The following is a 499,060-nucleotide window of genomic DNA, read 5'->3' on the forward strand; positions in this document are numbered from 1 at the left end:
CCCCTTCCTCTCCACCATACAAATGCTCCAGTATCTGCACCAGCATGATGCTGGCAATCCCTATTGCAGCAGAATAAAGTAGGCGGACACAGTAGGGGTCTATTGTACAGGCCCATGACAGGGAGTATGTACAATAAACCCTCCCCGACATGCGAGCATGTCAGGGAGGGTTTCATTTCAATTGTGAGCGCAGCTTGCCATGCGGCCCACACAAACAAAAGTAAATGCTGTCTGACATGCCAGCATGCCAGACAGCGTTTACTTACTTTGCACGGCCGAGTGCAAATGTTATGTCCAAAAGGTTTGTACGCCACCCTTTACATTTGCACCCTACAGTACAAATGAAGAACGTTTGGCGCCGAGGAGACGTTTATGTTTCAGTGTAAACATAAACACTCTCTGCTGCCAAATTACTCATTTGGCCAACATGAGCCCCCTAATAATTTTTTTGGAACAGATTTTCCATTTGTGCTAGATCGATGAGACTAGAGAGGGCCCATGCCTCACAGCCGTATAGTGCCCGAGCAATGACTTTGGCCGAGAAACCAATAATGCAGATTTATCTGAGGAATAACATCAGTTTCTATGAAAAAGAACGCATGCTTCCCGTGGTCAGTTGCATAAGTGTAATGGTCTCTCTTTTGCGCGTTGCCCATTTGATGTTATCGGTTTGGCGAAAGTGCTATATAAATTAATAAAAACAAACACATACTTGTTCGAGGTGCTAGTGAGGCGACGAGTGGGAGGAGATATGAGAGGAGTTTAGATATGGTGTCGGGGTCCTACGGACGGCAAAAACAACTTCCGCCGGAGGGGTGGGGTATGGGTGGGGCTAACGGGGTGATCATTGGGAGGGAGATGTTGGGCAGACACGGTGACCTGGGGGGACACAGGCACGGCAGATTGGTAAGCGAAAGCCAGAACCCGCCGCCATAGGGGGCAGCACACCAGTGACCCAGCCTCTTTCCCCCCGAAGCGAACACATGGTGGCTTACTCACCCTCTCCATTTTAAAAATATTTTTCCAGGGGAGCGCATGGACGTCCAGTGAAGAAGGGAGAGGGAAGAAGGTGTGAGCATTTTGAGTCAAGGCAGGTTCGTACTGTAACAGCGTTTATGTTGCTGTTGTATTTCATTGTCACAGAAGCAGGTTCTGGAGGAAAACCGTGTCAAAGTTAATAACCGTTCGACAACAAAATGTTAAATGTTACGGACAGTTGGGGCAAAAAGGGGAAGAAGAAGGCTACCCGGTCCTTGAGCAAGCAGGTACATTTGAAAAGAAAAAGAGGAAAGTAAAGAAGTGTGGTTAGAAGGGAACGAAGCTGGAAGAAACCAGCAGGAAAAGGGGAGGATACAACGTACTTAGGTGGGAGAACAGGGGAGGAAGGAGCAGATAAATAATTACCTATTTGGAAAATGGGAAACAGAGGTCACAAGGGTAAAGTGAGGAATGCTATATAATTTTTTTTTTATTTGTATATTAATCTTTAGGATGTTTACAAAAGTAGTTCGTCGCTATGAGAAAGAAAGTCTGAAGAAAGCATTTCTTGTAGATCTAAAGCTGGCAATGCGAGTTATTAAATGGCGGGTATTGACGAAAAGCAGGACGCCTAATCTGATGGAGTTGGAAAGGCCTCTAGTATATGTTATATTGTAAACAGACCTGCGCTAAAATAAAGACGTCTTTTGTTGAACAAGAATCAAGTGTCATGGAGTATTATTTATGCCATGCCTCCCAGTGGAAGGGTAGAGAACATATCATTGAAATAACGCTTTATAGTGGCATTCCTGGTGGCCCAGGGCTTCAGGTGTCAATCCCGAGACATTATGGCGGGGGGCGACTGCAGGGCCTTTAGTTTAGTGTCTTTCAGGCAGATAACAGTCTCACACTGTCTCAGGATACATTCCCTGGAATACACGAAGACAGTGAGATCAAAAGCAGACCGGAGAAACAGAGGGTGCAGCCAGTGATCTTTCTAAAGATGCCAGAATTTCTTCCACATTTGCAACTTGCCGGAGCTCCATATGTGGACAGATGTACCGGGGAACAGCCAACTGGACCGTTTGTCCCAGAGGAAAGAAGAGTATGTCAAGCATGTATTTTAATTAGACCTGAGGAGAGTCTCTGCAGTCTGTCCTGCTTTGGGATCACTTGTGAAATTACTCTGTGACCCGTGTGCAAGAGGCGGAAGGTGCTGCGGCTCCCTGGCCAGTGGCCACTCAGGTGAAGCTGCAAGCTCTCTGGAGCGAATAGATGTGGCTAGATTCAGTCTTGCAAAGTCTACTGCACGATGATTAAATATCCTATGAGGAGTGCGGGGTTTATACCATCAGGGTTCAAGGCTGTGGCGAGTGTTTGCACGGGTATCACACATCTGGTGCTAAGCCCTTATACACATTCACATATTTGTAAACTGTATAGTTAAGGTTGTCACACACACGCTCAAACACAACACAACAAGCTATCTTCTTTACATAGTGGTAAAGTTGCAGATCTCTATTTCAACTGCATCTACAGTCTGTCAGACAGATTGTTATAAAGTAGAGCAAGTAAAAAAGCGCACACGATGCGCTTCTTTTACTTGCGGCCCTTTACAGAAAAGCGCGGGTCATCTTTTATTCACATAGGTGAGCTGTATTTCTAGAGGGGTGGGTGTCAGCGCACACGATGCGCTTCTTTTACTTGCGGCCCTTTACAGAAAAGCGCGGGTCATCTTTTATTCACATAGGTGAGCTGTATTTCTAGAGGGGTGGGTGTCAGCGCACACGATGCGCTTCTTTTACTTGCGGCCCTTTACAGAAAAGCGCGGGTCATCTTTTATTCACATAGGTGAGCTGTATTTCTAGAGGGGTGGGTGTCAGCGCACACGATGCGCTTCTTTTACTTGCGGCCCTTTACAGAAAAGCGCGGGTCATCTTTTATTCACATAGGTGAGCTGTATTTCTAGAGGGGTGGGTGTCAGCGCACACGATGCGCTTCTTTTACTTGCGGCCCTTTACAGAAAAGCGCGGGTCATCTTTTATTCACATAGGTGAGCTGTATTTCTAGAGGGGTGGGTGTCAGCGCACACGATGCGCTTCTTTTACTTGCGGCCCTTTACAGAAAAGCGCGGGTCATCTTTTATTCACATAGGTGAGCTGTATTTCTAGAGGGGTGGGTGTCAGCGCACACGATGCGCTTCTTTTACTTGCGGCCCTTTACAGAAAAGCGCGGGTCATCTTTTATTCACATAGGTGAGCTGTATTTCTAGAGGGGTGGGTGTCAGCGCACACGATGCGCTTCTTTTACTTGCGGCCCTTTACAGAAAAGCGCGGGTCATCTTTTATTCACATAGGTGAGCTGTATTTCTAGAGGGGTGGGTGTCAGCGCACACGATGCGCTTCTTTTACTTGCGGCCCTTTACAGAAAAGCGCGGGTCATCTTTTATTCACATAGGTGAGCTGTATTTCTAGAGGGGTGGGTGTCAGCGCACACGATGCGCTTCTTTTACTTGCGGCCCTTTACAGAAAAGCGCGGGTCATCTTTTATTCACATAGGTGAGCTGTATTTCTAGAGGGGTGGGTGTCAGCGCACACGATGCGCTTCTTTTACTTGCGGCCCTTTACAGAAAAGCGCGGGTCATCTTTTATTCACATAGGTGAGCTGTATTTCTAGAGGGGTGGGTGTCAGCGCACACGATGCGCTTCTTTTACTTGCGGCCCTTTACAGAAAAGCGCGGGTCATCTTTTATTCACATAGGTGAGCTGTATTTCTAGAGGGGTGGGTGTCAGCGCACACGATGCGCTTCTTTTACTTGCGGCCCTTTACAGAAAAGCGCGGGTCATCTTTTATTCACATAGGTGAGCTGTATTTCTAGAGGGGTGGGTGTCAGCGCACACGATGCGCTTCTTTTACTTGCGGCCCTTTACAGAAAAGCGCGGGTCATCTTTTATTCACATAGGTGAGCTGTATTTCTAGAGGGGTGGGTGTCAGCGCACACGATGCGCTTCTTTTACTTGCGGCCCTTTACAGAAAAGCGCGGGTCATCTTTTATTCACATAGGTGAGCTGTATTTCTAGAGGGGTGGGTGTCAGCGCACACGATGCGCTTCTTTTACTTGCGGCCCTTTACAGAAAAGCGCGGGTCATCTTTTATTCACATAGGTGAGCTGTATTTCTAGAGGGGTGGGTGTCAGCGCACACGATGCGCTTCTTTTACTTGCGGCCCTTTACAGAAAAGCGCGGGTCATCTTTTATTCACATAGGTGAGCTGTATTTCTAGAGGGGTGGGTGTCAGCGCACACGATGCGCTTCTTTTACTTGCGGCCCTTTACAGAAAAGCGCGGGTCATCTTTTATTCACATTGGTGAGCTGTATTTCTAGAGGGGTGGGTGTCAGCGCACACGATGCGCTTCTTTTACTTGCGGCCCTTTACAGAAAAGCGCGGGTCATCTTTTATTCACATTGGTGAGCTGTATTTCTAGAGGGGTGGGTGTCAGCGCAAGCGATGCGCTGGCCAACCCCATTGCATACATTAGTTTCAGGAACACCATGTAAGTGCTGGAAGCAAATTTCACAGTAACAAGTACTTGAAGGGTCCCTTATTATGAAAAATAAAAAAAAAAAGTATTTCCAGGTTTGGTTTTGGAAAGTGTGAGGGCAGTTTTACATAGCAATGCTGTCACACTTAAACAAAGGAACACCAGGGTCCGACATGACCCTGTCATGCACGGTATAGCCTTCTGTGCATTGCTCCAAACATGCACAGCTGGAATGTACTTTTTTCTGTGCATTTCAACGTGCATCCCATTTGTGAATTTGGAATGCGCAATGAAATGCACTGGAATGCTACCCATCCGTGCACATTTGCAAATAGGGTGAAAAGGGACACTTGAACATCTGCATTTGTTTACGATTAAACGTTCAAATGCACTTTTTGGGCTCGATTGATGAGATTTGCTAGCGCACTGCAGCATTTGGGACAAATAAAAGATTCGGGAATCTGACCTTGTATCTGTTTCCTGTAAAGTCACTAAACTCAGACCTCTTTAAATGCTATTAGGACAATGGCAAAATGAGAGTCTGCATAATGGGAACGGGAACACCTGAGAGACAATGTCCAATGGACCAACTTGGCTTAGATGGCTTCATTTATATGGACTTAGATAAGGCCTGGAGCTGCAGAGAAGTCACTATCACAGACTCTCAGAATATGAAGAACGACAGAATACGTGTTCCATCGAGGGAGGTCCATAATACCGGAAAAACATTGTGACTAGGCCAACACTTCATTGTACCCACTCCCTACAAATGTCGGGGGGAAGAACCCACACCAACCTTCAAGATGCCAAGATATGGTTTTTCCAAACCTCAGAAACTGAATGCAATTTTGTGGAGAGCTGTGCGGGGAAAATAGCCAAATTACTGTGTACACGGAAGGACAGCGAAAAGTTGACCAATCACCATTCTAAAACACCACTCCCTCAGTATTGTCCACTTATGAGTTGTTTCAACAGTATCTAGGCCCCAGGAATAGCAGTAAAGAATGATATCAGAGCAAAAGCCAAGAGAGGAATACAAACATCAAACCCATTCTGGAACAAAAGAGTCTGAGGGGAGGAACTATGGGAAAGACTATCGGAGTCAACCGCCAGGCCACAGGATGTCTAAAATTCAAAAGCCCAGGCACAAAACCAGAAATTAAATGCCAACCGCTCAATAAAATTAGAGAGAAGTCTTTGGAAGCAAAGTGGTTGTGAACTAAACAAAGCACAAGCCATACCTTAAATCATAGAGAGAGTTATGCTATTCGCATCAAGTGCAGGGTACCCTAAATGTACCCCAACAATTAGAAAAAGAGTGCCTCACAATTGACCCAGAATTCCGGTTGCCAGTTTTTCTGTAGAAGTCGCCCCAATTTACTGAAGGGTATAGTGCTGAATTACTGACTTTCAAACCGTAAAAACCTGCTGTGTCCCATGACTGCAAATAGTCTTAGCACAGCTGCATGTATGTGCTGAAAACATTGCATCGCTAGCAAACTCAAGAGTGTGTTTTAGTGAGTTAGGGCTTGACACATCATAATTTGAGAGAGTTACGTAGAATCGAGTATAAATCACTACCATAACCTTTAACACGGTTAAGCCATATTGTCTATGGAGTTTCAGAAAATAACTTTTCTTAATAAATCGCAAACCCTTTCATGAAAAAATCTGAAAAAAATCCACAGTAAAATTTTGAGGCAGCCGCCCCTGCATGAAAGTTTCAGAATTTTTCATGGATGGTTTCATATTTTTAAAAAAATGCCTCCATCACGTTTTTAAAAGCTTTTAACATCGGGTTTTCTCAAATGGAAAAAAATAAATTTCTCGGCTCAAATATCCTAAAATTGGCTGCTTTGATTTTCAAGATTTTTGGCATGCACCTAGATCTCACCAGGAATTGGTGTAGTGAAAAAAATGACGAAAACCGATGTGGTAACCTTAAAGTTATAGACGTTTTAAGGTTTATCTATATTTTAGGCATTCACAGAAAGAATGTGCATCTTTTATACAAACTGTAAACGTACATACATTTCCTACATGCACGCTGATATATGTATGAAAACACATTAAAGTCATAACTGATTTTGATGCCAGTTTTCATATTTATATGCGACGTAGAAGAATGTAAATTGTGTACATGTACAAAATGTAAAGATGCCAGTTTTCATATTTATATACGACGTAGAAGAATGTAAATTGTGTACATGTACAAAATGTAAAACGCCTATTTGTCTCTTATAAGTATTGGAAACTCACAGCAAAGTTAGACCTTGCATTAGTGTAAGCTTTTATATGTACAGTTGGTGTATAATACATGAGCAGAATGAATGTACATCTAATATACACATTTTACATGTATGCGTAGGAGATGTATATTTCGTACATGCACACCAATATTTGTGTGAAAACTCACATCAAAATCAGGACTGACCTTGATATCAGTTTTCAGGAGATGTAAATTGTATGAACTGTACAATTCTTAAATGCTTCCCATATGTTTCATATGTATATACGACGTACATGAGATGCAAATTTCACACATTTATGAAATATAAACCGTATGGCTTATACTACATATGCTCTTACGCTGATGCACTCATACAACAAACAGTCATAGTGTATACGTGTATGCAACATACAGTCATCAAGAGTTATGGTTAATCTCAAAAAACAAAATTCTACGCAGTGTGTGTGCAGTGTGTTTTGGTGTTACTGGTGATTGATGGAAACGCTGTTGGGCTGCTCAACGTTTCCCAAGCAAAGTCTGTTCGCTCTTTCTACTACCTGGAGGAGGAGTCATAAACTGCAACACATGTGGAGCGTGCGGTGTGCGCAGTGTGTTTTGGTGTTTGGGACTCGGGACTCCTGCTAATCTCCCCGTCAGCGGACATGCCCAGATGGGGCAGCAGGTGTTGAAGACGGGCAAACCACCCCACCTATTTAGGCTCTGGTAAGAGACAAAGCTGTACTATTGTTGTATCTTGCTATTTTCATTTAAAAAATTGACTGGGCAATCAACTCTTTTAAACTCCCCATATGGTTGACTGGAGTGAGGAAACCAAGTGCTTGCTGCTCGGAGTGTCGGGTTGTCAGCTGCCCTCTTACCCCTTTTTTTCTGGTGTTTACAAGACAATCCTTTATGATCATTCATATATAGTCACTGTGCTTTTACCTGCATCAGCCCGTTGTTCACACTGCTATCGTCATTCATTGAGAAGTGCCCATTACTGGGAAATGCCTGGCAAAGCAGCCTCAAACATGAAGAATGTAAAACCACGTTCAAGGAAACCTTACTGCAAAGTAACTACCAGAGCCGAACCACAGAAAAAAATCCAGTCGGCTAAGTTGGGACCCTCAACTGAACAAAATGAAGTGATGTCTGTGGACACACATATTCCACCCCCTGGTGAGGGGAAATCACAGACTACTATCAGCTAGCCGGAGGAGATCAGTCAAACCAATGTGTTCGGAACGCAAATATGGATATTCAACCTTTCAACTATAACAATTCTGACTATGGGGATATAGACAACATCTTGCTGCAGGGGCTACGCTACACACTACAGAGTGCCATCGAGAATAGGGAGTCTCCTGAGCCATCAACGGATATTGAGAGTCGGTTTTAAACCATGGTGTCTCTCCTGCCCCCATCACCACTCTACTAATCCTCCTCCCCCAGCCTCAAACCCACGGCTTTCAGCTTCTCGAAATTTGTTTGCAAATACGTCAAATGAGGAATTTTGTGAAAGTACCTCATAAAACAGCGGCCGTGGTGAGCCATTACGGAGTAATAAAGCGCATACTGATGCAATTCATTTTGCCACTAAGATCCTCCTAAAACAATGGGCTTCATTACACGGACGTGGTAAGGGTTAACGGTCACAGTTAATGGTACCAGTGACCGTTAACCCTTACCGCCTTACTACGAGGTCCCTTTAGGGTTGGAGACTTTAACGCCTGCTTTTTGCAGGCGTTAAAAACCAACCCGCAAAGGGACCAGGGAGCTAATTACGGTACCGCAATTTGCGGTGCCATAATTAGCACCTTCCCTATTCCCATTATGCCCTATGGGGCAAAAATGGGAATGGGGAAGGTCAATGGGGGAAGGGGGAATTACCGCCCCACCAATTTGGAATAGGGCGGTAATTCCCCTTTCCTCTAAGGCGGTGCCGGTATTTTACCGGCATGGACCAAGATGCTAATAGCACCCTGGTCCACCGCCGTCCGTGTAATGATGCCCTATGTGTCCTTGCCCTGAATGAAGTGCAAAGACTGGGTAAATTGGTCTCCTCATTGGATATTACCTTCTCAACTCTGGCCTCTCATATGGTATTGCCCAATGAGCAACAGAGGCTCCCTCCTATTTTAGGGGAAAATAGGCCTCTCTCAAGCACATTGTGCACGTCTAACAAGTCTAGAACAAGTATATTAGATCCAACTCTTTGACCTGGAAAGAAAGGAGTCTGGTTAAGCAGGCCAAAGCCCGTCAGTAGGCTGCATCTGCTTCAGTCCAGCTAATCGCAACAAAATCTCAAACAACAGATCCATTGAACTCGACTATTAGACCGATTTTGCACAGGGCAAAATCTAAAAGGAAAAGAAGAAGGCTATGTGAAAAAATAGGCAAAAATCGGTGTGTATCCTTGCCAGTTGGTTCATAGGAGATGCAGTCCAACTAGAGACCCAAACATCACAAGTGGATTTAACCTCATCACCATCGGATTTGCTAGGCTGTTCACCACGGGCTATGGTCCCCCTACAAGCCGATAACCTGCCGGGTCCATCCACAGATGCCCAAACAAAACAAAATATACTCCCTGTGACCACAATCTGAAAACAGAGGTCACACGCCAAACAGCCCTCTAACTGGTATTTGTAAAAAAAAGAGACAACACAGAGTGATTGTGGTATGCCAAATGCAAGATAACCCAGCTTTATTGCAAAAGACTGGGGGAAAAACAAGATTTAAAGCCAAGCTTTCACTAAAGAATTCTTCCCACATTAACAGGAAACAGCAGGTTTTATAGGCTATGTGATATCACAGTTATAAAAACCTATCGCTCCTGGTCATTGGCTCTCTCTACTAAGCTACATATAAAATTCTATATGTCCATAATTAGTGATTGGTCAACCTTATCTAAGATCCCACCCATAAACCTTCCCATAAAAAAGTGTGTTATTCATCATACTTGAATATTATTGGTAGGCCCTCAATTACTTCTGTGTGAAAAAAGACATGAGCTCATCAGTTAACAGGCAGTCACACTTTCCATGAACTTGCTGCATGCTGACATGTTTTATGTAGATGAGAGAAGAGGACAAGCGTATCGCCTTTGTTTTTTAATTAAATTAAACAGCCGATGCTATTTCTCCTGCCATGATGTCGCCAATCCCAAGGACTTGTTCTCGCAACAGTGATCGCCCCATCCTGTTCTTGACACATTTATGAATAACTATTTTGTGAGTCATTCTGCTTTCACCACGTTTAAGATTTCACGGCAGCAATTAGTTGTCTTCTTAGTCGCATTTGCGTTCCTCTGTCACCGTAATGCGCCGCGTGGGCTGGCGCATGTGGGACAACTGGCGTACCCGTGGCCTTTGAAGGTTCCACTACGTTCCCATTCCGTTTTGATTAGCGGTCTAGTGGATTTCACCATGGCGGCTGCCGGGAGGTTATCTTCCCCCTCCTCCGGCGGTCGCCACGTTGCAACCCACTTCAATGGTAGCACTCGTTGGGTTTACACGCTAGTGTTTTTCCGCTTTCTGTGCACACCGTACGGCGTGCCTTTTTCTCTATTCCCTCAGCTGCGTCTCACTGCGGTTCTTCTCCTGCCTCTCCCCTGCGTCCTCTAGCGGCTCCTCACATTGTTTCCCTCTCTCTCTCTCTCTCTCTTTCTCTTAGTCTTCTCTGCTCTCCTGTCTCCCTTTGGCTGGCTTGCTTGGCTTTGCGCTTTCCTTCCGCGCGTGCCGGTTCTCCTCTCATTGGCTTGCTCTCTATCTCTTGCTCCCCCTCTGGGTTTCCCGTACTCTTACCTTATCGCTATTTCTTCCGCCTCTGTACTCTGCTGGAGCCCGGTTCTCCCCTTGGTCTCTCCGTGGCTTTCCCTTCAGACTTACCTTTACTGGATACCTTCATTCCGGCCATTTATGTTCCAGAACCCATATTCCACCATACTGGTACTGCAGGTAGCCTGTCAGATACTTACCGTCCTCTCATTCATCTGCTAACATTGGAACTTGAGAGAAGCTGGATACATGGAGTGCTTAGATCCGGTTTAGGTTTTTTTTTTGTGCCTTCTGGCTTTTTCCCCTCACCTGGGCCGTCCCTGGGGGTGGGCCAGTTGGCCGCTACAACTCTAAGCAGTCACAGTGGCTTGCAGCCATGGCAGGTCATATCTACATTAAAAATGTTCCCCTCATCTGCGCCATCTCGCGGGTGGGCAAGCTGACTGCCACATCTCTAAGCAGTCATGGTGGCTTACTCCCGTGGCAGGCCATAAATACATTTAAAAAAAAGGAAGTCTTTGGATGAAGAAGATGGCACCGCTAGAAGCCACCAACTCAGGTGAGGAGGAGGAGGATCTTGGGGAATCAGAGGAAGAAGACTACCCAAAGACAGTCACACCTAGCCGATCGCAGAGGCATTAATCTGCTAACTACTTCTGACTCCCTGGTATGTTCCGTATGCCCATTGGACTTGAAACGGTCTGCCGTGTTATCGTAACTTAATTTATCTCAACAGCTGGACGCACACAATGGTATCTTGTTTCCGCCACGTAACCCTCCCCTACAGAATCTTTTGGGCCTTCACATTCCTTGGGGGCAGCTACCATATAGCTGGCTATAGCAATTTCCTGACTTAAGTGTATTTGTTCAAGTGTGCTTAGCTGGGGTTTCTTCTTAAAGCTGCAGAACTAATTTCTCTGCTATGCTGGTGCAATTTAAAATGGCAGCTTGTTATGTTATCTTTCTCTGCAGGACACATTTGCTCTGCATTTGTTTTGCTATCTACCGAGTTCTGGTGCATGCCTGGCACATGATATTTCTACCTTTAGGTAAACTGCAACATGATCCTACCTATAGCCATACTGCCCTACTTGTGTAGTGAGTCCCTATCCTGGGTACACACCTCCCTGCCACCTAGTCTATTCTATTTAAAAAGACACTAATTGTGCAGCTAATCCCTCATCTGTCCCCTACGTTTGGCAGAGGGGCACAGACCTTTTTGGACAAATTCACTAATAGATCAGACGTGGTATTTGCTTGTACAAGAGTATTGGCCCTACGTGTTTTAACTTCATCCGACTTCAGTTTTGTAAAGCCTGTGAAAACACGGGGCAATTTTGTGTGGGTCCATTGTATAACCCCGGAAGTCTCCGCCCTTGTGAGAGCTCACCAGGCTGAAATGGAGAATGTGGGTTACTTGGTATAGCCCAACACATGTTACTCTCAAACAACAAGCAGATGCCCTGGTGGCCACCCAATTGGCACGCAGGGCACAAACACCTACTACAATTGGCGATTTGGGTACAGGCCATCCTCCCCTATCATTGCCTGAAGACGCTATGGGTTGGGAATGGTTTAGAACATTCCTGTTGAGACACTTAATGCAACCAAATGTATTGCTGAAAATTGCATCTTGCAGGACTGTGAGTTCATCTTATTACAAGAAACTTGGTTGACTAGAAAAATATATATAAAGGGGTACACCTTGTTCCAGTCTCTGGCCACAAAGGGGCTTCACAGTTGCCCTATGGGTGGCCTCATTATAGGGGTCAGGCAGACCCTTCCAGTCCACAGTTTGAAAACAATCCTGAACACAACTAATGTCTTGACAATTAAGGTTGGTCTGGATATTGGTGGCAGACAGTTTATGAACATTTTACTAATTAATTTGTATGTACCAGGTACCCTGACTAGCTCAGATGATATACACAAATGTATTGACAAGATATGTGCTGACTGGCTAATGACAGAGAGTCACGATTTTTCCTCCTGGGAGGAGATTTGAATGTCAGCTGCATAGACAATGAAATAGGCTATACATACGGGTTTGTGACCCCAGCCAGTGTTATGTTGAAGAGACAGGGAAACTCCAAGGGAGCTAAGTGGGTCTCCTTCTTAAAAGATTGGGGCCTCATAAATTTAAATGGACATACCCCGGGCAATATACCTGGCCAATATACCTGGCAGATGGCAAACAAACTCTCCACCCTTGATTATTTCTTTGCCACTAATACATGTGCAGAAATGGTAGAATATTTGGTGATCCAGGGAACAGATTATAGTGGTCACCTATTGCTGGTCTTATCACTGTGCCTGTCAAAAATGAATGAATATCTGGTTGAAGCTGTGCGTGTCAACATGGATGCCCAGAAACATAGATAAAGCCTCTATAGCGGTATAAGCCTCAATTGGGTTTCAATTATTGAATGTAAATGAAATGGCTGAACGCATACAATTAATGGTGCTTGGAACTGGGACCATGACCAATAGACCTACAGTTACACATGGCTCTCAACATAAACATGCCTTTGATATTGATATCAGAAATGCCAATGCCATATAAGAAAAGCTTTACACATGGGGGTTAAAATGTGAGGTTGAAGCCGGCATACAGAGGATTAAGAACAAATATAGGAACTGGCTCAGAAGAAGGAGGGCAACCCACACCACCCTGGGGTGGCAACGGATGTTTGCCACGCTGTGTAGTAAAAACCGAAGGCAATTTGGCAAATGCTATCAAAGACAAAAGGAGATACAAAACATCAGATTGTCAATCCTATCTCCGCCAATAAATGGACGAGCTTCCTCAGAGAAAAATGTGCTCAAGCCTGCATGATACCAGGAGATGAAGTAGGGTGTGGATTGTGCCCCCTGAAAATTGGCTCTGACAACATTTTTAAGTCCATTATCAAACAAAAGAGTTCTAGAGCACGGGGCCCGACGGCCTGTCAAACTCGGTCCTAAAGGGTTACCCAGGTTTCTGGGCTAAGATTCTTGAGACACTATTTGAGAACATCTGTAATGAAGGTACGATTCCAGAATTATGGCGACAGGCAATTTTGCTCCCTATGTACAAAAAAGGGGACAGAAAGATACCCGAAAATGATAGGCTCCTCTCTCTACTTGATGTCACTGGGAAGCTGTTTGCCACATTTGTCTTAGCCACTATACAAAATTGGGTTGTGAGCCACAATATAGTGTACCCTACTCAGACAGGCTTTAGGCTGAGGTCCGGAACCACCCACAATATCAGGGTTATAGATAAATTGATTCAAGAAGTGGCAACGAGAGGTAATCCAGTATTATATTTTATATTTGATGACCTTAATGCAGCCTTTGATTCTGTTAATCGTGAAATATTGTGGCATAACTTGAGAACCCTGGGTTGCCCTACTTGGATAGTGAACATACTCATTATGTTGCATACCGATACAGGTGTTCAAGTTCATTTGGACGATACCAGAACAGACTTTCTCCAGAGGTAATCATTTTTAGGGGGTCAAACAGGGCTGTGCTTTGGCTCCCCTGCTGTTTAACCTGTATCTGGCTGATCTTCCTCCTACACTGGTTTCGGATAAGGCCTTTTCCGCAAAATGGCATCTGAGTAGATGCCGTTGAAGATCTCCAACATTATTTATTACTCTGTCCTGGGACTAAGCCACTGAGGAAACGCTTCCTGAAGCCGCTATTTATGAACCGTGGCTGTAGGACAATCGGTGAAGCCATGGCTAAATGTTCGGATACCACAGATGTTTTAGCTGTTTTTTCGACAAGTAACTATTTGAGCTGGGCATGGAGAGTCCACTTGAAGAAGTCTAAAGAGCCAGCTCAAGCACCCCTGGCAATCATTGTTTGATTTATTGCCGGGATGCTGTGTAAAACCCCTGCCATTTTAATTCTTTTATCTATGATGTATTGATGAATTTTGTTAGGATCATATTGTGCTGTTTGATGTATTTATGTAGTATTGCTTTTATGACTTTTACTGTCGAAATAAAGCATATGAATGAATGAATGAATGACTAAGACAGCCTGATTACGCACAAGAGCTTCACCCAGAGTGGCCAGTTGCCACCTCTATGGGGATGGGGTCACAAATGGCCAGGTGATGGTGGTCCTGCTGGGGGGTAAGGCACTGGTCAGGCCAGGTCTTTGTGTGAAGTCTCTTGAAGGCAGAATGTGAGAATTGCTCTGAAGTCCAGGTTGGCCCATGAGCCCTCCCTCAACGTGGGAGCCGGAGTGAATGATGGAGACAAGAGGGGGAAAATCAAGGTTGTCATCTTCAAGCTAAGGAAAAACACTTATTTAAGATCCTCCAACTAGTATGTGAGAAGATCGTCATCCCAGAGATAGAAGAAGGTGAGGACCGAGAAGATACAAAGAGATGAAGCTGGGGTCGGAGGGATGACCGAAGACCAAAGAGGGAGCCAACATCAGCTGTTGTGCCGGGACTGGTATACTTAGGATTTGAAGCCCAATGGACAGACCCCTTGCTACGGCATACATTGAAGACATTAGTATCTGTAGAGGAGAGGCAGACACTGAGTTCCCCACACTTCATAGATCGAAGAGGACACCTGTACAGAGTACAGGCAAACCCAAAGGGAGATGAGATCAATCAATACCAAGTATTGGTTCCAAAACCCTTCCAGCGGGCAGTTATGGAGCTGGCCCACTCAAATCGTACTGCAGAACATTGTGGTGAACCAGAAGAAGGACCCAGACTAATGTGTGCCATGTTAGTTGGATCTTTTATTTAAATTAAAAAATCACCTATCTCGTCCTACTGCTATCAGGTAAGTTCCCTACCTAATAAAACTATGGCCTCTGTCTTCGGCTTCTGCATGGTCCATTCCCTTAGATCTCTTTTCCTTATGTAAAAAGCTCATCAATGCATCAAAACACAGTTCGCAACCTCTCTGTAGGTTGGGTTGTCAAACAATGTCCTTCATACGGTTTCCTCTTCCTCAGGAAAACTAAGGCTTATCTCTTACTATTTACCCTGATTCGACGAGGTGCTTGAAACGCTCCAGGTTCTTTTTCTCTACAATTTTCTTTATTAAACTTCATTGCTCTTGGACTCTCCGAAGTCTCCATGTCCTCTGACTGGCTCACTCTTTCTCTGTCTCGATGGGGCCTCAGCCTCTCGGATTTGCTTGGTTTCAGGAACCCTGATGACTCTCCCGGCCTTGAATGTTACAATCTGTTTGGTTCTCAGGACTTTCCCAAAGTCCTCTGGCCTTCTATTAGACTTGTTTCAACTTGGTTTAAATAGGGCATCTGCTCACTCAGTTTTATCAGGATCCTGAACCGTGCTGGCTTCCGCAGCCTTGATAGTCTCTTAGTTTCTCACAGCTCTCTGAAGTCCTATAGCCCTCTCATAGGCTTTCTTAACCTCGTCGGCTTCCCCAGCCTTTCCAGTCTCATAGTTTCTTGGGGCTCTCTGGAGCCCTGTGGCCCTCTGATAGGCTTGCTTTCATTCTGCTTGAGTTTATCAGGCTTCCGTTACCCTGTCGGCTTCCCCAGCCTTGACTGTCAGTGTTCGTACCTCTCAATTGTGTTCACTCCTCAGGAGCATTCGCTTCCCTTTGGTCGCTCGTCTCAGCAGCAAATGCACCTCTCGTGTGGAGCTCTGGGATCTGGGCTCCACTCTGCAGTCTAGTCTCTGCATCGGTTACCAGGCACCAGCACAGCTATCTTGTGGTCATGCCACCAGATAAGAAGGTTACTTTCCCATCTCAGTCTCTTTCCTGACCTTCGCTTCCGGGTCGGCCCGGACTTCAGCCTTCTGGCATCCGGCTAGCAATTCTCTCGCTCTCCAGGCCACTATTGGGGAAGAAAGAGTCTTCCGACCCCCGCCCTAGGCGATGCTGAATAGGAAATAAATGCCTGAGAGCACATGCAAACAGTAGGGGGTGCATGCAGAGAAGGGTGCACAATCGCATTAGGGCACGCATTAGGAGCCTTATAGTAGATGTGAATGTAAACGCTATTTTAGCTGATGACGGCCAAATTATAGCCCAAAGTGATGGTAGAGGACCTTGGGAGTTGCTGATCTGCCTGTGAACTAGTGAAATGCATGAATTAGTGTGACCTCAGCCTGTATCTGCCAGGCGTAATACTGCCATGATAAAGCAACATTGTTTGTGTTAGTGGCTGATTGATTGTCAGGCCAACTTTGCCACAGATGTCGAGCTTTCCAGCACCCATGTGGACGAAGATGGACAGATGAAGATGGGCCAATGGCCTGGAATCCCATATGGAGCAGGCCCTATGTTTACAGGGACTGTTCAAGTGGGACTGTAGAATTGTGTTACCTATAATTGAGTCACTTGTTATCCTTGCAAGAGTGACTTGGGCCTTTTTACCTAGCGGGTTGTATTTTTTCTGGTGTGAGCGAGCAGGGGCATACCTTCATTTGGTGACCCTGTCTTGATCCCAGCCACCCTTGCACTGATGGAGGCTTCCACGCCGCTTCTCCAGAGAAGTCACGCCCACCTGCAGCGACCAGTCCCTAAAACGCGTAATTTCCAGAAGTTTGCAGGAGCTGTCTTTGCAAAAGTCCTGTCTGCTCTTTGAAGCGGGGCGCGGCTCTGAGGAGAGTGCAGGCCATTGTTGGTCCCTCATGACAGAGGAGTTTGGGTGAACACAAATATGTGAGTATAATCTTGCAAGTTATAACAAATAGGGGAATGATATATGGTGAACAGAGTGGCGTGTGAGTGAGTGGAAGATGAGGGTGCTTGTATGGTGTGGGTGTGATTTTTTATTTGTATTATAGTTTTTTTAGGACAGAAAGGAAAAACAGGAGTGTAGGGAGCCTTCCCGAGTGAGGGGAGATGGTGGTACCACTTGTTTGTGTAACGGAGGAAAAAGTAATAAATAGAACCCGTGCATAATTAGTGGGCTTGGATATAGTAGTGGTTGTTATTGTAGTTTGTTGATTTAGCTTGTTTTAGTGTTGAATCATTTATTGATGGATGTGGAAGCCCAATAGGGGGCGGTGTGTATGGTGTGAACATTGAGTGAGTGCAGTGAAATATTGGGTGCATGCGAAAGGGTGGGAAGTGGAATTTGCGTGGGCTGATGGGTGGAGGAGACAGGAAATTTAGTTATTCACATTGATGTTTGCAGCATGAGCAGCGTGTGATTAGGAGCATAGGGATGCGCTAGAGCACGCAAAATTGCGGCGATGGGAGGGGAGACTCCTTTAGAGTAAATATACAGTGTTTTGCCCCTGTACAAAGACAAAATTGAGAGGTATCACAAACAATGGATAACTGTAACGCTCACCTTAGCTCTTCAGGGGCACCTGGAAGACCTCGTCTGCTGGGAATCTCCACCCTGGATTCACTGGAGGAGCGGGTTTCTGGGTCTTATCCTAAAGAGAATGCACAAGAATGCGTAAGTAAGGGGATTGTTAAGTGGAACCTACTACCTTCCTGCACCTCCCAACCTACCAGCCCCTAAAACCTCTTCTCACCTGTGTTAATGGGAAAAGAAGCAATCCATCCTGTTGTATTCTTAACAGGGGTGCGTTCTTGGCTGAGGCCAGTTACGTCACTGGCTGTGGAGGGTTCCGCCCAGACCTGCTGCAGTGTTTATAAGTTCTTTTAAAGTCTTGTGAGTTTTTATGAGTTCTTATGAGTGCCTTGTCCGTGCACACGTAACAATGGCTTCTTGTGCACATGCTTTTAGTTAGTCCTGACATCTTTTCTGTGTTTGGTGATGGTAGCGTTTGCTGGAGTGCCGCGAGGCAAAACCTGCCCTGGCGCTGTAAGGCTCTTTTGTGTCTTTACTGTCTTTACCCTTAATGGGCTGCTCTATAGCCCCCTGTATTCTTTACTGCCTAGTGTAGATTGCGCCTTGTGTAGAATGTGCCGTATAATGGCTTAAGTGGCGCAAACACTAACCTCTTCTTGTTCTTCTTTCAGGTGGCAGCATGGGAAAACAGGCAAGTTGCCGTTCGTTGTAGCGGAGAGGCGGCGTTGAAGAATTCTGCAGTGCCTGCTCGTTGAAGCGGTGGTATGCTGCCGGAGCAGCGGAATGCCCCGAACAGATGCCTGGAGTCAGCTGTCGCCCCAGGTGAAGTTGCGTGGAGATAAAGATTCCGGTAAGCCGCCATCGTGAAGAAGTGAACGCTGCACGCGGAGATCAGGTAAGTGCTGCTGGGGATGGTAGGGTCCGTGATTCGTGCACCTTCTAACAGCTGTTCTCTTCTTCTTCCAAGAGCAATGCCGGGAGCGTCACGCTGCTAGTGCAGAACGCCGTGAAGCAAAGAGCTGGGCTTGGGTGTGGCTTTAAATAGTCAGCCACACCCAGCCACGCCCCAAAAAACTGGCCTGCAGACTAGACTGCATTGGATGCCTCCATATTAGGGGAACCAAAGGATGGTAGGAAGGATGGCTACAATTAAGTGTGCAAAGGAGCCTCTCATTAACCCCTGACTGCCTGTCTCCCGTTAACCCATGAAACTCATGCTAAACCACGAGTACCTGCTTCCATTAACTTATGAATGTGCATGGCACCAATCACGCCATGCCTGCACCCACCTTGCCCCTGCTTGTGACTTAGTGCAGGGCCCCCTGTGGTATTTGAGAACCCCTTTGAAGTGGGAGAATGGAAGAACAGGCTCCCGCCCTTCCCCTCTCGCGCTTGGCCTAGAGGATCACGGCCCAGACACCCGCCACGAGAGGAGTTTGCCTATCTACCGGACGACCAAATACCCTGGTACAGGAACATACGGATGTGCCCATCTACCTGCCCAGCAGCCCGCCTTGTCCATGCCGACACCTGCGGCACGGACCAACTCGACTAAACCTACACGTCGTTAGAGATGCCATGACGACCTAGCCAACGGTCAGCACACCTGTGCAAATATACACACCGGACACTCCTGCACCAATCTACACGAAGAATATACTCAGTGCTATGACGTAGGCGACAGACATACTCACGGACGTACATCTTTATTATTTTCCACATAGGCTCTCAAAATGCAGAAACGCAAGACGCATCATGAACTTATATAAAAAAGGCTTGCTCACGCTTCTTCTAAAGAGCCATGTACCATAATGAAGAATATAACGGGGACACGATACTGAGGATAAAGCAATATGATACCGTAACCTAAAGCACCCTGCATCAAACGGTTCCACCTATGCACCAGGCCCAAGTAGGCCGCAGGCAAAAGCTTCCATGAACATTGAATGAGCAAGAACTGGGTTGCTGACCCTGCAAATTGAGCCCGACGAAGGCACACCGCCAAGGGCACGATGTTGCAATCTCGCACGCTGCAAGCCAACGCCAAGGTCACACCTGCAAGATAAACCAGGCACACAGTAGGAAAAACAATATTAATTGTGTTGAATTTTGCCTCAAACACGGTCCCACCTCACGTGACAAAGTCAAACCTGACAAGATGCCAAGCCCAGGAGGAAGGAGACGCCTGAATCCCACGTTTCAAGACACAGGCAGATACAATTAAAAGACTCATTGGACATCTGCAGCAGTGGGAGTAGTCGACCTCCCAACATATGAATAAATCCTCACATTGTTTACACCTACCCATATTAAAACATTGTTGCAAATGACAGGTGCACCGCGAGCTGGGAACAGCGATAGTCCCAGACTGGGAGGCTCGCGAGCGGACCAATTAGAACATGGGGTTCTTATCACTGACGCCATTCACATTGACCAATCCTCAGAGGTCTTCATGTAACAATTTTCATGTATCAAATTGAAGGGACAGCCCAGGTATACCACCTGACTAACCCTCAGCCACTAACACCGTTCTCTATATGTGCGCTATACTAACCCTACCACTCGAGTAACCAATCCAGAGTGGAGATAGGTTTTTTGCTAAACTTTCCAAGTGACGCAAGTAGCGCGTCATACTAAGGTAAAAAGGGCCTGCGAGCCCCACGATTGTGTGTGTGTCAGGACAGACGCGTACGCTCCTTGACCCATCCCTGCCGTTTTGTCTAATAAACAGCAGAGTCACCTTGCTTCTTGCGTGTGTCTCATACTCTATCTCTTTTGGGTTATACGGGAGGAGTTGGGGCCTCCCTGCCCGGAGGTCTGCGGACGGTCCGGCCGACCCCGGCAGAACTTCCCCCCGACAAGTTGGAGGCACTGCTGAGATCTGTTTAAGATCTGCTTTTTATTTTTTACTTTTTCCAGGTAATCGCGTTGCGAGGAGGCCCAGCGGCGCGGCCCCCTCTGCCGTTGCCCCCTTCTGAGGACTACAGGACCATCGCGGAGCTGCGAGAAGACCGGACAGCGCAATCCGGATATTGGCCCTCGGGAGCTGGTTGAGAAGTATCCCGCCCGCGGTTGGCGAGTGTCCAGACGTGGTCCAGACGAGGGAGGTGGCGAGCCGCTTGGAGGGGTGCACGCAGTCGAGCGGCCCCGCATCAAGAGAACTTGGTGAGCATGCCACGCACAACAAGCAATGTGAAATTGTGAGGGAGGGGGGAGGAATTAAGTGCGGGAGGTGGGAGGTGTTGCACAGGTGCGCGGCGAAGGTTTGGCAATTTAGTGTTGGCAGTGGAATGAATGGTAGCCGAACGAGTGCGAGAGCAGTCGGCTACGTTGCGCGAGAGAGGGGGGTGCAGCACGAAAACATCACGTGCGGCCGCTCGTAGGGACTGATTGGCCTAGGTCGCGACTACGTGTAAGGGTGTGTGTGTGTGTGGTTTCCTACGATTTGGCATTTATTGATCAATGAGTAGATGAGGATCCCTATTGTTCGAGCAAGAAACTCGATAGGTAGATGACGTTTCCCTGTAGGCGGTAGCTAGTTAGTTGCCCAATACGGAAGATAATTGGCTGGTTAAGCCCTCCTGTCGAGGGGCGTATCACACGCGAGGCGACGCAGCGTGCGCAGTCCGATTATATTATTGATTACCTTGTTCCAGGAGTGACAGGAAGACAGCTGTGAGGTTAACGGGGGTAGGTTGCAAGTGTATTTTGAACTTAAAGAATATATGAAGAACTTACAAGTAGCTCGAAGAGATCGGTGACGTCACCAGTAGGGCTTTCATAGGATATCCCGAGCACAAGGCATCTTTCTTTCTGAGAGTGGTGGGGAAGAGAACTGTGGTAAGGGAGTGGAAACGGAGATAAACGGTAATGAGTTGATTGGGGAAAGGTGAAACGGGGGACGTGGCTGCGCACGGAGAACGCCGGCCACGGCAAGTGTAGAAGAAGGAGGAGGAGCAAGTGAAAATAGGACGACTGTATAAGAACGTCATAAGGGGTACGCAGCCGCAGGGGGCTACTTGCGCCTCGGCTGCAGGGGTCCGTAAGGGTGTCGTGTAAAGGAAGAAAGACAGAAGAAAATATACAAATGTAAATACTATATTTTTATAATTTTCCTTAGCGGACTATCGCAAGTCCCCAAACTTACGGGGCCAGGTAACGATATAAGGCTGTATATTGTAAACTGCTAGTGAGATAACCGCTACCGAATACGGGAAGGGTAACAAGTGGAGCGCTACTATGTCATACGGGACAGGATCGGGAGGGTGGGGGAACACCCTCACTACCCCACTACAACACATATGTACAACACTGTCACCCCATAGCGAGAAACTGATTAAGTATAGCATAGAATGGACCCAGGGGACGGACAACAAAATGATAACACCGTGGCCGCCTAATGGTAGCTTCGATCCATATGCCCAACATTCACTACTAAACCATCTGCATAATACATACAAGGGGAAGAAGTTGGCAAACCACGTGGAGGTGTTTAACTTATGGAGGATGTTCCAAGGGTCCCGACCAGGACCAAATGGAATGTTCACTGTGGGGGAAATACCGGAAGAAAAAGAAATTAAGGAGGAAGGAGAGGATGGGAAAAAGGGGAGTGAAGACCCAAAGAACACGGGGAACGGACAAGAGGGAGGAGAAAAGAATAATACATCGAATGAAATAAAAAAGGAACCGAGCAACGATATACCCCTAGCAAAGGGAGTGAAAACAGAGGGAGGGGGGTTGTACCCTTTAAGGGAGTTAGGAGAAATAGAAAGAGGTCAGTTAAGGGCGGCTGAGGGGTACTCGAACCCGGCATACAGCCCTCCACCATATGTGGCTCATAGGAAGATGCCAGCAGGAGAGGGGAGGACTGGAGAAGAACAAACTGTGGACATAGGAAATGATGAGTGGGTAGCTGCACAGATACTATTAAAATTACGAGGTTCATTAACAGGCGAAGAGAAGGAGGTAGTAAGGAAAACAGACGAGGATAATACCAGGGAGAGTGGAATGAGAGGGGAAGAGCTGTTACGGCAAAAGGAAGAGATTTTGGAGGAACGACTAGCAGAATTAAGGGATGAGCAGAATGAATTGATCAAACAGCTCGAGAGGGAGAAAAGAGAGAGAGCGAGGAAAAGGAAAGAAGGTAAGAACGAATTGGAAAAAATAAGGGAACGAACTGAGGAGCAAAGGAGAGAAGCTGAAAGGGTAAAAGCAGCAGCAGAAAGGGTATCAAGAGCAGTGCTGCGAGAAAAGAAAAGGGAAGAAGAAGAGAAAGAAAAAGAAGAGGAGATTACTATCAGAAACGACTAAGAAATACGAAGAAGGGAGGGTGATAGAGAGCATATTGGAAAGGGAAAGGGTGAAATGGGAAAGGAAGAAAGAGGATGAAAGAATACTGGAACAAATGAGTAGTGAAGTAATGGAGGAATTAAAAAGGAAAAGGGAGGAAAATGGTAAGGAGATGGAGGAGAGAAATGAAGGAGAAAGAGAAGATAGGAGAAGGGAGAGTGAAGTATGGGGGGATGTATATAGAGACACAAAAGTAGCAACAACATCAGCGCAAAGGGGAGCGGTTGATAAAGGAGAAAAAGGAGAACTGGACATAATAGACTTACAAACAGTAACAATAAAGGGGAAAAAGACCGAGTGGGGGGTGCCGTTTATGACTGACTTTTGTAGTGAGGAAGAAGAAGGAGTGGAGAAGGAAGGAAGAAACAGTGAAAGGGAAAGCCTAGATAAACTATACATCACCCGGACCAACACAGACTCACCATGGATCCGTAGGAGAAAGGATGAGCTGGAGAGAAGTGAGGAGGGAGAGCAAGGAATAGCGGAAAGACAGACACATGAGGCCGCACGGTCCCCATCACGCCCTCTCCCATCGCACTCTACATGTTCAACCACCTCACGCTCGTTACGCACAATAAAACTTGCGCCCTTCACAGACGAACTGACAACCTATGCATGTCGGCTTAGGGACCTCCCTAGACGCAGGCAGGAAAGACGAATACACATGCCCACATTAAATACAGGAAATGATGGAAGAAGGGGAAAAGATGGAGAAGAAGGAGTTACGAGCAGGGGAAATACGGATGAAATTGACGATGTAGAAGAAAGGGAAGAAGAGGAAGGGTGTGAGGACTCGATTTTATGGAGCACAAAGGGTAAAACGAGACATAACTTAATGCCACTTCTGGAGAGGGGAGGGGTTAGGCCACAGTATGTCCCTTGGAAGCATACAGACATAGAAAATATAAAATGCAGGCTCCCATCATTAAGTGGTGGTGCGGGTAAGTGGATATATGAAATGGAAAAACACACCGCAGGACAGAAACTGGCAGTAGGAGATGTGAAGGGCCTTCTAATATCAATATTAGGGGATGCAGCGGATGACATTTGGAAGAGAGCGGGATTCCCTGGGGTAACAATAACAAACACATCGCATGATGGGGCACCATTCGCAAACTGCAGACATGCACTATGGCAGGCACTGAGGGTACAGTACCCAGACACATCAGACATAGGAGCAATTACCTCCCGCAAGATGCGTGAGAACGAAGACCCTGTTGATTATATCCAGGAAATCCAAGAGAAGTGGCGCATGGAAACTAGAGAACAATGGGACAAAACACCAGCAATATTTTATTATATACTAGTTCAAGGGCTCCCAGAAGGAGTTCAGAAACAACTAAAGAAAGTGGTGGGAATTGAAGCAAAAGCATGGCCAGAAATACAACTGACTATAGTGCACCATTGCAGGACATGGCAAGGAAAAATGAAACAAAAGGAAGAGGACAGGAAAACGGAAGAGGCTAAACTAGTACAGAAAAAGCTTACTAAATACACAATGGAAGGGGCACTAATAACTACGCCTACAACAATGACCCAAAGCCCCACACAAGTAGTGGCTGCACAAGATCCCTCCCAAATACCACCTCCACAGACTGTAACACAACAGGTGCCGCCACTCCAACCATACACGACCAACATGGGAGTAGGATACCCAATGCCAGGAGCTGGGTATTATAATTACAACAGGGGGAGAGGAGGAATTATGAGAGAGAGAGGATACGGATATAATACCCAACAGCAGGTGGGAGGACTTAGAAATTCCTACCCCACAGGGCACCCAGTATACCAGGACAACACAGGGAGCTTTCCATGGCAGAGTAGGGAACCACCGGTGTGTTGGAGTTGTGGATTATTAGGGCACATGTCACGCACGTGTAGAGTAAGACCAGGAACACCATCATGGAGTGAACAGGGACAACCAAGGCCCACACAGGAACAGCAGGGCATACAGCAACAGCAGACGTTGCAACAGGGAAATGAACAGCAACAACTAATAACACAACAACAGCCACAGACACATTCACTGCCACAACAACAGGTAGCAATAACACAACAACCCCAAGTACAACAAACACAACTGGGTAGGGTGACGGTCCTGGGACACAACCCTTACACAGGAAATGGTCAATCGTTGTACCCTCAATAGGACAGCCCACAGACGGCCTTGGTGTGTCCCATCCTGTCAGTAACACCTAATAGTGCGGAGAAACCACGCATAGAGGTAACGATAGGTGACAAAAAGTTATCATTCCTTGTTGACACCGGGGTGACCCGGTCTTGCATAAGGGAAGGTAAATTTAAGATGTTAGGCGAAGCCATGAACACCCAAGGATTCTCTGGGGCTAAAGGGTTGGTTCCTTTTACTGATAACATTCCCTTATCTATAGGAGATTATGACTTGTCAGTCCCACTTCTATATTATAGTGCCTCACCAGTAAATATACTGGGGAGAGACATAATGAACAGGTTGAATATGACGATCTCATTTACTGAGGACGGAATAATTTGCTCCACTCCAGGGATTAACATGCTCACAGCACGACAGATTATGCAAGCATACTGCGGACAAACAGCAATTAGGGCGGAGCCAGTAGATGGCGAGCTCTTCCAGTACGGGACAGACATGGCATTTGCATGGATGCCAGGGATAGAGGGAAAATGTGGAGGAGGCCAGCAGCCTATCTGTTCAGACCAGAAACACCAGTAAATGAACCAGAAGGAAAGGTGGTTCCAGTGGACATTGAGAGCATTATAGCAACAGCTGATTACATTGCTGTACATGCCCAAGACAGAGAAGGAAAGGCATGGAGGGCAGTGATAGCACTAGCGGAAGGATGTAGACTCACCCAGGTGTCAGATGAGGAGCTGTTCTCAGACGAAAAGGAGGAAGGTGAAATGGTGTTTATGATGAGTGTGGAAATATGGCTAAGAGTGGCGTACAAACAAGTAGCACAGAAAATTGCAATGGCACTTGAGGCACCCGCATGCACCCCAGTCCCCTTCTTTAAGGAGGACATGACAAAGGTACCCACATCACTGTGGACTACTAGCCCCTATGACGTGGGGTGCATAAAAAGTATAGGGGGAGTAAGGATAAAATTGAAAAAAGGTGCAATACTCCCCAGAGTGAAACAGTACCCACTATCAAAAGAGGCAGATGAGGGCATATATGAAACTATAACTGCCCTTATAAATAATGGCATATTGGTCCCCTCAGAATCACCATGTAACACAGCTGTATACCCAGTGCGCAAGGCTAAAGGGGGTTCTTGGCGCTTCATACAGGATCTCCGGCCCTTGAACAACATAGTAGAAGCAGAATACCCCATAGCAGCAAACCCGGCCACAATATTGTGTGGCATTCCAGCAGAAGCATCACGATTTACAGTGATCGACCTTAAAAATGCATTCTTCTCAATACCATTGCACCCAGACTCACAAGATCTGACTAGCTTCACTTACAGAAACACAAAGTGGAAACACACCAGATTGCCACAAGGGTATTGTGAATCACCCTCAATTTTCAACAGAGTAATACAGATGGATTTGGGAAACATTGAAGTGGAGAGCACAGTGTTGCAGTATGTCGACGACATAATAATTTGCAGTACAAATGAAAGGACATGCAGAGAGGACTCATTAAAGATGTTGACAATATTGGCTGAGAAAGGCTACAAGGTAGACATGGAAAAGTTACAGTACTGTCAAGAACAGGTACTTTACATTGGTCAGCTCATATCCCAACATGGAAGAAAGATTGCACCACAAAGAGCACAGGCCATTTCAAACACTCCAGTACCACAAATAGTGAGGGAACTGCAGCAGTTCCTGGGGCTGTGCAACTACTGTAGAGCATGGGTATTTGATTATAGTTCATACATAGGACCCCTGCTTGAGGGGTTAAAGGAAGCTAATAAAGGGGAGAAAAAGCTGGGATGGACAATGGAAATGAAAGAGGCTTTTGATGAGTTGAAAGATGCGATATCAACTGCTCCGGTACTGGCATCCCCAGACTATGAGCGACAATTTTTTATATTTTCACATTGCGACTCAGCAGTAATGAAAGCAGTGTTGGCACAAAAAACAAGCATGGGCTACAAACCAGTAGCATTTTACAGCGGCCACTTAGATCCTGTGATGCTAGGTCATTTCCCTTGCGAACAAGGTCTCGCCGCAGCTGCTTTTGCGGTAGAGAAAGCATCAGAAATAACCATGGGGTGCCCAACTACACTGTTTGTGGAACATGCACTATTTGCCATATTGAATAAACCTAAGTCCACCCTAACCACGCAAAGGGCATCAGGTTATGAGATCATCCTATCCAGAGCTGAACTATCAATTGTTATATTTAGCACGGTCAACCCTGCAAGGTTCCTAGCAGAAGTAATTGAGGAAGGAGATTATGCCCACGATTGTACGCAAATAACTGAAATGCACTCATGTACTAGAAAGGTTGAAGAAAACGCGCTAGAGGGAGGTGAGCTCTTGTTCATTGATGGGTCATCAACTATCGACCAAAGGGATGGTGAAAGGAGGACTGGGGCAGCAGTGGTAAAAATGATGGAGGTACCGGTGTGTGTGGCCATGAAATGTGTACAATTACCACAGCATTACTCCGCTCAAGCAGGGGAATTAGTTGCACTGATCTTGGCGTTGAAGGAAAGCTTTGACAAACGAGTGACCATATACTCCGACAGCGCGTATGTTACATCCACTGTCCACTCAGGGCTGTCGAAATGGAGAAGAAGAGGGTTTAGGAGAGCTGATGGCACTCCAGTGCAACATGCCCTCCTATTGGCTGAACTAATTGAAGCAATAAATGACCCCCAAGAATTAGCTTTAGTGAAATGCACCGCACACACCAATGGTGAAGATCACATCTCAAAAGGGAATGCAGCAGCAGACGCACATGCGAAGTATGCTGCATACTTTGGTGAGATATGGAACCCCCCCAGAGTCACAGAGAGGGAGAGGGAGGGGAATAGCTAAGGAGATGTTGATAAGATAAGGGTACACCCATCTCCCAGCCACACAGATTATGGAGCTACAAGTGGCTGCACCAATGGCCGAAAAAGAAATATGGGTAAAAAGAGGATGCACAATGTCACCAACTGACGCACTATGGCGCCAGGGTGACACTGGAAAGGGTGTAATATCATTGGCACTTTTGAACACCGCCCTGAGCCAACTACATTACCCAGCCCACACAGGCAAGGAAGTAATTGCAGCACGAATTAGGGAAGACTGGTTCTGCCCCGAGTTAAATTCTCATGTGTCAAATTTCATCAGCAATTGTCTCACATGTCAACAGTTTACGGCCGGCCACACTCTAAAGGTGATAAGAGGTACTATACCCCGGCCAGAGGGACCATTCCGACATCTCCATATTGACTATGTTGATATGATCAACGTATGTCAAGGAAATAGGTATATGATTGTAGTAGTATGCCCATTCTCGAGGTGGATTGAAGCAGGGCCCTGTTCACACCCAGATGCATTTAGAGCAGCTAAATTCCTAGTGAGGGAGGTTTTCCCTAGGTGGGGAGTGTGTGAGGTATTAAGGTCAGACAATGGCCCACATTTTGCAAACGAAATGTTCCAGCACATTACATCCTTGCTGAACATCAAGCATAAATTTGCATGTGCATACCACCCACAGGCCAACGGTGTATGTGAACGCCTGAACGGCCTATTAAAGGAGGCAATATCAAAGATACAGCAAACAACAAAGAAGAGTTGGTTATATTGCCTTCCATTAGCCCTATTTGAGCTAAGGAATAGACCAGGGTCCGACCACCACCTCACCCCTCACGAGGTGGTTACCAGACGACAAATGCGCCTTCCCCTAACGCCAACATCAAGAGCGTTTATTGACCACGAAAGCACTGCGAATGTTCTTGGTGATGAAATGTACCAATATGTGTCTTCTTTGATTACTAGTGTAGTGTTTGTGTCTCAACAGCTCGAGCGCACGCGGGGCGGGTCTAACAGCAACCAACAAGAAGACGTGGATAAAGAATTGGAAAAGGAAAGACTGTGCAAAGTTGCTAAAGGTGACCACGTACTACTTAGCAATTTCAACAGAAAGTGGAACAGTCCACGATTCACTGGCCCCCACCTGGTAGAGGAGGTATCAACGAGAGCAGTAAAGTTACAGGACAAACGTGCTTGGAACCACCTACACGACGTAAAGATCTACAAACTCCAGACCCGCCCCAGCTCCACTGATAGGGCCACAGGAAAAACAACAACAGCGTCACCAACGGAGGAAGAGACTTCTCCCACAATTAACAGCTTAAGTGTCCCCATACCCTGCCACCCCCCAGATTCCCCAGAGACAACTATTAGAAAAGAAAGGGGTGATCCCCATACCGCCCACCCCATGGTTACACGATCAAAGGGTAAAGAGACTCCCGCCAGCTGAGCCCCAAACCCTCTGCCCATTGACCCCTACCCACTGTAGTAATAACTGAACTGAAGGACATTGTTTTTGCACATATACACATGTAAACACCTGAATGTTCTCATTCTTTCCTCTCGCACATGCAGGTAAAGCGTATTATTGTACTGTTAAGAAAGTAGATAACTAACTAATTCACTGCCCAGGAGTAGATGGTACCCTCAGACAATAATTACCTGGAAGAACTGTCACACCAATTTGTATATGAAATAAAACGGCCAACGTACTTGAAAGGAAGGAGGGTACGTGTCTACTACACAGCATTCCTCTTGGCCATAGAACATTCAATGCCCCACCTCCAACCATACTTGCCTGCCCTAAGAGATAGATCGCTTAGATTGGCGTGGGAACAGCTCTTCGCCTGGGCACTGAATGACTACTTGATAGGGAGAGCTTAAAAACAACAAATAACATTAATAACGAGCATATTAAGAATTTTCAGGCGGGCAACTGCAACGTCGCAAGAATAAGCTGCCGGACTGCAGCAAGGTAAGAGCAAAATGCCGGTGAAATTAGCATTTGTAATAAAATTGATAGGGATTTTAATGATCACCGGGTTCTTGGCTGCCTCTGTATGGCAGTACAGCTATGCTATTGATATTATTGCTGTACCCAAACTTAATATACCCCCACCCCCAGCTGCAACAGGTGTTACGTCAGGTGGTACTAGTAAAACCCCACACCAGGAAAATAGAGTTAAACGCAGCACATACTCAGATAATAAAGGCATTGACAACTATGTACAAGATTCAGCACACGTCTCTAACAACATGTGGTACCAACACATGACCAAAATAGACAAGCAGACAACGGAAGACAGCTGCTACGTTTGCTTATTGATCCCATACGCCATGAGCGCTTCTCGAACATTTGTTGCTACGGAGATAGATGGAAAAATAGCACGATGTATAATATACCTGGCACTGTTCCAGACGAAAGGAAGATTTCAAGAGACAGTGGTGCATCTGGTGTGGAAAACACGAGATACATATCCATATGAAAACAACTTCCTTAAGACTTATTTGAGTTACCACAAGAGCAGTCTACATGCTGAAGGATTCAGATACATAACAAGTGGTCCTGAAAAAGGAGAAACAAAGAAGGTAACTCTGCAGTACCTACCATGTGATTGGTACGCTGCTGAAGTCCCTGGTAAAAACGGATGTTGGGAAAGACCACTGATGATAATAACAGGGAAGGTGTACATGGACAACAAATGGGACATAGGAGTGGTTGGCAGCAACATGGTAACAAGAGAAAATATTTCAACTATTGATGGACATAACCATAGATGTTGGATGACTTGGATCAAGTACGTACCCATGCTTACGTGGATGGAGAAGGATGAAGACCCAATAACAATATTGCCGCTAACTGCGCCTAAGGTATGCTACCAACATAAAGGAGAGGTGGATGTAGGATACAACACCAACTGTGAAAGCGTGATGGAGTTACCTGAGGGGGGAGCAGGAACAGCAGTAGTAATGGACCATTACTGGGCCTGCGGAGACAAGGCGTATCACACACTGCCCCCTTTGTGGAATGGTGTATGCACTATAGTACACGTTAATGTACCATCACTAGTGGTACCCCAGAAGCATGTGAATATGGCGAATTTCCCCAAGATGGATGAGGGAAACAAAAGGAAGAAGAGATCTGCACAGCCTCGGAAAGGGCCAGAGAACAGACGCAACGGTAACAACACTGTTCTCAACAGAAGGAAAAGACAAGGAGAACCCCTGACAGGAAATTACCTGTGGGGAAGGTCGGAAACAGCACTCACCTCAATTCCACCGGAACACAGACTATTCAGCAGAGCAGCCATGTTCTTCTCCTCAATAATACATCCTGGACTGTAGGCCTACGCAAACGCGAAATGGCTCCAGATAACTAGGTGGGAACTAATGATGACAATTAACTCTACAGTAAATGGATTCAACGCAATAAAAGAGGAATTGCGAGCAGTAAGAATGGTTGCACTACAGAACAGATATGTACTGGACCTCCTCACAGCAATGGAAGGAGGAGTTTGCGCAAAGATAGGACAATCATGCTGTACATTCATTCCTGCTAACGATGCTGACAATGGTACCCTCACGGAAGCTGTGTCACAATTGGCCCAGATGCACTCAAAAATGATGGATGAAAGTAAAGGTGTGAAAAAGGATGAGAGCTGGTTTTCAATATTATGGTCATGGATGCCATCTTGGCTGTCAGATGGACTGAAGATTATAGTTGGATGCACTATTTTGGCTGGAGCTGCACTGATCATAATAATATTTTGGAAGGCCCGGAAGGCACGCACCACAGACGAGATGATCGAAATGGTTGGTATACACCTCTTGATGCCCAACAGATGACGGCCAACACACAGGCACAATAATAAAGGAGAGAGAGAAGTTGCGCAACCAGATCATCACCAACCACCTGGATCCACCATCTGTGAAGCTCGAAAACCCAAGAAACCCAAGGAGCTACATAGGGAAATGGGTATACTGCACTCCTGGAGGAACATGTGAATATATGTATTGGTCATTTGAAGACCATGTTAACCACTATGGACATTTGGGAGGAATAACTTAAATATGGAGAGTAAGAGGAGATAAAGAAAAGGATATGTTTGTGGTCGACAAGTCGACCAGAGGGGGGACTGAAGTGGGAGAATGGAAGAACAGGCTCCCGCCCTTCCCCTCTCGCACTTGGCCTAGAGGATCACGGCCCAGACACCCGCCACAAGAGGAGTTTGCCTATCTACCGGACGACCAAATACCCTGGTACAGTAACATACGGATGTGCCCATCTACCTGCGCAGCAGCCCGCCCTGTCCATGCCGACACCTGCGGCACGGACCAACTCGACTAAACCTACACGTCGTTAGAGATGCCATGACGACCTAGCCAACGGTCAGCACACCTGTGCAAATATACACACCGGACACTCCTGCACCAATCTACACGAAGAATATACTCAGTGCTATGACGTAGGCGACAGACATACTCACGGACGTACATCTTTATTATTTTCCACATAGGCTCTCAAAATGCAGAAACGCAAGACGCATCATGAACTTATATAAAAAAGGCTTGCTCACGCTTCTTCTAAAGAGCCATGTACCATAATGAAGAATATAACGGGGACACGATACTGAGGATAAAGCAATATGATACCGTAACCTAAAGCGCCCTGCATCAAACGGTTCCACCTATGCACCAGGCCCAAGTAGGCCGCAGGCAAAAGCTTCCATGAACATTGAATGAGCAAGAACTGGGTTGCTGACCCTGCAAATTGAGCCTGACGAAGGCACACCGCCAAGGGCACGATGTTGCAATCTCGCACGCTGCAAGCCAACGCCAAGGTCACACCTGCAAGATAAACCAGGCACACAGTAGGAAAAACAATATTAATTGTGTTGAATTTTGCCTCAAACACGGTCCCACCTCACGTGACAAAGTCAAACCTGACAAGATGCCAAGCCCAGGAGGAAGGAGACGCCTGAATCCCACGTTTCAAGACACAGGCAGATACAATTAAAAGACTCATTGGACATCTGCAGCAGTGGGAGTAGTCGACCTCCCAACATATGAATAAATCCTCACATTGTTTACACCTACCCATATTAAAACATTGTTGCAAATGACAGGTGCACCGCGAGCTGGGAACAGCGATAGTCCCAGACTGGGAGGCTCGCGAGCGGACCAATTAGAACATGGGGTTCTTATCACTGACGCCATTTACATTGACCAATCCTCAGAGGTCTTCATGTAACAATTTTCATGTATCAAATTGAAGGGACAGCCCAGGTATACCACCTGACTAACCCTCAGCCACTAACACCGTTCTCTATATGTGTGCTATACTAACCCTACCACTCGAGTAACCAATCCAGAGTGGAGATAGGTTTTTTGCTAAACTTTCCAAGTGACGCAAGTAGCGCGTCATACTAAGGTAAAAAGGGCCTGCAAGCCCCACGATTGTGTGTGTGTCAGGACGGACGCGTACGCTCCTTGACCCATCCCTGCCGTTTTGTCTAATAAACAGCAGAGTCACCTTGCTTCTTGCGTGTGTCTCATACTCTATCTCTTTTGGGTTATATGGGAGGAGTTGGGGCCTCCCTGCCCGGAGGTCTGCGGATGGTCTGGCCGACCCCGGCAGAATTTCCCCCCCGACACCTTGAATGTGTGTCTGCTTTGGTACTAGTGCAGTAGGGTTGGGGCGGGAAAATGTGGTTGTGACAGCACTCCCCCCTAAGGCCCCTCTTAAGGATGAACCTGGTACTCCAGGACCGGGCTTGGTCGGGTAGTTGTTATGGAACCTTTTGACCAACCGGGGTGCATGAACATGATCGGTGGGTTCCCATGATCTATCTTGCGGGCCATAACCTTACCATTCGATGAGGTAATACAGCTTGGATCGTATCATATTTAAATCCAATATCTCCTTCACTTCGTACTCAGGTTCTCCATCTATGAGTACTGGAACCGGAGGGTCCGTTAGATGGGTCTCTGGTCGAACAGGTTTCAAGAGAGAGACGTGGAATACAGGGTGAATGTGCATGTTAAGAGTTCGGTTCAGTTTCATGGCGACTGGATTTACAATTGCCTTGATGGTAAATGGGCCTAGGTATCTAGGGTGGAATGCTTTTGGTCCTTTTGTGGGTACATGTTTGGAGGCAAGCCACACAGCATCTCCAACTTTGTACGTAGGGGCTTCTTGACGACATTGGTCCGCAAACTTCTTCTGTCTTTCCTTTGCAAGCGTAAGATGCTCAGAGGCTTCTTTGAGAGCCTTACTAATTCTGGTATGCAAGGCCTTCACGGCAGGCATTTCCAATTCTTCTGAGGCATCAAAGTCGGAGGTTCAGGGATGTGGACCATACATGATGTAAAACAGGGTTTGTCCAGTTGCTGCGTGCTGTGAATTATTATATGCGTATTCTGCAATCCATAACATCTCCTTCCATGTCCCTTCGGATTGGTGAAGCAGACATCTTAAGTACTGTTTGAGTGTCTGATTCGTCCGCTCAGTCTGACCATCTGTTTGGGGATGGTAACTGGTGGATAGTCATACATCTATTTGCAACAAGGCACAACACGTCTTTCAAAACTTGGAAATAAACTGACTGCCACGATCGGATTACCAGAACTGATGGTAATCCGTGTTGCCGAATGATTTGTTCCAAGAAAACCTTTGCCAGAGTGGAGGCCGTAGGCAGACCTTTCAGAGCGATGAAGTGCGCCATCTTCGAGAATGCATCCACAACTACCAGAATGGTGTTGTGACCATTGCAGGGAGGTAACTCTGTGATGAAGTCTAGACTCAACGTATGCCAAGGACCAGCGAGTACTGTTAGTGGATGTAGCAGCCCCGCTGGTTTCTGCTTCCTGTTTTTGTTTTGTGCGCAAATTCTGCATCCTAATAGATATTGGGTAACGTCCTTTCGCCAAGTCGGCCACCAGTAGTTTTGTTTAATCTTAGTCATTGTCTTGGTTAACCCTGGATGCCCTTCCAATAACGAGTCATGGTAATTTGCAATTATTTGTTCCTTTTGGGATTTCAGCGGCAGATAGAGATGTCCCATATAGAACGCCAACCCATCCGTGACTGTGTGCTTGCTGCTAGTCGAGACCCATACCTGTAAATCCTTAGCACTTAGTTGATTTTGTATTCCATTATTTAACTCATCCGATGGTGATGTGGTTGTTGCACCCAAAACCTTGTTGTTGGGTATAATGGTGATCGGTTCCAGCACTATATATGCGTCATCTCCCTCTCCCAGATGAGACAGTGCGTCTGCTTTACCATTGCGTACGCCTGGCCTAAAGGTGATAACATAATTGTATTCTGCGAAGAACAGTGCCCATCGTAACTGGCATGATGACTAAGCCTTAGCAGATCGTAGGTATTGCAGGTTACGATGGTCTGTGATTACTGTGACCGTGTGTCTGGCCCCTAAGAGATAATGCCTCCATTCCTTGAAGGCCGCCTTGATTGCGAGGAGTTCTTTATCCGTAATGGCATAGTTTCTCTTGGCAGGGGAAAGTTTTTTTGACCAGAATGCAACAGGATGCAGGTGTCCGGTTTCGGGATTTCTCTGTGAGAGAACAGCTCCCATGGCAATATTGGAGGCGTCAGTCTCAACAATATATGGGAGATCTGGTTTCGGGTGCTGTAAGATTGGTGCGGAAGTAAACAGGTGCTTTAAATCTTGAAAGTCTTCTTCGGCTTCATTGGACCAAACAAAACGTTCGTTTTTTCGCAGCAAGGTCATAATGGGATGTACTATTCGTGAAAAACCAGGGATGAAGCGACGGTAAAAATTTGCAAAGCCTAAGAAGCTTTGGACCCCTTTGACTGATGTTGGTGAGGACCAGTTGAGTATTGTATCAACCTTGCGAGTGTCCATCCGGATGCCCTAGGGGGAAAGGACAAACTCCAGAAACTCCACTTTGTTGACGTGGAAGGAGCATTTTTCCAGCTTGGCGTATAACCGATGCTTCCGTAGTCTTTCTAGGACCGCCTAGACATGTCCAATGTGTTCTAGTTCTGTGGTGGAATAGACCAGAATATCATCGATGTAGACATAGGTCTCTTAGAACATCGTTCATAAAGCTTTGGAATGCAGCAGGGGCAATACAAAGCCCAAAGGGCATCACCTGATACTTGTAGAGGCCGTACTTTGTTCTGAATGCTGTTTTCCATTTGTCTCCGCTCTTAACTTGTACAAGGTGGTAGACCCCCCTGAGGTCCAGCTTGGTGTAAATTTGGGAATTTTTTACCTGGTCCAGTAGTTCTGGTATCAGAGGCAAGGGGTACCTATTTTTACTGTTATCTGGTTCAAGGATCTATAATCAATGCAGGCTCTAAGGTCCCCCTCCTTCTTCGGGACGAAGAAGAGGGGCGAGGCAGCTGGAGACTTAGATGGCCGAATGAACCCGTTTGACAAATATTGATCGAGATACTTTTTCAGGTGCTGATTTTCCTGTTCAGTTAATGCGTAAATACGGCAAAAGGGAACTTGAGCATTTGGAATGAGACCATATGATTTGATAATCATATGGTCTGTGCGGAGGTAGTGTTTCCACCATTTCCTTCTGAAAGAAGTCTTGATAGGCTAAGTAAGCAGAGGGTAACACCCCTATTAGCCCTAATGTTGAACCACTATTTTGGACCACTTGAACAAATTCCACTGGAGAATATGGTTCCTCCGAGTAGCAGGAATGGATACAATCCTTGGAGAAGGACAGTTCTCTAGAGCGCCAGTCAATGCGTGGATTGTGAGCCTCCAACCAAGGAATCCCCAGAATCAACTGAAACTGCAGCGTGCTTATTAAATTAAAGGAGATGTCTTCCCTATGGCCATTTTGGCAAAGAAGTGTCACAACGCTGGTGGTGCGAGTTACCGGTCCAGAAGACAGTTGAGTACCATCGACGGTTGTGATATTCTCAGTTGCAGCTTTTGGACAAATGGGAAGGCCAATCCGAAGTACCAGGTTCTGATCTATGTAATTACCCACTGCTCCACTGTCTACGAAGGCCCTTAAAGCGTGCATCTTCAACGGCTGTTGCTGGTTGATCAGTACTACTGGCATGGCGAAGTGTGAGGTCTGTGATTCCTTCTCCTCGCTCGACAAACGGACCCCTATGCTTGTCGGGCATTGGAGTTTTCCGAATCAAGATTGGAATCTGCTCTTTCCAAGGCTCCCACGGTCTTCCGAGGAGGTTTCACAGGACAGTCACGCAGAAAATGGCCCGCCATTCCGCAGTACAGACAGAGTTGTTGCTGCCTTCTTTTTTCTCTCTCTGTTCTGGTAAGAGAGCCCCGAATCCCTCCAATCTGCATAGGCTCCAGTTGGGTCTCAGGTGGACGGGGTGATTTTCTCTGGGGCGTAGGTAAGTTGTTCTTCCATCTGTCTGTGCCCGATCAGCTCTTCGGTCCTGCAGCCTATGATCTAATTGTACCGCAAGGTCTATGTATTCCACACAGGCATCGGGCAGGTTCACCACTTGGGCTAGTACGTCTTTCAGTTCTCCCTGTAAACCCCAGTAGAACAGAGTGGTTCTTGTTTCCTCTGCCCAATTGGCCTCTGTGACCAGTCTGTTGAACGAAGCTATATAAGTAAGCAGGTCCTGGCTACCTTGACGGAGTGACATTAACTCGTTGTCTAAAGCTTGCCCTCTAGTGTGCCGAGCAAACAGTTTCTCTAGTTCGCTCTGAAATCCTGCGAAATCTCATAGCAAGGGGTCATCCCAGTTTACGAAGGGAATGGACCAGTCGGCGGCACTTCCACCCAGATACGATAGGACAAAGGCAACCTTGGACTGATCATTAGGAAACATCCCAGGCCTACACAGGAAGTGTCGGCGACATTTGGTTTATAAAGATAGCAAACTTCTTTGGGTCCCCTAGGAACCGTTCAGGCGGAGCTAAGGGAACAGCACCAGGTAGTACGACTTGTACAGGGGGCTGAGGATGACTCCCTGGCAGGGGGGCCTGGCTTGCTTGGTTCAGGAGAAGCTGTCTAGCCAGTTCATCAGTACGGTCCTTATTCACCCCCAGTTCCCTCCGTAGGGCACTAGTTTCTTGCCGGGCAGCCTGTACTTCCACCCGGAGTTCCCCTAATAAATGCGCTAATTGGTCTGTGTCCGAGGTTTCCATGGTGCCCAGGCAGAGGTTCATTAAGTGTCTTGGCGTCCTGTAACGCTCACCTTAGCTCTGTAGGGGCACCTAGAAGACCTTGTCTGCTGGGAATCACCACCCTGGATTCACTTGAGGAGCGGGTTTCTGGGTGTTATCCTAAAGAGAATGCACAAGAATGCGTAAGGGGATTGTTAAGTGGAACCTACCACCTTCCCGCACCTCCCAACCTACCAGCCCCTAGGACATCTTCTCACCTGTGTTAATGGGAAAAGAAGCAATCCATCCTGTTGTATTCTTTACAGGGGTGCGTTCTTGGCTGAGGTCAGTTACATCACTGGCTGTGGAGGGTTCCGGCCAGACCTGCTGCAGCGTTTATACGTTCTTTTAAAGTCTTGTGAGTTTTTATGAGTTCTTATGAGTGCCTTGTCTGTGCACACGTAACAATGGCTTCTTGTGCGCGTGCTTTTAGTTAGTCCTGGCACCTTTTTCTGTGTTTGGTGATGGTAGCGTTCGCTGGAGCGCCGCAAGGCAAAACCTGCCTTGGCGCTGTAAGGCTCTTTTGTGTCTTTACTCTCTCTAGCCTTAATGGGCTGGTCTATAGCCCCTTGTATTCTTTACTGCCTTGTGTAGATGGCGCCTTGTGTAGACTGCGCCTTATAATGTCTTGAGTGGTGCAAACACTAACCTCTTCTTGTTCTTCTTTCAGGTAGCAGCATGGGAAACAGACGAGTTGTCGTAGGTTGTAGCAGAGAGGCGGCGTTGAAGAATTCTGCAGTCCCTGCTCGTTGAAGCGGTGGTATGCGGCCGGAGAGGAGGAATGCCCCGAACAGATGCCTGGAGTCAGCTGTCGCCCGAGGTGAAGTTGTGCGGAGATAAAGATTCCGGGAATCCGCCATCGTGAAGAAGTGAACGCTGCATGTGGAGATCAGGTAAGTGCTGCTGCGGATCGTGGGGTCCGTGGTTCGTGCACCTTTTAATAGCTGTTCTCTTCTTCTTCCAGGAGTGATGCCGAGAGCGTCACGCTGCGAGTGCAGAACAAAGCGAAGCAAAGAGCTGGGCTTGGGTGGGGCTTTAAATAGTCAGCCACACCCAGCCACGCCCCAAACGACTGGCCTGCAGCCTAGACTGCATTGGATGCCTCCATATTAGGGGAACCAAGGGATGGTAGCAAGGATGGCTACCATTAAGTGTGCAAAGGAGCCTCTCATTAACCCCTGACTGCCTGTCTCCCGTTAACCCATGAAACTCCTGCTAACCATGAGTACCTGCTTCCATTAACTCATGAATGTGCATGGCACCAATCACGCCATGCCTGCACCCACCTTGCTCTTGCTTGTGACTTAGCGCAGGGCCCCCTGTGGTATTTGAGAACCCCTTAAATGTGTGTCTTCTTTGGTACTAGTGCAGTATGGTTGGGGTAGGAAACCATGGTCGTGACAATAACAGAGAAGAAAGGGGGGATGCCCCGCTCATGGCCAGAGCAGGGCATCCACAATAAGGGAATTCTGGAACACATGAATACATTTCTAGCTGCTACGCATAAGGGCAAACAGCTACAGAAGCGAAAGGAGATCCTAGATTCATGGAAGATGATTGAGGACATGGGAGACACCAGTGAGAGGGGGGCACAGAACATCCATGAGGAAGACAAGCGAGCAGAAGTGGGTGGGACACAAACAACGCATAAGGGAATATATCTATTGGCAGCGCTCCCAGCGACAGGGTACTCTAACCCAACATATGTATCCATGCGGGCCACTGTCCCACCACCCCCATATATACTGTGAGAAACCAAAGGGTTTCTCACCTGCTAGTCCTCAGAGACTTGTCATCTAGGCGGCCAGGACATGCCCATCGCATTTGGATACAGTTCCTGGGGGTGGCCCAGTGTGGGAGGATCACCTGGGAGAGGGATCTTTGGAGAGTGGGGGCGAGTCAGCCAATGGTGAGACACAGTATTCCCCTCCTTTCCCGTTCACATGACCCATCCTATTTTTTAGGATTCTCCACTGTTCCAACTCCCTCCCCTTTCCACACAAACACTGGGCCAAGGAAGAGTGCGACTGAGATTAACAATGCTAACTCTTACACATCCCATCGGACATGTCCTGCTAATCGGGTCAGGCAAAGTCAGGCACTTGACTCTAAGGGCATACATCTGATACCAATTAGCTCTCCTCACATGGATAAAAGGCGGAACATAGAGACACACTCTGAGCAAGGTGGAACATGAGTAAGAGCAGAACTTCGGGGGTGAAGGCAAACCTACTGGAGCAGAGGAACGGACCGAGGGACAAGAGCCATGGGTGGAGAATCCCAGAAGTTCCCTGCAGGAGTTTGTTGCTTCCAAAAGTCTGCAAATGACATGTGGAAAAGGCTAAATCCTAAACAAGAAGGCTGCATTGTGTTTAAAGGGCACCAGCGACCACTCCTGGGTGAATGGCAGAGATGGGGAGGCGGGGAAAAGCATGTGGTACTAACCCTGATTTATAAACCAGAAGACAGTAAAGACAAATAAGAAATGCACACAGCTGGTGTGTTGGCAAGGCACATAAGAGACCGGTATGTGCTAAAGAAACATTGAAGTGGCAATATTATATTGCACAATTGAAGGCTGCAAATGTATGGGTGAGACACAAAGAAAAGCAGACCTGCGAATGAACCTTGAAGTAATGATAGCTGTAAAGCCAGCGATACTGAGTAACGGAGTGGTTCGGCGAAAGGAAGTAGCCCGATCGAAGGTCTCTGTGAAAAGTGAAAAGTCTGTAGCGATAAAGTGAATGAACTGTAAAAGTGAGGTGATCAAAATTAACCCAGAGAGAAGGGGAAAGTAAAAAGGTGAACGTTGAACTTTGATGCATAAAACAGTGAACTACCCAAAACAGGAAGCACTGGGGCATATAACATAAGAGTGTGAGTTGAAAGCTTGAAGGTCGTAGTGGTCTTGCGGAGGTCTGTAGAAAAAGCCACTCTCATTCGAAAGTCTTCGACATCAGGAAACAGTCCGAGCATGACTGAGGGAGACCGGAAGTGTAATAAGTTAGGGAAGGGAACCCCTAAAGGAGGTGAATTAGGCTTGAGGAAGGGAACACCTGCAAGTGTTTTGTTTTGCTTTAAGAGGTCTGAGCCCGACTGAGGGAGACCGATGTGAACTTTTGCTTTAAGAGGTCTGAGCCCGACAGAGGGGGACCGATGTGAACCTCATGGTGAACTATGTTTTGGAAATTGGAAAGTAATACTTTAACGTCGAAGGCCAGGCGGGCCTCGATCAATGTTTTGAGTTAAGAATCTGAGCCAGAGTGTGTCATTGTACCTACAGGAACAGCCTTACTATGTGTTGTCCAACGTGGGGAGGAGAGCTGACTCAGCCACATGTATTCTTTCTACTTGAACTCTGACTTTCCTTTACATATATATTATATATTCTCCCTTTCACACTTTTTTGTGCAAGATATAGGGCAGGCATTCGTTTTTTAATTTTTTTTTTAGCATAGGCCATTTTGATTTGATGGACTGTTTTATTTATTATTTGATGGTCGAGACTACTCCCATCCTAGCTATAGGGCAGATAGGAATTTCCCCAACCCCATGGAAACTTCAATAAAGGTTTTACAAATGTTCCCATGCCTTCCTTACAATACCCACTCCGGGAACCGCTGCCCCCTCGGAGTGTGCCGGGCAGAAGGAATTATGAGGAGCACTAGAATCAGCACAAGCAGAGCTAGTGTGATTGCGAGCAGCATAACGTGAAGTGAAGGGGAATAGTCTAGATGAGTGGAGAGCAGGGGACATTTTGTTTAGATTGGACAGTACGGCAATAAAGGATGTGCATATAAAGAAGAAAGAGGAAGGGCGAACAGGAAGCATAGGGTATGAAAACATAAGGTCTGATAGAGGCATAGGTGGAGACCCGGGAGAAGAGGGGTGGAGTACCGTGGATGAGTTTGAAGATGACGTTAATAGGATGAGAGGGTAAGGAGGTTTAGCCAGATGCCGGTAGCAAAGAAAAAGGGAAAGGCGCAGGTTGGGCAGAGTATGTGCCCTGGGTGCAGATGGACAAGAACAATTTCATCAAGGCGCTCCCACCGTTAACAGCGGGAGCAGGGAAGTGGAAATACACCTTTGAAAAACAGACTGCGTATTGGGACCGATCAGTTCCACCTTTCTATTTTGTCATCAAAAGGGGTTTGCTGAAGGAAGTGCAGAAGGCAGTAGACAAAATTGTGGACATTGAAGCAATGGGGTGGCCGGAAATTCAGAGCATAATAGTACACCACTTTTAGCGAATAAAGGAAAGTGAAAAGGAGACAGCACAACAATTACAGGCAAATGTGGCGAAACTCATACAGAGGAAGTTAGCTAAGATAGCTGTCGAAGGGGCGGTGTGTCTGCAGCTACACAGACAAAGGCGACAGGGAACCACAGATGTCAGAATAGCGGCATTTTGGTCAGGAGGAGGACAAGGGCAGTGGGGAGGCAGACAACAGTACCCATCCAGGAGTGGCAACCAAAAGGTCAGCAGTGCAGGAGGGGTGGGTTTAGGGGGCTAGAGAGGGCTTTGGCAGTATGGGACCAAGAGGGGCAGGTATGGGGCCTTCACAGTGTTGGAATTGCAGGAATTGGTAACATTTTTTGTGAGAATGTGGATGCAGGCCAGGGCTTGGATATAACGCATACAATAATTATCACCCACCATCAAAAAATATGCAGCAAATGCCTACACCAAGGATGAACTCCATACCTTATGAAATATGCCAGGCTCACACGCAGCTTCCACCCGGCCCGACGGGCGCCAGCACCTACCCAGCATCACCAACAACAGCCATACCCGCAACAAACAATGCCCCAATATGAAAATACTAACATACACACACGCAATGAAGTGCCGAGCATGATGAGGAACAACTCTTTCACTTTCCCCGGGACGAACACATACCCTAACTAGGACAGCCCATAGAGAGCGCTTGCATGTCCAGTTCTATCTATGACCGTCCTACCCGGATGAGGAACCCTTGGTAGGCGCAGACACAGGAAACACTTTATTTTCATGGTCGACATGGGTGCCACAAAATCATGCATCAGTGAGGAAGGCTTCCCACTATCAGGCCAAACTCTCGACATGGAGGGCTTCTCCGGGGCTGTCTCCACGGTTCCATACACTAAGGAGGTTGACATTAAAATAGGGGGGAAGGTGGTGTGAGCCCCTTTACTTTACTCTGAAAGCTCCCCAGTGAACTTGTTGGGTAGGGATCTGCTCAGCAAGTTGAATATGACAATCTCCTTTACAGATAGGACATAGTATGCGCCACGCAAGGGATGTGCACCATAAGGGCAATGCTGATAATTCATGCAATGGAAGGTGAGGCAGTGGTTTCTGGGATTACCACAGACCAAGACATGTTCATGTATGCAATAACGGTGCTTGTGGAGGTGGTGCCTCAGATTGGCAAAGGTTGTTGGTGTGAGCCCACAGACTTCATATTTCGCCCTGTTGTGTCCCCTGAGTTGGCGCCAGGTACCATGCTATCCTTGGAATTGCAGGGTTTAGTCATTTTTGCTAAAGGAATTGTCGTAATTAGAACTGACCAAGATGGGTGCAAGTGGCGCTCACTACTTTTTATTGATCCCACAATACCCCTAAGAAAGGTGACTGACGCAGATTTATTTGAAGACAGGCCTGATGATGGAGAAATAGTGCTGGCAATCTGCATACCCTGTGAAATAATGGTGCAGTACAGAAACGTTCAGTGTCCCCTGATGATCCATGCAGACCCATCCCAGTTTGTCCAGGAGGATTTGGAGCAGGTACCTGAAAGATTGCCGACTACTAGCCCCCATGATGTAGGGCTCCTGCACGGTCTGATCCTAGTACAAATAACACCAAAGCCCGGAGCAGTGCTACCCCGAGTGAGACAGTACCCACTTTTCAGAGATGCAGAGGAGGGGATTAAGGACACAATAAGTGCCCTGATCAACCAAGGCAAAATAGTACCATCTACCGCTCCTCATAACACGGCTATCTATCCTGTCAAAAAGGCAACTGGGGGCATTTGGAGAATTACCCAGGATGCGTGGCCCTTAAATGAAGTGGTCCAGCAAGAGTTTCCTGTGTTCCCTAACCCTTCCACGATCCTGTGTAGCATCCCCAAGAAGGCGACCCACTTTACTGTAGTGGACCTCAAAAATGCCTTCTTTTCAATACCATTAGACACAGACTTCCAGTAGCTCACAGCGTTTACACATGTGGGGGAGTTTCGAGCACACGAAGCTGCCCCAAGGGTACTGTGAGAGCCCTGGCATCTTTAACAGAATGCTCCACGCAGATTTAGGGAATATCCAAGTGTCCAGCACAACCATCCAGTACGTTGATGCCTTGCTGGTATGCAGTGACGATGAACAACAGTGCAGACAAGATTGTATCATTCTGTTACAGCTCCTGGCCCACAAGGGGTACAAGGTTGACAAAGCTAAACTACAGTATTGCTTACAAGAAGTGTTGTACTTAGGGCAGTTAATTTCAGCAAATTGCAAAAGAATTATACCAGACAGTGCAGCATCTGTGTGTGCCACCCCTCAACCCAGGACTGTGAAAGAAATGCAAAGGTTTCTAGGGTTGTGTAATTAATGCAGGGCTTGGATTCTTGACTATGCAGCATACACCACACCGCTCTTACAGAGCCTCAATGAAGGCACAAATCACTGAAAATAAGATTGTTTTGACAGAATAAATGACACAAAGCTTCAAAGAAGTAATATCCATTTCCCCTGTGTGAGCCACCCCAGATTACACCCAGGAATTCTACTTGTTCTCACACTCGATCGGTCAGCTGATGACTGCTGTGTTGACACAAAAGAGAACTATGGGCCACAAGCCATTGGCCTATTACAGGGGCATGCTAGACTCACTGATGCAGGGACAATTTGCATGTGGGCAAGCACTTGCAATTGAGAAGAGTTCCACCACTGTGCTGGGCTGCTCCGTCACACTGTACATGGAACATCCTATCTTTGCCATTCTGGAAAGATCAAAATCTACCCTTACGACCCAAAGAGCATAAACATACAAGGTCGTTCTCTCCAGCCCAAACATACACATTGTGTGATGCAAGACTGTAAATCCCGCCACATTCATAACAGAAATGTGCACTGACAAAGATCTGGCCAGATATGACTGTGTGACGTATGAGGGGGAGTAGGACAACATACCCAGGCAAAAGACTGTGCACTCGAGGGAGGGGGTCCTCTTCGTTGACTGGTCAGGAACAATTGACCAGGAGACAGGTCTCAGGCACACTGGCGCAGCAGTGGTGCATCTAGCGGAGGCTGACTACGAAATATGAATACAGAAAAGACTACCCATGTACTACTCAGCTAAAGTGGCAGAGCTTATAGTGCTCATTGAGGGGCTGCAAGCTTCGCAGAGGTGCCACATGACCATTTATTCAGACTCGGTGTACGTCACTACAACAGTGCACACCAGTCTCTCACGATAGAAGAGGACAGCTTCAGGAGGGCAGACTGGTCCCCAGTGCAGCATGCCCTGCTTTTGGACAGAATGATTTTTGCATTATCGCAAACTTCTGTAGTGGCGGTCGTTAAGTGCGCTGCCTATACTAACAACAATGATGAGGTGAAACTCAGGAACACTGCCACAGATGCAGCAGCCAAAACTGCAGCATATCTTCCCATGCCCACGCCAGCAGAATACATGGTTACTACACCTACCGCTGAACAACAGCCCGCACCATATAATGCCTTACCCACGGCACAACTGAGTTACAAAGAAGGGCCTCAGAGGAAGAAAAGGAATTGTGAGTAAAGCGACGATGCAAGTAATCCCAACTGATCTATTGTGGGGACAAGAATACTCTGGGAAGACAGTAATGCTACACAAGTTGCTAACAGTTGTGTTTGACCAGTTGCAGCACCCCTCACACAGTTCTAAGCACCACATTACTGCTGACATCCACGAGGATTGATTTGTTCCAAACCTCCAGGAACGTTTAGCAAGTATTGTTATTCGATGCACCACATGTCAAAGTTTAAGTACAGGAATGACACTTATCACACTGAGAGGTACATTGCCCCTTCGCTCTGGGCCATTCCACGAGTTACACATTGACTACGTGGGCAAGGGCAAGAGATGCAATGGGTCCCAATGCTTGATCGTTGTCATCTGGCCCTTCTCACGGAGGGTGGAGGTGGGCCCTTGTGCGCACCTGGATGCCAAAGGTGCGGCCAAGATTCTGGTCCGCAAAGGTTTCCCTTCCAAGGGGAGTGTGTGACGTATTAACATCGGATAATGGCACACACTTTTTAAGGAGTTATTTAAGGAGATCACTAAATTACTTAGCATTAAACACCAAATGTGTACTATTTACTACCCCACGCCAATGCAGTTGTGGAAAGAATCAACTGCCTCCTCAAAGGTAAATTGTCCAAACTTTGCACCACACTGAAAAACAATTGGGTGCACTGTTTGTCCCTGTCACTTTTCAGTTAACGAACGCAGCCCAGCAAAGACCACCATTTATCGCCCCTCAAGGTGGTAACTGGTCGATGCATGCATACACCCCGTCCCCATTAAGGCGAGTGTCAAACGCTCATAGGGCAGCAACTGTTTGAAGAGACGAGTTTAGAGAATATCTTACCACCCTAACGAGTGGGATTAAATGTGTTTCCCAACAGATTGCACCACCCCGATCAGAAGAGGTGACAGACGCCACAGCTGTCTCCACGACTGACTCCACAACCACTCAACGGCTGCTGCCAGGAGAACATGTCTATGTGAAGTCCTTTGTCCGCAGGTGGGACAGCCCCAGATTTAACTGACCCTTTGAGGTTGTCTACTCCTCTGGCTGTTGAAGGAAAGCAGCTCCAATACTGGATTCACCTATCTGATGTTCAGTGAGCACCCCCGGACACTGCCCAAACACCCTGAAGGACTGCTTGTGTTACCCTCACACTCCATAGTTCGCCGCCAGCCCTTCATAGTCCGCAGAATTTCATTTACTTTGTGCACAGACACAGCTCCTAAATAATGCCAGGAGGTATTCTCTTGCGCCTCCCCAGACTCTGACTCTCTCTCTCTCTCATCTTTCTCCTCATTTTGTCTCTCTCTGTCTCTTTCTTTCTCTCTCCTTCTATCTCTCTTTCTCTCTGTCCTTCTCCTTTGTTTGTGCGCATTATTTTTTCCTTTTCAGGACAGTAAAGACCATGGAACCAGCGCTCTCAAGTCACTCATTAGAAATTTAAAAGTATCCAAGTTGTAGTAGTGTATATAGATATTCGTATTCTTACATGTGTGCAATACATTTTATAGCAGGTATATTCGCTATGTCAATGTTTGGTTTAGGGATATATTTAGGAGCTTCTTTTATATTAGGAGGATATATAAAAGAGGGGACTTGGGGGTGTGGGGACATTTTTCAATAATACTGTATATAATAGGGCAAATGCACACCCCAATTGAACTGATTATTAACACCCCCTAATGCCTGGCAATGCCTCCCTTTTTAATAACAAATCTGCACAAGATAACAACACCTGCACTGGATTTTTAGAATATATTACAAGGTCCCTATTGTTTTTAACATTTCCCAATGCCTTTCATAACACCAACATGGATAGTGTACATAATGTTAGTCCTGTTATTAATGCATACATAGGTAGAACAAAACGTACAAAGAGACAATCATGAAGGGCGAAATACGACACCTATCACAGGCTTGGTCTTGACGCCATAGAAGATGTGCATCACTCAGAACTGTCTAGTTGGTATAGGGACATGAGCTCAGTGAGAGGTAAAGTGAATGGCAGTTGCTATGTGTGTTTGTTGATACCACATGCACCAGGGGCCCCAAGGTTCTAGTGCAACAACAAGTACCAATTCTAGAAGCACAGTTTTTAGTACATCTTGCGCTATGTAGGCTCAAAGGCACCTTCCAGGCCCACAATGTAAGAGTCAAAGTTATTGACCCAGACCAACTACAATGCAAAAAGAACCCAAAAATCTTCCAGTGCCTACAAAGCCCATACTTGGTAATATAAGGACTTAAGTATGTGAACAAGTGGCAAGAAACTACAATCAGCTGCATGGCAGAGGGCCTCATCGGGTATGAAGAAGTTCTGGGTCGAGTGAAAGCACCATGTGCACCATTCTGGACTGCGCATATCACAAAGCTAACATGGATTGAGGCAATGGAGAAACCAGTGAAGGTGCATAGAGAAGAAAGATACGAACTTTGTTTTTACAGCGCTGGAACAATATGTGTAGGGGCCAACGAACATTGGAATAAGACTTTACTCCTTCCTGACCTCAAGAAAGCTACACAGCAGTAATGGATTATTACTGGGTGTGTGGCCAACAAGCGTACTTACACAGCCGACCATTGTGGAGGGGCTATTGTTTGCTGGCAATGCTGCACTCAGCCCTTCTAGTAATCCCAGAACTTTTGCGAGGGGGCCCCCCAACTGCTTTTGTCCCAAACTCCGTCTCAACGACTGAAGATCCAACAAGAAACCCTTTGCCAGCACCAGAGTTGCAAACCTTTCCTGGAAAAGAGAAACAAGAACCTCTGAGAAGGACGAAACAATCTAACTATCTGTCCAAAGACTCATCAAACGTGTTCAATGAGACACCAAATGAGTACAGGCTTTTCAGCCAAGCAGAAACCTTCTTCGCCTCAATACTACTACCAGGGGTGCAGGCAGCAACTAATGCCAAATGGGAACTGACCTAACTGGCAAACGACATGGAGCAGGAGTTCGTCATAAAGGTGGAATTACGTGTCCAGAAGGCAGATGACCATGCAGAACCGGTATGTCCTCGACCTTCTGACGGCAATGGAAGGTGGCATCTGTAAAAAAATAAGGCACTCATGTTGCACATTCGTGCCTCCCGGTGATGCAGGAAATAGCTCCCTCTCACACAGAATAGGAGCTGTACGCAACCTAGGAGTGCGCATGAAGAAAAAAGCTGGAATACAAAATGATGACTGGGTTGCCACAATCTTTTCCTGGGCACCATCCAGGCTGGGGGTGATAGTGAAGATGCTGGTGCCTGTTATCGTCTTTGTGTCGGTAATTTTTTGCACATGCCAAATGGGTCTCTGATGTTGTGCCAAAGCATTGCCTAATAGCGCAATGATGATGGCTTCAATTGGGGTAGCAGCCAAAGCACTTTGTGGTACTACAGAGAGCGGTACCCAAACTGATGACCCAAACGAAACCCTGTATGATAGAGATTTACCATCCCTTACACCATCGGGGCACAACCACCATACCACCGCAGATCCTGAAAATTACACAGAGCACTGGGTTGACCTAGTGTTGGGACTTGATGGTCATGTAGATGATGAAACCTCCGTCCTCAAGTACCACACGAGCAAAATAGAAATATTACTGCTCGTGCAATCTTTGAGGCCACAGGTGTAGAGTACCGTGAGCCTGGAACCAGGAACGCCGGAAAGACCCCCCTGACCACTGTAAGGCAAGAAACCAGGTTAGACAATGGAATCAATCCCAATCAGAGCAACACAATATCACTACAGAAGGCTTACCCAATGCAGGTGACATGGTACCCAGGATAAGGTGAATGGGTAGGGGTCTGTAGTAGTCGACGGCGGTAGGTGACAGTTGTTACACAGGATGGCACTCTAGTTGGGTGGTAATAACACCTGATGCAGGAGAAAAAACATGAGCCAAAGGCGGAGCCAGGAGAGTCGAAAATCAGTCCGGTAAACAAGCAGAGGTCAGAGCACCAAAAGATAATGTCAAATGCAGAGGAAAATCCAACAACAATCCCAATGGAAGGCCGAGGTCAAAAATCCGAGTAAGTCACCAGAACAAATGCAGAAGTACCAAAGGAAGAGGAATCTGGGAAGCGGTCCATGATTGAGATAATCAAGAGCAACAAAATCTGTGAACGGCAAACAGTACTAACGAAGTCAGCCATGAAGCGCTGAATGTGAGTCAGTACGTTCCTTTTGAATACGAAGGTGATCACATGATTCAGTCACGTGACCATGCTATGTGCACCATGGATTGTTTCTTTACGTGCAGCTCCTTGACACGTGATGCATGCTCCGCGTCTCACTGCTCCGACCAGGTCCCTTCCTGGTCACGTGGCGAATTGCGTGACGAGCCCAGTGGTACCGGGGCCTCGGGCGCCCGGTGGCAAGCCGCCATGGCATTCGCCAATGTAGGAAAGAGGACCGCACCAGGCGCACTATACGCAGGTCCTACCGAGAGTGCCAAGTGCCGTCGCCCACTCGCCGTCAGCAGACCTGCATAGGTAAGTGGGACCTAGTCTTTCTGGGAACCTGAAGTGTTTGTTGTTTCACTAACGGGGCCGCTAACAGGGGCATGACACCTAGCAGCGGATGGGGGCTGTATTTACATGACATATACCCCAGAAGAATATGTTCAGTCTGTAGCTAGTTTGCAAGATGTTTGCAGGGCAAGGGTTCCAAAGGACGGGTCGCCACCATACGTCGAAGCTGAAGATACAAAAGGGGAGGAGAAAATATATTGAAATTTAGTTGCTAATGACACTGCAGGGGAGTTCGTTAATATGAGATTAACGAAAGGGGGGAATGTTGGGAAGGAGAGAGGGTCTTCCCACCCCCCTAGGCAATACCAAATGAGAAATAAAAGCTAGGGAGCACAAGCAGGGAGTACGGGGATGCATGCAGAGAAGGGTGCATGATCGCGTTAGGGCATGATATGATATATGGCATTTGTAGTGCACCTATACACAAGTGTTTCAAGGCGCGACAAGGCAAGGAAGGGGGAACAGAGGGAAGACAGAGACAACGATCTTACTAGGTCAAGTGATATTGAGATCACGCAAAAGTGCCAGGGGAAAGGGGAGGGGGCAGTGCTGTACATGGGATCAATACAATAACAAGAAGTGCAGCCAACAGGTGGCAGGTGCAAGGGTACGTACAGACAGCAGGTGTCCAAAAGTGCAGGTAGGGTGACTGTAGGGTTACAGTACAGACCCAAGTGCAAGGGTTGCCGTGAGGCAGCGTGGGTGTGCAACTGGGTGGGCAGGGACCTGGCCCCGAAATCAGAGGGTAGCCAGGTGATCAGTGCAGTATCAGACAGGAAATCAGCAGGGGAGAGGAAGAGAGAAGGCAGAATCAAAGAGGAAGGTCTTGAGGTGCTTCCAGAACCAGAGATATTCTCCTCAAGTTTCAGAGAGGCAGGGAGGCTGTTCCAGAGGGAGGAAAGAGATCTACCACCAACTCGTTGCTTGGAGAAGCGACTGACCCTGAGGGAGTTGGAGGTGGAGGAGCGTAGAGCTGGAATAGGAAGGTATATACGAAGTGAGAGTTTGGGGTATTGAGGTCCCAGGCCCCAGAATGCCCTGTGGACAATGCAGAGGGTCTTGAGCTTAATCCTTGGAGCCACTGGGAGCCAATGCAGAGATTTCAGTGCTGAGAGATACGATCCCTGGGCTTGGGGCCAAGGACAAGTCTCGTAGTCCTATTCTGGATGAGTTGCTGAGGAAAGAGAGTATAAGCAGGCAGATTTAAAAAGAGGCTGTTGCAGTAGTCCAGCCTGGAGAGAACCAGAGCTCTAGAGACAGTGAGCTTCTGGGGGAAGGAGAGGAAAGGAAGAATACCTCTGAGGAGGTGCAGTTGGTAGTTTGACTTCTTAGAGACATCAGAGATGTGAGGAGAAAAGAAGAGTGTGGAGTTGAAGATCACCCTGAGGTTCTTAGCCTCACAGGTGGGAGCAAGAAGAGGGCCAAGGGAAGCCGGCCAGAGAGTGACAGGAAAGAAGGGTGCCGGTGTGCCAATGACTGGCATTAAGGCAGAGATTGTTGGCGGCACATCACTCCTGGATAGAAGACAGTCAGAGATGAGAGAAGGAGGAGAGATGGCAGAGGGGAGCCTGAAAGCGAGCGGAGCATAGCATAGCACTAAAAGTTGGAGCAGAGAGCAGCAATGTGGTGAGAGAGAGGTGCCAGGTATTGGTTGAATAGCCAGGAAGAGCGGTTAGACCCCTGGGGAACACAACAGGTAGCGAGTGAGATAGAGGAAAGGAAGGACCCAAGTTGGACCTGAGAGGGTCGATCAGAGAGGAAGGAGGTCAGCCAGGCCAGGGCCTGATCCGTGATACCCATGTTATCATGGAGACGACTGAGCAGGATGGCATGGTTAACCGTGCCAAAGGCAGAAGAGATATCGAGTAAGATGAAGACATAGGGGAGATTACAATCAAGGTTGGAGAGCTGGTCTTCACGGATGTTCAGGAGAGCAGTTTCCGTGCTTCTGGCTGCTCTGAAGCCAGACTGATGGTCATGGAGACAGCCAGCAGATTCAGTGTGAAGATTAAGTTGGGAGATGGCCAGCTTTTCCAGGAGTTTGCCCAGGAAAGGCGTGATGGAGATGGGGCAATAGTTAGCCGGGCAGGAAGGGTCGGCTGAGGGTTTCTTTAGAAGAGGGTGCACAAGAGAGTGCTTCAGGAGGGAAGGGAAGGATGCAGTGGCAAATGAGGAGTTGCAGAAGTCAGCCAGGGCTGGAGCAAGGGTGTCAATATGGTCCTTGATGGTTTGGAAGAACAGGGATCAGACTTGTCTAGAAATCTCATCAGGGGAGAACAGGGGAACAGAGGAGAACAGAGGAAAGGAAGAGAAAGAGGTAGGAGAGGTGGCCACGGGGGGCCAGAGGCAGAGGAGAGAATCGAGGGAGGAGGAGAAGAGGACGAGGGGCGGACAGGATGTCCTGGGTTTTAGAAATTAAATGAGAAGCCAGGGTCGTGCACAGGGCCTGGGAGGGGACAGGAGAGGTATAGACTGCAGCAGGATTGGTCATCTCCTTGCAGATTTTAAAGAGTTTGGCCGAGTTGTTGAATGCTGCAGAGACACAGGCTTGGATGTGGGCTCTCTTCTTAGTGCAGACAGAGAGCCGGTATTGCCTTTGAAGCCTTTGGAGCAGGGGGCAGGACAGTTTGTCAGAGGATGCACAAGAAGCTAGCCATTTCCTCTCAGCCATCCTGCACTTGCGTTTAAGGGTGACAAGGTCAGAGTCATACCAGGAGTTGCACTTGGCTTTGGGCTTCAAGCAGATCCTCATGACAAGGGCAAGAGATAAAAGAGTGGAGCACGGAAAGGGCTGTGTCAGGATGTGAGTCAGCCAGAGGAGGCAGAGGGGGATAGAAAGTGGCGGCGAAAGCCTCAACTGACACAGGATTCATGGGTCGGATGACCGAGAAGGTAGGTGGCAGTGCTGGAGTTGGCTTGGCCTAGGGGTAGAGAGGGAGAGATGGGAGAAAAGGAGAAAGTGATCACTCCAGAAGAGAGAAGTGGTGAGGGGGATAGAGAAGGGGAGCTCTAAGGAGATCAGAACATCCAGAGTGTGCCCTGCAGAGTGAGTGGGGCCAGAGGGGAGAATAGAAAGTCCAGAGGAGGGACAAGAAGCATCCAAATGGATGTTAAAGTCTCCAAGAAGGATGAGTTAAGTGGTCGAGGCCAGGAGGGGGAGGAGAGGTCCCTCCACTCAGAGAGGAAGAAGGTGATCTGACCAGGTGGTCGATAGATAGTAGCCACAGTAAGAAAGTGGCCAGGAGATAGAGTCTGCAAACAAGGCATTTGAAAGAGGAGTAGACCCACCAAAGCATTTGATTCAGTCCGATGGAAATGGCTGCATGCCACCATGACCAAGATGGGGATAGGCACGGCTTTCCTAAATTGGACTAAACTTGTTTACACTGACCTCAGGGCTAGGGTGCGCACAAACAACACATACTCGGCAAAATGGAGCCTCTACAGGGGCACCCGTCAGGGATGCCCACTCTCCCCCATGCTATACATTATTACAATAGAACCTGTGGCGGCATACATAAGGCAGGAATATGCGGACGGGGGCATCACGATTGATGGAGTGACCCACCTGGTCTCCATGTACGCGGATGACACACTCCTCTACTTAAACAACCCTGAACACTTATTGCCCTACATATTGGAGACACTAGACGGGTTTAGCAGATACACAGGAATACTAATTAACCACGACAAATCTTGCCTCTTCCCCCTTGCATCGCTAAGCGAAACCAGAGCAGATGGACTCCCAGCCATGGCCTTTAGATGGGAGACTACCTCCTTCAAGTACCTAGGGATAGACATACATCGAGACCCTAAAACAGAGCACACCCTCAACACGGAGAGAGCCAGAGATAACCTGGAAAAATCTATGACTTTCTGGGGCAAACTCCCACTTTCTGTCGCTGGAAGGGCAGGCTTGTTAAAGATGGTGGCGCTACCCCGCCTACTCCATTTTTTCACCAACGGTCCCTACAACATCCCCCAGAGGTTCTTTAAGGACTTGAACAAACTGTGCAGGAGATTCCTGTGGCAGAAGGGGCGACACAGAGTGGCACTGGAGGTGATGCAAAGACCCTACAACAAAGGCGGTCTAAATATTCCCAACTTTTAGGTATACTACTTAGCCGGCCAACTAAAGCATGTGATTCAGTGGATGGCGGACGAGGCCACCACCGACACTCGCCTTTTACAACCAGCCATCCCCCACATGCTACTCAGAGACATATTCTGGGCCCCAGATGGAGGACAAAGAATGGGATTCAATAGCCCACTACCATAAGAAAGTGTCCAGGAATGCCCGGCTCCAACTAATACAGTTTTATATCACCAACAGGGGGTACCTCACACCTGAAGTTATCGCCAAATTCAAAGGAGCTAGATCATCGGAGTGCCCCAAATGCAACGAGCCCCATGCGGGAATGACCCACATGTTCTGGGACTGCCAAGTCATACGAACATTCTGGTCACAGATAGCGGCGAAGGTCGCTAACTCGGACATTATCGTAGACGTAACGTCACCGGGTGCGTGCATTCTGGGTAGATACAAAAGGAACAACAAGAAGAACAGGCCCCTGTGTAGGCGCAAAGATTTGATATATATCCTAGCAAAACGACGCATAGCCATGGGGTGGAAGTCTCCCAAAACCCCCAGCATAGCATCATGGTGGGAAGATCTCTGCAAGTGGACAATTGCTGAAACAGGAGCGTGGGAAAACATGCAGAAGGAACAGAGACTCGACATCAGTGAGGACTTTCAACAATGGGTGGCGTTCACAGTGTCATTATTTCATCCACCAGCACCTGCTGCTACCTCCGAAGATAGCGGCAGCCCTTAAGGCAACCCGAACTTGAAGTGTCACTATGGAACATTTGTGGTCTTGGAAAGTTGGGATGGGAAGGAAAGGGAAGGGGGGTTATCTGAGGTTTCATTTGATACAACAGAGATGTTAACTGTTTATTTGTCCAAAAACCAATAAAAACATGTTAAAATAAAGGAATGACAAAGGCAGGAATCCACTCTGGGAAGATCAAGGCTACACCCCCTCCGGAACAGTTGGATCTGGGCGTGAAGAGGATCTTATAGCCATCGGGGAGGAGAGTGTCAAAGCTCGTGACAGAGCTGGCTGTAAACCATGTTCTTCCAGGAGGCGGCAGATGTCAGAAGAGTGCTTGACAGCTAAGCAAGAGTTGAGAGTGGCAATATGGAGAAGGTTGCCAACCTTGAAAGACTTCCGGGGAGGGGTACAAATTAGAGGTACGCCCTGCAGAGGTGTAGAAGGAGCCTGAAGCGGGCGGCAGAGGAATGAGGAGAGGGCAAGGTAGCCAAGGAGGTGGCAGAGGGGGGGAGGCAAGGAAGCCGAAGAAGGGAGAGAAGGGATAGCAGGAGAAGAAAGGAAATTGAGGAGGCGCAGGAAGCGTCTATTAAAAAGGGAAAGGTTGGCCTGCGGACCTTGCACCAAGACAGTGCCATTCAGGTAAACATTAATGATGAGCTTAGGAATGGAAGGGGGCCTGGAGGGCCTCCCACCGTGTGCCACCGTTAATGGGAGAAGAAGGGCAAGGAGAGAGCACAGAGACCATATGAAGAGTCCATAGGTCTGGCAAGGGAATGACAAAGAGGATGTCAGTGAGGGTCTGTCTGGAGGAAGCACTGGTACAGGTGTCACCGATAGGGAGGCCTGGGTTGGAGACCAGGATATACTTTTTAAACTTCTTCCTACCAGACTGGAGGAGAGCAAGATAATCAATAGAGAAGCAGTTTGAAAAGATAGGAGAAAAAGAAAGCACCATAGAGTAGGTGGGGAAGAGGAGAGAGGAAGAGGGGTGGAGAGGAAAGGTGGGGGAGACACTAGGGGAGGACTCAAGGAGGGATGCAAGCAGATGAGACAGAAAGGGTCAAGACAATAGTGGACGATTGACTAATTAGACAAGAGCTCAGATGGAAGAGCAGGCAGAAAACAAGGCAGCACGGCAAGCAAATCAGGATACCAGGGCATCAGGAACAGAGCAGTCATTAAAAAGAGAACCTAGAGACTGCTAGGGGGCGCATAACAGGATGGTCAGATGAAGACACTGCTCTGCTCTGCTCTAAGCTGTTGGGCATGTGAAATCTGTTCTCCGCCTGGTGGAGTGCAAGTTGCCTGGCACCAGTCTAGAACATCCATAGACCAGGAGGGGTCGGTGGGTGTGATTTGGCCCTGCCAAAGGCAGAATTGGAGGGGCATAGGATTGCGGCGACCCGTAGGGCCCAAGCACTGCGAGGAGCAAAGACCCAGCGGGCGAGGCACAGAGTGTTCTGGCACCCCTTTCCCCTTCGGACATCAGACAGGAGAGCGAGACCGGGGCAGAGGGTCAGAACGGGGACCCGGGACTGCTAAGAGTCTGTGTGAGACTCTGTGCAGTCTCACGCTGAGAGACCGGCACGCGGAGCCTGGACCCCAGTGAACAGTGGGAGTCACGGAAATACCTGGCAGTGGTCGGACCGCGCGCCGCATCCCGTGTGTGTGTGTGGAAGAGTCCTACCCATTGTGGAAGAGGAGAGCTGCGGACCGGGACCAGCTGGCCCCATTGCCCGTTTCCGCGCGGTGTCCAGATGCACCTGCCCTGTGACGGAAGCGAGAACACTGTTGTCTCCCCGTGGAGAAGCCATTGGAGTGGACGAAGTCGGAGCACCTTCAGAAGTTGTAGGGACCCAGAAGTCCTGAATGGTGCATTGACCAGAGGAGGACGAGCGGAGATCTGGGAGCCGGAGGAACACATGCTGAAAAGTGAGGAAGCTGGGAGAGGAGCGTCCCGCGTGCACCAGCGTGGCGCCAGTAGGTGAGAGACCCCCAGGAGTCTCATTAAGCCAGGGCAAGGCCCTGGGCGGGGACTAGAGGGAGAAACAAGCCCCAGAGCTACCGCAATGCGGGCCCATAGGGTGAAAGCTGTACTTTGAAGCACTTGGAGGAGCAATATCACACACTGCACCACATGGTGGGAGACCCCCAGGGCTTGCACTGTAGCATGGAAAGGCCCATGAGGCATGTAAAGCATAAAAAGCCCCAGAACCAACAGAACCCGGGCTGTAGAGGTGAAATCCACTTCAGAAGGCGGATTTGAAGTAGACAAGAGTGACCGGGTCCCGGTTCATTGCTGGAATCACACCCTAGTGGGGAAACAAGGTGGAAATTCCCCTGCAGAGGGAGGAAGGAGGCAGCTCAAGCAGTTCAGGACATTGGGGAGGCGGGAGGGCCTAGGAACATTAGCCCTTAGGAGGAGGCGCCACCAAGGGAAGGCAATTGGCCCTGACCAGAGAGTACAATTGGAAGGAATGGGCCTGTGTGGGCTGGGTGCTGGCCCGCCTGCCATAGTTGAAGCAATCCGAGCAGTCAACTGCGGCCCGGAGGCCGGGAAGGCGGTGAGAAGACCTAGAGAGGCATTACACTTCCCGAACTTGAGGGCAGGTTGCTCGACCCTCAAACAGAAGCCAGTGCTGGGCCACTCTCAGTAGACGGGCCTGGCAGTCACCCTGTAGGGACCACAGGAGAAGTTTGGACATACAAGGGGGGGTCCCCGCAGGGGTCCAGTTGCTACAACGCTTCCGGAGAGAATCAGGGAGTGCCCCAAAAGAAACCTACTCCGACCAATGCAAGATGGCGGCCGGGGAAGGTACACTTGCACCAATCTTGACTAGAGAGGACCTGAGATCCATATTTCAGGAGATCAAAGCGATTAGGACAGACATTCAGGTACCAATTTGTAACCTCAGGGGCAGGGTCGACAAACTCGAGGACAAAATGGAGAACAATCATCTACAGGTGGACCCCCTCGACATGAAATATGAAGCACGTCTAGCAGACCTGGAAATGCAGAAAGAAGAAACCTTGCTGAAGCTGGATGATTTAGAAAACAGAGAGCAGCGCAATAATCTATGCATCCTTAGAGTCAGAGAGCAGAAGGGAGAATCTGCAACGGAGGTGGGACTGAAGGTACAGGGGCTGATCAACCAGCTGTTTGCTCTGGAGGGTGGTAAGGAAGTACAATTGGAAAGAGCCCATAGAGGCTGGGGTGGCGGTGGTAAAGGCCCACGGTCCATAGTGGTCCGCTTCCAGTGTGACGGCGACACAATCAATGTATTCCAGGACCTCTCTGAACTGACTTTGACACACTACAGGGATTGTCGCCCCCTCACGCAGTGGTTGACCGACAAGGGCATTCGGTATTGCTGGTCCTTCCCCTTTGCCCTGTCATTTGAACGTGGAGAAGTGGACTACCGTGTGACCAGTGGTAAAAAGGCACAGCAAGTGCTCCAGGTTCTCAAAGGCAAAGATATGACGGAAGGCCAGGAGGAAGGGGGCGTTCTGCCCCTGGAATCGCGAGGACCGGTCGGCCCGCAGAGCTTGAAAAAGAAGATGTTGGGTGGCAGGAAATTTATGAAGCTAAATACCCCTCCGCAGAAGGGGACTGGAAATCAGTTATGAAGGAAAGAGGAGTAGAAGCTTCCACAAGGACAGGGGATGTTACCTGGGCAGGGATAGCACCGGGGAGATGTGAGGGGATAATGGAAACCACAGGAGAGGCGGACGATCATCCCTAGTGGCACACCTCACGGTGGGGGTCTCGCATGCAACACCGTTCACAGTGAGGGTTAAGGGAAGTGGTGAGGGGGTGGAGTGGGGATTTGAATTAACAGATGGGAAGGCATACTTAAAGTATGTATGGAGAGTTCTGTGTTAAGTGTGATCGAATGTTCAGGGAAGGTGAGTCATGTTTCATAATGGTGCACGTTGAGAAAGGGGGCTTGGCTGAGGTGCTCAAGATGGGATCTTTGAACATTAAGGGTCTGAACTCTCCCACCAAACGTTTGTTGCTGGTGAGGGAAATGCAAAACTGTGATCTAGACGTGCTGTTGGTGCAGGAGACGCGGATGGTACGAGGGGAGGAAAGACGTATCCCAGGTGCCCATATTGGGCATGTTTTCTGGGCGGTGTGGGGATCATCTTTAACTGGAGAATGAGGATTGCGGACCCAGTGGTTTGGAAAAGAACAGACGGGAGGGCTCTGGTGGTTTCAGGGGCTCACAGCTGACCGTTGCATCTATATATTGCCCAAATGTGGGACAACTGCAGTTCCTGCAGGAAGCCATGGGGAGATACTCAACAGGTCTGAGGGCTTACTCCTTGTAGGGGGGACTTCAATATGTGGGCAGACAGGGAATTGGACAACAGCGGTGGGCAGGCTCCCCCAGGGGGTAGGGAAAGACATTCAGAATGCAGGTTTATGGACTATATGTCAGATCAGAGATTGGTTGTATGTGGCAGGTCTGTCACCCAGCGGAGAGGGGTTTTACCTTTTTTCAATCGTCCACGGATCCAGAACAAGGATCGACTATTGGTTCATGCACTAGGCCAGTAGGGTTATTAGGTGCAACCACCTCCCGATTAGTTGGTCGCATCACGATATGGTTGAAATGGGCATAACCCTGGCAGGTCTGAAACCCTGGGAATCCTTATGGCGGTGCAACAATGTCCTTCTGAAGGAAGCCTTTTTTGCGAAGGAAATGAAAGCTGCAATTGAGGAGTTCTTCCGACTGAATGACACGGGGGAGGTCGAAAAGGGTATGGTGTGGGACGCGGTGAAAGCACCTTGGAGGGCCCCCCTCATCCGAGAGGGCGCCTCCAAAAAGAGAATTAAGATACTGTTAGCTGGAACACTAAGGAGGGGAGATTCACCACTTAGAAAGGACGGAAGGCAAGGAGGAAAGAGAGAGGGAGGAAGATCTTAAATTGGCGAGGGAAAGGCATCGGGAACAGAGAGATTTAGAAATGGGCAATGTGTTGGCAAGTTTACAGTTCCTGAATCACAGGTATTACGAGAAGAGAGACAAGGGGGACGTATTGCTGGCAGCCAGGCTGTGGGTTTAAAGGGCTGAGTGTTGGGTGGCAGGGGTTAGACAGCAAGAGGGCAAATACACTCGTTAGCAGGGGAGGTGACGCATGAATTTGCTATTTTATGAACATCTCTATGGGAAAGAGGGAGTGGCAGAAATGGAGGATTTGGACAACTACTTGGTGGGGGTGCCCTTGCCGAACCTCAGGAGTACAGAGAGTACTGAATTGTAAAACACATTTCTCAAGAGGAAGAGTTGAAAGCAATAGCAGAGCTCAAACTGGGGAAGGCTCCGGGGGAGGATGTGTATACGCCCGGGTTTTATAAGACCTTCGCTGGGTCCCTAGCTGGGCATCTGGCAGGCCTATTTAATAACATCATGGCCATGGGGAGAGCCCCTCCCTCCTTTGGGGGGTATGAATTACAGTTATACCAAAAGCGGGCAAAGATCCGGAGAGTTGTAAGTCATAACGGCCCATCTCCCTATTTAATGTCGGCACGAAAAATGTTCACCAGAATCCTCACCACACGAATGGAGGGCCTCATGCTGAAACTGAGCCACTCGGATCAGGTGGGATTCATACAAGGTCGTCACGGGTCTGACACCTTGCGCAAAACCCTACACCTAATGGGGGCTGCAGCAAACAGAGAGGGGGACCTGGTGTTAGCTGCCTTGGATGCTGAGAAGGCTTTCGACCGAGTCAACTGGAACTTCCTCTATGGAGTACTGAAGAAATGTAGGTTTGGTGAGGGGATGCAGATAGTGATCCACGCCCTTTACTCTGCCCCGCCGGCCAGGGTCACAGTCAATGGGAGATTGTCACGACCCTTCGCATTACAAAGGAGGACGAAGCAAGGTTGCCCCTCTTGCCCCTCCTGTTTGCTCTAGCGATGGAGGCTCTGGCAGAGTACCTGTGGAGGACCCTACGGGTGGAGGGTATTAGGGTAGGTGGTAGAGAGTTTAAATTAGGTCTCTATGCACATGATGTCATCTTACACCTGGTGAACCCCTGTGAGTCTGTTCCAGCGGCCCTGGTAATAATTGAGGAGTACAGGAGATTCTCTGGTTTCAGGGTGACTAGAGGAAAGTCAGTATTGTTTCCCTTCGCTTCAGAGGGCTTTAGGGAAGTAGAGGCGCTTAGATCCCTGGGATTGAAAATTCAGCTGGAATGTCTGAAATACCTAGTTGTCAATATTGTTAGACCGGGGGAGGATCTGGGCCTCACTAACTATCCCCATCTGTTCGATAAATTGTTCTCAGAGATGAGTACCTGGGGAAAGGGGCAGCTGTCATGGATGGGGAGGCTCAACGCTATAAAGATGAACCTCCTCCCAAGAGTATTATATTTGTTCCAAATGTTGCCAATTTGCGCCCCAGAAGCACTTTTGAAGGAAGCCAAGTTGAGCACCTTGAAGTTCTTCTGGCAGGGGCAGAAACCCAGAGTGGAATACGGTACGCTAATATTGCCAAAAAACCTGGTAGGTGTAGGACATCCAGACCTGTTGATATACTACAGAGCTATGTAACTCAGGGCATTGGTCCCACACCCGAGGGAGGACTCGGGGAGGCAGTGGGTGTACCTGGAAAATCAACATTTGCTCCTGCAATGGTGGGCGAATGGCTCTGGGCCCAGAGGGGTAGACTGCTGAAGCGAATTCACAATCATCCAATTCTGGGGGTTCATTTGGAGGTTCTAAGTATGGGGGGTAAAAGGGAAGGGATTACCACCTGGCCTTCCCTGATGAGCCATATCTGGGCCTCACCGATCTGTGATAACATACCTGAGGTTGAACGGTACCAGTCATGGTTCGAAGGAGGGTTAGCCAGGGTGGGTCAATTGTGGAAAAAAGAAGAGTTTATAGGCATTCAGCACCTGGAAGAGACACTATGGGTGGGCACAATATCAGTGTTTTTGCACCTTAAGTTTAAAGGAATACTCACAGCAGAGAAACGGAAGGAGCTTGTTCAAAGGGACCTTAAACCCGTTGAGAGGGTTCTTGATGGACATACAGAAATGAAAGTGCTCATCTCACATCTCTATGGGGCCCTGCTGGAACCCAAAGACAGCGCTACACGGGCCATCGGGCACAGTGGGAAAGGGACTTGGAGATGGAACTGGGGGGGAACCTTTGGCAGTTGATGTGTACAAGGGCCTTCAAGACATCTATATCGTGCCAATACAAGCTACATGCCATGAAGTTGTTACATTGATGGCAATAAGATTTGATGCGTTTATCCAATATGTTCCCTACTGTGGACCCCCACTGTTGGCATGGTTGTGATACTAGGGCCGATGCAGGAGGAGGGGAGTGCAGGTTGGACCCCATGTTGGTATTGTTTTGACTAGAGAGGCGGGAGGACCAGTGGCACAATCTCTCAGCATTGGTGCATTTCCTTCTTCTGGCGGCGCATGCATGTCGCGCCAGACACTGGAAAAGGATGACCCTCCCCACAGTAAAAGAGTGATCTGACATGGCAAAAGATATACACTTAATGGATCACTGCAGCGATCCATGGAGGGAGTGTCTCTGTGGAATCTGACTGGTTACAGTTTTGCAAAGCATTTGGGTGAGGGAGGGCAGGTGATTTACAACGAGAGGACCGGCCTAGCCCGGACGGACTCTAAGTGCTAGAGGTGCACTATGGAAGATTACATGCAGAGAATTGAAAGCTCAGAGACCACTCGGATCTTTACTGAAATATATGGACACAGTTCTTTAACACCAATTTGCCTAAGAAGTAGTTTGACTGATGGGAAGGGGGTTTGAGGGAGGGCTGGGAGTTAAAAGGGGAGCAAGTCAGCTTATTTGGAGCACTTGTAGAGGGTTCATCTCTCATGTTGTTCTGTTTTATCCAATACTTGTCTGTGTTTAAAACCAATAAAATTCAATCTACAAAATAAAAAAGAACCTAGAGGAGGGTGGAGCACAGCAGAACGCAGTACAATATACAAAAGAACAAAGCAGTCGACAAATGTAAAGAAGAAGGAAGAATGCAGCACAACACAAAGCAACACAATGCAGGGAGGGGGGAGCGGGCACACACACACTGCGGCGCTAGAATACAACTTTTACAAATGCACAATTTACAGTGCCACGGAGCACCTGTCCACACCCCAGCACCGGAGAAGTTGATGTTGGCATTTGCTGATGATGGTGGGGATGACCTGTGGGGACAGAGGGAGTCAACACATGTTGGTGCATTGTATGTACTCTTGTACTCCTTTTGAGAAGCTAGTCTGTCAGGCGACACTTAATTTCTTTAGTCCTACTGCTTTTGAGTTGTTATTAATCCATACATACTGTCGCATCTTATCTGAGTTAGGTGGAAAAGAGTCTGCTCAACCACCTTACAAATAATATTTTATCCACATACTCAGAATGCAAGAAATGCGCCAGACTTATGATGTTGCGTTACTCAAGTTTTAATTTATGCCCATAATGATGACACGTGTTTCAGCTACTGAAAGCCCTCCTCAAATCAGGGCTAATAGTATTTTCATAACTAATCACATGACAGTCAATACAATGAGTAAATTGAAATAACAAAATTAGAAATCAAAACAAAGAAACACAGAGATTCGGGGTTGGAGAAAGGGAGGATTGAAGGGTGTTTTTTGGAGATTGAGAATAACGGAACAAAAGACAAAAAAACAAAATGTAAGGATCAGATTTCCAAAGTGTGCACAATAAAAAATAACAATCCATATTACTCTCATATGGATATGTGAACTACTGATGTTCCACGTTACCTTTGTAGCGTTGTTAAAGTAGCAAAAGTTGTTAGGTATAAAACCAATTGCAAGGATCTGTGGGTAAATATCATAATACTGTATTCAGTATTATGCTTAGTTGTTGCCAAAAAGTTCAAGTAATTACAACATTACAGTTTTAAGCACCCTTTATAAAGCAATCCATTTGATCTTGTTTGAATTTCATTCATAGCAAATGTACGTTCTGTCTTCTCATAATTATCTTTTATTTAGTTTGTATCTAATATGGTTCAAGTATTCTAAATAATTGCATGCATACTTGTACTGTTCGGGTTCCTACTCTGTATTCCAGACATCCCGTGCTCTGTTTACATCATTTGCACTAGAAATCTAAAAACATTCATATATTAGTTTCCTATCTGGATTAGGATGTGCTCGTAATGTATTGTTAGTATGAGGCTGTTGAACCTCACATAGCAGTGTCTGCGCCTTTGTGCTATCTTAATTGTTACATCGGGTAGCTTGTACGAAGCTTCCCCGCTTTTAAAACCATATATTTACTTTTTGTATTTACACGCGATTAGTTCCTGGACCATGCCGTTACACATATCTATTGTCAAGTTGTCCATTGCGCTGATCGTAATACGCTTTCATTATAGAATGCTGATGTTGCTATACGTATTCTGAACTGATTCCATTAAATTGACAGTCTCTTACCTGCTAATTGTGCCCTCCGGCGTCCCTCGCGTTGGCTTTGTGTTCCACCTTTCATTCTAGTGATGCTAAGATTGACTTTGCTTCCAGCGTTGGTCGGGCAACAGTGGATGCCTGCGTCCTACCTTTGTGTCTATTGTTGATTACGGCATATTATGGCCGCCATCTTTTGGGGATGCATTCACCTTGCATTCAATAGAAACTAATTGCATATTGCCCATTCCTGAATAGTTATGTGTCTAATACCATTGTATGGTTGTGTTAATGGTTTGCCCCATATTTACATTCGTAGAGCACGTTTATTAATAAAAATAGATTAAAGTGCATATTTTTGGTGCTGCACCTAATTATAGAATGCTAGTGTTATTAACGTCATAAATTGTACCATTGCATTATTGCACCGCATATTGGTATTTGCAAAGCACATTTAGTGAATTAAAGTCTAATAAGGTGTGTATATATGTCTGAACCTAGTCGTAGTATGCTAGTGTTCTTCGCGCCATGGGGTGGCTCTTTTAGTCTTCATTGTGTATGTCATAAAAATACATTGCAATTGTTGGCTTTTCTTACTTCACAAATCTCAAAACTATACATTCAGATATCAATTGTGCGCATTTTAAATACATTTGGTAGAGAAATGACACCATCTCATTATCAGAGTTCAGTCCAGTTACAGTGCTGTTAGGTCTACAGATAATTCTAGCTTCTGCTTGGCGCAGTGCTTTCTCTCTGTCTCCTCCTCTTTTGCCCAATTGGACATACTTTAATCCAATGAATTTAAGGTCACTCTTCTTCTCCATTTGATGGCATTTCTGCAAGTGGACTGCTAAGGGCAAACGAACATCATGGCTCCCAATTTTAGCCAGGTGTTCCCTTATTCGGCTCCGAAACTCTCGAATTGTGCTCCCTATGTATACAATATTGCATACACATAGTATACCATATACTACATACTTAGTATGTTGGTGCAGGCTCACCTGCTGTCTGGGCAAGGGTTTGTTTGGGCCCTGGGTGCTCCTGATCCACACAGGCCCAAACAGGAATTGCCATTTTCTTTGACTGCCCTTTGCTTTGGACGCCCGGGCGAGAGACACCCTTGATCTTACATTTTTTTTTAACTCTGTTTATTAGTGGTCACAAAGATACAGAGCACCTTTTCAGATTGCACCTCATACAATCAAAAAAACATACAATTTGTGGTCATTGTATTCAAAGAAAATTACAGAGATTCATCATCATCGGAAATCATATTACATAAATACACTCTAAATGGGCCCCATATGTCTTTGGGCCTACAAGTCGGAGGTCGAGTCAGGACATATTGCTCTTCCGTTTCATTTACATGCGTTAGGTCACAAAGAAATTGGTTCATGCTGGGTGGAACAGTACTTTTCCATTTTTGTAGGATGCATTTTTTGGCCACCACACATGCAATATTAAACAGTCTTCTAGTTTTCTCGGAGCGTTTGCCGATGTCCCCAAATAGATATTTTTGAGGTGTTAAATCAGGGGTTACCTGTGTTATTTCTTCCAGCATCACTGCCACATTTTTCCAAAAGCCTGCCACCATCTGACATTCCCAGTACATATGTAAGCCTCCTGCCTGCGGCATAATGCACTTGGGTCATGCATCAGAGACCCCCGGAGAAAATGTTGCTACTTTAGCCGGTGTGTAATGTAGCCTATTTAATATTTTGAATTGGATTTGTCGTAAACCAGAACTTAGAGACACCTTCTTAGTGAGTGAGCAGTATCTAGTCCATTTCTCTTCTTCAATGGGCTTCTGTAAGTCCCTCTCCCATTTCTCTTTAATTGGATTGGCTGTGGGGGTATGGGCCTGCACTGCTAAATATAGTCTGGAAATTCCCAGGCCTCCTGTGGCAGTTACCAACTGTACACATGGGTGTGGCTGAGGTTCATCTGGGAATAGCGGCCATTTTTTCTGGAATGCCGATCTCATATGGTAATACTGGAGTGTCCTAAGTGGCCCGCTTCCCAGTGCTCTCAGCAGTTCCCCCAGGGTTGCAAATTTGCCATTAATGAACATATCACCTATTTTCATTTCGTTATTAGGATCCCTGTATAGTGCTATCATATGTGGGGGGTATAACCGGGAAATTCCATAAGGGTATTTCAGGGTTATAGGGTGTCTCCAACTTCAGTCTCTTATATATAGCCTTCCATGCCCTGACTGTACAGTTTACCGGGTTGTATTCGCATGTGTCTTTGTTTTGTGTATCAAAAATGACTGCTTGTATGTTCGTGGGGTGTGTGGTGTGTTCCTCTATCCATGTGTGGGGTGCCTCATTTATAGCATTGTACCAATATTTTGCAAATTGTGCTTGAGCAACAAAATAGTAGAGCTCAAAGTGGGGGGCTGCTATACCACCAGTGGAGTATGATTCTGTCATCCTTTCCCAGCTTATCCTAGCTGTCTTCCTATTCCAAAGGAATGCCACCATCATGGATCGGAGTTTGATGAAAAAAGTCCTGCCCAGCCATATTGGGATATTAACAAAGAAGTAGAGCAGTTTGGGCAGGATTACCATTTTAAGGACGGCGACCCTGCCTTATAACTATATCGGAAGGCGCCCCCAGATTTCAAGCTTTCTATTAATGGTCTGTAGCGTGGTTTCATAATTATCTGACTTTAATGTGAGTCTATTCCTAGACACAAGGATTCCCAAATATCTAATATGCTGTTCTGACTACTTGAGTCCGTTCAGCATGTCGGGGCGTTTGGTGGCCGGTGTGAGCGGAAATATTTCCGACTTGACCCTGTTCATCGTATACCCTGAATAAATTGCAAATTCTTGTATTTCCGCCATTATGGGTGCTATATTTGTCTCGGGTTCCCAGATATATAATAACGTATCATTGGGATATAGAGAGATCAGTTGAGTGGAACCTTTCATCTTTATCCCCTTGTCAGCATGCCTCAGTCTTACCGCAGCTGCCATTTGCTCTATGGTTAGCGCAAATAGCACGGGCGAAAACGGGCCTCCTGTCTGGTGCCCCTGCCTAACAGAAATAGTTCGGAGATGGATCTATTGGTCAACACCCGAGCTCCCGGTTCGGTGCACAGCAGTTTTACGTATCTAATGAAATTGGGACCCACCCCAAATGCCTCTAGTACAGCTAGGAGATAAACCCACGAAACCGAATCGAAGGCTTTCTCAGCGTCAAGAGATATGGCCACTGCGCTTCTCTTCGGATCTATTTGTGCCATTGTGCCAAAAAGCCTACGGAGGTTCAGGGCTGTGGACCTCGTAGGGGTAAACCCATTTTGATCAGGATGGACAAGCCCGGGAACCGTCGGCAAAAGTCGATTGGCCATCACCTTTGCGAATATTTTAGTGTCAGTGTTTATGAGTGACAGGGGCCTGTAGGACGATAAATCTTGTGGCAGTCGCCGTGGTTTGGGGAGCACCCTAATCACTACCTCTCTCATAGATGGGGGTAATATGTTGCACTCAAGGGATTCCTCCCATACCAGCATAAGTATCGGAACAAGCTCTTCTCTGAACTCTTTATAAAATTCAGCCCCTATCCCATCTGACCCCAGTGCCTTGCCTGATGAAAATGCTTTGATTGCTTCCGCAATTTCCTCAGCGGTTACCGGCTGATCCATCGCCAATCGATCCTCATCCGGCAGTTTTGGAAGGGCGAGAGCCGCGAGGTATGCCTTGATGTCCGCGTGTGATTTCTTATCTTTGTTGGCGTATAGTTTTTTTAATAAAATTTAACAAATTCCATATTTATCTCCTCCTCCCTCAAGAGTACCTCCCCCTGGGGTGTTTGTATGCTAGTGATCTGGTTAGATTGCGTATCCTGTTTGAGTAGGTTGGATAGAGTACTGGCAGCTTTGTTGCCCTCCCCGTATCTGTGTGCACGCATGGGGGCTGCTACATAGCGTACTTCTCTGGTGGCCAACTTATCAAATTCCTGTAGGTGTGTGTGTATGTCAGCTAATATTTCTCAGTCCTGTGTACGAGTGTAGGTTTCCTCTAGTTTTGTCTAATTTGTTTTCGATGTCCATTAGCTCGGCATGTACGCTCTTCAGCATACCTACAGACATAGACAGCAACACTCCTCTAATCCACACCTTGAAGGATTCCCACACTGTGGAGTATCTACCCACCGTTCCCACATTATTGGCGAAAAATTCTGCTATCTCGACATGTAATGCTTCCACCACCCCGGGGTCTCCCAACATCCCACTTGGCATTCTTCATCTTCTCGCGGGACAGGGGGCATTTTGGAGCTTTAACTCTAACATCACTGGGGAGTGATTTGAGAACGTGCGGGGCAAGATTTCACATTTCTGCAGTGCAGTAGACATGACCGAAGAAACAAACCAATAGTCAATTCTGGATTCAGAGTCATGAACTGAAAAATAGTATGTGTATCTCCTGCTCCCTGGGTGCATTTCACGCCAGGAATCCACCAATGACAGTTGTGAGAGAATGTTACTCAGGGTGAGGGCTGTCCTACTCAGAGCTCTAGTAGTTTTCGAGGACCTATCCAGTGCAGAGTTTAACACCACATTGAAGTCTCCGCCCCAGATCACATTGGACACCCCATAGGCAGCGATCATCTGGTACATGTTCACATAGAAAGTAGGATCGTCTATATTAGGCCCGTATGTATTAACCACTAGTAAATGTTGGCCAGCGACGCTCCCCCATACAACAACATACATGCCCTGTTGATTCACCTTGTGGCCCTCTAGCCCAAATGCCAAGCTTGGATGAATAAGAGTGGTAACCCCTCTGGTCTGAGTAGAATAGTCAGTGTGGAACCATAGATTCCCCGATTTAGGCATTATGTGCATGTTGCTGCCTCCCATTGTGTGTGTTTCTTGCAACATCAGGACCTGGGGGGCCATGTCTAGCGATGTAATTACCAATTTTCTTGACTTTCATCTGATTATTTAGTCCCCTTACATTACACGTAAGGAATTTTATCCACAACCTGTCACCAGTACTTTATAGGAAAATATTTTGCCATTGTTATGACCATTAGGGTCATACCTTAGGTGCAAGCCGGTCAGCGCTAGTCTCAATGCGACCACGATTTTAACAGTCAACCAACATTTAACCTCAGTCAAGCTACCATCTGGCTCAAACACCTTCCAGTGGCACCAACTTCCCCTCTTAACCCACAATGAGTCTCTTTCCAAACAGGATTAAGCAATTCCAGTCCCACATCCCTCCCCCCCCACCCTCATCACCCCCAACTTGACGATGTTCACATCTGAACTTATGGAGCATTCCAGGGGTAGCCATGTTGCTTCACATGGCCACCGACTAGGGTCCAGCTACACTTGACCACAGTGCACGGTCCGCCTTACCATTAATAAGTCGAGGCCACAGCCCCTAGGGTATAGTAACCAGCATGTACTCGTTCATTCATGAATTCTTAGTCTGCCGGTCGAGGCCTGTTGTTCTGTGCCGGTCTGCCCCCCCTGGGAGGAGTGGTATGGAGGTTTCAATATATTGGGCCTCATTACACGGAATGCGGTAAGGGTTTACCGGTACCAGTAAGGGCACTGGTACCGGTAAACCCTTACCGACTTACTACGAGGTCCCTTTGCGGGACCCGACCTCAACGGCTGGTTTTACCAGCCATTAAGGAATGGGCCCGCAAAGGGACCTTGGTGCTAATTACGGTACCGCAATTTGCGGTATCGTAATTAGCTCCTTCCCCATTCCCATTGAGCCCTATGGGGGCAAAAATGGGAATGGGGAAGTGCCTTGGTGAATGGGGAATTACCGCCCCCACTCACCTTGGAGTAGGGCGGTAATTCCGCCATCCACCAAGGCGGACACGGTAAAATACCGGCAGTAACCATGGCGCTAATAGCGCCATGGTTACTGCATACCGTGTAATGAGGCCCATTGTATGGCCTCGGCCGGGGTCTCGAAAAAAATGTGCCATTCCTGCATGCTGAATCCTCATCTTGGCCGGGAACATCAGGGTGTATGGGACTAGGGATGTAACGGTATTACGGTATACCGTTAAAGATACTGTGAACCACTGAATTGAACAATAATAACCGTCACATTGTTTATACCGGTATACCGTTCATACCGTAAAGTGTGCTTTTCAATCTGATTTGGAAAGGCTGCAGTAAGCAAGTGCTGCGCAGTCTTGGTTTTGCACTGTTGGATGTGCCGTCTGCCAAGTAGTTTCAGTTTGAGCAGTTTTTAATGCCATTCCATAAACCACACATGCCTGACCCAAAATCAGTATGTTAGCAATAGGAAGAATAAATACAGTGCCAAGAAGGAAAAGGGTTTACTTTTTTTTTATTTACATTTTTCTTTTAAAGCGCTCACACAGCCCGCAGGCATCGAGGCGCTGTTAAAGAAATTGTTTTTGTCTTAGTTGCGTATTTATAACGCGCTTAAACATCCAGAGGTTTCTAAGCGCGGACCCGGGGATCGAACCTGTGTTGCTTCGTGTCATCTTGCTTCCAATGCGCGCACGTTGCCACTGAGCTATCCTCCCGGTTCTTTGGGTTGGCGGCTTTGGGGTTTATATATTTATAATGGATAATGGATAATGTTTTCTAAACATATGACAATGGGGGATTTCCCTGGTTCTATCATTGAATTTACATATAATAAGTCACACTGCGAAATTTACTCATCTCTGTGGGTATTCCCTGCTGCCATACCAAAGGGTAAACTAAAGGCTGCAACGGAGAGAGAGAGAGAGAGAGAGAGAGAGAGAGAGAGAGAGAGAGAGAGAGAGAGAGAGAGAGAGAGAGAGAGAGAGAGAGAGAGAGAGAGAGAGAGAGCGCGCGCGCGCACACAAGCGTATACTACCATCAGACTCCATTTATCTGTGGCATGCAGGTTATCAAGATGGCAACATGTTCATCTCCACCAGTAGCCAGTGGGGGAGCTAAAAGCCTAAATGACAACCTAAGAAAAGCTATTCAGTTCGCTTTGCCAGTCGCAGCAGGGCTCTCCCCCCCCTCCCCTCTCTACACACGTGTGTTTGTGTTTGGTGGAAGCAAGGGGTGGCAATTCAGTGGAAAGTATGTTGAAAAGACCAATTCTGGCCCTGGGTGCCTGGTTTTGTTTGTAATGATAAATCTGACAATTTATGACCTTTTAGAAAATATTTGTTAAGATTAGTTAACTCCACTTGCTATACCACGATAACCATGATATACCGTCATTTGGCAAGAAGGTTATTGTACCGTCATAAAACTAATACCGTGACACCCCTATATGGGACCTGACGTTCTTTCAGTCTTTTGACAGGTTCGTAGGATCTTCTGCTCGCTTGAACCCCGGTGGAGAAATCCGGGTAAATGTGAATTCAGATTCCTTCATATTGGAGCGTTCCAGCCACCCTTGCCAGTCGTAGGATTGCATCCCTGTCCCTGTAGTTAAGAAGTCTAGCAATTATTGTCCGTGGCGGAGCGCCCGGTTTAGGAGCTGGCGCCAGTGTACAGTGTGCTCTTTCGACTAAGAAGTGTTCGGAGAATGCCTCCGGCCCAAAAAAGGATTTGAGTTGCTTCTCCATCTGTCCTTTTCCAAAGGATTCCGCCACGCCCACCACACGGATATTATTTCTCCTTGATCTGTATTCGAGATCCTCACATTTATTCTGCAGTTTGGACACGGTTGTCTTTAAGTTGGGTGATGTTGCGGCCGTGGTGCGCAATGGTATCTTCATTAGTGCTTATTCTGCTTTCAGTTTCTGTGACTAGTGCGCTCTATTTGTCAACTCTGGCCTTGAGGGAGCCAATAGTGTATACTATGTCATCTAGCTTCGTATTTACTGCACAAAATCCATTCTGCACTATCATTGTCAACCTGTCTTCTTGGTCTTCAATTCCTGGTTCCAGGATCTCAATAGTGCTGGTGTGGCCGTCAATGGCAGGATTCTGATTTTGGCTGTCAGTGAAGGCATCCATTGGGCCTTTCTTCCTGCCGCTAGGGGTCTTGGTTCCCTTGCCTGCCTTGTGTGGTTCGCCCATTTTGTTTTTGTAATATCTGCTGTTTTCTCTCCTCAGCATCTTGCTATCAGGCTTGTCACCCTGGCGCGTGGTCACAGTGCTATATCTTATATAATTTTACTGCAGGGAGCGATGACTCAAGCTATCCCAGGGTATGGTCTGCCGGTACCGGTGTACCATGAGTGGCCTCTGTCTTCCAACATATTTTAGTGTTCAAATTTGAAATTTGTGGTAATGTGTGTCTTGCTGACCTCATCAATGTCTTGGATCACCAATATTTGCCCGGTGATTTTATATAGGTTCAGCTCCGGCCCGCCTCTCGGGGCAATATATATTCATATGTAGTGGGGCAACTACAAGACCATCACCATCCGAGAGTCCCCCCGCGCTGTTGCGTGCTCTCATGCATATGAGTATAAGGGGTTGCGCCCCGGGATCAGGTTGCCTGCCGTGGCCCGCCGGGGGCCGCGTGTAGCGAGGGTCCCCCAGGCAGCACACAACCAGCTCCTCCGTGTATCCCACGGAGAATGGGGACCAGCCCCCGCAAGCGCCGCTGATCCATTGAGGCACGCCGCGGATCCATTGAGGCGCGCTGCACCTATGTTATATTTAAAAAAGTTATCAGCCATCACAACGGAACCCTTAGACGGCAAGGGCCCGACAGTGCGCACCGTATAATTGTGCTCGCCGGGGAACGTTCATCCCAGTGCCTCTCCGACCCTCTTACTTGCTTGTTTCAGGGCGTTTGCTGTGCCCGCCTCGGGCCTCCTCTCCCCGCAGCGCCACAGCGCAGCTGCCCGCTCCACTCTGTGGGGTGCAGCAGAGCCATAGGCTTGCCCGGGGGCCCATTGGCAGGAAAGCGTTGAAGTCCGGGTCGTTCACAGCGGTCCGGCAGCCCACCAATGCCTCGGACACCTCCACAGCCCCCATGCACCCGCGCTGCAGCGAGGATTCAGGCTGGGCGTAGGGCGCAGGGACAGGCTCCTCCTCCTGCGGCCTTCCAACCGTCCGCCTCCACGACTTTCAAGTTGTTGTGTCTGGTTCTCATCGCCAGGTCCCTTGAGGCATGTGGGTTGGACAGTTTCCAACCGCTGTAACTCTGGTGTTTTTGCACGTTTTTCGTTCGGATTTTCCCCAAGCACCCGCGGACACCAGGGCTGTCCACACTGCTGGCTTTGGCTTGTCAGGCGACCTCGAAAAGAATCTCGTAGCGCAGGATTTTGCAGTGGAGCGGGAGCTCTGAGATTAGGCGGCCATTTCCACAGTGCGCAACAGCGCCCCCGCCCTTGATCTTAGATTTAAGAGCAGAAAGGAAGGGGCAGGGCTAAGAAGGTGGTCGGGGCTTAGCCCAGGTGACCTAGATCCACTTGCACCTGCTCCCCATTTGCAAAGGAAAAGAGGATGGAGGGCTTGCATTAGGGGATTTATAGTAGATGTAAATGTAAATGCCATTTTAGCTGACGACAGCCATTTTGGAACTTAGGCCCAAGTGCGCCAACAGCATTATATATTTTAGCGTTAGATCCCTTGCATGTGCGCGAACATCACCCCCACCCCGGCCCGGTCTCACAGAGTCCATGAAATCCTTCATTGTTCTACAAGTTGCAGGCCCTCGCTCCCTGGGAGGAATGCGCCCGGCAAGGTCATTAGAAGGGAGCAGCGTGGTGGTACCATTCCACAGAACAGATAGCAGGGCCCTCCTGCCCCCAACAAGCCCCACATGAAAAATACTTTCATCCTGAGACCCCTGCATGGCACCGGAGCATTGAAGCCCAGACCACTACCATAAAACTTTTACACCCCTCAATCAATCACTAAGATCAAAAGGCAAGGCTATCGCGCCTCCACAAGTGGGTCACATGATTTGTGCAGCGAGGTGCAGGGTGGCATCCAATTTATAGCCCAAAGTGAAGGTGGAGAACCTTTGGAGTTGCTGATATGCCTGGGAACGAGTGAAATGTATGAGTTAGTGTGAACTCAGCCCTCCCTGAAGCTCATCGCTGTATCTTCTAGGTGTTATACTGCCATGATAAAGTAACATTGTTTGTGTTAATGGATAATTTGATTCTGTAATTTATTTATTTGCATTTTTAAAGCTCTCACACAGCCCGCAGGCATTGAGGCACAAATTGATTGTTAGGCTTACTTCGCCGTGGATGACGAGTTTACGAGCACTCACGTGGACGAAGATGGACGGATGAAGATGGACCAAGGGCCTGGCAGATAAGTGTTAGAGATAATGCAGAGCAAGGGGGGATCGGGGCATGTATGGTGGAGTTGCCCTGGTTTAACTAAATACTAGAAAGAAGTGAATACACACAATACAAATATTTTGCCTACAAAAGCCTAGGTCTCTCAGATCGCACCTTTTGCTGGTCATTGAAGCAGATTTATGACAGAGCTCTAAACAAATTTGCAAGGCCTACGTCATACAGCAGTTAGCGGCTCTATTGGCGATCAACCAAACATGGAAATCGAAAGATCCACCACACACCAATGAATGGTTTTCCAAGGTTTGGAACTTTTTGGCTCTCAAATGGATAACCTACTCCATACAGGGGGAACAATCCAAATGTACTGAGGGCTGGGACATAATGATATGATATGATAGTTTATTTATATAGCGCCTATACACAATGTGTTTTCAAAGAGCTTCAAGGCAAGGGAGGGAAAATACAATGCCATTCTTACAGGCCATGAACAGTAAGGATGTGAAATTAACTATCGTACTCGGCCTGACATTTCAGATAGTGCAAGAACTAAGACATAGATAAGGAAGGGAGGGGGTGAGTGGGAAGGAAATGGGAACAGACAGGTGACTAACGTACTAGGCCTGATGACATTTCTGGTAGAGCCGGATGAAAAACAAAAGGGGAGGTAGACAGGTGCAGAAAGGGAGGGGAGGAACAAAACAAGCAACTATTGTACTAGGCCTGATGACATTTCAGATAGTGCTGGAGGGGGGAATGGTGTTAGAAAACAAGTAAGGGGAGGGGGAGGAGACAGACAAGGCTGCTATCATACTAGGTCCAGAGACAATTCTAATAGAGTAAGTGCATAGAAGAAAGTAAGGTGAGGAGGGGAGGAGATAGGAAAAGGGAGAAAGGCAGCGGAGGAGAGAACAGAGTAAACAGTCAAGAAGAGTGAAGAAGCAAGAGGGGAGAGCGAATACAATTGCAGAAGTCATTAGTAACACATAATGTTGCAAGCCAGGATACAAGATGAAGATGGGAAACGCATGATTCAGGCCACCATGAGTACAAGACGCAAAGGAAGTCCAGCATGAGAGTTCAGAAAGGGTTACGCACTGTGAATCAATGAATTCCGTAAATGTCAAATCCAGCATTGGCCACAAGACAGTGACGGTGAAACCAGAATGTATCAGGGAAGACTCCTGCAGAAGTAGGCTGGATGAGGGGGGCAGGGAGCAGGGTAGAAGAATCAAGCAAAACAGGCACACCTGTGTGCGAGAAGGGTGGGGGGCACAAGGGTACATCACAGGGGGAATAGAGGGGGAGGGGATGGCTTGTGTGGACAGAGGGAGTAAGAGCAAGAACGAAGAGGCAGGGCTAAGAAGGTGGGTGGTGCTTAGGTCAGGTGACCAAGACCCACTTGCACCTGCTCCCCATCTGCAAAGAAAAAGAGGCTGGAGGGCTCCTTAAGTGGGGAAAAAGAGCGACAACCAGGAAGGCACCAGGTGGGTGAGACTTGCTAAGTGGGGAAAAAGAGCAGCAACCAGGAAGGCACCAGGTGGGTGGGGCTTAGGCCAGGTGACCTAGACCCACTTGCACCTGCTCCCCATCTGCAAAGGAAAAAAGGCTGGAGGGCTCCTTAAGTAGGGAAAAAGAGCAGCAACCAGCAAGGCACCAGGTGTGCAGGGCTTGTTAAGTGGGGAAAAAGAGGGGCAACAAGGAAGGCACCAAGAGGGTGGGACTTGCTAAGTGGGGAAAAAGAGCGGAAACCAGGAAGGCACAAGGTGGGTGGAGCTTACTAAGTGGGAAAAAGAGCGGCAACCAGGAAGGCACCAGGTGGACGGGGCTTGCTAAGTGGGGAAAAAGAGCAGCAACCAGGAAGGCACCAGGTGGGCGGGGCTTAGACCAGGTGACCTAGACCCACTTGCACCTGCTCCCCATCTACAAAGGAAAAGAGGCTAGAGGGCTCCTTAAGTAGGGAAAAAGAGCGGCAACCAGGAAGGCACCAAGTGGGCGGGGCTTGCTAAGCGGGGGAAAAGAGCGGCAACCAGGAAGGCACCAGGTGGCCGGGGTTTAAGCCAGGTGACCTAGACCCACTTACACCTGCTCCCCATCTGCATAGGAAAAGAGGCTGAACTTTCTTCAAACTGTCTCTAATGTTTTTGATGTTTTATTTGTTTATTTGTTTTTGGTTTGTTATAAACCTTTACAAAATAGAGCAAAGAGAAAATAATTTAAAACATATACATCTTAAAAGAATAATTAATTGCAATAAGATCCAAACTACAAACTCTTAAGTACAGAATAGAAAGCATAATTAACATTCACCAATAAATAAGAACACTCAAATAAATCACCAGGACATTAATAATAACTTAACCCGAACTGCAAGCTCATGAATGTAAAATAAAAAGTCCAGTTAGGATACATCCTTAATTAAGCATGATTAGATAAATCAATCACTATTAACTTAATTCACAAACTAATTTTCAAAATGTAATTAGGCGTATAATCAAAATAGGAGAGTTTCCATGCCTCATTTTATACCAAATATACTGACGATCAATACATACATTTGAGGAAAACAATTAAAAAAAGTAATCAGTTCTCTGCTTAGTCAACATTGGCCATATTAACAGGATGTGAAATAAAGTCTCAACCACCCCCACCTGATTACAAAATCGACACCATTTCTTATCCCCAAATGGGTTTCTCAAATTTAAAATGAAATTTGTGTGCATAACATTGAACCTGAATCTCATAAAAGAATTTCTGATAAATCTGGATGGATATTTCATCAAATAATTTACCATACTCGGGAAAAACTTCCAAAATGAGTGCGCTTGATTGTAAAGTTTAGACTTGACCACTTTACTCATTGTATGAGACCAATCGGTCCCACAAATGATTAATTTACACTTATTAGGCTTATTCAGAAGAGTACTCTTTGCAATACCCAATTCTTCCAACGCCAATTCAACATCCTTGTTCAGTCTTATAATAAACGGACAAGTAAGGTCCCTTCCCGCATCATGCATTTTCTCCACAATTGGAGCCTCTTACCTATTACCAATGAGTAGAGAGATTGCAACCCAAATTCATAACATATAGGCCCTCATTACAACCTTGGCGGTAAGTTTTCAACTTTACCGCCAAGGCGTAATTTACGTTAACGCCATGGTGGATGGAGGATTTACCGCCCCATTCCAAGCTTGGTGGGGCGGTAAATCCCCATTCACCATGGGCCCTTCCCCATTCCCATTTTTGCCCCATAGGGCATAATGGGAGTGGGGAAGGCGCTAATTACGGCACCGTAAATTTCGGTGCCGTAATTAGCACCAAGGCGGCTTAGCGCCTTGCATTTTAACGCCTGCTGAAAGCAGGCGTTAAAATGGGAATCAGGCGTTAAGGGTTAACGGCGCCGATGGCGCCGTTAAACCCTTAACGCCTGGGTTGTAATGACCACCATAGTCTTGATTGGAATGCATTTGGGTAAAAAGAACAGAATGCCCCTCCAGATTATACCTTCAAGGACCTTCAAAAAGTCCATAAAGTTGGTAGCAAACAATTCCAGACCATAGATTAACCTTGGTACCACTTTTCACAAATAGAATTCCAAAATTGGTTTCATAGTGAGTCTCCCAAATTTTCTCTCTATCAATCTCATCTGTCTTACGGCAATTTCTGCTTTAGCCTTGAGTTGATTTTTAATCAAAGGAGCAGAATCAGTACCCGAAAAACAATACCCCAAACACTTGAAGGCTTTTTGCGGCTTGATGTGTTTACCTTCGCAAAACCGGGTGTAAGACTCCTGTTTCCTATTAGGATTACCCATACAGATAATGATTGTTTTCGTTGGATTTATTGACAAGTGAAGTGGCTTATGAATAGTTCGAACTCTTTTATAAGGCACTGCAGACCCGCTTTGGTATTGTCTAACAAAAGAAAATCATCTGCATACGCAAGCCACGAAATGCACAAAACATTCAGTTTGTGGGAAACCAAACCCTTATTGAAGAACACTGTTTGGGCTCCACTGACATATAAGTTGAAAATAGTCAGAGCCAGCAGGCATCCTTGGCGCAAACCATTAGAAGTTTCCATCTACGAAGATAGCCCGCCTTCAGAATTAAGTCGTATCACCAGCTTGGTGTCAGTATACAAGGTAATCACTATTTCCAGCAAGTGGTTCGGGATACCCAAAGATTTTAGTTTGTTCCATAAAGTGGGCCTGTCAACTAAATCGAAGGCCATACTAAGGTCCATAGATGCCACAAAGGTAGATCTTGCACCCTTTACCATGGCTTTAATCTGTAAGCATTTAAGGACCAGACCTCCACAATCAGTGCCACACTTTTTTTTAAAGCCCATTTGATTCAAACTCAAGATTTGATTGGCATCCATCCATTTGTGTATGTCAACCAGCACCAGAGAGGCAAACAATTTATATTCAGAATCTGCTATCGCTATCAGGCGATAGCTAGCTGGCATCATATGTGATCCCTTTTTGAACACGGGAATAACTACTGAAACCCTCCAAGACTGGGGAATGGTTTTAGTTAGGCACACATCTTTAAAAAGAATACACAAAATCTTTGCCCAATACAGAGGATTAGATATTAGGACTTTGTTAGTAAGATTATTTAGGGCTGGCGCACCAGTATTTTTTTATTTGATTATCAGGCCTTTAGCATCTTCAACCAGGCATAACATGGGCCAAGATGGAGCCTTCACCCCCACATATTGGAAAACTTGGTTACTTGATTTATATAAGTTTGAAAAATGACCCGCCGATACCACTTCTGAAATTGGATTCAGCATACAGTGTCATGAACCGTCACCTACATCCTTTCTGGACTTCGTGGTCCCTGACCCATAGGGGATTGAATGCAGTAATCCTTCCAACATGGCCACCTGATACGGAACGCTGCTTGCGAGTCCTTGCGCTCCACGCTCTGCGTTCTACTAAACAGACATGCCCCTGCGGCTCTGCACGTCTCAACGCTACCACTTGCTGTAGTTAGACGTGTGTTGCCGGAGTTCGCTCGGGGCTTTCTTCTGAATCCTGTTTCCCGGTTCCTTGAATCCCCCTTCCTTCCTTCCCTCAAAATGTACCTTCAAACTTCCTGGATTTTCACCTGCGCCCAGGTCACAGAGTTCCGTGTCTCCGAGCTCAGACATTGTTCCTTCCTGGCCTCCGTCCTGGACATCTGAACGTATCCTGGAGTTGGATTGCCATCCTCACGCTAGAATCCGAAGACCAGCACACGGGTTTATACAAATCCCGGACCGTGCAAAAGAAGTCACCAAAGAAGGTCTCAAGCTAACAACAAAAACAGGTGAGAAGTGGAGAGACTTGTGACATACAGTCAGCCCCTGAACAATCAACTTTGTTCATCAATTTCCAGAAATTGGATGATAATACACCCCTCATTGCACCTATCATCTTTTTACCATCACGTTGGGCAATATTAGACCCATGATTAATCAACCAGTTTGTATACGATTGTTTCAACCTTTTTACTAAGCCCATTGATACTTGATCTAACAACCCCAATTTATGAATTCTACGCACCTCCCTTTGAAGAGCCACCTTTTTTACGTACACCTCATGATCCATAAAGGGCTTGTGACGAGTCTTTGGGCGACCCCTATGAGAAGTTAGATAATACAATCTCTGGATTCTATTACCAATATTAGATTCAAAGCAGTTCACAGAAAACATAAGCATGCGCTGATCTAACGGGGTTTCTTCATATTCACGGATCATTGTTGATGTACATTTTTGAGTTAGAGTATAGGACCATTTGATCGTGTTCTTAGAATAGTTTAAGAAGAGTTCCTTGTTATAGGTCTTATGGTCTCTCTGCTGAACCTTAAACAAGAACTCAACCTTTAACATACAATGATCACTCTCGGGCACCTCAATCACTTTATCCAGGGAATTACTCAGTTTTGCTGACAAAAAAATATAATCAATTATGGAAGAACAACCCTTAGCCTTCCAGGTGAAATGCTCATTAGCAACCAGTTCGAGACACCAAAGGTCCCCAAATAATAACCACAGAGCACCTCTTAACTTTGAGTTTCTAGAGGAAACATTGGCTCTATTAATATAAAGTTTGTCACCAACCAACCTGTCAACTGAGCAATCTGAATTTAAATCCCCAGCAATGATTATTTGACCCCCTATGTTTTCATTACACCAGGAATCAATAATTGTTCCTAGGTCAATTAACTCTTTTCCAAGTGCAGGTCTGATAGTTCATACAAGTTCCAATAAACATTTATTAGCAGTAAAGGAAAAGCATCAGCCCCCCCCTTAAATGATGTTAGTAAAAAGGATTGACCGTTGTTCCAGCCACCTGTTTTTATGAGGCCGGGAGAATCTTTAAAGGCTGTAATCAGGCCACCCTTAGGTCTGCCCCTCAAACCCCTGACTGCACATATTTCATTAACCTCAAACCCCTCCCATCCCACAGGAGAAGTTAACCATGTTTCCTGGTGTCAGGATAAGCCAAAGGGAGAAGGACACACAAGAAGCTGAACTATAAGGAGTCCTGTAGACAAGAAAGGATAGGCAACAGAAGCTGTGAACAAAAAAGGGGCAGGGAATACAAAGATACAAACAAGCTGGGTTCCCTCTTGGGGTGTACGCAGTAATGGGAAAGAGTGTTCCACTGACCTTTGGAAACTCCAGCCTTCTGCACAGATTGCTATAACAGGGGCCCACTCTGAATGCTCATGGTTGGGAACAACAGCAGTGGGTGTCTGTACCTGAACCCTAAGGCACGAACAAGGTAACAGTACTCACAAGACTGAAGCCTGTACGGGTCCAGCAGGAACCAAACAATGACACGAAGTCCAACACTGAAACGCGACAAGGGAAGGGGCAGAGTTTGCCTGCCGGAATCCAACAGAGAAGCTGTGTACAAAGGATTCACATAAAACACAAGTGAAGACAAGAACAGAAATATCCAGGGAAAGGAAGTTTAAGAGAACAAGGTTCAGAACAGAATCCGGAAGAAAGGAAGGGCAGAAACCTAGTATCTGAATGTAGGGAATGGCGACCGGAAACTGTACACGGAATAATAGAACAGTAACTCAGGGCTGGAAAGACAAGAGAAAGCTAGCAGAAGGAAATGAAGGAAACAGTATAACTGAAATGGATAACCTAATGGGAGGACTGAAGACTCAAGGAAGAGAAGGACAGGGATCAAAAACAGAGGGCTGCAGACAAGGAAGAGAGCAAGTGAGCAGTAGCCAGGAAACTGAGGGCTTAATAAAGAAAGGGAGCAAGGGGGCTGTAGCCAGGGAACAGGGGGCTCCAAACAAGGAAGTAGGGCTGCAGTATGGAAGGCACAAGGGAGCAGGCAAAAGGCAGGGGAGAGATGGCGCAGGGCAGCAAGGCAGGAAGCACAGGGCTCTGGAACAAGAGCAGGAACTGGAAGCCACAGGACACAGCAAATATCCAAGGAACAGGGCAACAAAGGGCAGGTAGAAGGCTCACTGCAAGAGACCTGTGCTCCTGCAGGCAGCTGCTTAAATACTGAGCTGCCCTGTGCTGAAGTAGGCTAATTAGCAGCACCTGGAGCAGCACAGCTGAATGTAAGTGGCCTCCGCCCTCTCTTGTCCTGGGAAAGCGAAAGCTGCACTGTTCTCTAAGGCTTCTGGGGATTGTAGTGCCAGAACTGATGTATTGGAATTGCCAGGAAATGGGAATTGCCACAGGGTGCATTATGGGACATGTAGTTTGTAAAAGTAAATACGGAAGTTCCAAAGCCTTGCGAATTGAAAGTAAATAGAATAATATGAATAGATGTTGTCCAGGGAGTATTACGGAAGCAATTGAGTCCCAAATAGTCCACGATGGGTGCCGATTGGTGCGCCAGTAGCACGATCGTGACAGTATACCCCTCTCCAGGCCCCATGTAGTTAGACCAAAAAGAAGGTTGAGTCCAAGGCCTGTCTCACTGTAAAAGGGTCTTATACTGTGATAGCACATAACGATGAACCAAACCCTGTCTAAGGCTTCAAGGTGAGAGTCTTTAAAGGAGGACACTTTTACATCCAGTAGAACCTTGGTGTTTAAATCCTGGAAAGGCAAGTTTTCAGAGGGACAAAATTCTGCAATGCGTCCCTGGACTGAGGACCTGTGAAGCTCTGCTGCATGCTCCATTGCTTCTTTATTGAAGGAAGACATTTTCAGTAGGGCTGGCAATGGTGCAACATTGATAGGTGGAACCAGGGCTGTGGCTGGATTGGTTGCCTTAGGGGGTTCTTCCAATTCATCTAGTGTATTGATAGTCAATGTGATTTTCTTATTGGAAGGCACATCAGGCAAGGCAGGAAACTCATTGCAATGAACAGACAAGGGTGCATCCTTGTTCGGATTTGATTCTTCACTGTCATTCATGTACCTGGAAGGTTTCTTCAACGGAACAGTATCCTCTAGAACAGTATCTGTCTCAACAAAAGGGTAAATTAAGGGATGTAGATCAGGATTTCCTTGGAGATTCATATAATCTTTGTGAACGGAAGGAAAAGCTTCAAGAAGCATGACACCAATGACTGTGCTTATCAATAGGTCTTGGACCACTTTGTTCAAGTTCATGTCTTCACTGTTGGTTAGGGTAGTATCAGGCAAGGGCTGGCTTTCAGGTGGCTGGCCTTCAAAGTCTTGTATGCTCCGGTTGACTGATGGATCTGGGGTATTGACTGAAGACAGAACTGGACTCCATACAGGTGCTGCGTTAAGTTCAGGATGGTTCTCAATATCTGACTCATGGTCTGGTACTGGAATGTCCATAGAAGCAGAGTATACATCTGACTCAGTTGCTTTAGTAGAGGCTGTAAGTGTGAGTAAAGGACTGACATCAATGGCAAGAACTGGCAAGTCCTTCAACTCAGCTGAAACTTCACTCAGAAGGTTACACTTGGCTTGTGGTGAAATGGCAGCTTGCGCTGTTTGTCCAACTGGAGGAGTGAATTCTTCACTTGTTTTGTAACATCCGAGTTACTCTGGCTGGCAAGGGTATGAGCTGTGTTAAGCTGTAGTTGGCATTCATATGCCAATGTCAGGTCTTCCATCTGGTCTGTGTAGGTCTGTATCAGTTTCTGTGTTACCATTTGCCATGCCTTGCAATGTTGATATTCAAAGACAGAATGTTGGGTGTTTTACATAGTGCCTCATAGTCTGGTATATTGTGGCCCCTTGCTAGATTCCTGTTAAGCAAGTAGACAAACTCATCATAAAGGTCTTCAGTTTGTCGTCTAAGGCACACAAGCTGTTTCTCCAAGTGATATGTTCTTGTGGCATCTTCCAGACCTACAATGTCAGACTCTGGTGTAGCTGAAGAGCAAGGTGTTAAAATGTGAAGACTAACCTTTGTGTTGCTGTGGTTAGTAGTTATCGGGTATGTATTAAGAAATCCTATGACCTGTATTGGTCTTTTGGACACAGGACCAGCAGCACTAATCTCAGAACACAGAGTGTCATGTCCTATTGAATCACTGCTTATAGCATCCTGGAGTGACTGTGCAGCTAGCCATGCTGATCTAGAGCAAATTACCTTGGCAACAGGGATCCCATTAATGTATTGCTGTGGTATGCTTTCTGAGTTAAGAGAAGCGCCTGGAGAAGGAGATTCAAGTATATTCAAATGGGGAGTACTGTGCTCTGGGAGAGGCTCAGTGGAACGCAGGTTCTGTGAGGTAAGTACGGAATTGGCAAAAGGTTCTGACTTGACATGTGCATTGGCAGCACTAAACCTATCATGGGAATTTCTCATGGGCTGTGCTATTAATGTCTGCAAAAAGTGGTTTTTATCTTGCAATTCCTCTATAGATAGTAGCTCAGGGTCGTCATCACATATGTCATTGTAGGCTAACATTGTTTGATCACTCGGCCAGTGTGTGTAATAAGTATCAAGCAAAAAGTAATTCTTTTGATGATATGTCTCCATAATATTAGCAGTTCTCTTAGCAAAGGTGCGTGAACCTACAGTTTTAGGCATGGGTTTCTTTTGCAGGGATTCAGATACCTTAGACTTAAATGTGCCTACCCTTATTGGGAAAGCAGAATAATGTTGCTCTTGCATTCTGTCAGAATTGGCCTAAGGGTAAGGGCGTGCTCACTAAGCCAAAGGGAGAAGGACACACAAGAAGCTGAACTATAAGGAGTCCTGTAGACAAGAAAGGATAGGCAACAGAAGCTGTGAACAAAAAAGGGGCAGGGAATACAAAGATACAAACAAGCTGGGTTCCCTCTTGGGGTGCACGTAGTAAAGGGAAAGAGTGTTCCACGGACCTTTGGAAACTCCAGCCTTCTGCACAGATTGCTATAACAGGGGCACACTCTGAATGCTCATGGCTGGGAACAACAGCAGTGGGCGTCTGTACCCGAACCCTAAGGCACGAACAAGGTAACAGTACTCACAAGACTGAAGCCTGTATGGGTCCAGCAGGAACCAAACAATGACAGGAAGTACATCACTGAAACCCGACAAGGGAAGGGGCAGAGGTTGCCTGCCGGAATCCAACAGACAAGCTCTGTACAAAGGATTTACATAAGACAAGAACAGAAATATCCAGGGAAAGGAAGTTTAAGAGAACAAGGTTCAGAACAGAATCCGAAAGAAAGGAAGGACAGAAACCTAGTATCTGAATGTAGGGAATGGCGACCGGAAACTGTACACGGAATAATAGAACAGTAACTCAGGGCTGGAAAGACAAGAGAAAGCTAGCAGAAGGAAATGAAGGAAACAGTATAACTGAAATGGATAACCTAATGGGAGGACTGAAGACTCAAGGAAGAGAAGGACAGGGATCAAAAACAGAGGGCTGCAGACAAGGAAGAGAGCAAGTGAGCAGTAGCCAGGAAACTGAGGGCTTAATAAAGAAAGGGAGCAAGGGGGCTGTAGCCAGGGAACAGGGGGCTCCAAACAAGGAAGTAGGGCTGCAGTATGGAAGGCACAAGGGAGCAGGCAATAGGCAGGGGAGAGATGGCGCAGGGCAGCAAGGCAGGAAGCACAGGGCTCTGGAACAAGAGCAGGAACTGGAAGCCACAGGACACAGCAAATATCCAAGGAACAGGGCAACAAAGGGCAGGTAGAAGGCTCACTCCAAGAGACCTGTGCTCCTGCAGGCAGCTGCTTAAATACTGAGCTGCCCTGGTCTAAAGTAGGCTAATTAGCAGCACCTGGAGCAGCACAGCTGAATGTAATTGGCCTTCCCCCTCTCTAGCCCTGGGAAAGCGAAAGCTGCACTGTTCTCTAAGGCTTTTGGGGATTGTAGTGCCAGAACTGCTGTATATGAATAGCCAGGAAATGGGAACTGCCACAGGGTGCATTATGGGACATGTAGTTTGTAAAAGTAAATACAGAAGTTCCAAAGCCTTGCGAATTGAGAGTAAAGACAAAAATATGAATAGATGTTGTCCAGGGAGTATTACGGAAGCAATTGAGTCCTGAATAGTCCGCGATGGGTGCCAATTGGTGCGCCAGCGGCACGATCGTGACACCTGGATGAGAATAAGATCGAAAGTGAACAGATCTTTCATGAGTTTCTCATTGTTAAGAAGGTGGTAACAACCTCTGGAGTTCCAACTAATCAATTTCAAATTATGGCTTCGTACTAAAGTGGTTCCCTAACTGTTTTAGATTACTGATCGCATCACGTAAGGAAATGGCCAGCCATCTCCAATCCTGTTTGTCTAGCCCATCTTCCAATCTGGGATAAGACTGAGTTTCCTTCTTTTCATATACACGACCATTGGCTCTGAGTCCTCCACCATCAAATTATTATTATTATTATTAAATGCTTGCATAGGAACAGTCTGATCTTTGAATGGAAAAAGATCAAACCCCATGCGGTGAAGGGCTTCTGCCTCTTTCAGCAACATAGATCTCGCCAAAGGTGACGGGATTACCAACCTAACGAAGTCAAATCGCTCTTTGTGAACAAAATCAACCAATCTAATATCAGCTGTGGTAATAAGGCTCAATTCTGGAATCGATGCAAAAAGGGAAAGAATATAAGGCCTATTTAAAGGTTGGAACCTACCATCATTAAACAAGGAGCAAAGTATCAGACCTGGTTGATTAGCAAATGAGGAGGTCTGAGATCATGTTCGTAACATATTTCTATATTCTCCCTCTGGGATCCCAACTTCCACACTTGTTCGCATTAAAACACTGGTTTGGTTTATTGGTTTCCTCGCCTCTTAAATCATTTTTAGTATTTGATAATTCCTCCCTTCTCCCTTTTTCCTTCAAAAGTTTGTTTTCGTTCAAGATATCTTGAACATTCCTCAATAGATCATCCACTCTTATATGTGGATTAGCAGGGGACACATTAGCATTTTATTCCAGAACTTGACTATGTACTGGCAGAGTGACAGACTCCCCCCTACCATTCTCAGACCCTCTTACCATAGTAAGATTGGTAAAAGGCAGAATGTTACAAGCCGTTGGGTCCTTATGAAAAAGGCCCTTATTCACAGTCTGCACAATGGCTCTTTTACCTGGGTTTGAAAGGGGTTCAGTGTCTCTAGGGAACAAATTATTATTACCCACGTCCTTGTCATTCAATTTACTAGAGACCAAAACATGATTGTTCCGACTTAAGTCTTCAAGATCTTGAGTTATTTACAGCATTTTTAAAAATGTCAAAGATATCACTTAAGCCACTTTCAAGACTGTTTTATTGGTAATAAGAGGGATCCTTTTTTTCATGGTTTCATACATCCCTTCAGCCCCGTCCTGGAATTCACTCTGCATGGATTGATCAGAAGAATGTTTATCATCCGGGATATTAATTGGGTTTTTTTTATTGTTGGTAACATCACACTGGGAGCTTACATAAACTGTTGAATCAACCCCTTCACTTTCAATCTGATGTTTAAAGTCCAGATCCCTCAGGAACTTTCTGGACGATTTATTTTTCAGATTACTTTTTTTTATTTGTTATTATTTTTCTTAGCCTGTTTTTTGCCTGCTTTAGAGTGTTACGCTCACCTGGCTCCCACAGGGGCGTCGATCGGATCCGGACAGCTGCAGTCTCCTTCAACGTGAAGCGTAGTGCAGAGATGACAGACTGGACTGGCCCACCTAATCTCGTCTGCTTGACCCGTAGAAGTATTCTCCTGCAAGTGGAGAAAGGGATTTAGCCACCCATGGGTTCTAGTAATGCCACCCCACTGTTCTCCCCACTAATCACCTCCGATATTCCCTTTCAGTAATCTTACCTTATGTTTTTGAAGGATGAGCTCTCCATCCTGCGTGGAATGCAGGGGCACGTAGATATCAGTTACTTCACTGGTTCGAAGGCGTTGGAAGAGTTCCGGATGAATATTGACTCCGAGGTTCCTGGCGAGAACCCGTAAGTATAAAGTCCAAAGAGTTCAATATGTCCGATGTTCACTCGTGTCCCATTCCCTTCTTGTGTTGCAGCCGGTTCCAAGAGAAGATTGTCTTGTGGCAGCTGATGGCGTTCAGGTAAGAGTCTGTATTACCCAACACTGTCCGGTAAAAGATGCATGTATTTAACTAGTAGTTTCCTCTCTCCTTACAGGTGTGGTGTAAGAAGTTGCGGGATGTTAAAGAATAATGCCTCCGGTGGTAAATCAGGTAAGTCTATGGTGGTAAAAAGAGATTGTATTTGTTGGATCTCTCGGCTCACCTTATATTTCTTTTGTCCCCTAGATGCTGGAGTTCGGCGAGGAAAATGATGGAGGCAACGCCGAATCAAAAAATGCTGTGAGGACTGGTGAGTATGGCGCGGCGCTGCAGCTGGCGATACGATGCATGCAGAAATAATGATCCGTGATGGATCCGGAATCAGGTAAGAAATTAAAATAAAGTCTGTGTTCTATCCTTTCCTTCTTCTTTCCTCTTTTGCTAGGAGCTCTGGATTCTAGGCGGGCTTGGCAGAAGACTGGATGCTGACTGCAGGCACGGTGAGCGTTACGCTGCTGGATGCAGAATAACGCAAAGCATGTGCTGCTGTTCGGGCGTGGTTTAAATAGCCTTCAAAGTAGTCCCAGGTAAGAAGTTCCCCCAGAACCACACCCAAGTAAAAAATAGTCCCTGAAGTAAAGTAGTCCCATTCGGGCCTCACGTTGTCTTGACTTCATTGCAGCATGGTCTGCATGAGGTAAGAAATGTACATGAGCCTGGTGCCTATGGCGACAGGACTGATTTCCTCTATGAGCCTGGTGCCAATGGCGCCAGGACTGTACCCAGACAGCCCCTAGCCGGGGCTGCTGGGCTTTTAGTAAGCACCTGGATGCCTGCTCCCGGGGTTGATGGGCTTGGTCCCCATGCCCGGGGTAGACATCATGGCAGCACTCCCCTCCAAGGCACCTCCTAAAGGTGTTTTTCCCCTTGTTCCTGGTTTGTCTGGGAAGTTCCGATGGAATTTTTTCAGCAACCGAGGTGCATGAACGTGGTCACTAGGCTCCCATGACCTTTCTTGTGGTCCGTAACCCTTCAAGTCGATTAAATAAAAAAGTCTTGATTTAACCATTTTAGAGTCCAGGATATTTTTAACTTCGAATTCGGGTTCCCCATCTATTAGGATGGGGTCGGGTGGTTTGGCTAGTCTTGTCCCGGGTTGAACTGGTTTCAGGAGTGAAACTTGAAAGACAGGATGAATCCGCATATTAGAGGGTAATTCCAATTTGACAGCCACAGGGTTGATAATGGCCTTAATAGTGTAAGGTCCTAAATATCTAGGATGAAAAGTCTGAGTTCCTTTTAGAGGTATGTGTTTTGTAGCCAGCCAAACTTGATCCCCAATCTGGTATTGTGGAGCATCACTTCTATGTTGATCAGCATTTTTCTTGTATTAATCTTTCGCTTGTTTCAAGTGTTCTGTTGCTTCCTTAAAGGCTTGTGTAATAGTAGAGTGCAGATGATTCACTGCGGGCATTTCTAAGTGTTGAGGCTAATCGAGTTCTGAGGTTCGAAGATGATGTCCATATATGGTATAAAAGGGGCTTTGTCCAGTTCCTGAATGTACAGAGTTATTGTATGCATATTCGGAAATCCATAAAATATCCTTCCAATTGCTTTCGGTTTGGTATAGCATGCAAAGTAGGTACTGTTCAAGAGTCTGGTTGGTCCTCTCCGTCTGACCATCAGTCTGGGTATGGTGACTGGTTGATAACCTCACGTCGATTTGATTTGCGCTAATTGACAACATCTCTTCCAAAATTGCGAAATGAATTGACTACCTCGGTCAGAGACCAATACAGAAGGAAATCCATGTATTCGAACAATGTTTTCGAGAAATTCCTTGGCCAAAATTGAAGCAGAAGGTAATCCCTCTAAAGGAATAAAGTGGGCCATCTTGGAAAAAAGATCCACAATAACTAGAATAGTGTTAAATCCATTACATGGAGGTAGATCCGTAATAAAGTCTAAAGACAAAGTATGCCATGGTGTAGGTGGAATATCCAAAGGTTGTAAAAGACCAGCTGGTTTTTTCTTCTGACTTTTGTTTTGGGCGCAGATACCACAAGATAGCACAAATCACTTTACGTCTTTTCGCCAGGTGGGCCATCAGAATTGTCTTTTAATTTTAGCTTCAGTTTTTGCGATACCTGGGTGTCCTTCCATCAGAGCATCATGATAATTGGAGATAACTAGTTCTTGTAGTTAGTTCCTTGTGTGGTAAAAATAGACGCCCTTGATAGTAAGGTAGGTCATTGCTGACTGAATAATCTTTGCCTTTCTTTACCCAGTCCTGCAGGGCTGCAGGATCGAAAAGTTGTTGGATTTTTAAATGAATGTCTTCTAAAGTCTGTAGAGTAGTTATGCCAAGAATTCTTTGTTCTGAAATTATAGGCACTGGTTCCGGATTCAAATATGCTTCTCCCATCCCTATTCGGGATAAGGCATCTGCCTTGCCGTTTTTACAACCAGGTCGATAAGTGATCACGAAATCGAATTCGGCAAAGAATAATGCCTATCGAAGTTGATGCGATGATTGGGCCTTGGCTGTTTTCAAATACTGCAAATTCCTGTGATCGGTGATTACAGTGATGGTATGCCTGGCACCGAGAAGATAATGCCACCAAGCCTTGAAGGCAGATTTGATGGCTAATAACTCTTTATCAGTAACTGCATAGTTTAACTCGGGTGCTGAGAACTTTCTTGACCAGAATGCTACTGGATGAAATTGACCGGTTTCAGGATCCTTCTGGGACAGTACAGCTCCCATGGCTAAACTGGATGCATTGGTTTCAACTATGTATGGAAGCTCAGGGCGTGGATGCTTTAAGACAGGTGCAGACGTGAATTTCAATTTTAGCTCTTGGAAGGCTCTTTCAGCCTCTTCGGTCCACAAGAAGCGTTTGTTTTTTCGCAAAAGTGCTGTGATGGGGTCTACAATATGTGAGAATTCAGGAATAAATCTGCGATAGAAGTTAGCAAATCCAAGCATGCTTTGTACCCCTTTAACTGAACTGGGAGATGGCCACTTGAGGATTGCGTCCACCTTTCGAGAGTCCATTCAAACTCCTTTAGGAGTCAGGATAAATCCAAGGAATTCAACTTCTGTAGAATGAAAAACACATTTCTCCAATTTTGCGTATAACTTGTGCTGGCATAGTTTCTCAAGGACTGTAGGAACATGCTTAACATGGTCTGATTCTGAGGAGGAGTACACTAGGATATCGTCTATGTATACGACAACACAGACGTCAATGAGTTCACGAAAGACATCGTTCATAAAATACTGGAAGGCTGCTGGAGCATTGCACAACCCGAAGGGCATCACCTGGTATTCGAATAACCCGTACTTGGTGCGAAAGGCAGTCTTCCATTCATCGCCTTTCTTTACACGTGCCAGATGATATGCCCCTCAGAGATCTAACTTAGTGTAGATACAAGCATCCTTTACTTGGTCTAGTAATTTGGGGATCAGAAGCAATGGGTATCAGTTTTTTACCGTAATCTGATTTAATGCGCGGTAATCTATGCACATTCTAAGGTCACCTTCCTTTTTAGGCACAAAGAATAAAGCTGAGGATGCAGGAGACTTGGATGGACGAATTAAGCCATTAGCAAGGTATTTGTTCAAGTATTGTCGTAGGTGAAGATTTTCAGGTTCCGGAAGGGCGTAGATCCTACTGCATGGAGGTTGTGCACAGGGTACGAGGTCGATTTGACAATCGTATGATCTGTGAGGTGGTAAGGTGTTTGCCTGTTCTTTTTGAAAAACATCCTGAAATTCTTGATATTCCTGAGGTAACTGCATGACTGGATTAGTGACTGTGGACAGGCCTTTGTTCAAGGTTTTTTCCGGGTAACAGGTGTGTGCACAATCCAGGAAGGTCACTCTCTTCTCTCGCCATTCAATACAAGGATTATGTGTTTCCAACCATGGCATTCCCAGAATTATTTGGAATTGCGGGGCCTTGATTAAATCAAACACAATAGTTTCTCGATGCCCATCTTGACCAAACAGTATCATCTCAGTAGTGGAATGAGTTACGGGCCCAGAGGCAATTTCAGTTAGATCGACGGTGGTGATGACATCCGAAGCAGTCTTTTTGCAAAGGGGTAGATTCATCCTTGAGGCCAATTTGTGGTCCATGTAGTTTCATACGGCCCCACTATCAATGTATGCCCTTACTGTGTGCATACGTGATGGCTGCTTTGGATCAATAAGGACCATTGGTATGATTAGGTGCGTGATCTGAGTGTCCTTCTTTAAACTCGGCAAGCGGACCTCTACACTTGTCGGGCGTGGTCGTTTCCTGAATCAGGCTCTATTCGGCTTTTGTCAGCAACTTCTACTACTTTCTTGGGTGGTTTTATAGGGCAATCCCGTAGAAAATGTCCTGCGGTTCCACAGTACAGACACAATTGCATCTGCCGTCTCTGTTCTCTTTCCTTTTGAGTTATGGGTCCTTTAACCCCCCCCGATCTGCATAGGTTCTGATGCATCTGTTCCTTTGAGGGTAACGTTGGGTTTAACCCATACCCGATTCTCGAACTTAGCTCGATCAGCCTTTCTATTCTGAAGTCGGTGGTCTAACTGGACCACTAATCCTATATATTCTGCGCAATCCTGAGGTGGGTTCACAACTTGAGCCAAAACATCTTTGAGTTCTCCCCGAAGTCCACGATGAAATAATGTCATTCGTTTCTCCTCAGGCCATCCGGTTTCCACCGCCAACCTATTGAAGGTTGCGATATAGGTTAGCAGATCCTGGTTACCCTGTCGTAGGGATAAAAGTTTGTTATCCAGGGCCTGTCCCTGTGAATGTCTGGCGAATAGTCTTTCTATGCTCCTTTGAAAACCCTGAAAATCCCAAAGAAGAGGGTCATCCTGGTTGACTAGTGGAATTGACCAATCAGCTGCGCTGCCACTAAGATATGCTAGTACAAAGGCTACTTTGGCTTGGTCATTTGGAAAAGCTCCAGGTCTGCATAAAAAGTGCAAGCGGCATTGGTTCATAAACACTGCAAACCTTTTTGGGTCCCCAGCAAAGCGTTCGGGTGGAGCTAAAGGAATAGTCCCTGGTAGAATTATTTGCACAGGATTGCTCGATGAAACAGGGGTTGGGAATCCCCCGAGTCCAGGTAGGGGTGTTTGCCCAGCTTGGTTTTGCAGCAGTTGTGTAGCAAGATCATCAGTGCGTTCCTTTGACACAATCAATTCTCTCCTGAGGGCATTAGTTTCTTGGCACGCGGAGTGCACTTCCGCCCTAAGTTCCCCTAATAATTGGGCTAGCTGGTCGGATTCTGAGGTTTCCATAACGCCCGGGTGGGGATTTGTAGATAGTCTTCGCGTTCTGTTGCGCTCACCTGGCTCCCACAGGGGTGTCGATCAGACCCAGACAGCTGCGGTCTCCTTCACCGTGAAGTGTAGTGCAGAGATGACAGACTGGACTGGCCCGCCTAATCTCGTCTGCTTGACCCATAGAAGTATTCTCCTGCAAGTGGAGAAAGGGATTTAGCCACCCGTGGATTCTAGTAATAGCACCCCACTGTTCTCCCCACTAATCACCTCCGATATTCCCTTTCAGTAATCTCACCTTATGTTTTTGAAGGATGAGCTCTCCATCCTGCGTGGAATGCAGGGGGGCGTAGATACCAGTTACTTCATTGGTTCGAAGGCTTTGGAAGTGTTCCGGATGAATATTGACTCCAAGGTTCCTGGTGAGAACCCGTAAGTATAAAGTCCAAAGAGTTCAATATGTCCGATGTTCACTCTTGTCCCATTCCCTTCTTGTGTTGCAGCCGGTTCCAAGAGAAGATTGTCTTGTGGCAGCTGATGGAGTTCAGGTAAGAGTCTGTATTACCCAACACTGTCCGGTAAAAGATGCGTGTATTTAACTTGTTATTTTCTTTCTCCTTACAGGTGCGGCGTAAGAAGTTGCGGGATGTTAAAGAATAATGCCTCCGGTGGTAAATCAGGTAAGTCTATGGTGGTAAAAAGAGATTATATTTGTTGGCTCTCTCGGCTCACCTTATATTTCTTTTGTCCCCTAGATGCTGGAGTTCGGCGAGGAAAATGATGGAGGCAACGCCGAATCAAAAAATGCTGTGAGGACTGGTGAGTATGGCGCGGCGCTGCAGCTGGAGATACGACGCGTGCAGAAATAATGATCCGTGATGGATCCGGAATCAGGTAAGGAATTAAAATAAAGTCCGTGTTCTATCATTTCCTTCTTCTTTCCTCTTTTTCTAGGAGCTCTGGATTCGAGACGGGCGTGGCAGAAGACTGGATGCTGACTGCAGGCACGGTGAGCATTACGCTGCTGGATGCAGAATAACGCGAAGCATGTGCTGCTGTTCGGGCGTGGTTTAAATAGCCTTCAAAGTAGTCCCAGGTAAGAAGTTCCCCCAGAACCACACCTGAGTAAAAAATGGTCCCTGAAGTAAAGTAGTCCCATTCAGGCCTCACGTTGGCTTGACTTCATTGCCGCATGGTCTGCATGAGGTAAGTAATTTACATGAGCCTGGCGCCTATGGCAACAGGACTGATTTCCTCTATGAGCCTGGTGCCAATGGCGCCAGACTGTACCCAGACAGCCCCTAGCCGGGGCTGCTGGGCTTTTAGTAAGCACCTGGATGCCTGCTCCCGGGGTTGATGGGCTTGGTCCGCATGCCCCGGGTAGACATCATGGCAGCACTCCCCTCCAAGGCACCTCCTAAAGGTGTTTTTCCCCTTGTTCCTGGTTTGTCTGGGAAGTTCCGATGGAATTTTTTCAGCAACCGAGGTGCATGAACGTGGTCACTAGGCTCCCATGACCTTTCTTGTGGTCCGTAACCCTTCAAGTCGATTAAATAAAAAAGTCTTGATTTAGCCGGGGCTGCTGGGCTTTTAGTAAGCACCTGGATGCCTGCTCCCAGGGCTGATGGGCTTGGTCCGGATGCCCGGGGGTAAGCATCATGACATAGAGTTGGGAATACATGGAGGCACAATAGAAGGAGGCACAATGGAAGGAGGAACCACTCCACCCGTACATTTAGTGTTTGATGAATAATTCGCCCCAAGGTTAGCTGACATTGCTCTACCCTTTTGCACCTTTTTAGCAACCACCTTGGAAAATATTTGAGCAGAAATGTTCACATTTAGTACTTTCACATTTTGAGGATCCGGAAAGTTGGATTGAACCTTCTCAAAACTGCTCCCCTCAGTTGAGTCAATCACTTCCGTTCCAGTCCCAAACCCACAAAACCCTCCTTAAGTATAGGAACAAGAAAATCTGCCAAACTATTGGGCACCACTTTTAGCTCCATACCCAAACCCGCAAAACCCCCCTTTAGTATAGGAACAAGTAACTCAGACATTCTATTAAGCAGCTCGTCTGTAACCTTGACAATCCTGGTAAGAGCCTCCGTTTGTTTCCTGAGTTCCACCAGGATGGACCGATTAAAGATGCCCAACATTGTAGACATCTCATCACCGAATGAAGACTCATCCCTACCCCCCAACTGAATATCATAAACAGGATCATCAAAAGTGTCATCAGAAATGAAAATAGCTGGGGTGATTGTATCAAGATCATCATGGACACTACATTTCCCCACTAAAGGATCGACTGTGGGGACAGCACATTCAAATCATCACTAAATAGAGGTTGAGAGGAATCCATATTAATATCCGTGATTTTCAAAACCACAGAATAGTCCTGGGCACACTGCAGAATTTCTTCCTCATCCGCGCAAGGCACAGGAAGGGGAAGCGCCGCTGCACGCGCCAGACTGGCTCTTCTCGTACTGACCGCATTAAATAAAAATCGGCCCCATGATCCTGCTGAATAGCGGGCATTTTTAATTTCCTCATCGCAAAATCAGTAAACCAATCAATGCCCACAGTTCGTATAGATTGCTCACTGCAATTGGACTAACAGAATCAAAAGTTCAAGTAGAGTATATAGAAAGGAAAAGCAATAAGAGGAATATGAATTGCTCACCCCACACCCCCGACACCCGAACAGCCAAACAGCCACTTTCAAAGTGCACTTCCACTGTCTCTAATGTTCCATTCTGTCCTCCAAACTCAGTATTATGGGTATTGGGTGACCCGATAGACTGTGTATTGTACCTTGCACCACAGGAAAGGGAATGGGGTTGGGGAAAGGGGCTATTTTGGGGGCATTGGGGGAGGGGGGTTATGTTTGTTATTAACCAAAATGCCAATAAAAACAATTTACAAACAAAAGTATTGCCCCCTCTTGTTGCTGGGTTTCCAAATAAACTTGCATGCTTAAAGTAACAGTAAATGGGCTTTGAAAAATAATCTTTTCTTTGGTTTCTGATACCACGTTAGTGTACATTTTTGCATCCAAATATATTAAAGCTGGAAGGTATGACCCACAGCTACTCTGATTTCTACCGGGTTTAGGAAATAGTATAATTTTAGCTTCTTCCATGGTGATACAATCCGAATGCATGAAAGAATTATATAAATGGGTCAATGCAGAGATTAATACTTTATAATAGGTGTTGTAGAATAAAGCTGGATACCAATCCGGACCAGGTGATTTATTCAACGGAAGTGTGCGTATAACCCTGAGAATTTCTTCTGGAGTGATAACAAGTTCCAGCTGATGCCTATCTGTCAACTCCAATTGGGGAAGAGTGAGTGCCTTGAGGTAAATATTTTGAGACTCTCGGTCAGGAGAATCCGTTTGATATAAACTTGAGTAGAATGCATGAAATTGAAGATAATGTGGGGGGTTTTGCTCTTTGGTAGAGTTGTCTGGCTAGTAATCTGTCGGCCTTGTTGGCTTTGACATAATATTTTTGTTTAAGATATAGCAGAGATTTTTCTGCTTTTTTTGTTTGAAATAGATTTAATCTGCCTGCCGCCGTTCTAAAGGCTTTTTGTGTGGAAGGCCCCACCCTTGTTTCCATGTTTGTCGTTGCACGTCTCAAGTCCTCCTCCAACTGTATTCAAGTGCCAATTTTTGTTTGAATCTAATGGCCACTTCAGCTATCAAAATTCCACATAGGGTAGCCTTAAAGGCATCACATGTCACATTTGCAGAAATCTCCCCACTAGTGTTAAGGTCAAAGAACTGCCCTATCTTCAATTCAATTTTATCCCCGACGACTTGGTCGCCAAGTTATTCAGATGGGAATCTCCACGCACACAGCCTGTTTCCCCCGAGGTATATTCAGGTCTATGGAAATTGGCACATGATCTGAAAGTCATAATGTATGAGATGTAATTTGGGTGACAGTGTTAGGACACCACCTTCTCCTACCTGTGGGCGGTCCTTGAGGGGTCCCTCTGGTTCTGGGCGACACTGGAGATTGTAACCCCGTTACGGTGGTGGGGTCCGCAGGGATATGGGGCACCGTCTCCTCGCGCGGGCGCTTCTCGCCGGCTCCCGACTTCCGTGCATGCGCAGTCGGGCGACGGCATAAGGCTTGTGTTGCAAGCCTTGCTTTCACGCCGGGGGCTCGCGCGAGGAGGCATTGCTTGTTTGGCCTCGTTCTCGCGAGGACTTCCTTATTAGCGGTCGGGTCTGGAGTCAGTCGCGTCTCAACGCGGCTTGGTTCCCGACCCACCGCTTCGCCCCTGAAAGTCCTGTTCGCTAGTACCTTGTTCTTCCTGTAAGCCTGACTGTGCCCTTGCCCTGCGCCCCTCCTTTGGTTATCTGGGGAAGGGCCTTGTTCCTGCTCTTGGAAACTCCGGTACTGACCCTTCTCGTTCCTGCCTTCCCCTCTAGTCCTAGTTTCTTTTTTTTATTGTCTGTCCTTGCCTTTGCCCTGCCTTCTGACTGCTCCTGCCATCTGTTGGCCTCTTGCCTTGGGGTCCCTCTGTAGTCTCTGCCTGATCCCGTCTGCTCCTTCCCTGGCTTGGACCTCATCTGATTTGTTACCAGCGTCCTTCCTGTGACCAGCAATTGTCTTCCTTCTGTTACGGTATCTGGAGCTGGACCTGCATCTACCTGCTCTAGTGAACTGCTGGACGGCCTTCCCTGTCAGTGCTTGCACTGTTCTGGCGCCACATTAAAATCCAGGGAAGTGCTTCGACTGTGGCGTCAGGAGTTAGTTCCCCTTCAACCCTGTGCCACTAGGGCGGGAGTGGGGCTGGCTTCTGGCGTCACCTATCTCCGGACCACCAACCAATTGACAGCCTGGCATCTCCTCAACGCGCATCCTCTGGAAGATCAGGTATGCCACTTCCCAGGGACATATATCTTGATAGATTGAGATGCCTTACTACCTGCCCCGAACTCGAGATGGACGATGTTCAGGAACTTCGAGTGAAATGAGGACCTTGATACTGGAGATGACTGCGCTACGCCAAGAGAACGTGACTTTGCGACAAATGGTCGCTCATGGAGCCGGCAGTTCACCCCAGGCAGAGGCTGCCATGGCCCATACTATGCCACTGAAATTTGACGCCGATCCTAGGTGTGTGGCAGAATTCTGTAATCACTGTAAGATACATTTCCTGTTTCGCTCCTCCCAATTCAGTCAAGACAAGGCAAAGATCGGCTACATCCTTGGAAACCTGACTGGAAATGCCTTGGCCTGGGAGACACCTTTGGTTGCGGCTAACAGCCCTATCCTCAGTGATTTTGGTGCCTTTGAGCAGGCGTTCTTGGAGGTTTTTCAGTCACCTAATTTGGCAGCCACAGCACAAAACCAGTTGGTGGACCTGAGACAAGGATCAAGCGACATCATTACTTCCATTAGTCGTTTTCGCCAGATAGCTGCTGATTCGCTATGGCCAGAAATAACCCAGAAGACACTATTTCGACGAGGATTGAGGGAAGTGTATAAAGATGAGTTACTGCACATACCGGAACCCGATACCTTACAAGCTCTTCTGGACCAGGTGCTTCGGATTGACCATCGACTGACGGAACGCAAGGGTGAGAGGCGGCGATACGAAAGAACAATCCCAAGACCTCTGCCGATGCCTGTAGGTATACCAGGAACCACTGAAACCGGTCCGGAACCTATGCAACTAGGCGCTATGAGAGGGCCATTGACCGAAGCTGAGAAGAAACGTAGAAGAGATCTACTCTTGTGTTTGTATTGTGGGGGTGAAGGACACTTTCGAGGCACCTGTCCTCGGCGACCCTTGAGAAAGTCGGAAAACTGAAGGGCCTGTCGTGTATAGGGAAGGTTACGACGGGCCTTACATCTGCAACAGTCCTTCCCGGCTCTGAGGCAATCCTGCAACCGATGCAGCCCGCGATCTTGATGGTGTTGAAGCTCGAAGTGGCCTGGTAGAACAAGTCTGTTGATACATTCGGTCTTTTGGATTGTGGTACCTCTGGTAATTACCTGGATTTGGATTTTGCTGTGAGGAACAGCATACCCCTTCACACCAAAGAATACGCTTCACTAGTGGAAGCAATAGACGGGACTCCACTGGCTTTGGGACCCATTCGTCAACACTCTGGGCCTTTACAGCTCCGGATCGATGGACATCAAGAAAACATATCATTGGATGTTATTAAGTCCCCTGCATATCCCATTATTCTTGGGTTGCCTTGGTTGCTGCAGCATAATCCCAAGATCGACTGGGGAACAGGGACTCTGACGTTTAATTCCACTCATTGTGCTCAAGATTGCGCTATAACCAGGACTGTTCCAAGATCCCAGACAGCCACAGCAAGCATGGAAGGGAACAGAACACCTAGGGTTTGCTTACTGGAATCTATTCCATCGGAATATGTGGCATTTCGAGACGTGTTCTCGGAACCTGGGGATATACCACTACCTCCTTATAGGGCTTGTGACTGTTCCATCGAATTATTACCAGACACGGTCATTCCACATGGAAAAGTGTATTCATTAACCCCCAATAAGAGAGGTATTACATATATATCTGGAAGAATGTCTATGTAAGGGATACATAACTCCCTCCAAGTCCCCAGCAGGGTTCCCGTTGTTTTTTGTTAAGAAGAAAGAAGGTTCTTTACGTCCCTGTGTGGACTACAGACAGCTGAACGACATCACACGGAAGGACAGGTACCCCCTTCCTTTGATCCGAGACATCATAGAATCCCTCCGCTCAGCTCGTATCTTTTCCAAATTGGATCTTCGAGGGGCCTACCATTTGGTTCGGATTAAACCCGTGGACGAATGGAAGATGGCTTTTAAGACACCATCTGGGCATTAGTTTAGTTTCGTTTAGTTTAGTTTCTTTATTTATACCGCGCGCCGAACCCTGGGGTAACTGGGCGCCGGAGACTTAGATGCAGTTACAACATGGCAAGACTTAGATGCAGTTACAACATGTCAGGAATATACAATATACAATAATACAAGACTGTGAAATAACAACAATAAGTGTGGAAGACCAGGTTATGGAAGACCAGGTTACAGGCTGGTTGACAGGGACATGCAGAGAGGAAGTACATTAGGCAGAGTTTCTGTTGGAAAGCCAAGTTTTAGTTTTGGCTCTAAAAGTCCAAAAGGAGGGTTCTGTTCTGAGGATTAGCGGCATAGCGTTCCATAGTTTGGCAGCTAGGACCGGGAAGCTGGCGCCGGCGGCTTTTTTTAGGGCAAATTTGGGAACGGAGAGGCAGTGTGGTTATGGCGTTCTGGTTGGTCTAGTTGAGGTGTAGTTGTGGAACTTGTCTGCCAGGTATTTGGGTGCATCATTGGAGCGGCATTTATGGACAATGACGAGGGATCTGAGGGTGATTCTGTCTCGTACCGGAAGCCAGTGAGCATCTTGCCTGATACTGGAGATGTGGGCGTGTCGTGGGATACTGAGGGTGGCTCTGAGGGCATTATTTTGAAGCACCTGTAGTTTGTTCAGGTTGCGTTCTGACATGCCGAGAAAGAGTGTATTGCAGTAGTACATTTTTGAGAGCTCTAGTGCTCTGGCTAGCGTAATGCAGCTGGAGGCAGAGAGGAAGGGTTTGCAGGCGTTGATAAGCTTATTTGTGTAAGCTGTGGATGAGGCTGTGGCATTTACCTGTCTTTTGAGCGAGAGAGTGGAGTCTAGATAAACCCCAAGGGTTTTAATTTCTTTAGCAACTGTGATTTGGTTACCGTCTATGTTGATGGACGCGTAACAGGGGTCTAGTTTGTTTAGCCGTGGTTGGGAGCCGACAAGAAGGAGCTCAGTTTTCTCATTGTTGAGGCATAGCCCGTGCTCTGCCATCCATGCTTGGCTCTCCAAGTATAGATTGTTGATTCTGGTGGTGTCCTCGTCATAGCACCCTGATAGGGTGATGAGAACCTGGGTGTCGTCAGCATAGTTTGTGTATGTGACACCCAGGTTGTCTAGGCGGTCAAACAATAGCTTAGTGAAGATATTGTATAGGGTCGGCGAGACGCACGAGCCTTGAGGGACGCCGCAGGTGATGGGGACAGGGAGTGCTGAGGCCCCCGGGGAGAAGACCCGGGTGGTTCGGTTGGTTAGGAAGGACTGGATCCAGGCAGTCGCCTGATTAGAGAAGGCCGCTGACGTCATCAGATGTTCCGTGAGGATCTGATGGTCGACGAGGTCGAAGGCTGCTGATAGATCTAGTAACAAGAGAATGGCTAGATTACCCTTGTCCTTTGCCTCGTCCATCTGGATTTTTAGGTCCAGTAGGGCTGACTCTGTTCCGTGCCTTGGCCTGAAACCGGATTGTCTGAGACCCAGGAGGTTATTGTCTTCCAGGTGCTTCTGTATTTGCAGGTAGGCCACTCTGTCTAAGATCTTTAGGATGTAGGGAACGGTGGTGATTGGCCTGAAGTTGGTTGGGTTATTGGGGTCTAGACTAGGTTTTTTTAGCAGTGGAAAGACCCTGGCCTCCTTGAGGGTGCTAGGCACTGATCTTGATTTGAAGGATGCGTTCATAAGGGCTGTTATGAAGGGGGCCAGCATGTTGGCGCCTTCCTGGATGATGGGAGCTGGGCATGAGTCCCCTTGGCATCTAGAGGGTTTGAGGCCCTTAATGATGCTTTCTACTTCTTTAGTGGATACTGGTGAGAAGGAGAAGGGGGGGCAGGTAGGTGTTTTGGGAGTAGTGGACGGTAGATGGTTTGTTTTTTTGGTTAGGTTAAGCTTTTTCTGTTCAATTTTGGATCGTAACATGGTAATTTTGTCTGCTAGTGTTTTTTGAATCCTCTCACACCAGTCTGCATCTTTCACGCAGGTTTCTGCCAGAGTGGGGGGGGATTCGAGTTCTCTGAGGATATTGAAAAGCTCTTTTGTTTTGGATTTGGTGCTCTCAATTCTGTAGTCATATGTCTCTTTTTTGGCCTTGAGGATGGCAGTTTTGTAGGTGGTGGCTGCTATTGAGAGTTGTGTTTTGTTGGAGGTGTTGGGCGTTTTCTCCAGGTGGCTTCTGCGGCTCGTTTGGAGTTTCGGAGGATTTTTAGCTCTGGTGTGAACCATTTGTTCATGTGGGCTGCCGGTTTGGCTTTGGTGAGTTTGAGTGGGGTGATGGTGTCAACTGCTGATTCTAGTGTTTTGTTGTATAGGTCAGCAAGTTTCTATGCATCCAGGTTGACATAGTTTGTGGGGGTAAGGATGTTGTCTAAGAGTGGGCTGAGGTTTTGTAAGGTAATGTTGCGGTTATTTCTGCTAAGGGCTTGGGGGATGATGGGGGTAGGAGTTTTTGGTTGTGGTTTCCCTTGGATGGAGAAGGAGATGGCGTGGTGGTCAGACCATGCAGTTTGCTCGTTTTTTGTGATGGTCATAGAGCAGTTGAGATCCGCTAGCCAGTCCAGGGTCCTGCCTTTGTTGTGGGTGGGGTCTGAGATTCTGAGCTTGAACCCTAGTTGGGAGATGGTGCTTTCTAGGGAGAGTGCATTGGCATCATTTGGGTCACCGAGGCCGAGGTCGCCAAGGAGGATGATTTGCGATCCTGTTTTGGTGTTGGTGGTCAGGAGGTCAGATATCTTTTCCTCGAATGTGGTGATGGGGCCTGGGGGTCTGTAGAGGAGGTGTAATAGTACGGTTTGAGTAGCTGAGAGTTGAAGCTTGTCTGACAGAAGTTCTGCAGACCGGAAGCCAGGCGGTGGGGTTAATCTGAAGCCGAGGGATGTTTTGGCGATGAAGGCTACTCCTCCTCCTTTGCCTATGTCCCAGTCTTTCCTCAGTATTGAGTAGCCTTCTGGGATGGCGAGGGAAAGCGCTGTGCCTGCTGCTTGGTGGAGCCAGGTTTCAGTGATAGCCAGGAAGTGCAGGTTGTTGGCAGAGATGAAGTCTGCGATATCTAGCGCATGGGCGACCAGGGAGCGGGCATTGATGAGGGCGCCCTTGATCAGCGGCTGTTTGGATGTGCTCAGGGGGGCTGTTTGGTAGATGTTCAAGATTTGGGCGGCGTTAGCTTGATTGTGCGTGGGAAGAGGGGAGTGTTTTTTGGTGAGTGTCATAGGGGTTATGAGCCGAGAGCCGAGTCTCAGGTTTCTGTCTTTCAATGTGCATGGGTTCCAGGGAGAGGGTGGAGCAGCAAATCGGCGGATCCATTCTATGGGGCTGAGGGTGCCGTTAGGCTGGTCAGTGTGTTGGGTCTCAAAGAAACCCATAGTCGAGGTGTATGGAGGAAGTTGGGTTGGGTGTGATTGTGGTCGAGGTTTGTGGCGGGTGATGTTGTTGTGCTAGAGCAGGGCGAGTGTGGCCGTTAGGGTGAGAGTGGCTAAGAGGAGGTTTGCCATGGGTGGTCAGTGTGCGACCTGGATATGGTGTGGTGAGGTGGACTAGATGGCAATAGAGTGGGTTGCGGTGGATTGGGAGCCGCCTGGGTCGGGTTGGGCGGGGAGGCAAGTAGTCGGAGTAGCAGGGTAATGGGCAGGCACAGTGACACAATAGATTAAGGCACAATGGCTAGCAAGTAGACTGTCCTTAAATGCACCTAGGATTGTCTGTCCCAAAACACACTAAAATGCATATGTGCCAGAGGGCACCTAGAAATGACAGGTATAGGTTATATGAAAATTGCCAGAAAATCGTCAGATACAGGCATGCAAAGTGGCCCCTAGATTTAGAGTAGCGCAGATGTGCAGATTAGCAATTAGGATCAAAAATAGCAAGCATTTGAAATTAGCACAGCAGTAGATCGGAGTAGCGCATGAGTTCAGAGTGGCACAAAGATTTGGGATAGCGCCTAGATTGGGAATAACATCTAGGTTCAGGGTAACACTTAGTTCAAAATAACACCTAGATTCAGCCTAGCACCTACATTCCGAATAGCACTTAGAATAAGCGTGACATGCGTTTGGAGATTAAGTACAGCATTGAGTTTAGAGGCTATGGTGATATGTTGCACAAGGACACATTGGGCTACAGGTCAACAGATCTGGGGGTAGTTGGTGAGCAGATCAGCAGAACAAAGGCAAATGATCACAATGCAGTTAGAAGTGGTAACTAGATTTGCATTAGGCTAACAGAGCATCAATGAGGCACATTGCAGTTTTATTAACCACTAAATTCAGAAAAGCGAATGGGCAGATCAGCAGAGCAAAGGCAGAGAGTTTTATATATATAAATCAGAGAGTCATAAAGTAGTTTGGCGTAGAATCTTGTCATAGCATCTAGATTCGAAATTACGAATATTGGGTTATGCCATTCGGCCTGTGCAATGCTCCTGCCGTCTTCCAGCGATTCACGGATGAGATATTTGCGGACCTGATCGGAGTTACCGTCTGGGTTTACCTGGATGACATTTTGGTTTTTTCCTTATGTCAAGAGGACCACATCTCCCATGTGAAAGAGGTTCTCAGTCGACTGTCCTCAAATCATCTTTATGCCAAAGCCGAGAAATGCCTTTTTCATCAGGACAGTATCTCGTTCCTCGGTTACGTAATCAGTGACCCCGGCATTAAGATGGATCCCGCTAAAGTACGAGCTATTCTGGAATGGTGGCAACCTCATGACGTGAAATCCTTGCAACGTTTTTTGGGATTCGTCAATTTTTATCGACGGTTCATCCCTCATTTTTCCCAGTTGTCAGCTCCCTTAACACGCTTAACAAGCAGCAAGGCGCCATTCGTTTGGGAATCTGAGGCCACGGCAGCATTCAGAAGCCTTAAGAAAGCATTTAGTACTTCTCCTATTTTGCACCATCCAGACGATCTGAAACCATTCATTGTGGAGGCTGATGCGTCCAATTTCGCCATAGGATCCGTGTTATTACAAAGGGATCAAGGATCTGGGATGGAATTCCCAGTGGCGTACTACTCTCGCCGGTTAAGTGCCAGCTAACGAAACTATGCGGTTGTCGAGAAGGTGCTCCTGGCTATTAAGGTGGCATTCGAAGAATGGCGACATCATTTATTGGGCGGAAGGTATCCAGTAGAGGTCCGTACAGATCACCGCAACCTGCAGTATCTCTGTTCCTTACAGTGTCGGACTTCCGCCAGGCTAGGTGGGCCTTCTTCTTTTCACACTACGATTTCACCATTACTTATATACCCAGTTCCCAAAATCAGAAAGCGGATGTGCTTTCCCGTTCGCTCGAGGATAACATCGAACAAGACTATTTGGATCAGTCACTTCTTGCCTCAAAGCATTTCCTGTTGTACATCTCTCCTTTTCTGGATTCCATAGCTCGAGGCACCTTGGCCAGTCCTGAACGGAGAACTTTGCTGAAACAACCGCATATTAGTGAAAAGGACGGAATGCTTTACTATGATAACCGGTTGTTCATTCCCACCGCTCCGTTACGGACTGCTATCTTACAAGGATTCCATGATTCCAAGATCGGAGGACATTGGGGCATTCGATCCACCCAGGAATTAATAGCAAGACAATTCTGGTGGCCAGGGTGGACCAACCAGACCAGACAGTACGTGGGGAGCTGCCCAGTCTGTGCCCAGACTAAGATACCACGAAGAAGACCTTTGGGACTTTTGAAACCCCTAGAAACGCCACCTTATCCCTGGCATACCATTGCCACAGACTTTATTGTCGATCTCCCTCCATCTGAAGCCAATACTTGCATCATGGTCGTCATTAATTGTTTCACCAAGATGGCCTATTTCATTCCATTTCCAGGGATTCCTACTGCGGTTCAGATGGCGCATGCGTTCCTTCACAATATCTATCATTTGCATGGACTTCCAGAGAAGATCATTACCGACCGTGGATCGCAGTATATTTCATCCTTTTGGAGCCAATTATGTCACTGCCTCAATGTTCAGCGGGCCCTTTGTTCTGGCTACCACCCACAGACCAACGGCCAGACAGAGTGTACTAACCAAACACTAGAACAGTACTTACGCTGTTATGCCAATGCCACTCAAACCAATTGGTCGGCCCACCTGGATCTAGCCGAGGTGGCATATAACAACGCAGTACATTCGGCTACTGGGATGAGTCCTTACCAATGTACTTATGGATTACACCCCAAGCTTTTTCTGTTTGGTCCAGTCCAGTTCGGTACTGTGCCTTCCGCTGATGTACTCGTGTCCAGGATCCAGGAATCACATGCCCTGGCTACAAAGGTTCTTGCCGAGGCTCGCGAGCGCATGAGGGATCAGGCAGACAGACAACGGAGTCCTGCACCAGCGTTTCAGGTGGGGAATCTGGTTTGGCTTTCTTCTAAAAACCTACCAGTCCGTCACTTGCCCACTAAACTTGCTCCCCGCTACCTTGGGCCTTTTCGGATCATGAAACGGATTTCGTCTGTGGCATTTCGATTACAGTTGCCGTCGTCTTGGCGGATCCATCCCGTTTTCCAAGTTTCCCTACTGAAACCTTACCTACCGGATCCCTATGGTCGTTCTGGTTCTCGTCCTTCCGCTATTGATGTGGACGGCGTACCAGAATTTGAGGTTCAGGAGATTTGTGATTCGTGGATCCAGCGCGGAGTGCTTCAGTTTTTGGTGGACTGGAAGGGTTACCCTGCTTCTGATCGAACCTGGGAGCCTCGGGGGAATGTGCACGCCCCCCGTCTGGTTTGCGAATTATTTCTTCGCCATCCCTGGGCTCCTGGTCTTTCTGGGAGGGGGCATAGTGTTAGGACTTCTCCTACCTGTGGGCGGTCCTTGAGGGGTCCCTCTGGTTCTGGGCTACACTGGAGATTGTACCCCCGTTACCGGTGGTGGGGTCCGCGGGGATATGGGGCACCGTCTCCTCACGCGGGCGCTTCTCGCCGGCTCCCAACTTCAGCGCATGCGCAGTCAGGCGTTGCAAGCCTCGCTTTCACGCCGGGGGCTCGCCCGAGGAGGCGTTGTTTTTTTGGCTTCGTTCTCACAAGGACTTCCTTATTAGCGGTCGGGTCAGGAGTCAGTCGCGTCTCAACGTGGCTTGGGTCCCGACCCACCGCTTTGCCCCTGAAAGTCCTGTTTGCTAGTACCTTGTTCTTCCTGTCAGCCTGACTGTGCCCTTGCCCTGCCCCCCTCCTTTGGTTATCTGGGGAAGGGCCTTGTTCCTGCTCTTGGAAACTCTTGTACTGACCCTTCTCGTTCCTGCCTTCCCCTCTAGTCCTAGTTCCTTTTTTTATTGTCTGTCCTTGCCTTTGCCCTGCCTTCTGACTGCTCCTGCCATCTGTTGGCCTCTTGCCCTGGGGTCCCTCTGTAATCTCTGCCTGATCCCGTCTGCTACTTTCCCTGGCTTGGACCTCATCTGATTTCTTACCAGCGTCCTTCCTGTGACCAGCAATTGTCTTCCTTCTGTTACGTTATCTGGAGCTGGACCTGCATCTACCTGCTCTTGTGAACTGCTGGACGGCCTTCCCTGTCAGTGCTTGCACGGTTCTGGTGCCACATTAAAATCCAGGGAAGTGCTTCGACTGTGGCGTCAGGAGTTAGTTCCCCTTCAACCCTATGCCAGTAGGGCGGGAGTGGGGCTGGCTTCTGGCATCACCTATCTCTGGACCACCAGCCAATTGACAGCCTGGCATCTTCTCAATGTGCATCCTCTGGAAGCTCAGGTACGCCATCTTGATAGATAGTGCCTAAAAGTGGGATTGAGGGCCAGACATAATCTATGCGTGAGAAGGAGCAATGAACAAGTGAGTACAACATATATCCATTCTCATCTCCCCAGAGAGCTGGCCAAACATGTACTAAAGACAGATGTGCACATTTTTGCTTTTTTTAAATTGTATTTTTTAAACTTTATTTATATGTGGTTGCCATTACAGTAGGAACATAGGTGAACAGTTATTTGCGAGTTGCTCTTAAATAATGGTAAAGTGTTAGGGAGAATTCTCTGTTTAGGCTGAATTTCCTAACCTAGTGAGTCCCACAGCAGCTTTGCTGGATTTCTGGAGTTTGTTTTTTTCTCCTGCCAAGAGTGAGACTCTTTTCCTCACACTCTTGGACATGATTTATGGTGTTCCTTTGAATGTTAATGTGTTTCATGGGCTATGGGGTCTTTTACTCCATAGGGTCTCATATGTTTTCTTATGTGTGTTACACAGCGCCCTCCGTGCAGTAACACAGGGGTGTCATAGTGACCCCCCACCATAGACTCCATACCCTGAGAATGACTACTATCTCCCAGGGCATGTAAAGTCACCATTGGCTTTACTAGTCCCAAATTACTAACAGAACCAGTACAAACCATCATATTGTGGACGTACTGGTAGGGGCAATTCGATTGCCCCTGGGTCTGTTAGTCGAGGGGGCACTGTCCCGTCCCCCCTCGTCGAGTTTTGGCTGGTGGCAGTGGATACTACTTTTTATATTCAACCGCGAATATATCTCTATGGGATTTTCCCATTGTTCGAGGCTAATACTTTTTAACATAGCCTCTAACATACCGCCGGTTTATTAAATTAATATTAATTCACCGGTTGGTATTTTCTGCCAGAACTCGGTTTTAAAATGGCGTTTGTGTTCGCCTCTGTAACTCCAAACCAAAGGTCGAGCCCTTTGTTCCACTTTTTGGTGGGCTTCTCCACAGAAGCCTCCAAAAGTGGTGCCACTATGTCTGGGTGCCACAGGGGCTGTGGGAGGGGGTTTAGGCACCCTGGACTGAGTTACCTTGGTAACTCAAGTCGCACTCTGGTGTGATTGGCCCAAGTGGTGAGCCGGCCGGCTCACCACTTAGCATGTTTGATTGACAGCTAGGCTGAGTGAATGGGGGTGTGCTGCATAAAAGCAGGGCTTTTGGGACTGGAACTTCAGAAGTCGCCACAGGACCTGAAAACCCGACAAGGGAGAAGCTGAGCCGACCTGCTACGACGACACCACCGGTGGAGCCCTGCTGAACCGACTCACCACTTCCCAACGACAGAGGAGATCTCCCAGCTGGAGAGTCTTCTTCCCCTGATTGGTGGGCACAACCAGTTTACCTTCTTTTCTCGCATCCCAGGACGTCTTGTGGTCGAATAGCCCGTGCCAAGCACCCCGGCAAACGGATAGTCACTTACCACTGGACCGCGAAGAAAAGGACCGCTCCTTTTAATTGAGAACTCTGCGGCTGGTTTCTTCCCTGGCAGTGCAACAGACTCCTGCTTTCTTCCCCGACGAGATCCTCTCTTCCCCCGGACGAATCATCGACTTGCACCCGCTGCCAGGAACAACTGCCCCCGCTGGAGCGTTCTCACCATTTTAAGGTACCGTGTCCGCCAGGCCTCCCTTTCTAAAGATTGCTACAAGGTAACAATAATCCCTTAACCTTCTGGACTGGCCACCTTCACCATCGAACTGGTCTCTTTCTTTTTGGTCCAACTCTTTCTGAACTTATTGCGAGACTTTTTGGTACTTTGAACCGTGTGACCTTGGACACATTTCGACCGGAGCCTCTTAAAGTGGGTCCGGCCTTGTTAACTTTGACTTTACGGTTTTAACCTGCCTTCTTCTCCTACTGTGTTCTTCCGAAAGTGTTGGGATCTGTTTCTATCTTTGCTCTGCCTTTCTCTCCCTTTTTAACAGATTGATTAGAGTGCCATCTTCGTTAAGCACTCACTGCTGTCTGAAAATAAGTGTTGCTTTACTTAAGACTTGTCTAACTAATCGTTGAAGGGAGTGTACATCTTTTAGTGACCGTGTTTTTGAACTGCTTGATATTAGTGCCAGTGTGTTTTACTAGATGTGTTTTTAAATAAATAATTATATCTCTTTTACACCAAGCTCTGGTCAGTGTTTGCTTGTTCTACTGTGTTCTTTTGACCTATTATGAATACACTGTATACTGCCTAACTCTTCTTGAGAGAAGTCTGACTGCTCAGCCACAGCTACCAGGTAAATCTGGGTGGTAAAGACTGCTACCAATTGGGTTTACTGCCAACCACCTGTAGTCTTAGATCTTTTTCAGTGGTCCCAGAGGGAACTACACAGGTTTCTGCCTAACACAAAGCACACGTGCATTTGCACCGATAACATGCACAGCGTCAAAATATACAGTTTACAAGGAAGGGGCCGCCTCAGGACTGTGAGGGCAAATGTAAAAGCCTGGATAGTCTGATGCATCAATCATCCTTCATAGACTCCTCGTTCAACTCATGCAGGTATATCTGTGGGTTTGCAGGAGACAGGTTGCATGGCGGCCCATCGCTCCTCCGTGTCGGAGGCCGAAGTAAGAGCATGAAGTTTCTGATCAGCAGTGAAACTAGTGGGTTGTAGCCATAACAGCAGTATACAGGGCACAGCAAGTAACATGCATAACCCAACCAATTTCCTATTACTATGCTCGAGCAGCTCAAACTCATGAAACAGGCATGACATCGGGATTGGCTCTAAAGTGCAGTCCAGCATTTCTGACACAGCCTCACAGACCCCCTTCCAGAGTGTGGCAAGTTTCGGGCACGCCCACAGCATATCAAAGTACCCTGCATCATCAGCACGACATCTCAGGCACAATGGGAAGCGTTCTTGTGACATAGGGTGCAATCTAGCAGGGGTGTAGTGATACCTGTGTAATAGCTTAAATTGAATTAATCACAACATAGAGTTGAAAGATATCGCGTATGTTTGTAAGCACATGGTTTCCCAGGCCTCATCAGTGACATCAACCCAGGCTCCCTGCTCCAGGCTCTGCAAAGCTTCTGTAACGGTCTCCATGCCCGATTTTGCAATAGGTCATACATTCTTGACAGCTTCCCACACGCTGATGTGCCTTCCATTACTATGGTTAGCATTGTATCGTCTGGGGGCAGTGAGGGGAACTCTACCCATCGTCGTTAAGTGCATGACGCAGGCTGGCATAGTGCAGCCATCGGGAGGGCTGCACTCCCAGGGATCTGGGCAAGTCTTGCCACTCAAGAAAGGAGCTCATCTTGTAGACATCCCGTAAGAGAGTATACCCGTCCGCAGACCAGCTGTGCGCTGCAGCCCTGTGTATCATGGGTGTCCCTGATAGGCAGTTCCACAAGGGGAGATCTACATAAAACAGACTGGGCTTATCCACCAATTTACACATTTTACCCCATGTAGAAACCGTGGTAGCAATTGGGTCTATGGCCCCCAGAGTACGCACCAGTGGAGGCAACACCAGGGATCGCACATCTCGAATCCCTGCCGCCTGTCGTTCCAGTTTGACGTGGGGAAGCAAGTTGTCACCATCAAACCAATATGCTGCATATGGCGCCTCGGCCGCAATCCAGTACCTTTCAAAGGTTGGGGCAGCCAGCCCTCCATGTTTGTATGGTCTAGTTAACGTATCCAATTTCAGCTGGACAGCTCCAGCATGCCACTGAAAACTGTCGGGTCGCACTCTTAAGTCTATCAAATAACACTGCACCAGGCCAGAGCTTGACATTTAAAAAGCAAACAATAACTGTGGAAGCACCATCATTTTGAGAAGTGTGATGCGTCCAGCCATCGTGAGCGGCAGCCTTGCCCAGTTACACAGCTTCCGCAGAAATTACGACAGGTAAGCCCTATAATTTGAGTCATCGACCGAGATCTGGTGCAGTGTGACAGTAATGCCCAGATATTTAATCTCTGTCGGGGACCATGTGAACCCCACAAGGTCCTGTGGGGCCACTGTGGCATCAGTCAACGGAAACAGTTCGGACTTAGCGCAATTGACTTTGAGCCAGGACAACTCCCCTAAAAGAAGGACATCACGCATGATCGGAGCAAGATTCACTTCAGGGTTGCAAACATATAGTATATACAAGAATTCACTGGGCGAAAAATTCTCAGAGGCAGCCCCGATTATGTTTCGATTCCCTCAGGTAGCCAGTCTATCCCCGTTATTATTTAATCTATACATGAGAAGTCTTTGTGACTTACTAGAAAACATCGGCATATTTTTTACAAATTACGCGGATGACACACAGCTAATTTTTTAATTGAAAGGAAACTATGACACTGACAGCGCCAAAATAGCAGTCAAGAGAATAAAAAACAGAGAGCACATATCGTCAGGGAGAAAGGATCTTCACTGGCTCAGAATAGAAGATAGAGTTAAGTTCAAGGCCATGACGATAGTCCACAGATGCCTTTTTGGAGAGGCACCAAGCTATTTTAAAAAACAATTCTCATTTTATGTTCCCCGGAGATGCTTAAGATCAGCAGACACAGGTCTATTGAATATACCCTGCGCAAAGCTGGCCTCAGGGTGCTGCAGATCTTTTCTGGTCAAGGCGCAAATCATTGGAATAAGTTACCTGCTGCTCTACGACAAGATGGAAACTATCTTAGTTTCAGGAAAGCACTAAAAACCTTTCTATTTCAATAAACCTTTAAGATCCAAGGTAAATACTTGTTGCCTAGCCAGGTTATCTAGATCTTAGACAGGTTTTCAATTTGTGAATTTTGTATTGCCGGTTTCCCCCGCGCCATGATGCCCGTGGGCTTTCGGCGCATTAAAAGCACATACATTACATTACATTACAGTGAGTCATCTGCATACAGTGATATAATTTCCAGAGCACCTGTGAGTCTGACTCCTCTGTAAGCTTGTTTCTGGCGAATACAGTCGGCCAGGGGTTCCATAACTACTGCAAATATCAAGGGCGAAAATGGGCAGCCCTGCTGGTCCCTCTAGCAATGTCGAAGGGCGCGGACAACAGGCCATTCGTGTAGACCTTGGCTACTGGGAGCGCATAAAGCTACTTCACCCACGAGATCAAGTGAGGACCGAACTTGCCTTTCTCAAGCACAGCCCACAGAAACCTCCAGGACACTGAGTCAAAGGCCTTCTGGACGTCAAGTGCTTCTGCCACCGCCCGTGCCTACAGGTCTATCTGGGCTAGAATATCAAAAAGACGCTGCAGGTGAAGTGCAGTAGACCATCCCTGTACAAACCCTGACTGATCCGGGTGTATGATATCTGTCATATACGGGGCAAGACGGAGGGCCAGCACTTTAGCAAAAATGTTTACATCGCTGTTTATCAATGAGAGGGGGCGGTAGGGGCCGCATTGTGTGGCAGGCTTATCAGGTTTTAACAACACAGTGATGACCGCTTCTCTCAGCATGGGAGGCAGGATTTCCAATGTACAGGGCTCATCCCATATAGCGGATAGCCGCGGCACCAGTCGGACTCCCAACACTTATAAAAGTCCATCGTTATGCCAAAAATCCCTCTAGCTTTCTGTTTTACTGGTGTATTGAGGCCCCTAATATTCATAGTTAGGCACTTGAATTAACGTGATATTGATGAGACTCTAATGAAGCCAGCGAATGTATTCAACCCTCTCCAACTTGTATATGTAATGAATAACCAAGCACCACAATGTACCCTTCCACCGTTCCCCCCAACCCACACTCCAACTTTCTAAGGTGCATAGGAAGGGGAAGGCTGTTCTATAGGAGGGAGCCAGCTGAGGAAAGTGATCGACCACCAGCCCTCTGTTTAGAGAAATGCTTTATAAACAAAGAGTTGGTGCCAGAGGAACTTAGTGGTCTAGAGGGAGAGTATTTAGTAAGATAAAGTTGAAGATGGTGAGGTCCCCGGGCCCAGACAGCCTTGTGGATGATGCATAGGGATTTGAATTTAATCCATGCAGCAACTGGGAACCAGTGAAGACTTTTTAAGGCAGGAGAGATGCGGTCCCTGGGCTTAAGGCCAAGGATAAGTCTTGCTGCCCTATTCTGGATTTGCTGGAGGGGTCGCAGAGTGGAAGAAGGTAGATTCAGAAGGAGGCTATTGCAATAGTTAAGCCTAGAGAGAACCAGCGCTCGGGTAACATTGACCCTCTGGGGGAAAGTGTGAAAAGGGAGAATTCCTTTGTGAAGGAAGTGCTGAAAGTGGGACTTCTTGGCAATGTCCTGAGTGTGAGGGAAGAAGAAGAGAGAGGAGTCGAAGACGACTCCAAGGTTTCTGGCTTCAGAAGAAGGAGCCGCGGGAGAGCCCAAGGAGGACAGCCAGAGTGAAGGTAAGAAGGATGGAGCAGGGTTCCCGATGGGAAGCATCTCAGTTTTACAGGCGTTGAGGCAGAGATCACTGGGAGGTACACCAGGACTGGATGGCAGATAGACAGTCAGGGATGATGCAGGGTGCAAGGGTCAGCAGGAAGTTTGAAAAGCATTGTGTGTCATCTGCATAACACTGGAAGTTGGAGGAAAAGGAGGAGATGAGGCATGCAAGCTGAGCAAGGTAGATGTTAAAGAGCCAAGGGGAGAGGATACAACCCTGGGGGACACCACAGGTGGCGAAGGAAGTAGGAGAGGAGAAGGTGCCCAGGATGACTTGGGAAGAGCGGTCAGTTAGGATGTCAGCCAGCCCAGTGCCCGTTCCGAGATCCTAAGGGTATTGTGGAGCCTTTGTACGAGGATAGAATGGTTGACCGTATCAAAGGCAGAGGATAGATCGAGAAGGATGAGGACAGCTGGGGAGTTGGAGTCCAGAGATGCAAGCAGTTCTTCACAGGTTTTCAGAAGAGCAGTTTCCGTGCCTCAGAATTCTCAGACTACAGGTTGATGGTCGTGGAGACCACCAACCAGTTTAGTGTGCGAGTTGAGTTGGGGCAATGCCAGCTTCTCCAGCAGTTTCTGCAGGAGGGAGGTGATGGAAATAGGGCAGTAGTTGGCAGGAAAGATAGGGTCTGCTGAAGGTTTTTTTTAGGAGGGTGTGCACAAGGGAGTGCTTAAGGGAGGAGGGGAAACAACCAGTGGAAAAAGAATGAATGCAGAAATCAGCGAGTGCGGGGGCAAGAGAGCCAATGTTATCCTTGAAGATTCTGGATGAGCCAGGGAAAACCTGTTTTGAAGAGACCTTCATAGAGCGGACAACTCTGGTAACTTCTTCAGGTGTGACAAGGGAGAAGGAGAAAGGAGGAGAGGTATGGGCCAATGGATGCAAAGGGGTGTGGGATGTGTTGGGAGGGTGGGTAACAAGGGTGTTCAGGATGTCCTATGTTTTGGTGGTGAAGTGAGTGGCCAGTGCATTGCAGAGGGCCTTGGAATGTGAAGGGGAGGAAGGGTTGGGTAGTTCCGTGCAGATTATGAAAAGTTCAGCCGTGTTGTTGGATGCACTGGAAATCTGTGCCTGTATGTGGGCTCTTTTCTTGGCAAGGGTGGAGAGTGTATTTCCTTTGGAGCAGGCGGCAGGCCAGTTTGTCAGAGGATGAGCCTGTTGTATGCCACTTCCGTTCATCCGCTCTGCACTTTTGTTTCAGGGCTGCAAGTTCGGAGTTGTACCAGGTGTTAGCTTAGAGGCAAGTTTCAGGTGGATCCTCATAACTGGGGCACGAATGTCAAGAATATTGGTGATGGACAAGTGGAGGTTGCTGAGAGTAGAGTCAGCGGTAGAAACTGAGGTAGGGGGGAGGAAGATGAAGGTGAAAGAGAAGGCAGCAGCTGACACTTGTTTTATCGGGCAGATGTTAGTGAACGAGGTTGGCAGGGATTTTGGGGGGTGAGGTCAGAGGGCCAAAGGAACCCAGGTGGGAGGAGAGGATAGATTGGTCTGACCAGGACAGAGAGGGCTTACTAGTGGGAGGGAGAGAGAGAGTTCAGAGTGTATGAGGGCGTCCAGAGTGTGCCCAGCCGAGTGGCTTGGGCCAGAAGGGAGAATGTAGAGGGAAAGAGAGGTGCTGAGGTTAATGAAGAGAGTGGATGCTGAGCAATAGGAGTCCAGTTGGATGTTGAAATCACACAGGAGGAGGAGGTTGGAGGTGGATGAAAGTAAGGAAGAACAGAAATCTGCCCATTCAGAGAGGAACAGGGTGGTGACGCCAGCAGGCCGGTAGCAACAATCAGGGTGGAGATGGGAGAGATGACCAACTTGCGGATCAGACTCTCAAAGGAAGAGTAGAGCTGAGTGGGTTAGATGGAAGTAGAAACCCACTTAGGGAAGACTAAGGCAACCCCCGGACACCTGCCATTACAGGGAGGTTGAGGCTTGGAGATGATCTTGAAGCCGTCAGGGAGGAGGGAGTCAAAAGCAGTGACTGAGCTGGCATTGAACCTTGTCTCGGTAAGAGCGCGAATGTCAAGGCCAATGTCTTCAAGAAGGAGGAAGATGGCAGCGGAGTGCTTGTTGGGGGAGCGGGCGTTAAGAGTCGCCAGGTGGAGGAGGTCTCTCCCTTTGAAGGTTTTCTGAGGTGGGGTTCAGGGGCGTGGTACACCAGTCAGAGGATGGAAAGAGAGAGTAGTAGGGGAAGATGCAGGAGAAGGAAGGAAGTTAATGAGAGAAGGTAGGATGCGGGTCAAGAGAAGGTTAGGTTGAGGACCCTGAACCAAGATAGTGCCTGGTAATAGACATTAACTAAGCAATTTGAAGATGAGAAACCGGCCAAGAGGACTTCCCACTTGGTGCCACCGTTAATGGGAGAGGATGTGGAAGAAAAGGGAGAAGAGATGAGGTGGGGGGTCCATAGATCTGGAGAGGGGACAGAGTAGAGGATATCAGTGAAGACCTTTCTGGAGGAAGCGCTGACATAGGTGTCTGCGATGGGAAGGCCAAGGTTTGCACTCAAGATGTCTCTTTTGTGTTTTTTTTACCAGACTTTGTGAGAGACGGGGGGTAGGTGATCGTGTAGCAGTTAGAGAAAATGGGTGAGATGGAGAGAGCAATAGTCGAGGCAGAGGTTAGTCGAGGAGTCAAAGAAGAATGCCTGCACAGCACAGTTCTAGGTAAACTCACAAGGAGTGGAAGTGGTCACAAAGGCGTAAATGCAATCCCGAAGTAAATAGAATAAAATGAGACAAGAGTTGCACAGATGAAAAAGTACACACACCCAAGTTCGATTTTTACAAAAGGAGCCACAAATGCAATTCTAGAGGTGCACAGATGAAAAAGTGTACACACCTATGGTCGATTTTAAAAAAAGGAGGCACAAATGCAATGCTAGAGGTGCACAGATGAAAAAGTGCACACACCTAAATTCTATTTTTACAAAAGGAGGCACAAATGCAATGCTGGAGGTGCACAGATGAAAAAGTACATACTTAAATTTGATTGCGTTAGTGTCTTTTAAATCGGAGTCTGTCACTGTTGCAGGGAGATTTTTTATTCGAATGTTAGATCGCCTAGATCTATTTTCCAGGTCTTCACAATGGATTTCAATGTTGTGTGCAGCCTTTAAGAGATCTTCCAAAGCCAAATCCGATTGCCGGCATTGCTGCGTGAGCTCCTGGATTGCTCGCTCGTTGGCATCAACCCGTTCTCCTAGTGAAGATATTTATTCCTAAACTTGGATACCGAGTGCCTGATTTCCAATGTAAAAGAAGAGAATTGTAGCTGAAAGGAGGCTGAACATTTTTCTTGAAAGTCTTGAAATCTTTTTGCAAAGTCCTATTCAGAAGTGGCCATGTTTGGTTCCACGTTATTTGGTTGAGGGTATCACCAGGTCTGTTGCCCACAGTCTTTGTAATGGATTTGGTTGTGTTTGGTGGGCCTGCTCAGCCGGGAAATGCTTTTTTCTACCTCTCGGATTATGCAAAGTTCCTTATCCGGGGTGGGATTTGTTGACAAGGGCAGTTTTTACCCTGGGTATCATGTTATCACAAATGGCCAAGGATCTAGAGTTTGTGCTCTGCTCTCTTGACTCCAGCTTACCCAGAGGAAATCAAGATGTGCCTCGTGTTAAATTGTGAAGTCCCCAGCAAGCATATATTTTACCCTGAGTAACCAGCGAAAATACCCCTTTCAGAAAGCAACAGCCCGTTGTTTACCCCTCCTTCAATGTGTCCTAGACAGAGTTTACCCTGAGTTAAACCTGTTTAGAGCCCCCGAGTAAATAATCTGGATCCGTTATTGCTTAGGGGGGTTTGCGAGTGTGTAGCCCAATTCCAGAGAGAATTGTGGAACAGGTCCAGATCGGAGTTAGTCCCACTAGCTTGCATGCTGCAGGGAACAACCACAGTCCACCGACAGCCTAGAGTATTCAGGTGTAACCAAGATGCGTAAACCTGAAAGGCACCTGGAGGCCTTTGTTAGATGCTAGATGGTAGATGGCGGTGGGAGGATCGCGGCTCATAGCCCGCCTCAGGATATTTCTGGAGCTCTCAAGGCCCCCTGGTCGCACCCCACTGGGTGCGGCAGGCAGCAACAGTAAAACTAGGGCGAGGGTCAACAGGCCCTGTTTTCGCTCTCCTATCTCCCTGGATTTCCCCCAGAGCCACTTGGTGACACGTAACAGATGGAGCCTCCCCCAGCACAGATGTCCAGCCAAAGTAAGCTAACCTTCCGGCCTCGCTATGGTGATCAAAACTGACACACCCCTGGAAATCCACCACGGATCCCCACCGAGATCGATGTTCTTCTGCAGCTACAAAAGCAGTATCCCCACTCCCACCCCGAGTCAAGATGCCGTGGGGTCTTGTCCGCTCCGAGTTCTGTGCTTATGCTTCTATTAAGGAGATCCGAGCATTTGTTGAATCTTAATCTAGATGGAGCACTCGCACACACACATGTCTTCACTGTGCCATCTTGGAACCTACCAGGGCAATATTTTTAAAACCTAATGCAGACAGCCATTTCCCAAGCCTACAGAAAGTAAAAGCAAGGCAATTTAAAACCAACAAATATTGTCAAAGGCAGGTGGGGACTAATGAAAGTTCCAAAGGTTGTAAAGCTTATTGCCCATATTAAGAACAAGCATATAACAAAGTCTGGTATAAACCCACATTGCCAAAGCCAAGGAAGAAGCAGAAAAAAAATCATATCCTTGTCAGTGCTGGGTTGATATCGCAGTGGGGAAACAAGAGTGGCAAGAAGGCTGCCGTTCTGGAAAACGTTGTTCAGAAGGAGAGGTTTTGGAAAGTAGAAAAGAGTACGAAAGAGCACCAATGTGAATCTTGCCTTCTCTGAATAATTGCTTAAACCGATACCAGTACCATAAAGCCATAATGCTGGATCTATTGCACCTATATATCTGGATGCATCTTGCATTGTGTGGTATAGTCTTGAATAGCAACTGCCCGTTGCTGCTAATACCTATACATATTGTGCATTGCAAAGTCCTGCATATCAACGATCTAGGACAGCACCTACACAGCATCAGACTCATTGATATTACGAGAGCTCTTCCCATCCCCCATTGTCCAGTATAATCTTGCATATTACTAGCATACCGCCTTTGACTACACCTACATTAAACTTGATACACGAGTTCCCATCATCTTGAACAGTATATGCACTATCAGCACCTATTGTGCCTTCAACTGTATTGTATTTTACTACCTACTGTGCCTTGCTTTTGAAATCAGATTTTAGCCTGCTGTGCCTTAAACGGTATCGTGTTCTACTGCCCTTTGTGCGCCACTCTTGAAACTCCAGCCTAGCCTACCGTACCTTAAACTGTATCACACCCTACTGCCTTTTCTGCCCTACTTTTGGAACTCGATTTTAGCCTGTTGTGCCTTTAACTGTATCACACTCTACTGCCTTTTGTACCCTACTTTTGAAACGCCAAAACTACACAGTGTACGGAAACATGTCTATGAGGACTATCCTCCAAATCCTACCAGTAATTATTGCTGTAACAAGTATCCAACAGACTACAGCTAATGACCCCTGACCATGGCTAGCATCAGGTTCTTACCGTGCCCGCTTTCAGAAAGAAATAATAAACTTTGCGCTAGACTACCTTGTCTCCATGAACCGCGAACGAGCCTCTTACAAAATCATGACAACTACCTCAACAATAACCACTATAAAGTTAAACTACCCCATTACCTTGATAAATCAGTCTCATCTACAACACAGAAATTTACCAAAACTAAATCTACCCTACCTAAACACAAAAATACCCACAACCGAGACAACTTCTCCAAAATCAAAACAGCCCTAATAAATGCCAGATCTTTAGTAGCACACGCCGTAGATATAGCAGACCTAATCACCACAAACAACCTTCACATCCTAACAGTCACCGAATCATGGCTACATGCCACAGCAGGCCAAGCCCTGGTATTAGCGATCCCAGAAAACTAGGAGGAGGTATCGCCATCATCGCTAAAACACAGCTAGCTGTCACACTCACCTGGTCTCCACGGGGGCGTAGCACGAAGCTGCACGAATGATATCTGCACTGACGTTGCACAGCCTGAGTGATGATGCTTGCACACATCTTCTCCCTCACTATCACTTCCCAGGAAGCGTTTGCCTAAAATGTCGAAACAAGATATTAGCCAACCGAGAAGAGCGGGTCTGGTTCCCACCTCCCTTGACCTTCTGATGCCCTTCTCCTTTTCTGCCTCACCTTGGGTTTTTTAATGGTGGGCTCTCCGTCCTGCGATCTCTAGCAGGGGTGCGGTATGCTCAGTCTTTCCCTGGATCAAGTTACTTCACTGATCCTGCGGGGCTGTAGCGGAGTCTTGAATAGCTGGACTCAGCAGTCAAGTCTCTATGCCAATAGATGCTTAATGTCCTTATTGCCCAAGTTTTAACCTTTGTTTCTCTTTTCTTTCAGGCGTGGCCTTGGGTGGCTTTCAGATGAAGATTTGCCTCTTCTTGAGATGCTGAGCAGATTTCCTGCAGGTGAGTATTAGAGCGAGTGCATGGTGGCGAATGTCTTTATAGATGGTTCTTTTCCGTGCGCGACTAATCTGCTGTTCTTTTCCTTTTCTGCTATTCAGGTGCGGCGCGGCTCAGGAGCGGCGATTGGATGAACCGCTTCAATGAAATACCAGATGAATGCTGACCCTGGGTGAGTATTGGCTGTTCATGCATATGCCTTCTTCTCTGCAGGTGCGGCGAACCGGAGAGCAGCTGAAGGCGCGGCCTTTTGGATGGAATGCTTCAGGTAAGGCCTCGATTGCTGTACTAATTCCTGTTCTCTTCTTTTCCTTCTTCTCAGGTGCCGATGGATTGTGATCTCAGGACGGGTGTGGCTGTGAAGTTCGGGTACCAAGCAGACACAGTGAGCATTACGCTGCAGGAGTGCAGAATACCGCGAAGTGTGCTCTGTCTGTAGGGTGTGGTTTAAATAGCCTTGCAAGTAGTTCCAGGTAAAGCAGTCCGTCAAGCACACCCTGCGATCTCAGGTAAAGTAGTCCCTCAGCCACACCCAGGGTAGACAGAAAGGCTCAGCCCCACTAGGCTGTGCATATAGTCCCATGCAATTTAGCACATATTATGAGCCTGGCACCAATGGTGCCAGGACTGAGTCCAGGAAGTTCTAGGACAGCCTTTTGGGGCTTGATAAACCCTTATGGGTGCCAGTGACTGGGGTAGGCCCATCAGCTCCAGAGGTTTGGGAGTTTGCACCATGACACTAGCAATTAGACTAGTACCATCACCATCAATCGCATCCTGTGAAATTCTTACAGCTAAAATACTTACATCTAACTCTAGTACACTCACAATTTATCTAGTATACTGACCACCAGGACCCATCGGCTCCTTCGAGGTTGATATCTCAATCATCCTTACCAATAACACAAAAATAAACTCACAGGTACTCCTACTGGGGGACTTCACCTTGGTTTTAAAGACCCAACTGACAAAGACGCTAATACTATTGCTAATATGCTTCTAGAACAACGATTCATCCAAAAAGTGACCCAGCCAACCCATGTTTAAGGCAGAACCCTCGATTGGGTAGCAGACTTAGATTGTGAATTATCCATCAATTCATCAACTGCATTACCTTGGACAAACCACCATATGATTGCCTTTACGATTGCAATAAATAAAAAGCCACAAACTAACTTGGTCATAGCACCTCCTCAATCGACCAGGAACAAAAAATAAATCACAGTTGATAGACTACTGCCACACATACTCCCTTCCTGGAACCTACTCTTGTCCTCCTCTGACCCTAACATACTAGTTGACACCTATAATAAGACCATGTCTGAAGCCTTGGATTCCATCGCACCCCTCAAATTAAGTAAAAGCAAACAACGAGTACATCTGAACGCCTGGTTCACCCCATATCTAAAAACACTCAGGCAAGAAAAAAGGAAATTGGAAGCCATATGGCGCCACTCCCCCTCAGAAGAAAACAAAACAAACTTGACCAAATTTGCAGATGACTATAAAAATCAAATAATAAACACAAAGAAAAACCTATATAATGATAGGATCACTAAAGCCAGCTCTAACACAAAGGAGCTATTCACAATACTTCGAGAAATGGAGGCCCCTATCCCTCCAGCTGACAACATCGCCAAAGACAAAACCTGGTGCACTAACATACAGGACGCTTTAGCCAATAAAATAGTACTCCTGCAAGAAAAGATTGCCAACAAGAAATCCTCACTACCTAATCAGGATACCCACATTCCTACCCCTAAGACATTGACTGAAAAACCAGACCAATTCAAATTTTCGAAAGTCTCCATCCTCAAAGTGGAGAAAATAATCTCCTCATTGAAACCATCCAAATGCCAGGGTGATAATTGTCCAGCACAATTAAGCAAAGACGCAGCCAGAGACCTGGCACCATTTATTTCCAAACTCATTAACGCGTCATTCTATACTAACACTGCCCTAAGCAACTTGAAAGAATCCTGGGTCTTACCCCTACTTAAAAAAGAAACCTTAGACCCTGCCATTCCAACTAACTACAAGTCCATAACAACAGTACCATTCCGTCTGAAGATACTCGACAGTACCTTCAGATACAACAATCCCTTGAAACAAATCACCTGCTAGGCACCCGCCAATCAGGTTTCAGGCCACAACATGGCACTGAAACTACTCTAACTGACTTAAAACATAAGTTGAGGAACTTACAGACAAAGGGAAAACAGCTTTGCTACTCCTCCTTGACCTGTCAGCTGCCTGTGACTTGGTGGACCATGAAGTTCTATATAAACACCTTGCATCGGCAGCTCACTTCTCTAAGGACGCAATAGCATGTGTACAATCATTCCTTAACAATAGAACCATGCAAGTCTTCTCCCCTTCAGACTCAGCAGACCCAATCCCGATTACATGCTGCGTTCCACAAGGCTCATGTGTCTCGCCTACCATGTTCAATATCTTCACAAAGCCGCTGTTTGATAAATTGGATAATCTGGGTGTCACCCACACTAACTATGCAGATGACACCCAGATCCTCATACCCCTTTCAGGCAACTACCTCGGCGACACGGCTCTCTTGAACAAAATCTACCTCCTCATTCAGGCATGGATGGCACTCATGGCCTCTGCCTGAATGACGACAAGACTGAACTTCTAATACTAGGAACCATGGCCAACCTCAAAAAACTCAATAATGATTACTCATCCTTCAACATTGATGGCAACACCATCAAGGTTGTAAAGGAAGACGCTGGGATTTTACCTCGACTCCACACTAAACAGGAGCAAACAAGTCAACTCTCTAGCGTCCACATCAGCATATACGTGTAAACTAATCAGGGCCAATTAACACTATTATCACTATTCTTAGAGAGGCACAGCTCCACCCTACTGATGAGGTCCAACCAGACCAAAACACGTGTCTGGGGTTGCTGTTGGTATTCTTGTTCTGGGGAGAATTGCCTACCATTTCGGTGCTGGACTGCTCCTGGGCAGGACAAAGACTGATATGTTTGAGATATTTCTCCTCTGTGAAAGATAGTGAGCAAAAAAATATGGGTAAGGCTCTCGCAACCAGGACTAATGTCTGGCAGAGAGACTCCGAGGGCCCCCTTTATATTTAACTAATCATTGCCTGCAGGCCATACTTATCCTCATCCAGATGCATCACTTTAGCAAATGCCCTCATACTTTCAAGAGTGGACTTCTGTGATGCCCTTTACCTGGAAGCCAATAAGTACATCTTAAATAAGATCCAAACGCTACAGAATAATGCCTTAAGAACGGCACTAAACATCCCAAACAAAGATCACATATCGGAGATTAGAAGACAAAACCACTGGCTGACAGTCAAGGGAAGAATCTTGTTCAAAACAACCTCCCTGACCAATAAATGCCTGAACAATGCTGCCCCACGTTACCTTTCCAACCGGATAACCAGGAAAACAACCATTTGCCTGACTAGGACTGCTAATTCATACTGCCTTAGTGTTCCGCGTTTCAACTTATCCAAATCTGGAGGCAGAAGCTTCCCAGTTATGGCAGCCCAAACATGGAATTCACTTCCCCCCGCACTCCGTGCTGATCAAACATACCCTAGTTTCAGGCGCAACATTCAGAAATGGATCAGAACTAATGACGTTTCACCATAGGACTCAATACTAAAATAGCGGGCTAATCCAAGCACATCTATAGTATTCTATCCTAAACGCCCACTTACACTGATGACTTTATGTACTTATCTTACTGATTACTACATCTACTTCGCCTGTTACCTACTTATATTGTAAATGTTATGACTGAAAACACTGTACCTAACACTGTACCTGCAAACATTGTGACTGTTAACGCTTGCTCACTCACTGTAAATACTGTAATTTTATATAGCTTCTACACACAATACTATGAACTGTAAATATCCTAAACATTGTACCTGCAATACTGTGACTGTTAACCTGCTGTAACCTAAGCCTAAAGCCTACTACTTCCTGCGCCCAGTTACCTTTGGGTTTGCTGCGCCATACAAATAAATAAATACAAATACCGTCATTTCCTGCTCGACCCTACAAATGCAGGCGCCTTACCGCCAGCATGATTTTTCATGTTGGTGGTAATAGAATGGAAACTGACGAATCCCGAAATGTTGTCACTTCTTCTCGAGGGGGGGGCCTTCCCATGAGGCCAGGGAGGAGAGGCTGATACCAGATAGTGCCTCTGGGGTGATACTCAGTGGGATGATCTAATGGGGAGTAACTCCCCATCTGGGGATCAGGGAGGACATCTCGGGGAGACACAGTATTCCAGACCTCCACCCAACTCCTTCTCACACCCTTGTCCCATCCCACACACCTCCATGTATGTATGTGAGGTTGGTGAGGCAGGAGTCACTGAGAAGAGGAAGAGTAGGGTTGACTTGACTAGGACTTCAGTAAAAGGTACTGAGACAAGGAGGAGGTGTGGAGCCATTATGAATTGGAACCTGAATGAGCTTTCTAGACGCCATTGCCCATTCAAAATAAAGACAGAGGATGGACTTACTTTGCTGTCAGACCCTCCCAGGAGGAATGGGGAGCTGGGAGGACGTCCGGTGCAAAGAGGAGATGATGCAGTCCAGGGTGCAGGAAGTAGGGGAGCCGAGGCATTCCTACCTGGTCCGCTAGCACAGGCCGACTGGAGAGCTGGGGAAACGGGAGTCCTGCTGCGGGAAGCAGCCGGATCACACAGTTGTGGAGAGACACGCAGTCCGCCCATTACAAAATGCTGCAAAACCGCCAGGGGTGCCGGGGAACAAGCGGGAAAACAAGAGAACCCAGGGTATCAGAAGTACCCGAGACCACCGAATGAGGAACAACAAAGACCCAGATGTTACATGGGCTGGTGGGGTCAGAACACGGAACAAGAGAAACCTCAAACAAAGGGTCTAGGATGCATATATAACACAGAGGAATACCTTAAACAATAGTACCTGCAGGAGAGTAAACCTGGTCTATTAAGAATAAAATATAGAGAAGAAAGCAGGAGAGCATCACTAGTCCTCTTCTTCATGGTAGAAACACTTGTGTACAGGTGCGTTATAAATGACATAGCATATCATACCTGGAAGGGTAGTGAACCAGATCTGCCAAAACAAATCACCAAAGTCCCAACAGCTGTTGTGAACTGTGAACCTAAAGCCAAGAGAGACAGAGGTGAAGGGAGTCATTCTCCTGGCAGTGGAAACTCACAAGGAGGATCAAACCAGTGTCCCAGGGGAAGAGAGTCATTTCCCCTGGGGTAGAACAAGATACTTGAAGAAGGGAGACATTCTCCAGGAACCCAATAGAGAAGAAGCAACTATGGGCAATAAGGAATGTTGATTTTGAATTGGAACTTTACCTTTTGAGTTGAATTGAGAAATTAGCTACTTGTACCTTTTGAGTTGAACTGAGAACTTTGCTACTTGCTAGCATTACAACATGGAACTTTGTTTTGTGCCTTGAAAAGAGATGGAGACCTGGGGAAGGGAGTCATTCCCTCAGGAAAAGATCCCAACTAACAGTTGCAACTGTGATCCATTGTCCAGAAGAAGGGAGATATTCTTCTGGACCAAGAAGAACCTCTACCGCTTTAGTTTAGTTATAAGTGTGAGGGACAGAAGTAGGCTTTTTGACACAGGCCAGGAAACTTATGATTGATACAGACGTAGAGTTGGGGGACAAGGCCAGGGCGGAAGACCAATGTAGAGCCCGATCTGTGAGGGTCCTGCCGCCCCAAGAAGAAATCTGACATTTTTCTCCTGGTTGCAGTGACGCCCGTCAGATCCGAGACCAGATGTGGCCAGAGGAAGATGTGCAGAATCGAAGGCCAACTAGAAGTTGAAACGGGGACAGCATTTCCCCAGGGAAAATTGCAGCGAAAAGAAGGTGCGCAGAGTACTAGCGACATTCTAAGATGGCCGCTGCTCAACGCCGACAGCGCTGCTGCCATCGGCGAGACGAGCACAGGGAGATCCTGCACCGTCTGCATGTGCGTGTCTCCTACTTTGGGTCCACTTTTAGCTCCGCTTTCTCAGCAGCTCTCCTCTCCTTCCTTCAATTGCAGATGATCTTCAGGTTTAAATGTCCTGCGCAGCACTTTGTGACCCTGACAACTAGGCCGCATGTTGAACTTGATGTTACTTTCACTAAATATTGACTCCTTATCCCTCTTCTTCGTCTCAGTACTTAAGGTTTTCTGGGACTAGGAGTCCATCGGAATTTCAAACCGTTTTCAGTTGGATAGCTTGATACATTTGCTTAAATAACAACCCTCCTAAACAGTCAAGTTTAAATGTGTTGTAAGGGCGTTATGTACACATGAAGAGTGATCAGTATATTGTCTGGAATATTTGACAAAAGGGGTTGTCAGGGTTTTAACACTGAAGGGTTCTGAATAATGACAACATGCCATCAGGGACTCTGGAATTAAAGAGTCTTCTTCACATGATAGAGAAGAATACTGCGTCCCTCCTGTTGGAGTCACCAGTTCTCCCTGACAGCCATCTCCTCCCATGTGATCCACCCCCAGAATACCACCACCAGGGTCCGAATCAGGTAGACTTTAGGGTGGGGATCAGTAATGAAGCCACAGGATTCCCTACATAGCGCTCCTCCAAGAAATGCATCTAAATGGAACGGATCTGGAGAAGGTGAAATCTAGCTGGGGAGGTGAAGTGCATGGCACAACCTATTCCTTCTATTGCAAGGGGGCCCTGACCTGGATAGCGGTTGGGGTTCTCTTCCAGACAACCAAAGTTATGCGCAACGAGGATGGGAGAATGCTCATTCTTTTGGGGATGCTAGACGGAAGGGAGATGTGTTTAAGAAACACCCCTAACATTGACAATGATAGTTAATTCCCTGGGGTAGTTAACATGATGGGGAACACAGGTACAGGAAACAAGTGTGGGGAGGGGATAGCAATTGTCTACTCCAACCTTAGTTGGATAGATCGAAGCAAGCCGCTGGCCTCCAAATCCTTGAGGTGCTCTCTGGTAGATCTTGACCTAATAGAGCTTTGGGGAGAGAGCAAGGGTGATGAGAAGGCCTACTCCTTTTACTCCCATCCACATGGCACATACTCATGCTTAGACTACATCGTGGTAGGCAGGGAACATTTCCCCCAGTTTCGTGAGGGTCGAATATCTGGAGAGAACATTATCAGACCACGCCCTTCTAAAAGCTACAATGACCTGGGTGAGGAAGATATGTGCATTTCCCACCTGGATGCTGCGGGCTGGAGCTCTGAGAGATGGGGCATATTCGGTGCAGATTAAACTGGCCATCATAGATTATTTTGAATTTAATGACGGCTCTGTGGATGATTACGGGGTACTGTGAGAGGCATTTAAAGTGACGATCAGGGGTAAATGCATAGTCACCTCTCATGGCATTCGCTCTAAGTTACTCTCCACAACAAGCACAGGAGCACCTGGGGAAGCATGATTATGCATACCACACAAGGAGGGTTCACGGGGAGGGGGACAAGGCGGGATGACTCTTGTTCTGCCTCCTTAGAGGATGGGGACGGGAACCTAATTATGACACCGAAGGGCATAAATACAGTCTTTCAGAGGTACTACAAGCAGCTATATGAGAGTGGGGATCCAGTGAACACTATTGACACGGAGGACGTGTTGGACCAAGAGCCCCTGATGGAGGATGAAATTAAGCTAGCAATGGAGTCCCTTGGAAATGGCAAGACACCAGGAGGCTTTTAAAAAGATCTTTTCACCGAAAGATCAATTTAGAAAGACTGCTCTGTGACCGCACAGAGCAGTCTTTCTAAATGGAACTGTCATGCCCCTGCCGCACACGAGTGTGCGCCGGGCTCACAGGCACGTCGGGCCCCGGAAGCGCAGGACGAGAAGTGTGTGGGTGCACGTGTGTTGGTGTGTGTTTTGGTTTGGGTGGAGGATGGGGGAGGGGGCTTGGGCTGAAATCCTGTGGGAGAGTGTGGGGGCAGGGAGGAACAATGGGTGGCTCTCGGGGTGAAACCCCCAAAATATATAACCAAAAAGACCTTTATAATGCTGTTTTTACGATCAAAAGAAAATCAGGCATTGTAAATCGGTCTTTTCTCTTGAGACCTTTAAAATGAGGTCTTTTCACATAGAACCAAGACGATGGCCTCCCGGCAGAATTTACTAAACTATATTCTGATTTGCTAATCCCCTGACTCCAGCAGCTTTACAAGATAGCTTTTCATGGGAGGAACCTCCTGGCATCTATGAGTGAGGCAATTATTATAGTGTTGTTGAAACCAGGGAGGGAACTATGACACAGTGGGTGCTACTGCCCCATCTCATTACTCAATATACACACCAAAATATTGGGGAAAGTGATGGCAACCAGGCTCCTGAAAGAGGCATCCTGACTGATTCATTGAGATCAGTGCGGCTTTGTATGGGGCAGGAATGCAGCGATGAACCTTAGAAGTCTCCATTACATTATACAGAATGTACAGGGGGTGGAGGAGGAACTGGCAGTGGTCTCACTGGATGTGGTAAAGGCCTTCGACTTAGTACACTGGGATTGGCTTTTCTTTGTCTTTGAGAAAAAATTGGTCTAGACTGAAACATGTTGAGTTGGATCCGACTGCTGTACCGGGAACCAATGGCGAGGGTAAGGACAGGCAAAGTGGGTTCAGGCAGTTGGCAATTGGGAAGAGGCACACGCCAAGGCTGCCCATTGTCCCAAATCATTTTTGGTCTAGCACTGGAGCCTGTGGCCAGAATTTGTAGGACACATTGCCATAAATAGTGGTAGTGGGTCAGCATCATGTCAGCTCCATGTGTGCGGACAATGGACTACTCTATGTACACAACCCCAGCGTGCATGTCCTGAACATGATGGAAGTGCTAAATCACTTGGAGGTGCTCACAGGCATCCAGGTGAAAGGGGATGAATCATTGGCGTTTCCGTTGGGCTCGGTAAAGGATAGGGCTCTGTAGGACCTGCCGAGGGTTGCACTGCGTTGGAAGGTGGACTACCTCTGTTACTTGCAGACACGTTCCAATACAATGTAGGGAGGGCACTGTGAAAAACTTAAAGGTGTCTCCCTGACTAGTCCCCGGGGTCTGTCTCCAGGTGGCCAGGACATGGCCATTGCTATTGGATCCAGTTCCTGTGAGTGGACCAGTGTGTGAGGATCACCTGGATGAGGAGCCCTCAGAGAGTGGAAGTGGGATGCTGACAGGTGAGACACTGTGATGCTGGAAATGTATCGGAGGGACAGGGCCTCCATATCCTTGTCCTTTATTGCCTTATCATGAATGTTCTGTCTTGTTTTCCACGCAGGAGTTCATGTGGGACTCCTGGCGGTGCAGCTCTTCCTCTTTTTGGTTTGGTGGACAGACCCTTGGGATACCCCTATGGCACCCATGGGTGGGGGTACAACCCTGTACCCCTAGTGTATGTTTTTGGGCACCTGTGTGTGGCCCACAGAGCAGGGTATGGGCTGGTGGCAGCTCCATGCTGAATTTGACAGGTGCTCTGAGTATCCTCCATTTTGGGATACCCAGGCCCTGCCTTTGGAATCAGTTGATTCCTGATGCGAAACAAGATGGCCTCTGTGGCCTCTTGCTTTCTATTGCCTGTTACCTTGTATTCCCGAAGTCCTGTGGAAGCCCTGACTGTGTCCCTTCCCCCTGACTGGCTGTTGGCTGGAAGTTACATATAAGGTAGTGTGGGGAAGTGGGGAAGATAGGCTGGAACGTTCCCAATGACTGTATGTTGTGGGTACGCCCATGGGGTAGGACCTGTGTGACGAATATGCATTTCATGTTATGGGTGTCTAGTATTTGGTGGTTGACACAATGGCCCTCATTCCGAGTTTGGGGGTAAGGTAAAAACGATGCCGGTAAAGGATTACCGGCATCGTCTACTGCCACGGGCTATTCTGACTAACCTGACCGCTATTAACGGCATCGTAAAGTACGATGCCGTTAATAGCGATCAGGGCGCGCGCACGCAACACACCATGCCGGCATTAGCGGCATGCTGTAAACCAGAGAAGATCACAAGTGAGGCGGACATGCAAATAGCAGCCTCATGAAGGCAGAAAAAGTGCATACCAGCATGGTGTAAATACCAGGCGTAAAGAAACCTGAGCAGTGTTTCCAAGTGCCACAGGTGCACACAATCAGCACAGGTGGAGGCAATGGAGTCAGGGCCAGTACAAAAGGAGCACACCCACACACCACACCCCCTCCCACACCAAGACGATACCAATAGTAGTAGCATTACTGGATCTGGAGGCCCTGCTTGCAATGCCTTAACATCACCAACAACAGCCGCCACCACAGAGGAGGCGCAGGAGAAGACGGAGGGTGAGACAGGCCCAGCATGCCCCACCAGTGCAGCCACCGTTACTACCCCGGCAGCCCACAATCCCACGCATCAGAGCCAGTCCATTCAATCTAACCCCTGAGCAGATCCACACCGTGTACCGGCTTGACCAGGACACCATCACGATGACATAGTGAGCCTCATAGAAATACGTACCGCCATCCCCCCTCTACTGAAGGTAGTGTCTGTGCTCCACTTCCTTGCCACAGGCACCTACCAGCACACAGTGGGGCACATGCATGGCATATCACAACCCTTATTTTCCCGGATTCTGAACCAAGTGCCGGATGCTCTCCTCAAGCACACAAGGGACTACATATCCCTGCCATGGACTCCCCAGGAGACATTCGATACAAAAGTTGCCTTCCATGCACTGGCAGGCATGCCAAATTGTGTAGGTGCCCTTGACTAACCCACGTGGAGTTGGTGGTCCCGCATGCCATGGAGGTGTTGTATCACAACCGCAAGCAATACCACTCCATCAATGTGCAGATGGTATGCAACGCCAGCAAGATCATCACACATTGCTCTGCCCGATATCCCAGATCAACTCATGACTCTTTGGTCCTGCGGAACTCCACGCTACCACGCTTCATGGAGCAACATGCTGGACGACTTGCCTGGCTGCTTGGTGAGTTGCCTGACTGGGCCATGGCAGTGCATCGGGGTTGTGAGGTGGGTGGATGCATACTCCACCTGGGTGGGTAGGGGGGATGCATACTCCACCTGGGTGGGAAGGGGGGATGCATACACCTGGGTGGGAAGGGGGGAGGGATGTATACTCCACCTGGGTGGGAAGGGGGGAGGATGCATACTCCACCAGGGTGGGAATGTTGATGTCTGTGCACGATGTGCACATCACCGAACACTGTGCCCCAAAGCATCAGAAACGCTACATGACATCCAAATCCCATAGTGATGAAGTAAGGCCGACACCTATCACTACATGACTAACAGGTAACCAGCCCACATCCCACAACACATGCGTCACTCATCAGCGGCCCTCGCACACCGTAAGGCCACCCGGCACCATGCAGTGCATATGCACTTTGTTGCTGTCTCCAGCATATCACCACACAGGACAATCATCCCTGGGAGTGCATTGAACTGAGCTAACCAGGGATTCCACAGTGTATCACTGGTTCGGCACACCCATATGAGTGCTGCATGTCACCATGGAAATGATCAGTGCAGAATGCCCAATATTGTACAGACTACAGCCAACGCTCCCTACTACTAACTCTCACAGAACACAACACATCACTAATTTTACTCCAACACTGCTGTATGCATATACGATGCACGTGCAACAAGATGTCAGTGCACACCATGAATCATCTTGAAGATACAACCCACACCATTAGTCCATTGCACAGGACACATAGCGGGACCTGAAATGGGGTCAATGCATCCAGGGACATGTGCATGTGGGCACAAATTACCTGCAGCCACGTGAGACAAGTACAGTTGTCCAACATGAATGTGCGAACATTTACCTTCATTCCCCTCTCATGCAGGTGATGGTGGCTATCCCTTGAAGCCGTGGCTCCTGACCCCTGTCTGAAACCCACAGAACAGGCACGAGGAGGACTACAATCGTTCCCATACCCGTACACGTGTGGTAATTGAGCACACCTTTGGCCTGTTGAAGGCACGATTTCGCTGCCTCAGCCGGTCGGGTGGGGCACTCCTCTACAGCCATGAGAAGGTGGCCAAGATCACCATGGCATGTGTAATGCTGCACAATATGTGCATCCGCCGGAACGTGCCCCTTCCCCCTGACATGGAACTGCTACCACCTGATGATGATGAAGGGGAGGAGGAAATGTGGCAGGACATCATCACGGTGCAGATGCACAGGAGGGACGTGCTGTGCGGTAGTCAGTGATCGCGCAATATTTCTGACACACAAGTCAACGGAGGGTGACATAATGTTAGGGCACTGGGTGTGGGGATACATGTACACTATGCACTGTGCAAGATTAAATAACACATGCGCAATGATGAATGTCCACTCTGGTTCTTTTTTTGTAACACAACCGGTGTATTGAAAGTAATAATCAACCACCCTCACCCCCCTGCTCCTCCCCCCACAACTACCCCACACACCCTCACCCCCCTGCCCCTCCCTCCACAACTACCCACACACCCTCACCCCTTCCTCCACCTCCCCCCACAACTACCCCACACAAGTCCAATAGGGTCCACAGAGCCCACATGAGGCTGCCAGTACAGTCACTCAGCGCTCCCGGAGCCAGGGGGAGGCATGTCCCATCGGCGCAGCGCACGTAGCGACCGGCAGAGCGGGCTGGTCTCTGTAGAGTTGCGTGTGGACGGTGTGTCCTCATGCTGTGGCTGTTAGCCAGGAAGAGCTGCCTCCAAAGCATCGGCTATGCGGCCGAGCACCTCGCAGAGGCGGCTTGTGTTTTCAGTGATGAACTGGCCCAGTGCCCTCAAATCCGTGCGCCACTCCTCCCTGACCTGTCGATTGTCCTGCACAAATTCTGATATTAGGGCAGAGAGCTGGTCAGCCCGCTGTGCTCCTGTAGCTGCACAAGTGGCCATGCTGGGGATCTGGCTGGCATGCCCAGCCTGCTCATCCTCACCGGGACTGTTTATGGGACTGAAATGTCCCTGGGTCTGTTCTTGCCCAGACTGCTCCGGTGTGTTGGTATCTACAGTGTCACTCATGGATACCTGGGGGGATTACAATTGTGCTGGGGTGTGTACAACATCCACTGAGTCGTCCTCAATGGTGCCCCAGATTTCACCGTGGCTGTCGTCGACTGCGAGGGGGGCCATGGCTGCCACCTCCCCAGCCACACTGGACTCCTCTGACCGTGGCGTTGGACAGGTGTCTGCAGGCAGTGCAGTGAGGGGTGGGGGTGGTGTGCCCTCCACATGCCTTGTTGTTGCTGGTGGCATGTGTCCCTGTGTTGGCTTTCTTGCTGTGACCCGGCGCCCCCTGGCTTGGCCCCTGGATGTGGAGGGACGGTTGCTGTGCTGTGCAGGGGTGGTGTCCTCCTCCTCACTGTCATGCTCACTGCCTGTGGGGGTGAAAGAGAGGGACGGCATGAGTGATGTTTGGATAGGCATCATACATACATTGCTACGATTGCACATCCACACAATTGTGGGTAATAGGCATTTGGGTTGGGAACGGCATATCATTCCATACATGTGTGGTAAATGCAGCCATATGTCGCTGTCACTCATGTTGGCCAGGTACTGTGCTGTCTGACATGCTCACAATGTAGGTCATACACGGTGTGTGCCTCATGGGATTTCCTAGTTTGTGTGGTATGTGTCATGTGTGTTACGGCCTTGCACCAGGCATCGGCATGTGTCTGACTTGCTTCGAAATACTTTACAGGGAGTGTGTGTGTGTGGCCGACCATGGCATCACTCTTAGGACAGACATTGGCATTGACTTACATCACATTTGGCTTAGTAGTTTTTACTTTGGACACTCACCTCCATCAGCAGAAGTAGTGGCGCCACACTCCATCTCACCGATGCCTTCTATGAATTCTGGGCCTATCATGCTCGCACATGTTTCCTCCCATGTTGTGAGCTTAATTGGAGAACTTGGCCCTCCTCTGGTTTCCAAGGCCTGGGCACGGTTTGCAGAAAGAATGTTCTGCACCCTCAGCCGCAGGTCATCCCACCTTTTGCGGCAATCCTTGACCGTGTGGGGGTGTTGCCCAGTGCACTGACCTTCTGCCCGACTAGTGCCCAAATTTCCTTTTTCCGCAACACTGCCTCCCTCCTCATGTTGCTATTGAACACTATCCCTGCATGCTCATGCAGGGTGTCTAGGAGCATTTGTAGTTAATCCGGGCTGAGGCGCTCCTTTCGGAGGCGGGCAGATCCCTTCTTGGGTGCTTTGGGCATTGTTGGCAGGTAGGATGTGCTTTTCGGAAGTTAACCAGAGTCCCAGGGGTCCTGTGTGGTGAGGATGCCAATGGATTGTGTTTTTGAAGATGGCCACCGTGCTCCTTCCCGTTCCTCTGTGATGACGCTATTTCCGGTTCCGCTATTTAACGGTGACCATAAATAGCAGTGACCACTAATTACGGTCACCGCTATTTACGGTCACTGCTAATGCCACTTTGGACTATGGCGGTAGTGTTATCTACGGTGCGCTTCATGCCGGTAAGGGCTTTTTGGGGCCCTTTCGCGGCATGGCGCTAGGTACCTTACCGGCATGGCGCAAAGCTTGTGCCCGCGAAATCGGAATAGTCTGCTATTAGCGGGCTGTTGCCAGCTCGGACACGCTATTTGCGCCATGCCGGTAAGGGACGGTACCTACCTCCAAACTCGGAATGAGGGCCAATGACTGAGACAGCCCTGCCCAAAACTGGTATGAATGCAGTGTGGAGTGCTGAATGGCAGAGTACTTGTCCGAATCCGCATTCCGTGTTGTGAGTGTCTGGATGGGGAAGAATGTCCTGAATGCACTGTGGGCCTGACTGGCTGCCTGACTGCCTGAATGCCCTTCTGAATGATTGGTTGCCTGAGTGTGACCCAGCAGAATGAATGGGAGATCATCTGTATATCTGGGGGCCTCTCACTGCTAGAAATCATTCAGAAGTTGAAGTTGATAGTTGATGCTTACTCTCGAAGCCGAGCTAGAAGAAGGTGAACCGCTGTTCCCTTCGTTGCAATTTGAAAGCTGCTGTGCCTTCAAGAACTGATCCAAGAGAGGACCTGGCTAGGAGACCTCTTCCTGAGATATGAGGGACCATCATGCACCAGCTGATCTTGGCCAAAGCTCCCTGGTAGACAGACCTACAAAAGGTTGCCAACCGGAGAAGGGGACCACCGAGGAGAAATAAGAGAAGCACCGGACAGCCGTACACCATCGCCGATCGGAGCCGCGGTGCTCCCTTTGCCTAAGAACATTCGGATCCAAGGACTCCCTTGTTCATCACTGTCGACCGCTTTTGTCCTGCAGGAGAAAGTCAAGGGCGCCGACGACCGAGAAGAATCCGCCAGTGGGTTTTCCGCCACCCGGAGACCTCAGAGATGCTGACGAAGCTACTGAAGCCAGCCGTGGTCATGTCCCACTCGCCGACGACAGACGCCGACGACCCGACACCCTTGCTGGGCCAAAGTTCTTCATTGACTCTTTGCAGCAACAAACACTCTTTGTCGAGGTGCACCGCACGCCTCAGCTTGCAGGACGTTTTAGGCCGATCCTCAACGAGCACCGCAAGAACCGAAGCTGCTACTGCAACGACAGTGTTCACCCATTTCTTCACTGAATCTCGACAACCAACAGCTCCTGCCTTAAAGGGAGTGCGCTCAAGAAGGGCCTTTCGATGACTCACCGAAGAACTATACGAAACCAGGTACTTTGGGGCAGTAGAACTTTTACAGAAGGAGATAAGACTCTAATAGACAATATATGGACTTATTTACAGGTTTCCCGGCTGGGGGATCCTCATACACAACTGTGCCTAGAGGTAGGGGCCCAGTATTCTGCCAATTGTCTAACCAACTTGTTTTCCTCCTAAATCTATGGTTGATATCGTTTTGCTGTGTTGATTCGCATGCTATTTGAACTGAGTACAGTTCATGCATTTTAATGGAATCAGAGTAATCGTGGTACCACCTAGAACTGTATATATTCACCATTTTAGAATTGAGGAAGCACAAAGTGATTTATTGTGATTGTGCACATAACGTGAACCTTATTTATATAAAGACTGCGTTTTCACTAACGTAGTGTGTGGACATTCCTTTGTGGGTGTTTGGGGACTACACTATACTTAAGAACCAGCCCGCATCACCTCCTGAGAGCTTAAGCCTTGATTGCTCGCCATAGCTACCGAACAGAGAATCTTGTCTGGGGTCCTCTGTGCCTCTCCTCTACCATATAGAGAGCAGGTATACAGACACCCCTCCAGTCTTTACAGACACGGTACCCCCTTCCTTCTAACACCTTTTCCCCATCCTACCCTGTAGGATATTTTGAAGATCTAACCCCCCCCACTATTCTGACACAAACACTTTCTTACACTGTAGCAGACAACGGATTAACACCAGAGCTGTTTACCTGATATGTCCCGACACAAGGGTCAGGCATAGTCAAGCAATTGACAATAATCTCACATACCTGACGGCCCTTTACCTTCCACACAGAGATAAAAAGTGGAGCACAAGAGCACACTACGAGCAAAGGCGAACGCACGAGGAGACAGCAACACCAAACCGGCAGTTCAAAAGGAGGAGAAAAGCGGCGAGATCTGGAAGGATGAAGAATGGGGAACTGCCCTTACCCTTTTCAACTCAGACCCGCAAAGCCTCCGAAAAGGGAATTACAAGACCGGGAAATACAACTGATGTGTGCAGTGACTGATGTTAATGGTGCAGAGGGGCCTCCTGCATTGATAACGCAGGTGGGGAGGCACGCTGGCTACCGTGGTACCGTCCTTGACTCCAGAAGCAAGCCAGCGGTGCCGACACAATTAGTGAGTCGGAGGAAGCTGATAGGAAGCCGAATAATATTGCACCCAAGTTTGCAAGCAGCAACATTAGATGAATGCAAGAACTTGAGAATAAAGAACTTGTGTGTGTTTGTACTTTTGGGGTAATCCCAGAGATGGGCCAGCTGCAGAGTTGTCAGGTGCCAGAGGGGTGCTCATTCGAAGAATTCTCGCTGGCCCCTTTTGCGTTGTGACTGCAAGTACCAGAAGGCCCTAGGAAAGGGCAGCGTGATGTGTCGGAGTGATGCTACAAGGGTCACATCAAATCCCTTGTACACTTGAATGTCTCTGACCCATTGCCAGGAGGAGCTAAGGGAAGTGAATCCTGCATCGTGAGAATGTAAAGAGAACTGTATATTTGGCAAACGTGAACCTGATTTGAGGGATGTGAGTTGGGGTGAAGAGTAATACACCCGTGAACACTGTGAAGAGTGAACCCAGTCAAGGGTTGTCCGCAGTGGGCAGTTGCAAGTTGCATTTGAAAGGCCGTAGTGAACCCGACGGAGGGAAGCCCAAGGTGCAAGAAGGATTCAAGCCCGGCAGAGGGAGATCCAAGGGTCAGAGAGCAATTGCCCAAGATGCAAGATTACCAAAGGAACTTTTGTTTGTTTGTTGTTTTGATATATCAGGCCCTCTAAGGCAAGAGGCTTTGCAAGGAAGAGATTTGACCCTTGAAGGTTCTTCTATCGTTAAACTGGAACTGTGAACCTCATGCTGGAGAGGCCCAGGAGTGTGCTGTGCTCAGTCCCGCCTTGTACCGTTCCAAAAACGTGGGGTAGGGAGACATAGTCATACCATCCTGACTTATCTTTTTGTGAACACTTCTGTCTTTTCTGGTGAATATTATTCCAAACTCTTTTTTGTAACTTAGTGGTAATGATTGGCAATAGGTTTTTTAGTATAGGCCCTTTTTATTAGACAAGACTCCACTAGGACTGCCTTATTATTTGATGGTCATAGCTTGCGCTGATCTTAGATTTAGGTTTAGATTAGGCGTTTATCTCACGCATTATAAAGTTTAATAAACACCCTTGAACAGTGATCACTTGTGTCTGTCTTTATTGCTGGCACCATAGGTTTCTTACAGCACTCATCACTGGGATAGAAGACAGGATTGCATTTTGGAATAGGTTACCTCTGTCCTTAATGGGTAGAAAATCGCTTTGTACAATGCTGATCCTCCCCAGGCTGCTTTATCTATTTGCGAACATTCCATATATGGCTACGGTCCCCTTCTTCAAATTATTCATCAACAGGGTTGCAGACTTACTGCGGGGAGTGTGATGAATCTAGTTAGAATATGACTGAAACTTTGTTATGGTGAGATGCTTGTTGTACTGAATCTTGTTATCTATAATGTTAAATAAAGAGTTAAAAAAAAAAAAGAATATGACTGAAACCCTGATATGGGCCTCCCCTTATGTGGCCAGGGGAAGGCAGACGCTACATGATCCTGCCCCTGGGGGCGGTATTATGTGGGACTAGACTCATATAAGGGGGAATTGGTGACCCCTCCATCTCATGGTTCCCCTATTCTTCCAGGAACATTAATGGCATATTGTAAAATAGAGCCTGTTATGCAATCCATTATGGACTTCAAGACCCATAATACCTGTGGTACTGGGATGAGGAAGAAGGGCTCAGAGTTAGTAAGGGTCAAAGGTGCTATTGACACGAATGTGCGGCCTAGTTGTTGTAGAGCTAGATACCTGAGCGGGTCATTTAAACTCATGAATGAGTTGCTGAAGAGCAGGAGAGATTCATGAGGAGTAACAGAGGCAGTCCGTAGTGTTGTGGTTGCTGCAGAAGGACAAAGGCCAGCTGACGCGAGCTGTGAAAGCATGCAACATTGTAGAGTCGCACAGCAGGAAGCAGCATCAGGAAGAGAAAACCAGCCAAGGGGAGATATGCTTCCACCCTACCATGTGACACTTCGGTGTGTAAGAGGTCACGGAAGATCTACTGTGAAGAATCCTGCAGATTCCCCACTAAAGCCCTGCTTAAAGTCTTCTCCCAGGTGTCCAGGGGAGGGCAGATGCTTCCTGATCCAAACGCTGGAGGTGATGTACTGCGGGAAGATCACCTGGGTGGAGACAGGGCACAGGGTAGTGAGGCAATTCCGTGGGATGAGACATGGTACTTTTCCTCTGAAAGGGATACTCTTCCCACCATGCCAGAAAAGGTTATGACTTAGGGGGTCATTACAAGGTAGGAAGTAGCCATGCCGGTATTAGCGGCATGGCTTCCCCCTTACCGTGTACCGGGTCTGGGTTCCTCGAATGAGGAATTACTGGGCCATTCCGACCTTGAAGGGCCTGGTATTTCCTCATTCGAGGAACCATTCTCCATTCCCATTCGATCCCCCATAGGGCCCGTTGTTAGCACCCTGGTCTGCTTGCGGGACCCGCTAAGGGCGCCTAGTAAACCCAGGCGCCCTTAGTGGGTCCCGCGAGCAGAATCGTAATGAGGCCGTAAGGGGTTGACAGCTCTGGCACCATTACCGGCGCAGTTAACCCCTTACCGCCTCACTCATAATTATCCCCTAATTGTCATTTTAATATCTCTCAACCTCCAGGTATAACTGAGATGGTAAATCCAAAGTGTGTAACCCCTATTATATCAGAAGAACAAATCCTTTTCATCCCTAAGAACAAATGCACTCCTCAATACCAAATGTACACTACAAGAAATGGCGGAAATGTTGCCTTCTCTACACCATCTTCCTTTAATAACTGTGAAACCTACAATCCATCTGTTAAAATGACTAAGGGAATGAAATCTACCCTTAAAACTATATTAGAAGTGGAAAAACCTAGTTTCACTAAAGTGAACTAAATTTCCCAGAATCTCATAGGGACTCAGACGAAGAAGAGGGCTCAAGAGGCATGTAGCAGTGGATGAGAGGCAAGTAGGACTAACAGCCTTTGCCACGATCAGGCAATTAGAAACCTCTGGGTATTAAGCGCGTTATAAATAACCTATCATATCATATCAATTAACAGTAAGGCCTGCACCTGAACTCAATTGCCCGACCTGAGAGGCATAAAAGGCTGTAGCAGGAGAGGGAAGCAGGAAGGGGCTGGAGAAGGAGCTGGAAGGCTGGCAGTAGAAGCAGAAGAGCATGAGGCTGGCAGTCTATGAGGAAGTGTGATCACTTAAGGACGCCGGGACGCGAGGAAAGCAAATTTCACCGGCAAGTTCTGAGAGGGTCCTGAGTTCACAAACCCTGCCTTGCCGTGGCTGCACTGAGAGAGACGTGCTGAGATTGAAGGTCTTCCCAGGTGCACCTGGTGGCTGTAATTGCAGAGCTGTGATCGTGCTGCAACCCAATACCTATATAAAGAAGGAAGCCAAGAGACAGAGCAGTGAAGGAGACTCCCCGTTGATAAGGCCGTATCGGAGACACCCGTGCTGCATAGGGGTGTGGGTCCCAAGTATGCCTAAAGTGGTAGCAGAAGAAGTCGGGAAGTGGAAGCAGCCCGCAACCACAGTGTTCCTGGAGCCAGTGAGTGAGACTTGGCGTTCAGGATCACTTGAAAACCCTTGCTGGTAACTGTTACCAGCTCTAAAGAGGCATGTGTAAGAACAGCAGTGGGTATAAATTAATCGTCATTGTGAAAGCTTTTCTTTTCAATGGAAATGTATCAAGACACACTTCTAGTAAAAGGTATAGTGCTCACGTATAAAGAAAAGCATTTCATTTCCATTGTTGAAGTCCTAATGTTATCGGAGTGGTTGCATGTCTCTAATAGAAGGGAGAACGCTTTTTAAATCACTCTGAAAACCCTAACGCAGACTTTGACAATTGTTACAAGATCTTAAGGCATCAAAGAAAGGTCACGTGTGAACAATTGTGATTCCCGATCGGAGTGTGAAAGTGTCTCCTTGCTAATAAGTGGGAATACAAACATTTACAGGCACTTAAGGTTAAAGATCTACCTTAAGGTGTGGTTGTGTGTGCCTGAATCTGTTTCTCCTTTGAAGATAGAACTTAGTAACATTAAGAACAAGCATTCTTTGAACTCAGAAGTTGTCGTGTTAACAAGAAGAACAAGCATCACCCAAGCCAAGAGGCAAACCATTTCTATAGTGAAGAAAAGCCTGTTGAAACATATTCACCTTGCTGATGAAGTTGTTAAAGGTCTAGTATCCTCTGATACAAGTGTGATATTGTTATATGAAGTTGGAAATGTGGCAATACAGCTTCAAGGTAGCGTGTCTCTAATAGAAGGGAGAGTGCTTTTTAAATTGCTCTGAAAAACCTAACGCAGACTTTCACAATTGTTACAAGATCTTATGGCATCAAAGGAAGGTCGCGTGTGAACAATTTTGATTCCCGATCGGAGTGTGAAAGTGTCTCCTTGCTAATACGTGGTAATACAAACATTTACAGACACTTAAGGTTAAAGATCTACCTTAAAGTGTGGTCACGTGTGCCTGAATCAGTTTCTCCTTTGAAGATAGAACTTTGTAATATTAAGAACAAGCATTCTTTGAACTCAGACGTTGTCGTATTAACGAGAAGAACAAGTAGTACCCAAGCCAAGGGGTAGACCCTTTCTATAGTGAAGAAAAGCCTGTTTAAAAGCATCCACCTTGCTGATGAAGAGGTTAAAGGTCTAGTGTCCTCTGATACAAGTGTGACATTGTTATATGAAGTTGGAAATGTGGCAATACAGCTTCAAGGTAGCAAGTGGAACCAAGAAGGTGTGAACAAAGCTGAGGAAGGAAGCGGGGTGCTTGTAGAAAGATTGGACAAGTAATCTGTAATGCTGAGACTGTTGAAGTGAAGAGAAAGCTAGTCTTGAAGCAGAGGCAGGTTATCCTAGTGGCAGTAAGGCAGACAGAAGAGGCAAAGGGGCTGCCCTTCTCTTGGAGCTTAGGAAAGGAAGAGTGCCTTGCCTACCTGTAGAGGTCGAAGTGCCTTGTCTTTAAAATGCCTATTCATCCTGAAGTAGAATATTGAAGCAGAAGTACCAGAATGTAATGCTAGAAAAATGGAGGACTGAGTACAGCAAAGGATACATGACTAACCTGGAAGATGCAGTCTGAGGTGTGTAGAGAAATCTCCTGGTTGCCCTGTACTTTCCAGCTAAGAATAGCAAAGAAGGCACAGGGATCCCAGGGAAACCCTCTGGGGAATAAAACCTGGTGCGTCTCTGTTGCCGGGATCTGGAGGTCTTCAAGTCAAAGGCGGTGCCGGCTTGTCTTGTCTAAGTCGACGAATGTAGCTATGGAATGTTCACTCTAAGTCTGGGAAGCTGCAACAAGAAGGAACCAGAAATACTAAGGCGAAACCCCTTATTCTAGATGGGGGTTGAATTGTGTATGTCTTACCCAGTGGTCCTGCTAGAAACAGTAAGGGTCTTGATGGTTTCCCTTTCAGTGCCAGATGCTGAGAGTGAGCAGAGGTGGGTATGTAGAAAATCTATGGCCCTATGGGCGAGGAAGAAGAGAGAAAACAGTGTCAGAGAGAGTAGATGACTAAGAAGAGAGAGTCTATTCGTGCTTGGACTCCTAATCCTACCCGTTGACATGGGGCGTCGGGACTGTAGAGGAGAAAGTCCTGCAGTAACGAGGAATCGGTGGGGCTGTAATAGAATCGTCTGCCGGGTAGCGAATAGACAGGAGTGTTCCGCAAGATGGGCTAAAAAATGCTGTTGGATTTCTGTAAAGCGAAGGTGAAAGAAGAAAGATTAAATAGCTTCTCTCAAGAGTCGGGTTACCTAGGTAACGGTAAGTGAAATCCCTACCAGGACACGCTAAAACAGAACGGAGGCATTGGAAGGTGCGCGAGTCGCACGTCTGCACAGGAAAGATCTGAAGCACAGGATTGAAGGTTAGCAGGATAGAATTTACAGGTACAAGTATGGAATACAGGAAGGTAAGGTTAGCGAACTCACAATGCACCTGCTATGCTGAGTAGCTACGTGCCGATCTCCGGGACGAGGCTCGGTTTGAGTCTTTGCTGTGTCAGGGGGCGGGACCCAATGCACAGCATGCAACTGGGAAACTGAAACAGGCTAAGTGTTTCTAGCCACCATCTTGGGGAAAACACGAGTCACTAATGAAATACCTCTCCAGTGCTGCCACAGAGACCAACACTTCATGACACAGAACTGTGGTTGTGTATAATACTGTCAGTGGATGTCATATTGAAGTTGATTAAAGTAGTGGAATATTGTGGAGTCAAGGAGTTTATTTCCACTGCAACAGTAGTAGAAGCGTGGTTGTCAAGCAGAAAGTAACAGCCCTAAAGAAGTATCCTGACAATTATACCAAATGTAATACAGAGGTTAACAACACTTGAAGAGTTGTAGAAGGAGAAGTTGCACATTTATTCTTTTGAACTGTGGCAAAACAATCTTGGAAGGAAGACATCCAGGATTACCATTGGTGCTATTTTCTTGGCTGGAATAGGAAGGGGAACTTTTCAACAGAAAACTGAAGAACTGTTAACAGTCGATTTTTGTTTGGTGAACTTTTCGTTGATTTGGAACTTACAAAAACCGGTTCAAGGCTTTACTTTTCTTGAACACTTAGCCGAATTTGACTTTGAACAATCCCGAGGAAGGGATTTACCCAGGGCAGGTGAAGGTCATCCAAATTACTGGTTGTTTGGTATTCACTCATTTTATGTTGTTTATGATTTACTTTGAATGTTTTGTTGTTTAGTGTGAGGGCCAGTTTTGTTTACGTTAGGCGTGATCACCTTAGCTCTTAGACTAGGTAGAAACCCCCTGATAGAGTAGGTTTAGCAATGATTTATTTGCCCTTTTTATCTTTAATAAAATGTTTAATTCTGAGAAAAACACAAGCAGTTGTCCGCTCACATTACTGACCCCTCACACTAAAGAGCTGTCAGAGCTCCAGGGAAGAACCGTGCAGTCCGCTAGAGGTATGCAGGAGTTGGAAACAGAGAGGGCAGGACACAGGAGGTCCACCACAGCAGCAAGAAAGGAAGCGTAGACACCAAAGAACACCAGTGAGTTGACATGAAGCCAAGGGTGACACTGGGGCACTCAGAGTAGGACAATTGAGAACAAATAATAATTTTGAATGCCAAACTTATAAAGTACTGAGGCACCAAGGACACAATTACCCTTCTATGGGACACTGATTGGGGGGGGGGGACTTGTAACCTGCATTGCAGAGAGGCTCCAAAGAAGCAGTTAAGAAACAACTTGGTGCAATTCTTCATATTTTGGCTTCCAGTTTGGGGGAAACCTGGAACCCATATTGTCCCGAGTCAAGAGACTATAACTGGGATACTGGTGTGGAGAATATTGGAGCAAATATTACCACTAAGATATACTGTAATTGTAGGAGTTTTCTTCCTGGCAGGCGAGTACACCAGGAAAGGGATCATAGTAGTTAGTCCTGGCAGGCGAGTATAGCAGGAAAGAAGAAGATGATTTGAAGAGGTTTGTTTGTGGCAAAAAGGTGTGGTAAAAGAACTTGTTAAACCATTTGATGAACTGTTGCATCACAAAGGTAGTTGCTGTGCTATCCTGACAAAAGCATTCTATCGGAAGAATAAGTATGATATGCTGATAATTGCTTTACATCCTGGGGAGAACAATTGCCTTGGTATAGGAACTTGTGTTTTGCACAAGAGACAATTGCCTTACCAAGAAGGATACTGTGGAGAACAACAACTACTTTTAACAAGTGTTTGTGAAAGAGATGTTTTACTTCATCAAGTGGAAGGACACAGTGGATGGAAAAGACCTTTAATGTTACACTGAACAGAACTTAGTTGAATCAGAACTTTACCCAGGGTATTCCTGAATTGATCCAGGGGAAAGAAGCCCAGCCCTGGTCACAAGGAGTACTTACTGAAACCTATACGTTTGAACTATTTTATTGTTTTGTTGAACTGAAGACAACCAAATATTCCTTGTATAATTTTGTTGTATGTATTAGTGTGAGGGTCAGAGACTTTTTGGACACTAGGGCCCTCATTATAGCTTTGCCGGTCGGGAAACAACGGTGCCGGTAGTCATACCGGCACCGTTGTTTCTGGACCGGCAAAGTACAAGTCTGCGGGCGGGTGCCGTTCCGCCCACCAGGTCTGCCCTGGCGGGCAGAACGGCACCCGCCGCAGACTTTCACGGAAGCACTGGCACTGTAATTAACGGCGCCTGTACTTCCGTGCTCCCCATTGCCATTGAGTCCTATGGGACTCAAATGGGAATGGGGATTAACAACTACTGCCGCCTGATTTACCAGACCGCTGGGGCTGTAATGCCCTGGTGTTTCTGGCAAGTCGGGCAACTGTAAATCATTACGGGTCCGGCGGTTACCTGCCTGGTTTACCGGCACGATTGCTGCCGGACCCTTAAAGAGGGCCTAGGTCAGTTTTCTTTAGTTTTTAGTTTGCTAGGCAGGGATATCCTTGTTAGGATAGGAAAAGATAGGCGTTTATCTCACCCCTTTTCTTTTAATGAATGACAAACATTGAGAAAACTATACCTTTGTGTCAGTCTCACATTTCTGACCCCTCACAGGAGGGAAGTGGCACAGGGCATCACTGACCATGCTACGCAGCATACCAGGAAGGGGGCTAGCTCTCTCAGACTCTGAGTTATACTTCCTGGCGTCGCAATTGCAAAATGCCACCAAATGGAAAATCGGGGAGGAGGGCATAGACCGGCAGCTGATGGGGGCACCCAAGAGGCACCATACAGGGATGGAACTGCTCAAGAGAGAAACAAGGGGGGAAGAAGCATCCTGTCTGAGCAAAGTAGTCAGGCAGGCATGGAAGGGGGCACACACTAAGTTACACCTAGGTGAGGGCTATAGCCCCGATATGCCTGATTGCACACGCTAGAGTGGCGCAGATCATGAGGGAAATGAGATACTCGCAGGTGTGCTGATGAGGGGTGTTGAATGTTGGCAAACCTCTCTTTCAATGACTGGGTGGAGAGATATCAGGTGCCCAAAGATCAGTTTCTAAACTATGCAAGGCTAACCAGTACTTTGGCAACTAAGTGGGATACAATACCAGAGGAACCCCTGACTACCCCCATTCTACACATTATCCTTGCCACACGGAATGGAGAGCATGCCATATCCCGGTTATACTCTGCATTACAGGACAGCAGAACTCAGCCCCCACTTAAGATAAAGGATAAGTGGGAATGGGATATGGAGATGACCTTTGTGGAGTTGAAATAAAACAAAATATGCATGTGGTGTGCGGGGTAATAAATGTGAGGGGAACAACTTTGTAAAGAGTTTTCAAAGTCTGCCATTTTAGTAAATAAAAAGGTTGGATACACGTCTTACTATCCCTTCCCTGAAGAGAATTTCCTTGCCTAAAATAAACTAAAGGAAACACTCTAACAAAGGATATCTGTCCCTCATACTTATACATTCAACAAACCAATAAGGAAATGTATGGCAGTTGAGTTTGTGATATGAACACAGTTCCTTCTTATGATCTGGGTGAATTCCCCCTTCCTCATATTCAAGCAGGCTTCTACTCCACAGTTCAAAAAGAAACAAGGAAATCTGGCAGCCTTTTTGCCACTTATGTTTTCCTACTGCACACTTAAACCAAAATGTTGATAAGGACACAGTCTTACTCTGCTTCTTTCTTGGCTTTGGCAATGTGTGCTTATATCAGCTGTTATATGTTTCACAAAGTATGAATAACAAGTCTCACAACCCTTGAGCCTTCCATTACTCCCCTTTCATCTTTGGTAATATCAGTTAGGCTAAAATTGCTTAGGTTTTGGTCTCCTTAGCTTGGGTAATGGTTGTATGGATTAGCTTTTAACAATGTTGCCCCTTCGGATTATTGACCTCTCCATAAACTCACATGCTTAACTTTATAGTCATTTGGCTTTAACATATACAGGTTTCACTGCATTCTGATAGTTTGGTATTCAAAATTAATGCGAACACCTTTTTCACTCAAATGCAAATGAAACTGCCTTCCCTGAACACACAAACAGTCTAGGAGTGCTCCAGGGTCACTTTTCACTCGAGGAACTCATCGGGTAAATTGACTGCTCCCAGTACTGCCAGCGTTCACTGGTCTTCTGCTGAAGTGGCTCCCCACAATCCAAAGAACACCTTTTCCTGTTCTGCCTTCACCCGCGCCACACGTTAATGGAACTTGCATTGCTCTTGATGCTTTCCAATGCATATCAGACACTGGAGACAGCCTCTCGAGAGGGAAAGCTTCCCTCTCTGCCCCATTCTGCCGAGCAGCCTTTGCCCACAGGTTCCCAACAGGCAAGCAGTCCTTTTGCACGCTTCCTGCTGCACAACCTCTGCAATTGGGACAACTGGAGGCAAAGACCATGTCCGGACCAGCCACCATCTCTGGCTTCACAATGGTCTCGGCATCTTTCATCTCCTCTAGTCTCGACCTCAGCTAGATTCACAGTCTGCACGGCTCCTTCTACTCACTCTGCTCTAATGCCTGCACCTCAGGGGGCTTATAAAGTCGCTCAGTCTCCCTCAGATGTGGGTCATTTACACCAATTAGCTGACCACTCCTACAGCATTGCTCCTCTCCAGCCCTCTTCCTCTTCGCAGTACTTATGGAACTTGATGTCCTGAGTGACAAACATAGTTTTTCCTACTTCTTTGATTCAGCATTAAGCCATTAGAGGATTAGGGTTTTGTGGAAAGTTAAACAAGGGGGTTTCCCATTCCTCCTGATTTGCTCCTCCCAACCCCCATGTGATCCTTCTGCAGAACACCTCCCCCAGGGTCACAATCAGAAAGTGTCTGCCTTTCCCTGGTCACATGAGAAGGGTCCCATTCCAGGTTTTCTGGGGAATCATTGCTTATTCATCACTGTCAAGCTGTGGACTCCTGAGTGGACCAAATACCTCCAGCCCCAAACATCAGTCAGGGAAGTCAAAGCAACTTGCTAACCAGTTATTGGGGCCACAGGTGGACTGGAAATGCAGCACTGGATTCAAGGCAGCTGAAAAGGAAGGATAATGTTAGGGCACAATAAGTTGTAGAATAACAAAGTACGAAAGACAGGTAAATAACCTACCTAACAGGGCACCAGGGGTGGAACAAAGGAAGGGAGGGAAAAAACCCAAGAGCAGGAAAAACCTGCCTCCAGGAGATGAAAAGCACAGGATGGTAAAGTACAGTCATATGTTCCAGCAGCAAGTTCCAGGGAAGTAATCCAGATAGAAAAATGATAAGTCCAAAGTTCATTCGAAGACAGAAGGGAGTCCAGGTTGCCAGAACACAAGGGAAGTCCAGTAGCAATCCAAGAGGAAAAATCGAGGGTCAAAAACCAGAAGAAAAGAACACACAAGCAACCAAAAATCAAGAAATATCCAAAATGCAATCCAGTAGACAGAGACAAGGTCAAAAGCCACAAAAATAGGAATCAAGAGAACAAAAATACCAAAAGCCACTCACAGGAACAGCTGAGAAGCAATGAACAACTGTGGTTTGGGCCTTTTATAGCCACTTCCTGGTTAATCGGTCACGTGACATTTTGCTGGTCACGTGACCGGGAGAACAAGTTTGCCGGGCATCCAGGAGGCACCACGGCAACCTCCAATCATGCGTTAGTATGCTCTGTGATTGCGCAACCCCAGGCGAGCTGCTGAAAACACCACTGCGCCGGAAGGGCGAGCGGGTAAACCGTGATGCTCCAAGGACCCCCGTGGGCATGGTGGCGAGGCCACAAGATGTCCCTGGAGTCGGTGCAGAAGCAGGAGCGTGGGAGGAACCTGACTCTGGGGCCGCAGACAAGGTAAGTTCCTGACAGAGTCCCCCTCAAAGGCCCACAACCCTGTGGGCGCGAGGGATGATGCAGATGGAAGCGGGCAAGCAGGACAGGGGCATGGACGTTGGCAGTGGGCTCCCAGGACCGTTCTTCAGGTCCAAAACCCACCCAATGGATAAGATACTTGAGATGACCTCTAATATAGCTGGAGTCAAGAACATCGTGGCTCTCATACTCATCCGAAGAGCCTTGGGCCAGAGGCAAAGAAGGCGCCACTTTGCGGGTAGAAGGAGGACATGGTATCAAGAGGGAGGGGTAAATCACTGGGTGTATATGCTAAGAGACAGGCACTGCCAGGCGAAAAGAGACTGGGTTGAAGACCTTGGTAATCCGATACGGACCCACAAAATGAGGAAGAAGTTTGCAGCAACCCGGAATACAGAGATGCCACATAGGCAACCAGACCCTGTCGCCAGTCTCATAGAGTGGTGCCGGGTGTCGTCACTCGTCTGCTGAGCGACACATGGCAGCCTGAGCATCTTGAAGATGGGAGACCGTCTGCTTGTGTATTATCGCGAGGTCTCTCAAGGAGGAATCCACGACAGGGGTAGATGTGGGTGGCAGATCAGATACAGGTAGAGAGCGGGTGTGTTGACCATACAAGGAAAATAAAGGAGAGAACCCAGTAGAAGAAAGGTGGTGCATTGTTATAAGCAAACTCCGCGGTACATAGGATGTGGAGCCAGGATTCTTAATGTTACAAACACAGACCAGGCAGGTACTATTCTAGAGTCTGGTTGACGCGTTCCGTTTGACCATTGGTCTCTGGATGGTAAGCTGAGGAGAAAAGTGCATCGATACCTAAGAGTGCCGTGAGTGCTCTCCAGAATCGGTACGTAAACTGAGAACCCCTATCCGAGATGAGGATGGGCGGGAGACCAAACAAACAGAAGGCATGATGAAAAAAGAGTTCAGCTAGTACGGGAGCCAAAGGGATGCCAAAAGAAGGAACAAAGTGAGCCCTTTTGGTGAAGCAATCAACCACAACCCAGATGGTGTCGAACTTCTGAAGTATGGGTAAGTCGGTAATGAAGTCCATTGAGACCATGTGCCAGGGTTTGTCGGGAATCTGCATGGGTTGGCATAGGCCAAGTGGTTTGCCCCTTCAGTTCTTACTTTGAGCACAGATGCAACACCTGTCAACATAATCGATGAGGTCCCGACGCATGGAGGGCCACCAGCACCAACGATGGAGGAGAGCTAAAGTCTGTCTCTGACCAGGGTGTCCATTGATCAAAGCATCATGAGAGCATTCCAGGGCCTGGAGTCTAGTGCAGTGTGTCAGCAAGAATAGACAGTCTTGGACGGAGGCCAGGCCCTCAAGGTATGTGGCGTTCCACTCCTGCAGACTAGCCGGATGTTGGGAGACCCATTCACAGATCTTAGTGATCAGTTTGGGGGTGGAGTAAATAGACACACAAAATGGGCTTTCTCAAGGATTGTATCAGGGAAACGGAAGTGCATACCCCCCTGCAAGACGAGACAAAGCATCGCCTTGCCATGGACTGAACCGGGGCGATGGTTAATACAGAAATCAAAGGCAGCAAAGAACAAATGCCAGCGAACCTGTCGGCTGTTGATACATTCATGGAAGCCAGATCCTGGCTGTTGCGGTGGTCAAAGTACACCGTCACAGTCCATTTAGCTCCTCCATCGCTGATAAGGCATCTTTACCTGTCAGTAGCTCTTTCTTAGTGACTGTTTAATGCAATTCAGATGCAGAAAACCTGCGAGAGTGGTAAGCCACTGGATGTAATGAACTGGAGTTCGGACAGGCCGGGGACAGGACTGCACCTAAGGCAAAATAGGAGACGTCGGCTTCTACCGCAAAAGGAAAATCCACATTAGAATGTTGTAATATTGGGGCAGTCGTAAACGCTACTTTCATCGTGTTGAATGCTTCTTGTTGAAGCGTGGCCCAAACGAAGGGCACTTTGGGACACGTGAGTTTGGTCAATAGAGAGACAATAGAAGAGAAACCAGAGATGAACCGTCGGTAGAAATTAGCAAAACCTAGGAAAGATTGCAAGGCTTTTACCGTAGTGGGAAGGGGCCAGTCTATTATGGTTTGATACCGTAGTGGGAAGGGGCCAGTCTATTATGGTTTGAATCTTGGCGGTATTCATGGACAACCCCTTGGTTGTAATGTGTAATGTGTAAACCAAGGAAGTCCATTTCGGTCACGTGAAAACATGCACTTTTCGGCCTTGTGGTAAAGAGGATTCTTCTTCTTTTACATGGTTTAAATGGGACTGGTAAGATGGTGAGAAAATCAGTATATCGTCTAAGTAAACCATGACGTAACAATCTATGATATTGTGGAAGATGTTGTTCATAAACCGCTGAAAGGTGGCGGATGCATTGCACAGACCAAATGGCATTAGAGTGTATTCATAGAGACCGTGTCGAGTGCTGAAGGTGGTCTTCCATTCGTCGCCTTCCCTTATGCGGACCAGATTGTAAACCACTCAGAGGTCTAGTTTGGAAAAAAACGGTTGCCTGTCTTAATTGTTCCAGCAACACTGAGATCAAAGGAATGGGGTATTGCTTCTTTATGGTGATCTGGTTGAACCGTCTATAGTCGACACAAGGACAGAGATCCCCTTCCCTCTTGGGCACGAAAAAGATCGGACTGGCAGCAGGAGACTGTGAGGGTCTAATGTGTTTGAGATGAAGAACAGTGGCTATGTACTCCTTCAAAGTCTTCGGTGGGGGATAAGGAGTATATACGCCCACATGGTATCTCTGCATCCAGGCAATCATCTTGGCGATGTGGGGGCAAGACCTCTGCACTGCCTTTGTCAAAGACGTCAGAGAAATGTTGGTATTCCTGTGGAATGGTGGAAGTAACTGGACCCACCAGATGGACGGCTGCAACCAGGGCTTGGCAAGGGGAATGGAACGACACAGCAGCCAAGAGGCAATATTCCTGACAATAGGGGGATACAAAGTCTATGGAGCCCTGGGTCCAATCGCAGACAGGTTGTGTTCCTTCAACCAAGGAATCCCCAAGATGATTCTGAATTGGGGGTTGTTATAAGATCGAATGATAACTTTTCCTCGTATATGTCTTGGATCGTAAGAACGAGAGGAAAGATCTGTTGTCTTATGGGACCAGAAATCAAGAGAGAGCCGTCAACCGCTTGTACTGGTTCAGGTTTTATTTTGTTCTGCAGGGGCAGATAAGGGATGTAGCCAAAGCGATGTCAATATAATTGCCTGTAGCCCTGGAATCCAGCACCAGGCGGACGGCATGTTTGACGGAATTAGGCAACAAGAGGACAGCATTGATCACGAAGGGGGCAGCAGACCCGGGTGGCTGGATGGGCAAAGAGGGCGTTGAATCTGGGTTCATACGTGCCTCCTTCTCTATGGATGAGCCTTCTGAAAACCTGAGGTTCTCTTCGGTCATTTGGGGCAGTCTTTCCCAAAATTCCCAATTGACCGCAGTAAAAACAGGCATTGGTCAAGCAATGCCGTTCGCGCTCAGTGGGAGTGATTGGACCACGTACCCCCCCAATCTGCATGGGTTCCCCAGGGGTTTCAGAAGATGGTGGGGATCCGGAAAAAGGAATAACTAAGAGTCTTGGTAGTTTCTGATTTTCATTCTGCCCTTCGGGCAACCACCTGTAGTGCCAACTCCACTAGATCAGGATACTGAATGGGTAAAGCAGGGACTAAAGCCAGGGCGTCTTTCATCGAGTCACTGAGACCCCTATAAAACACCACAGCCTTCTTGTCCTCGGGCCAGGAGGTCTTGCCGGCTAGTTGGTTGAATCTAGTAATATAGTCCAGCAGACTGGCCTTGCCCTGAACTAAATCGAGTAGTTCAAGGTCTCAAGCACGAGCCTTGAAACACATTTTAAACACTCTAGTAATTTCTGCCATCAGTAGATCGAAGTCATAAAGAATGGGCCTAGTACCCTCTAACAGTGGGTTTTTCCAGGTGGCAGCCATCCAGCTTAAATGAGAGAGAGTAAAAGCTGCCTTCGTGGTGGAGTCAGGGAAGGTTTGAGGCCTACATAAGAAATGTAGTATGCACTGGTTAAGTAAGGTATGAAATTTCTGTTGGTCACTGTGAAATTTCTCTGGCGGGGCCAAAGCAAACAGGGTAGGTACATAAACTGGGCCCTGTGGTGGATGGGTACCAGGTAGTGGCTGCTGAATGGCTGAGTCCCCAAATTTCTCATTCGGTGGAAGGGGATGGCGCTTGCTTTGTAAACCGTATACACGTTGGAGGATAGCTGCAGTGGTGGCTGACATGTCAGCCTGCAGCACAGTGATAGCCTGCACTAAAGCGGCTACCGGGTCTCCGGCGGCTGGGCCCATAGTCCACATGGAAGGGAGGAAGGCTTCTCAGTCTGTCAAGATGTGGACTCCCGAGTGGACTAAAGACCTCCATCTCCAAGCATCAGTCAGGGAAGTTAAAGCAACTCGGTAACCAGTTATTGGGATCACAGGTGGACTGGAACTGCAGCACTGGATTCCCAGGCAGCTGCAAAGGAAGGACAATGTTAGGACACAATAATTCGTAGAACAACAGAGTACAAAGACAGGTAAATTACCTACCCAACTGGGCACAAGGGGTAGAACGAAGGAAGGGAGGGAAAAAGCCCAGGAGCAGGAAAAACCTCCCTCCCGGAGGTGAAAGGCACAGGATGGTAAAGTATAGTCAAATGTTAAAGCAGAAAGTTGCAGTGAAGTAATACAGACAGAAAAATACAAAGTTCCTTTGAAGACAGAAGTGAGTCCAGGTCGCCAGAACACAAGGGAAGTCCAGTAGCAATCGAAGAGGAAACATCCAGGGCCAAAAACCAGAAGAAAAGAACACACAGGCAGCCAAAAATCAAGGAATATCCAAATTTCAATCCACTGGACAGAGCCGAGGTCAAAAGCCACAAAAACCAGAATCAAGAGAACGGAAAAACCAAAGGCCACTCACAGGAACAGCTGAGAAGCAATGAACAACTGCTGAGGTGTATTATCTGGCCAGTCAATTACAATATGTGGCTAAATGGTTGTCGGAAGACTCAACATCAGAGTCCAGATTGTTGAGGTCCGAATGTGCTCCGTTCTTTCTGAAAGAATGGATATAGCTGCCAAAACCAGAGCTAAAAGTGTGCACATGGATGTTAGAACTGGTATGGAAGATGTGGCGTAAGGCTTGCCAGGCCATGGAGAGCCCGACTCCGTGTTCCCGCAAGTGCCGCTAGTGGCATTGACCGGAGGGGATGAGCAACTAAGGAAGATGATTTGTACGCATTGGGAACCGGTGGGCATTGCAACGCTGGGAGATGTATGGCGAGATGGGAAGGTAATGGAATTTAACGTACTGGTAGAAGTAACGGGTCTACACTTAGGGCAGTACATTACCTACACTAGATTGGTATGACGGGTGAAAGAGATATGGGGCCTCATTCCGAGTATGGCGGTAAGGGATAGCGGCCACCGCTAACGAGAGCGGTGGCGGTAATCCCTTACCGCCATACTCCGAGTTCCCTTAGCGCCATGGTGCTTTTAACACCTGCTTTTAGCAGGTGTTAAATACCATGGCGCTAAGGGACCTTGATGTTAATTACGCCACCGTAATTTACGGTGGCGTAATTGACGCCTTCCCCACTCCCATTATGCCCTATGGGGCAAGAATGGGAATGGGGAAGGGTAAATGGGGATTGGGGAATTACCGCCCCGCCAACCTTGGAATGGGGCGGTAATTCCGCCAACCACCAAGGCGCTGCCGGTCCGGGTACGGCGTCAACCAAGGCGTTAATAGCGCCATTGGTTAGCGCCGTACTCGGAATGAGGCCCATGGTCCGAAATAGTGCTGGAAGACCAACCCGACATGCTCATAGAAACAATTTATGATAAGTCAGAGGGGGGGCACGAGGTCTCTTGAATCTATGAACTGCTGGTGTCCAGGGTGGGAAAGGAAGTGACCCAGCTGAGACGGGACTGGGAAGAGGAAGCCTGGGAACCCATGAATGATGGGTTGTGGGAGAGGGTCCAGAGATACCATAAAAAAGTGTCTAGGAATGCGAGGTTGCAACAGATCTAGCTACATGTTACCCACAGAGCGTACATGACCCCCCAGAGGATTGCTCGATTTAAAAGCGCAGAAATACAAACATGTCCCAAATGTGGGAAAGTGAACGCAGGAATGATACATATGTTCTGGGCATGCCCGGAAATTGGGAAATTCTGGTGAGAAGTAGCCCACTGCTTAACCGAGAAGGGGATCACGCTTGATGTGGAATCTGTGTGGGCATGCATGGTGGGGGGCTTTTCTAGACTGTACAAACTGAGACATGTGAGTAAACTCAAGGACCTGACCTACATACTTGCCAAGCGCAGAATTGCCATGGGTTGGAAAGCAAACAACAGGCCAAGGGTGGAAGTCTGTTGGCATGATCTCCAGAAATGGGCAGAGGCAGAAACGGCGGTATGGAATGAGGCGGCCAATAAGGGGGGGATGAGGAAGCGGAAACTCTGATGGCCAGGAGACACTTAGTGGCCACACTTTCTGGGGCTACCCACGCCTACCTAAGTGAACACGATTCCGTCGGGAATATAGAGGGGGAGGAACCCCTAGAGGGAACATCGGCGGAGGGTGAAGTGGAGCAGGCTTGAGTTAAGGGGGAGGGAAATGGGGAGGCAGTGGATGTTACACGATACTGTACATGATGTTTGAAGTAATATGACATGCACTGTTGGGTTTGTGTTGTAAAAACGAATTAAAATTGTTTTAAAAAAACAAATAAAAACCAATGAACAACTGCTGTTTGGGCCTTTTTATAGCCACTTCCTGGTTAATCGGTCATGTGACATTGTGCTGTTGACGAGTTTGCCGCGCATCCAGGAGGCGCCATGGCAACCTCCAATCATGTCATAGTATGCGCTGTGATCGGGCAACCTCAGGTGAGCCACCGAAAACACCATTGTGCCGGGGGGACGAGCGGGTAAACTGTGATGGCCCAAGGACCCCCAAGGGCATGGCGGTGATGCCATAAGACGGCCCCGGAGTCGGCGCAGAAGCGGGAGCGTAGAAGGAACCCGATTCCGGGGCTGCGGACAAGGTAAGTTCTTGAAAATCACATCAGGATGGCAAAGTTTCTAGAAATGCCTGGTTTAGGTTGATCCAGTTTAATATTCTGCCCCGGTCTATATGACTCCCCAACAATTGCATATGATGCACCCAGATCACCCACACCAATGGTCCAGATGTGGGCAAAGCTCGCCAGGCGTTTGGCACATGGTGTGGATGTGCCTGATAATACATGATTACTGGCACAGGGTGATGTTGTGAATAAATTCCCTACTGGGGGGCCAAATGGATTGTTCCCCCAAAGATATGTTTACTGGCGGTTGTACCAGGGAAGAGAATGGCAGCCTTCTTGTTATTGTTAGCAAAGCTCAGAAGGGCAATTTTTTGGGAAATTCCCAAAAGTGGTAGCAGCGGAGCAGCTGATTGTGCAAGAACTGTGGAGAGAGGAGGGGAATGAGAAGAAGGAACTCGCTTGGAACATTTTCCTGCACTATTTTCAGGCCTCCCCAGAAGACCTGCCTCCCCGAGGCACGATAGCACCCGACTGCAGGAGGGTTTAGGATGGACACCATTGGAAGGGGATTGCCAACTAATGGTGCAGCAAATGCTAAAGGACTACACCAAGATGTGGGGGTGGAGAAGGACACCAAGATTGGACATGCAAGTACTGGGATGGCATGGGGTGGTGTTGAGGGTAGTTTGTTTGTTGTTGGTTTTGCCATTTCTTGAAAACCTTAATAAACAGATTTTTTTAAATTTGTTTATTCATAAACAGCGCACAGGAGAAACTATACAGTAACATTGCTTTTAACCTCGCAGAGCGTATCAGACAAAATGTCCTGTCCCCCCACCCCTGTGTCCCAAGTGTACATTGATCCGGGCCTCATTCAGCCTGACCAGACGGCGAGCTGTCGCCCATAGAGTGGAGGGCTCTCGCGATCAGGCGTGGCTTGTAGGTTAGAGCCGGGTAGCTCTGGTCATAGTTTAAGACTGGTGCCCAAATATCGGAGAATCGGTGGAGCAGTCCCGCTTTGGCTGCCGTGACCTTTTCGGCTATCAAGATGTCCCAAAGCTTAACCCACCAGAGGATCATCAGGGGTCCTTCCGCGGACTTCCAGGTGCGGGCCACTGTGATTTTGGCTGCTAACAAAAATTGGGAAATCAGCATTTCCCTCCTCCCAGTTCTCGGGTAAGAGTCCGGGAGTGGTATCCCCAGGAGGACTTGCTCGGGCGTTAGCGGAATTTCCACCTGTGTGATGTCCTTTATGGTGGCCAGGCATTGGGTCCAGAACTCCCTTATCTTGGGGCAGGTCACCACATGTGAAAGTAGGAGCCTGGGTGGCCGCAGCGACGCCAACAGTGGAGATCCAGGGCCTGCTGAAAGTGATGGAGGCACAGGGGAGGGGGGGGTAGTACCAGCGCAAGAGCAGTTTGTGGGCGCATTCCCGGTTAGTGATGCAACGAGATGCTGTGCGCGTTCTTGTCCAGACATCCATCCATGTGTGATCCTCAATAGAATGACCCAGGTCCGCCTCCCATTGGGGCATATAGGAGGGCCTAGTATGGAGGGGGTCTTCCTGCAATAGTTTGTAGAGAGCTGAGATCTTTCCCCGGGCTGGCAGGTCCTTCACTGTGAGCTCTACCCGGGCGAGGGGTCGTGTTGCAGCCGCCCTAGTCAGGGGATGGGAGCACCAGTGCCTCAGTTGCACATAGGTAAATCTGTCTGTCTCTTCTAGCTGAAAACTCGCTTTACAGAGTTCGAAGGTGAGGGGGGAGTCCCCTGCGAAGAGCTGCCCAGAGTTCCAAGGCCTCCTGCTACCCAGTTCCTAAAGTTATTGGGGTGTGCTCCCGGGGAAAAGATGGGGTTGAGGAAGATTGGGGAGGATGCGCTTCAGCTCCTCGGAGTCTGTGGGCCCACTCCCATGCCTTTATCGACTGCTTCGTGGCGGTCAACACTCCTGGCCAACTCCGGCGTAGTGCAGTAGGGATAAACGGGAGAAAGCGAAGGGGGAGGCGGGATTGTTCGATCTCTACCCACTTCGGGCGCTCAGTGGCGAGTCCCCATGCTTGAAAGTGGGCCAGTTGTGTGGCTATTTGGTATTTTCGGAGGTCCGGCATGCCCAGTCCTCCCAGTCTCGTGCTGGCCATCATCGTTCTCAGAGGGATCCGCGGTTTCTTGCCTTTCAAAATAAAGCCGATGATTTTCCTTTGGAGCTGTTGTAAAGGGGGAAGAGGGATTGAGGTTGGGAGGGAAGCGCAGGCGTAAAGGAAGCGGGGGAAGAGGTTCATTTTGCATGTTGTTATGCAACCCAGCAATGAGATCTCCTGCGTCTGCCAACGGGCAAGGTCCTTTTCCAACTCCACAAAGAGTGGGGGGAAGTTGGCCTGGTAAACTTTCACTGGGTGAGCGGGGATCAGAAACACCAGATATGGGATCGCCTGGGTGCCCCATTGAAACGGGCTATGCTTCTCAAGGGCCTCGCTCTTGCCTAAGAGCAGGCCCACTCTGAGAGCTGTTGATTTTTGGAAGTTGATAGCGAATCCCGATACCCTCCTGAAGTCCTGGATTTCGGTCAAGGCTGCCCTCATGGAAGCTTTGATGTTCGTAATGGTTAGCAACACATCATCCGCATAGAGCGCAATTTTGTGTTGGGCTGAGCTGATCCTCGGGCCACTAATCAGGGAGTTCTGGCGAACTCTCTGGGATAATGGTTCCATGGCTAAAGCGAAGATCAGGGGGGATAGTGGACATGTCTGTCGCGCACCGCATGTGAGATGGATTGGGTCCGACAAGCGGCCGTTGACTCTCAGACGGGTCTTAGGGACTTGATAGTTCGCTAAAATCATCCTCCTGAAGGTCGAGCCGAAGCCCAAGGCCTCAAGGGTGAGGGGCAGATAGGGCCAGTCCACCTTGTCGAAGGCTTTGGTTGCGTCCAGCGCCAGCAGGGCCAGTTGTTGAGAGTCCTGGCCGGCGACCTCTATTAGATCCATTGCCCTGCGAATGTTGTCTTTCGTCGATCTGTGGTATATAAACCCCGTCTGATCCGGGTCTATGATGCTCGGAAGAATAGGTGCGAGGCGATTGGCCAGGATCTTGGAGTATATATTGGCGTCCAAGTTCAACAGAGAGATGGGCCTATACAAGCTGTTCTCATCAGGGTCCTTTCCAGGCTTGAGAATCAGGACCGTGATGGACTCCTGCATCGTTGTGGTCACCGTTCCAGTGGATGCAAACGAGTTGAAGAGGCGGGTCAGGGGGGCCACTAATTGGGGGCGGAAGAGTTTATAGAAGCGTGTGGAGAATCCGTCTGGGCCTGGGGCCCAGGCCTTTAGACTTTTAATGGCTTCTTCCACTTCCTCACTTGTGATAAGCGTTTCAAGTTCTTCCCTCGCCTCCGGGTTCAGGGGTGGAAGCGCCGCCTCTTGGATGTAGGAGCGATGCTCATCTAGGTCCCTCGGGACAGCGGTCATTATTTCCGACTGATGGGCGGCTGCCAATCGCAGTTTCTCGTGATCCGCGTAGTGGATCGTCCCCTGTGCGTCGCAGAGACCCAGGATGGTGTTTCTGCTCTTCTCCTTAGCCAGTTTACTGACCAGCAGTTTGTTAGCTTTATTGTTATGGACGTAGTACCATTGTTTGGTTCTGGTTAGCAGGTTTGCTGTGGCGTCGGCGTAGTGCGCCTCGAGCCTCTTTCTTGCCATTTGTAGGACCCTATAAGATTTCGGGGACCAGCCCTTACGTTTGTGGATGGCCTCGGCCTCATGGACATCGGCTTCCAGGGCAGGGCGGGCCGCCTGCTTCTGTTTGTGAAACGCGGCGCCTTGGGCGATCAGCTCCCCTCCCAGCACTGCCTTCATAGCGTCCCAGGTGTTAGATGGGGAGGTGTCCTCGTCACGGTTTTCAGCGAAGAGGTTTTTAATTGTTCTGGCGATTGTATCTCTCACTGCCATGTCCCCCAAAATAGGGTCATATAGGCTCCACTGGCGGCGGGGAGGAGGATCTGGGTCATGGGACCGCAGGGTGAGCGAGACCGGAGCATGGTCCGAGAGGATCCGGTGCCCAATCGTAACATCGTTCGTGAAGGTCAGGATCTGGGGGGAGGCCAGTAGTAGGTCGATTCTAGAGAAGGTACAGTGCACGTACTAGTAGAAGGTGAAGTCTTTCTCTTCCGCGGATAGCACCCTCCATGTGTCAACAATGTTCAGCGTGCGAAACAGGTGTAGCAGGGCTGTTGCCAACTTCAGGTCCCTGGATGTTGGGGGGTGAGATCTATCCCTAAGGAGGTCCGGGACCCTGTTAAAGTCTCCTCCGATGATTACTTGCCCTTTGATGAATGGAAGGAGGGAATCTTCTAGATCTTGATAGAATCCTTCCTGGAGCTCTTTCGGAGTGTAGGCTGAGATGAGGGTATAAAGCTGGCCGAGGATGATGCATTTGATTGCCATAAAGCGACCCTCCTGGCATCTTAGCGAGTCCAGGATCCGGGGCTTCAGGTCCTTAGCGAAGAGGATGGCGGTGCCTCCCTTCTTAGTTCCGTTGGATGTCAAAAATTGTAGGGCAAAGAGTTTACTTTGCAGGCGAGAAAAGTCTGCTGGGATTAGGTGCGTTTCTTGTAGGAAAGCGATTGAGGTCCCTTCGTTATGTAGCCTTTGCAAAAATGGATTTTCTCTTCGGGGGGAATTCAAGCCCCTAACGTTCAAATAGTGAGCTTTAGTTTTGGGTGCGGGGGCTGGCGCTCAGAGTCCGTTTTCTGCAGGGGGGGGTCGGGGCGAGTTAAATCAGGCATAGCTGCGAGGGAACAACTGCTTTGGTGCCTCCTGTGGCTGAAGGGTTTTTAGAAATAGTCTCCAACGGGAGATCTGAACTTCCAACATCGGCCTCCAACGGGAGGTCCAAACTGTGACCGGGGGGACCGATTTTGAACTGTCGGTGGCTCCCCCGGCCACCCAGGCTGTCAACAGGTGACATAGCCAACATGGTTGGGATTCTCTCCAGGGGTAACATGGTGACATCCACCCTGGAGGAGGGTCTGGACTGCATGGGGTCCGCGGCGAGCTTAAGAGAGATTTAATGGTTCCTGTCTTCTTCAGGCGAGTCCGCTTTCGACATTTGGGTTTGCGGCTTCTCTGTACTCTGGACCAGGGGGCCCGTTTCGGTTTCGGGGAGGCTGCGTCCTGAGCAAGGCCTGTTTGGCTTGAGAAGGGCCGCTATGTGCCCCCGGGGGAGTCCGGGCGCAGGATTGATGCTGCGTCATCGAGGTGGCTGAGTGCGGATGGAGCCCTTGTAGGAGAACTGTAGTGCCGTGGGAAACAGCCACCGGTAGCGGATCTGCTGATCTCGCAGGAAAAACGAGAGTGGACGAAGCAGTCTGCGCTTTTGGAGGGTTAGAGGGGAGAGATCCTGAAGATCTGCAGTGGGGAGCCCTGGAAGGAGAGTTCGTCCCTTGAGCGACCTATCGCTGAGATGGCCTCCTTGGTGGTGTAAAAATGAACTCTTGTGATTACGTCCGGAGGGGGGTCTGTGTCGGTTCCTCGGCGGGGGCGAAGCCTGTGGGTGCAGTCAAGTAGGGGCTGCGTCTCATTCAGATCCGGCAGCAGAGACTGGAAGAAGTTACTTATGAATCCGAGGAGCTCCTTGTCAGAAATGGCTGAGGGCGCCGCACGAATTCGAGGTTGTTGCGCTGGGAGCGGTTCTCCATGGCCTCGTGCTTGAATTCGAGGATTTCGGTTCTGTCCATTAGTGTCTGGATGATGCGTTGGATCTCCGTTAGTGAGTTAGAATGGTCTTCAGCCAATTCCTCGGTATCCCCCATCCTCTGTTCAATATTGCTGACCCATTGCTCTGTTTGCTCTAATTTGGCGGTGATTTCAGACATGAAGGATCTAAACTCCAATTTAATATCGGACATGAAGGCCTGGAGGTCCTCTTTGGTTGCGAGCGTCCCTTTATCTTTGGTGGTTTTCTGAGGAGTGAGTTTAGGGAGATCGGTTTTCTTCCCTTTCTCCGGGGCCAGCAGCATAGTGGAGATGTCAGCAGATTTAGGGGTTTTCAATGTTCTAAAGTGAGGGACGACTCCATGGGTCTCGGCCTGGTGTCTGCGTACGGAGATCTCGGCCAATAACTGCAGGATCCGGGAATGGCGGTGGCCAGGGAGGTGGAGTGCGCCGGGGCGCCCCAGGAGGTTGCGCAGGCGGGAAGTGCTTTAACTCCCTCAAAGGCCGACAAAGTACCTTAATGGACCAGGCCTGCGGGGTTAGATGGCTGCGGGTCTATGACTCACTCTCTGCTGTCTGGTTCAGGTTGCAGGGGTCGCAGGCAGGCTCCCTCCGGCTGGTAAAGATGAGGGGTGGGCAGGGGCGCCCCAGGAAGTCGGTGGCGTAGATTAGTCAGCAGGAGGGGCAGCCCCCGTGGGCCTCGGAAGACCAGCACACTCCCAGCAGCAGGGCCCCCAGATGGAGGTTGGTGGCGGGAAGGGCCGCCACAGAGAGCAGGGGGACCCTGCGCCAGGGTAAGAAGGAGGCAGAACCCCAAGGCGTTGTAATAGGGGGTGGCCGGGGCTCACCTGAGTAAAGTGCGTTTCCCCTCACAGGCGCTGGTGCCATGTTGATGATAGTGGCTGTGTCCAGGAGCCCCCCCACCAGGAGGGTGCCCAGCGGCAATTGCAGAGTTGCCCTCAGCTCCAATGGGGAGATGTGGTGGTCCTGCTGGCAGGGCCCAACGGGGCTAAGGCTCTGGCGAGGTGCCTGGCTTCAGAGGAGGGGGGCGGGAGCAGCCACCGCGGGATCCCCCGGGCCAAGAGGCCCCAACTGAGAGAAGAGCCGGAGCGCCGGTGTCACGGCCGTGGGATGAGCAGGGCCAGCTCTTCACCATTGGATGGGCAGGGCCAGCTGGAGGTGCTGGCGGCCCCTGCGCAAATGCTGGGCGAAGCTGTCGGGGGGAAGCAGCCGGCGGGACCAGTGCATCACCAGTGTACCTGGGATCCCTCGGGCTGGGGGCCGCAGCAGGAGGAGGAGCCGGAGCATCTCGGCTCATGCAGGCAAGCACTCCTGCGTAGAGGGCCGCCGTGGATCAGGGCTCTTCCGGCCGATCAACCCAGTAAGCGAAGTGCGTGAGGAGCATCAGCGTAGTCGGAGCCCCTCCAGTAATACCTGTGGGCAAGCCGGTCCAGGCGAGAGCGCTGCTGGTGAAGAGCTGAGGGATCAGGGCCAGCTGGGAGTGCAGGTGGCCCCACACCGGAGCTGGCCGATGCTGAGGGGCGGGAGGGAGCTTGTAGCGTCCACGCACTGTAAGTGCGAGCCGGAGGTGATCCGATCCCCAAAGCTGGACCCTGGCAGGCGAGGTAAGGCTGATGAGCCGCGGGGGCAGGGACTCATAATTGCGGCCACCATCTTGGAATTTGCAGTGCAGGCATCGGAGACTGATTCCCTTGCCGCGTTTTCTGTGAATCTGGGGCCGTTAAGCACCCAGGTTGCAGCCGGTGATGCAGGGGAGGCTCTGGTGTCTTATCCTATGTCGTGCAGGCGGTTAGCATGGCAGGAACCGGCAACATTATGATAATGACCGCAGACCCATGTGGAGGTCATCAATGGAGCTGCCACATTGCTGGCGCTCCAGGCCACGCCCCCAACAGATTTTTTTTTAATGATTTGTTCGGACATCGAGACCGAAGCCTTAGTATTTTAGTTGTAGTAGGGAAAACCCTCTTAGAGTTATGGAAGTTAGGTTTTAACTTTATTTTCATTACTAATAAATGTTTATGTAAACAACCATGCCACCTGTGTGTCAGTCTCCTTCTGCACTCTTACAATACCTATGTTTTCCATCTGAAATTACATCCTGGTACAAGACGGAAGATTCCATAGGAATCCATTGTGAATGCCTTCAGCAATTGCTAATTCCAAAAGAAGTTAACACTATTCTCGTGTACATTTTTCCACCAACATCTTGGAAAAGTGAAGAGTAAAGGCGATTTTGCCTATTTTTACTCTTTTACACTACTTTACAATGGAGAAAGAACAAGCGATGTCACTAGTTTGTAGCATTCAAATTAAATGTTGCAAATATAAGAAAAAACATTGAAAACATGGATTTGAATAAGAGCTATTCTCATGATCAGTCCAGTATCGCAATGTCATGTTGCTCTTTATTGGTCAACGTCCCCAATATTAAGGGATTTTCACGTGTGCACACAGTTACTGCATCCATTTTTCCAGCAGGTTGTTTGCTTGCTCTATAATCTAATTGGCTAGTCTATCCATAAACTCCAGCAGTGTTTTTCAACTTCAGACATGCCAGTATAAAAAATATTTTAATTACAAAAAAAAAAGAATTTCATTCAGTGTGATTCAGTTAAATACAAACTTTTCACACATTAACATTTCAATAAAAAATCCTTTAAATTACATATTAAATTCTTCTATCAATATAAATGGAAACATGCTCTTACACTATTTCATCAAATTAAGCTAATATTCCATATACGACTATAAGATTTATTGATACATTTCTTTTAAATCTTCAAAATAAGACCACATTAATCGCTCTCCATCTTAGAGGCCTACATACATTTCAAATTCATAATTATTCACAATCTATATTTAAACTCATTGTTATGTCACAACAAAAAGGGTCACTCCATCCTAGCGGCGTACATGTTTAAAATGTACCATCTCTCAAGGAACAATACTGTTATCCATTTCCTTAAAATCAAGTAAAGTGCAATAATATGTTAATAATTGTTCAGTGTTAAGGAGTAGAAGTCTTTTAGATTCTCTTCCACCTTGTATCAAAGGATCACAATGGCTAGAGTCAGCAATGTATTGGAGCCAAAGAGACACCAATACAAAAAGGCTACACTAGATATGAAATCTAGGTTATGAACATATTTCCCCAGATAAGTGCTATACACATTAATTAGAAGGAGGTTCACAATAGGTTTCCACGGTGTCCTGAGATTTACATATCCTGCAGCTATGGTTGGTTTTATTCATTCCGCTCCACCAACTGTATACACTTAGGGTGGGTAACTTCTCCAGTCGAAGAAGCGGGAAGGTGCGCCTAATCTTAGGGGAGGGAAACTGCAATAGGTATTTCTCTGTCTTTAGTAATGGGTGCTCCAGTATGGTAAATGCATTTATGTTTTAACTCAGCTAGGCGTTGAAAGCTGCGCAGTGTGAGGGGTCAGAAATGTGAGGCGGACAACTTTGTAAAGAGATTTCGGTTTATAGTCATAATGTCGACAAAAAAATGTCGACAGACAAAAATATCGAAAAAATAATGTCGAAAATAATAATGTCGACATTCTATACTTTTAATGTAAAAAGTCATAATGTCGAAAAAAAAATGTCGACATTTTTTTTTCGACAATATGACTATAAACCCTTAACACTATCAACACCTCACCCAACACCCTCCTGCAACCCCCCCACACCCCACACCACCACCCTCCCACCCCTCATATGCAACACATTCTAATTATTTATATATTTATTTATTTATTTTTTCAATAAATAAATAACCAACAAAAAGTATCATTTACTATGGGGGGGTCCCCCCCCAACCCCCCCTCACCCAACACCCCCCTGCCACCCCACCACACCCCCTAACCACCCTCTCACCCCTCATACTCAACACAATCTAATTATTTATTTATTTATTTATTTTTTCAATAAATAAATAACCAAAAAGAGTCTAATTTACTATGGGGGGGTCCCCCCCCCAACCCCCCCTCACCCAACACCCCCCTGACACCCCCCCACACCCCCCCCAACCACCCTCTCACCCTCATTCCCAACACATAGTAATTATATATTTATTTATTTATTTATTATTCAATAAATAAATAAACAAATAAATAAAAAGAATATCATTTACTATGGGGATGTCCCCCCCAACCCCTCTCACCCAATACCCCCTGCCACCCCCCACCCCTCATACTCAACACATACAACACAACAATAAATATATATTTATTTATTTATACAACATTTCGAAAAAATGTCGACATTAATGTAAAATGTCGACATTTTTGTATGTCGACATTATTGATTTTCGACATTAATTTGTCGACATTTTGACTGTCGACATTATTGATGTCGACATTATGACTGCACACCGAGATTTCATCTTTAGCCATTTTATTAAATAAAAAGGTTGGATAAACGCCCCATTATGCCTTCCCTGACAAGTATTTCCCTGCCTTAAATAAACTAAAGGAAACACTCTAATAAAAGGACATCTGTGCCTCACAGTTGTACATTCAATAGAACAATAAGGAAATGTGTGGCCGTTCAATTCAGCAAATACATATAACACATGATTGAATTCACAATATCAATGCCTCTCTCATAACCTGGATGAATTCCCTTCCCCAGATGTGGGCATGGTGCTGCTTCACCGTAAAAGAAAAATCAAGAAAATCCTGATTTGCCACAAAAGTTCCATAACAGTTCTTAAGGATTTGAACTTGATAACAAAAGGTTCTGTTGTCTCAATAACGTACCAAAAGCAATAATATGTTCCAACTCCTCCTGGAGTAAGAACAGTTTCACGTTTGTCTTCTCCAAATAAACAATTGTCTTTGTTAGGATAACTTGCCACAACTTTAACTTCGGAGAAATAGTAGGGTCCAACTCCTCCTGGAGTCTGGAGCAAGAACATGTTTCACCTTTGTGTTCGTCAAGTTAACACCAATAATTGTCTTTGTCAGGATGATTTGCCACAACTTTAGTTTCTGTAGAATTGTAACTCCTCAACAGTTTAACAAAATTCTTCTTTAAATGTCACAATTTAACAGGAGTTGTCTCTGTTTGAACCACAGTTCAGCACGTTTATCTACTACTTCAGCTCAGTTCAGCACGTTTATCTACGAATAGTTTATTCCTGTACCAGGCCTTTTAAAGCAACAACTTCTTGCCATACAGGTATACTCGCAAACATAGTAGTTCTCCAAACTAACAGAAAAGTGCTTCAGTGGTAACTTGCACTTTTGAACAACTACAACTTCACAAGACCTTTGGCATCAAACTTTAAACCAGTTTCGGGGAAACAACGAATCACATTAGTGCTTTTTATAACTCCTTTGCAAATATGCGCCTCTCCCTGTTTGACACCTTTCTTTCCCCTTTACACCAACAACCAAATAGTTACCAAACTATGGTCTCTATCTTGGCTTTGGCAATGTATGTTTCCATCACCTGATGGTCTTTGTTTCATAGCACATAAGCAGCAAGTCTTACAACTGTTGTCCGTCCCAATATTCCCCTCTTGCCTTGAGCACTGTGTATTATATTGGTATAGCTGGATTTTTACATACTCTTGGCTTGGGTATGGCTTGTAATCTTTTGAGTTTTTCAAAGCTTCCCCACTGAGTTTCTGGGCCTTCCACAATCTCACACGCTTATTTGCACAGTTTGACTCAACAGGTATAACTTTTGTTGGTTTTGTATAGTTCAGTATTCAAAATTATAGTCACCACTGCTTTCACTCACACGCAAGTGAAATTAACTGCCGTGAATACGCGGACAGCATCGGTGCGCTCCAGAGTCACTTGCAAGCTGTGAACTCACTGGGTAAGTCGCTTGATCACGCTCCGCTTGATGTTCGCAGGTCTTCGGTGCTTGTGGCTCCTCACGGTACGGCGGACAGCCTCCTCTGGTCCTCCTCCACTCACGCCACTAAGAAATCGAGCTTCCTCTGCTCCGAAGAGGGTCAGGTGCAACCCAGTCACAAGGAACCTCTAAAGAGGGCACACTTCCATCGCTATGGCTGCTTTCTGCTGCGCAAACTATACACAACAAATCTTCACCGGACAAGCGTCTTTTCCTCCAGCTTCCCGATGCGCAATCTCTGCAAAAGGGGGAGCTCAAGGCAAAACACTCTCAGGACCTGCCACTGTTTCAGGCGTTACAGTGGTCCTGGCGTCTTCTCTCACCTCCAGCTTCACTTTCAGCTGCATACACGGCTTGTGCTGCTTTCTCCTCTTCTGTTGCTCCTGCTTTCCTACTGACTGCAACTGAGGGGGCTTTTTAAGCCTCTGAGTCTCCCTCAGTTGTAGGTCATCTACACTAATTAGCTGACCGCTACCACAGTAGTGTTCCTCTGCATCCCTCTTCCTCATCCCAGTACTGAGGGAATTATTGAAGCCCCTGCTAACAGTTAGTTTCTCTAACTCTGCTTAGCAATAAGCCAATAAAAGACTAGGGTTTTGGGGGGAAGTTAAACAGGGAAATGTCCCCTTCCTCCTGACCCGTTTCCTCCCCCAAGTGATCCTCCTGCAGAACACTACCCCCAGGGTCGGGATCAGAAAGCGTCTGACTTCCCAGGCCACTTGAGGAAGGTCCCGGGTCGAAGTTTTGGGGGGAATCACTACTGATTCATCACAGCAGCCTGTCGTGTTGTTTGGCTTTAAGAATGAATTCTTCTTTGAGCTGATGTGCATCTTTACCTGAATCTGGAGTCCAACCTATTTCTATAAAATATTTTGTGTTGGTATCACTAAAAATCGTTGCTGCATTACATCTCCAATCCCTGATGGCCCCTTCCATTAATTATAACAGAGGACATTCAGGGCTAGTCATGATTTGTATAAACAGTAATCCTCTTTTAATGCAAACACTAGTATAGATGGAAGTGAGGCCCAATTGCAATCTTAGCGCTTCAACAGGGATACTTTGCGCTCCACCCAATATGCGCCAGATTCTATGGCAAGACAGGAGGCTCATATTATGCATTACAATCTTTACTCTGAAACCACAGAAGCAAAGAAAAACACTTTTACAAACAAATAAGTTGTAAAGAACAGAACTAGAGTTCAATGTCAATGTAGGGGAGCTCCCTAATCCATCATGGAGGACAGGTCATGCCCTGCAGGCGACCAATGAACAGGGGCCCTTCCTTATATAAATCCATTACTCTAATCCCAATTCCTCTTTCTTTGCTGCTGACACCACAGAGCTAAGTCACCCATTTCAGTTGAATCTCGCATCGTTTGTCAGTAGTAGGCTTTATTAGTTTAAATATGGTATATATTGTAAATATGTGTTAATTACCTTTATTATAAAGGAATTTGTATGTTTGATACATTGTATCTAGATAGCCGCGTGCGGCCGTTGGTTTCATTTTGGTGTCTTTCAGAACGTTAGCAAGAAATTATGTATTACGTTTATACCCCACGTTTCAGCTAAAGAGTGGTGCAATGGTTGAACTTCGGACTACAGTCCTTGAGGAAGTGAGTTCAAGAGAGCTATCTAATTCATTTCTTCTTTAAAAATCTCTCGCGTGTAAACTCGGGTGTTTCTAGGGACAACAGAGGTGTTTATTTCAGATGAGTTTGTCCTAACCTATTAGTATAGGAGAACTTTGTTCAATATTTTCCCCTCTTTTAACCAGTTGGTTTTGGTGGCCTGTAAGGAACGCTGGAATTGGCACATTTTCCTGTTTTCTTGCAGTGGATTTGACTATGCCTTATAAGACAGTTTTCGGGCAACCTAGTCTTGGGCAATTCTCTTGCGGTCAGCTGATTATTTAATGAAAGCATTTTTAAATGTTTCCTTTTCCTATTATTTTATTTTATTATTTATTATATTGGCTCTATTGTTTGGATCATGTTGTACTAATGAGATGCAAGGGCTTTGAACTTGCATAATATGAGCCTCTTGTCTTGCCATAGAATGAGTAATCCCCCACACTAATGTGAGATGGGGGTTTAGATTCTATTAAAGACAAGGAGGCGATTATTATACCTCCCTCCCACCCTGGATATGATATGATATAATATGTCAATTGTGATACGCATGTACACAGGTGGTTCGAGTGAGAACATTCTTTGGTTTGTTGTTCTTCCCAACCACCCACCCTTCTTGCTTGTTGCTCTTACAGCTTCGAGTTGAGGTTCTGATCAGGAGTGTGGCTCGCAGTTACAAGTTATGGAGTGCGTGGTACGAGAGCTTCGCTGGATTTGCCTTCATCATTTATCGTCTGATCTGTGCAGTGGACGTCTGGTTCAAGACAGCTACAGAAAGAGGAATTGGGATTAGAGTAATGGACTTATATAAGGAAGGGTCCCTGCTCATTGGTCGCCTGCAGGGCATGACCTGTCCTCCATGATGGATTGGGGAGCTCCCCTACATTGACATTGAACTCTATTTAGTTCTGTTCTTTACAACTTTTTTGTTTATAAAAGTTTTTTTCTTTGCTGCTGTGGTTTCAGAGTAAAGATTGTAATGCATAATAATCGCCTCCTTGTCTTTAATAGAATCTAAACCCCCATCTGACGTTAGTGTGGGGGATTAGTCATTTTGCCTTCGAGTGTATGTAGCCATTTCCTCAGTAAATCAAAACAGGCTTCTGCACCGTATACGACAGTTGTTGTGAAACATTGTTTGTAGGCCTGAATAATGCCTTTGAGACTGTATCCTGCCGTCTTAGTGGCAAAGTTCTTAAGCGTAATCATTAGGTTGTTTACCTTCCTGTTTGTTGAATCAATGAGCTCTTGACAACCTCTTTTAACAGACGCTTCAATCCCCAAATATACACTTATTCAATTCTTCCCCGTTAGGAAGTAATCCAAATTATACCTCTCAGTTTCGTTGGTTGCTCATTTTCACATCCAGAGATTCATGGCTACAGTTCTCCACATTCCACAAAATCATACCCTTCATCCCACTGCTTTACGTCTGCACGGTGGTCCAATCCCTCAAGATCTCACACAATAAAGGGGAAACGCCCACTTACTGGGCTTCCAGAAGCACAACAGGACTCTCTAAGGCAGCCTACCATACCGCAGCCTGACTCATTACATGTGCCTGCAAATTAGACTTCATCTCTCCAACACAGTGTCAGCTTCACTGGCTTCGCCTCCCCACAAGGATCAAATCCAAAACTGCATGTATCGCCTACAAACCAGTCTGGAACGGAACACCAACATATCTGGCGGCCAAATGCCACACCACTGGAGGATCCCTCATCTCATGTAGCAAAACTAAGAAAAGGTTAGCGTCTAAGCTAGCCTGTGAAGAGGGGACTTGTAAGCAGTCCTTCTCTTGCCATACCCCAAACATCTGGAAAGCAGCCCAGCAGAGGCTAGAAATGCAGACCATCCGCCAGTGCCGCAAAACAAATAAACGTGCCTCTTTCAACAGTACCTGTCTGACAAATCAAAATCCCTCCCACACAACTCTGCTACTGTATAAAATGCCAAGCCGAATGTTGGCACCCTCCTGTTGTAAAACACACTTCTGATCTTAAGATAGGTTCACTCTATGAGCAATACAATAATAATAAAACATAAATGTTTTACATATATTGCAGAAAAGTCTGGGTTACCTTGCAATCAAAGTAATGTTTGTGACCCTTAGAAATCAGGGTCTCACACACATTGCTGTGTTTATGATGTGATTTTATTGGTCTTGAAGTAGGCACATTGTCAAGCAAAGGTGTGGTCCACCGACACGTGTTTCAACCCCTGGGGGTCTTTCTCAATGCAGGTAAGGTTAGGTCAAGAGGGAATAATATCCTGAAAATTCAATTGAGCCGGTTGGCAGAAGTTTCCAGCATGTTCTGTGGGAATGCAGGTGCTGTTGAACGACCGCCAGTTCCGCAAAACAAAAAAGTGCCTCTTTCAACAGTAACTGCCTGACAAAGCAAAATCCCTCCCTCCACCAACACAACTCCGATACTGTATAAAATGCCAAGCCGAATGTTGGCACCCTCCTGTTGTAAAACATACTTCTGATCTTAAACTAGGTTCACTCTATGTGCAATACAATAATAATTAACATAAATGTTTTATATATATTGTTTTTATAAACACAAACAGGTGTGTCATTGCCCACCATAGATACCTCCCTACTTTTTTTTCCTGTGGTCTCCCCTACCTTAATTTGATTCCTGGAGACCAGTTACCATACCCACATTCTACAAATCCCCATGAAATTCCTGGTTTGCTGGAAATCGGCGTTGTCAATTGCTATTGAACCAGCTAGAAATCTTCCTAATGACGTGGTAGCAATCCCAATGTGCAGCGGGTGTGTCCCACCATGTACCAGCTCTCAGGCACGGGGCACTTACCCTTCCCGCTTAGAACAAGATGAAGACGACTAAGGCGGCGAGGTACGTAACGTGACAATCACGTGATGAAGACATATTGTAGGACCGTTCCTCTAATAGGAAGTAGCTGTTACTGCTGTGCATGGACGGAAACTAGACACTCCACTCCCTTTACTAAAAGCTTCTTTTCAGTTTGCAGACAGCATCAGGTGAGTGATGCGATCCAGCTCTTGTAATGAATTGTATATGCATTTCTTTTAGCGTCCAATAACTCAGTTCGATCTCGCCCCCTTGTTGTTATATTGGTAAGAGGATCCCTTCTGCAACCTGTGGAAATGCACGTTGTAAGAGGCTCCAACTGAAGCTGCAATTCGTCGTATTGTACTCATCACGTTGAAATTAAAAATTGTAAGTACGTGACTTTCTAAACATCTGGTCTTGAAATTACACAGGGCAGCATGTTGTTGGCATTATAGACACAGTAGCTGCTCTGAAGCTCATGGTCGCAGACGCAGTAACTGCTGTGCAGCTACTACACAGACCGTGGTCTGGTGTAAGTGATTTTATTTATATATATATGTATATATATATAATCTGGCTGCTCCAGCTAATGATTGCAGACGTGCTACTGTCTCCAGTTCCAGTGCCTACTCTGAAAGTAATGATTCCCCAGGGCTAATAGTTGCAAATCCAGTACTTTTTTAAAAACAAATTCTTTTAAAATGTTGTAGTTTAATTGTAAACTTTTCCATTTATAGAGAGACTTTAGAAGATTTCGAAGGTTATGAGGACTCATTGCCTCCATTTGTTAAGTTCAAGAATTGATTGAAGAAATAAAGCGATTGTGTAAGTGTATTTGTTCTTTTGACCGCTCAGTAGCGTGGACCATCTTTCCTCTGTTCCCATTTGCTGCGCTGAGAGTTTGAAGAAGCCCCCATATTGTTCCCGTTGAGCAAAAAGTGACTGGCATTCCATTTCAAGGTGATATAGGGTTTCAGGTATGGTTTGAACCTTGCAGAATCGGCAGTATTGATCCACGAAAGGTATCTGTCTGGCAATGGTGAGATTTGATCTTGTGGGTATCATGTTTAGTCGAATTCTCAGGAACGTTGATATGATGTTGGGATCTGGAAAGATTGAGAGATATTTTGGTAGTTCGTGAACTGGTCGAATATCTGTGATACATTGAAGATTGTGTTGATAGGTGTTTTTGGTTTGAATTTTTCTTATCCAGTCGTTGTGCACGATATTGGTTTTTGCATGTTGTGGGCGAAGCGTTAAAAGTTCCTCCGAGCTGTCCTCGTTGGCCATGTCTTGTTGGAGCTTCTGTTTCCAATCTTGGAGCACTGTGTTGTTAAATGAGTTTGGTTGGAGCCTCAGGATTTGTGTGGCTGGGGTTTTATGATCAGTTATTCTTTTCCGGAATATGTCCAGTCGCTTCCAGAGTACAATCGATTCTAATGATTGGGTTGCCATCTTATATCTTATTCTTGGCATTGAGTATGACGATTGTAGGTGTAACATTTTGCGCCAAATGATTGCCTCATATTTTGTCCAATTGATGGTACTTGCATTGAGCATTGCCTCTGTCCCATAGGTGATGATGGGGATGATTTTTTGCCTGTAGTACGCAATGATAGGCTTGAAAGAGAATTTCCTGTATTTGTGGTGTATAAGACACCCCTGTCTCGATAATGCTTGTAATTTCTGTTCGATTTTATCTAGCCATTGTTCTTCTGTTTTGGACTGATTTATTGGGATACCAAGATATTTAAAGGTGGTGACAGTTTCTAGGTGTGTCCCATCCAGGATAAAAGTAGCTTGTTTTTCTTTTTTGAATGGAATCTTGGTTAAGGCCATTGATTTGGTTTTTGCAATGTTAATGGACAATTTGTTTGTGTTCATGTATCTGCTTAATGAAGTCAAACTTGTTTGCAGTCCTGACGGGGTCTTATCGAGAAGGATAATATCATCAGCGTATAACCTGATGGGAACTGGGATGGAGTTTTATCTTTGGTGGGTTCGTTGCAGTGCTGAATATGTGTTCCTCGATGTCAGCCGTGAAAAGATTGTATAGGGTTGCAGCAAGTGGGCATCCTTGTTTTGAGGCCATTATGGGTGTCGATGGATTCTGTATTTGCAACTTCTTTCGATAGTCTGACCTTGATTGATGTTTTAGAATATAATAGTTTAATAGGTTTTAGGATGTCTGTTGGGCATTTCCATGCTTTCGGTTTGATCCAGAGTTTTTCTCTTGATATGGCATCAAATGCCATGTGTAAGTCAATAAAGGCCGTGTGTACGTTGGTATGGTTTTTGATGGCCCAATGTTTGATTAAATTGAGCAGTATCACATTGATGTTGGTTCCGACATTTGAAGTGAAGCCCGTTTGTCTGGCAGAAAATCTTCCAGTGTCTGTTGCCCAGGTGGTCAAGTACTTTAGGAGGATTGATGCAAACAGTTTTCCAAGAGGATCAAGTAGAGCGATGGGGAGAAAATTTGCTGGGTCATCTCGAGCTCCTTGCTTGTGTATAGGAATGATTATCGCGGTCCTCCGGGAAGTTGGAATCTGGTTGAGGGTATTAATCAGACATAGAAGATTGCACATAAACGTTGCCCACGTGAAAGGGTCTTCTTTGATGACTGCATTGGAGGTGCCATCAGGCCCGGGTGCTCTTGAGGCGTTTAATTTTTTAATCATCAACATGAAGTCCTCGTGATCTGCATTTACTTGCCAGTTTGTTTTAATGAGAGAACTTTTGTCAGCTGCTTGCACTGGCCGAGCTTTGTACATGTTTGAAAAGTGAAGAGTCCAGGTTTTTTGAGAGACATTGGACGTCAATTTATGTTGAATTTGAGAGTTGTCATTTAGTAGATTCCACAGTTCTCTCGTATTGTGGGACTTGTATGTCTTCATGATGTTTTCAGCGTCCAGCTGTTGTAGGATTTTTTGTTGGGATTTTCTCCAGTTCGAGTACTGTTGCTTCAGTTTCTTTGCTGTTTCTCTGTGTTCTGCTGTTCAGTTGGCATAGTGACTTTCTTAAAAGTTTTTTTCCTTTTGGCTGTTTCTTCGTTATATGTGTGCCGATGTTGTTTCAGGGATGTTGTGAGACTCGACTTTTTGGAAGGGTATCAGGTTCTGTTGGTAGTTAAGTTTGCCCACTTCTTTTAGAGCAGATTTTTGAAAGGCCTTTGGGAATGCAGACATCGCTTGCTGAGGAATGAGTAATCTGGTTGTTGTATTGGTTACAAGCGAATATTGCGTTCTTGTATTGAGTTGTTGAGATAGGCCGCATCCATGTATAGTTAATTGATTATGGTTGCTTTTATCTGATAGCAACGTTTGTACTTTCGAGATTAATTCGTGCAAATGTGCCGATAGAAAGATGTAATCAATTATAGCACTTGATTTTCCTCTAGACCAAGTTGGGATGATTTTGTTCGAATTGTCTGTAGCATGCTCTAGTAAAATGAGGTTGCGAGTAGTAATTTCTTTCATCCACCTTCTGGCTTGTATGGACAAATTTGCTCGGATTAAATCTAAACCTTCTTGGGTTTACAGGTGAATATTTAAGTCTCCACAGATATTGCCGGATGATTGGCGATTAGTATATCAATTGATAAGAATACTCCATCAATAAACGTTTTGTTGGCAATGGCCGCCAAGTTTCCAGTAGAGGTTTAGTATTGCAATCACGCTCCCGTCTTTGTTGGAAGATGGTTTATCCTGGGCCATCACCGGAATTCTTATTGTTGTGATTTTTGTCCAAGAGTTGATGTTTTGAGTATTAAGTACAGTCCAATGTTGGTTGATTTTGATCAGGGTAAGGAGTCCCGATGCAGGTCTACCTTGGGTTTTCCCTATTGCTGGATTAAGGAAGGCGAGGAATCCCTCACAGCAAGGCGTTGTGGTGAGCCAAGTTTCTTGCAAACAAATAATTTGATGGTTATCAAGTTCGGGTGAGGGGTGGGTGAACAGATGAGAATTTGCTCTGGTGTTCCACGAACATAATGACCATGTGACACCTGGTTTAATTGATGGTTATAAATCGATAGTTAGGGAATTGTCTGTGTATGAGGATTCGGTGTCATAGTCCCTTCTGAATGGTCGCTGGTAGCTGTTGGACCAGTACGTTATCCTGGTCTAATCACCCTTCTGTGGATAAAAACTGCAGGTACGGTGGCTGTTTAATGGCTGCAGACACAGAAACAACACCCTGATGAAAAGCAGCAGACACTACATGTTCTCTAGCACTAATCGTAAAGTCCCATCACATCCTCTGGCTGGAACGAATGAGTGCGGACTCAATACCTGCTCTGAAGCTACGCTATGTACGCTATGCTACAAAATGTTTTCCCCACTAACTCACCTCCTACATAAATCATAAAAAAATTCCACCAATAGCAGCATTGAGCGTATCGCACCAAGCGAACGCAACTTTCCAAAAGATCACTGTCTGCACAGCTGTACTTCTGTCTAGGCTGCACTTTTGCAACAGGTTCTTTTTAAATCTGCCCCCTTCTACTCTTTGCCCTCTGGAACGCATCCAGACGAGGAGTGTGCGACTTGGGATGGTATCTCTCCTGCACTGAAATGTCACCAATAGCTTGCAGTGGCTGCGAGGAATAAAGTGAGAAGACTCTGCATTATGCAGATGGCCTCCTGGGCCCTGGGACCTCAATACCTTCAACTCTAACTCCCTATATATCTGCGTGGGCAAGCTCTTCTCTCATCCGCCTCCAACTCCTTCAGGGTCAGGCGCTTCTGTAAAAAAACAGTTGGTGGTAGATTTGCTTTTTCGCCGGGGCCTCCCTCTGCAACAGCCTCTCTGCCTCTGTGACACTTGACGGGAACAATTGCCGGTTCCGGTAGCACCTCAAAGCCTTTATCTTAGCGTTTGCTGTTTCTGCTCCTCTCCCCGGCTAACTGCCTGACGTAAACTGATTCTGCACTGTTTACCTGGCCACTCTATGATGTCGGGCCCATGTCGCCTCCCCCTGTCAGGCGAACCCCTGCACTGGCTTTCTAGCAAACCCCTCACTCGAGCACTATTTTCTGTATGCCTAACAGTGCATCCACCACCTGTTGTGTGCACTTATCCATGCACTTGGCACAATTGGCCCGTATTTTTACTTATTGTCATTTGTTCTTCTTCCCATGTACTGTACTTTCCCTCCACCCATGCACTTGGCCGATCTAAGTCACACCTGGCCTAGTAGGGTTGTCTTCTCTGTCTCCCCTCTGTTTCCCCTCCCTTGCCACATTGCGCTTTGCTAGACGTGTGTGTAGGTGCATTACGAATGCCATAGCATACAATTGCGCATCATATGATATCATACACACAATGCATGCACAAGAGTAGGATGCCTGCCACTTACTGTGTACACTGCAAAGTTGTTTTTTGTTTTCCGCAGTACCCCACTTCCTGCACACTTTTCAAAAAATATCAGGCACACGCATCACAGCTTTCATGTTACTAACTGCAAATAAATGCATACAGTTCTTGCATGCACGCAGGATGATTGCCCCTTACCCTGCACATGCACACTTCCACCACAGCCTTCTGCACTTCTTGGTGCAAAGAGACCTTCTGGCACAGTGTTTGCGTACACACCAGACCCACCAACCTTATAGAGCAGTGTCTTTCGCTCTACATTTTCCATTCCATGGCTCCCATACAGAAAATGGCTGGATGTGGCACATGGAAGCGTGAAAGTACCACGTAATCCGCTGAGTTTTTGTGCTAGGGAGGGAGATGAAGGGGGCATTGGGGGGTAAGTGTAAAACATGGTAGTGGTTTGGGTCTGTAGTACTGTCTCAGAAAACAAAAGGTTTTATTTATTTGTCCTGTTTTTGTTATGTACGTGCTTGCATACATTTTTTTTTTTTAATTATCTTTTTGGATGAGTTTCTATTTTTCTCCTCCCGACATTTGTACGGACTGAATGTCAACGCCTCTCTTATAGTTCTACAGGATTGTCTGCAACACTGCGTGCAGAGTGGCAAACAAAACAGCATTGCCAATGGAGGTCAAACAAATGCCATTTCCTTGGAACCACTGCAAATCCTGCTTGTTAATGCTGTCATAGTCAGTGCAGAACATCCCAGCACTGCACATAAAGTCACACATGCTTCTGTTTATGAAACACCTCCCGGCCTCTGGCTGTGGGCAAATTACACTGGCGTGGTCCCATGCACCTCTTGGTGGTATGGAGGAGAAAATCCACCTTGGCAGTGGGAAAAATCTGCATCACTGCTGTCATCAACTTCTTGCGGTGACGGAGCAAACGTGATCATGACATGTACCTCAAATGAAGTGCTCCATAATGCACGACCACAACATCCACAGTACCGACAGAGGCCACACATGTACAAAGGAGACCCATGGCACCGAAACCCCACTCGTACACTGTGCCCCAAAAAGCCTCCACTCCTTCCAACTGAAAGTTAGTATCAAAGCCTCTTTCCATGGCATACCTGTGCAGATCTTGCAGAAAGGTATCACCCACAACATGTTTTCTGCGTATGTCCCATCTGTCAACCTCACTGCATCGGTACCATGCTCAGAAGGGCACATTGTAGTGCGTGCGCCTTCCCAGCTACAGTGAGGGCCACACCCCAGTAAAGCACAGGCACTCCTTCTTCCATTTCCACTATTGTATATGCAACACTCCCGCATTAGGTAGTATTCAATAGTCGTACACATATGTAGCATTCACATCCAAGACCTCTGCATCGAACACTATTATTTCTGCACTGCACTGCAGACGTACCTTTACACACTCACAGTACTTGTCTTGTGTCATGTGAAAGCACCTCCAGGTAACAGCTCTCCAAACCGATGCACGCTTTCAGCATCCACATTCACCCAGAGCGGTACCCAGCACCACGAACTGCAGGTAGCCATCGTTTTCTTTCCTCCCAGCACTCCACCAACTCAACTTCAAAGTGCAGTACAGTAGATAGTAATCTGCGCAATGCACACTACTCAAGCGCATATACTATGCAGTTGAACCCTATGCACTGGTACACACACACTTTCTCACCACAGCACTCATTAGACACACTGCAGAACTGTCACTCCATAAGCTCCTGCCATCCACTGGAAAATGTACCATGTGCGAACAATGAGCACACCCATGGAATCAACAATGCAGGTACAACTCGCAAACCACACACGAAATGCAACAATCTGAGGAGAAGTTGCAAGCAACCCACACAGCTGTTCGGTAAGGCTTCCAGCCATGCATCCAAGACGCTAGGCCTCCACCACACACAGCACACCCTAGTGCACCCCACGTTGTGCTCCTCATGTCATGTGTAATGCATTCCCCATCTGCAATTGCGCCTGCCACCTTTCACCCTGGCCACATCTTTGCATGCATGGCTCCATGATGTTGCGTTGGCTGTACTGAATTGTATGTCAGTGGCTCTGTACATTGTCCATATTGCAAATTTCTGATGCTGATGACTTCCTTTCATGGTGCAATATGTTAACACACTACCTCAAGCAAAGGTCTTGTAAAGGCCATCCCATAGCAAACCGAAATGCTAACATATGGCTCCCTAATGTGCAACACGTCCAATGACCTACAGCATGTGCTTGTGAATGCATAGCACCTCACTTTGTTGTTCCACCAAGTGTAAAATGCTCTCCGCACCCATTATTCAAAGGTCACCATCCTTGGAGAGATGCAGAGGCAACTGTGCATGGCTGCAGTATGGTGTGCTGGATGTCGTCAAGGGATAGGCTCTTGGGTGTATGGCCAACGGCCTATGGCCTTTGGCCATATACCCAATAGTCTAGGCCTTACCCACACCCAGCACAACATAATGGCCTCATGAAGGGGAACATTTGCCACATACCACATTACGCAAAAGTAACATAGGATGGTTGGTGCAAAGGGCAGCTCATGCAAAACGCAAAAAGCGCCATGTGCCTCCCTAATGTCCAAGGTGGTGGCATAATGTACACCATATGGTACTGGACACATATCGAGTCACTTGTGCGCTGTTCTACCACGTCTACAAGGTCCTGCAGAACCATTTTTTGAATATTTCCACCATCAGAGACATGCATACTTAAAACTGGATGTCTGTGTTATGGTGGCGTGCTATGGTGCAGGCCTAGGCTCTTCAGTGCCTGGCCTATGGTCTTTTTCCATACACCCAACAGTGTAGGCCTTGGCCACACCCAGCGCAACATAAGTCATGCAGGTGAACAAGTGGCCTGGTACATGCAGGTCACCCCTAGCCACTTCTAAGGATCCACTACTTCACCACTGTACCTACAGGACACACTAGAGGAGTCGTCACTCCATCACGTCCAGGCATGTACTACACAGTGTAAGAATTGCAACCAATCCCCACCACAACCATGAAAGCAACATTTTATGCAATGATCACAAACCGCACACTGAAGGCAACAATGTAAAACCTACTTCACCCCAGGGCACATATCTGGTGGTGCAAGGTGGCCACCCATTCATCGAAAGGGCTATGGGCTTAACACATGCAACACACCGTACTGCAGTGTACCTTTCAAGTTTCATGTGGTCTTCACTGTACGCACTTTCTGCCATTGCTCTACCATCACTGACGACTAGGGCCTCACCACACACTGCACACCCTAGTACAACCCATGTTTTACTCCTCATGTCATGTGTAATGCACTCCCCATCTGCAATTGTGCCTGCCAACTTTCACCCTGGCCACTTCTTTACATGCATGGCTCCATGACATTGTGTTGCCTGTGCTGAACGGTATGTGAGTGGATGTGTACGTTGTCCATATTGCAACTTTCTGATGCTAATTTCATGGCGCAATGTGTTCAAACACTTTCTCAAGCAAGGGTCTTACAAGTGCTTAACCATAGCAAACGCAAACGGTGGCATGTGGCTCCCTATTGTGCAACAGGGGCAATGATGAACACCATATGCTAATGAACGCATAGCAGCTCACTTCTGTTCTACCAAGTGCACAATGTCCTCCACAACCATTGTGTGCTTCTCACCAACTTCAAATGCATGCAGAGTGACAACTGCATCGCTGCATTATGTTGTGGTGGCTGTGATGAAGGCCTAGGCTGTTGGGTGCATGGCCGAAGGCCATAGGCCATGCTCCCAACAGTCTAGGCCTTGGCCAAACTCACCACAACATAACAGAGCCATGCAGGCGACCATGTAGACATGTGCCAGAAATCACAAAGGCAACATACGCAGAGACGTCTTTATGGGGGGGCAAAAGGGGCACTTGCCCCGGGCCCCCACCATCGAGGGGCCCCAAGAAGCCTTATTTTTTTTTAAAAAACAGTTTCCCCAGGTCAACAAAATTAAGTATTACACATTACACATCAGGATTTTCTATGGTGTGCTGCTATGGCTAAACCTATTTTCTGTCTGTTGTTGACGAGCACATTTTTTTTCTGATCTTTTCTTCCTGTAATGCTATGTTCACTGTGGTATACATAGTTTGCGTAGCACAACACCTGTAGCATTCTCACCTTTCTGTGGGGATTAAATTGATCATGTGCAATAGCCAAAGTTGAAATACATATTGATAAATGTGAGTGCCCTGATGGTTCAGAGGATCGCTCAGTGTTACGCACTCATTGCAGAGATCTGCATACATATGCAAGATTACAATACCACATTCCAGCAAGGCCGACTCAGCGTTTCGAATGTATGAAGTTGTTAAGCCTGCATGTATATGTACTTTGTTATATAGCACTCCAGGTGTTGTCATCACCAATGTACCTGTACTAGATAGCAGTTGCTATATAACCTAACATAGTGTCAGTATGGTGAAGGTCTAGAAATTGGTTTGTTTAGATGAGGAGTTGTAAAACCTGGGTAGGCACCTCCATTGATTACAATAAAGTGTTAGAGGTGTTTATGTATCCAAATTCCAGACTGTGAAACCAAAGCGCTCATGCTTGGATCCTGGCTTTACCAGCAGACGATACAGTGATCCTGGACAAATCTTATATCACGTACTGTACTGCCTTTTATGAAAAGGTTTGGTTCTCATATACTGGTGGCATTGTTTGGCCAATTACCTGATCTTTCCTATCATATAGGCCATTTGAGTGGAAGGAGTTCTAGACAGAAGAGAGCAGACCAGATAGTGCAGGCTTCTTACAAGCATATTTTAAGGTCTGCTTATGTGAAAAGAAAACGGTTTGCTTTTTTGTACAATTCAAAGGTTTGTCTGCCCGTTTTTAAATACACATGCCTGTGTTTGGGGTGTATTTAAAGCTTTACAATACAAAAGAGAAACCTATCTGAAATCTTCTAAGATCTCATCCATTAGTATGCTGGTATTTATATACTTTCTATGATGATGGAGACAATGAAGCTAGAATCATTCCCATTTTGCATAATATGTTTCTATAACGTTTGGTTTTGTAAATTGTTTATATTGGGTTATGTGATTTTCATATTTTCCAAGTCCTTTCTGTAAAATGGGTTTATTTTAGTTTAAGGTAAAAACTAGAAAATAAATTGGGAAAGAGCAGAAATTACAGAGTAGGTACGAATCCCAGCTTCAGCTCTTAATGAATGTGTGATCCTGGGTATCTCATTTAATCTTGTATTTCCTCACCTGTCAAAATTGCAAGTCCCTAAACCTTTCAAAATTGTCAGCTCTTCAGAGTGATTTCCTTATCAGGGTATGATCTTTAAAAAAGACTCACCCATGGTTTCACTGGCTATATATGTAGTTGCTTTCGCTATAATAGTGCGCATTGATATGTTACACGCCACAGCCACCTGTTTCTTTGTTCTCGGATGGCAACACTGCTTGAAAAACAAGTCCCACTTCTATTTTCAGTCTGTCTGAATACAGGCACCTTCCTGGTATCTTCAAATCGTCATCCACACTCTATGCTATGGTATGTGTAGTTTTATCCTTGCTTCCCTTGGTCGCCTGCATCCATGCTTGAGCACTTTTGCTGTCTCTGAGGCAGCTAATCTGAGTCGTTTGGCTATTCTGGATTATGTGTACTTTTGTCATAAGATCTGTGTCCTGCAGTTACCTTCCAAGTGGCTGCTATTGATGAAATGTTTTCTGTACCTATGCTTGAAAGCAAGTACCCTCGTTGTAGACTGCTAATGTTACCCTTGACATGCTACTTGTGTATCACTCTGATTACAACAAGAATGAAGAGGGTAAGGTATCTGAATGGGAGTTTACCATGCTTATTTTGATCTCTGTGATGCAGCATATCAAGCTATGGGTTGTTGTTGTGATATGGGGTGCGGCACACTAGATATTCTATATCCATGAATACCTGTCTGTTGTAAGGGGGCCCCAGAGGTGTCCGTGCGCCGGGCCCCCAAAGTTCTTAAGATGGCCCTGAGCATATGCACCAGCACTTCCACCCAACCCCTGCACCATAAAGCAGGGAGGCAAGGACACGTGTTCCACTTGCTGTAATGCAGAAACACATCACAAACAAGACAATCTTCACAACATTGAGCCTGCTCCCAACACTCTTGTACATGCATAGAACCAATGGTGCGTAGTGCACTGCAACACTTACTATTCTGAGCAATGTACACTACGCAAGCACATTTAAGAACCAGTTGCACCGTGACCTCTTCCATATGTACACTATTCCGTTAGTGCACCCAGTGGACACACTGCACGACTGGTCACTGTACCATCTCCACCAATACACTGACAACTGTACGTTGTTCTACCAATCACCACACCCATGCAACCAACATTGTGTGCACTGCAGCCAAACCACACACAATAAGCAACAATGTGGCACCACTTTTCAACCAGTGGACATACCTTTTCAACCAGTGGACATACTTTTCTGTGCTAGGGTTGCAGCCATGCATCGAAGGGGCTACGGACTTACCTCACACACCACACCATAGTATACGCTATGTTTAAATCCTCATGTCTCGTGGAATGCATTCCCCTTCTGCAAATGTGCCTGCCACCACTCATCACAGAAAGACATCGCTGCTGCAGCTCGCATGCCATAACGAAGGCTGCCTGCAATGACCACACAATATTGTTGCCTGTTGAGGTATCAGCGCATTGGCGGAACATGCACGATACCGCTGGCACACCACCGTCTTCTTCTAATGAGATATATCACATGAAGCATTTCTCACTTCTGCACACTTTCCATCCCTTTTTCCCACCACCAGATTCCGTACACTATGTTTTTCAGTCCCTTTCACTGGCGCATTGTCCTCCGATACAACATACCACCGTCATAGAACACTTTTCACACACATCCCATCACTGCACACTGAAGTGCAATCAATATTTTGACCGCGCAGCGAACAAGGAAATGGGATGCCGGAGCGGAGCCAGATATTAATAATTTTAGTGCGCACACTGCTATGTACAAGAGGCCCAGCCATGCACACAATGGCTTTGAGCCTTGCCACACACACCACAACACTATCCTCCGATAAACAATGGTGCAATTTCCAAAAACCTTTGACGCACAGCATGCTTCCCCCCAGCCAACCACCGGCCGTGTCCAATGTTCGCCGTCATCATGGCGTACTGCAGGCCAATGAGACTTTTTTTTAGCATATTCATTGGTTCGGTGGGAAAAAAAATCCATGCAGGATTAAAAAAAAAACAAAAAAAACCCATGTACGTTTAATTGTTATTACATTGCATAGTTTGGTTTAGTGACATGACCACTATTTATAGGAATAGTTGAGGTGATTTTCATTTTGGAATTGCTATTTGTATGGTTGAAGTTAGATACCAGTTGAGTATTCTAACTGTTTTATCTGTTTGTTCTTGTTAGCAGAATTCCTTTGTTTTTGGTTGTTGATGCAATTTTCTAAGTAATATTGCAGAATTGTGGGGGCAGTTAGATACCTGTTGGCGTATTCTAACTGTTTCCAGTTTTCCAGTTTTGCAGGTTATGTTTTCAAGCACATTCGTTTTTGATGGTACATTTACATTTTTCAGTAGTGTCCGCCTTTCTTTTTTTTTTTTTTTTGAACAACTTTATTTATTTCGGTTACAGCGTTAACTATGCATTCCATGAGTCATTGTGACTCCCTTTATAGTTAGTATGCATGCAGCTTGCCCCCCCCCTCCCATTGGTCCCACCTCCGCCATCCCTTTAGACTGTGGTGCTCTGATGGGCAGGTGACCCGCCAGGGTTTTGGGGGCCCAAAAAAGTTTGCTACCAATCGGGATTGAAATGTTAGCGTCAGGAATCGCGAGTGGTCGTCCAATACTGGTGCCCAGCAGTCGGTGAAGCGATGGAGAGCCCCTTCCTTCGCCGCTGTGACTTTGTCCGCCACCAGGATCTCCCAAACTTTATCCACCAGAGTGCCAGAAGAGGACCCTCCTGAGCTTTCCACTTCCGTGCCACTGTAATTTTAGCTGCTAGCAGTAGGTGTGTGAGCAGTTTGGCAGATCGGCCTGTTTTGGGGTAGCAGTCTGGGCTCGCCACTCCACCTTCGGGTCCATCGGCAGTTTGCGTTGGGTGATGTCTTCCGCGATCTGCAGGATTTCCCTCCATAAGGTCTGTACTATCGGGCATCCCCACCACATGTGGAAAAAGGATCCCCGCTCGATGCAGTGTCTCGTGCAATGGTGCATGCAAACTGGGGAATAATACCAGCGGTGAAGGAGCTTCAGGGTGCATTCCTTGTTTGTAACGCATCTGGACGTCGAGTTGATCCTGGACCATATCTCAACCCATGTCCGATCTTCTATGGTGTGTCTCAGGTCCGCTTCCCAACCAGACACGTATGGCGGTCTAACTCTTAGCATGTACTCCTCCTGGAGGAGGCGGTACAGTTTGGTAATCTGACCTCGGCCTGTGCTTTCCTCTGTTGCCAGTTGAAGAGGGTGGAGGTCCCGGGTGGCTCCCCGACAGACCGCGGGCTGCGAGATCCATGTGGCGGAGTTGGATGTATGTGAACCTCTCTCCTTCTGTCAGCTGAAAGCGGGCTTTGCATTCCTCAAAGCGGAGTGTGTTGTTGTCCTCGTAGAGTTGGGAGAGGGTTCGGAGGCCTCCTTTGGTCCATCGGCTGAAGCGAGCTGCCTACATTCCTGTCCTGAAGTCGGGGTTCCATATGACCAGGGAGAGCGGGCTCTGGTCCCTGGGCACCTTCCTCCTCCGACATGCCCATGCCTCAAGAGTTGCTTTGGTGGCTGATAGCATCTGCGGTCCATGGCTTTGGTAAGGCCCTGGGATACATAGCAGGGTGTGTGGTTGCGGCTGGAATCTGAATTGCTCTATGCGGGACCATTTTACATGCTGTGACCCGTCCCAGTAGCGAGATCTCTTGGTTGTCCCAACATCGGAGGTCTTCCTCCAATTCCTTGAGGAGTGGGGGAAAGTTGGCAGTGTAGAGCTGTTTTGGATCTGCTGTGAGGGGTACTCCCAGGTAGGCAGTTGAGGAGGTGCTCCATGCTAGCGGGCAGAGTGCCTGGAGGCTGGCTACGAGGGAAGCGCTCGGGTTGACGCTCAGTGCCTCTGATTTGGAGTAGTTCACCTGGAATCCAGCCACTCTTTCAAACGCCTCTAGCTCAGTTAGGGTAGCGGGCCAGGAGGATTGACAGTTGGTGATGGAGATCAGCACACCGTCGGCATATAGGGAGATCTTGAATTGTTCGCCGTTTATCTCTAGCCCAGTGATGTTCTCGTTGGCTCGCGTCCTTTGGGCGAAGGGCTCCATGACCATAGCAAAGATCAGCGGGGAGAGCGGGCAGCCTTGTCTCGTCCCGCACGAAAGCCGGATCGGGGGGTAAGGTCTTCTGATTTAGGCGGAGTGATCTTCTTGGGGCTTTGTAGTTTGCTATCACCATTTTCTGGAATATCGGGCCAAACCGGAACGCCTCCATGGTGAGGCGCATGAAGTTCCAGTTCACCCTGTTGAATGCCTTGGTGGTGTCCAAAGTCCAAGACCTCCAAGCCCTGATGCTCTTGGGTCGCGATTTCGATTAGATTAAGCGCCCGGCGGATGTTGTCCATGGTTCTTCTCCCTCTGATAAACCCTGCCTGGTCCTGTTCTATGATAGTTGGAAGGATTTGCCCCAACCTGTTCCCCAGTACCTTTGAGTATGTGTTAGCGTCCACATTGAGCAGAGATATCGGCCAATACGAAGGGCACTCCTTTGGGTCCTTGCCGGGTTTCAATAGCAGGATTGTGGTGGACTCTTGCATAGAGGGCGCGATAGTGCCAGAGTTCCAAAAAGAGTTAAATGGCTCCGTCATTGGGTGTAGCAACATGGGCGGAAGAGTTTGTAGAACCTGGATGGGAAGCCGTCTGGGCCTGGGGCCCTGGGTTTCAGATTTTTGAGTACTTCCTCCACCTCTTTGGATATAATTGGGGCTTCCAGGGCGGCTCTGTTCGCTTCTGAGATGTGTGGGAGCCGGGGGTCTGCTATGTACTGCTCCTGGAGGGTCTGTGGGCGGGGGGCTGAGGTCTTGGTGTCGGTTAGATGGGCTGCTGCCACCTGTAGTTTCGCCCCTTCACGATGGGGTTCTACCTTTCGGGTCCCTCAGTGCGGTAATGTGGTTCTGTCGGTGGGTTTTGGCTAGTTTGTTCACCAGGTATTTATTAGCTTTGTTGCCATTCACGTAGTAGCTCTGTTTGGTCTGGAGCAAGGTCTGGGCTGTGTCCTCGGCGTAATGGGCTTCCAGCTTCGTTCGAGCTAGTCTGACCATCTTGGTGGCTTTGGGTGACCACGTCTTTTTTAGGGCCGTGTCTGCCTTCCTCATGTCCTTCTCTAGTTGGTTTCTGTTCATGGTTCGCCTCCTCGTATATGCGGCAGCCTGAGCTTTCAGTTCCCCTCTGATTACGGCCTTCATGGCTTCCCATCTTGTTGCTGTAGAGGTGAGGTCGGTGGTGTTTTCTTTAAAGTAATTGCTGACCACCTTGGCTATGGCATCGCACACCGCCATGTCATGCAGCATTGGTTCATGTAGGGACCATCTACGTCGCTCTGGAGGATCCGGGTCAAAGACCCTTGCAGTAAGGAGGATTGGGGTGTGGTCTGACGGTACCCTTGCACCGATTTCCACATCGTCTGTGAACTGCAGACACTGCGGGCTAGCCAAAATAAGATCAATTCGGGATGAGGAGCGGTGGACGTGGGAGAAGAAAGAGTAGTCCACGGTGTCTGGGTGAAGGACCCTCCAGGTGGTACCACGCCCAGTGTCCTGAACAAGTGACAGAGGCCCAAAGCCAACCTGAATTCCTTGTTGGACGGGGGGCCCGATCTGTCCAGTGAGGGGTTGGGTACCCCATTGAATTCCCCGCCCAGGACCACCTGTCCTTCGAGGAAGGTGAGAAGAGTGGATTCCAGGGTAGTGTAGAAGGCCGCCTGGCCGTCGTTTCGTGCGTAGACCGCGTTCAGCGTGTGGAGCTGCCCATAGAGATCTCCTTTAATCGCCACAAATCTGCCATCTGAGCTGCGCAGGGTCTCTGTCTCTTTTTAAAGGGGATACCTTTTGCTAACAGAATCGCTGTGCCGCCTTTTTTGCTGTGGCCAGCGGCAAGGTATTGTGTTGGTTATGCTCGGCATCGCAGTCTGGTGAAGTCCTCTGCTAAGGGTTGGGTCTCCTGAAGGAACCCTACTGAGGCCTGAAGGTCCTGCAGGCGTTGGAGGATGGACTTAAGTTTTGTGGGAGAGTTCAGGCCCCCGACGTTTAGTGAAATGTAGCAGAGTTTGGTATGCGCCGGAGGTGAGGCCGGCGGGGCGCCACTAGGGTTCAAGTGGGTAGTGAGTAATCCTGTGCTCAGGGAGGTCCCCTGGGGGACTGATGTCGGCACGAATCAGCTGCAACCGAGTTTTAACTTTGTCCAATTTAGGGCCAACCGGGCCCCAGTAACCAGTAACCAAGGGGGCTGAGGGAGAACCCAGCCCAACTAAAAGAAAGGAAGGAACTAAGATTAACCAATCTGGCCCATACGGGCCTCGGGCCGGAGTGACTGTCCATCCACTCGGCTGGGCATTGCATGGGACGCCCGGGTGCCAAGAGTGCAGGTTCCAGCATGGAGAGCTGAAGGTTTAGTTACTGGTCGTGTGCGGCGGGAGTTTTCCCTCCTTTTGGAACTTTAATCCAGCGGCTATGCTGGGGCTTTGGTGTTGAGCTGCGTGGTTTATCTGTCGGGGAGGTAGATGTGTCTTCCTCGGGTGTCGAGGGCTCGCACCCCATAATGCTGCCTGCCTCCTCCAGGGCATGGATTACCCTCATTTGGCCCTCAAGAGAACCCGAAGCGAGGCCGGGTAGAGCCACCGATATTTGATTTTCCGTTCCTGCAAAAAGGTTGTTGGAGGTCGAAGGGCTCTCCACCGCTGGACTGTGGGAGCGGCCAGGTCCTGGAACAGCTGTAGGGCGGCTCCCTGGTATGTCAGGTTGCCTTCCGATTGGCTCGCTGTCATGATCTCCTGTTTTGTCGAGAAAAAATGGACTCTGGTGATTACTTCAGGGCTAGCCGCCGATGGGGCGTTCCTGCGGCCTCGCAATCTGAGTGCGATCGAGTAGGAGTAGCGACTTATCGCAGTCCGGGAGTCTGGAAGAGATCTCCGATGGAGGCAGGAAGGGCCTGGTCCGGGATCGAGGCGGGGACCCCTTTGTTGCAGATGTTTCTGCGGGTCCTGTTTTCCAGGTCCTCCTGTTTGCGCTGCATAGATTCCCCATTATCCTCTAGAGTCAGAATTTTCTGTTGCAGCTCCACAATCTGATCTGAGTGTTCCAGGACCTGGTCTTCTGTGTCCCTGACCCTATGTTCCACCTCCTCAACGCGGTTGTCCAGTCCGTCTATTTGTGACTTCTGCCATGCAGTTGCGGAATTTGACTTTGATGTCGGCGAGGAGGCACTGAATGTCATCTTTTGTAACCCATTGTCCTGGGGTCCTTGTGGGTGAGGGAGGCTGGGTCGGGGGGGGGGGTCCGGCTGTTTAGATTTCTCCCTCAGGTGGAGCAAGTTGTCTGTCTGCCATCTTCGGGCCCTTCTGCTTATCTGGTGCCTCGGTCGCTGTCAGCCTGGGTGAGTTATGACCACAGTCTATCGTTGAGAGGAGAGGGCAGTTTCAGGTGAGGCCCCCTTTGTGCTCCAGCTGGCTGTGTAGATCCTCCCAGAGCATCTCGGGGGAGGCCCTGCCTAGACAGTGCCGCCTGTCGAATTATCGCTGGTAGGGGCTCTTGGCCAGCTACGCAGCCCTCCTCAGCGCTCCACAGGCTAGTGTTTGCTGCGGTTCACTACAAAGGGTGGGGTCTGTGCCGCAGTTCTGCCGAACCTGTTCGGGCTGCCGGTTCTTTGCTGATCTTCAGGCTTCCCAATTAGTGCCGGGAGCGCTACTCAGGCGGGTCCTTCAGCATTGCCTGTGGTGGCAGGGGTCCGCTGGTTTCAGAAGAATGGTCGAGATAGCTAGATAGGACTGGCGCGGTGGCCCTCTGGCCCTCTGCTGTGTATATATAGGTGGGAGCCCCCAGGGCGGTCCGTTGGGTCTCCGGGGACCGAGGCGAAGGGGCGTTCAATGGGCAGATGGAGGTCGGGGGGGCAGCCCTGGATCTCTCCAGGCCAATGTTCGGATCCGCGGGACTACCCCAGGCCAAGAGGTGTGATGTTGCGCTGACAATGAAAGTGCCCCAGCTGGGCCTGTGTTGGTAGGCGTATGGGCTACCGGTCTCCTCACCCTCCCCAGGGCCAGCCCGGAAGGATCTGCTGGTGGGGTTGTGCTGTTGGTGAGGGGGGCCGACACTGCCTGTGGGTTCATGGCGGAGTGTTGTTGGGGCTGAAGGCGGGTGGCTGGAGGCATCCCCGTGGCTTCCCGCTGCTGCAGAGCCTGGGGGTGAGTACCACCTTGTTAGCCCCTCACTGGCGTCGCCCCAGAGACTTCCACAGTGGGGTGGAGTGGACATCGGGGCCACCCCTCTGCTGGTGTCCTGAGGGGGAAGCGGTGCTGAGCGGGGCCGCAGAGTGGAACTCAGAGGCCCAGGCACCTCCCACACAGCTCCCCCAGCCTGGCGGCCACCTTTCGCACCTCCAAGGACCAGCTGTTGCGGGGGCCTGCAGCTCCCTTGGTGTGTCCTGGGGCCCCCCCACCACTCAACCCCTCTGCTCCAGACTCATTTGGGGGGGCCTAGATCGAGCTGGTGTAGTGGGGGCCTCCTGCCTTTCTGAGGCCCCTGCTCTGGATCCGCTGTTGCCGCACTCCTCTGTGCTTCGGGATTCTGCGGTACTGCCCAGGCCGATTACCTGGCGGGCCTGCAGTCGCTTGTCCCTGGAGGGTCTTTCCGGCAGCCGGCGAGTGGGCGCAGGCACAGGGGCTGCACGCTGCTGGGGTCGGGGGTGGGGGGGGAATGCTCGTGCAAGGGCGCAATGCAGGGATCAGTTCCTCCACCCCCGGCCCAACGCTGTCAGGAGGCCGCCATTTTGGCTCTGGGGACTCGGCCCCCGGCGCTGTCTACAGAGTTACGTTTTTCAGGTGGGAAGCCTCTCCGATTTCGTTCTGCTTTTAGATGGCTGCACCAGGGGAGGTTCCGCTTCCCGTCGGGATGTTTCTGTTCCGGAATCGGGCGTATAATGCAGGCATTTAAAGGCTGAAACCCGGGCGTCCCACGGAGCTCCTAACGAGGCGTCTGCATTGCCAGCGCCTCAAGCCACGCCCCCCATGTCCTCCTTTTTTAATATTTTTTTTATTTTTTATTTTTTTTAAGCACTATGGGTGTAGTTCATTTATTTGCCCATTTTGGATGTTGGCATGGGTATTGTTTGACAGCTGTTGCCTTAGTCTATCTGTGGTTGGTCTCATAGGACTTCTCTTTTTAATTAGTATGTGGGTATTCAGCAGTAAGTTATTCTACTTTTGTAGATTAGTGAGTACATTTTAGTTTCAGGAATATTAAGTAGGCATTGCAAGATTTGCTATTAATCTTTGTTTCAGAGTAATGGACGTATCATTGCATTCAAACCATGCACATTTCTTTTTAATGTATGCAGAATAGTGACCTGCACTGGTTGTGGTGCCTGTGTGGTAGATTATGCCTACTGTTGTAAAGGGTTTCTTGCCAAGTGATACTTGTCCTTGTGTGAAGCTAGTAAGCTTGCAGTTGTTTTTGGTTCCATCTGCATTGTATCGTAAAAGCATTATTATTACGTGTTGGCTATGTGATTGTATTTATAAAGTGGAACGTTTATCGGAACTGCAAGTAGTACATAATATGCCATGGTTTGCATTTTGTACCAGCTGTTGAAATGGAATGGATTCACAGTTAGGTATGGATACATACACAAAGCGCTTTTTAGGGACTTGGTCTCCTGCACTGCATGTTTGCAGAGAGTGCATTTATGTTTCCACTTGTATGAAATCTAGATCATGTTTTTGCTTTCCAGAACTTGAAGTAAGTACTTTAGAAATGCTTGTGGATCTTCTTGGGTGTTTAGAGTGAATCTCGCCATTCCTGCAGAGTAGTCCAATTCCTGTCTTATTCCAGAAACACTGTCGGGATTGTTTGTTGCATTTCTGTGAAGGACTAACATTTGCAAACACAACTGGTCTGCGCTGTTTAAGAAAATGTTTTCAAGAGTTGGTGGCAATTGGAATAGAACATTGTTTGCTACGTTTGCATAGCAATTTACACCAGTTGTATTGGAAAATTCGAATGGACCAGACAGTTATGTGTCTGAGTCATTTGATGGAAGTCCATGAGGTTTGTTTGTAGGGATAGTGGCCTTTGTTTGAGGAGGTGGGTATGCATTTGACTTTTCAGTACATCCTTTTTCTTTTTGGTAGTTATGAGCTGATTTCAGTTTTTGTTGGTGGTACTATTGGGATATTCTGTGTGTTCTGCTGGCATGAGTTTTCGTTTACAAAGGTTGTGTTTTTGAGGAACAGGATACATTTCCAGATGGGGTGTGTAGAGTGCACATAGTATTTTGTATTCTACAATGCAAGGAATGTCAGCATTGACTCTACATAGACATGATAGTGCTAGGTAACTCATGACTTCATTAAAAACTGTGCTGCTAATATCAATCAATGCTTGATCTAGGGTTACACCTTGCGATATATGAATGGCGACTGCGTATGCTAGAGATGGAGCAAACTGTTCTCTCCCTTCATACATGTCTTTGAAAAGAAGGACTCGGCTGTTGAGCGTCCTATCCTTTTTTTGTAAGTGCCATTTGATGTTAGGAGATAGAAAAGAGATAGAAAAGAAAATCCTATTGGAATCATTTCTAAAGCAAGTGACAGGTTCTATGTAAAATGCCCAGAATGCACACTGACAAAGGAGATTGCATGTACATCCTATGCACAATTAACAGACTGCACTATTACTGGAAAAAACAAACAAATGCATGTCCATATTGAGAACAGTACATAACCACTTGAACTCCTTTTGAGAGGCTAGTCTGTCAGGCGACACTTGGTGTTATTGATCCTATTGCTTTTGTATCCAAACAAGTCCATATATTCTGTTGCGTCTAAACTGAGTTAGGTGGGAAGGAGTCAGCTCAACCACCTTGCAAATAACATTTAATCCACAAACTCAGAGTATAGGAACTGCGCCAGACTCTTGTGATTGCGTTACTCAAGTTTTTATTCCATACCCTATAGTGATGACACGTGTTTCGGCCACTGGAAGCCTTTCTCAAATCAGGGCTAGTGTTACTATCATAGTATCATATGTACAACATTGGGATAAATAAGTAAAAATAATAGTATTCAAAAAAATTGAAAGGAAAAAAATACCACAAAAAGCAAGCATTGGAGATTGCAGAATTCACAAAATCAAAGCCAAAAAGCACCAAAATAATAAGACACCAAAATAATAAAACACAGAGATTCGGGGTTGGAGAAGGGTCAGATTGTCGGGTAATTTGGAGAGTTTTTGAGAAAGATGGCACAATGGACAAAAGACAAACAACAAATAAACAAGGTCAGGTTACCACAATGTAAATAATAAAAGAACAGTGAACCATATTATTCTTATATGGTAGTGTATAAAGTTAGTGTTCCACGTTACCTTTGCTGCGTTGTCACAATAATAATCGTCGTCGTCGTATGTGTACCAATTTAAAGGGTCCGATCCCTGCGGGTAAGTATCGAATATTGCATTCAATTTCTCATATTTGATGTTACCGGATTGTTCAATTAGATTCTACATTCATCTTGTATTCTTTTTTAATTAGAAAAGTCTTCTTTTCTCAATTGGGTTCCATTAATAATATATGCACATAATATATTCCCATCATTACTTTTAGTCTATTGCCATATCTTTCATGGTACCATTACTTCAGTTCATTTTTTGTTTATGCTGTTCGTTTTATAGAATATCCGCTGTGGATGTGCCCATCCTTTGTTCCCTTTATTTATGTTTCTGGGAATCGCCCATTTTAAAGCCCTTATCTTTCCTCTTTGATTCAAGTACAACACATTTCACACATGTGCCATTGCATGTCCCTATGGCTATATATAGTCATTGTGGCGAGTGCGGTGGGTTTATAATTTAGATTCCTAGTTTCGCTCTACGTGATCTAAGTTGATCTGATTACATCTACAGTCCCTTACCTGTGTGTCGCACGCTTCGGCGTCCCTCACGTTGGCTCAATGTTGCAGCTCGCGTTTCAGCAAGGTTAGTACTAAAGAGCATTCAGATGTTGCTCGGGCAACGGTAGCTGCTTAAGTCCTTCCTTTGAGTTAACTGGTGCGATTAGTGCAAATACAGCGGCCATCTTTTAGGGAAGTTCTTCCCTTTGATTCTATTAAAAACTCTAGGTACTATTTACATATTTACCGATAATGCTTAGTTATATTTTAGATTCCCATATATGTTTTGAAATGATAGTTAATGGGGTGTTACGGCCCATATTTAGGGTTGTGCAAAACGTATAATCTCAAAGCCTAAGACCAGGTTGGGGCACGCGCCGTTGCGCTTAATTCTCGAATGCTAGTACCTCTTGCAAATTATATTATAACATTGTGTAAATGAATAGATCATTAATGTATTTTTGGTACGATCTATAATTATGCCGCATTGCGGTGTGTAAGGTTGCTTGAATCTAGTCATCTTCACATATATTCATTGCAGCATGGGATAGTTTTGTCTAAGTTCACATTGTGCACACACAATAGTTAATTTACAATTGACACCTTTCTTACATCATGATAATCAAAACAGTTAGTTCAAACAACATTTAATACATTTAGGATATATTATTCAAAGGAATTACACCATTTCGTTGTCAGAGTTTAGTCCAGTTATAGTACTATTAAGTACACAAATGGTTCTAGCTTCTGCTTGACGTAATGCTTTTTCTCTGTCTCCTCCTCTTTTTCCCATTTGCACATGCTGTAGGCCAATGAATTTAAGGTCACTTTTATTCTCCATTTGATGGCATTTTTGCCAGTGTGCTGCTAAAGGCAAACAAATGTCTTGGCTTCTGATTTTTGAAAGATGTTAGAAACCAATAGTAACAAGTAACAACAGATCTGATATTGAATCTGTCTGACGGAGTAATTGCAGAAAAAGAAAGGAAACTACTTAACAAAGGCCTACCCTTTGCTCCAACTGCAACATGCAACTATATTGACCTACGCATTGACTTGCACAAATTTATCCGTAAATTGAAACTGAAAAAATACTTTGCGACTCGGGCCCCTGAGACGTTTGTAAGAAAGGATGAAGAACAACCGAGTGAGACTAGCATACAGGAGATAGAAGACGTACACCTTCTCAGATCATTAGGAGAAGTGGAATCCTTCAGCATAGAAGATGTCCTAAAGGAACTGAATATCCAACAAGGAAACATGCCTATGAAAGAGTTGAAACTTCGATCCAAATTTGTTCCTCAACTTGCCCCTGACAATGTTATAGACACCTTTTTATAAAGCTGTATCAGAGGACTTCTACAAATTATCAGAACAGAAAGACAAACATCCGTGGAAGTACAATTTAACATTTAAGGAATATAAATCCATTCAGAATTTGATGGAAGATACATCTGTGGTGATTAATGAGGCGGACAAAGGAGGAAACAGTGATCATGGAAAGAACAGACTACCTACAAATGGCTAAAAATCACTTAGATAGTCCTGATTACTATAAAAAAAATACCAGCCAACCAAAAAAAGAAATTGTATCCGAACTAGGGAAAATTATCACAAAGTGGCATGAGGATGGACTCCTAACAGACGATGAAAGAAACTTCCTAACGATAAAAGAACCTGTCACACCCATCATGTATTTTTTGCCTAAAATTCATAAAACATTTGAAAGCATACCAGAAGGCAGACCCATCCTCAATGGTATAGGTTGGGCCACAGTAAATATTTCAGAATACTTCGATCATATACTAAGACCCAGAGCAAGCCAACTGAAATCATACATCAAGGACACCACGAACATCATTATCAAACTAAAGAACTTTCAGTGGAATGATGAATTCAAACTGGCCAGTTTGGATGTTAAAGCCCTATACGCATCTATACATCATCATTGAGCAATTAGAACTATTGAATACTCATTCAAAGAAGAATCTGCATCAATGTTCCTAGAAATTGAGTTGATCAAGAATATGTTGAAAGCAACATTAGACTACAATATTTTCAATTTTGACAATAACTTCTATCAACAGCTAAAGGGTGTAGCAATGGGCACTAAATATGCCCTTGCACTGGCCAATCTATTTATGGGGCTAGTTGAGGACAAAGTGGTCTATGAAGACACAGCTTTTCCCAGACCAATTAATCCAATAGATGCAATATATAGACGATGTGCTGCTAATTTGGAAAGGCACTGTGGCAGAATTCAAGGTATTTACCAATAAACTTAACAACAACCAATTTGGCATTCAATTCACAGGTACCTGTGATTCAAGAACAATCAACTTCTTAGACCTTACAATTTATGTGGACAACGATCCTCTTAAAACAAGAACTTTTTAGGAAAGACACAGAAGTTAATTCAAACTTGCATGCAAGCAGCTGCCACCGACAATCTACAATACTCAATATCCCCATGGGGGAATATGTAAGAGCGAGGAGGAACTGTTATGACCAGAGCACCTTTGAAGAAGAATGTACCCTACTAAAGACCAGATTCTGGGAACGTGGCTATCCGGACAAGTGTGTGACGAGTGCCTACAATAGAACTAAAACCTGGACCCAGGAACAAACACTCGCCCCGAGAAACACAGCTAAGAACTTTGAGACACATTGGCAAGTTGGATTCTTAACTAAATACAACAAGGAAAGCCGCAGGATCCATAGAATACTCCACAAACACTGGCATCTTTTGAGATTAGATGAACATATTAGACCGCAAGTGGGAGACAAACCAGGTATAATCTTCAAGAAAGCAGACACTTTAAAGACCAAATTGAGCCCATCACTTTTACCAGATGTCAAAAAGAGCAATACCGGGACATGGATACCAATGACCATCAAGGGCTTCAGAAAATGTGGAAACTGTACAATGTGCAAGATACATTCAAGGATCAAACTGGCAAAGAAATCAAAATTAAACAAGCTATCAACTGCCTCACTAAATATGAAGTTCATGGCATACTATGTGTATGCAGTATGGTGTGTGTATATATAGGGAGCACAATTCGAGAGTTGAGAATCCAAATAAGGGAACATCTTTCAAAAATTGGAAGCCAAGTGTTACACTTCGGCAGAGAAAAACATCCCTGCGGCGTACGTCCCATTCACAGGCTCCTTTGTGGAGCAGATACAGGTTGCCACGGCGTCTGTACAAGCTACGGCGGAACCCGTGTCCGCTGATACGTCTCGTACGTGAAGGACGTACAACAAGGCACGCCCCTCTTACGGGTTTAAAACTGCCGTCTTCCAGCGGGCTTTTTGCCGCTAATTAGTGTTAGTTACTATTTGCGGTTACGTCTGTTTTCCTTCGTGAAATCTTGTCACGAAATTCCAACTTGATCTCCTGGTTCCGACCCTCGCCCGAACTTTTGGATTGTTACGTCTCCTATTCCATTGGCACTTCTTAGACCACTACGGTATCGACCCGGACTGTCCCTGGCCTGCCTTCTCTACGCCCTTATCATTGTCGTGATCATCTTGTATTTGACACAGAACGTTACTTGGATTGTTCTTCCCTGCTCCTGCTGTCTTTGCAACTCAGTCGTCAGCAGTTACTCGGAACACTTCAATTGCTCCAACCCTCGTTTGGGAAGCGTGTGTTTCAGGTAACCAACTGTGTTAATTTTCTTCTATTTCGGCCAGCGCCATCTTTGACTATTTACCTATTGCTCTGTTGGTATTCCTCTCTACTGGATTTGGGACATTCATTGAACTACAACACTCAACAAACTTAATTTCAAAGTGCATATTGACGCTCTCTTGATCCTGCACCAACCCGGCTCTAGCGCGACCCTCGTGCCGCCTGGGTTTACTTCCCTGTACTAACTTCCCTGTTTATTATTTTTTCCTGTCGTTTTCTCCAATCCTGGAAATCGTTAACCCTTGAGAGTCCCACAATTCAGGTCTGTAGTTTTGGCTAAAACTCTCTATAGGAAGAATCCATTAGATTAATTCACTCATTTGGGTTTACTTCTTTACTTGTAGGTCCATTCCGGGGAAAGTTCCACTCCAATCCCTGCCTAGGTATTTCCTGTCCCATACTGTGCTTGATTGCTTACTTGTTTTCTCAGCACTGTCTAATATCTTTGTATTCCTTTGCAGCTTTGGTATTGGCGGTGTGTGTTCTCCCCGCTCTTTTATTCATCTGACATCTCTGCCTGTTCCAATAGAAACGGCAGAGAGGTACGTTGTAAAGAAGAGTCCCTCTCTTGAGGAAGCCTGAGTCTTGAACTCAGGGGAGCTGGAATTGGAGGCTGAATATTGATTCCTGTGTACATATTGTCTCCAAGGACAACTATCTACCTTCCTGACCTGTTCATGGAGCAGTGAGTAACACCAAGACGTTTGTTTGCCTTTAGCAGCACACTGGCAAAAATGCCATTAAATGGAGAATAAAAGTGACCTTAAATTCATTGGCCTACAGCACGTGCAAATGAGGAAAAAAGAGGAGGAGACAGAGAAAAAGCATTATGTCAAGCAGAAGCTAGAACCATTTGTGTACTTAATAGTGCTATAACTGGACTAAACTCTGACAATGAAATGGTGTCATTCCTTTGAATAATATATCCTAAATGTATTAAATGTTGTTTGAACTAACTGTTTTGATTATCATGATGTAAGAAATGTGTCGATTGTAAATTAATATTGTGTGTGCACAATGTGAACTTAGACAAAACAATCCCATGCTGCAATGAATATATGTCAAGATGACTAGATTCAGGCAACCTTACACACCACAATGGGGCATAATTATAGATCGTACCAAAAATACATTAATGATCTATTCATTTACACAATATTCTAATCTGGTTTGCAAGAGGTACTAGCATTTGAGAATTAAGCGCAACGGCGCGTGCCCCAACCTGGTGTTAGGCTTTGAGATTATAAGTTTTGCACAACCCTAAATATGGGCTGTAACACCCCATTAACTATTATTTCAAAACATATATGGGAATCTAAAATGTAACTAAACATTATCGATAAATATGTAAATAGTACCTAGAGTTTTTAATAGAATCAAATGGAAGAACTTCCCTAAAAGATGGCCGCTGTATTTGCACTAATCGCACCAGTTAACACAAAGGAAGGATTTAAGAAGCTACTGTTGCCCGAGCAACATCTGAATGCTCTTTAGTACTACCCTCGCTGAAACGCGAGCTGCAACATTGAGCCAACGCGAGGGACGCCGAAGCGCACAACACACAGGTAAGAGACTGTAGATGTAATCAGATCAACTTAGATCACGTAGAGCGACTAGGAATCTAAATTATAAATGCACCACGCTCGGCACAATGACTATATATAGCCATAGGGACGTGCAATGGCACATGTGTGAAATGTGTTGTACTTGAATCAAAGAGGAAAGATAAGGGCTTTAAAACGGGCGATTCCCGGAAACGTAAATAAAGGGAACAAAGGATGGGCACATCCACATCCACATCGGATATTCTATAAAACGAACAGCATAAACAAACAATTAACTGAAGTAACGGTACCATGAAAGATATGGGAATAGACTAAAAGTAATGATGGGAATATATTATGTGCATATATTATTAATGGGAACCCAATTGAGAAAAGAAGACTTTTTCTGATTAAAAAAGAATACAAGATGAATGTAGAATCTAATCGAACGATCCAGTAGCATCAAATATGAGAAATTGAATGCAATATTCAATACTTGCCCGCAGGGATCGGACCCTTTAAATTGGTACACATACAACGACGATTATTATTGTGATAACGCAGCAAAGGTAACGTGGAGCACTAACTTTATACACTACCATATGAGAATAATATGGTTCACTGTTCTTTTATTATTTACATTGTGATAACCTGACCTTGATTATTTGTTTTTTGTTTTTTGTCTTTTGTCCATTGTGCTATCTTTCTCAAAAACTCTCCAAATTACCTGACAATCCGACCCTTCTCCAACCCCGAATCTCTGTTTTATTATTTGGGTGTCTTATTATTTTGGTGCTTTTTGACTTTGCAATCTCCAATGCTTGCTTTTTGTGGTATTTTTTTTTTCCTTTCAATTTTTGTGAATACTATTATTTTTACTTATTTATCCCAATTTTGTACATATGATTACTTATGATAGTAACACTAGCCCTGATTTGAGAAAGGCCTCCAGTGGCCGAAACACGTGTCATCACTATAGGGCATGGAATAAATACTTGAGTAACGCAATCACAAGAGTCTGCCACAGTTCCTATACTCTGAGTTTGTGGATTAAACATATTGAGAACAGTGCCATTTGAAATGTGGATAAATAGGTGTGTTAAGGGGGCAGTGGTTTTAAAAATGACAGAATGAATGAATGAAGAGAATAGCAGTTTGCACATTACAATGAGTGATATGGGTAAATGAACACTTGGACAGCACAGAGGTTTGCAAGCCACTCTTCATCATAGTAGATGGGAGAAATTACAGTATGTTTTTTTGCACGTTATACAGGGTTAGTAGTAGGTACCCTGTTCATATACATTTATAAAAGAGTTGTAAATGTACTGTGCACAAAATATTCATAACTGTAGTTTGTGTTGATGCATGTGGATGTGGATGAATCTGGAAGCAGAAACCTTGGAGAGTTTTACAGTAGTTTTTGCTGTAGGTGCTTTGCAATCACAGGAGACTTGTACTCAGAGTGATGAACAGTACATCTAAAGTGCTGAACTGTGATGACGGAGTTAGATGTAGAGTTCTTGGATGTGATTGGTGGATGGTTGTGTGACGGTTTAAAAGTACCAATGAGGGAGTGGTGCAAAGAGTGAAGTAAAGGGAAGAAGGGCTATCCCTTTGTTACGGGTTCCGTGGACACATCGGTTGTCCAGGGACAGGGCGTGCCACATCTGGGGCTTCTGAGCATGCATGCCATGGACATGGGACTGGCAGGATTAGCCAACTAGGTGTTGAGGGTGTCATTCATAGGGAGAGAAGGAAATCATTTTTTTCATAGCTGTGTGCAGTGGAGATGGCTGTGGTTCCAGAGATGGAGAGAGTTAGTGTGTGGATAGTGGGAGATGGTTTTATCACTGCAGTGGTATGCAAAGATGTGTGGCATTTCTGCCAATGTTCGATTGCAGGGAGTGGAGGCTATGTGGTGTGATGTGCCAGAGAGAAATTTGGATGGTGTGTTTACACTTTGTAAAGATATCTTGGCGGTTAATTGTGGTGGAATGTATTTGGGGTATCTTAGTGCAATAAGTTTGCAGGGTGCTAAAAGAACTGATATACCTATTTCCATCTGCAAAGACATTTTTTCCCAAATACCACCTGGGACTGCATGGATGTCTTGTGGTTCTTTAATACTCAACAAGACATAGCAAGATGTCTTGTTAATGAAGGAATATCTTCTTTTATGTATTCTGTAGGCATGTCCTTATTCCAAAATGAGAACCTTTTGGAAGATGGTGCAATTTTGTTTTGTGATGGAATGACTTTCACAGATTGTGGTAATGCAATATTTCCTAGTAATATTTAGAGCTCAATCAGAAGGTTGTTGTGAAGTCATTTAGCAGCCAAAATCTGAAAAAAGGAAAAAAAGGCTCTTTTCAGAACCACAATCATAGAGGAAATGTGCTACTTTGGTTGTAATTTCTGTATCCTCCCTCGCCATTTGCATGATATGTCTGCGGACACCGTGGTAGTCCGCGAACATATCGTGCCACATCCGGGGCTTTTAAGGCTAGCAGGTATGGGAATGGGACTATGCAGGCTAGGGGATTGCTTAATAAGGTTTTCTGGGTGTGGTGTGTAAGGAGAGACAGTGCCACAAGATCTGATTGCTGAGAGGAGAGCAGATGGCTATGGCTATGACTACGACTATGGCTAGGTCTTTTAGGAGGCAGAGTGTCTGGCTTTTGGGAGACTTGTGGATACATTGGTTGGACGTGCATGCACAGAAATATGGAGTGACTGCAGATCTCATGTGGCTGTGCACTGGTATGCAGTGCGCGGAATGAAGTGGCTGGATTTGGTTCCTCTTTGTACCACTTTGGTGACATAACCGTCATCCAGACATTATTATTAATTGTGGAGGGAACAGTTTAGGGCATGTTACTGGAATCTCGTTGCAGTTTGCGATGAAAAAGGCACTTGGGGAAAGTCATGGACATGTTTCCAAACTCCAGAGTAATTTTTTCTCGTATTGCACAGAGACAAGTAGCTGCACTCTTCTTTATATGGTCCGCAAATGGAGAAAGCGAGACGCAATGTCAACAAGGCTGTTTGCGCCTTTTTGAGAGATGTTGGCATGTTCTCTTTCCACAATGAAAATATTGTAGTACAAACATGTTTCGCAGAGATGGAGTCCATCTTACTGATGCTGGCAATTAGCTTTTTCTGCAAAATGCATTGCAGCCCTTTTTGCAAGTATAGCAAGCTTTTTTCCAGTTTGTGTTGGCCACTTTTAAAGCCTATGCAAATTAAAAAGGGGGGTCCTGGGAGTCCCTCTGCCAGACATTAGTCCTGGTTGCGAGAGACTTACCCAGAGTCTTTAGCTCACTATCTTTCACAGAGAAGAACTATCCTAAACATATTAGTCTTTGTCCTGCCCTGGGGCAGTCCAGCACCGAAATGCTAGGCAATTCTCCTCTGAACAAGAGTACCAACAGCATCCCCAGACACGTGTTTCGGTCTGGTTGGACCTCATCAGTAGGGAGGAGCTGTGCCTCTCTAAGAATAGTGAGCAAGGGGTCCACGTCTGGATTCCCCTAGTAACTTAGGGTGAGACCCAAAGTTACTTGCATATGCAAATTAACAAGGGGGGTCCTGGGAGTCTTTAGCTCACCAATGCCTGGCAGAAGGACTCCCAGGACCCCCTTGTTAATTTGCATATTTAAGTAACTTTGGGTCTCACCCTAAGTTACTAGGGGAATCCAGACGTGGACCCCTTGCTCACTATTATTAGAGAGGCACAGATCCACCCTACTGATGAGGTCCAACCAGACCGAAACACGTGTCTGGGGTTTCTGTTGGTACTCTTATTCAGAGGAGAATTGCCTAGCATTTTGGTGCTGGACTCCCCCAGGGCAGGACAAAGACTGATATGTTTGGGATATTTCTTCTCTGTGGAAGATAGTGAGCTAAAGACTCTGGGTAAGTCTCTTGTAACCAGGACTAATGCCTGGCAGAGGGACTCCCAGGACCCCCTTGTTAATTTGCACTTTTAAAGCCTTCCAAAATCAAACAAACACTACAAAAAGGCTCTTTTAATAGCCACCACTTTCTCCTGGAGAACAGTGCAATGTTTTTGATAGTGCTGCCGTCCACATTTTTTATAAGTCAGCGAACTGTCCGCTCACTTTACAATTTGGGCAGGGGCCTGCACCATTTCATTGGCAATTCTATTTTTAAACTGTGAAAGGTGGCTCTGAAAAGAGTCTTTTTTGGGGGGGGGGTTTGTTCTGTATTTTTTTTTTGGTTTTTATACACGACACACTAGGAAGGGAAGGGAGGGTAGGGAAGGGGCACCAACCACAGGGATAAGAAAGGGCAGGTGGAGAGAGGAAGATGTTGGGTGGGCCTTACTTCGGTAGGTGGCAGACTTTCTCATGCTCTCGGACACTAGCCTCGAAAGCACTTCAAAGTGTCCCCCCCCCCGCAAAGTACTGCGTCGCAGTACATACACAATATAGTGACTTTCGAAAGGTAAGAGTCTTCTGCGTTGCGTATGGCCTGTGAGGCTGCTTCAGGGATGTGCTGTCCCACAGGAGTATCTCTTGTGGTAACAGGAGCAGATTCGGAGCATGTTGTAAAGGAACTCAACCTACTACTTTGATCGCAGGGGACGACCCTCCGAATTGCCGCCATGTGAAATGATCTTAGGTGTCGCTGCATGGAAGTGGTCCTGTAGCTATACAGACCCGGTTTGCCACCACTGAGCACCATTTTGCACTTGCCTTGGGTACCTTTCCAACGGTGGCAAAGAGCCTCCACACCCAAGACTCACGCTGGCTGGCAGTAGTGGGGACTTCCACTACCTCATTCTCGTCTTCCTCTTCATCACTCTCTGCATCTCCACACCGGTTGCCCTCTCCAAGCCCTTGGGGAGGTGGTGGAGGGGTTGAGGGTGATGCTGAAGCCGAGGCAGCTTTAGAGGTGGAAGCCATGGTTGCCATCTGGGATGTAGCACAGCAGGCAGAGGACTATTGTTTTCCAAATGTGGCACAGCAGACACAGCACAGCAGGCAGAGGTCAGCAGCCAATGCAATAAAGCACACCAATATCGAGCAATGCTCTCTGGTAGCCAAAAACCGAATGAAGAGCAGCTCTTGTGTGTGACCTTTTATAGGGGTGCTGGGGAGTGCTTTGCAGACAGCCGCACCATCCGCAGATACTTTGGACACCAAAAAAGGGCTGAAAAAGTTCCAAAAAGTATCCAGATAGGCAGGTGCATGGTCTGGGACATGTTCAAGGGTGAGGCTTTACAGTAAAACACCTTGGATTGCTTACAAAAACACTTTTTGGGTGTCCGGGGGCCCGGACAGTGTCCGCGCACAAGGGCCCATGCTCTGCGTGGGTGCAGTCACATGATGACGTCGCGGAAACGTTCGCGAATGGGTCGACTGTCCGTAGGACACCTATTACCCAGGATCGGTTGTACGCATGCACAGGGGTGTTCTACGGACAGGGGTTGGGTCCCTGAACTAATTAAAAGTGCGACGCACGTGCGGCGGACAGTTATGGACAAGCGTGATGTTCGTAGGCCCCAGAGGGTGGGATGCACATCCGCAAGAGTGTCGCTGGACCGGATTGGGGTCCCCGAACTAATTAAAGGTACATCACAACATTGCGGACAGGTTATGTGTTCTACGGACACCTCCATTTTGATTGCAGACTATACGAACAGGCATAGTGTCCTTGGGATACCCCTATTTTGGATAATTGCGGACATTCAGGACAGTCGCACCGTCCGCCGGCTTCCAAACAGCCTTTAAAAAAAAAAGCTACATATAGGAAAAGTAGACATAATAATGTATTAATATACACAAATATAGAAATTATGAAAGGGAGGGGGGAAGCAGAAATGAAGACATATACAGCGAATTGGGGTTTTCTACATGTAGGGTGGTAGGGGCGGAAGGGATTGAGGTCTCATCATAACATTTTTGGTGATGGGGAAATTTTGGGGATGGTTGACTGGGACATGGAGAAGGGGTACAGGTGCATGTGGGACAGTGATATTGATTTATTTTCCATGATATGGTTTTCTACAAAGTTCTTCAAAATAATGAAATTGGTCATTTATTGATCCATTTTTTGTTCTAAATGCTGTAGATGATTTTCCACAGTGTCTGTTTCTTGTTCCATTACTACATGATGTACTGTTTGAGTATTATTCTTATTTTCTGTATGTACTGTTAAAGATAACAAAAATGTGTTCGGTACATGTAAAATAATGAGTATTACTTGGCTTACTTTGAAAACTGCAGTGTATACCATATATCACTGTTTTCACTCATTGCATCTCGGGAAACATGTTCTTCAAGCCACTCCAGAGTGCTAGCCATTTCTGTGTAAAAAAAAAAAAAAATTAAAAAATTTAAAAAAAAGGTTTTTTTTTTATTTTTTTTGGCCTACTAAAGAATGTTTATAACTACAGGAATTAATATAGTGTACTTACCAGTTTGTTTTTCAGTTTTGCTGTTACTGCTTTGTAGGTGTACTGTTGATAATTGGTTTGCAGTTTATGTATAAAGAATCAGTGAGGTAATTCCGCTGGAGGCAAGTTATTGTTGCTGAGTTTACCATAACTGGCGAATTTCAGGGGTTTTTCTTGTAACCATAACGTCCCTTTAACAACGTTTTTTTTCACTGAATTTCATAGGTTTTTAGTAGCCCAATTTAACCATAACATCCCTTTAACAAAGTGTTTTCACTGATGGATATATATATATATATATATGTGTATATATATATATATATATCTATATCCAAGATTTAAACGACGAACATAATGCCATTCCCGCGAGCAGCACTCCCAGTTTGCAGATCCTTCGAGTTTCAAAAAGACGCCGCGAACAAGAACCAGCCAAAAAAACTGCAGAGGGTGAGCAATTTTACAACCTTAATTAAAAAAATTGCAATTTAGAAAATCCCGGTTTCCCAGTAACAATAAGTGCCAGCAGGCAGCTTGACGCGTTTCGCCACAAACTAGTGGCTTGAACACAGTAACTCCAACCTTGTGAACACAAGCTTTAAAACACCCAAATGGTGAACCCTGAGAAGGTGACTTAGTGGCATGTTGCACATTATACAGCCATTTTGGTTAGGGCTAGCCAGAATGTATAGGATATATGATCTTTGTTAAAACCTCATGTAGAACCAGTTACACTTTTGCAGTTATTAATCATAATGTTCTGTGAATCAAATGTTTAGTACATAATCTGTTTTGAGTAATGGTACGATCTGTGTGTAAAAATACTTAATTCAATTGATCGTTCTTTCATAATGAGCTGGTATCGCTTTTCATTGCTCTTTACTATTGTCACTGCATACATATTGTAAGGTGCGTTGTGCATTTCTGTAAGGATGATTGCCATATACATTTAATTGTTGCATCGTGCGATCAATAAAGTGCGTACTGCACTCCTATAAGAATTTGTTTAGTACATAAAAAACAAAGTGCATTCCTATACGTTTATGTAAGCAATACCACTCTATATGGCCAGTTCCACCATGTCTAGTGTGTCTTCATGATACATATTGTATTTTATCCATCATTTATGGAATGCTTGGAACATATAATGAAAGTATGTCCGATAGAGGTGTCTCATACATCGTATATCAGTTCAGACATCGAGGCATGGTCTGGTCTCATATGAGATTCGTATGAGTGTTACAATAGCTTCCACGAACTTGCAATTGCTCTGGCACAAATTAACATATGACAAACATCAAAAGTAATAAAGTGCATAATGCGTTCCTATGAAAGTTTACACTGCATATAAATGATAAACAATAAGGTCCATAGGGCATTCCTATGGTACTACGTAAACAGTTCTACGCCATATTACTGATGCTGCTACATGTGCAGTACACCTTGTATACTCCATCCATTATTGACAAGATACAAATTGCCTACTGTGATGTTATATTTGATAAAGTGCCTTGTGCATCACGTTTCAGAATCTTTCAGTGGAGCATGTGTGGTTCTCATATGGACATTTGCCCTGCTGGTACAAACTCATAATTTGCCCAGAACAGATTAGCCTGTGGCAATCATAAAAGAAAACAAGCGCAAGATGCCATCAATCTGTCATGATTCCTGCCCCTCATGTCCCCAGCCCTCCAAGATGTCAGGCTGGAGCCAGGCCACAATCACCTACATGGCCCTCAAGGGCCTCTCCATCCCTCCAAAGACCCACTTGGAGTCAGACTTGGCACTTGTGGCACCAGACTCACTCATTCCCATAGGATAACATTGGGTATTGGACTTGTAGTGCATTGATGGGGAAAAGATGGATGCCCCCACATCGTTTGGTTCCCAGAACTGCATGTGCTGTCTATTCTTTTGGGTGTAGTTCAGCCCAGAGACACCTGGCATGCCCACAGACTATTTAAGCCACACCCAGGCTGAGAAACATGCTTTGCGTTTTCTGCACCTGCAGCATGACACTCGCCGTATTCGGATCGGTCTCCAGTAGGCCTGCATCTTTCTCCTGCACTCAGCTCCTGCAAGAACAAGAACACCATTAGGAAAAGCCTTACCTTTCTGCGCTTCTGCCCATCATTCATCGCTCCTTCTGTTCTGCGGGCATCTTCGGCGGTGTCATTCCCATCCCGTCACGCCGCTTCCTAGGGAAAAGAACAGAAAAAAGGCATTAGTAAGCATTCTGCAAATCTTCGCTTATTTTTAAATACTGTTTGAGCATCAAACGCTTACCTGAATCCCAGCCACTCTGGGGGAACTCTGTCTCTGGAACTTCTCATCCACCTGCAAGAGGGAAAAGACACTCCAGGTTAGCATGGAAACATCTAGAGGCACCGCATACCACGCTTCCCCACCGCATTTGTTCTTCATAACCGGCATCCACGCTGAAAACCTCGCGGCACCTAAAAGACACAGAAAAAGAACTCCGTTCAATGCAAATACGAAAGGGGTGCATCGCGCTCTCACTCACCATCAGCGCTACTCCTCTCCGCAGCACGCCGCCATCCCCGGACGCGGGCCATCATCTAAGGAAGGAAAGGAACGAAGTTAGAGAACTGTTCAAAAGACGCATTATACTTGCCTGTCGGACTCTTGCCAGTGAAGTTACTAGGCAGCAACAAGCTCGCATCAATGCGCCCCTGCGCTGAAAGCAGGACGGAGAGCACACTATCCAAGAAAACAAGGCCCAGTCTCCAGTCGAATAGCCTCCAGGGAAGGGTTCAAGGTCGTAAGAGGTCAGAACAGGCTGAGTGACGTCCCCGTGGATACCAGGTGAGCGTTACAGAATCTGTGTGATGGTTAAAAATAAGAAGGGACCCAAAAGGGAAAAGGAAGAAGAGAAAAGGAAACATAAAATACAGTCAAATATGTGATCAGATATACAATCTCCATAGCACTTCTTTATATCAATTATTTCATAATTTGGAAGAAAATGTCTTCCCCCAACACTATAGGATTCACATGTCCTTTTGCATATTGTCAACAATAATGTTTTATACCCCCAAGAATGTGTATAATTCTTCGACATTATGGCCGACAGGATTCTTACTCTCAAAATCAATAATGAATCTTGTTTCTTGCTGTCAGAGTAGTTGTTCTGGATCTCCACCTCTAGGGCCAACAGTAACTTTGTATAGACCAAAATATGGCAAACCTTTTAGAATCTGCCTCATGAAATTCCGAAAAATGTTTGGCCATAGGATACGCACCATCCTTGTTAATAATTGCTCTCACATGTTGTGAGATGTGCATCTTGAGTTTACATTTAGTACTTCCAACATACCACTTAAGGCATGGGCAGGTGAAGATGTAGACAATAAATTCCAATACACATGTAATGTTGCCCTTGATGTGAAGGGAATGTCCCAGAATTGGATGAGTATAACTATTACAATTCTGAGCATATTTACAGATTTTACATCTGGTACACTTGAAAAAGCCATTTTCCCCCTGTAGAAAGCCAGTTGGAGCTCCAATATTTTCAGGAACCATATAGCTGTTCACTACTGTATCCTTGATGGAAGTACTCTTTCGAAAGGTAACATCGGGACTATCATTGCCTAGATCTTTGTCGGCCTTTAGTACTTTCCAATATTTATTTATGATTCGCTTAATGGTTTGGGAATGGCTTCCAAATGTTAATATCAATCTGGTAGTATTGTCCTCTTCCACACATATTGAATCGGATTTCTGTGTTGTCAATAGTTTTTGTCTGTCCATTTCTCGTATCTTTTTAAGTATGATCTTTCAATCACTTTTCTTGGGTATTGTTGCTGTAAGAAGTTTTGGGCCGTGACTTGGCTAGCTAGGTCAAAGTCGGCAATATCGCTGCAATTCCGTCTTTTTCGAATAAATTCCACATATGGAATGCTCCATAGGAGATTTTTTTGGATGTGCCCCATTGGCATGTAGTGGGATGTTGGCCTCTGTGAGTTTTCTGTGCAATTCACACCCTATTTTTTTTGTGCAACGATTTTGACTTGCACATCCAAAAATACGATGGAATCTCGGCTGTGATCTTCCGTGAACTTGAGATTATAGTTGTTGATATTCCGAGTGTTCTAGAGTTTTCTAGAGTGGGTTCCCCATTAGTTGTATATCTTTGCTCCAACTGGAAAAACAAAAAAACAAAAAAGTTGTTTATAAACAAACCTCACAATGAACATGTACTTTGGTAATGTTGAACTTTAGGTCCATATGTTGGCACCGTCGGCATCATGTCACCCATCATGCGGCTCAGGAATCTTCATGTTGTTCTCACGTACTGTAATGGGTAGGAAGGATAGCTCAGGGGCACTGCATTTGTCTTGGAAGCAAGACAACGCAGCGCAAAGCAGGCTTGAACCCGAGCCCGCGCTTAGAAACCCCTTGCTGGTATTCAGTATGTTTATAAAAGAACAATTATAATTATGCATCCCTCATTAAATCCTTGCCTACAATCTCCTCGCGATGTGAGAGGAGCCAATGCAGTTAGACAAGGTATTTCCCTTCCTCCAAGGAAGAGATATCCCAAATTCCAAAACTCATAATCACCTGTTGCCACAATAATCTAACTGTGCCATCTGTTGAACATCTTAATATGGATACAATCAGCCAGGACTCCTGTGGTATAAAAGTAAATAAAAGCTTGTCTCAAGCTCATAGAGCTAGACACTTCCCTAACTCCAAAGGGGGTAATGGAAGAAAGCTTAAGAATAACTGCCAAAAACCTAGACCGTCTTATTTCTCTTTCCAAACAAGACTGGTGCATGATTTTTATGATACTCCTTCAATGAAGGTTGTAGAGAGCAATCAAATCATTTAAACATAAAGAGGTAGAAAAGCTAACTTTGCTGGCAGGGACTTCAAGTCCAATAATTCCCTCAGTACTGGGATGAGGAGGAGGGATGCAGAGGAGCACTGCTGTGGGAGCGGTCTGCTAATTGGTGTAGATGACATACTGAGACTGAGATGCTTAAAAAGCCCCTTCAGATGCAGGGGATATGAAAAAAAGGAGCAGCAGAAGAGGAGGAAGCAGCACATGCCGTTTTTGCAGCTGAAAGTGAAGCTGGAGGCGAGAGAAGACGTTGGGACCACTGTAACGCCAGAAGTGGTGGCGGGTCGCGACAGAGTCTTTGCCTCAAACTCTCCCTGTTGCAAAGTCGTGCTTCGGGAAGCAAGCATAAGGAAAAGACTCTTGCCCAGTGAAGATTCGTTGTGCAGAGTTCGCTCAACGGAAAGCAGCAGTAGCGAGGAAAGTAAGCTACCTTTAAAGGTTCCAGATGGCTGGGCTGCACCTGTCACTTTGGAGCAGGGGAAACTCCATTTCTCAGTGGCGTGAGCGGAGGAGGACCAGAGAAGGCTGTCCGCCATACCGCGAGGAGCCACAAGCACAGAAGACATGCGCAAACCAAGCTGAGCGTGATCGAGTGACTTACCCAGTGAGTTCACAGCTTGTAAGTGACTTCGGAGCGCTCCAACGCTCTCTGCGTGTTCACGGCAGGCATTTTCATTTGCGTGTGAGTGAAAGCAGCAGAGACTATAATTTTGAATACCAAACTATACGAAACCAGCCAAAGTTATACCTGTTGAGTCAAAGTGACTGTGCAAATACGCATGTGAGATTTTGGAATGCCCAGTAACCCAGTGGGGAAGCTTTGAGAAACCCAAAAGCTTACAAGCAATTCCCAAGCCAAAAGTATGTTAAAATCCAGCAATACCAATATAATAAACAGTGCTCAAGCCAATAGGGGACTGTTGGGAAGCAAAACAGTTGTAAGACTTGCTGCTTATGTGCTATGAAACACAGATCATCAGGTGATAGAAACGTACATTGCCAAAGCCGAGATCAAAGAAAAGTGATACCATCTTTTGGTCACTATTTTGTTGTTGGTGTAGAGAGGAAAGAAAGGTGACAAACCGGCTGCCCCGCTGGAGAAGGTTATCCAGAGGGGGAGGAGCATGTTTGGGGGCGGAGCTAGCCAAGGCCCGCGAAGTATGCTCCCTTGGTGAGCTCTGTCATCCCTGCCCTTTTAACTCCCGTGCAGCAGGTATCCGAACGACACCAAAAGCGGAATCATGGAAAACGGAATGTGAGGAGGACACTGCCACATACCAATAAAAGCTAAAAACAAGTGCTGTGGGTCGTCCAGGAGAAACAAAACTACGGATGCTCATGATCCAAAATGGCGGGCGGAACGATGCAGAGCCTCCACGACCGCACACTGTAATGGCTGGGAGCAAAGGAAACAGAACGGAGTCCCAACAAACTCTGAAGCAATAGCCCAGCCCCGGCTCGATCGATGCAACAGCTGTGAGCAGTAAGGAGTAGGAGGCTGAACGGGGAACGAAATGTGCCCGCACCGGTAAGATGCAGCAAGCGGGGGGAAATGTCATGATCTCTGCTTCCAAAAGGTCAGGGTTTTCCCAACTCCCTTGGAAGCAGATACATAACCCAGGTTCCGAGTGCCAACCAGTCCCAATTGGGACCTTTTGGACCCAGTCCTGGCGCCAGTGGCACCAGGCTCATAAATATGCCCAGTCCCAGCGCTGGAAGCGCCGGGCTCATAATGCTTGGGTGGACTTACCTGCAGCAGACCATGCTGCTTACTTGCCTGCCAGTTGAGCCTCTGATCCTCTTCTGTTTGGAACTACTTTTCCTGTTGGGTGGGGCAGGAGCCACTCCCTAGATTCAGATCACTGGAACTCTTCTGGAAAGCAGGAACTCTTTTCTTACCTAGGCGTGGCTGTGGAAGGAGACACCTAAGCACTACAGGAGGCTATTTAAACCACACCCGATGGATGAATCTTGCTTTGCGTTATTCTGCATCCTCTGCAGCAGAACGCTCATCGTGTCTTCTGCATCTGATCCTGGGCCTAAGGAAAAAGGCTTACCATCCTGAATCCAGTCTTCAGCAACACCTATAAAGACAAGAAAGAACAGGTTAGCATTACGGTCTTCAGTGACAGCTCTTCACTTACCTGGTCCATCGGCTGTCACCAACGCCTCGCGCTGCATTCCGGCACCTGAAAGACAAAGGCTTACCTACTCTTCGTGCGCTCCGGAGGTCTTCACACTGCATTCCGGCATCTGAAAGACAAAAGCTTACCAACTCTTCGCACGCTCCGGAGGCCTTCGGCGCTGCATCCCGCATCTGAAAGACAAAACAAGGTGTGTTTAAAGACATTGGGGAACTTTAATACTCACGTGCCATTACTCCTTTCCACATCTAACCCAGTGGGTATTCCGGCACCCTGCAGCCGCTCCGAACTTGTACCTGCAAAATAAAAAGACAGTTAGAGCGCATCGTGAAGCAGGCAACAAGCGCTTACTTACGTGCTTCCAGGCGCTTCTATTCATCACACGGGCTCCATCTTCAACTCACTTCAGCCCGTCATCCGCCATCGCTGGAACCCTGCAAAACAAGAAACATCATTACTAAAGACTTTAAAGACATTAGAATTACTCGAAACTTACCGTTCGTGCAGTAAACGACGGACAGCAGTCCTCTGAAGTCAAGAGGCCTGCTCCCCTTATCCAGTGAAGAAACTGGTTACAGCACCCTGCCCCGAGGCAGATGGAGAGCACGGCGTTCACTTACCTAAGGTGAGAGCGTTAACCTTTGGGATTCTACAGGAGAAGAGAAAGGGAAGAAGAGAGGGACATTCAATAACCCAGTTCCTTAATCCCATATTTTCTATCTGCAGACATCTTACCCTTCGAGTCAGACATACAGTGCACAGAGGTCCAGCCCAAAGAGCCAGCCGTGTGCTACACATCACCTTTGAAGATACGGTATACGCCCAGTCAAGACCGGCGCCTCTACGGGAATCAGGTGAGCGTTACAGGAAAGGAGACATGGGTGCGCGTAACATTGATTCCACGCGCACCTCAAGCATGAACGGAATGAACAAGATAAGGATCCGAAACTGATTATTAGCGCAGCATTAGCAGGCAGCCATAATCGCTGAGGGCATATCAAAGAAACCAGAAGAAGGAAGGAGGGGAAATGTACGCGCTGTTGGCACGGTAAAGAACATGTGTATACCCGCGGCATAGTGTGAGTAAAAGAGGGACTCCCTGAATACATGTGAAACACAAGAGGGGAGGTCTGCCAACATAACAATTGGAACTAGTCACCAGTACACAGGGAAGGCTAAAATATGAAAGCAAAAAACAAGGGGGATCCTGGGAGTCTCTCTGCCAGACATTAGTTCTGGTTGCGAGAGCCTTACACAGATTCTTTAGCTCACTATCTTTCACAGAGGAGAAATATCTCAAACATATCAGTCTTTGTTATGCCCTGGGGCAGGCCAGCACCGAAATGCTAGGCAATTCTCCTCTGAACAAGAGTACCAACAGCAACCCCAGACACGTGTTTCGGTCTGGTTGGACCTCATCAGTATGGTGGAGCTGTGCCTCTCTAAGAATAGTGAGCAAGGGGTCCACGTCTAGATTCCCCTAGTAATTTAGGGTGAGACCCAAAGTTACTTAAATATGCAAAAAACAAGGGCGGTGTCCTGGGAGTCTCTCTGCCAGACATTAGTCCTGGTTGCGTGTACCTTACCCAGGGCAGTTCCACCCTACTGATGAGGTTCAACCGGACCGAAACACGTGTCTGGGGTTGCTGGTGGTACTCTTGTTCAGAGGAGAATTGCCTAGCATTTCAGTGCTGGACTGCCCCAGGGCAGGACAAAGACTGACATGTTTGGGATATTTCTCCTCTGTGAAAGAAAGTGAGCTAAAGACTCTGGGTAAGGCTCTCGTAGGCCCTATGCGTTGGAGGGGGCTGGGTCTGGATAGAGGCCCCATTGGTCCGGTTAGAAGGACCTTATAGCTGAACTGATAAAAAGTATGAGAAACACAAATTGGGAATTTTTGAAATGTTGGGGGGAAAAAGTTAAGCTATGTATGTTTAAATGGGTAACAAGGGGGAACGTCATGACACATATCACAATATGGGAGAAAGGGAAGGAGATGAAGCAGAGCGACCATGGCTAAAATGAACACAATAAACATTGTAACCCTGAACACTCGGGACCTGAATTCACCAATGAAAAAACGCTCCATACTAAAAGTATTGAGGGACCTACAGGCACCCATAGTATTCTTACAGGAGTCCCACCTACTAGCTATTGACGAGAAAATAATTTCACACCACGCATTTCCTAACCAATACTTTGCAACGAGTGGGACAAAAACTAGGGGGGTGGCAATCCTGCTGGGGGCGTCATTAACATTTAAGACATGGTTTTGCTATAAAGATCCTGAAGGGAGATTCCTGGTCCTCCAAAGGCACATTGGGAACTCGGACGTGCTACAGAAAATAGCCTGCTGGTGTGAGGGCCAAGTAATAGTTGGATGAGATTTCAATTGTGTTATGGACCCCAATTTGCACAAGACGCTCCCCCCTCCAATAATGACCAAATAAAACGACAAGCCCTGGGGAAATTCTTCTGCGATCTTAATGTAATTGAAACTTGGAGATTCTTCCATAATAATGAAAGGGAATATACACACTACTCGGCGGTCTACAAGGGTTATTCACGTATAGATATGGTATTAGTTTCAGCTACCCTAATATCCCAAGTAATAGAAATCAACATAGGAATAAAATACCTTTCGGACCACGCCCCACTACTGGTCCAAATAGAAGCTCAACCAGATAGTAAATCAGGCAAAAAACAATGGAGACTCAATGAATTCATACTAAAATATGTCGCACTGAGAGCCCACATGGAGCAAACGATAACTAACTACTTTAAGGAGAATGATACCAGGGATGTGGACTGGAGGGCGGTATGGGATGCTGGAAAGGCGCTAATGAGGCGGGAATTTATCTCACAAGCAGTTACATATTCCAGGAAAAGTGAGGTCACCCAAATCGAACTACAGAAAGAAATACAAAAAGCAGAAACACAATATACAATCAAACGAACACGGAACTCACTGCAGGACTTGCAAAGACCTAGCACCCAAATGGAAGCTCATGTAGCAGAACGCTCAGCACAGTCCCTGTTGAACATCGAACAAGTTTACTACACTCAGGGAGGCAAGGCCAATCGATTTACTTGCAGCAAAATTACAAAAAAACACAGCTCGTAACTATATCATACAACTGCAAGATGAAGAGGGTAACCTACTGGTGGGGGAAGGAGACAAAATAAAGATCATGGACAGATGCCACGCAATCCTGCTAAAATGAGAAGAGCTAGACCCAACACTTCAAACACAATATATAGGGAAAGTGGACTTGCCGCAACTGAGTGAGGATGAAAGAGAAGTCCTGGAAAGCCCTATCACAGTAGAGGAGCTCAATGAAGCCATAACTAGGTTACCCTAGAATAAAACACCAGGACCAGACTGATTTGGTAAAGGATATTATAACACCTTCAAAACACAATTATTACCACCCATGACGCGTATATTTAATAAAATCAGGGAGGAAGGGAAGGTGTTGGAGGATATGGGCAGACCCATCACGGTCCTGATCCCCAAACCAGGAAAAGACAAAACCGAATGTGCCAGTTACCGCCCAATTTCCTTATTAAACAGCAGTGCCAAATTATACACCAAGATCCTGGCAAGTAGACTTGCGCTTGTATTACCAAGAATCCTACATGAAGACCAGGCAGGATTTATAATGGGCAGGCATACTCAGGATACTGTTAGACGGGCGGTGGACCTAATACAAGTAGGTAAAAAATGGAACAGAAATGCTCAATTATAGCATTAGATGCGAGAAGAGCATTTGACAGTTTAGACTGGGGATTCCTAGAACGGGTACTCAAGAAATTTGGCTGTGGATGAACTATTAGACGCATGGTGCTGGCTAATTTTCAGCTCCCATCGACAAAATTTATGGTAAATGGGGCATACACAGACCAGATAAAGATTCAGAGGGGGACTCGTCAGGGCGGCCCACTGTCGCCATTGATTTTAGCCATGGCACTGGAACCATTCGCAGCCATAGTTAGACAGGATCCCGAAATTTTAGGGAGAAAGGTCAAGGGAGAACTGCATAAATTAGCCCTTTATGCAAATCCTCTTCCTGAGGAATACAAAATAATCACTACCAAGAGTAATGAATAAATTACAGGAATTTACTGAGGTCTCGAGATTTACAATAAACTTTAACAAGTCTAAAGCCCTCAATATAACGGATAATCAAGATGAAATCTGGGAACTAAGCAAGGCATACCCACTAACCTGGGGAGATCAAACATTAGAATATTTGGGAATAAAATTAACAAAGGTTTATGAGACACTATATGGAGCAAACATCCCCTCCCTCCCCATGGAAGAAACTTGGAGAAGACTTACACAGAGGGACACACAAGAACTTTCATGGTTCGCAAGAATAGCCGCAGTCAAAATGACAATCATCCCTCGACTGCTTTATGTCATTAGTTCACTTCCAATAAACATACTAGCCAAAATAATAAAAACCCTACAAGATGAGATTATTACATTTATCTGGAATAAAAAGAAACCTCGGATACGTTATTACATTGATCTGGAATAAAAAGAAACCTCGAATAGAGAGGAATATATATATTTAATATATTAATTACTCCGACCGTTGTGGACTGGAGGTTTGGGCGTCCCCGACATGAAAAGGTACATACTGGCGGCCCAGATAGCACTTATGTTACGATGGTCAGATCTAGACTCTCAAAAAGGCTGGAGTAAAATAGAGCAAGGAGTAACTACCATCCCCTTAAACATGTTACAATCAATACGAGCACAGAATAGGCTGGCAGGAGGCCAGTTGCTGAAGGCAACCGAGGAATTGCTACTAAAATGGGACCCTGCAATGAAATGGAGTGCGGGGGGTCACCCCGGGATTGGGACCACACAGTCCAATGTGCCATAATGCAGACTTCTCTCCCGGCCTAAGGAGCGCCTATTGGGAAAGGTGGGAGGGAGGTGATACTCTGAGATTAGAGGATTGTTATAAGGACGGTATGGCACATCTATTCGAGGAATGCAAACGTAAATTTCACATAGGGGAAGCAGAAAGATACGAATATATCCAAATTAGACACTGGATCTACCAAAGGGCAGTGAAAAGAGCGGGTACTCTAACATCTCTGGGGCTAGAGCTGACCATGCGAGAGGGGGTACCTGCAAAAGGGATCTCAAGGTTATACAAACTGCTTGACAGAACACAATACACACCAGACCTACCATACATGAACAAATGGGATGAAGACCTGGGTATTGTCATTACGGAAGAGGAATGGGGACAGATTTGGAGGAGGGCACAGAAATTATCCAAATGCACTGCTATAAAAGAGTTGGCCTATAAAATTTGCCAGAGGTGGTACCTGACACCACAAAGACTGAACGCAATGAACAAACCACTCCCCACTATGTTGGAGGCAATGTGGGGAAATAGGGACGCTGGGACATATGTGGTGGACATGCCCTGAAGCAAAAATCTTTTGGAAAGAAATTCTAGGCCACATCAAAGAGATTACAGAGACACACTTACTTGAATTGCCAGTAGTGATACTCCTAGGGGCAGAGGTATAAGGGATATACGCAGCACCAGGTGGGAATGCTACACTTGCTACGTTCTTCTTGACGGCAGCTCGTATGACCCTCGCACAAAACTGGAAAGCACCATACGGCCCCCTAATTGAATGTTGGTGGGGAAACATTTGAGGAGTATTAGCAATGGAGAAGGTGTGTGCTCTCAAAGCGGGGACTTATCAAAAAGTCTTGAAAATCTGGCTCCCTTTTCATGAACATGTCAAGGCTAGAGAAGCAGTTTTATAAACCACTAACACTCACAAAGATTTGCATAATTTGCAACTAAACTGAAATGTCCTATGCAATGCAGACAAAGGGAATGTGACCAGCAGGAAAGAAAGATGTGTGGTGTCATGCTTATTACGTTGTCATGTTGGGAGGGGGGATGCCTATGGGGTGCACAAGGGAGAGTTCAATTATTATTTTATAATGTTGACAATATTACTGAGTTACTGGTTGGACTATGTGAAAAGACAAAAGACTCCATGCACCATAAGAAGGCATCATAGAAGAAACTCCCAGAAATTGACTCTGTGAATTTGATGTTGTAGCAACTAACTTGGAGAAAACCATGTAATGTTATGGAAATGTTGATGCATTGATTATATAAATAAATAATACAGAAAAAAGCACTAATGGGATTCCTTGTTTCCTCGAAACTGGTTTAAGGTTTGATCACAAAGAAGTCTTGTGAAGTTGTTGTTCTAAGTTGGAAGTTGCCACTGAAGCACTTTTCTCTTCCTTTGGTGAAGTATTAGGCAGGCAGGCATGTATACCTGTATGGCAGGAAGTTGTTGCTTTTAAAAGGCCTGGCACAGGAATAAACTAGGTTGTAGTTAAAGTGCTGAACTGTGGTTCTAACAGAGACAACTCAAAATTGTGACATTTAGAGAAGTAATGTGTAAATCTGTTGAAGAGGAATTGCAATTCTGCAAATACTAAAGTTGCTGTAAATCATCCTGACAAAGGTAATTTTTGTTCACTTGACGAATACAAAGGTGAAACTTGTTGTCACTCCAGGAGGAATTGGAAAACCTACTATTTCTCTGAAGTCAAAGTTGTAGCAAGTTATCGTGACAAAGACAATTGTTGTTGTTTATTTGGAGAAGACAAATGTGAAACTGTTCTTACTCCAGGAGAAGTTGGAATATACTATTGCTTTTGGTACATTATTGAGACAACAGACATTTTTGTTATGAAACACTTGTGTACGAGCGCGATAGAAATAAAATATCAATCAATCAAGTTCAAATCCTTAAGAACTGTGTTGAAGCTTGTTGGCAAATCAGGATTTGCTTGATTCTTTTGAACTGTGAAGCAGAAACTTGCTCAGATCTGGGGAAGGGAATTCGGACAGGTTATGAAAAGATTGATAATATTGTGAATTCAATCACATGTTATATATATTTGTTGAATTGAACTGCCATGCATTTCCTTTTTGTTATTTAATGTACAAGTGTGAGGGACAGATATTCTTTTGTTAGTGTTCCTTTTAGTTTATTTTAGGGAGGGTAATCCTCATCAGGGTAGGGATAGTGGTGCGGTTATTCAACCTTCTGGAAATCCTGTGTCCCAAGAACAGGAGACTCAGCCATAGGAAAAAGTTCACTGTCTTTATTAACAGTTAAAATGACAGCCATCGCAATGTGAACAACAAAACATTCTTCGCAAGATCTCACTCTCCAGGCGCATGTCGTTCCATTTTGTCGACTAGTGATGTCTCAAAAACAGGGTTGTGCCCCAAAAACCTAACCGGGGAAGGGATTGGTTAATTAGGTGAACTACATATGTAATCTGTAAGGGATTAGTACGATCATTGGGTAAGCCATATCTATCTAGTGGCTCCTCCTGAGACAACCTCCAAAGTTACAGGTTAGTGTACAGATGATTGGCCAGCGCAACATAGTGTATGCGTATTGTGGAAGGTGTTTAGGGATTGGATAGTTACAGGCAAAGTGCAACTATTGAAGGTAGTGGGAATTACCCTGAAGGTGCTGCATGTCCCCAATAAGTCAGCATCTCTGATCTCCTATGCCCTGAGACAGAACATTCGTCTTTGAACCTGTATAACAGTTTTATCTTCCTGCATCTGATTCGATGTTATGTGAGTGAATTTATAGCACGCACTATCACCCGAAGGCATCCTGGTGCGAGGACTGAAATCAATACGAGCCACCGCAGTGCCCTAGAATAGCAAAGTTTTCGAGATTTCCTGAATTGGAGATGATTTGCTGTGGCTGTAAGGCCAGAGGGCAGACCATTCCATAGTCTACTGGCAGCATGTCAGAATTCCCGCTCTCCTACACGGACCCGGCAAACCTTTGAGACAACCACTCGGTTGGCATCTCTGGAACGCAGCAGTCTGCCAGGAACATAGGGAAGAAACTTGCCCTGTAGGTATTCAGGGCCCTGCTTAAAAAAGGCACAGTGTACTAAACATAAGGCCTTGAATTTAATCCTCTGTGCCACTGGAATCCAGTGGAGTGCCCGAAATACTGGATTTATATGGGCTCCACAGGGAGAGCAGGTTGCCACCCGAGCAGCCAATTTCTACATCAGCAGCAAGCGGTGCACCAACCCAAGAGTAAAGTGTGTTAAAATAGTCGATTAAACTCATGATCAGGGAGGACACCACTAAGGGCCACAGATGTTCAGGCAGAAAGGGCAGGACTTGGTGCAAGACCCTGAGAAAGAAATGATGGGAGCAATCTTCTCCGCCTGCCACAAATGAATAGGCTCTGTCTTGTAGCTTCAGGTCACGTGTCTAGGGACCAAGAAATGAAGCGCTCCTCCTTGTGGTTGAGGGGATTTCTTACTGTGTCCCTATCAGGTGTCCTATCGCCTATGTTAACTGGAAACTTTCCTTCCCTACTTGTCCTTGATGAGGCGGTGCACAGTGTCTGCGCTGGAAACTTTGTCTGCATGCTTCAGCAGAATCAGACTGTCAGCCTTTCCTTGTATTCTGAAGTTAATCTTGCTTTTCACATTCACTCCAATGTATCTATAGCTTCCATCTTTATTTGCATGGTCGTCCATGTTAGTTACAATTAAGCATAGCCAAGCCGTGCATATGTAGTCTCTGGCGTCTTGCAGTTTCCTCATAGCAAAAGGTATGCGTGTGTCAGTCCTCTAACTATGTGAGTCCTAAATATTTGCTTCATGTCGATTAGCAATAAACTAAAGTGTTCATGTAGCTTTGTGGAGGGATGCCTTTGTGCTTCATGTCGAACGTATCTATGTCATGATGTCAGTCGTGACATTATCAAAGTTCTTTGAGGTTCCAGTAGTCAACTTGTTCGATTGATGACAGCTGTATCTCTTCAAAATTGTCATCTGTGTATGGTCTGAATGGTTGTCTGAGTAGCGCTTTTCACACCTGCCATACATCGACGACGGTGAGGAGGGGCCCGAAGCGATGTACATCTCTTGTTTCTCTGTCACCGGGCTAAGAGTGGGATGGGTGTAATGAGGGCCAAGTATGGGTCTCCCTCTTCCACCCCCCCTTAAGTCGACCACATTCCCTAGACGATCTTCTCTATTCACTTGTAGTCTTGGGACCCAGACTAGTCACTCCTCCCAGATGTCCATGGTATTTTACGTGTTTGTCTAAGCTCCAGGCCATATAACTGCTATCTCCATTAGGATGGCACCATACCCATTTTCCACAATAGTTACGTGGATCAGGGGGAAAAGAGAACGCTCTACCTGGCGGGAACAGAGGGCACTGCGTCAAGTGTGATTTCAACATGTCAAGAGTCTGTGTTTCTCCATCAGTCTTCGTCTGTACGTCCAGTAATATTTTCATCCCTATAGGCAAATGACACTAGTACTAAGGCTGCCATCCACTATGGTATCCAGGAAAAGATGTATGTTAGCAAGTCTTCGTCTTGTATATTTGGGTATGTCACTGCCTCCATTCCAGCGTGCAGGTCTGATAATTGCATGATTGCCTCGGTTAGCAGGAAGGCCCGATTTTGGTGCAAACACCTCCTTCCATAGCTGTAAAAAGATCCAGGATGTATCTGTTCTGCAATGTCCTCAATCTGACCGCTCTCAACTCTTCTTTGATGGCGTTAAACCCCTTAACGGTCGAGTTTATCATCTGCAACAGTTCCCATCTGGTGCCACTTGGCGTTCACATTAGTCTGGATTGCTGGATCGATTGACGCAAAGAACGTCTGGGTACTGCTGAATGTGTGTTCTAGTTGTATCGCGTCTAGTCCATTTTCGATGACACATAGTTTCCGCTCTTCACTCATGTCAGCTCTACAGACCTCTTCTTCCTCTGGTGTGTATACATTTTGGGGAATCCATCTACTTGTATGTCTTTTCAAGGCACTACTAATGATGGTGTGTTCAGCTGTACTAGAGAGCATATCCCTCCCCAATCCCTCCCGTTTGGCGGTAGTTGCATGTAGCGATCCATTAGCACTGCAGTACCAATTTTCATGCCTGGTATCATGGATATTCGCTTGCATTCTTTATTCTCTCCAACCTTCACTGGACCATCGTTTTGGACAAGGACGCATTCACGAGTGGTATGATTGGCATGGGACGTGCTTTGTTTTCCACCCAGGTGAGCAGTTTGACACTTGCTGTCCATTCTTTGAGGCAATCGTCATTTTCCTTCTGTACCACTTCCACTGGAATGTCAAAAGTGCATGTGCTTTGCTTCCTACCATCCCTTCCTTCCATCCTTTCCCTGTGAATAACTGCCCGTATACTAGTAACTGAGGCGTTTCCCAGCATCCAGACATTCCCCCTATCTCTCTTTGTCGTGTATTTGGGCATTGTAACTCCATTTGTGTCACTATTCTGGCTTCTCCTTTGTTTGGGCCATCGGGAACATACTCTTTTCTCTTGTCAGTGCTCCAATACTCCTCTAACATTTCTTGAGTTTTAAAATAGTTGTCTTCATAAGGGAACGTCTTCTGCATCATCCATCTTAGTGTAGCCCATCTGCATTGGAATCGGCCTCTTGTTTTGCAGAGCAACAGGTGCATAAGTATTGCGCTCTGGCTGTTGGGATTTCTGTAGCTATGAATGTTTCTGGAAGCACTCATGGCATAGGGGATGAGAGAGCACACATAGCAGCTCTCCTTCGCTGTCTCCCTCCCCACCTTGGCCATATGCTTGTACCACATGTTGCTGGATTTGTGGGTGAATTGGCTAGGTATGGATTTCCTTGTTCAAAATCTATATCTGTGCTGCGCCTGAGTCGTTTTACTTCTCTGGCAGCGTTGGTCATCCTTCCAAATAATGCTTCAGTAAGAGCAGGAATAGGGGTTGTATTAACAGGGACCAAAGCTTTTGCATGCGACCATACAACCCTTTGTAGTGCAAAGAGGGTAAAGAAGTAGCACCCTGGCACTATTAATCAGTGTGATAATAGATGGGTTTCCGCGAGTCAATTCGGGATAAGTGTGTGCATCATGAAGAAGAAAAGTTAGGAGGTGTCATCTGTCCATATGTGGCTGCAGGTTTGGCAAAGGTGCTTCTCAAAGTTTGTGCAGGTATAGAATCATTAATCAAAACCAGTCCAAACTTTCACAGTGGTACCTAATGTGAGGAAAAGATAGTGTGCCTAATCTAGCTTTTCATTTTGTTCTGGTCTAGCTCTAGTCGTTGATCCTGTCTGCATTTGCTTAGGGGTTTCTTCTTCTTGTTCTTCTTGCGTCAAATCACCCGCGTGTTGGGCAGAGTAGGTCTCACCTCTGCTGCACTTGACGTCTCCAAGGTAGTTTCATGCCTTTTATCCCACAAGTTTAACTAACCTATCAGTGGCTTGTTCTACTGAATAGGGACCCTTGAACCTTGGCTTGTTCCAGGACCAGATGACGTTATGTAAATAAACTTGATCTCCTGCATAAAGAGGTGGTTGCTTGAGCAGTTCAGAGTCTGTTATTTCTGTCTTATCTTCCTCATCCTTCGTCAACCTTCCCCGCCGGAATTAAAGCCATCGAAAGATAAAGGAAGCATTTAATCACCTAAGACAGTGGCTGTGCCTTGGGGTGTCTGTCAATGCTCTAGTGGGAAGAGCAAGTGGGAGTTGCATGCATCCTATAACCACCCCATGGGGGGTTAAATGGTGGTGGGATCCAGGTTGATTGCCTACGCCTAGCCTTGTTCACATTGCACAATCTACTCATAACTTTTTCATTGTTTTTATTTTTGCTATTTTTTTCCTTCAAGCCATTGAGGTGTTCACAAATCCCATTGTGGGTGATGAGCGCAGGAAAACGTATTATTAATCCCCAGCAGGGCTGTGATGTTCTCGAAGGTTTTGTTTACAAAGTGAGGCCCTTTGTCTGAACACAGGACCTCGCGCACCCCCCATCATGGGAACACTTCTCTGATGAGGAATTTCGCCGCACTGAGGGCATCGGGTTTGAGCATGGACCATCTTCAATCCAGCGAGAAAAAGGGCACACAACTACAATCATATAGTGGTACCCATGGCACATTTGGATCATGTCTACATAATCTACGTGGAGTTGTTAGAAGGGCCCAATAGGGTGCAGTATTGCTCCTCACACTACATGCAACGTGTGACCAGCATTGATTTTTTTTTTTTTAGCATACTACACAATTATCCATAAATGTGGCAATGTATTCAGCCAGATTGGGACAGAACCAATCTTCCCCAATATTTGCAGCAAAAACATCCTTAGAGAGTGGGATAATTGAGCTGCGTGAACGCAAACTGCAACAATGTCGCTGGAATCCCAGGCTTTCTTGTGCTCTCCTGTTGCCATAATGCATCTGCAGGGGATATTGAACATCTTCTCCTCATCCAAAACTCCTTTTCTTCTAGTAGTGCTCTCCCCTGAAATCCTATTTGGGTAACTGCCAAAGAACTATTCCCCTTTCTCAGTATCATGTTACGCACACATATGCCTGTTAGACGGGGTATCAAACTCATTCATTTCTGTAAAATATGCTGCTCGCTTAGCTTCTGTGTCTGATGCCTTGTTGCTGTGGGAGATCAAGACCCCCCCCTCTTGTGTGCCTGCCACTTCACGACTGATATGGCTGATGGGAGCGGAAGTGCATCTATGAGTCTAGCCAATAGGGCTGCGTGCTACACTGGTATGCTGTCAGCATGTCGGAAGCCCCACCCCTTCCCCTGTGACAGTCCGGCATGTACTATGGACGTCCCCTAGGTGGAATTGGAATAGATGATCTCCTTGTTCTCATGCGCTTCTAAAGCTGTTATAAGAGCCACTAATTCTGCTGCTTGCTTGGAAAAATGTGATGGAAATCTTGCGCTTGCTACTGCTTAAACTGTGCCGCTCAACTTTATTTTTACTACTGCCGTCTCAGTATGTCTTTCTCCTGTCGTCTGTTCTATAGTTGATAACAGTTCAATAAAGAGTACTTCCCCTAGTACAATTGTGTATATAGTCTCCCTCATCGACTGGTTCAGCTATGAATGTCGTCAGGTTTACAATTATGCACCTCACTATTTTTATTGCCTTTTATTCGAGATGATCACCTCATATCCGGACGCTCTCTGCATGGTTAATGTGCTCTTGGGCTTTTTACGGATGGCAAAAAGGGGAATGCTCCACGTAAAGTGTGGTACTGCACTCCATTGTGATATTTGCAGATTTCTGTATTTCGAATTCAGCAGCAGCCAATGCCTGTTTGCAAGGGTAATGTCCTTTCATCACTGGGTCGAAATTTCAGTTATAATATGCCATTTGTTTGTGCCCTAAGGTCGTCTTCTGTGTGAGCAGCGCTGTCACTGTTGGAGTGTGAAAACAAATGGAATTCTTTACTGTAATCCGGAATCCCTAACACTGAGGACGTGCATATTGCCCATTTCAATTCCTCGAATACTTTAGTCATCTCCTTTGTCCATGTTAAATTACTGTGTCCCCCTCTTATCCTCCCGGAGCCCACTTAACAGGGGTCTTGTGTATGTGCTATAGTCGAACACCCAGGCCCTGCAGTAATTAGAGATCTACAAATTGCTGCATTTCTCTGACCGTTCATGGCGGTTGCGTTCCAAAAATCACCTGTGGTGTTTCTGGGGTTACTTGACTACCTTCCCATGATATTGACTGTCCGCGTTACAACACCTCATGTTGGCAATATTGCAACTTTGCCTTGTCCACATTGTAACCCTTTTCTACTAACACAGTCTGCAACTGCAGTGAGTCTTTTCAACACTGGTCTTCTGATTTGCTGCAAATCCAGATGTCATCTACATACTGAATAACTGTGATGTTCAAATGTATATTCCCTAGGTCCATCAGGAGGACCCTTTTGAATATAAAGGGTGAGTACCCCTGAGGTAATCTCTTGTGTTTCCACTTTTTATCTCTGTACAGAAAGGATGTTGGATCCTGTGTTTCCTCATGAAGTGGCATAGAGAAGAAAACATTCTTCAAATCTGTTGCTGTGAAATGGGTAGCTTCCGGCAGAATGCTACATAGTATTGTCGCTGGATTGGGAATTAATGGGAACTCTGCTTCAACAATTTGTTTCAAAAGACGTAAGTCCTGAATGAAACGCCATGATTCCCCTGTCGCTTTCTGCACTGGGTACACAGCCATGTTGCACTGCAATTCTGAAGGTACCAGAATCCCTTGCTGCATTAACGCAGAAATTGTCTCATAAATGTTTTCGTCTGCATCCCTGGACAAAGGATATTGTTTTGCCCTTGCTAAGATAGCCCCTGGCTTGAGCTTTATTCTGATGGCTCCTACCCCCTTTAGAGGGCCAACGTCATATGAACTTTTGGTCCATAAGACACTCGGTACTTGTGCCAAGTCTTCAAGAAATGGCAGCGGTGCCTTTTTCAGCGAGGCCATTCTCTGTGGTACTTCCCTAATACCCAACAGGTAATGCTCATAAAGAACACTGTCTCAAGATCTGAACGATCGCCTCGAAACAGTTCTTCGTCTGTCAAGTCTCAGTCAGTCTGTGCCCTTCTACCGCGATTACTGTTCTCCATGCTCATACTGTGTCATCAGTACCATGCAGTTCTCCTCCATCTACCCTCACTACAGCTGTCTCTAGTTCTAGTGGGAACACTTGCCCTTCCTTCTTGTCTTAGGGAACCTCTGGTCTGAATTAAAATTCATTGGGTGTACAAAGCAGTTTGCCCTGTATCCCTGGAAGCCATGCTAATATTACTTCTACTCCATTTTGGAACAATTTGGGGTTCACTGGCACCTCCCTCTGTACATTCTGCCCGCAATATGCCTGAATGAGTTCTTGCACATTCATGTAGTGAATTCCTGGGGTTGAGCATACTATCCCCTGATCTGTGAACAAAATGGCCCTGTTAAGTTGCCTCATCGTGTCCCTAACCATTATGTTGACTGGTGTCTGTGGGGAACATAACAATGGCATGGTCCGGTCATGTTCCCCTATGGAAATCAGAAGCTTGTCGGTGAAAGGAACCAGGTCTGTATCCCCAGTGAATCCCTGCGCATTCATGGCAATCCCTGACATTGGATATCTTCATTTCCTAAAACAGGATCTGGTCACTTCTGTATCTGTGAGAAAAGAGAATGTCTTGTCACCTATGGTCACACCTATACGTGGTTCCTCATTCACGTTGGGTGTAACTGATAGGATATAACCCATCAGGTCCGTCTGTGAGCTCTCCTATTGTGTGCATAGAGTCGTCCCTGTGAAAGATTACTTCCCACCACAGTCGTTCCCACTAGTTTTTGAATGGGAGTCTGCATATTATAGTCTGTGTGTATCGTGGATTCAGCATTCTGCTGTGCTAGTGCTTGCTGTGCGGGTTGTGATGGCTGCATGTATTCCCTTGCCTGTGGTGTGTATACCATGGGTTGATATGACTGTTTTGGTGTCCCTTGCGCTGGCGCCGGTTGCGGCACATGTGTCTGCGTCTACTTGTGATCTTGGGTATAATAGTCTGGTAGTTCCATTTGATACGCTGGCTGGTACGTCATCCCCACAGTCTGATGTACTGTACTTCACCCCTGCTTCTGCACACTCGTGATATGTGACCCATTCTACCACACGGCCAACATTATGGTAGACCCCCATCGGTCTCAGCTGCATTGGGTATCCGAACCTTCTTCCCTGGGGACCTCCCCCGCCCCGTCCTCGTGGCCAATAGTTGCCATCACCTCTTCCCACAAAACGTCCTCCCGCTCGCTACCTGTGGTCGGTTTTTGCATGTTCCGATCCACATCGCCCTTTCCATTGTATATTTCGATAGCTTCTTCTGCATTAATGTTGCTTCTTCCTGCTTCCTCTCCTTGTGCTTTTTTTCTCGCATTCCCCTGCTTTAGTCTGTATTAAAGTACTATAGTTGCTGAATTTCACACCATGGCTTCGCCATCATCCCCACAAATGTCTCTAGTTGTTTCTGTACCTGCTCTGGTAGCCCTTGGCTTAATACGTGGTTAAAATAACCCTACTGTTTTATCCAATGGTTCGATGCCAACTTTCTTGGATCTCCTGAATATATTGAAGTGGGTCTTCGTCCTCACGCATTTTGCGTGCCGTAGTCACATTTATGTCAGATGTGTCTGGGTAATGTACTCTTAGAGCTTGCCATACTGCTGTTGTGCAGTTATTGAACGGTGTGCCATCATGCAGCATGTTCTGTGCCGGCATTTTGGGATACCCTGCCAGTTTCCAAACATCATCTGCTAGCCCCCCACCCAAGAATGGCTGAGAGTAAGCACTTCATGTCGCCCACTGCCATTGTTGTCCCTGCCGTCAGTTTCTCTAGCTCATAAATCCATTTCCCCCGCTCCTGCATTCAATGAGGGTAACTTGTACCTCAAATTATCCTTGTCACTCTGTTGCCACAGTATATAATGTGGTAGGCAACCACACTTTTCTAGTAACAGAATTTTGTCACTTGCATTCCTCTGCCATGTCTACCTGGTAGTTCTGAACCCTCTTGTCATGCTAGCTCTTTTCCGTCCTAGTAAGGCTCTGCATATGGGGTAAATTCATCTGCCCTATGCGATCTGCCTCTGTGACCTCCTGCCGTCCTTCGGGTTCTCCCTCATTTTTCTCAGTGTCTTCCTCTTCTCCCCACAGTGTCTCTCTTTCAAGCTTATTTCCATGAAGGGGCGGCAAGGCCTCCTCCCTTCGTCATCGTCACTGTCCCCTGAAGTCTCATCTGACCCTATGGTCCCGTTGCTATCATCGCTGTCCTCTCCTCCCTCGTCTTCAAAATTAAGTATCCTAAACATGCGTTTCCCCTGTCCTTTCCCTGTCACCTTGTTCAATAATTAATTTTCCTCCCTAAGTGGAGACCCTTGCATACTCCTGCTTGTCTTTGGGCAGATACACTATGCCTCCTGCTCCTATGCAGCACCCCTATTCTCCTTCGTATCCCCTCCTCATCGTCATTTAGAGGTATCGGTTGCGCCATGATGTCCGCTATCTCAATGAGACGTCTCTCTCTGCTCCTGTCGCTTTCCCGTTCCTTTCTCCTATCCTTCTCTTCTTCCTCTCTGCGTCGGCGCTCTTTTAACAAGTCTGTCTTTCAATTTCCAACTTTCTCTTCTCTCTCTTGACTTGCAATTGCTTGTCTTTTTCTTCCTCCGCTTTCCTCATTGCTTTTTCCTTCCCTCCATCTCCTTCTGCCTTTTCCTGTTTCCTTTTCTTACGCCTTTGCTTTTTCCCTTTTCAGCCGCCATGCTCCTTTCTCTTCTTTCCACTTCCTCCATTATCTTTGTCTTCCTCTTCCGTCCCATTACGTTTCGGAGCTTCCTCTCCCATACGTCTATGCTCCTCTGCAGTTCTTCCATCCAATTTGAGCAATATCAGTCCCCCTACTCACTCGTTTGTCAGGACTGTGTGTGACAGGCATGGTATCGAGTGATGACAGACAACAGAAGTGCAATTCTGATCAGAATGGTGTAACGCCTAACTAGCGCTATGCTATAATGGGATTTTTGGTCTATGTGATTTTTAATGAATACAAAAATAAACAATGCATTTTTACTGAAAAAAGACAATTCTGGAGGGTTCGCCCAAGCCCCTGGTTTCCCCTTGTTTAAAATCCTGCCCTTAGCCCTCTCACATATATATTTTCCATAAAACATTTGGTATTTTTTTTGTTCTTTTTTTATTCGCTAAAATCACTGGATAACTGGGATTTTTCCTGCTTAAAGTAATTTAAGGAAAGTCTGTGTCTGTAAGTCCAAAATGAAAGTTTGTCTGTGTCAAAACCTATGCTTGTCCTCACAACTATAACAAAACATGATGTGGGAATCTTTCTTAACAAAATAAAAGTGGTCAAAAAATAAAGGCTATGTTACTTTCAGCTTGAGGTCTATTTGGGTTCCCTATTTCCAGTTCATCACAGTTCCAATAAAGATTCAGTTCAATAGTGTTTGATCAAGTTCTGAAATTATCCTCTCCAAGTTCAAATTTATCACAGTTCGCACACAACTGAAGTCCTGGGACTCCCGTCCCCAAGACAAAGTCCTTTGTTTGTTTTACTCTCAGGGTTCCTTCCCCCAAGACTGTAACATATCACTCACTTTGGGTTTCATCTGCTCCAAGTTCAAAAGAAAACACTAGGTCCGATTGACCCTCCTTCAGGTTTGCTTCACCAAGTATTTCAAAGTTCTTTATAGCTTGTTCATCGTTCAGGATTTCCTGGTCTAGGCGCAGTTTTCAGATCACACGGTGCACCCATCACAGGTCACGCAACCATAAGTCTTCCCAAAGCTGTTGGGCCCCTTTTTGACTCTTTTGCCTTGTGCTTTCACTTCCACACTTGTACTCTTTGAAACCCTTTTGATATCTTTGCACACATAATGTTCACCACACTCTTCAATCCTTCATATGCCTTTGATTCTGTTAATACTTCTCTTAATTGATGGTGCCAGTTGACATATCTATTAAAGTGTTTTCACCATTGAGCATATCGTAGTTTACTTATTTGGCAGCTTTCTATCAGTTCGGCATCCATTATAGGTAGCATTTACTTGTGTGCATTTGAATGGCCACTTTCTTTCAGTTCGGTATTCAATATGGATGGCATTCACTTGGGTTTACTCAAATAGCTGTTTTCTTTCAGTGCAATATTCAATATGAGTAACATTTACTTAAAGGGGAAATGCATTTGTCTTGGAAGCAAGACAATGCAGCGCAACACAGGTTTGAATCCCAATCCTGAGTTTATAAACCACTTGCTGGTATTATAATATGATAAATTAACAATAAAATAAATGCAGGAACCGTTACTTGTATAAAGTTTCTTCAGAGCGCTCCGGTCTCCTCATTGTCTCCTGACACATACTGGCTTTCGCGGCTCCTCCCAGTGGCTCTCCTCGAATGGGAAAACCTTCAGTTCGTTCGCCAGACATGTCTCAAATGCAGCCCAGCACCTTCATTCTGCTCCACATGCGGTCTGCGTCCCCGGTGTCTTACGCAGCTCCAGCTGCACCCGGGCCTGGGCGCGGATGGAGTTTCTTTCTCCTCTGCTACTGGCAGAGCCTATTGCCTGCCTTCACAGTAGAGGGATCACGGTCCGGCAAGGCTCCTCTGGCAGGTCTCCGGGAATCATTTCTGCTCCTAAGCTTGGTCCCAACACGGCAGATTCTCACCCCTTTCTTTCTTCTCTGCTTTTGGGCTCCAGCGGAAGTGTGTATTACTCTTAGTTGCTTCTTCCTCGTCCCAGTACTTGATGGGAGATACAGGGAAAAACTGGAAAGTTCTGACCGTATCCCATGAAGACTGAGGGAGGGTCGGGTAGTTAATTGTTAGAAAAGGGGGGATACCATATCTCGCCTGAAGGTACACTCTCCAATCCCCAAGCACCCTCCACCCAGGTGATCCTCCCTCGCTTGTCCACCCTCGGGGTCAGGATCCAAAAGCAATGGCCCTTCTCTGGCCACCTGAACAGAAGATCCCCGGGCAGTAGATGTGAGAGTACCTTCAGGTTTCTCACAACTGTCACTTTGTTATCCCCACTACGTCCCAATAGCTCTTTGTCATCTCCCTTCAATTTCGCTTGCAAGTCGTTGCTCCTTGCGTTCGTCATTTATAGCCTCCATTTTTTTATTTGCCTGCTTCGCGCCACTAAGCGCGTCCTCGCTGCTATATGCGGGTTGTGCAAAAAGGGGTTGGTATATCCTGCCGCTGCTTTTAATTTCTTCAAGGGATAACATTCTTGACTTTCTGTTGTGAGGTCTGTGGTTGGAGGATAGGAGCCATGGATGATTTGCACCTCCACCCCCCACATCGCGTTGCCTCAGCATCCACTGTCTTGGGTGGGTCCTCTTCCCCATCCTGAACATTTTTCCATAGCTCATCTTTTAGTCATTTTCCTCCCTTTTATAGGTGGCATGTATATTTGCCCTCTACCTCGAGTCCGTTTCGCGCATACTTGCATATTATTTCTTGACATCACGGAAGGGAATTGCACAAATGTTGAAGGGGTGTATCCACCATGGTGGCATGTCACTTTCTGACTGCCGATGCTTACTTGACATCAAATCGGGATTTTCAACACATTTGAATACCTTGTAAATTTCACAATCCGAGTCAATTTTCTGTTAAATTCTCCAAATCCATGACAGTTCTCAAACTGCCACCATCAACAAAAGCGTTCTCCACGCACCACCCACACTGTATTCTCCGCCCTTGAAGCCACTTCACAATACTTCAGACGCTCCTTGAGCCCAACTCAAATGGCATAACACTCCTCAATTATCTGAAGATCATTTTGTCAAGGTAAAGCCCATCATCTTTTGTTTTAAACACTTCCTGTTTCTCTCCTTTCCCACTTTCTCTAACCACCACATCTGTGCCCCTATCACAGGCCTTCGCTCCCACAGAAACGCACCAAGTCCTATTCAACAACCTTCTGCGTGATGTCACAAGCTCAAGGGAGAAACCCCTAATATTTCAAATATGTTCCCAACGATTACGCCACCCCAAGACACAACAACACAAATGACATAACACTGTCATCTTCCGGCCTCTTTAATCACAGGGAACACCAAAGTCATGTGGTCCTTCTTCTATATCGCCGCGTATAGGAATACAGCTCAATGGGATAAACTAAGAAACCACCTTCCACAACCTAAGCAAGCACCTAGACACAGGGATTCATACATAAGTCATCCGTAAACCAAGCTAAACTGCCCAGAAAACGGGTATCCTTTTGCTTATCATTTTCTTATTTTTCTTCCGTAAGCTACGCTGACCGCCTAGAAACAGGGATACGTTTTATTGTTTTTTTCTTTATTAACCCGTAACCCAGCTAACGTGCCTGGAAACGGGGATCCTTCACAAAAACATAGAGATGCAACAACAAACGACACTTTCCCCTCCCCAATATTTGTTGTATAGCTGGGCCTATACTTACACTCCGTATATCTGCTGAAGGCCCTCGGACATCGCCTCTCCCACAGTTTGCCACACTGCCGTCCAGTCTGCTTGGCGTCCCATGGTGAGTGGGCAGGAATTTCTCCAAGGCGGCTCCTTACGACCTTATCAGTATCCACATGTGACTTTTCGGGTCCGATACTCGCGGGTCGAGATGCCGTCCTTCGGGCACGTGGTGGGAAAAAGACAGTCTTAATGATGAAGTTCTTAGCGACCCTCCTCTGCTACCACTTGTAATATAGTGGCAGGGGAAACTATGAGCAGTCTCGACATTTACTTGCGAGAGGAACTGGGCCCTGGAAATCCCCTGCTCCAAAAACGGCACACTCTGCCATCACTGTCTTTATCTACAGTTAAAATGACAGGGATCGCAACATGAACAACACACAATTCTTAACAAGCTCTCACTCTCCAGGCGTATGTCGTCCCATTTTTTCGACTAGTGACATCACAAAAACAGAGTTACACACGGGAAGGGATTGGTTAATTAGGTGAACTACATATATAATCTATAAGGGATTAGTACGTTCATTGGGTAAGCCATATCTGGTGGTTCCTCCTGAGACCACTTCCAAAGTTAGAGGTTAGTATAATTGGCCAGTGCAACATAGGCTATGCTTACCATGGAATGTGTTTAGGGATTGGACAGAAAGTGTCTTCTCACCCTTGGAGCCTTGGACAGTTACCAGGCCAAGTGCAACTTTTCAAGGTAGTTGAAACAACCCCAAAGGTACTGCATGTCCCCAATAAGTTACCATCTCCAATCTCCTAGGCCCCATCTCCAATCTCCTAGGCCCTGAGACAGAACATTCAGCTTTGAACATGTATAACAGTTGTATTTTCCTGCCTGTGGTTCGATGGGAACTGTCTTCTCCATCTGCCTTGAAGGAATAGGCACTGTCTCGTAGATTCAGGTCACATGTGATTCAGGTCTCCTGCCTGTAATTAAGAGGATTTTTGACACTGTCCCTCACAGGTGTCCTATCTCCTCTGCTAGCTGTAAATTTTCCTTCCCTACTTGTCCTTAGTGAGGCTGTGCACGGTGTCTGCGCTGAAAGCTTTGTTTGTACGCTTCAGCAGAATCAGTCTGTCAGCCTTTCCCTGTATTCTGAAGTTTGTCTTGCTTTTCCCATTTACTCCAATGTAGCTAAAGCTTCCATCTTTATTCGCATGGCTGTCCTGTTCATATGTATTCTCAGGTGTCTTGCAGTTTCCACGTAGCAAAAGTTATACGTGTGTCAGTCCTCTTACTATGTGAGTCATTAGTTTATTGGTAATGGAGAAGAAGCAAATGCTTAAGTGTTTTTGTAGCTTCGTGCAGGGATAGCTATGTGCTTCATGTATAACTTATCTATGTTATGATGTCAGTCGTGATGTGATCTTTCTTCAAGGTTACAGTCAGTTAACGTGTTTGATTGATGACAGCTGTCTCTCTTCAAAACTGTCATCTGGGTGTGGTCTAAGTGAGTAGCGCTTTTCACACCTGCGATACATCAACGATGGTTAGAAAGGGCACCGAAGCGATGTACATCTCTCGTTTCTCTGTCCCCGGGCTGAGAGTGGGATGGGTCTAATGAGGGCCACGTTTGGGGTCTCCCTCATCACCTTTTCTTCCACAAAATCAGCAGCAGTAGTTAATTGGGTGGTAGGCATTGTTTGGTAGAATTTTCAGTTTCTGTGCTTATTATCTTTAACCTTCGAGATCCTCCGCTCTTTTGCTAGAATCTGGGATCTTTTAGAGTTTTTTTTTTTCCCAATAAGTTTTTATTAAGTTTTCAGTGAAACAAGTACACAAAAACCCCTTTCCCCCAACAACTCCCCCACCCTCCTTCCTCCCTCCCTCTTTCCCTCCCTTCCCAAACCCCTTCCAGATCCAAGAGGTCAGCTGAAAGCAGAACATTGACATTAGAAATGGAGACATGGTGCATGTTTGTTCAGCCCGGTTGCCCGGGTAGGTCATTGAACCAGTTTCTAAACATTACCTCCCAAAAGGATAGCTGCGCTAACACTCGCAAGTCTTCACAGGTCCGATTCGTCCTGTGGGCAAATTATGCCCAGTAGTTCCATAGCCTTGGAGCACCAGGCATGGCGGACTCCCGCTTTTAGATATGTCAGCAAGTTGGCCCAGTCCGACGTGAACCGCATGTGGAGCCCCTGGATAGAGTAGGTGAGCCATTCCATGGCCACCAATGACCACAGCTTAGCAACCCACTCATGTTCCTGTGGAGGGTCCTTCGACTTCCACTTCCAGGCCAGGACCAGTGCAGCCGCCAGCATTGTTATCACATAAAGTTTGCGGTCCGCTCTAGTAGCAAGGGTTGTCGGCATCCCATTAAGGACTAGTAAGTCCCACCCTCTGTTTTGACCCAGCTTAACGCCCAAAACCTGGGTGACTGCACGCTGGACCTGAGACCAAAAGGGATACATTTTTGGACACTCCCACCAAATATGAGCCCAGGAGCCCACTGCGCCGCACTCACTCCAACAGAACCATGATACATTGGGGTATATTTTATTTAACCTGATTGTGTTAGGTGCCACCTCAACATCAGTTTCAGCCAGATCTCCCGAATTTGAATGGATCTTGCAAGTTTCGGGATCTGAGACCACAGCTTAACCCATTCCGGTTCCTCTATGCCCGTCCCTACATCCTGCGCCCATTTCACCATATATTTTCCCGGACTGCAAGGTTTCTTCCCGCTTAATGAGTTTATAAATGGACGACACCACCCCCTTGTCTCCCGTGTCCGTGTCTAAATACTTTTCGAACTGGGTGAGGGAACGAGAGCCCGCCTGCTTAACCAACGGCTGGGAGATCCAGTGCCTGATCTGGAGATAAGAAAACCTCTGCTTCTCCCCCAAGCCAAAGTCCTTCTTACACTGCTCAAATTGTTTCACCTCGCCCCCGCCAACATATTCCGCACCATCCGGCAGCCCCCTGGAACCAAGGATCGAAGGTCGGCGCATTGGTGGCTGCTGGAGTGAATTGTGGGTTACCATGTAGGGGCGTATACGGGGATGGGAAAGTGGTAATGTGAGCCCTATGAATGGCTTGATCCCAAGCATCGCCTGTAGTCGATGTTATATCACTGCAATACATTTGGGACGGCCTATCATGCCTCGGCAACCAAAGAACCCCTTCTATGTCCTTTCCCACCACCGCCCTATCTATCGGCCTCTACACCTTCCCTCTGTCATTTCTTTGCCAATCTCTAATGACCCTAATCTGTGCTGCCAGATAGTATACCCCTAAGCCCTGCTCCCCCACCCCCCCCACCCCCTCCTGGTCAGACAGAGCTTTCATGAGGGAAGCCGCCACCCTCGGGCGCTTTTGGTTCCAGACAAAGCAGCTGGTTATTCTTTGTAGGGCCCTAAAGAAAGTCGCCGAGACTTGGACAGGGAGGGCTGAGAAATGATATAGGAGCAGGGGCAAGATTGCCATCTTTAAGGCGTTGATTCTACCCAACCATGAAATTTCGAGGGGGCCCCAATCCACCAGTTTCGATTTCACCTTCTGAAGGAACAGAGGGTAGTTTGCTGTGTATAAATCCCCTGTGGTCTTGGTCAGATAGATTCCCAGATACTTTAGTGAAGTGTCCACCCATCTATAGTTATAAGCCTTCCTGAGGTCATGGACCGCGCTAGCTGACAAGGTGAGAGGGAGCGCTTCAGATTTGTGATCATTGATTTTTAGCCCTGCTACTTGGTTGAACCTATTCAATTCCGTCGCCACTGCCTGCAAGGAGGTGACCGGTTGGGTCAATGACAATATCATGTCGTCTGCGAAGGCAGCAATCGTGTGAACCTAGCCTCCAAACGGGACTCCCTCTATATCTTCAGCCGCTCTCACCGTCTCCAGGAACGGTTCCAGGTGAAGGGCGTAGAGGAGCAGTGACATCGGGCAGCCCTGCTTAGTGCCCCTTCCTACCTGAACCGGGGCTGATATTTGGCCATTTATTGCTAGCCATATTACTGGGTTTTGGTAATTTTGCCCTTACTCGCGTAATGAAACTCGGGCCAAACCCCATTCCGCCCATAGCCGCAAACAGGAACCCCCACTCGACCCGATCAAAAGCCTTCTTGGCGTCGATCAAAGCGATTGGCTAAAACCTTGGTATGAATTTTGACATCTATGTTTATTAAAGCTATTGGACGGTAGGATGCGCAGTCGGTCGAATCTTTGCCCTTCTAATGTATCAGGATGACTTTGGCTTCATTCATAGAGTTGGGGAGATTTCCTGTGGACCCTACGCAATTAAACAATTTGGTAAGAATGGGGATTAAAACTTCGTTGCGTCTTATAAAATTCAGACACAAACCCATCAGGGCCTGGGGCTTTACTGGACGGTAGGTTGTTAATCACTCTTCTAACTTCGTCCCTGGTGATCTCAACTTCCACCGCATCCCTATCGTCCTGCGAAATCTGTAGACACCCTGCTTCGCGTAGATATGCCTCCTGGTCCGCACTTATAGGCTCATCTGACCTATAGAGGTCAGAGTAAAATTTGCTAATGTCTCCCTCAATGTCGGGATTCTTGGTAAGGAGGACCCCTCTCTCCCCCTTTATTTTTAAGATTGTTTTGTCACCTGCCTCCTTCCTTAGCTTTCTGGCCAGCAAGCGGTCCGCCTTGTTGCCTTTAATATAGAAACTTTGACGCAGCCAGAGCAGATTGCGCTCGGCCGCCCTTGTTTGTATGAGGTTCCTGCTGTCCTCTCACTGCCCTATATTCCGTTTTAGTGACTGCTGACAGCTTACTGCCCATACGAGCCATGACATCCTTGAGTCTGGCTTCTAGTTGTTGCTCCTCCAGTCTCGGCTCCCATTCCCTTCTGGTCTTGATTGCTATGATCTTACCTCTAATTGTGGCCTTGAGGGCATCCCACCAAACTTGAGGGGTCATGTCCTCCCAGTTATTGTGGTTGGTATACTCAACTACTTCCTATTTCCTTAACCAGGATTGGATACCTGAACAGCAAGGCTGGGTACCTCCATTTCCAAATACCTGGGGGCCCCTTTGGTCTAGCTATTGAAAGGGTAAGTGGAGCGTGATCTCCAAGGGTAATTGCCCCTACCTCCAAGGCTATAGCTCTTCCCACAAGTGGTTTTGATATCCAAGCATAATCTATCTGTGAGTGTGACCTGTGTGCATGTGAATAGAAAGTGTATCCCTCAGTATCGCCATAAAGTTCTCGCCATGCATCAACCAGGGCCAGATCGCACATTTTCTTCACTAGGTCCCCTGATGGTCCCCCCTGTGCATCCCATGAGGTAGAACTCCTGTCTTTGGAGGGGGTCCCAAGCTAAATTCTATGACAAGACAGGAGGCTCGCATTATGCTTTATCTTTCTTTAATACTGCCACAACAGCTTTTCAACTTATACTTTTAAACATCTACATTTGTGCTTTTTTGTTTTCTGACACAAAATAAAAAATAGCCAATCCGAAGTTTAAAAGTTTCAAACCAGAGACTTGCATCTCAAAAAAACTCTCAAACTCCAACTCCCAAGCACCTTCAGGAGTGCAGTAGTCCTGACCCTATCCCATGCTCCAATGCAGTGATAGGTCATCCTATAAGAACCCTACTGTCCCAGGTCCTTTCCTCTTTCTTTTTGCTGCCATGAGAGAAGTACATCATAATTCACTCTCTTGTTTAAGATAATAGCTATATCAGCGTAGTATGGAACTTTGCATGAGAAACGCGTAAGCTGCGCGATTGTAAACTATTTATCAGACTGTAAATACAATTCTTACAGTGAACTTTATGTAACGTGTGCTTCAGTGTGTTCGTTTCGTTTTCTCTCACGAGTTCACGTCGGGCGCCGTGAGATATTTCTGTGAAGAGGAGGCGGGGCCGGCGCCGCGAGCGAACGCGCTCGCCTCAGGCTCCCGGCCCCGCTCCTCGGTTCCACGCCGTCGAACACGCCGTGCAGCAGGACCCAGGGGAGCGGGCAGAGCTGTATTCCCGGCATCCCCTGGGAGGTCTTCCGCCGGCAGCGCGAAGGTTTTTCATTGTGTTGCGTATGCCAAGTGAGGAGAAAAGCGGAGTGACACGGTCTTGAAAAAAAAAAAAAAGTTATAATCAGATTTCCACCGGAGCAAAAAGGGATTCATACTAGACTGCCTCTTATATCTAAAGAGCCTGCAAGTTGAGGAGAGAAAGGCAGAATTAACAAAGGTGACTAACATTAATCCCTTGCTGACAGCACAGCAGTTAGCCTTGCTAACACTATGGCTCATTACAAAAGTCCCGGTGCCACTCCTTCTACCTCACCAGAATGGTTAGAGGAGGAATGGGAAGAAAGTCCTTACCAACCGGACACAGACCTGTCACAGAGCTTCAAGCAAGTACTAGGAGATTCCTTGACCAGAGCAGTGTCTCAAGGAGTGCAGCCTATTACCCAAAGGTTGGATATACTGGAAGCTGTTTTTAACGAACAGCAAGCGCTGCTTGCAAAAAAGAGAAAGGCAGAATGCCAAGATAAAGAGCTGTCAGCCAGACACCCAGAAGATGGGGTTGAACGCAGGGGGAAGAAAGCAGCTTGCAAGAGTAAACACTCTATGCCCCCCCCCGAGCAATCTGGATAGGGAGGATTACACTCCCCAAGAGAATAGCGACCCTGTCGCCAAGGCTTAAAAGAGCCTTCCTGGAGAAGAAAAGAAGCCAGGACAGACCCCCTACCCCATGATGAGTAATCCAGGGGACAATGATGAAGGCTACATGCCAGATGATGAGGGTGATGAGGTAGAAGATGATCACCTTTACGAAGAGGGGATAGATCCTCAAGAACCTGAGAGTTCAACAGATATGTTTGACCCGGAGGCTATCAGACACCCTAAGTCATCAGAGTGGGTCCCATCCCCAGAGTGGCAGCCTACATGGCTTAACGTATACGCAAGCCACTCGGTAGAGAAATAAGATCGCGGATGCGTTCAGAATGCCCTAGACCGGAGTTTCCAGGCAAACTGGCTGCGCTCCTGAACTTGACCCCAAAATGGTCACCTTTGTTACAAAGACGGCGAAAGACATACGGAATGGCGTAGACCAAACCTGGAGAGGGTGCCAAGATAAGCTCCTCGACCTAGCCGGCCCAGTAGCAAAAATAATGGATCTCGCAGAGAAAGTGAAGGACACAGGTGCCCCTGTAGATGCTTCCGTATTAGCCAGTTGGGCTCAGAGAGCTGTATGCATTTTGGGAAACGCGCATTGCGCACTGTCAGCCGAGAGAAGAAGAGGTGTTCTTCTTAAGCCCTGTCTTTGGAGGGGTCCCAAGCTAAATTCTATGACAAGACAGGAGGCTCGCATTATGCTTTATCTTTCTTTAATACTGCCACAACAGCTTTTCAACTTATACTTTTAAACATCTACATTTGTGCTTTTTTGTTTTCTGACACAAAATAAAAAATAGCCAATCCGAAGTTTAAAAGTTTCAAACCAGAGACTTGCATCTCAAAAAAACTCTCAAACTCCAACTCCCAAGCACCTTCAGGAGTGCAGTAGTCCTGACCCTATCCCATGCTCCAATGCAGTTATAGGTCATCCTATAAGAACCCTACTGTCCCAGGTCCTTTCCTCTTTCTTTTTGCTGCCATGAGAGAAGTACATCATAATTCACTCTCTTGTTTAAGATAATAGCTATATCAGCGTAGTATGGAACTTTGCATGAGAAACATGCTGAGAGACTTAGCATCGTACGAGGCAGGTGAAGGAGCAAGAGGCCTACTATTCGGCGAGGCATTCGCTAAAGAAATGGCACAGTTTGTGGGAACTTATTCAGCTCTTGAACGAGCACAAAGCTCAATCAAAATGATTTTCCCACTCAAGTTTTTTCCGGGACCGGACGTTACAGGGGTCGTACGTCCGATCGGTTTAACTATCAACGCAGACCCCAGCGGCCGCGCGCCCACTATTGGAAAGGGAAGCAACAAGACACATTCTTCCCGTCCAGGTCCAGATTTCCCAGAGGACGGAGAGGGAGAGGTGCATACCGGCAACCAAATGCCTCTGGAGGTGAGTGCAGTGAGTGTACGAGTAGGAGGGAGAACCCTCCAGTTTCTAAGCGCATGACAAGCATTATCGCGGGATGCATGGGTGCTGCAGGCAGTAGCAGGACTACAGCTAGAATTTGTGGGAACCCAGTTCAGAGATGAGAACCCCATTTTAGTCAGATGCCTCGAGAAGAGGCGAGATTGTTAAACAGCGAAATTCTCCAATTAGCAGACAAAAATGCTATAGAAAAAGATACGCAAGGAGGGCCAGGTTTCCTCAGCAATTTGTTTCTTGTTCACAGGGAGGACGCCCTGTCATAAATCTGAAGAGGCTGAACGAATGGGTTGTTTACAAACATTTCAAGATGGAGGGCATTCATCTACTTCGAGATCTCCTCCGGACGGGGGACTGGTTAGCGGGATTAGACCTCAAAGACGCTTATCTAGCGGTTCCGATAGCTCAAGAGTTTCGGAAATATCTGAGGTTTAGGTGGGAAGGGGAGACATGGCACTTCACGTGTCTTCCGTTCGGACTAGCATCTGCGACTTGGGCATTCACCAAGCTGATGAAACCCGTAGCAGCAGCCATAAGAGAGGGAGGCATTCGCATAATCATTTACCTAGACGACATTCTCGTCATGGGTACAGACAAAGTCACACTTTCCAAGAACGTGCAATGGATATTCACGCTCTTGCCCTCTCTAGGATTCCTAGTAAATTTAGACAAATCCCAGCTAGTGCCGGTGCAGAACATAGAATTCCTGGATTTCAGTATAGACACAAACAAAGCAACCCTGGAGCGACCTCATCACAAAGTGAAGGCTATAAAGAAAGAGCTCGGAACAGTTATAGCAAAGAAAGTCATATCTCTTCGAGCTCTCGCAAGAGTAGTTGGCCTGCTAGCGGCTTCAATCCAAGCGATTTTTCCGGGTCTGCTGCATTATCGAGCACTACAGAGGCTCAAGATGAGACACCTACAAGCGGGGGTAGGATATCACCAGCTAGTGACCCTAGACCCAGAAGCGATCTCGTAATTCCACTGGTGGCTCGTCAACATGGAGGCCTGGAATGGCTGTGCGATTTTCGGAGACTCACCGGACATCGTCATAGAATCAGATGCGAGCATGTCCGGATGGGGGGCCAGATGTGAGAACTTAGAGACAGGGAGGAAGTGGTCAGAACAGGAACTAGAAATGCACATAAACTGTCTCGAACTCTTAGCAGGGTCCTTTGCAGTGCGAGCATTTACGAAGGACAAAGTTCGATGTTGTGTTCTGCTCAAAATGGACAACATTTCAGCAGTGCGCTAGATCAACAAGCTGGGAGGAACGAGATCGAGGATGCTAGCAGAACTAGCGAAAGACTTTTGGCACTACTGCCTTCAGAATCAAGTAGCAGTCACAGCAGAGTATCTGCCAGGGACGCTCAACGAGAGAGCGGACTGGAATTCACAATATCTTGTAGATTCAAGCGATTGGAAACTACACCCGAGCGTATTCAACAGATTACAGAACCTCTGGGGTCCCGTTCATATAGATCTATTTGCGTCCAGACTGAACGCGCAGACGCAAACTTATTTCAGTTGGAGATGAGACCCAGGGGCAGCAGGCACAGACGCCTTCCTCCAACCTTGGAACGGAACACTGAATTATGCCTTCCCTCCATTTCTCATGATCTCGAGAGCACTAGCGAAAGTGCGCAGGGAGCGAGCAGACCTATTAATAGTCCTCTCCCTCTGGAGATCGCTCCCTTACTTTCCAGTAGCGATGGAACTTTCTACAGATTTTCCGAGGATAGTTCTACAGCAGCAGGACCTTCTACTAGACCCAATCGGGAGAATTCATCCCCTAGTATCGACAGGCACCCTGCGATTGATAGCTTGCAAGGTTTCAGGAGAAAGAGGGAATTGCCAGGCATTTCGCGACTCGCTGCAGACTGCATCAGAGCTTCATGGGCACCTTCCACTGTCAGGAGCTATAACACGGCATGTAAGAGTTGGGCTCGCTGATGCACAGAGCATGGTTTGGATCCCGTTTCTGCCCCTGTAGTTCAATTATTGAACTTCCTAGCAATTAAATTCCAAGAAGGTAGTGCCTTCAGGACGATGGGTGTACTGCGGTCCGCGTTCTCTGCAGGTCATGAAGTGGTAGATGGTAAAGCTATAGGAGAACATCCATCAGTTTTGCGTCTTTTGAGAGGAATGAAATTAAGAAAGTATACAACATTATGGGATGTCTGGGAATTTTTCAGCTGTTTCTGGCAAGGCATGGCCAGACAATAAAGATTTATTTCGATCGCAACTCTCTGGCAAGCTGGCAATGTTGATGTGTCTCACAGCATGCCAAAGAGTTTCTGATGTGAAAGCGCTAGAGATAAACAGGAAAATATTCTATCCAGAGGGAGTAGCATTTTCCATAGCTAAAAGAACAAAAACAGACACTTGAGTGATTTCATACCCCCATTTTACAGAAAATAGAAAACTGTGTGTAGCTCAATGTATTAAAGATTATGAAACGGCCACAGTACTGCTGAGACTGCGAGGCGTAACAGCTGTTAATAGCGTTTAGAAAACCTTTTCATGCAGTAGCAACAGCGACAATTACGAGATGGGTGCGTGAAATAATGCAATGGGCAGGCATAGACTTGTCACAGTTTGGGGCGCATTCAGCTAGAGGGGTGATTGCATCTAGAGCATTTGCAGCGGGAGTGCCACTCCAAGATATAATGAAAGCGGCCGACTGGTCCTCCGAGTCTACCTTTAAGACTTTTTATTTCAAGCCAGTGTCAGATTTGGCAAATAGGGTGGTGGCTAGCTTTGAAGAAGCATAATGCGAGCCTCCTGTCTTGTCATAGAATAAAGATTGCCAACGCTGACAGCTCAGGAAATCTTCGTTCTATTAAAGACAAGGAGGCAAGCATTATATCCCACCCGGAAAGATTCGAAAGTTGATGTTATGATGTTGATATCACATGTACAACTTTGTTTTATCACCCGCCATTAAAAAGAATGTTTGTTTTTTCTAGGAGATGATCAGAAAACAGCATGATCTCAATCACTGTACCGGCGAAGTACTCTGCCGTCTGAGAAGCAGGGCTGTTTGGTTCCAAGAACACTGTTTCGGTTATAAGTTGGAAGTTGGTTGTTGACAGTTCATAACAGAGTTGAATTCATTTCAGAGGATTTCCAAGGCAAGAAATAAAGAGGAAAAGGACCTGGGACAGTAGGGTTCTTATAGGATGACCTATCAACGCTTGGTGCATGGGATAGGGTCAGGACTACTGCACTCCTGGAGGTGCTTGGGAGTTGGAGTTTTAGAGTTTTTTTGAGATGTAAGACTCTGTTTTGAAACTTTTAAACTTCGGATTGGCTATTTTTTATTTTGTGTCGGGGGGGGGGAAAAAGTACAAATGTAGATGTTTAAAAGTATAAGTTGAAAAGCTGTTGTGGCAGTATTTAAGAAAGATAAAGCATAATGCTCGCATCCTTGTCTTTAATAGAATGAAGACTTCCTGAGCTGTCAGCGTTGGCAATCTTTATTAAAGTCTCCCAGCAGGAGGAAATTCGCCTTAGCAAATTTCCCTAAGCAGGTGACAATGTTTTGTATAAAGGAGTCTTGAACTAGATTGGGAGCATACAGGGTTGCTACTGTGAAGGACTCCACCTTTCCCTTGTGTATCACCGCTAGGTACCTTCCTTGGTTATCCTTCTGCATATCCCTGATGGTCAGATCGAGCCCATCCCTCAAGGCAATTAAGCCTCCCCCCTTCCTGCTAGCTTGTGTAGCCTGAATCACTTGTGAGTATCCCCGGAATCTTATCCTATGGGTGTCCCTAGAATGCACATGGGTCTCCTGCATTGCTACTACATGGGGTTGTTCCCGCCTGAGGTACCTCTCCACCTTCTTCCTCTTAACCTGGGAATTAAGGCCATTCACATTTAGTGAAAGCAACTTCACTGCATCTAAGCTAGCCATATGACGAATTTATGAGAGACCTTGTTAACCCAATAGGACCCCCTAGGTCCCCCGCCGTTTGCTCCTTGAAGAGTGCGCTCCATCCGTGGGCCACGGATTGGGCCCTCAAGACCTGAACCTTGGATCTTTTCCCCTCCCCTCCTTGCCAGTTCCCCCCACCCCACCTTCCAGGCGAGACCGGCTGGCGCCAAACCCCCCTCGTGATTCCTCTACGAGAGCCAGACTCAATAACTAACCCAGACACTTTCCACGCAGGATTTCCCAATCCCATTCCAAGACCCCAACCCTCCCCCCCCCCTGCTGCCCACCACACCTCTAGTGAACCGCCCGCCACCAATTACTGATCAGCTTTGGTTGGCGCCCTCCCCGGGCTCGTTTTTTGGGGCCTCGCACAACCTTGCGGTTCCTTATGTATCAGTTGGGGGGCTACCCGCCCCCGAAGGACATTCCTCAACCACATTGATGGTTTTCCTGGGTTCAGGGCCTGAAGCTTTCTTCCTTCCTCTCTTGGGCCTAATCGTAGACCATTCCCATGGTTTGCGCCCACCCGGCTGTGCTTCTGCTCCCACTAGGGGGGGGGCTGAGGCCTGCTCCTCCCGACCCAGCAAGGCCAGCCCCTGGTCGCAGGTCGTGATCTTATGATGGGAACCCTGCCAGACAAAGGACAAACCGAACGGGTGGGCCCATCTGTAACAGATTTGCTGGGATCGTAGAAAGGACAGGACCGGACCCATCTGCCTCCTTTTGATTAGCGTAATCCGCGACAGGTCTTGGTATAGAGAGATTTTGTTGCCTTTGTAGGTGATGTGTGTGGCCCTTCTCTTCTTCTCCAAAATCTTCTCCTTTACTGCGTAATTATGGAAAGCCACCAACACATTGCGCAGTCTAGATCCTGGCTCCGGTCTTCACGGTCCCAACCTGTGGACTCTGTCAAATTGCATGTCTGTGTCCGACTCCGAGTTTAGCAGATCCACAAATATCTCCTTTAATGATGGGGACAACCTCTGAGCCGGAATGTCCTCTGGCAATGATTTAATTCTAATATTCGCCCTTCTTGACCTGTTCTCCAAGTCTTCAGCTTGTAACTCCAGGTTTTGTGTGGCCGCAGACAGGGTTTCTAGCAGATTGTCCTCTTTTCTTGCATCCTCTGTCAATTCTTGGATGTCCACTCTCTCTTCCACTTTAATGTCTCTTTTGATTTCCCTTAAGCCTTCCGCCAGATCTTCTCGCAGCTTGTCTTTTTGCGTCTGCCCAGCTGCTGTGATCTTCTCAACCAATTGACCCAAGAACTGCGTTGGCATAGCCTGAGAGATCGGCCTGTCTTGATCCTCGCGGGAGACCGAAGCCTCATTATCCCCTGAGCAATGGCCCATCCCTTGGGCCTCTGACGTGTCGGAGTCTTTTGGCCTGAATTTCGTGAGGGGACCGTCTGTTGCTTTTCTGGGGCCTTTCCCCTGGGCTGGGTTCTCTTTTTCCCTTGTTTCTGGACATCGCTGCACGGGAAGTGTATGAGTGGTGCCCTCAAGGAGGCAGGGGAGTGAGTATATTGGTGAGGCGCTATCCAGTGCGGAGCGGGGGCACCGGGGCACTGTGACAGCCTGAAGAGGGGCCCCCTGGGGCCCAGGCCATTTGCAAAGGACCAGTCTGGGCACCCCAGCGGTCTCCCCCTGTCTTGATGATCATTGCTTCCCCTCTGGTGATTCTACTGGGTGGCTCAAGCTGCTGCTTTCACTTGGGCACAGTCAATTTCGTGGGCTCCGGTATCGCTAGGAGCCAAATTCTGTTGCCATTCAGTCTCCAAGGCTCTGCCACCACTGCAGGCCCCCGGGAACCCAGCGGGTCCCCCCCCAGGGCCCAACGTATATTTGTCTCTCCTTGCTGCCCAGGCGGCACCCGGGTCCTGGCGCCGGAGCTAGGAGCCGCCCAAGCCTTGCCAAGTCCTGTCCCAGGGCGGGCGCCCAAATCTCTGACCCCAAGTAGCAGCACGCAATCCATTGACCAGTCCGCTCCCCCCCCCAGGGGGGGAGCGCTCCTCTCACGCTCCGCCTCCAGTCCCTTGCAGTATTCTTGGCGGCCCCGGGGGCCGAGGGTCTGCTCCTCGCCACATCCAGTGGGGGAAAGAATCAATATGGTGAGCCTCTCCGCCTCTCTCTGTACCTTCTCCACAGTCTCCGCTCCAACACAGGATGTCGGGCAGGCAGGGGCAGTCCACGCCCCCTCCTTTTTGGCCGCGAGGGGGTAGTTAACAATGCGGCGAACCCGCGCCAGGAGCCTCCAATGAACGCTCTGAGCGCAGAAGGGCACTGCTGCCACCTTCCAATGCCGGGTGAGGCCTCGGCCACGGGCAGCCCAGCTGCTGCAGCCACTGCGTTGCCGGCCACACCACTGCCGGGGGGCCGCCTCCGGGACCAGACGTCGCTCCTCGCTCGGGTGTCCCCACACCGCCTGCTCAGGATGCCGGGGAGGGCTGCGACTGAGGTGGATGGTCAAATCCCTGTTAGCAGGACGAGAGCCTGGGGCGTGACGTCCTCTCCACTACGCGGCCATCTTGGAATCCGCCTTTTTGATTTTTTTATCTCCTGAGAGATTGGGGCTTTTTGTTACTCACTCATGTGTTTTTCTCTGCCTTGGATTTTTAACTGTTTAATGGAGTCTGGTAAACTCCATAGGCATCTGTTTCTTGCATAGTGACACACAGCACCCTCTGTGCAGTGCCACTGAGAAGTCCCTTGGACTTCTCCTAGTGTAAAATACATGTGTAAAATACATGTGAACTACAGTTCACAAAAATAGTGAGATATCTTTCATCTTACTTACCTTTTCCTTTTGTGAGTCCAGCACACACCACCCTATGCGCAGTGCTGGGGGGGTTACATAGTAACTGTTTGTCCCACCTCTCATGTAACCTTTTGTTACACTAACTAACTTGAATGGCTGGTGGCAGTGGTTACTTTTTACTACCTTTTTGTTCAGGGTACTTGCAGGCTGATTTCTCAGCTGCAGTACAGCACCCATGGGTGACCATTTTTCCAAAATGGCCCCTGTCTTCTTTTTTTGCCATTTCTTGTTTGTTAGTTCCTTCTGGGCTTTTACTCTGTTGTTTAAACTAGGTTGGAGTCTTTGTGGCCTCTGAGGCGCCAGTGTGTTTTGGAAGGCAGGAAGTGAGGGAGGAGCCTGCAACTTCACTGACCTTTGTATGTAGGCATGTCTGGCCGAAACCAGTGCCAACTGGGCGGGTGGCTGTCCGAGAGGATGACAACCCCTCCTGTGTGATTGACAGCTGTAGGGCTGTGAATTGATGGGATTTTGCATAAAAAGCAAGGCTTTGGGGACTACAGGCAGAGTCGACCACTGGAACATCCTTCCGACTAAGAGGATGAGCAGAGATGCCAGCAGCACCATCCTGGTTCGCAGAAGCACCAGTGAAGCCTTGCAGCTGTGCTGACCCCATTTTCATTTCGATGGTAAAGCTCTGTGCAGGACGACTTCCGCCCTTGTGCTGGTAGGACCAACTAGCCTCGAGACCTTCAATAGCTCATCCCCCGACTTGCTGCGACTTTCCTAGGCTGCAGAATCCCAGTGCCCGGGGACCCCTGACCATTATTGAGTGCATCGTCTTGCAGAGATCGTATCCATCATTAACTTCGTGGGCACCTACAAGGACCTCCAGAAGCAGGAAATTGTCACCCAGAGTCCCCTCACCAGAGTCCAGGACAGAGGAACAGGAAGGGTCAGTAAACTCCTGATCATTACGCACACCTGACTTTCATCACACTTCCCCACATGGATAAAAGGAGGGGCTTGAAAGTACACTCTTAGCAAAGGAAAAACACACGAGGAAGCAGCAGTTCCAAGATGGCAGTTTAATATGAGAAGAAAGACGGCAAGACCAGAGTGGGTTGCAAGTAGGGAAGTGCCCTTGACCTTTTCAGACTGTTACTTTTGGTGAACCTTGAAAAATAAGAAACCTAAAACCTTGAATTTAAGCTGAAGAAACCTGCATTGTGTGTCAGAGGTACTCGGGGTTCGCCCGCATCGATAACCAAGGCGAGGAGGAGCTGCTGTGGTACTGTCCTTGGCACCTACAACAAAAGCAGCGCTAGTAAAGTCAGCACAGCCGGTGAATCGGAGAAACTGTTATTCGACTGGCCAGTGTTACATCCAAGGTTGCAAGCGGCAACATTGTGTGAAGAAATCGAAAGAGAACAGTGTGTGAATCATATGTGATGAGCGACACAAATATAATTGAATAACAGAGGAATGACTGAACTTTTGAAGCCAAGAAAGATACCGTAAACAGAGTGGTCCGGCGCCATTGGGTGCTCATTCGAAGGTATCAGTTAGGTATCTTAACTGGTTGACAATTGTGTAGAGAAATTGGGAGATCAAAGTAGTCCTGCAACAGTCAAGCCAAACCCTGTGCACATTTGAAGGTCTTCGATCATTAATGCATACTGAAATTAGTCTGAACCCGGCTGATGGAGACTAACTGTAAAAAGGAAGGCTGTGCACCCGGCTGAGGGGGATCCGGGGTTAACTGTGACTCACCTGAGAAAGAATATTCTCTGAACATTGTAAGGAGGGATCTGAGCCTATTCGAGGGGGATCCAGGGCAAAGAGTGAATCTTCTAAACTAAGTATTTGTGAGAGGAAAATGTTTTTGGTACATCAGGCGCTCTGCATCATTAGACTTTGATAAGTAAACAACTTGCTTACAGAAGGCCTTTATTCTGGTAATTGAACTGTGTTGTCGTGCCGAAGAAGCCAAAGAGTGTGCTATGCTCTAGTGAACTGCCTTGTTCTGTGCTGAAAACATGGGGAAGGGATGCCAACGGCCTGAACATCCTGACATATCATTATAAACATTTCTTTCTTTTCATAACAATATTCCCTACACTATTTGGATTTAGAGGTAAGGATTGGCAATTGTTTTTTTTTAGTATAGGCCCTTTTTATTTGACAAGACACAACTAGGACTGTGTTATTATTTGATGGTCGTAGCTTGCTCCCATCTGTAGATTTAGGATTAGATGGGCGTTTATCATACCATATTTGAAGTCCAATAAACACCCTTGAACTGTGGTCACTTGTGTCTGTCTTACTGTTGATGCTGTGCCTTCCTTACAGTTCCTGCTGGTCCTTTACTCTGTTGTTTAAACTAGGTTTGAGTCCTTTGTGTGTTTTGCCTTTGGCTGGCTTCAGCCCTGAAGCCTGCCCAGGCTCCAGTGTGTTTTGGAAAGGCAGGAAGTGAGGGAGGAGGCGAAACTTCACTGACCTATGTTTTGTAGGCATTCCTGGCCGAAACCAGTTCCAACTGGCCGGGTGGCTGTCCTAGAGGATGACCCCTCCTCTGTGATTGACAGCTCTAGGGCTGTGAATGAATGGGATTTCACATAAAATGCGAGGCTTTTAGGACTACAGGCAGAGTCGACCACTGGAACATCATATCCGACGAAGAGGACGAGCAGAGACGCCAGCAGCACCTTCCTAGATCACAGAAGAACATTGAAGCCTTGCAGCTGTGCTGGACTAAGTTTTCATTTCGGCAGGGATGATCTGTGCAGGATGACGTCCTCCCTTGGGCTGGTGGGACCAACTAGCTTCGAGAACTGCTTAATTGTGGCTCACTTGCTATGACTTTCCTAGGCTGCAGAATCACAATGCACGGGCACCCATGACCATTATCGAGTGCATAGTCCTGCAGAGATCAACACCGGCCAAACCTTTGTGGTCACCTTCAAAACCTCCAGTAGCAGGAAGTCTTTGTCCAGAGTCCCCTCACCAGAGTCCATGACCGAGGGACCGAGGAAACTCAAACCGGAGCTATTTGTTTCTCTTTGGCACTGAGAAAAAGGTGCCAAAACCACAGAGCTGCTGAATCGTGTGGAATCAATTGCTGCTGAGTCCCTCTTCAGAGTGCTACTGCAGAAACCTTCCAGATGCCCACCCTTTCATCACCACGATGCCCTCCCTTTCATCACCACGACCAAGAACCAGGAACAAGGGTGTGCTGCATGATCACTGCATCAGGTAGGCATGCCGCTGAAACCTCTTCTACAATTCTAAGGTACTGTTGTGCTTGGGGTTTAACTACCTTTTGCCATTTGTAGGGCACCCTGGCTTGGGAAGTACTATTTTAACCCCTCTAGAGTTGACCTCACCTTTGCATGCCTTCCAGCTTGCGCTCCATTCAAGTGGGCGCCCCGTGAGCTCCTTTCTTTTTTTTTTTTCTACGAACTCTTGACTAACACTACTAAAAAACCAGTGAAGTTCAATGGAAAAACGTTGTTACAGGAACGTTACGGTTACGGGTAAAACTGAAAAAAACACACAATTCGACAGTTATGGTAACCTAAGCAACCATAATTCGTGCCACCAGTGTGCACGTGCCACCAGTGTGGCATCATAAATCTCATTCATGACATTGTCGTTGGTTCTGGTGGCTCTTAAAAGAACCTTTGTTTTTTTTTTGTAAAGGTGCTTCCCTACGTGAATGTATGTTTTCCACTTCATCTCACATTCTTACAGTAGGCTCTTTAGTGCAGTCTGTAGATTGTGAAGGAACATTTCATTGCCACTGGCCGTCAACGCCATGCCATTTCCCTTGAAAAGGTGTATGTATTGTGCACCAATGTTCTCATTCTCACAGGAGAACATCCCAGCAGCACTCAAGAAGTCACACATGCTTCTGTTGATGAGACCCCTTCCGACCTCTGGCTGGCGACAGGAAGCATTGGAATAATGCCACGCGATTCTCTGCAGTATACATGATAAAGCCACCTTGGCAGTAGGAAATAAAGCGCTGCACTGCATTCATCAAAATCTTCAGGTGACTGAACACACGGGGACAAGGCATATTGCCCAAAAAGAAGCCTCCAAAGTGCACGATCAGAACATGTACAGTTGCCGAAGAGGCCACGTGTTGATCTTCTAGAAGCAGTCTTCCGAAACAGCACGATTCCATACCACTCCACAAAACGTCCACTCCCTCCAAACCTAAATTGCTAGACAAGTCTTCTTGGAGGGCATACACGCACAGATCTTCCACAAAGTAATCGCCCACAACGAAAACTCTCCATTTTGACCACCCTCACAAAACAGCAGTGTGACGAAATGGTACCGCCCCTTCCTATGAACCACGCCCTAAACTCCTAATTGCCTATTTCCCACAATTCCATTTCTATTTCCACCCTGCTCATAATCAGAGGCTGTGCACATGCGCTTTCCCATCTACAGTGAGGGCCACGGCCCAGTAAAGCTCTGACAATACTTCTTCCCTTTGCACAGTCACTTTTTTGCAGCACTCCTGAAATTGGGTGCTGTCACATTTCAAAACGCGCATGCACCAATCATACAAAACCTCTGCATTGCACACTGTCATTTCTATACACCACTCCTTATTTACTGTTAAACACTCTCAGTACACGTTCCGTTTGATTGCAAAGCCACTCCACCAGAAATTTCTGCTAAAGAAGGCACTATTGCAGCATCCACATACATCCTAACACACCCGCAGCACACCTTTAGGTATGCACACAACATTGCAACCCTTTCCACACCCACTGCAACACTACACATCCAAGCAAGCAACCATGTCGGCACCTAACATTATGCAGAAACGTTACATACGGAGCGCCAGTTCTACCCATCTCCCCTAAAACCGTAAAAAAAACCAGTCACGAAAACGTGCCACACTTAGCAGAAGACACAAACATAACACAGCCTGCACCACCCCTACGCACTACCATTCACACGCTATTGTGTCACTGCCAACCTATGCACACCACCTTCCCAACATTGGACCTACTTCAATAAATCTGCACACAGCAGAGTAACCAACCCCATACAAGCTGCCCTTCAACCATACCCACTTCCATACTCTCATTATGTATGCACTGCACCCTGTGGCCACACTACCACCTTCTCACTGCACCATCCCCTGCCTCACACCAAATACTGTAGCATGTTCCAACTATCACCACAACCATAGAATGCAGAATGCACGCTTTGCAACTCACTTGTGCTACAGTAGCACATGGACAATGTGCTCCACACGCAGTCTCCAAAGATCACCACCCTGTGCATCATACACTGCCAAACCTGCATTGCTCCAGTGGGTCTGCTCCTTGCATACGTCCCCCCCCCCAGCGTAATTCAGGAATACATGTCAGCATTTCACCAACTACCACTATGCACATATGCACCACTGGCACCAGCACTCGTAATCAACTTCAACACCGCAATGGACACACACATCATGACATACAACTGTTACCATCATGTATACACATTACACTGTCTCCGGCACCCCTGCGCCCTTTCATTCACATTCTATTGTCTTACCCACTTCCACTTAGAAAGGATTGTTCCACTGGCAACGTAAACACATGTTTAGAACATTGCCCATACTGCAAGCATTGTGCACACAGTACACTATCCAAACACATATAAGCTGCCCTTCAACCATACCCTTTAACATACTGACAGTATACAAGTATTGCACCCAGTGCCCACACAGCAAGACTTTTCACTGCAGCATCTCCAACCACAGGGCACCGCCATGGAGGTATGCAGTAACAAATTGCAACAGTTACCCTAATGTACAAAAAAAGACCCTCTCTCCTACACCCCTGTGCACTTTCAATCACATACTATGGGCGTACCCACTACCAATTTGCAAAGTATTGTGCCACTGCCAACCTACCCACAATCTGTTTGCAACAGTGGCTTATAACGGCTTAAATGTACTCCACTCCCATCCCTTACATGTCACCACCCTCTAACTTATGCACATTGAAAAATGCATTAATGCCATGCATGACCTCAAGGCCTAGGCTCTTGAATGCATGGCGTACGGCTGTGGGCCATGCATCCAATAGTCTAGTCCTTGACCACACTCACGGCAGCGTAATGCCACCATGCTTGTCTCCATATCAGCAACTGTGACAATCCACATAGACACCACTGCCACCAACACTCCTACCCAACCTGTTCACCGCCATGGCGCTATGCAGCAAGAAATGGCAACTGTTAACATAATGGCCATGTGGGAAGCTACCATTTTGCAGAAGTGTGCCACACGTAGGTAGCAGCACTTCACCCCAACTCCCCTACACCATAAAACACCCAATCACGAACACAGGTCGCACTTACCAGAATGCACAAACATACCGCGTCCTCCACCACCTCTACCCACAGCCGTTCACAAAGTATTTTGTCACTAACCGCAACATTTTCACAACATTCGGCCTACTTCAACAATTCTGCACACAGCATAGGCCTTGAACACACCTACAGCAAAGTAATGGCACCATGCATTTCACCACCTACGACCATCGACGTACACACCACTGCCAACAGCAGTCCTACCCAACCTGCGCACCACCATGTACGTATGCTGCAACAAATTGCAACAGTTAACACAATGTGGAAAGAAAGCATTCTCTCCTGCACCCCTATACACTTTCATTCACATACTATAGGCGTACTTACTCCCATTCAGAAAGTACTGTGTCACTGCCAACCTACCCACATTCAGTTTGCACCACTAACGCTACTACAACCAATCTGCACACACTGCACTATGCAAGCACCACCCTGTACCGGATGCAGACTCGAACATGGCTTCCAGCGGTGTGTATTTTGCAGCCCTATGCTCCTCGGTGCACGCCCTACACTCTACGGGCTTAGGCCATGCACCCAATAGTGTAATCCTTCCACAGACCCACCGGACCTTCATTCACCCATACAGGCCTCCATGTGCCCAACTACTGCATTCCATCCGCAGCGCACCACCACCTGCGCTCCCACCCAGCCTATGTCATGTGCAATTCACCCCCCATCTGCACATGACCTGCCACCACTCACCACGAAAAGGGTTAGCCGCAAACAGGTTGTGCCAGAAGATAAGGGACCGTTACGACAGCTGCCTCCTATCACCACAGAAAATACTAGCCTACATATGTCACATATAAACCACTTCTCACTCCCCTAGACATTCCCTCCCTTATTGCCACCAACACAATGGATACGGTACGTTTCCCAGACCCTTCAACCACTGCACTGTCCTCCGATACACCATGGCAGCTTTCCCAAAAAAGGTTGATGCACAGCACGCTTCCCTCCAGCTAACCACTGGCCGCAGCCAAACTTCTCCGACACCACGCCGTACCGCGATCCAGTGACACTTCTGTCCGTGGAGCGAACAGGGAAATGGGTCCGTGGAGCGGACCCAGATATCACAAATTTTTTGGGACATACATTTCAGTGTTTTGACAAAAATGTACTGGTCAGATTTCCACCGAACACACAGAAGCAAGCTTTCTGGCCCAAGCCCTCGCTCTTGGTGCAAATTTGGTGACAATCCATCCAGCCGTTCGGCCATGTGCAAAGTTTTTCCCCATTCAGTCTATGGGGAAAAAAAATGTGGGACCCCCTCCCCTATAACTTCCTCACCCAACAAGGTGGAAAAATTCAGAGCCGCCTTTATACTTTTTCTGCAAAGTGCGGTGAGGATTCATCCGGGCGGAGCAAAGTTATAAGCCGCCAAAAAAGTGGTCTTCCTATGAGTTTAGAAACTTAGCCATAACTACATGGCCGCTATCGCGTGCCGTGTAAAATATATATGTTTACTTGGTGCCTTGTTTTTACTGATTTCATTGTGCTACTCTTCAGCTCACATTAACCCTCCAAAAACAAGCTTGGCTGCTCAGTTGCTCTACCAACTTGTGTAGTACCGGCGTATATTAAGAGTTCGGTTTGTTGGGTCTGCCTAATACCAAGAGATAAGTCTTGTTAAGCCCCACACCTTTACTTTACAAAATCTTACCAAAGCATTTCTAACCAAATCAACTGCACCCAGGCGACCCATTCTTCTATATCTGGTGCTAACGTTTTGCAGAAAATACTAGAACCACAACTTTGACATATATTACTTATATATTTTCGGTAATTTATACTGTGACGTGTACAATGCTAAACAAGTGCCGATGTACATGTTAAGCTGTTTCTTTTTACCAGCACTTTCACCTCCTTAGATTAAAGCCAGACTTCTCAGTCGCATTACAATTGTGAGAATCAGGACTAACTTGATAGAAACTCTAGATATGTGCTAATGCAAAGAGTTGGTCTTTCGAAGCCCCAACCAGAGTACTTCAGAAAACACTCCTTGCGCTCTCCGTACTGCAGATGCTTGCTTTGCAATGTCGTTTTTGGGGCTCAGTATGCAGGTCGTAAGTAAAGGTTGGTCAGTGATGTCACACCTTGCCTCGTAGCTGTTTTAAAAAAAAAATGTATTTATTTATTTTTTACATGGTCCCTTCCTGTATGCAACCTAGGCAGGAACAGCACAGATGGCCCATCTTGGGGATCATAAACTTGCACTGTTGATTGTGGCTGTGATACTCCTGACGCTCTGAAGTCAAAGGTGTTGTCGGTCTAACCTTTAGGTGTAGCTCCTATTTGCGATTCACATTGAGGTTGAGTTTTTGATTGAGTTTAAGCCTCATCACGTTTGCTACCTCATAAACTGGTATTGTCGATTCACATTGTGCCCAAGTAGCCATAGGTAGTCCATCTGATACAACACTGTCTAGATGGCTGAAGGTGCTGTACACTGATTGGCTAAAACAATACACTCTAGCCCTCAGCTGAAGGAAAATCCAAATTGGCTAGCTGTGGCACCACAACAGTGACAGTAAGCTCCTATGTAGACACTTGCATGACTCATTCATTTTATTATTCGGGTGCAGATAAGTTGGTCAAGAAGTGAACAAAATGTGTGATAAACATCAGAATCCTTGCTCACTTTATATTGCATCTGTGAAATGTGTCCATCATGCCCCAGCAGCTCCGTTGTCCTACAGCCATACATTTTTCAATGTTTTTTACCTATGCAGATTCAGCTACCCTCATTAATTTCATGGTTGGAAATTATTTTTTTTTAGTTAAATTATAGTTGGGCCTGATGTTTTTCGTTTCAGCTGGCGATCTAAGGTGTCATCCTCTGCCTCCACTGCATCATGGCTGGCCTGCTTGTGGATTCTGGTCGATACGCAGCAGCAGTCCTGCGCTCACTCCATGGTTTGTTTGCAGTGTATAAGCCCCCTGGTGTTCCCTGGAAGCTAGTGCGTGATTCTGTGGAAACAAATCTGTTAAAAGGTAATGTGGCGATGGGGGTGAAAGATGCCTATAGTTGGTTGTTAGTTTACGGAAAAGGTGAGTATCAGCAGACTGCAGGTAGATGCACATTTGATTAATTTTCTAAACCTGGGTTACCAAAATGTGTTGGGTATAAGGTTTTCATTTTTAATCCTCATACTAGAACATTTACCCATGATTTCACTAATGGGGACGGGGGTAGGTGCTGTTAAATGAATGCACATGTTTGGATTTAAGCAGATTTCTTTTTAAACGCACATAGGATCTCCTGCTTGTCTTTTCTATAAAAGACTACTGCCTCTTCTTATTCTGGAAATACTCTAAAGAAGATACTACTACAATTCATAATACATGTCAAAATACCACCCATACTTGCCTAGATTCTTGGAGGAGTTTCTTCTGTCTACCAACATGTCCCATTTCATTTGCGAAATGGGAGTCCAGTACTGATTTTAACTTTGAGTTCTAGGACTTGTAGTGCTGGGGTATGAATGGGGAAATCCTGGACGAAAGTCCTAGAATGCAAAGTTAAAACTAGAATTGGACTAACCTCTCCGTATGGAATCTGGCATGTGTGCTACTGTTACTTAAGAGTCATCTGTATCCTGTGGTCAGATTACACATTAGAGGGAGGATATTGAGTTGAAGTTATACAGCCGCCTGACAAAATGGCTTAAGATCATGAGAGATTTTATTTCAGGTCCCTATAGGCTAATTTATGAGATCACTGTTGGTATAGGTCAGTAGGCGTTGCCTCCATTCTCCCTCCAAATCAAGATTGTCTTCATAGTGTAATGGTCTTTCATTCACTGGAAACTCTTGATGAAGTTGCTTAGGTAACCGGATCAAAGTAGGGGATTTTCAACATCAGACTGAGCGCCTTTCTTGTTGGGTTACATGTCACCTGTGTACAGGATCCCGACAACTGGTAGCAGGACCCATGCCTACAAAGACACCTGTAGCTGGATGATGTTTCACAGGATAAGCAGATATGGCTAATTGTTATATAATTGCTGCTTCCCATGAACATGTGAATTGTATTTCAAGGCATAAAAAAAGCTATTGCATTCCAGTTTGCAAGGCAACACCAGAGCTTTGCAAAACATGTGTAATATCACGTCAACAGCATTGGGCACCCTATTGTACTGGCCAATGAATAGGCTGCTTGGCCTTCCTCTGCTTACCATCCAACTCTACCAGGCAATAAAAGAACTCTTGGAAGGGTTTTGCAAAGTGGAGCTCGTGCAAGTTCATTGGGCAGAGCTGGTGCTGATGTAATGGGTGCAAAGCATTCCTGCTCTTCATTTGGCAGAGAGTCTGCATCAAGGAGGGCCAAGAGGCCTGAAGTGAGTTCTCTCACAGCAGGCAGAGCGCAGCCCATTTAATAGTTGCTTCTGCTTCATAACCAATGTACCCAAGATGAGTACTAGCCAATGTGGTAACTGCAGGAAAATGCAGACAAATAAGTTGACCAATGGAACAGAGGTCCCTCGTCATGCACTCCCAGCTTTTCGCCCTTAAATTAGTGCTGTTGGTTTCCAGCTGAATTGAGAGAGCCGGACTTGCAGCACTGTGCTAACATATACTTTAGCGAGGAGTCAGTTAAACAGAACATTTTGAATTTGAAACCTTTTTTGTTTTGTCAGTTGCTCTCTAGTTGACACACATGTACTTCAGTGAGAAATATGATGCACTTATGAGCAACTCATACTGACAAAAGGGGATCCATTTATTTGCTGTACTTTTATTGAAATTTGAGAAGTTCTTAACTGTGCATGTATTTATTTTCTGTTTCTGCTTATTTGTGATTTTAAAAAAAGTCTAATTTGAATTGTTGTATACTTCATGCAGAATATAAAGATTATTCTAAATATATAGGGCAAAGCTAGTCCCTATACATCAACGACTGAGTCAGTGGATCGTCTGCACTCCTGTGTCACCACTCCCTTTTCTATGTGGCAACAGTTCAACACATACAAGTCCATCCTGCATGTCTGTCTGTGACGCAGTGTATTGAAGTGGGATGGGATCATGCAGCCTATCATGACATAAACTCCTTTTCATGCACAATGATAACCTTTGGATATGTAGTCGATGTAGTTCATTCTTTGAGCCTGGAAGACTTTGATACAGGTATCCGGTTTCAGATCAAATGGTTTCAGGCATGCAGCATTATCAATGGAGGATTTCATGTTGGCAAACCCAGCTTTATCTGCTGTTTCCACTGAAAGTGTGTGCCCCTCTTCAGTAACTGACCAACTGGTTCAGTCTTCAGAAAAGTTGGTAACCCATTTCTAGATCTTCCCTATCTTTCCCTTCCCAATTAATTGACTTATTTGGTTCCTTGGCATGGACTGTGGACTTAACACGTTCCAAAGCCACCCCCGCAGACTGTATCTGCACGCACTGGTTAGCACCTCAGTACTGTTTTAGGATACCAGTAATATCTGCAGGTCCTGGGGTCAGTTGGATGTGAAGTATTACATATGAGAACTTATTCACAACTGTAGCTGTGCACCACCTTCTGGTTACAATATTGCCAGCTATGAGCAGAGGAGACAGATGCTTGCACAGGGCAGGATGGGGGTCAGGTTTATTTTCCCCATGAAGTGTTCTTGATGATAGGTATTTGCTTGGTGTAGGGTGATGGGACATAGTGTATGGGCCTGTTCCCTGTTCCCCTTTATCAACCTGGGATGCTCCCTTGCTGAGATGGTTGGGCAAGGTTTGGGGGGCACTTCTTCTATTGCTTGTTGGCATCACTGACCCCCGAGCCTCCCTATCCTCCCCAGATGGCTACGCTAATCTGACTTCATCAAACCCATTGCCTGCCCTGACATTGCCCCCTGATTAGGAAAATATAGTTCTGTCATCACTTGAGCTACTCTTGATATTTCTCAAAAGGTTTGTTGTGGGTGAAAAGCAAACCCCTGTCTTTGAAACCCTAGTGAGACAACAGACATCCCCTCCACAACTCACTCCCCTCCCTTTCTTCTCCTCTCACAGATGGGAATAAAGGTTATGCAGTCAGTGTTTGAAGGACACCATCCGAATGGCTAGTGGAAATCAACATGCTCTTTCTTTTCGAAATCGGAGTTTGGGCTCTTGTTGCCCCATCCATTACAGGTTCTGGGGAAAAAAGAAATCCCCCCCCCCCCAACCAACCTATCTTGGAATATGTCGCTTAGTGCATAGAAAGGGAAGGGTCCTTTAAACCACCACAGTTTGAAAGACCTACACTACATCCCTGGAGGCCCAGCCTACCGCCAGAGATTTTATTTGCTTGCCATTTATCCTGTGGGAAAAGGGATCTGTAGCTTGGTTCTACCTGGAGACAAGGAACAAATAATTTATGGAGCTTGGAATAATGCAACACTCTCCTACATACCGAATGACTATTTTCTGGCCTATACAGTGAATCCAGAAGAATATGGAACTAAGGAAGGGCCTTTCAATCGCAAGCAGGTTGTGAGCCAATTGAAGGAACAGACTTAATTCGTTATCTAGGAATTCCCTTCAATAAATCTGTGAGAGTGGCGGTGGACGCAGGACTTAAAGCAAAGATGAAAAGGCTAACCCTGCAGGTGACGGTACCTCATGCAAAATATGGGAAATTTACAGTGAAACCAAGGTCAGAGCGACAATTACATATGGAAGTGAAACAGGACTGAACATAAGTTGGTCATTAGGGAATGTTCTGGAAGGCTACTTCTTGAGAAAGATCCTGCACATTCCAAGATATGTACCGATCGCAGCAATCCGCTACGAATTGGGGTTAATATCACTTCAAGTAATTATGCTATGGGAAACCTTTTCATTAATGCGGAAAGTGACGATGACTTCTTCAACGAAGCCGCATCATACATTATGTCCATCACATGGGACATACCAAGGATTGCTTAACATATGGTACACAAAATATTTAGATGCCATAGCCATTTTGATGGACAAACCAAAAAACAACCACCGCGCTGCAAAAATCAAGCTAATTTACAGGGATTGGATTGAAACTACCGGCAAAAGTGTAACTCTGCATTAAAGGCATGGTCCAGTAAAAATTTTTATTGTCCCTACGGGTCGGCCATGTTTTCTTAAGCCTAAGTGGCTCGATTTTAGAAAACTTTCCTATGGACCTTACCCGAGTTTTCGTCCATTAAACGCACGCGAAAACAGGCACCACAGAGCCGCCATTTTGTGATAATCTTATCACTTGCCGCATCGCCCTGGCTGACCTGCTTCTGCGGCACTAAATCAAATCCCCCGCCCCTGAGCCTGACATTATCAAAACATTCATATTCCCCGCCTCTCTCCGTGACGTTACTGTGCTGCGTAGGCAAACGCGCCCAGTCGTCTTCTACGCGACTCCACACAGAACCCAGAAACCAACACAGACCATCTCACAACACAGCGCGCCACAATTCGGAATATGAAACTGTACTTTAAAATCAAACAGCAACACGGTACATTCAGTAAAGTACATTTATTTGACATTAAATGTTTAGAGAATATTCAGCAATTGCCATATGAACTCCGAAAGCCATTTATTTTCTTTTATCTGTATCCGCAAATCCGTCTAAGTTTATATTGAGTCACGCGCTGTTCCTTTATGGTACACAGGGTGTTGCTTTTCGTTAAAAGAAGCACTTTGGAAGCATGGTGAACCGCAAGGCTGTTCCATCAACTAGGTACTAGGCCAGCGTAAAGGTTGATATGTTGCTTCTAGCCACTAGTACAGCATAAGGGCATGTGGGCCCTTGGCGATCGTCCCATAATATGGTTAACGTGCTCCAGTTGTTCACACGAAGCTGCAGGTGTCTATTGAAGAATCCGTCTGCCGGTGTCTCAAACCGATGACAGTAGCAGAACGGGATCAAATACCTGTTATGAAAACAAAAAAATTATTTTATTTATTACGGCCGATCAGAAACTATTTGCTTGCAAGGATAGTTCAATGGAGTATGTTCGGCTCTAAAATCAATGCGAAAAGTAATGAAATAAATCGAGGCCAACACACAATGAGAAACAACAGTTAGTCTACATGCGTGTGGAATGATATGGTATATGATATGGCATTTGTAACGCGCCTATACACAAGTGTTTCAAGGCGCGACGAGGCGGGGGGAACAAGGGCAGACAGACAACGATCCTACTAGGCCAGGTGTCTTTCAGATCGCGCAAGGGGAAGGGGAAGGGGAGAGGGGGGTAAAAGTGCTGTACATGGTTAGTAGAATAAAAGATAAATAATAGGGCCAGCTGGTGGCAAGTGCAAGGTAAATGCCGGGAGAAGGGGCTGAAGGATACAGAGACAGTCCTGGTCCCGTAGTGCAGGTAGGCAGTGCAGGGAAAAGTGGCTGGGTCAAGGACCGAGATCGGTGAGACCTGTGGACCTGCATGCCCATGTGCCCACTACGAACACGTTTTCCTTGCTTTTCCAAGCTCTTCATTCATTCATTTATTCATGCATCCATTCATTAATTCTTCATTCCGGTATAAAAGAGTCTAAAGATTTACTCACATTATATTTGAAATTTCCATTGTGTCTCTGCGTAATGCAGTCTGTAAATCCGACCGTGCTCTTGACAACGATTTTTCGTATACTGAACTGAAATGAAACTCTGTATAGTTTCTGAATTTTCTGCCTTATCGTCTCTTACGTTTTTGCGCACCCCCTTCAAATGAAGTTCTTTCGGCATGGTCCCTGTCTCAAGGTCAAAAAACAATAGACCCTTATACTTCCAGTGCGACTTGTGGGCCTCTTCTGGGCGCGAGCTGAAAATCAAAGCCGCTGTCCTTCGCATTCTTTATTTGCAACATCCCGTAGTAAAGGCATCTGTGAGAACTTGAAGTTTAGAATCCCTCTATGTAGTGCGCCACAATGTGCAAATGCGAACTGGCTTCTCTCCCAAATGCCACGGCCCGCTTGGCGCGTTCTAAGGCCCCCAATTTTGTCCCCGTTCTCTGCGAGCTTTGCAGCCCCAAAGAATCAGAACTATGGAGACATTTAATTTTTGGCGGATGTTCATGGAAATTATAAAGTACCACAGGAGTTGAGTTAAAAGTGAGATTTATTGTTTGTTTGTTTTATTATTTGCAATACGCAAGCCTCCCCTCCATTAACAGTGTGCAACAGTGCACAGCATTTACATTTACATGAGATGAGACATGAGAAAAATATATACATACACATATATGAGGTGAATAGAGAGAATTCAAAGATGACACCCAGCTTGTTCGCCACCCATGATGGTGAAGGTAGGGGTTAGGGTTACAGGTACACTGTACAATAACATTTATTTACAAAAAGACAATTGTATTGCAATTATTTAAACCGGGATTTGTACTTCACAACCAGCTGTGCTTCTGGTGGACATGGCACAGTTGAAATGTTCGGTGGCAATGGATCACTGCTCTGCACAGAAACGTCCAAAATTCCATATCTGTGCTTCTCTAACACAGCAACAATAAGGCCTTTCACAAAGTCGAACTGCATTTCATCATAGACTGGTTTGATCACCCATTGCTTACTTCATTTTGAAAACACCTTAGTGTAGCGAGGCATCCTTACTTTACCCCTAGTCCTAGATTGTTCACGTCCGACATTGCTGTTACGGGCCAAGACCGCTAGTAGAGTGCAATGTTTCATGCCCCGAAAGCTAAAATGCAAGCGCTTTGGCCTGTACTTTAGGCACATATTGTGGAACACCTCCAAATCTCCTGTGTGACAGAATTCTGTCAGTCCTCTCAAATCTCTTGATAGAGTTTTGTCGAGAACAATCTTCTCAATGGCTTTGTGTGTCGGTGAAGATGGAATCAACCACTTCTTCTTCCGTGCCTCCACTGGGGACAAAGGGCCATGTTCACATGGGTGAAAATGTAGGTTTTCTGACCAGCGGTGAACGTTGGTACAGTGGTGCATCAGTGACTGCCATTTTTCAAGTAGTATTTCCACTGACCCTTCACAAGTTTTTGAGCTCCACCAAAGATGGTTGGTGATAGACTGGGACCACTGCAAAATACTTTCAAAACCTTTTTTTTTCCTGCAGCTGAGATTTTCTTACTGATTGATTTAGCAAGATGCCATATGTCAAATTGATGATTAATAAGCGGGAACTGCTCTCATTGTCTTGGCAATTGAAACGTGTCTGTCCGTGGCTATGAGGTCGATGTGCATTCCCCTTGATTGTAGATAGTCCACTGATTTTATAAATCCTAGTTTCTCCATGGCCACTGAGGATGTACATTGTGTTACCTGCACGACCACCGAACTCACAATTTTCTTACTATCCATGTCCTGAAAGTGGTAGGTGCAGTACTTGGCAGAAAATCCAGGGCTGTCGCACTGTCCATCGCTGGCTAGCCTGAAACGTTTCCCTTCGAATGTACTTGCTAGAGACAATTGTTCAATTTTCCAAGCATCACTAATGGCCGGAAACAGATAATCACGTTGGTATATGTAGTACAGCGATTTAGAAATGAAATGGAGTCCCACAAACTGAAAGAAAGCCTCTAACTTTCTAAAACTGGAGCCACTAAAAAGTGATGCCTGCTGGCATTTTCCCCAGCATCGTTTGTGCAGACCATGAGAACCTATAATTTAATCGACAGGCAGCATTTATTTTGACGTTACTGCCTTTTTATTTGACGAGTTACATTAATCAATGGCTTCCCACATATTTTCCCTCTAACTGAATGCCCACATTTCAGCATACTTATAATTTCCATCAAACAACTGTCGAATACAATGTATTTGCTCTCTTTCATTAGACTGTCATCCTGCGTCAACGTTGTTTCGGCCTGTGACGTTGCGGAGATTTCAACACATTGGAAAGTAATATCGCTGCTATCAAGTTCTGATGCGTCTATGGATGCTGCGGCTGGTTCATTCTCTGTCATTTCGACACCTGCTACTTCAACATTGATGGGAGAAGACAACAATGTTGACATGCTTTTGGGTGGCAATTTTTTGGCGGGTGTAGATTGTGTGAATTGATCTGCAACTACTTCAGAGCTATCTTCAATACATTCAATATCATCTTCTTGTGGTAGTGCGGTCGCACTGTAGCAATGGTCCAATGCAACTTTGCTGTATTCTCCAAACACAGTTAATTCATGTTCTGGCCATTGGACATGAGCATCTAGAGCCTGAACACGCCTCGCCTCGATTAATAGTTCCTCCATAGTGTACATGGTCTGGCAAGCAACATCTCTCATTCGCTTCACTGTCTGTGTATGTATAGTTCTGACACCCACGGGTAACTAGGGGAGAGATTGGAAAAGGGATGTTCAGTTTAAACACAAGATAAAGTGTAGTCCAATTGACTCGAAAAAAACATTTTTCGACTCGACCTTCAACATCTGCACGCTGTAGCTCTGATTCGTTTCCGCATGTCCTCCCTTCCTCTTGCGCTGCAACGACTATATTTTCTGTATCCGCATAGACAGCACGGAATGAGGCTCCATCGTCTCCCTGAAACATAGTACTTTCACTACTTTGTATCAAAATATTGTTAGCATAAAACACATGTGAGGACGAACACACAGGTACATCTCAATAGCCAAACACGATTTAAACATTGTGTGCAACAATCAAACGACAAGTATTCGACCAGTGATCATCTATTTCGATGGAGCCATACCTCTGGCTCTGCATGGATTGCCATGAATGGTTGTATTGGAGAGGAGGCATCAGCATCTCCCTGAAACACAGTACTTGCATTAGTATGGTTTTCAATATTGGAAACATAACACACACTTGGGGTCGAACGCACAGGTACATATGAAGAGATAACCACAAATGATGCATTGTCGAAAAGAATTAAAAAAAACCTAAGTATAATCACAATTCATTGAGTTATTTCTCTGATTTATTTACATCTGCCTCATCTAAATGGGATGTTGTGATTGTAGTGGAAGCTCCGTCGTCTCCTTGAAACACAGCACTTGCGTTAAAAGCGAAGAAAGTATAGCAAATGGAATCACGTTATATGATCACGCATGATGGAGCTGTCAGTATCCATACCTCGTGCTGCTGAAGAATATCTATGGATGTTGCAAATGTAGTGCGCACTTCCGAAAGCTGTTGCGCCAATTCGTATACGCATGGTCCCGCTTCCACTTCCCCTGGAATGTCAGGCTCCGCATCAAGTGCAGGGGCTGACGCTCCATCAACTGCCTGAAACATAGTACTTGCATTAGTGAGGATTACAATAGTGAAAACATAACACACACCTGGGGTCGACAGCACAGGTACATATCAACGGCTAACCACGAATGAAACATTGTGTAGAACAATCAAACGACAAGAATTCCAGCTCTGATGATGATGCTCGATGGAGCTGTCAGTATCCATACCTCCTGCTGGTGAAGAACATCTAGAAATGTTGTAGATGTGGCGGACGCTTCAGCATCTCCCCGAAAGACGGTACTTGCATTAGTATGGATAACACTAATTATAACTGAAAACAAACACCAGTGGACGATAACTAAGGTGTATATCAATTGGAAAGCACTAACCAAACATTCGGTAAAATAATTACACGATAGAATAAAGCTATTACTTGACATGCATACAACAAGTCTGTAGCGGATTAGCCTAGTAAGATTACCTGATACGCGCTGGAAGTGGTTGATAACTGCGACCACGTCAAGGATGTAGAATGTTCTTACTTCAGATTCAAGGGATAGTCAAGAAGTTGTAAAGGTAAATTAATGATTGATAATGAAATGCCAATATTAAAAATAGCCATGTAAGGCGACAGAATACTTGAGTAATGCTCAATACAGCACAGTTCCCTGTTCCCATATATATACATTTCGTTTGTGGGTTATGAAATCGAAAAAGAATATATTGATAAATGTCATTATTCAAAAAGCTATACACTCATATCAATATAGAAATTATTACAAGGGATGGAACACCTACAATATCAATGAATCCATTCGGCTACCTACACACTACCGCAAGGCCTAAAGCTAAATCCGGACACTTGACTCACCAGTGGCGGAATGTGGACGAATAGAGTGGGAATAGCGTTTTCGAGCAATTTCCGTGTCGTTTGCCGTTTATTCTTCTTTGTTACCCAAGATGTTGTGTACATGTCCAAGGAAAAGTGCCGGCTGAAGATGTGGTATCTATCACCCCTCTTGTCCTGTAAGACTTGTTGGACTCTACTTTCCAGCTCATCCAGTGGATATCCGCAATGTCTGACCCATTTTCTTATTCGATCAACAGTTTTTGGGAATACATGCATTGTAGTGCCTTCAGATTTCGCATGGGTCTTCGAAGGGCAACCGCTAATCAAACAGGCAGGCATTGTTGATTAATCTGAAAAGTAAATATCGACATTATTATACAATCTTCATGAATAAAGATTTGATACAAAAGTAAATGCATCATACAATGATCAATGCAAGGTTTGTTTTGGTTGCAGGAACTATACCAGTTCATTATGTGCGGCTTAGTATTTGCATAAGTTGCAGAAATGTATAAATGATGTGACTAAAATCTGAACATGTGACTCGTCCCTTGGATGTTCTGTCTTGCACGAGAAGGAAACATGCTTACATTATAAACTGGACCCCCGAAGGATGCAATTCGATGACAATAGACAAAGATGAAAATAAATAGATCTATTGATAGCATAGCAATGGAAACTCAAGTCAATAGCAATGAGACCAATGAACATAGCACTATTGTGTACTCTACTCGCAAATAGATAGAAATTTAAAAATCTGCGAAATATGACTAGGATACATGGCCTTACCTTGACCAACAAACAGTTGGATTCAGCAAGCAGAGCAGGATGTTGCAGGAGAATAGGTGGGTGGCCACAGGTAGCACACTGATGGGTTTGCTCTAAGCGGTCACAGAAGTTCACGGATAGCACGACGACGAGCAGATTAGCGTAGATCTCAGTGGTTGCACGTTCAGGAGTTGACTTGCAAAGCACAAAGATGTTCTCATGAGACATATCAAGTGGTTTATAAAGTATTAGAAACAGGGGTGTGTTTGTGAATGAATGACGTATGTATGTCGTGGTCTTAGGGGGCGGCCTGCTTCAAGGGGAGGCCTGGCTGGAGACACGGGGTCTGAGGAGGCCATGTGACCGATGGCCCCTGGGTGTGGGATACCTTTTGAAGTGTACATGCTGTTTGGCACCTTGGCCTTTTTTTGCCCGTGACAGCCCCCCATGCCAGTGCTCATCCCCGGGTGCAAACCGCCTTTGATAGAGGGGGTGGGATGGATGGGCCTGGGGCGTGCAGATAAGGCACAGGAAGACTGCTGAATGGAGACACACTTATGTGGATTGCAGGGGGGCGGCCTGCTTCAAGGGAAGGCCTGGCTGGAGACACAGGGTCTGAGGAGGCCATGTGACCGATGGCCCCTTGGCGTGGGATACCTTTTGAAGTGTACATGTAGTTTGGCACCTTGGCCTTTCGCGCCCCTTACAGAGACCGTCCCGGTCCCGTAGTGCATCCACTGCCGCAAACAGACTTTGATAGAGGGTGGGTGGGATGGAGGGGCCTGGGGCGTGCAGATAAGGCACAGGAAGACTGCTGAATGGAGACACAATTATGTGGATTGCAGGGGGGCGGCCTGCTTCAAGGGGAGGCCTAGCTGGAGACACAGGGTCTGAGGAGGCTATGTGACCGATGGCCCCTTGGCGTGGGATACCTTTTGAAGTGTACATGTTGTATGGCACCTTGGCCGTTCGCACCCCAGACAGCCCCACATGCCAGCGCTCATCCACGGGTGCGAACTGCCTTTGATAGTATATCGTTGCTTATCAATAACAAATGCCACATACCGGAGATTCTTGTGAGCACAGACCCACACTTCAACCGGTGTATTATAGTGGTCAAGACCCTTAACCTAAGGCCTGCATAATCCAATGGTAATTGTTAGTATAGATCTATGAGTGACTTTTATAGAGACATAACCTACTGAAAGACTTTGAACAAGTGTTATTTAGTGCATGCATTATCGAGAATATGTTATGTTAGCTTAGATAGATAGTGATCACCCTGCTTCACAGCGACCAGACCTTCACCCATTCGGAGCACAGATGTCTGACGTCCATTCTTGAATGGAGACGCACTTGATTCATTTAAAAAATCGAACCGACCGTTGTTAAAATATATGTGGTGTTTTATTTTGTATCTTATTTTCATGACACAAAAATACAAGACTTTAAAGATTATACAGGTCAGGTTGCAGCACAGCGAGAGAAAATCCCCTGTACTGACCGCTGTCACTCGGGAACGTTTCTCTTATGGCACGAACGTCACAGGCGGGTATCACTCTTCAAACGAGGTGTCCAAGCCTCCCGTGGAGCCACCATGTAAAGGAACGATAGGCCACCAGCCTGTACCACCTGTGAAAAGGAATGAAACAAACTGTTTTTAAATGACCAAGATGAGTTTAATAAACGTTTTTTTGTCAATGGCAATTTTTGTAACTAATGGCATTCTGCACGGACAAATGCTATCTAGACAATGCACACTATTGAACGACTTTCATGAGTTTCTATGATATGAATATATAATTTTGGATATAGTAGAAGAACATGAAATAGGAGTGGCATGACAAGCAGAGTATACTTACTCGTTACTCGGATTACGAGGACGAACAGTTGCGCGAAGTTCGTGCATAAGCACCATCATTATTCTCAACACGGCCCGTGTGAGGCAGGTTGCCCTGAAGTCTGGCAGCTCGGTGATGCATTGCGGTCGTGGCTCGCCTTCCAAAATGTAGGCCAGGCATCCCGATTTTTCTCGGCAGCAGCAGTTCTCGTCCTCGGTTGGCATTAGCTCGCACCGATTGCATGTGCACCAGGTGGAGACGCCGTCCATACGACTAGGGCCAGGCTCTTCATCTGTTGAATCGTCCTCCCAACTGCCGTCTGAATCCCCATCGTTTTCGCGTGCTTCCCTTTCCAGTAGTTCCTCCTCGGTATACTCGGGCACGTACATGTAGGGCATTATTATAGCCATTGTGTGGTAAACAAAGTAAAATAATTTAGAGATGGTACAGGTGTTCACACGGGCTACAAGCGGCGAAGGTGGCTGACGAGAGCACAGAAACGAGTCACAGAATACTCAAAGTAACACAGAGAGAGTAATGGAATCGAAAATCTGCTGCTGTGTGTTGGGAAACGGTCTGTTTATACTTATTGAGGAAAGAGGCGTCGTGCCATTTCCATGGCGACACGTCATTAGCTGAGGCGCAGCGATTGTTGACACGAGACGTGCTTTGCCGTTGGGAAATGGGTGGTATGAGTCTGCTGATGACAGGCTCAGGGGCGGCGGATTTGATTTAGTGCCGCAGGAGCAGGTCAGCCAGGGAGATGAGGCAAGTGATAGGATTATCACAAAATGGCAGCTCCCTGGTGCCTGCTTTTGCGTGCGTTTAATGGACGAAAACTCGGGTAAGGTCCATAGGAAAGTTTTCTAAAATCGAGCCACTTGGGCTTAAAAAAACATGGCCGACCCGTAGGGACAATAACATTTTTTCTGGACCATGCCTTCAAAGTTAAGAAGCGAAGTTCGAGGAGTCAATTCCATCATGAAATATCTGGCAAGGTGTCCCAGCCACTACCATTGCGACCAATTTTTATGTCTGAGACTCAACTTGTATCCAACTAAAGAAGTCTTGCATATGAGACATTTTGGTGACGTCACGGATAACCGGTGTCGGTTCGGCAACAAAAATGTGCAGTCAGTACAACATTTGATAACAGAATGTACAGCCTTGATCACAGAAAGATGTTTCTTCCTAGCGAAGTTTGCGCCGAACAGTCTGGATATGAAGGATTGGTGGCAGTTAATCTTGCAAGGCAGAAATTGCATGTGCACATGTACTATAATTTACTTTATGGACAAAATCTTGAGTAATGAATCATAGATGTAAGGGCTAGTTATGTCAAAAGAATAATAATATAGTAGGTTGTCTAAAGCTAACAATGGGAGGGGAGAGGGCATTAAAGCAAGGAAGAAAAAATATGGAAATAGAGGAAGATAATGAAGAGCTGGGATCAATGGTGCTGGAGATGTACGCCCAAGAACTCACTTGATTTGTATACAAGATGCACCTATCTGTCCATAGCCAGACCTCAGTTAGGTAAGATCTAGTATAATCAATTGCTATTTTAAGATGCTATTAGAATTGTTTATACATGGATTCCAGGAGATTTATTCTAAAGACAGAGTAATGCCTTACTTGGATAATGAGGTGATTCTCCATGAACATGGACAATTTGGGGGATCATGGTCAGCATTGGCTGCACCCTTGTATTGAGTACTACATGAAAGTCTTATGTGTAGTGTTGAAAATGTCTTCATGGCTTTGTATTACATCTTTATTAATGTAGCTCCTTAATCCTCATAATGTCTTCATTGGCAGAGACCATGGCCAATGCATTTTGGGCTTTCTGTCCTTCATCAGGTAGTCTCTAAAAAGAAGATAGAATATGAGCTAATCAATATTCCCCTTCTCTCGTATATCAACATGAGTATGCAACTTCTAATGTATATGTTTTGACCAAATACGGTTCAGTAGAGTTCATAGCTGATGCAAGGTGGAGCTTATGTTGAGCTAATGCACCCTAATGATATGGAAACATAAAGTGTTAGAGTGCTAAGAATGTTCCATATATGTTGTCTCTGATAACCTGTATTCAATACTACAAATGTCAGAAGGCCAAACTTGTTAAATACAGAAACCCCAAGTATTCATAATCTGTACCTTGTCTTCAAAGTATATGTATGGCAGTTTCTTTTGGAAAGACAATGCTGTAAAAAGGTTGATGCATGAAAAGACAAAACAAAAATGCCCAGTTTCTGATGCTTGTGAATCTGCTTAGAATCGCATGCTGTGCATATAGTCCGACATCTAGTGGAAATCGCAGAGTATTGCATCTTTCTTTCGAAGATCGAAAGAGGACGTCGGCATGGGCGTGACTGTAACACTATCCCTAACGTGACATGTAGTGTACCCAAAATCCCTAGCGCGTCCAGGTCCCTAAGATTGTTTGTTTCCGCCAACCTAGTTGGCTGCTTATGCTGAGCTCGCAAGAGTTTATATTGCTAAGTTGCACCCATGACCTACGGTCGTCTAGTCTCCTGATGGCGGATGCCTCTCTGGACAAAGACTGTAAGAAGCTTTATGCCCTGGGTAAGTAGGTTACCGCCTCTGCTGCCTACTCCACAACGATCGCAAATAACGCCACTCTCCTGGCAAGTTACAGTGATGTACAGAACACTAGGTCACTAAGTGGGCTTCATCTGTTTCCATTGGTGACGCTTGATGAAGCAGCAGAGCAGGGATTGGTTTGGAAAACCTGGGAAGTTACTTTTTTTTTTACTTTGTTTTTATTAACATCTTACATACAAGGCGGGGTGCCGAAGCAATCCCTGCCAGCAATGCATCAAGCAAACATGAATGTTGGTGTTTTTACTTTTTACTTTTTATTCCCATCCCGCCTCCCACCTCCCTCCCTATCCACCCAACTTTTCAACATACCAAGTTTTGAGGTTTTGCGGGTTATAGAAGCTGCGGGGAGAACATTCAATTACCATTTTGTTATTAGACATACCAATTGACATAATGGGGTCAGACTGATTTTCAGCAGGTTAGGAACCAAACTAAGTCCCTGGAGATGGTGGAGAGGGGCGTGATATGGACGCGTGGTAGGTTGTGCTTTACAGACGCATAGAGATGCAGTCCTCGCTGAGAAGAACTGCCGTCCATTCTTGTACAAAATCTGACATAGTATCATTCGTTATCGCAGTGAGTTTTTCATAAGTGAAAATCGACCTAAGTTTGCAGAGCCATTCCTCTTTAGATGGGACTAGGGCACTCTTCCACTTTTGGGCAAGTGCCAGTCTCCCCGCTCTCAACATGGCCCCCATGACCCTCGGAAATGCGTTCTGTTCCGTCTCCGGCATAGGAGTACCCAGGAGGATTTCCAGTGGAAGTAGGGACGGGCAATACCCCCTATATCCTTAATCGAGCTGTGTAATTCCGACCAGTAATCCTGAATGACCGGACGTCCCCACCACATGTGAAACCAGGTGCCTCGCTGATAACATACCCTAGGGCAAAGAGGGGATACATCCTTAAACATCTTGGACAGGGTGGCCGGGGGCGGTGCCATGAGTGGAGTATCTTGAAGCTGTGTTCCATGGCAGCGGCATACAGTGATCCCGTAAAAATGGATTTGAAAATTGCCCTCCATGTGTGGGCGTCCAGTGTCATGCCCAGCCTTTCTTCACATATTCGTTTGAAGGGTTTTCTACCCTCCAGGTTCGCCGTTATCAAAGTACCATAAAACATAGATAAGGAGCCCTTCCGGGATGAGCTTTTGGCTAGGACATTTTTAAAAGGAGTGAGTGGGCGTTTAAAGTGGTCGGCCCACCGAGGATGGGTCAGTATTCCCTTCAAGCGTAGATATTCAAAGATTGAGGGGGGGATGTCACCCAATGCCTCGAGCAATTGGTCATATTCTATGAAGCCCTCCTCACGAGAGAGTTGAGAAACCCTCTCCAGGCCCATATCTGACCAAGATTGGGTATCTCGAAAGCCCCTGGTGCCCAGGTTGATGGGGGGTGGGGGGGAGTGGGGCCCAAAGCGATGTTAGAGGGGAGGGCCAGGAGGACAGCTGTTTATTGTCTTTGTTAGGTTTCCAGGCTGCCCAAAGGGCCGCTAAGGTGGGGTGCGTTTTGAGGTGGGAAGGGAGAGCTTTAGGGGGGGCCCACAATAGGTGCCTGACTTTTTTCGGGTGAGTGTGGACGTGCTCAATGCAGGTCCAATACGTTCCCAAGTCGTCCCTCATGTGCTCCAACATCACCCGGAGCTGGGCTGCTTTATAGTAAAGCCTAAAGAAGTTACTTTTAAATATGTTTCTTTGTTATTAGCAGTGCATATTCTAATGTTTAAGTAATTGGAGTTGTGATGCAACGTTTTCGACTGAAAACTCGCACACAGCTCCAGTTAACCTACAAAATTCATTGTTATGCACCGAAAGCTACCAATAATAAAACTCCCCTTCGAAAGCTTATTTTAAAGCTATAATACCTGCTAGTTTGATATGCAAAAAGAATGTCTCATTTAATGTGGATATTCAAACTTTCTTAACACAGAGCATAACAACAAACTGGAAGTTTGTATCTCAGAAACACTGCTTTTCCAAGGTGTGTGCTCCCTGGCACATTATTTACTATCACTGGGAATTGCCTGCAGACAGGGTGTGCCTAAAAGGGACAGGTGCCTAAGTTGCTGGCACGAAACGGCCAGCGCTGTAAAGCACTGGGGCGGAATGTCCAGCTTCGTAGCTTGGTGAGTACCTGTATTTCTTTTTTCTATTTGGAGCACTGGCTGTAGTGACAAGCAGGGAAAAGACTGGGAGAGCCCCAGTAAAAGCAAGCAAAGCTCAATTTTCGCGACTCCACAGGGGACCGAGCAAAGTGTTTTCTGTCCTGTGGTCGCTCATGGACCGGAATAGGACCGGAATAACTTGATGAAGACACTCCCTTTGCTCACTGCAGCGGTGAGGAAGAGGACTTGTGCATGGGGAAAAGCAGACTACCGATGTCATGTTGGCCATGGGGGGACAAGAAAAGTTTATTCAGGGCTCTAATGGGGGATCGGTCAGACGAGCCTTGGAGGTGATCAGGTTATCTGGGAGTTCAGTTGAATACGAACATCCATGATGGAGCAACCTTCTATAATTACAGGGCACAGGTATGGGGACCCCTGCCGGTCATGTATCCCTATACGCCAGAAATAAATTGGATTCTGGCGAAAACAAGAAAACTGGATGACGATCCTGCCACACACATCCAGTTAATTCAGAAGATGTGGAGTGCAGAGAGGGGAGAAGCGTGGGATAAAAATGTGGCTATTTTCTATTATGTGCTGAAATAAGGACTTGCCAACAAAGTCCAGCATGATTTAGATAAGGTAGTGGAAATGTAGATCAAGGGTTGGCTGGAGATTCAGGTGCAAATTGTGCATTTCTGTAAGAGAAGACGGGAAAAGGAGAAAGAGAGTACTGAGCAGGCACAAAAGGCAGAGGACAAGTTTGTTCCGAAAAGACACTAAACATTCCCAGACGTGAGCATATCTCTGCCGCTAGAACCTCATGCAAAAGGCTCCCCATCCAACATAAAATCGATCTAAAAACCCTCTGCCTTACCTACAAAACCCTCAACCAGCTAGCCCCTCCCTACCTTACTAACAAATTCACTCTGAAATCTTCCCCTAGAACTACGAGATCTTCCAATACCCTATGTCTCACAGTACCTAGATTTACCTCTAAAAGAGCCGGAGGTTCGACCTTCACTGTCCTCGCCTCCCAACTCTGGAACACCCTGCCACTGAATATTAAGTCATCCAAATCCTTCCAATCGTTCAGGAAGCTTGCCATTGGGTGGCTTCTGACAAAAAGTCCACCTTCAAGTTAGACATCCGCTATAAATTGTACATATTGCACATGTCTCACTTCTGTCATTATTGCTATTACCTCTACTGTCTGTATATTCTGTATATATATATATATATATATATATATATATATATATATATATACATGTATATTTGTTGATCTACTACTACTACTGATTATTACCATGTACTGTACTAAGCGCCCTTATACTCCCGGGTCCGGAGCGCTATAGAAATATATAATAAACAAACAGACTAGCAAATATCTGTTTAGAAGGAGCAGTGATTACCAGCTCTGCTGAGGGACTGTAGGGACATATTGAATCAAGTATGGCACAGGGTTGGATGGACTGGTTTGCTCCCGATTAACGGCAAATGAGCGTTCTCAAAGGGAAGGGGGGGATTTTCGCAGGGAGGTGGGTCATTTAGCAGGTTCGGGGGTTAACTGGCCGATGGGAGGTAATTATGGAGGATTGTATGGGATCCAGTGTTGGTCATGTGAAAGAATCGGACACGTGGCACTAGGTTGTTGGAGTAGGCCACAGTATTTTAACGTAGGTGACCGTAAATGCAAACCCTGGCCATGCCATATGCCACAGGTTTTGTGCAATTGCTGCAGGTATGGGTTGAACAGGACCCAGCATCTGGGGCTAGACAGACCTATACGTTTCAGCCAACCGTGCCAGTGCAAGCATGGGAGAAGAATTCTTTACCCCAAGAACGGTCACTCGCTACACTGGAGCAAGTGTTTTTGGAAGGAATCTTTTCCCCCTCCCAGGTGGTAACATGTATAAGGATTAGGATAGCCCCCCTTGAAACACTTGTGTATAGGCGCGTTATAAATGCCATATCATATCACAGGTATCTCTGATGTGTCCGGTCCTGTCTGTTACTGCCGATCGGAAGAGGAATACCGGATAGGTGTAAAGGTAGGCGATCAAACATTTTCATTCATGGTCTATACAGGGGCTACAAAATCTTGCATAGGTACACAAAATGTATCTGCTCCCTTGTTGTACGGTACAGATACCCCGGCAAATCTCTTGGGTAGGAATCTCCTCAGTAAGCTCAATATGACGATCACCTTTGAAGAGAAAGGTATAGTATGTTCGACTCCAGGTTTGTATCCATTGAGAGAAGCAGTGCTTTTGCGTGAGTGTTACTACAATGACAACGCGACAAGGGGGGGGTTCCTGTACATTCAGCTTTGTACCTTTATGGATTAATGGTTGTGTTAAGTTGGGTCCCGGGGATGAGAGATTGGACATGGCGGATACAGATGAATTTTAGTTTCGGCATGCAGAATCACAGGAGGTAACGGCAGTCACCATTATCGCGATTCTTCTGGTCATTAAGAAGGTCAGGGTGGTTCTCTCAAGAACTGATGAGGAAGGCGGAGAGTGGCGCACAGTCTTGTGCATCGATCTAACCTTATCACTAAGGGGCGTGTCCTGCGAACAATTGTTCGAGGATGTTGAAGACACAGGAGAGATGGGTTTTGAGATTGGCGTGCCTTACCAGTTAGCGGTAGAGCACAGGGAAGTACTACAGACCATGCTCATCGTTACAAACACATCCCCATATTGGAAGGAGGATTTGAAGAAGCTGCCAGACTTCCTGTGGACCAGCAATCCTCGTAATGAAGGGCTCTTAAGGAATGTTGGAGCAGTGCAGATAAAATTGAAACCTGTTGCGATATTGCCACGTGTGGGACAGCGCCTCATGTCTAGGGGATAGCACCTCATGTCTAGGGAGGCTGACGAAGGTATTTGTGACCATTATGGTTTTGTTGAAGCAAGGCATAATGCAAGCTTCCATGTCCCCATGCAACACGGCCATCTATCCTGTGAAGGAAGAGTAGAAGTCCAGTGTGCGGATGGTTCAGGATTTGCGCTTTCTGAATTTCATTGCTGAGGCAGAGTTTCTGGTGGTACCAAATCCTGCTACCATTCTGTGTAACAGAGGAACTTATTTAGGGATATCAACTTTTGGACCTCTGCGCTCTATCTATTATTCAAAATCTCATAGGAGTGTTGCATGCGTGTGAAGGCAGGGACGAAGACATGAGTTCCTCTATTCCATAAATTGAAAAGTATTATGGCATTGTCTCACACATATGCTCGCGCCACAAAAATCTGGAATAGGGAAAGAATATAGTTGTAGTCTGCTCAAAGTTTTATTTGAGTAGTAATTTTATGATTCAAATGGCCCCTCTTGATAACACGTATTTCGGCATGTGCTCTGCCTTTCAAATCAGGGCAATATCTAAACAAACATAAAATTAACAAAGTAATCCAAAACAAAGTGACGCCTACGACAAGAAGAAGCCAAGTTAATATGCAAATTGAGAACAGTGGAAAGAAGACTCAATTCAGACGGTGAAATGTCATCCTTCTTGTAGAATCAGAAGTCTTTAAATCAAATTCAATTTATCCGAGGATGCAGCTACATATTCAGACTACATGGAGTTTTTTTGAGACTATGTGTAATGGAAATGACAGGAAATATTTTAAAGAGTGTTAACCAATGTTTTCTTAAGGTTAAGATGTCTTCAATAATGTCAAGAACCTATTAACAGCTCAGGCTACACTGGCAAAATTTTAGCTCTTCAACAGACAAATGATTATTTTCAGCTAAAGTAACCAGTTCACTTTATGTATTCTATGCAAAGATGCAATGACATCCAATATGATTAGCAAAAATAGGTGCATCGCTGAGATACGCCCGCTAGAAGCAGACAGTATTTCAAACAAATTAATAAATAATCTTAGCTAAAGTAATTAGGCCATTCTATATACAATGTTTTTATCCCATGTAATTTTCAAAATGCTAGAGTCGCTAAGAGAAGACTGCTATGGGTAACAGACTACTATTTAACATGAGTAAATAGGAGCTGATCCCAAAACATGGCGGCCAGTGTAGAAGGAATAGAAGGACAACAGTGGTTGCCACAGTGACTTATATCAACAAAGAATTAGGCTGGCTTCCTGAAAGAACACGAGACCGATCCAACGTGAGGGGCATAGGACTTTGCAGGTAAGCCCTGGTTCATGGACAGACCCCTTACGCGTCTCAACCTATTATAAACAGATGCGTCTCTGGATTTGTTGAATGAGAGCACTCGGATCTAAGTTTGATGCATGTTTAATATATGCTTGTAAACGGTTGGTAGAAAGGTTACCGCCGAGGTTTTTCAAAACCTGTGCACCAATAATGTAAATGGAAGACCACCGGCATTTGAATGGTACACCTGTCAACTAAAGGGAAGCGCTCATATATAAACACTATGAGTGACCAATACACGCATGTAAATGATTCAAAAAAGGAAAAACAATTTGCCTACGAGTTTGCTTTTTTTAAACAAGTAAGCGAAAAATGCAAATGGAAGACTAACGTTAGTATAATGGCATATCGGATAATTGACGCGAAGAATCGCATACCGATTTGTGAAAGGTATAGACTCTACGAAAGGGGTAATTGTTAGGCTTCCATGTGCGCGCGCACTTTTAAAGTAATATCGGGCCTAATGGCAATAGATAAACAAAGCGGATAACCAAAGTATAGACAGCTTTCCAAGCATTATACTAAAGAGATTAAGGAATTAAACAAACGGGCTAGTTAAGTGTAACATTATTACACCACATGAAGGCAATGTTGTCAATTAACAATAATTATGGCTATGGTTATACCTAGGAGGGATTTAACCCAAGACGCAGATGGTTTCAACTCCAACACTAGAGGATATTTTGAGTCTCAACTGGGAAAGAGGTGGTATTCCACCAATTAAACTTCTCTGTAGAATACCTACATATAAAATACTTTTTATTGGATTGGCCACCAGGGGGCGCACGGATGAGCTTCCTCACTGAGTAAGCTCCAACGCCGAGGTCTGTGTTGTGGCCCCTCCCCCCCACTTCACGACCCCTCCCCCCCAAGTTGAAGAATGAGTGACATAAGCATAAGGGTCCCCCCCACCCACCAGCCAGGAAATAATTTGGAGAAAATCGGAGTTGCCTTTACAGAGAACAACAAAGGAACCAGCCCTTGCTAACCTCGCCACAGAGGCGAAAGTGAAACTGCTCCAGACACGCGACGGAACTTCAAGTGAGCCGACTGGACTCGAGGCCCCCCGATCAGGACGGGCCTGCAAGGGGCATACACACCGGACCCCACTCGCTGCATGCCACAGGTAACTGAACCTGTATGCTCACCCCTGTCTCCCCCAATAAGAGGCAACGGACCACAACCAATGGCCGCGGAGCACCATACAGCGCACCCACCCTCGGCACTGCCTCTCGCGCGGCCTGCCACGGACCCTTCACAATTGGAGCCCCCACCCAACAAGGAAACACATTGGACCGGAGCCTTACGGCTACAGAGCGGTGACACGGAGAGACCCCAGAGCCTCTGACCGTACACCTAGACACTCTGTGCGGCCCGGCTGGCTCCCGCTTCTGGGCCCCCCATCACAATGAAAGCAGCCCCCCGGAACGCCCGATCCATGGAGTGCTGATGCCCCCACAGCTGGCACCCGACAGAACACAGCAGAAACAGCACTCGACCCACTGAACACCCTGCTTGCAGACACTGCAGTGGGATTGGTGCAGAGCAAGCCTCTGCAGAGATTTGTGAAGGTGGGTGGCGCCTGACCCCTCTGAAGCACACACGCGGATTGAACTGCGCCACGGGATGAATTACCTCATATAGGTATTATCTCGGGTAACATATGCGCACAAACCAACGAAGCAGACAGAACTGCCCAGGCACATCCTCTACCGTAGGATACACAGTGACCCTCCAACTGCAGGAACAGCCCCCCATACGTTCACCCAGCGCAAGTGGAAACACTTACCTACCAGCAGCCCCGGAGAGCGAAGCAGCTGCTGGCAGCCTCGGACTGAACAACTCTGTGACACGGGACATTGATCATATACCCGGGGTACGGATAGGCACGCATCCGCACGAATGGCACGGTCCCTCCAACCAGCACGGAGGAAGGCCCAAACTCTCAAGGAGAGAACCGAACGTTGAGGAGCCTCAACAGCTGACAGGCCCCCGTGGGATCCAGAAACGCATTGGCTCCACTGATGCATACGAGGAACACCCCCGCAGAGGAAGCATGGGAGATATAGAACAGGGAAGGGCTTACACTCACCAGTCCGTGGCAGAGACACTGGGACTGTGTCATTCCAGCATCCCGGAACGGACGCTTAAGAGCTGCTCCCACAGCGCTACCCTCCATACAGAACCCTAAAACATACCCATAATCACTGGAACCACACTGGGTCCACTCGTGATCAAGGTCTCATTGGAGGAGCACTCAACTGAATAAAACTGCTGAGTATGAGAAAGAGAACGCGACATACACCCAAGACAAAAAGTGAGAGGAGAGCAGACGTTAGGTACCAGAACCAAGAATCACAGACCATTTTGTTTTTGAACTCAGTGACCAAGTACTCATCCGGCACAATCTCCACGACCAGGCCATAGGCCGAGAGATAGAGGAAGATGCCCAAGTGCGACCCAACTCGGCGAACACTGCGAACCATAGATACCCCCACTGAATGACCCCAGCACCTCAGATCTCAAACTTGCAACACTCGGAGCCCTGAAGAGGCAGCCAAAGAGAACACCTAGAGTGTATGAACGTACAACAGAAGCTCGCCATCTACGCATACGCTCCATCAGCTCACTACTCCGCTACCGCCAGAATGACAACCACGGCAAGCGCGAATGTAGAAACTGCCGCCACGAAAGGGAACATAGCTGCCTTACTGACAGAGATAAAGAACATGGGGGCCAATATAGGTGGGAAAATTGACAAGCCTAGACAACATTGAAGACAGACTAGGAGTGGAGAACAATCAAGCCTCGATAGTCACTCTAGAGACACAGCTGGAACACAGAATAACAGACTTGGAACAGAGAGAAGGGGAGTTCAAACTTAAAATGGACGATTTGGAAAATCGCGAAAGGAGAAACAATTTACGCTTTTTTGGAATCCCAGAACAAGAAGGGGAAACGAAAGAGGACCTTAAAAGAACGCTTCACGACATCATATCGATCTCTCTCCGCGGCAGGGGCCTCCCTCTGGAACAGCCTTCCTGCCTCCCTGAAACTTGAGAAGAACCATCTCCGGTTCCGGAAGCACCTCAAAACCTTCCTCTTCACTTCTGCTTTCTCTCTCCCTCTCCCCTGCTAAATTCTTCACCTAAACTGCACTGATTCTGCAACTGGGCCACTCTCACTGACCTCGGTCCTGGGCCCAGTCACTCTTCACTTGCACTGCCTCCCTGGCAACCCCTGCACTGCGGGACTGTCTCTGTATCCCTACAGCCCCCCCCCCCCCCAGCACTTGTCTGCACTTACCTTGCACTTGCCACCAGCTGGCCCTATTTATTTATTTTTATTTCTATTCTACTTATTTGTACTGCACTCTCCCACCACCCCCCCTTCCCCTTGCACTTTTTCCCTTCCCCCTACCCTTGCACTTGCGCGGTCTGAATGACACCTGGCCTAGTAGGATCGTTGTCTGTCTTCCCCTTGTTCCCCCCTCCCTGCCTCGTCGCGCCTTGAAACACTTGTGTATAGGCGCGTTACAAATGCCATATCATATCATATCATAAAGCTGCTATTTGCAGACGAAGCCATTGATGAACTCAAAATGGAACAAATCCACCCAGCCGGTGGCCCCCCCCGGAGGCCTAAGATCAGTCCCCGCCCGGTTTCACCGGTACCAAGACAGGGTGTTGGAGAAAGCGAGGAGTGGGGGCGCGATCACCCTAGAGGGAGCACAAATAACGATATATCAAGACCTGTCCTCCCTGACGCTAGCTCTCAGGAGATTGTGTGGACCCCTCACGAAATGGTTGAAGGAACGGGACACTCACTATAGATGGGAATACCCTTTCTCCCTCTCCTTTGAATATGAAGGTACAAAGATCAGGCTGAGTTCAGAGAAAGAGATCAAAGCGTGTATATCGGAATTGGTGGGCCCACAAGGGCATAAAGAAGATCGAGATGACCCAACAAAGGATGAAAGAGAATGGCGCATTTAAGTCCGGAAGAGAAGAAGGGTGAAAGGCTCGAGGAAATTTCAAAGGGGCAATATTTCCCCTGAGGGGGACAAATAGATCCCGATAGACATGATATAATTAACCTAAATGTCAAGGTATGATAACTGGCTGTTAGATTAACATTGAGACTGATGCTTAACTTTGAGTTATATGTTAAGTGCAAGGGGAGGGTAGTGGGGGCTCATTCTTTATATTGATTTTATTATTGCAAGGGACCGTGAGGTCTCCGCTGGTGGTTCGATGCCGGGCCAGTGCTTTCAACTGGGCTCGATCGGACGCCATCAAATGGGGCTAGAGAAGGCAGGAGGGAGGAGGGAGACGGGGCATGGGGCAAGACTAAGGGAAGGGCAGGGAGACATCTTTAGAAACTGAAAAAGAGAGAAATGTTATGTGGTCAATTGAACGGAAGGCATGTTGATGGTTGCGGTTAAACATTATGTACACTGAGACTCCATAATTTTGATGACCGCTGAATCTCACAGAAGGGGCTCCATAAGGATGGGAACACTTAACGTTAAAGGTCTCAATTCACCGACCAAGAGATCCCTTGTGTCCATAGAATTCCGTAGAGCAAAAATTGATATCCTTCTCTTACAAGAGACCAAATATATGAAGGGTGATGAAAGGCCAGTACTAGGGAAATGAAGCGGAATAGAATTTTGGGGCTCTGGCCCGCTGAGAAAAGGCGGGGTTGGAATCCTTTTTTTTTTTTTTTTTTTTTAAACAATTTTTATTATTTTAAAACACACCAAACATTACAAAACTTGGGACATCCATTTACAGTTCAGCATTGTGATGTTACAGCTGTATTGTTAAGTCCCGCTCCCTCCCACCCACCCCCAACTTGAGCCAATTTGTTCCTGCCATCAGCCTGTGACCTCTCGGGCGGGTTCGCCGCCTCGTCATCTGTCTCAGCGTCACTTTGGTCGGACTGAGGCGTGCCTTTCATAGTGGCCACTAACTGTCTCAATTCAATTAGGGGTCCTACCTCCTTCTCCCCTCCTCTACATACCACGTCAAACCAGACTGTCGTTTATGCTTCTGCCCATTTCAGGAGGTCAGCCCACCACAGCGGGGTTGGAATCCTTATCAGGAAGGGAACAGACTTTCAGGTCACCAAAACTTGGTCGGACATAGAAGGCCGAGCTTTATTGGTAACAGGATCCATCGGAAACGTGAACCTGACGTTTGCCACGATTTATTCCCCCAACGAATGCCAAGCTAGATTCTGTCTAAAACAATTCCCAAAATGATGCTCGAGTCCACTGGTCATGTTATGATAGGCGGTGACTTCAACATGTGGGCAGACCCCACGTTGGTTTGAAAAACTGGTAATCCAGAAACGAGAGATAGAACTAGAGGAAAATATACTGAGTTTACGGACATGATGGATGTGTATGGGATGAATGATGTGTGGAGATGCATGCACCCCAACGAAAGAGGCTACACCTTCTCAGCCCCGCACAACACCCTTACTCGTATTGATTATATGTACTTCTCAAAAGATTTATATAACACAACAACGCACACAGAGATCACTCCAATCACATGGTCGGATCACGATATGGTGATCGCCGACACACAGTGGGAGCACCTACCAGCAAAAGGCGGGAAATGGAGATGTAACAAAGCCTTGTGGAAAGACCCCGTTTTAAAGGCAGAGATGGAAACGGAGATCACTGAATACTGTAGGTTGAATAACACCAGGGAAGTCTCTCAACAGGGGGTCTGGAATGCAGGAAAGGCAACCTGGAGAGGGGTCCTCATAAGGGTGGGAGCCCGTAAGAAAAGAGAGAGCCCTGATTGAAAATATAATCTGGGAAGAGGTCTGTCAGCTGGATAAGGAAGCTAAGGAGGGTGACGAGCTAGATCCCATCAAACTTAGTGAGGCAAAAGAAGAGGGAGGAACTTCGCCTCCTAGAGCACGATCAGACTGTACACAAACTCCACCTACTGAAACAAAAATTCTACGGAAAAAAAGGGGATAAAGCAGACGCACTGCTAGAGGCTAGGTTAAGGGAACAGCAAGCAGAACGCAGGGTGCAAGAGATAACAGATGGGGGGCCTAGCTCGGAGACAAGTAAAACCTCCATCCCTGAAGTATTCGCGGACTTCTACGAAACACTGTATACCCCAGAGACGAACCCAGATCTGACTGGCATAGAGACTTATCTAGCCGCCACCAACATGCCCAAAGTAACATACACTGAATCAGCCTATTTAGAAACCCCCATACCATGGGAATAGATACAGAACGCGATAAAAAGGTTGACCCTAGGCAAATCCCCTGGAGAAGACGGATACACGGCCAGATTCTACAAATCCTTTAGTACCCATCTCATACCACTTCTGATCGAACTATTCAACGAGATCCTAGAAACAGGGAAACCCCCAGAATCTTTTGTCAGAGCTCTCATAACAGTGATTCCAAAAGAGAGGGGAGAGACCCCAGAAGATGTGGATCGTATTGTATCGTCCCATATCCCTGCTTAACATAGACGCAAAAATCTATAAAAGAGTATTAGCCTCTAGATTTGAGACACTTATGCCCCATCTTATCCATCCTGACCAAGTGGGCTTCATTCTTGGACGGCAAGGAGCTGACACCATGCGCAAGACCTTGCACCTGGTCCACCCCTCCCAAGATATGAACAATGACCCTGCCCTGCTTTCCATTAATGCAGGGTAGAATCGGACTTCCTGACAGGAGTTTTATGCAAGGTTGGGATAGGGCCTAAATTCAGAAGAGGGATTCGGGCAGTTTACACGGCACCCAAAGCTTCAGTATTTGTGAACGGGAATACTCTAGGTGGTTTGAACTAAAACGGGGTACTAGGCAGGGACGCCCCCTCTCAGCTATCCTCTTTGCCTTCTCACTGGAGCCTGTTGTAGTCCCTGGATCCAGCGCAGAAGTAGCACAAACTCCTTCCTCCCATTAGCAGTTTTGGCGCCTGGGACTTAAAGCACACAGGGCACCACAACCACCATGGGGAAAGAGGGTTAGGGTCCTCGGATTAGATGGGTACGGGGGTTGTAGGATCAACGGGTAGAGGTTAAGGTAGAAGTTAGGGATAGGTAGGGGACTTGGGGATAAACATGCTCCTGATCTCTTGAAGGTGCTTGGTTGTTATGCTTAACACCTTTTGAAGAACACTGTCATACAAACACTCCACACTCTCTCAAAGGGCCACGCTCAGTTGGCTGCACTGAGTTAAAGTGGATGCTTAGCTTCTTGACACTGATTCAACAGCTGGCACCCTTCATAGCCTGCTTCGGCTATATCACCATAGAATGACACTTACTTCAGTGTCACACAGAGTAACATAGATTCACCTTACAGTACTTTCTGTTGTACCACAATCTAGAACCCTCTACACATTGGGTACAGGTGCAGGCTCGAACCCCCACTTACACTGCATATCATGTGATAACAAGTATGAACAAATGTGCTCCAACGTTGGTTTTGTACTGGTCCCAATACCAGGCTGTCAATAACACAACACAGATTCAAATCCAAATAAACTGTAAAAGACTTGTCTTCGGTGCTTGTCTGAAGTCCGGTTTTTCAGCGGCCCCAGCAGTGCCTTGGAAATCGTGAGTTGCGTCTGCCAAACGAAAAAGTATTAGTATACGGTTTGCAAGTATGCGATGTTCACCAATGCTTGACTCCCACACAATTCTTCATGCGATTAGTAACGTGCGCCTGATGCCAAAATGCACCCTAGGGCTCCTTTAGTAATTGGGTGCCTCCCGGGTGTCAATCCCCCCTCCCTTGCCGTCATGCAGTTAGTAGTTCAGGGATTATGAAGCTGGTCTACGCTCCATGCAGAAAATAAGGAGTACTTAGCTTTTGTGCCGCGGGGCCGCGGTGAGGTGATCTGGGCGAGGGATGACCCTGCATAGGAGTTTTGCCTTCTCGGAGCTCTGGAGATTGCGTCCGCCCGTGGGGAAGTCGAGCGCGAACAGAGTTTTGTTTTCTGCGCATGCGCGATCCCGTTTCGCGCATGCGCGGAAGCTGGGGTGTTTTCCATGTGGGGCTGCAGGCCCCGTGTGCTTGTTTCTGTTTGTGCTGCTCCCGGAGGCTGCTGGGAATTGTAGTTTTGGAGCCATTTCTCGCTCTTGATGCTGTTTTAGTCCAGCAGATGCCATTCTTCCCCATCTGAGAGTTCTACGAGTGGGACAGAGATGGCATCTGCTGGATGAATAAGTTCCCACACTGGTGGCTGCCACACTAGGCCCTTGCTGGACTCTGACAGAGCCATTGGCACAGAAGATGACAGATGATATCCAAGTGGAGGGAATGCAACTAGGCCAGATTGAATATAAAGTGGCACTGTACGCCGATGACATACTCTTGCATGTAGCCAATCCGAAAACGTCCATCCCTAGAGCCATGCTCCTCCTTGAGGAATACGGCCGATTATCAGGGTTCAAAGTCAACAGAACCAAGTCAATTCTGTTGCCCCTACAAGGGTCCGCAGAGATAAATGAAGACAAATATTCCCTCCTTGGTCTAACGATTGAACACAACACATCACAATATTTGGGGATACGAATCACAAAATAAATAGGAAGCCTATATGAAGCCAATTTCCCAAAACTCCTTGAAAATGTCCACGTGGACCTGGCTAGATGGGACAAATTGACAATATCCTGGCTTGGACGCCTCAACGCAATAAAAATGGTCTGTCTCACACAGTTTCTGTACCCCTTCCAAATGCTCCCCATTAAGATACCAGGACACTTCTTCCTAGAGGTCAAGAGAGCAATTGTAAAATTCCTCTGCCAAGGGAAAAAAACTATAATTGCATGACACCCTGACATTACCTAAGGACAGGGGCGGGGTGGGCCTCCCAGATCTCAAGAAGTATTACGAAGCAGCCCAATTACGGGTGCTCATTCCCCACCTGCGTAATCAGAAAGAGCCACAGTGGATTGAAATGGACAATTAATACCTCTCCCTGGCCATGGTCTCGGAGTGGCTGTGGGCTCCATGGAGGGGAGTACTGAACAGATCGAAGGCACACCCAATCATAGAAACAATATGGGAAATATGGAGGGAAGGCAAGGAGATGAGGAAAGTTACCACATGGCCATCATCGCTGAGCCACTTATGGTCCCCAGGAATCCCCATATCCCCAATGTAGAGAGATTTCAGACCTGGTACGAAGCGGGACTGGAAAGAGTAGGCCAACTTTTAAAATGAGACTCCTTCATCACACTCCCAGAGCTAGTAGAGGCCCAGGGATAGGGGTACTGTCCACACTCCAATTCCTACAGATTAAGGACATTTTGACAAAACCAAAGTGGAAGCATAAATTGAGCAGAGAACTTACCCCTTTTGAAATATTACTGGACCCTATAACAGAAATGAAGGGATTGATGTTGGCTATGTACAAAACACTGATAGAGACAGGTAGAGGAACTACGGAACATCTCAGAGCAAGATGGGAGAAAGACTTAGGGAAAGATATTGTTCAAGATACATGGGGGAAAATGTGCAGAGCGGCGCCCAGAACATATGTACCCTGTCAATATAAATTACATGCTATCAAACTCTTACACCAGTGGCAGTATGACCCATATAGACTCTCCAAATTGTACCAGTTTGCCAGAAGAAACGGGAGCGGGAAAAGTTATAAGATTTTCTACACTGCAAACGAAAAGGTAGATCAAGCCGATGTTAAACAAAGATATTAGAATATTGAAATTCATATTTTACTGTATAACCAAATGCATATGTATGTTTACTTTTGTCTCTCCCCTTTGTGGGACCTGTTTGCTATGAAAATTCAATAAAACCAAATAAAAAAAATAAAAAACATTTTTATTAGGACAATCAAGACCACATATACAATAGCCTATAGAAATGTATCTTGAATTATAACCAAAAAATGTAAACTAGTAAAATAACTTGCTTTTGAATATCAAATATGACTCTGAGTTTAAGCTCAAGCAATTACAAGAAATATGTGCATTGTTTAAACAAATGTTGCTTTCACCAAAAATCAGGAAACTAATAGTTATTTTTTCATATGTGTCTCCAAATGCTTTTTTTCCTCCTAACAACCCTACCTATTCCACCCTGACCCCATCCCGCATCTCTGTGTTCAAATCTATAATTTGGGAAACAATGTATCATATGACTGCCTATCTTATGGTATGGATTTTTTTTTCTTTCCTAAAAATGGAACAAATTGTTGGACAAATACCGATCGGTACATAACATGGTATCTTATATAGTGTGGTATATGCAATCACAAAACCTTTGATCTCATATTTGTTTGAATGATGTATTGGAAAATATTTGTATAAACTTTGTTTTGCATTACTTTGTTAATTTTATGTTTTTTTAGATATTGCCCTGATTTGAAAGGCAGAGCAAATGCCGAAACACATGTTATCATTTGAATCCTAAAATGACTACTCAAATAAAACTTTGAGCAGACTACAACTATATTCTTTCCGTATGAAAGATTTTTGTGGCGCGTGCATATGTGTGAGACAATGCCATAATACTAACATCCCTACAGGGTCGATCCACTTTACTGTGATTGATTTTCAAAAATTCATTTTTCTCGGTCCCCTTGTCCCCCGATTCTCAGTACCTCATGGCGTTTACGTATCGTGGTCAGAGATTTGGGCACACAAGGTTGCCCCACGGGTACTGTGAATCTCTGTGGTTTCAATAGGGTGGTTCAGATGGATTTGGGGAATTTAAATGTGTCCAGTACGGAAATCTAGTACATGGAGGAATTATTGGTCTGTAGTACTTCAGAAGAGCAGTGTTGAGGAGATTCAGTAATGCTCGTCACCCTGCTTGCGTAGAAGGGGTACAACTTGGGCAAAGAAAAATTGCAGTACTTTCAGACAAAAGTAGTATATTTGGGCCAAGTAATATCGCCCACAGAACGATAGGTAATGCCTCAGAGAGGCTCCCCAGTTCAGAATACGCCCCAGCAGTCGCAGTGAAACAAATGCAGCAGTACATGGGACTCTGTAACTATTGTAGATCATGGATCTTTGACTACTCTACTTACACAAGGCCCTTAATGCTAGGACTTATGGGAGTGCAGAAGGTGAAAGAGCTGATTGAATGGTCCGAAGAGATGGTGACCTGCTTTCGGGAACTCAAGGCTGCGACCAGCAATGTTGCAGTCTTGGCAACCCTGGGTTATCAAAAGCCATTTGACCTATTCTCGCATTCAGATGGGAAGATGACCGCGGTCCTGGCCCAGAAAACATCACTAGGCCATAAACTACTCTGCTTATTACAGCAGACTCCTATACCCAGTTATGCAAGGCCAGTTACTATGTGAACAATCTCTAGCGGCAGTGGCTTTCGCGATACAAACCTTCTTGACCATCACCATGGGTTGCCCGGTGACGACGTATGTAGAGCACACGGTTTTTGCGATTTTTGGAAAAGTCCAAATCTACTCTGATGACCCAGTCTCTGGATATATGCTGGATGTATACTTCCATATATCCAGTAAGATTGTGTCACCTAGTCAATCCCGCAACATGTGTAGCCGAACCAGAGAAACCTGATGACATTGTCTAAGACTGCGATTTATGAGGGAGAAGAGGAAGCGAGGATAAATGTTAAGGAGGATGCCTTGGAGGGAAGTGAGGTACTCTTTGTCGACTGTTCTTTGACAATTGAGGCCACTGATGAGAGACCTACAGGTGCGGCCATTGTGGGCCTTGTGGATGGGGAATATCCGGTCAGGATGAAGAAATGGTTGTCTCTCATAGAGGCGCTAGAAATTAGTAAGGGAAGGCAGTCACTATTTATTCTGACTATGCACAGGTAACCTCTACAGCACATTCAGCCTTGTCAAGATGGCAGAGAAAGAGGGTTTAGGAGATCTGATGGGACCCCTATACAGCATGTTGTGCTGTACCCAGACTAATTGAAGCATTAACACTGCCCACAGAGCTGCGCATACTAACCATACTGACCCAATAGTGCTTGTAAATGATTCCGTAGACACATCGGCAAATGTCCCGGCAGGTACAGTTGCCAGCCCCATACAATGTGGTCCTTTGTTTCAGATAGTGCAGGAAATAGGAGAAGGAGCTCTGGGCAAAGAGGGAATGTGCCCTCTCTCCCACGGATTTGCTGTCGAGACATGAGCTTATGGGAAAGGTAGTAATGCCTGTAGAGCTGCTTCTTCTTGTGGCTCTAGAGCAACTACACTACCCATCACACACTTCTCGGTGACAAATAGCAGCAGAGCTCCAGGACAAATGGTTTATACCAAACCTCCAAGAACAAGTGAGTACATTTGTAGAGAACTGTATAGTTTATAGGGAATTCAATCCAGGAAACGCCATGAAGACGGTAAGAAGAGTTTCGCCCCAGCGTATAGGGCCTTTTCGGGAGCTCCATATAGATTTTCTAGATATGAAACAAAGATGTAACCATTTTCAATATCTCATTGTGGTTGTTTGCCCATTTTCCTGATGGCTTGAGGTTGGTCCCTGCGTACACCCTGATGCTAAATCTGCAGCACATTTTTTGGTCAGGGAGGTATTTCCACAGTGGGGAATTTGTGAGGTCCTGAAGTCTGAAAATGGGACCCACTTCTTTAAAGCCTTATTTTCGGAAATCTTTTCGCTCTTGAGGATCAAGTACAAGCTGTGTTCACTGTACCACCCTCAGCCCAATCAGATTGTAGAGCATTTAAACATACTTATTAATGCACGGTTATCTAAAATGTGTAGCGATTTAAGTATGAACTAGCTTCACTGCTTAACATTAGCCTTATTTGGTTTGCAAAATCAGCCAGGGAAGGGACACCGCCTTAGTCCTCATGAAACAGTGACAGGGCACAGATTACATACACCATTATTGCCTGCATGCACTGTATGAGATGCACACAAGTCAGCAGCGATTCTTGGTGAGGAGTTTGGGGAATACCTCAGTGCTTTAACCACGAGTGTCGTATCTTTACAGGTTATGTTCTTTCATCAACAGTCAACAAGAGAAAACGTCAAAGAATCTGAAGATCCACATCAGTCACAGTTGCTCCTTGGGGGACCTCATCTACATTCGTTCCTTCATCGGACACTGGAACGAGAAGCGTTTCCATGGGCCGTATCCAGTGATTTTGGTAACTCCGACTACTGCGAAGGTGGAGGGCAACAAGAGATGGATTCATATCGGTGACATGCAAAGGGGTACCGCTGCCACTTCACCAGCACAGGAGCAAAAGCAGGCTCAAAGTTAACTATGCCCTAAGTATTTGCAGTACTTCCAGTGGAGAAGGGGGAGTGAATAGAAACCAGAGACTTTTATTGTAAATGCAAAGAAAAACGTGGACTTAAAAATAATGTTGGGATGTCTGATTTTATGTTTCTATTGCTTTTCTTGTTCTGTCCACGCATGGCAGACAATGTGAACATTTTTGACCTGTCTAGTACTGTAGGCTTTGATGAGAGGTTCTTTGGACCCCAAAGAAGAATTGATTCCAACCTCATGAGAGATTGACAATGAACATTCAGAACCAATAGTGGACCCTAACAATCTGCGGCCCATCACAAATTGTCATTTTCTTTTAAAAAACACTGGACAAATGTTCCACCACTCAACTTCAAGCCTTCATCGAAAGATCTAATATCTTGCATCCTAGGCAGTCTGGTTTTCGTCCCTAGTATGGCACAGAAACGGCACTTTTGGACCTTTAAAGACGCATGTTGAGAATCTCTGATGTAGGTCTGTGAGAGGACCGAACAGCGTGCTGCTGCAAACGCCAGGCAACTTGCGGAGGGGTCCGAACAGGCAGACCGGGAGCCTGCTGCACCAAATGCAGCTATTACACTGCCAGACTTTCCCACACAACGTTTATAGTAAAGCAGTCATCAACGCGTTCCACAACGGGCAGACACACACCAGCACCCACGGATCGCTGGAAAGAACGGCTGCTTTAGCGGACAGTGGACACCAGCCCACGCACTCACACACCAAAGATACTGGGGCCTCAGAACCCACCCAACCCGCTACCACCACTGCACTGAATGAAGACCCGGACGAATAACAGGTTGCCTTACTTGCGCCAGTATTTGAGCGTTACCAAAGTGGGGAGTCCTTTCCAGCTCTCATACACATACCATGTGTTCCCGAGTCACTGCGCTCCCTGTGGTTCTGTGCTCCACGTTCCTTGCCGACAACACGTGGGGAGGCATCATGGCAACCTTCAGCCGGGGAAGCAGGGGCGGGACTTGGGAGGGAAGAAATAGACTATCTGACAATGTTGGTTCTGATTGGCTGGGAGCCCTCCAGCCCCCATACGAGGCGGAAAGAGAAGGACTGAGTGGTGTTTGTTCTTTTTCACAGCAGCCGGGCTACGGGGAGGAGGGGGAGAACAGCAACGGAGCCCATCTTGGCGTACAAGGACTAATCTCCAGCCAGCTTCTGAGCACCCTTATTTAAGGAGACCCAAGAAGAAGGCTTCTCAAAAAGACTGAATCAAGTCCACGGGTTCTGTGCAAAGAACTCCTTTTATTTTGCTTGCTGATGTTAATAAAGAGAGCAATTTCTGTTCAGGCAACTGCAGTCCTCCTCTCATCATTAAAAAATTTGGTGGCAGCAGTGGGATAAGGCAGCACGCCGTGGAAGGAATCATCAAGGCACTAGCTGAAGGACAGCAACAGCTCCAGCAGCTGATACAGGTCCAAAGCCATCAGGCTCAAACAGACCTTGCAACAAGCCATGCAGGTCACCAGCAATGACGCTTTGAAGCAGGTTACTGAGGCTATGGTAACCACCCGAGGGCAACCCATTGCTCCTACTTCCGTTTTACAAAGGTTTCAACCTGGCAAAGATCAGTTACTTTTTCATTAACTTTGAGTGTGTTGCACGCAACGCCCAATGGCCGGTCGAAAAGTGGGGTAATTTCATCGACCCTTTGTTGACTGGTTCCATGCAAGGAGCATACCAAGCCACCATCCCAGTGGGCGATACCTCATATGCGGACATAAAAAGAACCATTCTTGAGCGAATGGGTATGGATGATTAAGCATACAGAATCAGACTTGGAGACACCAAGTTACGGGTGGGAGAAACCTCAAGGCAACTCTATTATCGGATCCAAGATCTGACAGACAAATGGCGAAAACCCTTGAATAGCAGTATACCAGAAATAATGGACAAAATAAAGCTTGAACAATTTATAGACGCCCTTCCGGCTTCCATGCAACGCTGGGTACGCCCGCATCACAGGCCGTCATTGGCTGAAGCTATTGCTATAGCTTCTGCTTTCCAGAAAGCGGGTACCGCCAGAACCGCTCTGGTGGAGATGCCAAAACTGGGAGTTGTACGAAGCCAGACAACAGCTGAACAAAAAACACCTTGTGCTGAACCCAGAGGAATACCTTGGCCCAACGTAAGCCACCAACCGCATTGCTTTGACTGTGGAGAGTGGTGCCATATCGCAAAGGTTCTTTCCAAGAAAACCCAAACCTGGGCCAATGGAGATCGGTTATGTACAAGGATGAGAATACCAGAGAAGCATATTTGGTGGAGGTCCGGGTCAACGGAACGCCAAGGCAAGGCCTCCTGGACAGCGGGAGCGAACAGACAGCCATCAGACCAGAAGTAAGTGGGGCTGGGAGGTGGGGGAGCCTCTAATGCTGTTAAATGTGTCCATGGGGACACTAAGCCATATCCTTCAAAACAAGTAACAATGTAAGTCAAGGGTGTCGGTTCTAAAATGCGGGTTGCCATAATGCCTCAATTACTGGCTCCGGTTCTGTTAGGGACTGACCTTCCCACTTTCCAAGATTGCGTGAAGGACGCAGAATGGCTCTGAAGTGGGCCCTTCTCACAAGTTGAAGTAACCACACCCATTCAGAAGCCCCAGAGAAAAAGCAGAAGGGAGGTGAGGAAAGCAAAAAGGGATTGGGCAGAAAGTAACAAATTCAGTGGTTTCATAGACTGGTTACCGGAGAATAAGAAGCCTACTTTCAGGAGTGAAACACTAACAGACCCCACTCTAAAGGGAGCCAGGGAACAGGCATATACCAATCCAGATAGAGGTACAGAGTACCCTTGGTTCAAGCAACACAGGGGGCTCCTCTAACGGGTAACAGAACAGGCCAAGCAAGTAAAAGAACTATTGGTTCCTTTAGGATTCTGCCACACCGTCCTCAAGTTGGCCCATGACGAGTCTACAGGGGGGGGGGGGGTAATCTAGCCCGAGAGAAGACTCAAGACAAGCTTTTGAAGAGGTTCTACTGGCCAGGGGTATACAGGGATCTGATGAAGTATTGTGAGGAATGTCCAGTGTGTCAAAAAAACCAACCCAAGGATACCCCTCTGTGCTTGCTTGTACCCCATGCCCCTCATCAGGGAGCTGCTTCACAGAATTGGAATGGATGTGGTGGGGCCCCTACAACGCAACAGCCATGGGCACCTACTGGTCCACCACAACAAGGAGGTACCCCTTGTCATGGTGGACTACACAACCAGGTATCACGAGGCCTTCCCAATGAGGGATCAGTGCTACCCAGGTTTGCAACCAGCTGGTACCATACTTCGTCAGAGTGGGTCTGCCAGCAGAGAGAGTAACTGATCAAGGGAGGAACTTTGTGTCTGTCATGTGAAGGGTCTGCCAACAACTGCGGATCAAGCAGATCCGAAGTCCGTCTATCACCCTCAGATGGATGGCCTAGCTGAATGCTCCAATAAGGCGATAAAGCAAGGTTACGGGACCAACTGGGGCAAACTGGGACCGAGCAGTCCTGTGGATACTCATGGTATTGAGAGACACTCCACATTCCTCCACGGGTTTCTCCCCGTTCAAACTGCTGTTCGAACACAAGCACAGAACAGTGCTCGACATAGCCTGAAGTGAATGGGAGGACCAAGAAGAAGAAACGCACCCAACGGAATATGTCATGGAATTCAGATATCACCTTACAAAGTTGAGGGAGTTGGCCCAGGAAAACCTAGGCAGGTCCCAGGCCGCCTAAGAAAAATATGACATTCGAAATGCCAGGGTTCGTACCTTCCAGGTGGGGGACAAGGTCTTGGTTCTGTTACCTACCACCCACAATAAAATGTTAGCACAATGGAGAGGACCGTATAAAATATCTGCTGTGCTGAGGCCGGTGAACTATTTGGTGGAACAGCCAGATAGAAAAGAGAAAAAAAGAACTACCATGTCAATCTCTTAAAGGCGTGGAAGGAACCCAGTGAGCCATCTTCAAGAATGAATGCCACCATACAAGAGGAACCTGGTCCAGGGAAGGATCTGACTGCCCTGCAGGATGTACAGTGGGTAACAGCTCAGTGACGTTGAAAAAGAGGAGCTTAAAACATACCTAAAACCGCTAAATCACGTATTTTCGTATTATCCAGGACGAACCTCCTTAATCGAGCATTCTATAGAAACACTGCCCAATCAGTCCGTAAGAGTACGTCCTTATCGGCTCCTTGAAACCAAATGAGTCGCAGTTCAGGAAGAAGTGGAAGAGATGCTACGACTGGGTGTTATCGAGTCCTCGACTATCGTTCTCATGTCAAAGCCAGATGGGTCCATCAAGTTTTGCATGGACTTCCGGCGATTAAGTTCAATATCTACATACCAAGCATACACTATGCCTCGTATCAATGAGCTTCTGGAAAGGCTGGGTGCTGCGCAGTACCTCAGTACCATCGATCTTACCAAGGGGGACTGGCAAATACCCCTACGAAAGGAAGACAAAATCAAAATGGGCTTTTCCACCCCATCCGGACTGTATCAGTTTACAGTTTTGCCATTAGTCCTACACCGAGCCCCAGATACCTTTCAGTCACTCATAAATATGGTGTTGGCACCCCACGAGTCATACAGTTCTGCTTATCTAGATGACATCATAGTATTGAGCAGTAGCTGGAGTGAACATCTCGAACATCTTAGAAAGGTGGTGACAGCACTCGAGAAGGCCGAGCTGAGAATCAATCCAAAAAACAACCCTAGGAGCAACACAAACCTGATACTTGGGTTATCTGGCAAGAGGTGGCGTTATCAGACCCCAACTTGATAAGGTGGAAGTAATCTACCCATCCCAGGAAACAGAAAACAGGTCTGAGCCCTTTCAGGCTTTGTAAGCTATTACAGATGTTTTGTACCGTTGTTCTCTTCGGCTGCATCTCCCTTAACAGACGCCCTCAAATCCACATACAAGGGTGACGTTCTCGTGGCTGAAGATGCCGTTCAGGCGTTCCACAAACTGAAGAAGTTCATATCGGCCCTTCCCGTCTTGCGCTGTCCAAACTTTAAGGAACAGTTCTTCCTTCAAACCGACGCTTCGGGTACTGGTTTAGGGGCAGTACTTTCACAAGGAGTCGGGGAGGACTCGTATCCTGTGGCTTTCACCAGCTGCAAACGTTTGCCTCATGAGGGGGCATACTCGACAATAGAAAGAGTGCCTCGCCATAAAATGAGCCGTAGAAACCCTCAAATACTACCTGTTGGGTAGATCCTTCACGGTCTTCACCGACCAACGTGTACTGCGAGGGTTCCTCACCCTATGGCCTTTCGAAGGTTCCTCACCCTACAGGCGTACAAACACACAGGCCGGGAGCCTGCTGCACCAAACGCAATGCAGCTACCTGCAGAGGAGTCCGAACACGGGGACCGGGAGCAGCTATTACAAGGATGGACCCTCACACACAAGGCTTATAGGAAAGCAGTCATAAAAGCTTTCCACAACAGGCCGACTCACACCAGCACCCAGGGATCGCTGGAAAGAACAGTTGGTTTAGGGGACAGTAGACACCAGCCCACGCACTCGCACACCAAAGATACTGGGGCCTCGGAACCCACCAAACCCGCTACCACTACTGCACTGAATGAAGACCTGGACGAAGAACAGGTTGCCTTAGCTGCGCCAGTATTCAAGCATTACCAAAGTGGGGAGTCCTTTCCAGCTCTCATACATACCATGTGTTCCCGAGTCACTATGCTCCCTGGGGTTCGGTGCTCTGCGTTCCTTGCCACACCGCATGGGGAGACATCATGGCAACCTCCAGCTGGGGAAGAAGGGGGCGGGGCTTGGGAGGGAAGAAATAGACTATCCGTCAATGTTGGTTCTGATTGGCTCGGAGCACTCCAGCCCCCATATAAGGCAGAAAGAGAAGAGGGACTCTATGGTGTTCGTTCTTTTTCAGAACAGCCGGGCCACGAAGGTGAGAACAGCAGCAGAGCCCATCTGGGCGTACGAGGACTAATCTCCAGGCAGCTTCTTATTTAAGGAGACCCAAGAAGTCTTCTCAAAAAGACTGAATCAAGTCCAAGAGTTCTGTGCAAGGAACTCCTTTTTTTATTTTGCTTGCTGATGTTAATAAAGAGAGCAATTTTTGTTCAGGCAACTGCATTCCTCCTCCCATCATTACAAGGTCACACCGGCATACTGGTCCTGTTGGACCTATCAGCCGCATTCGACCTAGACTGGCTAGTGCTTACCTTCGAAAATACTGGCCATTGCAACCTAGACACCATCCAATGGATTTGATCTTTACTCTCATATCATTCCTATAGAGTATGTTGGGGTAATGCCACTTCATCTTTCGCCCCCATTTCTTATGGGGTTCATCAGGGAGCGTGCATGTCGCCTCTGCTGTTTAATTTGTATATCTGACCTTTTTGTGACTTTCTAGATGAGCTCAAAGTGTTTTTACTAACTATGCTGATGACACTCAGCTGGTTGTTGAACTCACAGGAGATTACCATCACAATCGACCTGACTTCAGGCCATCTATGGTCCCATCGGAGCCTGCATAAGCACCAATTGGATGTCTCAATGGGAACAAAACTGGGCTGCTGGTACTGCACACTCTAGATCTAAGCGCAACCACAAATTCCTGTCTTTCCACATTCATGGATGTCCCATCCAGATCTCGAAGAGTGTTTAAAAGTACAGGTTTGTACCTAGATTTTCTGCTTAGTGCTGAGGCCCATGTTAATTAGTTCTTGAAAAACACTATCTATTACCTCTGGTTACTGAGGTACCTCTGCCCCTTTTTGTCTGGATCCAACTGCTCATCTGTGGCATCTGTATTTTACCCAAACTTGATTACGGAAATGCGCTCCTGATTGAGGCTCATAAGAAGAATATCCAGGCCTTACAAGTGATCCAAAACAATGCTGTCCGCATTGTAAAAAGCAAATCTAAAAGAGACCACATTTCAGACAGCCGAAGAGATCTCCATTGGCTTCCTGTGGCTGCATGTCTAGAATTCAAAGCGACCTCACTTGTACACAAGGCCTTACATGGCACGCTCCCATCATACATCAAAGAGCTTGTCTCTCTTTATGACCCCCCAAGAAAACTACGCTCATCGGCCTTGGCGCTGGTTAAAAACTCTCTAAATTCAACGTTACTAACAGCTTATGTAGATCCTTCCCTGTTATGGCTGCCAAAGTCTGGAACTCCCTCCCCTTAGACCTCAGTCTATTAAAGGAATTCAATATGTTTCATCGGAAACTGAAGAGCGCTCTCTTCAATAAAGCTTCCTTGATGACTCCACCTGCCACCCTGTTCTTCCTATCATCTGTGTGTTTGTTCTGGGCCCTTGATGGGCTACAGCGCCTTACACATAAATGAATAAATGCACATAGCTTTGCAGCAGATAATGTCTTGTGCAGGCATATGAGGAGGGTGGAAACAGAGTGAGAGATCGGCAGGATTGTGCTACATTTGCACTCTTATCCCCCGTACCTCTGGTGTCCCCAGACTGTTTATTCCGGACGAGATAAAGTTAGCAGAGGCTTGGTGCATGGTGCACCTAGCTCTGTACAGTGTTCCAGGGCAGTTTCAAGGGCAGTCAGTCACAGCTTCTGTCCTACCGATTGACAAGGATTGTTCAAGCATAGATTGTAAAGAGAAGGATGCATGCTGTACGCTGTGAGAAACCTGAAGGTGTCTCACTTACTAGTTCCTGGGGATCTCTCATCCAGGTGGCCAGGAAACGGCCATTGCTGTTGTATCCAGTTCCTAAGGGTGGACCAGTGACGGAGGATCGCTTGGGTGGGGGGTCCTCATGAGTGGAAATTGGACACCGACGGGTGACACGCGGTATCCCCTTCTTATAACACCTGTACCGCATCCTACCATGTAGGATACTCAAACACTGTATTCCCCCTCACCCCCCCTTTTCCGACACGAACACATTCGCACACCATGAAAGACGACTGACAAACATTAAAGCCGTTCACTCGACATGTCCCAACAAGAGGGTCAGGCAAAGTCAGGCAATTGACCAGAATCACACACACCTGATGGCCCTTTCCGTTCCCCACAGAGCTAAAATTTGGAGCTCGAGACCACAAAACGAGCAAGACAGACCGCACGACGAGAGAGCTAACTCAGCGCGGCAATTCAAGAGGAGGAGAAAGACTGCACAAACCGAGAGGGTGACAAGGAGAGAAGCAACCTTGCCCTTTCCGAGTCAGGCCCGTGAATCCTCCACGGAAGGAATCGTAAGACCGCGAACAATAGTCACCATGTGTTGCAGCAGATATCAACGGTACACAGGGCCATCCTCCGCTGATAACCAAGCCGGGGAGAGACACTTGCCACCGTGGTACTGGCCTTGACTTCAGATACGAGAAAGCCATGCGGTTCATCACAGCCGGTGAGTCGAGGGGCAAGCTGATAAGAAACCGAACTGTGTTAATCAAAAGTAGCAAACGGCTAATTGAAGAAATGCAAAGAACTGTTAATGTGAGAGGGAAAATCCAGCTACAGAGGAGTCAGGCACCACATGGGTGCTCACTCAGGAAACTCTGGCCAATTGCCCAATTGTTGAAACTACTGTTACCAGAAGGCCTTGGGAAAGGAGCAAGAAGAGGGTCAAAGTAGTCATACGGGGTCAAGCGAAATCTTCTGTACAGTCAAAAGTCTTTGACCGGCAAATCAAGACAAAGCTAAGGCAAGGAAATCCTGCACAGTGTGAATTGCAAAAGTTGGCAAGATTTAACCCAACAGAGGGATGCCGATGAAAAGGGAGCGAAGTCTGAAGTCCCAATGTACAGTGTGTTGATGAGCGTGAACCCGGCAGAGGGATGTCCACAGTGAACTGTTTAAAAAAGATATTAAGATTTGTGAATGTCACAGACGAGATTGTTTTGCTTGGCCATAGTGAACCCGACAGATATGTGAGAAATGTCTGAGCCCAGAAGAGGGGGACCCAGGCGTGAAGCATCATCACTCTAATAAATTACATCAGAACGGAACTTATGATGGTAATTTTTAATAAATCTCTTGTTTCCGAGGGCCTGATATAAACACTGAAGTTCCGGATATCGCTAGGAAGATGTTGTGGATCTGAGCCCGGAAGAGTCGTCACCCAGCAAGCATACGGAAAGGAACTCTTTGTTTGTTATGTTGAGCTACATAAGGTCCTCGGAGGCAAGAGACTTTTTGTAGAAAAGATACTTAACCACGAAGGCCCTGATAGCTGAGAGCAGAACTGTTGGCTCGTGCTGGGAAAGCTTGAGCGTGTGCTGTGCTCCAGAATCCCACCTTGTCCCATGCTCAAAACATGGGTAAGGGAGACCCCCGGCTACCACATCCTGACTTATTATTTGTGTACACTTCTTTCTTTCTTGTGAACATTATCCCACACTCTTCTTTGTATTTAGCGTAAAGATTGGCAATAGGTTTTTCTTAGTACAGGCCCTTTTTATTTTGACAAAACGCCACAACGACTGCCTTATTACTTTACTTTAAGCATTTATAAAGCACAGACCTTGGACCGGGAGGCATTATGGCACTGACAAACGAAAAAAGCAATTCATTAGTAATGACAGACTGGGAGTTTAAAGGGGGTGAACCAGAGGAGGAGATCATGCGAACATCCACGTTTTAAGCTTTTTCTTAAAAGATTCTAACTTAGTCTGACATCTAAGATCAATGGGGAGGTCATTCCAGGCTTTAGGTGCAGCAATGTAAAAAGCTCTCCTTCCTGTCCTCTTAGATCTGCATCTTGGAATCGTTAAGAGTTTCTGATTGCTTCATCTAAGGGACCTGCTGTGAACTTTCTCCACAATGAGATCCTGCAGATATCCGGGCATAATGTCAAGTGTACATTTAAACGTGATCACTATGAAGTGGAAACGTACTTGGGCCTCCACCGGGAGCCAATGCAAAGTGTTGTCGGGAGAGACCGATGACCACCCTTACTACCCCGTTTTGAATAACTTTCAATCTGCTACCTTGTGCTTTGCTAAGTCCAGCTAAGAGGCTGTAACAATAGTCTATTTTTGCGTCCAAAATAGCTCTTGCTATTGTCTCTGCGTTAGCCTGTGTGATGAGGGGTTTAAGGTGAGCTAGGAGCTTAATATAGTAGGCTGCCACAGAGACCAGGCACCCAACGTGGGCCTTCATGGTAAACTGCTGGTCAAAGATGTCATCCAATGTTTTGACTTTCTTTTGGGGGGTTATCTTGACATCACCCATCTGAAAGCCATCATGCGCAGACCCCAGCTTAGATAACATAGGCTGCGTGCCAATAATCAACAACTCTCTCTTTGCCCTATTAAGGGCCAAGTTATTCCATAGCATCCAGTTCTCGATGGAGGCATAGACTCGATTCAGTTCGTCATCGTCCCGGGCATATTCACCAACCATGGGGATGACACACTGCATATCGTCTGCATAGTTGGTAAACCTGTTCCCCTCCTGGTCCAGCAATGCAAAGAAGGGTGCCATGAATGGTTTATGGTCATAATACCGAATCTAAAAATCTCGAAAAAATAAATCTCGAAACAAAAAGGCCGAAAAAAAAGGTCGATTTTTTTTTTTTTTTTTTTTTTTTTTTTTTTTTTTATTACGTTTTTTATTAGAAATGGGGGGGTTCCCCCCCAGCCCCCCTTTTATTTTATTTTTTTTTTAACCATTTTTTTTTTAATCCCGGACCCCAAAATAAATATATAATTATTATTGTTATTCGAGATTATTTTTTCGAGATTTTGACTGACCACCGCCATGAATATATTATAGAGGCAGGGAGAAATACAGGCTCCCGGGACACCATATTCAACGGACACTGGGAGGGCCTCAGCCTCCTCAAAGAAGACTCTACTTTCAGAAATGAAGCAATCCTGCGTACCGCTGCTGGGGAGAAATTGGCCACTTCCTCCAACCTGGCGACCAATATTGAGTGGTCAACAAGGTCGAATGCGGCTGATAAGTCCAAAAGCATCAACATGGATGAGAGACCCTTGTCCATCCAATACAGGAGCCCGGACCTCAGTTTCATTAACGCAGTCTCCGTCCCATAACCCACTGTAAATCCGGAATGACAACTCAAGACAGGGAATTTATTCAGATGCTGAGCGATCCTCCCATACGCCACCCGGTCCAGAATTTTCAATAGGAATGGCGTGTTAGTAATCGGCCTGTAGTTAAGTGTCACCTCCATAGGTATGCTGGGTTTCTTAAGAATGGGGGTAACCCAAGCTTGTTTTATGTCTGCCGGCACATGTCCTTCAGTAAGCGAGGCATTCACAAACTTGCAGATAGGTGCGAGTAGGGTTGGTAGACACGTTTTGATAAATAATCATGGCCGAATAGGGGTCACATTTGCATCTAGTAGTTTTTAAATGTTTCACTCCATCAGACAATTCATCAATCGTAATGGGAGAGAAATTGAACTGTGGAATGGAGGAGCATATTTTATATGACTCCTTCCTAACCTCACTGGAGTGTATCAGAGGGTGATCTTTCCTATGCAATGTGTTGGCTCTGATGCCATTCCGATTGTGAATATCCTGACACCAAGCCGCGTCCTTCACCACGTGGCTAACATTTGGGGTGGTTGTTGTTTCCTCTTCTTCGAGAATTTTAAAAAGTTCCTTGACCTCTGATTGGGCATTTAGGATTCTTGTGTTAAGAGTTTTTTTGGCATCCAAAATTGCCAGTTTGTAGATCTTGGCAGCACCTTTATAGGCTGCCAGCGCTCCTGCGGCAGGATTACTTTCCCAGTGGTAAGAGTTTCAGAGTGGAGGATTTTAACTTTTGCAATTCAGGAGAAAACCAGGGTTTGTTTTTAACGCCATCCCTAACTTTTCTATATTTCCTAGGAGCTAAGCTATTGGTTATAATCTCCAAATTGGATAAAATAATTTTTGAGATCCCTGCCGCAGAGTGGTCGGGAGACGAAAAATTAATAGTAGGGCTCACCAGGGGTTCTATTCTTTCCGGTGTAATCGTCTTAGCATTTCTCCCAAATGTCCCATGCGTCCCCTTGTTCTTCTGTTTTATTGGGAAGTCAGCCTGGGTGGATAAATGTAGAAAGGCATGATACGACCAGGGACAAGGAGATAACAGATACCAAATTATTATTTGATGGTTGTAGGTTGCTCCCGTCTTAGATTTAGTTTTACATTAGGTGTTTTTCCAACCTTCCTATTAATAAACACCCTTGAACTGTGATCACTTGTGTCAGTGTTTACTGTTGCCAGCATGGGTTCCTTACAAGTTGAGCTTGCAAGGGTCTATCATTATGAATAATCGATGGGAGCAAGGGGTAAAGAGTTGCAGAGCTGGAGGAATGAGGGGATTTTCGAAGAAGGAATGGCACAAATTAACCGAGTTTGTGGAAATGTCAGAAATATCTGACATGGCTCAAGGAGCCAGAGAAACCTGTTAAGGTTCAGTTACTCACGTTTTTCTATGCGTTTTAAGGGCAATGGCACAGTGCATGTTGGCACAAAGGGGAACTGCAGCCAAACGCTTTGCTGACCTGGGTGGAGGTACATCAGCACTTCTTGATGTGTTTGGTCTTGGGGTCCATTTTCGTATCATCAATTGCCTCCAACACAGCGAGTTGTGTGCAGTCTCACTACACTGCATGTGCCTGTTCTTATTGTTCCCCAGAGTCACTTGATACTTGACTGCCTAACACCTAAAGCCACATCTGTGCCCCTTCTGTGCCCTGTGCCCCTCGCATTATCAAACATGGACAATTCAATGACTTTATCCGAATGTGAAGAAGCAAAATTGTTGAGACGGACTAAAAGATTTCCTCAGCGTCAACAGAAGCTCTGTTGAATATTCCTGAGCAGTACCGACTGTTCAGCTGAACTGAGATGTTCTTTTCCTTTCTTTTGGCTCCTGGTGTTCAAACTATCGCGAATGCAAAGTGGCTTCAGGTCACCCGTTATGAACTCTTACTGTTTGTAAATTCTTCTGAGTCAGCTTTCGGTACAAAAAAAGAGGAACTACAGTCCTTGAGGCTCATAGCCTTGGGGGAGTGGGTAAAGAAATTTGGGGTATGTGCTGTACTTTAATGCCTCATAATGATTCAGAAAATGGGACTCTGACAATTTCTGCATTACATAACGTAAGGTGGGGGAGGGTCACAGAGAAGGAAGCCACTATCGCGACCCTCGCCCAAAACCCCCTCTGGCAAACCCATTGGCCAGGTGGAGTCAGGACTTGGGCCTCTAGAGCCTGGCATCCTCTTCAAAAGCCCTCATGGGGCCAGTCCTGAAAAAGTCATACACCATGAAAAACAATGTGCTTGGGAACTACTTTATTGTATTGTCAACCAACATGGAGGCATCCACATAGCTTAGTTCCTAAGAACCAAGCTATGCGGTCTAGTGTTTTGGGTGTGGCAGCCTAGGGAATACTTTACCCGGACTATTTTATTGGGGCTATTTAAACCACACCCGAGCAAGACAACACGCTTTGTGTTACTTTGCAGCTTGCACCGTGACGCTCACCGTGTCCAGCTATTCCCTGGAACCTCGGAGAAGCAGAACCTAAAAGGAGACAAAAGGAACATCATTAGCAGCAGCATCTTACCTGCAGTCTTCATCTTTAAACACTTGCAGCTACTGAGAACAGCTTCCTCGAATCTGCACGCCTCGTGGACAGAACGACCTGAAAGAGGAAGATAGAGGCAACATTAAAGAAAACAGTAGAGACATTTACAAATTATGAACTGCTCAAAAGGCTTACCTTGCTAGTCGCCTCTCAGCTGGCACCACTCCGGACATTCCACTCATGCTGAAGAACACTGCGACCTACAAGGAAGAAAAACACAGGTTAGCAAAGGCAAGACTTCGCAGCGCTGCGCATAGCGCTTACTTACCGCATCATAGCGCTCTTAATGCGCCATCATTTACCAGCGGGGTTCAACCAAGCCAGTTCGCCGCGCTGAAGCTCTGCATACCTAAGGGAGAAAAAAGAGACATTTTAAACAAAGAAAGGCATGCAGGATCGCAACAAAACTAAAGAACAGCAATAAGACCTACCTGAACAATATCAAACGTGCCAGCGCCAGTGGAGTAACTGGACCGCACTCGCCCATGAAAGACAACACGCCCCTGCAAATAAGGCAGGACGGAGAGCACGCCTAATTCTACCACAAGACAGAACCTTCCCCGCAGACCACATCAGTGCAAAGCTGAGAAGCATACCAGCGTGTAACCCGGCTGGGTGGCGTCCCTGTGGATACCAGGTGAGTGTAACAGCCGAATTATCAGTGACCCTTGGTTGGACTCTTTTATCCTGGGTGCCTTCCCATGCCAATTTTTGTCTTTTTGCTCATTATGTTTTTTACCTGCCAGATGCCCTTGAAGTGCTGTTGGGCCCAGATACCTAAAACAGCTGCCATGATGACTGTCACCCTGTCTAAAGATAGAACCACTGCCATTTCTTATCACATGGGTACTCGGTCTGAGTTAGAAATTGATCCAGGGTTGATTGGGATTCCAGATGCTGTATCATGTCCACCACCCAATTGGGATGATAGCGTGGAAGTGGAAATGGTGGGGGGGTGGCAGAGGAGGGCGTGTTGGGTTTGTTCAGCGGAAGGGTATGCCCATAGTGGGACTAGCATGAGAGATGTTTGTGGGGCCTTGGTTCCCCAAGAAGATGGTTTAAAAGAACAGGAATTGGTTTACTATGCGTGAAGGACCATCAGTACAGTGGACGTCACTGTAGGGATAGTATTACTGCAACGCCCTGTTGACGTCCCTTTTCGAGTTCGAACACAAACAACTGTAATATTCTGCAGCTTCCACTGGATGACGGCCTATACTTAGCATGTGAATCTAAGCAGATACAAGCATCAGAAATAAGATTATGGTGAGTAATGTATCCCATTTACAATGCGCCTATACACAGTGTGTATCGAGTGTGGAATGTTAGGGTGGTCGATAAAGGTCTCAATGGGAAAGAAGGGTTCGCATTGCGTGTGCCACATTGGTGACTGGGGTAACGGCGATGTTGTGATTTAGCATGTATCCAGTGTAGTTAATGAGAATGGATAAGTGTTACTTTATATATAGTTGATACATTTTAGATTCTCACACGCGTTGCAACATAATGACAAGCCTGCCGATACAATATGAACATAATCTAGTCACGTGGCGTGCCACGTAGCTCCTAAATATGGGGAAGTGAGGAGCATACCAATGGTACATAAAGCGCTATATGAATGCAAAGTAACATAACATAACATATGCACACTCAAGAAAGGCGAATTACAGATAAAGAAACCACAGCGAGGGACCCCAGTAGTCTTGAACATACATGCACAGACATACATACACAAGGTCTTCAGGGAAATGTGTTTGGAACAGTTGGGGAACAAGGCGAATACACTAATGTGTATACCGTGGGACCCCTTGTAGCTAGGGGTGAGTAGGTTGCAGAAATCTGGGGTGGCGAAATAAACTCTGTGACCTGGGAAGCTGGTTGATCGAGGTTGAAGGCTGGGGCAAGGCAGCTAACTGCATTCGGCAAGCTGCAATAACATCAAATGGTCAGCTGTGGCCAGGCTCGCTTTTCGACTTGGTGGTTTTGCAGAGAGGAGATTTATAAGGAAGGCATGTTATTAACATTAGACACAGGCACAGTGGATGCAAGATTCGAAAACCTTTATTTTGTAGTTTACTGGGGTTGGTGAAATATCTAACTGGCCCTAAATCTAAAATGGGTGTAGTCTTGACCATTAAATGAACAACAAAACAAGTCCAAGTTAGTCTAGTCAAAATAAAAAGGCATATACTGAAAAAACCTGACCTTGCCGTCCTTCTCAAATGATAAATGTGTAAAGGGAATACAGGAATGGAAAAATAGTGTCTTAACAGAAATGTCAGAATGGCTTAAGTAAAAACGTTCTTCCTCCTGTTCAGAATCACTGGGTTTCGATAATTTCTTAGAAAGGATAGGTGGCTGGCACAGTTCTATCAGTCTTGTACACTCTTGTTTGCTAGTACAGTTCAACAGTTCAAGCTTGGACTCCAAGCTTTTCACAGTCTAATCCATCCATTAGGTGTCCTCTGCCTTACCACAAATATACAGTTCAGCTCTTGGGTTTCACTTTGCCACTTTTCAACACAGGCTTCCCTCCGCTGGGCTTCAACTCTTCACTTCATAACAGTTTAGCACCGGCTTCCCTCCGCCAGGGTCGATCCTGTCTTTCTCTTTGTGGGGGTTCCCTTCCCCACGTTCTAGCCTTTTCACTTAACCTTTTACTGTCGAAGAATTTCGAAACTGCAAGTATTTTACGCAGACCTCTGCATGACCACTTCGACCTCCTTTGCAACAATTTGACAATCGACAATCTTCACAACCCCAATGCTCCTTGGTACTTGTAGTTTTACTTTTGCCCTCTTGGCATCTTTCAAAGTTCATATCCTCTTTACTTTTGTCCTCTTTGCAATGTCCAAAGTTCACATACATTGCTTTTCACTCAGTCACCTCCCGTTCGGGTTTGCAGTTACTTTCTTGCCTTGGTTTCCTGCTTTCCATAGCTCAGAACATTTCACAGAGACTTTTGAATGTGTGATTTTGCTTCGCAGGACCACTCTTTTATTTTGTACATTTTTCTCAATCATTGTTGTCTTCATTACGTGTCTTGTGTCTTATCAGTACACGTGCAACCTTAAACTCTTGGTTGCTCTTAACACAGACCAGACTTTTGTTTTCTTTGATATCTCACCGGTCATGTTAAATGGAATTCTCTCTTTGATACTTTTCTTGTAGCAGTCAAGGCCGTTATCAACGCCTCCTCTGCTCCTCCCCAACTCCATCGTTCACCCGGGAGGGTGGCGGGCCGCCTAAAAGCACTTTGAATGTTTCTCCTTTCCGCTCACTCGTTTTCAGTCATGAAGCGCTTACGGCTTCCTAAATGGATGGAATCCATGCCAGGCTCTTTCTCCTTCCCTGCCGCAGCCGATCAGCCCCGTCGATTTCCAACTTCCATAGCCTGATTTGCAACTCCCCCAAAAGGGATGTTGCTTCTCGCACCCAGCCTCGTTCAGTGTGTGCCTGTGCATGCCACCTTTTATCCTGACGGGGAGAGTTAACAAGTGGCAGGTGTATGCAATTTGGATTACTTGCCTGACTCTGCCTTATCTCATTAGAGGGACGGAGCCATTGCAAGCCAGTAGAGGTAATCCTCCTGGCCTCATTCCTCATCGTCCTTGGCTCAGTAGTGTTGTAAATATGAAGTGGGGAGGAATTATGGGAGTTGTAGTTTCCCATAAAATAAGTAGGTATAGGGGTTAGATGGATTAGGGAAAAAGGGGATGCCATTTCTCACCATCAAGTGCTTCACTCCCACTCCCTGAGGAACCCCTACCCAGGTGATCCTCCCTCGCTTGTCCACTCCCAGGGTCGGGATCTAAAAGAGATGGCCTTTACCCTAGCCATCTGAGTGCGGAATCCCCAGGGACTAGGCCATGAAAAACCTTCTGGTTTTTCACAAATCTTTTTAATTACTTGGGAGCCTGTTATTTGGTGTACAGGGAAGTCCTGCCACCGGGTAGGGTTGGTTTTGGGCCAGGTAATAAAGCCGGTGCAAGGGGTGCTTAAGGGCAGAGTGGACAAGTAGTTTACGTGTTTTGATCAGGTTCTCAGGAATGACCAGGATGTGACCAAAGACCATGCATGCTGAATTGGTAGTCGTTAGAGATTAGCGTGAAATGAGGACGCCAGCAAGTCTGGGCGGATAAAATGCGTATCATCAGTTCAAAGGGAACTTGTCTGTTTCTCTCCCTCACATTTTGAAGTATCATTGGTAAAGCCATGTGCATCATGACCGGGGATTAGAACTCCCTGACCAGATGGAACTTGTACTAAATTAGAATTTTTGTGCAAATATGTAACCATGCAATGATGTCATGACCTGCTATAAAAGATCCCGAAAAGGGGTGTGCTGAAATATGAGATAATGCAAATGTATGTTGAAAGGGGATAGTGGTTAAATAAATGTAACCAATGAGAACATGGGATCTGGGGGGGTTACATTTCTCTGTATTGAATTGACCAATAATGTGTGAACATTTGTGTGGTTCAAGGAGAACTGGTTAGTTTGGTCTCTACAGAGTTGTCTAGCCCCTCCCGGTACACTAAACTTTCTTTACAGACAAACTTGCACTCGCTTCTTAAGAGGTGGGACCTATGTTGGGTTAAGGAGATCGGGGGTCAACCCTCACACCTCTTATACCAAAGGATTGGGGAATACCTCTAACTAGCTACACCATATGTTTCCAAATTGACTTCCCAAGTTTATTCCCCATATGACTATATGTGTGACATTTTGTGTTTAGCCCCTTTTGACATCTAGTGTACTCCAAGTTTAACTGACCCAGGATTCTTCCAGTTCACGCAATTGGAGTACACTGTCACAGCCAAGGGATCAATGGGAGAGAATAGATATATAAAAGTTGCAGTGAGGTTTATTTTGGTCAGGCGAAGTAAGGTAAGGGCAGTGCGATTCCTCCTCTTCCCCCTTGTCCTCACCCACCTCTTCTTGGCAGAAAACATTCACTCACTCAGCCACTGGAATATATATATAGTGTCCTGTTACTTTCTTGTCTAGTTCTTGGTTGTGGACGATGTCCTCATGGTCACACATTGGTCCTGCAGGACTCTTATCAGGTACCCTTAGGTCTTCTGGCAGGTGGCACGCACTGGACAATGTGCTGCTGGTTGGACCCCATAGAACTACCACTTTATCCCGTCCTAGTTGGTCAAAGCGAGTCTCTCTTCAAGCCTAGCTTCTACTAGGCTTTTGAGCCCCTTTTCCACCAAGTCAGGAACCTCTTTAGGGCCCAGGGTCCTAAGGATGTCTCACTTTCTGTTCATCCTTTGATAGACTTCGGCATTACTACTTCACATTCATCTGATCTAACTCTCCACTGTCTTCCTTGCTTCCATCCTCTTCTGCTTTCTCCCTCTGCTCCACCTCCTCCTATTTTCTCTCTCTGCCACCTGTCCACCCTGATTATTTTTACCAACTTACTGCACGGCTAGGCTCTGTTCTACTCTGCACTGGTCTAACTCCCATGATGGATTCTTCATAAATAGCCCTGCAGGACTGGGGCTGGGCAGTATAACTGTGTTATCCAGTTCAGAGGTGTGAGCTTGTCTGCACATTGGTACGGACCCACGCAAACTAAACTATCACTTCCTCATGTGGTTTGTGTTTGGTAGTGGACTGCCCCACGTCCGCTTCCCAAGATTACAACATGTATGTCTTCCATTTCAGAAGAGTCTGGCAGCAAACTTTGCTCTGGCAAGCCTCCATGAAGCCCATTCCTTTTGAAATCTCTGCCTGATGGAACCTCTGATCTACAAATCGACTCGCTGATTGGGTACATGTGATGCCCAGGCATGCTCCTCGACTAGTGCTCTCAAACTCTTCCCAATTTGGCAACTGGGACTCTCTGAGACTCTGCGGCTAATGGTTGCCCATTTTGGCTAGTCTCTGAGCAGTTTGGTTCTGCTTCATGATACCTGTATTTTCAACATTTCACTTATGCTACTAAGGCAATAATATGACTCGCATATCAGGGGGATTTCCTATAAATACGAGGCTAGGGATGGGATACAGGGTCATGGTGGAATGCCTGTGTCCCAGCTAAACCTGTTTTCACATTTTCAGTATAGTCCATAGTAACCAACCCCAGTTTTTATGATTGGAGTATAGTACCATTTTTTAGAATTCAATATATTACCAGTTTACTGTTGCACATTTCTAGTATAAACCTCAATTTGGAAAACCTAGAATATTTTTAGGCTGTACAATCCATTGTACTTCAGTTTGACATACTTCCACCTTGGTAATCTGAGCATGCGCCCAGTTAGCAAAACCCCATAATACATATACAAACCTAGTATGTTTCTTGTTTGCGAAATAACAGAACATCCCAGTTTGACATCTGTATAGTCGCACGTTGCATAATCTGAACATATTACCAGTTTTACTAAAGTTTGTCAATCCAGTATGCTCCAGTTTGTACAATCACTGTCTAGACCCACTTTTAAAAATCCCTGTATGTTTCCGTACACCTTTTACTGGTAATACTGATATGCTTGCAGTTTGACGTTCTGACATGGCTGCGGACTGGAGATGCTATACCCACAGGCCCCCCAGCACCCTATAGACACTGAGCCATCAGAACTGCTCCACAACAATTGACATTGCATAGGTGATGGGACAAACTAACAAACTCATTATTTCATCGGCATCGTCTGGAAGCTGCAAGTCGCTCATCCCTAGGTTTGCGGTTAACTTTTGAAAATATCCCCAGAACCTCCCAACCCACACTTCAGTGTTTACCTCTGGGACCTATGGAAAGTGCCTGATGGTGTAAATCTTTCCTGGTAGATCTTTGTTTAAACCTCTTGAGTAGCCTCACTATTCAATTTCCTTCTAAGTAGCTGTTGTTGGAACTTTAAAGAATCTGCAATTATGCCCCTAGACTGTGAGGGTCCTCAGTATGTTTATTTCTCGTCTCAGGATGAAAACCTCAAGGTGCTGACTTTCTGCTCTGTGCCTCAAATTAAATCCAGAAAGTCTAATTCTTAAATTCTGTCTTCTCCCCTTGTCTATGAACTTTTCCTGGCATCTTACAAGCTTAGTGACCTCTTACCTCCTGTTTATACAGCTAGGGTACTTCTAAATTGGCCCCCTTAACTATGCAGGGTTTCAGTTTTGGGCAGGCAAGATGTGAGCCAGAAGATGCATTTGTTTCCCCCCAAAAAATGAAATGACTCACTAAACAGTTGGTGCACTAGAGCCGTTTCCTTGAGCTGCACTGGGGGTCAGTGACTCTGTGTAATGGTATGTGCGAGTGCGACAGTGCTGTACCCTTAAGCAGCCATTTAATATGTGAGCTAGGGAGCATTCTTTTAGTTCTCAAGGAAGTAGCCTCAATAGCCTGCTTGTTTTCTCCTGGCAACTGCACACCCGGGGTTGTGTATAGGCGTAACAAGCTTTAACTACAACAAACAAATCTGTTTTAGGGTGCTTAGTTATGCCTAGTTATACACACAGTAGAGGATAGGATCTTTGGAGCAGACTCACTCGGCCACTGCTACAAGGCAGCATGAGGCTTTTAGGGAGAGGCTTGTTGGCAAGCATTCAAAGCAAGATCTAGCTTCTCTGCAAGTGGCAGTGGCAGCCATCTCCGTTGTTTCCACACTTATTGCAGAGACTCCTCACAGCCTCCAGGAATCTTGATAACTGGTTCTCCCGAGTGGTCGGTGGAGCCCTAAGGAGTAGGCTGCTACAAATGCAAGTGGGATGGGGAGGCTTGTCCGGTGTAGAAGTTGAAGACAGTTATCTGCCTGTATTGCAGTACTCGAGCACATGCCCTAGAGTCCATGTGAAGAGTTGAGCATCACAGGACCTTCCCTGCACTGACCCACCTTGTTGAGTAGGGCAGGGAGACTGTTCCTGTATACCTTATTTTAAGGAGAAAAACATAATCACGAATTATCACTCCTACAAACTAAGCATGAGCACTATCTCAATCAGCCCTAGCTTCTGTCTACCTATTTCTGACTCTTTTCCAGTTTGTTTAATCAGTTTATCTTTAGTTTGACTCACGATATCGATGTTCCCAGATTGATCAACCCTATATTCACAATTTTACAATACTGGCCTCTTCCCTAGTTAGCACGTTTCCAGCAAATGTTCTGTATGATCTATCTGAGCACCCAACTCTCAGTTCAAACTCAATTCCAGGATTGCAGCAACATTATATTCACCATTTTGCTAGTTTGTTACAGGTGCACTATATTGCACAATAACAGTATTTTATTTTAGTTTGACAATTAATGTATACACCCATTTTGACAAAATTCCTATTCTTTTAGTTCCAACTCCCCACTAAATTCCTACTTTAAGCTGCCGCCAGATAACCATGTGTACTGCAACTTGTGCAATCCCAGTATAGTTTTACCATTCAGTTTTAGAATCCCAATATACCCCGGTTTATTGTTACACTTCTCCAAAATAGTCCTAATTTGCAACGCCTCAGTATATGGGCATTCGGGGCAATCCAAGTATACAACCCGTTCATGATCTCCACACATGGACATTTTGTAAAATCTGAGTAACCCCACTTTGACAGCTCCATTGTATTGCAAGTTTGTGCTTTGTCAATATGTTTCAAAATTCTAGGGTATTCTTATTGTACAGTTACACAAATTCCTTAGTTTTTAATGCTGAAAAATTCACTAGTTAACCCTATTTGCTTTGAGTTTCAAGATTTTTGGCACACACCAGCGCTGAAGAACTGCATGGTTCCAATATCTAATGCGCCAAACTCAAATCCTGTTTTGAGATCAAGAAGGGATCTATTTCTGGACATGCACAGTAGGAGCGCAGGAACAAATGGAATTCGAAATATACCACAAAATGCACAAAAATATCTGCTGACACGACAATCTCACACAATCCAATTTGTAACCTCCCCCATCCCTGTTAGTAATGTGCACTAGGGTAAGAGGGATGACCTAAAAAATATTCTGCAAAACAATCCTCCTAACTAGTCATGCTCTGTGTGGTTAGAGGGTTGAAATTAGGTCAAAAATATACAGAGAAATTGCCTGCAAAATGCTTAAAATAATTTGCCGCACTCAACATAGAGTAGAGTCAGAGGGACAGAAAAAATTAAAAACATAAAGTGAAATGAAAAATATTCCTTAAAACGCACAAGATGATTGGCCGAACCCAATACCCAGTAGGATACCCTACGTGGGCACAAAAAGAAATCTACTGGAAAATAAAATTTGTATTGCGAAATACACAAGTATATCCACCACACCCAACAAGACTTGCATGAAAATATAACTTCCTAAAATAAATAAAGACGTCCAGGGTTGGGGCTAACACATTTTAAAGAAAAGTCACTATTGTGAGGGGTCAGAAATGTGAGTCGGACACTTTTGTGAGGAGTTTTCAAAATGTGCCATTTTATTAAATGAAAAGGTTGGATAAAACACCTCACTATCCCTACCCTGATGAGGATTTCCCTGCCTAAAATAAACTAAAGGAAACACTCTGACAAAGGATGTCTGTCTGTCCCTCAAACTTATACATTCAGCAAATCATTAAGGAAATGCATGGCAGTTCAAAACAACAATATTAATGTAACAGTTGCCTTTGTGAGATGAACACAGTTCCTTCTTATGATCTGGGTGAATTTCCCCCCCCCCCCCCTCCTGCCCCCCCCCACCAGATTCAAGCAGGCTTCTACTACACAGTTCAAAAATAAACTACGATATCCGGATTTATAATAAAGGGTCAACACAGTTCTTTGGAACATCCAATTGATAACAGAAAGGTGTAACACTTCAATGATATACCAAAGAAAAATAGAATGTTCTTTTCTCTTCTTTGAGCAAGAATGAGTCTCAGAATTATCTTCTTCACATAACAACGATAATGGTCTTTGTCAGGATGATTTGCCACAACTGAATGTTTCTGAAGAAATGTAACTCCTCCACGGCAGGTTTATATAGTTCTTCCTTAAGTACCACATACGCCATGTTTTGTCTTTGTTGGGGCCACTTTACAGCACTTCATCAACTGCACCTGGTTTACTCCCATGCCAGGCCTACTACCAAAGGTTTGCCACTCGGGTATACTCCCCTGGCAAAACAGCATTTTACAAAACAGTACTTGCTTCAGTGGTAACCTTCAACTTAAAAATTCACAACAGCTTCATAACAGTCATTCATTTGCAGCATTACATTTTCTTTCTTTTTTCTTTCTTTGCTTTGGCAATGTGTGTTTATATCAGCTGGTGTTATGTTTCACAAAGTATAAATAAGCAGTCTCACAGCCCTTGGGCCTTCCATTACTCCCCTTTCATCTTTGGTAATATCAGGTAGGCTTAAATTGCTTAGGGTTTGGTCTCTCTTGGCTTGGATAATGGTTGTATGGATTAACTTTTAACAATGTAACCCCTTCGGGTTGTTGAACTCTCCATAAACTCACATGCTTAACTTTACAGTCATTTGGCTTTAAAATATGAGTTTCGCCGCCTTCCGATAGTTCGGTATTCAAAATAACTACTAACACCTTTTTCACTCGCACATGAATGAAACTGCCTGCCCTGAACAGACAAGCAGTCTAGGAGCGTTCCGGGGTCACTTCATTTGGGAGCTCACTGAGTAAATTGCCTGCTCCCAGTCCTCTCTGCGTTCGCATGTCTTCTGCTCCTCGCAACACGGCAAACACTCTTTTCCATGTCCACATTCGCCTGTGCCGCACTTTACTGGAGCTTCCTTTACTCCTGAGGATTTCTGATGCACGCCAGCCACCGGAGACAGCATCTCAAGAGGGAAAGCTTCCCTCTCTGCTGCTTTCTGTTGTGCAGCCTCTGCACAGCAGGTTCCCAACAGGCAAGCGTTCCTCATGCACGCTTCCTGCTGCATGACCTCTGCAATTGGGTCAACTGGAGGTATATACCCTCGGGACCAGCCACCTCCAGTGTTTCCCTCTCCTCCAGTCAAGACTTTGGCTGTATCGATGGTCTGTATGGCTCTTTCTGCTCACTCTGCCTAATGCCTGCACCTGAGTTTTTTTTTTTTAAGCCTCCCAGTCTCCCTCAGGATTGGGTCATTTACACCAATTAGCTGACCACTCCTGCAGTATTGTTCCTCTTCAGCCCTCTTCCTCGTCACGGTATTTAGGGAATTATGGGACAATTTTTCTTACTTATTGTTCATTCTGAAACCTAGTTCTGAACCTTATACTTCCCTTTAAAGAGTTATTGTAAGTATCAATCCTCATACTTAATTGAAAAGAGGAATAAAGTTTCTCATAGTTTAAACTGTTATTATTCACAGGCTTCCTTTTACTGTCTCTTTGGGAGTTGGGGGGTGGAGAGGGGCGGAAGAGGTGCAGATTTTCAACGTTTTAAGTCGCTCTAGTTTTAGAAGGGTTTATATTGTGTTAAATGCCGAAGGATTTCGGATTGGTTTTACCCACCTTAAGATGTTCGAGTGGCGGACTAGGCAGATTGCTATAACAAGCTGTTACATATGTTAGCATCTGAAAAATATGCTCCCTAGTGAAAGACGAATACTATGTCTCATCCCACAGAGTCCTCTCATTCCTCTGGGCCATTTCTCCTCCAAGGTGACCCCCCCGGAGAACACCACCCCCAAGGTCAGGATCAGGAAGCGGCTGCCTTTCCCTGTCCACACAGGAGATTTTAGGCAGTGGTTTTAGTGAGGAGTCCGTAGAATTCATCACACTGTCTCCAGAAATGTGGACTCCTATAAAGGTTGGTAATGCCAATGTTGAGGTTTGAGGTTTAGTCTGTGAAACACTAAACCCAATGTGAGGTGAAACCACCATTAACACTAAACATAACCTACAAATAAAAGCTCAACGTTGTTGAAAACTTAACCCCCCCCTCACAAATGACTAGAATTTTTGTTTACATTAAACGCACATCGATATATGTGTACAAGGCACACCAACAGCATACAATAGCTTGTAACATGCTACATTAGTATGGAAATAATATGCAACTTATATTAAATGACATACAAATATACAGCCAAAATTTGTAAAAGTCACTCCGCCTCATTTCAGGTCGGCCGGTCTGGTTAAAAAAGTGCCGGAATTCATGGATACTGGCACATTAGTGGACTGGCTGACTACGGATTTGCCAGTGGGGCACCTGCGTTACCTCCAGCTAAAAGCTGGCGGTAAGGCAGATGGCCTACCTGCAAAAAACGCCGTCCTTACCGGCAACAGTGTTGCCGGTAATGACGGCAAATCCCCTCATGGAATTTACACCGTCACTCCGGCACCCGCAATCCAGCGGCAATGCTGCTGGACCGGGTGCCGGAAACAGTAAAAATATTTGCCTGTGTCCTGGCACAACACAAAACAACTGACATGCAAAGTACAATGAAGCACACCTGTAAGCCAAGCCTGCAGTACTAATAACACATGAATACATTCACACATTAACAATACAAAAAAAGTTGAGTTAAGGTTTCAGCAATAGAGCTTTATGCTTTAAGTGTTTCATGATGGGTTAGACCTTACCTTTTGGCAGTCCTAACACTGATAGACTTCACATTGTTATAGATACAATAACATTTGTTTTAAATTTGTTTTCATGTAAAATATAGCCGCAGTGAAAGAGTTCAGCTTTCTCAGTGGTAGCAGTGACTAAATGGTCAAGGTTAACTGTTCGGAGGGAGAACAAGGTGGTTTGTTACACATTAACATGAAGTGAATATCTGTTTGGATGTTAACGAAATAATGTTTTTTTTTCTGTGCTGGTAAGAAAGATTTATGAGCAGGTTGTTTGATGTGTTTTTCAGAGCTTAAGGTTGTGACACTAGCAATGCGTTTCCTTCACAAGGCCATGTCTGAAGTCTAACTGGTCCAGCACATACCAAATATTGCTGGTAGTCACCCAGAGGCAATTGGAAAACTGTATTTGCTCAACATGTAGCTAGTCTCTTGTATCAGTGGGAGAAAGGGACCATCTACTGATTCCAGCTGTTATAGTACACGTAAGACCAGAGCTTTTCAGTGCTCGTGTAGCTTGTTCAAAGTTCTTGGATTACGTTTTAGTTTCTAATCAAAAGTTCTTGCGCTCTGTCTCATACCAATGCTGTAGTTTCTCAGGGAAAAGCTTTCTCTGGGAGCAGGTGTTTGTTGAGGTTTATAAACCGACTATGCCCACCCGATCAAGTGATGAAGTGTCTGTTGCATCTCTTCTATTAAATCTATCTTAGCAAGATGCAGGCCGACACATCTTCTTCAGTCATTTTCTCATTGTCCCCAATCGCAACTTACTTTGATCAAGTATGGTGTGTGAGGAGTCAGGAATGAAACTCTGACACAAGTTAGTCATGTTTTTGGTTAAAGACTTTTATTAAAATAAATGGGTTGGAAACGGCCTCTCTTACCCTGCTCTAAGAGGAATTTCCCTACCTAAACCAAAACTGAGGATCTGGTTGTCAGGATGTCAAAATCAAAACTGTCCTTGTGCCCAAAAGTCCTATTCTGACCCTCACACTATTAAACAAAACAAAAAGGTGAAAATGGAAATGTCTTTAACCTTTGCTGCTTTTTGAAAAAGTGTTTATAAAGAAAGAATAAGTAGCTCCAACTCAAATGTTCATCAAGGATAAAGAGTCCTGTTCCAGAGGGTAACCCTTCCCCCTGATTCCTCTTGACCACAAACAGTTTTTTATACAACAGTTCCTTGTGTTTTGTTGGGCCCACCGTTCCACTGTCACACACAAAGTTCTATGGTTCTATTCACTTCGAGTTCTGTGGCCAGGATATTCTTTCTGCTTGTCTGGCCAACACAGACCTAATATCCTTGCTTAGTACCTCTTGTTTCCACACATTTGCAAATTGCCCGGTATACTCTGCCGGGGCCCCTTGTATTTACACCCTTGTGGTAGCCTGGTATACTCTCCTACCATGACTTCTTATTTTCATCTACTTCCACAATTGCACATTCACTTGGTTGGATAATATATCCTCTTGTTAATTATTCATTTCTGTGTTTCCATGTATTTGCATTCCATGCATTCACATAATGGTAAGCGATTTGGTTTCAATTCACTTTCCCTTCTTACAATTCGCTTTTTCACTTTCTCTTGTTCTTCAGTCTGCTTTAATATTAATTGAATTTGGTGCTCCTGCCGATACGCCCCAGGGTCCCCACTATCCTTGGGTTGACTCATTGGCTCTTGTTCTCAGGCAATCGGTGAAGGTACTATTCTTGCTTTCCCTTTGTGACTGCTTCCTGTGCATTCTTCAGCACACCGGTTTCAGTTTGGGCTCTCGCTGGTAAGGGCCTGCTTTCTGCGGTCTGTGAACACCCAGGAGTTTTTGAGGAGTTTCTTCCTGTCTCCCGGCATCTCTGCAATGCGTCCCCCTTTTCGCAGCATTTCCCTTCTTGCTCTGCTCTGAGCCACGCTGCTCTTCCACACCTGTTCGGGACCTAGCAGAGAGGCAGACTGTTCTTTTGTCAACAGCAGCTGCCACCATAAACTTCAACGGGACTATGGCACTCTGCTGATGCCCAAGGGTTCCCCTTGTTTCCGAAGGGGGAAGACCGGTCTCCTTGGCTCTTCCAGTGCATCCCAGCTCCCCACAGGTAGTTATGGTGCAATGGTTCCCTCTTCCTTCTTCTGGCACAGCAGTTCAAGGCCATTATGTCTGAAACAGAGGATTCCTGCAGCCAGGTCTTCCAGGGAGGGTCTCCCTCACGCTTCCTGAGTCTTGCCTTACTTTTGGATTGGCTCTGGCCAATAGGATTTGGGGAAAGACTAGACCGCTGACGGCGTTTCTCATGGGAGCATGGGATCATCATTGCTCCTTCGCTCCTCTCCCATTACTGGGAAAGTGATCTTCATTGAGGTGACTCTTATTGTTCCTCGTCCCAGTACCTTTTAGGGGATTGGTAAGAGGAGTACAACTTCTGAGACTTTTAGGGGAGGGATTGTTCTTAGGGTCATAAGAAGGATGTTTTGGGTCCCTTGATTGGCGGAAATATTGCATTGCACTGGTGAGTCCATTTTACTCTCATTAGGATTGTCTCCCTCCACATGGTCCTCCCTCTGACAACCACCCTCAGGGTTGGGATCACGAAGCGGCTGCTCTTCCATGGCCAAATGCGGAGAGACCCTCCCAAGGAAGATGGTGGTGACATCACCAGATTCATCACAGGTGGCAGACTCACTAGTAAAATAGGGACCTGGCGGAGGGTCTGTAGGAACACTCTGCATATTAACATATTTCTTCCTGGGCTTTCCCGGGGATGTTAATTCTGGTAATAGTCCAGACGTCTATTACTCAACCAGCCACATCTGCCAGCTGCCTATCACCACACACTCGCATATGAACCAAGGATAGATATTGGACACTGCATTGGATTTTGCATGGGTGATTCTTGGTAGCGACACCCCTGGAGTACAGCAGCTTGTGCCCCTCAAAAGTTATACAAACATTGCCTCCAGCCAGCAGAGCCTTTGCTGTTTACTGTGTGAGGTTACTCACCCAGGGTCCCTTTGGAACACATTAATCTTAAAGGATTTGAGTTTCTCTGGGGCACTGCAGCCTTTCCTGGCGAGGGCTCAGATTAGAATTTCCAGTTTTTACTATCACCGTAAATGCTGTTTTGACGCCACTAGCAAACTACACTGAAAAAAAACACATCTGCCTTTAGTGAGTTGACAGAACTCCCATTCTATGTGGTGGGAAAGTGAGCCATCAGAGACTGGGCTTGTGCAGACGCTACCCAATGTGCCTTCCAGTGGGTGGTTTAGGAGGGCTCCAGCCAGCTCGCTATGCTCCCCTCGTCCCCCCCAAGTGGGAACCATTGTCCCTGTCCAACAAATAGTGTTTCCAAAAATGTGCAGTGTTCGTGAAACAACCAGGGAAACCAATTGCTGCTTACCCGATTGGGAGCTAGATAGCAAAGAGATGTGTGATGCAGTACCCAGAGTGCTTCAGAGTCCCCGGCAGCAGAGGGTGACAGCGGAAGGAGGAGACAGACGTGCTGAGTCATTCTCCCTTGATACAAGTGGAGGCTTCTGGATGCCAAGCCCAGGACTCTGGAGAGCTTCAAAGAGGATCCAAGAAACAAGAACTGGATACTTTGGAAGGAGTGAGTCACCAGGGTGCTTGAATAGCATTTTCCCCACCTTGAGTGAATTGGAAGGCCTAATAGCATTCACTAGTGACCCGACCCCACCCCCCCGACCCAGGGGGAACAAGAAGCAAGATCCGGCCCATGGCAGGATGGTATAATATCGGCTGGATGACTAGAACCTGGATTGGGGGAGATACCAAGGGGTGGGGGGAGGAATACTAATCTCTACACTTGTGAATCCTAAACTCCAGGAGGGACCTGTTGTGAATCGCGAAGACCACCAAGGTCCAGCAGGTACTCGTCATGAATCCTGATAGGTGAGGTCTGGGCCAAAGGCTTGTTGTGAATCCTGTGAAACCACAAAGGCTGAGAAAATCCTGGAGCTAAAAGGCTAAAACCCTGGGAGAGGACTTGTGCACAGTGAAAGCAGACAGGCAGGGGATAGGCCAGACTGTGAGTAACTAATGCAAGAGCCTTCCCAGAAGATTTCTTGTGTTTTTGTTCCATAATATTGTGACCTTTGCTTTGGGTTTAATTTGGTATATTTGCTTTATTACCCTAGAGCTAAGGACTTAAAGATAGGGTGTTGCCACCTTTTGTTGGATTTTCTTTTTAGACTTCATGTCTCAGGACCAGGCAAGAACTGGGCAGCCTAGGTTAAAGAACTTGGTTTAATGCAAAATCACTGATGGTGTTCAACACTAAGGACATTGCACTACTTTAGTCCATCCGTACAGTGTTTGGCTTCAGAAAACCTTTATTAGCTGAAGCTCCAACTCGTTTGCCAAAATGATGCACTAAATATCTTTTTTTGCCATCTGACTTAAGTTTTAGTTGTCTTGTTGCTCGGCTATACCACAGGCCTTAAATGTCATAGGGTCTCATTCCGACTTTGGCGGTAAGGGTTAACGGTCACCGGTAATGATGCCGGTGCCGGAAAAACCTTACCACCCAATTCCGAGGTCCCTTAGCGGGAACCGCAAAGGACGTGTGGTCTGACCACACGTCCTCTGTGGTTCCCGTTAAGGGACCTTGGCGCTAATAACGGTACCGCAATTTGCGGTACCGTTATTAGCGCCTTCCCCATTCCCATTGTGCCCTATGGGGTCTCAAATGGGAATGGGGAATGGTCTACAGAATGGGGACTCACCGGGTCCTCCAGGGTCGGAAAGACCTGTTAAGTCCCCATTCTGCCAGACCGGACCCAGACCCGGTTTGGGAGGCAGCCATGGTGCTAAAAGCACCATGGCTACTGCCCAACTCGGAATGACCCCCATAGAGTGCAAACTCTTGCTGGAAAAGCTGCTGACCAACTTGCGCAACAAAATCCCTCTGCCACAGAGGTTGTGTAAGAATGGTTTCTGCAGCCCACACTCAGAAAGGGTTGTATGATAGTTTCTTCTTCTTTGCTAGCACTTGCTGCGCTTGATCATTTCTCCCCACCTTGCCCCTTTCCAGCTGCCTCATTAGCTCTGGAAGAGTCACACAACCCGGATGTCTGGACTGTGTTTGGACTCTATTTCAGTGTGGTTCACCATTTTTTCACACACACGTTTGATAAGTTGCTTCGGTAGCCCACACTCAGAAAAGGCTCAGTGATCCTTTTTTTGCTTTGATTTTCTAGCACAGGCCTAACTTGACTCTTCCTTCCAACTTGAACCCCACTCCTACCCTTCTCTTCCTTCCCATCGTACCCTCACCAGCTGACGGATTGGGGGTGGAATTGTTGCGTGACCCCAAAACCAGGATTTACCCGCTCTCCCAGGACAACCCAGGAAGCAGGTGAAGGGCAGATGCGAAGGATGCCTCCTATTTTCCTGTTTGTCTTGTGCTCTAGCCCTGCAACAACTACTGCTATGATCCGTACATAGATTACCTCTTTGCCCCAAGATTGTGCTACCCCAAGTATTAACTACCTTCTATTTGGTGTCTTATTTTGTCTCACATCTAGCCCTCCCTAAAATGGCACAGTTTTCTGTGCTCTCTGATGCCTCCCGTTGACGTATCCCAACAAAAGCATGTTGTATTTGCTCTATATTCCGATCTATTTTTTATGTCCTTTCTACTTTTTTCTATATTGCGCATAAAAGTGCTTGTGACATCTGTATACACTTTTGAAAGTGCTTTGCATTTTTCTATACTGTGCCCTATCGTGTCGCTCATGCGTCCCCCATGTAAGTATCCCTACAATGTAGCGTTAAAATGACTCCACATTGTATTTTATTGCCTTTTCATACCCGGGTGTACCTTTTGAAAATGCATTGCCCTATAATGTTCACTTTTGGTGGCAGGATGCCTTGCACTGTTTTGCATTGAGAGTGAGCGCTGCGTTGTTTCTATGTTAAATTTGCGTCTGGTCATCCCAAAAAAAGCGCTTTGTGTTGCTGTGTACTGTTGTTTCACATCTAGTTACCCCTAAAAAAAAACATTAACAACCCTATTATCAACCACCATGCCACATGCAGTTGGTCAGAAGGAGACAGGCTAGGGTTTTCCATTTCAAAAGATGTTTATTATAAATTGTAAGAACATTCCTGACTTTCCTGGGTTTCCCTACCTAACACAAATAAACTAGGGTGCTAGTCCAAAGTCCAAAGTAAAAATCTGTCCTCTGTCCAAAGCTAAACTGCACTGACCCTAAATAACTAAAGACCAAAGAATAACTCCCTTCTCCCTGGATTGCTTTCAAGCAAATAGTTTCAGTACAGTGTCTTCAAATAGCTCTTTGCTATTTCTTGCACTAGTTCATTCAGTTTGCTTGGGGGACTTCTCCATGTCCCTTTGTCTTTTTGGTTCCTCAACTTCCTCTCTCTAGTTTCTCTGGCACCTGAATGTTATTTTTCTATATTCCTCTCAACAATAGTTGACAGTTCCTTTCTTATTGACACCAGTTTCCCCAGTTGTACACCACCTCTCATCGCTTATTCCGATCTGCTTTGTTCTTGTCTCCTCACTGGGATCTGTGTGATGGTACCCAGTGACCAGTCTCTGTACTTTTATGATTCTTCCAATCACTGGGACGAGTTTGCAGAGTCCCTGAATGTTTCTCACTGTTCTGAAGATTTAACCATTCACTGGGATGAGTCGGCTGCACAATAACGATTCTGTTTCTGGTTCACTGACTTTCTCCCTGGGATAAGTAAATTTGGTCCCAGAAATAACTCGGTATTTTGTACACTTGTTCTCGTACCGCTCTCAGCTGCCTTCAGTCTCTCAGGCTTCACGTTCTTATTTTTGATGGGAAGTGTCTGGTAGGGATTTCTTTCCCTGATCCGGCCACCATTCCCTCTCTATGCGTCCCTCCAGGGACTAAGCTTTCCTTCACGGACTCTCTCTAGTCCGCCAAAGCTCAGGTTTCCTTGTATGCCCCTCCCATGACTAGAGGTAACCTTACAGGCTCTCAGCAGCATCTTGACTCTGGTTCTATTGCCTGTCTCTACTGGGACTTAATTCAACCATGCTAGTTCCAGTTACCCTACCTCTCCAGCATGGAAAATGATGTCTCAGCTTCCCATGTTTCTCCTCCGTCTTTGGAAAAAGCCTTCTCTTCGGTCTCTCAGCTTCCTTCTGACAGCTGCTTCGTAACTCCTGGACTTCTCTCATTCTACCACTCTCTCCTCCCATTTTTATGACGAGGCTCTGGGACTTCCCTGCTAGATCCTAGGAGTCCTTCCTTTGTTTTTGACTGATATTCATTATAACTCCATTGGCTCTTTTCGTCTCAGTGTCTGTTTGAGGTGTACTCATTATAACGACACTGGTTTCCTTCATCCCAGTGTCAGACAGGTATTGGTCAATACCTAAGGTTTCACAATAAACAAAGGTATTCTTTCTGTTTTCCTCCAACGGAACTGCCATCATTGGTCTGCTGAGGGTAAGGGAAAGTGAGTTCCTCCTCGTAACAGCAGTCCTTGTTCCCCTGGGGGAAGTCTCTCCTGGTGAGGTCCTACTTGCCTCTAAGGCTCCACCTACACCCTAAGTAGAAGTGGCTGAATCCTGTGATTCATCACACACATCAAAACAGTTGGCTAAAAATCTCTCAAATTCACTTGCAGACCTCACCCAAAGGCCTTAAACACACTAAAAGGTCAAACATTTGAGACCTCCATACTGGAAACGGAACCCCTGTGGTGAATGCACTGTGGCATATCTGCTAATGTCATCCCTGTTCCCCTAGGGGAGCCCCTTCTCATGTGGCCAGGATGGTGAAATGGGGGAAGGATCACATGGGGAGGGATCCCCCATATGGGATTAGATCTCATCTGACTGTCAGGAGAGAACACAGTATCTTCCCTACCCTCATCACCCTAACCCCCACACTACTGCTCCCCAATCCTCTATTTTCTGTTATAAAATGGAGAGGGGGGGCCTTCTTCTAACTACTAAGACTGGGAGGAGCCCTGTTCCATCCGAGGCAAATAGTTGTACTGTGACGAGAAAGAGGCCCCGGTTAATGAAGAGCATGTGTAAGAACCAAAGTGATTAGTCTAGTCTTTTTCCTCACCCGATCGTTCGGGCACTATTCAAAATGAACGTGGGAAAACCGAATGGGAGACTCGTTCTCTGTGCTGACTGGGAGTGCGGTAGCTGGTGCGCACACCAACAGGAGACGAGCAGGTGAGAAGGCAACTTGATCCCGGAGAGAGGGTTGGGGACACTGAGGCACTATCTAGGAAACCACAGGAGGCCCTGCACAGTGAAAGACTAATCTGAGACCCATATTAAAAGAAGAGCAGACATTTTATAACTACCAGCCCCTGTCACAGGTGGAAGCAGGGTTTGCCAAATTTATAAAGAAAAGAGAAAACCAATGCGAGATACGTGTCTGGGACCCGGGAGGAAGGAACTTTGAGAGGTCTTGCAAGTTAGTGAACCTGGCATACTCCTTAAGGTTAAAAAGGAGTTAGAGTTGTCATCTTTGTTTGAGCTCTGCATCCACAAGGATCTTCATAGTCCCAGTACTTGGTAACATGGGAAACCAAGTCTGATAAAGAGACTGAACATTTTAGACTGCGTGAGCCTGACAGGGGCCAGAGGAAGACTCATACCTCTTGATCTTGTGAACATTGTAACCGGGGGAAGGAAGTCAACCCCTCTCACCCCATATTTTTTTTTTTAGAAGTAATTGGAAAGCCAAGACAAGAGAGGCTACGTATTGGCAGTGTGAACATTGTAACCAGGGGAAGGGAGCCAATCCCCCTGGTATTGTTTGAGAGATAATTGGAAAGCTCAGAGGCGCGAGGCAACCTTTTGGCCTTTCTGTATCTTTAACACTCTGAATATCCTTGCCCCTTTCATGAGGATCCGCTTGAAGCCCAAATCCAAGTCCAACTCTTGGTATGATTCCCACTTTGCCGCCCCTAAAAAGAAAGTGTAGAGCACCGGAAAGGAAGTGAAGGGCATCACAGGGCACCCCCTGACAAACTGGCCTGCCGCCTGTTCCAAAGGCAGTGCAGACTCTGTCCTCTCTAAGAAGAGAGCCCACATCCAAGCCTGCGTCTCTGCGGCATTAACAACTCGGCCCTTTTCAAAATCTGCAAGGAGCTGGCCAATCCTGCTGCAGTCTCTACCTATACTATCTGGGCCTCACAGGCCCTCTGCACAGCCTTGGCCTCTCATTTCACTACTAAAACTCAGGACATCCTGTCCACCCCTGTTCTTCTACCTCCTCTTCCACTTCCGGCCCGTCTGAGGCCATATCTCCTCCTCCTTTCTCCTCCTTTCCCCTGTTCACCCCTGCCGCTGTTTCTAGACAAGTCTGATCTATGAAATTCTCGTCAAAGCAGGTTCTCCCTGCTCATCCAGAACCATCATGGACCACATTGACACCCTTGCTCCAGCCTTAGCCGATTTCTGCAATCAGTCCTTTGCCACTTGAACTCCCCCTGCCCCCCCCCACAACCCCTTCCCACTTAAGCACTCTCTTGTGCACCCCCTTCTAAAGAAACCCTCGGCCGAGCCTTGCTCTCGGGCTATCTATCGACCAATCTCCATCATTCCTTTCCTGGGCAAACCCTTGGAAAAGCTGCCCACCTCTCAGCTTAATCTACATACTGAATCTGTTAGTTGCCTCTGTGAACACCAGTCTGGCTTCAGAGCTGCCAGAAGCACAGACACTACTCTCCTGAACACCCATGAAGACTTGCTCTCCAATCTTGACTCTAATCTCCCTTCTGTCCTCATTCTCCTCGATCTATCCTCTGCCTTTGACACGGTCAACCATGCCATCCTGCTCAATTGCCTCTGCAACAACATTGGTATTACTGCTCAGGCCCTGGCTTGGTTGGCCCCCTTTCTCACTGACCGACCCTCTTCGGTCCAACTGAGGTCTTAACTCTCTTTTATCTCTCTCTCTCTACTTGTGTTGTTCCCCAGGGGTCTAACCTCTCTTCCTGGCTATAACCACTACCTGGCACCTGTTTCCCACTGCATCGCTACTTTCTGCTCCAATTTTCAATGTTATGCGGCTCCCCTCAGCCACCTCTGCTCCTTCTATCATGCCAGACTGTCTGGGCACAATTCAGGAATGGTGTACCGCCAATGATCTCTGTCTTAATGCCAGTAAGACTGAGATCCTCCTCATTGGGACGCCCGCTCCCTCCTTTCCTCTCTCTGGCCACCCACTTTGTGCCCTCTTCCTGCTCCTTCCTGTGAGGCCAAGAACCTTGGTGTCATCTTTGACTCCACCCTCTTCTTCTCTCCTCACATCTTTGAAGTTTCTAAGAAGTCAAACTATCAGCTGCACCTCCTCAGAGGTATTCTTCATTTTCTCACTTTCCCCCAGAAGCTCACGGTCTCCAGAGCTCTGGTCCTCTCTAGGCTGGACTATTGCAACAGCCTCTTTCTAAATCTTCCTGCCTCTACTCTTCGACCTTTACAACTTATCCAGAACCGGACTGCGAGACTTGTCCTTGGCCTCAAGCCCAGGGATCATATCTCTCCAGCTTTGAAATCTCTTTACTGGCTCCCTGTGGCTGCAAGGATCAAGGTTCAAGACCCTCTGCATCGTCCACATGGCTTTCTGGGGCCTGGGACTGCTCTACCTCCAGCTTTCTCTTCCAAAACGTCTTCCTTCTCAAGCTCTCCGCTGATCCACCTCCAACTCTCTGAGGGTCAGCCGCTTCTTCAAGCAGAGAGTTTGGTGCAGATCTATCTCTTCGGCTGGGGCCTTCCTCTGGAACAGCCTCCCTGCCTCTCTCAAACTTGAGCAGAACCACCTCTGTTTCCGGAAACGACTCAAGACCTTTCTTTTCGCTTCCGCTTTTGCTCTTACTCTCCCCTTCTGATGCACCTGACTGCTCTGCACACTGGTCACCTGGTCACCCTCTGAACTCTGGCCCAGACTCCTGCATGTCCAGTTGCTCTCACACTGCCTCTGGGCTCCCCAGCACCTAATGGTTTGTATCTACAACCCAACAGTCCCTTCTCTCTGCACTTATGAGCCACTCACTCGCTGGCTGCACTTGTGATTTAACTGCACTTACCCCTTCCCCTACCCCTGGCACTTCTCCCCTGCCCTCTTCCCCACATTTGCGCAATCTGATTGACACAAGGCCTAGCAAGAACGTTAGATTGTCCTTCCTTTGTTTGCTCCACCATGTCTTGTCGCGCCTAGAAACACTTTTGTACAGGCACGTTATAAATGTCATATAATTGGGGTAAAGGAGTCATTCTCTCTGCTGTTCGGAAGCATGGAGAGAACAGGCGAGGAAGGAATCCTTGTGGCTTTGTGAAAACCTGAGAAAGGTCAGGGGCAGGGAGACATCCCCCCTGGCATTGAGAACTTTATAGTGCACCTTTTTTTTGAGAGTCTGATAGAGACCAGGGGAAGGGAATCATTCCCTCTGGTGTTGCTTGAAAAACTTTGTTGGAACTTTTAAACTTTGCTTTAGTTTCATTTAGTACTTTTGATCTGGCGACATTGAGTGAATTGGAACTGTTTTAACTTGGAAAAGAACTGAAACCTGGAGAAGGGAGCTATTCTCTCAGGAAAAGTTCTCCTATACAACTGTACATTGTCCACAGGAAGGGAGTCATCCCTCCTGGACCTAGAAGCACCCTTCCCCCTTACAAGTGTGAGGGTTGAAATGGGTGTTTTGACTCAGGATGGTGGCTACTTTGATTTTGACGGACATCCTTACTGGGTCCTTAGAATTCCCTCTTAGTTATAGGCCCAGATGGGGGTTTTCATTGATTTTCTTTGAAATGAAAGTTTCTATCAACCACAATGCCATCACTGTGTCAGCATCCTGCTTCCGCACCCTTACAGCATCAAAACCCTCCTAGAAAGCACACCCCACAGATGGCAGTGCCTCCTGGTTCCACACGCACCAACAGCTAAGAACAACACTGGTTCTATAAATATTTGCCATAATTATTTTGCTGACCTACATTTTCACCAAATTGTGGCACTTTTTTACTGAAATGCAACCCCCCCATCCCCACCGTACCTCCACTTACTACCATTTTTAGAATCCCTGCGTTGGGCTCTGTACCTGTTTCTTCGCTCCCTCCACACTGCCCAGCCAGCCTGTCCACCACCCCTGATTGGCGTACGCACCCTCCTAGGACCATTCTCTCAGGGCAGCCAAGGCAAAGGGCAGCTTCTGAAGAAGCAGCTCCAGTCAGTGTTTGCCCGTGTTCGCCTGTGAAGCCTGCAGCCGTCAACCAGCAGCGACAGACAAGGTAAGCGTTGTGTAAGTTGGGGGTACAGCCATCACTGTATCCCATTATCTACCCCACCTCTCTCATTACCTCATTACCTAGTATCCTACTTCTCCAGTATTCAGCCTATTTATGTTTGTCAGCTATAGTCAGCATTTAACCTACTTGTATAAGGCAGCCCTTTGAATCTATCTGTCGGAAGACCATATTCGGCATTAAGCCAATTGTGTTAATTGGTCACAGTTTGCATTTCGGCCAGCTTTAGGCGGGTATAATTGTGAATTTTGGAGATTAGCATGCATCACTTTCAGATAGAATTGTGGAGATTAGCATGTGTCACATGTAGATAGAATTGAGGAAATTAGCATGCATCACATGTAGATAGTGATGCCACTTGCCAACCCTACAAAAAAAACTCAGCCCTCTGCAACCCACCTCTCAAACACTGAACCAAACACAACCATCTCTACAGCACAACAAACCGCACACAATTCACTACACTGCAACAACAAAACAAACCACACATTGCCTCGCAGAACAGCATATGACTACTATCAACCGGAAAGCACAACTAAGCTCAGTGAACGGCGTAAACCGAACTGAAACTGCCAGCAGCCCATCACAACTCTCTTGCTATTTTCTCCTGCTCAGCACTAACCTCCACCACCCCCCCCTCACACTGTTGCCTTACAGATCCGCCAGCGGACCACGCAGTGTGTGCGGTATTAAAATAACATTAACATAACGTATGCCTTAATATGCGTTTTGCGGCAGACAAAAGAGGGCTAGACCACAACGCCATGTCTTTTCCCTAGTCTCCCCTAAATCACACTTTCCTTTTCAGATCCACAACAGCTCCTGTAGAACGAGCACGTGGCCGTGGTGTGTGGTTTAAATCGCAAATATATAACTATCCCTATGCTACAAAACATAATGGTGGACAGTTTGAGGCTATAGCCCCATCACACTGAGATATAACTTAATACTGGAAGGTGAAAAGAAATGCCTGCAATGACATAAGGTGAAAAGGGTTATGCCTCCGACACCTTACAAATGAAGGGAGGTAGGCATTTATACGCTATTTTAAAGAATGTTCGCTCTGTTCAGAGTCGCCGAGGTTCACTAATTGAGTTTAATGAAGATCCCCCACAATAACGAACTAGGATTCCAAGTAACTTTTCAGTGGTCACTCGTTCATTACAATAATTATACATATAGGCAATATTCCTTCAAATATGTGAACCTTGTCAGAGTTGTATTGTAGTACTTTCCATTGACTTTTGTAACAGCCAGCATGCAATGCGGTCTTTGCTGCATTTCAGCAAACCACCTCCAACATATTTATTTCATTTTTTCCCCATCTCTAATAGGCCTAAAGGCACATTAACTGCACCTCTCCACTCTCGCCACATTGTGGCACTGATACAAAACACAGTTCACATATGTTATGCATAATCTTTTATCCATACTAAATCTATCAGATTATCTACTGTTGACATTAGGCACTCTATGCCATCCCCAAGATGGTGCCAGGTGCATAGTGACGTACAGTGCTGCGCTTGGGCTTGCATATTTTTACATGCTTTGTGAATGCGGCATTGGCTTTGGCTAGGTTTCAAAACTCTTATTTGAAAAAGGGATCAGCCATGGGAGCTGAATTCGAACCTCCCAGTGTTGCCTTTTTAAATATAGTTTATTGGTAACTGTCATTATGAAAAATGCCACATAAAGGCCTGCTTCTAAAACAAAGTAAGAAAAATATGATCAGTTATTTTACATTTTCTCCAAAGGACACTCTCCTTTTTACTTGTAATTACTCTACTGTGGCTCTACAATGGCATACAGTTACGTCTCTGCTTGATTGAAATATCTGCTACTGTTTGTGGACCAAATGTTGGGGAGTGGAGGAAATATAACCACTGTGACTTGTAGAAGGCTTGTCTCCAGATGTTTAATTCGGCATTACATACTTTATATGAAGTGGGCAGATTATGTTATGAAAGGTTTTGGTCAGGTTTAATAATTTCAGAGCATTGTTGTGGTAATATTGTAGCTAGTTGATGGAATGGAGGGACTACAAGTCCCTCAATGCATTTGGCAGAGCACTGAAAGCCAAGACTTGTGTGGTGAGTTTAGCAGCGGCTAACTACACCAGATACCGTGCAAAATATTTGTACCATGGTGAAATGCTGTTTCCAGCTGATTGCTTCCCAATAAGATTAAATAAAGGTGGCCAAACTAAGGAAATGTATCTGAATTTGCATTAATGTTGCCCCTCTACAGTAAGCATAAGATCAGCATTGGTTTTGTAGGAATGATCAATCTGGGAAAATGTTTACTTTAATTTGATAGTGACGTTTTCGGTAATCGAACAGTTCCCCTCTGCCAACATGGCAGTGCAAAAATATGTGCCACAGGTTTTCAGTACCTTCCTGCCAAGTAGATTTTTTTGACACAGCAGGCAGAACCACAAAATTGCCCAAAGAAAAAAGGCATAAGTAAAAATAAAAATGCATACTGTAAATGGAATAGTGTTTCTGCATGGAAATAAAAATGCTGGCGCAAATTGAACCCACAGCCAACGTTCTTCCTCAGAATTGAGCTTGATATGTGAAGGGACTTTCATGACTGCCTTGTATTGGTGATAGAGGCCTGTAGAGGTGTTGAAGAAGGAAGCGGACACAATCCCTATCTCTAAGAGGGGTTTCCCTGCCTCAAACTAAAGAATCTGCCGGAATGTCCGTCCAAAGGAAAATCCACTGTCCTGTCTCACAACCTACTTCTATCCCTTACACTACAACTAAAAACTAATATCATCCAACAGAAAGTTCTTTCTCCAGAAGAATGACTCCCTTCTTCTGGTATATGGTTGGCATCCCACAATGTTCTCTTGCAAAAAAGGTACCGGGGGAATGACTCCCTTCCCCATGTAACAGAAAGTTCTCTCCCCAGGAGAATGACTCCCTTCTCCTGGTATACGGATGGTGGTCCCAAAATGTCCCCTTGAAAAGAAATGCCCGGGGGAGGGGCTCCATTCCCCTGGCTGGTTGTTCCAGCACTTTGTGTAAACTACTTTCTGAACCAGGAGAATGGCTCCCTTCTCCTGGTACTGATGAGCACTCTTCAAGGCCAGGGGAAATTACTCCCTTTCCCTGCTGTCTCTTCAGCATACTTGAAAGGATTCAGTGTTCTCAACAGGAGAATGACTCCCTTCTCCTGGTGTTGGAGAGTTCTTTTCCACTTGGATTTTACCTTTGCACTCGTTCACTGGAACAGCAAACTCCCAAGTCCTACTTATACCTTGGGTCCCAGACCATTCACTGGTGGTCATTGGACTTCGCCCCCTGCGACTGGTACAAGGAAGATTTCCTTAGATGCACTCTTCCCTTCTGTTGGGGTCCCAGACCCTTAAGGCACCTCTTATAGGCCTCACACGTGCCCAGGCATGATGCAAAGACCTCTGCGCCCCCTACCCCCATGTCGTTGCTGGTTCTACCATGGTTCCTGTTGCCTTCTGGGACTTGCTTGCACAGCACCAGTCTTTCCAGGGACTGGTATCGGTCTCCTTTCCGCTTCCTGCAGCAGTCTGCTTTGTCGCTGCTTCTGCGGCGGCTCCACGTGTTGTGGCTACCTCCAGTATAGGCATGGTTCAGGGACCCCATGGTCCACCTCCTCCTGCGGGTCGTGCCACTGCCTAGTCTGCTTCCCACTGGCTTGGTCTTGCCGATGCAGGACCCGTCACGGATTCCCTAAACCATTCGTCAGCGTCCTCTGCAGAGCCCTCTATTTGGGTCAAGTGCGGACTTCAAAACTCCTGGGTTCTCTGACACAGCAGGAAGGCGAAGACGCGTAGTCCTTCACTTTCTATTTTATGGGGTTAACGCCACCCCAGCGTAACGTCAACACTTGTTGTCAATGGCTTCTTGATATTCCTCTTGCCTCCTGTGAGCCACCTCATCTCACTACCAGGGCAGTCGGTACACCTCATGTTTTCCGTGCTCTTCTTCGTCCTAGAACTTTCTACCTTGGTTGTACTTCTGGCACTACAGAAATACATCGGTTTATTTTCAATATAGTGGTTTGAAATGGAGGGGGAGTGATGTTATACTACAGGTTGTTGCCCTTATCCCCAGAGGGTTAGTCCCTCCCCATAAGGTCCTCGCGCATTAAACCACCCCCAGGGGGGCTATTGAGTAGCAACCGCACCTCCCTAGCCTTATATGAAGGGGCTCCCCCTTGGGGAGAAGTGATGACGATACCTAGCGACTCGTCCCAGGCCACTGATGGTCAACATCTGCCCCCCTGACACATGAAACCGGCTCAGTTAAAACACCATTTGAGTTAACAGTTCAGGAAATGCCTCTGATTTAAAGGTGTTGAGGGGCGGTGAACTGGGCTTATCACCGGCCATGGCACTGAAGAGCTTGTGGCGGGGACAAAGACATAAATAAACTATGATTGGCATGGGCACTATACAAGAGTCATTAGGAAGGACATGCATCTCAGCCCTCCAGAGTGAGCCTAAAATAAGTCCCCAATCAGACCAAAACTCCAAAATGTGCCAATGTTTCAGTTTATGAGCCAATGCCGTCCTCTAACGGCCAGAGATTTACCAAAATATCGGTATTCTTTATGTAGCAGCAAGTTCAGGTTTATTGTAATGCTTGTGATGGACAAAAGAGGGAGATGCTGCTTTATTTATTATTGGTCTGTACAGAAGCTTAAATGTTAAGTGTTACACTAATAGGACTATAGAATGTCGGAAAAAATGTTGTCAATATGCCACAAGTTTAAAATCTAAAACTTTTAAATTAATATGAATGGAATGAATTGTATTTTAGGAAGAATCTTGTCAATTATAATGTGGTTTTAATATGTTTTAGTAGAATTCAGTATTACAAAGTCCCATTACTAGATTGTACTTAATTAGATGTGACATGATCTCGTGTGCTGAGCTATGTTTCTATGCCTGAGGTTCTAATTGGCTTTAAATGCAAACCCTTTTTTTAAATAAAGAAAGTGCATATAAACGTAATGTACAGTCAATAAATAATATGTGTATAGCAATATGGGCAATCGGCATAACTTTACCCATAAAGGATTGTACAATCTCCGAAATGCCTGTTGGTTGGGTTGATATTTGGAGAACTGATGAGATGTTAAATCAAGCAATGAATCCTGTGAACTGGAAACTTCGGCTATGAAAGTTTGGAAATATTGAAGCTAAAGAACCGAGGGCTAATGACAATCATGTCCCCGCGTGTCAAGCGCTATTTGCTACGGGTGGAGTTCACTGCGGATCGCGTGCTCTTCTCTAGGGCACAGTTCTCTAGGGCAGTGGTGGCAGCATGATACAGGGGGGATGTAGACCGGTCTTGCCCTGTGTGTGAGGCGCCTTGCAAGGACTTGGCCCGCTTGGTATTCTTCTGTCCTGCTTATGTAGAGGCTAGAGGATTGCTCATTCGACCCTTATTGCAGGAATTGAGCTTTGTACAATATCGGCCTGCCCTAATATACTTGGATTCACCACATGTGGGCTGGTCTTTACTCGCATACTTGAAATCAGCACTTTATCTTCGGAAACATTTGCAAAGTATACCACTTTGGAATGAGTTTATGCCTAACCATTAATGATCTGTGTTCAAAGACCTTTTCTAGCTGCTTTTTTGTGAGGTTTTTATGTTTCTTTTACTGTGTCATAATTGGTATGTATTTTTGTATGTTGTACTGTTTTTATGGATAGTTTTTTATGCATATGCGATGTAAACAAACATGATGATGATATGAAGTTATTCTTTAAGCTTTGTGTAGTCAAGCAGTGAATGATTCTTTCAATGTTTATTGCTCCCCATCAGTTGCGTCCTCCAACGCCTCAGCTGCAATGTGTCTTCTCTTTTCTGGCATTTTCCTGTTTACATTCTAAGTGATTGGTGGGGTTGGGAAGTGTTCTGATAGACCAATATTCTGGTCTACCCTTGTCCTCCTTTACCTCGAATTTGTGCTGTGTGTTTTTCCCATATGTCACTTGATGGCAGTGGTCATCCTAGTGTACCTCCTTACCAGCTTTGGTGCAATGGCCACAGCAAGCAATTTCTGTCTAATATCGCAAAGCATTCCGATGTGACATACGTGGTTGGTAGCCAGCAATACACTGTTTCAGTGACTGGTATGTATTAACCTGCTCCAATCCCCCACCACTTTCTGTGCATGTGCACTGGATGAGCAACTTCTCATCCAGTGTTTTCCTCAGGGATGCAGCCTATAAGTTGGTGCCACCACAGCCTTTATCTGCAAACGCTGAGTGGGGTAATCCTCAGCAAGTACACAGCCTCTCTGTTTAGCTCTGAAATTCTTCCTCCACTTCTAACAAGCCAGAGATAACATTGCTGTTTAGCAGGCATCACTGCATGCTTCCTCAAGCATCCCTGAGCAGCATCTAACTCAATAACCCCCGCAAGCAATCCACCTCTGTCCTTCACTGTTTGTGACAACGTCTGCTTACTTGGTGCTTAACAGATTTCGTGCCATTTGCCCCCACGTGTGCTGGTTAACTGCAGCACCTTAGCATTGGACTTTACAGCATCTAAATTCTGCATTTAACCCGAACGTCATCTGCAGAAACAATTCCTGTACCACAGACATGCCAATTGCCACATCTCTTTTGGTGCTTACTTATCCAGTGCTGGCCTTTGACTACTAGAACTTGTACTTATGCTTTCTCATTATATATCCAAGACTACAGTCTGTGTAAAGTCAAAAGAAGAACACAGACTCAGGTTTTCCATCTCACTATTTTAGGTGATTAAAGAAAAGGTAAAAACTCCTAATTTTCACTAAGCTAGCGAAGTCTCTCCCTAACAAAACTAACTATCGTGCTCGTCAGTCGGTGATGGTCCAAATCAATATAGAGTCCACTACCCAAACTAACTATGCTGTCCCTCCCACTATTAGAACTACTACAGCACAGGAGAATGGCTCCCTTCTCCTTTGTCATGGCGTTTTCACCCAGTTCAGTTCAATAGTATATCCTATGGTAATTCTTGGCAACTGTAGCAGTCAAATCATATAGTACAGAAATTGGGTTCCTGAAGGTCTCAACTGTTTTTCCTTCCACAAGATAACTCTTTTCCTTCCTCTTTATTTCAACTAAAGATTCTCTTTATTAAATGTCCACTTCTTTCCTTAATTGTGATGGTTTTGAGGACCCAAACTTTGATTCTTTTGTCCTTCATCCACTCTCAATAATATATCTTGATTGAAACTAAAATTAGCCCTCCAGTTATTCTTAGTCCCCTCATGTACGCCATACTTTGTCCTGACTGAGACGAGTGGGAGCATTCCATTAATGATTCTCCCTCCCTTTGTACACTCTTAACGCCTCGTCTTTATTGGGACAAGTATGAGTATTCACAGTATTATCTTCAGTCCTCCTCCTCCCGGGTCTCCCTTTCTCCCCATTACTTGGACGTTACTCTGGGATAACGTTACTCTGAGATAACGTCACGGGGCTTTCTGACAGGCTGGGACCCTCTTCTTTTCTTGCCAGGATGGTTACTGGTTTCTTTGTTTCCCTGTCAATCTGCTCACTTCACAATAACTTGGGAAATATGGTATCCATCATTCATGGACCTCGCGGTCAGCTGTGATGCGGTCATGCCACCACGTGTCCATCTTTCGAGTTCAGGATGCCCTGTGACCACTTCAATCTTCTGCGCCCTCTCTCCCCTCCAGTGCCATTTGCCAGAGGCTGCACTCTGGCTTCTCTTTCCGAGCGGACGCCGAGCGTTCAAGTTTCTCTCAGCATGCTCATTCCAGCTGATTGGAACTTCCTGGGCTCTTTCACTCCTTAGGTCTCTGCCTCCAAGATTTATGACGCTGCCGTGGGAATTCCCTGACGTAGTGTCAAAGTCCTTCTTTTGTTATTGAGTTAAACACTGTATTCCTCCAGTAATCTTCTTTGTCTCAGTACCATTTAAATATTTCTTAATATGTACAACCAGAGGGCTTGGCTGGCAATAACAGATTCTAGTCTGTTCTTCCATTAGATGGTTTAGAAGATGGGTTAGCAACATGTTGTTATGGGAGTTCATTAGAACAAGAGTCCTTGTCCTCGGGGGGTCGGGGAGGAGTCTCTCCCAGTGAAGTCCTGCTTGCCTCTACTCCTTGGAGGGTATTGCGTAGCAGGCTCACCTCCATAGCCTCACAGGGAAGGGCTCCCCCACCCCGCGCCTGGGAAGAAGTGACAGAATCACGCAATTCATCGCAAGCATCAGGATGCAGTGAAAATAAAACTTGGCAAACCTCTTCCGAACAGAATGGGCCTCTGTGGAATTTACGGTGCACAACACTGGAGCAATGAATGTTTCAACACATTGCATTATTGACCTAGTGACAAAACTGTCAACTATGTTTGACTAAAGTCTTTTCACTGTATATTTGTAATGCCAGGTGTGTAAACCATGGGTGGATTTGTCCATAAACCCTGGCAAATATCTGCATTATTAATGTCTCCAGAGCTGCTCACCTGCTGGTGTAGGTCTACATCTCTACCACTACCGTCCCTCTGTTCCCCCAGAAAGCCAGAGACAAAAACAACAAAATTGGGGAATTCTTAAAACAAATAAAGCTGCCAACATGCTGTCTAACTAACCTCCCTCCCAAAGTCCCCCATTTAATCAAAGTTCAACCCGACAGACTATACAGACCAGAGTAAGTAACCAGTGTGTTAAAACTATATAGGAAAGGATTGTACTTGTATGCATACAGTTTAATTTTAAATGTGTAATCATTTTAAGAATTTGGCTCCTAAACAATGTGTTTTAGGTCCTAAAATATTCAACATAAGAACCAACGGCTACTAAGAAAACAGTTTGGTTAGAGCCCTGCATCTCATTCAATGCCTGAATTTGTAAATGACTATCTCACAGAGTGACACAGAACAGAAATCTATTAATACATTTGAAGGGAAAGTCTATCCCAGACTGGTCTAGACTTAGCAGTGAGATTTAGGTCAGGCTATCCAAAGCTGAAAACTGCAAAATATTTTGTGCATACTAAATTACAGTTTGCAGCTTGTGGTTTGCACAAAATAGATCTTGCTTGCACAATGGTGGCCCAATTGAGGTAATGTATATGAATTTCGCTTTGAGGATTCTCTGCACAGTAACAGTCTAAAAAAGCATTTGCGTTAACTGGTTCACAAGTTGGGTTTTTGTACCTACTGTCTAGTGATGGCACAGATTTTTGAAGTAGTTCATTGACTAGGTTACTAGTGTTGAGTTTTATTTTGGGAAGAGCTTTCTATTTACATATATATTTAGATACATATGCCTAGCTGTATATATGTGTCATTTTAATGAAGCACAGGGTGTATTTTACTACAATTCTGGAAATGGCACACTGGATCTACAGGCATTATCTGTACAAGACCCTTTCTTTGTAATCCACAAGGACATGGTGCTGTATAAATAACACATCATTATCATAACATCCTAGGTTTTCACTAAAATTTATATCAAAGTTCCATGTCAACCAATCCATTGAAATGCCTACTTTTTTCCAAAATCCCTCTTACTCAGCTAAAAGAAGCCTCCATACATTAGACGTAAGGATGGCAGTATTGTACTAAGTAAACAAAACAAAATCGCCAAGGAAAACAGACCAGCTCTTTGTTTCCATAGCACCTGATAGGGAAGGTGATCACATTTAAAAAAAACACCATCTCCACATGGATAGCCAAGAGCATACAGATTTGCTATTCACTAGCAAAGAAGACCTTAGCTTTCACGCTAAGAGCTCACTCTACCAGGGGTTTAGCATTTATTGCAAAGGTCCCCTTAGACGCTATTTGCAAAGCAGCTACTTGGAGATCCATACACACTTTTACTCAGCACTACTGCATTGACAGACATTCTAAAGCAGATTCACAGGTGGGACAAGCGGTACTAAACCATCTATTTGCCGCTGTATCTTCTCACAACCCGCCTCCTTCTCCAGATACTGCTCTCTAATCTGTGTATAGCATGTGATCTAAATAGATTCACAAGCCCCAGAAGGCATACATTACTCAGCGTTATCATATTTCTGATACTGGTATCTGCTTAGATTCACATGTGCCCACCCTTCCTCCCCTTCTGGAGTTGAAGGTGCATAGATGTTTTTGCTCTATCGCTTTTTTTTCTGCTTTATTACATCCTACTCCCGCTACACGTAATGCAACCTCATGTCAGAAACAAAACAATTGGCGGGACCTCGACCTGTGAAGGTCCATGGGTACAGTACACGTCACACTACAGATAGTATTACTGACAGGCTCAGTCAAAGTCCCTTTTTCAGTTTCAAAAACAAATCATGTAGTACTCTGCAACTTCCACTAGATGTCGGCATATGCATAGCATGTGAATCTAAGCAGATACAAGCAGCAGAAATAAGATTATGGTGAGCAATGTATGAGATATATATATATATATAACAGAAACATTGTTAAAGGGACGTTATGGTTAAGTTGCACTAGCAAAAACCTATGAAATTCTATGGAAAAACGTTATTACAGGGACGTTATGGTTACAGGTAAAACCGAAAAAACCATGAAATTCGACATTTATGGTAAGCTAAGCAAGCATAACTCGCACCATCACCGTGCACTGCAAAGACGAACACCCATAACATCAAAGAAGACATCACAAATGTCATTGATGACATCACATATGTGGCCCACTTATTTTTGGTCACTGAAATATCTAGGCCTGTTGCTTTGGTCACTAAGAGTCAGAATATTAAAATTCAAAAGGTGCTATATATTTAGACGTTAACCTTTTCATATGTTCTTACAGTACTTTCCTTTAGGGTTTGGTGTCAGCTCATGGTGCACATACATGCGGCAATAGGCAGGCCTCAAACACACAATTCATTTGTATACATGAAAATAAACTTTAATGCTATTAACAATTTCTGATGATGCTGTTTCTGTCTTCCGTACTTTAGTTTCCCTGTATGTGCCTCTGATTTGTATGCATTGTGTGTCTTCATATGTATACTTTGTACTAGCGAAAGTGTGTTGTAAGTCTTTAATTGTTAGCTAGTTATTACATCTTTAACTTTATACAATCCCCCCTGACATAATGTTACCAACATTGTAAACACAACCCCTTGTAGGGACTTTACATCAAAATTAATTTAATTTTTGATGTCATCTTTCATGTTATGGGTGTTAGTCTTAGCAGTGCACGGTGGTGGCGTGAGTTATGGTTGCTTAGCTTATCATAACTGTTGAATTTCGGGGGTTTTTCGGTTTTACCTGTAACCATAACATCCCTGTAGCAACGTTTTTCCATAGAATTTCATAGGGTTTTGCTAGTGCAACTTAACCCTATTGTCTGTTTTTAGTACGGCACTGTAAGCAGAATGTTGCTTTAGCATAGCTTTTTCTGTAAAGAGGATAGGTATTTCGTATGGCAACATAACCATAACGTCCCGTTAACAACGGTTTGTTACTAATTCCTTGGCTGCACTCATGCATGTGTGGAAAGGGCAAATAGTCTGGTGTATGTATCCATTTGCGCTACCCCTTTTCCGAATAGATTTGGCGTATCGTTCCACTTATAGATGTACATAGAAAATGTTGTGTAGTGTGGCAGTAGGCTCTCTTCTTGTGTTAACAGGGCATGATAAATCGGTGCCGCACAGTACTGGCCGAGATTACTACAAATGAGCAATATGGACGTTTCCTAGGGACACTGCACCTGGTTGGCGTATGTGCAATCACACTGCAAGTATCCGTAGGACACCATTAGTGGCCGCATGGCCCCATCTTCTAATGGACTTTTGTAGTTGTGGAACCGCACGTGTTTCCGTTCCATACCTAGACCCATGCATAGGTCATCCACTATATGCTGGGAACAACGCCCCTTTTGCCAGCCCTACGGAATCATGCAGTAGGCTACCTCATTCAAAGTACTGCTGCCAACTTCGTGGGTGGCTCTGCAAACCTACCAATGTGTGGCTACAGTACTCAGTTAACGGCCACTGTTAAACATGGAACAGCAACCTGCATTGTCACGTGGCCGTGTTAAATGTCGCATTACTTTCATTTATCTGCTGCTTGCCTTTCCATGACCCATGAAACAAATACATTGTTTCTGCACTCAACCGTGTGACGGAAAGTATGAAGAGGTCGCCTGCCAGTCGTACATTTGAAGAAAACATGTAACTGCAGGTGGGACAGTTTGTACTTAGTCTGCAAAATGACAAAGCTGCTGCACCTTCCTCATACACATACTAGTGCATGTAAAGGCAAGGAAGGAAACGGCAAAATATGCAGAGCGCAAACAACCTTAGTGCCGGTTAGAAAAGCGATGTAGCTGCATGGGTCTCACAGAATAAATGGCTTCCTGCTACACGTAATGAAGCTGTGTTTCCCGTCCACATTCTTGCATTCCACAATGTATGTATATCCGTCAATGCTACCCCTAACACTAATGGCGTAGCATAAAGTGTTTCTACTGCATGTGACGACAATTGAAAATAAAGCACAAGGGACCAGTGGACAGGCTACTGCCCTTCCAGCAATTTCGTAGGGTACTTTCATGTACAGCATTTTGCACATCTGCTAGGGGCAACAAGCGGGGCACTCCTGTAGGGCTGCGGAGCTGTAAAGCAGCCTTTGCAAACCATATGTCGCACTACAGACCCTTACCCTTCAAAGGGCATTGTATTGTGCATGTACTGCAACGCGCTACTGTACAGAGGGAAGGTCCTTGGAAGGGTGTGGGAGCGGTCCTTACAGGAGCATTACAATGATTGACGCATATGTAGGTGAGGACCACTTAATAATTCCGTCTCCCGCCATGTCCCCTATAGTATCCAGACAGGTGCTGGCCCTTCTGTACCGGATCTTTCCTGCTGTTCATTCTGTGGTGTGTGTGAGAACAACATAATAAATGAAAATGAACTGTGAAGGGGGGAAAAAGATAAATAAAGAAAGCACCTTTCACAGATCAACAGCATTGCCAGTGCACGCATGCAGGGAGGGAGGCGTGGCAGTCTGGTAAACACTGTAGTTCAATCAGTTAAAACGGGGGTCGCTGTACAAAGAGGCTTTTTTAGGTGTTCCAGAACTTTTTCAAGATAGCCGCAGCACAACACTAAGTACAAAAAAATGTTACTACTTTAAAGAAGGGCACCAAGTCAACTTAGATGGGCTGTCCAAAAATCCAGATGGCTGGCATAGAAAGAAAACGTTATAGCTGGGGAAAAGTATTCATGCTGTGAGAAGTCATAGTCCCATGGGCGAAGGATGCCATTGGCACATGTCGAACAAAGCCACAAATACTCTTCTTTGCAATGTACTGCACTGTCTGCATTCACGGACCAAATAGAAAATGACGCTGCCACATCGGTGGCTCCTTAATGCGATAGAAACGTATGCAAAGATCTGAAACAAATGCATGAACTGGGCAAGTGCCTCTCTCCTTCATCGCAAACGGCATTTAAGGTTGTGTAACATGCTATGCCATTTTCCCTGCATAATGAATAGCAATAATATCGGCATGATTGCGTGTCACCAAAGTGTCACACAGAGAAACCAAAATCTGGCACTTCCTTGTAGCTACTCCATAGCACTACACATGCACATGATAGATTGAAAAATGAGTAGCCACTGCACAGTGTTTTCCATTCACTTTCACTCAATGTATGTCGGAATCACCTAAAACCTGCACGCTGTGCCTCTTGAAACACACAGCCATAATCGCACCCTCTGCATTTCTGTCAAAAAATACACTGTGTACCACAGTCTGTAATTACACACCACACCCACAAACTTTATTGCCCAATCCCGTAGCCACTGCAGGCCCATTTCTATGGCTGTCATCTGCAAAATGGGTGTATGTAACACGTGACCTTTTCTGCTGGCTGCGCGCGGGAGTCGGGGAATAATTTTCAACAAGGGGAGCGGACGTCGTTAGGTGTGGTGGCTCTTAAAAAAAATCATTTTTTTTCTTTTTTTTGGAAAGGTGCTTCCGTGGAAACACTTTTTTTGCGGTCTCCATACGTAAATGTGTGTTTTCAACCTCAGCTCACATTCTTCACTGCAGTGTGTAGATTGTGAAAAAACATTTAATTGCCACTGTGCGACAAAGACATGCCATTTGCCTTGAAAAGGTGTATGTATCGCGAACCAATGTTCTCATTCTCACAAGAGAACATCCTAGCAGCACTCAAGAAGTCATACATGCTTCTGTTGATGAGAACCCTTCCGACCTCTGGTTGGCGACAAGAATCATTGTAATACTTCCACACTATTCTCAGCCTGTATACATGAGAAAAGCTCATTGGCAGTAGGAAACATGTGCTGCACTGCTTTCATCATAATCTTCAGTTAACTAAACACACGGGAACAAGGCATGTAACCCAAAAGAAGGCTCCAAAGTGCACAATCACAAAATGTACAGTTGCCAAAGAGGCCACACGTCCACATTCTACAAGCAGTCCGCCGAAACAGCACGATTCGACACTACACCACAAAGCGTCCACTCCATCCAAACCGAAATTACCAGACAAGTCTTCTTGGAGGGCATACATGCACAGATCTTCCACAAAGCCATCACCCACCATGAAAACTGTGCGTCTTGCCATGTTTGCCAGCCACAGTACACAAAGTAATGGGGAAACTGAATGCCGCCCTTTCCTTTGATGCACACCTAGAGCACCTGATTGGCCAACATCCATAGTCTTATTTCCATTGGCCACCATGGTGAGAAGCGCAAAATGTGCCACGTGCCTTTCTCTCCAGTGAGCGCGAGGGCCACGCCCCGGTGAGGCAGGAGGATGCCTTCTCCCTATTGGAGCTCTTTCCTGGACGTACACCCTGAGCACCTGATTGGCCAAAGGCCAGTGTCCCATTTCCATTGGCCAGCATGCTGAGAAGCGCAGAATGTGGCAAGAGCTTTTCTCCAAGTACAGCGCGGGCCGCGCCGCAGTACAGCAGGAGGATTCCTTCTTCGTATTGGTGCGCTTTCCTGTGACGCACACCCTGAGCACCACCTGATAGGACAATCGCTGTAGTCCCGTTTCCATAGGCCAGCATGGTGAGAAGCACTGAATGTGGCACATGCGGGTCCCCAAGTATGTCGAGGGCTGGGCCCGAGTGAAGCAGGAGTCCCTCGTCCTATTGGCGCACACCCTAAGCATGTGATTGGACAATCCCCACAGTTCCATTTTCATGGCTGCCACTCGCAAAATCCCTGGATGTAGCTTTTGCGCTGCGTGCGGGCGTGGCGGAATAACTTGAAACCAGGGTAGGGGTAGTTTGTGTTAAGGGACGACTCTTCAAAGAGCCGGTTGTTTTTTGTTTTTGTTTAGATGCTTCTATGGAAACACTCTTTTTTCGGTTTTATTAGCTTTTGTGAGCTCTTCTGCTCACATTAGCACAGTAAACTCTTCACCACAGCCTGTAGATGAGCAAACAAAACTGCATTGCCAATGGGTGACAACAAAATACAATTTTCTTGGAAACACTCAGCATTTCTACATCTAATTAGGTAATTGTTGCAGAAGAACATTCCACGAGTGGGCAAAGTATACATGCTTCTGTTGATGAGACACCTTCCTGTGTCTGGCTTGGAACATCATTCATGAGCAGCAGGCCATCTCTTTGTGGTACTATGGATGAGAAAAGCACCTTGGCGGTGGGAAAAAGAATCCTCACGACATTCAACAATCTCCTCGGTCTACGGAACAAAGCTAAGCAAGGCAGGTAACCCATATGCATGGCTCCGTAATGGATGAAGATGACATCTACTACTGGAAAAGTGGTGAAATCTTTGCAAAGTGCATGCATATCGGCGAAATTGCACTCGTACACAGCGTTCCACGATGCTTCCACTCCTTCCAAACCAAAATTGCCGTCAAAGTGTCTTTGCAGGGTATAGTTGTGCAGATCTATGACAAAGGGATCCTCTACAGTCAACACAATGCGTTTCGCCTTGTCAGAAACCCTCAGTACGCAGAATATAATGTACAGCAGTTACACCTCCCCTTCCTGTTAACCATACCCACACTACCTGATTGGCTAATTCCCACACTGCCATGGCAATTTGGCAAGGTGGTGTAAAGGGCACATTTTGGCACGTGCGCCTCCCAAAGTAGCGCGAGGGCTGCACCCCTGGAAAGCTGGAGCAGTCCTTCTTCCCTTTGCAATATGTTCTCTCAGCTCTACTTCATTTGGTTACACGTAAATAGGCACACACGTATCCCCCTGTCGCATCGAAGCCGCCATCATCCAACACTGTCACTCTGTCACTCTTGTACAACACTTGAAATGTACTGTTACACATTTACGGTACAAATGTGCCATTCCAAAGCATGTCCACTACAAAGTTCAATGGAAGTATGCACGATTTCTCTATCCGTATACATCCACATAGCCACCCTGGATGTGGCGCGTGTAATCCTGAAAGTACTGCGTAATGCACTACTTTTTTGTGATGGTGTGTGGGGGGGGATAACAAAACAATATCAAACTGGGTAGGAGATTCAGTCTTCCATCGTAGATGTAGTAAGGTGTTTTTTTCTTTTGTGACGTGCCTGCCAGCATCTTTTTTTTTTCTCTTTGTATGCGTTTCTGTTTGCCTCTCGTCACATTTTTACCACATTCTGGTTAATGCTTGTAGCACAGTGTAAAAGAAAACGGCATTGCCAATGGCGCTAAGATAAATGCAATTTCTACGCAACCACAGCGTATTTTGCGACCTCATGATCTCTTAGTGGTTGGAGAACAGAATGGCAGGATGTGCACGTGCGCTTTGCCATCTACAGTGAGGGCCGCAGCCCAGTAAAGCTGAGACAATACTTCTTCCCTATGCACGGTCACGTTTTGCAGCACTCCCCCCCCCCCCCCCCCCATTGGGTGCTGTCAAATTTTCAAACAAGCATGCAGCAATTGCATTCAGAACCTCTGCATTGCACACTGCCATTTCTATACAGCACTCCATATTTACCTTTGAGCATTCTCAGTGCAAGTTCTGTTTCATTGTAAAGCCCCTCCACCAGAAACGTCTGCTAAATAATGCACGATTGCAGCATCCACAAAGATCCTAAGACTCACCCAGCACACCTTTGGCCATGCCCACAACATTGCAGCCCTTTCCACACCCACTACAACACTACACATCCAAGCAAGCAACCATGTGGGCACCTAACATTATGCACAAACGTAACATACATAGCGGCACTTCTACCCAACTCCCCCACGCCATGAAACACCCATTCACGAAAACATGTCACACTTAGTAGAATCCACAAACATACCACAGCCTGCATAACCCCTACGCACTGCCAGTCACAAAGTATTGTGTCACTGGCAACCTATGCACAACAGCTGCACAATATTGGGCCTACAGCACAGTAACCAACCACACATAAGCTTCACTTCAACCATACCCACTTCCATACTCGCATTACATACACGCTGCACCATTTCCTGCTGCACACCAAATACTGTAGCATGTTGCAACTATCACCACAACCATGGAATGCACAATACACGCTTTGCAACTCACTTGTAGTGCTATAGTACGTCGACAATGTGCTCCACACCCATTCTCCAAAGATCACAACCCTGTACCTCATGCACTATCAAACCTGCATTGATCCAGTGAGTGTGCTCCTTGCACATATTCCCTGCACCGTAATGCAATTGTGCATGTCAACATGTCACCAGCAAGACACCACCTCGATGGTTTAACCATCTGACTTATTTCTCTTTGCAAATATCCTTGTAAAATCTGATGTATAGACTAAATGTTCGAACTTGTACCACTCTATGCCCTCCTATTGTATTTCTGTAAAATGTTGTAACTCACTGTTTTCCTATAATATGCCTGTACTTTATGTAACATGTAACATTAGCGCCCAGTTGCCCAAGGGCTCGGTGCGCTCTATAAATAAACAAACTAAACCACTATGCACATACGCACCACTGGCACCAGCACTCCTAACCAACCTCCACACCGCAATGGACATGCACAGCATTACATGCAACAGTTACCATAATGTATAAACATTACATTGTTTCCAGCACCCCTACGCCTTTTCATTCACGTACTATTGTCTTACCGAATTCCACTCAGAAGGTATTGTGTCACTGCCAACATAACCACAAAATGTTTACAACATTGGCCATACTGCAGGCTTTGTGCAGCACACTATCCAAGCACATATAAGCTGCCCTTCACCCATACCCTCTACCATACTGACAGTATGCAAACACTGAACCCAGAGCCCACACTGCGTAACTTTTCACTGCAGCATCTCCAAACACAGCGCACTGCCATGGAGCTTTGCAGCAACACATTGCAACAGTTACCATAATGTACAAACAAAAGAATCTCTCCTGCATCCCTGTGCACTTTCAATCACATACTATGGGCGTACCCACTTCCATTCACAAAGTATTGTGCCACTTCCAACCTACCCACAGTCTGTTTGCAACACTGGCCTATAACGGCTGAAATGTGCTCCATAACCATTCCTTACATGTCACTACCCTCTAAGTGATGCACATTCAAAAATGCTTTACTGCCATGGGTGTCCTCAAAGCCTAGGCTCTTGAGTGCATGGTCTACAGCCTTCGGCCATGCACCCAATAGTCTAGGCCTTGAACACACCCACAGCAACGTAATGCTACCATGCATGTCACCATGTCAGCAAGTACAAAAATCCACATACACACCACTGCCACCACCACTCCCACCCAACCTGTACAGCGCCATGGCGCTATGCAACACCAAGTTGCACCGGTTAACATAACGCCCATGTGGGCAGCTAACACTAAGCACAAACAAAACACCCATGCATGAAAACAGGTTTCAATTACCAGAATCCACAAACACATCACAGCCTCCGCTACCCACAGCCATTAAACTATTGTGTCACTAACCACAACATGTTCACAACATTGGGCCTACTTGAAGAAATCTGCACACAGCATAGGCCGTGAGCACACCCACAGCAACCTAGTGCCACCATGCATGTCACCATGTCACCCACTACGACCATCCACATACACACTACTATCACCAGCACTCCTACGCAACCTGCGCACTGCCATACATCTATGCAGCAACAAATTGCAACAGTGAACATAATGTGCAAAGAAAACACACTCTTCTGCACCTCTGTGCACTTTAATTTCTTTACTATGGCTTTCCCCGCTTCCATTCACAAAGTACTGTGTCACTGCCAACCTACTCACATTCTGGTCGCAACACTAGCCCTACTGCAACCAATCTGCACATACCACACTATACAAGCGCCATCCTGTACCGAATGCAGAGCCAAGCATGCGTTCCTGCAGTGGGTATGTTGCAGCCCTATGCTCTAGAGTGCATGCCCTACGACCTTCGCCCATGCACCCAATAGTCCAATCCTTCCACAGACCCACTGCACCTTCATTCACCCATGCATGCCACCAAGTCCCCAACTACCGCATTCCATGTGCAGCGCACAGCCACCCGTGCTCCCACCCACCCTATGTCATGTACAAATCACTCCCCTTCTGCAATTCACCTGCCACCACTCGCCACGAAAAGAGGTCGCCGCAAACAGGTAGCGGCAAAAGTGACGGGGCGTTATGATAGCTAACTCCAAACACCACACAGAGTACTCTCCTACATATGTAACATTAACCACTTCTCACTCCCCCACCCGTTCCCTCCCTTATTGCCGCCAACGCATTCCGTACGGTACATTTTCCAGACCCTTCCGCCGCCGCACTGTCCTCCGATACACAATGGCGGCTTTCCCAAAACATTTTGACATACACCATGCTTCCCTCCAGCCAACCATCGGCCGCGTCCAAACTTCTCTGACAGCACGCCGTACCGTGAGCCAATGACACTTCTGTCCGCGGAGCCAACAGGGAAATGGGTCTGCGGAGCGGACGCAGATCTCACTAATTTTTTGTCACGTACATTTCAGTTCTTTGCAACAAAACTACTGGTCGGATTTCCACCAAACACACAAAAGCACGCTTTCCGACACAAGTCCCCGCTCCAGTCGCAAATTTGGTGAAAATTCGTCCAGCCGTTCGGCCTGTAGTCGTGCACAATGTTTTTCCCCATTCAATCTATGGAGAAAAAAAAATGTGGGACACCCCTATAACTTTGCCTCCCACCCCCCGCACGAAACCTAACCTCACCCAACTTGGCAAAAACATTCTGAGCCAACCATATACTTTATAGTTTGGTGAGGATTCGTCCAGGGGGAGCGAAGTTATAAGCCATCGAAAAAGTGCTCTTCCTATGAGTTTAGCAACTTAACCATAACTACACGGCTGCTACCGCGGGCCGTGTAATATATATATATATATATATATATATATATATATATATATATATATATATATATATATATATATATATATATATATATATATATATCATGAATTTGTTTTTCATCTCATTATGTATACTTTCACTTAATGGGATCATTATGTAGTTTTGGTGCATGTAGTTTCCTCATAGACAATTACTCATTGTTTTTAGACTTACTGGTGACTGTGTAGTCCGTGTCAGAGATTTTGAATTTGTTTTGACAAGGTCTGATTTTATCAATGCGGCTATTATGTAGGCATTGATTGGGCTTTGTGTTATTTGTATGTGCACTTGCTCTTTATCTATAGACCGTCGCTGCATTCCAAACATGGATGTGGTAGACCAAATCCGGTATCCGTATCTTTTTTACTTTATTTTTATTAATCTCCAATGATATGGCCGGTTATTGCAAGCTCGATTTCCTGTATGGTTTATGTAGCGGGTCTGAGTTTGCTGCTTCTATACATTTGCACTTAATTATGCTGCCTTAGTCATAATGAGATTAAATCAATTTTATTATTTTTGCTCTATTGTTGCTGCTTTATCGTGCACTGGCACTTTGTCATGTGACTTTGGCATTTTATCTGACATTTCTTTTAGATCATATATGTTAATATGTCGATTACTATTGAAAGATTTTGGTATGTAATTTTATTTCTTCATAATGTCAAAATCTGCTCAATCCAATCAAACTGATTACACGATGCACTTTTGGACCTGTATATGTTATATGGAACATTGTTTGCACTATGCACTTTGTAGGCTTTTTAATAATTGTATGAGCAGTTATTGATTAATTGATGCACCTCGTGGGTTTCAATGCTTTTATTCGAATATCGCACATGGTCCGTGCTGTTACATTTGTTAACTGAGCATATGTTTACTTATCTTATCATTGCTTGTCAATGTATTACAAGATATCTGCCATGGATATGTTATGTTAATTTGCATTTATATAGCGCCTTATGTACCATTGGTATGATCACAAGGCACTGGTAGGTTGAACGCCTTCGGGAACCGTAGTTCAAGTCAGTAGAGAGAGAGAGAGAGTCATAAGGTGCGTGTGAACACCGGATATGTGTGCAGCAGGTGTGGCATTTGTGTGATAGCTGCTTCTTAGCCGCAGGTGTGGTGGTTGGGCGATCATGAGTTTGTGTTTGTTCTGGCAGTTTGTTATCCAGACCGATTCTGGCTACGTTAGGCCTGAGGAGACCGCCTAGGCTGGCGGGTGTGTTAGGATGATGGGGAGTATGAGGCAAGTGATGGTATGAGAACAGCTATACCAAATGTGTCATAGTATCGATGTGTTCTAGTGGAGTGGTGGTGTATAGAAGAGAGTAAGTGTGGAGATGTGATATGGTGGCTTACATTAGGTGCTTGAGATCGAGTACACTCCAAACCGTTTTATGCACTCCAAACCGTTTTATGCACTCCAAACCGTTTTATGCATGCCAACCGTTTTATGCACTCAAAACATTCCATGCACTCTAACCATTTTTGTACAGTGCCCATTCCGTGCCCTCTATCTGTTCCGTGCAATCCATCTGTTGCATGTACTCGCTCATTTCTATGTACTCTCTCTGTTCGATCAGTTCTATGTATTCCTTCTGATCCATGCACTTCGTCCGATCTATGCATGTTATCCCTTCATCATCCGGTCTACCCATTTCATCCGTTCTACCCATTTTATGCGTTCTACAAGTATCATCTATTTCACCCACTTCACCCGTTCCATCCCCATACTTCTTCCGTTCCATCCCCATACTTCTTCCGTTCCATCCCCATACTTCTTCCGTTCCATCCCCATACTTCTTCCGTTCCATCCCCATACTTCTTCCGTTCCATCCCCATACTTCTTCCGTTCCATCCACATACTTCATACGTTCCATCCACATACTTCATCCGTTCATCTACATACTTCACCCGTTCATCTACATACTTCGTCGGTTCCCCTCCCCATACTTCGTCGGTTCCCCTCCCCATACTTCGTCGGTTCCCCTCCCCATACTTCGTCGGTTCCCCTCCCCATACTTCGTCGGTTCCCCTCCCCATACTTCGTCGGTTCCCCTCCCCATACTTTGTCGGTTCCCCTCCCCATACTTCTTCCGTTCCATCCCCATACTTCATACGTTCCATCCACATACTTCATCCGTTCATCTACATACTTCACCCGTTCCATCCCCATGCTTCGTCGGTTCCCCTCCCCATACTTCGTCGGTTCCCCTCCCCATACTTCGTCGGTTCCCCTCCCCATACTTCGTCGGTTCCCCTCCCCATACTTCGTCGGTTCCCCTCCCCATACTTCCCCCGTTCCATCCACCCGCTTTCCCCGTTCCATCCACCCGCTTTCCCCGTTCCATCCACCCGCTTTCCCCGTTCCATCCACCCGCTTTCCCCGTCTCATCCACATACTTCCCCCGTTCCATCCACATCCACTTCATACTTCACTCATTCCATCCACATACTTCGTCCGTTCATCCACATACTTCACCCATTACACCCACTTCACCTGTTCTATCCACATACTTCACCCGTTCCATCCACATACTTCACCAGTTCCATCCACCCGCTTCCCCTGTTCCATCTACATACTTCACCCCTTTCCATCCACATACTTCACCCCTTTCCATCCACATACTTCACCCCTGTTCCATCCACCCGCTTCCCCCGTTCCATCCACCCGCTTCCCCCGTTCCATCCAGCCACTTTCCCCGTTCCATCCAGCCACTTTCCCCGTTCCATCCAGCCACTTTCCCCGTTCCATCCAGCCACTTTCCCCGTTCCATCCAGCCACTTTCCCCGTTCCATCCAGCCACTTTCCCCGTTCCATCCACATAATTCACCCGTCTCATCCACCCGCTTCCCCCGTTCAATCCACATACTTCACCCGTTCCATCCACATCCACTTCATACTTCACTCATTCCATCCACATACTTCGTCCGTTCCATCCACATACTTCGTCCGTTCCATCCACATACTTCGTCCGTTCCATCCACCTACTTCGTCCGTTCCATCCACATACTTCGTCCGTTCCATCCACATACTTCGTCCGTTCCATCCACATACTTCCCCCGTTCCATCCACATACTTCACCTGTTCCATCCAGCCGCTTCCCCTGTTCCATCCAGCCGCTTCCCCTGTTCCATCCAGCCGCTTCCCCTGTTCCATCCAGCCGCTTTCCACGTTCCATCCAGCCGCTTTCCCCGTTCCATCCAGCCGCTTTCCACGTTCTATCCACCCGCTTTCCCCATTCCATCCACATACTTCACCCGTTCCTTCCACCCACTTCCCTGTTCCATCCACCCACTTCACTTGTTCCATCCACATACTTCACCCGTTCCATCCACATACTTCTTCCATTACACTTATTTCCACTGTTCAATCCCCTCCATCCGCTCCACACCCTGTCATCCGCTCCACACCCTGTCATCCGCTCCACACCCTGTCATCCGCTCCACACCCTGTCATCCGCTCCACACCCTGTCATCCGCTCCACACCCTGTCATCCGCTCCACACCCTGTCATCCGCTCCACGTCATCCGCTCCACACCCTGTCAACCGCTCCACACCCTGTCAACCGCTCCACACCCTGTCAACCGCTCCACACCCTGTCAACCGCTCCACACCCTGTCAACCGCTCCACACCCTCTCATCCGCTCCACGCTCTCATCCGCTCTACGCTCTCATCCGCTCCACCGACTTCATCCGCTCCACTCACTTCATCCGTTCATTCCACATTATCCGTTCAACCCACGTCACCCGTCGCACGCACTCGATCTGTCCCATGTACTCCATCCGTCCCATGCACTACATCTGTCTCATGCACTTGAATCGTCTATTCCATTCATTCCATTTATTCCATGCACTCTTACATTCCTTGCCATCTATCTGTTCCATGCACTCTGAGCACTTATCCATATCATGTGTTCATCTTTTCCATCTTCTCCACTTTATGCCTCTCGTCCACTTCATTCCTCTCATCCATTACATTTATTTCATCCATTTCATTAATTTCAACCACTTTACTGCTTTCATATAATTTATTCTTTTTATCCACTTCACTGCTTTGATCCACTTTACTCGTTCTATTCTGTTTGTCCTTTTTTTATTTACATTAGCGGTTATTAGTTTTTGATTTCTCGCTCAGATGATGCTGGATTGTTATTTATGATCTAGCAGTTTGGTCTAATGTCATTGAATTGCTGTTATCCAGTTTGAGTTAAGGGTCGGTTTTAGGGGAAGAGCCATGTTTTCAGTAATTTGCGGAAAGACATGAGGTCTTTGGTGAGTCGGATGTGGGGTGGGAGTGCGTTCCACAGAGTGGTGGCCAAGGCTCAGAATGATGATCCACCTAACCTGACTGAGTTTGTTTTTGGTATGACTAGGAGGCTGGCAGAGCTTGATCTTAAAGTATGTGCAGGGTGATAGGGTTTTAGTTTGTCTTGAAGATATTGAGGTCCGGTTTTATGCATTGCTCGGTGAGAGATGCATAAGGTTTTGAAGGTCACCCTTCGGGCAACCGGAAGCCAGTGCAGAGTTTTGAGGGCTGGGGAGATGTGATCTCTTGGTCCAAGCGCTAGTCGCAGTTTGGCTGCAGCGTTTTGTGCTCTTTGTAGTTTAGTCAGTTGGTATGCGTGGACTCCGAGGTAGAGGGGGTTAGCATAGTCCAGTCTTGACATAACAATTGATTGGACTGCGGAGAGTCTGTTGGGAAAGGAGAGGGATGGAAAAATGCGCTTAAGAGTTTTAAGGTGGTAGTGGCAGGACTTTGAGACGTTGTTGACTTGTCACAGGAGGGTTAAGGCTGAGTCTAGGGTGCATCCAAGGTGAATTGGAGGGTGTCGGGGAGTTGCCCATGGCAGATGGCCAGGGTAGTGGGTGTAGAAGAAGTTTGGTGTTGCCATGATTTCAGTTTTGGAGGGGTTTAGCAAGAGGTGGTTTGTGGTCATTCAGAGGTCGAGGAAGCAGGAAGCGAGGTCGGGTTGGCAGTTGGGTTTTGAGTTCAGGAGTTTTAGAATTAGTTGAGTGTCATCGGCCTAGTTGTAGCACAGGATATTGTGTGAACCAATTATTCGTGGGAGGGTGGCCATATAGAGGTTAAACTGGAAGGCTGATAGGCATGCTCCCTATGGAACTCCAGTGTTGACTGGTCGGGCTTGGGAGGAATAGGTGGAGAGTAGGGTTATTTGGTTCCTATTATTGAGGAAGGATGCTATCCATTTGAGAGCGATTCCACGGATTCCTACGGAGTGGAGGCGGTCAAGGAGGATTGAGTGGTTGATTGTGTCGAAAGCGGCGGATAGGTCAAGAAGAATTAATGCGGCTCATCCCGCAGAATCTGCCGTGTTTTTAAGGTCATCCCAGATTGAGGTTAGGGTGGTTTCGGTTCTGTGTTGGGCTCTGAAACCTGATTGAGCGGGGTCTAGGAGATTGTTGGCTTCGACAAAGGCATTTAGTTGGGAGTAGGCGGTTCGGTCAATGAGTTTGGCAAGGAACCTGGTGTTTGAGATGGGGCGGTAGTTTTTGGGCTCGAGAGGATCGAGGGAAGGTTTTTTTATCATAGGTTTGACATGAACCGTTTTGAATGCGTTGGGGAAAAATTCCTGATGAAAGGTTGTCATTTATGATGGTACTTGCATGTTCTCCTGCGCAGGTAGATGCGAAAATTTCTTTGAGGGTTGTGGCTGGGCAAGGGTCCAGTGGAGAGCCGGATGGTTTGCGGGCAGAGAGAAGTTTGAGAAATTGGTCGGTTGATATTGGACTGAAGGAGTCAAACGTTGGTTGGGTAGTGGTCGCCGGCGGTGGGATGGCCGGTATGGAGGGTGGATTGCCTGGTGGGTGTAAGAGAGCTAGTTTGTTGGTTAGAGCGTTTGTTCTTTTGATAGCTGTGGTGTAAAAGTGGAGAGAGAGTGATTCACACAGCGATTGTGAGGGGGTCGGAAGGGTGGTGGTGCATGATAGTTTGGTGAATTCTGCGATGATTTTGTGAAGTTCTTTGCAGGGGTTTTTACAGTTTAGGATTCAGGAGTTGTAATGGGCTTTTTTTGCTTTCTGGTTATCTGCCTTGTAATGACGAAGGTGCCGGGCCAATTTGGATCTGCTCAGGGGTGTTTTGTCTTTCTGCCATTTGCGTTCTAGGGATTTATATAGTTGTTTAGTGGTCTTCAGTTCAGGTGTGAACCATCTAGGGAAAAGGCCACGGCAGGCTGATGGTTTGGAAGAGGGTGTGAGCCACATTAGAGAGGTGTTGAGCCATGAGTCAAAGGCGTCAGAGATTAGTTGTTCATTGAGTAGGCAGGTAGGGGGAGGAGACTGAAGGAGTGCATCAGCTAGGTCAGGAAGGATTATTACTTTCTTCCAGCATTTGCGTAGATTCAGAGGTTCTGGTTCGGGTAAGGGGATCGGTTTGGGTGAGCGAATGCCGAAAGAAACATTGAAGTGATCGGACCAGATGATACGGGTTGGGGGTTTAGATGTATGAGGTTGTGGGAGCTGAAGATGGCATCAAGTGTGTGTCCTTTATTGTGAGTCGGGCCGTTTATGTGGGTTTGGAGGTTAATCGCGTGTAGGCCGTCAACCAGAGAGTGGGTCATAGGGTTGGTGGGAATGTCAAGCCATATGTTGAAATTTCCTAGCAGGGTGAGGTTGGGATGGTTTAGCTGGAGGGTGGCAATAGAGTCACAGAGGTTGTTTGAGAAGTGTCTATTGTAGACAGGGGTCTGTAAATGATTAGGAAGCTGTGGGAGAACGAAGCGGGGAGGGATAGTTTTACGAGGAGTGATTCGCAGGAACGAATGGACGGTTGGTTGTCGAGATTGAGGCGTGGAAGTGAGACTTGAAAGCGATTGCTATTCCTCCTCCTCTGGAGGGACGCTTCAGTGGGATGAGGGAGTAGTCAGGGGGGAAGGGTTCATTGGCGATAGGGGCGAAGTCGTCAGAGAACCAAGTTTCGCGAGGAGGTCAAAGATGCCATGTCTGTTCTTTGCTACAGATCGGGCGTTAAAAAGGATGCAATTCACTTCGGTAGAGGAGGATGATGTTGGAGTGGCAGAGATGGGCGGTGGGGAGGGGGAGGGTGGAAACTGGAGAGCGAGAGGGGTGGGGTGGTTGGTGGTCAATGGGAAGAGTGGGCGAGCAGAAGAGTTGGTGGGTTTGGGGGGAGGGGATGGACATGTGTGCTGGGATGATTGGGTTGGGCACAGGGGATTTGAAGGTGGGATGTGGGGCGTTAGGAGTTTCAGTTGTTGATGGTGAGAAATCGAGGGAGTGGTTTCAGGCAGGGTGAGGCATGGGGGGAGGGTGGTGATGATTGTAATTGGGAGGATCAGGTGGTGGGTGGAGACAGGAGAGGCGATGAGTACTGAGAGATTAAGGGGGACCAGGTACGTTTTCTCTTCAGTGTCTTTGTTGCAATTGGTGCGTGAGAGAGGGTAGGGGGGTCGGAGGGGGAAAGGGACGTGGCTTCTGTTCTTGCTAGGACGAGGCATGCAGTTTTTAGGGAGGGGAAGGAGTGTGGTTGGAGGGGGATAATGGTGGGAGTTAATGAGGGAGGCGGGGGGTGAATGGTTGCTGGGCCGGGTGTGCCTGGGAGGGTAGTGAGGGGAGCAGGTATGATCATGGTTGGCTGATGGATGGATGGGTGGGATTTAAGGAGTAGTGGTTTTAGGGTGGTTGGCTCGCCATCGTGCCCCTCTGGCTTGGTGTTTGGAAAGGGGATGGGTAGGGGATGTGGTGCTGGGTGGGCGGATTTGGGGAAGAGGGGGACGGGTGGCAGGGCTGGCAGGCGGGGTGTGCACGGTGATCCTTTTCTGCAGACCTTGGTCGATTGGGTGCACTCATGGTTCGAACTGTGATATAGATGGGGTTGGATTATTTCGTTCACACCATCCCACTTTAGCTATATCACTGGATGTTAATTGTTCACACTTTTATGATTAACAGTACTACAGGTGTACCTAGCGATTATTTGCACTTTCTAAGTTCAACTACACCACCGGGTGAGATTATTTACAGTTTCTAGGTTCAACTAAACATGGTGATATTATTCACGTAATCTAAGTTTTATTGTTCTAAATACAAACTAGGCCGCAGATATGCTTTTAGGCAGATTTTCAAATGTAGCTACACCACAGAATATGCTATTAGGCAGAACTTCAAATGTAATTAGACCACAGATAAGCTATTAGGCACACTTTCAAATGGAATTACAACACAGCTATGCTGTTAGGTGGGTTTTCTAAATGCGAGCCGGAATACAGATATGCTAGTGGGCACACTTTTTAAGTGGAACTACACCACAGACATGCTATTAGGTGGCCTTTCTAAATGCAACTAGACCTCAACTATGCTTTAGGCAGACTATCTAGTTGCAACTACAGCACAGATACGCTATAAGTTAGATTTTCTTCTAGAAAACTAGGATACAGGAATGATATTAGGTAGACTTTCAAATGTAACAACATCACAGATATGCTTTTAGGTGGACTTTCAAGTGCCACTAGACCACAGATATGCTATTGGGCACACTTTCTAAATGCAACTACTCCACAGATATCCTATTTGGCGGACTTTCTAAAAGCGGCTAGACCACAAATATGCTATTCAGCACCCTTTCTAATTGTGATTACACCACAGATATGTTAAATGCTAGATGACACTTTCTAAATGCATTTACACCAAAAGCAAGACTAGACCACAGATGCCATTAGGGACCCTTTCTAGACACTATTTCACCACAGATATGCTATTCAGCACACTTTCTAAATGCAATTACACCAAAAGCAAAACTAGACCACAGGTATGCTATTAGGCACGTTTCAAATGCAATTATACCACAGATGTGCTATGTAGGAACACTTTCTAAATGCTCTTTCACCACAGATATGTTATTGGGCAAACTTTCCAACTGCAATTACACCATAGAGATGCTATTAGGGACTCTTTCTAAATGCTATTTCACCACAGATATGCTATTCGGCACACTTTTTAAATGCAATTGTACCACAGATATGCTATTCGGCACACTTTCAAAATGTAACTAAACCGTGGATATGCTATTAGGTGGACTATCCAAATGCAATTATGACACAGATATGCTATTGGGCAAACTTTCTAATGCAACTTTTTAAATGCAATTATGCCACAGATATGCTTTTGGGCAGACTTTTTAAATACAACTTTCTAGATGCAATTATGCCTTTCTAAATGTAGCATTCTAGCTGCAAACTACACTGCAGATATGCTATTAGGTGGACTTGCGAAATACACTTATGACACAGATATGCTATTGGGCAGACTTTTTAAATGCAACTTTCTAAATGCAATTATGCCATAGATATGCAACTGGGCAGACTTTCTAAATGCAACTTTCTACATGTATAATACTCTGCAGATATGCTATTAGGAGGACTTACTAAATGCAGTTATGCCAAGATATGTTATTGGGAGACTTTCTAAATGCAAGCTACTACGTAGAGTGACGGCTTTATAACAGATAACTTACAGGGTTGAGGCATGAAGTAATTGCTTCTGTCCCCGCCCTTGCCACACTTAATTATTGTTGGCTTCTTGCTTCTCCTGCGGATACCTGCAGATACGATCCGGAGCCGCTTCTGTAGGAGCCGCCCTTTGCCTTGAGCCTTTCGCTGCAGGGCTGCACGGGCAGAGGGCTGCCCTAGGAGGGTCCATTAAGATCAGTGGATTGACCAATCAGGGGTGGGTAGGCGGGTCGGGCGGTGGGAGGTAGGCTAAATCAGGAAGTGCGAGCTATGGGGATAGCAGGAGTGCAATTGTACTCAGAGTGATCAACATTATGTCTAAAGTGCTGAATTGTGATGATGGAGTTGGATGTAGAGGTCTTGCATGTGAGTGGTGGATGGTTGTGTGACTGCTTAACAGTATCCAATGAGGGAATGGTGCAGAGAGTAAAGTGGAAAGGGTAGAAGGGCTACCCCAGTGTTACCTACGTGCTCCGCGGACAGCGCGGCTATTCACTGAGAGGACATGCACATCCGGGGCTTCTGAGCATGAAATGGGAGTGTATTTTGAGGATTAGCCAATCAGGTGCTGAGTTTCTGCTTCGTATTGAGAGAGGCTATGTGTAGTGAAGATGGCGGAGGTGGAGAAAGTCAGGGTGGTGGTGCTTGGAGATATTTTTGTGAATAGTTTGGAGCAGTATGCTGAATCTAGGAATGCGGCTAACCATTTTGACACAAAAGAAGTGGAAGTGGTGTGGTGCACTGTGCCTGGTTTTATTTTGCAGGCAATGCTAGAGGTTTGTCAGGATAGGGCTAGGTATTATAGTCCACATGTGGTTGTTCTGGACTGTGGTGCTTTGCATTTGGGATATGTCAGTGCCCATACTTTGTTGCAGGATCTGCAAAACTTGGTTCAGGGAGTCATGTAAGTGTTTCCAAATGCGAAGGTTATTTGTTCTGCTTTGGTACCTAGGGCAGTATTGGACAATAGTTCTGTTTTTTTGTCCTCAGCAAAATGTTGGTAGGTGCTTAATCAACCAATGCATGTTTGCTTTTATAACTAGAGCTGGCATGTTCTTTTGCAACAATGGGAACATTGACTCTGGTAATGTTGATTACTTTAAAGAAGATGGCATGTCTTTATCTTTTATGGGAAATGCCATGCTGTTTTGGAAAATAATGGTTGCTTTGGAGAAGCTAATGTGAAGATTTTTGGAGGAAAACGAGGAAAAAAACAAAAATAAATACAAAATTAAAGGTGTTTCTGAAGCATCTGCAAAAAACCCCAAAAAAGGCTCTTTCCAGAGGCAACCTCAAAGGGAAATGGGGCACACTATTTAAATTTAAATTCCCCACGTCCAGATTTTTCGATTTGTCCGCAGACACTGCGGTTGTCCGCGGACAGCGTGTATTACATGCAGGATTTTTGAGGTTGAGAGGGATGCAGATGAGACGTAGCACAGCACGGGATTGGTCAATAGGGTTTACTGGGTGTGATGTGTGAGCAGAGAGTTTGTTAGAAAGTCTTTTTCCTGAGAGGAGATAGCTATGGCTGTGTGTTTCAGAAAGCAGATTGTCTGGATTTTGGGAGATTCGTGGATAAATTGGTTGGAGGTGCATGCTGATAGCTGTGGAGTGGCTGTAAATCTTGTGGAAGTGCACTGGCCTGGAGTGCGTGGAATAAAGTGGCTGGATTTGGTACCACTTTGTGCTACTTTGGTGACATTGTCATCCAGACATTATTATTGTTCATTGTGGAGGGAACAGTTTAGGACATGTGTCTGGAATCTCTTTGCAATTTGCAATGAAAGAAGGACTTTGGAAAGTCATGGACATGTATCCAAACTCCAGAGTAATTTTTTCCTGTATTGCTCAGAGACAAATGTGGCTGCGTTCATCTTTATTTGGTAGAAAAAGCAAGGCGTAATGTTAACTAGGCTTTCTGTGCCTTTTTGAGAGATGTTGGTATGTCCTCTTTTCACTATGAAAACATTATGTTTCGTAGTACACAAATTTTTCGCAGAGATGGAGTACATCTTACTTATGCCGGCAATCAGATTTTTCTGCGAAATATACAAAATGCATTGCAACCTTTTTTGGAATTACTGCAATCTATTTTGCAGTAGGTGTTGACCATTTGAAGTTTTCGAAACACAAAAAAACACCACAAAAAGGCTCTTTTCAGAGCCACCACCTCCTCCCAGCGAAAAGTGCAATGGTTGTGACAGGGCAGCACCACAAAGAGTTGGTCCATGGACATCCGAGCTGTCCCTGAACATTTCGAACACCAAGAGAAAGGGCTAAAAAAAATCAAAAAAGTGTGCAGATCGCCAGGGACATACTGTGGGACATGTACAAGGGTGAACTTTCCCAGGAAAATATCTTGAATTGCTGAGAAAAACACTTTTTAGGTGTTCGGGGGCCCGGACAGTGTTCGTTACGCTTAGTGCGGGTACGGTCACATGATGACATCGAGGACACGTTGGCGAATGGGATGGCTGTCCATAGGACACGAAATGTGCGGGGTCGGGTCTATGCATGCGTACAGGTGTTCTACGGACAGTGTTCCAGTCCCCAAACTAATTAAAAGTGCGACACATGTGCGACAGAGAGTTGCAGACAGGCACGATGTTCGTAGGGGCAAGGGTGTGCTACGCATGCGTGCAGGTGTTCTACGGACAGTGTTCAGGTCCCCAAACAAAACAAATGTGCATCAGAACTTTGCGGACAGGCGAACGGGCTATGTGTTCTACGGACATATTAATTCTGGTTACAGACAATGCCAACAGGGGAAATGTTCTTAGGACACTTTATTTTGCATAGCTACGAACATGCAGACGTCTTTAGTGTTCTGCGGACACCCCCATTTTGACTATGGCCAATTCGAACAGGTATAATGTGCTTAGGACGTCCCCATTTTGGTTAATTACGGACAGGCGGACATCTTGTGTGTCCTAAGGACACCTCCATTTCGATTGCCAACAATACAAATAGGTATAGTGTCTTTAGGACACCCCCATTTTGGTTAATTGAGGACATCCCGGACAGCCGCGCTGTTGTTACTCACCCCTCCGAAGTAGGCCCAAGATGTGGATGAGTGACCTTGGAGATGATGGTTGTACAAGAATCGATATTCAGCCTTCCATCCAGCTCCCCTGAGTACAAGACTCAGGCTTCCTCAAAGAGGGGCTCTTTTCTACATTGTACCTCTCCGCTGTTTCGATTGGGACAGACAGAGGTGTCAATTGAATAAAAGAGCGGGGAGAACACACACCGCCAATACCAATGCTGCAAAGGAATACAAAGATATTATACAGTGTTGAAAATAAACCAAGTAATCAGAACAGCAATATATAACAGGAAAATACTTAGGTAAGTATTGGAGGGGAGCTTCCCCGGGGTGAATCTACAAAAATATGAATACTCACAATTAGTGGAAATGATTCTAAAGAGACTTCCTAATGTATCGAACCAATAACAACTAACCTGAATATGGATATTTTGAGGATGGAAAGTAGTCCATGAAACAGAAGGCAACGATAGGAGAAAATAACAAACAGGAAAGTTAGTATAGGGAAATAGCCCCGAACGGCACGAGGGTAGCACTAGTACCGGGTTGGTGCAGTATCAGCAAAGCGTTTATATGTACTTGAAGACAAGTTCACAAGACAGTCACTCAATGTCCCAGAATCCAACAAAAGGCAAAGATCCAAGCAAGGCCGTGGAGAAAATTAATAGCAGGGGTGGAATTGCCAATTACAAGTATGTACCTGAGCACACACGCATCCAGGTAAGGTGTAGAAAGGTTCCGGATGGTTGATAGCAAGTCACCTGCGAGGAAGGCAAAGTCGTTCCGTGTCTAGTAGCAGCTAGCTGGAATAAAGTACCACAAGAGACAGCAGGAAGCAGGATCCAATAACGTTCCGGGTCAAAAGCCAGGTGAGCACGACAGGAATAAAGGAGGAGGCTAGCCAATCCAGAAGCCAGGCAAGGGTCAAAACCAGGTAAGCAGATTAGGAATTCGTGCAGAGAAAACAAGAAGGAGTAAACTGACGTAACCGCTGTAGCTTGTAACGCTAATTAGCAGCAACGAGCCCCTTGAAAGACGGTGGTTTTAAAGCCGTATGGGGGCGTGTCTTGCCGTACGTCTTCCACGTACAGGACGTGTCAGCTGACACGGACTCCGTCGTAGTTTGTACAGGCGCCATGGCAACCTGTATCTGCTCCACAGAGGAGCTTGTAAAGGAGTCGTATTCTGCAAGGAAGCCCGAAGTGTAACAGCTGTCCGCGGACACCCTAACTGCGTTTTTAAAAAAAACAAGACACAGAGGAATATACTAAAAACACACTTAATATTTTATTATTGTATAAAAATTATGTAAGAGAAGGGAAACAGAAACTGAAACAAAAACAGGGGAATTAAGAGTTTGGACATGATGGATGGTAGGGGAGGAAGGGATTGCAGTCTCATCGTAACTTTTTTCTTGCGGGGGTGGTTTTGGGGATATTTGCCTGGGACATGGAGAGGGGGAACAGGTACATGTGGCACAGTGATATTTAATGTTGTCTTTTGTATGGTCCTCCACAAAGTTTTTTTTATAAGAATGACATTTTTTATTAACATATCCATTTTTAGCTCCATTCGCTGCAGAGGATTTTCTAATGTCTCTCTTGGTATATTATTTTTAATGTAAGACTGACGTGTGAGAATACCTTGTACTGGGTGTGCACAAACCTCTCTGCAGTACTTACGCGCCCTGATGACGACCCTACAGAGTTGAAACACGTGTCGGCAAGACTGTTGTCAAATTGTTATGCCATGTTATATTGGTATATTAGTATACTGTATTACATTGGGAAACTTGCTATGCTATGCTATACTAAACTGTGTTTGTGTTGCATACGATATCTGGAAATCTACCAGGCTATTTTCAACTGAGAGTTCATACAAACTGTGCTTTTAATACTTTACGGGGAATAATAACTCACATGCAACTGTGACTTCTTGGTATACACAATATCTGGAAACCAGTCAGGCCAATGACAAACAGAGTTCATATTAATTGTTCCCTCAAAACCTAACAGAGAACCTTAACTCACAGAGTGGGGTGTTCTCCCTAATAAAGTCAGCCATTTGGTGTTTTTTGATAAAACTGGTTCATCATTATTTTTTGTAAGTGAGTGTGGCATGCAAGGACACATTTACATATATCAATATTATTTTTAATGTCTGTATGGTCTGTTAGAAAAAAAATGTGTTAAGTACACATAAAATAATGCTTATTAATTGGCTTATATAGAGAAGTGTAGTGTCTACCATTAGTATCACTGTCTTCACTCATTTCATCCCGAGGAAAATGTTCTTCCAGCCATTCCAAAGTACTGTAAATTCCTGTGTAAAAAAAATATATATATATTAATTTCAGTGTACCTAATACAGCAAGTTTATACATATATACAATAAATGTAGTGTAATCACTAGTTTCTTGCTAAGTTTTGCTTACTCACTAGTTTCTTGCTTCTTGTTTCTTCTTTTGCTGTTACTGCTGCGTAGGTATCCTATTAATTTTTGCTGTGCAATTTCTGTGAGGTCATTCTGTTGGAGGCATATTTATTGTGTTTTGGTATATTCCACTATGTTGCATATGCGATGTAATTGGACTGTTAGTGTCTTCAATACACAGTTTCACTTCTTATTTATTATTGATTGTAATTTATTTATGTGCTGCTTTTTGAGCATGCCTAGTGTTTTTCTGGATGAGATAACAATGTAAGATACCCCCTGAGTTTTTGGATACTGTTGATGTTGTGCGAGTCCGTCCGCGAACAGGCGCATGGTCGGCGGATATCAGACGCACTAGCGCCAGTGGGGTTATCAGTATGTTATATGTATATAAACTAAGGGCATCCTAGTAAACATTTATCAAATTTACATTATATATATATGTAGTTTCAGTGAAAAACGTTTTTAGGGGGCGTTCTGGTTACAAGTAAAATCGAAAAACCCCTGAAATTCGCCAGTTATGGTAAGCTAAGCAAGCATAACTTGCGCCACCACCGTGCACTGCTAAGACTAACACCAAGGACATCAAAGATGACATCACAAATATCATTGATGGCATCACCATGCTACCGAAATAGCCAACCTTCTCCTCACAGAAAGAATTGATTTCCTTGATATTACTGAATCTTGGCTGCACTCAGTAGCCGGCCCAGCGATCATGCTAGCCATCCCCAAGGATTACACCCTTCTAAGAATAGATCGCACCACTTTTCGAGGCGGAGGCCTCCCTATAATTGCTAAAACTAGCTTAGCACTGAGACTCACACCCCCACTAAATGTAGACTCCTGCGAATGCCTCACCGCCAAGCTGACCATCTCTGATACCCAGACTCTATCCATTCACCGCATATACAGACCTCCAGGCCCACTAGGCTCCTTTGAAGAAGATCTTACTAACATCCTGTTGGACAACCTTAAAAACACCTCACAATGCCTTCTCTTAGGAGACCTTAACCTTGGCTTCAAAGACCCATCAGATCACAACGCTACGCAGATCAATGATTCCCTTGAGGAATTAGGGTTCACCCAAAAGGTAACAGGTGCAACCCATACTAAAGGTAGAACCCTCGACTGGATAGCATAGTACAACTGCCAGACCTCCATTACCTCCTCAATACCGTTGCCCTGGACCGACCACCACCTGATCTCCTTCTCCCTAGAGGTGACGGCCCCCCTACAAACCGATAGCATAGCTCCTGCCATTCCCACTAGAAACAAAAAAATATTACATCCGACAAACTCATCCCCCTGATTCTACCCACCTTGAACTCTCTTCCTGCCATCACAGACCCATTCATCCTAGTAGAAGAGTACAACAAAGTAATGTTATCTGCCCTAGACACCATAGCACCATTGAAAATCGGAAAAAGTAAACCGAAAAAACATGTGAATACTTGGTTCTCTCCCCACCTGAAAGCAATCGGACTGGAGAAACGCAAATGCAAACAAATCTGGAGGCTAGAGCCATCTGACACTAACAAAAACAACCTTAGCAAACTAGAGATTATCCTTGCCAAACAAGAATCATATAACCTGCGCATCAATCAAGCCAACTCTAGCACCAAGAAATTGTTCACTATCCTCAAAGAGATAGAAACGCCTATCCAAGTCCTAGATACTTGCCTTAAAGACAAAAGCTGGTGCACCAGAATTCAGAGCACCCTATCTAGCAAAACATCAACCCTCCAAGCCAAGATTAATAATAAAAAAGAAACCCTCCTCCTCGCCCCTAATCCTAACAAAATATCCACACTCGTGCCCCTGACCACCCCGCATAACATTCCTCGTACCCCACTTACACCCCATTTCCACTTCAAGAAAGTATCCATCCTTGAAGTTGAAAAAGTCATACTTGCCCTCAAACCATCTAATTGCCACAGCGACCCTTGCCTAGCACAAATCATTAAAGATGCTGCACGTGACCTCTCCCCATTTATTACCAAACTTATAAGTGCATCCTTCTCCACCAGCACCATTCCCCACAACCTGAAACGGTCATGGGTCCTCCCACTCCTCAAAAAACAAACACTTGACCCCTCCATTCCCACAAACTATCGCCCCATTACCACAGTTCCGTTCCTGCTCAAAATCTTAAACAAGGTGGCGTACCTCCAAATCCAACATTATCTGTAATGCAACCATCTCCTAGAAGTGCGTCAGTCAGGGTTTAGACCACAAAATGGAACGGAAACTGCGCTCATCGACCTCAAAGCACAAATAGATGCCTTGAGAGACAATGGTAAGACAGCACGATTACTGCTACTTGATCTCTCTGCGGCCTTTGATTTGGTCGACCATGAGATTCTTTGCAACCATTTGGACTCTGCCGCTCACTTCTCACAAGAAGCTATAGGATGCATTGAATACTTCCTTGACAATAGAACAATGCGGGTCTTCTCACCCTTAGCAGCCGCCGACCCAATACCAATCACCTGCGGTGTGCCTCAGGGCTACTGCGTTTCTCCTACTCTGTACAACATCTTTACGAAGCCCCTTTTTGATAATCTAGATGGCTTGGGTATCACCTACACTAACAATGCGGATGATACACAGATCCTCATCCCATTGACTGGAGATTAAAACGAGGATTTGGCCTTCCTGAACAGAGTGTACCTCATCATCCAGGCATGGATGGCCTCTCATGGTCTATGCCTGAATGATGACAAAACGGAACTCCTCATTCTCGGCACCCCTGCTAACCTCCACAAACTAGGTCATCTCTACTCGAATTTTAAAATAGACAACAATGATATCACAGTAGCCAAGGAAGTCAAAACTCTTAGATTCTATCTTGACTCTACTTCAAAAAACAAGTCAACTCCATGGCCTCAGCTACAGCTTACACCTGCAAGCTAATCAGAGCAGCCAAGCCTTTCCTTTCACCTAATAACTGCATTACCTTAGCTAGAGCCTTTGTCTTATCCAAATTGGATTATTGTAATGCTTTATATGTGGGGAGCAATAAATACATCACCAATAAGATCCAGATTCTTCAAAATAATCAAAACAGCAGCGCGAACCAGGCCAGCGCCTCCGTGGGAGTCAGGTGAGCGTAACAAAGGCCCACAGGAGGACCCAGTGGTCCCCTTCCATGCAGCCTTACAAAGGAAAATTGCATCTAATTGGGAAACCCCTGAAGTTATCCCTGCGGTCAATAAAAGATTGTCAACCAAGTATAGGGTAGCGGCTGCTGACCCTGAATACCTATCAAAACACCCGACCCCAGAGAGCCTGGTGGTTCAAGCGGCAACTTCATCTAGCAGTAGGACCGCTTACCCTACTGTCCCACAGGATAGAGATGACAAGAGGTACGACTCTATGGCGAAGAAAGTCTTCTCTGCCTGTAGTATGGCGTTGAAGTCCATCAACGCCACCTGTACGCTCGCCAGGTTCAGTCACACACTAAGGGAGTGTGCTTCATCAGCGGCTGACTGCATACCCGAAGGAGAGGAAAAGGAAGCCTTCCTTAACATTATTAAAGATGGCAAAGATGCCATGTGCGAATCACTTCAAACTGGCATTGATTCCGCTGACAGTATCAGCAGGGCCATGGCGGCAAGTACAACAATCTGCAGGCATGCGTGGTTGCGAAAGTCGGGCTTTGCTCCAGATGTACAGGCCAGACTTTTGAATATGCCCTTTGACGGCTCTTCATTATTCGGGAAAAAGGCTGATGACAGTCTGGAAAAGTTACAGACTTCTAAAGCAGCAGCAAAATCTTTAGGAGCTGCTATCCGCCAAACTCATTTTCGCCCCTCAGGAACCTCTGGGAGAGGAAACTCCTTTTGCTATTATTCCGCATTCGGGAAAGGCAGAGGACAGCCGGCTCAAAGAGGCCTAAGGAGATCCACCCGAGGTGGACGGGTCAAAAGTACTAAGACCGCAGCAGCAGCAGGTGCCTCTTTACCCTCAGCATCTGCATCAGCCGCCCCCAAACCACTCTGAGGCCTTCCCACACAATACACCTGTAGGGGGCAGGTTAACTCAACATCTGACGGAATGGCAGGCTATAACGTCAGATGCTTGGGCATTGGAGACAGTTGCCCAAGGTTACTGCCTACCCTTTCTACACATTCCTCAGAGTCATCCACCGGGGAACAGCTCTCTAAAAGTTCCAGATCCGCTCCTCTTGCAGGAAATTATAGACCTGCTAGAGAAAGGTGCCATAGAGCCGGTACCTGTAGCGGACAGCAACAAGGGCTGGTACTCCCCCCTACTTTCTCATACCAAAGAAGGACGGAGGACTGAGACCCATCCTGGACTTACGAGAATTGAACAAGTTCCTCAGGAAGGACAAGTTCAAGATGGTAACTCTCTCTCAGATCCTTCAGGCCCTCCAGCTCCAGGACTGGCTGGTATCTCTGGACCTTCAGGATGCTTATTTCCATGTGCCAATCCATCTCAAACACAGGAAATACCGGAGGTTCGCAATTGGCGACTCTCATTATCAATTTCGAGTTCTGCCATTTGGGCTGACCTCGCCCCGAGGGTCTTCACCAAGCTAATGTCGGTAGTGGCTGCGAGTCTAAGGCGGTAAGGGATCCACGTCTACCCCTACCTGGACGATTGGCTGATCAGGGCTGTATCTTCGGAACAGGCCCAGGCCCAGGCCCAGCTAGATTATGTCTGCCACTTCCTTCACAGACTGGGCTTCTCCCTCAATTTAAAGAAGTCACAGATGATACCATCACAGACTCCATTTCATTGGAGCGGTCCTGGACACTTCCCTGGGAAAAGCCTCGCCACCAGAGGTGAGGGTTCATGATATTCTACAGATGGTCACCAAGTTTCAAAATGCCCAACGTCTCCCAGCCTTCAACTTTTTGAGGTTGCTAGGCCTCATGGTTTCCAGCATCTTCCTTGTGCCAGAGGCTCGCCTGAGAATGAGATCTCTTCAGTGGGCACTGAGAAGTCAGTGGTCGCAATTCTCAGGGAGAATGACAGATCTCCTCTGGATTCCGGACAAGGTAGCCCGCAACCTTCAATGGTGGGCCTATCCAGAGAACATCCTGAAAGGGGAACTGTTTTGGCAACCATGGCCTGAGATAACAGTAGTCAGACGCCTCACTCTCGGGGTGAGGAGCCCATGCCAACGACTTGACCATCAGCGGTCGTTGGTCTCCATCGGTGTCCTGACTACACATCAACCTATTAGAGCTGAGAGCGATCAGACTAGCGCTGAAAGCTTTCCTGCCATCAGTACAGGGGAGAAATGTCCTGATAATGACAGACAACACGGTGGCCAGACACTACCTCAACAAAAGAGGAGGCGTAGGATCACTGCCACTGTGCAGAGAGGCGATGCAGCTCTGGTTTTGGGCAATCCAAGAAGGAATCTCTCTATCGGCAGTCCACCTAGCCGGAGAGAAGAACTTGACAGCGGACGCTCTGAGCAGGCAGAGCACAGTCTCCCACAAGTGGGAGCTAGCTCAGGCCGTCCTTCAAGAGATCTTCGCCCTTTGGGGAACCATTCAGGTGGATCTGTTCGCCACAAGCACCAACAGGAAGTGCGATCTGTTCTGTTCAAGGGAATTTCCCCCGAGAGGAGCTCTAGGAGATGCATTTGTAGTGGACTGGGAGTTTCCACTCCTTTACGCGTTCCCACCAGTCCCTGTTATTCCTCAAATGATCAGGAGGTTGAGAAGATTCCGGAAAACCATGATCCTAATTGCCCCGGATTGGGCCAGGAGAACGTGGTACCCGGAGTTTCTAGATTTGTCCATCTGTCCTCCAATCCGTCTTCCACTCAAAGAGAATCTTCTCTCGCAGAAGGGAGGTCAGGTTCTCCATCCAGACACCAGAACCCTCAACCTTCACGCTTAGCATCTGGAAGGGTGAGGTACAAGGATTGGGATCTCCCTGATGACGTCATGGAGGTGTTGCTTTCGGCCAGAAGACCGGCAACAAAGTCTTTATACCGCTGCCGTTGGAACAAATTTTGCAGCTGGTGTAGGGAAGAGAATATCGACCCTTTTTCATGTGGTACACCAACGGTGTTATCGTTTCTACTCTACTTGGCAAACTCAGGCCTTCAAGTTGGCACTGTAAAAGGCTATCTTGCAGCACTTTCTATCTTCAAGCGCACTGCGGAGGAACCATCGTATATCAAACTTCCTCTAGTGGTACAATTTCTCAAGGGACTAACTAATGTTTACCCTCCAAAACCAATCCAGGTTCCCTTATGGGACTTAAATTTAGTGTTCAACTTCCTAATGGGCACTCCATTCGAACCACTTCACTCTTGCGCACTGAGATTTCTCATGCTTAAAACTGTCCTATTGGTAGCACTAACATCTGCTAGGAGGGTGAGCGAGCTACAAGCTCTCTCCTGTAAACCCCCACATACAATCTTCCACAAGGACAAAGTTGTCCTACAGGTGAAGCCTAATTTCCTCCCAAAGGTGATTTCTGAATTTCATATTACTCAGAAAATTACCTCACCTTCGTTCTACCCTCCTCCCCATCCGGGGAAAGAGGAGGAAAGGCTACATAGGCTGGACCCAAGGCGAGCTCTCAGCTTTTACATCAGCAGAATGGCTAGGATCAGGCAAGCAGACCAACTGTTTGTAGGATACTCAGGTCACAAGTTGGGACTACCCATAACAAAACAAACCATCTCCAGATGGATTATTTTGGCCATCCTGGAATGTTACAGACTGGCAGGGAAAGAGCCACCCCAAAATCTCAGGGCTCATTCAACCAGGGGTATCGCAGCCTCTTCGGCTCTCCAAAGAGGGGTACCGGTCCGGGACATATGTGCGGCTGCCACATGGTCGTCCGCACATACATTCACATTTTACAATCTGGATTCCTCCACTGCTCAAGAGACCAGATTTGGCAAGGCCGTATTACATTCGGTCCATCCCTAAAGGGATACATAACATTCTCACTCCCACCTCCAATTATATGCCACTGCTATGGGAGTCTATCAAAGATAAGGAATACGTTGGAGGACACAATCCCTTCGAAGAACAAGTTACTTATTACCTGGTAACGTTCTTTCGACGGGATGCTCCTCCGACGTATTCCTTATTGACCCTCCCAACCATCCCCGCAGTGATACTTCCCTTGTGGTTGCAGCTTATGCTCCTTCAAGGTCAATAACCAATTCAGGCATGACTTTTCTTATGCTACAAAACGGAACTGAGCAACGGACGCAGCGCGTGGCTATTTATGGTCATGATGACGTCGGCGCCGATACGGTGGCCGTCGAGGGACATCAACTCGGCGGACGTCGTCGCGCAGCGCCCTCTACAGAAAAAAAATTCCGAGGCCAGCAAGCTGGAAACGTATTATCAAAGATGAGGAATACGTCGGAGGAACATCCCGTCGAAAGAACGTTACCAGGTAAGAAGTAACTTCCAAATGGGCTTCTCCATAAACGAGAAGAAGTCAGTCTAGTGCCCAGCCAAGTAAAGCAAATTCTGGGGGCACTAATCAAAACAGACGTTGGGCTAGTCTACCTCTCTGAAGAGAGGATCCAAAACATGCTGTTTCAAACACCTCCGTACGTAGCCGGTCGTCGGGTGATGGTACGAAAGGCAATGCTCCTGCTGGGAATTATGGCTTCCTGCATCTACCTAGTGCCTCATGCCAAGCTGCACGTGTGCCAATGCATGAGTGGCTAGCGAAACAATGACCTCAAGCAAGCGGGTTGTGGGGCAATCTAGTGGTGGTTTCACAACCTCTGGTTCAGTCACTACAGTGGTGGTACAGAAACAATCTGCTAAAGGGACAACCCTTCCACACACCAGCTATCAAGGCCACTCTCACAACAGACGCGTATATGACTGGGCGGGGCACTCACTTCCTTCACCATACCGCTCACGGCTTGTGGGCACAAGCACTGACCGGAAAACACATCAACCTTTTGGAACTGCTAGCGGTTCTCAAGGAACTTCAAGCCTTCAAGACTCAGCTAGTTTAAGTCCTTGTCCTCACAGATGGCACCACAGCCATGTTTTACATAAACAAGAGGGAACACGTTCTCCAGAGCTATCCAAACTAGCCCAGAACATCTGGCGGTGGGCACTACATCACAATATGTTAATATCTCAACATGTTCCAGGGTAACTTAAACACAGGCGTGCTAGATAACATCTTCTCAAACTGGGGGTTCCCAGAAATAGACCTTTTAGTGACCCTAAAGAACAAGGAATGCTTAGATTATGTGTCCAGGTTTCCCCAGAAAGGATCTAAGGGGAGTGCACTTCTGATGAACTGGTCAGGGAAATGTGCATACGCCACCCCTCCCCCAGACACCCCTTCTTAACAAAATGGTCCACAAGCTACACTGGGAACAAGTAACGCCGTTCCTAATGGCTCCATTGTGGGCCCACCAACCCTGGTTCTCACACCTACAAATGATGTCCCTGTGTCCTCCCATGAAACTACCCTGCACAGACAACCTGTTGACCCAGCATCAGGGAACAACGCTGCACCCAGGCCCTCAGAATCGCAACTTAGCTGCTTGGTTCCTGGGGTCATAGAATTTTGTCACTGTAACCTAGATCAAAGGTGCATTGAAATACTCAAGGAGGCACACAAGCCTAACACAAGACACTGCTATTTTAATGAATGGAAGCACTTTGTGTTATGGTGCAGAACACAGTCTCTCAATCCAACCGACTGTTCACCAACCAATATAGTCCACTACCTACTTGACTCGGGGTTAGTCTTTAACTAAATTAAAGTACATCTAGCGGCTCTCTTCGCTTACACCACGTCTCCGAGAATATTTTGGGGTGGAAGTTGCCCGTAGTTAAGGCTTTCATGGAGGGCATCAAAAAACTGTACCCTCCAATCTCTAATCCTACTCCCAGCTGGGACCTCAATGTCATACTCACAAGTCTCATAGGGGCCCCCTTCGAGCCTATGCACAAATTCAGCCTTAAACATCTTGCATCCAAATGGCCTTCCTTATAGCCGTTACCTCGATGAGAAGGGTCAGTGAACTACAAGCTCTTTCTGTACAAGTCCCCTTTGTAGTTATACATAAAGACAAGGTGGTGCTATGCACACATCCTCGATTTTCACCAAAGTTCCATGTAAATCAAACTATAGAGCTTCCTGCATTTTTCCAAAATCCAACAAATGGAGAAGAATAAAGCCTACATACACTAGGTGTACGCAGAGCTGTCATGTTCTACCTTCAAAAGACAAAGTTGATTAGGAAAATATATTGCTTCTTTGTGTCTGTAGCCGCTGGAAGAGAAGGGGATCCCATCTCTAAAGCAGCAATTTCTAAATGTATTGCCAAATGTATCCAACTCTGTTACTCTCTTGCCAAGAGAACATTGTCTTTTAAGCCCAGAGCACACACTACTCGAAGCACTGGGGCGACTTTTGCCTTCATAGCAAATGTGTCTCTAGATGTCATTTGCACGGTTGCTACTTGGAGCTCAGCACACACCTTCACCCAACATTGGCAAACGTTCTAAGGGTGATACACAGGTTGGACAAGCAGTGCTGAAACATCTCTTTGCAGTGCTCACACACCTCCTTCTACTAGTACTGCTCACTAATCTATGCAAAACATGTGATGCTAAGCAGATCCACAAGCCTCAGAAGGGATATTTTACTCACCTTAATCATATTTCTGATGCATCTCGTATCTGCTTAGATTCACATGCGCCCGCCCTTCCTCCCCTCTTGGAGTAGAAGGCGCCTGGGAAAGAAGCATAGATCCTTCACACCCCATGGTCTCTACCTACACTTCACGCTTTCAACTTGCACTCCCTCTTGTCAGAAACAAATAATCTGAGGGATCTCGACGTGTGAGGGATCATGGGTACAGGATATGTCACACTAGGGATAGTATTACAGTCATGCCCCATCAACGTCCCTGGAACGTTGCCTGGAAGAACAACGCATCCTGTCAGAAGAAGTCAAGGCACTGTTACTAAGGGACGCCATAGAAAACGACCTGCAAACCAAGTAAACAAGGGCATTTATTCAATGTACTTCCTTGTGCCAAAAAAAGACCTAGCAATGCACCCTGTCGTAGACCTACGCCTTGCTAACACTTATGTCAAGCCACAAAAATTCTGTATGACAATGCTACAGGAAGTATTCCCACTGCTAAAACAGGGGGACTACATGGCAACCTTGGATATGAAAGATGCATATTTCAATGTTCCCAGCGCACAGAAGATTCTTGCGTTTCAGAAAAGCAAACCAACACTACCAATTCAAGGTGCTTCCCTTCGGTATAGCCTCCTCTCCAAGGGTATTCACCAAGGTACTAGCGGTAGTGGCAGCGCACCTAGGCAGAGAATCAATCCCAGTGTACGACTGGCTGATAACCGGGGAATCCCCCAAATGTGCAAGCAAAATACCCAGAGAACAATCTATCTTCTATTACAATTAGGATTCTCAATCAACGTGAAAAAATCAAGTCTTGTTCTAAGAAAAACAAAACAGTTCTTTGGAGCTGTCATAAAGGTGTAGTCTTTCCGTCAAACGAAAGAGTGCAAAACATACTGCTGCAAATACCTCAGTATCTATGCCTGTCGCCAATTAACCATACTCTTCATGCGTTTAACTGGTCCCGCACTCACGGTTGCGCCTGTGCCCAATGCTAGAGTGGTTAGCGAAACAGTGGTACAATCAAGTGGTTGTTTTTGGCTAACTGTAGTTCAAGCACTACGCTGGTGGAACGAAGGAAAATCTGTTGAAGGGAAATCCCTTTTACAAGCCTACAGTGCAAGCGATTGTCACAACAGACGCATCACTCACCGGGTGGGAAGACCATTACCTTCACCACACAGCACATAGCACATGGCCTGTGGACCAAGATCACATCCCAGAATCACATAAACCTCTTAAAGATACTTGCAGTGCTTAAAGCCCTTCAAGCTTTCAAAGTGCATCTGTCTGGTCAGACGGTTCAGATCCTCTGCACAGCACCACTGCCATGTTTTACTTAAACAAGCAGGGGGCACAACATTCTCCAAGTCTGTCCAGGCTAGCACAAAAGATCTGGAAGTGGGCACTCAAGCGGAACATGTTCCTAACCTCGCAACATGTTGTAGGGGAACTCCATTCTCTGGCAGACTCATTAAGCAGAGATCCTCTACCTGAAGAGCACGGATGGCAGGGTATACAGTGTTTATATTGAATCCTTTATATTGAATACCCATATATCGAATCTTTTATATTGAAAACCTTTATAGTGAATGTATTTAGGGTGGGGTAAAGGGTTCAATATTTTTGGGAAACGGTTGGGATGGGTTTTTAGTGGTGGGAAACAGGGGTTTGGGTGGGGAACCCCTGCCCCCCCCCCAAAAAAAACAAAACAAAAACAATTAATTCACTATAAAGGTTTTCAAGATAAAAGAGTCTATACATGGTAATTCGTTATAAATTATTTCGTTATAAAGACATGTAACCGAGTGGCAGCTCAGCAGAAACATCTTGGATGATATGTTCTCCCTCTGCGGCTATCCTCCCTTAGACTTGTTTGCCACAAGCCTAAACACACAATGCCCAGACTTTGCATCCAGGTTTCCCCAATCCGGATCCAAGGGGAACGCTCTGTAGATGAGCTGGTAAGGGAAATTTGTCTACGCTTTTCCCCCCATCACCACTACTGAGCAGAATAGTGAACAAACTGCACCAATAACTTATGACGCTAATCCTGGTTGCTCCCATGTGGGCAAGACAACCTTGGTTTCCGCATCTACGCAAGCTGGCGATGTGTGATCCAATCAAACTCCCGTGCCCTTTCCACATGCTCACCCAGCATGAGTGGGACAAAGTTACAGCCACATCCTCGATCCATGAACTTGCCAGCTTGGCTCCTTAAGTCCTAGATTTTGGCCATTTAAAGCTACCTCAGAGGTGTATGGAAATCCTCAAGGAGGCACGCAAACCAAACACCAGACTCTGTTATTTTAACAAATGGAAAAGATGTGTAAGATTCCAGCCAAAAAATGGAAACTCAATTACACATTCTTCATTACATGCTCCACTTACTAGACTCTGGTCTAGTATTCAACTCCATCAAGGTCCACCTGGCGGTTCTTTCCACTTGCACCACTTCTCAAAGCAAGGTGGCCTGGTGGAAAGTCCCTGTCATTAAGGCATTCATGGAAGGAGTAAAAAGGCTTTAGCCCCCCACCCCATTTTAAACACTCCTGCAGGGTGGGATCTAAATGTGGTACCCGCAAAGTTCATAGGTTCCCCTCGTTGAGCCTATACACAAATCCAGCCTTAAACACCTAACTTATAAAAGGGCTTTTCTAGTGCTATCACCTCCATAAGAAGTGAACTACAAGCTCTGTCAGTGCAAGACCCTTTCCTTATTATCCACAAAGACAAGTTGGTACTAAGAACACACCCCAGGTTTTCACCTAAGTTCGTATCCAAGTTCCATGTCAACCAGTCCATTGAACTGCCCACTTTCTTTCAAAACCCTTCAAGCTCAGCTGAGAACAACCTCCATACATTAGATTTAAGGAGGGCAGTTCTTTACTATGTAAACAAGACAAAACCACTACAAAAAACAGACCAACTATTTGTCTCCATAGCGTCTTTTCAGGGAAGGTGATCATGTTTCTAAAAAAACGCCATCTCCCGATGGATAGTGAAATGCATACAGCCATGCTACCAAGATCTCGCTCTACCAGGGCTACAGGAGTATCTTTGGCCTTTATTGCAAATGTCCCGCTGGACGCCATTCGCAAAGCAGCTACACAGAGCTCTAGTCATACTTTTACTCAGCACTCGTGCATTGACACACATTCTAAAGCAGATTCACAGGTGGGACAAGCGGTGCTAAAACATCTATTTGATGCTGTAACTTCTTGCAACCCACCACCTTCTCCAGACACTGCTCGCTAATCTATGCATAGCATGTGATCTAAGCAGATCCACAAGCCTCAGAAGGGATACATTACTCAGCATAATCGTATTTCTGATGCTTGTATCTGCTTAGATTCACATGCCCCCATCCCTCATGTGGAGTAGAAGGAGCATAGATGTCTTCTGGCTTTATCTACTCTTATCTGCTTTATTACATCTGTACTTACGCTACACTTCATGCTACCTCATGTTAAAAATAAAACAATCTGAGGGACCGCATTGCGTAAAGGACCATGGGTACAGTAGTCGTCACACTAGAGATGGTATTACTGGCACACCCTGTTGACGTCCATTTTCGAGTTTCGAAAACAAAAAAAAGTAATAATCCTTGGCTACCAGTAGTTGTCGGCCTATGCATAGCATGTGAATCTAAGCAGATACAAGCATCAGAAATACGATTACGGTGAGTAATGTATCATATATAATTTTACTACCAGCACAGATCTTTCAAAATCTACTACCCCACTCGCGTTGGCAAGGAGATTTTATAAAGGTCATGCACCATTTGCATGGTACACAAATGGTATTGAGAATGGGAATGTTTAAAACCTTTATTTGACATTTACTGCAAACAGAGTTTGTTTGCAGTAAATGACAAATAGTTGTCGGTGTGCATGGCTAGCCTTTGGCTGACCGCATTGCACCAAAAATGAAATGTGCGTTTGGTGACACGCACTATTTTACAGAAAGCACTGGTAAAAAAAATGTCACCTGTCAACATTGGGCGTGGAGGTGGGTGGGTGCATTTCTCAGCAGATTTCATTTTTATTAATTTTGTATGATCTGTAGCCACAATATATTTATATTTACATACAAACTTAAAAATCACATGTAATGTCACATGCAAACATTAAACTGGAAAAAACAACTAATAATAAAAAGATTTTTCATGTACATGCATTGGTAGAAAGAAAACTTAAGAATACATATAAAAACACTTTCTGTGGTTCAAAACATTCTATTGGTCAATTACTGGATCCAAATTCAATTAAAACAGTGTATCAATTGATCAATTTCTAGTGCAAAATTGTCACTGGATCCAAATAGATTTTGATTTAGCAAATACTTCATCCGCTGCAATGGTTGGATCAAAATTGTTGATGGTATGTTGTGTGTGCATTTTGTGGTTTAAAGGCCTTCCTTAGAACAAAATGAGGTCCATGCGACATATAAACTTTGGGAACCCTTCAAAATGTAATTCCATTTAGGAAAGTATGTTCCAATCCATACACAATTTGAGACATTTCCTGTAAATCCTTATATATAAAAACCTTAAGTTGCACAGATTTAACACAACAAAACCCTTAACAATTCAGCCGATATGGGAAGTCATGACCAGCTTAACTGTGTGTTCCTGTTGATGTCCCCATAATGCCATTTTGTATTTCATTGTGAATCCCTTCTCTTATAATATGCATGTGTTCATGGGCTTTGCAACGGGATGTGTTCATGTAAACCTCTTTAATGCTGCCCAACCACTGCCGGTTTGTTTCCAACATTTGTGGGTTAGATGGTTGAGAGATTGGATGGGCTTGGAAGGATAAGTGATGTTGAAGTGTAAATACTAGGCAGAAGAGCTTGAATTTGAATGTTCAGAATATTTCAGAGCAGAGTGAGGCAACACAAAACACTTGGAAAGAAGAAAGATGATTCTCTTTATACTCACAAATATAAGAAGAAAGGGCAATGTCATTTCTTGTAAGTATTTAGGCCGATATTAATCTTTGTCATCTGCTAGCAAGCTGTTAGATCAAAACAAATAATTGCATGGGAAAACTTTATTTTTCAATATTTTTAGTATTAAAGTATTTGATAACAATCCACATTTTATTCTTTTCCAGAGCTGAACTCCCTGAAGCAAAAACCCACTCGGAATCATGTGCGCTTTCTTTTGGGAGGTGGAGAAGCATCAGGTGGCGATGCGCAGCTAACTCTCAGTGCCACCATGATGCCGGTCCTCGCTGATCACCACCTTGGTAAGTGCCAACACCTCTCAATAGGGTATTATTTTTATTAAATAAAGGTTTGTCTCCTTTTGTTACAGTAATATCTATTCACAGTAGAGATAATGCAAAGAAAAATTGGTGTAGTGCAAGTACATTTTTATCCCGCAGAAGCATGGGAATTTTATGGGAGCGGAATTCCCATGTGAGCCATGGCAACCCAGGTACATCTGTGCCAAACAGTCAGGCAAAGACAAAGGTATTCACTATTTATTAGTTTTTTTGCTCTTTCATGTGAGATTTAGTGCAGTCTAGAGTAGTCTGAACATAAGAATTTGGAGCAAAAGTATTTTCATATTCATCGTGGCTATGCTAAATGACTTCATCCTGCGGACTACAAGAACTTCGAGGGCCCTCTACATCCGAGAGGAACATTGCCATTGTTCCAAGTTCCCCTATTTGATAAGGTCCACATTAAGGTAACAACCCAATGGTACCGATTAGGATTGCTTTCATTTGACTCACTAGCAATTTTGGGATACATGCTTTTGTAGCCCCTGGATCAAATGGTGCCCTTTTAGGATGAGGTCAATGTGCCTCTGCTTGTCATTGTTGCTGCATAGAGTTGTTTTGTGTTATTTATGGTGTTGAAATGCTACCTATTTCAATCTTGAACTGGGTGGCACAACAGGCCCTTTTCTATGGTGGGGGGGGGGCACTTGGAAAGCTGACTCTGGTGTAACATTTGAATGGTCACCACTTGGGTGAGCTGATAGAATGGCCTGTGCATTTTGAGAGAAGGAAAAATAACTTTTAGATGGTTGGAGAAGCAGCAGAGTGAGAGCCGTAAGGAACAGCAGTGATTCCTTGGAGTGTGGGTGACACTACGGCCTTAGGCAACTTCTTGTGACCACTTCCCTTTTATGGTGAGTAAAGAGACCGAGACTTGGTTGTCCATCTAAGTACCTGCGGAGAGGCCAAGAGCAGCCTGGTGGTTTTCCCTCAAAGTACCTATAGAGGTGTCTGTTTTCCCCCATGGTGACCGAGCTGAAGCTTGGGCCGCCGCATCATCAGTACAGCCTGGAAGAAGATGTGGCCCCCGAGCTCTGTGAGCGCAGCAGCCCCGGAGAGGGGCAAAGGTCTGCTGTGGCCCTAGAAATACTGGCTGCCAGGCTATGGCCTGGACGATTGGTTAATGATGTCACCCACACTCTCTGTGGTGGAAGAAGGGAGAGGAGGATGATACCCTGAAGCTCAGCAGCATGTCAACACGTGGTCTCTGCTCTTGGCTGCTGGAACGGCTTGGACTAAGGTGAAGCCCACAGCAGACACAGTTCCCTGCTGTGGAGGGTGAGCAGTAAATGCAGGTGAGCACATGCGGGCAAATGGACAAGTGGACAGAGCGGTACAGCTCCTCTTAAGTGCCACATGGATGCATGCTGATGCGATGAGCGAGGCAGCGATCCCCACATTTATGAGAGCTCCCACAGATGGGTGCCCAAGAGTGGTTTTCCCCACTGTACAAGGTAGAGCCTGGCCGAAGAGCTGCAGCAAAACTACACCGGCATGGTGTGAATGGTACCCCTACTTGAAACTAAAGGAACAGGGAACCCTAGCAGACTGCAGCTGCCAAGAGAGCATGCGTTCTTTGGGTTGTAATCGCATTATGTCATATGCAAAAATGTGTTTATCGTAGTATGTCTTGCTTGCATGCCCTCACGCAGAGGGCTGGTGGGGGTGGAGGGAGTGTAGTTTGAGGGGGAGGCTGTGCTTGCTGCTGGCCCAAAGCTCTTTGGTGCTCTCTGCCAGCTTCGCCATGAAGGTGAATTTGGATTGAAGTACCACTACTCCAGGCAAGTTGGTGTAATTCCAAATGAAATATAAATTGGCTAAAGTGATGTTTCTAAAAGCTTCCAACGCTGCCAAATTGGTTCTGCCAGTATCAATTTGGACATTTAGCTTTCCTAGATGTTTGGAAAAAGACCGGATCTTGTTAACTGCACAATCAATGGATTCATTTATCTTTCAAGAGCCCTGTGAGCAAAACATTTCTTTTCGGGAGATCCCGACTCTGGAGGGGCAGCACTGGGGGTCACTCTACCCCTCTTAGTAATACTGCACTGTCATTTCTCCCCCCTCCCCCACTTTGGTTTGCTCCCACAGTCATGAAGGAGTATCAGTTCTCAGGACCATATATTACTATTTCTATTTTTCTAGAGTTAGCTTATGTGGGGTAACACATCTGGCCTGTCCTTGTACCAACACACTGAAATGATCTACCATCCAAATTCAGAAGTCTGTGGTTGTGTACTACTTGGTGGCAATGCTCCGCTACGTGGAGTTGAAGAGGCCACGTTTGTTGCCAGGCATTATAGTTTGGACCAATTGTTGCCTGGCATGCATGATGCATGGAGGCTCAAAAGACTCTGGATCCAAACAGGTTTGCATCAGTGGACAGGGCAGCAAAACTCTCAGTCTTAGAAATAGCAACAACTCGACTTTACTCTTCGCTAAGTGTCTAGATGTGTCTTAAAGCTCCTTCATTACCATTCCCAAATAGTCATGTCACATATAGGTTTGTATGATACCATTTGGCAGGTGTGTTAAGTGTCCCCTGGTCACTGTTTGTGTCAAGCTTACTAAGCCTATCCAGGGCACAAGCAGGAGCTAAACAGCTCGTAACAGTTTTGATCCCTGTCTCCCATTGAGAAGCTGAGATATTGTTTGTGGTCTCGTCGTGAAGGTTGCCTGTACTTCTATCATCAGTGTTAAGTGTGCATACAACCGTGGAACATTGCTGGCTGGCTTCAAGCCTTGTATTTCGTGCTAGCAAGTGCCTATCGGCTTGTTCAAAAAGTGTATCCTGTGTGTAAATTGAAAAGGTAGCATGTACTTGTCAGTTGCTTTGACCACCACGAGGCAGTTGTGCACATCTTGACTGGGGGTGTGTAGTGGGCATAATGTGTTATTTCAGCCTATTCCTGCAAGGCATGTTCCCCAAGGGATTTGCTGTTTTGCCACCAAAGGTATGGTAGGGGTTGCTGGGCCCTTCTCCTGGATAGGTCATTTGGGTGGTGGGTGAGGATGAAGCCCACACACAAAGAAAGACATCGGTCACCTTAACCGTGTTATTTCATAGAACACAGGAGATCAGAATATATAATGTGCACAAGGCTTCACTGCAATAAATAGCTTCATGTCACCCACAATACAGGCTTTCTCAGTCAAGCCCTCCACATCCCAGAGCCTAGTTCTGTGCTTATTGTGTTCGCCCCATTGTTGGGGTATACAAGCTAAATAAATACTATCAAGTGCCCAACATAACCCCAGCATATTTATGAAATCCTCTCTCTAGGTGCCGATTGATTTTTAAACTCCCTCCCCTAATCCCAGTGGTTAGTTGTTCTGAATATAGTTTCCCGAAGATCACAGGGTGCACTGCAATATTTGATGCATGTTCTAGTGCCAGTCGTCTTGCTTCCCTTCTTGTGTAACACAACACCTTAAAACGTACCCCAATCACAAAGCTGTCCTCGAGCACATCCGTCCACACCAGTGCTGAGTGCCCACTCCCCCACAATGGTTGGAATACAAAAGCTCACAGTGTACTGTGGCCAAAGAATACATCAGGTCACACAGCACTGAATTGGTTTGGAACACACATGGTCTGATTATTTGATTATAGATCATTGATTTCCTGTCCTCCTCCTAGAACAAGGTTCAGCATCTATGGTGTTGCTCGCACTGCTGCAATCCCTCAATTTTCATGTGCTGATTGCATTGTTTTCTTCCACATCAATGCTAGGGCTCAGAATACGTTCTAAAATATCACAGTACACTGCTTACTGCATTGAAGATGAGCCCACCAATTCCCTATTGTACAACTTTCATAAATATCAAATGCAATACCAAAATAATGCGTTTTGCGAAACTCTTGTTTAAACCTTTTTTTAAAAAGGTGGGGTGGTCTAAGGAACGCTTTTTACCTATGTTTAATTTAACTGGAACTGTGATTGTATTACAAGGTCATGTGATGAATCTTGCAAAGTGGTATGTAAGATTTTGTAGGGTTCAACTGGTGTGCGACTTAACAAGACTTATCTTTTCGGTATTAGTGATCCAACTTTTAACATAGGCCTGCACTACACAAGTCGGTAGATTGGCTGAGTAGCCCGGCTTATCTTAGAAGGGGTACTGTGAGCTGTAGAGCAGTAGAATGAAATCAGTCAGTAAATACAAGTATTCAAGTAAACCCTTACACCCTTAAGTTATATTAAATGATTTATTTGTATATACAGAAAGCAAAGTAATCACACTGAATATGCAGCAACTAATAGTAACATTCAATAGAATTTCAGAATCAAGTTCTTTAAGCAGCAATAATGCAGGTGAGTCATTTCTTTGTACTAAAACATTTCCAGCACACGGAGTGACATCACTCAGGGTCAGTAGTAGCACTTCATCTTGTATCCTAGCTTGCAACATTATGTGTTACTACTGACTTATGCAATTGTATTTGCTCTCCCCTCTTGTTCCTCCACTCTTTTTGACTGCTTTCTCTCTATTCTCTCTTCCTCTACCTTTCTCCCTTTTCCAATGTGCTCCCCTTAATTTGTTCTATGCACTTACTCTGTCAGAATTGTCCCTGGACCTAGTATGATAGCAACCTCGTCTGTCCTCCGCCTTCTCTTTAATTCCCCACCCCCTCCAGCACTATCTGAAATGTTGTCAGGCCTAATACAATAGTCGCTTCTTTTGTTCCTCCCCTCCCTTTCTGCACCCCTCTCCCACACCTTTTGTTTTTCTCTGGCTCTACCAGAAATGTTGTCAGGCCTAGTATGGTAGTCGCCTGTCTGTTTCCATTTCCTTCCCACTCTCCCTTCCTTATCTATGTCTTAGCTCTTGCACTATTGGAAATGTCGTCAGGCCGAGTACGATAATTCCTTTCACATCGTTACTGTTCATGACCTGTAAGAATGGCATTGCATTTTCCCTTGTTCCCTCCCGTGTCTTAAAGTGCTTTGAAACACATTGTGTATAGCCGCTATATAAATAAACTATCATATCACGTATGGTTCATCATAAAATATTGAGTTTGGAGGGAAAAGCGTTAACAGTAGAATAGAACACTGTAGCACTGTAACAATCTTTCCTGACAGAGGGGTGTAGGAAGTATTTTCCCCAGTAATAAGAGTGTCAAACAATTAAAACCTTTTTAGGGAACGGGCACTGCCAATGCCAGTAGGGTTCAGAAGGGATGCCTTTATGGAGCCAGGAAGACAGAGTCAATAGTTCTAGTTCTGATGCAATCTTCTTAGAAAACGTTAGTTGAACAGTCAATAAACTTTGAAGAAAAATCCAGGCGAGGGAGATTCTACCTGAGGTGCACAAGCTGTTAGGCCTGCACAAGTGAATTGAAGCAATTCAAAAGGACAAAGGGAAGCACTCCCCAAGCTAGGAAGCACTAGATTTGGCTAAAGGTGGTTGAACCCAAAGCCCCACAGTACCTTAGAATTGAAGCAGATGTTCCAGCTGACTTCCTTCTTGGGGCAGCGATGCAAACCCTTGTTCCCAGACCTTGGTCGTGGTGACAAAAGGGAGGACGTCTGGCAGGCTTCTGTGGCAGCACTCGAGAGAGAGACTCTGCAGCAATGGATTCACTTGTTTCAGCTGCTCTTTGTGGTTTTGGTGCCTTTTTCTCAGCGCCAAGAGGAATGAATATCCCTGGTTGGAATTTCCTTGGCTCCTCAGTCCTGAACTCTGGTGAGGGGACTCTGGGCGAAGATGTCTTGCTTCTGTAGACTCGCACGTATGGTTCGGAAGACGTTGCACTCGTCGATGGTCCCGGTACCCCGGCTATTAGGAAATGGCAGCCCAGGAACATTGCAGCGACACAGGGGTTGGCCCAGAACGAAGCAGGTCTTGAGGCCAGTTGGTCCCAAAGTCTTCCTTGCCAGAGCTTCCATCTTGATGGGAAAACAGGGTCGGCTTTCACAGTCCTGGAAGGTGCTGCTGGCTTCTGTGTCTTTTTCTTCGGATTTGATGTTCCAGTAGTCAACTCTGCCTGTAGTCCCAACACCCTTGCCTTATATGTGAAAGCTCTTTCATTCACAGCACTAAGCTGTCAATCACACAGGGGACGGGCGTCCGCCAGAACTGCTCCCACCCAATTGGAACTGGTTTTGGTTAGGCATGCCTACTAACAAAGGACAGTGACGTTTCAGGCTCCTCCCTGACTTCCTGCCTTCCCAGACACACTGGAGCCTGGGTGGGCTTCAGGGCTGAAGGCTGCCAAACGCAAAACACACAATGGACTCAAACCTGATATAAACAGAGTAGAAGCCCAGAAGGAACTAACGGACAAGAAATGGCGAAAAAAGAAGACGGGCCATTTTGGTAAAAAGGTCACCCTTGGGTGCTGTACTGCAGCAGAGAAATCAGCCTGCAGATATATTGCACAAAAGGTAGTAAAAAGAAATCACTACCACTAGCCATTCAAGTTAGTTAGTGAAACAAAGGTTACATGAGACGTGGGGTAAGGATTTACTATGTAACCCCCCAGTACTCCACATAAGGTGGTGTGTGCTGGACCCACAAAGGAAAAAGGTAAGTAAGACAAAAGTGGTCCTACTATTCTTGGGAACTGTAGTTCACACAAGAAAATGTATTTAAACATTTAGAGGAGTCCAGGGGACTCCTAAGAGGCACTGCAAAAAGGGTGCTGTGTATCACCATATGAAAAGCAGATGCCTTTGGAGTTTACCAGACTACATGAAAACAAAAGGAACACAAACTCTTAATCAGAGGGAAAAGGCATGAGTGGGTGGCAAAAATGTGCACTCACTCAGGAATTTAAAAACAAAAATGTCCTAGATTCCAGCAAAGGGTTGGTGGTCTCTAAGGTTAATGGGAATTGGCACAGAAACTGAAGTTTCTCGCTACCACAGAGTCAACACTGATCCCCAGCCTAAAGTCTCCTTCCATCTGGCCAGGGCAAGACAGCCGCTACCTGATCCTGACCTTTGGGGTGGTATTCTGAGGGTGGTTCACATGGGAGGAGATGGCTGTCAGGGCAGAGTGGTGACTCCCAACAGTTGAGAGGCGGTATACTTCCCTTTCTTGTGAGTAAGATCCTTTAATTCTGGAGTTTTTAATGGCCTGCTGTCATTTCTAAGAATCCTCTTATTGTGAAACTCTGAAAGTCTCGGGAGGATAGCTCAGCGGCAACATGCTCGCCTTGGAAGCATGACGACACTGAGCAACACATGTTCGATCCCTGGGTCCGTGCTTAGAAACCTGTGGGTATTAAGCACGTTATAAATAACCTATCATATCATATCATAAAGGCACTTTGCTTAAACAAAACCCTGTCTGTCTTCATCTGTGTCTAGTGAATCTAAAACAAATATAACATCTGATATTTATGATAATTGTATTGTAAATATAACTGTTCAACCATGTGATTATAAAGCAACTGAAACCTTATTGGACTACAAGTCCCAGAACGCCTCTGGTACTGTGATGAGGAAGAGGAGCAGGGAGTCCTTAGGGATGAAATGTGACGTTTAGGATAATGAGAAGTCTAGTTGTTACCAACCTAGTCACCTACACAGGACATTTAAATCCCCTGAACACCTGTGGCAAGGGAAACGAAGAAGTAGGGAGACAGAAGGTTGCAGAGTGCGCAGAGCAGGAAGCATCACCAGTGCAGAGGAAGTCCCACGAAGGGTCATGGGAGGCAGAGAGACGCTTGCCAGAAGTGATTTGGCAGCATTGGTGACATAAGGAGAGGAACTCCGGAAGAGACAAAGTAGACGGTGTGCAGCGGGGTTGGGTGAGGAGACAAAGTCCTGCAGAGCTGCGTGGGTCTTGGTGGCGAAGGACAGGAGAGCCGACGCAGTGACCTAATGAGACTCTTCTCAGAAGGAGAAGCTGGCCCCTCACAAGCACATCCCAGCAGTCGCACAGTGAACCGGTGAGTCACCCTAGTACTGAAGGGAGCCGCAGCAAATACGCTCGAAAGCTTTTTGAAAGTAATTTGGAATACTGACCAAATAGAACTGAGAGGAAAAGGCGAATATGGTGCAGTTCTCCTCACATGAGATGTCAGTTGGGGGAAACCTGGGACCAGCATTGCCTAAGCCAACAGACATTAACAAGAGAACATAAGGGCCAAGCATGGTGCAATTCTCCTGATATGAAAGGTCAGTTGGGAGAATCCTGGCCCCAACATTGCCAAGAGCCAAAAAAGATAGGGGGAGAAATAAAGAGGCGTCAGTTGGGGGAAACCTGGAACAAGCATTGCCAAGAGAGATTGGAAGAAGGGTTGACAGACAGCGCTTGAACAACCCCTCATATATGGAATGTCTGTTTGGGGAAATTGGAACAAGTAACTGAAGTCAACCAAGTTGTGTTGATGAACGAGTATAATTGTGTGAAATCTAAAGAGAAAGTGAATGTTGAAGAGAGGCCTGATAAGAGTGTCAGGTAGTGAACATGTTTGAAAGACGATATTCCTGGCAGGGGAGTAAAACAGGATGTCAAGAGTTTTCAGTTTGAAGAATATGAATGTTGTAAAGGGACCTGATAAGAGCATTCAGTAGTGAGACCTTTTGGCAATAGATACTTGGCAGGAGAGTATACCAGGGAATCTGTGAGAGCCACAATGGGAGACAATCCTAGCAAGAGAGTAAACCGGGATATCCAGAGTTTTCAGTTAAGGAATTTCCTGGCAGTGGAGTGCACTGGGAAACCCACTTTGAAATAGTGTTATAAAACGAGACTTGGTTGTATTAAGTTATGGTTTCAACTAAGCATTCTGTTAACCAGAAACTTTGAAGAGATTTGCCTTTTGCATACTTGAATCACCAATACAGAAAATACACTTGTTTGCCATCCTAAAAAGTAAGAAAGACTTTCATTTACCATACTCCAACCAGTGTTATGGAAAAGACATTTTAGTTTTTCATCCTGAAAAGACTGTGGGAGACTTCCTCTTTGCTGTATTTCAACTAAGGTTGTGAAAGGAACATTGGTTATGCCATCTTGGAGAAATTCTTAGGTGAAAGAGACATTTGTGTTGCTTTTGAGAGACTGGTTTTGGCACAAAACATTGTGAATAATTTTCTTGAACCAAATCTCGGATTCAAGGATTGTTTTGGTTTTTTGTTGCACTTGTTTAAGTTGAAACTTTCGCCTTGCACTGTTTAATGGTATATGTTGGTGTGAGGGTCAGACTGAGTTTGGACACATGGTCATCATATTTTTTTTGTTTTGGTTTGATAGGAAGGGAAATTCATGTTAGGATAGGGAAAGTTAGGCCTTCATCCAAGCCCCCTTTTATTAATAAAATTGATAATGTTGACAAAGTTACCTCTTTGTGTCCACCTCTCATTGCTGACCCTTCAGTCATCCTGCATTAAATTGTCTTTATGGACCATCTTCAAAGACCTAGTCAACACAAGACCTATTGACTACTACAAAACTCTAAATCTCTTTACCAAAAGTGTATTCAGAATAAAATTCCATTAAACCTTACAACAGATTAGTACCTTGCAAAATATATATATATATATATAGATATTGCATACACATTAGCACATACATCATTCATTACATTTAAAAAGTATTCATAGAACACATCCTTCCCACCAATATAACAATAAAAACATGTAAAACGCACAAATAACAGCAAGTTGGCACAAACATAGTCATTCCAGCAGTCAGTGTCTGACCTTATTGCGTCATTCAAGAGGTGTTTAAATCGGGGCTGCTGCAATAAATCTCTATTTTGTAAGACTTTCCTAATAAACAAGAAAAAACAAAGACCATGCTTTATAGCGTTTGTCAACCATTACTAAAAAATATAGTACTGATCTACAGTGAGTACAATGTTGTTCTCTAACCAAAGCGATTAAGAGGTCAGCATAAGTACTGCAAAAGAATAAAATATGCAATAAATATTACATTGGTGCGTTACATATTAAAAAGTGAAATTTGAAAAAGTTGCCGTGGTTGACTTTGCAGTAAACCACTTAGCAGCCATACATTTAAAACATGCTCTAGTAATTAGTGTAGTATTTTTAAGCTTGGACCACAGTGAATAACCAAGCCTTTGATTGGTGGAAAGAATAGCGTGTAATCTGTTGTGCGGTTTCATCAGTTCACGCAATTCTCTCTATACTAGATTTCAACCACAAACTGCGCTTAATAGAAGTTATGGATTGAGCGGTGATCTCAGTAAGGTTATCAAGGTAAAGGCAATTATTACAGCTATTCATGCATTGTTTTATATGAGCTATCCAAGCTATGGACAAGAAATTGCTTTCCACACCCGCAAAGTAAGTCGTTATCTGCTTAGTTAGAGCAGCCTTTTTCATTCGGCCAGACTCTTAACCAGAGCCAAACTGGCTTTAACCTTAGCTCATCCTCATTTGTAGTTCAGAGTGAACTGAGAAATTAGGTACAGCAGGGGGTAAACTTAAAATGCCTTTCAACATTTTTTTTCTCCAGAGTATATAAAAGTGCCACTGCAGTAGCCCCATTTTACAGATCCATGCGTAGCAATAACTCGTGGCTTGGCCTTCTATATTCTTAATAAATCGAAATTGGTTGTGATTTCAGGGCTTTACTGAAACGCCCTATATAGCCTGAAACATCCTGGACACTTGTTCCTCTACATGCATATTGCCATCGAGCCTGAAGGTAAAAGTTATTGCCAAATAAGGGTCACCCACATTCATCTGCTTTCTGTCAGACCAGAAAGATAGGGATTTAGATTTTCTCGAGTTACGGTGTTGGCTGCACACCATCATTGCCGATTTGGTAACATTAAAACACAGATCGAGTCCCCAATAAACTGAGTCTATGTATTGAGAAAGCACTCGAATGAACTAGAATGGGCATGGAGTGCCAAAGGATCTCCACTATATTGGTCTCATGAATCAAAGGTTCTTGATTTGGTTAACAGGGACAGGAGAGCCGAGAGTTGGCAGATTAATTCTGTTGCTGACCAAACGTTGGTTGATTTCATAAGGACTTTTTTTTTTCCACCTGTTCTTGGTTCGGCTGATTCACTGGCATTCAACAGTTTACCAGATTTGAGGCTGTAAGCCGAACACAGAAGTGTTAAGAGTACTCATCTCACAGATGAAAATGTTAGGGCACCAGGCAGTTTAGAAATGGGCTTCAATCTTTGCAGATCTGTTTGAGCACATTGTTTCTACGGGAATTATTCTATCTTCTTGGATGGAAAGCATCCTAGTTCCCATTCATAAAAGATGCAATACAGAGGACTCAAGAAACTGTTTTATGATGGCTCTCATTAGCACTGCAAGCACATTGTCTGCCTCCCTATTAATGCACAATCTATCTACCTAGGCAGCAAAAAAGTAGCATTGTATCTCCTTTTATAAACAGAGTTTAGGAAATGTATGTCTGTTGTTCATAAGAACTTTTTGTTGAATGTCCCATCTACCCGTGTGTTAGGCAGAAACCTGTGCAGTTCCCTCTGGGACCACTGCAAAAGATTTAGGACTACGGGTGTTTGGCAGTAAACCCACTTGGTAGCAGTCTGTACCACACAGATTCACTTGGTAGCTGTGGCTGAGCAGTCCGACTTCCCTCAAGAAGAGTTAGGCAGTATGCAAAGTATACACAATAGGTCAAGAGCACACAATATAACAAGTAAACACTGACCAGGGCTTGGTGTAAAAGAGATATAATTATTTATTTAAAACCACATCTAGAAAAACACACAAGCACTAATAGTAAGCAATTCAAAAACACGGTCACTAAAAGATATACACTCCAGTAAAAGAATATTAGACAAGTCTTAAGTAAAGCCTCACTTATTTTCAGACAGCGGTGAGCGCTTAACGTAGATGGCACTCTAATAGTTTGTTTTAAAAAGGGAGAGAAAAGCAGAGAACAAATTGAAACAGATCCCAACACTTTTTCAAGAACACAACAAGGGAGGAAGGCAAAGTAAAACCGTGAAGTTAGAGTTCAAGAGGCCGGATCCACTTTCAGAGGATCCAAACGAAATGTGGCCAAGGTCACACGCTTGCAGTGCACAAAAGTCTTGTAAAGGTTCAAAAAGGAGTTGGACCACAGAAAGGGACCAGTTAGAGGGTCAAGGCTGCCAGCCTAGTCCAGAAGGTTAAGGAGTTATTATTACCTTGTAGCAATCTTTAGAAAGGGAGGCCTGGCGGACACGGTCGCTTAAAGTGGAGAGAACGCTCCGGCGGGGGCAGTTGTTCCTGGCAGCGGGTGCAAGTTGGTACTTTGTCAGGGGGGAGAGAGGATCTTGTCGTGGAGGAAGACAGGAGTCTGTTGCACTGCCAGGGAAGAAACCAGCCGCGGAGTTTCTCAGGTACAAGGAGCGGTCCGGTGATTTGCGGTTCAGTGGTGAGTGGCTATCCGGCTGCCGGGGGTGCTTGGCATGGGCAGTTCCACCACAAACCGGGCTGGGGTGCAAAGAAAGAAAGGAAAACTGGTTGTGCCCACCAGTCAGGGGAAGAAGCCTCTCCAGCCGGGAGATCTTCTCTGTCGTCGGGAAGTGGTGAGTCGGTTCTGCAGGGCTCCATCGGTGGTGTCGTCGTGGTAGGTCGGCTCAGCTTCTCCCTCGTCGGATTCTCAGGTCCTGTGGCGACCTCTGAAGTTCCAGTCCCCAAAGCCCTGCTTTTATGCAGAAAACCCCCATTCACTCAGCCTAGCTGTCAATCAAACATGCCAAGTGGTGAGCCGGCCGGCTCACCACTTGGGCCAATCACACAAGAGTGCGACCTGAGTTACCAAGGTAACTCGGTCCAGGGTGCCTAAACCCCCTCCCACACCCCCTGTGGTACCCAGACAGAATGGCACCACTTTTGGAGGCTTCTGTGGAGAAGCCCGCCAAAAAGTGGAACAAAGGGCTCGACTTGGGTTGGAGTCACAGAAGAGAACACAAACGCCATTTTAGAATAGAGTCTTGGCAAAAAATACCAACCAGAGAATTAATATTAATTAAATAAACCGGCGGTATGTTTGAGGCTATGAGAATTAAATAATTAAAGTTGGTAGCCTCGAACAATGGGAAAATCCCATAGGAAAATATTTGCAGTCGAATATAAAAAGTAGTTTCCACTGCCACCAGCCAAAACTCAATCAGGGGGGAGGGAGACGTGCCCCCTCGACTAACAGACCCCGGGGCAATCGAATTGCCCCGACCAGTACGTCCACAATATGATGGTTTGTACTGGTTTCTGTTAATAATTTGGGACTAATAAAGCCAATGGTGACTTTACATGCCCTGGGAGACAGTAGTCAGTCCCAGGGTATGGAGTCTATGGTGGGGTGTCACTATGACACCCCTGTGTTACTGCACGGAGGGTGCTGTGTAACACACATAGGAAAAACACATGAGACCCTATGGAGTAAAGGACCCCATAGCCCATAAAACACATTACCAGTCAAAGGAATACCACAAATTATGTCCAAGAGTGGGAGAAAAAAGAGTCTCACTCTTGGCAGGAGAAAAAAACAAACCCCAGGAATCCAGCAAAGCTGCTGGGGGACTCACTAGGTTAGGAAATTCAGCCTAAAGAGAGAATTCCCCCTAACACCATGCCCCTAAACTGGTATCATACCGCCCTGTCCCCGTACGTCATCTGTCTTGATTATTCTCCAGCATGGGGTCTGGCATGGATTCACATGCTCATGAATATTCCCCATCATCAGGCTGGGAATCCTCGGTAAAGATAAAATCAGTTTCAGTTTCGTTTCTGAACTGTCTTTCTCCTAATAACCAATCACTGGTCGCTGGTTCATACTGCCCCCGCCAATGACTGCCCTCTGCCTAAGCCCCTCCTCTGGCAGCCATCTTCAGATTTTTACTGCACGTTCAAGTGATGGGAGTCCTCGTGCTGTAGCTCTTGAGCTTTTACTGCGTTTAGCAAATTTTCAAAGAGATTTCATCTAATTTTTCTGTCAATCGAGCCTCAAGCCCCACCGTTTCTACTTCCGATCAACGGGGACCAGTTTCGGATTTTTCTAAGCCCCTCAAGGACAGAATTTTCGGCGAGTTTCACTTCTCAGAGGCTTCCGGAAGATCTTTGAGGCCTACCCCGCGTAGACATGTCTTCAAGATAGATGAACATTCTCGATGTCTCTACTGCCTTAATGAAGACAAAACGCACGTGGAGAAGGACTGTGCGTTTTGCAAGAACATGTCTGAGCGGACGATGAGGGGTCGTCGTACCAGCCTCACCAACTGGCTGGAGGGGAAGAGTCCAGCAGCGGGTGAGAAAAAGAAGAAGTCTGAGCGGTCTTCTAAGTCCTTCGAGGGCGCACCGGCGACGGGGGCCCAACAAAAGGCTAAGCACAGCGAGCAAGTGGGCACCGGGAGCGCCGAACGGTCGGGCTCCTCGGCTGCCAGGCAGGGCGCAATTTCACCAACGTCATCAACCACGAGCCAGCGCTCTGGCTCAGGGAAGAGGAAAGCGGAGAACCCGGGTAAGCTTCGGGAGAAGGGAGAAGTCCCGGTCGATCCCGACGACAGCCGAGGGGGAGCGAGGCGGTGAGCCTCCCCTCAAGGTGAAGGCCTGTAAGTGGTTCCAACCCAGCACTCCATCTAAGTCAATGCCTAGTACGGGATGCCCAATTGAAACCCTTATGTATATATTCTTAAGTCAAAAGTTATTTTATTTCTGGATGATGTACCCTTATATCACGCCCCTCTCTATGAATTCCCCCCGGTCTCACTGAACCAAGAAATAGGTTTGTTTTGCAAATTAAAAGATGTATTTTATGAATTGAACAATATATATATTACACTTTTATGAATATGAACAATGTCTAAATATCACACTATTATGAATATGAACGATGATCAGCAGTGGGTGACATCACAATCAATCTCTTTAATCAATTAGGAGTATGGGTGAGAAGAATAATATAGCAGAGAATAAAGACTGTGTGGGTTCAATGAAATGCAATGATCTGAAATTAATGCAACACAGAAATGAAACTTGATATGAATTCAATAAAAGACAATGTAATCACTCTTTCCCCCTGTTACTACTCACTCCCCCCAATATGCAATATGAAGAGATGGAATGAGGGCACGCAGGTTTCAGGAATAACAATGAACAATTGCAATTTCAATCCCGATTTCCCCCCAGCAAGCTTAGAGAGAACAGGAATGATTTTAGACAGGTCAAATGCTTTTAAATTTAATATGAAATGAATGGGAAAAATGGTAAAAATTACTTTAATTCGCTAAATTGATTCAAAACTAGCGAGAGCCGCTTTGAATAGGTTCAGGTAGACACTAGCAATGATGTTTGAATGATTATCAGAGAAATAGCTGTTTTGACATGTGGTGAAATTGAGCCAAGTGCAAACTCGCGGCAACTTTTCCACGCGTGAGAAATGCGATTACGGAAAAACTATAAGGAGTTGGAATGCGGTTCTTAGTTCTCAGAGGTTTTAGGAAAGGTAGATTTTTCTCAGAGAGTCAGGATTTCAAAATGAAAGATGCGCTTTGGAAGAATAGGAATAAAGATTTCTTAACACTAGAGAGTCTATGGAGCCACAAGCTACACGACAGCACAGCCACCGATCCAGAGGCGCCTCTGGATGGTTTCTATCTGCACGAGACACTTGCCTTTCTCCAGCAAATATATTAGCGCCAAGATGATTATCACTACGATTAACACAGAATTATATGGATTAGAGAAGGATTCAGGATGGACAATGCAATCTGGATATGTTGGAATGGGTTGGATAGGATTACTTTAAACTAAGAGATTTGCTAGGGACAGTTCTTTGCTAAATACTCACAACTATGGTTTGGAATGGAATAGGCCCGTCAGGATCTGGTCAAAGGTTTGGCTGGAATTCACTCGCAACTGGACAGGTCTCGGGCGCTTGGTTCTGCTCTCAGCAAGGCACTCTGGTCTGCACGGCCTCTTGGACTGGATCTGACGTGTTGGTTCTGGGTTACAGCTCTGCTCTACTGATCTGGATCTCAGGGTTCTAGCAAGGGTTCTTGGCCAGAAGCAGCAAAACAGCTCAGCCAGGCTGTTGGATTAGTTGGGTTAGGCCCCGTGGTTTAGGGGTTAAAATCAGTTTGCAAGATTTTAAAGGCCTGCTGAGAAGGGTTCAGCTTTTTGGGTTGGGCCTCTGCTTCAGGGTTCTGGAGTCTGGATATGGGTTCTGGAGTCTGGATCTTCCTTCAGAGTGCTTTGCCAGTCGATCGGTGATGGGTGAATGTGTGTGTCTTTTGGGTCCTCAACAGTCCCTATTTATCCATCTTCCAAAGGGGTGGGGAGGCTGATTATGCTATGCCCAACCCTCTAAGAATCTGATAGGCCAGAGAAACAGTGTGTCATGATGTGTCATCATGTGTCGGAGTGACACTGTGTTTAGGGTCCAGAGAAAATCCCTCCCCTTTGTTCTTCCCCAGAAAATCTATTTTTCCCAAAAAACATATTTCCAATATCCATAACTTGGTAATAATACATATTCACATGACAGATTAACTAAGGTACGTTTCTGTCAAAATCTTATCTCCCTACGAGTTTTGGTTCACAAATGACAGTGGTTACTCAGTATCAGTTCTATACCAATTTTTACACATGCATGCACATACCCTCTGGGCGTATTCCTGTAATTTTTCATATTCCTAACATAATCACAATAGCTAGAATATGAATAATTGTGTGGTTCAGTCTCTGAATATCGCACAGATTCCAGATTCGTTTCTACTTGTTAGCAATATTTTCATTTTAATAATTTCTAAATTCCATATTTTTGCCAGTTCGGTACAATTTTTTTATAAGTCTTTTCCAAAATAATATTTTACTGTGCTCTCTGAATACACACAACAGTTTGTCTCCGCCTCCAAGGTCTTGGCTGGGCTAGAGAGTCACATGGGCTTGTCTTCCTCGGCAGTTGGCTTCAGTTCACACCCAAATGAGCCTTTCCTTTCAGTTCAAGAAACCCATTGTCTCTTTCCCAGAGCAGCAGAGGAAGTCTCCTCCTCTTCTCATTAGCATTCCAATGCGATATCCTCTCCTTTTGGTGGGAAGGAACAGGGTGGTGTGTTCCCACTGGGAAAAAACCTTTGAAGTTTTAGCTAAATCAGGTTACCTTATGGTCAATTGTGACATTGTTCCTTGTGAAAAATGACAGTTACAATTTTTAAAATAAGCAAACATATCTTCAATTCCAGTCTTTTTCAACATGAAAATCAATGTGTGGCACCCTATATTGCCTTTCATGGAAGTCCCTCACACTTAGATTTTGAGACACAAGTTTATCTTGACAGATTTAGAGATCGCCAGCTTTTGACAGAGGCGAGTAACGGTATTGCGCCTATTTTCAACATATTTCCTCAAGCAAGCATCTTTTACATGTGGATTTTCTTCTGATAAATGTACTTCTCCTGACATTATATTTATGTGGATTCTTGAAGTAGAATGATGTTGAACACCCAACAAGGAGGTTGGATCTTTTGGGGGGTTTGTGAACCATGATTTTTGCAAATTTGACAACCAAGAAAAACGGATTTCCAAACAGCTGTTTCTTTTGCAATGCATTGCTTTTTCAAGTAGTTTCAGGCTGCTCTGTGGGTAGCCCAATGGTGTGTTTTGGCAGTGGTCTCCTGTGTTACCACTGACATAGGCAAAAGTGGATGGCGGCCTATTCTTCAGATTGTTCCTGCGCACTTTTGGGTGATTTTAACGTGCATAATGCTTTCCAGTGGCCATTTTGATGTTCCATGCTGCAGGCAGCGCACAGGAATGTTGCAGGGCCTGGACCAGTGGGTTGAAACATCCCACATGCCTCAAGCGCCCCAAGGTTGTGAAGGCCTTGATTCACCCGGCTAAGGCCTCTATCGAGGGAGTCGTGGCGGCCCTGGCGAAGCCTGTGGAGGCTACCCCAGTGGAGGCGACCTCGGGGCCTAGAGTTTCCCTGCCACCGTGGAGGGAATCTTCTTTCCAGCCCATCGATAAGACACCCGTGAAAACCCCGGTGGGAAAAGAGGGGGGGCCCGGTGGCCATCACTGACACAGATACAGCCTCTGAAGATGAACTGGCAGGAAAGCGACAGTGGTGGTGATGAGGAACACGTGGAGGCGGAGGATTCCACTCCCCAACCGTCGCGCCCGTCGCAGCCAGTCCCTGGACCACAAGATAACTCGGGGGCGATCTTGATGGCGATCCAGGCCTTGTGTACGGAGATCAGGACAAGGTTGCTCTTACCACCAACGGACGACCCAGCGAAGCCTGGACCGTCGGAAAGCCCACCAAACAAGTGGAGGAGAATTCATCCTCCCCCCATCCTTTCCAGCCTTCTCGGCCGGCACAGCCTTCTTCCCTGTCTGCTGAGGCGAGGGATGATACGGGTACAGAGACAGCCACAACGGCGACGGATGACGACGGTGCTGATGACGGGATGAACCTTCCATCACCAACTGCTCGGGCCCCCTGCCCGACAAAATTGGCTCCTTCCACACCATGATCGCCAGGGAATCCAAGCTCTTCCAGCTCTGCCCCGTGGAAGAGAAGATGGAAGGTTTCCTCTAACAACGACGGGAGGCCAAAAGGAAGACGGTCCTCTCGGTCCAGTTACTCGATGACATCTGGGGCTGTTGCTCCTGAAAAACCCATCCCCAGCCCCTGCCAAGAGAGACCGATTTCAACCTGTTCGCCTGAAGGTGGGCCGAAAAAACAGCCGATATAATGTTCAATAGATGTTAATACATTAAGGTTGAGATAACAAATCCATAAATGACAATGTACAGAGAAAATGCTTTGTCCAGATATTTTTATGGTTGAGAGTAAAAAGCACAACGCGTTTCAGGATTCTGTATTCCCTTCATCCAGTGCAGATTAAAGAGTCTAAAGAATAATAAATATGGTAAACTTAACGTAAGATCATCGTAATTCCAAGACTATGCATCTTAAAATGTAACAATTAATCATGTGATAATAGATTCAATTGATATACACAAATGCCATTGGCAACCGTGTGGGGAGTTCACAATAAAGTCAAATTAATGGATATTCTCGAAATTGACTCCTAGATGTGGAACCCCGGTGAATAAATCATATTAATGAAGTGGAGAAAGTACCTAGACTGTGCATGGCACAGATTACAAAAAAGGTAGAACACGGCTCCTAGATCTATTGTTACTGATTTTCCATCTGCAATCCAGGAGAGAACACATGCTTGGAAGAAAATTAGCACAACTGCAATTTAACATCAAAAATGGCATAAGCAACAGCTGGAGGGCCTAGACAACGGAAAAAGTGCAATGATGCAGAAAAGAATCAAGAGGACCAGGAATAGGAGGACATGCCTACCTCTAGCACCCAGAGAGAATCATGAGTTTGAGAATCATCACGGTTCTTTACCACCGTTGGGGGGCAGGGGGTGTACCAAATTCTAAGGCTACTAAGGTCAAATGCACTATTCAGTCACAGACAAACCTGGGCAGTACTCCTACGGGACCACTCCATGTGCCGCCACACCAAATCCAACCACCAGGATGCTCTGAGAAAGGGTGTTCCTTTGTCAGGAAGTAGTAGGCTGTCTTCCTCTACCTCATCTTCCTCAACCAATACTGCCACCACACAGGCTACTCCTGTGGGGAACAGAATCCCACTAGCTACCTTGCAAGCTATAAAAGTGCCTGTTGATACATATCTTTCCAAGACAATTGTACTCTGTATATAATGCAGCACACCACTCTGCAGGGGGGGAGCAGTTTTCAAGTGTGTTCGAGGCTGTAATCAAGGAGCATGCAAAACACTGCCCCCTACCTTAGATTTAACGCACACCCAACATCTCCTTAGGCCTCTACCGCAAATCCCCAAAAATCAAACAAAAAGGTTCCTTTAGGAACCACCTTTCACAGTTAAAAAAAAATAAGCTTATAGACACCATTTAGTTTACATTTTTCAGTAAAGTAGTTAGATTCTCCAACATTTCCATTAGCATTTTCTACTATGCTAATGGAAATAATGGACATTTTTATACTAGAGAAAAAGAAAAAAGCACAGAAACAATTTTTGGTCTCAAATACTTCTCTCTAGAATACATGTGAGGTACAGCCAGCAGTGATGTCAGGGGTGCACTCAGGAGGCAGGCGCCGGATCAGCATGTTGCTTCTTTTGCACGCACACCCTCTTCCCCCAGATGACTATCCTTGTACCATATGGAGATTTCGTGACTATTCTCCTTCTTGTAGGACTCGCGACTCATTCCGCCCAGTGAACCACTCAGCATCTCGAGTGGCAGTACGAGTTAATACACACCCTTACCTGATGTATGGGCGTTCATACCGACGGTCCATCGGATACCGTTGCTGTGTTGGCAGGGGCCATCAAAGACTTCATCAACTGGGGGTGGGGGGGAGTACTGTTGCTGGGTTACGGACACCGGCTCAGACAGGGGGTGGGATACCAAGACCAATCGGGGGAGATCCCAACAAGAAGCTCGCCAATGGGAGATCCTGTAACCATGACGGGAGTAGCGCATATGAAGAAGCTGATGGTGGTTTGTTTGGTTATTACAGAATGTCAGAAAGCAAGAGGAAAAAGACCAAGACTGGTGGACCTATCGGGGCTCAAACGAGTAGGAGGCTAACCAGCCTTAGAACCAGCCGATAGGAATCTGAGAGAGCCTTGAGAGTGACAGAACTTTAAGGGGGTTATTTTCTTGTTCAAAACCCTATTCAATGAATCAAATACTGCATAATAACCCGACAGCAGTCCTCCAGTCTTACAAGTGGCGAAGTAGGTGGAATATACGACAACACCATGAAAGGTCTAATTAAAATACTAACAGATGGACAACAGCTGCAACAACTCTTCAGATACAGTCACAGCAGGTTGTTGCTGACCGACAAGCCTTCCAACAGGCCATACAATTACAGAGATCCCTGCAAATGACTGCACAATATAAACAACATGAGACCATCCTGCGCCTAACTGACGCTGTTGCAAGCTCCAGAAGCCAAATCCTGGTGCCCTCCTCCATCTTGCAAAAATATAAGGACAGGGAAGACCCAGATTTTTTTTTTAGTTTCGAGAGAATCGCTTGGAGCGCACAATGGTTTACAGAGAGTTGGGGCCAATATACAGCACCACTGCTATTGGGTGTATTGTATTGTATTGTATTTTATTTATTCAGGGCACCAAGCCCTGAGTCACTCGGCACATTTCTTAGGTACAGACAGATATGTAAATATACAGTTACAGGAGTAAAAACAAGATGACAGGTAAGGATGGTAAACAGAATGCATAGCGCTTATTTACAGAAAATGTACATAGGAAGCATTGAGCAAAAAAGTATTTTCACGTAGTGCATGGGGTATGAAAGTATCTATAGAAAGATTGTGAGTGTTGAGGGTTCATTTTCATTCTGAATAATCCAAGATTTGGCCCCAGTGCGGAATTTATGAATGGAGGGTTCAAGCCTGATGTTATGCGGTATTGTGTTCCAAATTTTGGCTGCGAGGACTGGGAAGCTTCTACCCCCTGCTTTTTCCAGTTTGTACCTTGGTACGGTGAGGAGGTTGGAGTGGGAGGATCTGGTTTGTCTGACAAGTGTTAAGTTTGAATTTGTCAGAGAGGTATTTAGGTGCTTGGTTGTGTATACATTTATGCACAAGGGAGAGAGTCTTAATTCTTTGGTTGATACAGAGCCAGTGGATATTACGTTTTAGATCTGAGATGTGTAGTTTTCTGGGGAAGTTGGTGGCAGCTCTGAGCGCATTGTTTTGATATATTCGTAGTTTGTGTAGATTGTGTTGACTGGTGCCTAACTAGCGCATTGCAGTAGTCCAATTTGGTAAGTACCAGAGCTCTGGCCAAGGTGATAAAGTTTTCTGTCGTCAGGAAAGGTCTGCAGGCATTAATGAGCTTGCATGTGTAGGCCATAGTAGAGGCTGCAGTGTTGATTTGTTTTCCAAGCGAGAGGGTGGCATCAATGAGTCCTACCTATCCATTGCAATAGCTCATTACAGTTAGTGCTACTTGAGCTCCCTGTGATCATGTCCAAGTTGAGTTACAGGAAAGTGGCATTACTACAATTTGTCCCTGCAAAAGTAACCTTTTTTATGCACACCAATGGACAAGTTTCAGATTTCGAAATTTGCTGAAAGCTTGCCAGTTGCTTAACATTTAACTCCTCAGACTATATGGGAGGTTTTTTTTACCAGATCTCTGCTTTCCAAGCACAAAGTCTACTTCAGCTATGAAGTTGAAGTCCTGGGAAACAGGACTGTGCCATTCTGCAACAGATCATTTAATGCAGTTTTCGCAATCAGATAAAACCCACAATGAAGCAACGTGTGGCGTGTTAAGTTTGCAAATTTCAGGAGGGAATATAAGACTTGCTGATGCAAGACAAATATATGTTGCTGTCAGCTTGCAAACTACAAGACTTTCTGATAACCTTCGGAAAAACAATTCACAAGTTGGCACCACTTGCAAACGGATTGTCTTGATGGTTCTTGTTTAAAAAGGCGATGCATTTTGCACTTTATTCCATGTCCAAGAATAAATGCAACGTCGGCACAAATGCTCCGTTTTTTCACCCGACTCACAGCACCAGTCCGGTCTACTAGACTCTTCAACACTGAAGAACTGTTTGGGCTCCATCGAGAAAAAGGTCTCGTAATGGTAAATGTCTTGTAAAGGTGTAATGCAGGGAGTCTATCAGGCCGTTAAACCCCAATGGAAATGCACCATATGGAGAGATTAAAAAATGGCGGTCTTGGATAGACTTGGACTGGGTCTTATTGCATGCAACTACGAGAGACCAGACTGAGGGTTACTACTGGGTTAAAGATCTGGTAGAGAAGTGGTTACAACCTCCATCAGTTGCTAATCAGGAGGTACTAGATAAGGTGATATTGGAGCAATTCCTGGAGGGCCCTCCTTGGACCGATGCAGAGATTTATTTATTTATTTGCATTTATAAAGCATGCATATGGCCCTGAGGCATCGATGCGCGCTTACAATCGGGCTTACTTAGTTACAATGGTTGAAAAAGCATGACATACTGTAGGAGGCGTTGAGTACAGTGAAACAGATACAGTGCAAAACAATTATAATGACATTTACAAGATGTGCCGCTTCAGTACTAAAACAGGTTCCAAGGTTACAGGGGAACCAGCTGATGTTTTGTTTAGGAAGGCGTGACTAGTTGAAAAGCTTGGTTTTGAGTGCTTTACGTAAAGCTGTGAAGGAGGTCTTGCTCATTCCTAAGAGGGGTAGGTAGGGCTTTCCAGTTTTTAGGTGCTAGGAAAGGGAAGCTTGTGCCTCCGGCATTGGCCCTTTTAATTAAAGGGATGAGGAGCTGGGCTTGCTTGGGTCTGTCAGAAGTAGCACGGTAGATTTTCTCTGCCAAGTATGGGGGTGCTGTACAGAGGGACCTGTGTGTGATATCAAGTGTTTTAAAAAGTATACTCTTTGACTGGGAGCCAGTGGGCATCACGTCTAGCCTGGGAGATGTGCTCCCTTTTGGGAATGCTTAATGCTGCTCTAAGGGCATCATTTTGGATGATTTGTAATTTAAGGTTTTTTGCTGAGGTGCCTAAAAACAGAACGTTACAATAGTCTCGCTTAGCACCAATGGCAGTTTTTGGGTGAGAGGTAAGGTTTGACTGCGTTTATGATTTTGGTAGTAAGTGCTACTGCCGAAGAGATGGCACTAACTTGACGCTTCATAGAGAGGGTGGAGTCAAGGAAGGCTCCCAATGTTTTGACTGCTGCAGAGGCAGTGATGACTGTATTCTCAATGGTAAAGGATCTGTATTGACTGTCAAGTTTGTTGAGAATTTCCTTTGGGCCGACAAGAAGGATTTCTGTTTTGTCCCAATTGAGGCACAATCCATTGGCCGCCATCCAAGCCAGGATGATAGAATATGTTTTGCAGAGTCCTGTTCGTAGGAGCCAGAGAGGGGGAGGAGAACTTGAGTATCATCGGCATAGTTTGTATATGCTATGCTGTGATTGTACAATATTTTTACTCTACCACTTTTTAATGACATGGACAAAGTGGGCGAGGTGCAGGAGCCCTGTAGGACTCCACAGAGGATGATGGTCGGAGCAGCTCAAGCCTTGTCTGAAAACACTCTCATAATTCTTCCTTCAAGGAAGGAGGTGATCCAGGATGTGGCTTTGTGGAAGAATTGGTCAGCGTCCCCGAGATGTCTACAGAGGGTCTTATGATCTACAAGATCAAAAGCTGCAGACAAGTCAAGGAGCAAGAGCAGCGCAGGCTTGCCTTTATCCATAATTTCCCCTAATTGGTTCTTCAGATCGAGTAAGGCCGACTCTGTTCCGTGGCGTGGACAGAATCCTGATAGCCTCTTACCAAGGATATTGTTGACTTCCAGAAAATGTTGAATTTGTAAGTAGGCAGCTTTGTCTAATATTTTTAACAGAAATGGCACGGTAGTTATGGGTCTGTAGTTATTAAGTGAGTCCGGATTCAGGGAGTTTTCTTTCAGCAAAGGGCGAACCCACGCCTCTTTAAGAGTGGGGGGGATAATGCCTGAAGCAAACGAAGCATTGATGAAAGCTGTAAGAAATGCGGCTAGTGAGTCTGCGCAATAAGATTAGCGGGGCAGATATCCCCCCTTGCAGAAAGAAGGTTTGATTTGTTCGTTTCATGATGGCTAATACTTCAGCCTCAGAGTTCTACCAGTGCCCGGGGGTCATTGGAGAACGGAGGCTTCAGGGCTGAGACCTCTAGGAGAGATAGGATCCTATCTTTGGTGAGGAGCCGTGAGGATCTAGCTAATGCTGCGCAGGCGGGCGTGTTAGATTTGGTACTGTTACTGGTCGGGATATGGAAGAGTATAAGGTGATAGTCCGTCCAGGGGGTGTTAGAACTGATATCTGTTCCACAGTTGTGGTCAGCTATCCAGTCTAATACACGTCCTTTCGAGGGAGTCAGTTAGTGACTCTTTGAAGGAAACCCATGTCCTGGAGTGCTTTACCCAAGGACGTGCCTTGTCTATCTTTAGGATCATTGAAGCCGAGGTTAAGGTCGCCCATTAGGATGGCTTTGGTGGAGTTTTTTAGGTTATCTCCTGTCAAGTGGAGTAGATTACCTTGAAAGTCGAGTAGTGGGCCGGGGGGGGGGGGCGCGGTAGATGATGTGGAGAGTGATAGTACTATTTGGTGAGAGGGAGAGTTTTACAGTTAAGGCATCTGCATTCTCGCCTACTGGTGAGTTGATTTGTCTACTAGCAAGAGAATCCTTGGCTATAAGGGCCACACCCCCTCCTTTGGCAGTTGTTCTGTCCTGACGAAATATGATGTAGCCTGGTGGGAGGGCTAGACAGGTGGCTGATCCTCATAATACTTCATGAAGCCATGTTTCAGTAATGGCGAGTACATCAAGATCCAGATTGGTGAGGTGGACATGAATCTCTGTAGCATGTGCTGGAAGTGAACAAGCATTAATAAGGGCAAATTGCAGTCAAGTGGGAGCAGATGTTTCTATGTTCTTGTTTTTGGTAGGGACTGGAGTCCTGGTATTCTTGTTGGAGATGGGTGAGGCAATAAGCCTATGTTTAAGGGGGTGCTGGAGTTGTTGAGCTTCTGGCTTTAGTTTAGTAGCGGCTGTGGTATGAGAGGAGCGTGCTCCTAGTAGTTGGTTTCTTATTAGGGTAGGCCTAGGGCATGTGATTAAGTGGCAGGGTTCTGAATGACACTGCAACCTGGCTAGTCTATTAGCTAGAGGGTTGATGGGGTAATTAGTATCGGTAGGCGTCAGAACGTGTGGCGCAAGGGAGACACCGAGGAAGGGTGGTAGGAAGGGAGTGGGGGGAATGTTTTCCGAGTTTGGTGGCTTAAAATCCATGGTGGAGGTCCGGAGGAGCTAGGTTATTCAGCGATCCTGCTATGACAGCAGGATGATATACCTTTCTTATGTTACTAAGGGTAAGGTCAGCAGTGTGGGTGTTAGGCACTGATGTACATAGATGGTGTGGATACGTAAGGGCCTGGGTACTGTGACAGTGTACTGGGTGATGGTGAACTACCAAAATGTGCCAGCCAACAGATGCATAGTTTTAGGTACAGTGAGTGAAAAAACTCTGTGTACTTGATTTCACACAGCTAATGCAGCTAAGGAGGTTTTAGGCAATCGGACTATGGTTAGCATAGTAGAGCTTAGAGGAATAGTAACTGTATATATATTCATAGATGAACAGAACAGGGTGCGAGGTTAGGTATGTTTTTGGCTAAGCATAGCAGGACAGCCAATAGTTTAGACCAGTACATCTATGACAGTAAAAATACGAATAGTGTAACCATACAAAGAGCTCAGATATAGGTACTGTGTGCTAAAAACTCAATTTAGGCATCAAAATCAGTTGTTAACAAATGCATTATTTTGTGTAAAACATATCAACATGTTGGTAAAGTACTCGTAGCTGAAACATTGCAGTGCAATGAGATGGGCACATATATCGGCGCAAAACAGTTGATCACAATCACAATTTAAGCAATGCGGTCAGAATGCTTGAACGGAGTGGCAGCAAACAGACCCTATTGAGTGCCATGCGCACACAGATGGAATTAAGGCAAGGTAAGCAAGTGGAATAGTACATATCTTCGGGGATAACGGTCCTATTGGGAGGAAGATACAATGCCTGGGCTGGCAGTATGGGATAGGGCCTCAGGGGGCTAAGCGCCAAGCATATATCAATTTGGTATATGAGGGACAACAAAGTTGCAGTCAATATTGGGGGCCATGCTTCGGAACGCGTCGAGGCGAGTGATCGCAGGCACAACTTTAGCCAGGGCTTTTAGAGGTGGTCAGCATTGGATGCCATCAAGGCGTTTGATTCCATCTACTGGGAATGGCTCTTGGCAGTGCTCAAGGAATTTGGCTTTGGAGAAGAATTAATCAGATGGGTCAAGGTCCTATATACCAAACCTAAGGCAAGAGTGAAGTCCGCAGGGCTTATCTCCGCAGCGTGGGCCATACAAAGGGGCACCCGGCAGGGTTGCCCACTCTCCCCCATGCTTTACATCCTTGGACTGGAGCCCATAGCCATCTATTTCAGGAAGCAATTTTTCGATGCTGGCATTCGACTGGATGGAACCGACCACATAACATCTTTATATGCGGACGATGTCCTCCTCTACATTAGGGACCCTCACCTGAATGTCCCGACCATGATGGACGTCCTCAACAATTTTGCTAAAGTATCAGGCATACAATTTAGTAAATCCTGCCTCTCCTCAGGAACGAACACTTCGATGACTTACCACCACTGGATGTGACCTGGCACCCCACCACATTTCGCTATTTAGGAGTCAACATTTATCATACGCTGGAACTCATGCATGAGAACAACACAGCAGCGGCATTGCCTCCTCTACGCAAGTCAATAAGGTGATGGTCACGACTTCCCCTTTCCATGATGGGAAGAGCTTCCATCATTAAAATGATTGTGCTCCCCAGATTTCTCTATGGGTTTCAGAATGTTTTTTATTACATTAAGGCTTCCTTTTTCCGACTACTTGAGAGGCTGCTCAAAGACTTTTTATGGGGGAAAGGCAGACCTACACTAGCATTGTCCACGTTAGTCCTTCCATATTGCCAAGGCGGCATCCATCTTCCTGACCTTGAGAGGTACTGCTTGGCAGCCCAGCTTAGCTGCGTAGCTGGGTGGTTGGCTGACGATGTTACCCCTGAAACAAACCTGCTTCTGTACTCGATCACCCCAATCCGACTGAACAAATTCATTTGGACTTACTGGCATCTTGTAGGTAAGACCCCCTTTTTAGCCACCTTGGGAAGGCAGATATGGCACAGCGTAAAGTTGTTCCTCCGACTGCAGAATGTATATACCCCAGATATCCCACTCCTCTCTGACTTGTGTCAAGACACGGTTGATCTGGCAACTATTGGATAATGGGAGCGGCTGGGAGTATACACCTGGGGGAACTTGTATAAAGAGGGCTCATTTCATGATTTCTCCTCCTTGCAAGTGGAGGATGGTGTGCCCGCTGGCCAATTCCTTTGGTATCTGAAAATCCGGAAACTAGCGCGTGCCAAGTGGGACATGTGGCCTGAGGTGCCCGAAGCTAACCCCTTCGTGACACTTCTATATAACTTGGGTGGGGAACAGCGATTAGTGTCTCAAATCAACACCTTGCAGATAAACCTAATCCCCGCAGTCCAGACCTTAGTCTCAAATGGGACAATGATCTGGGCCAAGCGATGTCAGATGGAGAACGGGAGAGGGCACTGGCGTTCCCCAAGGAGGTCGCTGGGGACTCCAGATTCAGATTGATTCAGCTCAATGTACTGTACCACTCGTACTTAACACTGCATAGAATAGCACAGATCTACGAGCAGCCCCAAAGCCCCAACATAACTGCCCTTGCTGCAACCGAGACAATGCTGATATCATGCACATGTTCTGGGAGTGCACTAAGGCCCGACAACTCTGGGCCGCGGTCGAGCAGACCTGCAGGAGGGCTGGCATGACCAGATATGACTGGACTCCTGGAGAGTGCCTTTTGGGAACTTATCCTAGACTGGCTAAACTAAAGCACACTGTTAAACCTATGGACTTGGCCTGCATCCTCACCAAAATAACTATTGCCATGGCTTGGAAGCGACCTGATAGACCAAGTTTCCTCGTATGGCGTAACAAGCTGGAACGCTGGGTGGGGGCAGAGACTTCGGCCTGGGAAGAAGGCATTGCCAATTCCCCTGAGGATGCAAGCTTGGCTCTTGAAGCTTGGAAGGCACTCACATGGGAGCTACTCCACCCTTCCAACGATGACAAACCTCCTTGAACAAATCCCCCCTCCGGTTCGCCAACCTATTAATTGCTGAACTTTTATATATACTATCGCTTTGGGGTGCTTGGACCCCTCCCTCTTTTTCCTCATGGCCTCCCTCCTTTCTCTCCCATCTACCTCCTTACCTCCCCGTATTTACCCTCTCAGAGTAGTGCACTGCAGAACAATTGGAGACATTTGTTGTTTTTGTTGAAGCTTCATGTTGTAATTGTGTGTTTTTTTCTTTTTTTTTCTTTTCTTTTGTTTATTGCGACGACAGCATATTTAGTCAATATATTTTGTGATGCAGTGGGTGCCTGTTTGCCACACTGATGTTGTATTTATCATAAATGCCAATAAAGAAATTTAAAAATAAATAAATTAGAGGCGACCAGAACCGCACTGGCGATGAGAAAGGTGTTAGGGTCACCGTTTTGGACTAGGTGATAGGGCCGAGTTGCCTAATTGGGCGGTTGATGCCGGCGATGTAGGGGAGAAGCAAGATTGTCGGGTGGGAACAGCTTTCTTGTTAAACAGCACAATACTGGAACTCCCTTCCACCACCGTGCAGGGAGGACCTCCCCTACCGCCTATTCAGAACTAAGACCATCCGTTGGCTCAAGACTCACGACACATAACGACCTCTTGCTCTCTTGCTACCCTAATGCTCCACCACTGTGATTGTAAATATGTACATTTAGGTTGTCAACTGCTCAGTGGAGTCGAGACAACAGCTTTCATGAGACAACCGATTTACTGTATGTAGTATTACTTATATTGTATATTTCTGTAACCCATGCTTCATCGGCGTGCATTGTTTCTTTTTACGCATCCAGCACTGTAACTACGGCTGGACTTCATTCCTTGTATGTAACCAAGCTATGCATTCCTCTTGTTGCCTCTGCGCCTTGCTACCCCTCTAGGGGTTAGGTGCGCAATATAAATAAATAAATACAAATAGAAAATTACAGCTGGGAACGATGAAGACGCAAATAGCATGGTACTACTTACAGTTGGTGTGGTGCCGGTTCTCGAGCAAGTAGAGGCTTTGGTACAGTGGGAAACACTAGGAGGATTTAGGGATGGGGTACAGAGTGGCTGGCCGACGGCATGAACGGACTGGAACAGACAGGCCCTTAAAGTGCGGCCCTTCGGGTGTGCCACCGGCTTTCGGCTAAGCTGATTGGTTAAGGCAGGTGTATCGGGCAATCAGGATGCAGCATGTAAAGGACCAGGATGCCTCTAGAGAGGCACAGCGTATGACGCAGCCATTTTGGGCAATGCTGCACTATTTAAAAAGAGATGGGTCTGACAGCACCATCGGCCAACGTTGGCTGAAGCCGTAGACATAGCTTTGGTCTACCAGAAGGCCGGCTATAGCAGGCTACCTGTAATAGGTGTACCACCCAGACCGCACACTCCAATTGAAGAATTAAAACCACCTAAGAGGACAAGAACAGCTTTTCCAAGATGGAGGCAATCAAAGGATCGTCCTGCAAAGCTGAATACCTACCCTGCGAACAGGGTATCACCAAACCCAGTGCTTTGATTGTGGGGAATGGGGGCACATTGCACATTTCTGCCCGAGGAAAAAGGGTGTCAAGCCCATGCAGATTGGATACATGAGGGGCGATGTCAGGCCCATATGTGAGTGATTCTTTTTTTTTGGTATAATTAATTAATACCTATAAACTGCATACATTGGGATGTCAAGTCATATCCAGTAAATAAGGTTCATATAGAATTACAAAATCAAGCGGCAACCATTCAAGGCACCATTCTGTCCTTATTACCCACCCCAGTTGTAATTGGAACTGGCTTGCCTCTGTTCAACCATGCATTAAAAACGACTGATGACGATTGGTGGAGCGAAGCCCCCTATGTCCACGACATAATAAAAACAGGCGAGAGGAAACCCAAGAAAACCAGACGAGAATTAAGGGAGAACCGAAAAGCATGGAGCCGGGCTGTTTACGTAACCCGACCCATTGGATGAAACCCGGAGGACTACGCAGAATCTATCCGTGGAGAAACTCTTAGTGATCCAACCCTCAAGGTTGCCAGGGAAAAGGTCTTACAAGGAGGTGATCCTGATGTAGAAAAGGGGCCTGGATTCACCTATCGACGTGGGTTGTATCGTGCATATTAAGGCAGACGATGGGAGCAAAAATAAACAACTCATGTTACCAAAGGTGCATCACATGGTCGTAATACAGCTGGCCCACAATCACCCATGTGGAGGACGGATGGCCTCACTCAAAACCCAACAGAATCTGTTGAAGGGGTTATATTGGATATACAGAGATGTGGCCAAGTTCTGCAAGGATTGTGCAACGTGGCAGTTGACCAGCGGGACCATTCCAGCATGCTCACCACTACAACGTATGCCTTTGATAACTGTCCCCTTCCAAAGAAGAATCGGCATGGACATAGTGGGACCCCTTGAGCCGGCTTGCAGGGGACATAAGTATCTCATTGTAATCGTTGACTACGCAACAAGGTATCTGGAAGCCTTCCCTCTTAAGGGTATTTCAGCGCAACAAGTTTGTGATCAACTGATCCTGTTATTCGCCCGAGTGGGCCTGCTGTGTGAGATTCTCACAGACCAGGGAACCAATTTTATGTCAGCAGTGTTACACCAAGTATGTGAAAGGCTGCAAATCAAACAACTGAAAACATCTGTGTACCATCCTCAAATGGATGGCCTCATAGAAAGATGCAACAAGACCATAAAAAAGATGTTATGAAGAGTGGCGGGACCCAAGGGAAAGAATTGGGACAGGGTCCTCCCTTTGATTCTCATGGTGTTATGAGACACGCCACAGTCCTCTACAGGTTTCTCGCCTTTTGAATTGTTGTTTGGGAGACAACCACATACTCTTCTAGACCTCGTAAAAGAAGAGTGGCAGAACACTGAAGAAGTGACTCTAACCTGTCTGTCTGTCCAAGTCTGGTAGGAAGAAGTTCAAAAAGGATATCTTGGCCTCTAACCCTGGTCTTCCTATCGCCGACACCTACTCCAATGCTTCCTCCAGACAGACCCTCACTGACATCCTCTTTGTTGCTCCTTCGCCAGATCTATGGACTCCTCATATGATCTCTGTGTTCTGTCCTATCTCCTCCTCTCCCATTAATGGTGGTACTCGCTGGGAAGTTCTTATGGCTTCCTTCGACTCCTCTAAAGTCATCATTAATGTCTACCTAAATGGGACTGTCATGGTCCAAGGCCCTCAGGCCTCTTTGATAGGCGCTTCCCTTGCCTCATCAATTTCCTCTCATCTCCTGCTGTCCGCTCCCCCCCCCCCCCCCTTGGCTACCTTGCCTCTCTCTCTCCTCCTCCTCCTCCTCCTCCTCCTCCTAGGGCTCTTTCTCCTCCGCAGGGCATACCTCTGATCTGTACCCCTCCCCAGAAGGTCTTTAAGGCTTGCAACCTTCATATTGCCACTTTCAACTCTCGCTGTGCTGTCAAACACTCCTCTGACATCTGCCACCTCCTTGAAGATCTAGACTTTGATGTCCTTGGTCTTATTGAGACATGGTTCATGGCCAGCTCTGTCACAAGCTTTGACACTCTCCTCCCTGATGGCTACAAGATCCTCTCTGCACCCAGATCCTCCCGGTCCGGTGGGGGGAGTAGCCCTGATCTTTCCTGAGTGGATTCCTGCCTCTATCATTCCCACTCAGACCTACTCCTCTTTTGAATGCCTTGTCTATAGGCTTTGTCTCTTGCCTACTCATTCTCTTACTGTGGCTACCATCTACTGGCCTCCTGCTCAAGTCACCTCATTTCTCTCTGAGTGGGCGGACCTCTCCTCCTCCTTCCTGGCTTCTACCACTCAACTCCTCCTCCCCAGTGACCTCAATATACATTTAGACTCTCCTTGTTCCTCCTCTGTACTCTTCCGTGACCTCTGCGACTCCCTCTCCATCCTCCCCTCTGGCCCGACTCACTCTGCAGGGCACACACTCAATGTCTTAATCTCCTCTGACCTCCCCCTCTCCATCCCTCTGACCGCTCCTCTCTCCTGGAGCGATCACTCCCTCCTCTCATCTCTCCCTCTCTTCCCCCCAAGCCAGGCCTACCCAAACACTGCCACCTACCTTCTCGGACATCGGGCCCATGAAGCGTGTATCAGTTGAGGCTTTTGTTGCCACTTTCTCTCCCCCCGGCCCCCAGCTCTGGCTGTCTCACATCCTAACACAGCCCTGTCTCTGCTCTGCTCTTCAATTTCTGATACTCTTGATGCTCTTGCCCCTGTCATGAGGATCCGTTTGAAGTCCAAAGCCAAGTGCAATTCCTGGTATGACTCTGACCTAGCTACACTTAGATGTAAGTATAGGGCAGCTGAGAGGAAATGGAGGGCTTCCTGTTCATCCTCTGACAAACTGGCCTGTCGCCTGCTACAAAGGCAATGCCGACTCTCTGTCCTCACCAAGAAGAGAGTCCACATTCAAGCTCGTGTCTCTGCGGCATTTAACAACTCGGCCGACCTCTTTAAAATCTGCAAGGAGTTGGCCAACCCTACTGCAGTCTCTACCCCTCCTGTTGCCTCCCAGGCTCTTTGCAATGCCCATGCCTCTCACTTCATTAAAATACCCAGGACATCCTGTCCACCCTCTCCACCTCCACCCCTCCTCTCCCCTCTACATCTGTGCTTGCTGACCCTCCTTTAGCCACCCCCCACCATCCTTCTTGTCCTTTCCCCTTTTCTCCCCTGACGAGGTCGCTAGACAAGTCCAATCTATGAAAGCCTCGTCAAAGCATCCTTCCCCTCCCCTCTGAAGCACTCCCTTGTGCATCCTCTTCTCATGAAACCCACAGCTGATCCTTCTTGTCCCGCTAACTATCGCCCAATTTCCATTACTCCTTTTCTGGGCAAACTCCTGGAAAAGTTGGCCATCTCTCATCTTAACCTTCATTCCAATTCTGTTGGCTGTCTCCATGACCACCAGTCTGGCTTCAGAGCTGCCAGAAGCACGGAAACTGCTCTCCTGAACATCCGTGAAGATCTGCTCTCCAACCTTGACTCTTAACATTTCCTCTGTCCTCATCCTCCTCGATCTCTCTTCTGCCTTCGACACGGTCAACCATACCATCCTGCTCAACCGTCTCTGTGAAAACTCACTGACTCTGGCCTGGCTGACCTCTTTCCTCTCTGATCGACCCTCCCAGGTCCAACCTGGGTCCTTCCTTTCATCTATCTTCCTCTCTGCCTGTAGTGTTCCCAAGGGGTCTAACCTCTCGCCCTCCCTTTTCAACCAATACCTGGCAACTCTCACCCACTGCATTGCCATTTTCTGCTCAAATTTCCAGTGCTACGCTGATGACGCTCAACTCATTTTCAGGCTGCCCTCGCCAGCCTGCTCTCCTTCTCTCATCTCTGATTGCCTAACTGCCATTCAAGATTGGTGTGCCGCCAAAGATCTTTGTCGGAATGTCAGCAAGACTGAGATCCTCCTCATCGGCACATCTTCACCATCCGTTCACCTCACTCTCTGGCCGGCTTCCCTTGGCCCTCCTCCTACCCCCACCTGCAAGGCTAAGAACGTGGGATCATCTTTGACTCCTCCCTTTCCTTCTCCGCCCACATCTCTGAGGTCTCTAAAAAGTCAAACTTCCTACTGCACCTCCTCATAGGTACTCTGCCTTTCCTCTCCTTCCCCAGAAGCTCGTGGTATCCCAAGCTCTGGTTCTATCTAGATTGGACTATTGTAACAGCCTCTTTCTAAATCTACCTGCCTCTACTCTCCGCTCTCTGCAACTAATCCAGAACAGGACTGCAAGACTTCTCCTTGGCCTCAAGCCCTGGGATCGTATCTCTTCAGCTCTGAAATCTCTCCATTGGCTCCCAGTGGATGCAATGATTAAATTCAAAACCCTCTGCATTGTTCACAAGGCTTTCTGGGGGCTGGGTCCAAAATACCTTCAGCTATCCCTCCGCAAATACCTCCCCTCTCGAGCTCTTCACTCCTCTACCTCTAACTCCCTCAGGGTCAGTCATTTTTCAAAGAAACGAGCTGGGGTTAGATCCGTCTTTGGCTGGGGCCTCCCTCTGGAACAGCCTCCCTGCCACTCTAAAACTTGAGGAGAACCATCTCCGGTTTCCGGAAGCGCCTCAAGACCTTCCTCTTTTCTTCTGCCTTCGCTCCCCCTTTCCCCTGCTGATATGTTCTCTCTTGGCACCGTGCACCTGGCCAACCTCTGTCCTCCGGGCCCCCTCTTGCCGCCCCCCACTGCCTCCGGGCCACCCCTTGCACTGGGGTCTGTATCTGTACCCATACAGCTCCCCCTTTTTTATCCCGCACTTATCAGACCTACCCTGTCTGCTGCCTTAAATCTAGCACTTGCAAATTGCTGGCTGCACTACCAATGTTTGTTGCCTTGATTATGTATTTATTTATTATTATTGATCTGTTTTTCCTTTGCTTCGCACTTTCCACTTCTCCCCCTTCCATGCACTTTTCCCCTCCCCCTCTCCCATGCACTTGCGCGTTCCTAATGTCACTGAGCCTAGTAAGATCGCTGTTTTGTTCTCCCCTGTTCCCCTCCCTTGCCTTGTCGCACTCTGAAACACTTGTGCACGAGCGCGATAGAAATCAAAATATCAATATCAATAACAGAATACGTTGAGGAATTGAAGGAATACCTAGACAGCGTGCATACTATAGCCAAGGAAAATCTTGGACGAGCACAAAACTATCAAGAAAACTCCTATAACAAGAGACCGGATGAGAACCTTCCAACCCGGTGAGCAGGTACTGGTGTTGTTACCCACCAGCACCAACAAACTACTGGCCCGGTGGAGGGGCCCTTATGCAATAAAGGACGTTGTGGGTCTGGTCAACTATAGAGTACATCAACTCGACTGAACCCCTGCGGAAAACATTAACAACATAAATTTACTAAAGGGATGGTCGGGGCCGACCCCGATGGCACTAATGACCACTTCACAGCCAGACGAAGAAGAGCAACACATATGCAAGTCATCATCCAGTTTGCCAGATGTACAATGGGGAAGCTCTCTGCCTGGAAAAAAGAAAGAAGAATTAACCGAGAAGATGATCCGGTACACTGAAACCTTTTCAAACTTCCCCCAGCAGAACAAGATTGGTTTAGCATTGTATCAACACTAAACAAGGACAAATCATTAGGCTCAGGCCGTACCGGATCCCCGAGGCCCAACGATAAGTCATAAGGGACGAAATAGAGGAGATGTTGCGCATGGACAAGATTGAACCCTCCACCAGTCCTTGGTGCTCCACTATTGTTTTAGTGCCAAAGCCAGACTGGTCCACCCAATACCATATGGACTATAGGCAGCTAAACTTCATTTTATGTTATGAGGCATACCTAATGCCTAGAGTGGATGAGCTACTTGAAAGACTTGGTTCAGACAGTACCGCAGCACAATAGATCTCACCAAGGGCTACTGGCAAATCCCACTGAGACCGTCTGACCAAGAGAAGACAGCCGTTTCCAGCCCTCAGGGTTTATATCAATTCAAAGTGATCCCCTTCGGGTTGCATGGTGCCCCTGCAACCTTTCAAAGATTAATGGATGTCATACTGAGGCCACACAACGCGTATGCAGCAGCTTGCCTGGACGATATAGTGATCTATAACGACTCATGGGATACCGACGTAGTTCACTTGGAAAAGGTATTGGGTGCATTGGAACAGGGCGGGCTCCACATCAATCTGAGGAAAACGGTAATATGAGCCCGGGAGAACAAATATCTTGGTTATACCATTGGAGGCAGAACTATCCAATTACAACTCGCGAAGATTGAGGCCATCAGCACAATTCCGGTACTGACCACGAAGAAACAGATAAGAGGCTTCCTAGGTTTTGTCGGCTATTATCGCTGCTTCATTCTGGAGTTTTCGACAATTGCGAACCCTTGATTGATGCCTTGAAATCCACTGGGTCGCCTGATCTGTCACACAGTGAAGTGGCACTATGGGCTATGGCCCAATTGAAACAATGTATCACCTTCAATCCTGTGTTGAGTTGTCCCAACTTCCAGAAGCACTTCTTCCTTCAAACGGACACCTCCAGAATTGGCTTAGGGGCTGTCCTTTCCCAGGAGAGTGACGGTGGGTTACACCCTGTATGTTTCGTCAGCCACAGGAACATTCATATTTCACAATTGAAAAGGAATGCCTAGCCATAAAATGGGCCATCGACACCTTGCGCTACTACCTTCTGGGCAGACGTTTCATGTTGTACAGTGACCATGCTTCGCTGCAGTGGCTGGCGAGACATAATTACACAAATTGGCGAGTGTTGAGGTGGTTTCTCTCCCTCCAACCTTTTGACTTCCTTACGTTGTATTGTCCTGCCAAGTTTCCAGGTGGTGGCCGACTACCTGTCCATATGCTTGACCTTGTCTGATCGGCCTGGTGCTGCGGCGGGCGTGTGTGAGGTGCAGCTGACGGTGATGACAAGGGTGGACTAAAGAGGTGGGCCCTGGATCAGCCTGTTGCTTCTTTTGCACGCACACCCTCTTCCCACAGATGACTATCCTTGTACCATACAGCGATTTGGTGACTATTCTCTTCTTGCAGGACTCACGACTCATTCCGCCCGGTGAACCCCTCGGCATCTCGAGTGGCAGCACGAGTTAATACACACCCTTACCTGATGTGTTGCCGTTCATACTGACGGTCCATCGGCTACCGTTGCTGTGTTGGCAGAGGCCCGTCAAAGACTTCTTCAACCGGGGGAGGGTGTACTGTTGCTGGGTTACAGACAGCGGCTCTGACAGGGAGCGGGATACCACGATCAGGACCAATCAGGGGAGATCCCAACAAGAAGCTCGCTAATTGGAGATCCCGTAACCATGACAAGAGTAGCTTATATGAAGACACTGATGGTGGTTTGTTTGGTTGTTATTATAGAACGGCAGAACGCGAGTGGGAAAAGATGAAGACTGGTGGGCCTATCCGGGATCAAACGAGTAGGAGAAGACTAACCACCCTACAACCACCCGATTGGAATCAGAGAGACTGTTGAGACTGACAGAACCTTTAGGGGGTTATTTTGTTGTTCAAAACCCAATTAAATAAATCAAATACTGCCTAATAACCCGACGGCAGTCCTTCATTCTTACAATACAATATGGACCATAATCCATGGACCGTCATGATTATCCGAGGTCTCCGCATTGCATCTCAAGCCATACATTATTTTATTTTTTTAAACAGATTGCATTGCACAAGACAGCCCTTCTACCCTTTTTACTATTAAGTTTGTAACACTTCCTCATTCCCTGCTTTCAAACAGTCACACAGCTATCCGCCAATCATTCAGAAAACTCGACATATAAACCCATCACCATATTAAACTTCCACACACAAACTCCCACTTAAGAATATTCTAGAATTTTTTTGCATCTGCAGTTTCCCTTCTTAACCCCAAAAATTATACATGCTGCTGCTATAAATGCACATATGTATTTTGCAGTAAGAAAAGTGCATAAATGGAAAGGGGAGTAGGGATTTCCAAGTGCTGATAGGAGCCCAGAAGAAAGTGCCAACAGATGCCAAGGTGGGAGGTCACTGGTTAACTGTTGGGGCAGAGGATTCCCAAGGGTAGGGTACACAGCCGTCAGGCGGTAGGTCCGCAAGGGCAGTACTGAAGGGCAAAGGGGGGAGTGTACTGGTGTCGACTAGATATAGAGCCTGGAACCTGTGAGATTCATGAGGGACCCGGCCACCAGTCTCCGTGGCAGTGATATGATTTAGCATTGAAGGGATTAAATAAAACAGGAAAAGGAAAGCAGAGTTTTTTTAAAGTTTCCAAAAGTCCAGCTGAAGTATAAGTGGAGCAGGAAGGCTGTTCCAAACAGAGGCACCAGCCAAAGAGAGAGCATGTCTCCCGCTCTCTGTTTCAAAAAGCGTTTGACAAGCAGAAAATGGATTTTCAGGAGCAGTGCGCTCTAGAGGGCAGTATTTAGGGAGACAAAGTTGGCGATATTGTAGTCCCAGGCCCAGAAAGTCTTGTCAATGATAGAGGATCTTGAATTCCATCCTTGAAACCACTGGGAGCCAATGTACACATTTTAGGGCTGCAGCCATACGATTCCTGGGCTTGATGCCAAAGGTAAGTCTTGCAGCCCTATTTTAGATTAGCTGAAAAGGGGCATAGAGAACAAAGGGGGGAGGTTAAGTAAGAGGCTGCTGCAGTAGTTCATCCTACAGAGGACCTGGGCTCTAGAGACATTCAGCTTGTGGGGGGAAGGTGAGGACCGGTAGAATGCATATAAGGAGGTGAAGCTGAAAGTAGGCTTTCTTTACAAGCTTCAGTATGTAACGACTAAAGGAGAGAGAGAACTTAAAGATGACCTCAAGGTTTGTGGCCTGACAGGATGGTGAGAGTAGAGGGTTCAAAGACGGCAGCCAGAGGATAGGAGAAAAATAGGGCACAAGTGTCACAATAAAGCAGCACACAATGCCAAAATGGCGGTGAAAAAATCGGGGATAAGAAACGAGGAGAAGAAATTAGTTGGGAAGGTTAAGGAAAGCTGTGTGTCATTAACATAACACTGAAAATGGGAAAAGAAGGACATCAGGTGGGCCAGAGGAACAAAATAGATATTGAAGAGCCACAATCGTAGTATAGAATCTTGGGGTACTCTGCAGGTAGATCGTGAGGTGGTGGAGTAAAAACGGCCAAGTTGCAGCTGGGAAGGGCGGTTAGTGAGGATAAGAGGTCAGCCTATCCAGTGCCCAGTCCATGATGCTAAAGGTATCATGTAACCGTTTAATGAGGATACAATGGCTGACCGTGTGAAATGCAGAGGAGACATCAAGGAGCACTATCCTCAATTGTACTGTAATCATAAATACCATATAAACTTCAATTATATCATTCCACCTTATTACAAATACTGTATACTCCCCCTACAATACCTATAATTACTATTCACATATCACTGTAGTGTGTGTGGCCAGATTCCTTGGGGCATGGCCCACCACAATATAATTAAACCATAAAACAAGTATGTACAATACACCTTCAAATAACAAAACTCACCCAGAAGCCCCTGCCATCCAAATTATGTCCCCAGACACCAAGATTGACCGTAGACTCGGCAGCATCTGCATACCCTTTTTTCACCTAGAAAAACAGCTATACATCATCTTTATTGCACTCCCCCACCCTTTCCAGTCCCACTTTCAGCTGCAAAATAACCCCAAATGTGTTCTCCAAACTTTGTTCACAGCGTTGTCCGTGGACTACTGCGTTGTCCGTGGAATCGAAAGAACAGACCAGATATAGTAAGTAACTTGTTCTTCTCAATTATAACAACAGCTCCATATCATCTTTATTCCACTCTCCCACCCTTTCCAGGCCCTCTTTCTGCCACCAAATAACCCCAAATGTGTTTTCCGGACTTTTCCCTCACCGCGATATCCGGGGACACAGGCGGCTGTGCGCGTATTCAACATGGCGACCGTTTAAAAAAATATGACACACCTCACATTTTTCACCATCCAATCAGCAGGCGCGTATGATGTCCGTCGACATCACGCCGGACCCCGAATCGAGAAGTGAGTCCACAGACCGGAGCCAGATATCACTCATTTTGTTTTACCTACTTGTGGCAATTTTTAAAAAAACGACTAGATGGATAATATACTAAAGCATGCTTTCAGGACCAAGCCGCTGCTCCTGGTGTAAATCTGTCAATGTGAGATTGGGATAGCTTGCATTTAAGGACGACTGCCATCACCAGAAGTGACATGCAGGTTCCAAGTCACAATTATGTGTTTTGTATTTTGGAGACCTGGATTTCATTTCCACCGATCTTACAGGTGTTGCTTAGTTAGGTTTCTGCCAAATATCCATTGCCAGTTTTAGGATAGCCTTCTCCAGTTTTAGAAGCTGTGGTTCAAAATAATGACGAAGTCTAGTCAGCCGAAGAAAGCTCAGTGATGCCAAGTCTGGGCTTGCTGGTGAAGCCCCTGTGCATCACCCTTGACCCTCTTGTATTTGTGGGAAAGGGGTGGCCAGTGTACGAAGCACTGCATGGGAAGGCAGAAGACTGACAAGGCAGTCATTTGCAGGATATATATATATATATATATATATATATATATATATATATATATATTTATTACACACACACACACACACACACAGTGTAGTGAAGGCCTGTGTACACGGGCCAAAGTGCAGGTTTTCATTGACACAGTAGGACCACCACATATCGTAAAGCAGCAGCCCCCTCTAGCAGTAAGAGGCAAAGCTGCTGCACCAGACAAACATACATCTGGCCTTTTATTATATTGTTGGATATATATTTTCTCATTTTTTTTTCTTCCCTTCTTAGTACCAGTGATTGGATTGAAGAAGTAGCACGGTTCAACAGAGCATCTCGTCTTTTTTCCTTTTCTGGGAGTGATCACTGTGTATCCCATTATGATGATGCCTATCACAATGGCTAGTCCAGTCTGCGACGACCAGAGCAGTGGTGTGAGGTGTTGCTGTCCTCATAAGAATTTGAGGACCAGTTCTCAATGGAAGCTGTCACCTAGGCTTGAACATTTGCTCTCCAATGCAAGTGGTGCTTATCCTTGACTTAAACAGCGCCAAGGCCACAAATCCACAAGCAAAATTCACTGTATATTTCCATATAGCCTTCAACCCCTCTTCTATTCTCTCTTAGGGTGAGGAGGAATTATATTATCTCGTGTTACTTAGTGCAGTTGAGCAGCAGTGATTCTTGCGGAGGCTCCTACCACTGGTATTGGACATTTGAAAACCACTCAAACAGAATGGTTGGGCCCTCCTTCTTACTGTGTAGCCTTTAAAAACAAAAGCCACATGCACACATTGTAAGTGGTGAAGTGCAATCGAGCAGTCTGGCTGTTGACTGGTGAATTAACTCAGAAAGAGGCAAGTCCACCTTGTTCTTTGATTTACTGTACGCCTCACAGCTTCTCTTTGTTGTGTCATACAAGGTATGCCAGGTTTACAGCAGCAGCATGCCATCTAAGAATCAAACAAAACAGCTTTGCAGTATGGCACGGAATAAACAAGCCACTAAGAACTCATCGGCTAGTTGGCAAAAAGGCGCAGTTGACAACCCGGATGATACTACTATGTCAGAGCAAGGGAAAATCAGTTTTTCCATGTCCCCTAATTCCTTTGGGCATTGCGGTCTCCGTAATCCATCATGAAGGTGCTAGAGTTAAGGCATCATTGCAAACTGATCGCTCTGTTACCACCTGTTGATAACAATTTGCTGTCGAACATGTTTTCCAGTTTACAGCATGAGTCCATTGGCTTTTCTTTGCCAAGCTCTATTCCCATAATACTGAAAGCACTATTTACTCTTGGTTCTGACATCTCAAAAGAGCAAAAGGAGCTCTGCAGTACTGTTGGGAAAATAGTGGATGTCAACTTAAACAATAGCACATGTGATGGAATTCACAAAGAACCTACTATTGAGCTTATTTCCATTCTTAATAATAATAACCCACAGTTAGTGGAAGTTGTATCGCATTTAGATTCCATACATGTGGAGATCACTGCAAGTGATGTCCTGCAACAGGCTACATTAACATCCGATCTATAACACCACAATGCCCCAGAAAACTATGATTATCAGAATGAAAATTCCATCGCTATAACTTACGGGATCCCAAAAAAAGATCTGGACGAAAGAATAAGAGAAATAGAACAAATCTGCAAAAGCAGCATGTAAGGCAAAAATGGCATTTGGGTGCCATAACAAGAATGATGCAGGATCTTTGGTTATTACATCTGCTCCTAACATATCCTGTGTTAAAACAGCCAATCATTTTGAGCTTATATATTACTGGCAATAAAAGAAAACCTAATTGCCATAGGGTGAAAAACAACTTGCAGGTCCTCTGGATACCTAGCTACATCAAACTAAAGCACCTGTTGGGATAGCTTCCCTGGTTTCTGATGGTGCTTCCTCCCCCACTTGTTCAGCCACCCAAGAAGATCACATTGCTGACTATGGCAAAGTAATAGGTGGTAGGGCAGAGAATTCCATGGGCGTTAAATCTTATCACCATACAGAAGCCTAGTGCCACGAAAAAGAGAGCTGGAATAAAATCGTGGCAGATCGGGGCTCAACAAAAATAATAAATGAAGCTATATCAATTAAGATAACTGAGCTATTCGCTACAGATGATCGCCTGTTCCTACATACAGAGAAAATGCTGCAACCTTTTCACTGCATATACCAACTTGATCAATCGGCATGAAGGATCTTGCCATGGGCAGAATCTCTGGCGCTTCACAGAACGCCTAACTGGTCATTGGTTCACTTATCCCTCCTGTGATTGTTAATACTTTTGTTGCTTTTGTCCCCAATATTTCGTAAAAATGGGTTATGAAATCTCTATGTTATCTCAATATAACACTCAAAATAAAACCTTGACGATATGGTCAAGACAAGCACTAATTAACATTAGAATCACTAAAGATTAACATGGAAGGACAGTGCACCAAACTGTAGACATTATGGAACAAGAACTATTGACGGGACCCAGGACCACTTGTTCCTGGTTACCCTTGGCTTAATCGAGCAAACAGCATTGACCTCTGAATAGTCATGATAACAACACTGATTTGAACTTTGTATCCTAGAATACCTTAGGTTTTTGGTCTTTTATGAGTAACCCTAAAGGATGTAGTATACTTGTTAGTGCTGACTTTGTTGTTTTGCAAGAACATGGCTATGTCATAAATGGCAATGAGATGGATTCAACGTAATTCAGAGGTTTTCTTTGAAAAAGGCTATTGGCAGACACCCTCATTGGTCTCTGTGCTCTGTAAAGCGCTTTGTATTAAGGCGCTATATAAATAACACATAATTATCATTATTATTGGAGCTAAATCCAGCCTGCACCTCACGGAATACTTGCTTCAGTTAAGCAATCCCTATTACTATCTGCTTTACTGTCCTTATTCCCCGAAATGTGGTCATCCTTTGTTTCTTATTGTTTATGATCCTCATGGCCGCCTTAAAACTATTTCCATCATGGATCATATAAAGCTGATCCTTACAGAATGGAATTGGCAGCACCCTCAATTTAAATTTATCATCCTGGGCGATTTCAATTCCTATTGTCAGGCTGCAAAAATAGCTGGATAGCGTTATTCCATCTGGGGATGCGTATTTCCTTGATTGTAATTTACCCTCCAAAGTTGAGTTGGTTAGGGCCGCTTCGCCATTGATGATTGATGGCTCCTTCTCCACAGATCATTCCAGGTGCTAGATGGCTTTCTTTCTTGGAGGGTTATGGTTTAGAATTCCTTAACCTGATTAATTCAGAATATCTCTAACATTTGCATAATTTGCAAATCAGTCTGGTCCCACCCATTTGAGCAGTCAAGCAGCAAAATGCTAGCCAATTTTCCTCTGAACAAGAGTACCAACAGCAACCCCAGAACTGTGTGTCGGCCTAGTCAGGCCTCATCAGTGAGGTGAAGCTGAGCCTCTCTACAACACAGTGAGCAAGGGGTCCATGTCTGGATTACCATGAGTAACTTGGGATAAACATTTTTTAAAAAAATCTGGGATCTCCTCTACCGAGAACCAACATGGCCAAATAACCTGTTCTCGTGCAAGGTGCCCACTCAGGAGGGTCTACTACCAGGTTTTAGCTCACGGTACCTTTCACAGAGGATAAATATCCATTTGCATTTCAGTCTCGTTCCACCCACTTTAACTCAAGCTTAGTCAAGGATCAAGTCCTTGTTACCACAATTATATTAGATCTTGGGGTTATGACATTTCTGCATTTGTCCCAAGATCTACAGTGAATAATTCATGCAAAACGTCTCTACTCTCAAATCAGCAGAATTGTTGCCCTGACGCTACCAATCAATATAGATGAAATGTTTTCAGGTGGGAGGCAGATAACGTGTGTGTCTTTGGGTGGTCAGAGAATGAACGAAAATGTTAACTGGAGTTGCCTTGGATATGAGGCCTTGGACAGTCCAATAGTAATGAACATGGACAACCATTTAGAGATTCAATTAATATCTTGGAATACTAGGGGCTTTGCCCATCTATTCCGAGAAGGGAGTGTGGACCTACTATCCATGGACTGCCTGTCCTCAGGAGACATGGCTCAAATCTACACCTGTACTGGACGGTTTTACTGTTTTTGTCACCGGCATATAAAGGTGACGCTGGGCCTTCAGCTTCTGGTTCACTGGCTCAACATAATGCACTTGTCCAGATGGTAGAGCTGAAGTGGCACCCTGTTGTTTAGCCCACCCCACCTCCTAGAGTGAACTTTGATAGTGTACCTATGTTGGATTCCATCGGAACTATTGTTTTTCTGTGGCATCCCAAAGGAATGCCGCGCCCTTTGTATTTCTCCACTAGGTGGCAAAGATTTGTCATCTTCTGAAACTTGTGGAGGCATGGGGGCTTTGTATTTTGAATGAAAATGCTGCGGGAGATGAAATTACTCACTATACATGTGTTGGATGTTCCCAGGTTAACGTCCTAGATTATTGTTTTGTGTCCGAGGAAATGTTTATGAATATTAAGTCTATGAAGATCGAACATACAGATGTTAGTGATCATCTTCCTCTGTGGGTCAAATGGAGTGTGAATACTCAGATAGCTGAGCATACATTTTATTATAATGTGTTGGATGTAAACCAAGGTTGTAATAGGGTTGCATGCAATTGGTATAATATACAAGCTTTTAATAACATAGCCATGCACCCGGAAGAGACATTCTATGAGCAGTTGGAATACTGCCCTTATCGGGAGTTACTTGAAGTCTATGAAGCAATGCTGAAGCCTAATAAATCCAGGATCCTGAATAAACATGTTTATGATCCTGAAGTGCAGTCCAAACAGAGCTGCAAAGGCCATTGAAAACATTCAGCCAGACGACAGTATTCAGAACTGCCACTTAAAGAATGGTAATAAAAACTGGCTGCGGCAGCACAAATACCAGCAGCTCCTAGTTGACGCACAAAATATGCTTACTACGTTAAAGGAATGGTTCGCCGAAAAATGTTTATTTCAAAAATAGATGGGCAATATAAAAAAAAAACAATTGGCATTTTTTTTTTGTTGAAGTCCCTATGTAAAATTTTGAGCAATTCAAGCTCAAAAATTGAAAAAGCAAGCACATGGGCGCATTTATTTTGTGAAATGGATGCCCGCCTGTGCTGGCTTTTGCTTTTGCGGCACTAATGAAGGAAAAGCCAGGGTGGCTTTTCCTTCATTGGGACCAGGACTCGGAGGACGCGGACCGGAGACTACAGGCAGAAAAGCTGCAGCTGCATCTCAGTAAGTGCTATTCATTTATTTTTAAAAATAAGCACTAGCTGCGTTTTTTTTTCCTAAGTTTTCTGGGCTGGAGGAGCCCGGAAAACTTAGAAATAAAACCGCAGCTTTAAAAACGTATTTATGTTTGCGGTAGCTTTTGAAGTGACCGCAAACATAATTACAACGCTATTGTGTTTGAAAACGCTGCGGTTTTTCTTTCTAAGTTTCTCAGGCTACTCCGCAGCGTTTTCAAACACAACCGCGTTGTGTTTTTGCCTAAATATGCTTTCCCATTTGGGGCTCTAGGGCTTCAGATTTAGGCAGAAACACAGCGGCATGTAAACACAACCGTGTTGTGTTTCTGCCTGCCTTGGCTTTCACTTTGGGTCTCCGGTGCTCCCATGGGGGAGCACCGGAGACCCAAAGTGATAGCCACGGCAGGAAGAAATACAACGCGGTTTTTCTTTCTGAGGTCTCAGGATCCTCCTAGACTCAGGAGTCTGAGAAACTCAAAGGAAAACCGCAGCATTTTCAAACACAATAACGTTGTATTTATGTTTGCGGTTGCTTCAAAAGCTACCGCAAAACATAAATACAACGTTTTTAAAGCTGTGGTTTTATTTCTAAGTTTTGTGGGCTCATCCAGCCCGGAAAACTTAGGCAAAAAAACGCAGCTAGTGTTTATTTTTATTTAAAGAAAATAGCACTTACTGAGATGCAGCTGCAGCTTTTCTGCCTGTAGTCTCCGTTCTCCGTCCTCCGCGTACAGCACCAATGAAGGAAAAGCCACCCAGTGGTAGCTTTTGTTTACTACAGCTGGCTGGCTTTTCCTTCATTAGTGCCGCAAAAGCCAAAGCGAGCACAGCGGCAGGCATCCATTTCTCAAAATTTTACATAGGGATTTCCCAAAAAAAAAATGCCAATCGTTTTTTTTTTTATATTGCCTATCTATTTTTGAAATAAATTTTTTTGGGCGAACCAATTCTTTAACACAAAACAATATGCGAGAGTTTTGGTCCACAATTAAATCAGATGTGGGCTATCAAACAAGCGTCCAGGTAAATCCTATTTCCGATGTGAAATCGATTTGCCATTTTAAGAACATATTTGCAAATAATAGTGGCAGCTGAACCCTGGCTTTTCAGTGCACTGATATGCCATGGTCTTTGGAAAGAGACCTGGGCTCTTTGTCTATTTTAATCTCGACAGCTTAACTTGAGGTGCCTCAGCCCCGATTGTCTAGGCACTGTGGTAATTAAGGGAAATATACATTTTTGGGCTAATGTACTACTAACTTTATTTAGTATTTGCACTGAACAAAGTTCCAGAGTCATGGCTATGTTCCATCATAGTGCCGATCTACAAAAAAGGGCCCTGTGCTGATCTGGCAAACTATAGGCCGATAGCGCTGCGAGACGTCCCATCAAAGATGTTCTCGGCCCTACTGCTTTGTGATTTTCAGGAATGGGCTAGAGCGGCCCGGAGATTGGACGTCTTTAAGACTGGCTTTTGTAAGGGAGTGGGGACAACTACCAACGGTTTCATCCTCGGCCTGTTCAAAAAGGAGTCTATGGAGGACTCTAAGCAGCTATATATTGCACTTATTGACTTCTCCATGGTCTTCGATAGTAGACTTTGGGTTAAGATACATCTTGGCATTGTCTGGCCCCTCTGTTAGATATGCTTATTGCCTTACTTTTATTTTGGCACCACTGTATTAATTCCAATAGCATGCGTCTGCTGACAACCTTGTATACCATCTGGCTGAGGGTGGAAGTTAGTTTGGGTATAACACTTTAAGCACTTGAAATGACTAAGCAATTGCATCTTAATATTGTATAGATTTGTGTGTTGTATATCTGATTTATGAAGATGATTTTTTAAATTTTTATGTTTTATTTTTGATATGACTTTTTATATATGTGTTATTTTTTTGTCTTGTGTAAAGTTTATATTTTAAACTATATCACAATAAATAAATAAATAAATATTGCCTTACATACAAATACCCTTGTTCGAGTGAGACTGAATAGGCAGGGCTGTCTCTCTGCCCCAATTCAAAGTGAGCATGGACTGAAACAAGGATGTTTACTGCTGTCCCTTTTGTTTAATTTGTTTATTTTAGACATTGTCACTGCCTTTGATGGCCCCCGCTGCTTCCCGCCCTCTCTAGATGGTACTCAATTGAACTAGTTAAATGCGCATAGGGCTATAGTGACAATTAGCAGACCTGGAGACATACACAAAGGCCAATGGTTTAAATATAAGTGTAACTAAAACGAACATTTTTTGTCTTACCGACTGGGGAGGAAAAAGCATTGTGTTCATTTCAACTGGTATCTGGGGAAACAAAGTATTAGAGTCTATAATTTTATGTATTTTGATTTTTATTTGTTTGAAACTTGAAGTGAAATTGAACTTTTAAACTACAACATGTCAAAGATCATGCTGGCCGTGCAAGCATTTTATATAAATAGGTTTGTTAACTTTTCACTTGTCCCAGCAATCGAATATTACAATAAGAAGTTAGTCCCTGTGATCACAAACGTAGCTGAAACCCTGTTTTTTGCTTTAAAAGTAAATTAAAGCTTGAGGGCCTCTTTTGGAGGAGAGTGTTAAAGCCACCACAGGTAGTCCGAGCCCAAGTGATAAGGTACGAACTGGGCCTACTTTCAATTGAAGATGGTATGATGTGAACAAATCTGCCGATGTTAGTAAAAATTGCTTTTGCGGAAGAGCTTTCAATTTGGTGGTACCTGAGGGAATTAATGAACAAACGGCTTAGCAAACCTTTGAACAACTGTTTTTTAAAGTGTGCAGATTACATGACATATGGATCAATTCTTGAATTGTTGCATGTGTCGCCGGATAAAACAACAACCGGGGGAAATTGACTGGATTAATACCAATGAGCAGGTCTGTGGGTACAGACTGTATTCTGGAATATTGCTCGATGTTGGGCCTCTGAGTCTACTCCCTTGTTACCTGCAAAGATTTCCAGGCCAATATTGGCATATGCAATATTTTCATTTGCGTTTCAATCTTTTTCCCACCAAAGAAACCTTGGGAGCAAGGGAGGCGATTGAACGCCCACTGAGGATCTGTAGGTATGGCAAAGAAGAGGGAAACATTGAAGCCATCTATAATCTTTTATTGGAATGCCATGTATTAACTCCCCGACGTGCAGTACACTTTAATCACTTAGTACAGGATTATAATAGTTTAGTTTGTCAGTATATTTTAACTAAAAAATAAAATGGTTGGGGGTGTGGCCTAACCGCCATGTAAGAAGGACGCACTGTCCGCGACCTCCACACGATGTGACCAGGATATGCTGAAAAGATAAGCTGTATTAATAACTAAAACATCTTAATGAATGTCTAAGCCATTGCAGATGACATGAAGTGGCTCCGGCTGAAATTCTGTTGTCCAGAGCGACCTACTCGGCGTGTAACGGCTAAAGACACTGTCCTGCGAAGCTCGGCTGAAAATGGCGGCGGTGCCTCAGGAGAACGAAGCAGTACAGTGGTGACTGTACGGGGCCGATGCACTGGGTACGGGCGGGTCCAGACGAGCAGAGGAGCAGATCGAGAACCCAGAGAGCAGCCAAACGTTCAGCCTAAGTGGGAAAACGCCGAGACAGGGGTACAGGAGCGAAGACGCCTAGCTGAGCTGCCCTGCACCAACGACCCAGGAGCCCCGTGAGGGGACTGCGGCTTGGAGAGACCGAGTGGACGGAGCCACCAGAAAAAGTGCAGCGAGTTGACTGCCGTGCGTGGCACAAGTGCCAGGGTGGTAGGACTTGGAGGAGCGGCGCCCAGATAGTGGGAGGCAGCAACCGGGCCCTGAGGAGAAGCAGCAGCGGAGCTGGGACCGTGGATCCCAAGCAACAGGAGGCCTGCGAAGGAGAACGGGGAGCGAGCACCATGGGAGCGGACCGAGGAGACCAGGCTGAGCCATTGACAAGTGGTGAGGAGCTAGTGGGGAAAGGAGACCCAGCTGGACCAGGACACCTTGCCGCCCTAAGGGTGAAGCGGGCTCCCCCCCCCTGCTGAACTCTGATTAACACAGAGGGTGCAAAGACTTTTACAATTGAATTGCGTGGGTGCTGGAGACTTCAGGCTGGGGCCGGCTAGTAGGGGAGCAGCCCCTGAGTAGCGCAGCGTAAGAAGAGAGGGAACGAACTGGCACAGGGATCGGAGCGGCTGCCCCGTGGCGCCGAACAAGCAGTAAGGCCCGCTGAAGCTGGAGCCAAGTCTCTGCCACGGAGGTGCGTATTTCCTCCCAAATAGCGACAGTACGAGTAGCGAGCACTGGAGCACTGGTAGACCAGCGCCATCCAGCCTGGGCGGGGTGCCCACACCCACTGGAGTGGGAGCCAAGTCTCTGCCACGGGGGGGCATATTTCCTCCCAGATAGCGACAGCACGTGTAGCGGGCACAAGAGCACTAGTAGACCAGCGCCATCCGGCCTGTGTGGGGTGCCCACAACCCTAGAAGAGACCACCCACGCTAAGAGATATAACATAAGGCACAATAAGACCTACAGATCACACTGGCCTGCGCTGGGTGTTGGAGAACGCGGATCGGTGGCCAGACTACCATGGGGACGAATTGATGCCAACTGCCTCGAGGTGACGGCCTGCAAGCTCAGAGGCGTCCTAGCACATTGAGCGCGGCTGACTTTTGGCACATGCTGCACTAGCGGAAGGACGTCTTCAGAAAGAGCACACTTGTCCCAACGCAACGAAAATACGTAAAAACCGCAATGGAGTTCCGCTGCACAAATAAGGCACAATCTTGGAGTGCTACATTGAACGTTATCCAGCATCCCAGAGCTATAAGGGAGTCAACACACAGCACCACACTAATGAGGCACCCACGACAGGTGAAGGGAAACAACGCTGGCCTCCAGCTGCGCCGATTCTGCAAGGAATGCACTGCCCGAATTGGAGACCCACATAACCCCTTGCCCTCGTCACAATATCCACAAAGGAGGCGAAAGCCAAACAAAAGCAGACCACCATGGAAACCTTTGCGACCGGAGGACCAACGAGACCTGACGCCATTCATACGGATGCGGAGATGGCGCTGCACGGAACTCCTGCGGCTGAACCGGGAAACGCACAGATACTAGAGGCTATCAAGATGCTCCAGACAACCATGGAGAATACAATTGATGCAGTGGCCATAGACTTGGGCCTCTTGAGACAAGATGTCCGCAGTATCACTGAAAGGACAGCGACGTGCTTGAAACCCAGGTTCGTGAAAACAAAGAGGCTAAAACCCAGCTTTTGAAAGATGTAGATGAACTGGTACGGAAAGTAAAGCTTCTAGAAGACAGAGCTGAAGAAGCGGAGGCACGGGCACGCCGGAATAACATTAGGATCTTGGGCCTGCCAGAGGGAATTGAGGGAACGGATCCTACTAACTATGTAGAGAACCTCTTGATATAAGAGATCGGAGCGCATAAACTTTCGCAAGGCTTCACCATTGAAAGAGCACACCACTCCCTCACTAAACGACCGCTGCCAGGAGCCCCGCCCAGGCCGGTGATAAATAAATTGCTTAATTATAAAGATAGAGAATTAATTTTGGCTTTTTCAAGAGCGGGAGGCCAGATCCAAAGAGACTCAGCAAAGATTGCCATATATCCCGATTACACCTCCCAAGTTCAAATGAAGAGGGTGCAATTTATGTACACAAAAGCAAGGTTGAAAAAGGCAGGACTACGCTACATGCTCTTATACCCAGCGACATTAAAAGTGCTGGACAATAATCGAGCGCTTCTCTTTGAGACACCTGCTGAGGCCAGAGAATGGATGGATGGAGAACAGATTCAGGACATTGAAACAAAAGGACGCAGAATACGCCAAGAACCGCCCAGTAAGGTCACATGCAAGACAAACTCAATAATTGCAGGGATCAGACCAAACTCACCCAAGCAACAGACTGAATCTATACCAATGCACAGCAAGATTAATCAGACACAGGAGCCACGCCAGAGGTGGTCTGCTCCCAATGAGTGAGTAGACAACAGCAGACCTCTTAGGCCCCGGAAGTTACTTGGGTATAGTTAACCTGCCCGTAGGGCACCAGGATACTAGTATAAGGTTGAATGGAGCGGAAACTGGATAGTCATAAGGGGGGAAACCCCTCTGGACAATGTTTGTTACACAGGAGTTCAAGGTTGGGGGAGGGAGGGAAAAAGGGAGTTGATAAACAAGTATGGAGAACAAAACAGACAAAGACAAGACCACCCAGAACTTCACAGATTGCCAAATCCGGACGGGACGACGCAGAATGCGCCACCCGCAAGAACACACGGGTTTCAAAATACTATGGCTGACAAGATAAGAATTATGGCGTGGAACGTCAGAGGAATGAACAGTTTTGTCAAGCAACACCGGATCCATGCACACATAAAGCAGAATAAGGTCGGAATCACCCTGCTACAGGAGACCCACCTAGATGCAAGTAAGCAAGCTGCATTAGCCAGAACTTGGAGAGGTACATTGATAGGCACCACATTCTCCACATACGGCAGGGGGGTCCTGATCTGGGTAGATCCTACCATTTCTCTTAAAACTATCACCACGAAAATTGACGATGAACGACGAATGGCCTTGTTACATGGCGCAATAGAAAGGAGAGAGGTCTGTTTAATCAATACCTACGCCCCCAATAACGACGCCACAGTTTTTTCCAGATCACTATATAAAAGGCTGAGTCAGTTCAGAGATGGTACCTTGATATGGGGTGGAGATCACAATTGCACTATGGAGCCCCGGAAAGATAGATCAGACAACAAACATTCACACCCATCCCCACCTGCTAAAATATTAGCGGCACTGACGCAACAGCTCAGGTTAAAAGATTTATGGAGGGAGCAGCATCCTGATAGCATGCGGTGGAGAAAATGAATACTCTCTGTTGTCTACACTAGGCTAGACTATATATTCATTAGTGAAGAGCAACAAGCTATGTTTGGAGATGCACAATATTTGGCTAGAGTACTATCCGATCATGCCCCACTACTGGCCACCTGGACGGTATTTGCAATCAGACCCCCCATGCCAACATGGAGGCTTAGACGTGAGGCCTTGCTAGATACAGCCTTTCGTGAACAGATAAAAAAAAACATGCTAGAATTCTGGCAAATAAATGAGAACAGCGTATGACACGTTGGCACGGTTTGGGAAGCATATAAGGTTGTCTTACGGGGAAAAATGATTGCTGCCATAGGGGGAGCCCAAAGGTCTATTGAAACCACCTTAGCACACACTGAAAGGGAACTGGAAGTGGGGGCCAAAACAAACTCTGAACATATGAAGAAAGAAGTCGAGCTTATACAAGCTTGATTAACTTGTTGGGAAAAACTGGGAAAACGTAGCTACACAAAACATATTGAATGGAGCCATGCCCTTGGTGATAAACCAGGTAAATTATTAGCTTGGCTATATAAGCGAGAAGCCCCTAGGGCACCCATATGCCGAGTCTGAAATTCAGAGGGCAAAGTAGCACATACACAAACCAAAATAGCCTTTTATCAGAACCTTTATGCCAATACCCCTTCGGCCACAGATGCTGAAATAGAAGATGTCCTTGACATCATTAAGCTACCCAAATTAGATGCGCAAATGGTGGATGCCCTGGACGAACCCATCACCCCGGACGAAGTCCTGGTCACCATAAGATCCCTTCCATCTGGGAAAGCCCCTGAAATTGACGGACTCCCAGGAGAGTTTTACAAGGCGTACAAATACGTTTTGGCACCACTCCTAGCTAAAGTATATAACGCAGCGGATGAGGCAGGTGCCCTCCCTGAATCCATGAAGGAGGCTGTAATAATCCCATTACCAAAACCTGGGAGGGGTGGAGAGGACTGCAGTTCATATCGGCCGTTGTCCATGTTAAATCAGATCCTGACGGCACTTCTGGCTGCGAGACTACGTAAAGCAATCCCTCGACTGATCCATCAAGATCAGACGGGTTATGTGCCAGGGCGGACTAAGTCTGAAAACTTGCATAGACTTCACCATGTCATATACAGCACTAGCAGCAGGCCTGAAAAATGCGCGGTGGCATCTCTAGACGCCACTAAAGCTTTCAATTCAGTTAGATGGAACTGGCTATATGCCACTATGATGAAAATGGGGATTGGGCCAAGCTAAAATGGACTAAACTCATATACATGGGCTCTATGGCCAGAGTGTGTACGGACAAAACATACTATGACAGATGGCAGCTGTACAGGGGCACACCAAAGGGTTGCCCACTCTCCCCCATGTTATATATCATAGCCACTGAACCGGTAGCTGCGTATTTACGACAGGAGTATGGCCCAATATCACAAAAAGGTATCTAGAAATGCCAGATTGCAGCTCATACAGTTCTACATCACCAATAGAGCATACCTCACACCTGAGGTGATCTCTAGGTTCAAGGGGGCAGGAGTCAAAGAATGCCCTAAATGCAACGAATCAAGTGCAGGAATGACTCTCATGTTTTGGGGGTGCCGGGAAATACAATCCTTTTGGACACAAATAGCGCAAAGGTGGCAGTGGCAGACATTGACCTGGACATACAAACCCCGGCCGCATGCATCTTGGGCAGATATAAGAAAAGCCGGAAGAACAAACCATTGAACAAACTAAAGGATTTGATATACATATTAGCAAAAAGACACATTGCCATGGGGTGGGAAAACACCAAGAGCCCAAATGTGGTATTGTGGTGGGAGGACCTTCGCAAGTGGGTGGCGGTGGAATCGGGGGTGTGGGAGAACGCACTTTGAGAACAGAAACTTGACATCAGCGAAGATTTGCAACAGTGGGTGGCGCTCAGTGCCATTATTCAACCCGAGGACGGACAAAGCTACCACGGACGAAGCAGGTAGCCCACAACCAGAGTCTGATTGACGGATTCCAGGGACAGAGTGTGGTCTTGGGCGGGAAAGGGGAGGAAGAGTTGGGGATAACACGCAAAAATGATGTATAACGTATCAATGGGTTACCAGACATTTGGTCGAAAAAAATTGGTCGACCAGACAAATGGTCGAACCAATTTGGTCGAAAACCAAATGGTCGAATATTATTTTTATTTTTATTTTCACCCCTTTTTTTTGGGGGGGGGGGTCCCCCCTACCCCCTTTTTTTCTAAAAACCCATTTTTGTAAAAAACGGAAACCCGAAAAATAAATATATAATAAAAAAAATAATTCGACCATTTGGTTTTCGACCAAATTGCGTCGACCAAATGTCATTCGGCCAGTTTTGGGTCGACCAAATGTCTGGACACCGTATCAATGATGATAACCAGTTAAGCTTGTGTTGTTCAAAACTTAATAAAAATAGGTTTTTTTTAAATGGTTGGAGGTTTGCAGTGTTGAGCTTTTTTAAAAGAGTTGTTCCCATTATCGTGCTTAGGTTTACTGATTGAAAGGGAATATATTTAGTATTATGAAGTGTTTTAGCGTATATTAGTTCACGATTGTACTATGATGGAAAAGTGGATATGAATTTGACGCTTTTAGATTATTTTGATCGTAATGAATTTCTCAGAATGTCTTTTCACCGTCTAATATGATGAACTGATATCAATGATTCATTATTGTATTTGTACCCATATGCTTAATAATGTTTTTACTCCTTAGTTTGGTGATTAGTTTGATACTAATTCATATTTATTGTATTTGTATGTATATGTGTGATTGCCTATTTATTTGATTGTTTGGAGAAAAATTCCTTGTTGAACTCATTCACTTAATTAACAATAACTAATTACAAAAACATACACAAACTATCATTTACTCCCCATGCAGTGAAAGGACCAAACTATACCCACTTGAAAATTGGAACTGGGCAGAGACTGGATACTAGGTCATCTGGGGTCTTTGGTAAGTATTAAAGCACCAGTATTGTACAGTCAAAGATGCATGACTGGCCTTTTCCTTCTTATTCCCTCTTATGTGCAACTACAGATTCTCTTGTCTTTGCTTGTCCTATCTTCTGTGCTATAATGTTGTGAGTCCAAATAACACCATGTTGTATTATTTATTAAAGTATGTTTTTGCTCATGAGTAGAGTACAGAGTTGATCTATAGGGAAAGATTGAGGTACATTTGAATAACTGTGTGCTGCCCACAGTCCTAAAGAACACTAATAGATGGCAAGGGGGCTGCTTTGGCAGAGCCGGAGGTGTGGGAGTATGCACCATGAGTTGAATATGTTGAATTCATTGCAGTGTTATTCTGTTTAAGATTATTCATTGTTTGCTTGTTATTTCAGTACTTGGAGTGGGTGATGGGGCCAAGAGACTAACTGAAATGTACAACGGCCATTTTACAAAGGTATGGAATCTTTGTTGCAGACAAGCGGTGTCTGTGTTCTTGAAAATGTTTGATCCTGGACTTGTGTGATTTGGTTAACTGTATGAAGGCGCCCAACCTAACCAATAAGGTCAGCATGGGTTTTTCAGGCCACCTCTCTAGATTTCCCTCCTCGCTTTCAAATGCACTCAAAACATTCTTGTCCTTGATCCACTTAACAATCTCTTCTTTTTCTTTAAGGATTACACAGTTTGTGGTGTATTTGGCAAAGCAACAGATGACTTTTCTGATACCGGCCGCCTTGTAGAGAAGACCACCTATGGTGCGCTCCCTTCTATATTTCTAGAGTTCAGGATAGTCATTGATCTAACATGAGCTCATGTCCCCCTTCCAATATCCTTTTTGTACACTGTAACCTTACTCTAGTGCCCCAAACAACAGAACTGCTCTGGGTTGAATTGTGTGGGCTACCAGGGTGATATTTCCAGTTCTTAAATGCCAATACACATCCATTTTGGGGTCATAATTGATAATACTGGCTTTATAAAATGTAGTCTGCAGAGAGCATGCTGATGTGGTTGCTGATGTGGTATCCTTAATAGTTATAGGCAGTCTATAGTTTATAGTCACAGGTATTGTAACTTGAATTTCTACAGTCAATATATCCTACCCAGAAATGTGAGTTGATGGTAAACCTATGACACCATTGAATAATTCTAAACCAAGACCTATTGCTATATTTTAACTCTTAAGAAAGATGTGAATACAGAATAAACTGTCAGTGAAACCGGTTTCTGTGTATGCACATTTATTTTTTTATTTTTCCATTTATAAAGCGCACCAAACCGGGGCACCCGGGCGCTAAAACCTAAAACCTGAAGTGCTACTCTTGGACCACATGATAGGATATGATATGATCGTTTATTTATATAGCGCCTATACACAATGTGTTTCAAAGCGCTTCAAGGCAAGGGAGGGAACAAGGGGAAATACAACCACATTCTTACAGGCCATGAACAGTAAGGATGTGAAATTAACTATCGTACTCGGCCTGACGACATTTCAGATAGTGCAAGAGCTAAGACATAGATAAGGAAGGGAGGGGGAGTGTGGGAAGGAAATGGAACAGACAGGCGACTACCGTACTAGGCCTGACGACATTTCTGGTTTAGCCGGAGAAAAACAAAAGGTGAGGGAGAGGGGTGCAGAAAGGGAGGGGAGGAACAAAACAAGCGACTATCATACTAGGCCTGACGACATTTCAGATAGTGCTGGAGGGGAGGAAAAAACAGTAATGGGAGGGTGGAGGAAACCAGTGGAGTAACGTTGCTGAAAATGTTGGGGGGACATGACATCTGAAGAAAGGGTGCCCAAGCCAAATGAATGGGGATAAAATGGTGTGCCATTAAAGTTGGGGGGGGACAAACACCCCTGTCCCCCCCCCTAAAATTACGCCCATGGCGGAAACAGACGAGGTTACTATCATATTCGGTCCAGGGACAATTCTGATAGAGTAAGTGCATAGAAGAAAGTAAGGGGAGGAGATAGGAAAAGGGAGAAGGGAGAGGAGGAGAGAAAAGAGTAAGCAGTCAAAAAGAGTGGAGAAGCAAGAGTGGAACCTTGAAACCTTTAACTATTTTTGTATCTCTGTGTTTAGAAAATATATTGATGGTGCGTGAATATAATAGGTCAAATTTCCAAATGTATATGGCAAGAGTTCAATCGAATAGTTTCAGCACAATGTAGAATTGAACATCGGCTGCAAGCAGGTTAAGTGGTGTGTACCAGTTTTCTTTAAAAAAAAAAAAAATAAAAAAACAAGCTCCGATTCCGTCTAGTGGTCACCCTAGAAACACATTTCCACCTTTATGGGTTAGTAATCTTAACTTTTAAAACTTTTGAAGTCCAATAGCTTATTGTCACCCACCCTTAAACTGGCTCTGCTTCCTAGAGAAAAAACATAAGACAGTACAACAATTGTGCAATCTTTAATTTGAACATTTTGAGGTTGTGTTGTGCAGAAACGCTTTTAAGCACCACCCAAACATCCCTCTTTAAGAGCAAACCATGTCGTTTTTTTAAGGGTGTATGTTTTTTCCATTGGGCAACAGCAGAACTTTTCTTCTTGACCTCATAATGGCAAGCCCCCTTTGAAATATTCAATGATGCGTGTGTTTGATTTATCCTCTTTTTTTGTTTGTCCTTTTGCTAAGACTTAAAATATGACCGAGGTTTACAAGGTTGTTAAACCATATGCTCCATGGCCCTGCGAAGATTGAGTTCCCTGGATTTCCTTTTATATTTCCAGATCACATTGTTCGAGACAAGTTGGAGCGCATTCTGGCCGTCATCCAAGGCACCCATCAGAAGGCACTACTTGCGTAAGATCCTGACACTATACCCTGCATGGGCACTCTAGTCAAATTCTGTTAAGCAACTAACGCACGTGTCCAACTGTCATATATGAAGCTTGGCTTGCGCAGCAAGGAAAGTGAACTAAACAAAACGTATCTGGTTGAGCTTTGTGAAGTCAGTGGTGTAATGAGATGCTAAAACACACAAAGACTTCGAGGTGTACCGGGTATCTGTAGCGCTTGGGCAAGTAGTAAATAATGCAATATTGGAGATTAATGTGCTAGCTGCCGCACCCTTGTGGGACTAGTAGGTACATCAACCCTACTACCACGTTGTATTAAAGAAAAGGTAGCTCCACATGAGAGATGCACTGCTAGTATAGAAGTTTGAAGTAATAGCAATGGAGTAATGTAAGGTCAGAACAGTGTTACAATTACAGAACCTGGAGAACAAGGGAATTGGTGTTCAAAATAATATATTATATCTTTGTAGGATGTATTAAATCTAGTCTGCCGACACGCGTTTCGACCCACACCGGTTCTTTCTCAAGGCAAGACGTGAGTATTATGTCGCTGTCAGATAGACGAGACCTTCAAATGGCTCATCCTATATCCTGGAATCAATTCCCAAAATCAGCTAGAGCTTCGATTCGAATCGAAGCTCTAATTGATTTTGGGAATGGATTCCAGGATATAGGCTTCCCAATGTGGGTGCGACTTAGATACAGGTAATACTCTCATTCAGGCAGTCAACCCCAGCCATCACCGGTTTTTCATTTGGATAATATACCAGGAATTATCACGCATTCTCGACCATAGATAATCATCCTTGCTGAGCCATTTGAAGGTCTTGTCTATCTGACAGTGACATATAATACTCACGTCTTGCCTTCAAAAAGACCTGGTGTGGGTCGAAACGCGTGTCGGCAGACTAGATTTAATACATCCTACAAGGATATAATATATTATTTTCAACACCAATTCCCTTGTTCTCCAGTTTCTGTAATTGTAACACTGTTCTGATCTTACATTACTCCATTGCTATTACTTCAAACTTCTACACTAGCAGTGCATCTCTCATGTGGAGCTACCTTTTCTTTAATACAGTGTAATGAGAGGCAATGATGCAAAGTGAGGATTGTTGTTTATTGACAAAGCTGTGTCCCTCCAATTTGGAATAGAAGATGCTCAAGTTGGTATTGAGTTACTTTGGCCAGGTCTTTTGGGTTTGCAGACGTGAGTCATCATGGGGCGCTTCTGGGGAAAGAAAAACTTCCAGTGGCATGTTGGTTCAGTCGTCATAAAAGGAGGATTGTTTGTGGTACATTGGCAGAACTGTGTCACATTTTCTGCAGTAAAGGGTGGAGGCACATTGAGAGCTGTAGGCAGAAGATATCTGCATGGTGCTGACCATAATAATTGAGGTATGCTGTCAAGTCTCCAGTTTCCATATACTGCAATATCAGGGTGTGAAGTGGGTGTAGTGGAGGGGGCTTTGTGGATCTCGTTTGAAGTGAACTACGAAAACAGCGGTTCTAAGTGCTGGAAAAGCATGAATGGGTTTTCCTGGATGTATATGCTTTTGGTAAACTAGGTTTAGGGATTACTGTTTCTATTTTTTATTTTGAGTTCTTGCTCCACACCCTTGACCCTCTCCCGCAAGAAAGATTACTGACAGTTGTATGTACATGGTAGGTTTATGGACGGACTCAATACTACCGAAAAGCTAAAACTGCAATGTGAGATGTCCAATAGCGCATGGCTAATTACTCTACAGCAGTACAGAAATGTTCCTTCTGTTGCACGGCAAGACAAGCAGTGTTCAAACCGTTTTATTTGTACTGTCATGATCCTTACTGCTGCTCTGTTAATTGATTTTACTTTGCTCATTTCCTGCAGGTACTCTCAGGTAGATCTGCAGAGCCAGAAGGCATATGAGCTTGCAGCAAAAGGGCTGTTGCGCCCCTTGGATAAATCCCCTCCACTAATCACTGGAATCCGTTGTTTGCGTTTTGCTCCTCCGGAGTTCACACTGGGTATGTGTAAGAATCGGGCTTTGTTTCTGTACACCGTAATGGGGGCTGTCTGCCTCCCTCCCCCATGTAGCTCTGTTAATTATATCTTCAGTCACCTCTTTCCAACAACCTCTCTCCGTTCTTATTTCTGAGTAAGTGCACAGAGACAGCTGTGTTTTCTGGTGTAACAGCAAATTTGGATGTTCTGCAACATCAGAAGCATTTGAGCTTGTATTGTGCACCACTGACTCCAAGCCGCTCTGAAGAGATAGTTATCATGATTACACAGTAGTGTACCATTTTAGAGCTGTTTCTGAGATGAAACTGTAGATTCTGTTGAAGTTCTGATCTCGAGAAAAAGGCAGCAATGCATTCTTTATTTGGATAGTGGGTGGGGGACGCATTCCTAGGGTTCCCTGTTTTCCAGGCATGCATCTTGACGTGTTCTGTGATTGACATGCCATGGGAGCTTCCTGAAAAGAGAACATGTTGTTCAAGGTGCTACTTATAATAATCTTTGGTACAGCACTCTGTTGCTTATTATTCAATCTTAAGAGCTTCTCTATTATTCTGTTTGGCTCCAGTGTAGGATTTTTAAATCCCTTGGCAATAGAGGGAGCTGAAACCAAAGAGGTCTCTCCTAAGCAGCGTGGAATAGTCCATTGTGCATCACTTAGACAATCACTCACAATATGTGAACCTTTTCTCTGTGGAGCGTCTTGGTAATGGCTTCCAGGCATTGTTTTCTATTTGTTATTTTTCCAATAAATAAACACGTCATGTCTGTAGACCCTCACCCCTCTCCCTCCAGATTTATGGAACGTCTTGGCCACAGGACAGAAAAGACGCCACCTCTGAGGGGGAAATTAGAACTTTAGTTACAGGGGATGGGGGAGGTAAGAAGGGTGACTAGGGAAAAATGATCCCAAGCAAGCAATTCTCTCACTCTTCCCTCGTTATCCCCCCACCGTCTATACACAGAACCTTCTGATTACTCGTCCCCTCTTTTTCAGCACAGTGGAAATGTGTACCCGGAGAGGCCAGAGTAAAATTCAATTAGAGGGAGATGTATTTATTTTATTTGTAACACGCTGGAACGAGACCCTTGGGCATAGAAGCACAGACAGGAACGTACAACCAAAAACACAAAGAGATGGAGTAGATGATTCAGTCAAACAAGGTCGTCTTAAGGCTGCGTTTGAAGGACACCAGTGAGGAACAGGACCTCCAATCCGGCGGCAGTGCATTCCAAAGGCGAGGAGCTGTTACTGGAAAACATCCTTCCAGTACAATAAAGAGTTTAGCCTTCGGAGTCAGAAGTAGGCCAGAATTGTTAGACCTTAATGTAAGTCTAACAGGGAGCCAACCCATCAAGGAGCAGTGGTAAGCAGGACTCTTCCCAAAGAGGCAGGAGTACATGATACAGAGAGTACAAAAGATGATTAGTTTCCCCAATCAATCTGAAGCCAATGCAGAGACTTCTCGGACTGCGTTGTTTTGAACCACCTGGAGTCAGTTCAGTTCCCCCTGACCCAAGCCTTGCAGTAGGCTTGAACAGTAATCTAAGCGTGACCCGATAATGGCACGAGCCAAAGTGGCACAGCTGCTCAGGTTAAGGAAAAAGGACGGATAAGAGCTAAGAGCTTAAGGTAGTAGGAAGAGCATGAAACGAGATGTCTAACATGAGCTTTCATACTCGGCTCTTGATCCAGCATAACAGCTAGGGTCTTGACCTTTGCAGCCACTTTGAAGGATTGGTAGGAAGGGTCCAGATTACAAGGCCTATATGTTGTCCGCAATCATGATTTCAGTTTTTGAGTTGTTCAGCGCTAATCCATTAAGTAGCATCCACCTGTAGATGTAGGGGAACTACCAGGTGCACACATCCCTTCATTTCCGCACATTGATGGTGGTCCTGAGAGAGCATGGGCACTAAACTGGCAAGAGAAAATGTTGCATAATCGATTTTATAACCGTTTTTGCGTATGTGACAAGCTTAGTGTTCTGCTGGGCTGAAAGTAATTTATCTAGCAGTTATGTTACATGCAAAATTATTTTATGGCCTTAACCCGAGTCATTCAAAACCGCACCTATTTGAGTGTTCTTTCAAAGGCTGCTCAACACATTTGGACAGGGGACAGACAACGGTTGTAGGTACATTTATCAATGGTTTAGTAGCACTCCATGTTCTGTATTTAATGAAATGTAATAGTTTTGAAGGATTACTTTTTCTACATCGTCGTCTGGTTTTCATTTTAAGAAAGTGTCTTTAAATAGGATGATGTGCTGAATGGCTGGGATGCAGGGCAAGTTATTTGAGGGATTACACTAAGAACTAGGAGTAAAGAGGCGATCTGCACATATGGAAGTGTTATGAAAGGTCTATGTTTTCATATCAAAATCGAAAAAACAGCAATCAGTCACACAGGGCTCTACAGCCTATTCTGTGCAACGGCCAGGCCATAAAATAGAACTTTAGCCCAATTGGGAGAGTAATATGACCTTTTTTGCTGTGCAACATTCTGAATTCCATTATTTTTCTGTACAGAGATCCAGTGCTTGAATGAAACCCAGCAGTACCTGCGCAAGATTGTGCATGAGATTGGCTTGGAGCTCAAGTCGTCAGCAGTCTGCACCCAAGTGCGCAGGACACGGGACAGCTTCTTCCGACTGGATGATGCCTTGTTAAGGACACAGTGGAACCTCGACAGCATCCTCAAGGCATTGGAGGACTCCAGACCCCGAGTGGAAATGGAGCTGCATAAATTGGACCAGCTCCTGGACCAAATCTCTAGTGGCAGTACTAGCAAAAGGAATGGGCCACACCCAAGTATAGTACATGGAGCTGATCCCCAGCAGGAGATCTAGGGAGCTTCAGATACCTTGGTTGAACGTGCTGGAGAGTTACCATGATCAGCAAGATTTATAATTACCCCCTACTATGCCCAAAGCAGCTGCCTCTAATTGAGTTCTGCCATTGGACTTCTCACGCTGCGCCTGCTTTGGCATCACTTTATGCAAGCAGCGCCACGTTCATTGACATCTCCACCACTGATGTCACCCACCATGTTACTCTTGATGTCACCACGTTACTTGCGCAATAGGTATGTGCACCCACCCCTTGGCAGTATTTTATCTGGACCTTTACAACATTGTGATAGTTCACTGTGATTGCCATGCAAGTAGTGTTGGGTACAATGTTGTACAGATGGGCTATGGCAAACTACAACATAGTGTTGCTTCCATTATCTTTGCTTTAAGCTATTATTGATCCTATATACCCCATACCACCACTTAAATGCCCTTACCCCCGAACCCCAACCATATTTTTCGATGTTTTTTCGGCAAAAAGTGCTGCGATGGATGAACATTGTACAAATCTGACAAGTGTCCTGCGAAAAATTGACAAAAATTGTACTACACTTCAAAGCTGATAGCTAAAAACAAAATTATTCAGGAAAACGTTCCAAAAAGATAATGTTTAAAGGAAAACAGTCCTAGGTTGTTTGGAAGTACTTTTGTTTGTCAATAATGCTACTGTTACTTTTTTTACATGTACTTAACTCTGCCTTTTACTCTGCCTAAAAACAGTAATAATATAAATGCTGTTTTTTCAAAGATCACTTGATGTAGCTTTGTATAACAGATCTGGTGTGCTATGGATCTTTTTCTCTACCGGATGCTTTTTGTTTTAAAGTTTGAGGGACCTTGTACCAAGGATGACACTAGCCGCTGGTACCCTTGGTTCTTCATCTGGTGGCAGCAGGCTACATTGCACCCCTATAGGGAACCTCTGCAACGGACACATTATTTCCAACAGTCTGCAATTGACCTGATGTGTAGTGTTTCTTATAGCATAGTTTTTCTTTTTCACAAATGTAAATGCACTACCCAGTAATACGTTTGGGCATTTGTTTGAGAATGGTCAGCCCTAGCTTTTGAGGTGGGAAAACATTTCTGGTGGGATATGAAGATACGTACGGTTATATGTAATTGAGGCATTGGGCGGTGAGTGCACGCGTGGGAACTCCGGCTAAGGGAGAAACTACACAGTTTGAGGACCCGTTTATAGGGGATCCTCCTGCTGGAAAAGTCTCTTCACTTTACAAAGTACTAAATACCAATAGGTTTAAGAATCCTCAGGCATATATGATAAAGAGGATATAGGCACAACGATTGATGACTTGGCTTGGTATAATATTTGGTCGATAGCTGGGAATCATCTAATGTATACAGTTGAAAGAGAATGGTTTTAAACTAATGTACAGATGGCATCAAACCCCTGAGAGATTGAATAAGATGAATCTTGCGTTTCCCCCCACTTTTTGGAGATGTAAATGGGCCCCAGGAACGCTTTTTCATATATGGTGGACATGTGCACTCATACAGGGTTACTGGAAAGAGATATTGGCATACATTAAATGTATTAGTGGAGTGAACTTATTGGCCGAGCCCAGAGTGGTGGTGTTGAGTGATGAAGATCTACAAGGTCAATATAATTTAGTGGCTAAGTCCTCTAGGTTGACTACTCAATTCTAGTAGCTGCAAAGATAATCGTAGCCAGGAACTGGAAATCCCCAGCTGCGCCATGAGTGGGTTACTTGGCAGCAACGTGGGAGATAGAAGCTGCCCTTAAAGGGAGATGTTGAGATTCTTGGAGGAATGGGGCCCTTTTATTACTTTTGTAAGCCAAAACAGCCATCCCAGTAGTCATCACACACCACATGAGATGCCATAACTTTCTTTGTTATAATATAGGCATAATTTGCTTTTTGCTTCACAGGTCCCAGCGCATTTACCCTTATTTTTCTTTGGTGTAAGATATTGTCAATTTTATTCTTTATTTGTATCACTTGCATTGAAGTACATTAGATGAAGGTATGTTGTTCATATACACAGAAATACTGTATTCATTCTCACGACATTCATCGTCTGTATGTTTTTGGCTTTTCTTAGTGAGTGCTGTTATGTTTTACGTTCCAATAAAATGTAATTGTACCCAAAAGGAGTACTACCAGCAGAAAGCGGGTACCCAACTCTGCGATTGCCCAAGCTTTTCCCCTGTACTTCTCCCTGGATTGTTGCCTTTGGACACAGTGACACCAAAATATTATTTGTATCCTTTTACTGAAACCCACTCTTCATACTGAAAGACTTGACTTCCTGCCATGAGACACTAAGTAGCGATAAATTGTCTAAGTACCAAGTTCTCTAAAAGGGAGGTCTACTTCCACAGCCATAATCTCACCTCTTTCATTCCCTACTGACAGCCCCAGCACAATAAACTAGGAACCTTGTGAATGTGTAATTTTTACATCTTTTAAAGGGCCATATACTTTTGAATGTTTCAACCCCTCTCAGCCCGTGAACCTCTTAACGTTTAACAGTAAAATGTAATATATATATATATATATATATCGTATTCTCTACACAGATTCTACATAAATAGGCGCATGCCGCAGACAAATCAATGCGGTCTACCTATGTCCGTGTTTTCACTTCAAATTCTGCCCATTCAAAAATACTGCATCTAAGTAGCTCTCCTGCATACCAGACCTGTTGGATCGCCTGCATGTGCAGCAGTCCAGGCTGTAAAACGGTCCAAAGATGTTTCACTATGCAGCAAATTAACTTGTAACCCCATGTATGAGAACCCTTCATTATATGCCCTGGTACAACGCTTGTTGCCTTACATAATCAGCCCTAGCGGCGCGGCGCAACTGCCAGTTCCTGCTTTTCCAGCTAGTATTCTGGTCTTAGAACCTGTTCCTCATTTCCTCTTTAGGTACAGTTTGTATCTCCATTTTCAGTCTGTTCGTGATTTTTCTGTTATAACTGAGAACTTGCCTTTTCTTTTCATGTGTGTGCCTTTTTGCACCCAACGCCTCTTGGAGGCAGGTTTTGCATGCTGTATGTCAATGGCTTCCTAGTCAGTATCTGCTACACATGCCCCTTCTCTGCTAACTGGCACAGAACGTATGCCACAAATCTAGGCAACCTAAATCCATTCTGGATGTTGGCACAGTTCTACATGGCAATCCACACCTGCGTAACACTGTATTGCACTGTCCTGGCCCACAAACAGCACTTCATCGTTTACATTGGTGTGCCACACTAACCCATTGTGTTCATGACACTGTTTCCATGTTGGCATTCCTGCAAAGCTCCACATCTTTGTTCATAAATTAGAGTGCCCTCTGCATTCTTTTTTTTCCATGTTACTCTGCAACTTGATATCCAAGATAAAGGCCACTGCATTGCTTTTTTTGGTTGATTTATATAGAAGCGCTCTAGACTTTAGACTGCATTTAGGTTTCCCCAAACAGGGGGGTTTCAGACAGAACTCACTGCAGTTTTTGTAATGCTTTATTTTCCTCTTTCTCAAATTAACAACCTTTGCAAATTAAGACAAACCAAAATGAGCATTAACCAAGTTAATTCTAGTACATTATAGCTATCACTCAGAGAATTGCAGACACAAGAAATTGATGATCTACCAGATCAATAGATCTAATAATTCAAATTCAGGTATAAAGTGTGAGGCATGATTTCCTGGGCCTGTGGCTACATGATTGTAATTCACATCCTTCTACAGCTTTGCCATCTCTAAACCCGGAGAGAAATTGTGAGTGATTCTGCCTTGGTAAGTGCTGTATCAATTAAGGTTACCAAAGCATGGGCTCTCTCTCTTTGACATATGGATAAACGGGTGCCAAGTTTGGATAAATGTAGCTGTGCACCAATGAGACACAGCGAAGATCTCGACAAAGCAAAGCAGCCACCACATTGGCATTTAGTGAAGACGAGGCCACTCACCTAATAGCACTCATATCAGATGTGGAAAGAGAGACCACTTCAACAGAGCACCCAGACAGGCTTGTCTTTAAACTAGAGCTTTTGATAAAAAGGGAGATATTACAAAAACACCACACCATTACATTAGCCCAATTCTATAAGGCAAAAAGGATTCCAAGAGGGCTTAGGGTTTATCTTAAACCCACACTGTGTAAGGGAAGCCAGGCATTTGTCAAAAGGTGGGACCAGATGCTGAACAAATGTTCACTTGACCTTATACTCCGTTTGAGGAACTATCTAAATCATTAACTACCATACATCAGGAAATTGACAAGATTAAGGAACAAATCCTTATACTCCAGTTTGAAGAAGAACTGAATGGGGACGTAAACCAAAAACTTGACAGTTACAAGAGAGATGTAGAACAAATAAAAATCTGGAAAATTAGGAGGGACACATTGGACTAAGCTAGGGATATTGTTTACACATGGCACAAATTGTATAAACCATCCAGAAAGGTAACCACAACAACCAGTGACACCCAATAGCGACACAACAGAGAGCAGTGAAGTCAATAGTAGCGAGGGGGGGAACCAGCCAACCGCTCCTACTGTCCCTTCCACCAACAATGGGGAAATTGGCCCGACACAACCTATCACCAGTATTACACGTACAGGCACACCTTTGGTTCCTTTTTTTAGAGGAAGCAAGACCAGAAGAGGGAAGAAGAAAGCAAAGAGTACGGAACCAGTTAGGGAATCCATAGTGGTCAACATTTCTTATAGGACACTCACCAAATCCCAGCTAGACACACTCAATTGAGGCTTATCATAAATCCCAGTAGGGAACAGCTCTAGCTTTGAAGAAGAGATTAATCTCTTCAGGTTGGTGAGAAAGATGGAACTTAAGATCTTCTTTGATCCTCTACCTACATTACAGGAACAACCAGACAGGATCGAGTATTTAGAAATGAAGCCCAAAAGCTCCTTTCATCCACAAGTTAACAATCCAATGTATCAATATGTTCAAACTGAAAACCACAGTAGGATAAAATACAACCCTCACATACATAGAAACTTAAGCAGACACCGCAAACACTACTATTGAAGGAACTTGCCGAAGACCTATCCATCACCATGAAACCCGCAGACAAAGGTGGAGCATTAGTGATAATGGACTCCATATTTCATAATCCAAGCTGTCTGGAACTTTTGCAGGACACAAGAACATATCTACAACTAGACCAAGACCCCACTGCAACCATAATTGCCCTAATTTCTAAGACCATCACAAAGGCAGAATAACTTGGGTGGATAACACCCCACACAGGAGAATACCTACTCCATAAACATCCCACTACTCCCAACTTCAATGCTCTCCCAAAAATCCAATAAATCCCATCAATCCACCATTTAGACCAATAGTGACTGGGAAGGATAGCGTGTTTGATCCTCTAGCAATATATCTGGATACTGCGTTACAACCATTGGTTCAACTAACCTACACCCATCTGCAGAACACCTCATTTCTTACAAGTCTATTTTCGCTAGATGTCACTAGTTTATACACTTCTATCACACATAGAGAGGGTATAGAAGCCCTAGAATGGTTTCTCTTCAACCACGAAAATGTGACCATAAACAAAGTACTTGCAATCGAATTCATCAATATCATCCTTTATAACAACTTTTTTAGATACAAGGGAAAATATTTCCTACAGATCGCAGGAACCTCAATGGAATCACCAGTAGCCCCAACATATGCTAACATCTATATGCATTTCTTTGAGACACCTTACATCCTCGAAAACCAGATTTGGGGTTCAAGGCTATATTTCTGGAAATGCTATATTGGCAATCTCTTTGCCATTTGGAAAGGCAGCAGAACAGAATTACAACAGTTCTATAAATACCTCAATCAATGCCATGAGCACATCAAGTTCACACTAGAAGTGGGAGAACCATTCTTACACTTCTTGGATGTCATGGTGACCTTTACTAACAATGAATTATGTACCACCATTTATTGAAAACCCTCAGACGTGAACACCTACACTTTGGGAGATTTCACCCTAAATATCTCAGAGAGCCTCCCATATAGTCAATTCCTCAGACTCGAGAGAATAGTGTCCAACGCGAACACACAGCAAGAGGAATATGAACTGATGTCTGACAGATTTGAGAATACGGGTTACCCACTTGATATCTTAGACAACGCCATCACACGAGTGGAAAGCCACTGTAGAACAGAACTCTTGAAAACAAACCTAAAAAGGAGAGCCATAGATTGATCCACACATTGACATTCTCTGCACAGAGCCATCAAGTAGCGAGAACCATTAAAAAGAATTGGAACTTTATGAAGTTAGACCCATTTCTTAATAAATTGTTCCCAGAATCACTGATGTTAGGCTACAAAAGAGGGAAGAACTTTGGGGATTCATTGTTAAAGCTGAAGAAGTGTAGAAACCCGCAGAAATGGTGCTACAGAGACACAAATGAGGCACATTCCTTTGCCTCAATTGCCAGCATTGCCTGCAATATCATTAAAGGAGACAACATTCCTCACCCCCACACGAGTAAAAAGATCAAGCTACTGCATTTTGCAACTTGCAACGCTAGAAATGTGATCTATGCTCTTAAATGTCCTTGTGGTGTATACTATGTAGGACAGACCATTAGACGAGCAAAAGACCGTTTGAACGAACACAAGTCCAATATCAGAACAGAAAACCTCAGATCACCTGTCTACAGATATTTCAAAGAAGCCAGACACACATTGGCACAGATAAGATGTGTGATTCTCAAAGTGATCCACCCCTTACCGCTGGGAGGGGATCTCTCAAAGAAACTGACGCAGCAAGAGATTTTTTTAATTTACCATTTGGACTCTATCAGTAACCTAGGAATGAATGAAGAGTACTATTTAGATCCTTACCTTTACAATTATATGACACATACAATAAGGTGGACTTTAGACAATACGGGACGGGCCTTAACATATATACCTCAAGAAATACCCACCATGATATATCCATGAGATTCACTGTAATTTGAACACCCAACATAATTGTTTTGTTGGCAATGAATTTAAATGTACATGTTGGATCTTTTATGTTGCATTAACCTTTAAATGTATGACATATCCATCTAAATTGTCTGATGGCGTTGTTACATCTTAGGCTTCATCAGTCAATTTTAATCTGTAGGGACATGCTTTTCTGAGCATATCTGTAGAGCGTCCACTTTTTGATAACCATGAGTTACACACTATGTAGTGGGAGGATGGCATCATAGACTTGTGTAATGAAAAATATCCACTACATCATTTACTTGAGCTACCCACTTATGGCTGATCAGACACACCTTATGGTGTTTACATCTTCACAGCCCATGACTAGAGAGATATCACACACTTGGTATAATACTTCAATTTTTTCGTCCCTTCTTTTCCCCAAAGCCCCGTCCCCCTCCACTAGGTCCATGACATGTATGACTCATATTGACACACCCTGTACTTCCCAATCATTATTTAGCTCTTCCCACAGATACCCACATTACGCGGCAACACTTTTTTTTGACAGACAGCCTTACGAAGTGATGACGTCACCACATCACACGCCAGTCTAGTGGATAGAAACGGCTAGCCCTAGCAATGCGGCCATCAGCTCCACTTGCCTTCCATACATTACGGCAGACAGAGGTATACATTGTTAGTTACTTTAGACTTCTCCATTATTATCTAGTTCTTCCCATAGTTAGTTACACCATAAAGCAACATTGTTTTGACAAGACAGTCTAACAAGCGTGATCACATCACCACATCACAAGCCCGTTTAGTTGATAGCAACGTTTAGCCCTAGCAACAAAGCTAACTGCTTTACTTGCATTTCGGGGCAAACTTTGTTATTTTGGACCCTTACCTTACTCGGACTCCACAATACATTAAACAGCAGACATCACTACAGTCTATTTCTCACATACTTTTCAGGTCGGACTGAGCCACGACTGGATGCCTACAACTCGCATTACACCTACCTCCCAAGTTTATTTGCTACTATGCACGAAAGGGTGAGGATTTATTCACATCTCCACAGCCAGTAACATAACTACGTGGTGTATGATTGCAATGTAATAGCATAGAAATTACATGAATACATTTTTTTACCTTCTAGTTTCTTGGGCAAATTTGATAAACAGACTTGGATCATGCACGCACGGTGCACACAAGAAGGGGACATTTCCAGTACTCTCTTACCAATAAGGTGACTAATCAAGCTTAAGATGCTTTTGTACTTTTGATTGTATGCAAACACAATTTAAACATGATTAGAAATTTTTATTGAAAGTTTTTTGTGACATTACAGTTAAACTTCACACATATTAACCCCTGATGAAGAGCATACAGCTCGAAACATGTTTCCCATTAAAGGAGATTTTTTGAAAAACAAAGGAATCTGTTGGAAATCTTTCTTTAACTATTAATTGATTTGTTCAAAATTAACTTTCTTTGCTTACGATTACATAAGTACTCACCAACTAAATCAAGATTGTCTTATATTTATATGTATGAACTTCTATCATAAACAGCTTGGCTGATTTTCAACCATAGAGAGTGTGCAGGGAACGGGAGTTCCCACACCTTGGGAACTTTTTATTTTTGCATTGCATACTTCCACGGTCCATGTGCCAGAATAGTCTTTTCTCCCCTTCACCTTACATTCCGAAAAACATTGATTAAGATGATTATTTTTGACTGACACCTACTCTACAAACCCAATTTAAAAGGTGTGCAGTGTAGATCCTCCTATCAGCTAATGTTGCCAGATATTGGGTAGCCATCATCAGCTTCAGATTAAAGGATCCCAGGGGATTGTGGTCCCAATTATGTTCTTTATCCTTGCCCAAATGTTTTTCTAGTAAATCTTAATAGTAGGGATCCCATTACGGATGACCGAGGGTACCAGTCATGCCACCCACCCTCCAACAGAGCTTTGCTGATAGCTCTTGTGTCGTTCTCCTGGGATAATTTGCCATCAAAATAGATCTTGCACATACGTTCTTAGATTGTGACGCCTTTAGAGCTTCTCTTAGCCCGCTCCCATATGTGCGACCATGATTCAGCTGGAATGTTCAATTCTAGGTCTCTTTCCCATACACCCATGTATGGGAACATCTCATACGAATTCCGCAACCGCCAACGAGTGGTAACATCTCAAAACGATCCGATTCAAAGGGACCTTCCGATAATGGGCTCTCACCCCATTTCAGGGCACGGGTGACTACCTCTTGTATTTCCCCGCTAGAGCGCCAGTGGTGTAGTTCAACATGATGGAACCTTTTGGTTCCATCATGGTAAATGGCATTTCTGTTAAGATTCGATAAAAGTGTAAGGGGAGTTCCCTTGATATAACTGGCCAATGCTTGAGTGGGTCACTTCTCACCTATTTGTGAAATGCACTTCCCTCACATTCTGGTGTAAATTCTGGGTTATGAGTAATGGGTGTGAGAGGGCATAGGCCCTGTTTTACCCCCCCAGCAGTCTATACGCTCTTTCCCAGTAGCTTATTGGGTACCTAGGGGATGATAAAAGGAATCCCTGTTAGTGATGTGATCTACGGGGCAGAAAGAGGAGATAAGAGAGAGGGACCCAGCTTGCACCCTTCTCTACTGCAGTCGCTTTATTCCGCTGGGATACCCCATCCAAGCTGCCATCACTTAATTGTGCCGCAATCAAGTAGCGCTTGGCAGGGGTGGCAGGGAGGGGCCAAGCCACCTAGGAATGTGCTTGTCGTTGGTATTTCCTGTGATATTCTTGGCAGTTTAACTGGCCATATAAAACTTGAAAATAGCCCCCTGCAGCTTTGGAGGCCTTTTGTATATGGTATCTGGATAAGACAGGGTTCTAAATAGATATAGAAGCCTGGGGATGAGGGTCATCTTGACCACTGTAATGCGTCCTATACATGAGATCTCTTGGAGATCCCATCTCTTTAATTGGTCTATGGCGGTTTTACAATAATTCTGGGATATTGGCCAGGTATAGTCTCATAACGTGGGGTGAGGTGGATTACTAGTTATTGGATCAGGTTTTCTGTCCATAGAGCTCACTGCATTTTTATTCTCCCAATATCCAAGTTTATTTGGTTTTCTTATTTTCAAAAGGAGAACAGTGCAGTTACAGTGCAGAGATATACAATGATGAATAACATTTAGTCAACTTCCCCATCGCTCCCCATTGGCACACTCTGCTTCCCTCCGTCCCAATCCCCCTCCTTTCCTGCCCTCTATTGAGGCAGTACAGTTACAACTGGCAAAGATTGATGTCTAGGGCAACGCAAATTATTTTCATGTCTCAGTGAAATATCTAAAAGGCTACTTCACATATTTATGAAATAAGGGAAGCCAAGTTCCCTCTATGTCCTTCTTAGACTCATCAAGGAGCTGTGTAAGATATTCCATATTATAAATGTCCCTCACCGCCTGAAACCATTCTCTTTTCATTGGGACTCTGGGTCTCTTACATATCTGCGTCACAGCTCCTGGCGGCCACTAGTAGGACTTTGTGATTAAGGGGTCTTTCTTCGTCCTCTTGATCACTTACCCCCAGTAATAGCATGACAATACTTCCTTCCAGAACGATTGCATGGGACCATATTTCCACCACATATGGTAGCAGGCCCCCCTCCCCCATCTTGCCTACACTTCCAACAGTTGAGGTTTACTCCTGGATACATTCTTGCCAATCCAATTTGTGGGAAGAGAAATGCCATCTATGCAGAAGCTTTACGGCCTGCATTCTGTATTGTAGGGGTACTGTGGAGTGCAACACCTTGCAACACATCTTGGACCAAAGCTTGTCTGAGATGTCCATTTCAAGATCCCTGGCCCATTGATCTCTAGCAGTTATATGGCCAATTGGTTCTGCAAATAACAGCTCCCTGTAGAGCCTTGCTATTAGACCTCTTGTATCCATCCCTAAGAGCAGTGTCCTTTCGGAGGACGTCAGTCCTCTGCAGAGATTGCCCCCCCTCCCATCTCTGATCGGAAAGAGCCCATTTCAGTTGTAAAAAACGAAATGTAGATAGTGTTCCAGTATGGAGACAGTCCCCTAATTGGTCAGAAAATAAACACTTGCTGACCTCCCAAAGCTGACTCGGCCTACATAATCCTGCTTCGTACGAGGTCTGGACGCTGAGTGGTTCTTCAATAATGCCCCTCAGCGGCGGTGCCCAGATGCAACTGAGGGGGGAAGACCATGACGTGAGTCTCCTGGTGGAACCCCCCTCCTTCCAGACGGACCACAACACACCCAAGACTGGATGTTCAATAACCAGTCTAGGTAGCTCACTGCATTTTCTTATTGGAGTATGACCTAGGTGGAGCGGGCTAAACCATTTTGTCATTCCTATACCATCTCGGGCCGACTGGCCCGTACCTAAATGTTCCCAAACAGTTGTTTGCATTGCCTATGCTGGATTCATCATTTAATTAGTCCTGACAAAATGTCTTCACATTATCATCTTATCTCTGCATTCACATAGCTCGGAGTCCCAGACCGAACCCCCAATCCAACATACAGGCACCCCAGGCATAAATCACTACATTGCTTTATACTATGGTCTCCATTTAATAATCCCAGTCTGTGAACACTTTACATTGCCTGCACTGTTTTTGCTGCATTTATATTGAGTGTATAGATTTCAAATAGCATAGAGTGAGTACATTTTCTTGCTAGACCACACCTGCATTTAAATATCCCAGACTTTGCGCAGTAAACAGTCTAGGTTGTCGTGCTGCAGTCATGCTATATTTTGTTTAAACAGCATAACGTAAACACATTACTTTATTTCTCTCTCAATTACATTGTGTTCTGTTTAAGTAGCATAGACTAAACGCTTTACCTTCCTTACATGGGGGTTTGCTCTGAATATCCTAGACTAAGCTTGTTTAGACATCCTATACTATGATTTGCTATATTTACATTATAGTCTCTATTTTACATTGGTTAGACTGAGCACAATACATTGCTTATACTATGCTATTTTCAGCTGCAGGCATTACCACCTATCTGGAGTGATCGACATAAGGTGTCATGACATCCCAATGTTTGCCGTCGGCCTCAACTAACTTTTTCATGATGTGCTTTAAAGTTGTATTGAACCGTTCCACTAGCCCATCAGTCTGTGGGTGAAACTGGAAGTTCTGAGGAATGTTTTTTTTTTTTAAACAATTTTTATTAATTTTCAACAAGAGAAAAAAAAACAAGACACCAATATTTAACAAGAAATTCTCAGTTAAAAATCTGGTGTCTTTTGTCGCTTCCCCCCGCCCCCTCCCACCCCTCCCCAAGACCACGGGTAGTTAATCAGCGACCTTGGCATCGGCTTACGAGCCAGGGCTATTGCTTCTGTCTGAGGTGCTGTCCGACACTTTGGGATGGAGCAACGGCACTCTCGGTGCAATCCAATGCTGTAGTTCTGCACTCGAGTCTAGTCTCTGTTCCTGAATAGCAGTTTTCCATGCTCCGGTCTCGGCAGTTATCCACCTGCTGAGATCTCCCCACCATTGTGCTTCGCTTGGGCTTTTTGGCTTTTCCAACCCATGGCTATGCATCTTTTCGCAGTGATATATATATCAGATCTTTGAGTCTATTGAGGGGTTTGTTTTTCCGGCTGCGTCTGTAGCTGCCCAATACACAAGCTGCAGGCCTATGGACGTCCACTTCGATGTCTGCAGTCGCAACTCTTTCTTTTATTTGTGTCCGGAATACTTGTATTGCCGGGCAGCTCCAGAACATGCAAGTCATTCCAGCCTTGGGCTTTTTGCATTTGGGGCACACCTGGATCCCTGCACCCCTGAAACTTGACACGGCTTCTGGTGTGAGGTAGGCTTGATAAGTGACGTACAGTTGGATGAGTTGCAAGCGGGCGTTCCTGGACATTTTCTTGTGGTAGTGGGTTATCTCTTCCCACTCTTTATCTTCGAATTCCAGGCCCAGTTCGCTTTCCCATTTGGCCCTGCATTTGAGCTCAGCTCTAGTCGTGCCTTGCAGTAAGGCCTCGTAGAGTCGTGAAGTTTCGTGGCCCCCCTCAGCCGCACTTAGCATTGTTTCAATAGTCTCATGTTCCGTTGCCGGGTTGGAAGCCTCCGGCCAACTGCGATTCATGGCTTGCATCACTGCTCCATGGACCAAGAACTGTCCCGTGGGTAGTCCTGTGGTCTCGCTGAGTTCAGAACAAGTTAGGGTCTCTTGCTCATGAACCAAGTCTCCCAACGTGGCTACCCCGTAGGGTTCCCATTGGATACACACTTCTAAATGTCCCCATGCACGTTTCGCCATGATTGCTGCTATGGGGATTTGCGGCGAGTATGGGTCCGTTGTATCAACCGCTTTGCAGGCCCGATTCCAGAGGTCGATCCCCAGCTTGGCCATGTATGGGTAGTGACGTGTAGTGCTCTCCTCAACCCAAAGTAAGTCTCTGAGGTAAAGTAGGTGGGGTAAAACAGGTTCGTTCTGTGGATTTTTATATTCAGAATTTCCTTCACTTCTGACACTCGACTCATGAAGATTGTTCCCTGGCCAGTTACAATTTCCTTCGGGAACCCAACTCTTGAAAAAAAGGGGATCAAATGTTTAAGTATCTGTTGGGTTGCATTTTTACACAAGGGGAATGCCTCTGGGTAACGAGTGGCAGTGTCTACAATTAGCAATATGTACCGATTCCCCAATTTCGATGCCTCAAGGAGTCCAACTGTGTCCATGCCTATGCGTGAAAAGGGCACATCAATGAACGGTTAGGTTGTAATGGAGCGGAGGGGGCTTCTGAGAACTAGTTTTCTGACATAGGGCCCAAGTAAGTACAAAGTTCTTCAGTTTGGCATAGACCCCTGGCCAATAGAACAGATTTAATATTTGGGCCTGTGCTTTAGCTGTTCCTAAATGGCCACCAGTCAATTGAGAATTAGTTATTTCTAACACTACCCTTTTGTGGCTTTTAGGTACCATGATTTGTGTCCTTGGAGAACCACCAGGACCTATATCCCCTCTATACAATAATCCAGCATAAAGCAAGAAAAATGGCCCTCCTTTCTCTCTGAACTCCTCTTCGGGTAATACCTGGAGAAAAGGTTCTCCTAGCAGGGGAAAATTTCTCTGGGCGAATGCCAGGTCTGGAATAATCTCCGGTTCGTTTCCCAGGGCTTTGGGTGGTATTACTTCAGCAGGCTCTGGGACGTATAAGTCTGCTGCTCCAAGGCCTTTGCTTCCTCTTTCTGTTTTGTCAGAATGCTTAATTTCTTTCACCTTGGGAAATAAAGCCCTTTTTAAGATTCCCTGGGCTATTCTTTCCCCTGCTGTGACCGGATATGCATCTCTCCCATTGTTTTGAACCAATATTTTTATATCGCCCCTGTAATCAGGATCTATGATGCCTACTAAGACATCTAAACCATGGCGCCATGCGAGACCGGATTTAGAGGCAAGTTTGACATAGGATCCTGGTGAGTGTATTAAGACCAAGTCAGTTGGTATCAATACTCGGTCTCCAGGTTGTATTAATTCCCACCTGTTCCTGCGTATGTCAAAGCCAATGGAGAGTTATGTAGCCATTGATGGAATGGATCGGAGGCTCTGTTGCTAAGTTTTTCAACCTTGAGGGTTCCGTCAACCGAGCCAGATCCCACTTGACACCATATGTAAAGGGTCAGGAATGACAGCCATACGTTAGACATGGTTTTTGCTAAAGAATATTATTGATGAAATAAAAAAGGGGTTGGGAAAATGCCTTGCTGACGCTGTACTAGGAGGCGTTTCACTACCTAAACTCAAAGCTTAGGATCTGTCTGTGTCAGAATGTCCAAAACAAAACTGTCCTGTGTCCAAAGTACTATTCTGGCCCTCACATTCTAATGAACTAAATCCTAAATTGAAAAGTAGAACGTCATTGGCCTTCAGTGTTTCAAAAGTGGCCAAAAAAGAATACATATCTCCAACAAAGTCTCTGAAGGATATTGCTGCTTAATCCATAGTGTGTCTCCCTTCCTCTGGATTCTTCTTCACAACAATAGTTCTCGTCTTTGTTGTTGTTGAAATATCAAAGTCTCATATATATTTATCTTTGGCCTTTAAGTTGTCAGGATACCTGGTTTAATCTGCCAAGTTTTCTCTGTTTCCCTATATTCACACACTTGTGTTTGCCTGGCACTTTCTCCTGCCAGGGTGTCTGGTTTTCACACATACTTGCAATTGGCGGGTATACTCTCCAGTGAGGGCTTCTTGTAGTTGTCTCTCTCTGCAATTCCACCTTTGATAGTTTACCACTTTATCCCTTTTGGCCAATTCATTTAGTACATTGCCGCATTGGTGTTTTCCTCATGCTTCCAATCATTCACCACCTTAGCATTGTGGGTTAATTTACATTGTCTGCTATAGATTCCCTTCTGAGGCCAATGTGCTTTTAACTTCTTACTTTCGTTATTAAGAAACTATTTTGCCTCTTTATCTGACTTGAATTGTTTAATGTTTAACATACGGTGTGTTTAACAATATGCCCTGGTGCTCCCTTCATCCCAGCGTGGACTCACCGGCTCTTTGTGGCATCTCCTGCTCTGTTTACAGCTCACTGAATACAGCTGCTGGATTCTCTCCTTCGTGCTGTTCGGCTTTCGCTTTCCACATCTCCCGTGGCTGGGCTTCTCCTCTCAGCTCTCCGGTAAGCTTAATGTATTTCCACTGGTGAACGAGCAGGAGCTAGTTGTCTCTAACATTCTCTTTTCGATTAATCGGCAACACAGAGAGCTGCAGTCCGCTCCCACCAACAGTCTGCCATTTCTTCTGGTAAACATCCTGGACACAGGTCTATGCTCACAACAACTAGAGTGTTGCCTGTGCTCAGGGATTCCTCCGATCTGCATTCCTCTTCCTCGTCACAGTGTTAAAGTGTTTCTTCTGGCAATAGTGGTTTCTTTTTACTAACTTGCATGGAAATATTGGAGGAATGACTTGAGAATTTTTCGGGAGATTTGACTGAGAAATACAGCACTCTCCCTTGGGGAAGCAGGGACGGAACAACAGTAGGCCATTAGGATATTGGGTATGGGAGATTCATTCTGTAAGGGGATAGTGGGGATACCATGTCTCATCCATGGACACCACCACTCCCTCCCGGAGTTTGTCTGCCCCCAACCCCCACATGTGATCCTCCCTCATATAGCCACCTCCAGGGTCAGGATCAGGTAACAGCTCCCATCCCCTGGCCACATGGGGGGAGGCCACCGCTGGAAAGGGAGTAATGATGCCATCAGATTAATTACACTGTTTTAGCCCCATTTAGGTCAATATTTATAGTGCCTTCAACAGAGGGTGGTACAAAAACTGCCTTAACACCCTGGCATCCCCTTCCTCATCACAGCCACTAACTACTGTGTCTCTTCTTCTCAAAACTACCTCCAGTATGTGAGTAAGCAGAACACTCACAATGTGTAAAATTCCAAGCAAGCACAAGCATACAAACTCAGTTTGTCATCAACATAAATGGGCAAAAGAATACACTAGTAATCTAATGTCATATATGAATCAACAGACTACCAAAATAGTGTCATTACCCTTACATTTGCATCCCTCCTCCTCGTATGTCGCATAGTATAACTCACGACCAGTAACCCCAGCATCCCCCATCCATCTCACAGGCCCTCATTACCCACTCGTCACTGTCCATACCCACCTGTGATTTTCCCATTGCGTCACAGTCCCTCATTACCACTGCATCCCACATCCTTATCACAGCCTCCAATTACTCCATATCCTTTCATAGACCCTTGTATGCACCAACCTCATCCCAGTCATCAGTCGCTCATTACTCTTTCAATGGTATCCCATATCCTCTTCACAGTCACTTAGTGCCCTTACCCCCAGCGTCCCGCATCCTCATCAGTCCTTCCTTATCGCCGGCAGAACACTCATAAGGATGAATATCCTATATGAACATACAAAGCATATCTAAAAACAGGAAGTCCTGTCTGCACATAGAAATAGGCGTAGCTTCCTTTTGCAGAACATAACTTGTGCAGTGAATATGTGTAATATTAAGATCTACCACAAGCAGATGAATAAGTGGAACACTGGTATTCTGTAATATTATGAACTTAAATTGTGTAATATTAGGAGCAAGCATACACAAGCTGAAATTTCATAATGTTTAATATTATGAAAATAAATGGGAAAACTAATAAGATCATGCATTGAGCCTCAAGTTCGGCTGTGTGGGAAAAAGTGGTGATCATTCCATTACTACCACTTTTTCAGGATGAACATACTGGGCCTCATTAGGACTGTTGCAGTAAGGCAACAATGGCGCCGGTAGTGCTTTCCCTAAGGGGGCTAAAATGGGGATGTACCGGGTCCGGGTCCCATGAATGGGAATTACCGGGCCCTCCAAGGTCGGAATGGCCTGGTAAATCCCCTTTTGCGGGACCCTGACCTGAGTTTGGGGGTAGCCATGCCCTTATTAAGGGCATGGCTAAAACTCGTAATGAGGCCCACTGTCATTTTTTTTCCACACGGCTGAATTCTACATTTTTGGAGGTAAGATAATCCGACACTTTACCTCCAAAAATCAGCAGATATACTGTGTGATAAATCGGCCAGCAGTAAATCAAAACCACCAAGAAATGCCCAAAATACGTCCATGGAGTTCCATGAACACCGGAAATGGGGAATTACCACCACTTTAAATCCTGTGGTTACCCCATGGGACCAAGTGGCAGGAATGTTAATCAAGTTGGGCAGTAATTCAGCACATTTACCACTGAATTAACAATATTACACACAAGCACAATCATATCAATAAGAACACCACTCGTAATTACAAAAAAATTAAAAGCACACCAATAAGCATAATATGTGTAATGTCATTTACAAACATACAAAGGTTACCAAAAAGGAACATCCTTACTCCAGCGCGTCTCCTTGTCCCGGTACCCAATTCTGCATATCCCGACATCCCCCATCCTGTCCCTTATTACCAGTGCATCCCCTAAACTTGTCACAGTCCCTCATAACATATGCAACACCACTACTTGTCACAGTCTCATAACCCTTTCCCCACAATCTTTCCTCATCTTCAAACTCCCACAGTAAGTAGCGGCCCGGTCATGTCTCAACTTTTGTGCAAGCCGTACAAAGGCAATACTTCAAAGACAACAGAGGTGGTGAGAAAACCATTCTTTTTTTAAAAAAACAAACAAAAAGAAAATACAATTAATTGAAAAAGCAGTTAAGATATCAACCTATATAATGTTATAACATACACAATGGAAACACCAACGCTCAAGCTTAAAGAAACTTCCCACATGTATAACAGGATACCAGCACATATACAATTCTCTAGCATTGGATCTTTCATGGATTCACATGCTTAGAATATTCCCCGTTGTCAGGCTGGGAACCCTCGGTATATTTATGAAGACCTTTCCTATAGGAAAAATGTCGACACTTCTGTGTCCTATCTATGTCGTTTTTGGGCTGCGTACGCTTGACCCAATAGGACCTAGGGATATAAATAGCCCCGCCCCCCACGGCTCCCTTCAGATTTCAACCATCTCCAAAGTAGCGGGAGCACCTCGTGTTTGTTTCTACTTCGGTACAAGGTTGAGTTCTACTCTGGTCAGTTGCAAATGTCCGGAAAGGCGTTATTCCATCCGTGTGTCACCTTTGGACTGAAACAAGTTTATGAAGGAGATGAGCACATGAATTGTTTGTACTGTCTGCACCCTCACCACTCAGTGGACAGTTGTGAGATCTGCAAAGGCTCCTCACAGAAGACGCTAAAGGATAGGAATAGACGCCTGGTGACGTGGCTAAATGAAGGAACCTATCCTTCATCGGAGGTAGGATCGGCGCGCAGCCTGGCATCCAGGCCCAAGTCATCTAAGGCGGAATCCCATTACCGGTCGGTGTCGGCGGAGCCTCCTACAAAGAAGCCGCGTTCAATGGAGCACCCTTCAGAAAAACATCAGGCGAAAGAATCCTCGTCGAAACATGGACAAGATCACCATCAAGGAAAGTCTTCATCTTCATCGAAAAAAGGCAAGAACCCTTCGAGGACCTCCTCCTCAGGCGACCATCACCGGTCGTTCTCGAGTAGAGAATTGACGAGGCATAAATCTGGCCCAAAAAAAGCAGGATCACCAAAGGAGTCTGCGTCACAGCCTATACCATCGTCTACAGAGACTCCGTCGCTGACGAGAGTGTTACCGTCGATACAGGCAACGCCTGTAGTGGCCTCAGTGAATACGATGGCGACGATAGACGTATCCACGTTGACATCGTCAACGGTGGAGCCTCCAAGGGCGTGGCAGCCAGAGGTGTATGATGCGGTTCTACCGGAGACCTTACTACAGCCGGAGGCGGTCTTCTCAGTATCATCCATGGAGGAGGATCGAGAACAGATCGCTGGTCCAGCAGATCTGGGGCTGCAGGGAGTGGTATCGTCGACGATTGCGGGGGGGGGGCAAAATGTCCCTGCTTCGTCATCGTCTTTATTAAATCCTCAATCTATATTATCCTTGCAAGTGCTGTCCACTCTACAGTCTCTCCTGAAGCGGCTGGATGAGAAGTTACCCCTCATAGACGCACCTTCGGGGATGTCGACGAGAGCTGCCGACGACGAACCGGGTCCTTCGACACGAGTTACGGAAAATCCAGCCTCCCGACCAGTGAGCGAAGAACCACCACGCTCATACCTGGAAGAAGGGGAGTTACACGATTCAGAGTCGAAACCTACAGACTCTTTTTCAGAGGTATCCTCATCCCCTTCGAGGGATCCTACATGGGAGTCGGAAGCGGAGATGGAAGCACCTAGGAGCCCGGCTCAACCATCACCACCGGACGACATCAGCGCTTTTCACGCGATGATGGGCAAAGCCTGTATTGAATTTGGTCTGAGCCCAGAGGAAGAAAAGGAGTGCTTCTTGTTCGACCATATGGGGAAAAGAAGGAAGTCAGTCTTCTCAGTTCCCATTCTAGACCACATCTGGCAGGAAGGTCTGAGGACTATGCGCCATCCATTTTCAGAACCAGTGATAAAGGGCAGGTTGGAGAAGAAATTCAAGGCTCCAGACTCTACGCCTAAATGCTTGACTGCTCAACCATCTCCAGAGTCAGTGGTGTCGGCTGCAGCAGCTAGGAAAACCGGATCGCAGCACAAATGTTCTACCCCTCCGGATAACGAGGCTAGAAGACAGGACGCGTTTGGCAAAAAGGTTCTGTCCATAGGAGCGACGACAGTTAAAGCAGCTAACTCGCTGGCAATTATGGTAAGATATGACAGAGAGATGTGGCATTGTTTGGCCCCTATCCTAGAACACCTTCCTGAAGAACATAGAAAGTCGGCCATGTTACTGGTCCGGGAAGGGGAAGAAGCGTCAAACCACTCGATTAACATTGCCGTGGATTTGGCGGAGTCCGGGTTTAAGCAAATAAACAACAGAGTAGTTTTGAGAAGGCAAGCCTGGCTGAAATGTACTAACTTCAGACCGGAAGTTCAGTACAAGGTACTCGATATGCCGTGTGAGGGTGATCAACAGTTCGGAGAGAAAGTCGACGAGGCCTTGAAAGGTATGAAAGAGGATACGGATACGGCCAGGTCACTAGGAGCCCTACAAAGTGGAAGAGCCTTTCGATTTTTTCGTCCCTTCCGCGGAGAATCAGGAAATTCCCGTTTTACTGCATCGAGAGACCGAAACTTCAGCAGGCCATCATACGCCTCCCAATGTTATAGACTGGCGGGCCAGGCAACCCGAAGAGGCTGAAACTACCAGGCTTCGAGAAGAAGAGGATATTTATCGTCAACAAAGGACAGGCAGTCAAAGACGTAACAATGACATGTTACAGGACATCATGAGAAGAAGGGTGGCCCGTCGCATCGACGAATGGAAAAGTATAACAGACCGCTGGGTATTAGACACAATAAAACTAGGCCACTGTGCAGTTCAAGGAAACGCGGTCACCGATTCCACCCGTGTATTCGGCGCAACCCCATCTTTGCATATTACATCAAGAAGTGGAGTTTATGCTGCAGAAAGGGGCTACAGAATTCGTTCCAGTGGCCGAGAGGGGTCAGGGAGTTTACTCTCGTTACTTCGTGGTCAAAAAACCCAACGGCAAATGGCGACCTATTCTGGACCTTCGGAACCTCAACAAGACGAAAAAGTTTAAAGTTCAAGATGCTTACACTTAAGGAGGTCATCCGGTCAGTACAGCCGGGAGATTTTCTGGCGTCATTAGATCTACAGGATGCATATTTTCATATACCAGTACGTCGACGACACAGAACATTTCTCAGGTTTGTAGTGGGTCGAAACCATTGCCAGTTCAAAGTACTCCCTTTCGGACTAAAGTCATCTCCCAGGACGTTCACAAAGTGTTTGGCTCCAGTGGCAGCATGGCTGCGAAAAAGAGGTCATCATGTTTACCCGTATCTGGATGATTGGCTGATAAGAGGCTCGTCTCCAAGCATAACTCAAGCAAGCCTAAAGGCCACCATGCAACTTCTGAAACACTTGGGGTTTGCGATAAACTTCTGAGCACGGGGTTCCAAACCCAATCAGGGCTAGTGAGGCCCTCAGTGGAAAGAATTCAGAAACGGACTCAAAAGGCAAAGGAATGGAGAGTGAGCACCAGGGTGTCGGTCAGAAAATACATGTCGCTGCTAGGAGCCTTAGCATCTTGTATTCCATTGGTGAACAATTGCCGTCTCTTCATGAGGCCGATACAAGAGTTTCTGGCAGACCGGTTGTCCCAGAGTCGGGGCCTTTGGTCGGACAAGCTGAGCATCAACCACGATCTTTGGCAGGCTCTTCAGTGGTGGCAGCTCTCCAAAAACCTGACAAAGGGTATGCCCCTGCAGGAGCCGGAGTTCCAAGCAACGGTAGTGACGGATGCATCGCTGAAAGGATGGGGACCTCATCTAGACCCCCTGCAAGTTCAAGGTCAATGGTCCCCAGCGGAGTCTACTCTTCACATAAACGTGCTAGAGTTAAGAGCGGTACGTTGGGCGCTGAAGTCCTTTCTGCCGCACATACGAGCGTTGGTTTTCAGACTACTAACAGACAATACAACAACGATGTTCTATCTCAGGAAGCAAGGGGGCACACAGTCCAGAACGCTCTCGAGCGAAGTTCAGAAAATATGCATTGGGCCCTCAAACAGAATATCACCATAATGGCTTACCATCTTCCAGGGGTAAAGAATATACAGGCAGACTCAATCAGCAGGGAACTGAACCAACTGCACGAGTGGGAGCTGGACGACAGTCAGCTAGCGAAAGTCTTCAGAAAATGGGGTCATTCACCCTTGGATCTGTTTGCAATCCGAGAGAACAAGAAGTGTGCACGGATCGTAAGCAGGAGGCCACAGGCCGAATCGATGGGGGAGGCGTTCTCCTTCCTGTGGACGAACAAGTTTGCTTACGTGTTTCCTCCATTTCCACTCATCCGACAGACACTCCAGTGGATTCACAGGTACCTGTGCCGGGTGATTGTGGTGGCTCCTTATTGGGCAAGACAGTCGTGGTTCTCAGATATACTGCAACTGTTGATAGCGGAGCCAGTGAGGTTCCAGAAGATTCTGAACCTTCTATCTCAAGACAAAGGAGCGGTTTGGCATCACAATCCAGACTCCCTCAACCCGACGGCTTGGCTCCTGACTTCTCAGAGTTCGGGGATTTGAACATTCCCTCAGAGTGTCGACGAATTTTACAGGCAGCACGAGCTTCAATCACGAACGCTTCGTATGCAGGTAAATGGAAAAGATTCTGTATATGGTGCAGGGATCCTGTGTTTTTTCAAAGACAAGGTAGTGATAGCAACCAATCCTGACTTTATTCCTAAAGTGCCGACGACATTCCACAAACATTCTTCTATTGTTCTTCCAACATTCTTTGCAACGTCTTCTTCTGCGGTGGAGAAAACTCTCCACACGTTGGATGTAAAAAGAGGTTTGAAGTTCTATCTCAGTTGTACTCAAGGTTTTAGACGTTCAAAGCGAATGTTTGTAGCTTATGGACCTTCGGTGAAGGGGAAACAGATCTCTAGGCAAGGACTGGCCCGCTGGGTGTCGTCGACTATTGCTTTTTGTCACTTTAAAGCAGGAAAACCATTGGAAAGACACACAAAAGCTCATTCAACAAGATCCACCTCGTTATCAGCGGTGTTATGGTCTGGAATTCCATTGGTGGACATCTGTCAAGCGGCATCATGGTCGATGCCTCACACATTTACTCGGCATTATTGCCTAGAGCAACAACATGCGGCAGATATGCAGATGGGGCGAGCGGTCCTTCGGCATCTGTTTCAGTAAGGTAAGCCTCATATAGGGGTATACATACTCTTGTCATTATGCCATATGTTTAGTTATTGTCAATGTACCTTAATGGGGGGTTTTCGTATACCCAACTGCATATGTGGCTTGGATAGTTTTGGTTTGCATTGCACACTTCCTTGTTAGGGGTACTGCTGTATAATCTATTCTAAGCATGTGAATCCATAAAAGATCCAATGCTGGAGAAGGGAGTAGTTTCTTACCTGTAACTCCATTTCTCCAGCGTTGGTATCTTTCATGGATTCACATGCACCCGCCGGCCTCCCCTGAATGCAAACTCTATATGTTCCCTCTACTTTGGGGGTTAAAATCTGAAGGGAGCCGCGGGGGCGGGCTATTTATTCCCCTATGTCCTATTGGGTCAAGCGTACGCAGCCCAAAAACGATGTAGATAGGACACAGAAGTGTCGAAATTTTTCCTATAGGAAAGGTCTTTATAAATATACCGAGGGTCCCCAGCCTGACGACGGGGAATATTCCAAGCATGTGAATACATGAAATATAACAACGCTGGACAAATGGAGTTACAGGTAAGAAACCCTTCTACTGTAAAACCACCTTGTCAGCCTAGAAAAAGTGTTGCAAAATACAGAAAAGAGAATAAAAGTTCACCATCTGTACGATAAATCTGGTAAATTGTGCTATCCTTCATATTCATACTCTCTACTGTACAGGCCATCCAGTAAAATGAATGTAACATGTATGTTAAAAAATACACATGAGTTGTTGATTATAGCGTCCATTCAGTTAACCATCCTGTCTATGTTGAACATTACAACCCTCAATAAAAGATTCACACTATCTGCAATAAGGATAGAAGCATCAATACTTTCACAAATATAGAACATTAAATGACAAATTTGACATAATAAATATAAGCATTAAAAACACACACAAATTAAATCAAAATAGGCAATGAAATTGACATACTTCTAAACAACAAAAACAATTAATAAAGCAATATTAATGTAATTAGGATGATTTATGGTTACATCCAAATATATTTATCGGGGTGACAGATGTTTTTCTATCGTGTGTCCACAAGCATGGAACATGTTACCTTTGTGAAATTGAGTCTGTTCTGCAATTTAGGACGAGATTGAACACTTTTTTTCCCAATAATTGGTGCATGATTACTGTACTTGGCTTGTTCGATCTTCGATTTAACATCTGCACCCAGACGCAGTCTCTGCCCGGTTCTTTGTGAAAATGCGCTATATACATTTTAAAAATCAAACATCATTGTGGCTTTCAAGTAAAAATAAATGTTTTTGTTGTTATCCCGTTATACTTGTGAGAAGCTTCTTTAAACCTTAACCTTGGTATTTCCATTGTTAGTAGTACAACATAATACATATACAACACATTCTCTGTTGCATGTGATCATGGATTTCACTTCTACATTATGACCTAGTATCAGATGTACAAAATTGTTCTTATTTAGAGCATATTGACATGCTTTACACTTTTTACACTTATGAAAGCCTGTATTTTTACTTCCTAGCCATGAAGAGATGCCAAAGTTTTCCACTTTAGGGGTTAAAAAACTACTGACAAGCAAGTCTTTGATGGAGGTTGATTTTCTGAAGGTTATATTTGCTCGTTCCTCAAGGTATGGTTGTAGAGCTTCATCTGATTTTAAGATATGCCAGTGTTTGTGCAGTATTCTTCTTATTGAACTGGCTTCGGTACCGTATTTGAGAATTAACCTTATTTCATCTGTTTTTGTTTCTTCTTCAGATGTTCGATTGGTCAATAATAAGGCAGTTCGGTCTAATTTGCGCACCTGGCAGTAAGCTCTTTCAATAACTGCTTTTGGATATCTCCGATTTGCAAAAATATTTGCAGTGATCTTACATTCTTTATCAAAGCACTCCAATTTTCTGCAATTACGCCGAATTCTGACAAATTCTTCATACGGTATACTCAATTTTAATGGAGTTGGGTGATTACTGCTAGCAAACAGAGGCATGTCGGAACTAGTAGGTTTCTGATGAAGCTCTGTACTGATTTCTTTTTGATCTGTCTTGACTAGTACATCAAGAAAAATGAGTGACTCTCGACTATGTGTCTCAGTGATTTTTAAGTTTAAGTTGTTAGTATTCAAAATTTCAACCAAGTTGAGCCACTCTTGTTCCTTGCCATTCCAGAGGATAAATAGATCTATGAACCGTAGCCAAAGGACTACTTGTTGGTGTGCTGGCTGTTGGCTTCTGTCCATACAATGAATTTTTCCCACCAACCCATATTAAGATTGGCGTATGATGGAGCAAAGCTCGTACCCATTGCTGTGCCTCTCAATTGGTTGTAGTAAACATTATCAAATAGAAAAACATTATTACATAGATCTATCATTTCTATGATCATTTCACCATGAGTGCGATAATTTACTGTCTAAAAAATGTTTGCACGCCCTCATTCCATCCTGCTGCTCTATGGAGGTATAGATAGATACCACATCTAGTGTTGCAAACATAGTCTTTTTCCCAAACGACTCCTTCAATCCTACTCAGAAAATCTTTTGTGTCCCGTAAATATGATGGTAAGGACTAAAGGCAGTAGCGTTTGGTCAACATATTTCAACATGTTTTCAAGAGAGGCTCCATTTAAGGTAACAATGGGTCTACCTGGAGGGCGGGTGGGATGTTTATGGACCTTAGGTAGAAAGTAAATAGTAGGAATAATGTGGAACTTATTGTAAAGGTATTTGTAGTCATCGTCGTTCAAATTATCTAGGTCTGTCATTTTTTCAGAAAACTTTCTACTTTGTTCTTTATGATTTCAGTAGGGTTCTCAATCAATTTCTCATAGCAACTGGTATCAAGCAATTGCCTTTCTGCTTCTTTGATGTAATCTTTTCTGTTTTGGATTACTATATTGCTGCCCTTGTCCGAAGCTTTTATGACGACATTATGTAAGTCCTGCAAGTCATTGAGAATGTTCTTTTCTTTTTCTGAGAAGTTCGGTTTAATTTTCTTTTTTGGAAGTCTGGCTTTTTCCAGGTCCTGGATGACTAAGTCCTGGAAGGCTTCAATTTTTCATTTGGGTTGGAACATTGGGTTAAATATATATAAAACAAACCTCTTGACTCCAAAATCAGCCAGTTAGCCTTCTTTTAAGCTGGTGCCTTGAGAGAATTAGGCGAGCCACTCCAACTATTGTATGAAACCACTTTCTTTTGGATATGCTGAGATGTCCTGGTTAGTCAGTTCGAAAAAATAACTCTAGGCACACCACTGATCTTGGAAAAGATTATGGTTTAATGAATTCTTGACATAAGTCACACAACCATGGCATGATTACAAGAACTCCTGAAACAAAAACCACCATGCGTCCTACCCATGCCGGGGCTTCGTTAAGCTGATATCTATTAAGAATTATCAAGCGTTTATTTAAAAAGAAATGTTGTGATGTCTGGGTGCATCATAGTTAAACAGATACAGAAAGAGGACTGTTTCTTCCTACTGGTTTAGACACTGATACAGATGTAAAGAAATGAGTGCCATTTTGAACTTGTGTTGCTAACAGATAAGTACTTCCCAGTACATAAACTAGTGATATATTAGACAGGAAATCAAGTCCAATGTGAGGCACCTAGATTTTCAAATCTCATAATCATCACATTACGCTTTAATATGCAATATATTGTGAAAATTGTTAAGATCAAAGTTAGGTCTTGTAGAATAGGGAACAAATCAACTCCTATATTTCAGGTAATTCTTAAGAACAGGGAATAGGCAAAGAAAACAGCAACCAATACAGTGCTATATTGTCGTAGTCAAATGCCAAGGCAAGTGTGCAAAAAGCAATATTAGCAGCAGATCCATATCAAAATATAATATGATAGCACAAGTGTGCAAGAAGCAGTACTAGCAGGAGGTATATATACACAGCAATACAAATGGATAGCTTGTCATTTGAAAAGTCCAATGTGCAAAATAGCAATGATAGCAGCAAGTTCATATTATGAAGTAATATGATAGCAAAGTGTGCAAGGAGCAATAATAGCAGCAGGTATGTGTCCACAGAAAAAAACAAATAGTTGTAATAAATAAACCCCACAATGCAAGATAGCAAATTTATCAGTTCATTTTTCAATATTCTAAAGCCCAAGTTTGCAAATAGCAGCTGTTTTTAGTGAGAAGTATATATGTCAATGTGCTAAATATGCAAATATGTGCAAAATAGCAATCGTAGCATTAAGTATCAAAATGTGCAAATATGCAATATAGCAGCTTTAAAGGGGATACAATACCAGATATACTTCTCAATATGTGGTGCAACTCGTACAAATATAGTCCAATACTTCAAATCACACGAGGGAACTTATCTGGGATATGAACCCCAGACAGTACAGGAATATAACCATGCCCTATTCAAAATTGGGAAAAACCGACTGTTAAAGTTCCAGAGCTCTTAACTCATAAAATATCCAACCTACTGAACACAATAGTCCAACAATTAATACATTGCAGTTAGGAAAAGAAAAATATATACAATAGTCATAACAGTAGAAAAACTGGGAAAAACGGATCATAAGAAAACATTGAATTCATTGTCTACATTATGACCATTGGGCTGCAACGTATCGAAAATAATGTGTTTACATTCTAGCTGACGTAACATCAACCCTCCATTACCTTTTCTAATATCCTCTGCTACATAAGCCAAACCCAAAAATTTCATCTTTTCGGGGTCACCATTGTGTTTCTCAAGAAAATGTTTGGCTAAAGGCTAAGCCTCTTCCTGCTTCTTTGTAGCCTGATAGTGTTGTAATATCCTAATTTTCAAACTACATATGGTAGATTCAATGTATGATTGTTTAAAAGGACAAAATATTTGATATACAACAAATTTGGTCAAACATGTGATTTCATGCTTAATTTTCCATTTGACTTCTTCATTGTATTGTAATTGAACATAGTTTAAATTTGCCACACCTACAGAAACCATGGGGTATATGTTGTCATGCAAGCCAGTTAGGTTCATTCAGAGAAAAGCTCTTGATCATACTGGGAGCCACCACATTCTTAATATTCATTCCTTTAGAGAAGGTCACCAAACAAACAGACTTGCCAGGAAATCTCATTATATCCGGAAGAAAGTGGTTTCACACACACACAAAATAAAAAGATACAAAGGTGTCTGCGTCGCATGGCTAGGCAGCAGAGAATCACAGAAACACAAAGTAATCTGTTAGAGAAGCATTTTTAACAACAAACAAATGTTCCAAGAGTGCAGCCAGCTACACATTTCATACCCAACCAGGCCCTTGTTCTTACTGAAAAATCCCAGTGCAGAGTGAGTAGATACACATAAAGCACCACTCTATGGTTTGCATATAAATGTAGTAATCATATTAAGTGAGTCAGCCATGTTGGAATGGAGTTTGTATTACTTATACAGCGAGCTAAGTAATAAGTTACCTATCTGCAACTCCTGTTCTCCCTTATTGGTATCTTTCATAGATTCACATGCTGTGATTATCCCCCATTGCCAGGCTGGGAACCCTCGGTAACGGAGCAGTTTACACTTTTATGCTCTATCATAGTCATTTGTGGGTCATACTGCCGACAGCCAATAGGAACACCTCCCTTAGCTCCTCCTCTGTTGGCCATCTTCAGATTTCACAGCGCAGTGGCAGTAAAAGACCAGAGAAATGGGGGGAAACGCATAAAGAAACTTGCCCTCCCATGGAATTTTAAAGGCGTCTCCCATGCTCTCCGGAAGGGGAAAGCGGCTGGCAAAAGTGGGTGGCAAAGAGGTCGATCTCTGAGTGCCCCACATCTAAAACAGGTGCAGCTGGTCGTTGTGCAGTTCTACTCGTGGCAGGAGTGTAATTCTCTGCTGAAAGAGTCTGCCAGAGTGTTCTGAATCCCCGGTATGTGGAGGGGAATGAGAAACATGCTCTGCTACAGCATGCCATGGTGCTTGGGCCTCCTTGGAAGGCTGTGGGGACCTTGTTCCGCCTTGCTTGTGGACATAAAACATCGACATTGAGGGGGAGGCGCTGTTGCGCGGCATCGAAAATGGCCGCAGCCTGAGAGCACTCTGCTGGAGGCTATAGATCCTTCTCCCACCGGAGCTGTCTAACACGCTGCTGAAGTTTGGATTTTGTTCCTAACTGTGGTGAAATACCTGGGGAACACCAGGATGGTAGCTTGAGGGCTGCGAACGGCGGATTACAGTGTCTGGCCTCGGGGCCTTGAGCGGCTTTGGCCACGTGGAGCTGGTGTGCCCCTCCCCCCCGCCTCGTGGAGCCCTGTGCACCGGGCGTCCTCGGCGGTTGCTGGGGGTGCTGTGGCCGTGGCATTGAAGCGGACGGCGCTTGGTGCTAGTGTGCGCGCCCCGCGGTGCCTGTATGTGCCGTCCCGAGGCCGGGGGTGGCTTTGCTATTTGTTCTGTGGCGCTGGTGCCCCGGCTCGGCGCCGCGGGCCCCCCTTTCGGCAGATCGTCACTGGGCTCCCGCACCACTGCTCGGAGCTTTGGAGGTAGTGGGGGTGGGGGGGGCCGCGGCCCCCATGGAGGTAAGTGGAACGCCTACTTCATGATTGCTTACATCAGTGCTTCGGGGAATTCCTCGGCAAGTGACTTTGGGCACCTTTGTCCATTTGGTTGTGGCTTCCTGAGAACTGTGGTGGAGGGTGGGGGCATTTGAGACCTGGGGCAAGTGGCATTTACTTGCGAAACAGTGACACTGTGGAAGACATGGTGGGATAACCCCGCAGCCCCCCTTTTAGAAGTGGAGTGAGGTGCCCCCCTTTCCGTGGAAGCCCCCACCTTTTTTTTTTTCTTTTTCCCTGCATTTTGGCCTCTGTACTCCTTGGGGCACCTCTGAATTGGACTCCTGATGGGATGGTCCGTGGGCTGGTCGTTGGTACCCTCCCCCCACCTGTCTGGGCTAAATAACGGTGGAGTGGGGCGCAGCTCGTGATTGTCCTTGTGGCTGCAGGGGGAACCTGGATCTTTGCCCTCATCTTGTGCCTATACGCCCCTCAAGCCCGGCAAAATCTGGATTTAAAGAATTTCACCTTCCTGTGTCTGGAGCTGGAACGACCTGAGCGTAGCCACCGTTTGTGGTTCCCTGTATCCCCCTAGAATGGGTAACCCAAAGAAACAATCCAAGATGTCCCCTTGATTGGGAGTGGACTGGCGTGGTCGTGGGGCTGCTCAATGATGCACGGCAGGTCCCGCGTGATGGCCATGTAAGATCACTTAGCGATGTGACCGTACCAAGTAACACTGTCCCCTGGTGGGTGATTGAAATGTGACATGTAACCATGGTATTGAGCCTCCAAGCTTAATTAGCCGCAGATGGCGCCAGCTTCCCCACGAGCCCAGCGGCCACTTAGCTTGGACTTATGTAATGTTTGTGGGGTTTAGGGTGGTGGGTGGGATGATGGGGCCAGTAGATTGGGGTTTCTGGCGTGGGTGGAGGGAGGGGTCTGGTTTGTTATTTTGTTAGAATTGATTGGGTGTTGTTGGGGGCGGGGGTTTCCCAGGTTACTGTATGCACAGACGGAGAATTAAGCAGGATTATATCTGGTGGAATTACTTGTCCTGTAAATTACTTTGACCTGCCTTCGCACCCGTTAGAGTTCTCTCCTAGTCTCGGGTGTGGTCATCCTGATTATACTCGTATCCAAGGGATGGGCGGGGTGAGCTTTCTTGTTGGTGAAGGCAACGCTCTGGGTGCGCCCGGTCAGGTTGGGTTCTCCCATGGCTGCGCACTGGTCGATATTTTGGCGACTGCAGCTCCTTGAACATATACCCATAGAACGGTGACATGAGTTCTCCCTTGGGGCCAGGTTCCACTGTCCCTTTGGACATAACTTTGCTTACATGGAATATTTGGGGCCTCACTAACGCAAAAAAGGTGTGACTCATATCTAATTATACAAGGAATCATAAGATTAATGTGTTATGTTTACAAGAGACGCACCTTGGAAGAGGTTACAAGCTCCCTGCCCTTTCTGGCTGGGGAATACATAGGTATGGATCTTCTTACTCTACACATTCCCGGGGTATTGCAACATACATTCATCACTCCTTAGGATTTAAACTTCACAAACAGGTGGCGGACGAGGAGGGATGATTTCTGTTGGTGGCTGGGGAGATTGTGACCCAATCTGTTCTATTTGTTAACATCTATGGCCCTAATTATGATTCTCGCGATTTCTTTCAAACATGCTCGGAGCATCTACGACTGTTCCCGGGTTACGAGATAGTGTGGGCAGGGGATTTTAAAGTAGCCCTTTCTTACACGTGGGACAGGTCGGCATCGACTCAACGATCGATTCCTCACGCAGTGCAAAAATGGCAATCCATTATAGTCGATTACCCCTTGTTTGATGTTTGGCGACGGTGTCATCCTGACGTCTGGGAATTTATGTTTCACTCTAGTGTACACAGGAGTTTGTCCAGGATTGACTACGTGTTTGTCCCCAAGCTTGGCCCGCGGGGTGGTCAAGGCGGATATTCTCTCGCCTACCCTTTCGGACCATTCCCCAGTTCTGGTAAAATTCAAGGGACCCCCATCTTATCCTAGGCAGCTTCGTTGGAGGTTTCGCGCCCGAGCGTTGGAAGACTTGGTGTTTTGGGAGGGGCTACGCCAGGCCATCACAGAGTTTTTTCAATTTATCGCGGAGTCGGTTCCCAGTCCAGGGGTGGTTTGGGAAACTTTTAAGGTGTTCCTGTGAGGCTGGTGCATGTCGCAGGAAGGGGGGGGGGGTGCTTAAGAGTATTTGCAGAGTGATTGCACGTAAGGAGAGGGAAATTAGAGATCTGGAACTCCTTCAGGGAAGTGCAGATTCTCCAGATCTGCAAACTACTCTTGCAGCGAGGAGGCGGGAGGTCTGGGCTCTGATGGACGACAAGGAACGGTTCCTGGGCGACCCAGTGGCTGCAGCAAGATATGGGGAGGGGGATCATCCAAGTAGGACCCTTGCCTGGGCTGTCCGACAGGAGAACCGTTTGGAGCCTATATTAGAGGTGGAATCTCAGGGTGGTGCGCTTGTCAGGGATGTGCTAGAGATAAACAAGGTATTTCGCCAATATTATGAACAGTTGTACACTGCAAACGGTTCGGCTGGACATGATGATATTACCAACTTTCTTGATAAGATCGCCTTGGGTTGGCTTGATTCTGAGGTGGGTGGGCTTCTTAATGAACCCCCCACGACGGAGGAATTCCATAGGGTGATTATGTCACTTTCGAATGGGAAAGCCCCGGGAACGGACGGGATATCAGCTGAATTATACAAAGCATACCCTGATTTGCTTATCCCCCACTTATGTAAAATGTTTGAGGAGGCGGCGTCCTCCGGGGTACTCCCGGAGTCCACGCAAACTGCCCTGGTTACGGTATTACTCAAGCCCAATAAAGATCCTAAACGTTGCTCCTCCTATCGCCCCCTTTCATTGATAAACACCGATAATAAAATCATTGCCAAAGTACTTTCGGATCGGCTTCTCCCACACATGCCAGCACTAATCCTTCCCGATCAGGCGGGTTTTATTCTGGGGCGATCCACTCAGAATAATCTGCGCAGATTATTTACTATGATGCATAATGTGAATCCGGAGGTCCCGATTGCGGTGGTAGCCTTGGACGCGGAGAAGGCGTTTGATTCTGTGGAATGGCCTTTCCTGTTCGAGGTCCTGCGCTGCTCGGGCATCGGCTCTACGTATCTTGATTGGATACACCTTCTATATACGTCTCCACGGGCGAGGGTTTATACGAATGGGGTCCAATCCGCTCCCATCTATCCAAATCGTGGCACTAGGCAGGGTTGTCCCTTTTCCCCTCTCCTATTCGCCCTGGCTATTGAGCCGGTGGCTTGTGTACTGAGAGAATTCCACTCTCATTGCGGAGTGATAATCCGGTCACATGTATCTATCATTTCACTCTAGGCGGAGGACTTGCTTTTATACATAAAGCATCCTCGAATAAACTTGCAAGCTGTGATGGGGGAGATAGCTGCATTTGGTGCTTTGTCTGGGCTACAGATAAACTGGTCTAAGTCAGAGGTACTTCTGCTTACAACGGGAGTTACCCCGCAGGATGTGGGAGAGGCCTTTGCTTGGTGTCCACAGGGAATCCGGTATTAGGGTGTCCGCTTCCCCGCACTTTTGTATCAGGAAAACTATGTCACCACTCTGCAACATTTGGAACATCGGGTGGATTCTTGGGAGCGGCTTCTTATCTCCCTGGCGGCCCGCATTTCCCTAGCTAAAATGATTGTCTTACCGAAACTATAGTACGTTTTCAACAACGTCCCGGTGTCGCCCCCGGTATCATTCTGGAACCGTATAGAGTCTATGTTGATTAGACTGATCTGCGCTCAATTTGCAGCTCATATGCCCAGGGGGGTTTTTAGGTTCCCAACCTGTTTCTTTACTTTCTAGTGGCACAGATTCAGTACTCGATTTGGTGGTGGTCACCAACGAACGATCTGCCGCACTCGCAGCTGGAGAGGGCAATTGCACAAACGGAGGACCTTAGAGGCTTCCTTTGGGCCTTACAGGAGCGCCATTTAAAGACGGAGGTTCAGCCATTAGAGATCACGCTCAAGGCCTGGGACAGCTTGGCAAAGCGGGTGGGGGATTGGCTCGTGGTATTCACCCAGGATGGCAATATATAGGGTCTGTGGGATCCCTCTTACATTTGAGAACATCTGCCTTCAGCATTTCCAGAGTCTACACATCCACACCCTGGGCGATGTGGCACCACAAGGGAAATTCATAACTTGGGAAAATCTTAAGGCGAGAGGCGACTGGACTCCGCTCACCCAGTGGTTATATTTCCGCCTCCGCGAGGTACTGAAATCGAGATGGCCTGACTTTCCAGATGCCCCAGAGGCCTCCCTGATTTTAGAGTATATTGTAGCCCCGCCTTCTTCTAGAAAAGTGATCTCTTCCCTGTATTGTCTGGCTCGAGGGCTTGGGGTTTCTCCTTCCTATAAGGTCAAATGGGAAGTTAGTATGGCTCGCTCATTACCTGAGGATCAATGGAAAGCATACTTACTCAGACTAAATGGATTTCCAGCAATAACAGATTTCGCCTGATTCATTATACATGTTTGCATCAACTGTATTATTCTCCTCTGTCTTTGCATAAACTGTTTCCCCTTCGGTCACCGGAGTATAAGAGATGTCATCAGTCCCCCGGCTGATTTTTACCATGTAGCATGGTCCTGTTCCCATGTCCAGATTTTCTGGGGAGCTGTTGCTGAGGTGATGGGGCAGGTGTTAGAGGCCTTGATCCCTTTCACTCCGGAAACGTGGGTGCTGTTGTGGGTAGATCTACATGTAAGCAGCGATAGAAAGCCGTTTGGTATGGCTTCAGGGGTCGCCAAGTCTCTGGTGGCACGTGCATGGGGGTCATCTATGGTACCCTCAATACATCAATGGGTGAACTGCATGTAGATGTATGAGCGTAGAGAGACGCAATACAACCAAACGCTCCCCCTTAACAGTAGACCCAAGGACTATTGGCACTCTTTCAGAAGCTACATGGCTCGTGAGTCGGACTCTGAGAGTGCCCTCTCGCCGCAGGACAGTGTGGAAGGTACCCCAGGACGGGATTGAAGATTATTGACTTTACAATTTGTTCAGTGTCTTTGTTAGGCTGCGGGCCTATTAGTATCTGGCTCATTGTTTTATTAAGATAGTCTAGGTCAATGTATCCTAGGTGGAGTTCTTGTCATTTGGATGCGTTCTTCTGCATGTACTCATAACCTGGTGGGGGTTTGGGGGGGGGGGGGGTTGGTCCCAAGCGGGAAGTTATTGATGGTCTTTTTTTCTGATTGAAAGGTTGTATTAGCATGGTCTGATGTGTTATTTGTTATGCAACTGGAAAACTAATAAAGGAAGGTTAAAAAAAAAAACATCGACATTGCGATGTCGGTGGAAATGCGTACCACCATTCCGTTCAGGAGGAGGAGAAAAGACTTCAGAACCCAGAAGATGCCTCGTAGCTCCAGCAGATTGATATGCTGGTTCTTTTCCTCCTCTGACCAAAGCCCTGTGGTTTGTTGGCATTGACAGTGGGCGCTCCAGCCCTCCAGAGAAGCATCCGTTGTGACGGTTGCCTGGTGGTCTGGCAGTCTGAAGGGGGAGCCCTGCACAAGGTGTTTACTTACTGACCACCAGCGAAGGCTTTGTCTCAAAACTTGTGTTAGGGTAATGTGGTAGTCAGAGGACCCCGAGGACTGGACCCAGCGGGCATCAAGGAATTCCTGAACCGGTCTCATATATAAAATCAGCAGTTGGAGACTAACGGGATGCATGATGAAAACATCCCCAGCAGGGATTTGTAGTTGTGGAGACTGGTGTCACTCGGGCGCAGTTGAGATAGCGTACTTTGTGTAAAAGAGCTGCCACCCTTTCGTCCGAGGGTCTGGCATTGCAGGTCTGGGTGTCGAGTGTTGCTCCGAGATAGAGCACCTGCTGCGATGGAACCAGGCATGACTTTGGGAAGTTGATGGAAAACCTGAGTTGCTGTAGACACTGGATGGTGACGGCGGTGTTGGTGTCTGCCAGTGGACAGGAGAGGGGCCCTTACCAGCCAGTCATCCAGGTACGGGTAGATGTGGACGCCCCTCCACCACATGTGAGCCACCACTGGTGCAAGGCACTTGGTAAATACTTGTGGCGCAGACCGAATGGAAGAGCTTTGAACTGATTATGTACTCCTGACACCACAAAGCGTAGGTATCAACGGTGTGAGAGATGAATGGGGATGTGGAAGTAGGCGTCCTCGAGGTTGAGGGACACCATGCAGAATGTTTGTGACTTTAGGAACTTGTTGAGCACCCTTAGGCCTAAGATGGGTCTCCAACCCCCTGGATTGTTGTGCAGTGTCTTTTAGCTTACCAGGTGGTAGCAGGAGTAAACTCCTGTGCCCTGCTCACTTTTCAGAACCTTCTCCACTGCGCCCTTTTGCTGCAGAGCTTGCACTTCTTGACGCAAGAGGTGCCAGAGTCTTTCTGGTTTGTGCTTGGGAGGAACGTCTGGTGGATAGTCCACAAATTCCAGCTAGTGGTCCTGCTGGAGGAGGGATAGCACCCATTTGTCGGTTGTGTCCATTCGTTGACTAACTTTGACAGGCGTCCTCCCAGTGGGGTGCTGAAGTGGGAGGGCCTGGGCTGGTCATGCTTGCTTTCCGGACTGGCCTCTTGACTGGTCTAAGCCACGGCATAGCTGTGAATCCCTGTAAGACTGGGATCGTTTCCTGTACTGGGCCCCTGATGAATATGGGGTCCTGTAAGAGGAGGAAGACTGGTGCGTGGTATGATTATCCCACAAAGTCCTGCCATAGGGACCTTTTCCTGAATGAAAGGACTGGCACTTTAGCGTGCCCAACGAGCGAGCAGTTTCTGTGTCTGTTTTTATGGACTGGGGCAGATCTAGCGAAGGGCAGATCTATGACCCTGAACTGGATGTCTGGTCAACAATCTGTCGCCTTGACCCAACCTTGCCCGCGCAGGACCACTCCGTTCCCTAGCTGGCGAAAACCAGTGTCTGCGATAACCACATTGAACGCAATGTCATGGTCGGAAGCCAACTCACCTTCCTGGAACTTGTCTAAGGCTTCTAGCTTCTTTGTTGGTAGGGACTCCAGCAAGGGACCCAATTTGTACCACAGCTCGCCATCGTAGCATGCGAGTATGGCCATTGCATTTGCCGCCCAACAGTCGTAGCTGCGGTGGTGATAATGTTCTTACCAAAGGTGGCAAGGCGTTTTCCTTTGTTGTCTGGGGGGCACAGAGCAAGATGAGGATGGATTAGCCAGCCTTTTCCTGGCTGCAGCCGACGGTGTGGGTGAAGTACGTAGGCCAGAGGCCACGCTCTCCGAGGCTCTGTATTTCTTGTCGAACCAGTCCTTTTTAGCTGGTGCAGTTGCAGGATGTGCTAAGGTGATTAGGCCATCGTCCCAGACATCTTCCAACAGCAGGCTAGACATGATGGATTTCCTGCGATGTTCTCTACCCTGGTACACTTTCCTTTTGCTGTTCCTCCGGTGCAAGGCCGAACATAGTGGGCCCCCTGGACATGGGAGCATGGTAGGCTCCTACTTCATCCGGGAGTGAGTCTGAATGGAAACTCATCTGGCTCCGCATCGGCTGCAATGAAGTCATCAAATTCATCTGTCTGGGTTGTGAGTAGGCCAGTCATTGGAGTATGTGTCCATCCCAATATCAGCCTCTCTGGCGTTAACTGGTGCTTACCCTCCCACCCCCCTGGGGTCTATCCCTCCTTGGCAGGATGTTGTCCATCTCCCTGGAAGGTGTTGTAACCGGGGCTAGTGCAGGCAGATGTGGCTGCAGGGTTGCCACTAGAGTGGTGAGAGTAGATAAAATGTCAAAAGACATGTCTCTGTGTAGGAGGAGTGATGGCTTGATCTGAATGCGGAGGGGGTAAAGGTGGTAGCTGAATTTGGCTTGCCTCCCCCGCCTTCTGGGAGGCGAGGACCTCTACTCTGAGGACAGTAATGATATGATGGCCCCTTCATCCGATTGAGAGGGCGCTGGCTCTGACACAACTATGCTACCCAGCAGCAAGGCTACCCAAAGGTTAGGATACAATGCTCTCGGACATGCAGTCAATGCAGACACTGTACTGGTGACTGAAACGCCAGTGACGATGGCCATGGTGACAATGGCCTGGTGGTAATTTTTGTCTGTGAGTCGTCAGCAAGGTTTTCATTGACGAGTGTGTGACCGCCGTTGGCAAAGAAGCTGTCAACGTGATCCTCGTGGTAGACGTAGCCAGCTAGGCTGATGAGGTAGTCGTGGTCGTTGACTGTTGTGATGAGGTAGTCATGGTCGTCGATGGTTTAGTTGACGGTTGTTGCCATCATCAGTCATCATCGTGGACAGTGTTGAAGGCTACTGGGTATACGACCTGGAGTGAGTACGAGGAGCTAGTCTTCGACCTTGAAGTTGAAGAGTGGCCTCCAGATTTGGATGTGGACTTGGGGGATGATACGTCCTTGGGGCGATGGAAGGAGCTTCGCCTCTCATCCCGTTGGACACTGACCTTTGTCCACGACCTGTCCTTGTGCGAAGATCTGGGCTCGTCACTTGAGGAATCCTTGCTTCTCTTCTTGGAGGCCTGGACTTCGTGCGACTTAGACCTCTTGCTAGAGGTGGTTCATTAGGCCGACTTGCCCCGGCCTAACGAAGCATGACTCTGTGCTGAAGCAGAGTCAGGAGGCCCCACAGGTGTCCTCGATCCAAGCAATGAGACGAGAGTGACGATCCATCAGAGTCCTGTTGGCGACCGACTGGCAAATTTCGCAGTCCTGGATGACATGGTGTGGATGAAGGCAGTAGAGGCAGTCAATGTGGTGATCCTCTATGTAAACATTCTCCAGTTCACAGCAGGCACAGGCCTTGAAAATACTTTTCCTTGTGGATTCTGCCATGAGGTAGGCCCAACTACACAGGTGAAGCTTCATCAACGAATACTGGCAGTTGAGCGGTCAACAGTAGCTGTCGCTGCTAAAGGTCAGCGAGTCGACGTCAACAAAAGATCTATTTTTCGTGAAAAACGTTAATTTTATCGTAGAAAAGTTGAAGAGATGATTTTTGAGGACTGACAACAATGTGCAGTAACTCTGAAGATAGCTGACAGGGGAGGAGCTAAGGGAAGTTATCCTATTGGCTGAGGGCAGTATGACCCGACAATGATGGAGCATAAAAGTGACTGAAAATTTCAGTTTAAAGGGATGGTCTAGTAAAAAATGTTATTTAAAAAAATAGATAGGCAAGATAAAAAAAAAATACTAGCATTCTGCGTTTTAAAACTTCCTATGTAAATTTTTGAGCTATTCAAGCTCAAAATTCGCAAAAGCAAGCACATTTATTTTTAAAAAATAAATAAATAGCACTTACCGAGATTCAGCTGCAGCTTTCCTGCTCTGGTCTCCGGTCCCCGTCCTCCGCCTACAGCACTAATGAAGGGAAAGCCACCCAGCGGTAGCCTTTGTTTACTACAGCTGGCTGGCATTTCCTTCATTAGTGCCGCAAAAGCAAAAGCCAGCACAGGAGGGCCTCCATTTCACAAAATGGATGCGCCCATGTGCTTGCTTTTGTGAATTTTTAGCTTGAATAGCTCAAAATTTTACATAGGAAGTTTTAAAACTGAGAATGCTAGTATTTTTTCTTTTATCTTGCCTATCTATTTTTTAAATACAAATTTTTACTAGACCATCCCTTTAAGTCTAAACTGCTCTGTGTTACCGAGGAGTCCCAGCCTGACGACTGGGAATATTCAAAGCATCTGAATCTGTGAAAGATCCAATGCTGGAGAATAGCAGTACTATTTAAAAATGACAAAATTGATTTAAAAACACCAACGAAAATTACCACATTAATGAAAGGAATGGGGCCAACGTGCCAGCAAGCATGGTATCAACAAATGGGGCGCTCACCAAAAGGCGTATATATACAAACAAAAGTGGGGTTAGGTGGCACTCTGGTTTCCAGCTCAATCAGCCTCACACAGACCAGATGATTGTTTCCTCCAAGCGCTTTCGTGCCTCTCGCACTCATCAGGGAGGCAGTCTGTTCAGGTGTTGCCCTTTAGAAAAAGATTTTGGCCTCAGAATACTGTTCGCTGTAGTTCATTTAGGTGTGTATGTATGTATATATATATATATATATACACACATACAGTAAAAAACTTTAAGGGGCCGTTATGGTTAAGTTGCGCTACTAAAAACCTGTGAAATTCACTAAATAAACTTTAGAAACGTGACATTATGGTTCAAAGTAAAACCAAAAAAAACCCTGAAATTCGCCAGTTATCGTAGGCTAAGCAACCATACCTGCCCGCACCACTGTGCACTGCTAACACTAACACCCAGGGCATGAAAGATGGCAACATAAATGTCATTGATGACATCACTAATAATAATATCACATCTGTAGCCCCTTTTTTATGTTCACTGCCATATATATATAATTCAGTAAAAAAAAACTTAGTTAAAGCGACGTTATGGTTCAAAGTAAAACCGATAAAACCCTTGACATGTGCTAGTTATGGTAAGCTAAGCAACCATAACTCGCACCACCTACGTGCATTGCTAAGACTAACACTCAGGACATGAAAGATGAAATCACAAATGTCATTGATGACATCACATGTGCATGTACGTTTCATGAAAAGTCTGCACAAGAGAGTCTTATAATGTTGATAAAAGAAACTGAGGGCTTATTGGAATAGATGACATGAGCTATGTGGTGCATTAAGCAATGCATTGACATAAATAGCATTCTATTATGAAGTTATTTACAGTATAATAATCTACTCATGTATAAACATAAGCTGTGTGCAGCATACAGGATGGAGGTGCAATATTCATAATCTTCCCATGTTAAATAGTGAAATGGTAAATGCTTTCTTATTAGAGTTTTGTGTACTGTGCAACATGTTATAAGTAGGTAATGAACCCACTTCCTATATAATTTAATTATTACATACAAAACACACAAACATAACAACACATACAACTATGCGTATATACAGGGAAAGTGAAGTACGCAAAAAAAGCAGCAGTAGAACCAGAAATTGTTCATAACCTTTCTTTAGGGACAGAAATGATTGTTCTGCTTCAAACCTACTACTTCCCTATGAATAACTATCACTTGTGGTGACTGCACCCTAAAGAGAGTAATGCGAATACAAATATGAGCATAGCCACAGAAAGTACAGAAATAAAATAAACAGCAGACCACTAAGAAAGTGTCGATAACCTTACTGATTGTCTTCATACACAAAAAGCATTGGTATCTTTCAAGTGCGTATTCTCCCTATGTATATGTTTCATATGCTAAGAGTGAACCCCAAATGAATTACTGTAAGAACATATTTGAAGTGTAAGTCTACATATATAGTACTTTTCCATTTTTTTGTTCCTAAGTATTACTGGCTAAGATATATCACTGAAGGAAAAAAGAGCGCCACACGTGATGTCATCAGTGATGTCATCAATGACATTTGTGATTTCATCTTTCATGTCCTGGGTTTTAGTCTTAGCAATGCACGTAGGTGGTGCAAGTTATGGTTGCTTAGCTTACCATAACTAGCAAATGTCAAGGGTTTTATCGGTTTTACTTAACGTCCCTTTAACAACGTTTTTTTACTGAATTTTATATATATATATATATATATAGCAGCAAACAAAAACAAAGGGGCTACACATGTGATATCATCAGTGATGTCATCAATGAGATTTATGATGCCATCTTTCATGTCCTGGGTGTTAGCAGTGCACAGTGGTGCGGGCAGGTATGGTTGCTTAGCCTACCATAACTGGCGAATTTCAGGGGGTTTTTGGTTTTACTTTGAACCATAATGTCACGTTTCTAAAGTTTATTTAGTGAATTTCACAGGTTTTTAGTAGCGCAGCTTAACCATAATGTCCCCTTAACAACTTTTTTTTAGTGAATTTTACAGGTTTTTAGTAGGGCAACTTAACCATACCATCCCTTTTGCAAAGTTTTTTTGCTAAAGATGATGGGTTTATAGTAGTGCCACGTAACCATAATGAAATGCAACTTCTGACTTATTTAAACACCTTACAGAGAATACCACTTGACAGTATGCTTGTGTACAGCACGGTAACGTGTCCCAGAATCCGTAAACACTTAACAGTAAGATGTTTGCCGTGGACACAATGTGGAAACAGATTTTATATTGATGTAGGAACGTCCACCAGCAACATTTGCCTTGCACAGCGCCAACACGTATTGGTAGTCAGCCATTAACAATGTAGTACACATTACATACTTTTAGCAAAAGTTTTAGTTATGTGAAAATGACATCAGCTAAGGCCATCCTTCCTCCCCAAGAAACAGCAGCACTACTGTAATGAAGGAGCATGACAAACATTGCCCCAACCTTATAAATAACAGTATTTTAGCAAACACAATATTTTAGCACCGGCCACCCACCCCCCCGTATCACTATTTGATGCGTCTTTCCTCATTTCCGTTCGCAAAAGGCCTTATTAGCTGTCATACCAAAAAACAAACCCATCAGTTAGCAAAGTAAATGTTGTGTTAAAAAATACCTTTCGCAATGTAAATGTATTTTTAAAAAACACAAATCGCATTCACTCCATGTACTTTAAATTTCTCAGCAAAGGATATAGACGCTATAAGATTTATCACTAATAGTATAGATGCGCAAAGAAGTAACTTATACTACGGAAAAATAGGATTTCTGGTTATAATCCGGCCTGCCAGAGGCGGGCCGGATCATAAAACAAAATCCTTTTTCAAGATTGCCATCATCGAAAGGAAAGGCGGTTGTTGCATACATGGCCAGTCTTCATTTTCCATGGCAGCAAGCTAAAAGCAAAAGTATGTGCCGAGACACAGAACCTGTACATAAACATACAGCGATTACAAAACAAAATCCTTTTTGAAGATGGCCACCATAGAAAGGGAAACCGGTTGTTACATACATTGCCCCCCTTCGCTTTCCATGACAACCTCTAAAAAGCAACAGTACGTGCCGTGACGCAGAACCTGTAAATAAACATACAGCGACGTATAATGTGGTACCTTACATTTCGAAATAATAAACGTGAATTTAAAAGAAAACGTTAACATTTAAGAATTTCTAAAGTACTTTGATTTAACAAACAACTGTCTGAGACCAACGGACTAATCCCATTTCCCAATACATTGTAACAATGGTTCTAAGGGCAACATTGACAATGTTTATGGTGAGACACACGCTGTTCTTTTTGCATACACAAAGTATGCATTTCTGTTAAAGCAACCACTTTGTTTGCACAGGTATTTGCAATATGGCACAATGACAGTTGCCTTACACCATCATAAATGATGTTACGTCACTCCTAACAGCTAGTTCAGCGTAGGAACAGAGGGGGCCAGGCCTGTCATCCCATAACATTATAATGGACAGGCAGCCAGTCACAAGCAGTTGCATCTGGCGTGGAAAGAAGCCGTCACTTGGTAACTGGAAACCATGGCATGCACAGTAGGGCAATATGTAGCTAGGTGGAAAACGTAAGAGAAAATCTGTGTCAATACCCAACCTTCAGGAAAACATTTCAAAACAGACACAAAGATTGTGGAAAGTAATACACAAATGGAAGTGGACAAACATGACATTTTAAGGAATTATTGGCGTTGACCATGGGTACATATAGTGCTACACAGTGAGAGGGTAATTCAGTTATGAAGCCAACATGAATGGGCAAGCAAGAAAAAATTACATGTCTTGATGTTACACAAGACTAAAAAAACGTGCAAACTAATAGACAAAGCTATGTGGGCAAGCATAACATTTGAAAGAAATAATGGTCAACAAGGGAGACTACTCATAGCCTTCAAACGCTAACAATGTGCACTCTGTTATTGAAGGTAAAATATAACTGCGCAAAAAAATAATACTTCAGTTACATTGTCACAATTAGTGTTGGGTAATATAAAATTAAAATGCGGGTCGGTGTAAAGTCGTCAAAATTAAACTTAATGATCTTGACAGCCTCCATTGCTTTTCGCAAAGTCAGACAGCAATGTGGTCGCAGCAAAGAATCTTTGTGAACTGATATTTCATGTTTCTTACAAACGCTTTTGAAGTTTCCCTTTCGCTCAAGGTCAAAAAACAATAGCCCCTTATGGATAGACTTGGATGCGTGGGCCTACTGAGCTCGCAACCCAAAAAGCAAATGAACTGACCTTCACTCAGAAGACAAATAAATTCTCACTTTGCAACAACATATGAGAACCACTACTCCCATACGCCTCCAGAACCACTGTTTCCAACAAACACTCCATGTGGCGGGCTCAGAATTCAAAATGTAGGATCCAGTCCGACTTCAATATTAATCTGAAAACATTGTAACAAACACAGGCATTGGGCGCCGTACATTGAGCACCAACTTTCACTTTACCGTATGAATTTGGTGGCAAGAAAACACCACTTTTTGAGTTTGCGCTGCCACATTCCATCCAAAGCCAATTAAAGCTCACCTTCAGAAACAGTGTTTCATAAGTATAACGAGTCCACAGGTGTCTTGTTTTGTATGTGTTACCGGCGATATCCGTGTACACCAAACCATGAAAGGAAGATGGCGGGGGCAGCGAAGAAATGTGACGCACTTCACGCTGTTCCACAGCCAATCAGGGAAAATGCCACATGTCTGCGGACATGACGCTACAGATTAGCCAATCGATTTCTTGTCCACGGAGCGAACAGGGAAGTGTGACCGTGCAGCGGACATAGATATCACTACATTTTTCTGACCTACTTTTTGATTGTTTTAAAGGAAACTACTGGACAGATTTTAACCAAATTTACAAAAGCACACTTTCAGGACCAAGCCGCTGCCCCTGCCACAAATTTGGGGAAAATCCGCCCAGCGGTTTGGCCTGTAGGCGTGCGCAAAGATTTTCCCCCATTCAGTCTATGGAAAAAAAAGACATTTTGGGACCCCGCATATAACCACCTACCCCCCCCCCCCCCCCACCGGACCAGACATCACCAAACTTTGCAAAATAATTCAGAGTGGCCCATATACTTCTTCTGCAAAGTGTGGTGAGGATTCGTCCAGGGGGAGCGGAGTTATAAGCCGCCCAAAAAGTGCTCTTCCTATGGAAACAGCAACTTAACCATAATATATTTATATATATATATACCTGAAAAAAGATGCAAAAATAAGAGCAAGTGTGCAGCTGGAGGTGGAAGCACTGTCGCTCAAATTAGGGCCAGATTATCTTGCATTTCAATCGGTGTTTGGGTCTAAAACCCATCTTGACAAAATTGCACCTGCATTTGAAAGATCTTTATATGTTCGTTTCAGGCTGGGGACATTGCAAACAGCATCTTTTACAAAATCTTGGAACACGTGTGGGGCAGCAAGCGAAACGACGATGCACTTTCTGTTGATTTGTCCCATTACTTTAAATTTGAGACACACTTTCCCGAGATCTATCCTAAGGAAGGCTGGAGTTGGCAGCTCAGATGAGGCCCCGAAGTTCCTTAGGCAATCTTTTTGCATCGGCACACTATGTACATAGGGCATGATTACAAAAAATGTGGGCTCCAAGCCAGACCATTACAAGGAAGACAACAATTGATGAACCCACCTAGGATTTCAATTTCTAATCTCGTATTTGATGTAGTGCTGATGAACTCTGGATATCTGTGTGAGCCTGCAAGCAATGTTCTCCTCACACAGCTCTTTTAACTCCATATTTAAAAGGAGATAGATGTAAAGCTGGGAAATGTGAGTGCTACAAAACTGTATTGCAAAAACCTTTGACTCATTGGACGGATTTGGCTGAAACTTTGAAAAACAAATGTTGGTCACGTTCTCTTCTGAACACAATTTTCCCAAGGTTTACAAACGGTTCAAAAGTTATGAAGAAAAATTTAAAAAGCTATTTTCAGCCAGCTCCCATTCATAATTTTTTTTAAGAGAAAATGTGCTTTCATTGAACATCCACAGTGCAAAACCCTTTGGATGGATTTACGCAAAATAAAAACAAGTTAAGCACAACGCATCACAGATATTCCTTTTTTGGGATTGCTGTGAATCTTTGAAATCATTTCACTGTACATTCACGGGAGAACAGGGATGGAAGTCCCAAAACCCCCTTTCAATGGAACCACCAATGTTACTACGTGTATGCTTTTGGGTCCCTTGCTTGCAATTTTAAACATTTACAAAATGGAGTTTAAAGTTTTGTTGCGAGTAATCGCCTCATCATCATAAATCTGCCTTAACTAATGTTGTTTCACAGAATTTCAAGTGGTTATTTTAATCTGATCTCTTCTCAAGGCCCCTCTGGCCATTAGCTGTGACCACCGTCCATGTTGCACTGATTATTAAACAAGACAGTGTTTCATTCAAAGTCAGAACTACAAGTGAGGCTAAACTCTAGGGGAATGCTGTCTAAGGGAATGCAAACCTTCATTAGATTGAGGCACAAATGCGTATTGGCACCCTCTCTCAATCTGGACATTTGAGATATACAGATAAAACTGGAAGGGGTTATATCCTTTTCCCCCCAAATTAGGTCATAAGCATATATACGTTGGATGGTATATTAAAACATTATTATCGATGCACTGGCCATTGGACTCCAAAGAGGTTTGGGCACAATCACAGTATATGCCAAAGCTAAAATAACCTTTAGGTCATTCCATCTAAGACTAACATGCTAAACTTCAAACGTGATATAAGAGCTTCAAGTGTTTAATTAACAGTATTGCTTCAAGAAGTATCACGGTAACTTTACGTAGGATTTTTGTTTGGCAACACACATATGCTAACCACTTTAAAAATGATATTAAGATCTGAGATTGGGTGGCCTGTAGCACCAAATAAAATAAATAGATTTAAAATATGGCAGTTTTTCAATTCAACCTGGGATTTATTTTTACAAGGCAGAAGTGACCCTGAGTATATTGAATGATCTGGAGATGTAATTTAAAATAAATAGGTTGTTCCCATGTTTACCAATTGGAATGGAACTGGGTATGAGATCCAGGACTACAATCATTAAATGGAGGCATCTAAAACTTTACATAAACATTCTGAAAGTAAGTAGTAATGCCCTATACAATAGAGGGAACACCACCATCCTGTTTTGCAACTTTATGAAGACTTGTGAAGAGCGGTTAGTAGATTTAAATATGTTTAGAGATGTAGCTATTGCATGCCCTGCCCCAGTGAATAAGAAATTATGGCTGCAGTTTAAGACTAATAACTATACTTATTAGTTAGATATGGAAGATTATTATACCTTATTAGTCAGATATGGAAGATTAACAAAGTATGCACAATGTCTGCCTCCTGTGAATACGCTCTTGATTCATTTGAGAAGGTTTCTGTGTTTCAAATATCAGGGCACATATATGTGTTTTGGTTTGAACTTATTGGGCACTTCAGGGAATCTGGGTCCTAAAAGAAATATTGAAAGAACAATGCACTTGCAGAATATATAAACAGGTGTGACAAATTGAAACTCTCAAACATCTTGAATTACACTGCAAGAATATGGAGCATATAAGCCAGACATGTTTTGCACATTTTGTTCATAATTTCGATTTTTATCACCACTGAAGCATTTTGGAACAGGCTGTTGATAGGGGGGCAATTATCATTAATATGGGCTTTGATGGGTCATTTAAAAAAAAATTGTAATATTTGGGAAATAATGATTTTAATTAGGATCAACAGAAGTGGGAATTCTTATTGGATTAAGAATTTGATTGTAAATTTGTAAATATGGATTTCATGTTTAAGATTTTTTGAGAAGCCATTACTTCTAATGATAAATTAATGATAGAATGATGAATTAACTGAAAGTTTCTGTTTGAACCAAAACACAATTAATTGAAACAATTGGATCATCTTAACTCTTGCTTAAAAATGTTTCACTGAATGTATATATGTTGTCTGAAATGACCTCCATGATGGTTCCACGGGCCTTGAAAGAAGGTGAAATGGCTTCTATTTCAGAAACTGTTTGATATTGTCCTGCTGCCCCGCCACTGAGTCAATGAGTGACTGTTATGTCGGTCTCGGGAAATCAGGTGTCACTGTGGACGGGACACTTAACATAGAGTATATCATCATTGCAATTCTGCTCGATTCGCTCTATGTTTTAATGAATCTATCTGGGACATTGAATGACCAGATTTCAACCATAATCCTCAATTGAGAGAAACAGAAGACAATGTATAAGCAAGTCCTCGATTTCACCAAACCAATCCAGAACTTTTCCCCCCCAATCGTGCATGTTCCCACTGTAATATGCATTAAGCGTTTATACTTATCAGGTGCTGGTCCTCCAAATGCTGTACCCCTTGCATTATAACACCAGTGCTCGTTAGGTATAGTCTTGGTGCAGCCATCCAGCCTCTTTTCCCCAGTCACCCAACATCAACCCCTACTCCTTTCCATACCCTTAAAATGTTATATGCCAACACATCAACAATGTGGGAAATCATGCATAATAAGTAAAAAAAAAACATGTCATAGCAATCATGCTTGGTAACCTCCTAACATCCCCAACAACGAAAATCAGACAACCATAGCTAAACCAGTAACAAGTCATAAAACAGCCCCAGATGGAGCACACCTGAACCTCACCCAACCCCTCCACATGTTCCTCTGGCAGAGATGGAAAAGAAGAGTCAGTGTAAACCTTGATCCACCTATGGCACCCAGCCGTTTTCCAGGAAGACTGGAGGTAGATACAGACTCAAAGAGCCACCACTATTCCCACATTGGCCTTGCAGCATCCCACTGAGCCACCAATTACATTCCAGGCAATGTATCTCCCCATTCCAGTTTGACCCATCGCTTTATGATCCACAAGTTGCAGTCCCTCCTCCTTTGCGGTAATGGTCAACTTCCAATCATTAAGACGGAATTAAAACCCAAATATAAATGTTGACCTGTACCTCAACTTCATGGCATTGAGTAAATAGACTACTAGTCTACTTCAAATCATGGGTGTCTAAGCACAAATGGTTGGCATCCATTATCAAACATGAGGCACACTGAGATAACAAGTGACATTGCAGGTTTAAAAAATGAGTAACATTTTGTATTTGCCACATTGTATGCAAGCCAGGAAGCCATTGTGAAGCTTGAGGCATACTGTGGCATTTGTGTTTTGTACGATGTGAACCTAGCTCAAGAGCAAAAGAGTGCTGTATAGCAAATAACAAGAAAGCTTAAAATAGGTGGTTTATTAACAGTGTAAGGTTGGATATGGTTGAACATCTAGTATATTTGGGTGTTCCGCTCACGAGTACTCTTGGTAAAGGGTATGTTAAGATCCATTATAGGCAGATGGTAAATAATCTTATCCTGCAAATGAAGTACCTTCAAACGGCCTATGATAAATATTCAATTAAACCATTGATTCATTTGTATGTAGGAAAAGCTATTTCAAAACATGTATATGGTGTAGAGATGTCTTATGAAAAAGAATAGTTTTTGTTTGACTCACTGCAGAGCTTGATATGGAGAAAAGTTACGTGGATCCCCAATGCTGTTGCCTCGATTATGATAAGATATGATTTAGGTTTAGATTCTATTCGAGTTCAGGGGTTTTGGAAAGTTTTAACAGCAAACGGTCCTACTCTATATGCAGATTTAAAAGAAGTAATTGAATGGAAAATTGAAAGAATTTGAAATATATTTATTGAACATTGTTCAAAACTCTTGTAATCTGCGAACATGACCAAGACTAATCTAATGAATGACCTAAGGCAAGTAAAAAAAGCCTTATACTTATGAGATTGGAGTGTAACAGAAAAACTTCACTCGTTAAGGAGTCTGAACTACTTGAAACATGAACATAAATGCCTAGTCCCTGTGGCTCGCCATGTCATTTTATTTCTGGGGTAAAGGGCTCTGCAATAGTTTATTAGGTTTAGGTGGAACTTGCACCTTATGAAAGAGGTCTTGATCTGATTTGAAATAAGGGAATAGAAGTTGCTGATTTTGTGGTCTTGTGAAGGAAGTCGAAACACAAACATCTTTTAATGCTTTGCAGAACACTTGCTCTGTTGAGGACTGTTAGCGATTACCTATGGAAGGTTTGCTTGTCGGGGCGTTCAACTTCTCTCTCATTGGCAGTTATTGGGTTCTTTAATAATTTGAACTTAAATAACTTAGAACATGATAAATGAATGTTCGGCATGAGAATTGGAACTTTTAAAGTTCTTATTTTATGATGCCATGTACTTACTTAACATTGCAGAATGCATTATGTGATTTAATAAATTGTATTGTTTAGATTATATTGTTAAGGTTGAGCTTTCGTTTAACCGATAAACAATTATAAAAAGTAAAGAATAGAGTGCTGAACAAGAGGGCAGTTTACAATGGGTCTGGAATGGTCATAGAACCATAGACAGAGTTACCCAAGTCATGTCTACGAATTCCCAGAAGAGGAGAGTTTTCAGTCCTTTCCTAAACTACAGACGAATTTGGTCGATCCCGATTGCCTATAGGATGGTATTCCGGTATGCTTGGGCATTGCAGGAGATGAAGGGGTAAATTACGTTTCCAGCCTAGCAATGGTGTACCACCCGAGGAGTTGGTCAGAAAGGTAGATGAAGGTAATTGCTTTGCATGCGATACAGGCAATATTAAAATGGCCCTGGTTCAATTTATTTTAAAATCAGTGAGAAGGTGGGCTGCAGTGTGATGGACTGCATTGAGGGGAGTACAGCAAGGAGAGCGTTAACTCCCATCAATGTCTGCAATCACGAGAACCTGTCCCACCGTGCAGAAGTCGTAGGGAGGAAGGAAGGAATAGATTAATCTTCTGGAGCAGCATGACCCAATGCAATGCAGTTTGGGCTTTCTTGTTGATTTGCTGCTGAAAGGAGATGTCGCTGTCCATGATGAACCAGAAGGATTTGGTGGACTGGGCAAGTTGGGGGCGTTAGGGGAGGAGACTCCACCCAGAGGATCTAATTCAGACGTTTTTGGATGGTTTTCTGTTTGGAGGGGTGGCAAAGAGGCATGAATTCCATTTTGGTTGGATTGAGTTTTAGGTGTGCGACTGTCATCAGGTTTGAATAGTGTCCATGCATTTCCAGAGGACAGTGATGTCATGGGAGCAGTATACTTTAAGGTACAGCTGGGTGTCATCTGTAGGCAAGATGTCTGGGTCATCAGGGAGTTATCCTACTGGTTCCATGAACAGACTGAAGATCACCTGGGAGAGGCTTGAACCCTGCAGATAATCGTGTGGTGGTCAGATCTGAAGGAGCTCACCTGGACAGCTTAGTAGCTCTGTCTGAGAGGTGGGAGAAGAACCATTTGAGAATAGTTCCCACAAAGGCCATTCTCTGTCAAGGGAGCCAGTCAGAGCCTGGTGGTCCACCATATTTAAGCCAGTTGATTTGTCCAGGAGGTAGGAATCCCCTTTGTCCATGATCCAAAGAGCTTCATTGATGAGCTGGATTAGTTGTTGTTCTGGTGCAGCATTTAGGGCACAACCCAACTTGGTAGTCCTTGAGTAATTCTGACAGCTTTAATTGCTTGTGAAGTTGCTTTGCCACCGTCTCAATAATTTTACCAAGGAATGGGAGGCTGGTGATTGGTCAGTAGTTGGCAAGGTATTCTGGGCCCAGTGTGGGTTTCTTAAGGAGTGGGTAGATCAGCCCTGATTTTGATCAGATTGTTAATGCCTCCCTCAATCAGGACATTTTCCCAATCTGATGGAGCACGATCAGAGTATGAACAGAGATCGTTTTTAGGATGTCATTGCCATAGGTGGGTTGCTTTAGTGACATGAGCGTGTGGGTGAGATCCCTCAGAATTAACTCCGTTCAGGGAAACAACAGAGACTGCACCAGTATAAAATTGAATACATTTCAATGTGCACCAGTCAGCAAACCTTAGCAGTTTTTTGAAACCACTATATGGTGCCAACACTACATAGATGATTCAAAACACACTTTTAGATTGTGTGGAGGGACTGCAAAACATGCCCTGATTTCCATTTATACATTTTAAATATTTCCCTTCAACATGTTTCTAAAAGAACATTTTTCATTTTAGGAAATTACTCAGGCCCACTTTAAGACTGCCCGTGCCTAACTGAGAACATGTTAGATTCAACAGTTAAATATGAAAAACATTTGCTTTGCTTTCTTAAGCTTCCAGCTAGAAATGGTGACAATTTTCTGTAAAAACTGTTGTGTTTACTACTTACAGCAGTTGTGTGGTAATTTAGATAAGGGAGGCCTTCATTTCATGCATACTTTTATTCACACAATGGCATTTTAATCTTATTTATTGGGTATTTATAATGCAGCAAAAGGTTTTTCAAGGTGCCACAAGACGTTAGAGGGGAGTGGGACAAAGATGAAGAGTAACAAAAAACAGTCCCATTAGGCCTTGTGACATTCGGATTGTGCAAGTGCATTAGCAAGGAGTGCAGGGGAGGAGGGGGCGTGGGGAAATTGTTGGTCAGAACAGAATGTGTTAATGCGAAGAAGGGAAGAGTGAAGACCATGCCAGTGCTGGGGCATGGGGAGTGAAGGGGGGAAAGAGTGCTACGGGGAGGCCAAGTGGACAAGTGCCAGGGGAAGCATGGAGTATAGGGAAAGAGGGTCCACATGCTAAGTGCGAGGACGGGGCTGCATCGGGCTCAGTAGGGGGTTTAGGCCACGCAAGGTTAGTACAGGTGAGGGAGCCCGGTAGGGCAAGTGCAGGTTGACGGGAGGGTGGAGGGGGGGGGAAATCAGGGGAGAACAAAATGCTGGGGTAGACTAGGTAAGGAGGGCCTAGTACTCTGCAAGACTCAGAAGGAACCAGGCAGCCAGTCAAAATGCAGCAGAGGGGGGACATTAGCGAGTGAAAGTAAGAAGAGAAAAGGAAAGTCTTCAGAAGTTTCCACAACTTAAACAGATCCAGCTCAAGTCTGAGAGGGGCCATATCAGAGGGAGGCTCCTGCGAAGAGAGAGATCTACCCTGCCACTCTCTGCTTGGAAAAGCGTCTGATCTGCAGAGAGTTGGAGCTAGAAGACTGAGGGGCTCTGCCAGGGAGGTATTTAGGGAGAGAGAGTTGGAGGTAGC

The 499,060-nt window shown here is 45.9% G+C and overlaps 1 protein-coding gene and 1 long non-coding RNA gene across 3 annotated transcripts; one reads left to right on the forward strand and one right to left on the reverse strand.

The window, feature by feature from the left end:
- Positions 1-63,854: 63,854 nt before the first annotated feature.
- Positions 63,855-64,987, reverse strand: LOC138471888 (uncharacterized). Its single transcript, XR_011268522.1, has 3 exons — positions 64,876-64,987; positions 64,198-64,254; positions 63,855-63,950 (listed from the first exon to the last, which is right to left on the reverse strand). It is a non-coding gene; the product is annotated as an uncharacterized lncRNA (long non-coding RNA).
- A 108,086-nt stretch (positions 64,988-173,073) lies between these two features.
- TRUB2 (TruB pseudouridine synthase family member 2) lies at positions 173,074-446,900 on the forward strand. 2 transcript variants are annotated; one of them, XM_069609748.1, is made up of 10 exons: positions 173,074-173,175; positions 228,047-228,210; positions 259,007-259,184; positions 382,381-382,515; positions 438,405-438,479; positions 438,871-438,932; positions 439,152-439,233; positions 441,220-441,292; positions 443,165-443,301; positions 445,829-446,900. In XM_069609748.1, exons 3-10 carry the CDS (start codon positions 259,046-259,048, stop codon positions 446,146-446,148), a joined length of 1,023 nt encoding a protein of 340 aa, XP_069465849.1. In that variant the 5' UTR covers positions 173,074-173,175; positions 228,047-228,210; positions 259,007-259,045; the 3' UTR covers positions 446,149-446,900. The 2 variants fall into 2 exon arrangements, with proteins under 2 accessions (XP_069465849.1, XP_069465850.1); XM_069609749.1 differs by lacking the exon at positions 228,047-228,210 and having other exon boundaries at positions 173,077-173,175.
- The last annotated feature ends 52,160 nt before the right edge of the window (positions 446,901-499,060 follow it).

Source organism: Ambystoma mexicanum, chromosome 8 (assembly GCF_040938575.1).
Source record: "Ambystoma mexicanum isolate Mex_15411 chromosome 8, UKY_AmexF1_1, whole genome shotgun sequence".
In the NCBI taxonomy this organism is placed as follows: Eukaryota; Metazoa; Chordata; class Amphibia; order Caudata; family Ambystomatidae; genus Ambystoma; species Ambystoma mexicanum.

Bases quoted from the DNA above. Each gene is read 5' to 3' on its own strand.
- TRUB2 (XM_069609748.1), top strand. From the start codon at position 259,046: ATGGCTGGCCTGCTTGTGGATTCTGGTCGATACGCAGCAGCAGTCCTG. The intron at 438,480-438,870 runs GTAAGTATTAAA...TTGTTATTTCAG, and splicing joins TAGGTCATCTGGGGTCTTTG to TACTTGGAGTGGGTGATGGG. The intron at 443,302-445,828 runs GTATGTGTAAGA...TTTTCTGTACAG, and splicing joins TCCTCCGGAGTTCACACTGG to AGATCCAGTGCTTGAATGAA.